Source organism: Dama dama, chromosome 21, assembly GCF_033118175.1.
Source record: "Dama dama isolate Ldn47 chromosome 21, ASM3311817v1, whole genome shotgun sequence".
NCBI classification, from domain to species: domain Eukaryota; kingdom Metazoa; phylum Chordata; class Mammalia; order Artiodactyla; family Cervidae; genus Dama; species Dama dama.
Genome location: NC_083701.1, coordinates 47611632 through 48188347, shown reverse-complemented (window position 1 = coordinate 48188347; position 576716 = coordinate 47611632). Strand labels below are relative to the sequence as shown.

At 37.4% G+C, this 576716-nt stretch overlaps 1 protein-coding gene, 1 long non-coding RNA gene and 1 pseudogene across 9 annotated transcripts; 1 reads left to right on the top strand and 2 right to left on the bottom strand.

Moving 5' to 3' along the window:
* The first annotated feature begins 11866 nt into the window (after positions 1-11866).
* On the top strand, positions 11867-12643 carry LOC133042336 (thioredoxin-dependent peroxide reductase, mitochondrial-like; annotated as a pseudogene).
* Positions 12644-85971: 73328 nt separating this feature from the next.
* LOC133042335 (uncharacterized) lies at positions 85972-138437 on the bottom strand. Its single transcript, XR_009689476.1, has 3 exons — positions 138411-138437; positions 120686-120737; positions 85972-85989 (listed from the first exon to the last, which is right to left on the bottom strand). It is a non-coding gene; the product is annotated as an uncharacterized LOC133042335 (long non-coding RNA).
* Positions 138438-184629: 46192 nt separating this feature from the next.
* On the bottom strand, positions 184630-449490 carry TRPS1 (transcriptional repressor GATA binding 1). Of its 8 annotated transcripts, none has more exons than XM_061123577.1 (7): positions 449032-449490; positions 398959-399117; positions 394710-395638; positions 380109-381235; positions 364673-365276; positions 189980-190102; positions 184630-185793 (listed from the first exon to the last, which is right to left on the bottom strand). In XM_061123577.1, the coding sequence occupies exons 2-7, from the start codon at positions 398993-398995 to the stop codon at positions 184732-184734; spliced, it is 3882 nt and encodes a 1293-aa protein (XP_060979560.1). In that variant the 5' UTR covers positions 398996-399117; positions 449032-449490; the 3' UTR covers positions 184630-184731. The 8 variants fall into 8 exon arrangements, with proteins under 8 accessions (XP_060979560.1, XP_060979565.1, XP_060979562.1 ...); XM_061123582.1 differs by having other exon boundaries at positions 398973-399117; XM_061123579.1 differs by lacking the exon at positions 449032-449490 and adding an exon at positions 448373-448466.
* Between the last annotated feature and the right edge of the window lie 127226 nt (positions 449491-576716).

Below are 576716 nucleotides of genomic sequence, written 5' to 3'. Positions count from 1 at the left end.
CTACCAACCAAATATCATTCACCCTAAAAGAATGTAGACTAAAATAGATGATTAAATCCTGTTAGGAGGAATAAAGTTCTAGAGGAATGGGCCGGGAATAACAGGTACAAATGATACAGGTTAGAAACTTTTAATTAGATTAAGTTACTGGGTATTTATAAGTAACATCTCAAGTAGTTTGAGATTTTCATGGGTTTTAAGCAGCCTGAAACTAAGCACCAATGTCCCCTAAAAGATGAAAGAAAACGACGGACCTAAATGAGAAAAGTTCCAAGTTCCGTTGTGTGTGATTTTTCAGTTAAACTCAGCTAAGGCTGAAAAATGAAGAACTGTCACGGAACAAAAATAGACCATGAGAGTTTAAACTAAAAGTTAATGTAGAAAAGTAACTTTAGGAAGCCACAATGTCTTCAGGTGGTATAGAGAGTTATAAGAGTTTGACAAGTAATCTGTCCTATGGCCAAGAAAATGGTAACTGCAGAAGTAGCAATATACCATTGAACTAATGCTCAATAAAAATAAATAAACACATACACATTTCTCTGGGCTCTAAACACATAGAGACCTTTCATTGCCTAATTTTCCTGATTCCTAGGGCTGCAAAGTGTTACTATCAAAATACATTTGTTCTTTGTAGGACTAAAATTAAGCATAACTCTTCACATGACCTGGCTAACTCAGCTACCAGAAACTCTGAATTTTAGTTTCAAGAGTTAGGCAAACTGATAAGAAGATAAATAGGGATGTGGGCAAAATAGAGTGAAGGGTGTTCCCACCTGGTAAGTAGCCCTGGCCATGGATCCGCAATAGTTTCCTCGAGTCTTAAAGTCACAGGAGGAAGACACCGGTGCCACTAGCCCCTCAGAATGCTCAGGACTCAACCCCTCACAAAGCATCTAGATTTTTGTTTCTAAACTAATCCAGAGACTAGAGACGATAACTCGGGCTCTTTTTCATATATAGCATGTGAGTTCATCAGTGTCAGTCTACACTTTGAATTTTAGTACAGCCTATTTCTCTTATTTCTAACTGAAAAAGTAAAAGCTCCATCCCCCTGGAGCAAAAACAGTCTTTTGAAAACGACTGCTCTCCAAACCTTTTTGATTTCCCACTACATCACTAAAATTAATGTACCAGCATCATTCATACGTTTATTGATTTATGCTTACAGACATGACATATAAGATCATACCATTAAGTTGGCTATATTATAAAGTATTCACAAACATATTTATATCAAAGAAAAATGAAGTAAATATTAAGTGAATAATATCTGTAAAGATTTTCATTTTGCTTCATTTATCAATGTTACAAATTAATAATGCTCCAAATAATGCTAAAAATTAATAGTAAAATTAGTGCCCTAATAAATATAACTTAATAGTTTTTGATATCTAATTTAAGGTCCATTATAGCATAAAAGGAAATCTTATAAGAGTTTGTACATACCATTTGGAGAAGTACTTTGTTGACAGTTTTTCCTTCTCACCTACAGGTAACCAAAGTTTCAGGTTTTATTAGGGCTAGTCAAATTTCATCTTTTCACATAGTAATGAAAAAGTAGTTCATCTAAATCGTTCTAAAAAACATATTAAGGCAAATACATTACATTTTTCTACTTTTAATAAATTGATTATAAATGCATTGAAACAACTTTGGAAGACTTAAAAATTCTATTTACAAAATTTTAAGCATGCTGTATAAAATATAGGTGATTCACTTGAATACTATTTAGCAAAAAAAGTAATCCAATTTCAAGTATCTTTTTACAAAATGTTCCCTCCATAGCATGTGCATTTTTACAAAATCCTTTCTCATCATCACCTTAAAGAGAAATATTGCATACATATTGATTTTTGTGACTATTAGTGGAGCTCCTTTCCTAAAGCTGTTAGTCATCACAGCAAACTTACTGTCATTCTCATCTTGTAAAAGAAAATGCATAACTGATCTTTAAGTCTAAACCCCCCTTTAATTATTATGGGATATCAGCTCGTTGTCACCAATTATATCCTCCTCTCTTCTTTACTAAAAGACAGGTACAAGCAGGTAGAGCTGGGGTTTATATTTCTCAGTTCCCCTTTGCAGCTGGGTATGGCCCTGGAAATAACCTCTGGCCAAGGGAAGGGGAAAGAAAAACATGGGACTTCCTGATTGTCGCCTCCTCTTTCTCAGGTCCTTCTCCTTTTATTGTTCACAATAGACATGAGTTTGAGCAATCTCCAGGAGCTGGTGATAGACAGGGAGGCCTGGCGTGTTGCAGTCCATGGGGTTGGAAAGAGTCAGACATGACTGAGTGACTGAACTGAACTGAACTGAACTGAAGGTGGCCCTGGCACTGAATTGTCTTTATGCAAATGAGAAATGCCTTAGAGGGGTGGAACCAGAAGACAGAATGAATCCAAGTCTTCAATCATCATGAAGCTGCCAATCTAACCCTGGATTGCATGACTTAGATTATTCTACAAGAAAGAGAACAAAACAGAAATGAAAGTTCTAGCATATTCTTTCTGTCCCACAATGGATGCTTTTGAGCAACTTAGAGCTCAACTTTGAGCACTTAGCGAGGGACCAGGTGGCTCTGTGCTAAAGAATTCGCCTGCCAATGCAGGAGACGCAGGAGATGTGGGTTCAGTTCCTCAGTTGAGAAGATCCTTGGAGGAGGAAATGGCAACCCACTCCAGTTTCTTGCTTGGAAAATTCCATGGACAGAGGAGTCTGGCTGGCTCATGGTATCAAAAAGAGTCAGACACAACTGAGAGACTGAATACACATGCATGCAGGCAGGCACTTTACAGAACACTGCTTCAGAGGAGAAGAAAAAAAAAAAAACAGTCCAGAAGGTCTCATTGAAAGGAGTCCTTCCTTATTCTCCTTATGTTCTACTCTTCCTTTTGCTTTTTCTGTTAATTTAACCTTGAAAGTTAATTCCAGACAATTTAACTTGTTCAAACTCGCTTTGCACAGTCATTTAAGAAAACATATACAGCTTCTACCAAAATGCTCCATTGGAAATAATCACATTTAATTATTATTTTAAAAATGATTTACTTAATAGTCTAAAGATTTGTTTAAATATACTCTGGTCATTCACTTTACCTCTCTTTTTCCATTTATCATTCCTTCCTTTGCTCAGTTTTCTCCATTCCTGAGATGGTACCATTTGCTGTCCTTCAATATGTTCACTTTTTCTTCCATTACTGATACTAAGAATGCTGCTGTCAGAATATTGTTCTCCCTAGTGTGTCTTCTTTATAAGCTTTGTGTGATTAGAGTGTCTGACTTTGAGAGAATTTTGAACATCTTATATGAATTTATTATCTACTCTTGAGAAAGCATTATGAAACTGAATGCCGCTCAGTCGTGTCTGACTCTTTGCAACCCCATGGACTATACAGGCCATGGAATTCTCCAGGCCAGAATACTGGAGTGGGTTGCCATTCCCTTCTCCAGGGGATCTTCCCAACCCAGGGATCAAACCCAGGTCTCCTGCATTGCATGCGGATTCTTTACCAGCTAAGCCACCAAGAAAGCCCAAGAAGGCCTTATGCCCACCTTTAAATTTAAACTCATGGTGCTGCTCCCCACCATAATTAGTCCTCATATCCAGCTGACCTCCAAATGTGTGCCCATGTGCATAAGACCTTTAGATACCAAGCAGCAGAGCAGTATAGATTACATTGCCTGGGTCCAAATCCTTGCTCTATCATTTACTAGCTGCATAAACCTGGGCAAATTACTTAATCTTCTCACGCATCCATTTCCTGGGAAATAAAATGAGAATAATAATGCTTGTGCTTAATTATGGGGTTGCTGTGAGAATTAAATCATGTTAAGTGCTTAGAACAGTATCTGGCACATAGCAAGTGCTATCCTTGTTATTATTTCGACCAACCACCTCATTAGATTTATCCCAGCTAGTCAGATATCTTTGACAATCCAGCATTTGCCATTTAGCACAAAGGTCTAAGTTGCGCAGATGTTTTGGAGATTCTATCAAACAAGACATGTCAAAGTGAGAAAGCAAATTTTACCAGTAGACAAAGCCAATTTGTTTTATGCCTAGACTGAGGTTCTCAAATAATGGATTATTGGAACATAACCAATCCCATTCAATTACATATTGTTTATGGCTGTTTTTGCACTATAACAGAATTGTGTCGTCGCATCAGGATTGTATGGCGTGCAAAGTAAAAGAAAAAAGTACTGTCTAGCTCTTTACAGAAGAAGTTTGCCAACTCTGCTCTAAGCCATTGTTCATAGTTCTTTCTACTCAAAGGCAACAAAGATGGCTGGGACCCTGGTGTGCCTGGAGAGAATAGCTGTCTCTCAAGTTCACACACACTCAGAACACTTTCTGTTCTCAGGGCTGAAGTTTTCCACCATGGTCCACCTCTCAAGCTGGCTGCTACTTTCCCATGAGCTCCAAACTCTGTTGCAGTGGGCACACGTGGTCAATGCCTTGGAATTCCTCGACTCCTGCTCACTTGGCCTGGTGGACTGGAAAATGATAAGGAAAGAAGAAGAATCAAGAGGGACAACGTGTAGAGATCAAACATATGGATACCAAGGAACAAGGGGGTGGGATGAATTGGGAGACTGGGATTGACATATATACCCCCACTATGTATAAAATAGATAACTAATGAGAGCCTACTCTATAGCACGGGGAACTCGACTCAATACTCTGACGTGACCTAAATGGGAAGGAAATCTAAAAAAGAGAGGATATATATACACATAGAGCTGATTCGCTTTGCTGTACAGTAGAAATGAAAACAACATTGTAAGACAACTATACTCAAATAAAAATTAGGGGAAAAAAGAAGGGAGGAAAGGCAATGGGTGTTCAGGCACACTGGTGGGCAGTGGGAGGGTCCCCACTCTTTTTTTTTTAATTTTTTTTTCATTTATTTTTATTAGTTGGAAGCTAATTACTTTACAATATTGTAGTGGGTTTTGTCATACATTGACATGAATCAGCCATGGATTTACATGTGAGTTCCACTATTCGAAACCCATCCTCAACTGCCAAGGGGCCTCCTCCCTAACTAAGTCACACCACTCCAAAACAGACACATGAAAGAGAGGCTTAGACTAGTGAATTTTTATTTTATTTTATTTTTTTCTGGGATAGAAATGACTCTAGAAATTCTCTGACACAGTGATTTTCAAAGTATGATCTGAAGTCCGTGAGGTACCTCCTCAGTGGCTCAATGAGGTTGAAGCTATTTTTACAATAATACGAAGATAGTATTTGACTTAAGTTCTTTCTTTCATAACAAAACACTGAACTTATCCAATGCTGCATGACGTATATCACAGCCTACTGAATATAGAAGCTCATGTAATAATACAGTTGTCTTCTATAAAGTCAGACATCAAAAGTATTTGGATAAGCTGCTCAATTTCTTTTTTCTGAAACTGTAACTAACTTTTATGAAAAAGATTTAGAGTAACATATATTGCACCTATTTTTATTTTCAATTTAACAAATATGTTTTAATTTCTCAATTTTAATTTCTTCCCTGATAAGTCAGCAACATGCTAATAAATCAGTTCACTTAATTTAAAAAAACCCAATTTGATAACACTGGCCAATTTCCCTGATGTAAATATTCCCTCCGTGGTTGATTTCAAGCTACTAATGATTTAACCACAAGATTGTAGAAATCTTGACTAGTTAACCATTGGCTTTCACAGCATGGACACTGGATTAACATTCCCCAGGGAAAAGAAACTCTATAAGACCTGAAGCTGTTTGTTGTTGTTTAGTTAGTCATGTCTGACTGTTTGTGGCCCCATGGACTATAGCCCACCAGGCTCCTCTGTCCGTGGGATTTTCCAGTCAAAAATACTGGAGTGGGTTGCCATTTCCTTCTCCAAGGGAATCTTCCCAACGCAGGGGTTGAGCCCACATCTGCTTGGCAGGCAGATTGTTTACCACTGAGCCACTTGGGAAGCCCAGGACGTGAAATGCTTTTGGAATATAAAGGGGTCCTGAATCTATAATGTTTAACAACTGCTTTTCTAATAAAATTCCTTCTTTCCACAAATAAAGCAGTGAGACTCAGATCCCCATATCTGAGGAAAGTGTCTGGCTCCAGTTTACCAAAGTAATCAAGTAAAAAGACTTTGCCAGAATCCAACCTCTTTGCTCCTATTTCTAGAAGTTGAACTAGAAAGAAAAGGACTATTTTCCAGGCACAGTTTAGGACCTAAACCTGATGGATATGAAAGGTAGGGAAGATACAGGGGTGGGTAAAGAAGATGAAAGGAAGAAAATGAAGAAAGATAATTTTTATTATAAGGCTCAAAGTAGATACATGCATATAAAGCATAAGGAATTTTTTTTAATAAAAGGATCCCAGAGGTAAGCAAAATTAACAGAAAAAGTAGCCTGCTAAGACTAACGTCTCTTTATTCCTTAAATCTCCCATCCCCAGTGAAAAGAATGTTTTGACAAAGGACATAATCCCTTCAAAAGAAATAAATCATAAGTCAAATAAACACATGGTGTTATGCAGTTACCCTTTAGCTGAAGGATGAGGGCATGACAGTCCACTTTGAAGGAGAGCAATTACAGCTCGATGCCCTTAAGACACACTCCGTGTACCTCCTCGTAAATCAACGTCGGTCTCCAAAGGAGAGATACTCAATTCTGTCCATAGAAAGAAGGCCTCCTGCTTGTTCATCACTCCCTAAGGAGAGGGACAGGGAAGCTTGGGTTAAATCTGCCTTATCTGAGCCTATCCAGAGTGATCTCCAAATATATTCAGACATGTGCTTATTATGCCACATTCCTGTAGAATTCTGTAAAGTACAGGACCAAGGTGACCTACTGATAGCATATCAGCAAATCAGTATAAAATTTATAGAAATCTGTGGAACACAATCCCAGGCACCATTGGTAAGTTAGAGTGACTCCCTTGAAATTCCATTTGTTCCTGATCTGACAGGTTTTGTGAAAAGGGACAGTATGACAGATTTTCAGAAGCCAGACAAACAGCATCTCAAACCACAGATCAAGACAGCCTTCTGATCACAGCAGCTAGTGTCACTGGGTATTTACAGAAATCACTGTTAACTGCACAAGTGCATGATATCCAACTCAATCGAAACTGAACAATTAAGAAATTCCAGAAAGGTTTCAAAAGATAAAATGTCCCTCAAGAAATCAACTTTAGACCATCTTTTAGAACTTAAGAATACTCCTAAACAAAAATTCAAGTATATCTACTTCCTTCTCTAAAATCTCCTGTCTATTATATTTTTGTTCTGTTTTCATTATACTATTGATTATAGTCTGAAACATATCTTTATATTTTCTTGTTAGTTCACTTTTTGTTTTGTTTTTGTGAGTTTTTGTTTTTTTATTTTGATCTCTTCACTCACTCAGAAAAGATGAATTCTGTGAGACTAGGGGCTGTATTTTCAGAATGTCTGCCACATGTAGGATCTTAATAAATATTTTTTTGGATGCACAAGTGTATGAACCAGGGTCATTCTCTCCTCTATTCAATCTTTCCTTCTCTTCTGTCTTCCAAATCTCACGTGAATGCCTTTCATTGGCAGACACTAAACTGGAACCATATGGAGAAGGGGGGCTTGGGGAATGCGATTCTGTATTTCTTCTCTGCCTAAGAATGTGTTGGTGGTGAACCTGAATTGAAAATACACCATCTGTCATGGGGGTTTGTACCCTGGGTTTCAACCCCGGCTCCTTTTGTGTTACTTAACCAAGATAGTTGTAAAAGATTTTTCTGATATTTCCAAAGCTCCATCAGACATAAATGCAAAAATGTTATTCTCCTACAAGGAAAGACACTGAAAGTTTTCAAGCAACAAAATGGAATAGTGAGAGAGAGCCCCTAGACAAGCATCATAGAGGTAGTGATACTGAATTCCTTATGAACAGAAACGAAGTAAAATACACCAGGACCGAAGAAAGAAGGTTGCTGTTGTTGTTGTTGCATTTTAGTCTTTTTCTATTGCTTGATGAGCACTGCTCCTGATGTCGGAACAGGCAGAAAAGGAGTCTGGTGTGAGCTACATGCAGGTGTGTAAGCAGCTAATGGAAATGACAGCTAAGATGACATATAACCAGGGTGTTGAAAAATGAATTATCCATGTGGTTTAAATGGGCCAAGTGATATATTGGAACACCATGTGGTTTAACACAAAGCGCGGCATTCAAGATGGAAGATCCAACTCCTAACCCTGGCTCTCACACAGGCCACTTTTACGAGACTGAATGAGTCACTTCAACCACAGGGTGCTGTGGTTTCCCCCTCAGTCAAATCAGTGTAGCAAAATGTATTGGCCAGTCACAACATAGGATGTTGCAAGGAAACAAGAGAGGTAACAACAAAAGTAATCTATTCTGAACTCTGCAAGGTGCATGTGTTGTGCAAAATAACGACTCTTGCATGTGATTGTCAAGGCAAGACTCCCAAAATTGTTTTGCTTTGCAAACCAAAAAACTCCACTTTTCTAAACTGGTGCAATACATCAGAAATATTAAACTTCATTGCTTTCATTCTGTATTCCTTCCTTTCATATGAATTTACATTACATACCACAAGCATTTAGAATTAGAGAATTCATTTTCGTTATAGCAACTGTTGCCAATACTTTGCAGTGTTTTACCATAGCTAGCAAGATCCCCTTTGGCCAGAAATATGCATCCTTGTCCCTGGATTCACAATCTTATATTTAGTCCTTGCCAACAGGCCGTTTTGGTTGCTCCAAATCAAATAAACTCTGAAGCCCACACAGTAAGTATTAGATCATTACTGAGCAGGCGGCACATAGGCTGGAGGTGCAAACAAAACTCAGGGCAAAAGGGAATCACCGTGCCTGAAATTAGACACAGAGGTGATTCAATTATGGCCAAGGGGGGAAAACACAAGACAAGGAGTAGAAGAAATAGCTGAAGTTAAATACTATCTCTGTCACTTATGGTATGACCTTGGTCAATCTCGAGCAGGACTCCGGACCTCAGCTGTAAAAGTGGAATAATAGGTTATGCCAGGTGACAAGGCAAGAGGGCATACACTCCTCAATTCAGCACATGCAGTTTCTGTAAAAGGACAAGCTTTACAGTCCACTGCCTAGGGCTTAATTCTAACTCTTATTCTAACCATGTGACCTTGGGCAAGCTGCTTAACCTCTCCATGTCTTCAGTTTTCTTATGTCTAAAACCAGGACAGTAATAGAGGCTACCTCACACTGAGTTAGCTTCAACCCTATCTTTCTCATCTTGTCAAAAGCCACAATTTTCAAAGCAGTTATCTTCAATCGACCTTGCCATTTCTTCACTTCCCTTTTTCACATTAACTCATTCAAAGCAGCCTTCTCTTCTTCCAACAAGAAGAAGCTCTTCTTGTTGAGATATCCAATGATCTCTACCCATATCTCTAAATCCAACAGACTCCTTCTAATTTTTATTTTGCTTGACCTAGCCATGACATTTGACCTGTTAACCACTTCCTCCTTTAACCACACGCACTTGCACACTTTTTAATTCAGTGTCAACACCATACACTTTTCCCACCCACTTTTTTAGCTGTCTTGTCCAGATCTCTTTGTGGTATGTCATCTGCTACCCATTTTTTAAATGTTGAAATTTACCAGCACTATCACTGACTCCATGCTCATCTCTTTCTGCACCTTCCTAAGTGATCCTGCATATGTCTGTGGCTTCAGTAAATCTCACCTCTAGTCCAGACTGACCTTGTCTAATTTTCAAACCCAAATATGTGGCCCATTTATCTACTCAAGATGCCTCTAAGGCATCTCAAAATCAGTTTTCCAAGACTAGTGATAGCATTTCCATTATCAGCTGTCCAAGCCAGTAGTTGGAGAATAATCCTTTATTCCACCCTCATGGCTCAGAGGGTCAAGAGTCTGCCTGCAATGTGGGAGACCCAGGTTCGATCCTTGGGTTGGGAAGATCCCCTGGAGAAGGGAATGGCAATCCACTTCAGTTGGTCCTTTAATGGACCGGAACCTGGTGGTCCGGAGAGTAAGAGAGAGAAAGAGGCTGACATCCCCTGGTTTACGCGGAAAGCCAATCGAGTCCTGTTCTTCGGGCTCGCGCTGCTGCACGTAGGCACCGGGCGCCCTCTCGAGTGGGTGAAGGCACAGTGCGCCTTCTCGAGAGGGGCTTAGAAGCCCGGGCAAGAAAGTGAGCTCAGTGGGCCTCCGCGCTCCAAGGAATTAGCCAGAAATAGAGACAGAGAGAGAGAGAGAGAAGAAAGAGAGAAAGACAGACACGGGAACCAAAGTTCTAATGGAGCAAAGGTGTTTTAATCAACATGGCGTGGGCATATATACTGTCTTACAAGGTGGTTATTCTCAGCAAAGACAAAGATTAAAATTTCAGACTTAACAAAACATAAGATGATCCCTATCAAAGAGAGAGAGTTGCAAACAATCACCTTTTACCATTTGGCTCATAAAAAGGAAGAGGGTACTTATCACTGTAATGAGAAATGCCTGGATTCCTCAGCCCCGAGAAAGGCGTGCCTCTCCTCTTAATTCCTGAATATTCAGGAATCAATAAGGGCCAGAGGGTTCCTGACAGATCCAAAACAGCATACAGGAAGCCTCTTGTTAAATGCTTCCTGACACACTTCAGTATTCTTGCCTGGAGAATTCCATGGACAGAGGAGCCTGGCAGGCTACAGTCCATGAAGAGGCAGAAAAGATTGAGCAAGTAACACTTCCACCCTTTTATTTCACACATCCAACCCATTATTCAATAATCTCAAATTCATCATTTATCAGCTCAAACATCATTTCCTAAGAGTAGACTTTCTCATATCCAAAGATAAAATTAACTTCCTTCCCTTCCCCTACACTATATTGTCCCATACATGCTTTCTCTCTGTTTTCCAACACTATTACATATAAATCTGAATCACCATTTCCTTCTGATCATGTTTTACACTCCTCCTAGAAGGTATACAGTATCTGTCTTCTCCACTGAGCAACTTGGGTTTCACAGAGTTGGTCTCACAAACCTGCTCAGCCCATCTGGATTTCCTTCTGCTGATAATAATGCAGAGTATGAACTACCTATACCCAAAACAGCGGATGAGACACTGAGCGTCAACTAATAGTGCAGTTGCAGTGAACAAATATGTCTTCGCAATCAATGCCTGTGCAATTTTGCTGTCACATTGGTCCACTCTCCATCTGCTGCTTGGCAACCAGGTCACCTCCTCCAAAAAGCCACTTCTCACACCTGGGCCACTCGAGCAATTCATCCACTTCTTCTTTGCTGCTCCCAAAGTTCCAACCATAGCTTCATACTTCCAACCAAAATTCAAATACAGCCTTGGGTCCCATTCTCTGATGCTAGGGCAACTTATTATCTTTAATTTTTCTTTCATCTAGTAGAGAGATAGATATAAAAGCACTGAATTTACTTATGTGCTTACTAATTCAAACTGAAAAACTGGAAATGAGGCAAACCAGTCATTTGTTTAAAAACTAAAAATACAGGTTTTAGCCTTTTTCTCATGAAGTTGGTAGAAACTTTAAGAAAAAAATATTTTTAATCTCAATAAGAGACCATCATTGGACCCAGTACAATGTCATACATCCTCTGAGGGGGAAAAATAGATACATAATTATTTATTAGAAAATAGGGGAAAGTAATCATTAAAGATCCATGCTTGGGGCTTCCCTGGCAGTCCAATGATTAAGAATCAGCACTTCCAGTTCAAGGGATGTGGGTTCCATCCCTGGTTGGGAAACTAAGATTCCCACAAGCCCTGCTCAGCCAATAAATCAATACATTAAATAATAGCTGTATACTTTTAAAAAAAAAAAAAAAGATTCATACTTGACAGTGAAGATGGCCTCCGTGGTGGGAAGGTTACTCTGGGCATCACTTGTCCGACATGTGAAAGCCATTCCTTGAGGCATTTCTGCCTATGCAGCCCTTATGTCTGCTGAAGAACGTGCTTGACAAATGCATTGTGGTCTGGTTCTGGTCCAACAAAATTGGCCTCTAGCATCAGTTCCTCACACCATATCCTTGCCATCACCCAGCAAGTGCCCTATATTAAGGGTATAGCCATTGACAATGGAGAGTTCAAAGACAATGACTGAGCGACTAAACTGATAACTTTAAGGGGAAATATTTGGTGCTCTTCTTCTATCCTTTGGATTTCACTTTTGTGAACAGAAATTTCACAATTGCTTTCAGTGACAAAGCCAATGAATCTCATGATGTGAACTGTGAACTTGCTGCAGTGTCAATGGGGTCCCACTTCAGCCCCCTGGCCTAGAGAAACACACAGAGGAAGAAGGCTGGTTTGGGCCACGTGAACATCAAGCGCTTGTCAGATCTGACTAAACAGCTCCCCCAACACTACAGTGTGCGGTGAGAAGGTTCTGATCCTTCACTGTGTGTTCTTTTCATAATTGACACCAATGCAGCCAACAAGCATTTGAGGATCAATGACCTCCCAGTGGGCTGAAGCATGGAAGAAACCCTCTGCTTGGTGAAGGCATTTCAGTTTGTGTAAACCAATGGAAAAGTCTGCCCAGCCAATAGGACATCAGCTTCTCCTGCAATTAAGCCCCATCCAACTGCTTCCAAGAAAACTTCAAGGAGGTAAATCAGTAGACAATGTGTACCTACAACTTGCCACACCAGAAAAGAACTGCAGTTGGACCTCATTTTTAGCATTTCAAAGATTATTATTTATAGAAGGCAAAAAACTAATTATGTTTGTATTTATAAATATCACTCTTAATATTTTGTTTTTGTAACATTTGCCAAGGCTTTTAAAATGTGGTCCATTACTAATGTAAGAAGTTCTTTATTGGCACTGTATGGTTGGATGGCTAATTTCTATAGAATATTTGGTTTACTTATTTCTTGGATCCTGTGTTCAATGGGAAATGCAAACAACTCTTCTTTCTCAGGCTTTCTTGCACCTTTGTGTACACCTGAGTATTTTGACAGCCACCAAAATCTTCTGATCAAGTGTCCCAAAATTTTCTTCTTGAATTTCTTTGCATTAAACTGAAGTTTCTTTTAAGATCTTAGTTTTAAGATGCTAGCATCAGTGGTGTAAGTTAACACTTGCAATTAATGTGTTTGTGATTGAAGTAAATGTGAATCATGTTTTTTAAAAAAAAAAAAAACAGTGGCAAAGTGACTTAACTGATCATGGATATTCCCCATTCCTGAGATTTATATTTTATATAGTTATTTTAATTATTTTGTTAGCTGACTTAGTGTCTACAGACATTTCTAATATTGACTGGGTATAATTATAAAAGATATTTATTGAACCCAGGGATTAATTATATTATGAATTCAAATCATTGCAATTATTTTCTTCCCTAAGGTACTCAATATAAAAATACATAATTAGAAAATAAACAGATTTTTAAAAAACATTTCATAATTACTAGTGTGAAAAAATAAAACTCTGATACTTATTGTTAATATTTTTTTAAATAAACAATATGCCAATTTCCTTAGGCTTTTTCCAAAAGCAAATAATGAGAAGCATTTGAGGAAACACAAGAAAATTCAGGAAAAATTTTGTCTTGAAATATATAATATTCATGGCCTGATATTAAAAGTTATTTAGCACTGTCTCAACCTAGGAGAAGATCGTGGAGTCTTATAGGAGTTGGGCCTAATGATAAGAAGTCACATAATGAGCATTACCCTCTTCCCCTCTGCCAGTAGTTGGAGAATATTGCTAATTTTGTTGAAGAAACTCATATTATATTGCTTGAACCCCAAACATGCACAATATTCAGGTTATACTATAATATGTGTTAATACTGGAGAGAAAATTTTGACACAATCTCTTTCAAAAGTTTAAAGTAGAGAAATAAACTCAATATACTTGCTACTATTCGTAAAAAATAACAAGTCAGTGGAGAGAGGGTAATGCTTGGTAAGGATAAATGATTCAGGAGCACTTCATAAGAAAAGTGATGACCCTTGAACAAAGTATTGAGACTTGTTTAAATATTTTATTTGTTATCAAAGTAACACATTTTAACTGGTTAAAAAAATTGGAGAGTACAGACTAACACCTGTAATCTAATGCCACCACCTAGAGTTACACACAATAAATTTTTAGACATTTTTTCATTATTTTCTATCCACTTTTGTTTATATCATTGGGTTAACACTATATCTTATGATGTGTTTTCTGACAGCACATGTACCAAGCATTTAACAATGTACTGAACTTTAAATACTTTCAGTTAACTTTAAGTCTTTTTTTAAACATGACTTCTATACAAGCATCATTTTAAATTATTTGTTCTAATACACTAGAACATCCTCTAGTAGTGTGATTTTGTGCGTGTGTGTGATTTTGAGTATCCTTAATACAGTTATTAGAAACACAATTCTAATAAGTAGTTATGTATAAATCTTTCTCCTTTAAAATGAAAATTTGGTATAAAAATGGCAGAGGAATGAATCTGATTTTTTTTTTAATGAACAAAGTTTTCAGTGAATAATCAGCATTCAAAACACTCCTGATGACATGATAGGCATTTTAGGCCTCTGAAAGAGAACGTACAAAAGCATACAATACTGACACATAGTAGGAGTTTAAAATTCACAAGTACATTGTCTTGTTACTCTGAAAAGATAAGTCAGGTGAGGAGCAATGGGAGATGAACCAGATCAGAATATACTTTTATGCCATGATCAATAACTTCCCTTTTATCCTGAAAGCCATGGAAATTCAATAAATGTTTGCTCAATGTAATTGATTTACTCACTGAGGAAGAGTTTGCTTCCTTATGTAAATAAGGCTAGTAATGGGATATCTAGCAAGGGCCCATCAGAAAATTACCCTTTCTTCAGGAAACGTGCCTTATCTTCTTAGCTGAAATTAGAGGAAGCCCTCTTCTTACTCATTCAGGACTTCCAACGAGTTAATTAATCCAAAAATATGATAGCCACAAATACTTTTTACATGCTACACACATACTGAATGTTAATAAATTTTGAAACATAGACAAATGCTTCAGTTGCAAACTTGTGATGGGGACAAGAGTCTTCTTTGATGAGTGATCCTCAGAGTTCTGCCTTCTACTCTTTGCATAAAACACATCCACTATTCATAATATATGACTCCCACTTTTTATTTCTTCAAGATGCAGCAAGATTTTAGGATGTGCAAAGCACTCTAAATGCAGTGAAAACGTTTCCACTGGAAAATTTTTATCAGTCTTGCATTTTATGAACTTTTCCTACTTTCAAAATTTCTACTTCTAATTCAACAGCAAACTTTTCTTAGCTAGTATGTCAATGATTTCTTTAAAAACACATTCCACTTAGAGTTCCTTGTAAAAATAAATTTCATTTAAAATTCATATTCATTCGTTTACTTAATATTGAATGTTTTGAGTCATCATATTAGTGGAACTGGCTGAATCAGATTTGGTTTACTTAACAGCGTAATCAGATTTACAATTGACCCTTAATAGGAATTTAACACAGATGGAGGGACCAGAAGGGGAAGAGTGTTAAGAGCAGAGTTGTTAGCTTGCTATAGATTTCAGTCAGTTTTCCTTACAGTAGAAGTGAAGGGCACTTCGAAAGACCTCTTACTGGAGCTTTGTCAAGGGAGTTAAACCACTATGATCTTTCTTTTTTCCAAACTTCCAAAGTCCTTATCTGAAACTCTCATCACTATATACCCAAATACATAATTACTTAGGTATCTGATTTTTTCCCCTTTGAAAAATACATTTCTGGTTTTTCTTTGTGTTCAGCCTGTGGGAGCTTTCATTAAATTTTTATCTTGTTGGTAAAGCTAAAAAGGTTGAAGTAATTCTACATGAACTTTAAAAAATATAAACATTGTTTAAATTGATAAAGACTTTATATGCATCCTATTACTATTGTGGGGGATTTTCCCACAAGCACTTTAATCATTTAAACTCATCAATGCAATAAATATTTATAAACTACAGATTTCTTATGGTCGGGTGATGTAATATAATTTTTTTAATGTAATGATCATGAAAAAGATAAAAGTAAAAGTGTTCTATGACCTTTGAGACCAGACTGTCCTGTGGTAGCAGTTCTATTTTTGTATATCCCTCCCCTGTGTATTCTCCATACTTCCTGTTCTGATCCCTAAGAACTGCTTCAGCCAATCTGTATGGCTTTGGAGGGGCGTAACCGATAGCAGACACCATCAAATGACCGCAAGATCGAAGGAGACAGTGACCAGAAAATGTCGAGCCGCATTCCCACTGTATCTCAGTAGCAAATTTTAGCAGTGGCTGTGTCCCATGACAACTCCTATGAGGAAGTCCCGCTCCCAGGGGCTCCTGGAATACAATATCCTCTTGAAATACCATGTCCAAAAACCACTACACTATTGTAAAGAAATTAGCCTCCAACTAATAAAAATAAAGGAAAAAAAAAAAAAAAAAAGAAATACCATGTCTTCTTCCTTTCCCATCAGATTGAGGTTACAAACATCTTCTTGATCGAACTCCACATCCTTGATTGGTTCTCTTTACCCCACCTGTGCTCAACCATGTCCAACTCTTTGCCACTCGATGGACTACAGCCCTCCAGGCTCCCCTGGCCATGAAATTTTCCCTGGCAAGAATGCTGGGGTGGTTGCTATTTCCTCTTCCAAGGGATCTTCCTGACCTAGGGATGGAACCTGCGTCTCCTGCATTATACGTGAATTCTTTACTGCTGTGCCACCGGGGAAATCCCTGTAGCCACCCACCCTTCTGTAAATAGTCCCTCAACCCATTTTCCTCAAGACTTTGGCTGAGTATGCATTCTGTTTCTCGCCAGGACTCAGGATGATACAACCTCTAAATATTCCCCTAGAAATCCTTACATTGAGTTTTGCTATTCAAAGAAACTTAGACATTTTTGCTTTTTTTTTTTTTTTCCTACTTGATTTGTGTTGCATAAATGCTAGGTCTAGCCGAGAGCCTAGAAGTAAAAGCACTCTGGGTATTTAATAAAATGTGATAAATAATTTGACAGTACTATCAAAAATTCAGCATGATTCTACCCTTTTACCCAGAAATTCACAACTTAGGCTTTATCATTTAGTAATACAACCTAAATGTTTAATGATACATCTCAGGTATCACAAACTTCAGGGCCCATGAGAATCAAGCAGGTACTATAAATGAGGAAAACCAGCCAAGTGCAAGGCAATGGAAAACACAAGAACAGTAGCAGGAGGAATAGATATGAATTTATAATTACAGCCACCTCTACTTTGTCAAATCTTGTTATTGCAACTGAAGAAATGGACCCAGAAGTTATTGATCTTTAGATTTTTTTTTAAGAGAAGAATCCAAAAATCTGGATTTTTCATCTAAATTCACTTGATTTATAAATGTTGACTCATTCTTTTTTTTAATGTTTAAAGCAATTTGAAGGGACTTCCCTGGTGATTCAGTGGCTAAGACTCCACGCTCCCAATGGAGGGGGCCCAGGTTTGATCCCTGGTCAGGAAACTAGACCCACATACCGCAACTAAGACCCAGTACAGCCAAATAAATAAATATTTAAAATAAATTAATTAAAAATAAAAATAAAACAATTTAAAGCCCAAACCAGATGAATCTTCACTTTTAATGTGGCCTTCAAGGGGGCCAGTTATTGAACTTTGTTAGATGTATAAGAATGCTATTGATGGCATTATTTGAAATAACAAACACTTAGAGACAATTAAATGGCATTCATGAGATAGATTTCATTATACATACCTTTTAAGAACTAGTTTGTGCCAGTACCATACTGTCTTGATGACTGTGGCTTTGTAGTAGAGTCTGAAGTCAGGCAGGTTGATTCCTCCAGCTCCATTCTTCTTTCTCAAGATTACTTTGGCTATTCGAGGTTTTTTGTATTTCCATACAAATTGTGAAATTCTTTGGTCTAGTTCTGTGAAAAATACCGTTGGTAGCTTGATAGGGATTGCATTGAATCTATAGACTGCTTTGGGTAGAATAGCCATTTTGACAATATTAATTCTTCCAATCCATGAACACGGTGTGTTTCTCCATCTATTTGTGTCCTCTTTGATTTCTTTCATCAGTGTTTTATAGTTTTCTATGTATAGGTCTTTTGTTTCTTTAGGTAGATATACTCCTAAGTATTTTATTCTTTTTGTTGCAATGGTGAATGGTATTGTTTCCTTAATTTCTCTGTCTGTTTTTTCATTGTTAGTATATAGGAATGCAAGGGATTTCTGTGTGTTAATTTTATATCCTGCAACTTTACTATATTCATTGATTAGCTCTAGTAATTTTCTGGTAGAGTCTTTAGGGTTTTCTATGTAGAGGATCATGTCATCTGCAAACAGTGAGAGTTTCACTTCTTCTTTTCCTATCTGGATTCCTTTTACTTCTTTTTCTGCTCTGATTGCTGTGGCCAGAACTTCCAACACTATGTTGAATAGTAGTGGTGAGAGTGGGCACCCTTGTCTTGTTCCTGATTTCAGGGGAAATGCCTTCAATTTTTCACCATTGAGGGTGATGCTTGCTGTGGGTTTGTCCTATATAGCTTTTATTATGTTGAGGTATGTTCCTTCTATTCCTGCTTTTTGGAGAGTTTTAATCATAAATGAGTATTGAATTTTGTCAAAGGCTTTCTCTGCATCTATTGAGATAATCATATGGTTTTTATCTTTCAATTTGTTAATGTGGTGTATTACATTGATTGATTTGCGGATATTAAAGAATCCTTGCATTCCTGGGATAAAGCCCACTTGGTCATGGTGTATGATTTTTTTAATATGTTGTTGGATTCTGTTTGCTAGAATTTTGTTAAGGATTTTTGCATCTATGTTCATCAGTGATATTGGCCTGTAGTTTTCTTTTTTTGTGGCATCTTTGTCTGGTTTTGGAATTAGGGTGATGGTGGCCTCATAGAATGAGTTTGGAAGCTTACCTTCTTCTGCAATTTTCTGGAAGAGTTTGAGTAAGATAGGTGTTAGCTCTTCTCTAAATTTTTGGTAGAATTCAGCTGTGAAGCCATCTGGTCCTGGGCTTTTGTTTGCTGGAAGATTTTTGATGACAGTTTCGATTTCCTTGCTTGTGATGGGTCTGTTAAGATCTTCTATTTCTTCCTGGTTCAGTTTTGGAAAGTTATACTTTTCTAAGAATTTGTCCATTTCATCCAAGTTGTCCATTTTATTGGCATAGAGCTGCTGGTAGTAGTCTCTTATGATCCTTTGTATTTCAGTGTTGTCTGTTGTGATCTCTCCATTTTCATTTCTAATTTTGTTAATTTGGTTTTTCTCTCTTTGTTTCTTAATGAGTCTTGCTAATGGTTTGTCAATTTTGTTTATTTTTTCAAAAAACCAGCTTTTAGCTTTGTTGATTTTTGCTATGGTCTCTTTAGTTTCTGTTGCATTTATTTCTGCCCTGATTTTTAAGATTTCTTTCCTTCTGCTAACCCTGGGGTTCTTCATTTCTTCCTTCTGTAATTGCTTTAGGTGTAGAGTTAGGTTATTTAATTGGTTTTTTTCCTGTTTCTTGATCACCCAGCAATCCCACTTCTGGGCATACACACTGAGGAAACCAGATCTGAAAGAGACACGTGCACCCCAATGTTCATGGCAGCACTGTTTATAATAGCCAGGACATGGAAGCAACCTAGATGCCCATCAGCAGATGAATGGATAAGGAAGCTGTGGTACATATACACCATGGAATATTACTCAGCCATGAAAAAGAATTCATTTGAACCAGTCCTAATGAGATGGATGAAGCTGGAGCCCATTATACAGAGTGAAGTAAGCCAGAAAGATAAAGAACATTACAGCATACTGACACATGTATATGGAATTTAGAAAGGTGATAACGATAACCCTATATGCAGAACAGAAAAAGAGACACAGAAATACAGAACAGACTTTTGAACTTTGTGGGAGAATGTGAGGGTGGGATATTTCAAAAGAACAGCATGTATACTATCTATGGTGAAACAGATCACCAGCCCAGGTGGGATGCACGAGACAAGTGCTCCGGCCTGGTGCACTGGGAAGACCCAGAGGGATCGGGTGGAGAGGGAGGTGGGAGGGGGGATCGGGATTGGGAATACATGTAAATCTATGGCTGATTCATATCAATGTATGACAAAACCCACTGGGGAAAAAAAAAAAAAAAAAAGAACTAGTTTGCCACAATTAGAGCAGGGCAGATCTATACATATGAATCCAAAAGGATTATGCCATGTATATTTGAGTTATTTTTCTAAAGCAATCTGGAGAATAATATGGAGGCAATGATCTAATATCTTCAAAGGATCTTTGTTGGGTAATTGTGTGCTCATGAATAACATAAAATGCAGAAAATACACATTGGGCTATTGACAGCTATTGATTTAGCTATGGTCAGTAGGAACTGAGGTGATGGAGGTGTTTTTATCTTTTTATTTTTTATTTATACAAATTTTATAATGATATTGTAATATATTTGTATTAAAATTTAAACAAGATTTAGCTAAAAACTAAATGTTTCTGAAGCTTTATTATTTATCAAATAGCTTCAGAGAGTTTTAGTCCATCATGAACCATAGCAAAAAGAAATAGTTGATAATCAATAAATATTGGCTAAAGTTGTGCCAGGCATGTTTCTAATAGATATACATGTATTAACTCAGTGAAACCTGATAACAATCTTATGAGGTAGGTACTGTTATTTTCCCGTTAACTGCTGGCATGAAAGAGTTTAAGTGACTTATCCAAAGTCACATACATAGCTAACAATTAGTAGAGCTGAAAATCAAACTATTAGCTTATCTCAAGAACCCACACCATTAACCCAAACAAAACAACAATAAATGCTGCCATGTGTGCGTGTGTGTGTGTGTGCTCACTCAGTGGTGTCCAACTCTACACAACCCCAAAGACTGTAGCCTACCAAGCTCCTCTGTCTATGGGATTCTCCAGGCAAGAATACTGTAGTGGGTTGCCATTTCCTCCTCCTGGCAATCTTCCCAATACAGGGATTGAACCTGCGTCTCCTGTGTCTCACGAATTGCAGGCAGGCTCTTTACCACTGAGCTACTGGGAAAGACCCTAAATGCTGTCCTGAAATGCCAGTAATTCAGGAATGGTTCAATATAAAGTAAGCTAAGGTTTTTCAAGTTGTTAGTCACAAATTATATAAATTGAATTACTTTAAATTCCAGTACCTAGATAGCATATTAAAAAGCAGAGACATTACTTTGCCAACAAAGGTCCGTCTGGTCAAGGCTATGGTTTTTCCAGTGGTCATGTATGGATGTGAGAGTTGGACTGTGAAGAAAACTGAGTGCCAAAAAATTGATGCTTTTGAACTGTGGTGTTGGAGAAGACTCTTGAGAGTCCCTTGGACTGCAAGGAGATCCAACCAGTCCATCCTGAAGGAGATCAGTCCTGGGTGTTCATTGGAAGGAATGATGCTGAAGCTGACACTCCAATACTTTGGCCACCTCATGTGAAGAACTGACTCATTGGAAAAGACCCTGATGCTGGGAGGGATTGGGGGCAGGAGGAGAAGGGGATGACAGAGGATGAGATGGCTGGATGGCATCACCGACTCGATGGGCATGAGTTTGAGTAAACTGCGGGAGTTGATGATGGACAGGGAGGCCTGGTGTGCTGCAGTTCATGGGGTTGCAAAGAGTCGGACATGACTGAGTGACTGAACTGAAATGAACTGAATGTTTAATTCAAGATAAAATAGCTCTTTTTTATAGGAAGGCATAAAGAATTTTCCGTACGTTTTTTGAGTACATTTTTACTAAAGCTTAAAAATTTATAGATTTACCTTATCCAAACTAAAGTATCCAGTAACTATCTTAAACATTCAGCCAAGGAAGCAGCACTTCAGTTTCCAAGATGTCTTGTGATAGATGCCAAAGCCATGATTTAAAGAGAATTCAGGGGTCATTCCACTGTGGAGGAGAGAAGAGTTAAGTTGAGCTTATAAACACAGAAAAGAAGGAGAGCAAAACATCTTGAAGATACACTTTGTATTATTAGATGCTTCTCTTCTTAGGGGTAACCACAATAGGCATGTCTAAGAAGAGCCATTGCTTGAACATATAGGCTTGGTATGCAACCAGCAATATGTGAGAACATGCTAATGTGACATCAGAATTTCCCTTCCATGAGTTTCTGCACTCTGTGCCACTGCATCCAGCATTAGGCAAGGCAGGACTGAGTTTTGACCTGAAGATTTTCATTGTGCCACTAATACTTTCCAGGAAATGGCATTTTAAGGCAAAAATCTATCTCATGCTCTTGGTAAGGTTATGTTAGTACTTAAATTTACTAAGGGATGAAATTTGACATCCCTTTCTTCTCTTCTCACCTGTGCTCAGTTGTTTCAGTTGTGTTAAGCCTTTGAAAGCCTATGGACTATAGCCCACCAGGCTCTTCTGTCCCTAGGATTCTCCAGGCAAGAATACTGAAGTGGGTTACATTTCTCTCCTCCAGGAGATCTTCCTGACCCAGGGATCAAACTTGCGTCTTCCTACATCTCCTACATTGCAGGCAGATTCTTTACCCACTAAGTCACTTGGGAAACGCCTTCTCTTCTCCAGTACTGGTAATTCTTACTCTGATTCACTCAATTAAACATGCAGAGCTTATCTGCAAGGTATTTTCAAGGCATTCAAACTAATATTCTCTTTTTTTCTTTACTTTTGCCTTTTTTGCTAACTAGGATAACTAGACAGATTGCATAGTTCTTTCATCTGGAAAATTCGTAAAGTTATAAAAGTTGATTCAAAAAATGTCTTATACATAAGAGCAAAAGAATGAGTAAAAATGTAACACATCACCAGATTATCAGTCTCTATGAGGATATGACAAATAAGGGAAGGAGAATGGTTCTATGCCAAATTCTGCCAAATAACCTAAATTTACTAAAGAGATAAGATGGAGCAACAAAGTTATAACTCAGAGAGAGAGAGATAGCAACCTAGAAGACTAAGCAGCTTATTTATTTATTCTCCACTCTGCCTTCTCCAAGCCAGGCTTCAGCAATATGTGAACCGTGACCTTCCAGATGTTCAAGCTGGTTTTAGAAAAGGCAGAGGAACCAGAGATCAAATTGCCAACATCCGCTGGATCATCGAAAAAGCAACAGCGTTCCAGAAAAGCATCTATTTCTGCTTTATTGACTACGCCAAAGCCTTTGACTGTGTGGATCACAATAAACTGTGGCAAATTCTGAAAAAGATGAGAATACCAGACCACCTGACCTGCCTCTTCAGAAACATGTATGCAGGTCAGGAAGCAACAGTTAGAACTGGACATGGAACAACAGAGTGGTTCCAAATAGGAAAAGGAGTACGTCAAGGCTGTACATTGTCACCCTGTTTGTTTAACTTTTATGCAGAGTACACCATGAGAAATGCTGGGCTGGAGGAAGCACAAGCTGGAATCAAGATTGCCAGGAGAAATATCAATAACCTCAGATATGCAGATGACACCACCCTTATGGCAAAAAGTGAAGAAGAACTAAAGAGCCTTTTGATGAAAGTGAAAGAAGAGAGTGAAAAAGTTGTCTTACAGCTCAACATTCAGAAAACGAAGATCATGGCATCCGGTCCCATCAGTTCATGGGAAATAGATGGGAAAACAGTAGAAACAGTAGCTGACTTTATTTTTCTGGGCTCCAAAATCACTGCAGATGGTGATTGCAGCCATGAAATTAAAAGACACTTACTCCTTGGAAGGAAAGTTATGATCAATCTAGACAGCATATTGAAAAGCAGAGACATTACTTTGCCAAAAAAGGTCTGTCTGGTCAAGGCTATGGTTTTTCCAGTAGTCATGTATGGATGTGAGAGTTGGACTATAAAGAAAGCTGAGCTCTGAAGAATTGATGCTTTTGAACTGTGGTGTTGGAGAAGATTCCTGACAATTCCTTGGACTGCAAGGAGATCCAACCAGTCCATCGTAAAGGAAATCAGTCCTGAATATTCATTGGAAGGACTGATGCTGAAGCTGAAACTCCAATACTTTGGCTACCTCATGCAAAGAGTTGACTCATTGGAAAAGACCCTGATGCTGGGAGGGACTGGGGGCAGGAGGAGAAGGGGACGACAGAGGATGAGATGGTTGGATGGCATCACTGACTCAATGGACATGGGGTTTGGGTGGACTCCAGGAGTTGGTGATGGACAGGGAGGCCTGGTGTGCTGCGGTTCATGGGGTCGAAAAGAGTCGGACATGACTGAGCGACTGAACTAACTGCCTTTTCTTGCTACCATCATCCACATTGGGCCATATACACAAGATCATTTCCCAAAGGTAAGAGTATGGAGCCTAGAAGTTAGATATGTAAAATTATCAGTTCTAAGATCAAAACTTTACTTATAACAAGGACCAGAGTTGACAGATTTCCTGAATATATCTGAAGCGAAGGACCAGCTTAAGAAAGAAACAGACCAAGACCAATGAGATGACTTCCTCTCTAGTTAAACCATCTCACCCTTGCAAACCAAGATGAAAGCTACAGATATGCAAGAATGAAATACCTTAAAATATTCTATTCCAAGATTCTACATGCTACATTTCGTGCTTCAATCTCTTTATCCTAAGTTCCTCTATTATCACTTTGTTTAAAAATTCACTAAAGATTTGAGAGTCCCAGAGGTTTCTTCAAGATGAAGAATTCAAGGGATTATTATAATACTGATTTCTTCTCAACAAACACCAAAGGTTCTTAAAATGTCGATGGAGTGGTGACCTCTTTAGAATATTTCTTCTTTCAGGGAAATACAGACAACAGTATTTAGCTATAATTTCAGGGTAATGGCTGAAGATCATCCATATTGGAAACTGCTGTCCTACGTAGGTGCAAAACAAAAACAAAATCTACATTTATAGTTTTAACTACAATCTAAAGACAGATGAAACCTAAATTTATGACTGTAACACAGATATTATTCTTAAGGTCTAGAAGTATATTACCAGCTGCTTTTTAGACATTCCAACCAGAATACAGTGAAAGCTGAGTCCAAATTGTGTGAACTATTGAAGAATATGGACTTAACTTACCTGGACTTGAATCACAACTCTACCATGACCTGATTCCTGCATGGATCTCATTAGACTGTGATGAGGACTAAATGTGTTTGTAAGTATCAAACACTTGTCTCAACATCTGACACAAAGTCAATAGCAAATAAATGTTGTCATTGCCAACATTATTAGCATGATCAACACAATATACTAATATCCTAATGGTATTGATATCAATATTAATAATGTTAATTTGATGTTTATAACATGTAATTCTTCATCCATAAAACCTGCTTGCCCCCTGCATTTCCTATCTTTTCCATCAAGTGTAACACAACATTCTTAAATTTCTAAGTCAAAAACCTTTGAAACATCTTCTCAATCACTGCTTTCTGCCTGGTTGTTCCCTACCAACACCAACAGCTCTTTCTTTTATCAAGATCCCATTTACTATTTGTGTCCCATGTAACTACATTTTTTTTTTTTTTTTGGCCACATTGCATAGCATATGGGATCTTAGTTCCCCAACCAGGGATTGAACCCATGCCCTCTGCATTGGAATCACAAGTCTTAATCACTGAATCACTAGAAAAGCCCCAAACTACATCTTACCAAAAATATGTCTCTGTTTTTGTAATCCTCTTTCCCACAAACTTTATCGGTTAGTCTTAGTTTCAAAAAAAAATGAAAAAAAAGTTTGTGTTAAATATCACTACCTTTAGAAATATTTCTGTAATACCCCACCAAATCAGGCAGAATTACTTATCCTCCTCTATGTTTGCTCCTGTGAATGCCCAGGACACACTTGACCTACATCCAGTGCAGACATTGTCATAATACATGGTGGCTGTTAGGCTTCTTGTCAACATGAGCAAATCATTAGGGACTGGGTATTGTTTAACTCAGTGGACCCAGGACAAGCACCATGCCTAGTACATGCTAAGTACTTGCAAAGATTTATTAAATACATGTAGATAAAAGCAAGAACACAATTTTCAATAGTAAATAAAGTATAATTTAAAAATCATCCTCTCCACTCATGATAGTAGCTGAGTGGAAAAGTAATTTAAGGAAACTTGCTAGCCATTTCTGGTGATGGAAAAATTATAACTCCATCACCTATGTATTTATTTCAAAAGAAAGCAGTTATGTCCAAAAAAAGGTCAAAGTAGCACTGTCCTTCATCCTCTGAGTTATATAGTTATGTAGTTTTGCTTCCAGTTACCAATTGCCTATAAAGCATGAACCACCAATGCCCAGACACTAGAGATTGTGATTATAATCACCAGATCTCTTCAATTTCTTAACATCCCTGCTCATCTCAAGATGTGTTTTCGCAAAAACAATTCTTACATCTTATTGGATTTTTATAATATAATATAGTATTTCTTTTATGCAAGCATGACTGTTACACTCTACAGAGTCTGAGACAACATACCTGAAAACATATATTTCATTGCCTTTGACTTATAGGCAAAAATGTGAAATGTCAAAAAAGAAATGCTTCATAATAGATCTCTAACTTCCTGACATTTGACAAAATTAAGTTACAGAGTTTAACCAAAGGGGGAAATATTTCTAAATTGAATCTATTTGTGATATACTGGTTAAAAATTCAAAACTGCCAACATATTCTGTTTACTCCCTTGGCATCTGTTGCATCTGCCAACTGGTGGCCAAAAATTAGAACAGACTTAACTAATTAGAAGAGTCCCCATCTGGTAGCTGAACTTCTTGTTTATGCTTTCTTTACATTTTAAGTACAGAGATTCGAACCAGAATTTCTGTGGTTTGTAGCAGAAGAGACCCTGTGGCCAGCCTAGTTGCTATTGTCCTGCTGAACTGAACTTGGCACAGATGGAAACGTTCTCTCTGTCTTATGGTCTCTCCTCCTGTTCTCCCTTGGGATGAATCATCTTTACCACAAGAGTTTCCATTGTCTCCCCAAATACTTTCTCATTCATTTTTATCTCTATATGCCTAGATCTAAACTAGGAGTGCTTTATGGACAAATACAATTTCCACATGGAATCCATGATTTGGTAAAGCCAATACTATATTTCCTAGGGATAAAACTAAAGGAAAGGATTAAAGAAAAAAAATCATAGAGTGTTTATTTCTTTGTGGTTTTTATTTAAGTGTTGTGAATATAGTTCAAAAATAAAGCAAATGCCTGGCAGAATCAGCCAGCAGTTACAATCTCAGGCTTTAAATAAGGACGTCTATTGAAATTTTGGCCCTGCTTGCTATTAGGTTAAACTGATTGAACCTCATTAAACCTCAGTTTTCTCATATGCAAATTTACAGTAATATTTTAAATACTGTTTCATAATATAATGAGAATGTAGCAGTACATGGCATATAGAAAACTGGCAGAAGACTTATTAATATTGAAAATAGAGGCCTAAAATACTTTTTTACATAATAGCTAGTAATCCTTTTTAATATAATACACGGTGCACCATTTGAGTGTTTTGAAGTTCAGTTATTTTGTGATATTTTAAAGTTTCTCTTAAAAGCATTTCCCTGTGTATTTTTCAGCCAATATTAGAGGAATGTTAGAAACATGCTGGGTGGCAGAAGAAAGCAAGCACAAAACTAATGTATATGAAGAGAAATAGAATGACTCTATTCACTTTACTACATTTTGCCTATATTCCAATGTTACTTTTTCCCCAAGTTGACAAGAAGTGACACAAATTTGAAAACAAACTTACTTGCAGAGATTGAGGAGTTATTCAACATCTGTTAAACACATACTATGTGCCAGCATTGTTCTAAGCCCTGGAACTATGAAGATGCTTAAGATGTGTTCTTTGTCTTCAAAGACTTCACAGTGATTTGAGGGAGCCAGGTATATGAGTAAAGTTTCTGTATAAATAAGCCCAAGCTTGTGTTTTAGTGTCTGGGAACACGTTCTAGAAGTGACTTCTGAGATGAATTTAAAAGATTCATAGAAGTTAGTGAAGCTCCCCTAAGTAGTGAAGATTGAAAAACATTTCAGTTAAGAAGGGCATTGTGAGCCTAATTATGGGAGTGGGGTTGATCAACACTATGATTTCTTTGGGTAATAAAAAAACGTTTATAATTATGCAACTTTAATGCACATGACAGGAGGCACAGAGGAAGTGATGGGAGAGATGGCAGGGACTAATTGTAGAGGACCTCATATAGGAATTATTCCTTCAATAGTAATGATAAGCTGTTGAAGGGTTTAATGCAGTGAAGTGGCATAGAGAGATTTTCATTTTCAATGACTGTTTCAACAGCATTAAGGACAGGACTAAAGGACTAGTCAATAAATTTTGTGTAATTTTGTGTGTGTGTGTGTGTGTGTAAAATTTTAATTCAAGCATTAGCTAAGAAAAGATAGCCTCAACTATGGTAGTAATAGTTTGACTAGAGTAACTAGGCTAGATCTCCAAAAATGATGCAAAATACCAAGGCCTCATTGATGAATAAGATCTGAGCATGTGCCAGCATGATAAGGTAGGAATAGTCTGAAGTTGAGACCACGGATTTCACTACACTCAAGAACAGAAGAAGAGAAGCCAGGCTAAGCAGGAAGATGAAGCTGGGTTAAGTTTGGAGAGCCTATTGCACACGGGCCCATGGGGAGGAGCAAGTTCCTAGCAAATTAAAACAATGTGAACATGACATTATTTAGGTGTTTGGAATGAGAAGAGTAGTTCAAGAATGGAAATGAGAGGGAAATAATAAACTTTTAATTCAAAAGAGGAATTAGAGGAAGAAGAGCCCACAAAGACACCGCAGAAGGAATGGTCAGAGACAAGAGCCAAGCTAGAAGAGGATCATGAAAGCCAAAACACAAAGCAATAGAGGGAGGTCAAGAGCAACAACTGCCTAATAGAGACCCCATAACATAATAACTGAAATGCATAGCAAGTTAGCCTGGACTCTGGAGTCAGACTTACTGACAGGGATTTAGGACCCTCTTCCACAATTCACCATTTGTATGACTTTGGACAAGTTTCCAAAACTAGAAAATGATGCACTGTATCTCCCTCTGAGATTTGCTGGACATTGTAACAATAAATAGAACCATGTAAGCAAAAAACCTAGCACAGAGCTGGGAAAAGATTAACATAATAATCCCTGTGTGCTAAATTGTTTCAATCGTGACTGAGCCTTTGCAACCCCATGGACTGTAGCCCACCAGGCTCATCTGTCCATGTGATTCTTCAGGCAAGAATACTGGAATGGGTTGCCATGCCCTCCTCCAGGGAATCTTCTCAACTTAGAGATCGAACCTGCATCTTTTAAGTCTCCTGCATTGGCAGGTGGGTTCTTTAACATTAACACCACCTGGGAACCCCAGTAATCCCTAGATAGGGCCAATTATTTTGATTATTTTTCCCCTAAAATGTAAATACTATAAAATGATCCCATAGTGCAAATTTTTATAGTTGACAAAATGACAATATGGTCTCTACCTGATTGTTGCACTATGAGAACTGTATGTTAATTGTTCCCCCAAACACCTAGTATATACCTGAGCATATGTATTAATAATGAAGCATAACTAAAATGGCAATTCATGGTCAGTTCTTACAATTACAGGTCTAACATTTCATCAACTTAGGTAATATCTTTAAATATAGTGGAAATTGCCAAATTGCAGTCAAGCTTTGATGGAGGATTTATCACTTTATATGCAACAAATTGTAGACATTTAGGAGGGTTTGGCTGTAAAGTAGAAGTAGCTCCCTTGCTTGCCGAATGGTCTATTCCAATACCCATAAATTTACATGCAAACTACCTGAGACAGTTGCTCTCAGAAAGAAATTAAGTAGAAAAATATGAAACACAATAACCAAAAGGAAGCACAGCATACAATAAAGGTACAAGCACGACTGGAGTGTTACCAAATCAAATGCATTATACAAGCTTCTGTAAGCTCCCCAAAACAGACTGCCTTCAAGAAACATGCCCTCTAGTAGCAGAGACAAGACACTTCAAAGGATACAGAAATCACATCAGCAAGAGCCCTCAGAAAAAAGCTTCAAAAGGAAGATTTCATCAGAGATGAAATACTAAATAAAGAATGACCTTGAAATAAGTTGAATCATTCAGAAATATGTATCGTCTGTCTGTGTTGGGTACTCATTTCGAGGTTGAGGACTTAATGGCAAATAAGATCCAATGACTTTATCAGATCCAATGATTTGTTTGTAAAGCATCAGCTGAAAAAATTCTAGAGAGAGGCAGAACTTTCCTAGTGATATAATGGTTAAGAATCCATGCTTCCAGTACACAAGTCACTGGTATGATCATTGGTCAGGGAAGTTCCACACTCCCTGTGGAATGACCAAAATGATAATAATAGAGAGAGGGAGTCACCTATGCAAGGGGTCTAAGGCTTTCCACTGAGTTAATAAACAGTAAAGTGAAAGACAAAACTAAATATTTTACTAGGTGGCACTAGTGGTAAAGAATCTGCCTGACAATATAGGAGACATAAGAGATGCAGGTTCAATCCCTGGGTCAGGAAGATCCCCTGGAGGAGGAAATGTCATTCTACTCCAGTATTCTTGCCCTAGAAATCGCATGGACAGAGAAGCCTGGTGGGCTATAATTCATACGGTTGTGAAGAATCAGACACGACTGAACATCTGAGAACACACACATGATATTTAAAACTATCTTGCAGTAAGAATAACTAAGACTTGACAATTTTGTCTGTAAAATTATTACTCACTTGATAGCATTACAATTGACACAATTCACATCATTATTATTTCATGTGGCACCCTCTATAGAATTTGTCAAAATAAAATGAGTGGTGGTTAGTCCAAGAACCTAACTTTCTGTGTGGCTCTGTTATGTCCCTTACATAGTAGTCCAAACCATTCTTAATTCCTATGGGGAATAAACATTGTATAAGTTAAAAAAATAACAAAGACCTTGACAAAGACAGGTTACTATAGATAGGCACCTCCTATGCTCACTGGAGGTCGTGATATCTTAACAATGTGGAGACAACTCTGTGTTTACACCAATGAACTATGTCTAGAAAGACAGTCAGTGGTGCTGCCTTTTTGACATCTTCATGTGTTCTAGATTTTTGGATAGGAGTTTCTATGAATATTTAAAGAAGCAAACCCACAATTATTTAAATGTAGCACAGACATAATTGACTGATCATCAGTGGAGTTAACAAAATTAAGACATTCTGCAATAAGATTCAAAAAACTCTTGCAAAAATATTTCTAGGTGTAGGTGTGCTTTTCATATTTTTTATAATGTAATGTTTCAAAAATTCTAAATAATTACAAATGCATAATTAAATAGTAGGCTGAACAACACAAAACCGATATTTTTATAGATGAAAAGCAATTTCATCTAGTCCAAACTAATATTTAACCTGGAAAATATAGTAGCTAATAGCAAATATAATATCAAATCCATGTAACCTGCTCCCAAACAAAGAAATAAAACCTTACCAGTTATGGTGGAGCTCCTCACCAAAACTGAATTCCTCTACCAAATAGATGAACACCCTTACCTGCATGCCCCTTACTGATCTCAATCTCACCTCCCCATCTCCATGGTGATTATCTTAAATATGGTGATCATCCTTATACCTGGGCTTCCCTGGTGGCTCAGATGGTAAAGAAACTGACTATAATGCAGGAGACCTGGGTTCAATCCCTGGGTAGGGAAGTTCCCCTGGAAAAGGAAATGGCAATCCACTCCAGTATTCTTGTCTAGAGAATTCCATGGACAGAGGATCCTGGTGGGTAAAGTCCATGGGATCACAGAGAGTCAGACAGGACTGAGCGACTAACACACACATCCTGCCCTGATGGCTCAGACAGTAAAGAATCTGCCTGCAATGCTGGAGACCCAGGTTTGATCCCTTATAAGCATGCTTTACATTTGATTCAAAAAGTCCCCTCGTGGCTGTTCTTACCCAAGTTTCCTGGAGCACATGCCCAAGAGTTCCCTTAAGATAATACCAAGGAGGGAAGGTGTTGGTTCCCTGGAAAAAGACTGATGGTTCTACAGTGTGGCTCTTATAATTTATATCTGACCAGTGAGTTAAAAGTTCACACGGCTCCACATGAGCCAGCACATCATTCAGTTCAGTTCAGTTCAGTCGCTCAGTCATGTCCGACTCTTTGCAACCCCATGAACCGCAGCACGCCAGGCCTCCCTGTCCATCACCAACTCCTGCAGTCCACCCAAACCCATGTCCATTGAGTCAGTGAGGCCATCCAACCATCTCATCCTCTGTCATCCCCTTCTCCTCCTGCCCTCAATCTTTCCCAGCATCAGGGTCTTTTCCAATGAGTCAGCTCTTTGCATCAGGTGGCCAAAGTATTGGAGTTTCAGCTTCAACATCAGTCCTTCCAATGAACACCCAGGACTGATCTCCTTTCAGACTTTTTTTTTTAGTTTATTTATTTTTTAATTGAAGGGTAATTGCTTTACAGAATTGTGTTGGCTTCTGCTAAACATCAACATGAATCAGCCCTAGGTGTACATATCTTCTTAACTGCTTCCAGTGTGAAGGGTATAAAATGGTCTGTCACCATGGATTTAATTTATGTCTTCATGTTCACTAGTGAAATAATTAATTTCTTAGGTACAAATATTGTAGATTCTAAATTTGAGCATAAACTATATATTCATTCCAAGTTTATGAACTATCTTGGCATATCTATGGGGCTAAAGAAGGAGAAGACTTGAAATCTACTTGGATGAGTCCTGGGCATCTCCTGGGAGAGAGGGAATTCCTGTGCACACACTAGCATAAGGTCATGTGGGTACTGTCTATGAGGAGAAAGATATTGTTGGATCTTGTTTAGGATAGTCATTGGTGTTGCTTTTTTGACCTCTTCATGTTTTCTAATTTTGTGACTCCACTGATTATCAGTCAATTATGCCTGTGCTACATTTAGGATAAAAGCCAGTGGTCCTCACCATCCACTTCTTTGGATCAGCCTCACAGATTCATGAATGAGTCCTAGAAAGAGGAAAAAATAGGTATTAAAAACTCTGTTGTTCAAATCTAGAAGGAGATCAAGGTCACAATACTTTGAAGCTTCATAAGAAAGTGCCTCGCAAGTTTCACACACACAGTGTCTGCCATTTTTCTCTGTGTCCCCACTCTGGTCCTGGCCAGGGCTCTGATTGTGACTCCAGTTCTCTATGGACCTGTCTGCAGTTGAACCCACCAACATCCAGGTCCACACTAAGGCTTCAAATAATATTCTTCCCATAGTTCTGTTCCAGATGTGAAACTAGTTCGGTTTCTTCTAGATTCCCCTGTTTTCTGCTTCAACTTCTGCCTTTCCATTGCCTTCCAGCTTTAACAAGAAAATAAACACTCTGCTTACACACATAGCAAAGAATATAAAAACAGAAGGAGAGGGCCCTGGACATCATGTGCCCATGTGCTTTGTTGTCATTTTTTTTTTTCTTGGCTTTGGTTTCTTGTCATCTTGAATGAATGTACCCAAATAGGCAAAACAGTAATTATGCTGCCTTCATGATAGACTTCAAGAGATTAAGAGTATGAAAGAGAAAAGGAAAACAAACAAGAGAAAAAATAGTAAAGCTTAACATTTTGCTTCTGTTTGTGGTTATTCATCATACTTTACATCTTAGACACCCACCACCATATAGACTGCAAGCTCTTCCACTGCTGTTAGCACTTCCTGTGTTCTCTGTGTCTTGAGGTCTTACTCATGGCATCATACATCTCCTAGGAGTATTTGTGAATACTGTTAATAATCAACATCTTGAAGTCCACATAACTAGGTGGATGCCTTGAAGAATTAACTCTTACCCTTTTGGTTTTGCTTAAGATAAACTGATTGCTGTTAAACGAAGGGGTAAATCAACATATTAAATTACTTTGAGGGGGAGGAGAAAGGATGGGAGAAGGGAAAAGAATGTGACTATTTTTCACTTGTAAAAATAATTGTGAAAACTTCAAACGTTTAAAAATGTTTTGGGGACTTCCCTGGTAGTCTAGTGGTTAAATTGCACTCCCAATGCAGGGGGCCTGGGTTCCATCTTTGGTCAGAGAACTAGATCCCGCTTACCACAACTAAGACCTGGTGTAGCCAAATTAAAAAAAAAAAAATAACTTTGAAATGACAATGATAACTGCCAGTCTGGGACATTATTATGAGCCAAGCACTACTATCTCTGTCTATCTCTGTCTTGCGCACAAATACACACACACACACACACACACACAGCCCAGATATTCAGATCTCATCTGCCTGTGAATGCAAAAGCAAAGTCTTTAATTTCCCTTTAGTGATTTTGTCCCTACCTATTAAACCATCCAAGAGTGTAAGCAACTCCCAGGGTTTGCCTCCCAAATATTCTGTTTTTTTCACTTGTGGAGTTAGTTACTTAGAATTTCTCTCAGCTCTACACCCATCCTTTTCCTCTCTACTCTCTGACACTGGGACTAGGGTTTGGGAAACTCCATTTCTCAGGCTACCTTCGAACTGGCTTTTCCTGTTTTCATAGAAGGGCCTGGCAGGTTCATAGGCAAGAAGAATGGAGAAGGCAGAATGCAGCAGTTTCCCAGAAACCAAGCCTTTACCTCAGTGCCCCTGCTCCACAATCAGCCTGGCAGATTGCCCCAGCCTTAGTTCAAGGTCACCTTTCTTGTTTCTTTCACTAGAGTGGTTGTTTCCTGCCATCATTTACCTCTGGATTACCTCACTTCCTCTTTTGACTTCCTCAGTCCTTTCAACACTGTGTAATCAATTCCCTACATTAAATTCCCTCTGTTTGAAACACTTAAAGTATTTTCTATTTTTTTGACTGGACTTTGGCAGATGCACTTGGCTATTGATCAGTCTCAATATCCTGCTGGATTGCCAACAGCGTGGGGACTGAAAAACATCCCTCTGTATAAGAATCTGCAAATTTTTGGCCTATAAGTATGTATAGTACACACACACACACAAACACACAGGCACACACGTACTTTAAGGAGTCTTCTCGGGGAGCGTATCTCAGTATAATTCCTTTTATGTAAAAATGCATTTGTATACACACACAGAGATGTCCATATGCATCATCACACTAATGATAATCTCATGGTAGAGAATATTAAGGATTTTTCCTCTCACCTTTTATATTAAAAACAGGTATCACTTGATAGTTATTTTCATTTTGAAAAAACTTCAAATATTTTAAGAGAACATGAATGTATTATAAAAATTTATATTCATTAATTTGATTATATTAATTGGACAGGATATGTAAGATGATAATTAGAGGTGAAATATCAGATACAATGTAAAATAATGTGACCACAATGTATTTTTCTAATAGATTTAATAAATGTTTATTAAATTAATATTATTTTATTTTTAAATGTAACTTTATTATATCACTTGATGAACTGTCATGTCTTCTATGAAAGCCAAATTCTCTTAACTTTGATCAATTCTACTCTAAGACATCCTTGCATACATTAGTCTGGTACCAATTGGAGTACACAGTAAATGAACAAAAGGCTTTGAATCAAATGAAAAGAAACCAAATGTAAGATTGGTAATTACCTCTCCTGGGCACCTGTTTTTACTATAACTGAACAGCAGGATACTGCATGATTCCAAACAATGTCTAAGAAGAGGAATAAAGCAATTTCCACAGAACAAGTTAAAGATTGAGGGACTCCATTTTGCTGGTTTGTGTTGCAAACTTAATGCTATTTAAATGCAGTTTTTATAGTGTGTTAATAACAGTAATAAAAGAGGAAAAAAATGACAACATACAGCTATGTTACAACAAGCAGATGGTGACTGGAGATGGGCTGTTCTCCAACTGTTACTATTCTTTTCCAATTCATGATCAGTAAAAGGAATAAATGGTAGCATTCCCCTGCTCTGCCATAATATTCCGATGACAAGACTCAGAACCTCAGTGTCTTACCAGATCAAAATTCTGTACAGTAATTATTTCCCATTCTAAATTCTGAATTGTTAAGTAAGTGATGATTTAGGAAGTTCAAAAGCATCATTCTTTAGGAATTACAGACAAAATTTGTCTTCTGCCTTCATTAGAAAAGCCTAACCAGGGGCAATAATTTACAGGAATAATTTATTAGCAAAGATATATTTTTATTCCCCTGAAAATTTATTTGGTGATAATGTATTTTAGTGAACATCATAATGGAGTAGATCAGTCATAAATATTAGTGTACATGTTTGCAATCTGGTTTATGATGTCTTTTTGCCAACATAAATTGGCACTGATCTTTAAAATCCATTTGGGGACATATATATATTGGGGATGTATTCAGAAAAACATACACTGTACATCAAACAGATCCACCCAGTCATGGTGAATTTGTGATCTATGCTTAGCAGTTGGTTTTCTACCATGCAAATCAACATCTGCTCTAATTATCTTTACAGTATATTGATTTATTACATTTTTACATTCTATTATATTAAGCCATTGCAAGAGAAATGGTAGCATGGAAGAAGCTGGCCTTTTCCATCTTTATAGCATCATTTCCAGAAATTTACCAGAATTTTATGCACCAATATTTCTCAACTATAGGCTCCTAATGTCCTCACGCTCCTCTCCATTTTCTACACTGTGCATAGAGTGTGAAAAATTCACACTGAAGTGTAAAGGACTCCTATGTATATACACATTATTGTATATATGGATTATAACTGTGAGGCAATTTGTATTTTTGTTGTTGTTTAATCACAAAGTCATATCCAACTTTTTATGGCTCCGTGGACTGTAGCCCACCAGGCTCCTCTGTCCATGGGATTTCCCAGGCAAGAATACTGAAGTGGGTTGTCATTTCTTTCTCTGGGGGAGCTTCCCAACCCAGCAATCAAGCCTGCGTCTCCTGCATTGGCAGGTGGATTCTTTATCTCTGAACCTGAAACTTTAACTCAGTCCTTCCCTCCAATGACTGCTGCTACCTGAAGACTTCTCATCTGGTCCCTGATAACAGGCTCCAAACCATCTCCCTTTCTCCACAGCCTGGTGCCCCTACGATCCAAGTCAAACTACACCAGTGTAGTCTTTTTAAAAGGAAGCTTTCATCTTGTAACACATCTCTGGCTTAAGATTCTCCACTCAGTATTTAATAAAACTAAATTTTATCTAATTCTGTGACCTTATCTCTTCCTACACCACTCTTGCATCTTATTCAACTGCTACCAATTTTCAGAGTGTCATATAGTTAGCTCACACAAATTTCTAAGAAGCCCGACTGGCTTCTTTCATTTATCAATACACATTCAAAATTTTCCATATCTTGTCATGGCTTAATAGCTCATTTCTTTCCATCACTGAATTCTATTCCATTGTTGTGACTTATCACAGTTGTTTTGTCCATTCACATTTGTTAATAAACATCTTAGTTGCTTCCAAGTTTGGGCAGTTATAAATAAGGTCACCATAAACCATCATGTGAAGGATTTTGTGTGGAATAATTTTTAGCTCAGTTGAATTGTGGATCATATAAGCTTATGTTTAGCTTAGTAAAAACTGCCAGATGTCTTCCAAAGTGGTTGTACATTTTTCATGTCCTAACCATGAGAATTCATGTTGTTTTGATTCTCACCAATATTTGTTTCCTTCAGTTTTTAAGCCAGCTTTAAAGTAATTGCTTCCCTGGTCACTCAGAAAGTAAAGAATCTGCCTGCAATGCAGGTAAGTTTGATCCCTTGATCTGGAAGACCCCTTGGAGAAGGGAATGGCTACCCACTACAGTGTTCTTGCCTGGAGAATTCCATGGACAGAGGAGTCTTGTGGTCTATAGTTCATGCAGTTGCAAAGAGTCTGACACAACTGAACGACTGATGCTTTCACTTTCACAACTCTAACCAACAGAGAAAGCATAAGAACAAAAGTAGGAAAAAATGCATAGGCATAATATAAGGATCCAAGTCCATGGTACACAGATTGGGATTCTAGTTCTTTTATTATCAAATGTGAGATTTTTGACAGGTTAATTAACCCATCTGAACCTCAGGGTTTTTAATGGTATAGAAAACAGAGGAAAAGGTCTTCCCAAGATTGTCATAAACCCTGAACATAACTAACTACTTAACAATCAGTGTACATAAGAAGAGGATTAAGAGTTAGATTAGCACCCTGGAAATTCGAAAAATATAAGTGAAAAGAAATGGAAGTGTATGATTATATCTTCTTTTCTTACAAACTTCAGATCAGTTTATTTTCTTCTTTTTCGTGTTTTGCCTGTACAAAAAAAAAAATTAGAAGAAAGCTAAGATATAAGTCTCAGAAATCTCTCTTTCAAAATGGCAGATCTGAGCTCTAGGACTTTTTACTTTGACTCTGCCTGATTTGCTTGCCTCTGCCTGATTTACCTCCATGCATTTAATGAACTAATTAATGAAATGCAAAATTACAAGTTAGCTTAGTGTTCCTACATATTGATTATATGAACAGTGGTGTCATCACTTTTTAGTGGAGAAAATATGAAAAAAAAAATAAGAAGAATGCTGAAATTTTTACTAAATGGAGTTCCTTTGTTCAGTAGAGAAATTCACAAGGAGACATTTTACTCTTAACTCAGTATTTTCTGGTCATCTCTTCGCATGCCTGTCTAAAAGTTTCCTTTCTCTTCAAAGTCTTGTAGAATGTGACAGCATAAAAACAACCACACCAATACCATATCAGTCAGTTCTACCCAGGAAACTAAAATTCACATTAAGTACAACAGAAGGAATTTAATGCAGGGAATCCTTAGAGGGGAAATAGGAGAGGTGAGACACGAAAAAAGAACAAGTAGGAAAATGAGAGATTAACAACAGGAAGTCACTCCATCACTGCAAAAACAAAATGGCCAGAATCAGCTAACAGAAATGAACAATGGCCACAGATCATCCGAGTGAGACAGCTGGAGCCATGGAGAAAACAGAGCTCCTACAGGGGAGCAATCTGAGGCAGAGAAAGAGGGAGAAATATCTTGAATTTCTCAATCCTCTCTATTGAATTTTCAGCCAATGTATTCTATTGGCAAGTTGAGCAAATCTAACATGTATCCAGCTGACGTGAGAGTCTGAGACATTTACCTGACAGCAGACAAACTTTCCAGAAGACAGAACAGAATAAGGGAGAGACATAAAATAGTTCAGAGGCCCTTTGGGTCTAGAAATGGCACATATACTAGGGTATCAGCCCGAGCAGGGCAGAGAGGAAGCATACAAGAACTGATCAATTGTGGCGTGAAAGAGGGAAATGAGCAGTGAGTGTCTCATACTAGTATCTCAGAATGGACAAAGCAAGAAGAGAAGAAAGGAAGGAAAAGCAGAAACAAGGAAGGAAAGAAGAAACGATGAAAGGAAGGAAGAGAAGACGGAAAGGAGGGAGGACAAAGGAAAGTAGGAAGGTGGGCTAGAAATAAGTCATTTAATCTTGGGTCTTTTTTTTTTTTAAGTGGCATACACATTCTCTGTTTGTGAAGAAGAAATGTTAGCTATTAAGATGTAAATTGACCCCAGAGAGAACATTTATATGAGGATAAGAGTTCAGGGGATGTCACCACTAGAGAAACTGCTCTTTAATTACTGCCCCAGTGGTCATGTGTGATGATAGAATAAAAGAAGTCTAACTCATAAAAGGGAAACTTTAAGATTTACCCTCTAAGTTCCAGGGTACTCCAGGTATGGTGGTGGTGATTCAAGACCTACTAAGGAAACTTTCATTTGACATGTTCAATACAGCATGATAAGCTAAAGCCACAAAAATATCCGAGTGTCAGATCTTTTACAGACCATAATTTATTTCCCGTCCCAAGCCTGGCAAGGATTAAGAAAAGGAAGTATGGGGGGCATGAGTTTTAGAAAAAAAAATAATAAATAAGTGAAGCACAGCTCCCAAACTTCAGAACCCACATCGGAACAAGAGTGTGAGTCTATTCAGTACAAAGTACAAAAGCCCAGAAGAAAATAAACTGAGAATCAATAACCTTGAATTGCGAAGTCACCTGATAACTTTGAACAATGATATTTACCTTTCCTTTTTAAAGTGAGGCACAGTGGGGTCACAAAGCTGCATGGAAACCACAACCTGGGAAATTTTATCTCACCTGACAACCTCACAAATCTTATGTTGCCTCATGCCCCAGACATTACCAGAGCTGTATGCATCTCTTGATGTAAGAAACTTGCCCCCGAAAAGACTGGAACTAAAAGTTGTAGTGCTCTATAATTCTGTCTGTGTTTTTATTTCATTTATGTGTTCCAATAATTTTTTTTTGGAAAATGTGCCCGTTAGAAGGGCAGTTAGAATCAGTACTTTCAACATTCCAAATTTACTGTTTTTCTCTTTTTGCCTTCTAGTAGAGAAAAACCTGAACTCTCAAAAGATTCATGTATTCACATCATCAGAAACAGCTTACTTTAGGCCACCAATCTTTAACTAAAAAGAGAAAAACATTCCATGATTTAGTTCCAAATTTTTGGACTTTATTACTGCTTCCTTTTGTTCAGTTTGTCTCTCAAAATTAGCCAAAGCTCTAAAGGCTTTTTAATGGTTGGGTAGAGAGGGAGGTGGGAGGGGGGATCAGGATGAGGAATCCATGTAAATCCATGGCTGATTCATGTCAATGTATGACAAAAACCACTACAATATTGTAAAGTAATTAGCCTCCAACTAATAAAAATAAATGAAAAAAAAAAAAAAGAAAGCATCTGACTTAGGAAATGGCATACAAATATTATAGCTGCAAATAAGATACTCTTGGACTATCTTTGGATGACTGGGAAAGGTGTCAGGTAGATTCCTGCTTTGAATAGACTCTCAATCTTATCCAGAATTTGTAGAAGAAAAGATCTTTAGGATATTTTAAAAGATGACTATAAACACCTAACTAAAATAGGTGAAACAAGTAAATGTAAGGGAAGCTTTCTCTAAGGATTCTGTTTCTCTGAAATGACTCAGAAGTGAGATTCACTATGGACAAGCTTTTTGCTTCAACAAGACAGCACAGTGTCCTTAGCCTGGAGGTTGTCCAGCTGCTACGTTGACTTACCATTCTATCTAATTTACTCTAGTGTCATCCCCATGGTTCAAATTGTTTGCCAGAGTGTCGCTGGAGGCTTAAACAGTGCCAAGAGAAAAGGCTGACAAGCTTTCTCAGAATCCCTTCCTGCGAGGACTCTCATCATTCCAGCTTGTGTTCATTTTCACCCAAAAAACTGACCACTTTTAAAGAGACAGAAGTGGAGACGATGCAGAATTCATAAAGATCATCCAGTTCAGTCCTTCATATTAGCAAATGTCTGAATCATCCAGAACAAATACTTAGTTTCTTGAAGACCTGAGAGAGGGTAAGGATGGGGGAGAAGAGAAAGATATATTAAGCACCTAACAAATGTCATCTCAACATCTGCAATATCCCTTGATACTGAATTCCATCACCTTCACATTAAAAATTTCTTCCTTCTGCCTAATTCCAATCTTTCTTCCCTTATTTTTACTGCAATTTATTATATTTTTGTTGTCCAGAATTATAGAGAACAACTGTTGAGCAAACCTCCTCAATTTAATGTATGTGTGGATGAAGATCACAAATCAAAACATCCTTTGTGCTCCCCTAAGCCCCCAAACCAACTCCATTAGCCATTCTCCATATGATCATTTTCATTCTTTCAAATATCTTGTAATTTTCCATTTTTGTACATCTCTCTAAGTACAGAAAAATAAAATGAAAAGATTACAGCCATTGGTCTGTCATCTGCTTTTCTCTACACTAAATCAGGTAGGCTTATTTTCATAATGGCATCATATTGCTGACTCATTCAGAGTTTACTCAACTAAGCCCCAGGTCCTTTCGTTTTGATTCTCCTGCATAGATAGTTCTTCCTCAAGTTGTATTTATAATGTTTACACTTTTGTCCCTAAGTAACTGAGCAAACATATTGTGGTTATAGCCAGGAGATGTAAGGAATGAAAGACACAGATTTTAGAAAATCACACTGAGAATTACTAGTTCCTTCCAGCACCAAATATTAAGAACAAGTTTCAATAATTTGAGGAATCAATTAGGATGAATATGTTCCAGTTGTTTTTTTAAAGTCTCACTAATAAAAGATAAAATGTTAAGCTGGTTAACAAATTACCTCAGCTGTTCTTGGTTCCTTAGGCAAGAGATGACATATAAAGGGAATTATGCTTTAAGGTAGCAAGAATTTGCTAAAATAAGTGAACAAAGAAAAAGGGTTGATTTATCAGAATATTATGAATAAAATCTGAAAATATACAGAAACAAGTATGAATTTAGATATCTGGATGCAAAACAAACAAACAAACAAAACAAAACCAAAAGTAAGAGACAGAAAGCTACTTCCTCTCAGCCTCTAGGTAGTTTCCAATGAAATGTTTCTATCAGTTCAGTTCAGTTAAGTTGCTCAGTCATGCCTGACTTTTTGCAACCCCAAGAACCGCAGCATGCCAGGCCTCCCAGTCCATTACCAACTCCTGGAGTTTACTCAAACTCATGTCCATTGTGTCAGAGATGCCATCTAACCATCTTACCCTCTGTCATTCCCTTCTCCTTCCACCTTCAATCTTTCCCAGCATCAGGGTCTTTTCCAATGAGTCAGTTCTTCGCATCAGGTGGCCAAAGTATTGGAGTTTCAGCTTCAGCATCAGTCCTTCCAATGAATATTCAGGACTGATTTCCATTAGGATGGACTGGTTGGATCTCTTTGAAGTCCAAGGGACTCTCAAGATCTTCTCTGACACTATAGTTCAAAAGCAAGAATTTTTTGGCACTCAGCTTTCTTTACAGTTGAACTCTCACATCCATACATGACTACTGGAAAACCATAGCTTTGACTAAACAGACCAACTTTTGTTGGTAAAGTAATGTCTCAGCTTTTTAATATGCTATCTAGGTTGGTCATAGCTTTTCTTCAAAGGAGCAAGTGTTTTTTAATTTCATGGCTGCAGTCACCATCTGCAATGATTTTGGAGCCCAGAAAAATAAAGTCTGACACTGTTTCCACTGTTTCCCCATCTATTTGCCATAAAATGACCAGACCAGATGCCATGATCTCAGTTTTCTGAATGTTGAATTTTAAGCCAACTTTTTCACTCTCCTCTTTCACTTTCATCAAAAGGCTCTTTAGTTCTTCACTTTCTGCCATAAGGGTGGTGTCACCTGCGTATCTGAGGTTATTGCTATTTCTCCCGGCAATCTTGATTCCAGCTTATGCTTCGTCCAGCCTGGCATTTCGCATGATGTACTCTGCATATAAGTTAAATAAGCTGTTTCTGTGTCTAGGAACAAATGATAAAATACACAGCTTTAGAGCAAAGCTATAAGGATATTTCTTTGGAAACAGGGACATGTCTCAATAAAATTCACTCTTAACAGGATGTGCACCAATTTAGAAGTAAACCAGCCTTCAGAAAGCCATAATTATACTAGCTATAAGAAATAGATAAAATAATGGCTAAAACCTCAATTAAGAAGAGTTGGCACACTGGAAGGGGGAGCCCTTAGGCCCTGCAAGGATAATAGGGCCCAACAGGAAGGAGGCTATTCTTGCCTGGTAAGGACTCAGCCAATGAAAAATTGTGGATTCTTCCTTTGCTATAAGCTTTCCAACTTCCTTTTCTCTCTATTAAAGGGGGTCTCTCATTTCTTGGAGAGTGGGGACTTGCAGGTGGCTCACAGTAGTTGCAGAGCCTGAATTGCAATCCTCTGCCAATCACAAATAAACCCATTTTTGCTAGAGAGATCTCTGGCATTCTATATGTTTTACATAACCAAGAGTTGTTCCAACATGCCTACTGAGATATCACTTAATTTATTCTCATAAAACCTAAGTATATACACCTTTTTTCCAAATTGATTTGAATTGGTGGGTAACTTACTTAGCGAATACAGGAACTCAAATGTACTCTTTCTTGACACCACCATTTATGTGTTCTCCCAAGCTCAAAATTTCAAATATTCTTATCCTTCCTTTATTCCATATGGTTAGTTGTCACCACAAGCTGTCAAAGTTGAACGTGAGTTGGTTCTTTTCTCCCATGACCAATACATGTGCACCTTACTAATTTCAATATTCTGTTGATCAATGTAATAGTTCCCAGGTGATCTTTTGACATTTGTTGATCTTTTTGCTGTTAGAGTGGTTTTTTTTAAATAGTATTTTATAGTTTTAATTTTATTTTACCTCTTTTTGACTTCTATATCGCTTAGGACATTGGATCACAAGTTACAGAAAACTCATTTGTGTAAGAAAACTTAGTCACATGATTACATATAGCCACCTGGGGGACTAGGAGATGTAGTCTCCATTTGGGTAGCCATAGACAAACTAAAACCAGGGTTAAAAATCTGTCCATCACTGAAAAGATAGAGAGACAGGTCTTAATATTATTAGTCTTTTTATAGTAACCCAAAAAGACTTTGCAGTTGTTCTTTTTTTTTGTAGGATAATTGCTTTACAATGTTGTGTTGGCTTCTGCCTTACAGCAACTCAAATGAGCCATGATTATACAGCTATCCCCTCCCTCTTGAGTCTCCCTCCCCACTTCCATCCCACTTCCCCCACTCCAGGTCATCACAGAGCAACAAGCTGGGCTCCTGTGTTATATAGCAGTTTCCCACTAGCTATCTATTTTACACATTTTACTGTATATGTTTTGCTTTTAAAGGACTCTTGTAATCATTTTTTTAGGTTGAAGTAGGTATTATGATTAGTCTAGCAATATTTTTTTTTTAAAAACTCTGTTCTGCTAAGGTTTAATATTCTGCCAAGATGCTCCTGGGCTGCCTCTGGAGCAAATAAATAATTGAGCAATAAGAGTTCCGGCCCCTCAATTCTTCAACAAGAATAGCACTATTTTTACCTGAGATATGTATATATATATATATATATATATATATATATATATACAGAGAGTGAGAGGCTCTATGCCACATGGATTAATCATAGACATTTTCTCATCCTGGGATAGATAAGTATTCTTCTTAACAAGCCCATCTCCATTACTTGAAAAATTATCTTTTTCAAAGTCCAATTGTATTGAAAGTAAAAGATTGAAATTCGTCTCAGACTTTACTATATAATAGAGAAGAAAACTGGAAGAAAATAGTCTGGTATGTATGTGAGAAAATTTTTCTACTTGGAATGTGAAAAGAGAATATTCCAATTTGGAATATAGAGAAAATGATTTATAGATAGGTACACTCAAAGGAAAGAATAACTTTGGTCTGAAATGAATGTTAGATTCCAGTATTTTTACCTTCCTGTTGGGTACTTACAACTTCCTATCAAGTCTTACAGTGACTGGTGTGGGTACAAGAAATGGTATTCTTTGAATTCCCCAAGTCTTTTCCACACCCATCCATTTAATTTTTTTTTCTGCTACATGTTTCTTGGTATTTAGAATCTTATAGCATTTTCAATAGTCAAAAAGCTGACCTTCGACGTCTAACACACAATTATAATTTCAATTCCAAGTGAACACCCACTCAATCCCTTTGACAATAATCTGTGCCAAAGCTTTAATACATAGGGTGAAATCTCTAAGGCTAGAACTTTTTCTTGGCAGAGGAACATCAAGGGGATGGAAAATGCTTTGAAAGAAGAAGGACCTAAGTTTTGTTTTGTTGTTTTAATTTTTATACATTAAAACTTAATCTTTGCCAAGTGCACTTCTTGAAGGTTTAGCCTGCAATGTCTTACAGATAGAAAGTATATATTCTTATGAGATTTTGCTACAATGGAATTTGTTAAAGGACTTCATGTGGTTTACATCTTCAGAGATAACTGAAAGGTCTTGGCACTCATATTCCCAACCTGGCTCCAGTGATCTTCATATTCTTTCACTTCCTTTCTCAGAATTTAAATGTGGAATTCACATCACTATAATACTTTTACTAATTTTTTTCCTCTCAATTTTGCTTCCTCATTTCTGATTATGCTGTTTTTCCATTTTCAAAATTCCTATTATTTCTAATTTTATGTCCTTTGCATTTTATCAAAGTACCCATTACATTCTGGATACATGAAGAAAAATTGAAAATAAACCATCCATTTCTTTGACTTGTGTTGATCTACTGTGTTAATTTTGTGTGAGGTATTTCCTCTGGTCAAATCCAGGACTTACTTTTCTATTCTAACCTTCATTTTCTTTGTTCTCTTAATTCTCATTGGGGGCTTTTATGATAATAATCTATTATCCTTCTCCATGTAGTTTCCCAGCACTCATTCCTTAAACTTTTGTTCAAATATCTGTAACTGGGTAGTCTTTTTAATAAAAAATCTGAGTGAATGTATCATACGTGTTGTGACTGATGCAAGACATATACTCAATTTATTTGCCCCGCTCCACAGAGAAATATTTTATTTTAGTAAATTGTCTATATTTGTTAATGTTTCTACTCTCCTCAAGTAATACAGAGACAAAACAATAGCTCTTTAAGACAATAAGTCTCAGGAATCTGAAAAATTTTGTGAAGGGTAAGCACATCTAGGTGATCAGTGTCAGAGACAGAGGAATGTTGGTTTCAAAAATCTTAGTCTTCACTAACCCTACATCTTCCTTTTCTGAAACCTAACCCCTCAACTCCCTCACATGGCTTGAGGACATAAGGATCTAAACTGTTCAAAACCACTTAATTTCTGAAAACTAATTAAATACCCAAATACCATTTCAAAGAGTAAAGATCAAAGATATGGAACTACAATCACTGGAAAATATTTTTCTTTTTAGAATAAGGCATGTATATTATGTAAAGTAAAATTGAAGCATCTGTCACTGTTGTAAATAGAAATTGCCAGGCAAATTAAAAATTTTATTGGCAAGTTTGCCATGTGAAACAATATGGAAAATACTGGACGCTTTGTTTAAGATGGTAACATTAGGGTGATTACATTTATTGTTCAACTTAGGACACTTATAAAAGTGAAGGCAAGCATGATTAATAATTAGGCTGGGACAGTTTCTAAACAAATTGAGACAAATGATCATTCTAAAAACAAGTCACTGATAACCTTTATACACTTAGATATAAAAACAGCCCATAATTTCATAACTTTTTTTTTAATAAAAATGTTGGAAGTTTCCCCAAATACACTAAACAAATTAGAAAGAAAAAAATACAGATAAACTACAAAGGGACAAGTTTCAATAAAAGAAAGATGGTTAAATAGCATCCCCAATTCAATGGACATGAATTTGAGCAAACTCTGGGAGGTGGTGGAGGGACAGAGAAGCCTGGTGGGCTGCAGTCCATGGGGTAGCAAAGAGACAAGACTGAAGAACTGAACAACCAAGTTTCTACAGAAAGCATCAAAAAGCAGCCAGAAGAACTATCACTATGGATAAGCAATGAGGTCCTAATGTATACCACAGGGAGCTGTATTCAATATCCTGTGATAAACTATAATGAACAAGAATGTAAAAACAGAAAATAATGTGTATATATATATCTGAGTCACTGTGCTATACTGCAAAGATTGGCACAACGTTGTGCCATACTATGCCAACTATACTCAATTAAAAAAAACAAGACTACCACTACTATAATGTCCTAGAATAGAAAAGACAGATGGATACATGGGATAAAAGAAGTGTCCTGATTTCTCCCTCAATTCAAAATAAAATTGAGTAATCAAGTGGAGATAACTTTAAAAAAAAAAACTCTAATCCAAGTCAATATGGTAAAATTAAGCAGAAGCATGAGTTGATCATCTAAAAGTGTTGGTTATGTATCTGATAATTTAGTCATTAGTAGTAATCAAAACTTCTATGGCATGATATACTCAGCTGTCTCTTTGTTAACAGTTTGTTCTGGGATATGAGCACAGGGATAATTTATCAATAGGATTAAAGAAATTTTCCTATTAACTAAAAGAGAGCTAAAATTGCATAAAGAAGGGAAAGTGCTTCTTATAAATATGCACTGTTGTTGTTCAGTCGCTAAGTCATGTCTGACTATTTGCATCCCCATAGACTGCAGCACACCAGGCTTCCCTGTCCTTCACTAGCTCCTGGAGTTTGCTCAGATTCATGTCCCTTGAGTCAGTGATGCCATCCAACCATCTCTTCCTCTGTCACCCTTTCTCCTCCTGCCCCCAATCTTTGTCAGTATCAGGGTCTTTTCCAATGAGTTGGCTCTTCGCATCAGGTGTCCAAAGTACTGGAGCTTCAGCATCAGTCCTTCCAATGAATATTCAGGACTGATTTTCTTTAGTATTGACTGGTTTGATCTCCTTGCAGTCCAAGGGACTCTTAAGACTTTGCTCCAGCACCGCAATTCAAAAGCATCAATTCTTTGGCACTCAGTTCTCTTTATGGCCCAACTCTAACATCCATACATGACCACTGGAAAAACCATAGCTTTGACTATGCAGACCTTTGTTGGCAAAGCAATGTCTCTGCTTTGTAATATGCTGTCTAAGTTTGTCATATCTTATCTTCCAAGGAGCAAGCATCTTTTAATTTCATGGTTGCAGTCACTGTCTGCAATAATTTTGGAGTCCAAGAAAGCAAAATCTGTCACTGATTCCACTTTTTCCCCATCTATTTGCCATGAAGTGATGGGACCAGATGCCATGATCTTAATTTTTTGAATGTTGAGTTTTAAACCAGCTTTTTCACCCTTCTCTTTCACTTTCATCGAGCAGCTCTTTAGTTCCTCTTCACTTTCTGCCATAAAGGTGGTGTCATCTGCATATCTGAAGTTATTGATATTTCTCCTGTCAACCTTGATTCCAGCTTGTGCCTCATCCAGCCCAGCATTTCACATTATGTAATTTCATATAAGTTAAATAAGAAGGGTGACAATATACAGCCTTGATGTACTCCTTTCCCAATTTTGAACCATTCTGTTGTTCTATGCCCAATTCTATTGCTTCTTGACCTGCATACAGGTTTCTCAGGAGACAGGAAAGTTGATCTGGTATTCCCATCTCTTGAACAAATTTCCACAGTTTGTTGTGATCCACACAGTCAAAGACTTTAGCATATAATAAATCCATCATTAAGAAAACATTCAACTTAAGCAATATTGAAATGTATTCAGATCATTAATAATAACAAAACATTTTCTAATTTCATATACTACTCATAATATCAACTCTGCAACCCTGTGGACTGTAACCCTCCAGGCTACTCTGTCCATAGAATTCTCAAGGCAGGAACACTGGAGTGAGTAGCCATTCTCTTCTCCAGGGGACCTTTCTGATCCAGGGATCAAATCTACATCTCCTGCACTGCAGGCAGATTCTTTATTGTCTGAAGCAGCAGGGAAACACCAGCTGTAGTCAGAAAACAAAGCTACAATATCCATTTTATTATCACTGGAACAGAAATCAAACTTTTAAAATGCCGCTCTCGCAGGTTATTTCTGTTTGCAAGACTCTGTCCTTGTTTATATATCTCACCTATGTTTAGCAAACTGTAACCCAATATTTCATTCTAAAACAAATAAATTCAAATTTAAGAAAAAGATATTTAAAAACTTGCTCAGATTACCTATATCTTCTAACTCAATTTTTAAAAGGAAGCAAAGCTAAAGTGTCTTTCTCTTTTTATTTTTTACTGCAAATGCTTTTCAGCAAATCTAGTGTCAGAATTTCTCATATAAAGTCACAAATTTTTTTTTCCGTACAGAAGCAAACAGAGCTTTCCATTTTTCATTGATATGAGGAAACAAAATATGTTCTATCTTATCTAGCATATCAATATCACTAAGTTATTACTTCCTTCACCAGAAAAAAAAAAAAAAAAAAAAACTACAACCCAGTTCTCACAGAAAGCAGTGTAGCAATAGTGAGCTGGGAGTTTTTCTTAAAGATCGGTTCACTTACTATAACATCTGAATGCAGATTTTTTTCATCTGAAACTCTATGGTTTTGCGATCAAATAGGTTTAATGTTAGTAAGCCTGCCAAGATATTTTTGTTTTTACACACATAATTAGCTATAGGGTCTTATGAAATGAAAATCTTTTTCTTCTTTTAATAGGATTTGCTTTGTTTCAACTTTCAAATTTACCTTTACTTTGTGTTTCCTTAGTACTGTGACTCCTGGAAATGATAAGCCACCCCCCTCACCCTTGTTTTTGGCCAGTTTGAAGCCTCCCTATGTCGGTACCACCAACAGAACTGTGGGAGAGCAGGCACGGTTTGGCGGGACCATTAATCTGTTTGAGGCTATAATTTTTGTTCCAGTAACTAACACTTCATTAAGTTGAAATAGTTTCATTATGAAAGGAAATATTCACAGAGAATTTAACCAATGAATGGAAAATTACTAAGTTTCCAACCAGTTTGATTCAGACTATATATAAAGCTTATTAATAAAATGGGTTCACGTTTTGAATTTTTTAAAATTTTTAATCATAGGAGAATGAAGGCAGGAGGTATCTGTAAGCTTTCAAGTTTACCACAGTGAAGCAAAAATGGCATGTAAAAATACATAATGACTCTTTAAAAATGTGTCAGCCTATTTCATTGAAATTGAACGCAGGCATATGCTTTGTTTTCTTTAAAAATATATATTATTTCCTCAGATTCATGCTTTTATTTAAGCACAGAAATTTAGTCTTGTTTTATTTAATTCATCCATTCACCACTAACTGAGCACCCACTTTGGTCAAAGCATTGAACTAGAACACCAAGGCAAATAAAGCTGTCATCTGCCCTCCCTTGGGGAACCAACATTACAGGCAGTGATACTGAAATTACACAACCAAAGTCAAGATTATTTCATTACAACCATGTTAAGCAATGTGAAGATGAAGTCCAAGTTACTAAGAATGCTTCTCTGAAGAAAGATCACTTAAATTAATATCTGAATGTGCAGATCAGTTTAGGGGAGGAAGGAAGATAGGAAAGATAATTAATTTAATAAGAATAGACATCCTGAGAGGGGAAAATAGCCTAGTTCATTTGAGGAAAAATAAAATAATAAAATAGGCTACTGAAACTGGAACACAAAGAACCAAGTACAAGAGTGCTGACTCTGGGCTCAGATGCTTTGGATTCTGATCGGAGGTCCACTGTGACTTCCATGTTATTCATCTTAGAGAAACTTCAATTTCCTTATCTATACGATGAAGATAATAATAGTATTGACTATAGTTGTTATAAAGATTAAATAGCTAATTATTTCATCTTAACTGTTTATGATGGTGCTGAAACCATGTAACTCAGATTTGGAATTGAACCCATGGGCTTTTAACTGAGATCACACACCTGGTTTCAGGACTTGATGAAGTTCAGTTTCTTGATGTCCCACTGCAGAAAGAATTCAGTGAGAGACAAAGAGGTGAATTTATTTACAGAGAAATGTACTCTGCAGACAGAGTGTAGTCCATCTCAGAAGGTAAAAGTTAGTCCTGAAATATGGTGTGGTTATTTTTTATGAGCTGGGTAATTTCATAGGCTGATGAGTGGGAGGATTATTCCAACTATTTAGGGAAAGGGGCGGGGATTTCCAGGAACTGAGCTACCACCCACTTTTTGGCCTTTGATGGTTAACCTCAGAACTGTCATGGCACTGGTGGGAGTGTCATTTAGCTTGCTCATGAATTACAATAAGCATATACTGAGGCTCAAGAGAGTCAACTCATCTGCCATCTTGAATATATTTGGTTCTAATCAGTTTATGTCATGTCCTTGTGCTCCGTCATTCTTTTAAGTTTTGTGTCCTTCCCCCGTGTTTCAGCGCCACGCACATAGGAAATGCTGCAGAAATATTAGTTCTTTTCACTTTTTGTCCCAATTAGACCCTAAATATGTATGATATTTCCTATAGTTTCCTTCACTGAACTATATCTTCAGTTATACAGTGGGATGAGAACAAGAATTCTTTGTGTTCCCACAGTAGCAGTTGTACAATGTAAAGCAGATGGACATTATAGATGAAACACCAGCATTCATTTCCAAAATACCATTTGCAAAGATCTCTTAAGCTCCAGTCACAGGAAATTCAGATTTTTCTTGTTGTAGTAGTCATTATTATCATTATTATTTGGTTTAGTTTTGCTTTAACTAAACCAAGTCTTTAACTAATTGAAGTCTTTAACACCTGGGAACGTTGTTTTCTCTATCTATTTCTTAAGTCTAGAATTAAGTTTCATTATTATGGCCAGCTTCTTATAGTAAAAATTAATTTAGGTCTTTTTTAATGTGATTATGGTGCAAAAGTAGGATCCATAATAGAGAATAATGTAATATAAACATAGGTATGTGTCTTTGGACCAAATTATAAGCTTTAAGCTTTAGTGTTGATTTGTAGTTTTGCTCTTTTCCTTCCTTCTTTGCTATTTAATATCATACTATTTTTACATATTTTATATTATGTACTTAACACAAGCTATAATTTTTATTATGAGTCTTGACACCTCATTTAGGTACTACTTATTTTGTTGGTCAATTCTTTTCCCTTTACTGTATTTCTTTGAAGACTGTATATTTAGGGGCTTCCCACTGTAGAAGGAATAGCAAAGCCAGTTATTTTAATGGCATTCGTTACATAACCAGGAGATGATTCCAGCCCTGTTCTCTTATCTAAGGTCATAAAGTTCTCACAAATAGCTTATAAATGCAGAATTTACTATAGAGACCAACCAACCCACTGATACTAATGCTCTTAGTCCAAGTACTTATCTGACATTCCTAGGGCAACAGAAATTCAGACTCTGGATAAATCCCTCTGCTCTCTTGGAAAGGTTCCCAGTTTTACTGATGTTCACTCAGGAAGAGATTCAGGATTTTTCTAAATTTATCTGAAAATGAAACTACTCAGGGGAGTGACTACAATCCATTTATAGTCTGGCTCTGCATGAACATCTATCCTAAAATCTGCCTACAATTGTCAAAGACTAAAAGTATTCACTCCTGAAGACCAAATTAATACTTGCCTTATTTGGTTTCCAAATGCTGTGTTAGGGCTTTCAAATGTTCATTAAAAGATTCCAAGACCCATATGGTTTCCCAGTTATCCTAATTTTAAAACATGCAATGCTTTTTTTCATTATAGGCACTATTATGAACTACCTCATTCTTAATTGTTTTCAGTTCTACATTTTTCCCAATTATAAATTAATAATTAAATCATTAAAAAAAAATTAAGAAAGCAGCATCACCACTCACTTCCCCAAGAAGATTCCTTGTATTATATTTCAGCATATTTTCCTTCTAAATCTCTAATACTATTTAAACAAATGAGTTTTTTCTCATGTATTTAAACTCCAGAAAAAAATAGCATTTTCCTATTCAAATGAAATCCCTAAGGGTCTGTATCCACCTATCCTTCACCTAAAAGAACACATTAAGTTTTCTTGCATCTTTGTAGCATATTAAAATATAAACAGAAGCATATTTTACAACTGTCACCATTTCCAGGGTAATAGTTTTCCAGTTTAAAGAAGTGCAATGAGAAAGCTGTATATGAGAATCAATGACCTTCTTTAGATAGTAGGAGAGAAAGAAGTGCCTTAAGTTGAACAAAGATACAAGCTAATATTCTTTCTAGATGTTTGCATTTTGAGAAGAAAAATAAATAAATAAAATGAAAGGACTAAGCTCCCCTTTACTTCTTTCCTTGCCAAAAAAACTTGTCATCCTAGTTAAAGCATATTTCATGATTCTGGGTTTTTTAAAGTAAAATTACACACCAGTTGTGGTTGGAGGTGGATCCATCCATTCAGGGCTTTATGTAAATGCTATTCTAATATATAATGTAAATATACACATCAAAATACTGAACACACCATATTAAAATAATAAAAGTCCACTCCTGTATATTTAACAATGCAATGTCTGTTAAAAAAAAAAAAAAGGCAGTGAAAGAGAACTGATGAGTAAGCTTAAGAAAGATGATCAATCTTTATATGATCTCAGAAGAACAGAAGTCAGTGCTCAAAGTGGAACAATTTGTTCACTTTTCCAAATTTTGCCCAAGCTTCTATCTAATTACATTCTCCTTAATTCCAGCATATCACAGAAGCATTAATACTCCAGTCTACTCTATTTGTCAGTAAGAGTAACAAAACTTATTTCCTACTTCTCTGAGATATAAATTCTTCTTTTCTCATATTTTACTTTCCTTTTTTGGACTTTGAGAAAAACTACTTCATACAGCTATTTGATTCATTCAACCCATATTTCCATAGAACTTAAATATATTGCTTAATCTATTTTAATCTTATGCAATCTAAGAAAAGTTTCCAATTAGTTTTCCAAATATTTTTTTGATCTGCTGTCAGTAATCTAAATGATTCTTAAAGAAAGGGTGGTAGGTCTTGCTTTTCTTTTGTTGTTCTTCAGACTGACTAATATTATGTTCTGTATATAGTAAGGACTTGATAAAGAAATTTGGTTATGTAATGACAAAACAGTAAACTTCGGTAAGGAATGCCATTAGTATCTAACATAACCAAATAAAGTAAATTATTCTATGGGTCAAATAATGAACATGCAGTATCAGTATCGTTGCTACCAGATTAAACTCTTATAATCAAAATTTTATAGATATAATATATAGCCACTTGCCCTTTTAATAAGAGATTCAATGATATAAGTTTGGCTTTGTGTAATACCACTAAAAATACTGAACATCCAAATGACCAAGATGGTGAGGCATCTTACATTTGAATTACTATTTCACATATCTGTTTTCTAAGACCTGATAATTGACCTCTTTAGCATGCTCAAGAAGAGTATAGCTATGGAAATATTGATATCTGAAAGAAATTTTGCCTAGGGATCTGACAACATTTGAATGCAGTAAAAATCTCGATTATCTCTATAATAAATACAATAAAAGTTTTTACACCATTTCCTATAAAGTCTTTCAACACAGATCAATAGTCTAAGTAAAAATAACTCTACAAACATGAAATGTACCCTAAGTACACAGTTCTCTGATAATCTGGTTTAATTTAAAGACCAATTTTGAGTTCTGGATAAAGAGAAAAATCCATCTGGTTTGCAATTTATTCCAAGTAAATTTGAGGAAAGTATTGGCTGACTGAGAGATGACTGAAGATATAGTACTGTCTGACAGCTACATAAGAGGATAATAATCTTCTATGTCCAGTAGCCAAGTACAAAGTAGGTTTCCTTGGCTCTTGAGAAAGTTGACAAACTTTAAAAGATTCAATGCATATGCAAAAAACTACTTCATTTTGGCCCAGATTTGATCCAAAGGAAGATCCATGGATAAGGCAAAGAATACCAGACAATGACTGTGATCCAACTCCAATACAAATGGACTAGAAGTCTTGAAATTCTACATCTTGAAAAGACATATTTTAACATAAAAGAAAAATTCAAACAACTATTACACAGTTTCAACACTGACCATCAAAAAAATAAAAAAAGAACAAAGTGTCCCATGTTAAAATATTTGCAAAATAAGCTTTTCTTTGAATTGCTTTGCTATTAAAATTATAAGATATAGAACAATTAAAAGATGGAGAATCTCTGTTAAATTGTACAAGATAGTTTGGCCAGAGTTAAACTGTTCTTTCTACCCATTACTTGTTACTAGAACTCTTTCTAAGAGCTCTCCTTGTTTGGGAAAAGAAAGCCACATCACCTGTATATGAACATATCAGCAAATATAAATGATGTAGTAAACAAGTAAATTGTTATTTATAGACTATTAAGTTCTATCAAAATAAACAGGAAAGCACAAGTTTGACTTTACTATTTCACTTTGACTTAATAATAAAAGCTAAGTTAGCCTGTATAGACTGTTTACTAAATACCTGGCATTGTGCTAAATACTTTTCAAAAAAAAACTCTTTTAAACTTTCTCGTTTTAATGAAAAGAACCCATTGAGAGGTGATGATACTGAGTCTCAGAGATTTAATATAAATTACACTAGGTTATAATTAATAAATGGAGAAGGCAGTACCTAAACTCATAATGACAGTCCCTAGTGCTGGGGCTTTTAAGCAAAGCACTGTGAAGTCTCCACTATGGAGTGACTATGAATGTCTTCATAGCTATTAAATAAAGCTAAGAAAGTGAGGTAAAAATCCAAAAGCTAGCTACATAAAACTGCAGTTCAAGGAATGAGAAAGTTATATGCCATAATCTAAACATAAAAGAAATCAAGATAAAAATTTAAGGCAGATTTAGAGGTAGTAATGATGGAATAATGCCACCAGAGGAGCCATGATTATGATGATTTTTTAGTTCTAACATTGTCATCTTGTCAGAGGGATGGACAAAAGAATCCATTTGGGGAACAAAGAAGAAAATCAGTAGAAAGAGGGCCAGAGACTTCTCAGAGGAATTGATCTTTGAAGTCAAGAGAAGGAAGGACATACTAGGGAAAGAAAAAAACAAAGGCAAATTCAGGGCTTGATGGAGAAAATAACCCAGGAGCTTGAGGGAATGGGTACTGGGGAGGGCAAGAGAGGGAGGAATTTCTGGAGAAAAGAGTATCATACTGGAGACTAGTTGAGCTGTTGAAAATAATGTTTCCACATTTGTAAATTAATCTCTAGATATCCATTTGTATACCTAACTCTAGAATTAAAGCAGAAAAACTATAAAATGCATCTAAAATGCCCAGAGAAGTCTCTAAGAATATGCAAAACTTGTTAATTTTGGACTGGTTGTGGGAGAGCTTAAAATTGATTCATTTGATTGAAATGGCGGAGATAAAAGACCAGAAAAGGCAGAATAGAAATTGGATAAGAGAAAAAAATAAGAAATGAGATGAGAAGGCCTAAGGTCACTTTTTGACCTAAAGGAGAACAGCATGATTAAAAGACCAGAGTTAAGAGTTAAGAAACATTTGTTTTCATTTTTTATTTTTACAGGATCTGGATAGAACTAGATTTTTCCATCTGAAGACAGATTTTTTAAAATCATGAATTGTGGTCAGTGTTTCCTAACCTGAAATCTCCAAGTCTTTCCAAATTCATCATTAATTGTTTACTATAATTCATCCAGTAGTTAATTAACTATGGCTTTGAAACTGTCATGACCTAGGGGACCCAACACACAAGAAACTGGAACTTCAATGTTGTGGTCTGATTGGAGAAGAACAAATAACCAGGACTAGAAAAGTGCTTGTCAACCCAGAAGAGTTTTGCTCATTGAAGGATAGCTTCATATGCTGAAATCTGGTTTCATTTGGGCTAACATTAATATTCAAAGCTTTCAATCTATTGCTGGGAGTATAGTAGGAAGACTTCCAGTTTATTCTACTAACCAAGAGCAGCTACATGGACTGAAGCATCTTGATTTGATTGGCAGAAGGGGAGAATTTGTCATCCTGGGAAGACTAGCAACTGTACCTATATTAGTGCTGACATTTCCAAGCATAGGGTTTCCCTGGTTGCTCAGTGGTAAAGAATCCGCCTGCCAATGCAGGAGACACAGGCTTGATCCCTGGTCTGGAAAGATCCCCTGGAAAAGGAAATGGCAACCTACTCCAGTATTCTTGCCTGGAGAACCCCATGGACAGAGGAGTCTGGTGTGCTACATTCCATGGGGTCACAAAGAGTTGAATGTGACTTAGGGACTTAGGACCGAACAACAACAATTCCAATCATATCTACTGATATTCGTCCCCTATCTGAAGAGATAGGTGAGGCTGAGCCTGCATGGGACTAAAGTGCTCTGAACACAGTGAAAGCAGTACCTATGAAGTTACTTCTTATTTTCCCCCTCTTGTTATTTTTTACTTCATTACTATCTATTTGAATGTCTCTTGCTAATTTCTGAAGCTAGATGGTAAATTTTTAAGAAAGAAGACCAGGACTCAAAGTTATCATATTCATGCCATCACAGCAAACCCTTAAATAATACTCAACATAAGTTGATCAACTGGTATAAACATAAAGCCTCTACAAAGATTAACAAGCGATATCACTATATAGCAGAAGAAGAAGTCCAAGACCCTCCTTTTCCACAGTTATTCAACAAAAATATGTAGAGTGATTCTCTTTATGAGAAATCTTAGGAAAGAGCTCAAGGGCCCCTGTACCCCAGATGAGCATAAAACCAACTTCATCAAAGCCAGTAGGAATATGGTTGGAGTCTTGTCATCATGAGCCCTCTCACATAATCAGAATAAAACTCCCAGCTTCTGGCTTCTTCACAGAGAGGCAAACAGAAGACTGAAGAGTGTACATGCAAGTTTCTGATCTTGGGAGGCAAGGGCTGCCCAAGGGGTTGGTTTCCATCTTGCTTATCTCAGAGCACTGACAGGACTCAGCATAATCAACATGCCTAGGGGCCACTGAGAACAACAACAAGCATAAAAGCTGAGCGTCATTCTGCTTCTCCAGAGGACCCACAGTACAGCAGACTCAGACTGCCATAGTTCATCATCTACATCTTCAAGGGGAAAGAGAACAGTGGAGCATGCCTTCAACATTCCAGGTTTCCAGGGGCTGCTTGAGGGTACAGTTCTGTCTGTGTCAACTTGGGGAAGTGATATGACCTTACATAATCTAAATGCCTACAGGATGTTGAGACCAAAAAATAGTTGGTACCACGTCTCTACTTTAAAGGACCTGTGGCATAGAAGACAGACACCAGAGGGGGCAAGAGATTACAAGTTCCTTTTTGAAAAAAGAAAGAATTTTTAAGAAGGAACAGTGTATCCCTTTAATTAGGAATCTACACAAAAAACTTGTTTGTGTAGATTTATGGCTAGAGACACATTCATAGGAAAAGTTTGAAAGGCCCTTAGAATATCTATCAAGCCTGATGGGTAAAGGTCTTTCCCTATATGGATCTAGTCCATAAAGATTGGGAAAGGATACTGCTTTCTTATTAACACAGTACCAACACAAAGTTACAAAGAACATGAAGAAAAAGAAGGAAATGGCGCAACCCAATGAAAAAGATAAATCTCCAGAAAGGAACATGAAAGAAATAATGTATATGAATTACCTGACAAAAATCCAAACTAACTCATAAAGATGGTCAAGCTAAAGAAAATAATACATTAAAAAAATATATAACAAATTCAAACATGAAAATAGAAGAAAACAGCAATTCAGCAAAGAGGAAATATAAACGAGAGCCAATCAAGTTTTGGAGCTAAAGAATTCAATAACTAAACTGAAAATTGTATTCAGTGGAATTAAATATATTCCAAGTGCTGAGTGAAAAAACTGCCAACTAAGAATACTATATCCAGCATACCTGTCCTTCAAAAATAAAAGAGAGATAAAGACTTCCCCAGGTAAACAAAAGCTGATGGATTTGTTCACTAGACCACTAGACCTACCTTACAAGAAATGCTAAAGGGAGTCATTTAAGATAAAATGAAAAGATGCTAAAAGGCAACACAAAAGCATATGGAGCATAAAGCTTGCTGTTAAAGATAAATATAGACAAATGCAAAATATCCTAATTCAGTAATAGTAATTGATAAATCACTTTAATGCTGGTATAAAAGGCAAAGTATAAAAATATGATAGCTATGAAAATATACTAATGGATACACAATATATAAAAGACACAATTATTGAGTTGAATAACAAAGTTAGGGTTAGAGATGGTAAACTGTAGAATTTTTATATGATTGAAGTTAAGTTGTCAACATCAACAACAAAAAAACTGCTGTAACAAAAAGACATTTTTTTGTAAGCCTGATGGTAAACACAAAATATCCATAGAAATGAAACAAAAGAAAAAGAGAAAGAAAGCAAACCATGTCACTAAAGGAAAAAAAAAAGAAGAAGAAGAAAAAGTAAAACAGCAAGAGAGAAAAAAAGTGGACAAAAGAACTACAAGACAGGGGGAAAAAATGGCAATAGTAAGTTGTAAGTCGCTTCAGTCATGTCCAACTCTTTGCAACCCTCTGGGCTGTAGCCCAGCAGGTTCCTCTGTCCATGGGATTCTCCAGGCAAGAATTCTGGAGTGAGTTGTCATTTCCTTCTCTAAGGGAATCTTCTGACCCAGGGATCCAATCTGCATCTCTTACCTCTCCTACAGGAAGGGAGACAGGGGCACTACATTGCAGGTGGATTCTTTACCACTGAGCCCCCATTTATCCTTTAAGTGTAAATTGATTGACTTCCCCAATCAAAAGACATAGAGTGGCTGAGTATATTTCAAAAACAACAAAACAAAAAAGCAATAGAATGCACATTCTTCTCAAGTGCACTTGGAACAGTTTCCAGGATAGAGTATATGTTAGGCCACAAAGTCTTCATAAATTTTACAGGATTGAAATCATATCAAGCATTTTATCCAAGTACAAAGATAGCAAGATTAATTATATGAAGATACTTAGGAACTTTACAAATATGTGGAGTTTAAACAACTGACCAACCAATGGGCCAAAGAAAAAAACAAAAGAGAAGTTTTAAAACATCTTGAGACAAACAAAAATGTAAATATATCAAAATTCATGGAAAGTTTATAGTTATAAGAAACAAATAAGAAAAGTCTTGTTTCTACCCCAAGGAACAAGGAAAGTCTCAAGTAAAAAGCCTAATTTACTTACATCTCAACGAACTAGAAAAAGTACAACAAGAGAAGACCAAAGTTAGTAGAAAAGAGGAAATAAAGATTGCAGAAGAAGTAAATGAAATAAAAAATAAAAAGACAGTAGAGACAATCAATGAAACCAAGAACTGATTCTTTGAAAATATTTTTTTTTTTTAATGACAAGACTTTACCTAGATTCACCAAAATGGAAAAAGCAAAAAAGAGAGAAGGGGGTACTCAAGTAAAATCAGAAATAAAGAGATGTTACAACTGATACCTCAGAAATATAAAGGATCATAAGAAAAATACTATGAAAAATTATACTCCAACAAATTGGACAGCCTAAAAGAAATAGATACATTTCTAGAAACATACAACATACTCAAACTAAATCATGACAAAATAGAAAATCTGAACAGACTGATTACAAGTCAGGAGAATGAATCAGTAATCAAAAACCTCCCAACAAACAAATGTTCAGGAAGGACCAGATGGCCTCACTGGTAAGTTCTATCAAATATTCAAGGAAGAATTAATACCAACCCCTTCTCAAACTCTTCCAAAAAATAAGAGAGAACTCTTCCAAATTCTTCCTTTTATTTAATGAAGCCAGCATTATCCTGATTGTAAAACTAGACAAGGATGCCAAAGAAAAGAAAATTCCAGGCCAATATCTCTGATGAACATAAATACAAAAATCTTCAACAAAATATTGTAAATCAAATTCAAAAATACTTTAAAAGTAATTATACACCACAATCAAGTGGAATTTATTCCAGGGATGCAAGAATGGTGCAACGTCTGTGAATCAGTCACTGTGATATATCTCGTTAATGAAATAAAGGGGGAAAATCATATAATTATCTCAATAGATAGAGCAAAAGCATATGACAGAACTCAACATCCATTTATGATAAAGACACAACAAAGAAGATATAGACAAAGTATACCTCAACAAAATAAAAACATATATGACAAACCTTCAGTTATCATACTCAACAGTGAAAAACTAAAAGCTTCTGCTTTTTTTAACACAATTTAAAAAAAGGATTTAAAAACTCATAATGGAAATTCAGAAGATGAATATAAATTTACTGCCACCATTTTGGAACTGTAAAAAGAAGGGACTCTTCTAAAACTTTGAAACAACAAAATTAAAGTAAACAGTAAACTGTATAAACCATTGAATTATGCTCAGAAAGTGGTTATCTGAAAATGTAGTTCAGATGAAAAATATAAATAATTTCAAGAATTATTTGATAAAATTAGCAGAAAATAACCTCAAATGAAAGTTAGTTGAAATTATAAAATTTTCTCTATTTGAAGTTGAGATCACAGACAGTGATGTGATCTCTTAGAAAAATAAAATAAATTCCCTGATGAACTTGACCTCCACGTAGTTCAGTGATTTTTATCATAAGGTCACTTAGCCAAGCTAAAGAAAAAGGCCGGGCGAATGACACTGACACTAACAGAGATGAAGTAAGGAAGGAAACTTTCCAGCACTTGAAAATTTCATGCTCAAAAATGCTGATGACACAGCAAGAATTAAGCCTTTATCCCTGAAGCTAGGTCTGGTTAATATTTCATGGAGTCACCTCTCTTCAGAAGTAACCATATTAATTCAGTGGCTACACTGAGATCTGAGAGCACACGGCTTCCTCACACACACACTTTACAGAGGCCCCAGCCTTCTGTGAAAGCTACTGGAATTCTCTCAACACTAGGGAGTCACTCAGTGGAAGAGCCTGCAATACCATGCTGGTAGCAAACAGAAGGAGGGAACATACTTTGTAGAACAGCCCCAGCAAAGCAAACGCAACCAACACACTTCAGAAATCTGTCAATCATCAAATTTCCAGTTCATTTATTTACTTATTTCCAGAAGACCCCCCTTTCCAAATGAAGTTCTACTTGGAAATCCAATATATAAAACAGAAGAAAGTAGGTATAATCTGCTTGAAATGGGGTGAAGAATACAGAGGTCTGCTTATCGTCCTTGGTTCTCATGTCCCCATAGTGTCTCCCACATTTTGGGGGAACTCCAGGGCTTTTCAGAACATAGTTTGAAAAAGAACAGATATAAGCCATTTCTATGAAGAGGTCAATTTTCTTTTTTTTTTACTTTAGAATAAAGATTGCTAAATATTTTCATATAAATGAAATTAGCATAATATTCACAAAAAAATTTTAAGACATCATTCCTGGCTGTCAACAGATTTGTTAGGTAGCTAATCCAGGGAAACCCTGGAATATAATACATTAAAAAATTATTTAGCTATTTAAATTTATTCAGGAAATATTTAATGGTATTCTTGATCTACCAGGCATGGACAGGTCCTGGATATGGAGAGAGAGCTTGTAAGTTTGAACTATAGGTTCAACTAAGGTTGAAAGTTTGAACTATAGGTTCAACTAAGGTTGAAAGTTTAAAAGCTTTTGTGTATAAAATTGGGTCACATTGATTTAATATCACTTCACAGATCTCAACATTTTGGAACCCACGATTGGGTGCCAAACACGATTGGCAGGAGCCAGCTCTTTTGGGGGGAACTTCTCCCAAATATTTCTGGAAATTCCTTGAGGTGCTTTGCTCTGTCTACAGAGCATACTTGGTCATTTCTTCCTGCCAGTGGGGTGGGAATGCAAATATACTTCTTCAGGCTCTAAGTCACAAAAGGGCAACCTCAATGATCCTCTGAAAATGCTGCTCCTATTAACTTGCCCCCTTCTCACACGTGCCTGTTTACCTCAAGCACAACCTCCAATGTGGCCAGGGGAAAGAAAAACCTTTGATTGTTGGATTCACCAAAGCATACTGAGCATCTATAGGCTTAATCCTCTACAGTTCATAGGGATGTGCCTTCCCTCACTGGCCTGGTACAATGCAGTCTCATTACAACAGATATAATGGATCCAGAGCATGAAAGGGGAACTACGCCCAGCCTTTGTTTTGCACTCAATCAGAGGGTCCAGCCTGTAGGTTAGGTGAAATGGAGACACTCTCACTGTCTACCTCCTTCCAGGTTTAGGCTCCATCTGCGCCTGTGTTAAGCACATCAGAAGCTGTTTCACGTGAGAGGTTGGTGAAGAAAGAGGAAGCAAGAGGAGATAAATGGAACAGGAACTACAAGGAAAAACTGAGAAAAGGAAAGCATTTAGTATATTTTATAGTAATTAAATTTAGTATATTTTACAGTAATTAAAATGAGAAATGATGAAGATCTAACTCATTCTTGTGGTAGAGGTATGGGGAAGAGGCTAAGAGCTGAGTAAAATCTTGAGATAATGCAGATAATGAATTGACAAGAGTATAGTTCATAGTCAATACTTGTTAGTGTGATTATATATATTATGATAAATGATAATGACAGTTAAAGTGATTTTTTTTTTCAGAGAGAAAAACAAAACTTCTTCCTGCTCACCAGGAAGAAGTCTCTTTCTGGAAAAGGATTATGTTTCTGGAAAAGGATTATTTACAGACCTACAATGGCTATAGGGCTATAAAACCAACTCTTGGTTTCCTTGAAAGTGAGTGTTCATCACTCAGTTATGTCCTACTCTTTGCTACCCTAGTGAATGTAGCCCACCAGGCTCCTCTGCCCAAAGGATACTCCTGGCAAGATTACTGGAGTGGGTTGCCATTTCCTTCTCCAGGGTATATTTCTGACCCAGAGATTGAACCCAGCTGTCCCACTTGCAGGCAGATTCTTTACCATCTGAGCCACCATGGAAGCCCTTGGAGCTTAGCTACTTGAAGCTTGGTTTGTAAACAAGCAGCATTTGTTATGAAACTTGTTATTAAATGCTGAATCCTTAGCCCCACCACACCCCTTCTGGACTGGGTAATTCATTTGCACCTTGTAGTTTGAGAAACACCACCACAGAGGAAGGCATGATTACTGTAAAACACAAGAGGTCCTTACAGAAATATGCAACAAATATCACAAAGAGGAAGCTTAGGTTAGTGTAACCCACAGGGAAACCTAGCTCAGAAAAACAATCACATCTGCAAAATGTAGCACATAAAATCTTCCTAACTGGACAGATTTCCATCATATTCAGCACTAAAATACAATTTAACAAAAGTTTAAATGCAAAATGTGAGCAATTGATGTCCAATGAGATTAATGACAAAGTATATTAGCAAGGGCAGCAGTAAGTTGGGCAAAATGATTTGAAGGAAACATTAGTAGCTATTGTAGCCACAAAACTTACACAAGACAATATTTACTATCAAGGGGGGAAAAAAAATAAACCTCAAAAATATGGATAAAAGAACCAGGGTTAGGATGTTACCTTTGTCACTCATCATTGGGTTATTCATTCCTAATGAAAATAGCTCTTGATTCAAAATTAGCATGGCATCTGTGTAATAAATGATGTAATTAGATATGTGCTCATTGTGCTTAGTCGTGTCCGACTCCTTGCAACCCCATGGACTATATAGCCTACGAGGCTCTTCTGTCCATGGGATTCTCCAGGCAAGAATACCAGAATGGGTTGCCATTTCCTCCTCCAGGGGATCTTCCTGACTCAGTGATTGAACCTGCATCTTCTGAGTCTCCTGCATTGCAGGCAGATTCTTTACCTGTTAAGCCAGATACATGTAAATAAACTGCTAAATAAATCCATATTTCGTTTACCTTCTGGAGTTCCTTTAAGTTAATTTCTTTTCTTTCCAATGGTAAAACCCAATTCATGTGTAGAATTTTGCCAAGTCCCATATTTATTGCTCCTATAGCAGTGTTTCTTAACCCATGGTCCCTGGACAGATCACCTGCAGAATCACATGAGAGCACTTTGTAAAAATCAGTCTCCTAGATTCAACTCCAGACAATGATTCATAATCTTTGGGGATGGAGTCTAATAATAGATATATTTAATAAAATGCCTAGGTTATCTTCCTTTATTCATTTAAATATTGTACAATGTCTGGCATTGTGCAATGAACAAGAAAAATACATAATAATTGAAATGTAGGAAACAAAAAAAAACAGCCGTTCCTACATAGTGATCAGGAACACCACTTTCAGGAGATGACTTGGATGGTTGAGACATTTAGCACAGATTCAGAGGGAACCAAATTTTAGTAGTAGCATCAAGCCAGTCCTAAATGTACAGGTATTGTGTTTGTGTAGTGCAAGAAGCTGGACTGGTGTGTTCAGTGTTACAGGAGTTCAGTTCAGTCTCTCAGTCATGTCCAACTCTTTGCGACCCCATGGACTGCAGCAGGCCAGGCCTCCCTGTACATCCCAACTCCCGGAGTTTACTCAAACTCATGTCCATTGAGTCAGTGATGCTATCCAGCCGACTCATCCTTTGTTGTCCCCTTCTCCTCCCACCTTCAATCTTTCCCTGTATCAGGGTCTTTTCAAATGAGTCATTTCTTTGCATCAGGTGGCCAAAGTATTGGAGTTTCAACTTCAAAATCAGTCCTTACAATGAACATTCAGGACTGATCTCCTTTAGGATGGACTGGTTGGATCTCCTTGCAGTCCAAGGGACTCTCAAGAGTCTTCTCCAACATCACAGTTCAAAAGCATCAATTCTTCAGCACTCAGCTTTCTTTATAGTTCAACTCTCACATCCACACATGACTACTGGAAAAACCATAGCCTTGACTAAACAGGCCGTTGTTGGCAAAGTAATGTCTCTGCTTTTTAATATGCTATCTAGGTTGGTCATAACTTTCCTTCCAAGGAGTAAGCATCTTTTAATTTCATGGCTGCAGTCACCATCTGCAGTGATTTTGGAGCCCAGAAAAATAGTCAGCCACTATTTCCACTGTTTCCCCATCTATTTGTCATGAAGCAATGGGACCAGATGCTGTGATCTTAGTTTTCTGAATGTTGAACTTTAAGAGAACTTTTTCACTCTCCTCTTTCACTTTCATCAAGAGGCTTTTTAGTTCTTCTTCACTTTCTGCCATACGGGTGATGTCATCTGCATATCTGTGGTTATTGATATTTCTCCCAGCAATCTTGATTCCAGCTTGTGCTTCCTCCAGCCCAGCATTTCTCATGATGGACTCTGCATATAAGTTAAATAATCAGGGTGACAATATACAGCCTTGACGTACTCCTTCCTTGATTTGGAACGAGTCTATTGTTCCATGTCCAGTTCTAACCATTGCTTCCTGACCTGCATACAGATTTCTCAAGAGGCAGGTCAAGTAGTCTGGTATTCTCATCTCTTTAAGAATTTTCCACAGTTTATTGTGATCCACACAGTCAAAGTGTGATCCACACAGCCAAAGATTTGTCATGTTCAATAAAGCAGAAATAGATAAGGAGTTAGAGGAGTTAGTTCTGGACATTTTCAATGTTAAAAATCATCATCATAACCATCTGGAACAAGGAAGGATGAAAGAGCAGAAGTTAGAATGCATCCAAAATAGCCCTCCATCAACCCCATTAGGAACCTTAGAACTATTTCAGGGAAATGCACAACTAATGGATCTTTAGCGCAGGTAGGAAAAGAACAAGAGAAATGTGATTGGTGACTTTATTTGTTACTATTCTTCCCATCCATTCACTTTCCAAAATTGCCTCTCTGTCCCCTTTCTTCACCCAGTATATCCTCAGGATTATGAATTTACCTTGATTTAAAAGGACCCTTGAAAATGTCTTCTTAAGGACCTTGTAATTTGAGAGTAGGAGCAAGTTTTCAGAACACCCCATCAAAATACCTGGCATCATGTTTATAGACTATACAGAAGCATATTAGTCATAGAATATTGGCCTTCCCTTGTTAGCATATGGGAAGAAAACCATATGGAAGATTTTTCAGTGAAGTTTTATCTCCAGACTAACTAGAAAAGATACTCATGATGACATGTTGGGAATTTCCAATACTTCTTTCAGGGTAGGCAGATACTGTTTACAGATTCATACACAACCCTAGAACTACCTGAAAAGTGTCAAAATGTCTACCCCAGCCCTCCAAAATCACTTTATACTCAAAAAAGTGAAGGCTTATTCAGTACATACATTTATTTCGGTTTTCTTCCTTTCTATGAAAGAAGTCAATTGGTCAATGTATTCTTGAATGGAGCCATATATTCAGAATTGGAGCATAGGAAAATTATATGAGTCAAGCACCTAGCCCCCAAAGCTAGAGATTTCATGAAAGTGGAGAATATGAATTCTTCTATCCAGAGAGTAAAAGCAGAAGCAAACTTACATAGTCAATTAGTTATATCTCCTTGGCACTATAATTTGAATAAGGGTGAGTCAGGGTGAACGGCAGCTGCAGTTGCAGAGGTAGATCGAATTTGTCAGAAAAAAACCAAGAGGAAAGAAGAAGGAATAAAGAGTTCAGTGATGGCTTAAATGACTATAAAGTAGGATCAAGAGGCTTAGAACAGTGTCCTAAGTGGAAAGGGCCTGAAACAGAGGAAGCATTGCATTATTATTAAATGTGTAAGAAACAAATGATAAGTCTGTGTAGTAGGCTAAAGAACTATTTGAAATGATGTTCAACAGAAAAAGGAGAGGATTTAAGACTGCAGATAGTTTAATTGGATACTAATCTTATATTTGACTGTGAAGAGATTTAGAAAATAATCCCAAAAATGAGTGAGAAAGATTATTCCCACCTTACACTGACATAGAAGCAAAATTATATTGTGATATTCTACTAAATAAAAGGTAATTCTATTTGTCAACTTAGAAAGAAAACTATAAAAGAACTGAAACTTTAATAAAATTTAAAGATATTAAATTTAAGGCTACTTTAAAAGTATGTTGGGCTTCAGAGAAATAATATGGAAAAGACTATAGTGGTAGAGATGTTCGTTTTAATGACCAAAGGGGCCAGGAGTTAAATAAATAAATTTTAACATTATGAAACAAATGGCTGAAAAGTGAATAAAATCAGAGAATTTAACTTTTTTAATTATTTAATTTGAAAATAATTAAATTTCAACTATATAAGATTTAAGTCCTTAATATGACCAAAAATAAATAAATAACATATGAACCTATTTAGCTGTAACTTAGAACCAAAGTCTAGATATTTTTTCTTTTACAGATTTGTAAATACAGAATTTTCTATACATAACTGATGTGTTTTAAAATATTTATCAAGTTGAATTCTTGACTAAATAGCAGTGAAATTTCATGAATTAATAAAATACAATGAGCAAAACATTCAAATACACAGAAGTGAGATTTTATTTCTACAAAGCCTCAGATTTGGTACAAACTAGAACTTTTTCCGAACGCATTTTTTTTTAAGCATTCTAAGATCATTTAGGGTAAAGAAATAATACAGATACCATAATTAAATGAATTCAAAACACTCTTGGGGTACAGTTTATACAGTCATTCTTCAGCATCCATGGAAGATTGGTTCCATATTCTAAATGTGTACCTTTTGTGCAAAAAGAAGTACCATTAGTCAAAAATCTCAGGAGTGAAAGAGCAGGAAGGATTATCAACAATATTATCAGTTTCCCCCATTCTTTAAAATCTTTGAAGTTGCCTTTAATTTCACCACTAAGTTCTTGGATACTACCACTTCACATTGGGTCACTAGGAATATACCAACTCCCACTTTCATCTCCATCAACTGGAGCTAATTTTTCCCTGAGTAAATCTAGTATGCCCCTACCCAGTCCAGTTGAACAGTCTCTGGAGAAGACCCAGCATTTCATTTTTAAGATTTGCCACACATACACACCGAAGAAACTAGATCTGAAAGAGACACGTGCACCCCAATGTTCATCGCAGCACTGTTTATAATTGCCAGGACATGGAAGCAACCTAGATGCCCATCAGCAGACGAATGGATAAAGAAGCTGTGGTACATATACACCATGGAATATTACTCAGCCATTAAAAAGAATTCATTTGAATCAGTTCTAATGAGATGGATGAAACTGGAGCCCATTATACAGAGTGAAGTAAGCCAGAAAGATAAAGACCAATACAGTATACTAACGCATATATATGGAATTTAAAAAGATGGTAACGATAACCCAACATGCAAAACAGAAAAAGAGACACAGATGTACAGAACAGACTTCGGGACTCTGTGGGAGAAGGCGAGGGTAGGATGTTCTGAGAGAATAGCATTGAAACAAGTATACTATCAAGGGTGAAACAGATCACCAGCCCAGGTTGGATGCATGAGACAAGTGCTCAGGGCTGGTGCACTGGGAAGACCCAGAGGGATGGGATGGGGAGGGAGGCGGGAGGGGGGATTGGGATGGGGAACACATGTAAATCCATGGCTGATTCATTTCAATGTATGGCATAAACCACTACAATATTGTAAAGTAATTAGCCTCCAACTAATAAAAATAAATGAAAAAAATAAATAAATAAAATAAAATTTGCCCCAGTGATTACATTGTGCATCCAGGGTTGGAAACTAATGCTTCATTTAATCAGGGCTTCTAAACTTGATTGTGCATGTGAATCACCAGGAATCTTGTTCAACTACAATTGCTGACCAGGTAGTTCTGAGTTAAGGACTTCCCCCTTACTGTGGTCTACAGAGGTTAAGTGACCAGTTTAGCAATCTTTTTTTTTTTTTTTTCTTTCTCTCTTTTTTATCTTATTATCCTCCCAAACCTTCTTCTTTTCTTTTGTGTATTGAGATCCTTTTGTCTGGTGATACTTTTTGTCTTGGAATCTGACTCTTGGAAAAATAGCTTTCACTTGTATGAGGGGAGGAAGTGGTTAATATTCAAACCTTCCTAAATATAAGAGGAAATATTTTATCTGCAGTAAATGTATGGAATGAAATGAAGACAGTTGTTTCCATTTTACAGCAATAGAAAAGCCCCTAGTCAGCCACAGTTTGTTCATTTGCAGGTCTCATCCAACATCCTATGAGATATAATCATAAAAAGAACTTGCTGCTGGAGAAAGAAAGAGAGCAAGTTTATAATAGTGAATAAGGTATTTTTTAAAGAAAAATATACCCTCTTTCGGTAAAACATTCTTCTCCCTTGCTCTCTCCATCTCTCTTGTATCACAATCATTTTTTAAAGTATCTTGATGATAGTGCTTCTCAACTCAGGGTAAAAACACCTAAGAAGCTTTTAAAAGTAGTAAAGCCAAGACCTCATCTGGAACAATTTATTCAGTCTCTTGAGACAGAGTCTGAGCATCTGTGGTTCTTCCAATTCCCCACATAAACACACAGATTGAGTTACGAATCCCTGATAAAGATAGGAAGGATATGCCATGGGCTTTTGGGCCCCCTACACTTCCAGGCCTCCAAAAAGAATGGGCAATGGAAATTAATGAGTTAAAAAACCTCAAGAGATTTTTGAAAGTGCATTTGATAAAATTCAATAGTAATCATGAATTTTAAAAAAAAATAATAAGCAAAAAATGAAACACACAGTATTTTTGTTCTGTTCTGAATATTTAATCTGATTGTTGTTGTTATTTAGTTGCTAAATCGTGCCCGACTCTTTTGTGGCTCTACAGATGGTAGACCAGCAGGCTCCTCTGTCCATGTGCTTTCCCAGGCAAGAATACTGGACTGGGTTGCCATTTCTTTCTTCAGGGGTTCTTCTTGACCCAGGCATTGAACCCAAGTTTCCTGCATTTACAGATAGATTCTTTACCTCTGAGCCACCAGGGGAGCCTTAACCTGATTAAGTGTTCTATCAAAAACATATCAAATTATTAAACTGGTGAAGTGTTATGTTCAAAATAAAGTATAATTTAAGGACAACTTTATTGCTGCTGTTATTTACCTTTGTGCTAAAGGTCTTAACTAAGGAGCAAAGCAAGAAATAAGGTATGATAATTATTAATAGAAAAAATACAAAAAGCTATTATTAGGTGTAGAGGATATAAATATCCTCATGGAGAGTATAGAGAGAGATTTTTAGATCTAATAGACTTTCGAAGGCTTTCTGGATACAAGGAAAACTTTTTTTTAAATTAATAACGTTCCTATTCAACAGCAATAACAGTATTATAAACCTGCAAAAAATTTTTAAATTACTGTTAATAAAAATATGGATAAATTTTAGTACTATATAATGGAATAGAGTTCAGCACTATAAACAATAAATTAATACTTTTGTCATCAAGGATAAATCACAAAAGATATGATTTTGAAAAGTTTCATAATAAAGCATTCCCAATGATACCATTTATTAATATTTATAAGTGAATAAATTAATAATATATGTTAAAAAATTTAAAAAATAATATATGTATATATAATTGGAGTTTCTTCAGTGGCCCTAGCAGTAAAGAACCCACCTGCCAATGCAGAAGACATAAGAGACCTGGGCTAGATCCCTGGGTTGGGAAGATCCCCAGGAGGAGTGTATGGCAACCCATTCCAGTATTCTTGCCAGGAGAATCCCATGGACAGAGGAGTCTGGCGGGCTGCAGTCCATGGGATCGCAAAAAATTGGACATGATTGAAGTAACTTAGCATACCCACATATATTTATATATATATTTATTAACATTCATGTAGTTAAAGTATGTGCAGGTGAATAAGAGCTGTGTTGAACTGAAACAGCAACTTTAAGATAACTATTGCCTCAAGTAAGAGAGAGCAATGAAATAGAATAAGGGTAAGAAAGAGTTTTAACCAGTGTTTGTAATATTTCGTTTCTTAAAAAAAAAAAAAATTCAAAGCAAATAGGAAACCAAAATGTTGCCTTTATCATGAATATTTGTGATATGATTCCCTGTGCTTTTTTATATGCATGAGACATATTACAATAAAGATTGTTTTTAAAACAGCAATGAGAGATGTATGAGGGTAACTATGGTCATAGGGAATCATAGAACGTGAAGAAGGAGGTGTTTTCAGCAAGAAGATATTTTTGAGCTGCTACAACAAAATACCATAGGCTTATAAACCACTGAAATTTCTTTCTCACTGTTTTGGAGGCTGGGAAGTCCAAGGTCAAAGCACTAGCTCATTTGGTGAATAGTGAGGACCATCTAGCTATAACATCACATGGTGGAAGGGGCCAGGAGTCTCTAGGGCCTCTTTTATAAGGGCGTTAATCCCATTCACAAGGTTCCACCCTCATGTCCTAGCCATCTCCCAAAGGCCCCACTTCCTAATGACATCACCCTGGGGATTAGGATTTTAGCATACATATTTGCAGGGTGGGAGGTGGGGTATAGGGGTGGACAATCATAAATATTCAGTCCATAGCAGAAGGGGCACACTTGATTGGGTTGTTAAAAGCTCAATGAATCTTTCATTGACATATCAGTAGAGTGGACAAAACTTTGGAAACATGTATCAGATGGATATGCATTTGAATTTCTATTTGGTCACATACTAGCTGTACGGACATGGTCAGTCTTAACCTCATTAAGCTTCCATCTTTTAATCTGTAAATGTTCATAATCATCATTCCTACTCTAGGGATTATTTTGAAGATCAAACAAGATAATGTATAGAAAGAATTTATTATGCATGTTGGTGACCTAGTCATTTGCATTACCTCCCTCAAGCCTGAGAGAGTTGATTTAGTGAGATAACCTTCCAAGTATAATAAATTCAATCCAATTGGGATCCATCTGTGCTTCCAAAGAATTTACAATATCATTAGGGATGTGGAGTGTGGGAGAAAGATTTGGAGTCAGATAAATGGGGCTTCATGTCCAGGCTCCTCCACCTAAGTGACTTAAATCTCTCTGTTTTCTTTCCAAGACTAAAACAATGGAGATAAAAAAACATTTTTCACAAATTTGTCCCAAGTACTGAATGAGATAAACTATGCAAGAATCCCTACCATAAACCATAAAAGACTTGTTTAATCAATGTTCATTGTCTTTGGAAAGACAAGAATAATAAGAAAAGTGAGGATAGATCACCAGAATGGGCAATCAAATGCCAAAGTGGGTGGTATAGATAAGCGCTCCAGGAAGCATGAGGGTAATAAGCATGAAAATGTAAGATGCACTACAGTTTTATTCTGGTAGGATTATTCCAAAGGTGCACTCCTTCTCAAGTCTAGGCAAAGTTGCGTGTTTAAGGAAGAAACAAAATAAAACTCTTCCTTCATCTCTCAAAGAAGCTATTGAATTTTTGGCTCATTACCTTGAGAATTTTCTTCATCAATCTTCTGAAATAGGATCCCTTGAGGCTTCATTCTCATATCTTATCTAGTTCAACAAACCAGTTGTCTTATCTTTTCCTGTTTTAATCTGGAGGTTTCCAGGCATATTTGCCTAAATTTTCATGCCTCATTTGCAAGGCAGAAAATTGTCACTAAATAAGCCTTGGCAGCAGACTGCATGGGTGCACGATTAGCCTGGAATCCTCTGAAAGAGCCGAGATAACCCCTGCAAGAGAGGCTTATCTGGCTTGTTTTTACAAATCGAAAACAAGTTGCTGAACACGGGTTTATCTCAACCAGGAGAGCTACTTCAACAATTCAGATAACTTCCTCTTTGCCAACCAACTTTCTGTTATCAGGAAATACTACACCAAGAGGCTGACTGTGTAAAATATGTGGAAATTTTCATCACACATTTATATTCTGGCTAGAAGATGATGTTGTTTAAAGAACAGGCAAGTGTTGAAATGCCACTGAACGTGTACGAAGTCCCTGATAGTCAAAAGAGCTGCCCCAGATAGGCTCGTATGTCAACAGCACTGTGACTTTTTGTTTTGCCTTTATCACGACTTGATGTACAATGAGCCATTTACCTGGCAGGGACCAGGGCAATTGTCATCTCACTCTTTCGTTTGTAAAGGTGTATTTCGGAGTCGTATGACTGATTGATGCTCTGTACTCAAGAGCTTTTTATTTCTGGTGTTCTCAGAAATCTCCAAGAAATTCAGAAGATACATTTAGAACTTCTCAAAATCAAAAGCTTCCTGCAAAAATTGAGGGGGGTGGAGAGAGACAGGAATTCCAAAGGCTTCAAAGGAAAGGAAAAAACATGCTAATTTTCAGCCATGGAATTGATTACCAAAAAAAAGATAAGTGGTTTATCCCGCCAACAAGGAAAGGTGAGTGGCAGATGCGGCGTCCACAGTTTGGCAAGCGGAATCTGGGTTGCCAAGGAAATACCACAAAGGGGAGGGGAAAATATTATATGGGAAGACAGTAAGAAGGACAGAGTCTGACAGTGGGAAGAAGCAGATGCACTCCAGTGACTGCTCTGCGGGAACTTTAATAAAGTTGACTCAGCCCTGGCAACTGCTAAATAGCCAGTCTAATCGAGCGTTTAATCAAGCCTTCTAACAGTCTCAGGAACAAGAAATTGGAGGAAATGCTGAAAAGTAAAAATAAACAATAATGATTCTTTTGTATGTGGCAAACTGCAGAGAGACCAACTAACTCTACTTCTTCTGGAGGATTTTCATTGTGTGAAGGGACTCAGTTCCACGTGAAATAAGACACTGTTTAAATCAGCTGCCAGTAATTGGGTAATAAAGAAGACAAGCCTCTCAACTGAAATACATTGATGAAATAAGAGTGACAAAAGGGAAAAACAGGTGTAAAGAATCAAAGTATAAAATAGCTAAATCATTTACCAACAGAAAGCTTGGGAGAAAAAAAAAATATGACATTTTTAAAGAAATCCAAATCTATACTTAGGAATTGTAAAACTCAAAATATCTATGAAAGATTTTTTTTTTTAATCTGTGAAAAATCATTCTAAGCCTCTTACTTGAAATACAAATTCTTAGCTGGAGTTCACTCTAGAATTCATGCGTGGCTCAAAAAACAAGAGTGTGGACTAGAAGGAGAGAAAGTGTAACATTAAACAGCTTACTTCACGATCTGAGATTCAGTTTTGCTCTCCCTCTAAAAGGGAATGATATTGATCTCTTGACCTTAATGTGATAATTTAACAAGAACATTTATAAATACTTCCACACTTTCTTGACATATAGTAGATGCTCAACCATTGAAGTCAGTCATTATCATCATCATCACAGACACTAGGGTCTCAACTTACTATGCCAAAAAGACCTAAGACACAAGGAACTTTGCCTGAGTTCTAAGGGGAGGACCTGTAATTAAACAGAGATTAAAATCAACAAATAACAAATTTTCTAAGGAATTTTTTTCTAAAGAAAAACAGTTTAGGGAGAGCAAGCAGTGTTGAAGGTAGTAATGCTTACATGCTAGTAGGGTTCAGTGTTATAAAGTGGGAACCAAATCAGGGTTAGGAGATCATGACATCATAGAGATTGCAGAAAGTATCCAAAAATGGCATTAGATATCTTTGACTTCCTTGCTGAAAGAGTTTTCTCTTTTTAAGTTCCGTTAGTTCCTAATTAGCTCAAAGGGAAAGTACCAGTAGGTTCTAAACCCTCTGCCTTTTTAACATCTCCCTAACACTTAGCAATCCCCCTTTTAACAAAGAGAAAGGGCTTCCCTGGTGGCTTAGACAATAAAGAATATGCCTGCAATGCAGGAGACCTGGGTTTGATCCTTGGGTAGAGAAGATCCCCTGGAAAAGGGAGCAAACCTCAGATCCAGAGTTCTTACAGGTAAACATGTCTACCTAAAACTTATTAACGTGATTTATTTTCACAGTCTTTATTCTCTGACTGCCTTTTGTTGATAACAATATATTGCTTTTCCAATTAAAGTTAGTGATAAAGAACTTGCCTTCAAAATACACATATCTGCATAAAAATGAGTAGGTACAAAGAAGAATATTAACCAAACCATTGCTCAGCTTGTTATTAGTTAAATGTCCTTGGTAAAATTGTTTCAACTTTCTATGCCCTAGTTTCTTACTTATAATATAGGGTAATAATTATACTTGCCTCATAGGGTTTTAAAAGGATTAATAAAATCATGTATGTGATGTGTTTAACAGAATTCCTAGTGTATAGCAATAGGCTCAAAAAAAACTTGCTATCATTTTAGAAATGAGTTCTTGAGTCCAAAGCATCATTCTGTGTAACCAATCTTCTTATTTAACTGTCTGGTTATCCAAATTATCTCCTACCTAAAAGGGATACCCTGGAGGATCAGTGAGTAAAGAATTTGCCTGCAATGCAGGAGACACAGGAGATGCAGGTTCAATCCCTAGGTTGTGAGCATCTCCTGGAGAAGAACATGGCAACCCACTCCAGTATTCTTGCCTGAAGAATTCCATAGACAGAGTAGCCTAGGTGGGCTATTGCCCATGGAGTCACAAAGAGTCAGACATGACTGAGCGACTAACACTTTCACTTTCAATAGGAATAAGTTAATATTATTATTTTAAAAAAAAAAAGTACAAAACATGTACATCCACATAGCTATAAAAAGGTGCCAATTATTTCACTCCCAGTAGTTTTGCTCAGGAATAGTTTCCAACTTTGCGACCCCATGGACTCTAGCCTGCCAGGTTCCTCTGCCCATGGGATTTTTCAGGCAAGAATACTAGAATGGGTTGCCACTTCCTATTCCAGGGGATCTTCCCCACTCAGGGATCAAACTTGAGTCTCTTGCATGTCCTGTTTGATAGGTGGATACTTTACCACTAGCACCACCCTGAATAGACTTTAAAAAATTAGGCAAGGTCATCCAGTATATCAGAAAAGAGGTTCACATAGCTATATGTGATTGAATGATAACCAAACTTACACCAAGTATCCCAAAAACCGTACCATAAATGCTTCTGATGTTCTCAAAGGTTAAAGAAAGCAAGGAGAAAAATGTAAAAAAATAAAAATAAAGGAAAGTGAGGAATGAAGGGCCCTAGTAAAGAATGCATTTTAGAGTATTTTAACCACAATTCAAATTCCCATCACTGCACAAATCTCTGTTGAATAGAAAGACCAACTCTTCTACTCCCTCAGATGACATGGAGTGGAGACAGAGAGCAAGTCATCCTACATGTTTTCCGTGACAGTAGAGGAAGAAGTATATCTATCTCTAGTGCTTGTAAAGGGGCCTACACATATTAGGCTTAATTTTCTGAAGTTAAAAATAAAGCCAACAAGCTGATAAACAAAAAGTATTCAGTTTTACTAACTTCTTACCAACTCAAAGAACTGACTCAAATTTAGACTTGCTGGATTCTGTGAAGTTCCACCCCAAAACATGAAGGTGCTGATAGATTCAACTTCCCCCAGTTTTCCCCTGTTTCCTATCACCTGTACTCCAACCCTAACTGTGAAAATTCTCACAGACACATGTGTTGTTAAGGACTAAATATTTGCACCCCTCCCTTTAACTTCATATGTTGAAACCCTAAACTCCCAGTGTGGTAATATTAGAAGTAAGTGAGTACTTAAAAGTAAATGAAGTCGTAAGGTAGGGAGGGCCCTGATCCCATAGGATTAGTGTCCTTATAAGAAGAGCTATCTCTCTGCCTCTGTCTCTCTCCACCTCTCCCACATGCATGCATGTACACACACACAGACACACGCATTGAGGAAAGGCCATATGAAGACATAGGGAGAAACTAGCCATTTATAAGCCAGGAAGAGAGTTCTTTTATTTTTGGCCACACTGCACAGCATGTGGGATTTTGGTTCCCTGACCAGAGATCAAACCCATGCCCCCTGCTGTGGAAGCATGGAATCTGGGTTGCTTCACTGGATCAGGGAAGTTTCAAATTGGTCGGAACTTAGATCTTAGACTTCTAGCCTCTAGAACTGTAAGGAAATAAATTTCTTTTGGTTAACCTACCAAATCTATGGTATTTGGCTTTGGCAGCCCAAGCTGACGAAGGCATGTATAAACAGCCTGCACTGCACATCCAAGCTCTGTCCACATTCCCTGCAAATAGCAACCCATTGGTCACCCTGTACCTGAGGATGTGTACAGTGGTTACACAGGATGCTGTCAAGAGGAGAGCCCTGGGCAGAGGCCCATGCATGCCCTGGAAGCCCATTCAGAACTGTTTATCAAGGGAATTTAGAAATTATGAGGACACAGAGTGTGATCTGAAAGAGGGGGCACCAGCTCTGGTGGAGTATGCATGTTTGACTTTAAGGAATTCTCACCCTACAGAGAGGAGTATGAATAAAGGAGGCTCAGATGGTCCTCTCAATGATGTGGGCCTAATGCTCAGGGTGCACATCTAAAGACTCATCTACAAGTCTGAGGTGTCTCAGAGAATTGGACCTTCTCTTTTCAGAATCTCTGATGATTCTGGTGAGCATGGCCCATTGGAAAACACTGTTCTAAAAAGGGAGTATTGTGTAGTGGCTAAATGTGTGGCTAAATGTGGTTAAAGGCATTATTCAAAGTATCCAGTTTTGAATACTTCCCCTATCATACTATCCATGGAACACCGCACAAATTATTTATTTACACCTGATTTCCTCACTGTCAAATGGGATAAATATAGTATCTAATTCATATGGTTGATATGAGAATGAGATGAGTGAACATATATAAAACACTGATTCATGTGTCTGACTCACAGTTTAAAAAAAAAAAGCCAAGAAAATGAGTAAACATTCACTCCTATTTGATATAGCCACAGGATCAATCTGCACGGGGAAAAAAAGTATTTGTCAAGTTGATTAATAAGCCGCAAGCACTATACAGGTAAAGATATTTAAACCAATGTCTAATGTAAGGTTTTCAACAGATGAGAAATTTTAAATCTTCCATGTGTTCTTCCTATATTCATTATCTTTCTCTTTCATTAACTCTCATAATTGAAAGTTGGTTTGAAATATGAGACACAATTGGGCTGCCAAGGGGATAAAATTGTTGTCTCTGCATAGTGTGAAAGTCATTCTGTCTCTGGTACATAAATTCCCATTAGTAAAAGTGCAAAGTCCATGTCCACCTAGAAGTTCCCATTTCCAGGATTACCAAATCGTCTTGTGATAGAATACCTCTCTGCTTGTTTGCAGCATACTGAATTCCTAATGACTTTCCCCCGTGGAAAAGACATGGTTAGACTTACAGACGAAGCAAATGCTTTTTCAGAACACAGATCTAAAAAAGCATGCAGGCTAATGAAATAATATTTCAGATCTCACATTTCCATGTGGCAGAACAGGAATAGAAAGAAATCCTACTAAAGCTGGTACTGACATTCCCAGATGTGCAGCCATTAACACATGCTAAAACTGGCTTTTTAAAGAGTCTATGCATTTTTCTCCAAAGGAATATAAAATATCGTTCTCCAAAGCAGCCCCATAATGCTCTGTCTTCCTTAACTTAGGAGTTATCAAAGCAGCAAGAGATGTTCTGGAACATTGCCACTGTTGTGAATGCCATGAGTAGGGGAAAAGGAAGGTGATATAAATCAGTGTGGTATTTATATTCCTTTTTGGTTATTTGACTTCTTACAGAACCATACAATATTGATTTAGGGTGGGATTAGCCCAAAGTCATCTATGCATCACTGAAAGTTTTAGTTGAGGGCCTGTTTATCCTTTATTGTTTACTGCCGTCCAACATATCTTCTGGTGATAAAGATGGGGTTCTGTCAAAGTGCTCAGTGAGAGTAAGCAGTATAAATCCACTCTCCAGCAGTACTGGTAAACTATTAAACACAGCCTCTGCTTGGACCAGGGGTGCACGCTGTGTTGAAATGACTCCTTTGGGGAATATTGAAGAATTTTATGTCATCCAACCTTTCAAAATGTATTAAAATGCAGCCCAGACATTATCATAATAATTTATATGACCTAGAGTCAGAAGCTATTGATTACTCACCAGAGAATGAAGCCACAAGAATCATCCCATAAAGCCTTAGGACCTTACTATATTTACCACAGTCTCATAAATGCCAAGTCCAAATTGGGTTGGGTTTTGATGCCAACTTTGTTTTATCAAAAATCACTGATGGTATTAAATATAGTTTTTAAAACTTCCTTGACAAGATTTCTGAGCTCAGCATCCTCTCTTCAGGACTGAATTGAGGACACATTTATTTATTTATTTACTTTAAATAGAACACAGCAACAACATATTAAAAAAAAATCATACATCATGACCAAGTGGGCTTTATCCCAGGAATGCAAGGATTCTTTAATATCCACAAATCAATCAATGTAATACACCACATTAACAAATTGAAAGATAAAAACCATATGATTATCTCAATAGATGCAGAAAAAGCCTTTGACAAAATTCAACACTCATTTATGATTAAAACTCTCCAAAAAGCAGGAATACAAGGAACATACCTCAACATAATAAAAGCTATATATGACAAACCCACAGCAAGCATCACCCTCAATGGTGAAAAATTGAAAGCATTTCCCCTAAAATCAGGAAGAAGACAAGGGTGCCCACTCTCACCACTACTATTCAACATAGTGTTGGAAGTTTTGGCCACAGCAATCAGAGCAGAAAAAGAAGTAAAAGGAATCCAGATAGGAAAAGAAGAAGGGAAACTCTCACTGTTTGCAGATGACATGATCCTCTACATAGAAAACCCTAAAGACTCTACCAGAAAATTACTAGAGCTAATCAATGAATATAGTAAAGTTGCAGGATATAAAATTAACACACAGAAATCCCTTGCATTCCTATACACTAACAATGAGAAAACAGAAAGAGAAATTAAGGAAACAATACCATTTACCATTGCAACAAAAAGAATAAAAATACTTAGGAGTATATCTACCTAAAAAAACAAAAGATCTATACATAGAAAACTATAAAACCCTGATGAAAGAAACAAAGAGGACACAAACAGATGGAGAAATATACCCTGTTCATGGATTGGAAGAATCAATATTGTCAAAATGACTATATTACCCAAAGCAATCTATAGATTCAATGCAATCCCTATCAAGCTACCAACGGTATTTTTCACAGAACTAGAACAAATAATTTCACAATTTGTATGGAAATACAAAAAACCTCGAATAGCCAAAGTAATCTTGAGAAAGAAGAATGGAACTGGAGGAATCAACCTGCCTGACTTCAGACTCTACTACAAAGCCACAGTCATCAAGACAGTATGGTACTGGCACAAAGACAGAAATATAGATCAATGGAACAGAATAGAAAGCCCAGAGATAAATCCACCAACCTATGGACACCTTATCTTTGACAAAGGAGGCAAGAATATACAATGGAAAAAGACAACCTCTTTAACAAGTGGTGCTGGGAAAACTGGTCAAACACTTGTAAAAGAATGAAACTAGAACACTTTCTAACACCATACACAAAAATAAACTCAAAATGGATTAAAGATCTAAATGTAAGACCAGAAACTATAAAACTCCTAGAGGAGAACATAGGCAAAACACTCTCCGACATAAATCACAGCAAGATCCTCTATGACCCACCTCCCAGAATATTGGAAATAAAAGCAAAAATAAACAAATGGGACCTAATGAAACGTAAAAGCTTTTGCACTACAAAGGAAACTATAAGCAAGGTGAAAAGACAGCCCTCAGAATGGGAGAAAATAATAGCAAATGAAGAAACAGACAAAGGATTAATCTCAAAAATATACAAGCAACTCCTGCAGCTCAATTCCAGAAAATAAATGACCCAATCAAAAAATGGGCCAAAGAACTAAACAGACATTTCTCCAAAGAAGACATACAAAAGGCTAACAAACACATGAAAAGATGCTCAACATCACTCATTATAAGAGAAATGCAAATCAAAACCACAATGAGGTACCATTATATGCCAGTCAGGATGGCTGCTATCCAAAAGTCTACAAGCAATAAATGCTGGAGAGGGTGTGGAGAAAAGGGAACCCTCTTACACTGTTGGTGGGAATGCAAACTAGTACAGCCGTTACGGAGAACAGTGTGGAGATTTCTTAAAAAACTGGAAATAGAACTGCCATATGACCCAGCAATCCCACTTCTGGGCATACACACTGAGGAAACCAAATCTGAAAGAGACATGTGCACCCCCAATGCTCATCGCAGCACTGTTTATAATAGCCAGGACATGGAAGCAACCTAGATGCCCATCAGCAGATGAATGGATAAGGAAGCTGTGGTACATATACACCATGGAATATTACTCAGCCATTAAAAAGAATTCATTTGAATCAGTTCTAATGAGATGGATGAAACTGGAGCCCATTATACAGAGTGAAGTAAGCCAGAAAGATAAAGACCATTACAGTATACTAACAAATAGATATATTGAATTCAGAAAGATGGTAACGATAACCCTATATGCAAAATAGAAAAAGAGACACAGATGTACAGAACAGACTTTTGGACTCTGTGGGAGAAGGCAAGGGTGGGATGTTTCGAGAGAACAGCATCAAAACATGTATATTATCTAGGGTGAAACAGATCATCAGCCCACGTTGGATGCATGAGACAAGTGCTTGGGCCTGGTGCACTGGGAAGACCCAGAGGGATCGGGTGGAGAGGGAGGTAGGAGGGGGGAACGGGATGGGAACACATGTAAATCCATGGCTGATTCATGTCAATGTATGATAAAAACCCCTACAATATTGTAAAGTAATTAGCCTCCAACTAATAAAAATAAATGGAAAAAAAGAAAGAAAGAAAGAAAGAAAGAATGCAAAATATCTCATAATAGTTTTACATTGATTACTTGGTGAATGATAATATTTAGATATATTGGATTAAATAAAATGTAATATTAAAAAAATAATAAATAGAACACAGGTTTACCTTTTTAATATTTATTTTTATTTATTTATTTGGCTGTGCCAGGTCTTAGTTGCAGCTATGCAGTTCTTAGTTGCAGCAATGCAACTCTTAGTTGCAGCACACAGGACCTAACTTTCCTACCAGGAATCAAACCCAGTCCCCTGAACTGGGAGCATAGAATCTTAGCCATTGGAACACCAGGGAGGTCCTGAGTACACAGTTGTGTGTGAAAATGCTCATGTTGAAATTTGCCAACAAGTTTACACTAAGCATAAGAATATGTCTTAATTGTCACTGTATTCCAATTCCTTAATATCATAGTTAACTCATAATGGGCTCTTAATTAAATATCAAAATAAAAACATAAGAATTTCTATTCAATAGTAAAAAGGCCGTCATCTTTAGTGGTTCTTGCCACTAATTTTATTTTCATCAAAACACTTTTACTACCAGCCCTTTCAACAGATTCTTCAAATGGCAAGTTACAAGGAGGAGGGGTGTGGTAGAACAATTACATTAATGCCCCCATCCCCAACTCACCCCTTTCTGTGTCCCAGACTTTTGTCATATAAACTTATAATCTTCCCAGCTCTGACACAGGTCTTGATTATGTGACAGCGTTAGTCGCTCAGTCTTGTCTGACTCTTTGCGACCCCATGGACAGATTCCTCTTCCCAGGTAAGAATAATGGAGTGGGTTGTCATGGCCTTCTCCAGGGCATCTTCCCAACCCAAGGATTGAACCCAGGTTTCCTGCACTGTAGGCAGATTCTTTACTGTTTGACCTGATTATGTGACACGCTTTAGATAAATAAATGTTTCATTTATTTAGCTAAAGAGTTGTGAGTGTTTGTTATGTAGCCTTAGCTAACTGATTCAGGGAGCTAGCTTAGTGCTTCTGTATTTGATTTTTGTGCTAAGCCTTCTGGAAGAGAACATTCCTCTTTCTGCTCAAAGGTAAGAAAAGTAGAAATTTTGTCATCTCTTCCACCTATGTAATTTTTAGCATACACCTTTTTGATAAAGTTTTACATAATATGCATTATAATTAATCACTTTTCCACTTGCATACTTAGTGCAATATTACTTTTTTTTAAACTTTTCTGTTTGATTTGTTCTGCCAAACACAATGAAAACTTTAGTCTAACTGTATAGAAAATAGAATTTGAAAGCAGGGTATACCATTTTTTCCCCTCAAAATACCTACATTGCTGCTAAAGTAAAATACATATAAGCATGTAGGAAGACAATACGTATGAAGCAAGACATGTAGGCTCTCTTTTCAATTGTGGAACAGAATTTTTCTCTAAGAATAAGATGGAGCCAAGAGAGCCAATGCTTCCTTCTCACAATAAATACCATGCTTAGGGTTCAATTATGTGAAAACTCACAATGCAGCTTTTGTGGTCCCACCAGAGTAGGACATCACAATTCTCTTTAGGAGTTATACTGATCATGAACTTCTATAAGAAAATTTTTCCCTACACCAAGCAAAGACTCTTTGGCATGTAACCAAATAGTACAGAAATGCCTTTTGCTTGGTGCTAATGATTCTAACAGACTCTGAGCTTCTTGAAAGTGTAAGTTGGGTTTTATTTGTCTGCTTATCCCAAGTATTGAGAAGGTATGTGGTAGAAGCTACTTAATATTTGCCAAGTGGATGGCAGATGATTAAACACACATTCATCTCTGAAGGCACTTCTGAAATTGCCTGGTGAACTGTCATGGAAAAGGTAAAATTAAAAAGAGCAGAGAATTGAAACTAGACCCATCTATGAAGATCAGGCATTTTGCCAAAGTATGTTGCTCCAGGCCCTTGAATTTCAACAAGAATCAATACTGTCACAACTTGTCTTGTCAATCTGCATTTAGGCAGGTGAGTATACTACTGTATGTACTGTTCTTTGTTAATTTTTACTACAACTCTAGTCTTTATCAGGAATCACAATTGTTCCCGCCTATATAACCAGACCAGACTGATTCATTTATTCCTCTATTAATACATTGAACCCCATTTGTATGTTCCACATGTTCTCCATGAATGCTCAGTCAATCAGAGTGTGAAATCTTTAAACAAATAATTTTAAAATAAAATAGTAAGTGCAGTTCCAGATGATGGGGGAAAGTATTTTACTATTCTTTAATTTCTCTTCAGTTAGCAACATCAGGAACTTCTTATAGAGGAGGTAACATTTCTGCTGAAACATAAAAAATGAATAGGAGTTAGTTTAATTCTACATTGGATACATACTGTATGCCGAAATATGTGAATATCACAGTGAATAAAAAAGATAAGTTTGCTTCCCTCATGTGACTCATATCTAATGTTGGAGAATCCTTTCTTATTCTGCTTTCTTCCAATGAACTGATATAGTTCCTGGTATATGGTTCAAACAACAAAATCTTATTAAATGGATAAATGGAGGTCACAAAATCTGTGTTACAAGGTCCAAATATTCACTGACCTACATAGGCTATGATCAGCTTGTTGTTGTTTAGTTGCTAAGTTGAGTCCTACTTTTTGTGACCACATGTACTGCAGCACACCAGCTAACAGCTTTAAAATGGCCCCACTCACATGAATTTGAAGCAATACAACTGTTAAGAGAATTTTCCCTAGATATTAAGCATGCATAATGTAACCAGAAAAATAAAAAACTCAATAAAATATACTGTCCTTCTCTCTGAATGTATATGGGGATTAAAAAGAAGAAATGCGAAATGATTACAATAGCTCAGCAGAAAACAGAAGTCATTCCAGGTAGTTAAAGAAGAGAGACATTAATACAGAAGACGGAATATATTGGTAATTGAAGAGCTGAACAGCTAAGCAGGGAATTCTGAGGCCACCCAGATGTTGAACAACCGCAAGAAACTTCTACCCCTTACTTCTAAGAATGGAGGGAACAAAGGAGCAAGAGCCTTCTACTAGAGGGTGGAAATAATTCGGCATCCCTGGTGGGAAACAGGACCTCACTGGGAAGTTCTCAACCCAGAGCTGGAGGCGCAGAGGAGAATAATCTTCACTAGAGACAGTACCTGTACAGAGAGACAGAGAGGGGAAGAAATCCTCTGGTTCAGTGTGCTGATCATCAGGTTTTCCCTCTGCAAAATAAATCCCCAATTTGTAGTGTTTGCCAATTTCCATATTGTAAATAATTCCAATGTCACTGATTTCAAAATGCCAAGAATAAACAACCTACTGGAAAGGTTAATGAGGAGTTCAATGTTCTTGCAGCTAGTATGAGGTGGTTTCAGCACACTGCTGGTGCTTCTTCCTGCCCTTCTACCAAAGTTTCCTTCCCTGAAACCAGGGGAGGAGGCAGCCTGAGAAATGCATAAAACATTCACAGAACCTGGACGCAGCAGTCACAGAGATTACTATGCTATGATCTAAGGAGTGCCATTCACACTTTATTCTTTGTGAATGTTGCCCTTGGAACTCACCTTTCTGCTCTACATTGCTCAACACAAAACACTTCTGTGTTTTCTGGCTGCAGGATCCATTGAAAACATACAACTAAAAGTAACCATTAGAGAAAAGCATTGCATGAGAATTATATCAGTAAGGACTCATCAAGGTTCAAAGAATGTATGAAGCAGTGATTTTTTTTTTTTTTTTTTCTGACCACTGTAACTGCTAAAGTGGAATTCCACTTTTATGCCCTGAGGAAAATACTTAGATTTTATAGCTACAGAGGCTGTTTAATGGTGTTACATATGGACTGTCAGGATGCCCATGATTTATGCACTGTAGGAAAGGCTTTTCAAATTTAACTCAATCTCTAGTTATTTTTTCCACTGAAAGCAAGGATATAAAACCATCCTATGACTGTCACAGCCTAGTGAAAAAAATTACATTGAATTAGTTGAGGCATGATTCATCCCATCTTCATTTTTTTTAACGGTAAAAGCTTGTCTTTGATTGCTATTTATGCTTATACCAAACATTCATTCTGGATTTTTCTTTAGACTCAATGTGTGTGTGTGCATGCTCAGTCATGTCTGACTTTTTGTGACCCCATGAACTGTAGCCCACCTGGCTCCTCTGTCCATGGGATTTTCCAGGCAAGAATATTGGAGTGGGTTGTCATTTCCTCCCCTGGGGGATTTTCCCCACCCCAGGGGTTGAACCAGCATCTCCTGCATTAGCAGGTGGATTCTTTACTACCGTGCCACCTGGGAAGCCCCAAACTTTCAATAGTCAATGCCATGCATATTTAACCTCCCGGGAAGTCTCAAAATATGTGTCAGTGAGATTGTCCCTGATCTTCACTTAGCTCTAAGAAACAAAGAAAATTTGTCTGAAATTAAAGTACTAATGGATTCAGTTTGGAGAAGGTTTTATCTTTAAATAGCTGGGATCTGAAAACAAGTATGACCATTGATTTTGTTTTTAATACCCATCATTTTCCCCAAACTTCCCTCTGGGTAAGGATTTGAAAAGGGTTGAGATTTCCACTTATTTTAGAGCAAGAAGCTCACTTCAGCTATTTTTATGTCTTGGAGCTGTCTGGGGGATTACTTTTATGCTATCCTAAAATATTCACTATTAAAATAATGGGAGAGTTTTTTACACTATCACTGGCATACTATGTTCAATAAATATTTATTAGTATGCCTATCTTAGAGAAATCTCAATGTCTAAAAGAAATAAGTATATAAAAATTTTTCTGAAGTATTACACTGATGGAAGTGTATTGCTCTGGGATCTGAATGTCCCTTGTATGACTAACAATGAAGTACTCACAAGGCCATAGTAGATATTAGAAAATAAGCAAGAAGAACTTTCTGGAAATACAGGAGCTGGAGGTAGATAATATTTTTTTTTTTTAAGTCCAGTTTATTGGTTTTTACTCTTTTTTTTTAATTAATTTATTTATTTTTTAATTTTTTTATTAGTTGGAGGCTAATTACTTCACAACATTTCAGTGGGTTTTGTCATACATTGATATGAATCAGCCATAGATTTACACGTATTCCCCATCCCGATCCCCCCTCCCACCTCCCTCTCCACCCGATTCCTCTGGGTCTTCCCAGTGCACCAGGCCCGAGCACTTGTCTCATGCATCCCACCTGGGCTGGCGATCTGTTTCACCATAGATAGTATACATGCTGTTCTTTTGAAACATCCCACCCTCACCTTCTCCCACAGAGTTCAAAAGTCTGTTCTGTATTTCTGTGTCTCTTTTTCTGTTTTGCATATAGGGTTATCGTTACCATCTTTCTAAATTCCATATATATGTGATAGTATGCTGTAATGTTCTTTATCTTTCTGGCTTACTTCACTCTGTGTAATGGGCTCCAGTTTCATCCATCTCATTAGGACTGATTCAAATGAATTCTTTTTAATGGCTGAGTAATATTCCATGGTGTATATGTACCACAGCTTCCTTATCCATTCATCTGCTGATGGGCATCTAGGTTGCTTCCATGTCCTGGCTATTATAAACAGTGCTGCGATGAACATTGGGGTGCACGTGTCTCTTTCAGATCTGGTTTCCTCAGTGTGTATGCCCAGAAGTGGGATTGCTGGGTCATATGGCAGTTCTATTTCCAGTTTTTTAAGGAATCTCCACACTGTTTTCCATAATGGCTGTACCAGTTTGCATTCCCACCAACAGTGTAAGAGGGTTCCCTTTTCTCCACACCCTCTCCAGCATTTATTGCTTGTAGACTTTTGGATAGCAGCCATCCTGACTGGTGTGTAATGGTACCTCATTGTGGTTTTGATTTGCATTTCTCTAATAATGAGTGATGTTGAGCATCTTTTCATGTGTTTGTTAGCCATCTGTATGTCTTCTTTGGAGAAATGTCTATTTAGTTCTTTGGCCCATTTTTTGATTGGGTCATTTATTTTTCTGGAATTGAGCTGCAGGAGTTGCTTGTATATTTTTGAGATTAATCCTTTGTCTGTTTCTTCATTTGCTATTATTTTCTCCCATTCTGAGGGCTGTCTTTTCACCTTACTTATAGTTTCCTTTGTAGTGCAAAAGCTTTTACGTTTCATTAGGTCCCATTTGTTTATTTTTGCTTTTATTTCCAATATTCTGGGAGGTGGGTCATAGAGGATCTTGCTGTGATTTATGTCGGAGAGTGTTTTGCCTATGTTCTCCTCTAGGAGTTTTATAGTTTCTGGTCTTACATTTAGATCTTTAATCCATTTTGAGTTTATTTTTGTGTATGGTGTTAGAAAGTGTTCTAGTTTCATTCTTTTACAAGTGTTTGACCAGTTTTCCCAGCACCACTTGTTAAAGAGGTTGTCTTTTTCCATTGTATATCCTTGCCTCCTTTGTCAAAGATAAGGTGTCCATAGGTTGGTGGATTTATCTCTGGGCTTTCTATTCTGTTCCATTGATTTATATTTCTGTCTTTGTGCCAGTACCATACTGTCTTGATGACTGTGGCTTTGTAGTAGAGTCTGAAGTCAGGCAGGTTGATTCCTCCAGTTCCATTCTTCTTTCTCAAGATTACTTTGGCTACTCAAGGTTTTTTGTATTTCCATACAAATTGTGAAATTATTTGTTCTAGTTCTGTGAAAAATACCGTTGGTAGCTTGATAGGGATTGCATTGAATCTATAGACTGCTTTGGGTAGAATAGCCATTTTGACAATATTGATTCTTCCAATCCATGAACACGGTATGTTTCTCCATCTGTTTGTGTCCTCTTTGATTTCTTTCATCAGTGTTTTATAGTTTTCTATGTATAGGTCTTTTTTTTTTCTTTAGGTAGATATACTCCTAAGTATTTTATTCTTTTTGTTGCAATGGTGAATGGTATTGTTTCCTTAATTTCTCTTTCTGTTTTTTCATTGTTAGTATATAGGAATGCAAGGGATTTCTGTGTGTTAATTTTATATCCTGCAACTTTACTATATTCATTGATTAGCTCTAGTAATTTTCTGGTAGAGTCTTTAGGGTTTTCTATGTAGAGGATCATGTCATCTGCAAACAGTGAGAGTTTCCCTTCTTCTTTTCCTATCTGGATTCCTTTTACTTCTTTTTCTGCTCTGATTGCTGTGGCCAAAACTTCCAACACTATGTTGAATAGTAGTGGTGAGAGTGGGCACCCTTGTCTTCTTCCTGATTTTAGGGGAAATGCTTTCAATTTTTCACCATTGAGGGTGATGCTTGCTGTGGGTTTGTCATATATAGCTTTTATTATGTTGAGGTATGTTCCTTGTATTCCTGCTTTTTGGAGAGTTTTAATCATAAATGAGTGTTGAATTTTGTCAAAGGCTTTCTCTGCATCTATTGAGATAATCATATGGTTTTTATCTTTCAATTTGTTAATGTGGTGTATTACATTGATTGATTTGCGGATATTAAAGAATCCTTGCATTCCTGGGATAAAGCCCACTTGGTCATGGTGTATGATTTTTTAAATATGTTGTTGGATTCTGTTTGCTAGAATTTTGTTAAGGATTTTTGCATCTATGTTCATCAGTGATATTGGCCTGTAGTTTTCTTTTTTTGTGGCATCTTTGTCTGGTTTTGGAATTAGGGTGATGGTGGCCTCATAGAATGAGTTTGGAAGCTTACCTTCATCTGCAATTTTCTGGAAGAGTTTGAGTAAGATAGGTGTTAGCTCTTCTCTAAATTTTTGGTAGAATTCAGCTGTGAAGCCATCTGGTCCTGGGCTTTTGTTTGCTGGAAGATTTTTGATTACAGTTTCGATTTCCTTGCTTGTGATGGGTCTGTTGAGATCTTCTATTTCTTCCTGGTTCAGTTTTGGAAAGTTATACTTTTCTAAGAATTTGTCCATTTCATCCAAGTTGTCCATTTTATTGGCATAGAGCTGCTGGTAGTAGTCTCTTATGATCCTTTGTATTTCAGTGTTGTCTGTTGTGATCTCTCCATTTTCATTTCTAATTTTGTTAATTTGGTTCTTCTCTCTTTGTTTCTTAATGAGTCTTGCTAATGGTTTGTCAATTTTGTTTATTTTTTCAAAAAACCAGCTTTTAGCTTTGTTGATTTTTGCTATGATCTCTTTAGTTTCTGTTGCATTTATTTCTGCCCTGATTTTTAAGATTTCTTTCCTTCTGCTAACCCTGGGGTTCTTCATTTCTTCCTTCTGTAATTGCTTTAGGTGTAGAGTTAGGTTATTTATTTGGTTTTTTTCTTGTTTCTTGATGTAAGCCTGTAATGCTATGAACCTTCCCCTTAGCACTGCTTTTACAGTGTCCCATAGGTTTTGGGTTGTTGTGTTTTCATTTTCATTCATTTCTATACATATTTTGATTTCTTTTTTGATTTCTTCTATGATTTGTTGGTTATTCAGAAGCATGTTATTTAGCCTCCATATGTTTGAATTTTTAACAATTTTTTTCCTGTAATTGAGATCTATTCTTACTGCACTGTGGTCAGAAAAGATGACTGGAATGATTTCAATTTTTTTGAATTTTCCAAGACCAGATTTATGGCCCAGGATGTGATCTATTCTGGAGAAGGTTCCGTGTGCACTTGAGAAAAAGGTGAAGTTGATTGTTTTGGGGTGAAATATCCTATAGATATCAATTAGGTCTAGCTGGTCCATTGTGTCATTTAAGGTTTGTGTTTCCTTGTTAATTTTCTGTTTAGTTGATCTATCCATAGTTGTGAGTGGGATATTAAAGTCTCCCACTATTATTGTGTTACTATTAATTTCCTCTTTCATACTCGTTAGTGTTTGCCGTACATATTGCGGTGCTCCTATGTTGGGTGCATATATATTTATAATTGTTATATCTTCTTCTTGGATTGATCCTTTGATCATTATGTAGTGTCCTTCTTTGTCTCTTTTCACATCCTTTATTTGAAAGTCTATTTTATCTGATATGAGAATTGCGACTCCTGCTTTCTTTTGGTCTCCATTTGCATGAAATATTTTTTTCCAGCCCTTCACTTTTAGTCTGTATGTGTCTCTTGTTTTGAGGTGGGTCTCTTATAGACAGCATATATAGGGGTCTTGTTTTTGTATCCATTCAGCCAATCTTTGTCTTTTGGTTGGGGCATTCAACCCATTTACATTTAGGGTAATTATTGATAGGTGTGGTCCCATTGCCATTTACTTTGTTGTTTTGGGTTCACGTTTATACAACCTTTCTGCATTTCCTGTCTAGAGAAGATCCTTTAGCATTTGTTGAAGAGCTGGTTTGGTGGTGCTGAATTCTCTCAGCTTTTGCTTATCTGTAAAGCTTTTGAATTCTCCTTCATATCTGAATGAGATCCTTGCTGGATACAGTAATCTAGGTTGTAGGTTATTCTCTTTCATTACTTTCAGTACATCCTGCCATTCCCTTCTGGCCTGGAGGGTTTCTATTGATAGATCAGCTGTTATCCTTATGGGAATCCCTTTGTGTGTTATTTGTTGTTTCTCCCTTGCTGCTTTTAATATTTGTTCTTTGTCTTTGATCTTTGTTAATTTGATTAATATGTGTCTTGGGGTGTTTCGCCTTGGGTTTATCCTGTTTGGGACTCTCTGGGTTTCTTGGACTTGGGTGGCTATTTCCTTCCCCATTTTAGGGACGTTTTTAGCTATTATCTCCTCGAGTATTTTCTCATGGCCTTTCTTTTTGTCTTCTTCTTCTGGAACTCCTATGATTCGAATGTTGGGGCGTTTCCCATTGTCCCAGAGGTCCCTGAGGTTGTCCTCATTTCTTTTGATTCTTTTTTCTTTTTTCCTCTCTGCTTCATTTATTTCCACCATTTTATCTTCTACCTCACTTATCCTATCTTCTGCCTCCGTTATTCTACTCTTGGTTCCCTCCAAAGTGTTTTTGATCTCATTCATTGCATTATTCATTTTTAATTGACTCTTTTTTATTTCTTCTAGGTCTTTATTAAACATTTCTTGTATCTTTTCAATCTTTGCTTCCAGGCTATTTATCTGTAACTCCATTTTGTTTTCAAGATTTTGGATCATTTTTATTATCATTATTCTAAATTCTTTTTCAGGTAGATTCCCTATCTCCTCCTCTTTTGTTTGACTTGGTGGGCATTTTTCATGTTCCTTTACCTGTTGGGTATTTCTTTGCCTTTTCATCTTGTTTAAATTGCTGTGTCTGGAGTGGGCTTTCTGTATTCTGGAGGTCTGTGGTTCCTTTTTATTGTGGAGGATTAACCCAGTGGGTGGGGTTAGACGATTGGCTTGTCAAGGTTTCCTGGTTAGGGAAGCTTGCGTCAGTGTTCTGGTGCATGGAACTTGATTTCTTCTCTCTGGAGAGCAATGGAGTGCCCAGTAATGAGTTTTGAGATGGGTCTATGTGTTAGGTGTGACCTTGGGCAGCCTGTATGTTGATGTTCAGGGCTATGTTCCTGCGTTGCTGGAGAACTTGCGTGGTATGTCTTGCTCTAAAACTTATTGGCTCTTGGGTGGTGGTTGGTTTCAGTGTAGGTATGGAGGCTTTTGGACGGTCACTTATTACTTAAAGTTCCATGTAGTCAGGAGTTTTCTGGTGTTCTTAGGTTTTGGGCTTAAGTTTCCTGCCTCTGGATTTCAGTTTTATTCTTCCTGTAGTCTCAGGACTTCTCCAACTATACAGCACTGATAAGAAAACTTCTAGGTTAATGGTGAAAAGATTCTCCCCTGTGAGGGACACCCAGAGAGGTTCACAGAGTTACATGAAGAAGAGGAGAGGGAGGAGGGAGATAGAGATGAGCAGGAGGAGGAAAGGGGGGACTCAAGAAGAGAGAAACAGATCTACGCAGCTGTCTGTTCCCAGAGTGTTCTCCGTATCCCAGTCACCTACAAAGATTCACAGAATTGGATTGGGAAGAGAAGGGGAAAGGAGGAAATAGAGGTGTTCTGAGGTAGAAAACAGAGAGTCAAGATTGGGAGAGAATAATCTTCGGTTTAAAAATAGGGCTTCTCTTTTTTTTTTTTTGTAAGGTTATAGTGTATTGAAAATGAAAATTAAGGAGTAGTAGAGGAGTACTAGAGGACTTTAAAAGAAATAAGAGAAAAAGAAAAATAGAAAATAGAAGAGAAAAAGGAAAGAAAAAAATATAAGAAAAAAGAAAAAACAAGAAAAAAAAATTTTTTTTCCCCTAATTAAAAAAATTGTAAAAATCTATGGAAATGAAAGTTAAGGAGTAATGGGGGAGTAATAGCAAATTTTAAAGGAAAATAAAAGAGAAAAAAGAAAAAAAAAGAGAAAAAAGTAAAATTATATCTAGGAGTTTCTCTGGAGCTGTTCCGGTCAGTGTGGGTTCGGCTCAGTTTCAGATAGCTCCTCTTTCTGGCTTACAGTTCTCGATATCTACAGGCCCCTTCCGGTGTAGTCGGTGTTTTCTACAGGGATTTTAATCTGTTGCACCAGTCCCTTCTGAAGCAGTTCCCTTTGTTTATTTGGCTTCTGTTTGCCGGTCTCTTCAGAGCCTCATTTCCGCCCTGACACAGGCGGGCGGAGGTGGACTCTTATTCAGGTAGCTAGTTCCGTCGCTCCGCGGGGACGGACTGGGGCTGCCGGGAGGGGCCGACCCTGCCCTCTCCGTCTGCGCCGCTCAGGCTCCCGGCTGCTCTATATGGAGCGCGCCCGGCGCTGCGCGAGGTTCCAGCCCTCGGGTGTTCCACAAAAGCGCGGAACGAAAAGCTGCGCCTGCTTTCTGTGCCTTCCCCGTCAGAGCGGTCCAGGCAGCCAGGGGCTTGGTGGGCGCACTCTCCCCAGGTGTGGCGCGCCCACTCCCTTCCACGGACCCAGTCTCAGTTTCCGCTGGCGCCAGTTGGGTGCGCGCGCCTTCTGCCCTCCGCGTCCCCAGCCCCAGTCCCCGCCCGCGCAGGTCGGGTGCCTGCGCCCTGTGTCTCGCCGCGCCCTTCCCCTCCCCCCTGCCTCCTGCCTCCGGCGGAGCTGGGCCGGTCCGCAGCCTGCGAGCTCTTCTCTGGACCCTCTCGGTCTCTTTGTTCTGCGAACGGCCAGCAGTGTGTTCGGGCTGGTTAATTTACACTCTCTCTTTTGGTCTCCCACAGTTCAAGTTGGCAACTCACAGAAGCTCCCTCCGATTGTCCTCAGGGCACTCAGGCCCGGACCCTACCCCAAGCAATGCCGCCTAAGACTCCCTTCCGGGGACGGATCTCCGTCCTTAGCTCTTTTGTCTCACGTTTTATCTTTTATATTTTGTCCTACCTCCTTTCAAAGACAATGGGCTGCTTTTCTGGGCGCCTGATGACCTCAGCTAGCGATCAGAAGTTGTTTTGCGAAGTTTGCTCTGCGTTCAGTTATTCTTTTGATGAATTTGTAGGAGAGAAAGTGGTCTCCCCGTCCTACTCCTCCACCATCTTGACTTAAACATTTAGATATTCTTGTAGGGGAACAAAATTTACCAACCCAAAATTTATCTCTTTGGCATGAGCATTAATTTAGGTTGTTTATTTTTAAGAAATAATAGACTCAAACAGTCTTTCATTTTACCTACCTTAACTGCCTAAAACATTTTTAAATAAGGGGCCTTTTCCCAGAATAGATCTACCACCAGTGATATCTACAAAAATAATGGGACAGATGTGATAGGGAGAAACTATCACAAGGCCTAGGGATCAGAGACCACTCTAAGTCCTATTGTCTCTGCATGGCTCAGAAAATATTCGTTTATCATTCATTTGCTTGTCCATCTCCATGGTAATTGCCTTCCATCTGTTTGAACTCCCCAACTCCTATCCCAACATCCCCTTTTTTCTTTAGTTGAAGATGGTATTTAAGGTGAGGGCTTTGGTCATTTTGGTGAGTTGCTCAGTTTTCCTGGGTCGCTTAGTCACTCAGTCCTGTCCGACACTTTGAGACCCCAAGGAGTCTGGCCCACCAGGCTCCTCTGTTAATGGCGATTCTTCAAGCAAGAATATTGGAGTGGGTTGCCATGCCCTGCTCTAGGGGATCTTCCCAACCCAGCAATCAAACCAGTGTCTCCTGTATTGCAGGCAGACCCTTTACCATCTGAGCCACCAAAGAAAACCAAGAATACTGGAATGGGTAGCCTTACCCTTCTCCAGGAGATCTTTCCATTCCAGGAAGGGAACCGGGGTCTCCTGCATTGCAGGCAGATTCTTTACCTCCTAAGCTACCGAGAAAGCTCTAATCTGTCTCAGGTCAATGTATTACTATACGAGACAAAAGAACCTAAAAAGATAAAGGAAACTTACTTTTTTCCCTACCATTCTGATATAAGATCTACTCACAATATTTGCACCTCTGTTTTCTGTTTTGAATAAGTTTGTTTGCTTTTTTTTTTTCCCCCTAACTAATGAACCACTATCTGGAGGAGGAAATGACAATTCATTCTAGTACCTTGCCTGGAGAATCCAGTGGACAGAAGAGTCTGGCTGTTATAGTCCATAGGGTCTCAAGGAGTAGGACATGACTGAAGTGATTTAGCACACATGCACAAACCGCTTCAGTTCCTAAATTATACATCAAGTGCCCAGAATAGAACTTTGCTGGGGAGAAGTATGTGTGTGTACACACCCTTGCACATATCCATTTGTTAGGTAATGTGCATGACCATACTCATTTGCTTTTTTCCCTTCTAGGAATTCTTTAGATGTTCTGAGGTAAGCTTGTCAGCAATTTTCTATGAAACCTTGAACAATTAACTGTATATTTACATTTTTGTTAACTTATTTACAAAAGGGAAAAATAGCATTGACATAAATAATAATTTTACTTACAGAAATTTTAAAATTATTTTGCAATGATTTGAGAAAAGCAAATTAGATTAGTGTCCATTCAGAGTTTTTCCAGAGTTTCAGATCATATACTCTCCAGAGTAACTAAGTTTTGACTTAGGAAACTGATAAAGTAACTTTAAAACAATTTATTCCCATAGTTTATGTAGCTTACATACTGAAAGCATTGGACCAATCATCAAATAGATAAATTATTATTGTTAAGAGTATGTTATGGCGAGTATGTATGTTTATTATGAAATACAACGAATACAGCTATTGAAAAAATTCTATACCCATCAATGATATTATGTTTTCAAACAAAACAAATTATGTACATTTCCATTGCTGTCCTTGTATTTTTCCTACTGGTATTGCATTTTCCCCCAGAAAGAATCATATTTTTATGCAGTTGCAATTGTTATAGGAGTTATTCTGAAATTTAATTCTAAATATGTGCAGATAATATTATAACCATCATTTACTGAATTAAAACAGCTTTTCTGATGTATGCACGCGTATCTCATGCTAAGTCACTTCAGTCCTGTCGACCCTTTGCAACCCTATGGACTATAACCTGCCAGGCTACTCTGTCCAAGGGATTCTCCATGCAATACTGGAGTGATTCACCAAGACCTCCTCCTGGGGATCTTCCCAACCCAGGGATCAAACCCAAGTCTCTTATGTCTCCTGCATTGGCAGGTAGGTTCTTTACCACTAGCACCAGTGGTAAACAAAAGGGAAGTCTTTTCTGATCTATAATATCTCACAAATCTCCATTGCAAAAAAATTCCCACTTGTGCAACAAGGTCAAAATTCAAGTAAAATGTTATTTTTCTTTCAGATCAACAGCTCTATGATTACTCTGTTTATATATCTCTCTTTTATGTAGAGATTTTTAATACACCTAATCATACATTTATATTTTTCTTAGGTTTTCCTTTTTTTGATTTTGTATGTATTCTCTTCCAAGGAACTATTCACAAATTCAAACAGTAAACTTCAGATTATTATGTGAACAAATAAGTTTGGGAATTATTTTCCAAATACTGGTGAGGGAGTTTCCCTGCAGTTTTTGATCTATTATTTGCTGTTAATGAATAAATAGTGCAACAAAATCATGAAAAACATAAAATTGACATATATTGACATAAGTTGCATTTTAAAAAGTCAAAATCTCCCTCTGTAAAAGGCTAACTTCTAATTTGTATAGAAATCTGTAAAATCCTAGAGGCTATGTGAAAATCCCCACTGTGCTTTCTGAGACAGAGAGACTTGAGCATGGCAATTATTGCATTGTTTGTGGTTACAGCGCAGTTAACTTCTCTCTGATGTGTCCTTAGGAACAGAAGGAAAATTGACATAACCAAGATTTTAATGTTTTTCTTCCTCTCTTACCTAACATCTTGACATTGATGACTTTATAGTATAGTAATTATAGCTTTATTTTCTTAACAGCAGGGAAAATGGATAATATTAAGCATATTTAACAACCCGTTGATATGAAGTGAAGTGAAAGTCACTCAGTCATGTCCGACTCTTTGCGACTCAATGGACTATACAGTTCATGGAATTCTCCAGGCCAGAATACTGGAGTGGGTAGCTTTTCCCTTCTCCAGGGGATCTTCCCAACCCAGGTCTCCTGCATTGCAGGCAGATTCTTTACCAACTGAGCTATCGGGGAAGCCCATTGAATATGGATAATGCTTAATCATGATAATGCCAAATGATAGTAGCAACCAATGAGAATGGATCCTGTCTGTAAACAACTCATGCAAATCAGCCAAATAGTAGTCTTGACACAAGTTCATTGTGACAAAGAAATTTCCAGAAACACAAAAAAGTTCCTGTTCCCTACTCCTTGTCATGGTCTGTAAGTATATCCTAATCTCTGGTGTTTAAATAGCTAGATAAAATACATATAGATACAAACATAGTCAGCAATATATTTTTTAAAGTAGCAACTCGGTAAAAAATTACTAGGCTCAAATGGAAGGGAAATTAAGGACTAAGAAAAAAGCTGCTTTGAAATCTGCTTCTGTCCCAAGAGGATTTGATGATCCAGGAAAATTATAATATTTGTTTTGTCAGCTTCATAAAGAAGCGGGGACAGAAATCAAAGCATTGCACGTATAAGGTGGGAAGCTGAACAGGAAACCCAGCTGAATAGACTATATACTTAAGGTGAGGATGAATCAGAAATAGTATATCCCACATGGATTTATACTCATATTTTAATCTCCCAGGTTGTTCAGGGATGTTTTAAACCTTAAAAGCATGTTAAAGTAGTACTGGAGGCTGTGTCCATGGTTTCCTAGCAGAAACAAATACCAATTTTCTTTGGATAAAAGTATTTTCATTATAGACTTTATTTTGTTTTTGAAAAGATTTTTATCAAATGAATTGTGCAATACGCAGTTAGTGATGATGATTCACACAAGGAAAGTAAACATTGTAAGCAGGAACTAGCAAAAAAACAAGAGGAACAAATCTGCATAGAAATTGGATTTGGGAAATTTTCAGCCCAGACTATACAGTAATTATATGTCTACATTTTAAAAACTAAGACACTGACTATAAAACTGTAAGCTATAAGATGTGAGATAAAAGATTCAAAACATCTTTTGTCAAAGATAAGGTGCCCATAGGTACGTGGATGGGGAGGGAGGTGGGAGGGGGGTTCAGGATGGGGAACACATGTAAATCCATGGCTGATTCATGTCAATGTATGGCAAAAACCACTACAATATTGTAAATAGCCTCCAACTAATAAGAATAATTGGGAAAAAAAAGATTTGAAAACAAAATATAGTTTCTAGAATAAAAATATTGAAATAAATAACTCATTAGACAAGTTGTAATGGGAAACTAGATATAGGTAAGAAGAGAATTACTGAATTAAAAAATAAGTTAGAAGAAAATATTCTGAGACAAAAATACAGATAGAGGGTAAAAGAGAGACTAGTGTGAGGAAGTCAAACATAGGTTTAATAAAAATCCAGAAGAAGAAGAGAATGAGGATCAAATAATGGCATTATTTAAAGAGAAAATAGTTGAAATTTTTAGAAACTAATTAAAGACATCACTAGATATTCTAAGAGCTCCAAGAAATCCCAAGCAGATTAAGCAAATTAAACAGTAGATTTAAATTCTAGTATATAATGATATATTAAAGATAAATGTACTACATAGTCTAGTTGTCACAGATTGCCAAACTGGATTATGAAAAAGATAGATATAAAACATAAGAAAACAGAAAAATTAAAAGTTAAAGTGTAGAAAATGAGATGCCATGAAAAACCCAAATTTAAAAAAAAAGCTGGAATGGTGTCAGACAAGACAGATTTTTTAAGGAGAAATATTGATATTAAATTAAAAGCCACATCATAATGATGAACAAGTTTCAGTCAACAAGGAAGATACCTCAGTTTTAGCTTCGCACGCAGTAATAGCATGCTGTGCATTGTGTTAGTCACTCAGTCTTGTCCGACTCTTTGTGACCCCACAGACTGTAGCAGACTCCTCTGTCCATGGGGATTCTCCAGGCAAGAATACTAGAGTGGGTTGCCATGCCCTGCACCACGGGATCTTCCCAACCCAGGGATCGAACCCAGGTCTCCCACATTGCGGGAGGACTCTTTACCACCTGAGCCACCATGGAAGCCCAGTAATAGCATAGCTGCACTATGTGTCAATCAAAATTGATAGTAGACAAATCTACCATTATATGGATGACTTTTTACACCTCTTTGATAATTGATAGGAAAATCAAACAAAAAGGCAATGAAATATAGAGAAAATTCAAACAGCATAATTAGCAATGTGTACCTTAAGAATATTGCTAAAAATTGGTCAGGTACCAGATCCTAAAACAATCAGGAACAACGTCAAAGTATTGAAAATTACACTGGATATATTCTAAACTAGGAGACAGCAGAAAATTCTGATAAATTTAGAAATTAAAAAGACACCAATCAAGGCAATTAACACTGGCAAACCCATAACTACCAGGCACTTAACAAATTTTTGTTAAATAGCAGAAAATCCAGCTAAGTTCAGAAAATTTAAAATGCACTTTTAAATAACCCAGTGGATAAAAAAAGAAATTATAATGAAAATTAGAAAACATTTTAAACTAAAATAATAATAATAATAATGAATACAATAGGCTTTGACCCAGTATTTTTTTTATTAGGCACAATGACATTCTTTTTTTTTTTTTTTAAGATGTCTCACTTTCCCTGATGTTTCAATATCTCCTTGTCTCCAAGTAATGGAGGGTACATTTTTGTAAATGACACATTCTTTATTGCTTTCTTCCCACATCTAAAAAAATCTTTAAATTTTGTCTTTCTTTTAAGTGATCTTTACATCTGCCCACTTCTCTTCATCCTCACTGCCATTTCGCTAACTCAGGCCACCATCACCACTTCTTTCTTGGTTTACTGCCACGTCCTCCTACATGATCTCTCTAATCCTCTGTTGTCCATTGCTCATCAGAGTGATGTTTCTAAAATTAAACCCAATCATGTCACTTCCCTGCTTTTCAAAGAAAAGAAGAGAAGAGAAACCAAAAAACAGGTTGGCTTTCCATTTCCCATGGGATATAAAACATTTTTAATCTGTTTTGAAAGATTTAGGAAAGTCCCTCAATCCATTTACCTCTTCACCTTCATCTCTTATAATTATTCTCCTTAAGCTCTAAGCTTTAACCATCAAGATATTTAAATTTATTTTATTATACCATGTCTCTGAGCACTTGTATTTTTTGCACTTACTGATAGCAACTCTTCTCCTGTGCATCCCTTTTCACTTAACTAATAGATAATCATCATTTAAATCTTGGTTTACAATCCACTGCCTTTGAGCACCATCTTTACTTACTGAGCCTGGGTTAGATGATGTCTTTCCTACGTTAACATAATCTAAACTATCCTATCATAGCACTTCATAGACAGTGTGTTGAAAATATCTCCTTACCGGTCTGTATTTGCCCACTTGATTGTAATTATTAAAGGTCAAAATTGGGTCTAGTTAATATTATAATCATAGTACCTAGAAGTATATCAAAAGATTGGATGAAAAGTAACTCCTAGCTATATTATATATGAAAGTAAATTTTCAAATTTTTCAATAAAAGGCAAAAACACTCAGATTGGACTTTCTAACTGTACAGTTTGTATTGACCTGAATCCAATTCACTGACACTTTGTTCTGTTGTCTCAAATCTATCATTTGCCCTCTAGTGAATGACTGAACATGATTTAGCAAATTATCAATAAAACAATGAATTATGACCAAGTTCATTTAATTTCAGTTATGAAAGGGCATTTCCCTCTGTCTCCCTCTCTCCTCCCACTAAAATGTAAGTTCTTTTAGCTCAATGATTTTTGTTTTATAGACTGACACACCTACGATTGTAGAGTAGGTCTGCCACAACTGAGGAATTCAATAAATATTTTTGAGTTAATGGAAGAGTAAGTGAATACTGTGTATAATCGCGAGTCAACAAAAGATAAATTAAGAAAATATACTGGCAATGCAGATGACAATCAAGTAAACTTTTATCTATGTTGTTTGACCCTATATGTGATAAATACATGTTTTTATTGAATATATTTTTTTAGCTATACTTTTTTTTGTTATTGCTGATCTGCATGACTTACATGATTTTAACTCCCAACCAGGGATTGAACCGAGGTCCTTGGCAGTCCTAAATCATTGAGTCCTAACCACTATACTGCCAAGGAATTCCCACATTTAGCTATATCTTTTGAGAGAGAGAGAAAAGGAGGGAAAAAACCAGCATGATGCCATGTGATTATTATTTCTGTTATGTTTATTTCTCTTTTAATATTTGTCTTAAATTATCATAGAATTTTTTTAATCAAGGGAATATAAAGATTAACTCTCACCTCCACTAGCAACGCCTATCTGCTCACTCATTCTGATGAATATTCTCATTTGCTCCAACCCCCAGATATTTCTCCATACCTCCAGATATTTAAACCACAACTGTGGGTTCTTTGGCCTAGACTCGCAGGCTGTTAGCTCTGAGGAAAAGGGTCTGGCCTTGCTTTTTGTGTCCCCAGTATTCTATGCAGGACTTCATTCCCTAAGCAAGCCTCTGTATCTTGATAATGTGCTTTCATTTCTCCAGCAGGTGAGCCCGTGCACTTTTAGAGCTTTCTTTTATTTTCTAAACATTTTGCTGCATGCCATATCCTCAATTTCATCTGACTCTTTGTGACCCCACAGCCTATGTCTCGCCAGACTCCTCTGGCCATGAGATTCTCCAGGCAAGAATTCTGGAGTGGGTTGCCATTTCCTCCTGTGGGGGATCTTCCTGACTGAGGGATCCAACTAACATCTCCTGTGTCTCCTGCATTATAGGCAGATTCTTTACCTACTGAGCCAACCAGGAAAATAAATATATCTATATAGCTGTCTGTATTTATATCTATTTATTTGGATATGGGTGTTCAGTTGCCCAGTCATGTCTGACTCCTTGTGACCCCTTGGACTGTAGCCTGCCAGGCTCCTCTGTCCATGGAATTTTCCAGGCAAGAATATTGGAGTGGGGGGTTGCCATTTCTTACTCCAGGGGTTCTTCCCAACCCAGGAATCCAACTCGTATTTCTTATATCACCTCCATTGGCAGGCGGATTCTTTACCCTGGAGAAGAGAATGGTTACCCACTCCAGGATTCTTGCCTGGAGAATCCCATGGACAGAGAAACCTGGTGGATTACAGTCCATTGGGTTGCAAAGAGTTGGACATGACTGAGCAACTAAACATTTTACTGCATCACGTAACAAATAAGTATTTGTTTTTGTATACCTGAATTCTGGTCCTTGTGTTACTCATGAAATTTCCATTATGGCATCCATTAGCTGATATGGATATTTTTGTCTTGCTCAAATAAATCTCTTATTATAATAATTTGAATTTTATAACAAAAGCAATACATATTCATTGCAAGGAAAAAAGCAAATGTGTTCCTCTTTGAAAAGAAAAATCATAGTTAATATATGTTCCTCCACATTTTTCCTGTCATAGAATTAGATGGATATTGATTCTTAGTCACTTATTGCAAAGTTAGAATCATAAACTTGATTATCCTATCAACAATATTTAATAGTAAATTTTCCCATGGCAATTAATACATTTTTATTTATCATTTTAATGGCTCCATAGTATTCCATATTATGTTAACCATTAATATTTTGTCTGTTTTTACTCTTCTAAACAATGTAGTTTTGTATATACTTGCATATATATGTTATAATTTTTTCCTTAGAATAAATTCCTAGAAATGAAGTTATTGATTACAATGGGCAAAGAGGTATCTTTTTCATAATGAACAGCTTGATCATTAAAAGTATTGCATTCTTTGACCTATGCCCTCATTTTCAGCATTGGTAGAGGTTACTTTTAAACACCTTTGTGAGCTAATTGATGAGACATAAAAATTTTGGATATTTAGATTTTCTTTACAATAAACAATATTAAGTTATCTTTTAAATTATTCAAAATCTAGTCAGAGCAAGTGAGAAAAACATCATAAATAGTTTCAACAACTAAATGTGGTCTGTTGATAAAGAGGTGGCAGGTCTACATGAAGAGCTCTGAAGTAAATCACAATTATATGGAGCTATAAATGTATCCACTCAGTGTAGGAGCACAATTAGGTGCCTAATTATATGGGAAAATGTAATCACATCCAGGGCAGGAGCCTAAGCCACAAAACCTGTTGCTGAAGTTTTCGATGTAGTGTTCTACAACCCTGGGGCTCTGCCGTGGCTTCAGTACTCTCCAAAGATTCAAATTGACCCAATTTTACTTTATATCTCTCTCCTTAAGGCCCAAACTCTCTCATCCTCTCTGTCATATTATCTTCATTAAATTCCCTTTATAAATTTGCTCGGTTTCTTTCAGACAATCTGTCCACCTAAGCTGCCCACAGATTTGCTTAGTCAAACCCTGCCAAAATTCAGTGTTCAAAATTTGACACCCACCCTAAGATACCTTTCTGTTTAAGAAACCAGAAGTGCTTGGCAAAAGAATCCAATTTCCAATCAGTTCCTCCTTCAAAAGACTACACATAAATGAAACTCTTTCCTCTATAACCACAAAGGTGTATCTTTAAACGATTCATGAAAGTACAGAAGACGCAGAAAGTACAGAAAGTACAGAACACAGAACCATACATTTGTCACTTTCTTTTTAGCCAATATGAAAAGCTATAAAAGTTTTAACTCGGGAAAGGAACGTAGATTTATGGTGCCCATGGTCACTGGATCCCAGGAATCAATGGATATTATTTCCATATACTGTTTCCTATTAAAGCCCATGAGGGGTTGTTTTGTGGGGGAGGGAGTGATAGAAAAAGAGGATCAAAAACATTTAGTCACTTAAATCTATCTACTAACTCCATATTCATCTACTTTCATTTTAATTTCATATTACAATATTATATATGAAAGTATTTTATTAATCAACCTTTCATATGTAACAAAACATGCATATAAATCGAAATTCTCTTTTATTTTGACTTCCTGAGATCATGAAGCTCTAAGCTAAAAAAAAATAGAGAAAATGTTATTAACAAGAATCCGGTAAAATCTGGGTTAAACCATGTAAAGGGATACTGTGCAGCTTAAAAATCAGCAGTGACTCTCTCTATGTCTCTATAGGCCAAGATTGAGCATCCCTTAAAGTATGTCAAGTGAAAAACAAGGAACAGAATAATGTGTCAAAAGGAAGAGTAAAATAAGAATTTATATTCAGATTTGATTTCTTAAGCAAAAAGAAAAAAAATTTTAATATTATTAAGAAAATATGGGGACTTTTCTGACTTCCCTGGTGGTCCAGTGCTTAAGACTCCATGCTTCCAATGTAAAGGGCATGGATTTAATCCCTTGTTGGAGAACTGAGATCCCACATGCCCTGTGGTGCAGGCAAGGAAATTTTAAAAATAAAAAAGATACATAAATTAAAAAAAAAAAAAAACAAAGTCATCACCTATGATGAGAGTAGAGTCAGGTACTAGGCAGAGGAGGCAAGGGTGATTGGAGGATGCTCACTGAAAAGCAATTAATTCTAGGTTTTGAACTATTGACCATTTGACATACATACAGTTTTATGTCTGTGTGTGCATGTGAGATTATTACTAATATATCATGTAAAACACTGAAATATTATAAATTTTGATAAACAATTAAAATAACAAGAATCCTTCTATACAAGTAGATGTGAGAAGGGAATTTTGTGTGGCTACTTTACCCTTTACAAAAAAAGCTTCTTTCTAAGTTTTATGCCAAAAATCCTATAGTAAGCTATTATAGATATTAATTTTAATTATCTATCAGATAATAACTGATTTAACTCTTTTCACATCTTCAATAAATGTTCTTTAAAACCTTGAAGCTGTAAATTTAGATTATTTAATTTATTTAAACAGCTTGCCATATAATCTAATTGGAAAGGCTAATTTTATTGTCAAATTCATTAACCCCATATAATATACTTTCTGCCAGAAAATGGCTAACTTGTTATTTCTATTCAGATAAGCAAATATTTTCTCTTGACAATGACCCACTGCTGATAAACTAATTCTAAAATAGATAAGGCAGAGGCCCTCACCAAGCATTTGTCATTTAGATTATTTGGGTCACATAGCACAGAGTATTTCTTACCAAAGTTTTCTTGTGTTGCCTTTACTGTATTCTCAACCAGGAGCAATGCATTTTCTGACAGTAGTCAAGGAATGGAACAGACCGAGCTTTGAATCAATACAAAATCATCACTCTTACTGTCTCACCCTGTGCTATCTTAATCCAGAACATCCTGATATAGACCAAAGGACATGATTTCTCATATCACTCTTCATCCTTGAAATCTAGGACATCCTACTATCAGTTTGGCTGTTTTGTATAAAGGAGGTTTTGTTGACATCCAAAGTGTCCATTTGTTTGGAGACCTCTAGTACAACATATACATATATATGTGTAGTATTATATATATATATATATATATTATATATATTATACTAGAGGTACGTTATATACTATTGCATGCATATATATATATATATATTTGGCTTTGCCAGGTCTTAGTTGAGGCGCTCAGGTTCTTTGGTCTTCGTTGCAGCATGCTGGTTCTTTAGTTAAGGCATGCGGGATCTTTTATTTTTAGTTTGAGCAGGTGAACTCTTAGTTGTGGCATGTGGGATCTAGTTACCTGACTATGCAAACCAGGGATTAAATCCAGGCCCCCTGCATTGGGAGATCAGAGTCTTAGCCACTGGTCCACCAAGGAAGTCCCTGGAGACCCCTATATCTTTTTACATAAGTGCATGAGTGCTCAGTTGTGTCTGACTCTTTGTGACCTCATGGACTGTAGTCCACCGGGCACCTCTGTCCTCAGAATTCTCTGGGGAAGAATACGGGGGTGGATTGTCACTGCCTCCTCCAGGGAATCTTCCCAACCCAGTGATCAAACCCACCTCTCCTGCATCTCCCGCATTGGCAGGCAGATTCTTTACCATTGAGCTACCAGGGAAGCCCCTAGACCTTTTTACATCCAGGAGCAAATCACCAAAGTAAGATTCAGGATGCTTTATTTTTGTAAGTGTGGAAAAAAGCAATCATGAAAGGAGAGGCAGGAAAGCTATTAATACAACATATCAACTGCAGTTGATATGAAAGTTGAGTTGAAAGTCCTTTGATAAGTTTTAGCGAAGAATATATATGAAAGATGGGATATTAGACATTGATTTCTTAAAAAACATTTCATTTCATGTCTGCCTCTTGGAGAGTTTTTATGTGCCCTATGTGGTACTCATCTGGGGACCTACATCCAGTTTGCAGCTCACTGCACCAGAGAACAGCAAGAGGCCAGAGAACTCTACTGGAGATCATGATAGCATACAAGCTTACCTTTATGGAGGGGAGAAAAGAAAGGCAAAAGAGGTGAAAACTGAGTATTTACTCAAAATTATTTAAGTTATTTTGGGAGGGATCAAATTCTAAAATGAATGGCAGGACATCCCTGGTGGTTCAGTGGCTAAGACTCCGTGCTCCCAATGCAGGGGGCCTGGGTTCCAGCCCTGGACAAGGAACTAGATTCTGTATGCTTCAACTAAGACCGGGCACAGTCAATTAATAAATAAAATAAAGTGAATGACACTGTACTTCCTCAAAGTGACTAAATTGGGTTCTGTTGGAAAGAGTAGAAATAGGTTGTGAGCACAGGAGCAAGTTGAGTCAAGTTTTATTTCTACATATTCCAGTCATTCTGAGTAAAATTATTCCCATTACAGTACAGATCAGAAATGGATTTGGAGATGAATTTCACTCAAGCTGAGTGAAATTCAGGGGTGCCAAATGCTATTGTATTACAGTCTACATACTGAGGGGGAGAAAGGATTTAAATAAACTGCTTTAAATAGCAGAGCTTTTATTTCCCTAAGAGAATAGGACATTCAAGCACACATGAGTGCATGCGTCCTCAGGAGTATGCAACTCTTTTGGACCCTATGGACTGTAGCCTGCCTGACTCTCCTGTCCATGGAATTTTCCAGGTAAGAATACTAGGCCGGATTGCCATTTTCTGCTCCAGGGGATCTTCCCAACCTGGGATCAAATCCACATCTTTTGCATCTCCTGCATTGGCAGGCAGATTCTTTACCACTGGCTCCACCTGGGAAGCCCAAAGTCACCCTTCCACAGACACACACATAAAGCTATAGAGAGAAAAGTGCTTTGGTTGAAGCATGAGTTGAGGGTCCAGATCCTCACCCACCTGGCTTTCTCTTTGCCCTCCAGATTTCCCTCGAGCTGCTTTCATAGAAACATTAGGTTCTACAAGACACATTTATGAAACATCGGGCTATGCTTATCTCTTTATAGACTTTGAGATCAAACTTGCAGTAAAATCAAACCTTACAACAGACCTGAGAACCTCAAAAATGAAAAAAAAAACTTTTCTGAAATAATTGGTTCCACACTGACAGAGCCAGGTCAGGCAGCCTGGGTTTGAATTCTAGCTCAGGTATTCATGAGTTATATCAGTAACATGAATAATAAATTTAGCAAGTATTTAAACCTACCCACATCTCAATTAGGCCATCTGTGATCATCTACTTTACAAGATTGTTAGAAAAATTAGTGATGATACATGCAAAGCACTTGATACATGGTTTATGTGTGCATGCGTGCTCAGTCGCTTCAGTTGTTTTGGACTCTTTGTGACCCTATTGATTATAGCCCACCAGGGTCCTCTGTCCTTGGGATTCTCCAGACGAGAATACTGGAGTGGATTGCCATGTCCTCCTCAAGGGGATCTTCCCAATCCAGGGAAAGAACTTGTCTTTGCTGCATTGTGGGAGGATTCTTTACCCATTGAGCCACCTGGGAAGAACTGATACACAGTATGTACCTGATATATGGTAGGAACTCAGCAAATGAAAAATTGACATGACTTAATAAAACACACTTTTTTTTTCATTAAATTGCATTTGACAAAGCTCCCTTTTGCATAGCTCATCAATTCATACTCTCTTAAACAAATCATACCCTCTTCAACAAACTAAACTTCTTAAAACACCAAACTTTTTACTTGATTGTCTTCATCTTTGAGACAAAGGGGGAAAAAACATGTAAGATCAGATTTTTCTGAATGTTCAGATATAGAAAATAATTGATGCCTTTGAACTGTAGTGTTGGAGAAGACTCTTGAGAGTCCCTTGGACTGCTGCAAGGAGATCCAACCAGTCCATCCTAAAGGAAATCAGTCCTGAATATTCATTGGAAGGACTAATGTTGAAGCTGAAATTCCAATACTTAGGCCACCTGATGTGAAGAACTGACTCAATTGAAAAGACCCTGATGCTGGAAAAGATTGAAGGTGGGAGGAGAAGGGGACGACAGAGGATGAGATGATTGGATGGCATCACCGATTCAATGGACATGAGTTTGAGTAAACTCTGGGAGTTGGTGACGGACAGGGAGGCCTGGCGTGCTGCAGTCCATGGGGTCACAAGGAGTCAGACACAACTGAGCGACTGAACTGAAGTAAGGTGGAAACTCTAGCAAGAAAAGGGAAGTGGGTTGAGGCGGTCACAGTGCAGCAAAAGTGCATTCAGATAGGCAAGAAAATAAAAGTTATCATAATATATAGCAGAGGGTCATCATAATGTTTCAAATCACCAACAAATGATTATGTTATCTTCTATATTTTGTATTTATGAAATAAAGTAAATCACCATAGAAATGCCACAATCAAAATTACATTTTATTAAAAAAAAAAAAATCACTTCAGCACTTAAACTTTTTTGTTTCCTTTCTCCAAAAGATCCACATTAGGCCCTACACATTTACTCAAAAGTGATAGAATGTATTGTAATGGGCATGGAAAAGTTCACGACCTGTGAGCATACCACCTGATTTCACACTCAATCAGAATAGCTGAGTTCATATTCTACCTATACTTATCCTTAAGTATGTAACTTTAGGCATATTACTTTTACTCCTGCCTAGGTTTCTTTAACCAATCTGCACAATGGCTTTAATAATGTTAAATATCCACAGGCTTGTTGTGAGAAATGAAGAAGAATTTACTGGAATATCATAAAACTCAGCAAATACAGGATCCTAGTATTCAGTTCAGTTCAATCACTCAGTCATATCTGACTCTTTGCGACCCCATGAATCGCAGCACACCAGGCCTCCCTGTCCATCACCAACTCCCAGAGTTTACTCAAACTCATGCCCATCGAGTCGGTGATGTCATCCAGCCATCTCATCCTCTGTCGTCCCTTTCTCCTCCTGCCCCCAGTCCCTCCCAGCATCAGGGTCTTTTCCAATGAGTCAACCCTTTGCATGAGGTAGTCAAAGTATTGGAGTTTCAGCTTCAACATCAGTCCTTCCAATGAACATCCAGGATGAATCTCCTTTAGGATGGACTGGTTGGATCTTCTTGCAGTCCAAAGGAATCTCAAGAGTCTTCTCCAATACCACAGTTCAAAAGCATCAATTTTTCGGCACTCAGCTTTCTCACAGTCCAACTCTCACATCCATACATGACCACTGGAAAAACCATAGCCTTGTCTAGACGGACCTTTGATGGCAAAGTAATGTCTCTGCTTTTTAATATGCTATCTAGGTTGATCATAACTTCCCTTCCAAGGAGTAAGCGTCTATTAATTTCATGGCTGCAGTCACCATCCGCAGTGATTTTGGAGCCCAGAGAAATAAAGTCAGCCACTGTTTCCACTGTTTCGCCATCTATTTCCCATGAAGTGATGGGACCAGATGCCATGACCTTAGTTTTCTGAATGTTGAGCTTTAAGCCAACTTTTTCACTCTCCTCTTTCACTTTCATCAAGAGGCTTTTTAGTTCCTCTTCACTTTCTGCCATAAGGGTGGTGTCATCTGCATATCTCAGGTTATTGATATTTCTCCCGGCAATCTTGATTCCAGCTTGTGCTTCGTCCAGCCCAGTGTTTCTCACGATGTACTCTGCATATAAGTTAAATAAGCAGGGTGACAATATAAAGCCTTGATGTACTCCTTTTCCTATTTGGAACCAGTCTGTTGGTCCATGTCCAGTTCTAACTTTTGCTTCCTGACCTGCATATAGGTTTCTCAAAAGGCAGGTGAGGTGGTCTGGTATTCCCATATCTTTCAGAAATTTCCACAGTTTATTGTGATCCACACAGTCAAAGGCTTTGGCATAGTCAATAAAGCAGAAATAGATGTTTTCTGGAACTCTCTTGCTTTTTCGATGATCCAGCAGATATTGGCAATTTGATCTCTGGTTCCTCTGCCTTTTCTAAAACCAGCTTGAACATCTGGAAGTTCACGGTTCATGTGTTGCTGAAGCCTGGCTTGGAGAATCTTAGTATTACTACTATTGCTATCGCTACCGTATTATAGTGGTTGTGGCAGAAACAGTATTAGTGCTTGTCCTAGTATCACTAGCATTGCTGGTGTTAGAGTCTATGCTCACCACATGTGGTTGTTGTTCCCTCACTCGAGTCTAACTCTTTGATGCCCCATGGATTGCATCACACCAGGCTTCCCTGTCCTTCACCATCTCCTCGCGCTTGCTCAAACTCATGTCCATTGAGTCGGTGAAGCCATTCAGTCATCTCATCCTCTGTCATCCCCTTCTCCTCCTGCCGTCAATCTTTCCCAGCATCGGGGTCTTTTCTAATGAGTTGGCTCTTCGCATCACGTAGCCAAAGTATTCAATAGGAGCTTCAGCTTCAGCATCAGTCCTTCCTTGAATATTCAGGATTGATCTCCTTTAGGATTAACTGGTTTGATCTTCTGGCAATCCAAGGAACTCTCAAGAGTCTTCTCCAATATCACATTTCAAAAGTATCAATCCTTCTGTGCTCAGCTTCCTTTATGGTCCAACTCTCACATCCATATATGACCACTGGAAAACTATAGCTTTGACTATACAGACCTTTGTTGGCAAAGCAATGTCTCTGCTTTTTAATATGCTGTCTAGTTTTGTCATAGCTTTTCTTCCAAGGAGCAAGGAGCTTGCTCATGACAGGCCAATAAATTGAAAGAGGATTTGGAGTAAGGAATAGTGACTTTACTCAGGAAATCAGCAGACAGAAAGAAGGTGGACTCGCGTCTCAAAGATCATTTACCTGAGCTAGGATTCTGGCTTTTCTTATACTGGAAAGGTAGGAGATGTGACTGATTGTGGCAAACTTCTTGGTGCCAGAATCCTTTGTTTTTGCATCTGTCAACATAGGTCTGGTCACCACATTCTTATAAACCTCCACCAGACAAATCTTATTCTCTGTTCTGCAACTTTTTAGCTTTATGTGAATGGAAAAGTCTTGTACCTTTAAAGATCAGAGCCTTGAGAATGAGCTATCCTGTACATTTCAGACTGTAGGCAACATTCTTTTACAAAAGTGAAGAGTCAGAAGGACTAAGCACAAGCAATAGAGCACAAAGGCTAGAGCCGAAGGAATAGATTCAATATGGAGTTGGGTTTGTATTTCTTTGTTACACTAATAATAGTGGGTCTCCCGCATTGCAGGCAGATTTTTTTACCATCTGAGCCACCAGGGAAGCCCCAGTATTATTGATACATGTAGGTATTTTAATTTCAAACATTTCAGATATTTTACTGTTGGTTCCCCATTTACGTTACTATGTTATTCATAATAAGCTCCATTTATCCCTTTTTAAAAATCTAGCCATCATTCCCAGCACAGTTCTGGACCTGTAGTAGGTACCTAGTAAATATTTCATGATTAGTTGAATGCAAATTCATTTGCATTTCAACTCAACTTAAAATAACCCGGCTTCACATTTGATATCTTCGTTTACTCAACTCTACTTTGCAAACAGCTAATTAGTGATAATATGGCACTGTTTGAGTTTTGGCAGACTGTAATATGTGGATTTTAATACAACCAACTGCCTAACTTATCTACATTGGTCTACATGCCAGGAAAATATATTCAAATTGAAGAGTATTATTTGGTTAAAGAAAATCAGAGGAACGGACTTGCCTAATTACAACTTTTGGAGTCAAAAATTTAGTTTAGCAAAATGATTTCATTGATGCTTTCATTTATACTGAGCTTTGTTTATGTCATAAGTACTAAAAAAAACAGTATTTTGCCCCCAGGGATATTCACAGGTATAGCATTAGCCAAGTAAACATGTCATTAGTTGTGGTAACATGTTCAACATTTTTCAATGTAAAATGGAGTAAAAACATTTCAGTTATAAATAAATTTGAATTCTGAGGTCCATGCAAATACCATTTTTTAATACACAAATTTTCAACTGATATGGATTTTTGTGGAAAAATTCAGAGGAGATAATCAAGGTATGTTTCCTTAACTTTTTTTTTTTTACTTCATTTCTACTCAATACAATTGAAATTAGATAGGTCTCTAATTTTAACAAAATGGGACATCATAAAATAATACATCTCATTTCACAGCTTACAGAAAACCAAGGTGTACAGTTTTGTCTTATTTGGGGACTGATCAGATGTAACTAGTAGAGTTAAACCCATGTGAACCATCTCTCAAAATCTCTTGGAGGGAGCTTCCCTGCTGCTCTCATGGTTGAGACTCTGCACTGCCAATGCAGGGGACACAAGTTGGGTCCTTGGTTAAGGAACTAAGATCCCACATGCTGCATGGCATAATCAAAATTTTTCTAAACATTTAAAAAAATATATCTTGGAGAATTCAACTGCACCAAGCAACATTACACTCTAAAATTATGCAAACTGAATTGATGGCATAGATGATAGATAAATAGATAGATACATAGGCAGATAGAACAATTAACAGATTGATAGAGGCATAGAGACAGACAGACTTCAATCATTATTATAATTATTTGTAATAATCCACTTGCTCAGGTCTTCTCTTCTCTACCCCATGTATCTTTATTTTTTAATCCTTCTTAAGATACTGCAATACAATAAATCGTCAGATATATAAATGCAGTTTTTATTATGTTGATTTTATGACGGAGAAAATAGCCCCAGGAAAACTAAAAAAAAAAAAAAAAATTTAAGTAAAGTACAAAGAGTAGAAAAGAAATTGATAAAGAAATCGCAAAGAAAGTGTGAAAAGAGCTAGAATTTGTTCCTGACAAGCTAGAATGGATGCTTCAGTATAGTGGCAGACATTATTTATTGCCATTCTAATATCTATTCTACTCTACCCTACCCAATTCTGTGTTTGTCAATAATATTCCTTGCCTCCCTCCTGGAAAACAGCTAAATCTCACAACCTTTCTTTTATAGGAAAAGCAAGGTCCTGGTCAGTGAGATGTCAGTGGGAGTGGGGAGCTAAAGCAGGGGAAAACTTCTAGGAAGGAGACATGGCAAAGAAAGAGATTCAATTGATGTGTCCCTTTCACCGTCTAGCCTTATTCTTCCTGCCTAGAATGACTCTGGAGGTACCATATTGGAGACACAATAAGCCCCTCATCACCACAAAGTAGTGAGCACTAAGATGAAAGCTACATGATGAGGCAGGATACTGCTGCTGCTGCTGCTAAGTCGCTTCAGTCGTGTCCGACTCTGTGCGACCCCATAGATGGCAGCCCACCAGGCTCCCCCGTCCCTGGGATTCTCCAGGCAAGAACACTGGAGTGGGTTGCCATTTCCTTCTCCAGTGCATGAAAGTGAAAAGTGAAAGTGAAGTCGCTCAGTCGTGTCTGACTCTTAGCGACCCCATGGACTGCAGCCTACCAGGCTCCTCCCTCCATGGGATTTTCCAGGCAAGAGTGGGTTGCCATTGCCTTCTCCAGGGAATCTTCCCAACCCAGTAATCAAACCCAGGTCTCTTGCATTACAGGCAGATTCTTTGGGTTAACTCATGGTCATTTTTAAATAAGGATGTTTGTGACTTCCTCAAGGAAACATTTCTGACACCTTAATTCAGATCCACCATTACACATTCTAATTTTTGCATGTCATTTTTTTCTATAACATTTATTGCAAATTTTAAATTTAGTTTATCATGTTTTTCTGATTGTCACCCTGTTCTCCAACATTTATATGGAGGGAGAAACCTTGTCCAGTGCATTCCGGTGCCTGAAGGGCTTCCCAAGTGGTGCTAGTGGTAAAGAACCCACCTGCCAATGCAGGAAACATAAGAGACCTAGGTTCAATCCCTGGGTCAGGAAGATCCCCTGAAGAAGCATGTGGCAATCCACTCCAGATCCTTGCCTAGAAAATCCCACGGACAGGGGAGCCTGGCGGGCTATGGCTCATAGGGTGGCAAAGAGTCGGACACAGCTGAAGCAACTTAGCGCAGCAGCACAATATAACATCTGATGTATAATCGGAACACACACATATGCACTGTGAGGACACACTCTTTCTGTCTTTGTTTTGGCTGATATTATGTAATGTTGAGAACAGGTTGCAAGTCAGCCCATTTGAGATCCTTTACCAATAGCTCCCACGAAAAACCCCAAAGTGATATTGAAGCAAAGAGTCCTTCTCTCTCAAAGAGATCCAAGAACAACACTGGAATGATTAGTATGTGGTCCTTGGAGTTTGCCGCACACAAGACTGTTGTTCGAAACACACCAGCAAAATGGCATTGTAAGAGGCTACAGCTATCTGCCTCCACAGTGTTGGCAATGTGGAAGAATAGTTATCTCTTGGCAGGCTAGAATTGTTTTACGTTCTTTGTAACAGGACTTCCTGAAATTACTATGTGACCTTATTAAAAAGGGTCGAGCAAGGTAAGATGCCCAAACAGAGGAGATGAATAATCCATATCATGAGAGATTAGGGTGAAAGAATATTCCCAGTGAGCCTACAGAAGCAATGAAAAGTGTTTCATGAGAGAATAATTCCAGCAGGACTATTCCTATCTCTCACATCACCTTCCTATGCTAGCCCGATCTCTATTCCTGGAGAAACAGAGACAGCCTCGTGGTGAGAGGGTGGAAGAGGAAAGAGGAAAATTTAATAGAGAAGACTTCCCCTTCCCTCTACAATTTACAGCCTGAAGCAGATTCTAGCTGAGGAAACAATAATTTTCTATTAAGTTCAGAAATTCTAATTTCGCATTGGAATGAAAACAATAGTTACAAAACGAGATTTCTTTTTTTTTGGTGACTGAAAATGCCAAGAGGATTTTTATTATATGAAAATGACTAAAAAAGTAGAGATCTGTCTCAAAATTTTACTCAAGTTGTGAGAAAGAATAAGCCCAACAGAGTGAGTTTGATCAGATTGTTGTAATAGGGGTGGAGGAAGAAAAAAAGTTATTTTCTAAGGAGTTTTATGAAGTTACACTCTATAAAGATGTAGTCTTTCAACATAAGGCTTATTTTTTAATGAATGAAAAAGATGTACATAAATAGTCTTATTGTCAAGTTCATTTTAACAATTTATTGATGAATGGAAGTACAACCTAGAATTTTAAGTGGCAATCAGCTTTTCTTTTGTGCTTTAAAATTGTGTATAAAAATTAGCTAAATTGATTCTTTTTCTTATGTTATAAAATATAATAGATTGCTATGTTTACTGATTAATGACATTGAAAATTTGCAAGGCATTAAAATGTATGCTTTTAAGCAGAATTAATAACTTTTTTGTCTAGTTTATTATCCATGGTGTACTACATAGATCAAGAAAACTATTCCTGCCTTCATTACTAAAGTTTTAAATAGTTATGAAATAGCAATACCCACCACATGGTTTAAATATTTTATGCAACATCTTTAATCACCTCTTTATAATTTACAGTATAGATTGTAAAATCATTACACATGTGGATTAATAATTAATATGTAATATTATCTTCTTATAAATATATGTCATAGATACATTTAAATCCTTTGCTTGCACAGTGAATAATACAGTTTTTTTTACAGCTATTACACACATTATAATTTTATTTTATACTTCTGTTTCATGCTTAGATTTTCAGGCCAGATTATTGTCACCTCTTAACCATCCTGATAACTATCCTTTGGATTGTGCAGATAATTTGTTTGTGGTATTTATTACGGCTATTCACAAACATTCAAATTTTCCTTCCAGATATGTGACTGGATTTTATTTTCCCATTCCTTTTGAGAATAAGCATGATTCTCTGACTTGCTTTGGCTGAGGAAGTACAAGTGGAATTGATGTGCCACTTCCAGATGGAAATTTTAAGCGCCCCCGTGTAATCCCCCTGCTCTTAGAAGCATGTATCAAGATGCAACATTTTTTGTGTAGGGATAAGGGATTAGGGAGTTGTTTGTTTTTTGGCTGCACCGCCTGGACTGTGAAATCTTAGATCTTCCCACCAGGGATCAAATCCACGCTTCCTGCATTGAAAGCACAGTCTTAGCCACTGGACTGCCAGGGAAGACCCTCAAGAAGCAATTTTTGTCAGCCTGAGACCCTGTCTTGGCACATATGTCTACCCATGTTAGTCATGTAAAGTGAATGAGAAATAAATGTTCTTTTGCTCAAACCCAACAACTTACTTATTCCTACAGCATAGCCTATATCAAGAAATGACCACCTTTGTCCATGAAGGTCTAGATAATAAATACTCTAGGCTTTGCAGGCCATAATATCTTTGTTACAGCTATTCAATTTCACTATTGTAAAAAATTTTTTAATAATTTTAAAAGCACCCATGGGGAAAAAAGATAAAGGTGTAGTTGTGACTGTGTTCCAATAAAAGTTTATGTACAAAAACATTTGGTATTGGTGAATCAAGGTTGGTCTGTGGGGCCCTAGTTTGCCAGTCCCTGGTCTACCCTATCCTGACTGATAGATAGTTGTCTTTTTTTTTTTTTTTGACAGTTGGTTTTTTGTATCTGTGAATTCTGCATCCATGGATTCAGCCAACTACAGATCGAAAATATATATATATTTAAATCCAGGAAATTCCAAAAAGCAAAACTTGAATCTACCTCACAACCAGCAACTAATTAAATAGCATTTACTTTATATTAGATATTATAAGTCATCTAGGGCTTCCCAGGTGGCGCAGTGGTAAAGAATCTGCCTGCCAATGTAGGAGCCGCAGAAGATGTGGGTCCAATCCCGCATGGGGAAGATCCCCTAGAGAAGGAAATGGCAACCCACTCCAGTATTCTTGCCTGGAAAACTCCATGGACCAAGGAGCCTGGAGGGCTACAGTCCATGGGGTTGCAAAGAGTCAGACACAACACGACTGAGCGAGAGCAACACACTTCACAGAGATGACAAAGCATATGGGAGGATGTGCTAGGTCATATGCAGATAACCAAGCCATTTTGTTATAGGGGACTTGAGTATCTGTCCTTTATAATAAAAGGCCAGATTCTTTACCTTCTGAGCCATATACTTGTATCTGGCTTTCCTGGTGGCTCAGAAAGTAAAGAATCTGCCTGCAATGCAGAAGACCCAGGTTAGATACCTGGGTTGGGAAGATCCCCTGGCGAAGGAAACGGCAACCCACTCCAGTATTCTTGCCTTGAGAATCAGATGGACAGAGGAGCTTAGCGGACTACAGTCCATGGGGTCACAAAGTGTTAGACACAGCCGAGCAACTAACACACAGAAGAGTATCCGTGGATTTTGTTATCCTCTAAGTTCCTGTAACCAATCCCCTGCAGATACTAAGGGGTGATTGTAGTCTCCTAACGGGATAATGAATACTTGGAGGTGAACTTAAAAGTCATGCATTTTGATTGATCAACCCGTCTTTTAAAAAATATCTTGGAATTTAATACTTCCAAAGAAATTTTCAGATTTTTTGTGGTTTTCATTTTCCATGTATTTTCTAAATAGTATTAGGATTATGTTAAGTTAAACAAAAAATAAACATGTTTCTACACCCTTGAATTGAAATATTTAAATATTTTTTCCTTTTTCTTGGGCTACACATAAATATCTTGGCAAGATTTGGGAGACATTGCTTTACATTTCAATTATTCAATTATAGGAAAGTAAATCATTCCAATATGTCAGACTTTATATTGGCTAGAGACACAAGTACAAATTTGCCTGAATGCAATTAGCCAAAAATAAAAAAAAAATTATCAATCCAACAGGCAGTCTTTTTCCTAAAACTTAATGGTATTATATTGGTGGGAATATGACTAAAATGCCAACATATGTATTAAAAAAAATGCATTCCTACTCATATACATTATTCACACACAAACAGATATCTACAGTGAAAATGGTTAGAAAGGAAAATATTTGAGAAAGCATCAATTCGCTCCAAAAGAATTATATACTCTGTTTCAATTAATCAATAAAATCTAGATTCCTTTTATTCCTTGTGACTTACATTTATTTTTATTTTAATAAAATGTAATCATATTCCTCATTTTTTCTCAGACTAACTTCTTCATCAACATTTAAAATAAATGAAGTGAAAATGTTAAAATGTATGTGAAGTATTTGAGTATTAGTGTAATAAGTAACTGCATATTTCAATGAACACACTACTTTTTGACTATTAGATCTGTAAAGAAGTCATTATGCTTCATTCCACACAATTCAATGAATGGATTTTTTGACAAGGCAAATTATAATAATTCCTTTGGATCCATTACTATTTTTTTTATGTAAAATCCTTTCAGCCTTTGGATTATTAGTGTAGTAGATTTTTATGCTTCTAAAAGTGTTGATGAATTGGCTGGCCTACAAGAATATTCACTTAATTAAAATTTTTTCTATTCATAAATTATTTAAAAAATTAGGTCAAATTAGAGATTAAATGTTTCCCAAAGTCTTTAATGTTCATTCTGGTACTTGTGAGCAAAGATTAACAAAAGGAACTAAAGCACTGAACTTTATTTCTTTTTTGTGTATATGCAAAAAATACACACTTTGTGTATATGTGTTTGCATGTGTGTGTGTATAAATAAAAACCATCTAGGCATGTAAAATATGCATTTGCTCTGATTTTCTAGATTTATCCTAAAAGAAATATTTAGAATCCGGTATTAAACCAGTCAACATTGTGGGTTTTAACAGAAATGTTGCCCAGTCTTTCATGTACTACTCTAAATAATTAAATATTTTAAAACTCCTGGTTTGGTTTTAACCATGTAGATACTTTTATTCCACTCATTAGTGGAACATCGTATAACATAACCCAAATTAACAAAATGCAAAGAATGTCATCCCAGCAGGAACCTTGGAACATGAAATGAATCTCTATCGCTGGAATTTTTGTTAGAGCTCATTTGGATACACTCAATATGCTGTAGCAGTTACTTTTAGGCGCCCTGTTCTCTGGCTTAATCTTACAATTTTTTTCTCCATAAAAGGGTACAAAGATCTTACAAATAAGCAACGTGTGTGGACGATTATTGTTTTGTTTTCTTTTGATATTTTTCCCCCTACGGGCTTGATTTATAATTAAAATAAGCTTACTTACATGGAGGTCTTGAAACTTCCCCCCATTCTTCTTTATATTTTAGAAAAATTCCTTTGTTTTTGAATGGTTGAAAAAATTCTTATTACTTGGGTTTAGGTAAATATGTTACACAAAAATTGTGCTCACCTCTTGGTGAGTGTCAAGACCAAAAACATAGCCAAGGCAAAGAGTGGGAGAAGGGAGGATTTCTTACCTTAACAGCAACTAAGGAGAACACCAAGGATCTTTCCCAAAGCAGTGTCTCCCTGAACAGAAAGATTTGGGAAGTTTTAAGCTAGGGGTACATGCATATTCATGAAGAGACTTTGGGCAATAGATAGAGTCCAGGCATTAGTCGATTGAAGTCATGAGCGTCAGAAAAGGTCAACATCATCATCTCTTAGATTCCGGTTGATATGGTGGTTGAGTGCCTGAAGGGGGATTTTAATTCTTAGAATGCATGGTAAGTTGCTTCAATCATGTCCAACTCTGCAACGCTATGGACCATATTCCACCTGGCTCCTCTGTCCATAGGATTCTCCAGACAAGAATACTGAAGTGGTTTGCCATGCCCTCCTCCAGGGGATCTTCCTGACCCAGGAATAAAACCCATGTCTCGTTTGTCTCCGGCACTGGCAGTGGGATTCTTTACCACTAGCGCCACCTGAGACTTTATTGGAAAGACTTTATTGGAAAGGGTGCCTGGGCAGAGAGCTTTGGGGGAAGGAAATGCAGGAGAACTGCCTTGCCTCCTGACTCACAGTCTTCAGTTTTATGGTAAGGATTATTATTTTCTCAGCTGTTTCTGGCCAGTCACCTCTCTTGGCCCATATTTGGTCTGACTCAGGGTCCTCCCTGGTGGTATGTGTATTTCTCAGCCAAAACAAATTCTAACACAAAGGATTCTGGGAGGTTGGGGAGCTTCCCTGGTCTTCCAGTGGTTAGGGACTCTTCATTTTCACTGCAGGACTACAAGGGGCATGGGTTTGATCCCTGGTTGGGAAACTAAGATCCCACAAGCTGAGGCACAGCCAGAAAAAGGATTCTGGGAAGTTGGTAAGACAATATCATGGGCTTGTATCTCCACCCTTCTTTTGGTCCCTCCTGAATTTTCTGTTAGTTTTCAGCAGCACCATGTTTCTCATCAGTCAGGACCTCCTCTTGTGAGACAACTCAAGCAAGTGGTGATAACTGTTCCTGGACGAGGTAGAATGTTTCAATGAATCATCAATAGTTACTGACATCAGCTCAAGGATAAGCACTGTGCCCAGGCTTAGCTCACAAAATGGCTTAGGCCAAAAATGGCTTCTCTTATGTCAAGAAAGCGATGCCTGGTTCTCTTTCTCTGGCCCCCCCCCCCCACCCTATTTGCTTACAAATAAGTCTGCTTTGTAAAAATTACTTTCTTTAAAACATAGCCTTCTAGATTAAAAAAAATGCTATAAAAAGAAAACTATGAGGTACATTATTAATTTTTAAACTACATTTTCCAAAGGGGGGCTAGAATCTGTCACCTCCAAATATGTAGGTCTTTCAGAGAGAGTGTGCTAAGTTGCTTCAGTTGTGTCTGACTCTTTGAAACCCCATGGGCAGTAGCCCACCAGGCTCCTCTGTCAAGGAAATTCTCCAGGCAAGAATACTGGAGTGGGTTGCCACTTCCTTCTCCTAGGAATCTTCCCCACCCAGAGAAATACAAATGAATTGAGAGGGCAGGAAAAGCAAATGGGGGATACCAGTGCTACACAGACACCCTAACTAGAGGAAAACACTCACATCTCTAGGGCTGGAGAAGCAAATGGAAGAAAACAGGGTTACCCAGAGCCCGTCAGCGCGCTGCCACTGAGACCATTGGAGTGACACTGGTGTCACGGCTATGATCAGAGGTTCCACTGCTAAAGCTAATTTGGTCACAGCATTTGCCCAAAACAATATTCTTGCAAACAACTTTATTGCAGGAGGCCCAGTCATCCACAAAATAGCCCTTGCCAAAACAGAAATAATAGAACAGTAAGTGGCTTCTCCTTTCCTCTTGCCTTTTCATCTCTCTTCTGTCAGTACCTCTTTATGGAAGACCCTCACTAGAATCCACCAACAAGGGAAACTGTGAAGTAGAAATTACAGTTTTCCAGTCCTTGAAGTACAGGAAAAAGTATATAGAAAGACAAAGTGTGAGTGAGGTCCAGAAGACAAAACCAGCATATGTTGCTGTTGTTGTTGTTTAGTCACTAAGGCATGTCTGATTTTTTTGTGACCCCATGGACTATAGCCCGCCAAGCTCCTCTGTCGATGAATTTCTCAAGCAAGAAGACTGGGTTGCCATTTCCTTCTTCAGGGGAACTTCCCAACCCAAGGATCGAACTCGAGTCTCTTGTTTGGCAAGCAGATTCTTTATCACTCAGCCACCGGAGAAGCCCTAGCACATTTGGTATCCCATGCATAACTCTGGTGCTTTCCCTTTCCAATTTTTGCTTACATTTCAATGAACACCATGTGAGGTGAAGCAAGAATGTATGAACAGGTGTACACTATAGCTCTGATCCAAGATTTCAGATTTTTCCTTTTGAACATTTTCTCACTCAAACTAGCCTTTCTTTTTCTCTTATGTCTCCCTTCTGGTTCTTTTTTCCTGCCAAAGAGGTTACTGCATCTCAATTAGAAACACTCAAGTTATAAGCACTTTTTGTTGAAATGTGGTGATAATTGCCCCTCTCTCCCTTCTCTACTTTCTTTCTGCTTAAAGACTGTCTTTGTAGGTGGGAGGGGGGATCGGGATGGGGAATACATGTAAATCCATGGCTGATTCATGTCAACGTATGACAAAAACCACTACAATATTGTAAAGTAGTTAGCCTCCAACTAATAAAAATAAATGAAAAAAAAAAAAAAAAAGACTGTCTTTGTGGCAAAGAAAACTAGTGCTCACCAAATAGCCACATCCTCCACCACATCCCCAGTCTCCTTGCAGATACAGTGGAAGACATGCGGCTCTTTACAACGACTACATTGTGAGCAGAAGTAATATGTGTCATTTCCTAAAAGGACCTATTCCAGATGGCAAAGATAAAAGTGAAAAAGAGTTGTCCAACCTGCATCAAACTTTACACAAGCAAAAAATTAAGCCATTGACAGTTGTGGGTTTTCCAATGATAATTACCTTAACTAGTCAGAGACAAGAGAAATAGCATCACTGGTCTTCATCACATCCTTTTCCCCCCCATCTCCATCACTTTTTCCAGTCTCTGAATTCCAACTAGGTTTTACAGGAATAGTTTTCACTTATCTTATGGGTCATCCACATTCCTGGATTTCATTATTTTAATGGATACTTCCTTATGTAGATATTTTTGGCAGACAGTTTTAGAAAAATGAGTTTAACAAAGTTGTTCAGGTGAAATGATGGGAGTAAAACCCAAATCATAGTGAGTGGGAGCGAGAGTGAAAATTGAGAAAAACATGAACACAAGTAAGAATAATTATTGGCTGAAAAGTAGTAGAGAGGTATAATGGGAAAGTAGGTGTGAGGTCCTACGTGGTTGATTTGTTAAAACTGAAGATCCTCTATCGTGTTTACCAGTGAGAAGGATCCTCTTGAGAAAGAGGGTGAACACATACAAAACAGAAAGCAAGAGTGAAATGTGCATTCCTGAAAAGGCAGTAGGTAATTGGATTCAAAACTCCAACCCTGGAGAAGGAATTATCATTAAAAAGAAGTAAAAAGGTCTTAGTTTTCTCAGAGTGGAGGAGGAAATGATCAAAGCAAATGTGGGCAAGTATCTAGTCTGGCAGTGGCGAATGGAAGGATTTTCTGTAGGAGGCTGTATTATCGGCTGAGAACAAGGAGGAGATAGTGCTTAGGATGTTTAAGGAGGATGGAAAATGTAAAAAATGGCCATAGAAAAGAGCAGATTAGATATGTCACCAGAAAAAAATGTAAGGAATGGTCATGCAGTATTCAAACCCCATTTGAACACAATGGTTCCAAATTAATAATGGAAACAATGTGCTCTCTGGTGTGACCTTCTCCGGTAATACTCAGATATTCTCAGTGGTACCTGTGCTGGCAATCAGACGTTTTGAAAAATGGGTTTTGCTAGGAGGTGTGACAAAAGAAAAAAACACATTTTTTTCATAATGGCAGAGAGTTATTGAAATGACAACATATAAAAATCTGAGCTGAAAGATAGGAAAAATAATTTATTTTAAAATTAGAGAGATTGACATACTACCATTTTTGAAGAAGTGGATATGGCTAAAGTTGTAGATTAATTCATCCCTGACTTTCTTAATTAAGCAGAAGGCTTGATTTTCTATAAAGAATAAGTCTGGGTATATATTATAGCTTGAACCATCTTTTTAAGGTACAGGTCATTCCTTTTACTACATGAAATGTTTGTGTGAAAGTCAAATTCACAATTTCACACTAAAATTTGTGTTTGTTTTTGTAAGGAGTAGGCGTTAACAAATTGTTTTTAAAATTCACTGAAATGCATATTCTCAAATGCACATTTCCTAAGTGAAAACAGATAGCTATTTACTGAAGTTTTTTTTCTGGCTCAAGTTGGGTGGCCTTAAGCTTTTCATCTAAAAGTTCCAACCAGCTCTGATTCTGTACATCAAATAACATTCAGCATGGGTATATACAACACATATATGGATAACTAATTAACATTATATATGAAACCACAATAGTATGCATTCCTGTATAATGAAAGGCACAATTCACTGTTTTAAAGAAGAACAAAAATAAACAAACACAATAAAGACATATACCCCCAAGTTTAACTTCTTTGTATACTTTGACTAAGGTCCAAGGTTATTTTTTTGTTCCTAAATGCCCGTGAGCTTCTTGAATAAAGTTAATAGTAGTTTTTCAAAAAGTGATTAAAGTTCTTCAAGGATAATATATGATGCAAAAAATACCAATAGAGGCTGCAAGAAATATTCTCTTTTTATGAACAGATAATGAAAATAAATCAAACTAACAGTTTAATAAACTGAATACTTAAAAAATATCTAAGGTTCAGTCTAAATTGAAGAAGTGAACTTGGCTGAGAAGAATAACTCGGATGGGATAATAAGAAAAATAATAATTTCTATATATGTCATAAGACAAATTTAGTTCTTGTCTTTGTCTATCAGATTCTTCCTACTCAAGTAAACTTCTGCAAGGCCGCTTAGAGAATGCAACCATAAACTGCTTTGTCTTCTATCAATAGAATATCTTTATCCATGAATTCCTGAATTGATTTCTATAACCCTGGAGTTTGCCAAGGTAGCAATACATAAAGTAAATAATCAAAATCTAGGATACACATAAAAATACTTGCTGGACCAGTTAGTTTTTCAATAACCTGTTAATATCTCACAAAGTTCAGCAAATAGATTATGCTTCTGTTCCATGAACTGGTCTCCATTCAGTGATTTGTTTTTTGTCTTTTTTTTTTTTTTAATGGAAGTCTATTGTTCTTCCCAGGAAATGTAATGTATCAAAATAATCTTTGTTGAGTCTAGCAAAGCACTGACCTTCACTGGACATTAGCCAGTTAAGAGTAATGCATGCAACAGGAGAAAATGGATACATCACATACATCCTCAGTCCATTAGAGCTGGAAAGAACCTTAGTGATTCTCGGGTTTAACACCCTCATTTAATGTACAGGAAATTGAAATCTAGGAGAAGTGACCTGCCAAAGTTTGCTCAAGTACTTATAATCTGGACCAAGACCAGAACTCAAATCTCAGACTCCACATCCAATAATCTTTCCTCCAGCTGATGAATATAACCACAAAAATACCATTTTTGCAACATATTAGCTCCATACAATCTCTCTGAGGTTAGGATAGAGATAGTTTTGTAGCCTCTTCAACATATTGGAGAACTAAACTTGGTTATGAAAATTAGCACTATGAAAAGACTTATTTTCACATCCTAAAAATATGATAGATATCATAAATAAAGAATATAAATTTGTAAACTTGTAATTCAAACTTGTAAATATCACTTAGTCCCCAGACACTTCATGGCACCATGTCTACTGAGATTATAAATCAACACAGTAGGAAGCAAAAATGTGATGATTTAAATGGCTTCCAACTACTTCTTTACAAACTTATCATAAATTTTCACTTGTTCTGGCTTGAACAGTAGAGAATATAATATATATTTCATTAATGCCACTATACCCATAAGGTATTCAGATGAAATGAGAATGTTCCATATATTCTATTAATAGAATAAATGTGATATTTTAACATTACAATCTCTTGATATATGTATATAGATGGTGAACTTCACAGGGAACTGTATGAAACCTTAATGACTATAACCTATATGGGGCTTCCCAGATGGCCCTAGTGGTAAAGAACCTGCCAGCCAATGCAGGAGATGTAAGAGGCATGGATTCCACCTCTGGGTTGGGACGATCCCCTGGAGGAGGGCACAGCAATACACTCTACTACTCCTGCCTGGAGAATCCCATGGACAGAAGACCCTGGTGGCCTGTGGTCCACAGAGTCACAAAGAGTCGGACACGGCTGAAGGAACTTAGCTCACAGGGATACATAGACTATATAACCTATTTCTTCAATTTGGATTTAAAGTGAAGTCTCACTTTTACATAATGAGGCAACTAAAAGGGCTAAGATACCATCCTAGATAAATTTTGGTTGTTCCTATTGTTTTCTGTGATTTATTCAACAATTCCCTGGGAGTGCTTACTAAGTCCTGGTCACTGTCAGTATGCAGAGGAAAAAAAAAAAAAATGTAATCTATCCACCAGAGGGATCCATATGTGGTTACAGTCTTTAATGTGACTACACATGGCATAACTGTTGAAATCAGGAGCTACTATAGTCCCAGATATTTTGCTTAGGACTAGCAACATCCAGGTACACTACAATGAAATATATCACTGAGGCAATTTAGTACATTCTTTGTCCTCTACTAAAAATTTTCATGTCAGTTGAGCATAATTTAGAGCCAAAGCCAAAGTCCAATAAAATTTCTTTCAGTATAAAAATAGTAATTGGTGAGTGAGGAACATACCATGCCAGTCTATGACAGTATAGTCCTAGTGTCCAGTTTTCAGGATATTGGCAGCAGAGCGTCTTACTCCAGGGCTGTATATAATTTGATTTCTTCCATCAATTTATAGGCCTGAACTGCTAATAGTGGGCTTCCCCAGTGGCTTCGCAGTAAAGAATCTGCCTGCAATGCAGGAGCTGCAGGAGAATCAGGTTTGATCGCTGGGTCAGGAAGATCCCCAGGAGCAAGGGATAGCAACCCTCTCCATTATTCTTGCCTGGAGAACCCCATGGACAGAGGAGCCTGGCAAGCTACAGTCCATGGGGTCACGAAGAGTCAGACACAACTCAGCATGCTAATAGTAGGACAATTTACCAAGATCTTTCAGTTTACCCAAGTCCTGTCTACAAGGCTGGTATATGCAGCATCTTAATTTTAAGTTCACAATATGCCTTAAGTAGCATTTCCTCACAAATTAGGCTTTGAGGTTAAACACAGACCATCCATCCAGGTGGCTCAATCCTGAATTCCCTAAAGGCAAACCTCTATAATTATTCATGATTTTTCAGTCTCGTGCTTCTTCTATCTCCTCCTCATACCATTTTCTTTTCTTTTCTCTCATACTGAATCACTTCCAATATTTTGCAAATGTAATATTTCAATTAATTTTTTCTCTTGACCCAATTTCCCTCTCCATTCATATATCAAGTTGTTGGTTCTCTTTTATGGTAAAAAGAATTATGGATTCTCAGTGTCTGCAAGAAAAGTCTTCTCTAAGGTGGCTTTCTTTTCTTGGGCTCCAAAATCACTCCGGACAATGACTGCAGTCATGAAATTAAAAGACGCTTGCTCCTTGGAGAAAAGCTATGACAAGAAGAAATGATGCTTTCAAACTGTGGTTCTAGAGAAGACTCTTGAGATTCCCTCGGACAGCAAGGAGATCAAACAAGTCAATAAAGGAAATCAACCCTGAATATTCATTGGAAGGACTGATGCTGAAGCTCTAATGCTTTGGCCACCTATTGAAAAGAGCTGACTCATTGGAAAAGATCCTGATGCTGGGAAAGATGGAAGGCAAGAGGAAAAGTGGATGGCAGAGGATGAGATAGTTGGATGGCATCACTGACTCAATGGACATGAGTCTGAGCAAACTCTGGGATAATAAATAATAAAAAAACAAGAAATTCTAGCTCTAAATAAAAGAACCTATGTATTTGATCTTACAGTGTCCTCGAGAGTACAATAATAAAGAGATAGTCTCAGCCCTGTAAGTCTCAAAGCTTAAACAATTAGATATGCAAATAGCATGTACAACTAGTAAGGCATTTACAAAGTCTTACAGAAGCAGAGAGCTGATATTTGCAGAAGAATAGACATTGACCAGGAGAGGTGGTAGAGAAAGGGATATTCCAAGAGGAATGAACAGCATTTGCAAACACAAGCAAAAGGGCAGAGCTGGACACCAAATATAGGTTGTTTCCCATTTTCAGATTATAAAGCTTGAAGAAGGAATGGCCAGGTAATATTGAACAGAAAACTATAGACTACATCTTGACAGCCTTCTGTAAAATGGAAAGTTTTATTTTATCCTTTATGTCAGTCATTCACAAATGGACAAAGGCTCTGGGGAAAAAATAGGGGAGTCACTTGGGAACCCTTTTCTAAATACACATGGTTACCATATGTGTTTTGAAAAATGTCTCAGATGATTGATACAGCATCCCCTCCTTTCCACCTAATTTGAAAAATCTCTGCTGTGGATTATGGACAGCCATTGATGGATTCTGAGCAAAGAAGTGAATAAAGAGATTTGCCTCCTTTCCGGATGTATGGGTCCTTCATGGCCGTTGGGTATCACTTCTTACCCAATTCCTATATTTAGCACTTGACCAATTTCCAGGATAGATCCAACTCCACACTTTAAACAGAAGTACAAATATTTTGTAGAAAATTTAATAGGGAAGTGCAGAAAATGGCTTGTTTTATACAATAGTAATAGTAAAAATTTCACTTAAGTGTTTCTATTCCCCTCTACTGATATTTTTTCATTCTTCCTCTTTCCTTTCTCCAGTTTTCTAACAAAATCCCCTAAATCATTCTAAGCATTTTCACGTCTACCTTCAACTTGTGTACTCTATTCAAGAAAACAATCGCCCTGCAAGTATTTTTTTTAATCATTATTTTTTTTCAATCACTTCCCCTGTTAGTTTCACCTCTTTATTCCAAGTAGTTTATCAAATTATTCATTCCTTTTTTATTTTATTATTTAATTTTGTATTTAGATTTATCATATTATTCATTCCTTTTTATTTTATTAAAAAAAATTTTTTTTGGCTTTGCCAAGTCTTAGTTGTGACATGCAGATCTTCAATCTTCCTTGCAGCTGGTGGGATCTTTTTTTGTTTAAGTTGCAGTGTGTGGGACCTAGCTTCTGCACCAGGGATCAAACCTGGGCCCCCTGAATTGAGAGTGCAGAGTCCTAGCCACTGGACCACCAGGGAAGTCCCTTAATCCTTTTTAAAAGGAGAGTTTGTAAATAATGAAAATGTTTTCTCTATTTTTACATATATTAGAAAAGTCAGCATGATCATTCATTTATTCATTTTTATCAACATGTCTCAAGTGTCTACTGTATGCCAGCCCATCTCAATTTATAGCTGCTACATAGTTGTATGTCTTATCATCACTACCTTCCCAAGTCATATGAATGTTTTTAGAACAGTGTAAAGGCAATCATAAAATACCTTTTCATGTATTAACTTTATTTTTCAATTATAGAAGCACTGTTGTGAGCTTCTGAAAAAGATTTATCAAAGAATAGTCTAGGATCTTGCATTTCTTTTTAGTGAAAATTTAGAAACTTTCACTAGAGGTAGAGAAATAAAACGAGTATTCTTATTCTGTCATACAAATAACAGATTTCCTTGTTAACTATACCAACTAGCCATCAACTTAAAAATAATATAATTCTTTTCTACATATAGGAAATTTATCCAAAAAACAATAACAGGCTCTATTTTTATAATTCTTGTAATATTTCATATTATAAAACAATAATAAATTAATAAACACAGTGAACAAAGGCATCTATCTAGTTGTAAAGATCTTCTAAACCAAGGATAGGGGGTTGAAATTCTCTTCATGCCCTGTTTTCAAAATGTTGCACTTCCATTTTTGAAACTAATTTGGTGAGACTCCATGTAGGACATAGGGAGAAACTGCATTTACTCTAAACTGTTTCCTGGCAAAATTGTTTAGCCCTGGCAAAATTGTTACAGGGGGACATTGAATTACTCCCTATCCAAATCTAAAGTTTCAGTTGGGAATGTTTTCCTAAGAAATGTATTAATTTGAAGAATTCCATGTTCATATCTTTTATTTATCTAAGTCAAATATTTGAATAATACATCAAAACTATCCTTAATACAAAGCATACTTTTTTAAAAACTTCCTTCAGACACATAATACTTATCTATTTTTTTGCATGTGATCCAATTCTGTTTGAAGAAAGCTGCTTTGAATAACAGTCGATTTCAGGAAAAGAGATTATTTAAAACTAGATTGTTATGTCAGATTTTCATTGTTGTTTTTGTTAAAATGTTATATAATTGAAGTTATTTTAAAGAATATTCACATCCATCAAACAAAGAAAGGCGTTAGCAAAGAGAAGCTACACATTTTTACTAAAAGTCCTTAAAATTCATGGTGGACTTCCCCCCCTCAATTAGTAAGTGCATGTCTGAGGTGGGGGATGGGATATTAAAAGAAGTTATTAAAGTTCATGTTGAATTAAAAAAAAAAAAACTGGGCATGTGAATTGCTTTATTAAATACTACATACTCTTATATCTGTGAAATATGCACAGAGGCTATTTAAGCTTGTCTGATTAAGCAAATAAAGATACAGGATTTCCAGTTAAATTTTAATTTCAGATAAACAAGAGAACTTTTAGTGTAAGTATACACCATGAAACATTTGATACATACTTATTTAAAAAATATTTGTGGCAGCCTGTATTCTTTCTGGGAAATCTAAGTACATGAATAAAGCATTGAGATTTTAAAGAAAAATAATTGGACAAGATGCAAACCTTATGTGGCTTTGATGTTTGCTGAATCACTGGGAAATTGAGGTCCATCCCACTCACATCCTGGCATAAGGTGTTTGTGATTAATTTTTAAAGTTTGGACTTAGAGATCTGTCTGTGTCAAGGGTCACAGAATTTGAGCAACAAGGAGACCATAAGCTTCTGTATCTGTACTGACATCAACACATTGACTAACTAGGAAAATCTGCTAGGTCTAATCTCATGGTCTTAACTCTCTGCTATAATTATTTATTACCACATTCCCTTTGAGTCACACTGGAGACAATTCAGTTTAAATAGCAGTGTTGAATTAATTTATCTAATTTTTGAAATCACCCAGCCACTTCACACATTTTCATCTACACATCTGAATACTCTTTGTTCTCTACTTTAGAATTGCCCTTTCTGTTTCTGGACTCCTGTAATATCTTCCACTTGCCTATATGCCTCAGCAAAATCTGCCCCATCACTTCTTTAAACCATGATTTCACCTCTTCTGAGTTCTTCCAGCACCTTCTCATATTATCAGATATTAATAAAAATCAAGCACTGGTGAAGGTAAAAATCCATGTGCATGCACAGACAGGCAGACACAAATTGACATACAGCACTAAAAATGGTCCAATACTCCTTTTAATTTTTCTCCCACTGGAGTGGTTTGAGGAAAGAGCATCTATAAAGTATCTACGCACTTTGAAAATATCAGGAAGGAAAGGAAAAGAGGGTATTATAACATGTGGTGGATTATATATGAGTCTTCTTTGAGCTTCTCTCAGAAATACATGTAAAAGATTTAAGTTATTTTTGGCTATACTGTTAGGTTTTTCTTTTTAATTGTAGCACTGCTCTAAGATTGTAACAAATAGGGGTTCACATCTATGAGATTACATTCAGTTACCATTCTAATAATCACTAACAGATAAACAGACTTAAATGTATCTTATGCACAAAGTACTGTCCTTAGGCAATCTACATGTTCAATCTCATTTAACAGCCAAGATAGTTGGATAAAGTTGTTTCAATCTCCATTTTAATAATCAGGAAAATGACATTCAGTGAGGTTTCATAATTTCTGCATGCTCACATAGCACTTCAGATTAATGCAGATAAATTACTGTATTAAGGTGAATTTACTATAATTCGGGTACTGGGTTAGATCTGAGGTGTCAGAACCAAAGAAGGGAAAGAGAAGAAAAAGAAAAAGAAGGAGGGAAGAGGAAGGACAACAGATGGGGGAGGAAGAAGAGGAGGAGGAAGAGGAAGAATATTTGGCCTCCTACATCTTATAGTCTATTAGGGACAATATATATGCAAAAGTGAATCTAATAGTATATTATATTGTATAAAGATAATAATCAAGATGACAACAATTGGTTTTATGGCAGATGAGGAGGAAAAGCTCAGTGAAAGTCACTCAGTCGTGTCTGAATCTTTGTGATCCCCATAGACTATACAGTCCATGGAATTCTCCAGGCCAGAATACTGGAGTGGGTAGCCTTTCCCTTCTCCAGAGGATCTTCCCAACTCAGGGATTGAATCCAGGTCTCCAGGATTGCAGGCAGATTCTTTACCAGCTGAATCACAAGGGAAGTCCGGGGGAAGAGCAGGAGCAATGAAATATTCACAGAGGCATTTACAAACAAGACTTTGAATAAGAATCCATTAATTTTCAAGGTGGTAAGCACATGTGCATAAGAAAAGGTTTGTAACTATGAAACCATTGATGTCCTGATGCCTCTATATATAAGATAAAACTGGAAAAATCATGAAAGACCTCATAGGCATATAAAGGACCTTGAGTTTCAGCCCGGACGGGATGGGGAATATAATACCTCATTCAAAAATAAGTCCATATGCCTCCATATAAAATCCACACTCTGAAGTCTGATAGTCAAACCTTTGAAGAAACTAGCCCATACTGGCTTTTAAAACTTCATCCTCACTTACTCCTACAAATATTTCTTTCCAAACATATTAGTCTACTCATTCTTTCCTAAAATATGCCATGTGTACTTCTTTTTGCTTTTGGCTGTCATTTTTTTATATACTTAAAACACATACACACATATACACATGGTTTCTCTATTAAATTCAACTTAAATCCCTTCTTCTCTACTTCTTTATTATTCAATTACTAATAAGTAGCCTCTTAAAAGCGCTAGTGGGAAAGAATCTGCCTCCCAATGCATGAGACTCAAGAAACGCAGGTTCATCCCCTGGAGGAGGAAGTGGCAAATCATTCTAGTATTCTTGCCCAGAAAATTCCAAGGACAAAGGATCCTGCCAGACTACAGTCCATGGGGTTGCAAAAGAGTCTAACATGACTGATCGTGCATACCCCCCAGCCTCTTAATGCATGATTTTGATAACTAACATGAGAATATTTTTAGGAAAGGAATTATTTACTTAAAGAAAACACCTCAATAAGCTGTTTGGCAATGGTAGATTAAACTCTTAGAGCATAGATTGAAGGAGATAGCAAGAGACAAAAATCTTACTTGCTTCTCAGATTCCACTTCCTTTAGAAACTTTTAGTGTTCTCTTCCCCAGTTTTGCCATGTATTCTTCTCATGTGTTCCAGAGTACTCTAGATCAGCTTTCATCATGACAGTCAGCAAGTGTATAGTAGTGACCAGTTGACTATACAACCAAACTTCCCACTGGACATTTGAACAAGAATTCTTGGAGGACAGAAACTACATAATCATTCCTAATGTTCCTGTAGTGCCTGGCACATTGCAGGTGCTTAAAAGCTGCTCTGTGAATGAATGAACAAAACAACCTCACCAGGACAGAGAACAAGTTCATGATTATTTATGCTAGAAAAGGGAAGGATTAATAATTCCTCGATGACAATATAGTAACTTGCAAACAAGAATAGGAAATTAGTTAACAGACTTCCTCAGGACAGTTCATATGTCAGAAGAATATCGCATTACCAACCCAAGCCATGTCACAAAGGAGAGTTAATGACCTCAGTTGACATAAATAGGTCATGAAGGCAAATTAACTTTAAATCACTGTAGTCATTAGTGATTGAACTGGGACTGTCTTAAAATGGTACCTGGGGCAATAAGGTGCTAAAGATGCCATCACGTTGGCCTTTAGGTAGCAGAGGGATAATCAGATGGAAAATGTGTTCTGAACTTTAAGTGACATAGGAGATCCACCGAGATTAGTAATAGTCAGGCAGAAAGTCAAAACTACTGAGATAAATATTCCCTTATCTCTTTAAGATTTTCACCAAAACAACCAGAGTCCCAGTCCTTCTAGATGCATGTGATGATTATTTCTGATGGGCTTTAAATAACAAAAGCACTCAATTTTTTTTAATTTTATATTAAGACTATTAACTCTTACTGGATTTTAGATGTTTATTCCTTTCATTGGGAGCTGGCCATGGCGCTAGTGGTAAAGAGCACTACTGCTAACACAAGAGATGTAAAAGACATGGGTTCAATCCCTGGGTCCAGAAGATTCCCTGGAGAAGGGCATGGCAACCTACTCCAGCAGTCTTGCCTGGAGAATCCCATGGGCAGAGGAGCCTGGCAGGCTACAGTCCATAGGGTCAGCAAAGAGTCGGACACGCCTGAAGTGACTTAGCACCGCACATCCCTTTCATTTATAAAAGCATTCATTCAAGTATTTATTTATCCAGTGTGTATTGAGCAAAGGCTTCCCAAGTGGCGCTAGTGATAAAGAACCCTCCTGCCAATGCAGGAAATGTAAGAGACTCGGGTTTGATCCCTACTCAGGAAGATCCCCTGGAGGAGGGCATGGCAGCTCACTCCAGGATTCTTGCTTGGAGAATCCCGTGGACAGAGGAGCCTGGCAGGCTATAGTACATAGGATCAAAAAGAGTTGGACACGACTGGAGCAACTTAGCACACACACGTGTGCTGAGTAACTACTATGCACCAGGCATTAAGTGCTGGGAATATAATAATGAACAAGCATATACTTGGTTTCTACCAAGCTTATAATCTAGCAGAAAAGACACACTGAGCAAGTAATTGAAAATGTGATGAAAAATTCTGAAGTAGCATAGTTGGCTTGGGGAACGTAGGTAATGTGATCTAACATAACACTTATTAATAGTTTCTGAGGGATAGATAGAATGGGCTGGAATACCACTGGGAACTCAGTTGACACACCTGAGATAAGTTTAGAGGAAGTTACGCTAAATATATGTTATTTTGCTGTTCTAGAGTTTAAAAGGTAAAAGCAAAACAAAGTAAATACAGTTCTCATCCTTATATAGATAATTTGGTCCCAGGATGTTTAGGAGAAAAGGGACCAGTGGATTATTAAAGCCCCAACCCATCTTTTTCAAAAGTTTTAAAAAAATTTTTATTGGACTATAGTTGCTTTACAATGTATATTATTTTCTGCTGTTTGGTAAAGTGAATCAGCTATATATGTCCTCTTTTTTTTTTTTTAATTTCCTTCCCACTTATGTGCTAACTGGTAGATTCTCATTAATTATTTCTTTTATACATAGTAGTGAATATATGTCAATGTCAATGTCAATGTCTCAATTCATCCCACCCCACCTTTCCCTCCTTGATGTCCACTCATTTGTTCTTTACACCCATGTATCTAATTCTGTTTTGTAAATATGTTCATCAGTACCATTTTTCTGGATTCCACATATATGCATGAATATATGATATTTATTTTTCTCTTTTTTATTTACTTCACACTGCATGACCCCTTATTTAATAGCTGAAAAGTATTAAAACCCTATGTGGTCATATGGTGGGCTCCAGGATTACATGGCTCATAAATAGCAGAGCTAAACCAAGTGTTAAGGCCCTTGAAAGAATGCTCCCTGTACAGATGGCTAACAAACACATGAAAAGATGCTCAACATCACTCTAGAGAAATGCAAATTAAAACCATAGTGAGGTACCATCTCACTGCTGGTCAGAATGGCTGCTATCAAAAAGTCTACAAACAATACACCCTGGAGAGGGTGTGGAGAAAAGGGAACCGTCTTACACTGTTGGCGGGAATGGAAACTAGTACGGCCACTATGGAGAACAGTGTGGAGATTCCTTAAAAAATGGGAAATAGAACTGCCATTCGACTCAGCAATACCACTTCTGTGCATACACACCGAGGAAACCAGAATTGAAAGAGACATGTGTACCCCAATGTTCATTGCAGCAGTGTTTAGAATAGCTAGGACATGGAAGCAACCTACATATCTATTGGCAGACAAATGGATAAAAAATTTGTGGTACATATACATGATGGAATATTACTCAGCCATCAAAAAGAACACATTTGAGTCAGTTCTAATGAGGTAGATGAAACTGGAGCCTATTATACAGAGTGAAGTAAGTCAGAAAGAGAAACACCAGTACAGTATATTAACACATATATATGGAATTTGGAAAGATGGTAATGACGACCCTATATATAAGACAGCAAAAGAGACACAGATATAAAGAATAGATTTTTGGACTCTGTGGGAGAAGGCAAAGGTGGGATGATTTGAGAGAATAGCATTGAAACATGTCTATTATCGTATGTGAAATAGACGACCAGTCCAAGTTCAATTCATAAAACAGGGCACTCAAAGCCAGTGCACTGTGACAACCCAGAGGGATGGGATGGGGAGGGAGGTGGGAGGGGGGATCGGGACTGCGAGACACATGTACACCCCTCGCTGATTCATGTTAACGTATGGCAAAAACCACCACACTATTATAAAGTAATTAGCAATCACTATTAAATAAAATATAAATTAATTAATTAAAATAAATAATTTATTTATTAAAATAAAATAATTATAATTAAATGAATTAATTAAAAAAGAATACATAGAAAGTAAAATGTTAAATATAATAGAAGAGTTAAGTCCTATTACATCATTTTAAACACTGCACCATGGCACAACAGTGGCTATGTAGTAAGATGTAATCAGCTTTTTCCTGTAAGAGAAAGGAAATGTAGAATGAAAAAAGAAAAAATGAGTCTTCAAAGTTCTTGTACACATTTAGCACTGTGAATCATTATTTACTGTATTAATGTAGGCAACTAAATGGATAATAAAGGTAATTTCATATTAGCAATAATAATAAAAAGAATGCTCCCTGTATATACACTGCTGAGAGGAAAGGCAAGTTAATCCCCTAATACTCCCTTGGTTTAGCTCTCACCATAATATTTTAGGGCTTCCCATGTGGCGCTAGTGGTAAAACACCCACCTGCTAATGCAGGAGACATAAGAGACACAAGTTCGATCCCTGGGTTGGGAAGATTCCCTGGAGAAGGGCACGGCAACCTACTCCAGTATTCTTGCCAGGAGAATCCCATGCACAGAGGAGCCTGGCGGGCTACAGTCCATAGGGTCATAAAGAGTCGGACATGACTGAAGTGACTAAGCACATATTATTTTAAGAATTATCTTGGTAGGGGAGCCGTCACGGTCATAGACTTTCAGAATTTGAGGAATGGAGGTTATGACAGAGAAGTTCCAAGAAAAGGGACTCTAAAAAGGAAAAAAAAAAAAGAAGCCAAGATATAAAAATGAACTGCTAGAGAGAAATAATGCTACTCCAGGCAGGGACATAAAGACGTGCCTCTTTCCTTTGTCAGTTCTCTGAGCAGAGGTGGCATGGGGGTAGAGGTTGACAGGGAGGGGGATTAGCAGAGTTTAAGCTGTCTCATAATTTCTACTAGCTTTTTCAGTAATCTGTACTAGCAACAAGTGAGTTTTTCAGTCATATCAAGTGTGAGTAAAAATATATGTAGAATGATTTACTCTTTTAAAAAATCTATAACAGAAAATCGAAATAGAAACTTAGTCTTTTTTACTTACAAGCATTTTCCAAGACTCGTCTCTGGCATGCTTGCCTTCCTGTGCTGCACACTTCCAACTCCACTGCTTTTTCAGGACACTGCTATTTGGAAATTCTGGAACACTTCAGCCTGCACCAGCAAAGAGAGCCGGTTCACTGGATGACTGTGTCACCATTTTCTCGTATTTTGCACCCGAGCAGCCTTTCTTGGATTGACCCACACAGTCACTGACAGCTTACCTCTTCACTCTGTGTGCTGTGCTATCTCACTTCAGTCCTGTCCCACTCTTTGTGACCCTACGAGCTATAGCCCACCCGGCTCCTCCGTCCGTAGGATTCTCCAGGCAAGAATACTGAAGTGGGTTGCTGTGCCCTCTTCCAGGGGATCTTCCCAACCTAAGGATTGAACCTGCATTTTTCATGTCTCCTGCATGGCTGGCGGGCTCTTTACCACTAGCACCATCTGGGAAGCCCTCTTCTTCATCCTAAATGACCCCTCTTTATGACCCAGACTGTATTTCCTGGCAACAAAAGGAAACAAATGGTTACCACTTTAAAGAGTTTAGCTTTGACCTACTTAATACGAGAGGTGGAGATCAGGGCACGTGCAGCCGGGACTTTTGGGGTCTTTTGTTCCGTGGTTTAATGTTTGACCTTTCCTTGATATCTCTTCCTTTAACCGGCTTGAACCTTTCCCTTTGATCTCTTCTCTTCCTTTGTGGAGGACAGGAGCCAACTTCTGCCCACCCCCACCACTCACCACCCCTTTCAGCAGCTTTCACTTCGGTTTTCACAGCAGTTCCTAAGGTATTGGCGCCTCTTCCGCCAGGCCCTCCCCCTAGACCGCCACCATCAGACTTGTCACCTTCCTGATTAACACCTCCACCATTCATCCCCATTTCTAAGTACTTGTGAGAGCTTTGTTCCAAGAAGAGAGTTATGCTTTTTGTGAAATTTCTCCCCAAAGCGTACTTTACTGACCATCTTTCACCACATTTCCCTTAACAGCAAGCGTTATTCATCCAATAGAAAATCAGATGAGAAAATCATATGAAACCTCCACTTCGGGCACATTGAGGAACTAGCTAAACTATTTCAGACCATAAAGCATTACCTGGTACACTGAAGTGAAAGTGTTTAAAAGTCGGACCTTCGTTGACCACTACTTGTTTTTTAGCACAAAGTGTTTTCACAGACATTATTTTATAACCCTGTGAGGTAAGCAGGCCAGAAAAAAGAAGGAAACCAAGGCTCGGAACAGTTGAGAGACTTGGCAAGGCTAAGTCAGATATCCCTTCATTCATCGTTCAACAACCAAATTTGTCGTGCCAACTTGTACATAGCGGCTGCCTTGAGACCCTGAGTGTCACCCCACCTACAGCTCCAGCCCCTCCCAGGACCTTCCGTTCTTTCTACAATGCTTGACAGTATGGAGTGGATGTACTGTGTTATGATCAACAGTTAGTTCTGATTGTCAACACCGCATACATAAAAAAACACAAAAAATCCACCCAGTATGTTCCTGCTGTTACATGTGCAATATTGGGCTTCCCAGGTGGCTCAGTGGTAAAGAATCCACCTGCAATGCAGGAGATGCAGATTTGATCCCTGGATCCAGATGATCCCCTGGAGGAGGAAATGGCAATCCACTCCAGTATTCTTGCCTGGGAAATCCCAGAGACAGAGGAGTATGGTGGGCTACAGTCCATGGGGTCACAAACAGTTGGACACAATTGAGCACGCACATGCACGCAAGCAGGTAATATCAACCTAGGACTACATCAAGCTAAATTTTCAGCCTTTTTGGCAGGAAAGAGAGTAGTTCAGGAATTGGGGAACGGTCCCAAAAGCAGTGTAAATTTCAGCTGCAAATCTTTGTGAATGCCACATTGTGGTTAGGAATCTTCAAAGATCTCTTTTTTCCTGCTCCCACCAAGAGTCAACATTGGCAGAGACAAGCATGCCTGGCCTTCTACATAAGAGTTTTTGTCTTTAAAAATATACCATCCTTTGGTGTCTAAATTTTATTCAAGATTTGCCTTGATCTATCACACTCTAACCTGGGCCCTCAGCCTCGTCTGCTGTCCTCTGCTAACATGTGTCTGTTACAACTCGCTCTAGACCAGAGATCAGAGCTACTCACAGGCAAATGCCAAACCTAGCACTTGCTTACACATCTGGACTTAAACATTTCTGGGCACTGATTATTTCCTTTATTTTACTGCTCGTTCAGCCAGGCTTTTAATAAGATTTCATATTTAATCCAGCAATTTTTTTTTAGGTGTTTGATACGGACAGGGCGTTCTCTGACTAGCTGGTCCTCCCTAACGCCAGAAGCAGAAGTCTTTGACCCATAATTTGTTATTTTGTCCTTTATTGGCTGCCAGACATGCCATATACAAATCTTGAGAAAAAATGAACATGCAAAATTGGCATAGAAAAGTGGAGTTACATTTCACGATAGTGCGTGGAAATGGACCCCATGGGGTGCATGGATACATGGGAGGCTGTGAAGTCACTGAAATTGCTATCATCTGGAAAAGATGATGTGATCATCAGCCGGACACATGGGTTTAAGAAAAAGAAAGTTTACACATTTATTAACTAAGGTTTTCTTTAGACAGAGAGAGGACTTACAGAAAAAAAAGAAAAGAAAGAGCAGCAGCTGCCATGGGAATTCTAGTAAAAGTACATTACAGGAAGCGGGGACGGGGGTGGGCCTCAAGCCAAAACAGATTGGGAACCACTAGTATAGGGGAAAAATGCACTCATGTCCATTTGGAAGAATGAGAAACTTTGATTTTCCCCTTTGTGCCAGGGAATACACATTCCCTCAAGGGCCGAAAGAGAGATGTTCTCTCCAGCTCTGGCCACAGTCACCTTTTCAGGCAGATTTATTCTCAGCCAAAGGGAAAGATCCAGCTCCAGATGCAAGGTATTCTCTTTGCCTGCCTGCTAACAGATTTGCTTATTAAAGCAGAATTTCTTGCTCTCTATGACTGGAAAAATCTTCTATGGAATGGAGTAAAGCAACAGTACATAGAAACCATCTCAAGCCATAGGTATATACGAAAGACAAACACCACATATTAGTAGCAGGACAATGACAGCAAAAAAACTCTGGTGTCAAGCAAATACTGCATTTGAATACCTTTGCAAGCTAAGATTCCTCTAAGCACAAAGGAGGGAAAAAAAAGCCTTTAAAGGTCAATTAGAGGAAGAATTCTAGCACATGAGAAGAGATAAACTCATGGAAATTCATTTACCCCACCAAAAAATTTACTGAACTCCTGCTATGTGCCAGGCAATGTTCTAACAAATTCATCAGTGACCAAAACTTGATCACTATAGCAGGTGGTATATTTTAATGCAGGTCTGTGTAGATTTCTGATCATTTTCCTACCCCTAGACTACAGTACCATCCCTTCTTGAATTTCCCAAAGCTTTGCCCTTCTCTGTTCTGTATACATGCCTGCCCTTGTGGATTGTCCAAGAATAATTTCAGCAGATTCTCAATCTACATGTAACTAATGGAAGAGGAAAGCCTCTATCCAGCTCGCATGGATTGGCCTTTGTGCCTGTGAGCTTGCGTTCTCCCAAAAAAGATGATTCAGGATAACGATTCTGGCACATTATCTCATTAGGCCTCCTGATACTAAATGAAGAAGGCAGTTGAAAAATAACACTCCATTTCACAAGAGAGAAATCTGGGGCAGGGAGAGGTTAAATAACTTCTCTAAATCAAACAGCCAGCAATTGGGCCTGGGACAAGGACAGAGATCTTAAAATTCACATCACATTTTCCATCCCTTCCGTTGCACTGACTTTAGATGAAGTTTAAAGAATTCTGGCAATAATCAAAGATATAGGAAGAGGAAAATATAAATTTAAAGCAAGTTGCTAGTTCAGAATATTGCTAAAATTTGGATATTGTCAACACTGATCCAAGATACAGAAAAATTAATCATCCACATGGAAATCCATTTTTTAATGAATTAGTATTTTCCTTAATTAGATAAAGCTGTAAGATTATATTAAGTAAATGTTTATGTTCCAGATGCCTCTTTTTCTCTAATACTGATAACACAGCAACAAACAAACCTCCCAGAAAGTATTTCACAATATTATGCTGCTATCTGAGCTTTTAAAATTCAAACTTGGAAAATAAAATGCATAAAGGAAAAAAGCAGAGGGAAACACATTTGTAAATAACCTGGAAACATGAAGAAAAGAGATCAAGCTGAAACTGAATATCCAGCTGTGTAAACACATTTAGATACTTTTAAAAAATCTCAAATTGATGGTATTCATAAGGCATTCCTAGTGCCAAATCATATACTTCACATTAATTCTTCTGTGATTCCACATCCTTTCCACACTGCATCAGTCTCAACTGTCTGCCTCAGATGGAGCCACTCGAATTCCATGAATGTTTTTGTTTAATCAAGTGAACACTGTAAACTGTTGTTCTTGGTCATACACTCTACTCTTAAATAAAAATAAGATTTTTGAAGATGAAAGATTGAGGTGCAGGTACTAAATATTTGCAAATACATCCCTTACTCTCAGAGGTCTGAATTACAAGTAGAGAAGTGGAGACTTTGTTAGTTTCAGTTCAAAAAAGAGTGCTAGGTTCTATTTAGAGGCAGAATGGTTTTCTATACAAAAAGAAGAGAAAAACTAAAACAAAATGACTAGATTAGAGACTTCCCAGACAACTCCTTTACTGCACTGTAAGTCAGTAACAGACCTAGCTACATGCTGAAATTCCTCTTCCAATTAAATGAAATGGATGGTTAGAAGAACCTACATAGTATGTGGTGTTGCAACATGGGCTAATTTAATCCTTCATTTGTAATCTTCAAAATAATGTTGAAAACACCTACTTGAAGAAATTGATTATAAGGCAAATTCACATCTGAGTTCTAACAGATGTAACTATCTTCAAGAATCCAACACACACACAAAAAAAGAATACATCACACCAGCACCCTACTGTGGTCAGTGGGGTAGTGCCCAATGGATGCCAGCCAATCGAATTTGAGGGGGGAAAAAATCTTATTTGTAAATTGTAAAAAGTTTATTTTTGGATTTAATTAGTTGGCTTAGACTACACTATTGAAGATGAATATAGTTGAAATCACAATATTTATTTACTACAAATGCTATGACTATCAAGCTTTATTTTACCTGTTTAGGGTGGAAGACTACCCATCTAATGATTCATTAAATCCATGCTGGCGTATAATATAATGTTACTCAATAAGAGTAATATTTTTTTTTTAAATCATACAAAGGTTAGATGATAAGATCTAACAAATAAAAGTTCATAGTTAAATTTGAACATACCATCTAGTATTTGGGACATATGTATACTAAAAATATTATTCATTTGTTTTTTGGAAATTCTAATTTAAGCATTAAATGGGCTTCCCTGATGGCTCAAGTGGTAAAGAATTCACCTGCCAATGCAGCAGATGCAGGATTTGATCCTGGGTTGGGAAGATCCCCTGGAGAAGGAAATGGCAACCCATTCCAGCATTCTTGCCAGGAAATCCCATGCACAGAGAAGCCTGGTGGGCAACAGTCCAAGGGGTCACAAAAGAGTTGGACATGACTTAGCCACTAAACAACAACTGTATTTAAATGACAGCCCTGCTCAAAAGCATCACAATAACCAATACTTCTTATGGCTGTAGAGAATGTGAGATTTGGGGCTGAGACTATTCATCCCAGAGTTGTACTTCCTTAAATTGATCAAAATTCAACTCCCTCCCTTGTCACTTTTTGATTTGCGATCAAAGTGGAGTATGTGATTAAGTGAATGAACATCTGAACAAGTTTAGTGAATACCTTCTTAAAATTCAACTTTAAAATTAAAGATGAAACTATATTTCTTCTAAACAGTTAAGCCTTTTAAAATACAACTTTAAAGCTAATTTTAAGACTATTATTTCACAAAAAGAATAGTGTTAATGAAATCTATTCATCTTCTGAAAGACATAAAAACTATTAAAATTTTTGAAGGAAAAGAGGGCAAGAATCATAATGTGGTAGTATTGATCAAATAAAATGTAAAAGTTTATGCCAGCTCTAAGGGACAGAGGGTTATTGAAAATAAGATTAATTAGATTTGTTTATCTACATAAAAGATTTTATCATATAACACACATTTACACATAAAAGTATTAAATTTCCCCACAGATACTAACATTTGGAATATATCATGTTGAGATACTTGGATCCATGTTTTTTAAACTTCTCTTCTTAGGAAATAGCTTTATAAATTAAAAAATGAAATTCTTTACATTAAACACATCCAAGAATAATTATTAAAATAATTAAACAGACCCAAAAAAATCAAAATACAAAGCCCATCAAACATAAAACCTAAGCCCCAAAAAGTGTTCTGTCTTGATAACCAGTTCAAGTGTTTGTTACCAAGTGGGTCACCAGTGCTTAATCTCAAGGTCCCCTAACTAGGACCTTATAAAACACATCTGAGCATTGTCCCCTTAGGGAATGGAAGGGGAAACCCAACATGAGAACTCAACAGTTCTCATGCCTCCATGGCCAAGGGTGGTCATACAGGTGTCAATTCCACTACACCATATAAGTTGCTCAACCATGGACACAAGTTGATTTTAAAGCCAAGTCCCAGGCTTTAAGACACATATTTACCTATACTTCAAATTAAGGTGATTTTTGTCTAGTAATATGAGTTAGAGTCATAAGTAGACGGTTATTTAAAGACCTTCAGTGGGGGAAGAAGAGGGTGGGACAAATTGAGAGAGTAGCATTGAAACATATACATTACCATATGTAAAATAGACAGCTAGTGAAAAGTTGCTATATAATGCAGGGAGATCAGCCTGGTGCTCTGTGATGACCTAGCGGGTGGGATGGGGATGGGGTGGGAGGGAGGCTCAAGAGAGAGGAGATATGTATATACTTATGGCTGATTCACACTGTTGTATGACAGAAACCAACACAACATTGTAAGACAATTATCCTCCAATTACAAATGAATTTTTAAAAACTTTAATAAAATAAATGTATAAATATTGAACTTAATCAGTGCAATAAAGAATATTTTAGTTTGATGTTTTCCCCCATTTACAAAACAATGAGCAAATTGATTTAATAAATTTGAACTCAAGAAGATGTCACCAAGATGGCAGTGTAAGAGGCTTCAAACTCCATGCCCCTAACAAAGATCAACAATTAGACAGCTATCCGTTAACAGAAACAGCTCTGGGAGAACTGAAGAATCCAGTTAAGAAACTTCAACCAGACAGCAGAATAAAACCATAAAAAACAGGAAGAACAGCGTCATCTTGCCTGCATAATCCCTTGAGACAGCTTAGCACCAAGTGGCAACTTCCCAGCTAGAAAGCATTTCCCTCCCTAGGAAAGGGAGAGTGGGTTAACGTCCAGCTTCCGAAGTCTTTCAGGCACTACACAGATGCCCTGCTTTGGTTTCACCCACCCAGAGACCAGTAAAACTGAGATGCATACCAGCTACACAGTGGGAGTGACTGAAGTTCCCAATCACCAGCTCCACCAAGAACCCCAGTAGCTTCACCGCTGAAGAAACGCACAGCCGGTACAGCGGCCAAAGACCCTCTGCAGACTTCACTCATTTTCACCCCACAGATTTTCATGTTCTCAGACGCAGCCTGACTCCCTCCCAGCACCTTCCCTCCGGCCATGCACCTTGGTGAGACCCTGTGAGACGCATGCCCTTGGTGAGACCCTGTGACCACAGGAGCGCCCCCTGACGGCCAGGGCTTCCGTAGCTGCTCGGGCAACCGCAGTCGGCCCTGGATCTCACCACTTCGCGTGCAGCTGCCATTGGCCCCTTCCACTACACAGGCATCTGCAGGTGGCCCCGCAGATGAGTGTGTGCACAACACTGGCTCTAGCCCGTGATCAAATGGGATTTATCTCCAAAAGGCAGTGCTAGTTTAATCTGATATGCAAATCAATAAATATGAAACACCACATTAAGATAATGAAAGATAAAAATCATATGATTATTTTAATAGATGCAGAAAAACCATTTGACCAAATTTAGAATCTTTTATGATAAAAACTCAACAAAATTGGGTATAAAAGGAGCATGCTAAAAAAAAAAAAAAAAGGAGCATGCTGTGCTATGCTTAGTCCTGTCTGACTCTTTTTGCCACCATGGACTGTAGCCTGCCAGGCTCCTCTGTCCATGGGGATTCTCCAGGTAAGAATACAGGAATGGTTAGCCATACCCTCCTCCAGAGGATCCTCCCAACCCAGGGATTAAACCCAGGTCTCCCGCATTGCAGGTGGATTCTTTACCATCTGAGCCACCAGGGGAGACCATGAATACTGGAGTGGGTAACCTGTCCCTTCTCCTGAAGGGATCTTCCTGGCCCAGGAAACCAGCCAGGGTCTCTCGCATTGCTCGAAGATTCTCTACCAGCTGAGCTACCAGGGAAGCCCAAAAGGAGCATGTCTCAACATAATAAAGGCTTTATATATGACAAATCCACAGAGAGATCATACTCAATGGTAAAGGTATTAGAAATGTCTCACTCCAAAGGCTCTAGTAAATTTAGTAACTACAAAACTATTATGCTTCCTTAACAGTAACATATTGATCTCTACTACCTCCTGTATAATAATTCTCTATGAATTCTCATATGAAAAGTACCTTGATTTTTCTAATAAAATAATACAAAATTCTAGTTAGGGCTATATGCCTGCCTGTTCAGTCCCTACGTCATGTCTGACTTTTTGCAACCCCATGGACTGTAGCCTGCCGGCTTCTCTGTTCATAGGATTTTCCAGCAAAGAGTATTGGAGTTGGTTGCCATTTCCTTCTCCAGAGCCATACTCTTCCCCAGTTTCCTGGCTGTTTGTGATCTGTTTGTATCTGTAAGCCTACTCCTGTTTGTATACTAGAGGAAGATCTAGCTCAAGGAACTGAGAACTATACTACTGGATAGCATGATTTGATTTAGTCGCTAAGTCGTGTCCGACTCTTGGGACACCATGGACTGTAGCCCATCATGCTCCTCTGTCCATGGGATTTTCCAGGCAAGAATACTGGAGTGGGTTGCCATTTCCTTCTCCAGGGGATATTCTGGACCCAGGAATAGCATATTTTTACAGTATTACCATTATGATTATACTTTACATCTCATTATTATGATGCTATTATCTATCATTACTATAGACAACATGTGTCAAGCTCTTTTTATATCAGGTACTATGCTAAACAATCTGCAAGCATTTTGTCACTTAATTTTTAAAAGAATCTTAGGGGATCAGTATTTTTTTATTCACTGGATTTCAAAGTCTTTTTTAAAAATGCTTTTATTTATTAATTAATTTATTTAGGCCATGCAGCATGCAGGATCTTTTTACCCAACTAGGGGCCGAAACTGTGTCTCTTGCAGTGGAAGCACAGAGTCAACCACTAGACTGCCAGTGAAGTCTCAATCAATATTAATAGTACTATTTATGAATAAGAAAACAAAAGCCCAGAGTGGTGAAGTAGTTTGCCCATAGTTACCAAGCAGATGCCGTATTCCAATCTAGGCATGTCAATGGCAGACTGCAATTAACCAGTATCATCTACATACGCAATTTTAACCATCTTTAAGATTCTAAAGTTTTAATAAATCATTATATTTTTATTCAGATATAAAATACAAAAGTACTATGTTTTGTTTTGCCTTAATAACATACAAGAGAGATCATACACAGACTGGATAGACTTGAGATGTCATAAAAAGAATGTCTCAGTAAATTGAAAAACAAGCTTACATATAGCTTTTGTGAGAAAATCCAAAAAGCTAAACTTAACCACATGGGTAAAATGTAAAAAGTTAAAAACAGACAGTCATAATTCAGGTTATCAGCTTTCAAAAAATTCATCTTTACTGGGTATTGTAAACTATCCTATGATGACTTGTAAGAACATAAAAAAAGTTTTGATGGCCGGGAAAAAGCGAAGTAAATTGAGTATAGTCAGCAGAATAAGGAAAACTGGGATCACGGGGGAAAAAAAAAAGTGGAGGGGGAGGAGGAGGAGTTTATCTAGAAGCTTTTAAGTTCAGGAAAGCCTGGGGAAAGTGGTCATGGAAACATTGTTAATAGTGACAAATTGACATCATTGATTATGAAATTAATGGAAATAGGAATAGCCTGTCTCTGAGCTTTTATCCAAAGATTTCATATGTTTTAAAAGAGTCCCATGGTCAATTCTTTCCAGAGAGACTGATAAATTGAACATAATAAAAGCACAGATCAAGACCCTGTCAGCCAGCATTCTGGGATCATTACGTCCTCCCCAAAGGATGACCCCTCTCCCATGCTAGGAGCCTGAGGCTGACAGCCACGAAATATTACACTGCTACTAATGATCCTGAAGATAGTGGGACACAGCTTCCAACCTGCCTTCTCAGGGATTTCCCGTGCGAAGAGAAAGCTAGCTTGGCAATAAATAACCTGTGTGCCCATCATCAGGGAGGACTACTTGACAACCAAATGAATAGAGACTCTTTTAAAAATAGAGGAAAAATTACCCTTCACCAGGAAAAGACTGATAAATGAGATGCTTACCCTCGTCTCAGTTAACCATTTAAAAAGTAGGAACAGCCTGGATAGATCAGTTGGTGGTTAGACATAATCTCCAAACCATCTGAAGTGTCAGGCTCTGAAAAATCCACGAGGCGCAGCCAAGCAAACATAGGAAAGGATGTGCGTGGCACAGCAGAGGAGCTGTTAGCCGTTCCTGGACTCAGTTTGGTGCATTGGGGTGGTTTGATTTCTCTTGGGTTTTCATTCCAGCATCAAACGATAACTCAATAACTATAATCCAAAGAGCAAGGTATCTATATTTCAATCCAAGTTAAATCTCAGTTACAGGGGATAAAGAGAGCAGTGCAGAACTTGAACTCAGGTTAATCCACTGTTGCTGCTGCTACTGCCAAGTCGCTTCAGTCGTGTCCGACTCTGTGCAACCCCATAGACGGCAGCCCACCAGGCTCCGCCATCCCTGGGATTCTCCAGGCAAGAACACTGGAGTGGGTTGCTATTTCCTTCCCCAGTGCATGAAAGTGAAAAGTGAAAGTGAAGTTGCTCAGTCATGTCCGACTCTTCGAGACCCCATGGACTGCAGCCCACCAGGCTCATCTGTCCATGGGATTTTCCAGGCAAGAGTACTGGAGTGGGTTGCCATTGCCTTCTCCGATTGCCGAATCCACTGTGGCTCTTGATTAAATCCTGTCTTGAGAGATGGTCCTTAAGCCACGCAGCCAGGAGGAGTAAGTTGGTTTGGGAAGCACTGGTTGTGAGGGACTCTTCTGAGGAAGGAGACAACCCAGTTTAGAAGCCCGGAAGCCTGTGGCTGCTTCCCAGGTGGGTCAGTAGTAAAGAATTCACCTGCCAATGCAGAAGATGCAGATTCAATTTCTGGGTCAGGAAGAGTCTCTGAAGAAGGAAATGGCCACCCACTCCAGTATTCTTACCTGGCAGGCTACAGTCAACGGAGGTAACAAAGAGTTAGACACGACTTAGCAACTAAACAACAAAAATAACAAAGCCTATGGCTAGTAAACTTAGACAAGAGCATTTGGCAATTAAAAGTCAGTTTAGTAAAGTTCCAGTTCATCCCTCTGTTTTGGAACCAGAGAGAATTTTTATCATTCTTTCTGCATGTCAGTAGAGATTTCCAACACCTGAGATTAATCTGTCCCTTACCTATTAGACATTGAAATAGGTTCGGCTTCACTGAAACTCTATGTATGAAGATATGTCTCAAAGACTTGACCTTCTGACATGGAAGAGAAATATATTTTATTCGACAGTATGCCAGCCACACACCCCATGTGAAAACCTCCATAATGCTCTTGAAGAGACATAAAATATTAAAGTAGGTATTGAATTAAGGCCATAATGATGCCCACTATAGCAAAAGGTTTTGTAATGAGGCACTGTGGATAATATAGCAAATCTTAACAAAGATGATGAGAAACATTTGTCTACAAATAATGCAAGGCAAGAAAATGAAGATTGTTTAAACTCTTCCCTCCTTGCCCCATTCAACCATAACACTCACATACATGCCACCCAAATCCATGATGCAAGATAACTGTAAAGAAAAATCTGAGCTGTTGGGCAAAAGGAAAAGAGAGAAAATGTTAAAGGAAGAAAATGATCTAACTCTTACATAATACTGATGAGAATATAAATTGGAATACACTTTGTGGAGGGAAATTTGGCAGTATTTGTGAAAATTTAAAGTGTGCTTACTCCTTGACCCAATAATTCTTCTAGGATTCTAATCTAGAGAAATACATTTGCAGGTGTGCATAAAGGCATGGAAGCTGTTCATTGTGTATTGTTTACTAGGCAGAAAAAATGGAATCAAACTAAATAACTATTAATAGATAAACAGCTAAACTGTGATTAAATTCTCAGAATATGTGCAAAGATTTAAGTGAACAAGGAAGTGTGTGTTTTAAAATATGACTCTCTCCAAGTCATATTATTAATTAGAGCAGGAGTAGAAAAGGAAATGGAGAAGGCAATGACAACCCACTCCAGTACTCTTGCTTGGAAAATCCCACGGACGGAGGAGCCTGGTAGGCTGCAGTCCGTGGGGTCACTAAGAGTCGTACACGCTGGGCGACTTTACTTTCACTTTTCACTTTCATGCATTGGAGAAGGAACTAGTAACCCACTCCAGTGTTTTTGCCTGGAGAATCCCAGGGATGGGGGAGCCTGGTGGGCTGCTGTCTATGGGGTCGCACAGAGTCAGACACTACTAAAGTGACTTAGCAGCAGCAGCAGCAGAAAAGGAAAAGACAGTGATAATAGATAACAGATAGGTATTATAGTGTGATTAAACTCTGTTTTTACATTTACATGTGTGTTAGATATACGCAAATACATTGACAAAAGTCTGTGAAAGAATGTTATCACCTGTGGAGAGAAACATGGGTTTCTGGGGGAGAGTTAAAGAGAAATTTTTATTAAGCTTTTTATTTTATAAATGCCTATATTATTTAAATATTTTAAAAGTACATGAAGATTTAAAAGGGAAATGTTTTTAAAAATTAAATATTACTGAAAAATTCAACAAGATCTGCTGAAGATTTGTTAGTTAGCTCAGTTGTGTCCGACTCTGCAATCCCATGGACTGTAGCCTGCCAGGCTCCTCTGTCCATGGGATTTCCCAGGCAAGAATACTGGAGTGGGTTGCCATTCCCTTCTCGAGGGGATCTTCCCAACCCAGGGGTTGAACCCAGGTCTCCCTCATTGCAGGCAGATTCTCTACCACCTGAGTCACCAGGGAAGTAGCTAGACAGTGATATTATTCAATACCCAAATCCTGGGGCGGGGTTGGGGGAGCGGGATATCTCATATCTTTTACAATCCAGCAGAGATGCTGCTTCACCTGGTCTTTACTCTGAGACCCAGATTGACCACTGGAAGTCACATGGTGGTGCCCACCTTCTCTCTTCCTCTTCCTTTTGCTCTCACTTATTCTCCAGTTAGTGCCAGTAATGTAAAAAAATAATTTAAATACCTTTCTCTACTGAAAGGTTTTTCCAGTAGTCACGCATGGATGTGAGAGCTGAACTATAAGGAAGGCTGAGCACCTAAGAATTGATATTTTCGAATGGTGATGCTGGAGAAGACCCTTGAGAGTCCCTTGGACAGCAAGGAGATCCAACCAGTCAATCCTAGAGGAAATCAACCCTGATATTCATTAGAAGGACTGTTGATAAAGCTGAAGCTCCAATATTTTGGCCACCTGGTGCAAAGAGCCAACTTATTAGAAAAGACCCTGATGCTGGGAAAGATTGAAGGCAAAAGGAGAAGAGGGTAGCAGAGGATGAAATGGTTATATAGCATCACTGACTCAATGGACATGAACTTGAGCAAACTCTGGGAGATAGTGGGGGACAGGGAATCCTGGTGTGCTGCAGATCCATGGGGTCGCAAAGAGTCAGACAACAACAACTCTACTGAAATCCCTTGTTCACCCCAGCTGGAACTATTTAACCTCAGCATTCTCTCACTGATTTCCCACGTTCACTTCAGCCTCAGGGCACTGCCTTCACATCCCCAAACATGGTCATATCGCTGCTTCCCTAAAGCATGCAAGTGTCTCCAACTGCACTGTCCGCATGCATTTCTCTACCTACAAAATGTTCTACTTTACCTCTGGAGTTTACCTTTCTGGAACATTAATCTGATCATCAGTTATCTTAAAATTCTTTGAGTCAGACTTTCACCTGAGGAGACATCATGAAGTTGTTAAGCTGTTTATGATTTGACTCATCCTGCTCGACTTCCTTCTCTCTGGTGGTTCTTGAATAAAGACTTCCCACTGTAGGGCTTCCCTGGTGGCTCAGTGGTATAGAATCTGCCTGCCAATGCAGGAGACACAGGTTCCATCTGATCCCACATGCCATGGAGCAACTAATCCTGTGTGCCACAACTATTGAGCCCGTGCTCTAGAGCCCAGAAACTGTAACTACGGAGCCTGCAAAAGTTACTAAAGCACATGCTTGAGATCCCATGCTCCATAACAAGAGAAGCCACTACAGTGGGAAACCTACACACTGCAACTAGAGAATAGCCCCCACTCGTTGCAACTAGAGAAAAGCCCAGGCAGCAACGAAGACCCAGCACAGCCAAAAATAAATAAATAAAATTATATATTTTTAAAAAGGTTTCATGCTGCAGGAACAGCAAACTCCCTAGCATCATCCAGTGTTCTAAGCTATGTTGGTTTTGCAAATATTTCATCCTCTGCTTTAAGCTCTGGTGCCCTCCTCAGGAACTCCTACTTGTTCTAAAAGAATCAGTTCAAAGCTCTCATTGTTTCAATCCCTAATATGCTCATGCTGTTTATAGAGGTACCCTAAAAACCTAGGGCTTCTCACTGTCTCTGCATTCATTACAAAAATTGAAAATGTTCATTTATTTGTCTGCTCTTCCCATAAAGCACGTCTCAACACTGTATTCTTGTGTCCAACTCAGCACCTATAAGATTTAAGAAATGTGAGTTAAACAAACATCTCAGTACAACTAAGGTGAGAAGGATATAGGTCATTCTTCCATTTGGCCCTGGCAAAGCACACCTTTTTTTTTTTTTTTTTTTTTTTTTTTAAGAATGCAAGGAACACTTTTTAAAACCACACACTCACCCTTGATAAGGAACTGGAGTCTTAAACAGGATCAAACAAAGCTACATCATAAAGTGCTCATCAGACCTCAGTCCCTTTGTGTAGGGCTCTGATCTCTTCACTTTCTCCAACATTAAGTTGCAACCCAAATGTGCCTCCCTGGATGTCTTGCTGATCCTATTCACAGTGCCAGTTGTCTCACTGTGACTCACCCAGCGAGCGCACTCTTCACTGAACCCATGGTAGGCAAGGCACAAGCTAAGAGGCTGCAAGAAAATTCAAGGAGCCATAGGAACTGCAGATATATTCATTCTCTCCTGGCCGGTGCAGCAGCTGTAGCAGCAGACATAACACAACATAAATGCACACAGCCCTGCAGGGCTTTTCCAGGTGAAGCCTATATATACTTACAGAACAGAAGTAGCTGTGGCCAAGCAAGTACCTCGTAATGCTCATGCTCAGTGCCGTAATTGATCTCAGCTGTTACACAACCATGCAGAGTCATTGTTTGCAGAACATGGGGTGACAGGCCATGAGAGCATGGGGCAAGAGAGGCTGGCTGGTGCCATCTTGTTAATTTCCTCACACTGAATCACCTTGCCTTCAAGAATGGCTATCACATAGAAATGCTGGCATTGAACCTCTGTTCCCTTGGAACACCAGTGACAATTAATAAAAACCATCCTCTTGGCATTATAGCAACTTAGTTATTTTAGAGTTTCTATTTTCCCTAGGCTTCTAAGTTTGAGGCTTTTACATGGTATCAAGGCATTTGATAGGGCTTCCCTGATACCTTTACCTCAGTTGGTAAAGAATCCACCTGCAGTGCAGGAGACCCTTGTTCAATTCCTGGGTCAGAAAGATCCACTGGAGAAGGGATAAGCTACCCACCCCAGTATTCTTGGGCTTCCCTTGTGGCTCAGCGGGTAAAGAATCCACCTGCAATGTGGGAGACCTGGGTTCGATCCCTGGGTTGGGAAGATCAGCTGGAGAAGGGAAAGATTACCCACTCCAGTATTCTGGCCTGGAGAATTACATGGACTGTATAGTCCATGGGGCCGCAGAGTCAGACAGGACTGAGTGACTTTCACTTTCACAAGGCATTTGATTGGGATCAGCCTCAAACTCCTAGGACCTATAAATCATCAGTCCTTCAACACATGACTTGATGGCAATGAAATACTCCCACTACCTTCTAACCTTACTAGAACATAAAAATACCCGAGAAGCTATCTGAACAACTCTTTATCTAGACATACTACACCTTTCTGAGGTCTTAGTGCTGCTCTGGACTTTTCTGGGCTCCCAAGTTTAGGGTTCCTTCCTCCAGGTTCTTCTTATGTCCTGCTTCTCATTAAGTCTGCCCCATCTCTTTTCATCCAGGGCACAAAAATTTATCCCTCTGTTTGCTTCAAAGGCATCAAGTAAAACCTCCTTAGTGGATTGACATGTTTGGAAACCAAAAGCCCTGAAGATACCACTTTTTTCTACTTTCTGACATGCTGCTTTCTTTCTCTAAGGTAATGGGCTCACTAGCTACTTGAAAGGATAAAGTGAAAAGGAGAAGTATAAGAGAAAAAGAAAACTTCCACAGGTAAAAAATTTTATCCTACTTTAAGAGTAAACAGTGATGTTTCAAATAAAATCCTTTTCTACATGATTTTGATTGTGAAGTGCTTTGTAGCACTGCTTCTGCATCTAGATATGGTTCACCCACGCTGTAACTCCTAAGAAACATGTTTTAATCATGTACTTATGTTGGTGCAAAGGTAATTGCAGTTTTGCATTTTTGAAATTTGCCATTTGATTTTGGAATACATTCTTAAATAAAGGTGATTAGGTTTTACAAAATTTTAATGTGTATTTATTGTTTTATGTTTTTTGCTCATGAATTATCTCTTGCTGTTTATTTTATATGTATTTTAGACTATGGAAATGCTAGACAAATAGCAAATTCAGGTGATTTTTTTATTTGATTTCAAAATGGGTCATAAAGCAGTGGAGACAACTCACACCATCAACAATGCATTTGGCCCATGAACTGCTAATAAATGTACGGTGCAGTGCTGGTTGAAGGGGTTTTTCAAAGGAGATGAGAGCCTTCAAGATCAGGAGTGTTGTGGCCGGCCATCAAAAGTTAACAACCAACTGAGAACCATTACAAAAGTTGATCCTCTTACAACAACATGAGAAATTGCTGAAGAACTCAACATTTACCATTCTATGGTTATTTATTTAAAAATTAAAAAAAATCATCATTTTGAAATGTCATCTCTTATTCTATGCAACAACGACAAACCATTTCTCATACAGATGTGTGAGGACAAGTGGATTTTATATGACAACCAGCGATGACCAGCTCAGTGGATGGACCTAGAAGAAACTTCAAAGTACTTCCCAAAGTCAAATTTGCACCAAAAATAGGGTCATGGTCACTGTTTGGTGGTCTGCTGCCAGTCTGATCCACTACGGCTTTCTGAATCCTGGTGAAACCATTCATTCTGAGATGTATGCTCAGCCAATCGATGAGATGCACCAAAAACTGCAATGCCTGCAACCAGCATTGATCAACAGAAAGGGCCCAATTCTTCTCTGAGACAATGCCCAACCACACATTGCATAACCACTGCTTCAAAAGTTGAACAAATTGGGCTATGAAGTTTTGCCTCATCTGCCATATCCACCTAACCTCTCGCCAACTGACTACCACTTTTTCAAGCATCTCAACAACTTTTTGCAGGGAAAATGCTTCACAACTAGCAAGATGTAGAAAATGCATTCCAAAAGTTCATTGAATCCTGAAGGATGGATTTTTATGCTACAAGAATAAATAAACTTATTTCTTATTGGCAAAAATGTGTTGGTTGTAATGGTTCCTATTTTCATTAATAAAGATGTGCTTGAGCCTAGTTATAATGATTTGAAATTCAGGGTCCAAACCACAATTACTTTGGCACCAACCTAAATATTTCATTACCTGTATTGACTCCCATTTGAACCTGTTATAAGTATTTTATAAAAGTTTATTGAAATGGAATGTAAAATAAAATGTCATGTACTCTAAACCCAAAAAGCAAAGAAGAGAGGATGTTAGCAAGGCCAAAAAATCCAAGTGTGATAACAGATGGATAAGCTGTGTAAAATTATTCATAATTCTTAATTATTCAGTAAACTATTTATATTATTCAACTGGGAATTAAAATAATCAGGGAAATGGTAAAATTTCCATACTGATAAAAACTCGTGGGCAGAGAAGTAAACATCCACTAAGATTTAGCAAAGATGCGTCAGTTTTCCTAAATGGTTCTGTACAGAGATGGTGGGTGTGTAGAGAAATAGGGATTCTATAGTAAAACACATTTAAGAAGTGCTATGCATCACACCTGGGAAATCTTATGCACATTAACATACAAAAAACCTCTGAGGAGTTGTGTAAAAAAGGAAGCTGTTTCACTGTGCTTAAATTAGTATTTTTTAAACTTATTTGAGCATACTTTCTTTCTCTCTGTCTACGCATACCCCACATGCTAGTATTCCTATTATCATCTAATGAAGCAAAAACATTCTGCTAAAAAAACAACTTTTAGGATTATTCAATTTTAAACTCATATTTTTTACCTGACTTCCATTTCTTTTCTTAACTGTTCTTTGGTAACTTATCTTTTGCCACAGAACGAACCCTCATTCATTCTATTAAGAAACTGGTGAGTGAAAGTTGCTCAGTTGTGTCCAACTCTTTGTGACCCCAAAGACTATCTATTACAGTCCATGGAATTCTCCAGGCCAGAATACTGGAGTGGGTAGTCATTCCCTTCTCCAAAGGATCTTCCCAACCCAGGGTTGAGTATTTGATGAAGGAATGATGTGCAAAAATTGGCTTAAAATGCTCGTCTTTAAACGTTTATGTATATGTTTGTTTATCCAGGCTATTATCTTCTGTCTCCTGATTTCTCCCTATGTACTTAGAATGAATACACTTTTTCTTTTCTTTTTTGTAAAATTGAAACTTACTGGCATAAGAAGTACCTTTACACTAAACTTCGAAGACTTTGCAATATTAAATTTTTTTTAGATATTTGAGAAGAAATGACAAGAAAACAGCTCTGCATTGTTTCATTTTAAAAGTAATATTGTGTTATCAGCTAAAAAAAGATCCTGCATCTTTCAGAACCCTGGTCAAAGTGGCCAGAAAGCAAAGGCAAATTAACACAATAGTGGAGTCTTAAGTCATTCACATTTTACTGATGGACAGGTGCTTGAACGGACCTTATGTTCAGATAAACAGTCAACTTCTTCCCAGTTAGAATAATTATTCTCTTCTCAGCTTCCCACTTTGGCCTCTGGAAAAATGAGCCCCTCTTCACTTCTCTTGCATCAAGTGAAGAGAATTCACCTGAATGGTGAAAGCCTGAAAGACACTGGTCAGATCCTAGGTGTGTGTAACTTTTCCTTAAACACAGTAAGCAGGACTGACTTTCTATCCCAGGGACCACGTGAGTCTTGCATTTCCATTCTCCATATGTAGACCAGTGTCTCTCAAACTTTAATAAACACCAGAATCATTTGGAAGACTTGATGAAAGCAATGGTGGGCCTCACTCCCAGAATTTCTGATTCATTAGTTAGGGGTCAGGGCTTCCCAGGTTGCTCAGTGGTTGAGAATCTGCCTGCCAATGCAGGAGATGGAGGAGACATGGATTCAATCCCTGGAGGAGGAAATTGCAACCCACTCCAGTATTCTTGCCTGGAGAACCCCATGGACTGAGGAGCCTGGAGGGCTACAGTTCTTGGGGTCACAAAGAGTCGGTAGAAGCACACATGCATGCAGTTTGAGGTTAGGGTCCAAGAATTTGCATTTCTAACAGGTTCATGAGTGATGCTGATACTGTGGTCCTAAGACTTCACTTTGAAGACTTCTGTGCTAGACAGAACAGAAATGGCCTTTTTTTCACCAATTACCCAGATTTCCATTATCTCTGTTCCAGCAGCTCCTTCTCTGCCTGGGCAGGTAACTTAGGTAAGTCTTACTTGTACTACTTGTGCAGGAGACTTTTAATTCAAACAGAAGCTAATTGGCTCATTTTCCTTTTAAGTCTAAGCCATTATCCTCCCACACAGGATGAATGGTGAGCTTTGTACTTTGGAGGATAAAACTGAAGGCTAACCAATATTTGGCTTATAGTATCTTTTTTTGCATCTGGTTAAAACTCATATTAGAGGTGGAGGAAGTGATTAGACAGTCTTTTGGATCTTCTCCTGGTCTCACCTATTCCTCTTCCATCCTCACACAACAGAGATTTTCTCCTGCTCAGCTATTCAGAGGTGGGTATGTATGATCTTTCTGCATCTATAATTTGTAAGAATTCACACTTTTCCTAGTAGGAGATCCTTGTATCAAGATAAGATATGTCAATGTCTGTCTTTCTGTAGATAGAGCTTTATGGAGCCTTTTACACATGAGGAAGTCTTTTTATATCCTTATGTCATTTATAGTTCACTGCCACCAAACCATGACACAAGAATGCACATTTAACATCGAATTTAATATAAGAAATTTTTGACCAGTTTCCTAATGTTCAACATAATAATCACTTTTTCTACTGTGCTTAAAAATAATGAGAGAAATTCAACAAATGAAAAGGCAAAGCCTGTGTTTTTCCTTTTTTTAAGTTGAGCTATAATTGACATAAACACTCTATCGGTTTTAGGTGTAAACATAAAAGTTTGATATACGCACATAGTGAACATGATTACTGGAGTAAATTTAGGTTATTAGTTACTCAGTCGTGTCTGACTCTTTGCAACCCCATGGACTGTAGCCTGCCAGGTTCCTCTGTCTGTGGAATTCTCCAGGCAAGAATATAGAGTGGGTTACCATTCCCTTCTCCAGTGGATCTTCCGGACCCAGGGATCGAACCCTTGCCTCCTGCATCTCCTGCATTGCAGGTGGATTCTTTACCACTGAGCCACTGGGGAAGTCTGGAAAAAGGTACAGATGAACCTATTTGCAAAGCAGAAATAGAGACACAGATATAGAGAACAAATGTATGGATACCGCTGAGGGGAAAGAGGGGTGAGAGGAATTAGGAGTTTGAGATTGACATATGTACACTATTATCTATAAAACAGATAACCAACGAGAACCTGCCATATAGCACAGGGAACTCTACTCAATGCTCTGTGGTAACAAAGAGGAGATGTAGGTATATGTGTGGTTGATTATCTTTGCTGTACAGAAGAAACTAATAAAACATTGTAAAGCAATTAAATTTGAATTAAAAAGTCTCCTTAGAGACAGTAAAAACATGAGTGGTTGTCAGGAGTTTGCAGAGAGGAATGTACAGAGTACAGAAGTTTTCACGAGCAGTGAAAGTACTCTGAGCGACATTACAATGATGGATATATGTGGTCATACTTTTGTCCAAACCCACAGAATATGCAACACTTCTCTGCTCATTAAAGTGAACCCTAAGGTCAACTGGGGATGTTTTGATTATGTGTCAATGCAGTCATCCTTGGTCTCAAAAGAAAAAAAGAAGAGGTACCATTCTGTTGATCATGGCTGTTCATGTGAGGGGAGGGAGAATATGGGGAATTTCTGTACATTCCTGTCAAGTTTTATTGTGAACCTAAAACTGCTTTAAAAAAAGAAAAAGATCTCCAAAAAATAACACTCAGGGTAGACATTTTTGGCAAAACTTGTTTCACTTTTATGTATGTATACATATTATATATGTGTGTGTGTTTGTTGGGTTGTGATATAAAATGTATTTTTTTTTAGATCAAAGAAGACTGCAGGCCATTGTGGTTAATTATACTGGCAAATAAAAGCACAAATTAACCTCAAAAAAAATAAAAAAAAGTCTCCTTAGAATATAAGTAATAAAAAAAAGGACATGAATCACTGCTTTAAGATCTTGCCTCCATGATAAACTATAATTCACTCCCAAGACTTTTGTGGCTCTTGTTTGTATAATGTTTACTGAGGACTTCATATAATGAATCTGTGATATCCATATTATTATTCTGCTTATTTGTAGATGAAGTATGGAGGATTTTTTAGAAGAATTTTAAGTCACAAACCTAGTATGTAGCAAAGGCAGTATTTAAGGTCAGGCCTACTGACTCCACACACAGGTTCTAAGCAAGATGTGTGCATGTGTGCTAAGCCACTTCAGTCATGTCCAACTCTGCAACTCTATGGACTGTAGTCCACCAGGTGCCTCTCTCCATGGGATTCTCCAGGCAAGAAAACTATAGTGGGTTGCCATGCCCAGCTCCAGGGAATCTTCCTAAACCAGGGATCAAACCCGCATCTCTTGTCTCTTGCATTGGCAGACCAGTTCTTTACCACTAGCGCCACCTGGGAAGCCCCCTAAACATGATGCTCTTATACAATTCAAAGACTTTTTTTGTTTTGCTTTGTTTAGTCATGTCTGACTCTTTGCAACCCCATGGACCATAGACCACCAGGTTCCTCGGTCTGTGGAATTTTTCCAGGCAAGAATATTGGAGTGGGTTGCCATTTCCTTCTTGACCCAGGGATGGAACCCGTGTCTCTTGCATCTCCTGCATTGGCAGGTAGATTCTTTACCACTAGCGCCACCTAGAAAGCCCAAATCAAAGAATATCAGAACACAAATAACTGTAAATCTAGTCCTTAATCTTGAGTTACAGACCCTTATATCTAATGGGCTACCTGTTGTACTGTTCTAATCTAAATCTGATATACTTGAATATCTCATTGGCAACTCAATTTTTTTCTGTTTATTTAACTGACTTACTGAGCCATAACTGATATGCAATAAACTGCACATAGTAAAGGTGTATAATTTGTTAAGTGTTGTCAAATAATACTCTCATGAATCCATTCCCCATAATAAAGACAATGAACATATCCATCATTCTCCAAATTTCTTCAAATTTCATTGTAATATCTCTTTCCAACTTTTCCCTGGGACCCATCCCAACCATAACAACTAATGATCTGTTGTCTCTTGCGTGCTTACTATTCCCAGTTTTGTTCATGGCTTATGTAAATCCAGCTTTCCATCTGTTATCATCTCCTTCCACCTGGTGGATTTCTTGTAACATTTCTTGTAGAACAGTCTGAAGCAATTCTTTTATCTATTTTATGTCTGAAAAAGTTTTCGTTTCACTTTTGTTTTGAAAGGTATTTTCACCAAGAGTAAAATTCTAGGTGACAATTTTTTCTTTCATTATTGTAAAGATACTGTTCCACTGTCTTCTGCTTTTATTGTTTCCAAGAAATCTGCTGTCATTCTCATCTTTGCAATTATATATAATATTTCTTTTATCCATGGGCATTCTTAAAATTCTTCCAAGTGTTTTTAAGTCATTTTATTTTCTTTGTATAGTTTTCTTCATTTATGTGTGTGCGTTTAAAATTCATTGAGCTTCTTTAATTTGTAGGTTTATAGTCTTCATCAAATTTAAAAATATTTCAGATGTTATTCCTTTAATACTTTGCATCTCTCATTTTCCCCCCAGTTTTACATATATTAGGCTTCTTGAAGATGTTTCACAGCTCATTGATAACTGTTCCTTTTATCTATATTTTCTTTGGTTAATTATGCTTTTGGTCTTCTGTCTAAGAACCATTGCATAATTCAAGATTGTAAAGATTAATACCTAAATTTCCTTCTGAGAATTTTATAGTTTTTGCTTTTATACTTATGTCTTTGATAGATTTTGAGTTAATTTTTGTATATGGTGTGAGGCAATAGCTCAGCTTCCTTATTTTGCATATATATATCCAATTATTCCCAAATCATTTGCTGACAAGACTGTATTTTCCCCCATTTAACTGTATTGGCACCTTTGTTGAAAATCAATTAGTCATAAATGTGAGGGTTTATTTCTTGACTCAATTCTATTGCATTTATCCATGTGGCTATTCTCATGACAGTATCTCACTATCTTGATTTCTGTAGTTGTATACTGAGTTTTAAATTTGGAAAGTTTAAATCTTTGTTCTTCATTTTCATTAGTCTTTTTTTTTTTTGAAGATTTCAAGGTTTTTTTTTTATTTATTTTTATTAGTTGGAGGCTAATTACTTTACAATATTGTAGTGGTTTTTGTCATACATTGACATGAATCAGCCATGGATTTACATGTATTCCCCATCCCAATCCCCCCTCCCACCTCCCTCTCTACCCGATCCCTCTGGGTCTTCCCAGTGCACCAGGCCCAAGCACTTGTCTCATGCATCCAACGTGGGCTGATGATCTGTTTCACCCTAGATAATATACATGTTTCGATGCTATTCTCTCGAAACATCCCACCCTCGCCTTCTCCCACAGAGTCTGTGGGAGAACAAAAGTCTGTTCTGTGCATCTGTGTCTCTTTTTCTGTTTTGCATATAGGGTTATCATTACTATCTTTCTAAATTCCATATATATGTGTTAGTATACTGTAATGGTCTTTATCTTTCTGGCTTACTTCACTCTGCATAATGGGCTCCAGTTTCATCCATCTCATTAGAACTGATTCAAATGAATTCTTTTTAATGTCTGAGTAATATTCCATGGTGTATATGTACCACAGCTTCCTTATCCATTCGTCTGCTGATGGGCATCTAGGTTGCTTCCATGTCCTGGCTATTATAAACAGTGCTGCGATGAGCATTGGGGTGCACGTGTCTCTTTCAGATCTTCATTAGTCTTACTATTCTAGGCCTTTTGAATTTCCATATGAATTTTAGAATCAGCTCATCAATTTTTGTATAGAAGACAACTGGATTTGTATAGGAAACAAATTGAGTCCCTGGAATTTGGGAATACTGCAATCTTAACTATAATAAGACTTTCAATCCAAGATTATGGGCCATCTTTCAATTTATTTAGATCTTTAGTTTCTTCTGGAAATTTGTAGTTTTCTGAACATAAATTTTACTCTTTTTTGGTTTAATTTAGACCTAAGTATTTTATTCTGTTATTACAACATGCATGACCTTGTAAATAAAAGTTTTCTAAATTGTTGGGAGGTAGCTTATTGTTGGAGAAGGCAATGGCACCCCACTCCAGTGCTCTTGCCTGGAGAATCCCATGGACAGAGGAGCCTGGTGGGCTGCAGTCCATGGGGTTGCTGAGAGTCAGACACGACTGAGCGACTTCACTTTCACTTTTCACTTTCACGCATTGGAGAAGGAAATGGCAACCAGCTCCAGTGTTCTTGCCTGGAGAATCCCAGGGACGGGGGTGCCTGGTGGGCTGCCGTCTATGGGGTCGCACAGAGTCGGACACGACTGAAGCGACTTAGCAGCAGCAGCAGCAGCAGCTTACTGTTATATTGTTATTGTATATTGTATAATATTGTTACTATTGTATAATTGATTGTGTATATGTTGTGCTACAATTTTACTGAGCTTATTTATTAGTTTTAATCTTCTGTAGTGGATTCTTTAGGATTCTATATATAACATCATATCATCTGGTAATAGAACAGTTTCACTTCTTTTTTTCCCCAATCTGGAAGTTTCTTATTTTATTTTCCTGCATGATCAATGTGGTTTAAACCTCCAGTACAATGTTGAATAGAGGTAGCAAGAGTGGGCACCCTCCTCTTAGTTCTGGCGGTCAGGATAAGGCATTCAGTCTTCTTTCACCTTTAAGTGGGATGCTGGCTCTCAGTCCCTCAGTCGTGTCCAACTCTTTGCAACCCCATGAACTACAGCCTGCCAGGCACTTCTGTTCATGGGGTTGTCGTGGCAAGAATACTAGAGTGGGTTGCCTTTTCCATCTCCAGAGCATCTTCCCAATCCAGGGATCGAACCCGCATCTCCTGTGATTCCTGCATTGCAAGTGGATTCTTTACCGCTGAGCTGCCAGGGAAGCCCAAGAATGATGCTAGCTGTAGGTTTTTAGGTTTATTTTTTTATTAGATTGATGAATTTCCCTTCCCTTCCAAGTGTGTTGTGTGTTTTTATTATGAAGAGGTATTGAGTACTGTCAGATGATTTTCTACATAGATTGAGATGATTGTATGATTTTTCCCTTTTATTTTATTAATGTAATAAAGTCGCATTAATTTTTTTTTTGTTTATGTTAACTCACCCTTGCATTCTTGAAATAAATCCCACTGAGTCATGGCTGCAAAAAATAAATCCCACTGGTGGGATTAACAGACCAGTTAAGAGGTTTTACAAAAACCTCTTAACTGGTCTGTCTTTCCCTATCTCAACCTCCCATCAAATCATCCTACTAATAGATATGTCTTTGTAAAATAGAAATCTGATTTAGTTATTAACTTTTAATTTCTCTTTACAACCTTTGGTGTAAAACTCAAACTGAACATTGCATTAGACACTCCTTGACCTCGCCTAGTGGGATCTCCAGGCTGACTGCATGCTATTTCCTTTTCATAAGCACCATGAACTGCTTGTAATTCCCCTTATATACAATATTCACCTCTAAGTTCATGCCTCTTCACATGCTTCACCTGGAATGGTTTTCTTTTTTTTTTCATTTATTTTTATTAGTTGGAGGCTAATTACTTTACAATATTGTAGTGGTTTTTGTCATACATTGACATGAATCAGCCATGGATTTACATGGTTTTCATCATCTTTGTCTAGTTAGCTCCTGATGATATATCAAACCTGATTTCAAGTGCATACTCCTCCCTGAGGCTATTCTCAGGTTCACTCTCCCAATAGGATATAGTTCCCTGTTTTAGGTAGTCCCTCAGTTTATCTCAATCATGGTATTTAGTATGTCGTATCAAGATGATTTCTTTATGTGAAAGGTCCTGAGGGAGGACCTTCACATCATTAAGATCATGCTTTAATAATATCTATTTCTGGTGGCTAGTACAGGTCCAAGCCATACGATTTGTTGATGTTCAGTATCTACATATATGTATGACAAAGGAGTTACTATATAGTAGGAAATCAAACTAGTCAATCCTAAAGGAAATCAATGAACATTCATTGGAAGGACCAATGCCGAAGCTGAAGCCCCAATACATTGGCCATCTGATGCGGAGAAGCTAACTCATTGGAAAAGATCCTGATGCTGGTAAAGATTGAAGGCTGGAGAAGGAGACGACAGAGGATGAGATGGTTGGAGAGCATCACCAACTCAATAGACATGAGTTTGAGCAAATTCTGGGAGATAGTGAAGGACAGAGAAGCCTGGTGTGCTGCAGTTCATGGGGGGTCTCAAAGAGTCAGACACAACTTAGTGACTGAACAACAACAACAATACTTTAAAGAACTGCAAAATTCCCAAATACTTATCATTGATTCTATTACCTATATGGAAATTCTCTGGAGCATTTATCATAACCCTGAGTGACTGTTTGCCTGTGATATATTTAATATCAGATCTCCCCTGAAGGCAGACACCATTTCTATTTTGTTCACCTTTGTGTCCCCAGCACTTAACACAGTGCTTGTATATATTTGTAGGATGTAGAAATGAGTGAATAACTGCCCCTTCTTTTGCACGAAGGAGTTATAAATCAGCCTATTCTTTTAAAGTAGATCATACTTGGTGGAAGTAAACTTTCACTTTCTGGATAACTTTTCAACTTTTCCCCTCAGGTTAGTTGGTTTCAGCAGACCTGGAGTCCTAAAATCATTTAGTTTGACATGAAATTGAAATCATCTAATTTCACACTTCATGCATTTACTCTTGTGTTAGTTTATAAAAATAACCAACTTCAGGTCCCTGCTCCAAGCAATTTGTGTGAAATAACTCTTAGGACACAGATAGGTATACTTACTGTGGTAAGCATTAGAGCCTTGTCACTGGATATTTTGGCCTCCTTCTTGTGCATGTGGTAGGATTGCGCTATCGGCCTTGGAGCTGCCTCTGGCCAGTGATTTATGAGGGGAAGTGATGCTGGTCGTGTCTAGGAGACTGTTCTTTCTGCAGACACCCTTCCCGCGCTCTTTCTCCTCTGCAATGTGACTGGCAATATTCCCGAAAGTGATTGCAGTTTCTACTGGGTGTCCTTGAGTAAGCGTGATATGGGACACAGCCCCCAGCTGATCTGAAAGTGTCGTGTTAGCAAGAAGTATCATCTGTTGCTTTATAAAATTCAGATGTGAGGGTTTTTACTGTAGCCCAGTCCAGATCAGCGTGACAGGTCAAACTATCATCCTCATTTGCAGATGAAGGAACTCAGGTAGAGAGTGGGCAACTGAATGATTTTCATCTCTGCCACCACACGACATAGGCCTGTGGGATTCCACTCAAATCTTCTCCCCACAGACCCAGTCCTTTTCACCCTCTGCTTCATTGCTTTGCCTTAACGTTACCCATCTTCTGGTTGTGACACTCTTTCTCATGCACCCAGGAACACACAGCTGTCTATATTCAAAAGGAGAAGTGGATAATAATACAAAAAACCTGTTTGATAGGGCTGAACCTTGGAGAACCATTTTTCTGCTCTGATTGAGTACTTTGTCATTTTAATAGGACAATCATAGTTTCACAAATCATTTAGTTAGGACAATTTCTGAGATAATTACCTTGTCAGTTAAATTTTAAAATATTGAAATTAAGGTTGAAGTTTGAAAATTATTCACAGCTTTTGCTTTCTCCTTGTTGTATAAAGCCACCAATAATGTCCAGAAAGACACGAATACTCTGATACTGTAAACCCGAGATCAAATGAAGTGTAATCAATTTTTCATAGTGGTTTATAAGGTCCATGGAGTAAAGCATAATTCAGCTGACTACAGAGGCAGGGGGATATTATTCTTATATAAAATGACTTTAATATATTTGCTAAAGTAAATTATTCAAAAAATTAGTAAAATGATTTTTTTAAATGACCCTTTTTAATGCTTATAAAGTTAAGACCCATAAAGTGCTAGTAATTAATTCCTGAGGTTTTTACTTAGAAACAAAAGGCAAGAAGGGACATTAAGCTTCTGGTGTTATTTTCACTCTGGTAAAGCAACCCTGAGCTTCCCCGGTGGCTCAGTAGTAAAGAATCTACCTGCAGTGCAGGAGACGTGGATTGATCCCTGGGTCAGGGATATCTCCTGGAGAAGGAAATGGCATCCACTCTGGTGTTCTTGCCTGGGAAATCCCATGGACAGAGGAGCCTGGTGGGTTACAGTCCATGGGCTGCAAAAGAGTTGGACATGACAGAGCAATTAAAAAAACATCAATAAAAGCAGCGCTATTTGAATAGTCTAGGGCTTCACTGCCTTGTACAACAACAACCAGCCACATGTGGTTATTTAATTTCAGTAAAATGAAAAAAAATAATCGGTTGCTCAGTCATACTGGCCACAATTCAAGTGTGGCTCTTGGTGGGGATGACTCTCAGTATGATGTGAGCGAAGGAAGAGGTGTGTGCCAGGAAATCCAGAGGAGGGGAATTTTCGGTACTGTGTTCAGAGAAGTCATGCTTGAGATTGTTCCTGATCTGAGTCTTGACAGTTCAGTAATGAGGAAGACAGGCAAATAAATCCGGGAAGGACGCTCCTGTCAGAGGCAGCATCAGAAGTCATGGTATAGATTCCAGGAGTCGCCACTGTGCTTGTGAAATGAGCACCAGTATCTTTCCACTAAGGAGCAATATGTGATGAGCTGTCAAGATCTATGGGGGCCAGGCATTGAAGGTTTTACAATGCAAATAGACTTGTGTTTTATCCTGTAAAATAAGCAGGAAGTGCAAAGCTTTTCAATACCTGAATAACAAGGTCAGCTATGCGTTTTTATGGAGTTTACTTCACAGCTGCATGGAGTATAAGCAGAGTTGTATCATTTCCTGTTTGGTTGCTAAGTCCTGTCCAACTCTTTGCAACGCCATGGACTACAGCTCCCAGACTCCTCTGTCCATAGGATTTCCCAGGCAAAATACTGGAGTGGGTTGCCATTTCCTTCTCCAGGGGGATCCTTCTGACTCATGGATCAAACCTGCATCTCCTGCACTGGCAGGCAGATTCTTTACCACTGAGCCACCAAGGTACAGCATTTAAAATTCTGAATCACCATATTGTACACCTGGGACATGTAATATTGTACATCAAATACATTTCAGTTAGAAAATAGAAAAGAAAGAAATCGAGAACAAACGGGCTTGGCAATTTCTCATGTGTTTATTTTTGTGATTGAGATTGTTCCCCTCCATTCAAAGTCCTTGCTTAAATACCCTCAATCCTTAACCCTTCATGATTTAATCAATAAGTGTTTTATTCATTGACTATTATGTTTAAAATAGTTTCAGTAGGTACTAAATTGAAAAGAGGAAAGCAATTCTAAAGACTTATAATCCCTAAATAGTCCCCAAATGTTACTCTCTTTTGTTAAAACCTCTTCTGGAAGACATTTTTAGAGCCATTAACCAGTGGTTCCATTTTATCTAAAAAAAATGCTTACTGAATGCTCACTATTACTAGATGCAATTCTAGAAGCTAAGAACTAAGAAGAAATGAGCTCTGACTTATCTGATTAACCAGCAAAGTTGTTCTAGTTTAGTTTTACCTCCTCTTCCCTTCCCTGCCCTCTTCTGGTAGATAGAGAAAAGTTTTCTGAAATAGACCAAAGTCAAGTAGTTGGAGGAGAAATTGCCTGTAATTAGCATCTGTGGCATTAGTCCCTTATTTAAAAAATAATGGCTAGAATAGCAGAAATAGGAATAAATAATAGTGGGTGTGAGAATTATTTTGTTGTAATTTCCTAAGAGAAATATTGTAAATATCCTTTGTCCAAAGGAGAATTTTTTGTACATTTCTTGTGCCTGGGAAAAGAAGGAAGCTATAGTGATTTAGAAAATATACAGTGAGAGAAGGTAAATTTTCTTGAATTTTAGTCTTCTGTGACATTTCCACGAGACATCACTTACTCAAAACATAAAAATTACCTGTTTATGTTTCCCCATAAATATACTTCAAATATGCTAGGTTCTTTATAATATTTTTTTCCATTTGTGATTTTTTAAACAACTGATCACAGAAATCTTGAGTAATCTCAGACTTAAATTATGAAATTTAATTTCAATTATAATTCTGGAAAATTCTCCATGTTGTTTGATATAACTGTAATTCATAACAACTCACAGGAAGAAGAAACTTTTATTTTTAGAAAGTATATATTGTGGAAAGACAAAAATGTTTTCAGTTTTTTTCAGGTTTTTCTCTATTTTGTTAAGAAAAAATAAATTTGGAAATGGGGCAAAAGTAACTGATTGAACTTTCAAGACATGATCTAAATAAAAGGTTTATTACCTACTCTCCAAGATAGTATAACTGTTATTGCTATTTTGAAGTGACTTAGCAGCAGCAGCAACATTACCTTATAGAAAAATGATCAGTCATAAATATGTTTTTGTCCAGAAGAAAGGCCAATGATTTTTACCCAGTAATGAAGAAAACCCAAAAGGTTATAATCATTATTGCCAAATAAAATATGAAATATTTGCATCTAATTTAGCAATCTTATTTCATCATTTGTCTCCCCCCAAGTTTTTCATATCCTTTTTTGAACCAGCTTTGTCATATTGCTGGTTCCTTCTTTAATGAGTTCGTTAAATATTTTGCTTGTATTCACTCTGCTTATGAGAATGTTTTTGTTGTTTGTTACATTTTGAAGTTATGTTTTGACTATCTGAAAATTAAATAATAATCTAGTTATTTTATTCACCACTAAATCCATTATGATGAACACATACCTGAGGATCCCATCTGTAAAGATGGTGCCCATAACCAACAGAATTTCTAGAAATATTTGTAGATAAGGCCAGGTTGATTTAGTTATCTAGGAAATAGAAAATGGTCCTAGAAGCTGCAGAGCTCAATTCTTTGAAAGAATATAGAAGCCCTGAAGAACCTGCCAGCCTTGGCTCTTTAAGTTTATAGTGAGATAGACTGTCTCGGTTGTCTGCTTTTGTAAACTTCACATGTTTGGTGAGTGGTAAATGAGTGATTATATGTAAACTGATTCACCAAACTGCAAAGTATCAGCATGTATTTATTTATATTAATAAACATAGTCAATAAACAAACATGCCCCTAGGGGAAAAATGGAAAAACACAGTTTTAAAAAGGAAAATAAAGAATCTCTTGATGGCTGATTGGATCCTAAACATTCATTATCAGTACCTTGAGTTTTTGATATTATGGGAACTGTTTATAACATTTCCCCAAGAATTCCATGAAAATTGTGCCCAGAAAAGAAATCATCAAGTTAAAACTTTTAAGGTGAAGCTTTTTGTTGTTTTATCTTTCATGTCTTCCTTTCAAATCAAAGAAATTTAAAACATGACTGAATGTATTAATGCTTATAAAATGCTGATTTATATTTCCATAGTCCATCTTAAAGAGATCAGTTATCAAAAACCATCAGGGACAATGGTGTGTGTCTATAGGCAGTACTATTTACTCTGTTGTTTATACCTTTAAGAAATATTAAAAATATATTTCTATGTATCAACAGAGTTGCTCATTGGTGTTTGTCTTGAAAAGAACAATTCTTGTTAATTTAAAAACATTTTAGAGTTTGTTTTTGAGGTTAAAGTGGTTGGGGGCAGGAAGGTTAAAAAGAGGAAGTTTTGGCAGCCTCAGTACTTGAGTGCATGTGAGTATAGTCTGGCAAAAAGACATTCAGGAGTGGGCCTTGTTAAAATGAAGCATTTATTTTAAAACTTAATTGAAATGAAAATATGTCTACTTAGAGTCTGTTAAGTTCAGCTCATTGATTTCAATCAAAGAAAATGCTCCTGAAAAGCTGTGTTTGTACCAAACTTTAGTTTCATGACATAAGGCTTAAAACGGCAAAGAAAACTATGCATTATCCAGAATCCAATGTCTTCAAAAGTAAATGATGTTTCATTTCCTTCTGGATGTTAAGATGCTAGTAAGGTGGTGTTGTAGAAGAGGAGACTAGATGGCTGAGGACACAAAGGCATCAAGTGAGAAACGTTTCCCCATGCTTTTGCTGTAGACAGCTTCAACCAAACATGTCAAGGAAAGCTTAACTGTGGTCTTAAAATATGAGATTGTCTGGGAAATCAGAGCCAGCTGGCATCAATTCAGAAAAAGAGGTTTTTCCACTGCATTCTGAAATTGCCATCATTGGTCAGTCATATAAGGGCATCAGGCAACCTACTCTAATCCTGCTTTCCAATGATGGTAAAGATCTGCCATTGCCTATGGAGATACTTCCTGTAGCTTCATGTTTGCATGCATGCAGGAAGTATGATTGCTGGATTACAGATCAAGGATAGCTGCTGTTGGCAAGGAAAACTCATTGATAAAATTGCATCAGCTGATTGCGGGATTACAAGTTAAAGAGCAATACACTGTAGGAGAAACAAAACCAATTTCATCATGTAATACCCTGTGGGCCCATCTATGTTCACTTGCTCTCTGTTTTCAAGTTTTGGCTTTTACTCTATTAGCTTGTGTGCATGCTAAATCTCTTCAGTCCTGGCCGATTTTCTGTGGCCCTGTGGACTGGAACCTGCCAGACTCTTCTGTCTGTGGGATTCTCCAGGCAAGATTACTGGAGTGGATTGCCATGCCCACCTCCAGGGGATCTTCCTGACCCAGGGATCAAACTCCTGCCTCTTAACCCCTGTCTCTTATGTCTCCTGTATTGGCAGGCAGGTTCTTACCACTAGTGCCACCCAGGAAGCCCTTTACTTTATTAGATGCCTTCAGTAAGGTATCATTCCTGAAGTGCTTTCTTAGAAGCTACCCTGTTAATTAAGAAGTTACTTAAAAGTTGTACTGTTATCAAATACTAAAGGCTTTCCCCAAATATATTATCTTCATTTTTAAAAGTCATAGGGGAATAAAAGATGAGTTTCTCTTAAAATCTCAATAAAATTTTATTAATGGGAAGACTTTTTGTCAAGAGTATTAAAATAAACAATGAAATGAAATGCAGCAACTAAAGTACAGAAAATACACCCAAATGAGAAAAGATTTATAACCAAGCAACATGAAAATGTAATCACTGTACAGGAATATCTCTTTTTATTACCCTTTGCTTTATTGTGCTTGGCAGATACTGTTTTCTACAAATTGAAGGTTTATGGCAACCCTGCCACAAACAACTCTATTGGCACCATTTTTCCAACCACATTTTCTTGCTTTGTGTCTCTGTGGCTCGTTTTGGTAATTCTTGCAATATTTTAAGCTTTTTCATTATGATTTATATTTGTTAAGGTGATCTGTGATGATGTTATATTGCAAAAAGATTATGACTCGCTGAAGACTGATGATGGTTAGCATTTTTTAAGCCATAAAGTATTAATTAAAGCACGTACCTTGTTTTTTAGACACAATGTTATCATACACTTAGGCTACAGTATAATGCACACATAAATTTTATGTGCACTGGGAAACAAAAAATTCATATGACTCACTTTATGCAATATTCACTTTGCTGTGGTGGTGTGGAACCAAAACTACAGTATCTCTGAGGCATGCCTGTGACAGTTGTGTCAAAATCTAGAAATATGCACCGATCTTAAACCCCTTTTATTTCTTTTATCGGTCTTGCACAGTTCTGAGTCCAGAATCAATACTAAACAAACATGAACTCATTCACTCAAAAAATCAATCACAACCACAATGAAAATTTAGTAAAAACCTGCATTTTACTGGGGGTGTCTTAGGAATTTATAAGATGGGATGAAGAAAAACTAAGAATGCTATCCTTCCTGTGGTGTTCATAATTAGCATAACTAAGTGTGTGCTATCTTTTGAAAAGCAGGATTAAAATCAGAAATAATATTTTGAACTAATTAAACAAAATCAATATGTTGGGGGAAATTTTTATGTGGGCAGTTTTTAAAAGTTAGATTCAAATACCGTCTTCAGGTTGGGAAGATCCCCTGGAGAAGGGAATGACCACCCACTCTAATATTCTCGCCTGAAGAATTCCATGGACAGAGGAGCCTGGAGGGCTATAGTCCACAGGGTCACAAAGATCAGATACACTGAGCAACTAACACATTTACTTTCAGTCAAGTGACAGTTTTTTGACTTAATCCAAATATCTGAACACCACTGAGATATAGGAAAAATGTATTGGCTTGTTCAGTGTATAAAGTTGCCTTGTTTCTGAATGGAATGCTTTAGAGTTCTGACTAGAGTAATGAGCAGAACAGCAGCCACACGAAAAACATTGACCTCTGTGTCTACACTGTCTCCTTTGCCAAATGTGATCATGAAGGTGAACAACTCCCTCCTTTTCTAAAGCCATGGCATACGTTTCTGCCTTCTTTCACCTACTCACCTATTAGAGAACTATTTTTTCCTCTCTCTGCTGCAGATGAATAAACCCTCCCACACACTTAGCTAAGAAACATATTCTTATTTCTCCCATCTTAAAACAAAAAACTTTCTACCGATTTCAGTATCTCTTGTCAGTAATCACCATTTTTTTTTTTTTTTGGTCTGTTCCTTTTTACACCAAATCTCCCCAAATTGTTTCTACACTTAGGTCTCCAAATCGCTTCCTATTCCCTTAAATTTCTTCCATCAGGCTGACACACTCACCTCTCCAGATGAAGTACTAAAGTCCATGTCACCAATGACTGGGGCCAGCTTCACGGGGCACATAACCTGTGCAGCTGCCCAAGGCCTGGAGCATCACTGAGTGCTCTGATGTCACCAGCCTGAAATCCTCAGTTTTTAGACAAGGGGGCCCCACATGTTCTGTCTGCTCCGGGCCTCACATATAATATGGCCTAGCCCGCTGGTGCTCTTCACGTTGCTAAAACTAGTGGCCAATCCTCTGTATTTATCCTACTTGACCTATTAATGGTATCACCCAGGTCAATCGCTCCTTCCTTAGTGATACATTTTTATTTTCCTTGGTTTCCAAGATACCTCAATTCTTTTCATCTCACAGGCTCCTTCAGTTTTTGTCACTTGTGTCTCCTTCCCCTGACTACAAATATTGGGCATATTTTCTTCTTTAATGGTTCTCTCTCTACATTATCTCAGCGAGTCCCATGATTTTAAATACTGTCTACATGTTAATGCCTCTCCAACTACCCACTCTAGACTCATAGACCTAACAGTCTGCTCGACCTTTCCATTTGGATCTTAAATGTAGCTTGTCCTAAATTTAACTCTTTTCCTTACACCCTCCAAACCTGATCCATCAAATCTGTTCTAGTGGCTCAGATAAAAAAATCTCAGCATAATTCTTGACTTTCTCTCATACTCTACATCCAGGCAAACTAGTTTTGTTCTGCTTCCCAAAATGGTCTCTGGAATTTTAAGTGCTGTTCTGTTCCTCACATCTCTTGCAGAAATGACTAAACTAGCTTCCAACCTGTCTCCTGGCTTCTCCTCTATTATGATTTATTCCATAAATAACTTCCATGATTTATTCCAATCACAGGAGAGTCCCATTAAAACAATCCTCTTCTAAAAACACAAAACTACATCTGCGCTTTGCATAAAGTCATAGTCCTCGTGGTGGCTTACCATGTCCTAAATGATCTGATTTCTTCCCACCTCAATGTTTTTCTCTCTGAGTGAATTTCTAAGTTCTCTCCCCCTACCTTACTCTTCCCCAGCTACATGCCTTCCTTGCTCTTTCTCAAAATTCCCAAGAAGACTCTCTTACCCTAGGGCCTTTGTATCAGCTGTTCACTCTATCCGTCCTTTCTTTAAGTCTTGGCTCAAGGGAGGGCTGAATTGTTTAGCCTGTTGAATATGACATCCATCCACTCATCTCCCTTTAATCTGTATTTCTTCTTTTTCTGTAGAGCAAGGGTCCCCAACTTCTGGGATCTAATGCCTGATGATCTGAGGTGGAGCTCACATGATAATAATAGAAATAACATGCACAATAAATGTAATGCACTTAAATCATCCAGAAACCATTCCCCCTCCTCTCCGCCTCCGGTCTGTGGAAAAATTTTCTTCAAATAAACCAGTCCCTGCTGCCAAAATGGTTGGAGACCACTGAGCTAGAGCATTTACTACCACCTAACATGTTACTTATAGTTTGTTTATTGTGTCTGTATGTTTTATATCTCTCTCCCTCCCATAGAAACAGGAATTTTGGTTTGTGTTCTTTCATTGAGATAGTCCAAATGTCTGAATAATCCCTGGTATGTAGGAAAGGCTCAATTACTATTTGTTGAATAAATGAATGAAACCTGGGTTTATACTGCATGTCATCACCAACAAACAACAAAACAATGACAATGATAAAACTTCATTAGAGAAAAAAAATAATCAAGGCAATTATAAAAGGTAAAATTATAGAAAACAAACCATCATAAGGATATCAAATTGAGCTTTGTAAACTCACTTGTGTATGTATGCTTTTTAGGATACATCAATTCATTCGTTGGGTAATATATGCTGTGTAGAAAGAAAATATCTAAGGAAATAAAAGTTCTGAAAAAAATACACCAACTCTATGACATCCATTCACTCATCTCCCTTTAATCTGCATTACTTTTCTCTAGAGTAGGGGTCCCCAGTCTCTGGTATCTAATGCCTAATGATCTGAGGTGGAGCTCACATGATAATAATAGAAATAACATGCACAAGAAATGTAATGCATTCAACTTATCCAGAAACCATTCCCTCTCCTCCCTGTCTCTGGTTCAAGCTTAAAGTTTACATCAACTCTAAAAACTGACTGATGAGGACTTCCCTGGAGGTCCAGTGGTTTAGATGCCACACCTCTACTGCAGGGGGCACAGGTTCGACCCCTCATTGGTGAGGGAACTAAGATCCTGCATGCTATGTGGCACCCGCTTCCCCCCAAAAACAGAAAAGCTGACTGATACATAGACAAGATGAGGAAGGGCAGACATTGCTTTCACGTAAGAGACGGTGCATGTTCTGAGAAAATGTCTGTTATTTATTGTTGGTTTTTGAGTTCATGAATACTCCTGGAAAATTGCTTACAGTTGAGTGCTTATGCAATTTTAACTTGGAAATGCACCTTCTATTTATGGAAATTAATATAAAGAATTTCTATTATACTTTCTAAGAACCCTTGCTCTCCTGGTCTCTATTCCTTACCTGAAGAAAAAAGTTAATGATATTTGTTAATTATTGAACAGGATGTTGGTTGAATGGGTTATTACCTCACATAAAATATTTTATGTAAGTACAATTGACCCTCGAACAGCTGGGTTTTAGGGGTGCTGACTCTCCATGCAGTTGAAAATACACACATAATTTATAGTTGGCCCAACATATCTGTGATCCCTTTATATCTGAGGTTCTTCCTATGTATATTCAGCTAACCATGGATCACGTAGTACTTTGGATATTTACTATTAAAAACAAAAAAAACCCCACATATAAGAGGACCTATGCAGCTCGAATGCATGTTGTTCAAGGGTCTGTATTGCAACTGTACTGCACTACAACATTTGTGAAAAATGAATTTCAGAACTGATATCCTGAATATATTGGAGAACAGTATTATAAACCTAACAATAAGATCACATATACAAATCACCTGTTTTTACTTGAAGAAATTCTTTATTCATTAAAACGATCAACTCTATGTATCATGAAAAAGCCCCTCCCTTCCCACATAGTGTTTTCCTTTCCTTTCCTAGCCCTGTTATTTTCACTCTAAAATCTGACCTGGAGAGGGAAATAAGGACATCTTGGGCATTATTGGACGTGAACTTTAGCAACTTCGAATGGTTTTGGAGATTTGTTTCTACCAGTGTATTTTTTAAAAAAAGAAAAATTGTAGTTGGGGTTACAAAGATGGAGAACAGAAGTACAAAGTAATTAGGAGTATGATTAAAAAAAAAATAGGGCTTTTTTCTCCCCTGTGCAAATGTTTTTCATCTAAAGCAAATTTGGCTGCGGAAGAGTCAGGCAGGTGCTGCAGCCACAGTGCTTTCGGGTTTCCTGGCAGGGATGCACTGGGACCCGAGACAACACCCAGAGGAACCACAGCTAACCTCAGCCCTTTGCCCAATTTCTTGCCTGCCAGTTACCAGAGTTCACTATTGTTCATGCTCCAGGGGTCACACACACTCTGCCTGTCTAGGGGTGGAATTTATTCTCACCAAGTGTTTTCTTTGGCTTGCAGTATTAAAAAAAAAAAAAAGTCTGTCACTGACATTCAAAATTAGATTTCATAGAAAATTTCCTTTGTCCAGTTTTTCTTGAAAACTTCAAATCTGGGAAAGCAAGTCAGCTTGGCAATATTTGTAGAGCTGAGAAAAGGCTACCTTAATACAGCCCAGTGGGCTTTTCTGGTGGTTCAGTCATAAAGAATCTGCCAGCCAATGCAAGAGATGTGGATTTGATCCTTGGGTCGGGAAGATCTCTTGGAGAAGGAAATGGCAATCCACTCCAATTTTATTGCCTGGAAAATCCCACAGAGGAGCCTGGCACTACACTCCATGGGGTTGCAAAAGAGTCGGACATGACTTAGTGACTAAACAACAATATATTTAGTTGCTAAGTCATGTCCAACTCCATAGGGTCGTAAAGATTCAGGCATGACCAAAAAGACTTAGCACACACATAACATATAGCCCTATGTTTCCTGAAGTATCCTCCAGCTGGTTTCGCCCTCACAGGCCATTTAACTGCTCCTTTTGTGCCCCATGTTTCTGATGTGACCAGCCCCACCGTCTGAGAGATGGGAGACCAAAAGGGAAGGAAGGGCTGTCCACGCTGACTCACTCTTCTTCCCTCCCCTCAAACAAGGGTAAAGAGCTGATGGGCACATAGTTCTGCTTGAGTGGGATTCTGACCGTCCTGGGTGAGAACAGAGTGTATTTAACTTTATCTGCATAGTTCTCCCCAGAGAAGCATCAAATTCTATATAAGGAAAAGAAATCACATTAAGTGTTTTTACTACACTTATCTACAGAATGTTGCCTCCAGCTGTGAAACAAGTTTATTACCATTATGATCAGAGCCTCAAAGCCTTTATTCTGCTGTTTTCAAAGCAGGGGAGAAGAGAGAGCGCTAGAAAAAAAAAATAAAGGATTTGTTAATTTAGATTCACAAAAAAATGAGACGTGAAGATTTGTGCTAGGAGGGTAGACAGTAATTAACTTGAAATTTTCAAAACAAATCTTCTGAAGCAAGGAGTTCTTTATATATTTCACGTCTTGTCCTCTTTGCTTTTTTCCTTCTGGTCATAAACATTTGGGTGAGTCTTCTTTGCCTACCTGGCTTTCTTCTGCCTCTTGCCTCTTTCAAAATCCACCTTCAGGAAATCTCTCTGATTAATTTCATCTTAAGCCAACACATAAGGTATATAATACATTAATATAAATTTCACGAGATGATTTTATCAGGATCTTTATATCATATTCATGGGTATACTAAATTGTATTCAAAGTTAAGACTTCAAAAGCAGGATTTTTTACATATTATAACATTATCATTATCCAGTACTCAACACTCAATACGTGATACTCAATAAATGTTTTTGAAATAAACATGATTTTTATTGTTAATCTTCCTAAAGAAACTTGTATAATTTTTTTACACAAAATCTATCAATAAGAGATTGATAGGTTAAGAGAAAAAAAAAAAAAAAAGCAAAGCAGAACAAAACAAGTTGAGAGAATCCAGGTTTTTTCAATCTTATTCATATTTTTTTTTAAATGGTGACTTGAATTCACCATCTCAATTCATCAGAGCCTTGTTTATATGTTACAACAGTCTGCATTTCCCATTGCTACATGGATGAAAGTGAATCCATATAAACCATACCAACACCATCATGTATAACTGGTGGTAAAACTTTATTATTCAAGTTTAGATGTAACAGACATCTTTGCTGCCTGAAGATTGTTTGCATAAGAAATACACCAAGAACATGTTTGTGAGTAGAAATGAACATGCACTATGAAAACAAAATTAAATAAAACAAAAAAAATTCCATGTGTTGTAAGAACAGAGCTATTATAGCCAACATTCTAATATTCAAATCAGGACTACAAATTGAATTTTTTCTTAGCAACATGAAATCATTCCGTCTGAAAGACATTTTCTGCTGGTGAATATTGCTATAAGTGAATTTTACATTGGCATTATTGAGATGCTTCCCATCCCCATCCCACCCCCCCCCCCAATTATTCACGTTGTCACCTTAAAGAATTTGGCATTTCTTATTGTGATATTTGCCTTGTTGGTAGCCATTAAGAAACTATGGTTTTATCAGCCTTGTAACAATTTTGCCTCTTCATAGTCAACACAATAGGCTGCCTGATTATGATATTTACAGCTCATCTTTAAAAAAATGACCCCAACCTTTCTTGGCCCTTGGGAACTGAGAGTTTAAATAAGCTCCTTGGCCATATAATAATACTTGGCATTCTCACGGTGCCTTTCAATCAAGGGTCTCAAAGTGCTTTACAAACAAGTACTACATTACCATTATTATTATTATTATTAATATTATTATTATTAATATATTTTTTCCATTTTACAGGTGAGGAACCTGAGGCACAAAAAGAAAAAAAGTGATTTGCTGCAGGTCATATCATGAACAAAAATCCAGGCGTAAAAATCAGGATCCAGTTTTGGGACTCATGGGTCTTGAAGGACCATTTTCTCTGATGAAGGATGGAGTGAAGTTTTTAGCTCTACTTTTCCCTTCAAGAGAACAACACGTTAGGATACATTATCCAGTTTCCATGTGTGGACCAATTTGAATTTCACATTTTCTTTATCCCTGACTTGACACACTTCAACCCTAGCATCTTCCGGAGGTCCTAATTACTGCAGATAACTGTGGATACTTTCTAAACCACTGATGGTTAGCAGGAACACGTGTGTCCAATGGCGGTGAAATGCTAATGGAAAACCCACAGCAAGTGCTCTGCAATGAAGCCATGGCTTCTGCCCTTGGCCAAGTCTTTCTTTGGGAAAATAACACAGCCCTTCAAAGTCCTGGTACATGTCTCTCTATCCTCTTCTCATTTATAGTGGCCTGCTGATAGAATTCCACTTAGTACCTACCTTTGGTTAGCATCTTTAGTCTCATATTTGGATTTGATTTCATTCTTCCGTTTTCTCCTGTGATCTAGGACAGTCAGCAAGCTTTCACTTACTTGATCACAAAAGATGCCTTGCTTTTATTTTTTTGCCATGGTTCTCAACCCAAAGACAGAAAGCTGTGAGCTCAAAGTAAACTTTAAGCAAAAAGCTGGCATACAGCTCAGAAGCTGACCGTCAGCTTCTTTACTACCACGGGATGTTTGATCTTCCCCCTCTAGAATGATGTTCATGTTCACGAACTAAACAGGCAGGCGGTTCAGAGGTCTTAAGACAGGTCACCTTTGATGTTTCGCAGCCACACAGCAGGAGGCTAATCATTACTTTAGTAGCAGTATCGATACTCTTCAATTAATTAAGAAAAATGTATACCCTCAGGCATTTAAAAACATATACATTTAATATTTTGGGAGCTGTATTTGCATTGGATCATCATAGATTATGTGCACATGTGCAATCATAAACATAATGTGCTACCACAGGCTTCAACAAAGAGCTGTTAAAGATAATCACTTTTTCTCCTCTTCTCATTAATATTACCTTAGAAAAAAAAATCCCCATGCTTGTTTTCTAAAACCTACCTTTACTAAAAGAGAACAGTTTAGAAGAAAACATCATTATCTTAAAAGTTGATTTTTTAAAAGAACATCTCAATATGTCATGTAGAAAGAATGGGAACACTCTTTTCCTTTGAACTACAGAGTTAACACATTAACCACGAGAGCTCCATCCTTTTTCATGGACTCAGTGTAGCGTCTCTCAATCCACAATCTTCTGAGGTGGGCTGGCTCTTTAAGATTCTTCTATCCCAAACAACAATATGAATATATGGGTGAGAGATGAAGAGAGAAAGAGTGAGAAAAAGGAGAATGAGAATGCATGAGCTGGTCCTGGCTTAAAGTTTGATCCAAAGCCCAATTCAGAATCTGGACATACACTTTAAAAAGACATGTTTTTAAAATGACATACAATTTTACCTAGCGTATAGTTTTTTATCATAGGGAAAGCCTTTTCCAAGAAGGGAAATTCCTAAGTCATCTTGAGAATCCTTAAAAAAAAGCTTTTAGGTATCTAAATAGCTCATTTAAAATCACAATTTAAGACAAAATAGTTCAGAAATCCTAAACCCAAATAAAAATAAAGATACCAATCAATCAATTTTGTAAAAATGTATTTTGAGAGCTAGGACAAAGGCTTTCAAAAGTCAAAAAAAAAAAGAGGGTCTTTTAGTGTTTTGATAAATTTTCATTGTTTTTCATAGCCCAACCTCTTCTCCATCAAAATATGAAAAAGAAATAAATGAAAATAAAATAATCAATAATAAAAAGAATACAGAATAAGATCTATTGACAATGCTATCTAAGAATATTCTACCTACAGTAGACTGACCATAAATATTCCAAGAATAGTGATATGTATTTCCAATGCTAACCATTACTACTTGTGTGTCTGAGGAAAAAAAAAATGATGAAATAAAGAGACATATATGCCAAGAAAGAACAACATACTTGTGTCTGATACACTGGAGAAACTGCTTAAATAGTAGTTTTGCCCAAAAAGCCATACCTGTACTATTGCCCAAGTAACCAAACTTCGAATATTTCCTAATTTGAGCAGTTCACACATCATGGTGCTTGAGGACCGCCACAGTGCACTTTGTTTCTAGTCCTTTCACTGAGAAAATTAAATACTGTTTTGTTGTTTGGGAAATCTCCTCTTTAGATCTTTAATTGCCACCTCTCCAATCTGCCTGTACATTTTGAGATGCATTCATCAAAATTCCAAAGGAAGATAAATGACATCACATAATTTGAATGTCAAAGCCCCTCATTTCACCTCTTTATCTCAGTTCATATGAATTATATTAGAGCTACTTGACAGGTGAGATCAGAAAACAACCCTTTAAAAATGAAACTGAAGCAAAAGGCTTAGTCCTGATTTCTTTCTCTCTTTCTCTCTTTTTTTTTTTTACATGAAAACAAAAATGCAAGAATGGAAATGACAACACAGCATCAGAAAGACAGTTTGAACTTCATTCACTGCAACAGTCACAAACTGGTTGAACTCTACCTGCCATCCAACTTGAAGAAACGAAGACCTGGCACTGGGAAAAAGAAACAAAACCCAAACAAAACAATACAAAGCAACTGCGAATTAATGTAAAAATGGAGTGCAAATGCGACTACAGAATGCAATAAAAACATCAGTGCTGCAGATTCCAGCAGCACTTATCAAAATAATTTCTGAAATGTTTCATCTGAAACATAGACAAAGCAATAAAAAGAGGATATATGTTTATCATTTTAAGCATAACAATGTGAGTTAAGAGCTTAAAAATTAAAAAAAAAAGTACTTGGAATGAATAGTGCTACCCTTTTTTCCTAAGTAGGCATAAAAATATTTTCATTTCCTTCTGGTTTTCCATACCATTATATCAAGAACTTTCATTTGTTTCATGTTACCGTTTACAATTTTAATGCACACACACACACACACACAAAAGTTATCTACCGCAATAGAAATAGTTGCTTCATTACCTTGTTTGCTACATTTGCAAATGTAAACAGCTAGGCAGAGTCAGAACAGACTCTAATGCATGATGGAATATCTTTGTTGCATACGTACACTGTAGAAAATAATTATTCAATATGTCAGGCACCATTATTTGAAATGTAATACATTAATATTTACTAGAAAAATAAGGTTTTTTTTTTTTCCTATTTGTTCTCCCAACTTCTTTAATGAAATAAGTTAATCTGACAGTGCATCCAGTAGCTTGTAATATCTTCTACATCTCCGTGGCAAAAAATAAACTACTGGTTGGGACAATATAATGCAAATTATTAAAGTCAGTCCTTGTACATACATCCGTGTAGCAAGCATTGGAGGCTCGACTAACAGCACCTTTAACCAATTATTTAATGTTCAGTTATTTAGCCCTATTTCCCTGAGCAGTTATGCTGAGGCTTTCCCTTCATGGATAGTTTTACAAAGCCTTAAGTATTAAAAGTACTATGAAGAACATACTTCTAAGAATCCTATTTAATGCTACTTAACTAAACCTGTATAAATCTAATGGAGGAATTGATTGGTACATATACCAACTGTCAGCCTGTGGTAACGTAACCTTAGACGCTGCCTGACCACAAAGTTTGGAAATTATACTTAAACCAAAAGAAAATAAATAAATACAGCAGGTTACCTTGTGGAGAAATACCATGTGTTCTGAATCAATGAATGCCATGGTCTGAACTTTTGTATCCATCTAGTCTTTTGAACTGAGGGGATCCCTTTAGTTAGAACATGCCAAATGAGATTAGTGACCCAAAGGAAGCTTAGAAAACAAACCCAAACTGGTTCATCACATACAAGAAAGAATGATCTGGCTGAAATAAAGTTACTACGTAGCACTGAGGACATTGTTTTTTAAAAATGCATATGTATTTGGACAAAATGAACCTAAATCGCAAACAAGAGGACTAGTTTTGAAAGGAGTAAGTGAACATCTAAAGGACAAAAATATCAGAGAGGGTGTGCATGTGTATGTACAGGCAGGGCTGGCCAAAATCATCGTGCCACCATCTGTCACTCTTCCCGCTGCTCTCTCCCCAAGCCTAACCACAGCTCGCATTTCTAGGTCTAAATTTGAAACGTGATCTATGAGAGGATTCTCGTCTAAGAGGGCGCCATTTTCCTTTCACTGCCCTGGAGATTAAATTTCTCCTCATCTGCCTAGGATTTCATGATACTTCGAAACTGAGGCAATAATTTATGGGTTTTTGAATAAATGGGCCAATGGCCAGCCCAATACTGCTTTAGGATCATAATATGTAAACCCTTCCAAATTCTAAACAGCTTTGATCTCTTTCTATACAAATATCATAATTATAGTCTGGTGATACTTCTTATGGATAGTTTCCACAGTACACATTCACCAAGACGGTTTTGACTTACTAGGTTCTAAAGCAGGACGATTAACCATCTTCCTTTCTTTTTTTTCTCACTGAACATTTGTCTCACTTTTTAATCTTGGTAACCTACTCATCAAAAGAAAGAATAATAAAAGAAGGGAATTTCATGTTGGATAAGGCAGGCTCTATGAAGTATTTTTTTAATAGGTCTTCATAAGACATTACAAGCTATTGAATTCCCATCAAGAAAACCTATTTCTATTTAATTGTGCTAAGTGCTAAGGTTTTACTCTTTAGGTTTTCCATTTTTTTCCACTTGTGCATTGTTCCTATGCAGGCCCCTCTGGATATGAGTTGTGAAGTCATATTTGTCCGTGCAAAGATGCTGGCATATGCTGCACTGGAAAGGTCCACTGTCACCATGGCAACTCATATGCAAAGCATACATCACTTCATCCAGAAAGACAATGCCACAGTGCACACATTTTGTTGAAAGTTCATCTTGAGTACTTCTATCAACTTTCTCTGTTTTTACTACATTCAAGGGACCTTCATTTTTTACATTTGACGGTGCCTTCGTTTTCTCCTTGGAGGCACCATTCGCAGTTGGCCCAGGTCTGGAATGCTTGATCGCCAAATCTAGAGGAATGTCATTGTCTGATCCAACAGCTGAAAAATGAGGAGGCAGATTGAAGGTGGGATAAGGCACATAGTTTTGGCAAGGATTTGGTAGGCCAGGCACATGACTCAAGTAGTGCGGATTCCCAGGAACGGAGAGCTTATATTTACTCCAGAACCGCAGCCAATCAGCTTCACTCTGGAAGTCATTATGTACAAAGGGAAGTCCGAAAAGGGGATACTGGTACTTTTCAATAGGGCTGCCTGGTGGTGAATAATTTGGGTGCTTCGCGGGTCTCATGTACTTTTCTATGGGACTGCCTCTCTCAGAACTTCCTTTCCCTTCAGATACGGATGAACTGTTTCCTGGGTCTCCAGTACTTTCCTGAGGACTTTTTATCTGAATGTGCAAAGGTTGCATTCTTTTGTGAATATCCAGAGTTTGGCTGACCAGGACTGGCTGCTGAGCAGAATGGCTTTTAGTCAATGAACCCTGGGCTTCGTATTTACTCAGGCTGGGGAGTGGAATTTCTCTCTGGTGACCTTCAGTTAAGTGATCTTCCGACCGCCTCTCTAAGGGGCTGCCGTTGACCTGCTCCTCACTGCCCGCCCTCTGCTGTTTGTTGAGCTGCTCGGCCTGAAGTGCCTCTGGGTTAAGGCGCTTTCTTGTTCTTCTCCTAATAATCTGCTCACCGTTGTTTTGTTTAATGATGTTTAAAGGCCTGGGAGTCTGCAGGGAACACACACACAATACATAAAAGGAAAACATTAAAAAATACATTAAAATGCATTAACAATTCCTCACAAATATAAACCATGTTCAAGTTCAAAGCAAAGATAGGCTTTATGTTATAGATTTACTAAATCTCCTCCTTTTGCCCTGAGCAGGATCAGAGGACAGAACCAAAGCACACTCTTTTACCCTAATTAAATCATGCCCATCTTTACAGAGAGAGCTGAAAAACTTTAATCTACTTGAAAACAGCCTTTCCAAACTCAACAGACTTTGGAACTGCATTATTTTGTGATAAAACGATGTAGAAAGTTAGTCAAAGAAATGTGATTTCTCTGAAAGATTTCTCAACTTTTGAGTCATGCAGCAAGAAGACGTCAACAGTAACATAGGAGATCGGTTTTGATGACAACTGTGGAAAAATAATACAAGGCTGTAGACTGAACTATGTCTTCCTCCCCATCCCCCAGATACTCCCTTCCAATTCATAGACTGAATCTCTAACCATGCAGTGTGACTGTATCTGAAGATAAGGTCTTTAGGAGGTAAATAAGGTTAAGTGAGGGCTTTCCTGGTAGCTCAGATAGTAAAGAATCTGTCTGCAATGTTGGAGACCTGGGTTCAATCCCTGAGTTGGGAAGATCCCCTGGAGAAGGGAATGGCTATCCACTCCAGTATTCTTGGACAATCCCATGGAGAGAGGAACCTGGCAGAATCTACAGTCCATGGGGTCATAAAGAGTCGTACACAACTGAGTGATTAACACACAAGATTAAATGAGGACATAGAGTAAAGGCAGCCTTCTACAAGCCAGGAAGAGAGCTCTCACCAGAACCCAACCACAGTGGCACCCAGATCTCAGACTGCCGGCCTCTAGAACTGTGAAAATAAATGTCTGTACTTTAAGCCATCCAGTTTATGGTAGTTTGTTATGTCAGGCCCAGATGACTAATACACACATTCTCTTAAATAACTGCAAGTGTGGATATACAATATTAAACATCAGAATATAAACAATCAAAGGCAAACTGACAGAACTCTAAGGAAGCATATCAAGTGAAGTGAAAGTAAAATTGTTAGTTGCTCAGCCATGTCCGAATCTTTCTGATCCCATGGACTGTAGTCTGCCAGGCTCCTCTGTCCATGGGATTCTCTAGGCAAGAATACTGCAGTGGGTAGGCCATTTCCTTCTCTGGAGGATCTTCCCAACCCAGGGATTGAACATGGTTCTCCTGCATTGCAGGCAGATTCTTTTCAATCAGGGCCACCAGGGAAGCCCAACAGTTGCTCAGCTGTGTCTGACTCTTTGTGACTCCACAGACTGTAGCCTGCCAGGCTCCTCTGACCGTGGAATTCTTCAGGATCAAAGCCATAGCCAGTGAGAGACTGTCTTTTCTTCTTCTTTTTTTTTTTTTTAATAAATCTCCTACTTTCATTTCTTTTCCACTAATTATATAAGTACTTACTATTAAGCAAGATTTTACCTGTTAACAGGTGAAGCATTTGTTTTCTGTTGAAAATCTAAATTTATTTGTAGGCTTGCTTCAAATATCCTATCTGTCATTCTACTCTGTACTTAAATAGAATGCAGACTTTCACCCAGCTTAAGTGTGATATGACTGGTATTTATGTACATGTTCAACAGGTGTTTATATTACATGACTAAAATCCATAGATAAGACTATAATAAAAACTTTACTTGCAGTAGGAGCTTTAACTTTCATTTATAAATTCAAGAGAATATGTTTAATAAGTGAATGCATATTTACAAATTAAAAATTTAAAGAATCTTTAAATAGGCTAAAATCTGATTTTTTCTAAAAGATTACTGAAATCAGGAAATAATCTCTACATAAAATATGAACATGAACAATATGTAATTTGTGAATTATATCTGGAAATGATGTACCTTAATGCAAGAGAGTATCTTTTAAGTGTTAAACAAAATACAAATCCTTTTGGAGTGTTTTTATTGTCACAAAGATATTTTAAAGAAAAAAGGAGAACGCACTTGTTATTGAACATCAAATTACTGGTTTTAGAATGAAAATGTCAGGTCCCCTGGATAGTCCTTGTTCATTTACTTTGTTCAGAATTTCAGATTTATAAAGATCTCATATTTCAAACATACATATTTAATCTCTACCCTTCTTTTTGAATATAAGCATTTAATGCTGAAAATATTCCTCTAAGCACTGCTTTAGGTAATTTCACAAATTTTGAAATATTTTAAAACTTGTATTTAATTATAATATTTAAATTCAATTCAATATTTTAACACATAGTATATTTTAAAACAGCTACATGATAACTTTCTAAGATAAACATGCTATTTTATATTTTGATTAACATGAGACTATTAAAACTCACTGAACACTATATATTAGATCTGTGCATTGCATTGTACATAAAGGTTATATTTATAAAAAATGTAAATATATGGAGTTGATGGGAAAATGCAAGGGAATGAAGAGTTTTATCCTGTAGAATAAAGAGTGGAAGAAATATAGTGTCTGTTTTAGAATCCTAAAGAAGACCAATATTTAAGTGACAGGTAAAGGAATTACAGCCCATAAAAGAGACATCAGAGAATTATTATGCACAAATGTATAAGAACTAAGAGCATGTAGGGCCATGGAATTCATGGAGTAGAAGTATAGGAAATTTATGATTTTAAAAAAACCTTCAAAATCAAAAACATCTCTGGAGAGATGAATATTAAAATAATTGTTAAAATTTTTTTCATTTATATTGCAGTTGTTAAATTACCATAACCTGGAAGAGCAGTAGTTTAATTAATATTTGGCCTTTGATTGGACAGCATTCAATTAAAATCATTAATGTCAGTACTCATTAAATGGAAGCTTATTGCTTGCTTAAATGGTGAAGGCTTAAAAAAAGTAAGGTGATGGTGGTAGGTGGAGATTCCTTCTACTAGCTACATGCTAATAACTAAGGTTTTTACAGTTTACTACCAATTAGTCTTGTTGGCAGTATGCATTTTTTAAAAGAGTGCTTCCAGTGGTCCATTTAGGAGGACATTTTATCTAAAATTGTATTCCCCGTAGCTGCATTCTATTCACTGACTGGTGCTAAGAGCTGTGGTAAAAGGCCAAACAAAATGCAAAAGGCAGAAGGAAACAGATTTTTGCTTACTAGATGGGGCATTCCTATTTTTAAAGGTAGCTTTGGTCAGCAGATAAACTTTCTTTTTTTTAAAGATTTTTTTTTTTTTTTTGGGATGTGGACCATTTTTAAAGACTTTATTGAATTTGTTACAACATTGTTTCTGTTTTATGTTTTGGTTTTTTGGCTGCTGAAAGGTAGTGGGATCTTAGTTCCCTGACCAGGGAATGAACCTGCACCCCTGGCATTGGAAGGCAAAGTCTTAACCACTGGCCCACCAGGGAAGTCCCTAAACTTTCTAAACCAAAAAGGAAAAAAAAAAAAATCAAAAAAATCTTTCAGGAAGTCAAATGCATATAAAGATAGGAGATTTGTAAGTTTAAATATTATAAGATTCTACATAAAATTTGATTAGAAATAACTGACATAGCTCAGAGAGTCATAGAATCTAGCCAGCCAGAGATCTTAAGACACAGAGCATTTCTGCACCTTCCTCTGTTCTGCTGTGTGCTCCTTAAGCCCTCACTCAGATACCAGGAAGCCCTGGAGAGAGTCACCTGGCATCTTGGTCCCAGTAAGAACCACTCTTCTGAACTTGTCCTACTTCCAGCCTAGATGACACTTGCAAATTCCAAAAGTAGACTGTAAAAGAAGCATTTTTTCCCTTGCCCTATATTTTATACTGAACAATGAAGAGTCTTCTTGCCTTTTTTTTTTAAAATTTATGTACTTTTGAGCTTTAAAAGTTTCTCCTTTCTACCTAAATTAATGTCACTGAATTCTGATACCCACTCATTCACATATCGGTTATGTGAAGTTCCCAGAAATCAATCATTTTCCTCTTTTATATCAAAAGAAACATAATGCATTAGTAATGATCTCACATGAATCTCCCCATAACATCTAAGGCCGGTCCACCATAAATCACAAGTGCGCTCAAAGCAACTGGATTAAACTCTGCAGGGGCAGGCACCGCAAGCCAGGGAATGGTACTTATCACACCACAGACCAGGCTGTTTTATAAAGCTTTTCCTGAAACAGTCTAACAAGTTCTTACCGAGTGAAGCTTCTGGTAGAGACCACACGCATTGCATACATATCCGCCATTTGCATTCTTTCGCCAGAGAGAGGTCTTTGTGGTCAAGCAATTGGCACAAAAAACACCCGAGCCTCTGCGCCTCTGAAATGGGGAAAAAAAAATACAAGGTCAGAGGTGAGTCACATGATCAGTGGAGTTGGACCAAATCAACCCAGGAGTTTTGTCTTTAGACTAGCAACAATGACAGTATAAAACCACACTGCCCATAATGAGGTCAGGTTCAATTGTGTTTAATAGGCACCACTGATTTTCATTATAATTAACCCTACAGTGATGGATGAGGTGTGTGCAACACCAAAGGCTTTTCACAGAAACAGCTTTAACTTTTTGAACTTTGGGTTTTGTGCCCTTAATGATGGCTCCTAAATGCTGAACCCTAAAATATACCTTTTAAAAGTGTCAAAAGTCAAAAGACAGAGCATGGCAATATGTTTAATATATTTTGGAAAAAGAGGAGCCCAGGCTACCTGAGCTTCAAAATATAGTCAAACTTGGAATAAGTGCAGCATGTAAACCAGTTACAATTAAACCTGATGCATGTCTTTCTGGATGTCATTCATGTAACATAAGTATTAAGACACTAATAAGACACTTAGTTCTAATTTTTCATTTGCAACTGTAAAATCTGAAAGAGACACCCTCTATCTCCCAAATCTGAGAGGAACAGAAGAAACTCCTGCCAACTAGAAGTACAGTATTACTAATGAGAATCCTTATGAGGGGCGTGCTTAAGACAGACAACATAGTCCCATCAATGGCTATTTATTTATTTTATTTGACTCAGACTTGGAAATCACAAGCGTTTTCTGAACACAAATGGATTTTAGTGGACTGAATTCTCTAATCACCAGATTGAAAAATAACCCAAGAATATTTAAAAGTAGATCATTAGCATTGCTTGTCCCATTCTTGTTATCAAGTAATGATTCCATTAAACTTCTCATTGAAACAAAAGTCAGGCTGTGTTCATAGGCACAAATACTAACAGGCAGGAAATGGAACTCTGGCTGAAGAAGAAGAAGGAAAAAAAAAAAAAAAGACAGCCTGAATTGCAACTCTGCTCTCTTTTCTCTAGGAAGCAAAGCCTTTAATGATAAAATATGCATGTTAGATAAGGAGTGGAAAAAGTCTTGCTGGAACCCAATTTTGTGATAAATTTAAAATTACAAACACTATAAGTCAAAATTTCAGGGATTCATAAAATTTAGGCAATTTATTTAACTCGAGTCCATACTGTAGACGAGGGGTATCCCTGCCAAGAAAATACAATGGTTATAATTGTACTCTGATACATTTCAAATGGAAAGCTTTCTGCAGACATAATTTTGGCTTCAAGACTGGAACACTTTCTTGGCATTGAAAGGGCATTTGATTCATCGGGTGTTTCACAATGTATCACTAAAAAGACCTGGTGAGCAGCCAGTTCCCTATAGGGTAATTTTTCCATCCAGATGCAAGTGCTATCAGAGGCCCTCGTCAGCTAAACTAATTATGATCTTGCAATTGCTGATGCCTGCTCACTCTAACATTCGACATCCTCCATTAATCATCAATACAAGGAAAATGAATGAAACGTAAAGAAATGAGGACTGGTAAGTTGCATAGCTATAAAAATCTGAAATGAGAGCAATAATTTAACAAGATTGGGGGAATGTTTTTAGTGAGCACAAAGTCAGGCTAACAATTGCCCTTTTCAACCAAGAACACAATTTCATTAGTGTAGCAGGTTGTGCTACTTCAGGTGATGTAATAAAAGCTAGATTTTTCACAAAGATAATCTCTGGCTCCCCTTTTCTCCTTACTCCCCCGACCCCCCAAATCAGGACCAGGAGTGTATAATAAATTTCTCAGTCTCAGAGCAAAACGCTGGATACTGGTCCTCAAAGTCCCAATAGGGACCTACTGCAAAAGGACAAACTGCTATTTCCCTCAAATCAGTGAACTATTAGAGCTTGTGTTTATCAAACACTCTGGGGCCCCCTTTATTCGAGGTAAGCTGGGGAGCCTAGTTAGGTTATAATTGTGAAACTTCCCTGGGGCCATGCTGTCTTTTCCCCGAGATCTAAATAACACGTTTGGCAAATAAACACCAATTTGATCCACATAAAGGCAATGTAAATGTCCATTTGGAAACTAACCCACATATATGGCTGCAGCTCAAACCTGAATGTATAACCATTCACTGCAGCCTGCTTTTCTTTCCTTACGTCCTGGCTGCTTGACGCGGCATGCCAAAGTGGGTGTAATCCTGGTTTCAGAGAACACTTCAACCTTGCACAATTTTGCACTTAATTCTCTTGCAAAGAAAATGCCCTTCATTAGTTCGAGGGAAAATCCTGAAATTACAGTGCTTGTTTACACAGGCACATCTTGCTTTAAGCAGCATTTAGGCTCCGATAGAGGCTGGTATATTTTAGGTAAACCATATCTTATTTTAAATACATCAAGAGTAATTTGGATTCACTTATTTGGAGTCAGTATGGCATGGGGGTTAATAGATTTAGGAGACAGACAGCTTGCATTCAAAACATGCCTCTGTCTTGAGTTGCTGAGTACAACTTTGAGTGAATTACTTAACCTAGCAGTACTTAAATGCCCCCCTCTTTAAAGTGTGAGCTGCTCTGAGTATTAATGTGGACAAATGGATGTATAATTAAAACAATGTGAGGGGTGTAGTAAGCTCTCAAGTTATTGATCCATCATCGATCCATTAAGGATTAAGCTGTATTTCTTTTGTTAAGAGAAAAATACTTGGTTTCGTTCTTATCACCTTAATCTACTTCTTTTACATTTTAGATATGCTTAAAGCATACGGTTGAGTATTAGAACATGCATTTCATTTGTGTCATTCTTATCAAATATGAGAATGGAAAGTTGAGTCAGAGTGAAATATCTAGGTGTTCACACCTAGAATTCAATAGGAGCCGTGCTTGTGTGGGGGCGGAGAGTAGGAGGTAGGCGAGAAATATTTCATACATTTAGTTCCCTCCCATCTAACAAATGTATCACTTTGGTAAGCACTGTAGAACCCTATGTTTGATGCACTTGGAAATTTCGGAAGCAGCAGAGTAAGTGGGAGAAGTGGGTAGTGTCCTTCACTGTGTGACTACAGAACCGTGGACCATGACGCATCTCTCTAAACCACATCACAGATGACAGCCTGACCCCAGCGAAAGCCACACCATGCATAATGTCACCTAGTTGGACCGAGTATGGCATTTTTTTCCACGTCACCAACATCCTTAACCCAATCAAGTGCTGAGAAAAAGTCTGTTGCCAAAGGAAGCAAAATAGAAGTCTCCCTTGCCTCACTTTTTAAAAACAAGCTTGTTAAAGAGAAAGAAAGGCATTAAAGACCTTATTTCATTCACAGTTTATCAGGCACAACAGAGTTTTAAAACAGTTTGCCATTCTCCTTTATACTGTGTTAAAGACAGAAATCATGTCCCCTAACAGTCATCAAATAGTCTAAATAATAAGTACCTAGGACAGTGCTATCTGTCTTGAGTGGCTAAATATTAATAAAGTTGAAAAGCATCTCTCTTGCTATAATTTTTATCACTAGTCATTACTCCTGTTTTTGAAAATAAAGTTTTAAAAAAATATTCCCTAGAAATATCTACCATTTGGATTGACAAATTCATCTTCAGTTGGGCAGAGATGGTTAACGACGATGGAGACAAGAAAATCAAGAGAGTTAATTTTTCCAATTCTACGTTCCAGGCTTTTTTTTTTTTCTCTTTGAGAAACAGCTGAAGCCAGGTACCTGCTAAGTCCTGAAGATAAAAGGCAGGTAGAATGAAGCTCTACCTCTCTCCTGTATACACATCATTAGAGTCATGCATTGCTGATGGTATATGTGTATGTTTTACATAATAAAATGGTTTCTCCTTTTCCTACAAGCTGCTTTTAAGAGTTAATAATAGGGGATTCCCTGGTGATCCAGTGGTGAGGACTCTGTACTTTCACTGCTGAGGGTCGGGGTTCAATCCCTGGCCACGGAACCAAGATCCTGGAAACTGAGGCCCCGCCTCCCTCAAAAAGGAGTTAATAATAATTTGAACCTCCATGACTTTGTGCAGGAGACAGAATTGAGAGATATGGATAAGGACACTTCTGGGAGAGGAAATGATAGGAATAAGCAGTTAGTGGATAACATGAAGGTGTACCCGAAAGGCCCTCCTTTCAGGCTGAAGGAAAGCTGTCCTCTTACTTATCCAAAGCTATGCATGGTCACAGCATGCTCTGCCCCTGGCCTTCTTTAAGTGCACCTTCTATTTATATGTGGTTTCAACGGAGGGCAAGAATGAAGGATGGTCAGCAGAAAACCCAAATCTACATGAAAGTCACCTCAATGGAAAATGTCTAAAGAGGAAATTCTGGAACCAACAAGGAACTGACTGCATTTAACTTCAAGTTTAAACAGTTTGCCCACGAACTTTTAGGTCGAATCTGTATGGCCTGTATGTTATTTCTGCTGGCTGGCAATTTCCTGTGTGAAAAAGGAAGGGTGGTGATAGGAATAGTTCATTGCAAGGAATTCTGAGGCCAGCCCCCATGATCGGCATCTCCAAGGCTTTTCAATTACTGAGAATTCTTTGGATCACTTCTTTCCTTCCCACGTTTCAAATGTATTAAAAACCACCATACTGATTTTCACAACAGCAAGTTAGGTGATGAATCTGGACAATCATCCATGCCAGGATTTGAAACAGAAAATGACATACCATCTTTTAATAAAAGTACATTTTAAATCCAATATAATTTTTTTTTCTTTTCCCTGCTGGAGAGTGCACCAAGCAGAGTAATGAGTAAATAACTAACAGAAGAAACCTCTAGTCTTTAGGCTCATAGCTAACTACTTTAAGGCATCATGATCACTACATTTTTCTCAAAGTTTCTGATTCAAATTTTTGCTTTTAGGGGGCTTAAATTCTCAGTCAATTACAGATCCCTCTGTGTTAAGCGCTGACACATATTTTGGTAAACCCAGATGAATCTTCAGAAAAGAACAAGAATGGGAACAAAAGTTTTAAATTGGTTCAGCTATTTTTATAGCTTATCTTACTATTTGAAGATCAGCCAAAAGCAAACATTTTAAGGCTTTCAAATTTCATTATTAACAGAACTTATTTCATTTGATCAATAAAAAGTAAATTTGATTGAATTATTCATTCAAGTGGTTTAACATTTAGAGACACGGATATTCATCTCCAAGATATTAAAAGTCCCCATTGGAGAAGTTTATCTCTGCAGAAATGATCCTTTATAATAGTTTTCTATGAATAAAAACCATACTGAAACCATGTAATTACATAACAAGCCTTGATAGGCAGAGTATTTACTCACATTTTTTATGGTTTTATATCTTGGCCATTTTAAATTAAATCAACTTGAAATTTGATATACGTGCTGTTAGTCTGGATGCACCTCAAATATTTTTAACTCTTTAAACAATTCTATGTGTATTTGATTATATCAAGAATCCTTTGAGAACTTCATTTAGGGAAATGTACAGATGGCTATGATAGAATCTTCTGGTACAACTTTGTAGTAATAAGACTTCAGTGGTAAGTGTAATTGAATTCAGTTTTGGGACTAATTATTAAATGTCCACCATGTGCCTGGCACTGTGCTAGAAGCCGGAGTTACAGTGAAGTATGTGGCAGGCGTGGTCTGTAATCTCTCTGTTCACAGCAGAATCTTCTAAAAACATAGGATATATACAGCTAACATGATAAAAACTGAGACTGTTGATGAATAGTGACAGTTTAATTCATGCAAATTATATGAAAACATTTCTGAAGAAACCGAAGCGTCTCCCACAAATACATCTCACTTAAAGGCTGAAAGTTATCTAATCATCAGAGGGCTTACTTTCTGTGTTCCTTTATAAAAATGGATAATAGTCTAGTCGTTTCAGAACGACTTGCTTATTGTCTCATCAGTAATAATGTCCTATCAACCACCAAAAGAGCTGATACAAACTAAATAATGAGTTCATGACTGTCATTATAAAATTGAAGTTCAATAAACTATTGAATAGATGATAAATAATATTTTAGCCATTATCTCTCTTATTGACCACCAAGAGACATAGAAGGTCACTCTCTCCCACTTACCCTCATTAAGGAATTAATTGACTATGACTACCCACCAGCAGAGCCTACAGAATATAAAGAATGCTACACCTAACACCACTTAAAACAGACAGTGGCTTGCAATGAACACCTAAATAAATTCACAGCCAGAATTTTATCAGAAGCACAGGCTGGCCAGTATTTTAGCAAGAACAGGGAGAAAGCTTTGCCAACAGAAAGCAATAGATATCAATACCTTGGCTGACTTTTGCTCCACATAAAATTGCAAAGAATCAGTTGAAATGGGCTGTATAGCAAGTCTATGCCTGCTTTAAAACAGCCCTCTATGCCCTCAGATTTCTTGCCAGAAAACTGAAGAGACTCTACAAGGTTCAGCCAAGCACCCATCTTATAATCACTTATCTCAGAGTTTGGAAACATAACCTGTTTACCCTGCTTATTAAATTCACTTCCTCAACACATCAGCAATGCTAATGGAGACCAATGTAAACTAAACTGACATCTTTGGCTAGAAGCAATGGAACAACTTCTGTTCCAGGACATGAGGCAATTCATATTCTAGCAATCATACATTGTACCCAGGTATGAATGTGCCCAAGCCTTTTCCACTGACACGTCACCACGCTGGAGTTGCCCAGTACATCAGGACATGTTAAAACACATTAGCTCCATTTCTTCTGAGATGCAATTGGTGACTCGTGGAGCGGGATTGCAGAAAATAAGAGTTCCCCGGGGAAATCCCACATTTTAAATTATTCGTATAGATTCTTCAAATCTTCTGATTTTAGAAATTTATCATACAGATAATATAATCTACTACATAGAAGTGAAGGACCCCCATCTCCATACTTAACTTACTCCATATTTGGAAAATGAGCAAAGCAAACATGTGATGTCATAAACAAATTATTTAACAGACTAGGACTAGAAAAGCCCAGATCTTTGGAGTTCTAACCCATGCTGTTTCTGTAACAATGTCCTGCCTATACAGCAATATGTATTTGGACAGCTGAAAATATAGTTGAAGATTTATATCTACACTGTCTTTTTTCATTCCACATGAAAGTCACTATTGTCAAAAGAACTGCTCAAGCCTCTTATTGCTTCTATATCTGCCACCACAGATCCATTTTCACCTTTCCTTCAGTGACAACAATGGTCAATAGTATTTCAACAGGGACTTTCTTCTATGCCAGTGCCAAAATCTGACACTGAAAACGGAAAAAAAGGGGGGCTTTTTGGAGGCACAGTTCAACAACTCTAGTACTTCTTAAGTAAATTTCAGCATGACAATATGAGAATCAATTCTGTTTTAATAAAGTTATTGCAAATTTTATTTAAACAATATATTTGGCAAACATTTATTGTGGGAATTCTTCACAGTATAGAAAATAAGCACCTTGGTGATAGGGACTTTTCTAGAAAAAACCTAAAGTTCAAAAGGTTCAGCTTCAAAACACTTAATTTAAGAAACAAACAGAGGTATTTTATGTATTACCTAAGTAGGACTGGTTTTATGATAGATAATGATGATGATGTGGTCATTTTGAAAGAAAAGGAAAATAACAGATAATAATCAGTAATTCTTTTCATATTAGCTAACAGATAATAACTGGTCAATGAAGTGTTACCATCCTCAAGGCATTTACATCTATATCAATGGTTTCTAACATTCTTGGGAGTCATAAACTCTTTTGATAAAATTTATAACACTCTCCCCAGATAATAAAAAAGATATGTAAAATACCTTGCAAATAACTTCAGGCTGTTCAAAAGAATGTCCTTCAGAAAATGCATCCAAAGATTTCACATGGATCTGAGTACCCAACAGATTCTGAGGTTAAGAACTCCTGACATATAATTATATCAGTTTGTATTGAAAATGAATTACTAGGGATTATTATTCTCTCATTTTACTGATGAGGTAAAAGACTGTGAATGATTCTTTGAATTAACTAGTGTCAAAAATACATCTCAGTCTCTTAAGTCCAGGCAAAAACACAAGACTTTTTCTAAAAATCATTTTTGGGACTTGCTTGGTGGTCTGATGGTTACGAATCCGCCTGCCCATGCAGAAGGACACTGGTTCAATCCCTGGTCTAGAAGGATTCCACATGCTGCAGGGCAACTAAGCCCCTCGACCACAACTACCGCAGCAAGAGAAGCCACCACAATAAGAAGCCTGTGCACCACAACTAGAGAAAGGCCACACAGCAACAAAGACTGAGTGCAGTCATAAATAAATACCATTTTTGCATCAGCTATCTGGTAGACTCACTTGACTATTTCTTGACCCTTTCTGAATAATCACCATCACACATCTAATATTTACCAAGTATTTATTTTGTGTAGAATGATACACTACAGACTTAGTTTCTTTACCTGACATCTTCTAAACAAACCTAAGACACAGGAATTATTATTACCATTATTATTATCATTATTGTTATTCTATCCACTTTACAGGTGAGAAAACTAAGCCTTAGAAGCATTTTTCATATACTAAATAGTAAGATCTATTACTTCAGAGCCACAGTTCTTAACCATGTTTCAGGTCCTATTACTAAAGAAGTGATTGGGGAATTTTTACCAAAAATATTTCACCATAGCTTAGCTTTGAAGAATCCTTATCTCTTCAAACCACCCTATAACAGCTGATTAAATTATGCAAGTTTTGAGGTACCAGAAATAAATGACTCATTCTTGATCAGATATGGCAACGATCTGTGTTGAGGTTGAAAGAGACAGTCGAAGCCAGAGGAATGCAGCATTTGGGGGATGGAGGGGTGGTGTGGGGAAGGCAGATGGGTGCAGTGCATGAGTTTTGATACTGTTGTCTCAAAAAATAAAAATAAAAAATATATGTGAACAAAGCCTCTGTTGAAAAGCAAAAATGAGTGCACTGACTTAGGGCCTAGAAATGCCATCATGGAAAGGCAGCTGTGAACCAGGAACTCATTTGTATTCGCCATGGCTAGAGATGGGGCAGGAAACGCGGTACTGGGTTTTGAGAAGTGCTGCGCACACACACGTTTCAGGTAACAGTGTACTAGACTTATTTTATATATTGGCATGTTCCTTGGCAGAGACCTTCTGCAATGTGTGGAATCCTCATTATTCAAGATAAAATACTGCCAATTCTGAAAAATGAGGTCATTTTACCAAATTCCTCAGATTTGAATAATATGAAAGTATTTTTAATTATTTTCCCTTAAACATTTCCCCCATTACTAGATATAAAAGTACATGTTCTTCAGTGACCTGTGCAGTTGACTCTGATACTTTTCATGTGTGATACAGTTTCCATTTCATTATATATATAAGATCAAAGCCTAAAATATTCTTAACTCTATAAGCATGTTTTACTGGGTATTGAATTGAGATCAGACATTAAATAGCATACAGTTTGCTCAGCAGAAAGATGGTAATTGCCACTTATTTTCACTTAACAATAGCAACAAAACGTATAGAAATACAGTTAAATATCCTGAAGTTTGAAACAGTTAAGAACTATGTTAAAAATCTGAAAATGGATCAATAAGAGACCCTGATACCAAATATGCAATTTGAACTAAATAACTAAAAACTTTACTAGACCATATTGTAATACTTCTTACACCATTTCATTCTCTGTGATTTTTAAATACACAGAGGTGGGGGGGGGGTGGACCTAAGGGCAATAAACCTAAACTTCATTTAACTTCTGAATCTATAAATAATTCTTTAAAAATACTATCTCATTTTTTATTCAACTTTGTATTTCTTCATGACCCCAAACCAGGTATTTAAATACACTTTTCCAAGATTTAAAATAAGTGTCTAGTACATTTTGCCATTGTTCAAATGAAAGATTTGTCTTTAAATGAGAATGCTGTGACTGTTACAGGTAAAACCCAACTCCGGCAGATAATTTCATTATAGAGGCTCTGGGCAGACAGAGACGTCTAAGCTGATTTTTAAAGTTTTAATGACATTATTTTAAAAAAGACAACTTGAAATTATGCATTTCCTTAACAGTAATGATGTAATTTTGTAATAAGTGAAATCTTTCATGGGAAAACTGCTTCTTCCATAACTCACACGGTCAATTACACAGGAAAGTAGTGTAATCGGGCTGTCCTTCTGTCGCCCCCCACCCCCCACCCCCATGGCCAAAAAGCTCACGTACACGACTTCCTTTTCCATTACCAACTTGTCTGCAGTACCATCTGTAAAAATGAACACATACCTTGGGCCGCTCGTTTCTGCTTTTGCACGTCCATTAGTGGGACTGGCTGCAGCTGCTCAAGAAGAAAGCAAGGATTGTCTTTGCTTTTATATAGATGTATATATTCCCCCTCCAGTCCTGCCATATCAGCGTGAGGCAATACATCGTCTTGGGTAGGGAACTGTACTTAATAACCTGTGCTCCGACCCGCTTCTCCGTGCAATCTGGAGTTTGTTAATCACACTGTATCACGTACCAAAGCAAGAACTACCTCATCACATCACGAACTCTCTCTCGAGACAACCCCTCAGTCATTCCTTCCAAAAGGAACAGCTAAAATCATTTCAGACTTTGACATTTCATGCAGCAAGCAGAATACCAGGAAACCAGTACTGAGGCCTGGCTGGACATCCTGAGACACAAATCTCCTAATGAGTGAGACTTTATTTCATGAGAAGGACTCTGACAGTGCAATACAGCAACGAACTTTTGTGGTGTTTTTGCTTTATATATTTTAAAAAATTTATTTATTTTTTTTATTGAAGAATAATTGCTTCACAGAATTTTGCTGTTTGCTGTCAAACCTCACCATGAATTAGCCATAGAGATACATATATCCCCTCCCTTTTGAAACTCCCTCCCATCTCCCTCCCCATTCCAGCCCTCTAGGTTGGTACAGAGCCCCTGTTTGACTTTCTTATACCTTCCCTCTGGTTTATACATATATTTTTCTGTTGGCATTATTTTTTCCCTAGATTAAGGTTATTAAACTGTCCACAACCTCTGCAGAAGATGCAAATAAATTAAAGCAAGGAAGGACCCCAAATTAATTTTTTAAAGTCATTTGCCTACAAGAAATAACACTTCTCTTTGTTGTGGAATAATAATAAAAAAGAAAACACCATCAATTACTAAGCTCTTAAAAATGTTTGGAAAAAAAAGATTCACAGAGAAGCTGAAATTTAAAACATATAAAATAAAACAAGAGAGATCCCCCAAGTGGTAATTGTTTTCCACATTTATAAGTTTACCCCAAATAAATCAAAACTACTTTTCTTCGTAAGAAGTAATCCGTCGTCAGTGTGTAAGCTTAGCTTTTGGAACTCAGAATGCCAATTCCATCTTAGATTTTTCACATACTAAATTGTCTTAAATCATCAAACAGCCCTGCTTTCCCAGAGTTTAGGTACAGGAGAAAGAATGCTGGATTCCAGTTATTTATAAATGCATGTCACTCCTAAGGGACTGGGGACATTTTAAGGGCTTTATTTTTTTTCCCTTTAATCTTTCGTATTATCAGTGCATTGCACATAGTTGGTGTTTTATCATTGACAGTTTTACTGAATTGACCTCTATCAGAGAGGATACTGCTAATTTTAATAAACAGTCTGTTAAAATGTGCACATATGTGTACATATACATACATGCTGTGATCAAAACGTTATCACTTTAAATGCAGCCACATTTATGAAATATAAATGGCGGTCATTATCACAGAAAATAGGACTCAAACTGAAAACAGTTTCAGCTTCTGAGACATAAAAGAAAATTAATAAATTCTGTACCATATTTAAACAATGTATTATGTGACAGGAGAGAAGAGGAATGAGCTTTGTTTACATGAGCTTCTGATCAATTTTCAGAACCCAGAGAAGTGGCATATGTTTGTGTGTGTATTTGTGTATACATGTATATATACACACACAGATATATATATACATGTACATATGTGTATATATACACACATACACAACTGAATCCATTAAAACATTTTCAGCACTAACACATGGTAAAATGTCACTAGTTACTTTTATTTTCATTAAAGCAATATAATATTTTATAAGTGAAACTAAAGTACCAATGATGTTATTAGACTAAAGAAAAAAAATTCCATGAGTTTTCTGGAGAGTTGATAATAAATACAATTCACTGCTTGTACATCAGATTGTAGGGGAAAAGGGAGTAAGAGTACCTAAGAGAGTGTTTTCAATGTCAGCCTAATAAATATTGATTTTATTAGGTGGGAAATAAGACATCAAAATTTGTGATTTACTTTTATTACTATGTTAGAGTTCTCTGAATTCACATATTCACTCAATTGACAATATAATTATATGAGAGAATACATGCATCACTCAATGAGCATTAAATTCCTTTCTTTCTTAATTTCAGAATATAATAAGTATAAATAGGTATTAGATTTCAGAAGATATTGAGTAACTGAGTAACCTTTGGACATGTAAAGTTCAACCTTTGTAGCTACATATTTATGAAAATGTGAGGAAAAAATATACAAAGTACCTCATATTTATGTTATTTTTAAGTATGAATAGTGATCCTAAAACTCTCACACAAAGATGACTGTCCTAAAAAAAGTATATAACATTAATTATACATTAAAAAAATAGAAATATCTCTCTTGCCTCTGTCTTCTGACTTCTCTCTCTCCTTTCTTTTTCGACTGTGTTCCAAAACACCTTAAAGGATTCATTACATAAAGCAGTGTGTGATGACTTAGTCACTTACATAAGTTGCACAAGTCTGTCAAAGATATATATTTCTCATCATAAAGCTAAACAGAACTGTGAAGAAGGAATAGGTGGCCTTGGGAATTTTCTAGAACATAAAGAAATGCACTGTTGGTTAAGGTCAAGTTCCCTTAAATATATAACTCATTCTAGCTGCATGTAATTTTCTTCCTTTCATGTGGTGTGATCACTTAGATTATATATATTATCACAAAATATGACAGTGGACATTTAATTCATAGATTACACAAAGTGATTTGCTTAAATTCGTATAGATCACAACAGAAAACTTTGTACAAGAAATTATTTTGGATATTTATGTCCATAAATAATCATTTGGAATTTGACTTCCTCTATTTCAGCAATACATGAACTGTGAACTTCCAGATGTTCAAGCTGGTTTTAGAAAAGGCAGAGGAAACAGAGATCAAATTGCCAACATCCGCTGGATCATCGAAAAAGCAAGAGAGTTCCAGAAAACATCTATTTCTGCTTTATTGACTATGCCAAAGCCTTTGACTGTGTGGATCACAATAAACTGTGGAAATTTCTGAAAGAGATGGGCATACCAGACCATCTGACCTGCCTCTTGAGAAACAGATATGCAGGTCAGGAAGCAACAGTTAGAACTGGACATGGAACAACCGACTGGTTCCAAATAGGAAAAGGAGTACGTCAAGGCTGTATGTTGTCACCCTGTTTATTTAACTTATATGCAGAGTCCATCATGAGAGATGCTGGGCTGGAAGAAGCACAAGCTGGAATCAAGATTGCCGGGAGAAATATCAATAACCTGAGATATGCAGATGACACCACCCTTATGGCAGAGAGTGAAGAGGAACTAAAAACCTCTTGATGAAAGTGAAAGAGGAGAGTGAAAAAGTTGGCTTAAAGCTCAACATTCAGAAAACTAAGATCATGGCATCCAGTCCCATCACTTCACGGGAAATAGATGGTGAAACAGGGGAAACAGTGTCAGACTTTATTTTTTTGGGCTCCAAAATCACTGCAGATGGTGACTGCAGCCATGAAATTAAAAGATGCTTACTCTTTGGAAGGAAAGTTATGACCAACCTAAATAGCATATTAAAAAGTGGAGACATTACTTTGCCAATAAAGGTCTGTCTAATCAAGGCTATGGTTTTTCCAGTGGTCATATATGGATGTGAGAGCTGGACTGTGAAGAAGGCTAAGCACCGAAGAATTAATGCTTTTGAACTGTGGTGTTGGAGAAGACTCTTGAGAGTCCCTTGGACTGCAAGGAGATCCAACCAGTCAATCCTGAAGGAGATCTGTCCTGGGTGTTCATTGGAAGGACTGATGCTGAAGCTGAAACTCCAATACTTTGGCCAACTCATGTGAAGAACTGACTCATTGGAAAAGACCCTGATGCTGGGAGGGATCGGGGGCAGGAGGAGAAGGGGACGACAGAGGATGAGATGGCTGGATGGCATCACCGACTTGATGGACATGAGTTTAAGTAAACTCCGGGAGATGGTGATGGACAGGGAGGCCTGGCGCGCTGCGATTCATGGGGTCGCAAAGAGTCGGACACGACTGAGCGACTGAACTGAACTGAACTGATTTCATATGTGATTAGTCATTTCAGTCGTGTCCAACTCTTCGTGACCCCATGGACTATTTTATATAAAATACATATATAATATATTCATACATGTAAGTATAAACATACATGTAAATAAAATACACAGAAAGAATATATTCACATGCACACAAACATATATTTAAAATACATATCTGTGTGAATACATGAACACATTTCTTTAAAATAAAGTGGTTTCAAGGTCATCCAGTTTAATAACTTAAAAAATTTAGGGACTGGTGATCTTACATTTTTAAATGTCTGCTTTTAAAACTCACAAACTTACACTTCTTTCCCAGGTTAAAAAGTTTATAACAGCCAACAAGTTAAAATATTTTAAATGGAAAAGTGTAATGGCAGAAATAATGAATCAATGAACGTAAGAAACCAACAGGTAGATTTCATGAAGAATTAATCATATATGTATGCTTGAAGGAATTCATGGGATTCTCAGGTGGCGCTAGTGGTAAAGAACCTGCCTGTCAACTCAGGAGCTGTAAGAAATGTGGGTTCAATCCTTGGGTCGGGAAGATCCCCTGGAGGAGGGCATGGCAACCCACTCCAGTATTCTTGCCTGGAGAATCCCATGGACAGAGGAGCCTGGTGGGCTACAGTACATAGGTTCTCAAAGAGTCGGACATGACTGAGATGACTTAGCATGCATGCAAAGGAATTTGTAGATATTATATGCTTCAAAAAGTTATGTACTTGCCAGAGGAAAATTTAGGTGGCTAGATCTGACTTTGGTCATCCCTCTTTTTCTACCTATTTTCTAAGATTTTATTATTTTATTAATTTTATTATATATATTATACATACATGTACACATAGAATTCTACATATATGCATACTTTGTTGCCCATGTGTATATTTCTTTGACAAAATAAGAATGGAAATAATTGTATTCTTTTAAATTCATCCCAAATGAAGGCAATAATTTAAAAATAAACACAATGGACTAACTAGTACCAGACTAAAATTCAAAGCAATTCACATTTACCAAAAAGAAAAAAATAAAGGTAAAGAAAAGTGTGCCTTAAACATAAAAGTCCTAATTTTTAAGGAAGAAAATCACCATTAGCAGAGGTTTAGCTAATTAGTCAATCTAATGCAGGGCTTTTATGTTTGTAAGTTTACAAATTTCAGAAAATGACTAAATTATTCCACTTATATCATTAACTTGACCCCTTCCAGGATTTGACCTTCCTAATAGATTTGTTTTATAAGACTTGACATCTCAAACAGCTGTGCTATTCTTTCTTGAACTTGACTTTTTTTTTTTTTTTTTTTTTTAAGAAAGCATGAAAATAGCCTGATTTACCAAGGCACAAATATTGATGGTAGGGGAAGAAAGGGATCAAAACTGGAAAAATAATATGATTTCCTATCTGAGGGAGTTATTTTGAAACTTAGAGAACATGAAAGTAACATTTGTGGCCTATCAAGGAAGTGATGCAGAAAGCATTTGAAAATATAACAGTGAACTGAGTTCATTAATATAAGCAGGTATGGTTTTTAAAATGGAGAAACAATTCCTTTGAATGTTCTGATTTTCAAAGCTCCCACCAATAAGTGTATCCCATTATACACTCATTGTAAATGGGAATATGTTTAAAGTTGTTACGAGGGTTCTCTGCAGGTTTTTACTTTTTAAAACTAAATATAAATCAGGATTAAGTTAGACAACCAAAGGGAAATTTTTTTCTAAACTTTTTACCAGGCAAATAATTTGCAAACACATTGGGAATTTTAATCTATGCTAAAAATACCTCTAGACAGATAGATTTCATATAGCAAGGACATAGTTTGACTTAACTGATACTGGTCTGACTCAGAATTCTCTTAATGATAAAAAGCAACACTAGATTTGTGGAAGAAATATAAAGGGACAAAACATATGTTTAATGATCATGGTTTCTACCCCTACTCAATTCTGCATCAAGTTTCATCTTGTAGAGATAGTTATGTTGTAGAATTATTTTCTACCTTGGCTCCACATGGCATTGTGACTTAAAATTCAAGAAAGCACCTCAGACAAATAATAAATTGTTGCACAGTACTAGAAGCACATATGAAAGCTATTTTTAATTTCAATTACACCTTTAATATATTAATTATCTGCTTATCTGAGTGCTGCTTCTGATAGGTTTACCACCGCCTGGTTCATTCTGGGCACAGTGTTCTTTTTACAAGAGGCAGAGGCATTTGAGAAAAAAAAAAAAATCAGACAACTCTGTTTCCAGTGTCTCAGGGATAATTGTTACCTTTCTCGTTTTCAATTTTCAAAGAAAGCAGTGTCTATTTTGCTCAGGGCAGCTGTTTAGGCTCCTGCTGTCAGAATCTTTTCAACTTGAGTAGATTTAGGATTATTTAAAAATGATTATTATATCACACCAAGCTTTCTATTGCTGTTAGTAATTGAGCATGCATAATTAATGGCCACATACAGCACAATAAATAACTCAGAATACATATATTCATACTCACTTTTGTGTGTATGTATACACATATACATATATTCTACGTGGGTGATTCTAAAAGGTTTATGCTGAGTTAGGAAAAAAAAAATTTAAACAAATCTGTAAGGGGAATGTAATATTGAAAGTCTAGGATATAATAGGGGATTCCTGGGTGGTGCAGTGGTCAAGAGTCCACTTGCCAAAGCAAGAGAAGCAGGAGACAAGGGTTCAATCCCTTGATTGAGAAGATCCCCTAGAGGAAGAAATGGCAACTCACTCCAGTATTCTTGCCTGGAAAATCCCACAGACAGAGGAGCCTAGCAGGGCTACAGTCCATGGGGTCGCAAATAGTGACTGAGCATGCACACATGCAAGACATAATAAAATTATTTAAAGTTTTATCTTCTATCTGTAGTTTTGAAATTCATATTTCAAAACAAATTCTGAAAACAATATTCACTTCTAACAGAGGGGCTTTTGGAAGCTGATCCATTCTTTTACTTTATTTACTATGCAATATTCTATTGAAATGTGATTCCTGAATATTAGCAGAGAGGTTTTGCTTTAATAGTCAAACAAAGCAGTTTACACCAGATTATTGTAACAGACATTATATTTCATAAAAATTGTCTTTATCACAAAATTATTATTCAAGTACATTTTTCAGCTTAAATAAAGTTTTAGTTTAAATGGCTGGACATGCTTTATTATTAGATAAATATCTAATTTTTAACTTGGTGATACTGGTGTAACTTTCCATTGGAACTCTAAATAAAATTTATTTTGGTTCAAGCCATAAGCATTGGTTTCCTTTACCTTCCTTCTAAGTCGATTTAGATTTTCCTTAACAACCAACACACAGCCTTCTCCACCCTTTTATTTCTTTGAATGTTTATTACCTGTTGAAATCTTCTTGGCGTGGAGAAGTCACAGACAGGAAAGGAAAAAACTCACAACCTAAATGCCTGATAGTTAATCAATAAAAGGATTTTCTCCTTTAGGAATTCACTTCTCTATAAACTCGGCCTCCTTTTTCCTTTTAGGAAAAGAAAGGAAAACTCTTTGCTTCGCATGAAATCAAAACTCTCAAGTCACAACAACACAGTGAGGAGCAAGAGAAACATGTTCTTATTGACTAGTTCATTATAGATTATTCATCTCTTATTTGTGAATACTATTGCTAGTCATTTTCTATTATACAAAGATGACAAGGCCTCTGAATCTAAACTCATAATTCTACTTTCTAAGTTGCTCAGAGATACATATGAGCTTCTCAGCTGGCTCAGTGGTAAAGAATCTCCTTGCCAATGCAGAAGCTGCAGAAGATGTGGGTTCAGTCTCTGGGTTGGGAAGATGTCCTGGAGGAGGAAATGGCAACCCACTCCAATATTCTTGCCTGGGAAATCCCACGGACAGAGGAGCCTACATTCCATGGGGTTGCAAAGAGTCAGACACGACTGAGCAACTGAATGCACGCACACAGAGGTCATAAACATTCATTAAACCAGTTCTCTCTGCAGTAGAAAAATCTACTTTTCTGGACTCAATTTCATTTCTTGAATAAGGCAAAATTTGCTCAGAGGAAAGTTGATGAATAAGATGGCAGAATCACCCAGGTAATACCCAAGGGTGTTTCTAAAACTTACAATGGATTCATATGGCCTGGACACTAATCAGAATCAGAACCCCACTGTCTGTAGTATGCAGGAGCAGAATTTAGGGGACCCTCTATGAGGCCAGGAGCCGCCTCTTCATTACTACTGATAGATGGCGGTGGTTCCCAGGGAGTGCTCAGGGAAAAGCTGGGATTCCCGCGGTATCTCGGCCCCTCAGTTCTGGGGGCCCTGGGCTGACACTAGTCCATCACGATTAACACGTTCTGACTCGGTTGGACGTCGGTCCCAGAAGTGTCACTTTAGTAAAAATCAGACGCAACTAGCAACACACTGGTGTGATCTCATGGCTCAAAAACTGGTGGTGATCCTTATTCTAAAGACTCACAACAATGTTTTCTCCAAAATCAGCAAAACCTGAATAAATTGGCAGCTTCCTCAGGTGGTGGTTTTGAAAGCCTACACTCACTTGGTATAAGTTCTAGTATGTTTATTTATAAACGTCTTATTACTTTAAATTATCACCTCATGTAAGAAAAGTTCAGTGCCTTTGAAATGTTTATAATTTTGAGGGGAGGTAAGGTAAATATACATGAAGCAATTAAGGGGATGGTGCAAGAAAGGAGACACGTCTCAATCTCAAGACTTTTATGATTCCTTTGCTTCAAAGTGCTGCAACCAATGTGAACTGTGAAAAACACTCACACACAAACTCTCTCTCTCTCTCTGAGCTTAGGAGCTCATGCAAGTAGGTGGTGGACTTGAGCAAGCTTTTAATTATTACTCATCACTGTATCTTTTAGTTTTTTTCAGTTGCTTGTGGCAGAAACTTCAACCCAAACCAGATCAATATGAAGATAAATCTGACTCACGCAACTGAAAAAACTGGGAAAAACCCTGACTTTAGGCATAGTTTAACCAGGATTCAAATACTATCATGAGAGCACAATTTGTCTCCCTCTTTGAAATATGTTTCCTCCTTGTTGACTATAGTCTTACTCATATAGACCTTGTCCTAGGATGGTGACATCGCTGTTGCACATTGAAAACCATATGCTCAACTGAACACGTGAAGGGGAAACAAGGATTACACTTTCCTGTTGACTCAACTCAGTGTCCAGAAAAGGCACTGGCGACCCACTCCAGTACTCTTGCCTGGAAAATCCCACGTGCAGAGGAGCCTGGTAGGCTGCAGTCCATGGGGTCGCTAAGAGTTGGACACGACTGATGCGACTTAGCAGCAGCAGCAGCAGCAGCAGCAGCAACTTAGAATCCCCAAACAGGGAGCCTTGTGGGCCAAACTCAGGTCATGTCCCTGTCCCACTATGGCCAGGTACAGTGTATGATGGAATGCCTCGTTGTTTAGTCACTTCAGTCGTGTCCAACACTTTTGCATCCCCATGGACTGTAGATCGCCAATCTCCTCTGTCCATGGAATTCTCCAATCAAGAATACTGGAGTGGGTTGCCAAATCCTTCTCCAGGGGAACTTCCTGACCCAGAGATCGAACTGGGGTCTCCTGCATTGGCAGGGAGATTCTTTTACCATTGAACCACTAGGGAAGTCCACAAATGCCTAGATTAGTTTATTAGGTCTAGGGCAGTTTCTTTAATCTGAGTTACAAATCACTTGTCTTACCAAAATGCAAATTTTTATTTAGTAGATCTGAAACAGGACCTGAGATTTGGCATTTTCAATCAACTTCCTGTCTGAGTAACAACAGATCTAAGCACAAACGTAAATAAGCCCTCAATCTAGGGCAAAAACAGCTTCATCTAAACTAGATGAAATAAAAATGAGGGAAGTGTGGATTCTCAAAAGAAAATCAAATATTGTTCCCAGAAGTGACGCATTAAAAATAAGTTAAAATTTAAAAAAGAAAATGTTTGTTCTATAACACACACACACTCGTCTGTATGCTATCAGTAGAGAAATTTTTTAGTAAGCAGAGCATTTCTACTTAAGCAGAGACAATCTTGATCTCATTTTAGGAGTCCATACGTACCATTTAGTATTTTCTTTGGTGAGAATAATCCTTGAAAGGGTTCATCATTATCTACACTTCTCATGTAGCTTTTTTGATAAAATCAATCCTTGCCATTTTCTATTTTTTCTACAAAAGCCACACTATGAGAAAAGAGTATAATGATCACTACTACACCACCAAAGAGTCTGTTTAGAAGAACTTGGGAAAACGTTGTTGGCATGAAAAGCAAGGATATCCAGATGACAGATGCCACGATTAATGATTTGAGATTCAATCTATGCCATTTCCTTAGTACACAATGAATATACAGGATATGTGTGGACAGTTCACAATAGAAGTCCTTGTGGACAGCTCACCTGAGAACTCTCCTGAAGGTTTATCTGTACTTGAAAGACCGAAAGACCTTTTCAGGTGTCACAATGATGACAAAGGTAGCATCAGATTGTTTTCTGAATGCGTGTATTTACTATTCTGTGTCAAGTATCAAAAAGTATTTAATGGGTCAATAACTGATCCCATTGGCCCATATGTCAAAAAAAAAAACTGACAAAAGTGTTGTCCTTTATCTTTTAGGGAGACTGAATAATTACATGGACAAGAAGAAAGACTTACCTTCTTTCATGTGAGATACCCAAATGAACTGGGAAAAAAAATATACCTCTTCTGATCATCACTCATATTTACACTGTAAATATTAGATTAGCTATGGTGCTAGTGGTAAAGAATTTGCCTGCCATGCAGGAGATATAACAGATGTGGGTTCGATCCCTGGGTCAGGAAGATCCCCTGGAGGAGGGCATGACAACCCACTCCAGTATTCTTCTCGGGAGAATCCCATGGACAGAGGAGCCCAGTGGGCTATAGTGCATGGGGTTGCACAGAGTTGGACACAACTGAAGTGACTTACCATGCATTATCAGTTTCAACTTTTGGTCTCTTCATATCCTGAAGGAGTTGGTATACTCTTCTGTTTGAATTCTGCATCACTAGACATGTCTCTAGTTTGTCTGGGTTGTAATTCAGAGTTAAAGAGACCATGAGACTACTTTCTATATTCTTTCTAAGGTAAAGAATAGCTATGAGTTCCATTTTCCTCTATGAACTGAAAGCATCTTATAATCTAGCAAGTTTATTTTACAAGTGAAACATGAGGGTATTAAGGCTAAAACTTTAAAATGTGGCATATTTTTTTGTCTACATCTAAATGAAAGCAAACTGATGCCACCCAAAAGATACTCAAAGGTCTAGAGAGCATAAAGAATGTAAGGTTCACTTACTGCTAAAAGCATGCAAATCTAGCAGGGAGAAGTCTTCCATGCACAGGACTGCATAAGCACCAAGGCCATAAAACACAAAATGGGAAAATCAGGGGATATTTATCTGTAGTTCATTTTCTCATTCATTAATATTTGATACCATTCATAGAGTATGTACCCTGTGCCTAGCACCTTGCTGATACTATGGACACACAGCTGTAAAAGACATGACCCATCATCTCAAGGTACTCACCATCTATCAGGGAAATCATATAAGCAAAGATCCCATAAGTGCTCTATCTAACAGAACTATGAGAGAGCTTCTCAATAGGTTCTGACTCAGAAAAAAACAGTAAAAGCTCCCCAATTTTAAGGGCTTCCCTAGTGGCTCAGTGGTAAAGAATCCGCCTGCCAACACAGAAGTAGGTTCAATCTCTAGATTGGGAAGATACCCTGGAAAAGAAAATGGCAACCCACTCCAGTATTCCTGCCAGGGAAAGCCCGTGGACAGAGAAGCCTGGAGGGCTGTAGTCCATGGGGTTGCAAAGAATCGGACAGGACTTAGAGCCTAAACAACAAACCTTTCTGAAGGATCATGAATAAAATGCACGTAGAACACCTTGTATTATTCCAGTCGCATAAAAGGTGTTTAATAAATTAGTCCCCTTCTTCTCTCTTTATATATTTATATAAAAGGGAGTGCAGATAGTGTAAATAACAAATGATCTCCAAGGTCCCTTCCAGTTCCAGTAATCCATGAATAGTTCATTCTTTTCCTAGACAATCAGGAGTGACCTCATCAGCTCTGAGACTCACATTTCCTCCCTCCTTTCCCTCTCCCTGTCTTCTTTCCCCTCTCTCTCCCTTCTCCCAACCTCCTCCCTTCTTGTTTCTTTGTTTTATTCATTTGTCATTTTTCAGACTACTCAAGTTCCAGGCATTATACACTGGTGATCCTACATAAAACTTTATTTCCCAATAAAAGAAACACTCCAAGATCATCTTATGGCAGTTCTTAAAAACATGATATGATGACTGGTGTCTGATCTGTCCTAATGTAAGACATATTCATAGTAGGATGAACGCATGTTGATTTCACTCCCTTAACAGATATTTGTTGAGTACTCAGTAAAATGCACTTCCAGGTTTGTCTTTTGTTGAAGGGAGGGATCCCAATGGTCTTAACTGCCTGTGGAGATAGCATTAGATGTGTTTCTTTTGCTAACATTAGACAGTCAACAAAGTGCCTGAGCTGGAGTGTAGGTGACGAGTTCCTTACTGGCTTCAGTCGTCGTTTCTATAAACTAGGAATGGAACTCATCACCCAGGGGGCCTGGGGGAGTAGAAGTGAGCCTTTCAGGATGGTAAGTGTTATGATTTCCATTTTCTGGCACAGCATACTGACAAGCACAGGAACCTAGGAATCTAAAGACCCACATTGTAGCCTGGTTCTACTTGGGATGATTTTTCAACTGGAACAAATTATTATTCTCTTACAAAATTTTCGCTTTTTTAAAAAAATTTAAAAAAGAAGGTATGACACCCCCATTGCCATTTTCAGGGACACTAACAAGATAAGAAAAAATGAGGACACAGGAAATGGACGTGAAAGGAAAAGTCACAGCACAATGTCAGGGCATTTTAAAGGCTATCAAACGGACAGAAACTGAACTTGTTAAAACGGCAAACAGAGCAAGGACATGATGGAGTCATTAGTTTTTCAACTGGCCTGTAAGTTATTTTCCGTGCTATCATCTAGGACACATTTGGTTAACCATGTCATGTCCTTCAGGTCTTCACCAAGTTTGTTTTTAAAGCAAACTGCTGGTAAAACTGAAATTTATTTTCATAATGAAAACGTTAGGTTTAAAGAGCAGAGCTTTTACTCATTAGCTACAGGGGACATTCTGTCCCTGTTTACGTTATTATTAGCACTTTGCAGCTAACAAGCAACTTTTAAACACTCCTCTGCAACAGCTGGAAAACTAAACCTTCCAGCCGTTGGTCTCTTCTGCTGAATGTCCAGAAATGCAGTGTTATGACATGTAAGAACATCCACCCTAACTTCCTTTAAACTAAGAGAGCTCAAGACGGTAGGAAAGGACGGGAACCAACCAGAGTCCTCTCCTGACTATATACAGTGTCTCACCCTCTGATTAGAGCCCAGGGCACCCTGGCCCAGGGAGCAACAGCTGTTTTCTGTCTTTTCATTCCCTTCTCCCATTAATGTTATTTCGATTGTGTTATGGGCTGCACTTCAGATCTAAAAGGAAACATTGAGTTTTATTTGAATGTTTAAATGATTAATGACCCTCTAGTGTAGTTGTCTTCTCATAATTGCCACAGAGTAAGCTGCAATTTACTTTGAAAATCCAGACCTCTGTGTATTATGGAGAGCAAACGAGAGCTCGGGCATTGACCACTATGTGGAAAACCCATTTTATTTTATTTTTTTTTAAAGATCCATCCATTCCCCAGTATTCAGATAAGTTCTTCAGATAAGTATACAGATAAGTTCTTAAATTTTATGTCAAGTAAAAGCCCAAAATGTTTATTCTGGAAAAATCAAGTTATAGCCTCACTGTTCATGGGTGCAAGGCTGTGTGTACACAGGAAGAAGACAGAAGGGGAGACAGAGGCTCAAGTCACGAGGAAGGGCTATGTATATGAGGCAAGACTCTGAGTTCTTCAAAAGGAGGATAAGCTTGGTTTCATCTGAGAGCCGTGCACAGCTGTCTGCCTAAGAGGAAGGAAGTAGTTACGTGCTCCTATCATGTAATCAGAAAAAGGTGCCTGCAAGTTGTTACAGACCACGTGGGTCTTACACTCCTCTATTTTATACAGAGAAAACCCCTACATCCCAGTGAGAGTCAGAACAGCAGTCTACATGACACACACAACTCCTAAAAATATAGAAGTTTACATTTATATAATGGAAAGAGACATCATGTTTGCTTCCCAGGGTTTCAGCCCTAAGTCTTATAATAAGTTTGCACTGGTCTCCCAGCTTTCTTTTCTGTTTGGGAAAATACAAAGTACATTAAAGAATCAATTCTGAGGTTCGGTATGGCATATGAGGATGATGGGCAAATGGTTTCAAAACTGACATGATCAAACCACAGTGCCTGAGTTACCTACACAGTGCTGTCAGCTTTTTGCCTTTTTCTTTTTAAGTCTTCTGGCTAAAATGTTTTCTGACTTTTGTCTTGGCCAATTTTGGGCCACACTGAATGTTAAATAAACTATTATTTAATCAAATACAGGCATATTAGTCTCACTCCTGCTGACAACTTCAATTAGAATATTTTTGCTTTGTTAAAAAAAAAAAAAAACACAAAAACCCCCCCAAAACCCTCATGATCTTTAAACTGTTAAGACCTCGGCACAACATCTGGTAACAATTTTTGATATATCCAACCATCAAACTTCTATCTCCGTGAAGTGGTTTATCCAAGATTTGTTTTAATTAGGCCGCCTTTCTAACTTCACATGGCTTTCAAAAGGCAGAATCACTCAGATGTTTTAAGCTGTAAACTTACTGAAAGGTTCAGAGGCTGTAATTAGAGCTTCGCCAAGGTGGACTCTTTCTGTTTATTAGTTAGATAGCTAGGTTCATTCAGCTGCCTCTTAACAAGGACAGTAAATGATTTCTAATTTTAGCGCATGGGTTTTTAATTTTATCAAAGCTTAGTACTGATCTTCAACACCTTCCCTGACTTGCTGGTGTTCATATCAAAAGCAGTTTGGGTCCAACCTTCTTCCATAGGAACCCACGTTCCCAAAGTATATTTCACCTGGCAGCCCAGTTCAGTTTTGAAGTCTTCCACTTAGACCAAGTCCAAGTTAGAAAGCCATGTCACTATGAAGATATGACTGGGTACTACAGCCTCTACTTGAACAATGCATCTAAAAACAAACCTACTTACAGATGCATTTTAATAAAGCGACTTCCCTCTGTCAACCAGAGCTTCCTGTAAACTCCTGTTTTGAGTAAGAAGTTACACTCACCTTGGATGCTTTTTAACATATTTGCCTCTGTATAAACCTTTGGGAGTATAAAACTCCCCACTCATTTATTTGCATCAGAGGCACAGATTAAAGGCAGAAGTAATGTGGAAACTTAAACTATTTATTTTATGAGGTAACTATTTTAAAATCCACTGGGAAAATAATGAAAAATGGCCTCATTATCCCTCTTCTTTGGTGAACCAGGCTTCATTCTACCAAAATAGGTCTCCCAACCAAGTGTGTGTGTGTGTGTGTGTGTGTGTGTGTGTGTGTGTGTGTGTGTGTGTTTTGAGGTTGATGGTAGCCTGTGGCTTTTCTCCACAAGTTTTTGATGTTATTCCCTTTGAAGCACTAACACAACTTTATAGCTTTTTATTATTATTAAACTTCTTCATAAATGCACAGGTTTCTTACCATGGTTCACAACGCCAAAGAATGGACCCACAGGATCACTAATATTTTAACTTTTCTGGGTAAAATTGTATATAAATAACTGGAGTGAAGTTCATTATTGAGTCTACAAGATGCAAGGCATGTCGATATTTGAAAACTTGGAGGACTGACTTCAAATGTCAGATTTAGATTCACCAGAATGATATAAACAATCAAATTATCTGAGTGGATGACACAGTATGGGCAGCAACAAAACATTTTCACCCATTGATTTTCTCTAGGAAGAACATACATCTGATATTCTGTTTTTGCTTGCAGAAATGTGGGAGACAAGTCAGTAGGAATTTTCCTCTAAAATTACAAACTGTAGTGAGTTCTGTATTTGAAAACTCTTTAACTTTTGTCCATGACAAGAAAGAGGGGGCTTCACGAATATATATATAATGTATGTAAAGATTTCAAAGGGCTTATTGTCAATTAGAGTTCTCTTTATGATGAGCAGACAGCTCAATCAGTGTAGCCTCTGTTGTTTGTTTGTTGATGTGTTTGCAGGAGGACGGTAGATCACACAAAGTCTTAAAATAGGAAAACTTCAACTAGCTATCACTATTTAAAAATTGGGGGATCTCACATAAATCCATTTTTCCCCCTAGGTTTTATTGGAACTGGTAAAGTCCAATGTTGCTAGTTTCATTCTCTCTCGTGGCACGACACAGTGGAGGTGGCTATGACTGCCTCTTTTAGAAACTGTATTTGGCACCTCCCCCAGGACCTCTGAGCCTTGCCATTTAGACAACCTGCTTAGCTTCCATAAGCACTTAATTTTGCCATGATAACTTTCAAGTCCTTTGATATTAGTTATCCCAGGCCTTTTCTGTCTGAGTTGTCTTCATAATCTGGAGTTACTGGAGCCTGCCAGCCTGCATTCACATCCTGTATCTGACCCTAGTTAGCTGTGTGACCTTAGGTGAGTTGCTTAAATTCACTTTGATCCATTACTTCATCTGTAAAAAGGGTATGATAATGGTACCTGTCAGGTTGTTCCACAGAATAAAGGAGTTAATTCGGTGCTTGGATAATGGTAAGTACTCAATGAATGACAGTCATTATAACTATGATTTCAGACTTCAGTCTTTTTCTTTACTCAAAGTTAGAAAGCTCATGTCTCCTGTGACTGATGATCATCTGAAATGCAATCTCTCTGTAAATAAGTATTGTAAATTAGATTATCTCTGACTTCAGTCTATCTCTACAATATCTTCAAAATCTAAAATACAGATCCCCCTCATCTCCCCAAACATTCAAAGTTCTCCATCATTCAGTGAACAATGTGACTGAGTACCCACCTCGTTTCCCCAAATATTTGTTCTAGCTGATCTTTACCATCTAATCTTCTACAAACTCCCTCTATCCTCACTCCTTAGCTCCATCCACTTGGGATCACATGTCATTCACTCAGACTCTGTACTTGCCAGTCTTTATTTTCTCTGATGGAGACTGTGCTTTTTTTTTTTCCACCACCCTGTTTAGTGTCCAACACAGTACCTGCAATAGAGCAGATGCTCTACAAAGTTCTGTTAAATGCATGAATGAATGAAGAATGAAGCCAACTTAAGTTCTTCTTATCCATCTTTCTAGGTCCAGCACAAAACACTTCTCACTTCTATCTCCTCTTTCAAGAAGAAAGATCTGTCTTTCCTACATTCTCTCATTTCATTTTGCTGGTAGTTCTAACATTTTCAAAGTATAAGTTTTCTGTAGTGTTGGTGAATATGGCTACTTCCATGAAGCCATGTGCTAATAAAGGCCAGAGGACACACTCTTGGGGGGTCATTTAAAAATGTTTTGCAAATCATTAGTGCTTATTATTCAATTAAATCATGCTTTTAAAAAACCATCGCAAAACCCAATAACTGTTCAAAGAAAACCTTTGTTTATCAACAACTGGTTCCTCCTCTTCCTCATTGTTTGTGTGGCTCTATTACTCTCCTATCCACCAAGAGTACCATTTCTAGACTAATTATCTGAAGACACAATCTTAACATTTATCACTTCTTTGTTCATAACTTTCATCTTTTCACAAGTCAATCAATAAATGCCAAAATTATTTGTTCCACATTCTTAAGGTTCTTCACAATCTAGATTTTTCAATTAGCTTCCCCCACACTTCCTTGAGAGGCTTCCCCTAAGGCCCAGTGGTAAATAATCCGTCTGCAATGCCCAGAGACATGGATTTGATCCCTGGGTTGGGCAGATCCCCTGGAGGAGGGCATGGCAACCCATTCTAGTATTCTTGCATGTAAATCCCATGGACAGAGGAGCCTGGTGGGCTATAGTCCATGGGGTCACAAAGAGTCGGACACAAGTGAAATGACTGAGCACGCACACATGCAGGCAGCCTTCCTTGAACCCTCCAAGTAAACCAGTTTACTTCAAGCTTCTCACACAGATGTTGTACATTCCCAGCTCAGTGCATTTTCATATACTGTTTTCTCCCCTCCTCTCAACCTTCTAAAACCTGCTGTAACCTTCAAAGCCCAGCCAAACAGTCCAGGTTTCAAGAAGCACTCAGAGCTAAAAAGTGGCTTCCAGCACTTCTTCTAAGCTAGGTAACTTGCTTTATTGCTCCTATGCTCTCATAACCAACCTCACCAGCTAAATGAACATTTTATATTCTCTTTCCACTTATCCTTTTCTCCATCATCTCCCAAATTTCCCTTCAACAGGGAGTCCTGTTGAAACCTTCTCTACCCTCTAATCATGCACCTGAAATCATATTCCTCTGTAAGGTGGTCCAGAGATGTTGGAATTAAGCTGCATCAAAATCCCTTTTTCACTTAAGGGAACAAAAACAGCCAATGAAAAATGGAGTTATTTTTATGTATTAGGTTGTGAATTCTAGGAGGTGGGAAACTGACTTTTAATTAAATGAAGCAAAATTTTGTTCAGTGAAGAACTGAGAAGAATTAAAAGCTCAATTTCTAAACTCAAGAAAAGGAGGTCACTGATTTAACTTACAGATAATTTTTCTTTCAAAACATGGCTGTTTCAAAAGACTAAATTTATGTAAAGAGAGATGGAGTCACCAGAGAGAAATTACTAAAATAATACATTACTGCTACACTGCCACTACAGACTTAAGAGATTTACCTATAAATGTCAATGCATAAAGCTTTTCATATAAAATGCAGCAAGTCATTAACCTCAATTTCACTCATGGATTAACTTATAAAGGATGAATATAGGATGCATATATTTATCATGATGGTTTTCCCATTAAGTAAATACTATTCTTTGTTGCAATAATTTTTCTTTTCAAACACTACTTTAAAATTTTGAATTTGGATGAAAAGTGCCATAAAATGACCATTGGGCTTGCACACATGTGGATGTTGTGATGTTGGGTGTAGGTATGAGTTGCAGTTTATTTCAACTTTGCCAAGTATTCCTTTATAGAGTTCGTTAAAAATTTAGGGATGTGTATAGTGAGAATACTTAAAACACTCAGGTAAGTGTTTCAAGCTACTGCAGAAATACTGTTTACATAAAATGCAGTGTGCTATGTATACATTACTAGTATATGTTTATTACTCATTCCCCCTATAAGAAAAATACTTTGTTTACTATCAAACCAAAATAAGAAAAAAGAAAAAAAAAAAAGATTGCTTCCCCTAATCCCATGTTTTTCACCTGCACCAGCTGCTTCCAATTACCTGCTCCCACCTGCAAGACCCCATGGAGTTGTATTGAGTTTGGTTCCTGTTTCAAAAACAACCAGGAAAGTGACCTGGGCCTGAGGCAGAAGGCTGCTTCAGTTCGGAGAAAGAATCTTGCATCAATTTAGTTTCCTTGCTTTTTCTCCTCTAAAATTCTTGGTTCCCTGCTCGTGGCATGGTTTCTAATCACTTACATTTTTCAGTCCCTGATGTGAACATCCTCCCAATTTCGTTCTTATTCTGCATTCTCTCTATCCATGCCTATTCGAGACTCCCCAAATGCTAGAACTAGTCTACAGATTACAATCATGAACCACTTATGGGGATGACAAAATCTCATTCTGACAAAGTAGAATTATAGATTGGACCTTATGTAATTCCACTTTATTTTTATACTTCAACCCTTTTTAGGGCTTCCTTGGTGGCTCAACAGTAAAGAATCTGCCTGCAATGCATGAGACTCAGGTTTGACTTCTGGGTTGGGAAGATCCCCTGGAGGAGGGCATGGCAACCCACTCCAGCATTCTTATCTGGAGAATTCCATGGATAGTGTAGCCTGGCAGGGCTCCATGGGGTTGCAAAGAGTAGGACACAACTGAAGCGACTGAGTACGCATGCAAATGCTTCAACCTAGTAGAATGTAGTTTATGAGGTTGCAGATTCAGTCCTCCTTTCTGCTTTCCTGCAATGTCTTCCTGTGCTTCAAGTTCAGTTTTCCTCCTGATTTTCACCCCTTAGCCTTGTCCTGCTATTTGGGATGGTAAATCTCTTGAGCTAGATTCTCAAAGTGTGGTCCACCATAGCACCAGCATCAAAATGACCCAGGATTACTTGTTGAAAAAATATGGTGTCTTTTACCCCATCCAAGGCCCACTGAATCAGAATCACTAGTTATAAAGTCTATAATTCTGTCTGGAATCTGTATTTTTAATTAGGTCCCCTAGTGATTGTCATATGTGTTCAAGTTTGAGTCATTTCTAAGTCCTTCAGTTTTGGTTGGACTTTGATGAATTCCAAGTCCAAGTTCTGCTACAAGTTCTTTATCAAACCTACTTAGCTACACCTTTGTCCCATACCTGCTCCCTTGTGATCATTGAAATATGAGATAAAATGGAGTTTTTCTGATTTGCTATTGAATTACTTGAAGGGATTGGAATTTCATATGTAGGAAAGTTGTTTAGCAATTTGGATTATCTGCCTATATGTTGTTCTTGGTTTATTAGATTTTCCATTAATTCTCCAAAACAGAAACAACTCTATCCAAAATTCTTCCTTTATGTCTATAAGAAGCTTACAGGCTGATGAACTTTTGCATGAAAGAGAGAAGTAATGAAAATTATCATAAAATATGTTAAGAGTAATTTAATGTATGCCCAAGACCCAAGATGCAATGTGGACATAAACAATTCCCAATTAAACCCAGTTTGGGGTTTTATTGGATTAAGCCAACCCTTGTTTTTCTCAGAGCCAATCCCCCTCCCCCAATTTTATTGAGAAGTAATTGACGTACATCACTGTGTAAGTTTAAGGCACACAGCATGATGGGGTGGTTTACATATACTGTGAAATGATTACCACAAAAGGTTCCTCTAACTAGCCATCATTTCATATGGATTCAATAAAAACAAAAACAGAAAAAAGAAAAGAAAAATCTCCTGTGATGAAAACTCTCACTGACTCTCTTAACAATTTTCCTACCCATACACCAGGCAGCAGTGTTAACTATAAGCGTCCCGTTGTAATGTAAGCATCCCTAGTTCTTGCTTATCTTATAACTGGCAGTTTGTATCTTTGGACCACCCTCCTACAACTCTCCCTTTCTTGCTTCTGGTAAACCCAAGTCTCATCTCTTTTCTATGAGTTTTTAAACTTTTAAACATTTAGCATAATCTCCAATAACTCTAGGTTTCTTATTTTGAGGCGAGGGGGTTAAAATTAGTTACACTTCAGAACTAATGTGATGCTCTTAGAAGGCCATATTTTATACATCTCAGAAATGTCAATAGCACTATTCAGAAATAATTCGGCAGTTTTTTTTTTTAAGACAAGTGTTTTAACTGCTAACTTCTGTGATTAAATACTTAGAACAAATGAAACGTATGTTCAATGTCATCTGCTATGAAATCACTGTGTAGAGATCTGAGTCCAATAGTTTACTTTCATAATTGTTGTCAAAGTTAAAATGTATTAAACCTTTGAAAACAGAGACTAAAATGTTTCAACTTTCTAAATCACATAGAGAATACATTTTATGCTTGCTTTGCAAGCCTCTGATGTCTTTTCCTTTCAAGTACACTAAATTACTAACTTGCCATGATGATGAACATAAAAGGACCAAGCAAAATACTGTTCACTTACCAAGGAAGATATATAGACTCATAATAATAAAGCGCAATTAATTTTCATTTCTGTAAACTAAAGAACAACACTACTAGAAGAACTATCTTAGCTATGCTCCAAATCTTTATTTTGGAAGAGTCCAAATAGAAAGCAGGTTCACAGAATTTCATTAGTATATTTAATTCTTTTCTACCAACCATACTGATCATATTGCTTTGGACACTTTCATTATTCTTGTGATGTTTGAGAAATGACAAAATTAGAGAAGAGGGATCTGATAAAGATAAAGCATGGCACAAAAGCTAGATGGATAATTGCCTTCACAAATCTAGCTGGGCTCTCGTCTCTCCTAATTAGCCTCATTACCATACTTTAAGACAGACTAGCAGTCACTCAAGACCTTGTTCCTTTTTCGTCAGAACAAGCGCTGACAGCCAAATGGACAACATATGGAAAACTACCCTCTTTCCGGTTATTCTTCCATGCATAAGGCCTCTGGAAGAAAATGTAGGCCAGAGAAAGTTTCTAAAATCCATGCTCAAATGGGTGTCTTTAAATACCTCTCTTCATCACCAACATATCACAAATTTGAGTGTTTAGGTCCTACAGTGTGTTTTCTATAGGACTGTTGATCATTTTCTGAAAGAACATAAAGTATAAAAGCACCCTAGCTCTGCCAGATAGCTTCATTTTTAGGCTCTCTCCACAGTTAAACAATTATAATAAAACCTTTAGACCTCCAATGTTAGTTTGTCCTCGACACACAGCGATAGCTCCTGAAACTCTTTCTTAAAGACCAAATGGAATGTGATCACCCTTTGAAAGTGATTTTTAAATATCGATTTAAAAATATCAAGTAATCCTTGAGTACACATTGTTGCTGCTTTGTTGCTGTTGTTTAATCATTAAGTCATATCCGACTCTTTGCAACTCCACAGCCCGCCAGGCTTCTCTGTCCGTGGGATTTCCCAGGCAAGAATACTGGACTGGGTTGCCATTTCTTTCTCCAGGGGATCTTCCTAACCCAGGGACTGAACCTGCATCTCCTGCATTGGCAGGTGGATTCTTTACTACTGAGCCACCTAGGTAGTCTAATTAGAGTACAAATAATTGCCAATATTGTCTCATTTGCTGGAGGAAAACCTGCCAAAGAATAGAATTTATATATAAAAGAAGAAAACATCTGGTGATAGGTTGAGGTTCACATACATTCAATCATGGTTATTTCTGATTATTTACTTTTTATAAAATAAATTTTGGTAAGCTTTTAAAAGTATGTTCAATATACCATAATATCAAAAAAGGTTACTGATTACATTAGTCATAATACTTATGATATTATTCATTTCCCCATTCTAAAAAACCCAAAATGTTCCAGCTACTTTATTTTGAATTATTTAATTATGAAATACTTCTATAGATCCTTTCGAGGCCCATTTGTTTATATAATCACAGGTATTATGCTTTTTCCTGATCGCTTTTCCAGTGCTCTGAAGATTTTTTGCTAGATTTAATTTTGCTTTTGTACTGCAAAACTTATGATGCAATCTCAGTGGCAAAAAAATCGGGAAAATGGATTTTCTTCACTTTGCAGTTTGGGGAAACTAACAGTCCATTCAGCGTGACTGCAAAATACCCTGAAGGCCAATATTTACTAAGCATGGCACACACACAGGAGCCTTGTTAAAAATCCACAACAAATCTCTCATTGCAAACAAATCCAAAGGCTTCAGAGCTTCTGCAACTGTCTGAGTAATGTTGATTCTGACAGCAGAAAGCTGCGTTCTTAACCAATTCAGCAGCCAGCTCCAGGTCTGCTGGCCCCCTACCAAGATTTCATGATTTCTCATCTGTATTCTTTACTACATATCCCTTTTATAACAGGCTACCAGAGATTAAGAACATCAATATTAAGGTGAGCTTTTCTTATCTGCCTACTTAATATTCAAAGGAGACCAGTAAACACCAGCAAGTTGTTTCACTTGATCATTTCAATAAAGGCATACATAATTAATGCTGCGTTCCCATCAGACTTTTGGAAGAAAAATAACGGTCAAAGCAGCAGTCCCAAATAACAGGAAATACTTTGAACTTCACACATAATACTATAAAATGCATGTTGTCTTCACTTGGAGATGCCAAAGTAATATGTGATTTTTTAAAAAAATACACACACACAATACTTGGAAGAGGAAAAAAGAGAGGAAATTTCTTGTGTGAAAAAAACAAGTCTATGGGAATGTGATGAACTATTATCGACAAGCATATCTGAGCCACTAGCCTGTGTGTAATGGAGAATTCTGAGACGTACGGGTCCAAAGTTTTCTTACCAAAATCTGATTGTACATTGAGTGAGTTATTTCTGAAATTCATTTCTTGCACCCACCTATGCAGCCTGGGAAACATCTGTTCTGATCGTGCTGTGGAGCCAGAAACTGAATTCCAAACCCGATGTGATTAGATGATTGGTATTTAGAATCCTTCTAGGTCTGCAGGAGCTGCTGTGAATGGCACAGGCCTTGCTGACCATCTTAAATGCTTTGAACATGCTTTTCATTCTTCACGCTATTTAACTTTCAAATGCCTTACATTCCATGTCCAAAAATTAGATAATACAATTAAGCGCCAATGATTTTGTGAGGACCGAGTCCACAGAAATCACTAGCTAATGCTCTCTTTCGAAAACAACTTTTAACCTTGAACTTGAAAGTCACAGTACACATGTTGCTTTCTACCTTTCCGTTTTATAAGTTTAGAATCTGGCTGCCTGGAAAATCTGTGTCAGGAACGTTTTTTCTGCTCTGGAGTTATGAACTGTAACTCGCGTGTCACCCATGCATCCTCAACACCCATTACACATGAAAAAAACAGAGGAGGGAAAAGTGGTTCTGCTCACATGTGTCTCCTTCTTGCCTCCCCCTCAAGAAAAACAAATTAACAGCAGAGCCTTGGGACAGTTTTTTAGTATTCACACCTTACAAAAATTTCATGGATCCATAACATATCCTTTGGGGAACACAGTAAGTTATATATGTTCAACACCATTATGGAAACCCATCAAACAACAGAGATTGTAATCAGAACTTGGATGGCACATTGCAGATGAAATTTGTCCTACTACCCTCGAAAGTGTGGTGTGTTTGAACATAGAGGATGTCCAGCATCCAGCAAATTCCTCCTCTAGCCTATTCTTTTTCATATATTTACTTTTAATTTTATTTATTAGGATCACACGATGTAACACAATTATGGAAGGAAGTTAAAAACTGCATATTGATGTTAACTGATACATTTATGGTCAGTGATGCTCTCCAGGTAAATGTCTGGCATGCCATTAACTCACAGAGGGATCCGAACCACTTCTGAAGAGCATCAAAGCTAAATCCAGTTGCATGCACACTTAAATGTATTCCTGCTTCTCTATTCATCTCTCATTCATTCAAAATTCATTCCTTCTTTAAAATCACTGTCTTCTGTGTACCAGACGTTGGACTAAGTGCGTCGTTTTGCATTTTAAGTGATAAAAGGAGATAAAAGGGGATAAAAGAAAAAAACTACCTATCTCATGCACGGATACCACACGTCAAACAAGAATGGGACTGATGAACACATGAAAGGAATAGACAGCAAAAATGCAACCAATTTGGCCAATAAACACTGGGTCGCTTAAGGGAAGCCCCTCCAGAGTTACTGCTTCCTGATTGATGTAATCCTAACCACAGCCTGTGGTCCAAAAATTGCCAATCAATCATGTATACATTGCAGGGAAAATCGGGTTAACATGTCTTCATGCTGTTGCTTCGGTGACATTCTGTTCCACCCTGGCAGAAGACACCCTGTGCAGAAAATCAGCCGGGTGGTTGTACCATTCGTTTGTTTTCACCTCACCATTTTGTTATGATGTATATAGGCAACGAGCCTCATGCGGCCTTCCTAACCTGAAAATGAGCCAAGAGAAAGAACGTGCTCAGAAGTGTTGAAAGAAAGACCCATTCTGTGCCCAGGGAACTGCATCTAATACAGGAAATGAACACAAGTTTGCTGTAAGCTGTCCAGCTTCTGAATCAGCTGTTCCTCGCTCAGCATCCTCCTCCCTTCCCCACCCCCACCTTGAAAACCCAGAGCTAAAAGCCAATATTAAAGTCTTGAAAAATGTGTGTCGTTCCCCCCTCCCCCCCCCGCCCACTTCTCCCGTGTTCTCTCAAAGCTGTGTAAATCTAACTTGAATAGTAAGCGGCTTTATTTTAACAAGTGTGAGTTATCGGAGTTCGCATATCAAATTAAACCCAATGAATTCTGGACTTGTTTTAAATTTCAAGCCAGAGGCCCTAACTCCCTGCATTTCACTTGGCGGCGGGCCAGACTCAGTAATAAAGTGCTAAGCAGAAGACAGGAAATACTAGAGAAGTCGAACAATGTTATGACAATGTTTATAACTTTTACAGTCAGGCCTGGGCGCACATCTGCACAGCATCAGACTCTGGTCAGACCCGCAGAGAGGAAACCATTCCTTAGCTGGCAGCGTTTCTCTCCAGCCAGATGTTATCACTTTACTGGTATCTTTTCACCAAACACACAAAATATATATTATATATTTACATTTCTGAGAAGGAAATAGGGGAGAGGGGTTGTCTCTTGTTTGGAAGAAATGGTACCTCAAATGAATTCAGTCCTATAATTGATTTATTCTGACAGATCTAAGACAGTTCACAGACAATGGCATCTTTCCTTTGATGTGATAACATTCAAACTGCTTTTCTGTATGGGGTGGAGGTGGAGGGGGAAGCTATGTTTGATGCCATAGACTGAAATACAAAGAAACTTCCAAGTCTTGTGGCCTTGGCAAGCTTGGAGAAGGCTCAGATGCTTAGAAAATTAGGCAGTCACCTGACAAGTATTTATATAAATGAGATGATATTAGTGGCATTTCCTTGAGCACAGATGTAATGTAAGAATTTATCATTTTGGTTGAAACAGAGGAAACTAATGTCTCTTTTACCTAAATCATTTCAAGAGCCTGACATATAAAATGTCGTATCACCATTAATAACGCTCTAGATATATCAGTATGGAAACAGAGTTTTAACAAACCTAGGCTAACGGAAAACAAAACAAACAAAACCAAAAAATCTCAGTGGGTGTTTGGAAAAGAGTGTTAGCTATCATAAGAGTTTTACATGTCCTTCATCCCTCATTTCTAAACCTAAAGTTGGATGCAGTCATATCAATTCAGTGTTCACTGGCAAAACATAAAAACAAAATCAAATAAAAACCCCCCCCATGATTTTGGATCCGTTTCTCAATTTTGCTAATAAGAATATCAGTGTGTGTGTGTGTGTGTGTGTGTGTATGTGTGCGTGCGCATGCACCCCCCACCCATGTAGATATCTCCGTGAACCTGTTCCACACCTGCCTTCAGACAATTCATCACGTGTCATCACGCATCTTAGATAAAGTTGAAAGCTAGTTCAAGACGTGAAACCATTTGTGAGCGTGGCACCCTGGGAAAGCCACATCAACTCCATCAACAGAAACGACTAAAGACACAAATGAACTTGGTTTTCAGAACACCTGCGCAGAGTCGTGTAGGAGTCGTGTACCTACTGTGTCAGCTATAAAAGCCTGCCAACCCCTAAAGCACCCAAACGACAAACAGGCAATTGACTTGGATAGATTTGACTACATAATACCTGTGAATTGCTGTTTGCACTGAGATAATTTTTATTGCAGTGTATACATTTGGCCCTTTACCCAAGTTAATTCTTTTTCTGAGCAAGAGAAATCTCTACTTGCAAGGGAATTTACTCACTTGGTCATCCAATCTGAGTTAAGCTGAAATAGGGTGTCTAGTCTGGTCATTCCCAAACTCCTCTATTTATCAGTATCACCTTGGTTACTATTAAAATACGAATAAATCCCTAGGCTTCAGCCTAGGACAGGACTTCTAAGATGGTACTCTGCAATCTTTGGATATTGGGGTCTACTGAATTTCTCTTTTTTAATTAAAAAGATTTATTTTAAAATAAAGTTTAGAAGTAATGTTAGAATATAAAATAGTCAAATACATAAATGTATAAAGTTGAAAGTCTCATGGAATCCACACTGTTCATAAAAGCCATTAACAGACTTTTCTATGCATTACGAAGCCTCTCCACTCTGTACAATTTTGCAGTGTGTGTGCACTTACCCTGGACAAAGATGTACCACACAGTCTGTCTGTATGACTGATTGGGTGTCTGCTATATTGTCTACTCAATATTTGAATATCACCGTGGATACGGTAATTCAAATTGGCTGGCCTAAAAACATTCAAATAGTCTTCTAGTAATGTTTTAAATTATTCTACTCGTACTACTGTACTTCCATGCTATGACTGTTTGTCTTTTAAGTTTTTCAAGGTTTTTGGCTTTTATGCAAAGTAAGCTCCACTGTGTATAAGTTGTTTTGACATATTTAATTCCACAAGAGGATTCTAACCACCAGTTCTTTCATCAGCATTCACACTACTGCAGTGATAGACTGCTCTATTACTTAATATTTTTTCCAGAGCCCAAGACACTGATGCTTGATTAATCTCAATCTGATGTAGTCAACAGTGATATTATTATCACTGTGCTTTGATGGATTGAATTATTTGTAAATCCTGTAGCACTCCTCATTAATTAACTCTATGAGGTGGAAGCTGGCTGAGTTCAATTCTATTGTGTCATTCTCATGAAATTCACAGAATTATCTTCAAATATAGAATGTTTTCAAAGAAAAGAATTCTATACAACAGAATGAAAGAACATTAGAAGGTTCTTCTTTCCAAAAATTGTTATAAGCATGAAATGTAAATCTTTTGTAATATCAACATTATACCTTAAACTCTATATACTTTAAAAATATATTCCCATTTCCTAAACTTTTCATAATAGTCCATTATTAGATTAGTTAGCAGAGAAGTAAGTGAGGTGTCTATAAGCTTTTGACTTCCAGAGAGTATATGGATTTATTTTTAAGAATGGTTATAGTATCTTGGTCAACTTAAACACCATCATTTGTTCTAAGTTCTTTTGTGTTTTTAAAGGTCTTGAGAATTCATTCCTGGCTTTGAATGACGCCAAAGGTCTGTTGGTATTTTTGCGTTACTTTTCTTGTACTTTACAGCACAAAATTGTCTTTATAGTTGTTCTCTCTGCCGAGTTCCACACTGACCTATTTTAATGGCACCAATTTCAACAAAGGCAAAAAAAAAATTAAGCGAGTGTAAAACCTCAGGTTGTAGCAATACCTGCATCAGAGTTTAATTCCACATAAGATATATGCCTCTGTAAGACATTTTGTCCACATGACCCAAGAGGTTACAATTTATTAATAGGAGGTTCATGTATTCAATGTTGAATAGGTTTGGCATGTACAACCAAATCATGGAAGCTATAATTTGAGTGCATGATCATTTATGGCTTATATACATTATTTCTGTGGTATTGAAACATTTTTTATATCAGTGAAAACATTTTTTCAAACCTTGCAAGGATGTTCAATCTGTATAATTATGTAAAAGTGAAGCTGTGAAGACAGAAGGCTGGATAAAATTCTTAGGGCTTCACTGGACTTGCACAATTAAGATAGTTTGGGGAATCCTGACTGAACACCAGAGCAAATTTAGACAGATGAAACTAAACTTATTTTCCAGATTTTGAAACATGGCTGAGAGATCATACAATCATCTAATAAGCTTCAAATCTGAGTTTTTTCTCGCCAAAGCTGAAATTATTATTTTTTTTTCTATACTGTATGGCTTCATCTTGAAAGAGGAAAATACTTTCTCTCACAGTTTATAAAACATGGTATTATATTTCTATAAGTAATTGAACATTTTTCTAGATTAAAAATTAGACAATCTATGATGAACCTCTGCAGACATCCTATTTTATTCTAGCTGACCTTGAATTATATGCTTTAACTTCTCAGGGTGTCCCTCCAGAACTTTGAAATTTTTAGTCCCCTTCTTTATTGATGATTCAGAATTGATATTGTTTTCCTTTCCTAAATTCTTATTCTGGTATGGGACTTAAATTATATCCTGAATATCTAATTAACCTATAAAATATTGTTAACTTTTAAGATGTGTTTTCTACCTTTTATTTTACAATATTCAAATGAATAACAGTTGGGGATTAAGAAAAAATTCAAAATATTTTAGAAATCTTGTCCAAACTACTCACTTTGGCAATGGTCATCTTAAAGTTTATATGTTGGAAGATCATCTGGAATATTTCTCAGTAAATTACTTGGGAAGATTGTCTAGAATATTTCCTAGTATATCTTTAAGCAAATCATAAAGAGATAATAAGAAAAATATGTATCTCCTCTATTATATTCCCCAAGAAAATTCAAAGAAACATGCATGAACACATTTCTTTCTTCTTTCATAGATATAACAAAATTCTCACCATTTAAGATCATGTGTATCTAAATTTATAAAGAAATTTGCTAAGAGAATGACTTAGGAAAATCTTAATAAAGCACATAGAAACACATTTTTTCAAGAGGTGTTCTATTCAAACTAATGCAGTGCAGCATCTAGGAATGAGCATACTTATTTGCTCATCTAAGAAGTGTTCGGGCTTCTCAGGTGGTGCTAGTGGTAAACACATGGGTTCAATCCCTGGGTCGGGAAGATCCCCTGGAGAAGGAAATGGCAACCCAGGCTAGTATTCTTGCCTGGAGAACCCCATGGACAGTAAAGTCTAGTGGGCTACAGTCCATGGGGTTGCAAAGAGTCAAATACCATTGAAGCGACTCAGCACGCATGCAAAAAGTGCTTATTAACAGTCTACAGGTTATCCTGTATGTAATCTGGGGACAGAACACACACACAAAAATTAGACAAAATTTCTTGCTTTCATTCTAGTGGGGAAGAAAATGCACTATTCAAATGCTCTGGAGAGAACAGAAATGCTAAAACACTGTCGTCCTTAAAAAAAAAAAAAAAAAAAAAAAACCATGAAGAGAGAAAGTAGTACAGTATGCACCCGAAACAGTATTGATGCAAAGAAGAGGAAGTGGTTCATTGAGACTGATTAGATAAAGTATAATAGCTTTACCTTAAAAGGTAAACAATTTAGGTTAGTTTAGATTGATTAAAATATTGGTAGGTTCACTTTAAAGGTTAAGAAAAAGCAAAAACAAAAATGCCATCAAGGCTGGCTCAGATTCAACATTTATAACGACGGGAATGGTGAGCAGTGCTACAGACTGCCTAACAGAAGATTAATGACTGTCAAAGCAGGAAGGGCAGTGGGTTAGTACCTATGGGGAGAAGGGAATGGAATCGCTCAGTAAAAGAGTTGGTGGTGACTACTTAAAACAAGGAGGACAATTAGGGGGTTTTGAGATGGATATAATATAATCTGTTTGTGTGTTAGGCATATACATTTGTGGGAAGTATGGGATATGTATTGGAGAAGTAAAAATTGCAATCCGTTTAGGAAGTCCGTGAGGTTCTGATGACTAAGCAGCAGCAACCCGAAGAAGGGTTAAATACAAGACAAATTCCAGCTCTGCCTGAAGTCACATGACTTTTCAGTTCCTTTTCGACCCTGATGTTCAATCACTGGATGTGAGGAAATGGAACGGGGGCAGTCAAAGAGGGGGTTCCCTAGGGATATGATCTAGTAGCTTACAGAATGGCTCACAGGAGGCTGGGCTCTTAGACTGTTTACAGGGCTCCAAAAATAGAAGCACTATTGAGTTGCTCAGAAAACTTTGTTTTGTAAATGGTGTATGGCACATGTGAATCTAGAGGGCTCTTAAATGAGTAGTTAGTCTAATTCAAAAGAGCCACCATAGTGTAGTCTTCTTAACATACATACATCTATCTAATCATAGCACCAATAGCAATTTGAAGTGACCAGCTGAGCCAATGGGCAAAATCAAAGCCCAGTAGGCAGTTGCTGTTAGTTAATCACTACACGTCTGTGGGTCTCATCTGTAAACAGAAAGGGCTGGATACACTATACAGATAGGCCCTTCATTCCCATTGGCTATGATTCTAGGAAATAATGTTGCCAAATTTCAATTCAAATTTTAACAATACATTTGTAGAAAATTAATCAGATGAGACTTAAAATACAAGTAATGTATTTAACGAGGCAGTATTAACCGAGGCAGTACCTGGTACTGGTATATCCTGGTATATCCAGCACCAGGGAAAACATAGAAGAACATAGAATTTAGCATCTAGAGAATTCGTTTTGAAAGAGCAGAGTATCGCTTGATTATGATAGACATCAGTAATTCTATTTTAAATTAAAATCATTTATGGAGAAATGAAAACTATTTGCCATTAAAAAGAAAATAAATCCTTCCAAAACTATGTTTAAATTCTAGTTTTAAAATATAATAAAAGACAAAACTATTAAATTAGTTGTGAAGGCCAACTGTTAATGCAGGTTTGTGCTTTTCCAATGCATATTACTGACTTAAGCTAACTGTTGAGATATAAAGTCAAGTGTTGGTGTTAACCAATGAGTAGATGAAGTTAACTTATAATTTATAGTAAACAGACAAATGGTTAATAGTCTAGGATCCTTAAAAAATCTTAAATAGCCATTTATTGCCTCATTTACATTTTACCTTATTTAACATTTTTTCTTCATGGTAGAAAATAAAACTTCAGAGCAGTGTAAGGTAAAATACCAGCATATGTAATTCTGAAAACAGAGTAGAACTTAAAACACTAAGAGTTAATAGAGTTCATGAAAAACTAAAATGTAAGAGTCACTATGAATGAAAGCAATTAATTAATTGGTTGCTATTGGTTTTCCAAATGGATTTCAAGTCACTGTAATGTCACAGGCCAAAATAAGTGTTTTTTACCCATTAAAGATTCACAGTTTGTTCACAAGTCTTGGAAGTTTTAAAGTTTATCTTTTTTTAACCAATTTATATTTGAGGGCAGCCAGCAGTTCACTATATTTCCCAAAGTTCCAGTTGGTGATATTTCTAACATAGTCCCCAATTTATTTAGTTTTTGAGTCTTACTTCAAACAGCATCAAAATCTCCAGAATCATAACTGGGGTGAAAGAATTGTGTAATTTTCTTACCAGTAATAATGGGTTTGTATAATGACAAAGTTAAATGAGAATGCATGTGAGATGATAAAACTATGACCTCCAAAGGCTTTTAGACTGCTGATTTAGTGATTTTTTAAGTGGAACTGCCTGCCTGAATTTTTGAATCATGAACAGGTGTTTAGGTGTGCAGAGTTCTCATTGATTTTACTGGAGTTACACTATGAAATCCCCATACACTACTTTGATTGTTCCCCTTATGGAGAGCATAATCAAATTCAGACCACTGAAGTTATCCACATGTCTCTGAAGTTAGGATTTTGTCAGTATAGAGTTATAATAAATGGATATCCCTGTCTTTTCTGAACACCAGTTAAGTAAAAATAGTGCCAAAATGTGGCCAATCATGTATAGATATTATAAAAGTTGAAACTATGTAATATGGGTTTCCCTGGCCAATCATGTATAGATATTATAAAAGTTGAAACTATGTAATATGGGTTTCCCTCAGTCAGTAAAGAGACTGCCCACAATGCAGGAGACCTGGGTTCGATCCCTGGGTTAGGAAGATCCCCTGGAAAAGGAAATGGCAACTCCTTCCAGTATTCTTGCCTAGAAAATTCCATGGACAGAGGAGTCTGGTGGGCTACAATCCCTGGGGTCGCAAAGAGTTGGACGTGATTTAGCAACAAAGGCCAAATGTGGAATTATGGGCAACATACGTATATAATATGTACTTTAATAACACACTAGTGAGTTTGTCACATAAGTTAGCTACATGTTAGGAATTCAGTTTTTTAAAATATCAGAAGGTATTGAGCAGAGAGGGACCTTTGTCTCTTTTGTTTATGTGAGTGCCTAAAATAGTGGCCTACACATAGTAAGTGTTCAATAAATAATTGATACGTGAAGGAACTGCAAATCCTTAAATACAATCATCTTCTCAGTCAAATTTATGATCAGACTGCAGATTAAAAAATAATTTTCCTTTTCTAAATATTACCTTCTTATTTTACACAGTAAAGCCCCCCCCCCGCCACACACACACCATAGCAGGTTCAAAATATTGTGCGGCATTGGGGATCTTACTTTCCCACCTGGGAACTAAGTAACTAATCCTTACTCTGTGCAATGGACGTGCAGAATTCTAATCGCTGGGCTGTCAGGGAAGTCCCACGAACATTATTTTAGAGCAGAATTTTGCTAGTAGACTGCAGGGACATCACACAGTGGCAAAATAATAAAAGTATCAGTCATGTGATCTAGAAATGAGTTAAGAGCTAAGCCTTTGTAACCAAGTCAAGCCTTACGATCAACACCATGATATCCTCATTGTGGAAGCTTCAAAATTGCTTTTATCCAAAGAAAGGTCTAAGAAGCAGTTTGGACAACTAATCTCTCTACCATCTCCACCCCCTGCCCTCACTATGCACCTGGCTGAACCCTTGTGAGATGCATTAATTCAACCAACCAACAGCCATTGATTGCCTACTATATTTTAAGCCCTGAGCATACACATGTAAGTAAGAGCCAGTGCCTGATATACATGAGTCTTTCTTGCAGCTGAGGCCAAATTACATAACAAATAATTCAATGATGGCCAAATAAGTATATATACAGGAGTATTTATAAGGCCCTGCAGTAGCCAAGCAGTTCACAATTTTGCCGGAGTGCTTTAAGTAAGGTTTCGTAGTTTCACAAACAGAAGGGGTGAACAAGCAGTCCTGGCAGAATTCTCTCTAAACGCTATAAAACACAGTGAAAAATCTGGGAATCATAGGTAGTAAGATCACACAAATACTATTTATTAAGAGCTCTTTATGTGCCAGGTACTCTGCTAAATGCTTTACATGTATGAAGGATAAACAGATACAGAGACAGATAAATACTTATATACATACACAGGTAGATACATATGAGTCAAGACAGATAAATAGTCACATACATCCATAGGTAGATACACAGGTGATTCATAGAGACAGACCATCAATGCCATCTTTATTTAAGGCAATTAGTAGTTCATATCATAATTATTTGTTTACTCAGTCAGATGCCTTCCCTCTACAGACCATGAATCCCTAGTGGACACTGTCTTATTCATCTATGTGCCTCCAGCAACACTTAAGGTTTTTTTTCCCCATGGCAGGCATTCCATAAAAGTTTCTTGAACTAATGAACACCTGAACCAACTATCTTTGTGGTATCTCTCAAGTCAATTAATATTTCTATGCTTCAGATTTTTTTCAATCTAGTTGGTCTCTAAGGACTTTCTGAGGTTAAAAAAAAAAAAAAATTATGAAGTTTTCCTTCTAAGTAACTTATCTCTATAAGTCTCAGTTAAATGGATAAAAAGAGAATATGATTGTTCCAGGCTACGAATAAAAACTGCCTGCACAAACTTTATTCTTGAACCCATCAGCGCTGAGTTCAAGATGTTTAGCGACTGTCTGTAGGTCCAGATTTATGTTCCTTCATTTTTTTAAATCAGGAATGAATTTGAACCCATATAAAAATAACACAATGAAAGTATACTCTAACAGATTCTCACCTTAAAGCAAACAAACATTATACACAAGTAAACAAAGCAAACCTACCATCAACGGAGTAGACACCTCCTGTTTGCCTGTTTCCAATAGTTTGCTTCCTTTTCTTATGCAAGGGATAACAATGATCCTAATTGGGTGTGTATCCTTTTTGTTCCCAAAGAGCAAAGGTCACAGCCAGAAGGACACAAAGTTCATCACCAGGGTACCTTGAAGAAATATCTCAGTTTCAACAATGCCCTGGGTCATCACAACTGGCCCCCAAGGAACAAGGCTGTTCCCAAGCAACTCCAGTACTCAGCACAAAAAAAAATCTCTGCAAACCATCTAGCAGCTGCCCGAGTAGAAGAATCATTGTGACCAGTCACAGCTCCTTCATATGATGACTTAAATCAATACAGAAATACATAAGATAGCAAGGGGCAGTATACTGCCGTGGTCACAGCTGGAGCTTGGGACCACTGCTCTTGTCTTGTGACTTTGGGCAAGTTACTCAACCTCCACTGTATATCAGTCATCTCCTTTTATAAAACGGAGATGACCATGGTATCTACTTCATAGAGCTGCTCAGCTTAAGTGACTTGCTGCATGTAAAATGCTTACAAAAGTATCTGACACATGTTAACTGTTACTGTGTCTTAGGTTCACAAACAAATTACAAAGGGAAGAGTTACTTCCTTTTCACCATCTCCAGAAATCTCTCAGAGACATGCATGTACCTCCCCAAAAAAGAACACACACGTCTGGAGCCTAGAGGTCTATACCCACAGTGGAAGATGACAGTCAGGTTCCTGCTTCTAGTCTGTGTTTATTCATCCGCTGCCTATATTGAGCACGTATGAAATAGCATTCCATAAAGGAGGCATGAGGGATTCAGCGTGATGAACCAGACGGGACACTGCCCGAAAGTCATACACTATCACACAATTACACCCTCATTTGACTAAATGTAGGATCCTTCATTTGCTAACCCAACATGTCGACCCATTTTGAGCCTCAATTTCTCATCCATAAAATAAGGGCATTATTTATTTTACACCTGCTCTGTCTTCATCTTGCTGTTAGCTGAAATAAAGTCATTTCTATTACCAAACTTTGAGCAAGCTGAAACACCATCCGAATCAGAGTTCATGATATCAACTTTGGCTTGGATTCAGATATGTTCCCTCAGAACTATTCACGGGTCTATCCAGGCAGGGCATGGATCGTGGAAGCCACGTGCCACAAACCTTAGCTAGAAACCTACCCGACAACCACAATTTCCCTCACGTGGACTGAACATAAGATCCTAAAAAACAACAGCTGGATATAAAAATGAAATTTAGTATAACCAACTCAAACACCGAGGAAAAGACATGTTCACTGTTTCCTAAGAAACGTTAATTATTTTATCTTCAGGGGATAGTGAAATGAAAAGTAATGTATTTTGCCACACTCCTCATAAATTCTGTCTCTCTAAATTCCTAGACACAACAATGACAGAATTCACATAAATACTCCTAACCTTAGGGTCAGACTGGGGACCCCATGGAGTGGTGCAAGGGAGCCTGGCCAGCTGCTGACCACACTCCGTGTATGAAACCAAATACCCATCCCTGGCCTGGCCAACCTGGAAACCCTCATTATAGAACTCCCAGCTTTGCTAAAGGAACAGGCTAAAGTATTGCATTGATTTTTAGGCTATCAATTATTCAAAACAATGTAATTTTAAAACAATTTTAAATTTTACAACAACTTCCTAAATTAACATTGTAAAAAGGGAACAGTCCCCAGCATGAATATTAAATTTCAGTTTTCCTTATTTCAAAAGAAGTAGCTTTCCTCCATAGATATGGGCTGTTAATGATAGCTTACAAAGTACATGCTGCAGCTCTGGTTCCAAAGCTAATATTTTACTAAAATATATAATATAACAAAATATAACATTCAAATAAATTATATCCATCTTTCTCTAAATTAGTTCATAGCTTGATTTTTAAGTACCTCTCTCCCCAGTTTGGCATTTTAAATAGGAAATTGTTTGTACATGCTCAGTACTTTGCCCCTTTACTGCTATGTAGTTAGAGCCTGACAGCTGTTTATTATGAAAAAGCACAATAGCCAAATAGATGTCCTGCTGTATTTCTGTACTTCAGAGTCTGCTAAGTTATTAATTTTCAAATAAAAGAAAAAGAGTAAAAAGCCCTAGTAATAGAGCATGTAATTTCCTACTTTTAAGTAAACTTCTTGCTTTTTCTTTTCATTACCTCACCAGATTATATTATCCAAATACTTTGTCCATTCCGGCAATCAGTTTAACTATAGTGATGTTATTTCCTGGTTTTGACCCTGTATAAAAGGCTACAATATTGGGTCAAATGTTCTGTAACCTGCTTATTATCAGTTATTCCTACATGGAATTTAGTAAAAAAATTCAAAAATTATAATGAAGGATTTACATCAGAGCTGCTATATAATTGTACACAAACTATTAGGAACCCACTTGAACTCTGATGGAGTAGTTCATTATTTGTGCTTATCTGACAAAGGTACAATAATATCAGTACTATTTTATATGATATAAAAGGTTAGGTTTGAAAAATTAGCATTACAAATGTCACATTGACTTCCAGCAGGAAATGTGCAACAATATGTGACAATACTGAATAAAATGTTGAAACATGTTTTCCTTTTGTTTTACTTTACTCATTTTTGTAATACAACACTGGTTACTGGAAAATGCCTTACAGCTTTATTCAAAACACATGTTCAAAGATCTGAATGAAAAAACTTTGACTCTCTCTGGAACATCTAACCGATATATCATTTGTGTGCTTTAAATTTTTTCTTACTGTCAGGAACACTTTTATGTCTTTAAGATTTATTTAAACTAGTTTATTATATAATGAAGCTTGTCAGATCATAGGGACAAAGTCAAACAAGATGTGCTATATCAAAGTATAACGTTTAACATATAGATTCCAGTATACATATCAAGTACAATGCAATCAAGCAAAGTTTAATCTGAAAATGCAAATGTTTCAGATTATTAAAGCCACATCTGTCCTTTGAAGCACAATTTAGAGTGTTTATCAAAAAGCTATGTGTAATTATTCTCCCCTACCCTAGACTGTGTAACAACAGCTTTCTTTTCCTAAGAACTTTCCAATTTCACTCGAGAGTAGAGGTTAAAGACTTAACCACCAAAGAATATAAGATCACAAATGGAAAATTAAAAATCTTTACAATGTGTCCTATTATAATTGCTATGTTTTGTTGGTAAATCAGGGTAATATTTCAAAAGGCATTTCTCCAGGGTTTAAGAAAAATTCTAAATGCTTTTGGAAACCAATTCAACACAGTCCCAGACATCAAAAATGTGTGCTTAAACTCATTATTAAGAGTTTTCAATATAAATTTTTATAATACATTTGGCTTTCTCTGCCTCGGCCAACAGAAACCATCAAAGGCAGCAGCTTAGCTAGTTAGAATTCTAGTTAGTCTGAAGGACGAAGGAAGTAGGATAGAGTTTTAAGTTCCTGAAATTCTCAAATATTAAATTGATCCAAAAATTAATCTTTGTGTATTCTCTTATATACATCTATTCAATATATATAAAAATACACTTTACATATTATATATATTTTTAATATTACATATAAAATATCGATGACATAATATATATAATAGAAAAGATACATAAACTATCATTAGTGATATTCTTAAGCTTGAACTTGTGGGAGTAAATTGAGTTGTTGTAACGTTATTCTTGAGCATATCTACTTTCTATGCAAAGATATGATTCTATTATTATGCACATAAGAACTATGACATAGAAGCTTTGGGCTCACATTTATAAAATCTAAAGATGAGGGTTCATTTCACTTTAGATTATAAAAGCTCACATATACTATAGTTGTTATAAAAAAAGCAGTAATTGACAAAATTAATTGGAGTCTCTGACACTTTTAGTGGAATTAAAAAATTAAATATGTATTTTAAATCTGAAAAAAATCATTGAGACATTTACTGCACTCAAGGGTGGAGATACAGAGCTTGAGACTTTAGATCATTAAGGCTACCTCTATAGAAGCAGGTACTTACAATCACATAGCACCAACTCTGCTTATGCATTCAAATTCAATCCAGAACTCACAAGCTGTTACACCCATAAACTTTCCATACATTAATTTGGAGATAAAATGAAAACTCAATATTTTAGTTTTATTATAAATTATAATCTGGCTTCGGTCATTAGAAAGTAGTAGCTACAGGCACTTCTGCTTGACTTTTTAAACTTTTAAAAAATGAAATGACTAATACCTGTGTGACGCCACAGACAAAGCAAACACAAACACCAGATTGTGCTGATTTTTTTTTTTTAAGCAACTGGCGTCAGGAGTTTGATGAAAAGATTAAAGGGAAACATTACTCTGTAATATCATAAAGTCTGTCCTAATATATTTGGCAAAGGAAACTACTGAAAAATATACTATAGGCAAATGCTTTTTTCCCTTGCTCTACAGGTTTGATAGTCTTTTTTTCTGAAACCTTAACGCAAACTCTTCAACAAAGTGATGAAGGGTTTCTAATGAAACACAATCTAGTTTCAACATGAGAAACAATCAGTATGCCGAAGAGCTTACACCCTGGGAAGCATATGAAATCACAAAACTCTTTTGAACAGATGCTGGCTGGGCTCTTGCCTCATGCAGACAGAACGGTCAGGGTAAGGCAGGCTCAGGACGAAAGCAAGGAGGAGGAGCCGAGGGCTGAAGCTACAGCATGTTGGTAGAACTGCTCTTTTCCTTTCCCTCCCATTTCACAAATGCCCAGAGGCACTTCTGCAGTGGAACATCTTTGCAAATTCTAAAAATAAAGTAATAAAATTTGATTTCTCATCTTTCACAATATTTGGACACATTCTTCCAACTTTAATTTCCTTTTCGTAACGGTAGTATGATTTGCATTATGTTACATTGCTTCATTTCACCATAAAAAAATTCATCTCTAGAGAACTACTCTGAAATTATGCACCACTTTAATAGACCTCCCCTCAGAACTGGATAAAAATAATTTTCTCATTGTAATTGTATAGTGTAACGGTTAGTAAGATCTCACCATAGACCTGTATTTGAAGCCAGGTTTGAATTTTCTTAAATGTTGAATCATATTCCCATATTAGGTTCTTATTTCACTCCAAAGTCATCTACATATACACAATGACCAGAATGAACATATTAAAAATTTGCAGAAGTTACAACATAAAAAATCACGTTTGACATTACTCGATTCCCTCATTTAGAGTGGTAGTGTCCTTTTTTCTTTTTTTGCTTTAAAAAGAAAAAGAAAAAGCAGTCTGGTATGTGGAAGGAAAAGTGACAAACAAAACAGGGAGGATAAAATCTGCTGTGTGACCAAACCTGGTCCAGAAACACTGCCTTGCTAGGAAGTCAGTAGTACAGAGGTGTGAATGGAGGAACCTCTTGATAAAAAAGGAATTTGGCCTTTAGTTTAAATATATATATATATATGTATATATATATATATATTTCTAGTTAGCTCTTTAAATATTTTTTGATGTGGACCATTTTTAAGCTCTTTATTGAATTTGTTACAATATTGTTTCTGCTTTATGTTTCAGTTTTTTTGACTGGGAGGCACCTGAGATCTTAGCTCTGAGACCAGGGATTGAACCTGCACCCCCTGCATTGGAAGGGGAAGTCTTTTAACCACTGGACTTCCAGGGAAGTCCTCCTAATTTGCTCTTTAAACACAAATAAACCCTACTTATTCTAAACTCTTTTTCTAAAGGATCCGAATTGATATATGTTATCTCAGACCCTAGACAGAGAGTGCATGCGTGCATACTAAGTTGCTTCAGTTTTGTCTGACTCTTTGCGACTCCACGGACTGTAGCCTGCTAGGCTTCTCTGTCCATGCGATTCTCCAGACAAGAATACTAGAGTGGGTTGCCAGGCCCTCCTCCAGGGGGTCTTCTCAACTTAGGGATCAAACCCACATTTCTTATGTCTCCTGCATTGGTAATGTGGGTTCTTTACTACTAGCAACACCTGGGAAGCCCAGACAGAGAGTAAGAAGACATGAAAAAAATGAGGAGGGATAACACTGAAAATGATGTGGATAGCTATGAAAGAGGATGGAATGGAATGTGATTACTGGCACATTATAAAGTCACTCTGGGAAATGAGAGCGACATTCAACAGGATAAGACACCTGCCTTACACAACAAACTCCTTATTGATACACTTACCTTGCCATGTAAATTAACTCCATACTTGGAACACACTGAAACCCTCTCGGCTACCTAAGCAAGGGATATCATCCTGTTCCTCCAGACCGATCATAAACGAACTTCTTGTGACTGAAGAAAAACCTTTGTAAACTTGGATGTAAAAGAAACGGTATCCAAGCTAGGTCCCACTATACCAGAGATGAGAATAACCCCGCCTTCCCCTTTCATGGCTGACACTCTAGAGTTTTCTCACCTACAGAAATTGCCCATGAAGATTCTACTACTATCTGCTGCAGAACGCTTTACTGATGAGAAGTGACACACGAGACCTCTGTTTTTGTTTTCAAGTTTTACTTCTCAAAATATTCAGGCCACAGTAATTTAGGTAACTGGAACTCATCAAGATCCATCTCTATATATTTTCAGTTCATGTTTTTAAATAGTCAACTTTCCATTATCTTCAAAGGATCAGATGCCCTGCAGTTTATTTCTGACAAATCATCCGTTTTATTGTTTCTGACATTGTTACCCACTCTGCTTAATTAAACGTTTATTTACATACACGGGATATTTGCTTAATTTAATCCAGGATTTTAGGAGAGAGAAATGTTCCAGGAATAAAAATAATTTCCCTTGAACACAGGAACCAGCAAATAGTACATCTGGACGAATGTCGACTCCCAGAATAAAGTGGCAGAAGCGGTAAAATGGATTTTGAAGGACAGGGTGGAAAAAGTAGGCAGTGTTTCCAGGCTTCCATGAGCCACATATGAACTGTGTGGTTACAGTGTTTGAGTTACGGAGAATTTTCAGATTAGAGAGATTCTCCACTGAACAATAAAAAAAAAAATCCCATGTCAAAGCGAAATGAAAATGTCTTTGTAAAAAGCTTCTTACTCCTCAATAGCACACAAAAAAACTGAACTTCAGCAGAACAGAATGGCTACCTTGCTGGCCTATCATTTTGAAAAGCAGAAGTAAAGTGTATGTATACTGATGTTTCCTTCTTCCAAAGGATCCATGCACAAATGGAGCAATTAGAAATTAAAGAACTCATGATACATTTTGAAAAGGGGATCTGCAGAGTCCATTACTTGTTTGCTTAAAAGTCATTAGACTTTATTTAACACACACACACATATGCACAACCAAACAAAACTCCAAATTGGCAAGATGAAATAGTGTGAAGTGGCCCAAGATTCTTATTCACAGTTGCATAACAGGCTCCTTGATCTGCAATGTGCTTGGCAGCAATTGCCAGAATAGATATTGTGCAAGTTACAAATTAACTAGAACGTCAGTAACTGGTGGTAAGAAGACAGTTCCTGGTGTTGTCTTCAGTAAATTGGCTATTTGAGGAAAAAAATTTTTCTAGCTATGTCTTTGCCCATAATGCCCAAATGGATATAGCCACAATTATATTATCATTTCTCTTCCAAAGACTATCTATGGGTTATATATTGTTGTTGTTGTTTAGTCGCTAAGTTGTGTCCAACTCTTTTGCAACACTGTGGACTCCAGGTTGCTCTGTCCCTGGGATTTTCCAGGCAAGAATACTGGAGTGGGTTGCCATTTCCTTCTGTGGGGGATCTTTCTGACCTAGGGATCAAACCTGCACCTCCAGCTTTAGCAGGCAGGTTCTTTATCACTGGGCCACCAAGAAGCCCATGAATTATATATATTCAGGATTAAAAAAAAAAAAATTAACCACTACACCACATCAATGCTACCCACTGGTTACAGCCCTAGTCCAGTTTCCTTTGAAAACTTTTTGCAATATAAACCTGGAGATTTATTTCATAAAAGGTTATTACTGAAACCAGACTGAGTATATCCATGTCCAGCCTTGTACATGCTTTGGTCATTGACAGCTTAACTCTCTCTATGATTGGGTGATAAGGACAGGATTTTAAAGGATGATGTCTCTTTTTACTCTTTGCTTGCCTAGTTGATAACTGTAAGAACTTTTACTTTTTATTCTTTTTTTTTTTAGCAGTATTATTAGGGCGTCTACTCAGACAGTGGAACATTCTATGGATCAGCAATCTTGAATCACACTTCCCTAAACTTAATGTCCTTTCCAATACTGGGCTAAAACACTGAAATGAGAAATAATACCATGCAACAATTAAAATAATTCTATGCAAGATCAAATCACTATCTAAATTGGAAAATGCAGAATTCTGTTTACTTTGTTTTGCACTTATATAAACATTTTAATGCATGCTTTTACATATCAAAAATATAATTATACATGTTGGCAGACAATTCCACAAAAGACTGTTGTCCAACTATAGGCTTATCTATGGATGTTATGTATATAATATGGACAGAATAACAAGTACTTGTGTTATTATAATCAGGCATTAGTTTGGTTGAAAAAAAGTGCCTTTGTTTTGTCTGGTGAATGTTATTTTACCAAAGACCAGATATTTAAGATATTTTAACATTAGCCACGGAAATGAAAGAATCTTTCTGTTAAACATAATGACAGCAGTATATACCATTTAAGAAAGACAAAAAGCAAACAAATGTAACCAAATGGGTAACAGGCAGCTACTAAATTAAAGTTAAAAACTAACATATCTACCCCTCATAATCTCTATGCCAAATATGTGAAAACGTACTAGGTTTTATTAGTCTGCATTCTGGTGAAGTTCCTTTCATTTTGTATTACAGATGATCTCATAGATAGTAAGCATTCCATTAGATGGAGCCGATCTTGAGCCAGTTCCTCACTTTTATTTCTGGGAATAGAATCTTTACTTTAAATGTGGGCAGCAGTAGTCTCCATAACATAATGCAGCACTTCTTCGATTAATGCAAAAATCCCAGAAAGATATGACTGACTTGTGCCAGGGTCAGAAAGCACTAATGTGATTTGTTTGCAGAGAATGATGCAATTTCATGGGGAGTCAGATCAACCAAAAGTTTTAACATATATGTATCCATCCTCAGATGCCTAGGATAAGGACCACACGTCGTTTACTTTTAGTTACAGTGGATCTTTCCTTCCATGTTTCTTTGGATATTTAAAAGGTGGGGGGGGGGGGGGGGGCGAGCAAAGTCTCCTTAATTAAAGCATTCTAGATGATACCTGACCTTCCACTTGTGTTGACCAAATGGTTTATGCCTATTTCAATCACTGCCATCTATCATCCTTAATTAGCATCTACCCAATAAAACAGCTCACTTCTGAAGTGTATTAATTACTGTTTTACGACTTTGGTTCCTATTATCCTGGCTGTTCAGCAACGGCTATAAAAAATGTGGCATTTCCAGCACAAAGGAGCAGTATATGTTATGTGTGATTCATGTTAAGTTACATTAATATTTAGAGAAGTGGTCTGGAATAAGCTATGTTTTCTGACTCTGGGCTCTAAGGAATTGTTTTGATTTTCAGCACTAGAAATATATCTTTCTGAGAGAGACGAGGAAGCAAAACTTTCTGCTACAAAAATTTCAAAATCATTCAAGTTATGAGTGGCAAAATCACCAATAAAGGAAGATGCCAGGTTTTGATGAAATATTTTGTTCTATAAACTGTATAACCATAGTGTGCTGGGGAGAGTCTTTTGTGATACTTGTCCATAATTCAGAGATTTGAGAATTATTACACTGTGAGCTCTTAAATAAATAATTTTGAATTATTTTCATGATTTAGCCATTTGGAGTCCTGTAACAGAATTTTCTGTGATATTTACTGAAAATTGTTCACTATGGATTGCCAAGAGTTTAGCATTACAAGACCTTACTAAACTAATATAACAATTCTGGTAGCCATGGGGAAATAAATATATCCTGCTCCTCCCAAAAAAGAAAGAAAAAATCAGGTGAAAAATTTTAAGTTACTGAAAATTCTTAAAAGCAATTCGCAAAATATACAGCTTATTTTCATCACTGTCACGATAGAAAGAAGCTCAAAATGTCTTTTTAAAAAACTTTATTTAGGATCATAAATAAATCCACGGAGTCATGACAACATATTATAGAATGGAAGGATGGGAGGAAAAGATGAGGGATAAGGGGGAGAATTCACATTTCTTTGCAAAGCTTCCTTTAGCAATTGATACTATTCTAGAACTGGCTTGTGCATTTCTGTTACACTTTCTCCCATTCCATTATTAGTGAGAAGAGAGAACAGTTCTTTACTCTCCTCTTAGAAGAGTGAAAAGTTTTATTTCAAAGTGACTCATTAGTAAGCAGAAACAATATAATGTACAATGGTATTGCCAACTAAGCAGACTGTAAATTTCATTTATCAAACTACAAAGGGAGTTAAAGTATTTCTGTAATTTGTATATGTAAAGTCAAGGCAAATTTTCAGTTTCAAGCAAAGGGAATTTAAAGAAGTGAAAAAAAAAACAACTTTGGGGAAAGGGAGTTTTTAAAAGTTGTGCATGTGGATTTAGTACTCTACTTAAAAGACTAGAGATAAAAATTCTCTTTGCCCACAGGTTATAAAAATAGCACACCATAATGGTGCAGGCCTCTCTGGTCACTAAGAAAAAAAAGTAATGGCTTCCCAGATTCAAAAGAAAATTAAAATCAAGAGGAGAATGAACCTGCTTTCTTCCTGAACTAAAATACGGAAAGCTAAAGATAATAACTTTTTACTGCAGTACTTTTTAAACTCTAAGTGCATAAAGCAGAGGATTAAGTGAAAAATTGGGTTCATAAAAAATGCATAAATGGTATTTAAAAGACTACCATAACAAAAGCATTACTTTATGAACTTTTCTTATCATAAAACACATATTGAGTCATGTACTATTTATAAATTTAGCATGAATTTGAATAGCTTCTGGGGATGATGGCAAGTAATTTTAGATTTTTATTATTTCTGTTCATTTTAAAGAAAACACACAGATACACACACACACACACACACACACACACAGAGTTCCTACTTCCTTCACCTTTTCTTTCTTTATGAAACCTGGATCACTCGATTTTTGCAAATAGTTGGTACCAATTTGAAATTCTTCTTGGAAACCATCATAACTGCATAAGCACCTTTAAGGTACTACACACAGAACAAAAGCCTGATAAGGATTAGGAAATTTGAAAAGAAACCAGTTTAGTCTTAAAAAAATGACATGTTAATGGAATGACCATGTATTTAAAAAAAATTATCCCAAGATTCTGCTATTCCCAGTTTATATTTTGCCTGTCATACACTTTAACAGTGCTACCTCAATAGTTATCATTTAAACCCAGGACTGTGCCTCATGAAGAAACACAATAAACATACTCCAGGAATGCTTTGCTGTCAATTACCATTTAACGTCGTCACCTACCTCACTATATGAAAGGAGTTTCAGGCATACTACCTTCCCCACATTTATTGTGTATGATGTGCTCTAGTTCCATAGCCTGATAAACTTGAAGCAGGGAAGGTTTAAAAAAAGAAAAAACCCCACAAAGCTGTAGATCTTTACTGATAATATACACTTGACCACAAATGGATGTTCAGAAAATCCATTTTTGTTTAGGCACAAGGAAATATGCACAATTCGTTATGCAGCTGATTCAAAAACAGCTCTAAAACAATTGTTGGCAATACTGAACTCAAGTTGGGACTAGTAATTAGCACAATAAACTTTCACAGAAGGAATTAGTTCCCTAGGAAGCATGGCAGGCTCCCACTACTGAAGTTTGGCCAACTAATCAACCTTCTATTGAACATATAGCCTGTGGTTCCTCTTTTGCTTCAGAGCATCTATTTCTGAAGAAAGTCATATTGTAACAAACAAGTAATTCTAATTAAAAATGTGAGGAAGAGCTGGGCGGAAATTTCATTTTTGCCTAACAAGCAAGCAGCAGATCTTGGTTTATATAGATTTTGCAAATCTAGGTTCTCAATATTTGCACAAAATTATAAATTTTCATAAATGTTTCAGCTTCAGAGGACCAACAGGATCAAGCAAAACAGAGAACCATACAATATTGGGAGCTGCAGCTGACATGATGCCCTTGATTTCTATCCAAAGTCTTAACAGTGAATAAAGAATATTACTATTTCTGAAAATACACTCAAAATAAGACTTGAAGACTGCTTACCACACTTCCATGCTTACTTTTCCTCTACCTAACAAATATATTGTAAATAACATAGTTCCTTAACATGTGTGCATTTTTCACAAATTAATAATAAACCATTGATAACTGATAAGTGATACTTTGATGATATAAAAAAATCATATCACAAAATAACCTTATATTTTATAGACACTATTACAGAAACACAGTAATATGCTAAAGCTAGTCAGAATAATTTTCTTACTATCCACATCTTTCCTACATGTTAAGTGCTAAGTCGCTTCAGTGGTGTCCCACTCTTTGTGAATGGTAATTCGCCAGGCTCCTCTGTCCATGGGATTCCCAAGCCAAGAAGACAGGAGTGGGTTTCCATTTCCTCCTCCAGGGGATCTTTCCAACCCAAGGACCAAACCCCACATCTCTTGTGTCTCCTACATGGGCAGGCATGTTCTTTACTACTAGTGCCACCTGGAAAACCCTACACCTTTCCTACTAGGTTAAAAAACTGAAATAATACCCCGAATAGATTGAGAGAAATGTGTCACAGAAATATCAGGACACTATTTATCATTCCTAGATATGGATTTAGAAAATAAATACTGATATGGAAGAAACCATAAAACTTGGAAGATTAATGAATTTATAATAAACTAACATGTTACAGAAAGAAAGTTAACAAGAGCACTAAGGAACATATTTAATGAGCATAAAATAGAGATATGCCAGTGAGTATCAATATCCTACTGCGCTGTTCCAACGGCTTATACATCATTAGCTCTGGATTAGTTGGCTTGCTTCACATCTTACAGAGGTCTTCAAGGGCCTAAAACTGCTTCTGTATCATCATCTTATAAGGGAAGGTTTTTAGGTATCTCTCAACTGCCATTCCAATGACTTCCTCCCAGCTATTAGAAATTCTAACTAAATACTGATCTGGAAGCTCTACCATAGAGATAAATTGATAACCAATGAACTCCAATATGTTTTAGTATTACAGATACACTGATGCTTCTCCAGCTTAGACCCACAATTTTGGAACCAAGTCATATCTTTTGAGCATAAAATATCCACCGTCAGCTCCCCAGGCTCAGTTACATAGTAGGAAGTTCCATTAGAACACAGTGTCTTGTCTCCATTCCTGTATCCCAGTATCACATAGCATATACTCAAAGGGCAATAAGATTTTACTAAAAAGCTTGTTTCTTCAACCTATAGTTTTTTTTTTTCTCATTTAACATCATTCATATCAATAAATACAGAGCAATTGACACTGTCCTTTTACATGTGTACATAAGGATCCATTCCATAGCATCAGCGGTGTATGTAGCAAAGTCCAGGCGATAAATTGCTTCCAATCCTCTTCCCTTCCCCCTTTTCTTTCTCTAACGGAAACAATATGATGAGATTCCACATGTTTAGTATTTCTTTTGACTAAATTACTAGAAGTAGATGAGCAGGATTTCTAGCAAGGTATGTAGATTTAAAATTCTGTTATGTATTGTCAATTAGATCTCCAAAAGGATACACCAATTTACATAATCAAAGTACTCACTAGCTCTTACCTATGCAACATAGGTAGAAAAATAGAATTTCATCCTTATTCAAATGTATATTCCTTTTGTCAATAATGAGAATAAAACTCACTTAATAGCCTTAATTGGTCAACTGTATTGACTTCTTTTTTTTGAATTCTACTGGCTCAGTTTTAGTGCCATATACCCATTTCCACCCCCTCCCCCAAAAAGCTATAAATTGAACGTTTTCAAAAAAAATTTTATTTATTTATTTGACTGCATCGGGTCTTGGTTGTGGCATGCAAACTTTTAGTTGTAGCTTAACATATCTGGTTCCCCAACCAGGGATCAAAATAGGGACCCCTGCGTTGGGATGGTGGAGTCTTAGCCACTGGACCACCAGGGAAGTCCCTGTAAATTGAATCTTTAGAAACATTACTAGCTCTTTCACAATGTTTACTTTCTTTTTTTTTTTTTTGATTCATGGATTTAATGATCGCATTTCTAGTCAAGCAATTTCAGAAATAGTTTAAAAATATTCTCAGTGTGGGAACAGTTGTCTTTTGACTTCTACTTCATTTTATTTAAGATTGGCTATTTACTTCTTTTTTTTTTTTTGGTCTGGAAGGGGGATGGTTTTATTTTTTTATTTTTTATTTTTTTTTTTTATTAGTTGGAGGCCAATCACTTCACAACATTTCAGTGGGTTTTGTCATACATTGATATGAATCAGCCATGGATTTACACGTATTCCCCATCCCGATCCCCCCTCCCACCTCCCTCTCCACCCGATTCCTCTGGGTCTTCCCAGTGCACCAGGCCCGAGCACTTGTCTCATGCATCCCACCTGGGCTGGTGATCTGTTTCACCATAGATAGTATACATGCTGTTCTTTTGAAATATCCCACCCTCACATTCTCCCACAGAGTTCAAAAGTCTGTTCTGTATTTCTGTGTCTCTTTTTCTGTTTTGCATATAGGGTTATCGTTACCATCTTTCTAAATTCCATATATATGTGTTAGTATGCTGTAATGTTCTTTATCTTTCTGGCTTACTTCACTCTGTATAAGGGGCTCCAGCTTCATCCATCTCATTAGGACTGGTTCAAATGAATTCTCTTTAATGGCTGAGTAATATTCCATGGTGTATATGTACCACAGCTTCCTTATCCATTCGTCTGCTGATGGGCAATGTTTACTTTCTATGTGCTTGCAGGTAAAGCAAAAGATTTTCTACATGGGCACAGAAGATGTGTTAGGAAATTCTGCTTTGAAAATGGAATTCAGCTAACTTTCAACTAATAGGTTTTGAACATATACTATGGGCAAGGCCCTAGAGTTATAAAGATAAAATAACACACCAGGCAGAATCTCCTGATTTGAGTTTATCTTTTCAAGTTAGGTAAGAAGACAGTTTTAAAAAATTAAGTATGTTGGCACCAGTGGTAAAGAACCTGAATGCCAACACATAAGAAACACAGGTTTGATCCCTGGGTCATGAAGATCCCTGGAGGAGGGCATGGCAACCCACTCCAGTATTCACGCCTGGAGAATCCTGTGGGCAGAGGAGCCTGGTGGGGCATGGTCCATAGGGTTGCATAGAGTTGGACACGACTGAAGCGGCTTAGCAAGCACGCACACACAGAATTAAGAGACTTATTATTTAAAATAATAAATACCCATTGAGTCAACAAACACTAATTGAGCACTCACCCAAGATTATGGGTGAGTCAAATGTTGATCTTACATAACTTGCAGTCTAGTGTAAGAGGCACAAGCGGACAGATATCATTATTCGGGTGAGAAAGTATTGAGTTAAAGATTCCTTTGACTTGGAAAAGATTTTGGGAGTAAAGAGTACCTGGCCTGGAGCTGCTTGATATAGGAAAAAATACAGAGATCCGTATGAAGAAGAAAGTAAAATCAAGGGAAAATATCTCCTTTCCCTGTGAAATGTTTCTGATCTAGAAATGTTGACGATCAGTATTAAAAAAAGAAAAACACACACACACACACACACACAAAATATGACCTCTGTGAATTTCTTGAAGAATTTGATCTTTTCTAAAATCTTATGCCTAATATCAAGAGTAGGAAATGGCAACCCACTCCAGTATTCTTGCCTGGAAAATTCCATGGACAGAAGAGCCTGGCCGGCTGCAGTCCATGGGGTCACAATGAATTGGACATGACTGAGCAACTGAGTATACATACCTGATATACCCCTTTTTATGTGTATTTCTCTATATTTAATGGCATCATAAACTACTGACAGCTAAGATACCTATTTATCTATCTATATATTATAGGAATAAATGGGTAGCAAAGAAAAAGCTTTTTATTAATAGAAGCAGTAAACTTGTCACAGATCTCGCATTTAATAAATAATTGAAGCCAGAAAAATAAGCAATGAAAACATGACATAAAGTCCAAATGTATTTCTTAGAAGATTCCTCCCCAAAGCATCTGATCATGACATCAGAAAGTCCTTACAATAGTGCTGTGGGGAGAAAGGACTAGACAACTTTCCAGTGCTCAGACCCTGTGATGATTTTCAACTCTGCAAAGAAGCAGAGGCTAGAAACTGTTGAGAGGTGGGAGAGGGATATAGTTTTATTCATATTTATACATTTAAATGCCACAGCATTTACTTCCATTTGCTTTATATAGATGAAGAAGTTTAAACATGTTCAAGGATTTTCTTTTGCTCAAACTGAAGATGAACATGTAAGTCAGACCACCAGTAACACAAATCTTAATTCCATTTAGAAGTATGTGATCTTAGGAAATTCATGTTTCCTTTCTGAGCTGCTCCACCTAATCCATAGCTTTTAAAAGGAAGATTAAATGAAATACTATACAAACCACTTAGCAGAGTGCTCAGCATAAAGGAAGCGTTCAATAAGTGGCAGCTATTATTATTAAGATGTTTATACATAAGAACTCAACATGAAATTGGCTATCCAAGTGTCCAAATTCATTTATAGAGTTTAGAGGGGAAAATGTCAGTTTACAAATTATAGTCTATGTCTGGCTAATTTCAATACGAAGGATCAATATTATAAGGCATGGGAAACTTGATGGATTCTAGGCATGCTGAGTTTTTAATCTGGTAAGAGATTCATTTTATTTCTTCCTTTTAATTCATTTGTTTTTCCTTTATTCTACTTAATGCTTCCAAAGATAAAAAATCTGGAACATTTCATCAAATTGGGAAATTATCTTAATTCATAACCTCTCATTATAAGATGAATGCATGTTAAGGGTGCACATATAACCCTCAGAAACAATTTCTACATATGTATATATCTATTTTTTAAAATTCCTTTCATTAACAAGTTTTAAATAGAAGCCTTCTTTGAAAAGATTCCTTTCTATAAATGATAATATTCGTATGTGATGAACCTTTTCTGAAGAGCCAATTAACTAGTTGACAGAACTTACTATTGTGTAATTTTTTCATGCTAATGATTTGATTCAATAAGTACACTAAATTTATGTGCATTTCAACCATTAAGATAAGTAGACAGATTTATTAACATTGGTTAGGAAAAAGGTTGACTACAAAATATTTTTAAGCATTTTAGACTAAAATAAAATATCAAATGCTATGCTTCCTTTTCACCACCACAAAGAGAAATATTAGGTGTGATTTATTATTTGAAATGTGTTGATATTTGCCTTTTCTTATTTGCTGTTGATATTTTTCTAAGTACCGTTCCTTTCCCCCAAGAATCAAGGGAAAAGACAGATTCAGAGAAAGGTAACTATTTGGTAAATAAGATATAGACAGGTTTGACTTGTTTGCCCATTTTTAGATCAAAAATTTCAGGTTTACAAATAACTCTTCAAAAGGCTGGTTGCTGCTGAGATTTAATGAAACAAATTAAGAAGCAAAGTATGACCCTAGCCAAGTATTAATACTATTCATCCAATAACACGGAGTTTAAATTTCAATTTGCCTTAAAACTTTTCTGGTGCTAGGAAATGGAGCTCATAGAGTTGCTTACCAATCCCTCATTTTATCCCAAACAGTCCTCTGATCTTAAGCAATCTCAACCATTCTCCCACAAAAATTCCAATACTAATTATATTACTTATTTGTCCTTAACAATCACAAGGGTGGGAGAATATGCTGGAAATGAAACAAGATTGCTTCATAACTTAAGCATTAGAGCACCTCATCTAACTGAACTGGATCATCCGAAAACTAGGGCATAAAAACTGTGATGAGAACTCGATTCATGCCAAAGTATGAGCAACTACTTTCACTGTGTGAAGAAGCTCCTGTCGGCTCATCACAAATAAAGAGGATTACTATTTGCAGAACAGAAATTGACTATGTTTAGGATGGCTTTCAGGAACATAGTGGAAACCTGAATATGTACATCTGCTGAGAAAGTGACTTTTTTTTCTTCCTCTGAGTTTTTCTAAAATGCTTCAGTATAGCTCAAATATCAAACTTTTCCCTTAAGGGTCTGATGGAAAAATATTCTCCTGAGTACTGCTTCAGATGAGATGCTATGAACGGCGCTATGACGAATACAAAGATGAAAGACGGTTCTTGGGAAATTTCAGTATGATCAGGAAGAAAGTATAATGATACAAATAAACAGGATATAGGGCAGGATAGGATAGTGCTTTTCATATATTTCAGAAAATGCTAAGGAAGACAGAGGAGATAAAGAATCCTTGGGCTAAAGATTCAGCATAACTAAGGGGCTCAGTCAGGACACCAAACTGCTATATTTCACTGGGACATTCCCCCAATCAGGTCATTAACCTTGCTGTTTGACTATCAGTTTTAAATGAAAACTAACTATTCAATAGGGATTTTAAAAATGCATGATTAAAAATGAGGGTAACCATATATATATTTGGACATTTAGAGTCCTAGCTTGACACATTTTGGTTATGCGTAAGATGAAACTCAAGCCTCCATATGAAAACTGATTCCACTAAACCATAATTTAATGTACAGGTCAATTCTGACTCAAAATCTCATGGTAATAAAGAATTAATTTTGCAGTTTACAAAGCAGTTTTCCTCGCTCCAATTACCAAGAATATCTAAAATCCTTAAGGCAAGAAACAATGCATTAAATCATGAGTAATGGCTACATCTTCTCTTGCAAACAGCACGTTACTAGGAGAGCACACCCCCCTACCAACTTTCAAGTCAAAACGGCATAAACGTGGGCCTTTTAGTGTTTTTCAAACCCCAGCAAAGTTGGAAGACATCAATTTAATAGAAGGAAGTCCCTAAGGCAAGGTAACTCCTTTGAATTCTTTTTGGCTCCTTTCATCAAACATCAAATCTAGAGAATATGAAAACAGCTTCAGTTGACCATCAACACAGTTTCAGCAGCAAAGGAAATAAGAATATAACTTAAATAGCCAGGATCCATATCCTGTGGGCATTTCAGATGAAAGAACCCCACCTTAACTGCAACCAAAATGAATGGAAAGCCATGGCAAAACCCAGAAAGAAGACTAAAGTAATTATTTCCATGTGAACAATGTAACTTGTAATACAATTTACTATCTTCTGTAATAAGCAGTTGCAATTTGACATTTTCATGAGGATTATTTAACTGTCTTGAATTTCTTGCATAGAATCTGGTCTAGTCCTCTTTGGAGGCAGAGGCCAAGTCTTATGTAACCCCATGTAGATCTCAACACAGAATAAACAGTAACTATTTCTTAATAAATAAAGAGTTTGTTATCAAAATAGACGTATGATGATGACTTATAAAAGATAGGAGGTGGTGGGAAATGATAGAGTATTTGTCATTAGAATGTCCTGGACATCATGCTAGGTACCTAAACTTTCATATTTCATTCTAAGTATCCCATGATAAAGAAATAACTATCACCATTTTACAGATGTGATTTACACTCAGAGACAAGAAACTAGCCTTAGTTCACTCAGCTAGTGAGCAGCAAAGTCAATATCCAAATTCTGGTCTGTCTGGTTCCCAAAGCTTTGTAGATACACACTGCAGGTATATGTGGAAAGGGACTACCCAGATTTTTTTTTTTTTTTTAATTGTAAGCTAGTTTTAGGTACGCATATATATCAGGCTGCAAACTTCATACATACAGTGTAACACAGCAAAGAAACCACACTATAATTGGTTCCCGGTAGCCTCTAAAATGAGTGATGGTTTGAAAGGGATGTAAGTAACAAGAACTGGCTTTCCTCCAGACCAAAAAAAAAGCTGAGAACAAGGGAGGCTATTTCCCAGTTTCAAATATTCTCACATGAAGAAGTGTGTTTGACTCATAGTTGCTTTATAAAATATGTCTTCCCCTCTTTAATCATTATAATCCTGTAATTCTGGAGAAAAGATAACAATTTTATTTTTGCTATAGAATGGGATGAGGTCGTCAAAAGTCAAATCTTTTATACACAGAAAGCATCTTTTTTCATTCAAATAAACCAACATCTGTGTATCTCAAAACAAGGGAGACTACTTCCCAGCTAGAAAATCTAAGCATTCTTCATCTTTAATATAATGAGCAATGGCATGTGAGTTTTTTTAGCTTAAGCCTAAAATAAGTTTCTGACAAAGAAAACATAGGTAAACATACTACCACAATATGTGTATATTCATCTTAAATGCCTAATATTCAATATTTAAAGATTCAATAAAAGTGAGAATAGTCAATATTTCATATAGATTTGCAACTTTTAGTCTTGTAACACTAACCTGGGAGAAGCAAGTCAATACAACAGAAGAAATATCTATAGTATCAAGATATTACAAACATTTCAAATATTACCCACAAGAAGAAAACAGAGACTAAAGGTCAGGTTTCCTAAATCCTCGTCCTGTTTCCTTTCAGCTGTTTAGAATGTTGCTTCCATGTTATTTGTTTTGAAACATATCATAAAAGTATTCCTCTTGGGAATACTTCAGTGATTCAGCTTCAATTAAATTAACATCACAAATGTATTACTTCTGTAAAATAACACTTTCTACAATACCATCTTCAAAATTTGGTATTTGAGGGAAGATGTTATATTAGTTAGGGTTTCCCCAGTAATTCAGCAGTAAAGAATCTGCCTGTCAACACAGGAGATGCAAGTTAGAACCCTGCGTCAGGAAGATCACTTGGAGAAGGAAATGGCAACCCACTCCAGTATTCCTGCCTGGGAAATTCCATGGACAGAGAAGCCTGGCAGTCTATAGTCCATGGGGTCACAAAGAGTTGGACATGACCAAGCAACTAAACAACAGTAACAAAAATCATTTAATTATTGCTAGTTAGCAACTGAGCGCACACACACACTCTATATTAGTTTCCCAATTTTATCTCATGGAAAGAGACTTCAAAAACTCCTAGAATAGTGCTTGATGTATTTAAGAGAAATTCCAAAAATACTAGTTGAATGAAAGAAGTCTTGAAGAACCAATTATCCTGAGAACTACACTTCTTTGTGAGACAATGGAATTTGGAACTCTTTGGAATAAGCAGAGCCCTAAAATGGGCCCCCAGGACTCCTGGCTGCCCTGATTGACACACATCTTCTCCGGCCACTCAGTAACACTGATCGTGGTATTGCTGTGAAGGGTTTTTGCAGATGTAAGTAAAGTCCCAAATCAGTTGACCTTATGATGGGGAGATTATCCAGGTAGTCTGAGCTAATCCCATCAGTCCTATAAAAACAAAGAGCTTTCTCTGGCTGGACTCAGAAGAAAAATTCAGAGAGATGTAGCCCACCTTGCCTAGAAGAAAGAAACATTCACGGAGGCCACAGGGCAAGGAACTGCCAGTTAAGAGCTGAGAGTGGTCCCCGGTCAACAGCTAAGAATAGAAGGAAAATGGTACCTCAGTACCACAGTTGCAGAGAGATGAACTGTCGACAGCCAGTGAGCTCACAGGAGGTCTCCGAGTCCAGGTGAAAACCACAGCTGTAGATAACACCTCAGTGTCAGCTCCCTTAGACCCTGAGCAGAGTATCCACTCTCCTGACCTACAGAAACTGTGAGGGCATAGACTTATGTTATCTTAACTGCTAAACTTGTCATTTGTTACACAGCAGTAGGAAAGTAATATGATTCTTTAGTTTTCACTTATAGGAGTAGTAGTTAAATCGCTAAGTCGTGTCCGACTCTTGTGACCTCATGGACTGTAGCCTGCCAGGCTCCTCTGTCCGTGGGATTCTCCAGGCAAGAACACTGGAGTGGGTTGCCATTCCCTTCTCCAGGGGATCTTCCCGACCCAGGTATCGAATCCGGGTCTCCTGCACTGCAGGCAGATTCTTTACCGACTGAGCTATAAGGGAAGCCCTTTTACTTATAATTGTCTCCTTTTTTATAACTGGGGTATAATTGCTTTACAATGTTGTGTTAGTTTCTGCCATAACAAAGTGAATCAGCTATATGTATACAGATATCTGGGCTTCCCAGGCGGTGCGAATGGTAAAGAACCTGCCTGCTAATGCAGAAGACACAAGAAACATGGGTTCAGTCCCTGGGTGAGGAAGATCCCCTGGAGGAGGGCATGGCAATCCACTCCAGTGTTCTTGCCTGGAGCATTCCATGGGGTCCATGGGGTCGCAAAGAGTCGGACACAACTGAAGCAACTTAGCAGGCACCCAGGCATAAATATATCCCCTTCCTCTTGAGCCCTCCCTCCACCGCCAACCCCATCCCACCCCTCTAGGTCATCACAGAGCATCGAGTTGAGCTCCTCCTGTGCTATCCCTGGGCTATACCGCTTCTTTAGCTTTTTATGTATCCCATGCTTCCTGAATAGATACAGAAATACATTGTCGTCAACTGATATAATCAATATGGTGTATGGCCACTCTGAAGGAAAATGGTAAAGAATTTTGCCAATAATACTTGCCAGATTTTAGTGTGGAGTTGAGGGAACAAGGCATGGACATAGGAAATACAGCTCAATGACAATCTACGTCACAGCCTGAGTCATCAGCAGGGTTTGAGCTAGAACATGATATGATTTGGGAAGGTTATCTGGCAGAAATTGCTGGGAGGACAGGAGAGAATATAGAGATCAGGAAGGCCAGGTAATAGACCACAGGCACTGCATAAAAGAGAAGGAAAGGAACTTCCCTGGCAGTCTAGGAGTTAGGACTCCATGCTTCCCACTGCAGGGGGTGCGGGTTCAATCCTTGGCCAGGGAACTAAGATCTCACATGCCATGTGACAAGGCCAAAAGGATGGGCGGAGAGAGAGAAGGAAAGAGGCCTATGGTCAGCAGGGGAACAAAAGAGGAAGAATTCACTGTGACATAATTGAAAGACTAGATTCCACTGTCCTTTTCATCACACTGTGAGACGTTCATTTCTACCTTAGAGGGCAGTGGAATCTTTGCAGTCCATTCATGCAAACAAATCTTCATCGGGTACACCCTATGTGCCAGGCACATCGCTAGTAATAGATACACAGCAAACACCACGCCTTGAAGGAGCTCTACTTCTGAGAGAAAGCAGAAAGCAAAAAAGCAAAAAAAATCATGTAAGACAGTGCTAAGTTTGCTGTCGCAAAGCCTAGCACTGTTGAATAAGCAAGAAAGATGACAGATGCGAGATGAAGGAGAAGAAAAGAGTGAGAGTCCAGCGCAATTTGAATTGTTGTGCAAGAAAGACTTGAAGAAAAGGTAATACCCAAGAAAGACACAAAGTCAGAATACAGACCTGAAACAAACTTCTCCGTAGCTGTTTCCTCACGGATAAAACGAGTCTAGTGGTAAGACTTGCCTCACAGGGTTCTCAGGAAGCAAAAAGCTAATGTATGTACAGTGCTGTATGGAGCACAATAGAGAGTGAACACGATGTGAGAATAAGCCACTATTTTTATTATTCACTCTTTAAAAAAAAAATCAATAGTGACTACTATTGATACCACACTGTTATTGTTAAAGGTACTCTATAGAGGAAACACCATTTCTCTTATACAAACAAAGGTAGCAGATTGGAAGATGTTACTATAAATCTGAAGTCTAGGATAACGGATTATTTTTTAAAATTCTTAATGGATTGCTTGTGTTTTCTGATATTTATTAAACATCAGGAATAGTGGTTCTTGATTGGAACATGGATAGAGAGTCAAGTAAGGGAACAGATGAGGGTTTTCATATTCATCCAAAAGAAAAGGGCATGGACTAAAAATATTGAGAAATATTGCCCTTCCACATATGGAGACATCTTTATAACCCAATTACAGCCATGGCTTTGACATGAACGACGTTAAAAAATGAGTCTGACAATTAATTCTTTCGGATAAATCCAATAAAGAATTAACCTGCTTGCATAAAGTGAAATTTGCAAATTGTACATCTCACTTCCAGTTTTAATAAAAATGTGTGCTACCGTTCCCAGCTTCCACAGCTTCCTAATTACTCATACGCTGAGAAAACCTGGTTCACCATCATAAATTTGCTAATAAAATATGATGTGGTAAAAATGACATACACAATAAAGGAGACTATTCCTAATGCCTCATTTCAGCTCCTAGTAATATCAGTAGCAAAGGGCACAGTTTAGCCCTTTCATGACACAATAAGGTGTGGCCGACTACACTCCCAGAAGCAATCTACCTAAACCTTATAGGCTATGACGTGATGCCCTGCCTCATGTGACGGGGTCAAGTGACTATCAATTAATGACATGCTTTTTTTTTCTCATAAAAAATAATAAAAGTTGTAAAAAAAAAAAAAAAAAAATAATAATAAAAGTTGTAATAGCTGAGATCGTTTAATATTTAAGTGAAGAAGCAAATGAAAGAACTATTTACATATATGAATAGTAATAGCAGAAGTGTCAGCAGGGAATCTAAAGCCATATGTAAAAGTCAAAATGTAGCCTGTTTCCCACTTCCAGGACTAGGAACAAGGCACAGAGCTAAAGTAACTTCCTCAGGGCCATCCAGAAAGAGGATGAGAAAGCATGTTTCTCTTGACTTTTAAAACAATTGCTATTTTTCTTTTCTAATTGTCATTGTGTATGTATTGGGGGAGCGTCACAGTGATCCATCAATTTAGTTTAGTTTTAGTATAAGTGAGACAACCACTGAGCAACTGGCTATATTTTATTTCTTAAAGTTTTTTTTTTTTTTTAATGTGAACCACTTTTTAAAGTCTTTATTGATTTTTGTTACAATATTGCTTCAGTTTTATGTTTTTCATTTTTGGCCGTGAGGCATGTGGGATCTTAGTTCCCCGATCAGGGATCAAACCCACAACCCCTGCAATGGATAGGGAAGTCTTAACCACTGGTCTGCCAGGGAGGTCCCTGGACAGTTTTTAAAAAGTCCCTCTTGAATCTTTCAGAGACCAAATCCTTCCTTTTCACTCAAGACGGCTTTGGAGAATTTATACCCAAAGGCAGAGAACAAGATGTTTGATGATACAGACTGGATAATTCAGAATTAAAATAATCAGCTCATAAGTCATTGAGGCTTACTAAAATTGAGGTAGGGCTACTCCGGTGGCGCAGTGGTAAAGAATCCGCCTGCCAATGGAAGAGACACAAGAGACGTGGGTTTGATCCCTGGGTCAAAAAGGTCCCTTGGAGTTAGAACTGGCAACCCACTCCTGTATTCTTGGCCTGGAAAATTCCATGGATGGAGGAGCCTGGTGACCTACTGTCCATAGGGTTGCAAAGAGTTGGACATGACAGCACACACACACACACAGAGTTGAGGTTAAGGTATGCATGTTTCAATACTTAAAAAATGTTCCCATAAAAATAACTACATACTCTTTTTGGTACGTCACAACTACTTCTACTTTTTTTTTTGTTTTTTTTTTAAATAGTGACAGCATTCCTATTCTCTAAGAGTACAATTCTGATGATTTTTACTCTGCATCATAAGGACACCCTTTGTCTACAGGATAACAATCTATATGACTTAGTTTAGTCTTCATATCCATATCCAGCTCCCACTGTGTTTAAACTTGGATACATACCTAGTCTCAAGTGAATTACGTGGTACATACATTTTCATTTAGAAATGGATGAGATATATGGGATGCTATTAAAATGCTAGCATTTTTCATCACAGCATGTGGGGACATATTTTCTTATTTCATTTTTGTGCAGCCACATTGCCCAGTTATTCCCAACATACAAAACCAAAACTAAAACTCTGGTTGAATCCTGGTCTTAAAAAGCAACAAGTTTTTAAGGAAAAGCAAAGCTTCTCCCCATTCTGCTTTTTAGAAAAGAAGCAGAATTCGTCCTGTAGCATTCAATCTTTTCTAATTAAAAAGTTTACAGCTTACGACAGAATTCAGTTCGGCATTCAAATATTTCTTGGTTTACTAACAGAGTGAGATTTTTTAAACATTAATTAAAGAGCATGCATTTTGTTTTCATTTACTTGGATCAAAAGATCATGAATTATGATGCTCTGAGGACACACTATGTTCTAATTTCAAAGCCAAGTGTGGCTTTAAGCAGGAAGAAAAAAATGTGCCTGTGACATTTTGAATACGACAATAAATGCTATCAGAAATATACTTTTGTTAGAATCCCTAGAAGTATGAATTCAACCTTTTAAGAGTTTCTTTAAAGTTACAGCTTTCTGAATCATTTAAACTATTTTCTAAAAACATTCAAAAGCAAGTGCATGGTATTTTACCATTTTTATATCTCTAGCAGTATGTTTCTTATTTCCTTATATTAATTCCTTATAAGAAAGTAATGTTTCTTGATTCATCTTAAGCTTAATTTTTTTTTAAGTCATTTCCTATGCTATACATAAAGGTGCATTGCATTGTTTTGTGTCCCTCTATCCTCTGCTAGGGAAAAGTCACTGATCATCTAATGTCCCATTTTTACCTAACATATTGTGAAGAGGAAGAAAGAATGTGTCTATGGAATTTGTCTGATGGCTATCTCTACATTTTGCTGTACACTTGTATTTTTACATAGTTGTCAGTGGAAAGCACATATAGAGGTTCTGTCTAACAAACATTTTATCTTACTGAACAAAACAAGGGCATTTTTCTGGGATATCACCAAGTTTTATAGGGAATTCTTAAACGTTTCAATTCTCATAAAGTCCAGAAATTATAATAAGCAAGTAGTAAGTCTATAAAATAATTCTTTGCATTACAATTTTTCCTTAAAAGGTGAGGAAAATTTAAAACATCTTTATTGTGAGGATAACTAAGCATAGCTGACTATGCCATTGCATGTATTCATAATCTTTCAATTATAATTTGCATCCTAAAATCCATAAAAAACATACTCTATACATGCATCTGTATGAAATGTGTGTTTATGTAAAGAAAGATAACTCTTTTCCTAATACAGACAATAAATAAAAGTCCAACAATTTGGAATCCCAGAGTATATATTCATACTTCCACTAAAAGAGGCTGCACATTTAGTACAGTAATCAGCATTTTTTAGTCTTTTATTTTATATCTTTCCTTGAGTCAAAGGACCTTTTTGCTCCTAAAACTTGTGTTTATCTTTTATTGTGGCTGCCAACAGTCGCAGGTTGATCTGCCCATATAATTCCATTCTCCCAGACCACAGAATTAATCTCATGGAATTCGAAACTGTGATTATCTTCTAATGAATCTTTCCTTTAAATTACTATCAAGGACTAAAAAAAAAAAAAATAACACTATTCTTCCAGAATTCTGTAACCAGGAAATCAATCATTCCTCCATCCAGATCAAATCGAGGGTAGACTGACAGCTCTCTGACTACAAACCTGGCAGATCCTTTGTACTCAATAATCCAATTCCATTATTATCTAAACATGGCATAATGAAACAACAAAATACTGGAACAAATATTCTCAATTTTAATTTTTCAGAACAATTTTTCAATGTATCATTTAGAATGTCAGTTTATGGTTAACAAGTCTCTTCTGAAGTGCTAACTGGAAGATAAAGGAAGTAGACATCTGTACTTCCACTGTTTAATAATTAGACTTTGCCGAAGTTGGTTCCAGCTCCTTTTTGTGCAGCTTTGTTCCTCACTGTCCTCTTTCATGAGACCTTTGTGTCTGTCTTTTTCATGTCACAGGTAGCTGCATTTGCCAGATTTTACCCCCAAATAAAGGAGTTAACTGAATGAATCTTAGATTCTAAGATATTCCACTGGAGAGAGAGTATGTACAGTCCAGTAACAGATCCTATTGTTACTCAACTCATTTTGAAGTACTACTGGTTTGCTTTTGTCCTTTTGCTTTGGCTTGGCTGCGGTCTCTCCCCTCACAGTGCCAACAGAGAGCACTCATGGAAAGCTTGGTAATGCTGCCTTCCCTACTGACGAGAACCCGGCAGCAACGAGGCCATTAGACTTAGTTACTGTCTAATGATAGATATCCAGAGGACAAGTTAACCCGACCAATAACAGGTTAGGCAACGAAGAATAAAGCCAAGCACAAAGTGGTTAATTCAAATGTTTAAAATAAATGAAATTTGTGGAAAGCTAATATCCTTGGAATATACTTCCTTTTTGTGATGTTTCTTTCATAAATGAAATATTCCAAGGAGGGCCTGATGATGATGAAGAGCTAAGAGTCTTTTAACTTCAAACAAGTTCTCACTGGGCTTCTAATATATATATTTAAATTTTTGAAAAAAAAAAACTGAGAAATTTAAAAAATTGGGGGAAGGAGGCTGGATTAGTCAGGAAATAACTTCAGAGACTGTGGATCTTAAAGAAACTATTGACCTTAGGTAGGAAAAAAGCAGGGGGGGGCGGTGCGGCAAGGGCACTCCTAAAAAGGGACTTTGCTAAGCACAGATTCAGAGGAGAGAATGCTCATGAAATACATTTGGGAGGTAATTGGGACAATATCTAGCTACATTTTCACAAGTAACTGGAGAGGCAATAAATTAGCAGGAATAGCCCAAGTTTCACTGCTAGAATATCTAAGCATCTTGTGAGAAATAGGAACCACTGAACTTTTAAGGAAATAATTGCATTTACTGAATGCCATGCACCAGGCATCACTAAATTTATCATTTTTATTTAATTTAATCCATGAATCTCTATGGGGGTGGGTGCTCTTGCCATCCTATTTTATAGATGAGGAAACTAAGACTTAGACCATTAATTGACCCAAAGTCACATTGAAGAGTAAGTGAGAGAAACATGATTGGGACCTACATCTTTCTCTAAAGTAAATGAATGAAACAGTATTATAAAGGTGAAAAAAATGGAACAAAAGTGGTTTTGATGGATAGGAGGGGTAAGATATAAAAAAGGGAAGCCTAGTTAAGACCACAAGCTCTCTTTGAAGTGTAGAACATTATGCTTGGCATTTAGCCTGCACTTAAATATCTGTTGACTGGACTATTAGAAGTCTGGGGCTGATAACAATTGTCACTTTCTCTTTGAACTTCACAAGTTTTCCCCCACATCATCATAATAAGCCACTAGTCTTTAACTTTCACAATTTTTTTTCCAGTTTTAAAAATTGAAATCTACTGTATGTCACACCATGGTCTACAGACCACCTTTAAAACATATTGGTGGCTTTGATCTCCATGCTTCTATAAAGACATTTTTAAAAGATATACCTCATGTATAATGCCATCATTATTTATACTGCTAGCATACTGGTATAGATCTTCTAATTATTTGAACATTTGCATTTTAATGTCATTTTTATATGTTTGACCAAAACATAATTTTCAAAGACATGCTCTAAATGGTTATGTATTACAAAGGTAATTAAAGATTTAAAGAGATGCAGGTATTCGTTGCCATGAAGTGCTATAGCGGGGAATTATTTTAGTGGAGAACACTGAATGATAAACGAAACAAAAAATTTTTCTGTAGTCAAAATGTATTTCATGTATCTTTCACAAGATTCTGTCACAGCTCCGAAAAAATATATTCGATCATTTCATTAACAAAGCTTGAACTCACGCTGGGGCGTCTCATTCTCAAGCACTGGATTTAACAATGGGACTGTGAACACCAGTGTCCATGGCAACAGTAGCTAATTCTTCTTTCCAATCATGGTGGCAATTCTCTCCCATGGCTTGAATCAGTTACAAAACAAAATACTCTCAAAGACCTTTCTGAGCCAATGGCCTTGCAGCTAATCTGCTAATAGGAAATAATCTGCAGCTAATACACACATTCCATGGCAGCAGAGTGTTTTCTTAATACTTTGTTTCGTGGGCCTCTTTCCAAAGAAAGCACGGTAAAGAATAGAAAACAGACATTCATTAAAAATAGTGTTATGCTACCTGGCCACTATTAATGCCTAAAACTTGCTGCAACTTGCAGAGTCTGTTAAATAGCAAGTCGAGAGGAGGCAACGCAGCAACAAAGAGAATGAGAGCAAACTGCTCCTGCCAAGAGGCTAAGGGCTGAGTGAAGAGAAAACATACTTAAAACAATGATTTTCAGCAAAGTTTTATATTTAACATGCTTATTCTTCTTCTGTTTTTAGTCGTTACTATTTGTAGAATCTGTCATTGCATGCATTCTGCAGCAACAAATATCTCAATGGCCTTGTAAAGCTTTTTTCTTTTTTTTTTTGGTCCCTACTGTGGAATAATGGAAATGGTTTAGCATTGAAATTAGTTTTTCACCTCAAGGGTCAAAGTTTAACCTCTTGAACAAGTCTAATGACCGAAATCATTCTAATTACAGAGCAAAAATGGTCTTCCCCAAAGCCTGATCAAGTTGATGAATCAGCTCCCGAAGCCCAGTACTGCTTTTCAGTTCAGAAGAAGATTGGGATGTTTTTGCTTGAAAGAAAAGTCATGAATAATCATAAAGAAAGATGAAATACCTTTTCAACCCACTTTGAGTTGAGACTTCCTCTTGCTTGGGGTTGGGATGGCTTGACACAGCAGTTTATCTGATTCCGTGTTCCAGACCCTGCATCCTACCTGGCTCAAAGAAAGTGTGATGACTGAGGCCTTTATGCTGCAACTCTTCATTTGGGAAGAAGTATGGGTGGGTTCCCATTATTCCCTCTAGCCACAGTTCCCCTTCTACATTTTACAAAAAAAAAAAAAAAAAAGAAGCAAAATGAAATCAACAGAAGTAGAGGAGGAATGAAATCTTTAAAGTTAAAGGAATGACAACACCAAAGGGTATCTCTTCATCCTCTTTAAATCCGTTTTATAATTCTGGTTGCTATGACAACATAAGGCAACTCTGTATTACCATGACAATCTGACACAACTTTCAAAAAACAGTAAGTACTGTTTTATTCTGTTGTTCAATTGCTCCCAAGGAAACATGCTGTTATTTACTTCTGTGATGAAACCTGTACTATAGTCTAAGAGATCTTACGTCAGAAAAATAAAAGCTAAATTATGGCGGAAACTGCAGGAAAAAAAAAAATTAGGGTCTGAGTTAATCACCTTTTGAATGGGATCTTATTGAAACTTTTTCCTATTCCTAAAGAACTTGAAATAAAGTGTTTTTCATTTGAAGAACAGAAACAACTTACAAGAGGGCGACTGCTTATACAAAATAATACTGATTTACCTCCTCAGTTATGAAACCTGTTTCGCCATTACCTGTGCAACATGAAATAAAAATCTATGAAAGGGCTACAGGAAAATCAGATGACCAGGTTTAACCTGAGTAATGGCTTATTTTGACTTCACCATACAGTCCAAACAAAATTCTATAGAGTCCAAATTTTCAGGTGACTTAAGCATACATGTGGTGCCTGCTAAGTCGCTTCAGTTGTGTCTGACTCTTCGTGACACATCGTACTGTAGCCTCTCAGGCTCTTCTGTCCATGAGATTCTCCAGCCAAGAAAACTGGAGTGGGTTGTCATGCCATCCTGCAAGGGATCCTTCCAACTCAGGGACCAAACTTGCATCTCCTGTGTTTCCTGCATTGGCAGGAGGATTCTTTACCACTAGCGCTACCTAGGAAGCCCAAATTAAGCATGGTGTTTCTTGAATTTGGAGGTACCTTCAAAAAGGGAGTAGTTGGAGTCTCTTAGTTCCCTTCCTGGATGATTAGCTCCAATCGTCACTTTAAAGTCAATGATTCAACATCTGAGGAGTCCTCTTCCCATTACCACCACCCCATCAACTTCCCCCATTGTTTCTCACAGTTCATATAATAAATTAAGAACTGTATCTGTTGAGCAACTACAACATGTCAAAACCTGCATCTGAAAAAAAAAAGCCCTACAATAATTACTCACAAATAGGTGCTATTTCTACTAGGTGGAAAATAAAATTGCAACTTAGAAAGTCTAATGAACTAAGGAACTCGCAACAAGACTCAGGCACTGACTAGCAGAACACAATCTGAATCCACCTCTTTTCTTCCAAAACTCAAGTTCTTTCCAATCAATGGATTGCCTTGGAAATAAGAGCATTTTCTAGACCTTGTATTATGACAATAAGCAATAAAGTCTTTAAAATATAACAAGCAACTTTTAAATATAAAAAACACAGCCTTCATCTGGACAAGATTTCTTTCTGTTCCAAATGGGTAACTATTTTGCCACATATCAACATTAATGTTAAAAGACAGAATGAATCATTTAGGCAGAAAAGAAGATAAAGACTTTAAATGTGATTAATATCCTATAACAAGTTTGTCTTAAAAAGTATGCAAGTACTTGGTTTTTTAATTCTGAAATATAATGGTTATCATTTACTACTACATAACCAAGGGAGGGAAAAAAATATAGTAAACTTTGCCGTCAGCATTTTTTCTGGTCAAGTCTTACAGAAAAATGAGGTAGAGTGAATTTCTCAACATTGTGAAGAAAGGATAATGCCAGCTTCATAACTAAAAAAAGCAACATCAATAAAGCCACTGAATTATGAATTTTCAAACAGTACATACAGCAAAGTTGCAATAGATATGTGTTATATCATCAAATCCCTACATTTGTGTATCAATTTTAAATCAAACTTTTTAATATATTTTATGTGCTTCTAAAAATGTATTTTTATATTTATACATCCCTCCCACACCAACTTTGCTGCTTACAAAGTTTCAATGCTAAATCATCAAATGTCAATCTCTAAAAATACCTCTTGTCTCAAGAAATGTTCTCTTGGGTCCAAAGCAAGGGAAAAAAACTAATGATACAACTTTAGAAAATTAAGGTAAAAAATGTAGATATCAAATATTATCTTCACTTTGCTCAGGGATTATTTGCTCTAAGTGAACACAGAATTTGGAGAAGGAAATGGTAACCCACTCCAGAATTCTTACATAGAAGAGCCTGGCAGACTACAGTCCATGGGGTCACAAAGAGTCAGAAATGATGAGGCAATTTAGCATGCGTGCACAAACACAGTATTCATCTAATTCAGTGCTTGTTTTATGCCATAGAATACATTCGTTCCCTCCTTCCCTTACTTATGATAGTTGTAGCGTATATCATGTCTAGAGATTGTGGGCTCAAGGGTCCTCAAGTTTTAATTCTTCTGAAAAGCAGAGGAAATTGTACACAAGCAAGCTAGAAAAAGTGATTAAAGGGGAAGGGATAATTCTACCAGTTCTGTCTGGGACATAACCTAAGCAAACAATTCTCCCATTTCATGTTGTTCAGTTTCAAAGAAGACAAGCCATCTCTTTGCTCAATTTTTGACAATATGTACGACACAAAAATATCAGAGGTTAAAAGTACGGTACATGAATAAGCCTCTGTAGAAGGCATCTATTGTAAGCTGAGGTTTTGATGGTGGGTATATACCAATAAGATGCATCCTTGTGATATTAAAATATCACAGGAATACATAAAAAGTCAGTATCTATTGAGTGTTTATAGATGTCATAGACACCAAAAAAAAAAAAAAGAAGAAGAAGAAGACATTCTCAATGCTGTTAAGGAACTAGGAGCTTGGATGAGCTTTATCAATATCTGAGCTTATTCCATATACAAAACCCTATAGGAAATAGGGGAATACTTAAAAGAGATGGACCTTGAATACAAGGAGTTTAGAATATAGGAAGTTGAAGATTTATAAAATTTTGTTTATAATAAATATGAGTTGCCAAGAGAATTTTGAGAGACACAAATATTCCTAGAGTACAGATAAGAGAGGGGAAAAGATTTCACCAAGAATAGCATTTATTATTGTTTTGTCTTTTTCAGTTAACTTCATGATCTTAATTTGAGCAGGAACAAAGACATTAAAAAAAAAAAAAAAAAAAAAGGAGCTTATATTATTGGTAATGTCTTAGCATTTAAAAGAGCTCCATGAAGTTGAGGATTTTTTGTTCACTGTATCCCCAGTGTCTTCCTAGAACAATGTCAGATTAGTAACAAGTGTTAAATATCTTACAGTGGAATTAAGAATTCATGACCCTAGGCATGCCTCCACCCCGAGTCTATACTATACTAAGATACTTGAAGCCAGTGTTTAAGAGCTACAGACAAAGGTTGACAAATTATTATTGAAAATCAGCAAGTGAATGTGCTTCACCTAAGATTTCTTTTCTCTTTTGAACATGAAATCTTACTGTGTAAGACAATCAATTCCAAGATGGAATGTTATGTTGGTTCTTTTGCCCTATTCTCTGTAGGAATAATCTTGAAGTTCAAAACCAAGGATGAAATAAATTCTTGTCTTCAAAATTAAGATAAACATGCAAAAAATAAAATCTTCTCAGTCAAAACAAATGGAAGGAAACATGAAGATCATGCTTTTATTAAAAATAAAATTGACAAGATCAATAAAATTGACTGTATCTATTGATCAATTGATCAGATTCTCTTTTCTCTTTACAGTTTGAAGTCTTAGCAGATTGGAGACATCAAAAGAGAAAGGCATAGGTGTAGGGTAAGGGAGGTCATCTAACATCACTAGCAAGGCAGAAATATTAGTCATATGTCGAATAAAAAGACAAAAGCAAAACACATATAAGGTGCAGTGTGGAAAACAACGGGTGCTGCTTGCTACCTTATGATACTAAAAATCAATAAAGATACAAAAGATATCACAGTTGTTTCATTGACTTCAACTAGGTAGTTTCCCAAACACTTTAGGGATACTTCACCTCAAAACCTTTTTTTTCCAGTTTTAATCTTGGGGAATAATTTCAGAATTTGGAGAATTCACTTAGTAGGACTTGACAAGCCAGAAAAACAGGTAGTAGAAGCCATGAATATATACTTGAATCTTGTAGTGTGGAGTTTAATGTATTTGAAACAAAAGGTTCGTGTTACACAAGGTAAGGAAAATCAAACCAAAAGGAACTTCATGTCATGTAGTTCTTTGAGAAAATGCCAGGAGGGCTGATGGAACTATGATTCATCACAAATATACTTCTTGTCACTAAAAGAAAACACATATAACTCCAGATAGAAATGAGCCAGTCTTGGTTGTTTACTGAAGTTGTAATAAAGTAACCTGTTTCTATCACAAGTATTTACCACCTGGCAAGTGTGGTAGACCTCAGAATATATTCCATAAACTAGAAATGTTTACTCATCCTTTTAGCCTACTTATTACAATATTAAAATTTTTTGAAACATAAGTACCTTTATATCCAAAAATGATAAAGCCCTCAGAAACCATACAATATTTTTTGCACTTAACAATATTCTTATGTCTCAAGCAGAATCTGTGATATAATTATTATTGTTCCCATTTTTACTTAATAGAGGAATAAATTCAGGAATGGATGAAGACCTACTTTGGCATTAAGTATTATGTAGGTTCAGAGATAACACACTTCTTGGTTATTTCCTAAATTCTGAAATTATGTTGATAAATAACAAAGTGCAATTGACTCAAATTTATTACATTTTATCTCCCAATAAAATTGTGCTCACTTTTTTATAATGCATTTGATGATTACTGAACAAAAATTTTCAGTAGGTGGAAGGTGCTCTATGCTAGTGACATGTATGTACTATGATGAATCAGTATGTCCTGCTTCTTTGGAAAACAAAAATTTTTGTTTTTTTTAATAATAATATACAAAAATAAGATTAACCAGGGCCAACAGCTTTCCTGGGTTTTAATACTAGGTATCTTTTTCTTTCCTTCATTTTTCTGTTTGTGTGCTCTTTACCCTCAAGAGAATATTTGCTATTTTTTGTAGGCAAAATTTTCTAGGTTTTAAAAGTCTAAGATTTTCAAATTGAGATCTTTTATAGATCAGGTTTTACAACAAACAACAGAAAAGTTAAAAGCAATAAGAATGCAAGAAGAACCTTTAATCAAAACCATAAGTTAGGGGTGTCTCCCGAAACACAGTTTTCTTTAGTAATGGAGTCGGTCTGTCTGAAATGTTTCCATACCATTTCCTGGGGGCAGAAGAAATGCTGCTTCATTATTCTTGTAGGTTAAACAAAACTTAATGAACACAGATTAAAATAAATTATTGAGTTTGTTTTCTAAGTCTGAGCAACATAACTGATTATGCAGTATAAAGATATTTTCATACAGTTGGGCTGAATATAGGGAGCTGGGATGCTGTGTGGCGGTATTTGTGACACTGGGTTAAACATGAAGAGCTTTGGGAAAATGCTGGATTTATTCCTTAAGTTACTAAACAAGTTCAATGCCATCCCTCTGTCATTACCAAACAGGGCAAACATTACCAAACAGGGTTCTGTCTAATCAGATTTGTCTCAGCTAGCCACCTCCTCTAGTGCGACAGCAACTAACTTACTCAACATACTATTATTAACACCTCCTTACTGAATTCTGCAAGAATCTTCATGCTAAATGTTTGTAACTTCAAATAATTTCTGTAGAAATAAAAACCGTACTTTTAAAAAACATTTCTGCCACATGATTATTTGATGTGGGAGAAACATAGAAAGAGGTCATCGGTATTCAGCTAACTTGAATATAAACACATGATGAACTTGGTTTTAATGCCAATATAGTTCAGTCATGGCATGCGTTCCTGACAGTGACAGAGAATCCCAAACTTCAAGCATGTGAGCCAAACAGCCCCCCAGTGTGCGTAAAGATCTAGCTATGGGGTGATTTCTTCCATTGCTCTTTTCCAGAGTCAGGGGTACACCATGTAAGGAGCCTTGTGACCTGGAACACTGAATTCTTAACCCCTCCCTTGGCTGTAGCTATAGCCACCAGTCTCTCCCAGGTGTCATCAATATCATGGGATTACTCTTCAGAATTCGTTCTATGATTCCTAACCATATTCTTCTCAGAGTCCCTCCTTACTTTATGCTTCCTGGGTTAACTCATATATTCGTTTACTTATTCATTCACTAAATACATAATTGAATACCTGCCCGTGTTCCAGGTACTATATTAGGTGGTTAGAGACATTAAAAGGAAGAAAGATGATTCTGGCCTCAAGGTGTTTACAGCTAGTGGGGAGATTAATATGCAAATAAAAAAGATGATATAGTGTAACTGCTATAACCTAGGTATCCACAAACTCCAGTTGAAGCTTTGAACACAAATGAGAAGTCTCATTTATGCCTGTGATTTCAACTAAATCTTAAATACCCCTAATTTCCAAATCTGTATAGTCAAAACAAGAATCTCTACTAGAGCCACTTTCTCATCCGCTTACACTTCTAAGGAGTGGACCCAAACATGTGAAACTCAAAGACAAACAAACAATATCATTATCACTAAGACGATTCCCACCCACCCACACATCAAAAAAAAAAAAAAAAGTCTTAGTTCTCTATCTTTGTAATAGTATATTTTTTTTCACACTGTCAGCCAGGGGAAAATAGGAGGTCATTTTTTCACAGGATGTACCTAATCTTCACCAACTCTAGGTAACTTAATCTCTTAAGTTTCTCAGAAACACTACCCTTCTCTAAATCTATTCCATTGTCTTAATTCAGGGCTTCCATTGATTTCTAATTGGTATCTTCTTATCTGGACACCATCACTGACAGCAGAATCCTAAAATGCAGATTCAATCTTGTCCCTCCCCTGGTTAAATTTTCAGTGATTCACTATCAAGCTGTGCTTAGTCACCCTAGCTCACCAGGCTCCTCTGTCCATGGGGATTCTCCAGGCAAGAATACTGGAGTGGGTTGCTATGCCCTTCTCCAAGTGATCTTCCCCAACCCAGGGATGCAACCTAGGTCTCCCACATCGCAGGCTGATTCTTAACCATCTGAGCCACCTTTCAAATCTACCTTCCTGGCATTATAGAGCCAACACATACTTAACTATATGGGAAATAAATTCTCCTATGTGGACTACAAATGAGTTAAGAATGGAATCATCTAAAGCAGGGGTCCCCAACCTCTGGGATTTAATACCTGATGATCTGAGGTGGAACTGATGTAATAATAATAATAGAAATAAATTGCATAATCAGTGTAATGCCCTTGAATCATCCCCAAACCATCCCCCACACCACCCATCTGTGGAAAAACTGCCTTCCAGGAAACTGATCCCTGGTGCCAAAAACGTTGAGGACCGCTGATCTAGAATAAAGTCACCCACTTAGGATACGCTACAAATCTGAGCCCATTTTTTTCTTGATAGAGCAAAATACAGTCAGAAGATCAGGGCAGGGTCAGGTACGTCACCACAGTCTCCTCCAAGCTATGATTTTAGTTTCCTAAGCACAATGATCAAAACGAGAAAGTCCACAGAGGACAGACTCCAGCGGCTGAAAGCAGATGAGAATACCTTGGAGGCCTGGGCACTAATCAGCCTTAACTTCAGAAACTAGATTAACGAAAGGCTTACTACCTCCAGTCATTGGCTCCCTCCCGCTTATCTATTTGATGGAGGATTCAGGCAAAACACAAGAGAAAGTTAAACAGAGGCCACAGAACAGAAACGGGGACATTTATAAGGTCTGAGGTGTCCAAGCACCTGAAGGTTCTCTGATATTCCAGTTTATACGGTATCCAGGCGCACAGCAAAGTCCAGAGTGGAAATAAAATATTTAGAAACAATATACTGTGTCTGGCCCACAAAGGATGCTCAAAAAACTGCAGTGCATTTGAGTGTTAAACAACTAGATACAATAATGAAACTGTTAAAAACAATAAGTCAACTAATCATGCTTAGAATTTAAAAGTACACATATATGTACATGTACACACATTTTTTAAAATGGCATCTCATTTATTTAAAATTTTATTTTTTGTTGTTGTTCAGTCATCAAGCCCTGTCCAATTCTTCGTGACCCCATGGACTGCAGCACACGCGTCCCTCACCATCTCCTGGAGTTTGCCCAAGTTTGCAGGATGCAGAGTCATCATTATTCATAGTGGAGATTTTTCTTTTTAGATAATTTATTTTCATAAGTCTTCAATGTAAATACCCAGAAATACTCTGGCTTCCTTGATCCATAATGTAATGCTAAAACCCTACTGGATGGTGTTTCTCTTTGTGTTCAAAATATTTAAAGATTGACACTTAAGATATTGGTGAATTACTATACAATTCAACCAAAGTTCAGTGCTGCCTGTCAAAAAAGCTGCACTCAAATAATTTTTTTTTTAAAAAAGACAATAGTCAAAAGAAATAGTTCAAATCTAATCACAGATTTGGATAAAACCATCTTATTTTCTACATTTTAAGAAAAAGCCTCCTTCAAAATTACTAGAAATAATTTTAATAATATTTAATATTATTTACAAATATTTCATAAGTAAATCATAATGGAATAAATTTAAATATCCTGAAATAGAGAAAATATAGTATAAAAATATATATAGGGTATCTTCAAACTAAAATACCAGACAGAATTCAGTTTTATTTAAAATTAGATGGCTTGGTCAAGCTTCTTCAAATTGCCACAGCTCTAGAAAAATTGTAATTCTGGATGACAAAATGAAAAAGTTAAAAATAACTTTGAAAGAGGCAAAACATACTCATTTATTAGCAAGGATGCAAATATACAAACAACTGCATTTTGTCCCCATCTTGATTGATTCTGGAGTTATTTCTGGGTTAACAGAAAAGAACAAACATTCCTTTCTTAACATGGTAATGTAATTTGTACCACCAACTTACTATTGCAATGAAAACCATGTTTTCCCTTATTTGGTATTATCATGACGGTGCATTAAATTTACGTACCCTTACCATTATAGATGACAACTTACATATTTTTCCAAGAGATTTTTAAAAATTATACAACTTGCTTATTGGTCCCACGCTTCCCATCTCAGGGAGAGTAACTTCCTCGCATCCTTTCTGTATGTGTGTTCAGTCACTCAGTTGTGTCCAACTCTTTGTGATCCCATGGACTGTAGCCTCCCAGGCTTCTCTATCCATGGAATTTTCTAGGCAAGAATACTGGAGCAGATTGCCATTTCCTCCTCCAGGGGATCTTTCTGACCCAAAGATTGAACCCGTGTCCACTGAGCCACTTGGGAAGCCCTACATCCTTTTCATCGTCCCTCAAGCCGTTTTCATAGCTAACCAGTCACCAAAACTTGTGGGTCAACTCCACTACAATGCTTCTACTTTCAGAAAATTAGTAGGTCTCACTTAGACTGTGTATCAAAAATACACATACATAGACACATATATAAACATTTAGTCTGTTTTAGCCTGTCCTAATCCTAGGACAAAAGGAATGGGAACAAGGCACCATTGGTTGAGAAATTCTGGAATGCTTGAGGACCACTATAAAAGCAACCATTTCCATACTTTTTTGTTTCTTTTTTGTTTTAAGCTACTGAATGATAGAGGGGTAGAACAGGACCATGAGCAAATGACTTGTACCACCTAAAACATGAAGTCCAGATGATTTCAGAGCATTCAAGATCCCCTGCATCATGAGAATGTAAACTTTTGTCCCTATCACTCACTGCTCTCATGCACAAAACTCAAAGCTCTCAATTGGAGAATTGGTTCTTTCCCAATCTTTAAATACATTTTTTTAAAAAAACAAAAGCAAGTGGTAGAATAGGCAGCTTCAAAAATCTTGTTAAGGGAAATAATTTTCTTAACATAGGTCAGCCCATGTGGTTATGAGTGATACTGATAGTGCTGAGTCATTTTCCATGAAATTATTATCTGCTAGGCATATTTATTTCTGAAATCCCCCAAAGATTGTTGCTTTTGAAATGCATGAACACCTACCTCAAGAATTTATTCACAGCTAGCTCATATATATTCAAGTAACACTTTAAAATAAAATTGAAATACAGTAAAAAAGGGGAACTTATTCAGGTATAAGAAAATCATTCACTGTAAAAATCACCATTAGATAGTGTTTTCTTCAAAGATACAGCAACTGTGTGGGGGACTTTGGTTGACATTTTTGTAAGGCACAAGATACATGCCATCAGATCCAAGTTGAGAGCCGTATCATCTGTTATTCTAGCAAAAAAAAAAGTATGTCTTACCAAGTTCAGCAAGCCTCTGTAAATAAATGTGAAATAAAAGACAGTCCTTCTCAGGGTATCTGGTAGAACGCTCCAAAGGTTATTGTCATTATCAATTACCATTTATGGATGCTTTCAAGGAAAGAATTATGCCAAATCAACCAATGTACCAAAAAAGACAAGAAAGAAGTGTCTTATGAAATATAAAGCTGTCCACACCGTGTTTGAAATATAACGAAAACCACGTTTAAGCACGGCTGCTGTTAGCATGGTTTCACTTACAGTGTAGACAGGACGGTAAATTATCACACATTCCCCTAACAGGACTTGGCCTCACTTTGAAATCACGGTGGTAATATTTTTAATATGTAAGAACTCTTACCTGAGCCTAGACGTAAGAGTCGGGAAAATGCATGTGTGCCAAAACTGTTTTAATGTGTGACACAACCACACATTCCTCCTTTTTCTAAAATGTCAACTGCATGGGATATCTTGATAGCGTTATCTTCTATAAGTGTTACGTGTGATGTGTTAGTTAATGGCCTGAAATTACAAAACCCTTTGGCATGCCCATTTCTACCTATGTGAAAAGTGAAAGTGAAGTGAAAAGTCGCTCAGTTATGTCCGACTCTTTGCCACCCCATGGACTGTAGCTCACCAGGCTCCTCCATCCATGGAATTTTCTAGGCAAGAGTACTGGAGTGGGTTGCCATTTCTACCTATACATACAAGCATTTCTTAAAACTTTCTCTTAATCCTTTTAACAAATAACAAATAATCTAACTACTTACCAGAGGTATGCATTTGTTCCAAAATCTTTATACATCATTCTTGCAAGGTGATCTTGTAAAGCATTGGCAAAAACTTAAGACACCTTTGTTTGCCAAAGTTAGGTCTTAAGCCTTATGGAGCAATTTGAAAGATTTTGAAAAATGATGACTTACAGGCTGAATGCTTGTTTAGACTTAAAAGGTTCCTGATTTAAATGTGTGTGTGTGTGTGTGTGTGTGTAAGTGTCTGCAAATGCTTTCTTCCCAAAGTTTTATTTATTTGTACCTTTCTAAGCAAGTGGAAAGGAGAGTATTTCAAAACTATAATGAAAATCTGAAGATCTATCAACATTAATCCACAACTTAATTTTACAAAATAAAACATTTGATTAATAAGTGATTATTTTTTGAGTCAAAACAATTTTGGTTTCTCAGTGAGAGCAGTCTACCTTGTTAACCAACTACAAAGATTTATATGTCACACAGCTTTCTAAAATACTGTTAATAAATTATTCAAAAGAAAATGTAAAGGAAAGAATGCCATATATGATTTAATAACCAGGAGATAAAATCAGAAGATCATAACTTTTCTCTAAAGAAACACATTTTAAATTATAATTTACAAATTTGTATGGGAAAAAAAATTTTAAAAGGGATTCAACTTTTCATATACTGGGGGATTAAGGGGCCCGGGAAACGAAGTTCTGAAATAACAAAAGAGAATATACTTTAGAAATAAATTGTCAGAGATAATTAAGAATTGAGAATTATCCCTAGAGTTGATTTCATAAATCAAATTTCTCTAAGCAGAAATCAAATAGTCTTAATGGAGCTCTTATCTTACAGCATTATAAAAAGACATTTATAGAACTGTCATGTTGTTGTTACAATTGCATTGTCTGGTCCATTATATATAAAGCATTTAGAGAGGCTTTGTTCAAATAACTCTTATTTAATTGCAGGAAAACATTAAATATTGGTTTAGCATGTGTGCATGCATAAGTTTTGTCCAACTCTTTGTGACCCTGTGGACTGTAGCCCGCCAGCCTCCTCTGTCTGTGGGACTCCTGGGCAAGAATGCTAAAATGGGTTGGCATATCTTTCTCCACAGGATCTTCCAGACTCAGGGATCAAACTCGTATCTCCTGTGTCTCCTGCATTAGCAGGCAGATTCCTTACCACAGTGCGGCCTGGGAAGCCCCTTGGTTTAGATACTTACCTACATAAGAAGACCTAAATTCAAAGTAAAGAGTCTGTATCTTTAAAACTGTTGGGCAACAACAATTTTTAAAATTATATTTGGACAATTATAGCTATATCTTTTCTTCAAATATCTACTATTAATACAGCACAAGTAGTTCCCTGTATATTCAGAAATTAAGAAGTCCTATTTGTAAAATGTTTACAGCTAATGTCTGTCCTGTTTTAAAACTTATAATTTTTTTTCTTCACAATTGTGTGAAGTACAAACATGAAATGATATCTGGTCTTTCTCTGGGTTCAATCTCTAAAAGGTGAGGAGAAAACGGGAAGGTCGAGTCTAATTTGGTTTTCAAAAATACATTTAAAAACAGAATGGTTCAGGTTAAAAATAAAGACGGCTCAGTTTTATCTCTCTTACAGTAAGTAGCCGAAATGCGAGCTGAAAACCCGTGGAAGCTGTACTCATTTCTGCTCACAAAGAACTGTTCTACTGTCTGTCTGCAAATAAATCTCCTCAGTAAATAGCTCCAAGGTTGAGCTAAAGAATATTGTATGGATCAAAGAATTCATGTCTTCCTGTGTAAAGTGAACAGGCCGCAAGCTCACTTGTTTGTCTAAAACAATTAGAGCGAGTATGAAACGGAGGGGGTTGGTACAAATAAGTTACAGCTGATTTTACTCTGCAAAATATTTAAGGGGGGTTTCAAATTAATAACCACCCAGGCCCCCAAACAGCCTAATCTTTGTCAATTGGTGCCAAATTATGCAAGGTGCTGCCAATTCTGGTTGTCTAACAAATCAAGGCCAGTGTATGTTACTCCTCGGCTGAAGTCTGATTGATTCTGGTCATTATATGGGCTGATCTCATTTTCACACATGGAATCAATATGGGAGCCAGATGTTCATTTACAGAGAAGCATTGAAACGACTCATCTACACGCAACTTTATCCTGGACTACAGAGCCTCACAGACCCATCGCCTCTCCTCACCCATACAAAGCTTCACACAGTACAAAACCTATAAAACATTCTACTAATATTACTGTCAGCTGAATGACTTTTACAGGACTATATAAAGTTGACAGATAATACATGCCAGTCCTAATTTGAGATAGACCTTTTCTTTGGGGACCTCAACCATTGAACAAGCAAACAGATTGAGAAGTAACATTTATTACAACACATAAATCATTTTCTTACAACTACGATAGGTCTGGCCCGAGGGTGAAGCCTCTGTATAGGCTGTGAATCCTAATGACTGCTTAAGTTACTAAATTGTCTTGCCATTCCACGGCTGGTGTACAGGAAAGAGTTGGTCTAGCTTTTCAAAAGGAGGCTCTGATCACAATAATTTTTGTACTCTCTTCCTTGCAAAAAAAGACTAATAACTTGCCTTTCTGAAATAAACAAGTAAAACGTCAGTTTCTCTTGAATAGTAATGACCACCTTACCATAATTATTTAAATTAGATAGGTGCCCTACTTCAATTCATGCAAAAATTACTGCATGGTTCAACACAAGGACTAAATCCAAGTTTACTATAAATATACACAAGGAATTTGTCATTTTAAAAACAAAAAGTGTCATATATCACTAGTATAATGGAATCAATGTTTATGGCATGAACTTTCTTTGGAGAAAAATAATGTCATAATAAAGAAGGAAGGGGATAGAATATGAAGAAAGGATGATAAGCAAGCTTGAAGGATTCCTCCATTCTTTGAGGAGCTGACTGAAAGCAAAATTCTCCAAACCTCCTGAAAATACTGACTTCATACTACACTAAGTTGACAAATCTAATGTGCTCTTCACAACATAGTCAGTTGCTCTAATGCTTTTCCTATAATACTATTTTGAAAACGCATGGGTTACCTAAATACAGTGAGACCATATTTCACATGCAATAGTTTTTCTGTGATTCCTCAACCATCCTGGCCGCAGTGGAGTCTTCTAATTGCATTTAGTCCTGATCAGTACTTCATGAAGATAATCCAAAGGATGTCTGTTTTTCATCAGGTAACGACCATTAAATTTGGCTGTATTTCCTTCTAAATCTTATTGAATGGCATAAGAAAGAGAAGCTAGAAAACCTTTTCTTGTAACTCTGCTATTGTTTCTGAACCTAGACCTTTCTAGAATTTTAGCTCCCTACTGCAGAACTCAGAGGCCAGTGCCATTTGGAAGTGAATCCAAAATACTCTCCATCTCCTGATCGACTTTCCTGGAGGATTTGTGTCTAATGCATCGTTCAGCATATCCTGGAAAGACGGGTCACTTCTTCTTCTTCTTTTTTTTTTTTTTTTTCAGACGGGTCACTTCTAAGACAAGTTTTATATAGTGCAGCATTTGGGGCCTGTCTTTCTTTCTCTTGAACTAAATAAAAAGTGTCCCAGTATATATTCTCCTTTATGATTTAAAATTCCTCTCAGTGACTCCTTATGCTGAATTAAAATTCTAGCAAGCTAAGGACTAAGTAATGAATGTTTCAAGATATGACCAAATAGGCTTCCATGGCGGCTCAGAGGTAAAGAATCCGCCTGCCAAAGCAGCGGATGCGGATTCGATCCCTGGGTCAGGAAGATCCCCTGGAGAAGGAAATGGCAACTCACTCCAGTATTCTTGTCTGGGAAACCCATGGACATGGTTCCCATTCCTTTCTCCAGGGGATCTTTCTGACCCAGGGATTGAACCTACATCTTCCTCATTGGCAAGCAGATTCTTTACTACTGAGCCACCAGGGAATTTCATCAGTGGCTTTACTCTTAACCAAAGTTCGATTCTTTTAGCATGATACTCAAGGTTTCTAATTCTGTGTCTTCAAGTCTAATTCCTTAAAGTAAAGGTCTCCTAGATCCAAAAGAATGCAGGCTCAACCATGTCCGACTTTTTGACCCTATGGCCTATAGCCCCCCAGGCTCCACTCTCCATGGGATATCCCAGGTAAGAATACAGAGCGGGTTGCCAGTTCCTTCTCCAGGGGATCTTCCTGACCCAGGGACAGAACCCGTGTCTCTTGTGTCTCCTGCATTGGCAGGTGGATTCTTTACCACTGAGCCATATAATTTGCAACTTCTGCTAGTATCCACACTATACCCAATCCATCCCACTTATCTTAGTCTCCCCAATCCTTCAAAGCCCAGTTCAATCACATCTTCTCATACACATCTGGAAATACACATCCAAGTGCCATTTCCCCATGGTTCTCCTCTTTAAAGAAACACTGGAAGTATAAAGCCATATAAACACATATACAACACTTGACTTGTAACAGATTTATCCTCTATGATTTTTTTTTTCCAATGGCCAACAAGGAACCTTTAAGGGTTCTTAAAATGCTAGAGTTGCAGACACTGAACTCACTGATCACTCACACCAGAGCTCAGGTCAGCCCTCTATAATTCAGGCTTTCCTCCAAAAACTATTAATCTGTTCTTCCCAAGTCATAAATTTTAAAGTAGCTATTATTACAACTCAGTTCTCTGGGACTTTGTCTCTTAGGCTCTGAAAAGAATGTTAAACTTCTGACAATGACACTGTTCCTCAGCTGTCAATTTCTTATTGAAAGATTTTCATTAAGATTGAAAATCTTTTGCAGGGAGTCCTGTTTTGGCTTTGACCCTGGCTTTTCCCAATGCATTTCACATCTTGAAAATAAGTCCTTCTTTTACCTCTTACACAGCTCAACAAGTCGACTCAGAATTCAGCACAGATGTCACATTGCTTTATTTATCAATATTAGATAATTCCTCCTGCCATATTGAAGCATTTTCAGGAAAGCTATCTATCCTTTATCTCCATTTTGAATGTCAAGGTTATCAGAATTAGTTCCAGATACAGATGTTAGAAAGTCTCATTCAATTGAAGAAATAAATGTAAAGGATTTTTAAGGACGTAGTCAAGCAATATTGGATCACTAATTCATGCACCTGTTTCAAGGACTAAATATTAGTCTTAGAGTAGTTTGTTTTACTTTTTTTTTCCCCTTTAAAGTTGTCCTTCATCAAATTGTTTGGCCTTCTTTTAGGGGCACTTGTGCCAAAGGCTATGCATGTCAAGAGTTTAAAAAGCATAGCTCCTGCCAAATCTGAAATTATTGCCTTTCCGGTGGAGGAAAAAAGCCACAGACATGTATCAGGGAAAAGAAGGACTTTTGTCTCTTTCAATCTGAATTATGTGCTGCAACAAAACTTATCTGTAAACTTTCTACATGACTAACATTATGCTCTATCAGATTATCTTTAAAATAAATATATATATAGCTGCTTAGAAACCATTTTTTGTTGTTTTTTTTCCAAGAGACAACCAAAGGAGTGTGCATGCATTTGACTGGTCTTTGTTTGGCAGTATGTCTTCAATTTTGTTTGGGTCCAGACAAAAATGACCAGCTCTCTCTGTTGGGTATCTGCCTCTCAGAACATGTTCCCTGTACCCAAAGTTTCAATCACTCTTTTCCTTTCTGCTTGCCGATCTAAAATTGATCCCTACTTGCAGTAAAGTACCACATACTATCTATCACTCTGGAAGTGAGACTTTGGGTTCCAATGTCATAAAATTCCCACAACAGATTTGGGATGCAATAAAGACCTAACATATTCTGGGTTTTCCCAAAGGACAACGGACTCTTTGGTTTATATGATAAAAAGGAGAGAACAAGGACTTTTATAGGGGATCTTTTATACTGTCAAAGATATTCAGACATAATCAATTCAACCATGACAAATTCAACTTCCACAGTGAATCTAAACCATATTTAGCAGCTAAAACACAAGCTATATTTAATTAAGAAGTTAAACTATATGTGACATACACAAAATGGACAAGACAAAGGCTTCACCACATAACTACACTTAGTTGAAGACAAATGTGTTCTAAAATTTTTAAATGTTTATCCCATGCAAAATTTAACATATTAAATTTACAGCTAAACAAAATTTTGTCTATAGAAAAAAACTATGATGACAAGCCATTGCCACCATCTTTAAACAATGAAAAGCTACCTTCATTCTCAAAAGGTGGCAAGATTTCTGGCCCTTACTAAGAATGTGTAAGGATTTCCACTTAAAATTTTCTATTTTCAGGGGTTTATAAAAGCTATAAAAATTCTCTCCAAGCTGAAACTTGGCAAACAAGAACTCAGCATGAGGACATTTTTTTTTAAAGCCTAAATTTAAAAACAGTATGTTCAAGTACTTTTTTAAGCACCAGAAGACAAAAAGGAGAGAATTTTTGAGGTTTTAGTTGCCTTTTTTAAAAAAAAATCTGCATTCCTCAGGAACTACTTTGCTTTTAAAAATGGAAATCTGCAGACTATAAATTCAAAGTTTGGCCCCCTTTCTTCATGAATTTGATATAATTTAAAATGGAGCTGATCATGAAGGGAAGAAACTCATTGTTCTCAGAAGACTGTTTCCAGAAATAACTATACAGTCCTCTCCTCCAATACGGATTTGAAAGATAAATGCATCACTTCTTTTTTTCCCCTGAGCTAAAGAAGCTATTTTCATGAGTGAAAAAAGTTCAATGAATCACCATCATATTTTTGGTCAGAGAATACTATATATTCTATCTCTGCCTCCACCAAAACATATATATATATGTGCATATATATGCACATATATATAAAACATATGCTTATATATAATAAATAATTTTATTTATTTGTCATTATCTACCACAGCCCTGGAGAAGAGAATGGCAACCACTTCAGTATTCTTGCCTGGGAAATCCCATGAACAGAGGAGCATGATGGGTTACAGTCCATGGGGTCACAAAGAGTCGGACACAACAACAGATCACCATACACACACCAAAGTCTTAGATTTTAGTCACAATTTAGTTCCCTTGAATTTTGTGTGCGTATGTTAAATTCCATAAATCAGTTCAGTTCAGTCACTCAGTCATGTTTGAATCTTTGTGACCTTATGGACTGCAGCACACCAGGCTCCCCTGTCCATCACCAACTCCCGGAGCTTGCTCAAACTCATGTTCACAGAGTCAGTGATGCCATCCAACCATCTCATCCTCTGTCATCCCTTTCTCCTCCTGCCTTCAGTCTTTTCCAGAATCAGGGTCTTTTCTAATGAGTCAGTTCTTCACATCAGGTGGCCAAAGTATTGGAGCTTCAGTTTAAGCATCAGTCATTCCAATGAATATTCAGGACTGATTTACTTTAGAACTGACTGGTTTGATCTCCGTGCAGTCCAAGGGACTCTCAAGAGACTTCTCCAACACATGGAAAAGTAAGGTCATTGTGTGCGTGCATGTATGTGTACAAAGTCACTTCACTTCAGTCACGTCTGACTCTGTGACGCCATCAACCACAGCCCACCAGGCTCCTCTGTCCATGGGATTCTCTAGGCAAGAATACTGAAGTGAGTTGCCATGCCCTCCTCCAGGGGATCTTTCCAAACCAGGGAGTGAACCCCAAGTCTTATGTCTCCTGCATTGGCAGGTGAGTTCTTTACCTCTAGCGCCACCTGGGAACCCCAGGTGATTGTATAAATGCCTCTAAAAATATAGCTTATATATATGTCCTTACATATATGAATAAGGCTGGTCTAGTATTGCATCAAACACATCTCAACATATATTAGAATTTTAACTATTATTTCACCTCTCAAAATATCTAACTACTCTGTCCCAAATGCTGTTATGAAGAGCGGGAATGCCACACAAAAAGTAATGAATAAGGCCTGGTTCCTGTTTCTAAGATGTCCATAATCCTATTTATGGGACCGGACATAAGAAATGATAATACTTATATCCATACTCTCTTTGTGTAACATACACACACACCATAATCTTAGGTTTTAGTCACAATTTAGTTCCCTTGAATTTTGTGTGCATATATTAAATTCCATAAATCAGTTCAGTTCAGTCGCTCAGTCATGTCCAACTCTTTGCAACCTCATGGACTGCAGATTCCCTATAAAATTTTTTTTCAAAAAAAGGTGGCCTCCATAGGCTTATTATCTTTCTTCCATCCTTGAATTTTTAGAACACTTATAGAGTTAAGTAACCTTTTCATCACAGTCTGGTTTTTATTTTTTCTGACTGTGACATGTAGCATGTGGGATATCGGGCTAGAGATCGAACTCTAGCCCCCTGCATTGGAAGCACAGAGTTTTAACCACTGGACCAACAGGGAAGTTCCCACCATCTGAGTTTAGAACACTTTCTATCATTGCAAATCTTTACCTCAAACCCATAGTGATCCTCTTTCCGAAGCAAATCAATCCTGCTCACACAGAGGCCAACTCTCCCTTGCTCTTCCCAGAATTAACTCTACTTCCCTTTCGGAAGTGTCATTTCTGCCTCTGGGACTTCGTTATCAGAGTTTGGGACTCTAAAACCTAAAATCCATTTTTCTCCTGTGATTTTTCTAATTTCTTCGTTTCCGAGGGCTCTGTTGCATGCCACTCCGCAGTCCGATATTCGCTTCCATAGTCTGACCCACAAAGGGCCAGCCCGCGTCTCCAGCCTGCTGCCCCAGAGGCTGGCTTGGTTTTGCTAAGTCATCCAAGCTCCAGAGTGTCTACAAAACTACAAGGCTGAACCTGACTCAGTACTTTCTCTGTAGAACTTTCTCAATTAATTCACAACTACCACTTACCGCCTACTTACACTAGAAACTGGATGAAAATAAATAGTATCAAGAATTAAACTGAATGGACAGATCAATATCTAAAGAACCTTAAAGCAAGAGAAGGAAGTGAACATGTTAAATCCAAAACAAAAATACTATTTTGATGTAAAAATCAAATACAAAATCAGAGTGAAAATATCTTGACCACTTCAAGGATCTTCACTGAAAATACAGCAATAGGTGTAATGAAAGTTTAAAATTTGTTTTTATTAGATAAAACTTATGTTTAAAAGGAACCTCCCTTTCCCTTCTTTCTTATCCCCTGGTCAACTCTCAAGCTATTATGATTTTTAATAATTTCATATATAAATTATTTTAAAAATATCTTTAAATTATTATGATCATCATTATTTATACAATGATTTAAGTTTGCCATACTGATGTTACTTCTCATTTGTACACATTATAGTTTAATTTTGCAGTGAACTATTACACACCATAATTCTAAAGACATTTCACCTGAGCCTTTCAAATAAACAGCAGAGACACAAAAAACCAGCTGAATGGAAAAAAAATAATTCCCAGGCAAGGATAGGAAATGACTGTGGTACCATTAATATTCTCATGTTCAAATACATGACGTCTACCATCACAAGATCTTTACACTGTAATGTGTCAATTCCAATATAAGAAAATCAGGATATATTTTGGTGTTTTGTTTTTTTTTTAATATGGTTCTTGTATGACAAAGAATAGTAGAGCAAAAGGCCAAAAGGAATCTCCAGAGATGACATACAAGTACATATTTGATATAATTAAGCTGGTACATAAGGGAAATTTGTTGCGGACTTAAGAAAAATGAAGTAACTTTTCCAGGGCCATTAAGTAAGTTGAAGGGAGTCAAGCTGGAATACAAAGACATAGCCTCATTTTCCAAACTCTTTACTTTTTTATGTAGCATAAATGACACAAAGATCTTGGTGGTGTCACCCCTGGGACACCATCTTGCAGAAGTCAAGGAAATCTGACATTCTCAAAGACTAAACTCCTCTTTGACAATTATGATCCAAACAGATCCAGAAACTTAATGAAGTGACAATAACAAGTTTATTTTAAAAGTTAGAATTAGTTCACCATTTTATGCAGAAAGAATTTAATACTCTGCAGAATACTCAAATCTATACATTTTGCCATGAAGTATAAATTAAATTAAATGCCAGACACCCTTTTCCTATGACTTTAAATGTAACTAGTTTGGTATGTAGCATTAGTGTAAACATACAGATCAATCTCTCTTTTTTTTTAATGTAACTGACCTAAAGTTTTAGTGGCTCAGTCATGTGCAATTCTTTGTGACCCCATGTACTATAGCTCACCAGGCTCCTGTGTCCATGAAATTCTCCAGGCAAGAATACTGAAGTGAGTAGCCATTTCCTTCTCCAGGGCATCTTCCCGACCCAGGGATTGAACCTGGCTCTCTTGCACTGCAGGCAGAGTCTTCAGCATCTGAGCCTCCAGGGAAGCCCTCAAGATATTAATGATGACTCTTTTAATAAGCCTTAAGTGTTTCACCTGAATATTCATTGGAGGGGCTGATGCTGAAGCTGAAGCTCCAATACTCTGGCCACTTGATGTGAACTAACTCACTGGAAAAGACCCTGATGCTGGGGAAGCTTGAAGGCAAGAGAAGAAGGGGACCTAAGAAGATGAAATGGTAGGATGGCATCAATGACTCAATGGACATGAGTTTGTGCACACTCCGGGAGCTGGTGATGGACAGGGAGGCCTGGCGTGCTGCAGTCCATGGGATCACAAACAGTCGGACATGACTGAGCGACTGAACTGAACTGACTGAAGTGTTTCACATTCATAGTGTATGGAGAAGGAAATGGCGAACTGCTCCATTCAAATGGGAAAATGAATCTAAAATATTTAATACTGGAACTTAAATATATTTTTTTACTTGTCTCTAAATTTTATATTTCCTGTTGACCTCTAGTCAGTATTCCTAAGATATTTAAGAAACGGATATTTGACATTTTTATGTAAAGTAAGTTAAAATCTTTGAAAAGACTTAAAAAAGATGAGCTGCCACAAAATTAACATTGGTTTGACTACAGATGATTTATATAAAAAAATAAGAAAAGTTATAATATCTAGAGGATAAAAGGGAGCAAAATCTACCACTCCAAAACAAGGTTCTAAAACATGGCTCCAAAACATGGTTCTTTGGTACAGATCACTTTGCACTGGTTATTAAAAAAACAAACAAACAAACAAAAATAGTAAACACATCAGAAGCTGAAAATTGAGAAGATACCCTTTTATAAAAGGTATTTACATTTATAAGAGATATCTCTTGGTGGTTCAGATGGTAAAGAATTTGCCTACAATGCAGGAGGCCTGTGTTCAGTCCCTCAGTGGAGAAGATCTCCTGGAGAAGGGAATGGCAACCCACTCCAGTATTCTTGCCTGGAGAATCCCATGGACAGAGAAACCTGGTGGGTTACAGTCAATACGGCTGCGAAGAGTCAGACACGACCGAGTGACTAATACTTCTCTCCATTTATAGAAGTGTCTCCTGAAGGAAGAGAAGAATGACTCTAAACCTCTGGAAACTCTTTTATCAAAGGAAAAACCAAGGACTTGAATCTGCATGACAACTTTAGCCTGGTTTCCCATGCTTTTTCTGGTTTCTCTCAAAACTGGCTCCAAACCTCCCCCCACGCCACCACCACCAACTCTCTCCCCAAACATCATCTTCTGTCTTTAGCTGGAGGTGGTATTTAAATTGGTGCTTTGGGCCAATTTGCAAAGTTATCCAGTTGCTCTGGGTATCTCCCATGTATACAAGAGGTCTACATGTTATTAAACGTCTGTTTGTTTTTCTCCTATTAGTTAGTCTGTCTTTATTACAGGGAGGTTTCAGCCAAACACCTAGAGGGTAGAGGAAAAAATGTTTTTCTTCTCCCACAACTTCTACTCTGAAATTATTTCACAACTGCCTTTCTGTTTTTATCCAATTGTTAAAAATTAGATCTCCAAAACTGGAAAAAACATGTAAAAGGATTGGTTTAGGAAAAAAAGAGGAGGTAACACTACGGTCAGTAGTGTTGACTCAAGAGAAAACCTCGATGTCATGTTCTGCTTGTTTCAGTTGCAATAACAGATGCTTCCTTTAACTCACCCACTCTTTCTTTTTTGATTGTTCAATAACCAACTGACCTAAGACCTTCCACTTTACCGTAACCCAGTGGCTCTCAGCCTGGGGTGATTTTGCCATAAAAGGACGTTCGGCAAAGACTAGAGCCATTTTTCAGTGTCACACTGGACAGGGAGGATGCTACTGGCCTCTAGTGAGTGGAGGTCGGGGTGCTGCTGCTACAATGCATAGGATAGCACCTGTCAACAAAGAGCCGTCTGGCCTAGAATGTCAGTAACGCTGCTGTTGAGAACTTTAGTCTGACAACAAAGAATATGATCAATGATATACATCATGTAGAACAGGATTTAAAAATTTGTGCATGTGTGCTCAATGGTATCGACTCTTGGCAACCGCTTTGACTGTAGCCTGCCAGGCTTCTCTGTCCATGGAATTTTCCAGGCAAGAATACTGGAGCAGGTTACCATTTCCTTCTTCAGGGGATCTCCCTAACCCAGGGATTAAATGTGTGTCTGAGTCTTCTGCAAGAGGATCATTTTACTACTGAGCCACCAGAGAAGCCCATTTGGAAGTTTAACCATTATGTAATATTGTTAATATCTTTAAATAACAACAACCAATGTAGGGATGACAACAATGATAGCAATTTGATTTTCATTTTCACACACATTTTATCATTGGATCCTCCCAAAGAACTTAGAAGTAAGCAAGGTATATATAATTAGTCCCACTTCCCAGGACAGAGCACTGAGGTCCATCAAGGAGAAACAGCATGAACAAGATCATTTGGGGTCCAGACTAAAAATACTGATATTCTTTTTTAAAAACTGTTACTGGAGTATAGTTGCTTTACAATGTCAATTTCTACTCTACAGCAACATAAGTCATTGGAGAAGATCCTGGTGCTGGGGAAGAGTGAAGGCAAAAGGATAAGGGGGCGGCAGTGGTTGAGATGGTTAGATAGCATCACTGACTCAATGGCCATGAATTTGAGCAAACTCTATGAGATAGCAGGGGACAGAGGAGCCTGGTGTGCTGCAGTCCTTGGGGTTGCAAAGAGTCCCACGAGCTTGAGCAACTGAACAACAGTTAAAAAAGCAAACAGTGAGGAAGAACATTCTATTTCATTTTCTCACTGCAGGAGAAAGGTAGTTGTAAAAAATAATCATTTTCCATAGTCTTTGATATGTACATTCCTAAAGCAAGAAAGTAATCTGAGACTTTTACGCTTTTAAACAAATATACCATACTTCATCTAAATCTAGAACAATCACCTTGTTTGTCAAAAACAGGAAAGATTTCTGTTTTGATATTTCTAACAACTTGTTTTAAAATATGAAGTTTATTTCTTTCTATAAGCTTCAAAGTGTCAGTCTGTACTCAATAAATTCTTATTATCATTTAGATGGATATTCTAATTACTTTCTTACTTAAATCATGCAAAAGCTTCGCTTTTTGAAAGTTGGTGCATAAACACACACCTTCCCTGGAAGATATTTGCTTTTTCTGCTCATAGGAGGAAAGAAGATCAAGGGCCTCAAGTTGAGGACCTTTTTCTCCCATAATTCTGATACAGTCACTATTAATATGAGGCAGAGTAACAAGCTGAAGGACTTCACATGGGTTCTGAAGACCTAATTACCAAGGACAGCATTAACATGATAACAGGAGTATAGGGAGAAGCTTCCAGGATTCTATATATATATGGGAAAAAAGTCAGATAAATGGTTTGAATTAATGTAATGATATATTAAATATTATATCTTTCTGCATGAAAGAAAACAACTTTAAACACGCCTGGTGATCTAACTATACTCAAGTTTAACCCTCCAAATTCTGATTTCCAGGCCACTTTGGAGAGAAGAACTCAAAGCCCTGACAATCCTTCATCAGTTTCAAACTGGGGTTAACTGACTCTAGACTCTGCTCTTCACCATGGCCTCTATGGCTTCCTTAGTTGTTGAATGACTTACCGTTTATTTCTGCAATTGTTTTGGACCCATATTTGTGTTAATTATGATTATTATTTGACTATTTAGTATGACTCCAAGACAGCATAATAAGAATGAATCTAGTAGAAGATAAAGGAAACAAAAGATCTTTCATATAAGACAAATTTTGATTATCCAGGCTAAAGCAAAAAGTTATTCTCTCTCTTGAAAATGTTACAAAATTCTTGTCATGTGATAAGATGTTCAAAGATCAGGACAGACAAGAATGTGAGAGAAAGGGATTAGAGAGATGGTCAGGAAGATAATCAACAAAATATACTATTCTTCTAGATTTTCATGATAGTTATGGGACTTGTCAACTTTTAAAATTCTGTCATGTGCTGTGATTTATTTTCTCATTCTAAATATATACTCATTTTTAGCCTAATTGCATATCCATTATTATGAAATATTCTTCTTAAAGGAAGGCCTCTAAATTTTGTAAGCTCTAATTGAGGCGCCACAAAATCTAGATTCACCCTGTAGATACTAATCAAAATAGAGAAAATTATTAGGGACAGGAATATACTTGTCATTAAGTTAAAGAAACAGTATGACCATCTGAAAAAAATTAAAAATTAGTAGACTGGAAGAGTGATGATGACTATCCATCACTGTTGTAGCACTATCTGCACTTCAAAGTAAATAATCAGATAGAAACATAAACTTCTTCTCTCATAACATCAATAAACACAAACACTGTTCATAGACATATATAATGTGTAAAGATATGTCATAAATACTGTTGGCCTTCTGTGATTATCAAGGTCATGGATGTTATGTGCCACTATGTAGCATCTTCCTAAAAGGCAGGAACCATCTCAAAGTACATACATACTCGTGTCCATTTTAACGATGAAAAAAACATTAATATTTCATCTTAATCTTAATGTATTATTTTTGCAATAATATATTTCAACTTTCTCTGCTTTTTATTCTTGTTGTTGTTATTAACTTAAGAGTAGTATCTTATGGACAGTGAACTTGACAGGAGAAAACCCCGAAACCAAATGTGTCATGGAAACTAAGTCAAATTTCAGTCATTAAGGCACATGCTGTATAAACTACATAGAAACACATTCTTCAGATGAATATAATTTCTTAACAATATTCCTAGGGAGGATTTACTCTCATAAATGCTCATTAGAGTAATCTTTTGAACTTAAATTTTTAATTAACTTTGAAACCCACAATGTAAATTTGAAATATGTTGTCTTTAGAAATCTGTTCCAGTTAGGGGCTTGAAATAAATTATAATCTAATAAAAAAGGTTCTCTTTCAACATAATTTATTTAGTGACTCTAAGTCCATTTCAATAGATGATCATTGGTTTAAATAAAAACCTCAAGAGCTGCAATTTAAAAGTATGTGCATTTTGCTCTTTCCAATGTATTTAAAATATACAATAGATGTGAAGCCAACAAAAAATACTAAATTATTTAGCCATGGAATCCAGTACACATAAAAATATTTTCTATATTACAACTTTAAATTTAAAAAGCTTTGGCTAACATTGTAAAGACAACAATTATGATAATATAAAAAGAATTTAAAAAAAAAAAACCAAAACCAAAGGATGTTACTTGAATTATATATTTATTAAAAACACAGATGAAGGAGTAAGGTTTTGACATTTCAAAAGAAAAGGGTCAATTATAATGGATATAAGGTTTTTCCAAAACTCAAAAATACTAATTATTAAACACAGAAACCTAGAATATGCTTTTCAAGAAATACCTCTTATAAAATTCCTAACTTTATTTTGGCAGCAGTTCATGGCATTTCTAGTTTCCACTTGATTCCATCTAAACTATTCAATTCAGCAAAGCGGGGTGGGAGAGACTCACATCTAGATTCCAGACACTGATTCATATACATACCTCTTCAATGTCAATGTAATCATGATTGTTCTGCTAATTTATCAAAACAGAAAAGGTGGAAATACTTCAAAAAAGCAGCATTAATATATGCCCTGATTGTGATTGGCAGTGTTAATTATAAAAGGTTTTGATCCTGTCAGCAGTTTCAAAACAATTATCCTTAGGTTTAAATTCCAGGAATGTTCTGTATATATGCACAGAAATATACTTTGTGCACCAGGAGACCGAAAGAAACAGACTAAGGAGCAGGAAGAGTTAACACAGAAAGAACCCAGAACTGGGTGTTATCCTGGTTCATCTCAGATCATGCATCTTCCAACTCTACTTCCCATAACTAACTACAGATTCTTGATACTTGGTCAAGCCACTTAACATTTTGTATAAATGAACTAGATGGTGTGTGTGCATGAGTGCTAAGTCGCTTCAGTCATTTCCGACTCTGTGCGACCCTATGGACTACAGCCTGTCAGGCTCCTCTGTCCATGGGATTCTCCAGGTAAGAATACTAAAGTGGGTTGCCATGCCCTCTTCCAGGGGATCTTCCCAACCCAGGGATCGAACTCACACCTCATGTCCTCTGCATTGGCAGGAAGATTCTTTACCACAAGTACCACCTGGGAAGCCCGAAATAGATAGTAAGGACAGTCTATTCAGTAGTTAAATTTACTGTTCATGGACACCTTAAAAAAACTGAAGACCTAATTTTAACAAGCACATTTTTAAGCTGACATTAAAAATTTTTCTCAGCCCTATTATGAAAAATTATCCAAAACTTGGGAATAAGGTCAAATAAGGAGTAAGTAGCATATTCTTTCAATTATACACTGGGGGATTATTTAAAGGCTCAGTAAGAATTACTGAAGTATCTAGGGGGATGTACCTGTTTGACTTTGCTATTTACTGTTAAAGACTCAGATTCTGTGAAGTTACATGTTAATTTTCTTTCCAAAAGAAATGATAACCCCAAAGGCTCAGTTCCCATTCTCCTACTGGACACTAGGTCTGGTCTCTGAGTCAGACTGTTATTCCTGAGGGACTTATGTAACTCATGTTCCTCTAATTTTCCTTCAAACCAGCTTTGTCATCTTCCTGGTTCTCCTATTAATCAGTTTTTAAAAAATCTTTAAAATGTGCTTATATTTGTGCAAGTACACTGTTTTAAACTTTCCTAAAATTATTCTTGGACAATTTTGGAGATTCCACTGAGATACCTGAGTGGACTGATCTTCCAGAAGTAGTTAAGCAAAGGCACTCTGTTTTTGGTTCCAGAAGTGAATCCCAAACAACAATAAAACTTTTGTTTGAACAGTTCTTTGTTTCTCTTCCTGATTTTGTTTTTGGTCCTTGGTTAGCTTATTTGGTTCTGGTTCTGATGTGCACATAAGTAAATAAGTTATCCCCTTTAGAGAAAACCAACTACAGGGAATCCTATTGTTGACCATTGGGTGATCTCCCCCAGGTGGCTCAATGGTAAATACAGTGCCTGGTAAATACACTGGCTCAGTGCCTGCCAATACAGAAGACATGGGTTCGATCCCTGGAGGAGCCTGGAGGGCTACAGTCCATGGGGTTGCAAAGAGTCCGACACGATTGAGTGACTAAGCACATACTTGATGCACATTTTTAGATTACCACGATTGCTGTGACCATTTTGGTTTGAATACTACATATCTTTCCCCTAATTTTATTGATGGTAAGTATAATTCAAGTTTACATTTCATTTTTAATAAAATTTAGTTTTGTGTCCTCATAAAGTGAAAGTTGCTCAGTCATGTCCGACCCTTTGTGACCCCCACAGACTATACAGTCCATGGACTTCTCCAGGCCAGAATACTGGAGTGGGTAGCCTTTCCCTTCTCCAGGGAATCTTCCCAACCCAGGGATCGAACCCAGGTCTCCTGCATTGAAGGTGGATTCTTTACAACAGCTTTACCAGCTGAGCCACCAGGGAAGGTCATCATAAAGAAACCAGTTAACCTGAAATTCCTAAACTATTTTTTATTTTGAAAAATTAAAAATATTGCTTCTATTTTTAATGATTCTAGTTTCATTGCTGTCTTAAATTTAAATGCTAACATTTTTCCAACATAATGTCTAGGACTGAGAAAAATGTAAATAATAATAATATTATGTATCAATAATAATTACATTCTATAGTTTGTCAGGCTAAACATAATTGAGTTAATGAATCTTTAGATAACTAGTAAATATCTAAGTAAGATGAGGTATTTCTAAACTTATCATCAATTTGTCAAAATTTCAGCATCACTATATCTGTGAGTCATTTTAATACAAGTATTCATTTTTCCACTTAACAAAAGTATAAAATCAATGAATGTGAATGCACAAGATCATGTGACAGCATTTGTGAGCTTTGCAAATCTGATAAAATGGTTGTGAGTAATAGTCATATCTCAAATCTACCTCTTAGCACTCTCTGTGAAACAGAAATTACTTAATTTGGTTAAATGTTATAGTTAATATGGTGATTAAGATTTCATATAAACAATAGTGGCAGAAAAGTCTAACTGAAGCAAGTTATAGAATATGTTCTTTGTCTACCAAGGAGAATTTAAAAAAAAAAAGTTTCCAAAGTGAAGTGTCTGGTCACTCTGAAATATGACCAAGTATAATAAAAGATAAAACTTGAGTGTCAGCAATAAGTTTTGTAAGAGTTGAGGGAAGGAAACATTATTTGCATCAGTTTAATAATATCAGAAAGTAACAAGCCTGAAAAAGTAATAAAATGTGTTAATTTTGGCAACTTGATAGACTTACTCATAAAACAATGTAAAATAAAAAGTCTGCGAATCCTTTCTCACCATAAATTAATGCAAAATCAGATCTATTTTTAATCTCTGCTAAATGATAAACTGGTCTTAGAGCATTTAGTCTGTTCTGAGTAAAGGTTAGTAAAAGGTTATTTTTTAACTTTCTGTTCACCAGAGTAAGTCTCTATGCTTACTGGTATGCCCTTGATTCTAAAAGATCTCTGGTTCCTTATGGTTATGTTACTTCTATGTTAATTTAGGGCTTCCCTGTGGCTCAGCTGGTAAAGAATCCACCTGCATTGTGGCGAGACCTGGGTTCAATCCCTGGGTTGGAAAAATCCCCTGGAGAAGGGAAAGGCTACCGCCTCCAGTACTCTGGCTGGAGAATTCCATGAACTATATAGTCCATGGGGTTGCAAAGAGTTGGACATGACTGAGCGACTTTCACTTCACATGTTAATTTAGAAATTTGTACTGTCATTTTGATTAACGGATAGCCATGCTATTGTTTCTCAGGCAGCTTGGTCCTATCTTAGTCACCCAAAGCTTCTCCTTGATACCCTTTCCATTTTACTTTTCAGAAATCAGATCTTAAATTCAGAGAGAAAAGAGTCTCTACTCAGAATATTACAACACAGCCCCAAATATGTAAGCTTTACAGGCCAAAAATATGTAAGAAATGTAAAAGACAGGGCAAGGCAGGAAGCATAAAAGTTTAAGGTGCTTTGTTAAATAGAAGCATCCAAGAAGACTAGCCTTGGACTTACTCCAATGTTTGATGCCCAGGAGATTGTCCTAACCTTCAGAGAGATAACATGCTAAGACTGTGGATATGTGATGGCTATGTCTTTTCTAAAGTGATCATAAAATCATACACACTATCCAGAAGCCAGGTTCCTTGCATCTATCCATGAAAACCACATGGAAAGTTGTCCCATGTGGACATGGAAAGTAGATCACTGTCCCATGTGGACATGGAAAGTAGATCACTGATCTACTTCTAAAATTCCAATCTGACTATCAGGATGTTTTTCTAGAGACTAGGACTTTACTCGGAGAAGGCAATGGCACCCCACTCCAGTACTCTTGCTTGGAAAATCCCATGGAAGGAGGAGCCTGGTGGGCTGCAGTCCAAGGGATCGCTAAGAGTCGCACACGACTGAGCGACTTCACTTTCACTTTTCACTTTCACACACTGGAGAAGGAAATGGCAACCCACTCCAGTGTTCTTGCCTTGAGAATCCCAGGGACGGGGAAGCCTGGTGGGCTGCCGTCTATGGGGTCGCACAGAGTCGGACACGACTGAAGTGACTTAGCAGCAGCAGCAGCAGCAGGACTTTACTACTGATAAGCCAATCTAAACAAAAATCACTGCCTGAAAGAGTATTATAATAATGCTGTCTGTTTATACATGGGTTAAGTCTCCAGTTAAGGTTCAGCTGGTAAATAAGGGGGCTTCATTTCTAACTTATAAATGAACTACTAAAAATGGTATTCAAATCAGGTACGAATTGTAATGAATTGTTGGCACTGGATGGTTAAGAAGGTTATTGCCAAATTCAAAATACACAAAAGAGCTTTAACCAAAAACACACTGGGTCCAGAAAGTTCCTTTTATTCTAACTTCCTAAAAAACTATACGAATTGAACTTATTTTTGAATCATGACTATGATTAGGTTATTAAAATAGTCACAGAAGTGGGTGAGATTTATTTTATCTGCCTATATAGATGTTAAGTATACACATTAAGCAAGGATTTGGCATTAAGTGGGCCATTTTATTTTGTATTCTTCAGCAATAACTGGCACGTGTTGACAGACTACTGAATTGTTTCATACCACAAAGTTCACATAATCCTAACATTTGTTTTGGTTGCATTTTCTTCATATTTCTAAGAATAAGATTCAGAGGACATGCCATTTGTATTAGTATCAACTCGTCCTCTCAAATATAAATCTGTAGTAAATACACAATGAATAGAAAGTTCTCAAATAATACAGAGACGGTATTAAAACGCTGGTGACATTTTTCAAACTGGTGTACAAATGCAATTACATTAACTAGTACTGAATAACTATCTTAATGTCATCAACAAAAATTTACTGGCTCAGACCAATGATCAAAGTCAACTGGCTTTAAATAACTTTAGGATAGTGGTTATAATCCCATTCTAGAATTCAGAATTTCTCTAACTTTTATATAGATCTTAGTATGACTTCTAATGAAGGAGCCTAAGTTCAAACAACTCTGTCCTTTAAAGGTTTTGTTTTTTTTTTTTTTTGGCTAATATATAGAAGCTCATCGATTAAAGATAAAAAAATGTATCAAACTTTTCTGAAAGCATCTGATGCATTTTATCTGAGCATTAAATCTTAACACTGTACCATAAACGAAGTATTAAGGACAAGCTTCTGGTTAGGTATTTTGGTGTACTCTGATTTCAATGAAATCAGACTTACTCTTCTCCCTACATACACAGGGCTCTGTATACAGTTGAAAACATTCCCAAAACAGAAAGCCTGTGTGAGAAAATGCTATTAACTTAGTGCCCTACAAATTAAATTTTACTTCTAAACCCAGATACAATGAGGATTTGCCTGCATTTTTAAGAAACCAGGAAAGCAGACTCTGTATTTCAAAAGGTTCACACAGTGATCCCCATTCTTCTGCAAGGATTATGCTCATAAGCATACTTTTAAACCACAGGGAAGACACTTCTTCAGAAAAATGGTGGAGGTGTGATGGAAAATAGCAACAGAAACACATTTTAGGGGGTTTATGAGTATAATAGTAATAACCAGTCAGCCTGACTATGTGATAAGATTCCTGAAAACCATAGCCTTCATTTTTGTTAACACCTTAGTAACATGAGTAAGTGGGTAGAATCAAAGCTTTCTAAGCAAGAAATATGATGTAACAGCAATAATTATTCCTTTTATTTGTCCTTACAGTTATTTTCAACACTCTGATGCAAAACACAAGTGCTATGTATTTTGACCTATCATGTCAAATTTTGACCAATCATGCATTGCTCAAGATTAAAATGATAGAACTGAATAAACAGAGCAATAATTTTAAAAATCCAATATTATTTTCATAAATATATGAGAAATTTTGAGAGTTGACAATCATAAATTGCAATTTACTTCATTTGTATTTCATAGATTAATACCAACCATAACATCAGTGAAAGTCACTCATTTATTTGACAAATATGAGACACTACTATTTCTCATGTTTTACAATTTTTTCTTTAGACAATTTCAGTTTATTATAATACAACAGTCCATTTTTCTTTAGTTTCTTATCTATGGTTCAAATTTAAGAATAAATTTTTTTCATTTTTATGTATGAAGAATGAAATTCAGAAATGTTAAGTTTGAAGTTGACTTTGAAGCCATGTCTTTATACCACACTAGGTTAGAGAGTATTGGGAGGCAATAACATTTGTTTCTTCATTCACAAAATGAAACTGTGCAGGCTCAGTTGGTAAAGAATCTTCCTGCAAAGCAGGATACCTGCATTCCATCCCTGGGAGGAGATGATGCCCTGGAGAAGGCAATGGAACCCACTCCAGTATTCCTGCCTGGAAAATTCCAGGGACAGAGGAGCCTGGCCCGCAACAATCCATGGGGTCCCACAGTTTAAGACAGGACTGAGTGACTAACACTTTCACTTTCCTGCAATACTCAGGCACTGAACTAAGCCCTGGGGCCATAACACACCCAACAAGGTCCCTGTCCTCAGGGAGTTTATAATCTCCTCTAAATAACAGGGTCTTATTAAGGTATTACTGGAGACATTTTATGCTAATAGGTATGTAAGTTAAGTTAAAGTTAAGTTGCTCAGTTGTGTCCAACTCTTTGCGACCCTGTGGACTGTAGCCCACCAGGCTCCTCCATCCATGGGATTCTCCAGGCAAGAATACTGGAGAGGGTTGCCATTTCCTTCTCCAGGGGATCTTCCCTATCCAGGGATCGAACCCAGGTCTCCTGCATTGCAGGCAGACACTTTAACCTCTGAGCCACCAGGGAAGCCCTAAATAGGTATGTAAGAAGGTAGAAAATAAAGATACAATAAAGGAAGATAATTGATGAAGCAAGGTCTCAGAGAAGGTATGAAAAGAAAGAGTCAATGACATAATGAGAAGAAAGAACCTTCAGTTTTTTAATTACATTTAGCAACACAACATAAATGTCACAGGTGTTACACAGACCATAAGTTCTTTGTTTCTAAAATACAGCCAAAAGATATGAAATGTGTGTTAGGCTGAGACTAATTGAAATTAGGTCTTATAAACCTATCATATTGTTTTAATTTTAAGAACAAAGTATTTGATGAATTTAATAGCATGGACATATACTAGAACAGTGGTAATTATAATAAAGAATGATTTTCTAGAGCTGAAATCTTTAGTATGGTAGCCACTAGCCATATGTGGCTGCTTAAATTTAAAATAATTAAAACTAAACATAGGAAACTTTTTTGGTGGTCCAGTGGTTAAGACCTCACGTTTCAATGCAGGGGATATAGGTTAGATCCCTGATCAGGGAGCTAAGATTTCATGTGCCTTGTGACCAAAAAAATCCCCCTAAAACACAAAATAAAACAATATTGTAACAAATTCAATAAAGACTTTAAAAATAAATAAAATTAAATATAATTAAAAATTCTGTTGGGTGCAATAGAGACATGAGCCTATTTGGACAGTACAGATTACAGAAAATTTCCAACATTACAGAAAATTCTATTGGAGAGTAGAGACAGGAAGAGTCTAAATAGACTGAAATTTAGAGGGGTTTGTAGGAGTGGAAATCAAAATAGGGCTTCCTTTGTTTGGTATGACTAACAAAACTTAAAAAACAACAATGACAACTGCCTATTAGGCAAATCTTTCACTTAAAATAGTTATGGTGAGACTGGCAGTAAACAGTGAGAAATAATGGAGAGTACGAAACTAATTGGAAAGATTTTACAATATCAGATTAAATCAGGCTAAAATGGAACCATGTAAAATACTCAAGAAATTTCTGGGTCATTTATTTATACTAATAACACTGTAATGGATTGCTTTGGGGTCTATTAACAGGGAAAGGGGCACAACTTTTGAAAGAATGACACAGCCCAAGGACACAACATAAACCAATCATAATCAGATGGAACCAAGACGGCAGACAAGATTAGACCTTGATTTTCCATCAGCAAGTGAAATGACACACCCAGAGGTGCCATGACAGTTCCAAGGCTCTGTCAAAAGACCAAGGAGTGGGCAGTGGCCCAAATCCTGGAAATCTCCACCCCTTCTCCCAAAATAGTTGGAATAACCCTCCCACTCATTAGCATATGAAATTACCCAGCCTATAAAAACTAACCATGACATTTCATGGCCACACTCACCCTCTGCCATGGCCCACACTCTGTCTGATAAGTGTGCTTCTCTCTGAATCTAAATAAATCCATTTCTTACTCATCACTTTGTCTCTCACTGAATTCTTTCTGCGATGAGACACCAAGAACCTGAACTTCCCCAGGTCCTGAAACCAAGTATTGTGTGCTTCGGCTAGATTCAAGTCCCAAACAGGCTTTTGGCTGGGTTTGAGTCCCAGCCACGTGGGTTCAAGCCCCAAGCAGGGTTTTGGTTGGGTTCAAGTCCTAGCCATGTGGATTCGAGGCCCAGCACATGAGTTAAAATCCCATCCCCAATCTGAGTTAAATGGTTTCATATTTTTCTATAATCTGAAGATTTTTGAACTAATAGATAACACAGAAATAAAACACTAGTGTTATTATTATTTTTCAGCAGCCTGAATTTCTTTGTTCTGTCTTCCAACAAAACACAACTTCTATAATTTGGACAAAGACAAAAAAGTTAAAAGGAGGTTAACAGAATTAACTTTGAGAGAGTGAAGAGAGAGGAGAGAGAACAGGCTAAGAACTAGAAATTAAAAAAATAATGAAATCACAATTAAAAATCACAAACTCATGCTTCACTTAAGAGAAGGCCATAAACTATGTGCTAAAGACAAAACATTAGTTCTAGTACATTAGAAAAGGAATCCCCAGCTTGCCCTGCCTTAAATTATGTGGCAAAGAACCAGACTATTTGTTTCTACTAGCAATAAATTAGCTAGTCACATAAGGATTAATTGCAAAACTGACCCTTGAAACACTGCCCAGTAGCCCAATTTTGAACAATAATTCAAATTTGGTCTTCTACCAGAAATTTTTAGTAAAGAGAATCTGAATGGTTTAATTCATAGGAGAGAGATGTTGGTGTGAGGTTTCCTCTTACAAATTTTTTTTCCAGCTACCTACTTACTTTCCAAAGTGTGTATATTAATGTATTTCTCCTAAGGGTCCAGCACCCTTTGGGAATGTATAAAGACTGTGCATTTCATATCCATGTATTCCAGGGGATATCAAGTTCAAAATAAATTTGAATTTTCATTACTTGTAGATTCAAGAGTTTAATAAGAAGGTGTTAACTATATAAGTGATGTAAATAGAGATTTCAACCCTCAGCCATTTTTTTCATTGTGTCTTTAGCTTTTTCTTATTTTTAGCAGTCACTTAAATCTTTATCCTCTAATTTCCAGTCTCCTAAAGCAATGTGTGCTTTGCCTAAGAATGATATCATTTAGGTAAGTATATCAGCATATATCATTCTGATATGCAAAATTATATATTTCATGCAGAAGGTGAAATAATTTAACCCAAAATGTGTGAGGCTTTGTTCACTACTGAAATCAGAAGAATGAATGTTTAAGGATCATACTTTTTCTGACAATCTAACCAATAATGCATTCAATCTCCCCACATCTTTCATGCTGAGTTCCTATATAAAAAAAAAAAAAGTTAAGAAAGAAAGAAAAATTCAGTGGTAGGCTTGGAACAAAGAGAACAAAAGAACAGTTATAACTGTACTCCTTTACTTTATTTCTAATACACTAATGGGCAATTAATAATAAAGCTGAAACTATATGAGGTAAAGGCTCCTTTCACTAGCCAATTATACCTTCCCTTGAAAATGGTCCTGAGGAGAAAAGTCAACTTAAAAAAATACAGTTAATAGATGAGGAGATATTTACCTCTACAAACACTCAAAATAATTAAGCATTAATAAAAAGAAGCTATTCTGGTTTTCTATTTCAGCTGACATTACCTCCTTTGAGCTAACAGAGTTGAGATAAACTGTTCTGTCCACGTAAAAATCAAATGGTCACTGTTATCCATTCTCAAAGTGCCAGAATCTAAGACACCCCAAGTTAGAACCTTCCTATTCCTTTATCAAAGAAATAAGGACAATTTTATTACCAGGCATCTTAGATTTCAATGGATAGGCAAAACTGGAAAAAAAATCAAAGCATAAGTAATTACTTGTTGGTAGAGCCCCAAAACAATAGTTTGAAATTTGCCTGCTCCTCTTTTTACTTGTCTTCTCTCTAATTTAGCATTAAGAAGCAATTACTGAAGGAAAAAAAGTAAATAACCTAAATAGATAACATAAAAGATATGCCCTTTAACAAGAATGTAAAACTCAAAACTAACCTTTTACTAAGTGTGGTAACTTGTAAACTGGGAAATTCAAGTGACAAAAGTTGTTAAATTAATCTTTTGTTAAGTAACTCTAAGCCCAATGCACATCTCTTTATAATAGGGCATTGATTACAATAATAACTAACACGCACTGAACACTTAATCTCAGCAGATATTACACTGAATTGAGTTATATATATATATATTCTTTCAACTCTCACAATACTCAGAGAGTAAAGCCTTCCTATAGCCAGGAAGGAAGGGTGTCAGGATTATAACCAAGAGAATCTGATTTCATAATAATACAAAAGCAAAACTGACTTTCAGTTTTAAGTGATGATAAAGATTCAAACACTCCTGATTTCACTTTTATATTTGGATTATACATTCACATGATACTTGCAACCTCACTGACAATTATTACTCCAGCTACTATCCTCAGAATGGTGCTAAAATCCTAAGGGGGATAAACAATAAATAAAAAAAACAAAGTTCAAAACTAACTCAGTAGATAAACAAAGGTCTAGCTAATAGGTATGTCTTCAACCACTAATCACTTTAACCCTCATAAAAGAAAACAAGAGCTTTAGTTCTAATACTATTCAGATTAAAGATGATGCAACATGCAGGATATAAAGGTGATGTAATAAAGTATTTATTTATAATTCTTATACAGGCTATTTCACAATAGAAATTGAATGAAATCAGAATAAAATCACATAACATAGAGCAGTTAAATATTATGAGCACAAATCAACATATCAAATAGTGACAGTTAAAGACACTATGCAAAGAAGTGGAATTAAGAACAATATCACTGGAGACTGTGGCTATAACATTGAGGAAGTGATACTAAGAAAGAGATGATGAAGAACCAAGTTGGTGTGGTAACACTGGGAATAAGAGGAAATGGATAGGAAAACTGGCAGAAAGAAGACATGTTGGCCAACTGGCTTTAAGGAAAGAATGAGTATGAAGAAGAACTAAAGAGCCTCTTGATGAATGTGAAAGAGGAGTTGAAAAAGTTGGCTTAAAACTCAAAATTCATAAAACTAAGATCATGGCATCTGGTTCCATCACTTCATGGCAAGTAGATGGGGAAACAGTGGAAACAGTAACAGACTTTATTTTTTTGGTGTCCAAAATCACTGCAGATGTGACTGCAGCCATGAAATTAAAAGATACTTGCCCCTTGGAAGAAAAGTTATGACCAACCTAGACTGCCTATTAAAAAGCAGAGACATTACTTTGCCAACAAAGGTCCATCTAGTCAAGGCTATGGTTTTTCTAGTAGTCATGTATGGATGTGAGAGTTGGACTATAAAGAAAGCTGAGCAATGAAGAATTGATGCTTTTGAACTGTCATGTTGGAGAAGACTCTTCAGAGTCCCTCGGACAGCAAGGAGATCCAACCAGTCCATTCTGGAGTAAATCAGTCCTGAATACTCATTGGAGGGCCTGATGCTGAAGATGAAACTCCAATACATTCTTAGCACCTGGTGCGAAGAACTGACTTATTTGAAAAGACCATGATGCTGGGAGAGATTGAAGGCAAGAGGAGAAGGGGACAACAGAGGATGAGATGGTTGGATGGAATCACCAACTCAATGGACATGAGTTTGAGTAAACTCTGGGAGTTGGTGATGGACAGGGAAGCCTGGTGTGCTGCAGTCCATGGGGTCACAAAGAGTCAGACACGACTGAGTGACTGAACTGAACTGAACTTTCTAGCAGGGTAGGCACAAAAAAGGTGTACCTAAGAGTGGTAAGGTAAGCAAATATGTGAAATCTAAGATGCAAAGAGCTGTCTCATTGGAAAAGACCCCGATGCTGGGAAAGATTGAGGGCAGGAAGAGAAGGGGATGACAGAGGATGAGATGGTTGGATGGCATCACCGACTCAATGGATATGGGTTTGGGTGGACTCCAGGAGTTGGTGATGGACAGGGAGGCCTGGAGTGCTGCAGTGCATGGGATCGCAAAGAGTCAGACATGACTGAACGACTGAACTGAACTGAACTGGACTGAACTGAAGAGGACACTTTCAAACACCTATGCAAAGTTTTACTGTGGTTTTAAATAATCTGATCTCAGTAAAATTTTTAAAGTAACAACTGTATATATACAACATATAGATTGAAAATTACACATATATATTTTCCTTATTAAAACCATCCCCATATCTTTATAGTCTTTAAAAGACACCATCTGGAAATTGGTGGAAAAAAGCTGTCTTTAGCATTTACAGAACTTATAAAGAAAATAAGTGCCTTTATAGGACACCTTCATGCAGTCAGCATCGATAACTAACTCTCCCAAATAAGAATAGAAGGCTTATCCTGCAGAAAGATTTCACACCAACTTTGCACCCCATTCATGTAGGAGTGGTAACATCCACAAGTTGTTCCCACAGCACTAAATCTGTAGTACCTCACAGGAAGTCTTTGGTCCATTTACTTTTGTGCAAACAATACCCATGATGTTGACAGATCAATGCCAGGTAGTTACTTGATAACACTAGTGTTCAGCATCTGGTAAACCAGCACTTGGAAAGCACAGTTCCTCAAAATGCACAGGATACAAAGCTCACAGAAACAGATAACTAACAACAAGTGGCAGGGATATATAAAGATGCTTTGTGTTTAGAAAATCTCTGCAAAATTAAATCAGCATAGGTACTTAAATCAGAGTATTCAAATCTATAAGGACTGGGGTACAGAAAGAAAAATAAAAGGAAAAGCTGAGACTGCTTACCTGCTTCCTATATTTTCCCCCTAATCTGGAAGTATATTTTCCCCCTAATCTGGAAATATCAATGGTTAAAAAAAAAAATCCCTCATGTTAATAGTTTCTGAAGCCTTCTTTTCTGAACACATTTCATAATCCAAGCATTTTCTGTCATTATTCTCTGAAAACCTGACTTTAATTCCATTATAATATTCCATCACAAAGAATATATCAACATGTATCTTACGTGACTTTTAGATATTTTCTTTAAAAAAAAATTATGTGGCTGCATTGGGTCTTAGTTGCTACATGCAGGCCCTAGAGTGTATGGGTCCAGTAGTTACCACTTGCGGGCTTAGTTGCCCCACAGCACGTGGATCTTAGCTCCCTGACTAGGAATCAAACCCTCATGCCCTATATTGAAAGGCTTATTCTTAATCTTACTAGACCACCAGGGAAGTCCCTAGGTTTTTTTTAAAGATGCTGACATATATCACGACATGTCAACTCCACATCTAGTACTGTGCTGAATATTTTAAAGGCTGCTGCTTAGCCTCTCAGTTGTGTCTTACTCTTTGTGACACCACGGACTGTAGCCCACCAGGCTCTTCTATCTATGGAATTTTCTAGACAAGAATGACAAGAGTGGGGTGCCATTTCCTACTCCAGGGGATCTTCCCAACGCAAGGATCGAACCCGCGTCTCCTGTGTCTTCTGCACTGGCAGGCAGATTCATTACCACTAGTGCCATTTTAGAGGAGATAAGATGAATTAAAGATAAAGTCCAGCCATGGTAGAACATGCCGTCTGCTTGAGGAAAATCAGGCATGAATAACCCAGGGAGCTGGTTTAGAAAGAGCATTTAACCAGTATGAGGAAATGAGCCAGCTGTGTGGTCTTGGGTAAGAAGGAAGAGAAGTGGAGTGATCATACTTATCAAACTTGGAAACATGTGCATATCAATGTGAAAACATGAAGTAATATCAAGATAAAGGTAGTAACTACATTAGAAACATAACCACGTTCCTAAGCATGCCAATTGCCCTAAAAGAATATGTAAATAATTTTCATATCAAAACATATAAGGTGCTTAAAGAACTTCTGGTGGAGTGGTTTTATGAATTAGCAAATGATAGGCACTAAAAAGAAAGGCAGAGAAGAAAACAATCATGTAGACTGAAACAGTTAGAAGTTTCCTGAGGACAGCAGACTGCCTAGTTCCTAACTAACTACCAATACTAAACTAATACCAAAGTATCCTTGTAAGGAATGGGTCTGGTAAGTAGGGCTACCTGACAGAACTATCATCAAGTAACATGTTGATGCCACAGGCATTGCTGAACCTATTAGCTGTGATACTAAACTTTCAGCTCCAGACATCTCTCAAAATTGGGAGGCTGGGAACTGAAGGGAAAAAACAAAAAACCTAAATAATGTCATAGTCAAATGTTAATAAAATAGGGGATAACTTAATATAGTTTTATGCAGATGTGAACGGATTGGCAGAAAGGAAGACTGAAAAGGAAGGACTGATGAAAAATTCAGGAGAACAGATCAGAGGAATAAAAAGACTAGGCTAGAAAGAAGTGGGAGAGCTCCTCTTCCTATTCGGAAGCGCCAGAAGCTCTTGCAATAAAACATAAACAATTATTTACCAAAAAAAAAAGAGAGAGAGTTTAGAATGGTAACCAAGAAGAGCAGAAGCAAGAGAAGACCCTCATTGGTGAAGGAGATCATAGGTGATCAAATAAAGATCTGTGCAAGGATTGTAAACATCTGTGGAGGGACAGCAGGGGAGAAAGAGCATACAAACATCTGATGATGCATAGACTGGGCATCCTTTCAGAAAGATGGAGAAAACTGATAAGGTCAAAAAAGCATGGGAAGATGTGGCCAAAGACTGAGGTTTCTGAGTTCTCTGTTTTAAGCGGATGTCTTTGTATGAAGTGATGAAATCTGAAATACTGCACATCCTCAAAAAACTGAAGAAAAAGGAGTGTAAAGGTTACTGACACTGAAGAGGTTGAGATTTTCTTAGGGAAAAAAAAAATACTGGAGGAGTCACAAATTTACAAAATAATCCTCAGATTAGATAATCAGACACTGGACAGTACATGTCTGAACCACGACTTTCTGGTAAAGTTAGCTACAATTGGCCCAATATTTCTGAAACAAGTCTACATGGTCTAGGAAGGAAGTGGAATTGAAATTGGAGTGTAATTCTTATATATTTCTGGCAACAATACACCAGATATTTTTACTGATTAAAAACTATAAATCAGAGAATAGATGAAGAATGTACAATTCAAAGACAGGCTTTTCAAGCATTTTCCAGTGCAATAAATTCTACAAACACTGACTGAACGACTACTTTAGTCAGGCACGAAGCTTGGCATCAGAATACATGGATAGGACATACCCTCTGTCTTAAAAGCTCAGAGTCTAGAAAGGTAATAGAGCCATAAACAACTAATGACACTATGGTGCAATTTTAGAACTACAGTGAGGTCCACAGACAGAGTTATTATCTAACAGTAGGACCAGTCAGAGAAAGCTTCTACTTGGACATGAGTGGCTGGGCTGAGTTCTGAAGCATGAATATGATCATAACCACCACCCTTCAGAACACAGGCACAGTGTGTTAATTACCTTAGTATCCCTGGCTGCACAAAAAGGGCTTAAAATTTTTGATTAGTAAATGAGTTCATCTCACTGGACAGCGAAATATGAAAGGGGGATATCAGGAGACGAGCTGTATGAGAGTGGCCAGCCCATGAAGAGATCTGTATGCCTCTTGATAAGGCAGTGATGGGCTTTCAGCAAGAGCAAAACAGGATCATGATCAGATTTCATAAAGATGACTCCGCTGGCAGAGTGGACGACGGATTACAGACAGCAAACCCAAAGGCAAGAGAAGTTCACCAGTTGTGAAAGTTTAGAAGAGAAAACAAGGCCCAAACCAAAGAAGTGGATGAGAAGACAAATGAATGATCAATCAGATGTGAGATATGAGTAGAGATAAAGAAAACCAAGGTGAAATGTTCTAATTTCTGCACTCTAATTTTACCAGAGGTCCAAATTTTTATATTGCAGCGACAATGGTGAATGCTGGGAATTTGAGAGTAAATTCTAGCTTGATAAAACTTTCAGCAATTTGTTAAGGGCTCCAAGATGGAAGATTCACAGCCTTAAGTTGTGAGGTTATCTGTTAGGTTGTCCACAATACTCTATACCTCCCCTGTACCTTCCCACTACATTGTAAATGGAAGTCAGTGGAAAATGAGCTCAGTATTTGAAATGTTGCCAATGATTAAAATCCATCTACAGTGTCATACGTGGAGGAGCTATATGAAAGCTTTGACACCAAACAGGGCCAAATTATTAAACTTTTTATTTTGTATTGGAGTATAGCCTGATTAACAAACAATGCTCTTGATAGTTTCAGCTGAACAGCGAAGGGACTCAGCCATACATATATATGTATCTATGAGAACATGCTAAGTCGCTTCAGTAGTGTCCAACTCACTGCAACCCTATGGACTGTGGCCTGCCAGGCTCCCCTGTCCATAGGATTCTCCAGGTAAGAATACTGGAGTGGGTTGCTATGCCCTCCTTCAGAGAATCTTCTCAACCCAGGGATTGAACCCATGTCTCTTATGTCTCCTGCATTGGCAGGCATGTTCTTTACCACTAGCACCACCTGTGAAGCCCTTATATGTATCCATTCTCCCTCAAACTACCCCCCAACCAGGCTGTGAACAGTGCCAAATTTGAAGGACCCCTTTTCCTACATGTAACTTGTCTTTTGGAAAATAGGCTTCCAAAAGACAGTGATTAAGTTAAAATAAAATATTTTAAGTGTCCAATTGTTAAGAGAATATAATGCTTACATAATTAGAATAAAAAACATAAAAGTTTTCTACCAACTACATATATATTTTTTCTCTTCCTGACTAGCAAAAATAGTTACATTATTTTGTTAACTTAAAATTTTCATTTTAAACTCCCTCTGAACATGGTGTCTTAGTCATCTCAAGCTGCCATTAAAAATGCAATAGACTGGATGGCTTAAGCAATAGAAACTTATTTTCTCACCTCTCTGGTGGCTGGAAAGTCCAAAATCACAGATTCAACAGAGTTCAGTTTCTGGTAAAGACTCTCCAGCTTATAGACAGCTGCCTTCTTGCTTCTGTGTTCACATGACCTCTCCTTTGTAGGCACCCATGTAGAGCAATAGCAAGCTCTCTGGGTCTCTTCTTTAAAGAGCACTAATCCCTTTAGACCAGGGTCCCACCCTCATGTGCTTGCAACCAGGAGACTGGGCTCCATCCCTGGGTCAGGAAGGTCCTCTGGAGAAGGGAATGGCAACCCACTCCAGTATTTTTGCCTGGAGAATCCCATGGACAGAGGAGCCTGGTAAGGCTGTAGTCTATGGGGGTTGCAAAGAGTCAGGACTGAAGGACTAAACACTTTCATTTTCACTTTCCACCCTCACGACCACATCTAACCTTAATTACTTCCCAAAAGCTCTATCTCCAAACACCATCACATGATTGGGGTGAGGGGAGGGTTACAGCTTAAACATATGAATTTACATGGGACACAAACATTCAGTCTATAACATACAGCAAAAAACTTCTGAAGATAAAAACATTTTTCCATATATACTTGGTATTATGTAAAAGGAAAAATGATAATGCCTCAAAAGTCAATCGCTTTCTTACCTCTTTTCTACAGACCAAGATATCGCAAGTAAATCAACAGCAAAGATTTCAAAAAATGTTAGACAGGATACTAACTGACGGGAACTGAATCTGAAGGAGTGGAACGTGGAGAAATAAACTGCATGATATATTCTTTTTCAATTACCATTTCTAAAATTTATTTAAGGAAGACAGAAATGCTCTCTATAAAATTAAAAATTCACTAGGAACTTCCCGTTGCCTCCCCAAAAATCAATGTCTTCGGTTTTAGGAGGTGAAAAGAAATTTTTTTTAAATAATATCTAGAGTAAAAACTTATCATGTCAGAGCCAAGACTTTTAATTTGCCTGCTTTGAATATAAGAGAAAGTTAGTACTTCAGCTCATCTTAAATCTTGTTATTTAAGAAACTGTAGCATATGAGTGTGAGTAGTATTTCAAACCCCAAAATTTCACATTTCACTTTGAGGGATTACATTACCCACTATTACACAAATAGATACATACAGTCAAGAAATCTATCATTTCCTGTCATAACAGAATTTCTTAAAATTAAATTCTAAAGAGAGCCTGACGGGCTACAGACCATGAGGTCGCAACAGTTTGGACATGACTGAGTGACAAACACACACAAAAGAGTAAAATCAGATAATTCTTATTCAAAATATGAAATCACTGAGGTAACTAAAGGTAAAGTACTAAGGCATTTGTTACCAAAACCACTGAAATGCATACAGGAACATGACACAGGAAAAGGCAAGTATTTATATAATGCAGTTCATTGAACCTTGAACTTATAAAGCATATTTAAAAAGTTAACCTAAGTTACCATAAAATAACACTTCACAGGATTGTAAAATATCATTTACATAGTTTCAAACTATTCCATATTTTCACCAATGTACTTTTGTGTGTGTTCTTTTATTTCCTTATTTTAATCAATATAAAAGTCAGTGTTAATTTAAGTGATTCTAGTTTTCTAATCAATCTGGTCATGAATATAATCCAAATTGATACTTAATACAATGATGCTGAAGCTGAAGTTCCAATACTTTGGCCACCTGATTCAAAGAGCCGACTCATTAGTAAAGACCCTGATGCAGGGAAAGATTGACGGCAGGAGAAGGGGGTGACAGTGGATGAGATGGTTGGATGGCATCACCGACTCAATGGATATGACTCTGAACAAACTCCAGGAGACTGTGAAAGACAGGGAAGCCTGGCATGATACAGTCCAAGGGGAAGCAAAGAGTCGGACATGACTTAGTGACTGAACAACAATAAAGGCTGCATTTTATTGTAATGTCTGGAAGTTAAGTGAGTGCTTACAAAACACAGTTGAAGTTTCTCTCCTTTTCACTGTTAAGAAATAGATGTATTTTCTTAATATTTCATAATTTTAAAAATATTAACACATATTCAAAGGTCTGCATTTTATATTGTGAAGGTCTTTCCTTTAAAATCTATTCAAATAAAATTATAAATTGCCTTTGGAGAAAAGTCAATTTGATTTGACACGTTAGCAAAAAAGTTTCCACATCACATCATATATCGTGAATAAAATGTTATTACAGAACTACAGAGGGAGCTCACACATATCTGATTTTCTTCTATCTCCTCTCATTAGATAAATGAAAGCTCTTTTAAATTTTCTATTAGATGACTTCTTTTAAAAAATCTATAATTTCAAATCAACTGGGAAGCTAACTTCAAACACCTAAGTTCTTCTACTCATAAGTCTTTTACATGTAGCTTAGTTTTTCTTTTTATAAAAACTTATCCAACAAATGCCTTTGGAAATGTTCATAGTTATGATTCATTTTGTTTACTAGATTGTGTTAAATAAAATGTGTTCTCAGAATTATACATGTAAATGTTTGAGAATGGAAATCAAATCTTGTTAAACACAAGCAGTCAAAAATTTCAAAATCAACTCTGCTTACAGAGCGCTATACAGAAATCCCATTAACAATCACAAAAATTCAATAAAGCTAAGAAACTCAATCATATATAAAAAGCCATCAGGGAATAACAACATTTGCCTTCCAAACTCTGGAATAAGTCTAAGTAGGTAAACTATGGGGCTTTCCTGGTAGCTCAGACAGTTAAGAATCTGCCTGCAATGCAGGAGACCTGGGTTCGATCCCTGGGTCAGGAAGATCCCCTGGAGACGGGAATGGCTGCCCACCCACTCCAGTATTCTTGCCTGGAGAATTCTATGGACAGAGGAGCCTGACAGGCTCTGACAGCCTGTCAGCCCACAGGTCGCAAAGAGCTAGACACAAATGAGTGACTAACACTTTCACTTTTCAGGTCAACTATGCAAAATCTATTTAAAATCCATACTTATTTCTTATAAAAACTATTCTCTGATCTTCATGCTTTGGGACTTCTCTATAAAATAAGCACATCTCATGACTTCAAAAAGGTTTTGTTAATATAGATGAAAATGTGTCTGTAAGATATTAAGCTACAATTTAGAAAATTCAGCTATTTAAATTTTTATTTATTCATTGTTTAAACAAAAGGTCCAGGTTTTGTTGACACCTAAAGTAACAGATAACTGAGCTGGCTGGACTTCAGGTAACTTAAACACTGGACTGCTGATCATCCTTGCTTCTAATTTGCTCCTGGTTTAATCTTAGTCACATTTTACAAAGCTAACACTTATCCTCCAGTGTTCTACTAATTGCTTGGTGCTATGTTGACTACTGGGAATGAACCACAAGATACATCACTGTAAACTGCAGGGAGTGCTTCGATGTTCAGGAGGTTAAATACTCTCCATCAGCAGAAAGGGAGAATTCTTTACTAACTCAGTGGTACAAATTATTTCCAGGTGGTGATAATTATCACTTGTGGTGTTTGATATTCCGGACTTTGCATTTAAATTTATACTTGACAAGTTAAACTTTTCATCGTGTGCATTTTCCTGTAATCTCTCAAAGGCCAAAGACAAGGATATACGGATTAGTGATGGGTGAAACCAATTCCACCCGAAATGGCAACACTTAATTACAAGCCTTGTTGTTTATAATTAACTGTGTAAATCACTAACTTGAAAGTTTCTTTTCAAAGTTATTTAAAACCAACTCTTTTCCCAGGGGGATTTAATACTGTATATTATTATATTGTTAAGTATTATTTTGTTTGTTCTTATGAACAGGATACACAAATGACACATTTTATAGACTGTCTTGACAGCAAATTTGGGAAATGTTCATGAATTGCAACAGTATTGCCATTTTGTACTTCTCAAAATTTCAGGCCTTTCTTTGCCATATACATGTGTGGGTGTGTATGTGTGTGTGTGTGTGTGTGTGTGTGTGTGTGTATGTAATTGTATTATCTTCCTTATGATTTCATAAGGAAGTTGCTTATACACACACACACACATATATGAAATCAAAAGAAAGATAATACAATTACGTAAATGACCATGAGAAAGTAATGTTGAAGAGTGGAATCGTGTCAAATTCTCCACAATTTCAGAAAATAAAAAAGTGAGCTTCCAAATATTCCTTCTGAGATGTATTCATTTTTCTGCAAGCAATATTTAGAATCAGAAAACATTTACAGAGAACATACTATGTGCCAGATACCATATGCCTTGTAATATTCTATTTTAATCATTTCTATTTGTTAAGTATTAAAAAATACTGAAAGGCAGGAATAGTAACTCGTATTTTACAGATGATTGATCCAAAGTAACCTATTTGTGGCCACTGAGCTAGTAAGAGGCAGAAGATCTAGAGTTTAGACTCTGTAAGCTTTTGTTTTTTCAACCAGTCTTGCCAATACAACATCAGAAAAGTAAAGCATTCACTTACCATGAGGATCTACATCAAAGCAAACCACAAGGGAAAGAAAAAACATATGCATATACAGTGAATTATAGATGCCTATAAATATCACATCATGTTAAAACTGAGTCAACCTAAAAGTAAGTATGTTAAAACAGTTCTCTAGATTCTGACTTGTTGCATTCAGGTGAAATTTACTGCTGGCCTATACCGTGTCAGATACTGGAAACAGAAGGAAAGGAAATCAGAGAGTGCTTCCTCAGTCCGCTGCAGACAAAGCATCAGCAGAGAGCTGTCTGTAACACAGCACAAGAGGTTCACTGGCAAAGCACCAACAAGCGTTACCAGGAAAGGTGATGGTATCAGGATCAAGCTCACTCTAGTTTCTAATGGAAAGCTAAAACAAAAACAAAAAAAACCTCTGGAATCCAATTCAATCTTTTTAGCTTCAATTAATCCATTTTCGCCACCATTTCCAAATCCTTAGGTCCAACCCCAGCCTCTTCCAATTTCTCATTTTCCTGGATAATTCATCCCGTCTCAAGTGCCTATCATGAAGCATTTGAAGACCTGCCCCCAGGAATCATGTTTCTTTCACTCCTCAAAGTCTGTGTCGATTATTCTTCTGTTTAAAGAGAATTGGGTACTATTTGGCAAATTCCATACACAATTTCTTTCTCGACTGCAATAGTGTTTGCTGAGTTCCTGAGCCTGCCAATCTCGCTTCATCTCTCAAAATGTAGAATTTATCATCTGGCTGTATGTCTCCTGGATTATGAACTCCATCAGGAAAGAAATATTAACATCTTTTCATACAAAATAGCGAAACTACATAACAGACACACTAATCAATACCAATATTTTAACCAGCATTTATACACAAATGCTATAATCACAGCAGAACACTACCAGGCAAGTACAAAATTTGTGAGAAAATGTAGAAAATATCAAAGGCTATTTAAAAATCAGTAATAATATAAAGCTGTTGCTGCTGCTGCTGCTGCTAAGTCACTTCAGTCATGTCCGACTCTGTGAGACCCCATAGACGGCAGCCCACCAGGCTCCCCCGTCCCTGGGATTCTCCAGGCAAGAACACTGGAGTGGGTTGCCATTTCCTTCTCCAATGCATGAAAGTGAAAAGCGAAAGTGAAGTCGCTCAGTCGTGTCCCACTCTTAGCGACACCGTGACTGCAACTAAGTACACTCAAAACAACCAACTGAAGACTTGATTTTACCTGCATGAATAAGACCAATAAGTAACATTTCTTGATCTTCATCACTGTAGAAGTCACCTCACCAGCTGACTGATCAGTAGAGTTTAAAAAACTCAGTTAACGTGAGGAATCATTATAAGTGCCATATATATAGTATTATTTGTATCTTAATTGGTTTTCACAGTATTCAATTAAATCGTTTGTCATACGCTACTGCTGCTGCTGCGGCTGCTAAGTCACTCAGCCGTGTCCGACTCTGTGCGACCCCATAGATGGTCCACCAGGCTCCTCCGTCCCTGGGATTCTCCAGGCAAGAACACTGGAGTGGGTTGCCATTTCCTTCTCCAATGCATGCATGTATGTTAAGTCGCTCAGTCATGTCCAACTCTGCGTGACCCCATGAACAGCAACCCACCAGACTCCTCTGTCCACAGGATTCTCCATACGCTAGAACACATAAAATATATTTTGCACCAATCTTTGTATTAAATACCAAGTTATCTTTCTTACATAAATCCATGCACATAATAGGTCCACTAAGATTTCCAAATGCTTATGATCTGCTACTTAATCTTCCTTTTAAAATTGTACCACCCATACAATTTGAATCTTCAAGAATATACTTTATTAAATCTTTCTAAAGCATTCACTGTTGCAGTCATGGAAGAACTTTCTTCTCATTCTTAAATGTCATAACTTCATATACTATTTAATTTATCTATGTAAATATGATAATAAATGCCAAAGCCCTAACAGGTTTGAACTATCCCCACTGACTCTTGGTGGACACACAAGTCAGCTAGCAGTACCGGAAGTGTATGTAGATTACATTAGAGAATATAGTCTACTATCTGGAGGTACTCCGCATGTGGTGTGGCCACCAGGTCTAGGGAGCACTGGCTAAAGGTAGATGGATTTAGAGGGTTTCTACTGTATCAGCGTAACATGCATCTTTCTTTATCATCATAATGCAAACTTTTCTACTCCGCTTTCATTCAATATACCTTAATGCTTTCACTATGAACCATTAAAAACAAGTTATGATAATCTTTATTCTAGCACAGCCCATTTTCATGGGTGATGCCAAGGCACTAGAAGCATTTCATATTGCCCAGCAAAAGTGTAACTTCTATATGTAGATATACTTCCAAAGTTACATGCACAAATTATTTGGGTTTTAAGATGACAAGTTCACAATTAGAAAAATTAAATAGGTCCAGAGGTCAAGTAATCCACTTGGAAACACTACACTGTTGAGCTCTGACAGTTACATAGGTGGCCTCATATCCAAAAATTAATCTTTACTAAACAGCATTCAACTTCAGGTTCTTCACTTGTAAAATGAGAGACTGGACTAAGAATCCACTCATCCTTGATACAGTTTATCACTCTGATATGGATTTTTTTAAGGACCATATTCCATTTTAAGATATATTTGACACATTATAGCCAAAATTCTGGACTGTAACACAGTATTTATTAAGTGAGCTGTCAGCCATAAACTGTGCCAGAACCTCTTATATGCATACCCAGCAGGGCCCAACGTGAGTAGCACTGTACTGAATGACACTAATATGAAAAGTTAGAGGTCAGAGGAGCCACCCAGAGCCCTGCAAAAGCCAACAATGCGACTTAATGTCCTTTCCACGTCCAGAACAATCCTCCATGTGGCTTCTGCAAAAGAGATTAATGGTGATAGGAGCAGGGAGTGGAGGAGAAATGCACGATATGGAAGCCCAGCCAATATTCCATTTGTAATTTGTCACATCTCAGCACAATAAGACTACTGCAATTTACAATCTACAATGTTGGCAATTTACAATTCAAATGAGTGCCTTGATTTTTCAAAGAATGGACTGTGTACACATCAGTCAGGATGACACAAAAATGCCTGGTCAGGTTCATTTTAAATGCACGTTTTATTTGATACTGTTAACTAATCACTATCATTACTTTTACTGTTTACAGATGCAATATTTATTAGACAAAATGTAATTTGGAATCCTTTCTTGCACCCAAACCTAATTCATTTCCTGACTTTCCGAAATATTTATATCCTGATTAGACATATTAGGTCTTTAAAGCTGTTATACTAAGATGATTTATTTATTTCTGGGGCAGTGTTAAAAAAACTACTCTCAAAAAGGAAGGTTGAAAAGGAAAACATCACACTGAGTCCTTTCCAGGACTGAAAAAAAAAAAAAAAAAAAAAAGATGAGAAGATGGGGAGGAAGAGGGAGGAGGCTTAATTCAGGGCTAAGGAAGGGGATTTAGGTGTCAGCTACTCCTGCGTTTGCATGCTGGTTTTAAATTCTGACTTTCCAGAATGGCTTATGGCAAGACCCTTAACTTGGTTGCATCAATTTTCACATCCGTCAAATGGGGATGATGATACCCACCCTCACAGGCATGTTGTGAGAATTAATTAGTGCTTAGGAAATGCTTTGAAGATGAAACAGGCTATATAAATACTAACTATTATTATTACGAGAGAACTGTCAAATGCTATAATTAAACAATTTTCAGTCTCACAATATGACCTCCTCCAAAACAATCATAGGTCCACCAGGAAAAGCACCAGCTCAGGTTATTACTCTTTTCAATTTATTGAACAAAATCCTAAAACAAAAACTCTGCTTTCTATTTATTACCTGAATCCATACTCTCTGAAAGTTTGAAGCTTGACACAAACAGTTTCATGAGGTCATTATAGCAGTTTTTGAAGCAGGTTGACATCCTAAGGGATGTGGAGGCCCAAAGAAGAGAGAGGGAAAAAAGAAAATAAAAGATTCGGGATATTTTCAACAGTAGTTGAAGCGTATGGGGAAAATGAGCAAGTTGTACAACTGTTAATATTTCCACCGTCATCTCCTATGGAGGCAGAATTGGTTTTACAGAAAAAGATACAGTTTAAAAGATGTTAAGATACAACACTGGTGATAAGGATTAAATTAAATTTTAGTTTATGTGAGTTCTGTTGCTTTTGTTGTTGGTTATGTATTTTGTTGTTTTAGTTGATAAGTCACGTCCAACTCTTTTGCGAAGTCAGGACTGTAGCTTGTCAGGCTCCTCAGTGCATGAGATTTCTCAGGCAAGAATACTGGAGTGGGTTGCCATTTCCTTTTCCAGGGGATCTTCCAGACCCTAGGATCGAAACCGTATCTGCTTCGTTGGCAGACGGATTCATTACTGCTGAGCCACTGGGGAAGCCTTGGATTACGAACACCCACATTTAATATCAAGTTTTTGTAAATTTTGTTTCATTGAAGATAAGGGATAACTCTGCCAAGTCATTAACTTTTCAAACACTGCTTAAAATTTCATTTTTTAAATTGTTTAGTCATCTATGATTTTTCCTCTAAAAGAACTGAGTATTGATTTTTTTAAATACTATGTCTTTGATTTTAGTTTATGCAAAGAAGTATCAAAAATATTTTATACTGTAAAGATTTTAAAAACTGAGGCTCTTTATCAAATTGAAAAATGGTGAACCTATTTTTTCCTTCATCAAGATGCATTTTAGTAACTTGTCTGAGGCACAAGTCTTTTTCCATGCATCATGAGAAGGTCAAATTAAAATGAAGCAAAAATGAAATGATGCTTCAAGACAATGAGTCTAATTTGTTTTTGGATTCTTGAGTGGCCCGCTCATCAGTGCGTTGATCATTTACTCATCTTATAAAATCCTCAGGTTTTCCTCTGACAACAATTTGGAAGAATGATTTCCCTGAAACTGCTCTAACAACATGTTCTAGATGCTCCTGTCTGTCCAGCATGGGCTCCCTGAAGGCTCAGCGGTAAAGAATCTGCTTGCAATGCAGGAGACATAGATGATGAGATTAGATCCCTGGCTCGGGAAGATCCCCTGGAGGAGAAAATGGCAACCCACTCCAGTATTCTTGCTTGGAAAATTCCATGGACAGAGGTGCCCAGGGGGCTACAGTCCATGCAGTAGCAAAGAGTCATTTTTGACTGAGCAACCATGCATGTCTGTTCAACATGGTACTGACAGCAGCCTTTAACAATAAAACATGAAAATGCAAATATCCTCAACAGGAAGGCCATGATTTTTTTTCCCCCTCAAATCATTACTTACAATTTGTCAAAGCAAAATGAACTAAAAATGTACTTTAAATATGAAATAAAATCCTCTTAAGTTATCAGATGATTGAAAGGAAATTTCAGGCCAATCGAGGAATATCTCTTAATCCCTGAAGCATCAGTTTGGAGGCTGTAACAATGGGAAGGAACCACAAGAAACTGGTGCTTAAGAGGAAAGATCTGGTATCCAATCTCAAATTCAAATTCCAGCCCATAACCAAGTAGTCCCTTGCCTTCTCCAGACCTCATTTCCTTCATCTGTAAGATGGGGTAGTAGTATCTAAGTCATGGGATTGCTGTGAAGATTTGATGAATTAACTTTAATATATAAAATGCTTTCCCATCTGGTCCTCGGGAACTCTGTAATCATGACCTAGATGATGTTGGATTGCACACATGTGGGAATGTTAGGAAGGCACTGAATTCTCGTTCCTGTGTCTCCCCAGCATCAGCTGAGATGCCAGTTAGTGCTGTAGCTAACATGGTAGTGTGGGAAGAATTTCTTCTAATTATACCTGAAAAGAGTAGCTAAAATTTGTACTGTATTATTTTACTCAATAAAATTAACAGGCATCCAGCAACCTCAAAAAATCCACTAAATGGACAATACCTACACTAGCGCAGGAATTTATACCAACATGAACCTAACCATTTTTAAACCATTTTTTAGCCATTTTTGCCTGACAGAGTCACTAAAGTCCACTAATGCTTTAACATCTGTATTAGTTCAAATGACTCATTTTATTACAGTCACTTCATTCTCCAGGAAAGTGTAACTTCTGTGGGATTCTTGGTTTTTGCTTTTTGTGAACCACAAAAAGACTTCAGAACTTACAAGTAAGTGAACCTAACTGGAGGAGCAGGAGAAGGGTAACAGTGTAGAGAAGGAGAAAAGTTCCTACCATTAAATACACTCCTTTTAAAATATAAAGAATACATAATATCCAAATGCTTATGTATTGTCCCTTAAGGTGAGCGAATTTTAACAATTTTTTTTTATGAGAATTCTCCAAACAAAATCCTCTTTATCAATCTCATCACTTGCAGTTCTTATACATAATTTCTGAAGCGGATGCTTATGCATAATTTGAGAAAGTATTTCCTTACAATGCTTTCACTTTGCTTCTCACTCCATCAGAAATTACTTCTTTCACATGCAGTCCAACATAAGGAATAAAATTTTGATGAACAAGGATACTAAAATTAAGAAACCTAAGATACTGCTGTCTGTGGATCCAATGTTAAAGTTCCTTCTACTGATGTCAGTGTGGTAACCTGTGTGATTAAACCACATGAATTACACTTTTCTATCCTCTATTCAGTAGTACTTTGAGTGGATGGTCAAGGAATTCAAAACTATTCAATGGTTAACACTGTGTTTTTTAAATGTGTTTCTAATTCTTAGCTACATAATCCATATCTCTTCTTTACTATATCTAAGGGCCTTCAACATGAGACACTATTGAACAATCTTAAAGAACAGGCAGTTATTAAAATGTCATAAAACATTGAGTGATGTCAGTTATTTCACTCTTGAAACTATTTGAAACTAAAGCCAAAATAAAAACAACTGAACAGATCTATGGAATATTCTATACTTACTAAAAATGATTATATTAAAACTCAGTAGTCATTTCATTATGCATATTGCAGGTGTTTCAGTTAGGATTTATGAAAATAACCCAAATAACCAATGATCTCTCAACAATCAACCTCAAAGTGTATTTTAATTACACGTTATAAATCCATTATTCAAAGTTAGTTTTAGGACAAATGGCTTCACTATTTCATTTCAAGAACAGGTTCTAAGAAGTGAAAGTGAATATGAAGTTGTATAAGTGAAATGCACATATTACAACTCACTTCACCAATTTTGATTATTTTATCTCTAGATATCACAGAATACATACAATAAACCTGAAAACAATACAAGACGTTTCCAAATCTGAAAATATATATATACAACAATTACATGATAATACCTTTATTATTTATTACCATCCCTCCCTCAAGGAAAAACAAAAAAGCCTTTTCAAAGAGTCCAAACTGTAAACTTGACCTGATATTACTGATATGCCAGAACCTATTTAAAAAATGTCCAAAAAAAGAAAACGCCAAGAGTAGGCAAAAGTAACTTTCAAAAGGGAAAAAAGTCTCAAATTTGAAATATATATATATAAGTAATATATAATTAAACCATTTCATGTAATACACACATATCTATGTATAAACGCATACAGATACAAATATTTGAAAGTCATTTGCAATATGTTTTGAACAAGAATCACTGCTACCTACAAAAAGTGCAATGCAAACAAACAAAAAAACATAAAAACCTTATACCAATCTGTGACTTTCCTCTAGCAATCAAGTCAGCATTCAATATCTTTAAGTAACAGCTGGGATGCTATTTAATTTCAGAAATATAACAGCTCTTACATAATAGTATTTGTTCTATAAGTCATTCTGAATTTGACATGTTTTATCCTTAGTTTCTCAAGGAAAGAAAATACTATATGACCATTGGATAAAGTAGGAAAGAAGTATAAATGTAATAATCTTGGCATGTAAAAATATGGCTAACCTGCACAGAACTTTTAATGTTTAGCTAAATTAGTATTTCCATAAATTGACTTTAAATTTTTTCAAAATTACCTACAATTATAATTATTTAATACAGAAAGACATGATAAACTTGGGCAAAGCAGTTAAATGCATAACATGACTGTGAGATGAATAAACAACTTCTACCTTGACTGAAATTGGCTAACTTTTAAACATGAAGAGGTTCATTCTAGATCTAGATCTAGAATGGTGAAAAGAAGACAGATGTCCACAAGTACAGGCAAGAGGCAGTTATTAAATAATTCTGAGCAAAAAAAAATCTGAATCCTGTGTTAATGCTCCCCACAAAGGCCTACTTCAAATGTTTAACTAATAAAACTGTCAGTACAGTTGTCAACTACATTTGAAGTTTATCAGTGACTTTGTAATTTCCAAGAAATTAGGGTTTTAACCTAGCATCCAAATTACAGGAAGTTGACTTAATTTTACTTTTTAATTATATTAAGAAATATATCAAACCATATAATTCATGTCTGATAAAATCATGAAAATGCCATATCAAATAGCAAACAATCAAAAGATGTTTTTATTACCCATAGTTTGTTAAAATGACTATCATTACTTTTTGTTTTAAATCGAGGCAGGAAGTTTCTTTCTTACCCCTTCTCTCTATTTTATTTTTTAAGATTTATTGATTGATTGGTTGTGGTGGGTCTTTGGGCCGCACAGGGGCTTTCTCGAGTTGCAGCGAGCGGGGGCTACTTTTTGTTGTGGTGCGTGGGCTTCTCATGTGGTGGGTTCCTTGTAGAGCATGGGCTCTAGGCACACAGGCTTCGGTAGTTGTGGCCTGTGGGCTCTAGGGCACAGACTCAGCAGTTATGGCACACAGGCTCTGTTACCCCATGGCATGTGGGATCTTCCCAGACCAGGGATCAAATGGGTGTCCCTTGCATTGTAAGGTGGATGCTTAACCAAAGGACCACCACTGAAGCCCCTCCCCTTATTTTGTCATTCTCTGTGCTAAACTGAAATCATCCAGTGAGTCTCTCTAGCTTTCAACTGGGCCAGTGAAGCTTGGGGTTTAAGTTCATGGGCTGTGCTGCAGAGTGACTTTGGTGGGAACTCTTAACATTCGCTCTGGAATCTTAAGCAAGTGACTTGGTCTTCTGGTCATTAAAAGCATCACACATTATTCAGTGGTCAAGATGGGAAGCAATCATCACAATTAGCTTTGGGAAAATCAGAACTTTTTGGCTCCCTCTTCTCTCCCTGCTTTCTCCTATCAGATGCCCTGTAAAGAGATCTGGATCTGCTATCATACGAGAAAAGGCTTCACCCCTGAATAGTGGTAGCCTTTACGATCGCTGTCTCTCTATCATTCTGGGCCTATTGTACTTACCTGGATTTTTCTTTTGGATCTTATTCTCTGCTTTGAACAGCTAAATAATCACCTAAGAATTAAATTGTACTAGGGTAAAAATGATAGAAAGAAATTAACATGTGGCTCCTCAAAGAATCCAGAGAAGGCAGTGGCAACCCACTCCGGTACTCTTGCCTGGAAAATCCCATGGACGGAGGAGCCTGGTGGGCTGCAGTCCATGGGGTCGTGAAGAGTCGGACACGACTGAGTGACTTCACTTTCACTTTTCACTTTCATGCACTGGAGAAGGAAATGGCAACCCACTCCTGTGTTCTTGCCTGGAGAATCCCAGGGACAGGGGAGCCTGTTGGGCTGCCATCTATGGAGTCGCACAGAGTCGGACACGACTGAAGTGACTTAGCAGCAGCAGCAGCCTCAAAGAATCACTTCTATTTTCACAGAAAACACTTACTCATAACAAGCTGAAACCTAGAGAAATCAAAGCTTAAAGTAGGACTATTATAAACCCAATCAGTAAGATTCAGTTGGAGGATTGAGGAAGTTGAGCATATGTTTTATAAACCTACAAACCAAGACATAAGGGGGAAGAAGGCAGGTTGAAATCACATTTGAAAACCCTGAACATCAAATTCTTTTATCTTTCTAACAGGCGTATTACTTTCCAGTGGATCTATAATTAAAGTTTCAAGATATTGGTAAATAAGACTATATTCAAATTCACAAAAGAATTAGTAAGGGATGAAAAATATTGCCAGCAAAATCTCTGATGTTTCTTGTTCAGAATGCCAATCTTAATCACATAGGCTTCTGATTGCTAACAATTAAAATCCTGATCTCCTTTTTTTTTCCCCCAATACATGAAAGCCTTTGTGAAGAAGATGTAAAATTTGCCCTGTCATATTACTGACAAGTGGCACTGAGCTGGTAAAGTAGTGTATTAATACTGATTACACTGATTAACAGTACCGTAAAAATTGGTTCAATGGCGCTTTAACATTTTTTAAAGGAACAGATGAGAGACATACTGGGCAGAATATATAATTGGTTTATCTCATTCTACAGCAAAGAGAAATCTTTGAAATTTATGAGCTGGGTGGAAGCTGAACTGTTTCTAGTTTTAATCAATAAATTCATTTAAAAATGAAAATGTTTAATTAAACATCTTTCCATCCTGCCCACCTATCCTAACTACCCCACTATGAGGAAGCTTTAAGAGAAAATGCTCAAGGCTTAGGACAGAGCCTTTTAAATTCAAGCACTGTCGATCTTCTTCATGAAAATGAGTGTGTACTCACCATTGCACTACTGCCGCAAGAGGCACTATTTATTGATTATGTTTCCAATATGACAGGTTATAGGAAATATCATACTGTATAAAGTGAGAGCATCAATACCATAAACACCTCTAAGGAAGAGCAAGAAGTTTCAATATATGCAATGATAAAAAGTGTTCTCATATACAGGTCACTTTATAATATCAACCCTAGAAGATTCAAAGAAAAAGGATTCGCCCACCCTCCTTTGACAGCTAAAGGATTATACTTCCGCTGTGTGGCTCACCCAAGTTTTTCCAACGAGTTAAGACAGATTTAGGAATCTCGGTCAAGTAGACTTTTCACTACACTACCTTGGTAAACGCAGTCCTTCAGAGTAAGATGTAAGATACACGAAAGAATAAATGTAAAATTGAGCGTAACTGGAGAAGCTCAAGGAAGCCACTTGTTTGGGGTAGTACTTTTCATGTCACAACTATGCAGCAACAATCTGATGGGCGATGCTGACCTCAGAAGCTTGAACGGATAACAAATGTGGCAAAAGCCTCTCGTTGTTTAAATAAAAAAAAGAATGAAGAAAAATTTCTAGTGGTAACAAATAATTTGTGGAGTCTTAACTATCTCTAACAGTGGGCTTTTAGAAAGAAAAGTCATCAAAAATAGCTTTGTAACAATACCAGAGAGAGGCAGTCATGGTGTAGGTTTAACAGCCAAGCATTCCAGCTCTTAAGTCAGACACATGTGGACTCCCCCCCACCACCCCCCTCCCCCGGCAAGCCAGCTCAACCAGGAAGTAGCTGTGGGACTTTGGGGAAGTCACTTGACCTCTCTGAAGTTCAGCATCTTTATCTTTAAAAGGAAGGTGATAATAATCTGTGCCACACTCATGTAAATGAAAATTCATGTACAATACAGTCCTTTTAACTGTCATGTGTTATCATTATCAACTGGAGTTGCCCAATCAAGAAACAGCTGCTTTGCAAAGTAGTAATCTTCCTAACACAAGAAATCTTCTATCAAGCCTGGCAAGGATCTATTAAAGAACGTCATGTAAGGAATTCTTGGCGCTGGGGAGGAGGTTGTTCTACTTGACTTCTAAAGCCCTTGGTATTCTTGGAAATCTGTAACTATTCCTGAAGGTCTCTTTTGCACCTTGACTAAGTTTAACCAACTTGTACTGTGCTTCAACCACTGTTAATGCAAAAAAACATTAACAAGAATCAGTCCCTGCTCCTCAACTGGAGGAGAGAGAAACACAGACAATTCTAAGGTGGTTTTTCAGTGATACAAGCTCCACGAACTTCAGGTTCACAAAGAGCCCCCTCAAGATTGAATCCTAAGGATACATAATACAGGTGACCTCTGTGCTAAGGGGACTCCAGCCTTAATTCTGAAGACTTGTAAAAAAGACAGGTACATCCCTCCAGCTGAAGTATGAAGGATAGATTTCATAGACACAACACTGGAAACAAAAAGGCTAGTTCACCAATCTAAGACATTTTTGTTTTCAAAACCCAATTACAGAAGAAAAAAAAAAATATGGTCAACAAATTATCTATCCTAATTTTCCAAAATATGCAAGGATTCCATGATTCCAAGATGGGGTTGCAAAAACTGAGCTTATCTAAGGCAAGTTTCAAAAGAAGAGGAACAAAAACTTTTCATGGCTTCACAATTCAAGTTCCCATACAATTCCAGTGCTGGAAAATATGGGTTGTTCCAGGAAAACATATAGCTTCACTCAAGTTGTGATTAAGTTTAAAATCTACACCTACAGTATTTATTGTCTTTTCTTCTAGGCTTCCCTGGAGCCAAAGCTCACGTACATGTGCTTTGGTTCACGTTAAATGTACATTAAGTATGTTCATTTCTGCAAAGTAAATGTGACAAATGTATGCTGCTAAAGCCTTTATCGTCAAAGCTGGATAACTCACATGCTTTATATGCAGGGTACTGAGAGTTCAAAGAAGCAAAGCAGATTTTGATTATTATGATGCTTCCAGTAAAATGAATGAAATGATTACTCGCATAAAATTTTTTCAAAGTGCTTTTGAATAGACTTGTATCTATTTTCTAAAATATCGTATATAGCATTAAAAACATAATTGAGCAGAATGTGATTAAAAAGAACAAAATTATGTTCAAAGGCAGAAGTAAATGCATTCTAAAATCAAAGTTGAGGAGAATACATTTGCAACACTTAATTTAGTGCCTCCCTTTTAGAGCTGGGTTGCTAACACAGCAGAAAAGCAAGCCAGTTTGTCTGCACTCACCTCCATGCAACGCCTGCCTTTTGCAGGTGTGCCTCAAGGACTTCTCCCTCTTACTCTTTGAATCATCTTGCAGACACTAATGAGCATCGCTCTTCAGCTTTAATTATTGGCCCCTGACAAGTCAACATAATAGGAATCAGCTTAACCAAGCATACTCCCTAGTGACATGTTCAATTACTCAGGTTGTACTTCTCCGGGAGAGGTCTGAGGGGTTGCTAATTTAACACTGTCAAAAAAATAAACATAGGTATCACTTACAGTTTATCTTTTGACCTTTATGTCACCAAATCTAACAGGATATGCTTCTACCCTTCCTCCCCCCGGAAAGGATCGGCAGATTAAGTGTGCTACAAGGCCTTTCCAAAAAAATTAAAGAATGTCCTGACATCCACACTAGTGTATGAAGTTACATAATGTGCTTTATAATCTGAAAATGCTGGAATTTCTTGGGAGACTTACTTCATTTCTCTTTTAAAAAAGAGACACATAGGATATACTCTGATCTGGTGTTCTGCTACTGTCCTTTTATTGGTCCATATCAGAAGAAAATAGCAATTCTGCTCAGTTATCATTGAGTATAAAATAAATGCATATTAAACTAAGAATTTTAAGGATAATTTTTCAACAGAAATTTCTAAGCATACTACACAATGAGAGACAGTGGTTTACAGTAATACATCCCTTTCTTAGGGTACAGAAATAAATTAGCATTTTAAATTCAAAACTACAGCACAGTAACTTTTAGCCAGTTAACTAAAAATAACTCAAAACTGCACTGTCATTGAGCTATACCATTAACACTTCTTTTAATTTCTGTAAAAATTGTGTTGTTATAAAAAGTGTTCCAATTTAATTCTTGTAAAGCTTACAATCTCCCTTTTACACAAGTGATTGAAGACACACTATCTGTCAGCACTTACTTTTTTCTTCAAAGCACTCTCACCTTCAAACTTTAATCCTGGCAAAATCCAGTAGAGAAGGTCCATCCAAGAAATGACTAATCAAATTTGACCTAGTACAATGGTCACAGGCTACAGCCCCTCCACACTGGTTTCAGAATGCTGAAGTGTAAAAAGGCATCACTATCTAACAGGGAAATGAGGTGTTCCAGAGTGGCTCAGTAGTAAAGAAGTCACCTGCCAATGCAGGAGACACAGATTCGGGAAAATCCCCTGGAGAAAGAAATGGCAACTCACTCCAGTATTCTTGCCTGGAAAATCCCATGGATAGAGGAACCTGGAGGGCTACAGTCCTTTGGATCAAAAAAGAGTCAGATAGAACTTAGCAACTAAATGACAACAAGAGTAGAGAAGCATCTTTACAAAGGTGTTGCAACAGCAAAAGGAACTCAAAGCATGTATCCTAATGATAATGGGACAGTTGTAACTTTACATAAAAATTATTTTAAAAATTTTAATTACTTTTTAATTTTTAATTAATTTTTACATAAAAATTATTTTTCAAATAACATCAAAATTGTATATTTTCTATTACATTATTATAACTAACACTCTTTCAAAAAATAATGCCTTTTACAAAGATTATTGTGATGTGACCTTTATAAGGGTCAGGGTCTTTGTATATTTGTATACATCAATTTGTAATTGTAATGCCCAGATCAGTGTCTGGCTCATTTAGAGTAAATGCTCTAAAACCTATTTATTAAAATAAAAAAGGAATGAGTGAATAAAGCCTTGCTATATTCCTAATGTTTAACTCACTCGAAAGACAGATGTATGTCAATTTTTCAAAAAGTAGTTCATATTTCTTCCTTTCTTAGCATACAAATACATAACATACTAATACTTTCTAGAATAGAAAAGCATTATTGTTGTTATTAATAATAAATGTTATTTTGCAATATTCTACTTTCCTCCTTTATAAGTGGAGGTAACTTTTATAAGTAAATAGCAATAAAAAAACAAGTAAACAGACAAACTAGGAAAGTGTAAACATCATGACATATATTAAGGGGATTAATTTTCAATCCATTTATTTTTCTATGTTAAAATACAATGATGACAGGCATTACTGATATTCAGAAACTTTGAATGTTTTTCCTCTTTTTCACAGCAGCAGAGAAGTAAGTAAATTAATATAAGAATTATTGAATCCTTTAACAAATAAGAGCTGGCGTTTGGAAGAAAATATCTAAATTTCTGATCTGATTATAAACAGGGAATATTTGAAGCTCATGATCTTCCTTGTACAATTATTCCTCTAATAAATGTATTATCAGACTCTGATAACTAAATATTTGCTAAACTCAATTTCTAAATGTATAGACAATTAAGAATTTATTATTTTTTTCCTAAAATCCTCCACATTTCTTTGTCTACTGCTTTTAGGAAAACATTTTTAACTTTACAGAAATAACGCTAATATTGTGGAACATTCAACAGTATGGAATACTAATACAGATTTCCATGTGAGTATTAATATATTATTTCGCATTCACCAAACTAGTGCTTCAAAAGCATTCTTAAGTTTAATGCAAAATAAACAAACAAAGAAAAATCTGTAAAACTGGATCAGCATTCCTAGGCATTAATGAATAAAAGGAGAGGCTTCTTCTTCCTCTCAAGCCCTCAGAGTAGACTTAAGGGTGATGCCCCACCTGCCCACCTGTCTTAAAAGGAAACCTTTTAAAATGACAGGACAGTCAGACCTCCCAGCTCCACCCAGAGCCCCACTCCAAACCCAAGGCAACCATCGAAGGGTATTTCTATGGCCTTGAATTCAATCACCACGCCTTTCTCGGAACCAATCTTACTCCAAAAACATGATAAAACACCATGCTACATAAAATAATTGATCTAAGCTGACAAAGCTGAACTGTACTTCATTTTTAAATCTTAAACTGAGATATCTGAGCAATCATTATGTGCAAAAACAGCCACACATCCCAGCAAATGAGGGTGGTAAGTAACACTGTCTTGAATTAAAGATTCACCTCAGTTCAACAGCACACCCCTCAGTGTCTGGTTAAAGGTGTGAGTTATCAATGTAATAATAGAAGCAGAAATAAATTAACAGAGCGGAGGCCAAACCAAGAGATAAGTCTTCCAAAGAGATGAGAGAAAGAGGCAAGTCAATGGAGCTGAGAGATAAAGGGGCGGGCGCTCCAGGTGGCACAGGTTCAGAGAAGGCCCTCTGAGAGGTGTGATGATGTAACACGGGAGACAAGAGGCCTGGGGTAGGTGAGAAGAGGGACAAAGGAAGGACCAGGGAGACGGAGACCAGCTGGATAATGAGCATGAATGAAACAGGGCCAAGAGGTGAACATAAACAGTTCCACCTCAAACACTGAGCCATTTTTCCACTTGGTGGTTACAGACACCTCCTTATCACTTCCCCAAATATCTTCAGGAATCACATTCCCTAAACACCTGAACCCTAGACGCTATTAACTGCCAACGGCAAACACAGCACAACAGGCACTGAGCTTTCACAGGTCAAGCTCTTCCGAGCGGATGATTCCAAACTAACGATTTATTAACAGTGAAAATGAGTTTTTGTTCCCCCTCCCCTCTCTGTTAACCTTGCTGTTATAACTTTCAGGAAAATACCAAGTAGAATTTCAATTAAGAGTTTTTATTGCCAGGTCACACGTTCCAAACGTAGGAGCATCCAGGGTTAAGAAAACAGACTATTTCGACATCTGTGTCTCTCACTTCGACACCGAGAGTTCTTTTGTAATGATTAAAAATGAGAAAGGAAAATTCACAGTCATTCATAACGTTTCCGATGTGTTATCAAGCACTTGTGAGCTTTTCCATGAATTTTTAAAAATCAGGTTCCTTTGACAAGTAATTACCTACGCCCCATCCCAGTGAATCCATCCTCTTCAGACAACACCATGGAAAGCAGAAGGCTGAGGGGCCAGGATACTGACACATAACATCAGCATATGGGCAGGTGGGCAGACCTTATACCAGTCAATTTCCAATACGCAAGCCAGCAGCCAGCACACGACACCTTCTGCTAATAAGACGAGGCTTATACCCCTTACAGAACTTTAAAGGGTAAGTGTGATTTCAGTATATTCCAACAACTCTGTGTGCTGATCTCAAATAGAGACAGTAAAAGATTAACCATTCAGTATTTTTAAAACCAATGTTTACAACATTAGGGGAAAAAAAAGATTAACCTAGTATACTGGCAACCTGAAGATATCAAGGTTCACGTTGGCTACTGTGGCTTCCCCCCAAAAGTTTTGAATTTGTCTTTGGAAAAATGAGGTCTTTTTAAGAACTATAATGGAGAAACTGATCACGGGGTATACATTTTTTTGAATGGTTACTTTGACAAACCTTGATATTCTAAATCCCCAACTTCTTTTTCTTTACTGACACGAAAGTAACCTACTTATACTGGCTACTACTAGTCCTGGCGCTTTCCTGGTGGCTCAGATGGTAAAGAATCTTCCTGCGATGCAAGAGACCCGAGTTTCATCCCTGGATCAGGAAGATCCCCTGGAGAAGGGAAAGGTAACCCACTTCAGTATTCTGGCCTGGAGAATTCCATGGACAGATGAGCCTGGTGGGTTACAGTCCATGAGGTCGCAAAGAGTTGGACATGATTTGGCAACTAACACTTCACTACTTCTGCAAAGCCTCCATACCTAGTTAGTAGGACTGACTCTGGCTCCAATCCCAGCATTTATTGTACAGGTCTTGAAAATCAATGTCCTTTATTCTCTGTCCTTTCCACATTCATCCGGCACACTGATACCATATCTGTTAAAAGGGAGGGCCACTGTCATTCCTATGCCAATCCACAGGCCTACGTTCTTCCTTCCAAAACAGACTGCATGCTTCTTAAGCCAAGAAGCATATCTTATTGTTATATATTCCTGATACTTTTTGCTCTTTCACACACAAACATACATTTGGTAAATCTGGTGACCTGATTAATTTGGGAAATCATCTACCTAGGATCTCAACCATGTCTAGTGGCATTTTCAAAATTTTATGATACTAAGTACACCGACATGCCATATTTTCAAGATGCTTACAATCATAGCCTTGGCAACTCTGACCCCAGTCATTAATATGTCAACCCATGCAAAGGACGGGTTCAGTGCTGACGTTTACTGTTTACTTAAGACACTATTTCCCATTCTCACCATTTCCAAATTCACAGGAGGATGAATGAAACCACATTGAAACTTTCTCCTCTTCCCCACCAAATGTAAAAAGCCTACACTAGCCTCATGAAGATAAGCAAACATGACCCTTAAACTGAAAATGCTATGACTATGCCCACTCCTAAAATTACAGCACGCTACAATCATCATAACTATTGTCTGTCTTTCATCTCAAGAGTTGGGAAGACTATTTCTAAGAAACGTGTGCTTGTCAGTGACACTGTGTGTTTGTGCATGCTAAGTCACGTCCAACTCTTTGTGACCCCTTGGACTGTAGCCCACCAGGCTCCTCTGTCCATGGAATTTTCCAGGCAATAATATTGGAGCAGGTTGCCATTTCTTCCTCTAGGAGATCTTCCTGACCCAGGGAGCGAACCCGTGTCTCTTGCTTTGCAGGCGGATTCTTTACCCACTGAACCATCGGGAAGCCCCACATGTCAGTGACACGGACATACAAAAGCACTACTTCTAAATCTTAATGTAACGTTAGTAATTATGATAGACATAAGTTGTGTTGACCAAGAAAATCTAACACTGGGACTCAAGGAACCAGATTCCTAACCACAAGGGCAATCCTAAAATGAATCTGTTTTGTGAATTCAGTTTAGGATTGCCCTTCTTATTGACACAAATGAAAGATTAAGCATTATACACTTAAAATCTCTGGGATAGTCTATAAACTATGGCCTATGACCAGGGATAAATGGGCACATGATGGTAAACAATATTTGAGTAAATTAACTTACAGTATTGATAAAGACAGCAATCATTCATTGTTAACATTGAGAAAGGCTGATAAAATAAAATCTGCTATTGGCTTCTCATGAAAGCTCTTGAATTTTTAGATTATTATAAAGGGAAATCAGTAAACATGGAGACCAAACCAGTCAATCCTAAAGGAAATCAGTCCTGAATATTCACTGGAGGGACTGATGCTGAAGCTGAAACTCCAAAACTTTGGCCACCTGATACAAAGAGCTGACTCATTTGAAAAGACCCTGATACTGGGAATGATTGAAGGCGGGAGGAGAAGGGGATGACAGAGGATGAGATCGTTGGATGGCATCACCGACTCAATGGACATGAGTTTGAGTAAGCTCTGGGAGCTGGTGACGGACAGGGAAGCTGCAAGCCTGGTGTGCTGCAGTCCATGGGATCTCGAAAAGTCAGACACAACTGAGCAACTGAAATGAACCAAAAACAAGGAGAGGAAACAATGGCAGCTCAATGTTTAAATCCAGCTATTCCAGCTCTTCCCTGGTGGCTCAGACTGTAAAGAATCTGCCTGCAAACTGGGGGAGATCTGGGTTCAAACCCTGGGTCAGGAAGATTCCCCTGGAGAAGGAACTGGCAACCCACTCCAGTATTCTTGCCTGGAGAATCCCATGGACAGAGGAACCTGGCGGGCTGCAGTCCATGGGATTGCAAAAAGTTAGACACAACTGAGTGACTAACACACACACATACATACAGAAAACCAGACCCTAGAGCAGGGACCAGATCCACTTAGGTACCCAGGCACTAGACTGATGTGGAATCCAAAGTTAAAGTCTGGCACAGAAAGCCTTGATCCTCACTATTTCTCACTGCTGCAAAGCATTTTAGCAATTAAGTATGAGAAAATACTGGTGACAGCAAAGATTCACTCCATGGATTTCAACTCCTCCATTACTGGCCTATACTTAGTCATTGTTGTTTTTATGTATTTATTTTTCTTACCATCTAGTCAGTGGGGTTCTGTGCAAATCTGTAAAAAAATAAATTTCTGTAACATTTTATTTTTATGATGGATTGCATGTGCTTTTAGGGTTATCCAATTTTCTAGAATCAAACCTGCCAGATACATGAAAGCACCTTGCTAATGTAAAAACAAATGCTGGTACTAGAAAACATCAAGAATCTTTGGAATGCTAATTTTTTTTTTTTTTTTTAAGAAAAAGACAGGGAGATGAGATTTTAAAAACAACTATTTTTTTACAGACACTCTACCTAAAGATTTAATTTGAAAGGGTAACATTCCTCCTAGAATACCTGTGGTCTTTAGTTGCCCTTACAGGAGCTTGAGCTTTATTTGAATTATACTCATGTCTTAAAATCTACTAAACACTATAAAAATCTCAAGATTAAGCTTGCTTTTACTCCTTCATGTTAATGCTTCAGCACTGCAAAATGTATTAATATTTATGGATGACAAAATCCATTTTGAAATCCTATGAAGATGTTTGAGCCATTTATTTTACACAAGTTTACTAATATGAATAAAAATATCATATTTATTATCATCCTTGCTTGGTATCTGCATATCAATATGTTATCCAGCAGCACTCAGAGTACTGATATACAAGTGAGAGGATGTCATTCACTGGTCTTTAGCTTGGTTTTAGCAAACCAAGCTTTAGCATTTTAAATCTCGACATTCATCTTCATATTGAATGATTCTTTGGATAACACTCAATTCATACAGTGTCAATTTTAGGGCAATAATAAGACTTAAGTAGGTGTGAGCTTATTCTGACTTATTACTAAGCCTCACGCACCACAAATATTTTACGTTTATTAGCCTTAAATGTTCAGATATACAAAAACAAAGTAACTACCTAAAGAGCAGGGCTATTTCTACCTGGTCTACTCCCAACTAGCCAGTACCCAGCCTAAAGTCTTGCTCTTAGTAAGTACTGATGTGTTTACTGAATGTGTGCAAAAATGCAGCATCAACCTATTTGAGCCATCGGAGGACATCATTTTTAGGGTAATGCCATATTTATAAATGAAATTTGACATCAATTTCCAAACACTCAAAAAATTTCAAATTCTTGTAAAGTTCAAATTCCTTACAGTTGTATTTTAAGTGCAATACCCACCCCCCCACCATGTATATCCTTAATATAAAACTGAATCATCAAACTGTTGTTTTTATATTAACAGCCCATTTTGGATAAGCAGCCTTTTAAGTCTCTTTATACGATTCTTTAAGTAATAGCTTATACACATACAAATCATTTCCCAAAGATAGAAAAAGGATTACTGTGGGCATTCAAAATCTACCAAGGCTACTTCCCACAACTATAAAACAGGTCAGAAAACGATGAGCACTAAAATCAGTGATCAATATCTGGTCTGTCCCAAAAGCAGTCCAGGGAGAAAAATTTTATTTAGAGTCCTTACAACATTAATGAGGCAGAGGAATCTTTGCTGACTAAAGCCAGGAGTTAGCAGAGAAAAGAAACAAAGACTGTTTTCATAAAATCATAACAACCACGTTGCTAAGGTGTAAAGAGGCCGTTTAAATATCTAGGTTACTCTGTGCCTTGAACTATTTTGAACATTCCAGGGAATTGCTGCTGAATCCATTTTAGGGAAGTCCCAAATGCAAAATTACATGCACTGTGAGAAAAGTTAAAAGAAACGTTGACAACTGTGAGTGGGTAAAATAATTTGTAAACTGGTGTAAACTGCCTGTTAAGTTATAAACTTTACTTTCATCAGCTCTGGGCAGAACTTAGGGGTCTTTTAGAAACTAGACTGGACAAATGCCCCAAAGTGATATGCATATTTGTGTTTTCACAATGCTACCTGGCAGACAGCTTGGTGAGGAAACAAGTAATTATTTTCCCTCCCCTTTTGACTGGAGAAATATTAAGAACCATCAGCTTAGCAGACAGAAAAGTCCCTGCTGAGTTGGTAACACCAAAAAAAAAGAAAGCCTCAGCCCAAATGCAGAAAGCTTGCTTTAGGAGGTAAAGAAAAAGGATATAACTGATTTCACTTTGCTGGACACCTGAAATGAACTACATCATAAGTCAATGACACTCCAATAAAATTTTTTTAAAAAAGACAGAATCTAAACTTCCTTACCATTTGACATTGACATTCCCTTTCGTCATCACCTCTAACACATCTACTAAAACTCAGGGTACAAAAGGCACCGTTTTATTTTCATAAAGACGAAAGTAACATTAACATTAATCAATGCTATGATTACTTTGTAGTAACACAACTTTTTCCTATCTGAATGTTTCAAAACATTTTATAAACAGAACTCCAAATGGTATAAAGTGAGATAAGTGTGAATGTTAGATTTATTTTTGAAGTGCTTATTATTCACTTTTGACACTTACTAAATATTAACCTGTATTCTAGTCATTTGCATGATGGCTAATTTTCCCTATTAGACTAAAACCATGAAGGCAGGGGCTTATCTTGGCTATCTGTATATAAAGCCTGTGGTGCCTGGCACACACACGCACACACACACACACAGCACTTGCTACTTGTACAAAGCCATATGGTTCAACTTTAGGAAGCCTGTCTGAATAATAATACAGGACAAGCCACATTCTTTTATATCGGCTGTATCAGAGGAAAGGTGATATTTTGTTCTTAACTTCATGTTGTTTTTTTTTCCCTCAATTACTGCAGAACCCCAGTAGCAAAATGGGGTGCAATTTTGAAGGCATATAAAAAACAAAAATAAGTAATGAAAATAAAATTTTATCCTTGGTGACCATGCAAGTAAAATGGATTAAATGAAACTTCCTACAGGTGACAAGGATAACATGAATAATGTCTCAAGATCCAACCATACCCAATATACATCTTTAAGTTACTGGCTCAAATCACACACAGCTACTGAAGGAAGAAAGCAAGAAATACAAGGAAAAGTTTGTAACCTGTTCTGATCACCCTAAACAATACTCCCAGGCACATCCTGAAGTACTGAAAGTATATATACCATCTAAAAAGGTCTCCAATTGCTAGCAAGAAAAAAAAAAAAAATAGCTGGTGGTTATCAACCTCAACCAAACTTGCTGAGGGAAAGGAAGCCAAATGCCTTAACCACCTGCAGATCTTGAACAACAAATCCTAAAATATTTTTCAAAACGTAATGACCAAAAAGGATTTAAATGCTTTTAGTGCTTGTGTAAGTGTTCCCTGAGTAACAAGCTACGACAATACATCAAGACTCTAGCAATGTGGACCAAAAGGGAAAAAAAAAAAAACAGCTGATAGAATAATAAAGGGATCAAAGAAGGTAATTATGAGAGGTACTTTTTTTGCAGACAGGTAAAATTCATGCTCCTAACAAACATTATGATTTTTTAAGTAACTCAATGATATTAAAAATGAAAATCCTAACTCAGCAGGATGTTTTTAAAGTATTTATGTGAAACAAAGAGATCATTCCCTGTATTTTTGAGCTCTCAATATCCCTTTGACTGTTCTGATGGAGAAAGAACATGGCTATTTATCAATACTCTTGTCATAGTTCTTTGGTGGGATATTTTTTTATATATTTTTTTTAAGTTTCTTAGACTAAAAAATCATTTTTTTTTAGTGTTGGTGCTTAATAGAAATCTGTAATTGGACTTAGCAAAGCATTATTCTCTCTTCTCTTTCTCCAAAAAGAGCTGAGACTCAAATCGGTCGGTCAGTGTGATTGCCAAAAAAAATGCTTCACCAAAGCCGTACTGCAGTTTATAGAAGGGGAAAAGTATTTTTCGGTTGGATTTTAGAACATGATTTATTTAAAACAACTTTCAGGCTAACTGGAAATAGACCCTATTCAGGACGAAACAAAATTTTGAATGTTTTTAAAAGTTTCTAAGTACAAGGCAGCACACTGATAAGAAAATATACTTCTCTTCCTAGAAAACAGAATGTACTTCCTTTAACAAAAATTAAAAGAGAAGAAGAGCAGCTGTTTCAAAGGTGGGGAGGAGATATATAATTTATCTATGCTCTAGGACAACACAGACATAAACAATGAAGGCATGCCCACGGTTCTTGTGTGTGTGCTTATGCATTTTTTTCCCTCTCTTTCCATTAGTTTTATTGGATTGGCTAGGATTTACATTAAAGGTTGCTGATCACCTAAGGCAAATAGCACGATCAAATGGATTAAAGGAAAGCAACCAGCCTCAACAAGCACCGCACAAAAACGTGGGTACTGTGAATGAAACTCGTGTCTGCTGCACTGACACTATACCCACTAGCAATGACTGGATAATTTTTGAAAAAGAAAAAGAAAAAATAACCACCCAACACATACTTATCATGAAACTGGACTAGGAGTCCTCCAAAGGTGGACAATAAACCTTTTGGAAGTGGAAGGTAAGGGTGTGCTTTGGCAGATTTCCTCCCCCCCCCCCCACTTTCCTGTTGCTTCTTAGTCACCCCTCAGGAAAGGCAACTTGACACTGCTCTCTGTAACCGACCTGGTCCAGCAAGATTTTCACACACCCAGCACAAACGGCTAACCCCTTACAAAGTACTTATTTCAGATTTACGTCAAGGTTGAGTGAATTGCAGCCAGCGAACTGAGCTCAAAACATAATATAAAAGTCTCCTCTGATAATCACTAAACCGGTGGTTTAGCTGAAGGGGGGTGGGCAGAATTAAAACTTTGTACTGTTTCATTTCCTCTTATGCAAATGCAAAAGAGAGAGAAGAAAACTCATAGAAACTGAAGGAGAATGATATACTCTTTGTTCATTAATTTCCTTGGAAAATCTAAGACTTCCAAGTGACCATAGGCGTTTACTGTAGCAATTTCAATCTTCTATGGGAGCCAACCACGTGATTTTTAAACTTGTATTCACAGGCCCTTCCAAGTCTTTACTGTACTCACTGTAGTCCCCTAACTGTCAGAACGCTTAAACTCCAGCTGAGGTATTAGGTGTTATGATAACTCATGCAATGATAATGGGTATTTCTGGAGTACATCTCTCCTAGGGGAACCAATGCAATCTTGGGTCTATTTAACATTGCCAGAGGTAAAACATACTCAGGAACCAGACAATCAATCGGTTACCAAGAAATCTGCTTTTACCACCACTGGAAAAAAAAAATAAGTGCACTTTCCTCTTCGGTTACACACCCTCTAATGCCCCCACAGAATTCTCTAGAGAACCAGAAGCATCCTACACATTCTCGCAGAGAGAAGTGCTCGTAGCTCTCTCCTATTTTCCCCAGTTACGATTGAAGCCTGCCAACATTGCTAAAAGGCCCAGGAACTTATGTCAAATCACACCTTACATTGTGAAGAAGAAAACAGGAAAATATCACTGATTAAGGTAGACCCTATGAGACACTTACTTGGATTTACAATGAAAATGTACTATGCTTTTCTTAACTATACACTTGAGAAAAGAACCTATACTGTCATTTTTACAAGGTGTTTTTTAATCCCACATCTATGTCTTTAACACTTTATTTTTAATGGTGTGGCCATCTAGCTACACCTGCTTTTTTTCTCCTTTTTCAAACATGCAAAAATTGTGTAATAAATGACTGCTAGGGGAAACAACAGCAGAAACAAATAAACAATAGACCCTGATGATGGAAAGTCTATTTACACAAAAGTTTGAAGCAGAAATCAATTAGGACCATATCAGTTTATACAGAGAGAAATGACAATTTATTTCATGTGACTGGACAATATGGTGACAGATGGGTTTGGAAAGCTTGAAAATAACTGGTGTATGTTTAAACAGCTGATAATACCCATTACACACATACCGTATGTGCCATCAATTATCTCTTTCCAGTTTTGGGTGCCAAAATGCTGAATTCAACCAACTCCCTCACAATGTTGGGACCCCAAGATTTCTGTCCATTCCTGCAGCAGGCTTGGATAAGAGGAACACGATTTGCTTCAGCAGGAGGTCACATACACGAACTGATGAGATAGGTCTGTCCTTTTGAAGAAGGATATTTCTCTGACTACTGTCTACATCCATCGTAGGTTTTGAACATTAACCCCAATGGATGTAACTTTTACAGATTTCTAAATAATGACACATACCCTTGAATGTTAACAAAAGGGTCATACCAAAGACAGTCAAACATTTCTTCACACTCTATAATACATAAATAGAGATTTTTAATAAACGTCCAGGTTTATAGAATATGGCTGAGTGACAGGAGGATTCTTATGGAAAAATAATGTTTAACACGATATTGCCACATGGGTATATGAGACTTCTGGGTATACACAGAACCGCAAAATTGGCTTGGCAAAAAAAAAAAAAAATCCTCATCTTCATTCACTGTTGAAATTCAAGTTAGAGCCTTTGGGGTTTTATTCTGACTTCTGACCTGACAACCCTCAGGTGTGAAACAAAGACTCTTGCTGACAGAGAGAGAGCAGTTAAATGACACATAACAAGGTGAACTGTTGGCTGGATTGGAGGCAGAGCCGCTGACAGCACAGGTGTTTTCCTTTTCAAGTTCAGAAGGCGCTCACAAGTGGTTCTTCCAACACCATCTTTTGGCAAGCTGGCCTACAACAAGAGGCAAAGTCTATTTTCAAAATCCCAACTGTGTACTCTGCTGGTCAACTCTGACAGCATACACACCTGTCAAAAGAAGTGGATGAAGACGAAGGACGGTTTACGCCGCAGAGACACTAATTAGATAAATGTTAATATCAGCGGCCTCTTGATTTAACTGCAATTGGAAAAAATGATAATGCGTTTTTTTTTCTTGTTTTCTTTATTACAAAACATACTAGAGTTTCCTGTTTTGATTTTATTTTCCATTTCATGAGCCTGTGCTTTCATACATATGTCAGTGAGCTCGCCAAAGTACGACAAAGCAAAGTAGCACAGAGTAAATCAAGACAAAAAGAAAAAATTCCACCCAATTGTCTCGGCTTCTGTAATTCGGTGGAAACTGCAGAAGGTGTCTTTCCAAGGTGAGCTGGCTGAGAAAATGATCCTACGAGCAAAAGCTATTGAGGTAATTTACAGTACCATTTGATACACATATTCAGTACAGTAAAAAAAAAAAAAAAAAAAGCTCCAAAAAATGAAAAGCATCATATGGTCCATAATTTCGATTTCACCAAAGGGCAACAATTTTTTATCACACCAAATTAAAAGAAATGAAAAAAATTAACTTGAAACTTCAAAGGGAAGGAATTTCTAAGTTCATGTATGAGTAACACTACCTCGCAATTTTATTTTCCCTTGAGGTATACCTCCACAATAACACACAGGTAGACAAGTGCATAGTCAAACGCTATCCTAAAGCCAAATGGACACACTGCATTATGCCCATTCATATCTAACCATACAATCATTTACACAAGCTTGTGTGTGCATATTTATGTGCGTATGTGTCTATCTGTTTATGTGTTATGCAGCCCCTTCATTTGAGGTCTTAGGAGATGACCAGAAAAGCTATATGGAAGCAATCTAGACAGGCTGGCTTCGTTAAATAAAGTCTCCAACAAGACTTCTCCAAAGCAGGGAGGTTAGAACTATGGAAAGAAGCTACACTCCTGCTTCTCCAAGCCTGGAGTAAAGAGGAGAACAGTCAATCTATCGCCCAAGGCCGGTTGGCAGAATAGAAAATGGCCAGGGCCAGGTGCGCAGAGTATCAAAACAGCAGAAACTGCTTGCCCAACGAGCTCCCGGCTACTGGGCACTCAGGCAGGGCTGCATCCAGGTTCCCTAAGCCACGGTTTCTGGGTTCTTGTTGTTGTTTTTGCATTTCTTTCTTTCCTCTTCTTTTTGCAAATAGCCAGCTGGCATTCTTAGGGCCAGAGGAAATGTGGAGAATGGCAGTGCTCCAGAAATCAGAAAACAGTGAGAAGAAACAGAATGTCATCACTTTTGCCACTCATTCTTCACCAAGTCACCACAATGGGGTCCTCTGACTATCTGTAAAAATGTAAGACAGCTACAGAAGTGATAATAAAATTGAGGCTAGTTATACATTTTCAATGTACCCAGGTTCAGTTAAAAATCAAAACTTTTCCAAAAGATAAGTAGCTAAAAATGGCTAGTACCTCTAAATCCATCACACTGTTCTATGAAAGAAAAGAAATACGATGAAAAACAGAAGGAAAAATTGAGAAACTAAGACAATGCCATTGCTTTGACATCTGATAAGATAACTGATAATCTTTCCATGACTTAAGTGTATTTGCAGCATTTACGTTTCCACTTTTTACCTTAAATCACTCTGCACATCTTACTCATCTGAAAAAATTTACATTTTTTGTTCTTAAATATTCTTAACAACTGTAGCAGTTTGCACCTTTGAAAGAAAAGGCTGGTTGATACTCTCAAGTCATATGCTATCAGCCAAACCCAAAATATACTCGTTCTAAAGACAGAGAGATCAAGGGATAAAATGATTCACCACATGATGAAAATAAGCGGCTCCGATAAACGGCATCAAGGGACTAAAATATCAGCACAACTGAAAAAGTGAGTACAAGAATTCTTACTTGCACACAATTTTTCCACCCATTGATTCTTCATTCCTATCTTCAATGCCATTCTGATCTAGCAAAATTCTGAACAGACACAACCATCTGCTGATATCAGAAACAAGAAACTAATCCAGCATTACCTGCCCACGTGTTCATGTGCATATCCTCGGACACAAAAATTACACTTCCAGGAATGGAGCCTAGAAGAATCTGTAAACAAGGTATCTTTGAGAATACTCTCTATAACAGTGATGGAAGTTGCTCAGTTAAAAAAAAAAAAATTAAAACTCTCTATCCAAGACAAGGGCTTCCCAGGTGGCACCGGTGGAAAAGAACCTGACTGCCAATACAGGAGACACAAGAGACACGGGTTTGATCTATGGGTCGGGAAGGTACCCTGGAGAAGGGAATGGCAACATGCTCCGGTATTCTTGCCTGGGAAATCCCATGGACAGAGGTGCCTGGTGGGCTATAATCCAGGGGGTCACAAAGAGTCGGACACAACTGAGTATGCACACACACACACACCCCCACAAGACAAAGTCTTCTTATATATTCAGAAACATAGTCAAGGCAAATACAAGAAAGAGAATTTGGAACACTGGCACAGTGACTTAGAGTTCTAACTGCCTTGATAACATCTCTTCCAAATCCCTAAGACAAGTAGCCTGGCTAAGAAAGGTACCACCCACCAGGTCACACCTACATAATATGGGCAGAAGAGGAGATTGCGTGCCAGATACCTCTCACTACCAAGGTGAACTTCTCATGTGAACTGGCTCCATTTCTGTTTCCACTGTAGAATCCACAAAGTGGATATGATTCCCTGTACTTCCTGCAACTCTCTCAGGATGACTGGAGAGCAGAGTAAAATAACTCCTCTTCCAACTGTTCATGATGCAGTAGAGATGAGAAGACTGGGATCAATGATCTCCTAGCTGTAAGAGGCTAGGCTTTATTTCCTCTCTGATGCCGGATTTCAAATCATTCCTTTGCAAAGAGAGTTTCTGGGTAGTTATAGAATTATACTCAAGATAATAGCTAAAAGAAGAGAATGAAAGGAAGGATGGGGATGGGAAAGAAAGAGGGGGAAAAGGAGGAAAGTGTTTACTGAGTGTGGACCATCTGCTATCACCAACATTCAAATACTGACATGGCAATTTGGTTTTTTCTCACTTAAAAAGATAGGAGAATGCTTTTCTCTGATATATAAAAAAGACATTAACTCATCAGTAATTCTGGGTTAGTCTGTAATAAATCAATGACACTATTGTGCTGCTAACCCTAACTGTGGTCTTTCTAAGAGTGAACAGTTACAAAAATAAATGTAACAACTGCTTTTGAGAAACACTTTCTGTGTCTGAGGCCCAGACCTGGCTGTGGAACTTCACAAAGTCAATTGAATGGGGTTCATTCAGTACGAAGCTGCATCCTGTAATTTAAGGAAGGAAAGCTTCTTGGTAGAATCTGAAGTGCTGACCTATATTTTTCCATCCCCCGTAAGATCTGGGTTTTACTGACTGTTTGAGATTTCTCAATTAGATCCTTATGTGTCCTTAGTAAAGAAAATTAATGTACTAAATTTCCATGTAATAGATTTCTTTTGTGTGTGTTAGTCACTCAGTCATGTCTGACTCTTTGCGACCTCATACACTGCAACCTGCCAGTCTCCTCTGTCCATGGAATTCTCCAAGCAAGGAGAATTGCCATTCCCTTCTCCAGGGGATCTTCCTGATCCAGGGATCAAATCCTGGTCTGCTGCACTGCAGACAGATTCTTTACCATCTGAGCTGCCAGTGGGTGCCAGGCAGGGGCAGGGGTGGCAGTTGGTACCAAACAAAGTAAAACAGAAATTTCTGAGGTTCCACATCTTGAAAAATATATATTTTTGCAAAAAAAAAAAAAAAAGTTTAGAAAATATTTAAGTTCAAAAGAGCAATTATTTCAGAGTAGAAAATAGTCTTAAATATCTTAAAAACCATAAACCTACCTGCAAGAAACTGGATGCGAAGTTTCTAAATTTAAAAAAAAAAAAAAAAAACAGTTCTAAGAAATGATGCATTATATATAAGATTTCAGGACCTCACTCATATTTTCCTGTGGAGATAAATTGGTGAGGTGCCCAAAACTTTCTTTAAAAAGACCAGTGTACCCAAAATCTGTCAATTTAATAACTCAAACATACCAACAAAACAGTATCAATAGAAGTAACACTTTACAAAAATGCTAAAGTTTCCAAGCCACTTAAACCATCTCTTTTTTGTTAAATCTGTGAGTCAATTTAATGAATCAAAGCAAAATTATTAAGCATATCTATTGGAGTAAATATATTTTAAATACTGATATTTCAAAGTGTAATTAATATAACATTGTATAATATGATAATTTTAATATTGATCTTTTTCACATCCAGTCTTAGGAATCTGGTGTGCATATTTCATTTCAAATAAGTGGCACTTCAGGTGCTCCATAAAATGTGTGGCAAGTTCCTACTAGACTTTACAGTGCCGCTTTAGATAAACCGCTCAGACTGAAGTTCAGGACTCCCACACCAGGCTCCTGCTGTGATTCCCTGGCCTCTTGTTCCATCTTATTCATCAAACCAAAATTCAGTTCAGGCATCATCTCCAGTGTGTCTTTGTCTTGTCTCAGACCAAAATAACTGCCTGCACACAGTACCACCTTCTCTGTGGCTACACTTTTTCCTTTGCATTAAAAATCATCCCAGTTTGGGACTTCCCTGGCAGTCTAGTGGTTAAGACTCCATATTCCCAAACAATGAAGGTGGCACCGGTTTGATCCCTGGTCAGGGAACTAAAATTCTGCATGATGCAGCCAGAAAAAATAACATCATCCCATTATGCTTCCGTCATCTCAAAGACTTTGTTCAAGGTCAAGGACTTTTATTCATCTTGTCCTGAGCACTGAGTCCAAAGCACAAAGGACAAAACTTCCAAACTTAACTAGCTGTGTTATTTTGGGACAACTTACTCAACTTCTCTGTACCTTTGCGCCTTCTTGTAAATGGAGTTGCAGCTGTTTGGCATTACAGTGTTGTTCAGAGAATTAACTGAGATGATGCCTATGCTTGGCATAATTCCTGGACATAGTGAAGTACCCTTTTACCGTACTTCCTCTCAGGAGGCAGAAACCATGTACCAACTCAACCAAAAGTGATTTTCCAAACACATGTTTTATAAAAGAATAACAGATTAACTTGAGAAACAAAAATGAATATGGTGTAAGAGTTAATCAAGATTATAAACATATGTAATAGATACACACACATATACATTTATGCACGTACTTAAACATGATTCAAACTATACTGTATTTCATAGAATTCTTAATGCCTAGATGACTTCACATTCTCAAAAATTTACCCTGAAACATACGTGCGTGCATGTGCGTGCATGCTAAGTTGCTTTGGTCATGTCTGACTCTTTGCAACCCTATGGACCAGCCTCCTCTGTATGTCTGTGGAGTCCACCAGGCTCCTCTTCTCCAGGCAAAAATACTGGAGTGGGTTGCCATGCCCTCCTTCAGGGGATCCTTCTGCCCAAGGGATCAAACCCGCATCTCTTATACATTTGGCATAATTACAGATTTCTCAGCATTATATATCAGCATTTTATCACTGTAAAACAGGTATTCTGTTTTCTTCTTCTAATATCCCCAAGGTTAAACTGGGTTTATAAAAATGCAGTTTGCAATAAAATATTCAACAAATAAGCATGTATTAAAAGAACAAATTGTTGTTTAATGTCTAATTAATTTATCTGAAAAGCTGATGTGTTAAGTTCTGATTTCTGGTATGACATATACAATGTACAATTGCTCTCAAAAAATAAATCAGAAAGGTTTTCCCACAAATGACTGTTTTAGGGGGAAAATGGCTACAATTAATGGGATCAAAATTTTGCACTGCCCTACATCTCTAAATAAATTTAATGATTATCTAAGTTGGGCCATACCAGCAAATATACTCCTTTTACTAACACACATCAATATAATCCCAATTAAAATACTCTGTAAGATTGCCTACAGTATTTCAGATGGAAATAGCTTCTACTGAAATAGACTTTCCTGCCACTCTGATTTAGCATCTCACTTTCCCTTATCAGCAGATGGTAAGCCAAATACTATTTAAATCCATATGTCTTCCATAGGCATAGTTCAGATACTGAATAAAAAGATGAACAAATGTTTTAGAGCTAATCACATTAGCCTTTGAGTGAAAAAAAGTAACCAAGTACAGTTTCACTTCCTGCAAATGACTTTTACTACATCACATTTAGATGATTGAAGGAGTTATATCTCTGTAAACCACCCAGACAAAAATAACTGACTGTACAGAGCAAGACTGCAGCAAAAGTGTTTCTTGATTTTGACTACTTCTTCATGAATCCTTCCTATTTGCAGGATGCCAACCCTGAAAGGCAGTGAATCTGGTACCAGAGGAATACTATAGTTAGGCAAAATTCAACACCATCAGGGCTAAGAACAGAGTAAATCACCAGCTTTCTCTTGCATTACAGTTATACCCCTCCTCACTCTTCTCCCTAGATTACAAGGGTCAAGAAAATAAACAAGAACTCCATTTGAAGAACAAAGCTCTCTGACTTTATAGATTTCAACACAGACACAACTCATACTTTTATTCATTTCTTCTAAGCAAGGAAATTGAGATGATGAGATTAAGTTTGTAGTACAAACTACACATGTATTCCTGAGTTCACAAAAGCTTTCAAATGCTCCTTTCCGGGTTTTGTCTCTAGCAAATGGGGTGCTGCATGTTCAAGGAATAACATCTATGAATATCCTTCTCTTCCTCACATCACATTTTCTAGTCTTATAAACCTCTGATCCCCTGACTTGATCATAAAATTACTGAAATAAAGGGTCCCATTGCCCATCCCCTCTTATTTTGAACCCAGTATGCAATGCTTCCATTCTTTACAGGGGACAGTAGAGAATAGTGAAACTTTCTTCAGTGTTCAGCCTCATGCTCCATAAAACCATTAGCTGTGCACAAGATTGATGATTTCAACCAAAATGGAACTTAGGGTTATTATTTAAAAAAAGAATTTACACAAAGTAAATACATTTTGGATAAGTGAATTAAAAATAAAGATAAACAGGTTTTACTGGAACTCTTAAGCCTAGAAACACATTGGCAGATTGCTTCTGTAGATTCCTATATCAAAAAAGTCTGTCAACCCTGAGAAATCTCTATTTCAACAGATAAATCAGAAAACTGTTCATATTTTAAATGGTCTGAGAAAGCTCAATTTTTAATGTAAACCACAAACTGGTATATTTTTATGATTTTTTTGACTCAGTAAACAACTCACCAAATACTTAATGGCTATTGTGAAAAAAATATATACGTAATAACTAATCCTTTAGTCCTAAAAAGGATACTTAAATATTAATGTCTGTAATTATAAACTTAATGGTAGGAAATTATACAAGCAGTACTGCAGTTCCACACAGAAATTAAAAAGGTGGTTAAGTATTCTTGCCTGGAAAATCCCATGGATGGAGGCGCCTGGTAGGCTACAGTCCATGTGGTCGCAAAGAATCGGACACGACTGAGCGACTTCACTTTCACTTTCTTTTTTCAAATTTTAAAAAAGTACATATATCCTCATAGAATTCTACTCAATTAAATATGTATTGATTCTAGACCTTGTATGAGATGAGCAATATGTCAGGGCTGATGAGAAACAGAAATATAAAAATGGCATAGCCCTTCTCTCTCAGGAGCTCACAATCTGTTAAGTGAGAAAAATTCACAAAGGGATAAATTATAAGATCTGGTATTTGCTGTTTCTGTCATATCACTGCTCTATTGTGTTCCAAACTTGTCCAAATACCCCTTGGCTTTCAGAGGAAAAACCTCAGAAACACACACACACTCAAGTACTTCAGTGGATCTCAATTTCAGGTCCAGAGAATATCACAAAAATCTCAACACTGCAATGAAATTTATACATTAAAATCATAAGGACTTGAAACTACAGAGATGCAAACTCAATTGCACATGAATCCCAACTCAAAGGCATGTTTCAAACTCATCTGATTCATTAAATACAGAACAGTTAAGACATCTGACTGAACCTGAATATCGCAGTCAGGGTCTAGTCACAAAACGGGAGAACTAGTTTGGTCTGGTCACAAAGATGAATAACTTATGAATCTAAGCTCGTGGGTCCAAGTGTAGAACTCCCTATGACTTTACCTATTTCAGAGCTTTTACCCACCTATGGTTTGGGGTTAGCAATTATGAACCAAGTGAGATTGATTAAGTCATAGTAGAGTTCACAGTCCTGTGAGTATAGAAAGAATCTCTTAGAAACAGTCTAGATATAAAACTTAAAAGGCTTATCTTTAATAAAGGAATATCTGTACATTGAACACAATTTGTTTACTTTTAAAAGATGATCTAGCTACAGAGAATTTTTTTTATAACTGCCATAAATTCTGTGATCATCACACAATGGATGGTGGTTGATTTAAAATGCATTTTAATTTATACTTATTACAACAAAAACTTTAAAACTTATGATTTTTATTACCATTAAATCAGTAAATAGATGAGTAAAAAGACATAAACCTATCTCTCAGATCCAAGTTGTTTACAAAAACTGAAAGCCTTGAAGCTTAGGAGATTTGAATCAAGACTTCCATTAACCCCCTACCAGTATCCCGGGAACTGTAAGAAATTTAAACAAAAGGAAAAGCAATGCTTTTAAAATGACTTAATGTAATACAGTATTAAGATATGTAACAGTTTGAGCCATTAAACAACAGGTGACATATCACAGACAAGAATTTCTTTTTTCTCAATGACTGAATACATTGAATAGGACATGAAAATGAGCCAAGGGATTAAAACTAAGAGAAATGATTAGTGAATTAATCAGAACACCAAAAAATAAAACTAAAATACAATAGTTCTTATATCTAATGAATCAACCAAACTAGTATAGTGCATATGGCATATGCTTTAAACAGGTTTTCAAGATTTTTTTTTTCATTTATATTTCTTTTGAATAGATGGAGGGTATGGCCCTATGAAGAATTATTTTTAATTTATATTTGAATAAAAGTAATTTGCATATGTGCTATATGCACTATACATATATAAAGTATAATGATGCTTCTGCTGCTTATTTACACTAATTAAAGAATTTATTAAATTCTTACTTCAGACTGATTTAAATAACCCAACTCTGCCCTAAAATTTATTCATTCCTCTGAGTTTACTGTGCAAATAATAAGATCACTGAGGTATGAATGTTTCTGCAAATTTCTGAATCCTATCAATTAACAAAAAATTTGGCCATACAGAGGATCTTAAAGTTTAATCTCATAAATGTCAAAATAGTAACTGTCACTTTAGAGCAGGGCTCACCTACTATGCTATATTTTAAGCCAGAGTTATAAAGCTCACCTTTGAGTTGTTTTAACTTTTGCACTTCGATTGCTCCTCAAGTTCTCCAAACACCAAAGCACTTGTTTGTTGGTTTACTGCATACTTGCACACCAGTAATCCCTTGCCCATCTATTGAAACCCCAACCATTCTTGAACCAACCAATAAGAAATCTCTTCCAGGAGACTTTTCTTGCTGGCTCAATTAAGAAAAGAGAATTTTCTTCTCTAAAAAAAATTAAATTTGGGATTAACATATGCATACCACTATATATATACATATGTGAGTGTGTGTGTGTACACTATGTGCTTTGCTTAGTCACTCAGTCGTGTCTGACTCTTTGTGACCCCATGGACTGCAGCCCACCAGGCTCCTCTGTCCATGGGGATTCTCCAGGAAAGAATACTGGAGTGGGTTGCCATGTTCTCCTCCTGGGAATCTTCCCGACCCAGGGATCAAACCCAGGTCTCCCTCAATGCAGGCAGATTCTTTACTATCTGAGTCACCAGGGAAGCCCCATATATACTATATATATAAAATCGATAAAATAGATAATCAATAAGGACCTACTGTATAACACTATACTACAACTATATTCAACACTTAGTAATAAACTATAAGGGAAAATAATCTGAAAAAGGGTGTGTATCTATATATATTCAGTTTTATATATATACATATGAATCACTTTATAGGTGAATCATGTTTTAGGCAAATCACTATACACCTCACTGTTTCCATTGTTTCCCCATCTATTTGCCATGAAGTGACTGGATCGGATGCCAAGATCTTAGTTTTCTGAATGTTGAGTTTTAAGATCTTTTGAGGGGAGGGGGCTCCAAAATCACTGCAGATGTTGACTGCAGCCATGAAATTAAAAGACGCTTGCTCCTTGGAAGGAAAGCTATGATCAACCTACTGCTACTGCTAAGTCACTTCAGTCGTGTCCGACTCTGTGTGACCCCATGGACAACAGCCCACCAAGGCTCCGCCGTCCCTGGGATTCTCCAAGCAAGAACACCAGCGTGAGTGGCCATTTCCTTCTCCAGTGCATGAAAGTGAAAAGTGAAAGTGAAGTCGCTCAGTTATGTCCAAATCTTAGCGACTCTATGGACTGCAGCCTGCCAGGCACCTCCGTCCATGGGATTTTCCAGGCAAGAGTACTGGAATGGGGTGCCATTGCCTTCTCCGATGATCAACCTAGACAGCATATTAAAAAGCAGAGACATTACTTTGCCAACAAAAGTATGTCTAGTCAAGGCTATGGTTTTTCCAGTAGTCATGTACGGATGTGAGAGTTGGACTATAAAGAAAACTGAGCGCAGAAGAATTGATGCTTTTGAACTGTGGTGTTGCAGAAGACTCTTGAGAGTCCCTTGGAGTGCAAGGAGATTCAACCTGTCTATCCTAAAGGAAATCAGTCCTAAATATTCATTGGAAGGACTGAAGCTGAGGCTGAAGCTCCAATACTTTGGTTACCTGATGCGAAGAACTGACTCAGTAGAAAAGACCCTGATGCTGTGAAAGACTGAAGGTGGGAGGAGAAGGGGACAACAGAGGATGAGACAGTTGGATGGCATTACTGACTCAATGGACATGAGTTTGAGTAAGCTCCAGGAGTTGGTGATGGACAGGAAGCCTGGCATGCTGCCGTCCATGGGGTCACAAAGAGTCAGATATGACTGAGGGACTGAACTGAATGGACTATACACCTAAAACTAACACAACATTGTAAATCAACTATACTTCAATAAAAAATGCTAAAAATTAAAGTAAATACTACAATTTGCTCCACTCCATGGCACTTGGCACTCCTTTCCTTTTGTTGTTGTTGTTTAGTCACTAACCCAGGTCTCCTGCATTGGCAGGCAGATCCTTTATCACTGAGCCACCAGAGAAGCCTTTCCTTAAACCCTAATCATATTTCTGAACATTATCTCCCAAACTGGTTTACAAACGATTCAAAGAATCAGTATCCATAGCTTATCCATGATGATATCACTCCTAGAATATTTTGTACAAACTAGGCTTTCAACATGAAAATTCAACTATTAAAGAAATGTTGGTTAATTTAGAAGTCATTCCATCTCCTCCATTCCCCATGAGAGAGGGCATTTCTTGCTAGCCATTAGATATTTTCATCTGAACGCCTTACAAATGCTGTAGGTGTAAGACTAGCTTCATTATTTAACACTCACAAAATAGCTCACACTAGAGTTCTGCTAACAGCACTACCATTCATTGAAAAGCACTTTAGTAAACAATATGGACTTTGAAACCAAGCCTATATGAACACGGGCTAGCATGACTCAGTCACTTACTAGCTGGGTGACTTCAGGAGGCAAGTGACTTAAAATCTCTGAGGCCCTATTCCCTCTATAAAATGGAGTTAAAGATATCTTCTATGCCATGGATTACTATGAAGATTAAATGAGATACTACAAACAGAAGGGAGAATCTGGCCCATAGTTGGTGATTATCAAATGTTAACTATTATTAGTTCCCTCTTCCAATCATCCAAACTCTAAGCCTCATTCATCACAACTTTCCTGCTCTTGGTCACCCATAAGTGTCGACTTTGCCAACTCTTGAATATTCTACATCTAGCATATCTACAAAACTAACCGCATTTTCACTACCCTAAAGTAGACTAGGATCTACTAGCGTCTAGTAGAGCAGACTCTAATCAGTCTACAGTTCTGCCCACCTATCCACCCCATTCCCAGCCATTCTATATAAAATGTGATAGACGTTAATCACGTTAAAGGTCTGTCTAAATATATTTGATCTAAATCCTATAATGATTCCTGATTTCCTTCTAAAATAAAAATTTCAGAGCTTATCATGTACACGTAATTGTGTATTCCCTGAAGGTAAGAACCCTGATTTACTCAGGATCTTTCATTGTTCCTGAAACAACATAGGTGCTAAATCATTATTTATGGGACAAGCAAAGTTTAAAACCAGTATATCAGGGAATTATTCTATAAAGTTATCATTTACTTCGGATTTCTAGTTCTTTCAAGTCTGAGTCTAGGTTAGTTTGGTTTAACACATGTTGCTTATGCTCAGTCGCTCAGTTGTGTCTGCCTCTCTGCAACCTATGGACTGTAGCCTACCAGGTTCCTCTGTCCATGGAATTTTCCAGGCAAGAATCCTGGAGCAGGTTGTCATTTCCTTCCGCAGGGGAGCTTCCTGACCCAGGGATTGAACCCACATCTCTTACATCTGCATTGGCAGGCAGATCCTTTACCACTGTGCCACTTGAGAATCCCAAAACATGTTGGTTCCTTGAAAATATATCCTTAATTTAAATGAGTATTAATGTATTTAAATTCACATACAACCAGTTATTCATTCAAAAACCGCAAACAAGAGTATATTGCTAAAATTTCACGAACTATAAATACAAATAGTCTCTAGTCTTTGAAAGAATTTTGCAGTGAGATGATTGAAAAAGAAAATGAAAATGGGATTTAAAATAAAGTGATTTTCTACACTTCCTTTTAACACCAGAGTTTCATTCTTACCTTACCTTAAACTATGTAAATAACTCTGAGAAAAATAAAATAAATTCAAATAGTTTAAAATAGAGTCTGCGTGTGTGCCAAGTACCTTACTGAGTAGTTGCTGGCATCAACTCTATGTGATCACCAAAACAAATTAACTTTAAGAATCTTTTTGGAGACAGTAAAATCCCTTTAAATATTAAATATATACGTGTATATTTTAAATATATGTATATGTATAATATAATGTATGTATACTATATATATATTTACCTTGTAAGACTCACTACAGTACATTACCCTATTTAAATATTCTTTGAGTGTCAAGATGACTAAGGAATCTTTCAATTGTAAAAGTGAAATAGCTCACTAAATCTTTGTTGATGCTTCAGAAATGTACCTTATTCAAACTCTCATATTAACTTTTCCCCCATAATAATGTTTACAGGAAATGTTGGGGTTTGTTATTTCCTACTTACCACTTTGAGGCAGTTCTCACCAGTAAAACCTTTTCCCATTTCCGAACAGTATATGTATACATAGGGCTTGTAAAGTAACCTATACTCACCATTAACCCCACTACTATGTCACCCCATAGAGGAAGCTGATTTTAAGGAAGCTAGTTTGAACAATTTAAAATTGTAAGCAAGATACAATCATGTAGTCACAATATATTCAACGCAGCACTACCTACCATAGCAAAAATCGGAAGTAACTTAAAAGTCTGGCAACAAGGGATCAATAATCATCTTTTCTGGTACAACCAGTACAGTACATAATGAAGTACTATGAAGTCAGTAAATCTGATGTAGCAGAATATACACTAATATGAGGAAATGTTGATAATTTATTATAAAGTGAAAATGTTTGCATGTATAAGTTTTTGTGTGTGGGGGATACATTAAAGTGTTGAGTAGTCCTTTGCTTCCTTTTGCTTATTTATATTTTCCAAAATGTCTAATGAACATATATATTTTAATGGGAAAGAAAATGCCAACAAACACTAATTTGATATCCTTTTCTCTTTCATAGACCTTTCCTAATTTCTTTGTCATTTTCACCATCAGCCCCACCCTAGAGGCCACCTCCTCTCCTGAAACCCACAGGGACTGAGTACAAATATGGTCTTTTTCCTCGTGACCACTCATACTGCAAATAATTCATACATGAATGTGGTGGTGGTTGAGTTGCTAGGTCGTGTCAGACTTTTGCAACCCCATGGACGTTGCTCCTCTGTCTGGGATTCTCCAGGTAAGAATGCTGGAGATATTAACTCTGAAGGAGCATTAAGAATCTGAGATAGGTTTACAGTTTAAAGATTTCAGTGAGACAAAACTGAATTATTCACATCCATTAAATAGAGTTTGAATGACTCACAGCCAATTTTATTTTTATAATTGTAATGAAACAGCTGGGATTAGAGTCTATTCATGGACTCATAAGAAATTTGCACCCCACCTACTAAAATTAGTTTCTGCATCCAAAATTCTGATTTGAACATCTGACTGTGAAAAAAACAGGCATCATCACTCAATGCCAAGAAACTGAGGAAATAGACTTTAAACATGTTCATATTCTCACCAGAATTATTTTATTTCTCACTGTGTAGACTTCTCTTTATTGGCATTCATAAGTGGCCCCTTAATAACATGATTCTTTGAATCAAAGTTATTGTCAAAGAATGAGCTTTCTTGTATAAGATAAGCCCCCATAATACAACTGTTGAAGATTTTAGAATGCGTTGTTTATAACTTATGGGTTGTCAGCCATCAGAGGGGAATTAGACTTAGAAACTTGTATATCAAATACATGGTGTCTCTTTGGACACCAGAATCACTAAGATATTTGTCTTAAAGTTGACTCAGGTATCACAGATCCAAATGTTTAAGGTTTTATAGAAAATTTGCTTGGTCCCAGAGTTTGCAATCTTAAAGAGATGTGAGCAATTGTATGCTTCTAACTCTATAATTTTCCAAAGAAGGAAACAAGGCATTAAGATTGAGTGACTCACCCAGGGTCACACAGTTAGTTAGTCACAAACTGAGTCTAGAACACAAAGCCTCTTTTTCTTCCAATCCAGTACTCTTTCCACTACGTCACAAGGGAAGAGTAAAAAAGAAAATATAAAGTATAATTTTACTGGAAAATAAAATCCTTTCAAGCCTGAATCACAACCAGAGACACTCCATTAAAGGTGGAACACACCCACTTCCAAACTCAACTGTAACTTGAGAGGGCTAGGCACATTACTAAAGAATAATTTGGATATATTTTAGAGTCTTAAAAATATTTAAACTGTTTGTGAATTTAGGTAAGCTCTAAATTTTCATTTTTTAAAAAATTCTGTGTGAGATACATTACTATAGCATAGTTTTGAGAGGCATAGTAACTGGATATTTAATTTGTAGACTATAGACTGCCCATCTGGACAAGTCACATTTTATAAACCTCCAACTTTCCTTGAATCAGTTATATGATTCAGGCAAAGTAGATATATTTTCTTGAATTATCAAAAAAATTTTAGGTTGTAAATTCCTGACTTTTTAAGAGGAATTAAATTAGCCAAATGTGTATCTCCTAAAATACGGCCAACATTGCTTCAATTGTAGCATGTTTTGCAAAACAGATAAGACTTCTAAAAAGTTGTAAGTAAATAACATTTTCATTTTTTAAGGTTTCAGGGAAGAAATATTGAAAGTCCTATACTGAGGTTTTATTTTTAAAGCAAATGATTATTTTCAAGTAGGGGGAATAGTTCTCTCAAATGTTTCACTTGTAAATTTTTAGATTTCCATATATAAGTCTGACTTAACTCCTGTTTTTTAATGACAACAGACATCTCTTCATAAACGTCATTAATTGGTTAAGAAAGGCCTGAGCTTCTGTATTTTTAGGCTATAACAACCACACTCAATGTTAATCAAGAAAGTGTTTTTATTTTTCCCTTGTCATTTTAATACTTGATTAAGAAGTAGTAAAGAAAGACTATTCTATCTGACATTCTGAAAATCCTACAAAAGAAAAATACTTTCTAATGGAATCAATGTAAATATTTCAGCAACAAATAAGAATAAAGATCATTAAATTTCATATTTTAAAGAGGAAGAATTAAGTTATTCTCTCTTATATTCCCTCAAAGCCCACACTATTATTCACCACATCCAACACACCTCCAGGAACATAAAAACTAGGTAGAGAAACTGTAAAAGGTAGTGAAAACATCATCCATGGAGGCAAAACGAAAACAAGCAAAATAAAGAGATTTTTCCCCTACAAAAGGTAAGTCTATCTGAGTTAACTACTTTCACTAAGACACATGACTCAACTCTGCTTAAGAACATAAATAGTACTTAGAAATAAATTCTCTAAAAAATAAACTGTACTGCACATGTAATATAAGGGAAGCATATCATATCATTGTCTGGCTATTGGATATTTGTCATTTTTCATACACATAAGAAATAGCTATTAATGAGTATCATTTGCTGTTTCCTTAATTATCTGCATTCATCATCAGTTAATTTAGTTTAACAGTTAATTCTTAATTAGATATTTCTAGGATATTATTTTCCAAGCAATATTTATTTGTTGCGTCTCTTAACAATGACCTGTTTAGATGACAGTTAACTTGAACATGGGACAACACTTGCTATCAGTCATGTATTTTCTTATTTAAACATTATAAACTGTATTTTGCCTTTTAGAAGTATAGGTGCATATCCTTAGTTTTGCTAGTTTATCATGATCCTACAAACAGGTAAATTTCCAGGTATGAAACAACTCACCCTTTTCATAATTAATATGCCCAAATTAAATCTTGGAAGGTGAGAAACATTTTTAAAAGGCAGGTTAACATGTAAAATTATGTGTGAGAGCTATCTGATCATCCTAACATGGGAGATGATATCTCCCAACTTACAAATAGCAAATGTCCTGTCCTTACAAAAATAAGACGAAAGTTAAGATTCCCTTGCCTTATTTCTAATCACTGATAACAGGATAAAAATATACCACAAGATGAATATTATGGATTTTTTCCAAATAAGGCCATCATCCAGATTCTATTCTACTTGTAAATTATAGCTAAACATAAACAACTATAAGGGCTTCCCTTGTAGCTCAGCTGGTAAAGAGTCCGCCTGCAATACAGGAGACCTGGGTTTGATTCCTGGGTTGGGAAGATCCCCTGGAGAAGGAAATGGCAACCCACTCCAGTATTCTGGCCTGGAGAATTCCGTGGACTCTACAGTCCATGGGGTTGCAAAGAGTCAGACACGACTGAGCTACTTTCACTTTCACTTTCATAAACATCTATGAATGAGAGCCTGGCAGGCTACAGTCCATGGAATCACAAAGAGTCGGACACCACTGAAGGACTAACCCAACACAACACAAATGTAAATGGTGCTTCACCAAAATAAAGGAAGCAGGTTTCTGGAAGTTCACTGAAACTATCTGAATCTCCTTGAACTAGTAACACAACCACCCCAGGTTCTGTTTGCCAAGTTTCCTTGAGTTTATTCGTAGACCATCCCAGTAATCAACATGCTTGTCTACAAACACTTAATGAAAGTTCACTAACAGAATCAAGGGAAAAGGAGAGTAAAAGAATATAACAATGGAAACAATATTTTCTTTTTTTGGTGGAAGCAAATAAGAAAACACACAGAAATACAAGGTAGAAAATTTTCCCGGATTTTAGGTAATCAACACTTCTATGAAATCCATCCATCCATCAGACTGGACTTTGCCAGAACAACATTAAGATTCACTCCAAGGCTGTGTGTAGCTCATGGCTGACACACTTTTGAATCATTCTGCATCTGTGCTCTTGAAACTTGGGCCACTTTCTGAATACTGTTCACTTCCAACATCTAAGAACATTCAACAATAGGGTCCTTTTTGGGCCCTGTTATCTTCTGACTCATGCCGTCTGTGAAAAAAAAAAAAAAAGGAAGCCAAGCAAAAGATAGTTATACAGGAAATAATTAACAGATAACTGTGCTGAAGGATACCATTTCACAGCGACTACAAACTTACAGCCCAATTCACTAAAAGATACATCTGCTTCCCCTGCCTTAGAAACCTGGGCCAACAGAACTATGCCAGACTTCACAAAAAGCCTAGGTTACAAAAAAGAGAAAAAAAATGCACTTTTAAAAAATACTTGAGCCAGGGGAGCCAACTTAGAAGAAAGAAAGTAGAATAACAGAAAATCCCATTGGTCAAACATATACATATCAAGTTGATTTTAGTAGTGATCTATTGTCAAATACAGTATATTAAATGCATAAGATAAATAGTCAATAAAGGGAAAAAAAGCTACCTAGATTTTCTTTAATAAATACAAAGTGATTTGTTCACTATTAAACAAAAACTAAGTGGATGAATGATTGCTATTTTTAAAATAAACCTATTATATTCTTGAATTTAAATCATACTGTTTTAAATCATAATCTAACAATGTACAAGGATTGTTCATCTCTGGATAGAGTCAATGGTTTTTAATATTTTCTTCTTAGTCAAAACAAAATCAACAGTTACCTCAAAAGAAACTTTACCAACATGGCTTATAAACTACTATTTCATAGGTAACGATCAGGGAAGTACATACTCCCCATTTGTCCTGGTTTAGACCTTCTGTATGGTATTTGACATATCCAAGTACAAAATTCAAATGAAGTCAGGAAAATATTTACGTACCTAAACACTATGTTAAGACAACAGTACTTAAGTGATAGCTGCTTCTGTTTTCATTAAACATGAAGCAAAACAATAAATATCAGACTTCTCACTAAAGATCATCTTTAGTTTAAAAGAAGTTCCTGCGATTTTCTGTCAATGGTTGTAGAGGCATTCAACAATGTCGCTTGTTTAAACGTCTGTTTGGCTGCCAATGGACTGTCCCCAAAAGAACATTTTTGCATCTCAATGGACTGTCCGGTATCAACAATCTTTAAACTATAAATTTAACGCTGCTGAAGAAAGGGGGAAATAACACCTGCTTTGTACTGTCTTGATATCACATTTACAAAATGAACAAATCATCATGCTCCTTTGCACTTATCTAGAACCCAGCATCTGACAATCTCAAATGGCCTGACAAACATTAATTAACTAAGTTGCGCAGTACTCCTGGGAGGATGGCTGGCATCGTGCTCCTCTCTGGGAGACAGATGAACGGGATCCTGGGAGGCCCTTTCTTTGAGCCAATGGTTCAACTTGGATCTCAACACCCAGAACTTGAAACAACTCAACTCCACAGCCCTGGCCAGACATTTCTGTCAAAATCAAGCAGTGCAAAATGTACATGCTAAAATGGACAAACTTCCCTAAATAAATGCACACTGCAAACCAAAATCAATCACAAAGAGATTTATTTTTCGCCTCGGTGCAAGAGCAAAGTGGACTGATAACTAGGGCGTTGCACTGATGGAAGAATTAGAGACTATCAGTTATCTGACTGTGACATTCTGTTCTGACATGACACGAAGAAGTTTACGACAGAAAGTAAAGATCTGCCAACCAAATGTTTATATGTCTGCATTTTATTAAAAAAAAAAAAATTTTTTTTTTAAATGTATTTGACTTTGGCAAAATCTTTGTGAAATTTAATGACAGGTGTTTGGTTCCTTTTAATGTGGTTATCAGCTAAAAGACAAAGCTTTCTGTGTTATACAGGCCAATCTAAAATGTTAATTACAAGAATGAAACCTAGAATTTCTCAACCAGGAAATAATAAAATGCATACAGTTACATCTGCATAAGAAAGCTACCAAATAAATAGCACTCTTGTGAAAATAAAATTTCTACAAGATGCTGATCAGAAAAGAGCACCTGACTACACTGAGTTATGACTATACTAAGTTGTTTAGTTTAAAATAAGAAGGGAACCTCTATTTGAATACAAAACCAATTAATCTTGCTTTCAGCAAGACAGTATTAAATATGTTAACCTCTTCATGGAGCTAAACTTCAATGTTGCATATTCAAAACATTTTTAGGAGCTTATTCATGTTTTATAAGATCTAGAAGTTTTAAAAGAGGAACAGTTAAAGTTTACCTATAAACTTGGACTATTTCTAGCAAAGCATCTACAGGGTTTAGTATTTCTAATCTTAAAGAAAAAATGATTTATAGAAATACTGTTAATCCACAGAAAAACCCTATTTTCATAAAACAATTTACAAGATGAAGCTTATGTTAATGTGTTCCCTGACATATTCAAAGCACAGTGATAAACACAGGTCACACACACCATTTAGACATTTTTATAACAAGATGATTTTCATACTAGTAACAAGGGAAATCTAAAGACATACACCAAATGAAAATATACATATATGAGCTGCCACTGAGTATAAAATTAAAAGTCAAACACTGATCTATGAAAAAAGGAAAGAGAAAAAAGAAGTGAAGAAAACTAATGAATATTTTGAAACTTGAGCTCTTCTCTGTGATTCTTTTATTTCCTTCCTCACTTGGAGTACAGCAAAATTTCATAACTACAACCAGTTAAAAACAAGTATCAGAAAAACCAGTACTCTGCAAGCAACATTATAATTACATGCTTTGTGACCTAAGCCTATCTCCAGTCAGCTTACTCTTAACACATTATTGACGGGAGACATATTAATGCCACAGGCGTTAGTTTCTGCAAAAATCCCCCAGTTAATAATGTGTTAAAAAATGTTTCCATTATTTACCAGCACAGTGTTAAACTATTTTAAATTAATATTTTCCACATTTAATTCTCGATACCACTCTGCACAATAGTCAAAGATGATGGTCAAGTTTTTATTTTAGTATTAGAAACTACATGAATAAATGTATTTATAAATATATTTGTTCTATTAATGATATATCAGATGTACTACTTAATTTAATAAATCACTTTAAAAGCTATTTTCGATTTCTTAAATCTCTACTATTTTGAAACATGCGAAACAGCAAGTTAATTTCAAGTTCCATTCTACTATTTAAATTCAAGTATGAATAATATTCTGTAGATATATATTTACAAAGACCACTGTATTTTCACTTAAAACATTTAAATTGTGCTTGTATATTTCAATTATGTATTTATAAATTTTTATGGACCTCTAAAATTACACAATTAAAGTACTTTGTTTTGGCCTTCATAAATATGATGGCGATATTCTTTTAGGTTTCCTCTGACTAATGGCAGAAAAAGAACTGAGAAGTATGTATTTGCCATGGTAACTCAGTGACACTAATTTTTACCACCAAAGTAAAATTCTAGTCAAATTCACAATCAGAATGGGCTATGCTTCTTAATTCTCACCAAGTATCTCAAAAGGTTAATCATCAATTTATGTGCACATTAAAACTTTTAAATTTAGTTAATACACTAAATATTTCACAATAAATGAAATCAGCTAACACTTCCTGTCCCAAACGTCCAATAAAACAGATGACTTTCAAAACCACGAGTCAAGTCCAAAGAAAATATAAATTTTAAAGATTCAAATTTTACTGAAATTACAGAAGAATGATCCAAGACACTTTAAAATATATATATATATATATATATATATATATATATATAATATGTGTGTATATATATATATGTATATATGCGTGTATATATATTTCTGGGGGTCAGCTCTCAAAATTTAGTAGATGATGGGCTTTAAGTATCACAAACCCTACAGTGAGGAATCTGTTAGTCATTATAAAACATAGATAGCCTCTCGCTGAAGATTTTCTACTTCAGCAGCTAATGCAGAGGAACTGAAAAGACAGTTGAAATGATGCAACAGAAAGTTGAAATCAGGGAATTAAGGAAGTAGAGGAATTGAGAAAAACAATTTTTTTTTTTTAGAAAAGTATTATCACCCTCAGGCTGCTTAAAGAATAGAACTATCCTGCTCAGATTTTAGGCTGCACCACTGCATAAATTACTGCTCACTCCAAATTCTTAAGTGTATATAAAAAGAGGCAGAAAAGGTAACATTCCAGAAACAGTCTAAAAGAGTCACATAATTTGATACCAAATGAAGATGTCATGGATGAAAAAACACTGTTAAGTTGGGGAGCGGGGGGGAAGCATGGGTGCTCTAGTGATACATATGTAAGGCCATCAATTCCACCATACTGTCAAGATGCAACCTAAAATTTAAAAATCCTAGGGCATGTCCTTCCTACGTTATAGCCACTTGAGATCAGAAGAGTCCTGACTCCCTAAGAAAATGACGAGCATGTACTATGATAAAATGCATATTATAAGAAAGAAGCTCCCTAAATCGAGTACCCACTTAAAAAGCACAGGAACTATTTCTCTTCTTTCCAGTTACTTAGGATCAGCTTGCTCCTTCCCAGTAGGCAGGAAGGATTCTTTGTCTCTCAGTGTGCTAGGAGGCATCTCCTCTTCTGCATTCAAGCCCTTCCTTAGCTTCAGGGCATGACTGCAGACATGAAAAGTAACAGCTTTTACAATTAACTGTGCTCCTTTAAGGAGCATTTCTCAGTGCTACTAGAGAAAACTCAGAGAAGCACAGACAGGCTTTAGAGACTCTGTAGGAAATGAGGGCAGAGTAGCCAAGCCATCATGGAAAGAGTAATTTTTCTCCCCAGAATACATCCAAAGAGAACCCAGTGGTCTCAAACTTCCAGGTCAAAGCACTGGGCTGGCTGAACTGTATTTCCTAACCAGCTCTTCTGTAAAGGTTATCTGGTTTCTGATCCTACCTTCCATGCAGGAACAAAGCTTTGAAATCAGCCTGAAAGCTCAGAACTTCCTCAGAGTCAAGGTGAGATGCTGAAGTGGTGGGCTTAGGCAAAAAGCAAGCATCACTCAACTGGGAGCTCACGAATTTTCAAAATCTAAAATATTCCTTGATAAGTCACAGTCTACACAGCATGAAGAGAGTGCTCAAGGATCTTAGAGAGCTTTTTTTTTTTTTTTTCCCCCAGGTGGGACTATGTCTTTCTCCCTACAAGAGCCCAATAATATATAATTCATGGTTCTCTGTGACTACTTTTCACAGCATTCACACTTAGGTCTATCTCATTTTTTCCCCTCCTTTTGGCAATAACATAACTAGCATGTGTATCTAACTGTGCTGTGAGTTTTAAAAATACCACATTTCTGTATTCATATCTCACCAAGGGCTTTGCATTCTTAGTGATTTACATCTCTGCTACATTCCTTATTAACCATCAACTGTGTCACACCGCTTCAAAACTTCAAAGCCGTTTTGTCAATTTAAGGTAACAGATGTGTATCCTGCTGCGATTCCGAGCCTCCCTTTTCCAAAAGCACCCTCGCCGCGTTGCAAAACGACCGGTAATGATTAACAAACATTCAATCAGCGCTGAACGCAGTGACAAACAAGTGACTTCTACCCCCACACGACCAAGTGTGTGTCGCATACACACAAACGCCCGGCAGCTGCTTCCTCCCGCTTCGGCCGGATTACCTATAAACCCCCAGATTGACACGCATCATTTAGCTGCTCTTGGTTAAAGGCATGATACTAACTCTGGAGAATGTGGGCTCCCCCAGCTCCCAGCTTCCCCTTTAAGATAAAAAGGATTATTTAAAAAAATGAAACCTTCCTACCCGTAACAGGGACTGGGATTCATCCTTGGCCTTGCTCTCTCCAGACGCGGGATACTGCTGGGGGAGGGCGCCGGGCTTCTCTCCGCCCGCGGGCGCCCCCTGCAGGAAGCCCTTGGTGTCCACAGCCAGGCCGTAGACGGGGCGCGCCAGGTGCGCCGCCTCGACGCTGGGGCTATCCCTCAGGGTCTTCGCCTGCTCCTGGGGGCCGGCCACGGGGGTCAGGAGCCCCAGGCCGGCTTGGGTGTAAGACGGACTGCCCCGTAGGATGTCCGCCCCTCTCCAAGTCACGCTGCGCAGCTCATCGCTCGAGCTCTCAGTCCAAGCCTTTTCTTTCAGCCCATCCTTGTCTTCGAGCTTCTCCCTCTTCACCACACTCTCAGCAACCGGCTCTCCCATTTTAGAGTCTGGGTTGAGCAGACTGTAGACCTTGAGGTCCATCTTGGGCTCCTCCTTGATGGTGGAGACGGCATGGCCGTCCTCCTCGCCGTTGGCTGTAGTGCTGTCTTGCTCCTGGCAGTGAACAGTGTTGAAGTGCTCCAGTAGTGACTGAGTCTCGGCAGCGGTGAAACTGCACTGACGGCATTTGTAGCAGCTGTGTGCTCTCCTGCAGGAGAAGAAAACCGTCACTCCGAATCTAGCACACACAGAGCTTAAGAGAATCGTCTTCAAGCACCTGCATTTTATCCCCTGCGATGTAACAGGCAGAACGAAATACAGTCGTCTCAGCACCCAGAAACCGGCACATAGTAAACTGGCCTCTTAGTTCGAGGTGAGGCGTGAGATATTCCCGTTTGTTATATCAGCAATAGCAGGGATATGAACACACAGACACACTTCTGTGTACACACACCAGCCAAGCCACAGTTAAAACTGGTTGATGTGCTTTATTATTGAAGGACCTGCTCTGTTCATTTTCCTGTGACTGCATAATCATCAGTTCTATATTATTTAAAAGAAATTCATACATTTTTACACCTGATTTCATCAACAGACTTTTCTGTTTCTCCTTTTTTAAACTACACTGAGATATTTTTCACTCTAAATATACATACATTTCTAGTGCTGAAGTATTCAGTATAGCCTTTATATAAATTAAAATAAATTATACCAAACCGATTAAAATGTTCTTTTCTATCATAAATTCAAATCCACTGAATCAACCAAATGAAGCTGACTACCCTAGAGCTTCCAAGGAGGCTCAGTGGTAAAGAATCCAACTGCCAATGCAGGAGATGCAGGTTCGATCCCTAGGTCAGGAAGATCCTCTGGAGGAGAAAATGGCAACCCACTCCAGTATTCTTGCCTGGAAAAATCCCATGGACAGAGGAGCCTGGTGGGCTACGGTCCAGGATAGAAAAAGTCAGACACAACTGAGCAACTGAGCATGCACCTTATATAATCTAGTAAGTAAGATACACCAGAAGCTCAAAAAAATTTTAAGACAAAGTTTTTTTAACTGTAAGGACTTATGAACATTTGACCAAGTGAGTATCTCTTGGGTGCCAAGCAGCATGATAGGTGCTGTGCAGATATATTCATTTAAGGAGGGTGTGTGAACGTGGGTTTATGTATGTGTTTTCTTTTTAAAAGGCATAAAACAAGGAGACCTTATTGTTGGCGTCTGTAGCATCTCCTGCTGCTAGACAGAACAGTAACTGTTAACTGAAGACAAACAGTTTGTTTAATAAAGAACAGAGACAATGTATCCCAAAGCATACTGGAAAGGTGAGCAAACAACTCAGAATAGAAGGAAGCATACATTCTTTAATTGTAAAAACCCTGTGTGGCTCTCTAATTAAACAACCATGTGAAACACTTGCTACTCCACTGATATAACATGTTAGGAGTTACAACTTGAAATAAAGTAGCAAAATAAGTTTTGAGAGCTATTGCTCAATGCTCAGGCAACATAGGTACTCCTCTATGTAATCTGTAGATAACCATCACAGTATTACTCTGCTAGGCACTGGGTACATGCTGGGGAATACAAGGCACGTAGTCTTTGTCCACCTGGTGTTTAGAGTCTAGTCAGGAATGACAAGCTTCACATTAGACTATAAATAAATATGTGAGGACAAAGAGTGATAAACACTAAGAATGAAATGGATGGGGTGATAGTGGGGTGGAAGGGCTCCTCAAGGATGCCAGGAAAGCCTTTCTGAGGGAAGCATATCAAAGAAATGATAGAAAAGAGCTATCCTTGGAGGAGAAGGAGGGAGGGGGAAGGGCAGTACATTCTAGCAAGTCTGAGATACTAAAAGAGGCCACTGATGTTTGAGAGGAATAAGTAAGGGAAAGCTAATAATCAACAAGCTTGAGGATAATCCAGAGTTTTGTGGACCATGACAAGGAGGTAGGTCTCTTCAGAGAGAAAAGGAAGCAAATGTAAGGCTATAAGCAGAGAGGTAGCTTAGTCAGTCCTGGGTGTTCATTGGAAGGACTGATGCTGAAGCTGAAACTCCAATACTTTGGCCACCTCATGTGAAGAGTTGACTCATTGGAAAAGACCCTGATGCTGGGAGGGATTGGGGGCAGGAGGAGAAGGGGATGACAGAGGAGAGATGGCTGGATGGCATCACTGACTCAAATGGACATGAGTTTGGGTAGACTCTAGGAGTTGGTGATGGACAGGCAGGCCTGGCGTGCTGTGATTCATGGGGTCGTAAAGAGTTGGACACGACTGAGCTACTGAACTGAACTGAACTGAGCTTAGTTAAATATGTGCTCTAATAGCTTTGAGACTTTAATAGTTTCCGTATTGGATGACTTCATTCCAAGACCTGTTTGATGACTGAGAATCCAAAACAACATTCTCATTTTAAGGAAGCAAAACTCAAAGGTATAAGACATGTAACAAAATCTCAGCCAATATTTGTTGAGAGCAATTAACTCAGTACATGATTATCTTCTTATCATTCAGAGCTTACATTTGGTTGAATAAATAAGGATAAAGTTTTGCTTTTTAAGGAGGCTGTTTTCAATCTTTTTTTCTTTCATTTTTCTTCATTAAGTAGCAAAAGTAAAACAGGAAGATATACAATAAATGATAAATAATTTGATCATGAATTGACCATAAAAATATAATAGTAAGATAAATTATTCTCAAGTGAAAAAAGCCAGCTCTTAAGGAGAAAATATACAGATGAATCTTGCCACCAAAATCAAAGCCAGAAAACTTGAAACAGAATTAAGATCACAAATGACAATAGGCAAGACTCAAAATCTAGGACTTAGAACATCTGGGAACCTCATTCAGAGAACCTTCCTAGCACTAACTATATCTGATTATCATCCAGTGGAATATAAACTCCTAAACTCAAACTGTATCCCCAAATTGTTAGCTTAGCTTTACAAAGCTTGATCAGACAGATAAAAATGAATTATCAGAATGGTCAAAGGTCTAAATATACCCAGGAAATACTCTACTGAAGATATACCACATTATCTAGTCAATCCGGAAAATTAAACATAAACAAAACCCACCATCAGGAAGCACATTCACAAGCTCTGACTGACCTACATCCCAAGACAGTTTTAACGAGCTCACTACCTACTCTGGCAAGTATGATGATGGTTTCCCTGACATGGTGGAGTCTCTGCTTAAAGTCTGTGATGAAATCTGTGCCTATAAATTAAGACTATAAATGGCCACTGCTACTTCTACTAAAGGAACAAAAAATTCCAAAGGACAAATGTTCTCAAGAATTACAGTGATGTTATTTCAAGAAACAAAGACAATTCATTTTAGGGCAACAAGGAGAAAGATTCAACAAACAGGAGAGGAAATAAAAGATTCTTGAGCAGGACATGACAAAATTATTTTAAAACAGCAGACTCACAGTTCTTACTAGAGGAGCAATTTAGTCCACTTAAGAGATGCTAGAACCAGAATGCCTAAATTTCGGTCTTGGCTCTGTATTTTACTCTATATGCAACTTTGGATATTTACTGAACCAGCCTCAATTTCCTCACCTGCAAAATGAAAATAATAATGCCTCTGGAATGAGTTAATCAATATAAATCCTAAAATTAAATAAAGGGAGCTTATATGTGAATTTGCATTCCATACTCCGTTCAAAGGAGCTGAAACTTTGGTTTGGTTATTGTACCAAATGGTAATTTGGTATCATTCTTTTCTATTCTCCTATGTACCTTAACTATGATAGACATCACTCTTAAAACCATGTTTATTTCCAGAAGAGTCTTTGTTTTAAGACATTACGGTAGAATGAATTTCATGCCTTCTCAGCTTGAATGCCTTTTCAAGGCCTTCAGCTTCAATTCAATGCCTCAAAGATGAGGCAGTTTAGCAGTTTACTTAATTGTCAAGTCTCACTCTTTTTTCAATAATAGTATGAGTACTATTATCCATAATCTTAAAATTCTGAATAACAAAGATAGAAAGGGCATTACCTGTGTTTTCTTAACAATCTTCAGAGGTGGGGATGCATTGTGAGTGTATTCAGTAAAGTGGTTTAAAACCATACTATATCTAGTAATATATCTCAGTAACTATGTGCCATCAATATCTACTTTACACTGCAATCTAGAAATGTCCTTGAACCAACCTATTCCTTCACCAAATAAAGATGAATACACCCAACCTTTATCCAGTATTTGACTGACATGTCCTCCTAAGTATACAAGGAGTTCTGGGTGTGTCTCGCCTAGGCAATGAATTCATCACAAATATCACACTGAAACAAGATGTCTGGGACTTCTAGGTTTTCTAGTTCCAAGTTCCTGCCCCAACAGACAACTCTCTGACTTCTTATAGGTCTCAGCAAGACCTGTTCTGATATGCCCACAGAGGAGTTCCTATTCTGAATGATCAAGGTAAAACCAAGACAGGGACTGAGGGACTGTCCGAATGCAACTGTTTAATAAAGCAGGAAGAAGACAGAAACTGCAGAGATAAGTGCTCAGTGAGAACCGGGTTTTACGTTGAAAAGAAAAACACATATTAACAGGAAGGATATTAAAGCAAGGCGGCAATAACAAGCTTAACGCACACACCTTTCTTTTGAAGACTTCAAAGCACTCACCCATATGTGATCTCACGTTCCACTGATGTATAAAGCCTATTTTACAGATAAGTAAAATGGAGAAACAGTGTCTTGTCCATTTCATCTACATCAACTCAAGAATACAGGGTGACTACCTTCCAGTACTCTTGCGTGGAAAATCCCACAGATGGAGGAGCCTGGTAGGCTACAGTTCATGGGGTGGCAAAGAGTTGGACACGACTGAGCGACTTCACTGCCACCTTCCAGACACATGTTCTATTTTTCTATCCTCAGTTGCCTAAATTTTTAACTTTATATAAAAATTAATAAAATCACTGGCAATATTGACAATGAAAACATGGGGGATAAAAAATGAAAATATGAGGGGAAGGGAAAGTTCTTCTAATGGACAGAAGTGAGACCAACTACAGCAATGTTTTGCAAAATGGGATGCATGCAGTGCTGCAACTGAAGAAGTTTCTCAGCTATACAGATTCCAGAGCCTCTGTGCTCTATGCTCAGGCATATCTGACTCTCTGCAACCCCACTGACTACAGCCCACCAGGCTCCTCTGTCCATGGCAGTTTCCAGGCAAGAATGCTAGGGTGGGTTGCCGTTTTCCTCCTCCAGGGGATCATACCCACCCAGGGGCTGAATCCACGTCTCCAGCATCTCACAGATGCCTAACTGAAGATCTCTGGGCATAACCTGAAAATCTGAATTTTTAGCAGTCTTCAGGGGACACCCATACAGAGCTAGTCACAAACTACATTAGTAGATATATCCTGGTTCTAAACAACTGAATGAACAGACTCAAGCCATCCTCTGACTCCAATAAAGCACAGGTAATGCCTTTACTCTCTATGTTATTTAGAATCATAAGATTCTGAGTGTGACTACTATTAATGAAAAGAGAGCAAAGCTTGACAATTAAGCAGTAACTGCTAAAGCACTTCATCTTTCAGGCCATTGAACACCACTAGGTGAAGCAGAAAAGGCATTTGCTGCATAATACTCTAGAGAACTGAAGAACTTCTTTCTCTGTATAATATTCATCAAACAAATGATAGGAAATATAGTGAAAAAAAACATTATTTTCAAAAGTTGCTACATGAACTTTTCAATCACCTATGTTAACATCTGAGCAGTTATTCTTAAGCCCAGTATTCTTTAGTGCTTAAACATTCAGAAAAATCACCTGGGAATCTCATTATAATTCAGGTTTTGATTTCAGGAGCCTGGGATGGAACCCAATAGTCTCTGTTTCTTACAAAATCCCAGATGATGCTGACGCTTTTGGTTCCCAGACCACACCTTACATAGAAGGAGTCATGAAACCATGGTCAGAAATAAGTCAAGATGAGTCTTAGTTAGACTAGAATGTATACATACTCAGTATTTGAGTATACTCGCAGTATACATACTCAGTATTTGATAGAAGAACATTCCCAAATGAATTCTTTATGATGAGCCAACATCATTTTCCCTCTTAAAGCACATACTCCCACCTCTGAGAGCCAACCCTAACAGCTTTATAAGCTCAAACTATAAACATGACATTGTCAAGCATAATCCCCAAAGAGTAATTCATCTTCTTTATTTCACTGTTTGGGGATCATCTTTCAGTATTCTTTAGTGCTGGGCCATTTATATATATTATCCGACAACAATCACACCAACTATCTATTTCCATCCCTACTTCATAAAATAAGAATGTGAAGTACAGACAAGCCAATTTATAAAAGAATATGGAGGGCACGATACAGCGTTTTAGCTTATGTCCACAGTTACTCTTGTATGTACGTGGTAGACGGTAGAGGCAATGTTACTAGCTTATTCAGGAACTAGTTCCTGAAAGATCTGGGCATATTCTCTGACTTGTGTCACTCTCTCAACAATAACTGAAAAGACCTTCAACATTCTGCTGTGTCCCCCCCAAAATAAAAAGGGTTTTTTAATCCTTAGTATAAAAAACATTACTGAAGAGTAAACGTTTAGTCATTGACAAACTATACTAGTTTGGAGTCCACTCTAACCTCCTACATGCACTTCATTTTATCAGCGTTAATATAAAAACCTCTAAAGGGTTCAGAGAATTTTCCCTTCAATTCTCAAGATCCACCTTAACTACCTTCTCATCCATAAAAACTTCCCAAATGACTCAACCCAAGAGTAAACCTAACATCTTCTGAGCTACAATGAAACTTTGTCGTCCTCTGAAGATTTTTTTCACATCGCTTTTTATTAAAATGGCCTTTGATTTAAGTGATGGCATAAAAAGATTTATTTCATCACTTAAAAAGCTCCCATTTAAAAAATAACCATGTGGGTCTTACTTTACAGTTATATTGTAATTGCCTGAAAATCAAGATCAAAGCCCACACATCCTTCCACCCTACCCAGAACATCCAGAGAGTCAATAAATATCTTATTTAATAACCAAAGGAATGAACAACCACAGCCCAGGGGACACTAGACTTAATACATAGAGTCATAACACAGCAGAGAAGTACATAGACATTTTGCAGATGGCATATTTTGAGTGGCCCACTAAATAAAGTCTTAAAAAACTTCTAGAACTTCTATCAATAGCTACATTAAGCAAAACTAATTTAAAAGACACTGCAAATATATTTGCATTCATTTAAATTCTATACTCTGCTGCCATCTGGATAGCAAACATTCTCTTCATGCTACCTGAAGAAAAAAGATGTCATTCTGTAGATCGCCCTGCCATGGCTGTCAGATAAAACACAGGATGCCCAGTTAAATGTGAATTTCAGAAAATATGCAAATATTTTAGTGTAAGTATGTCTCATGCAATGTTTTCCATATACTTTCATAAAATCTCAATTTGTCCAATGCAAAGACAATGAGACAATCAACTTTGATAAAAGAGATAATCATCTTTTGCCTCCAGAGAAAACTGGATCAAGCTGCATAAAAAAATCAAATCGTACTTGATTCAAGTGACTTAAATTTCTTTGAGAAAAAAATGATTTTTCCTTATCCTACTTGACAGAGTTTTCATGTGTTATAAAAAGCATTTATTTCAGATCCATTCATATTTCAGTGCCTTTTATTCTAGTAGAAGCGTTTCATTCATTAGTAGAGATTAAAAATTATTTTCATAATTCATAAAGAACTGAGGTTTTCTAAATTCTAGAAAAATCAGCTAAGAGGGCTACTCTTTTGCTCTACTCTGATAATATCTGTATATTTCAATTTTCATAACGAACAGCTCACAGTATTTGTGGAGTCAGCTCTAAGCAGCACATTGTTTTTCTCCTTTCTCCTTTATTTTTGCCATCACTTAAAAAGTTCACCCTTACCCAGTAACCTGTATTTCACTTTCAGTAGTTTTAAGCACAGTTTTTCTGCCTCAATGACTAAGTGAACATCAAAGTAAATGAATAAAGTATAAATACTAATCCATTAAGACTTCAAGGTATTTTTTGGTAATTAGGTAAACAAATACCAACAAATAAGTTGTCACAAAAGCAGAGTAAATGAAGTAATTTAATTGAAATTAGTTCAGTAGATGTGACAACTAATAAAATTAGTCATATTTTGTGTCATAAGTCTACAGGTGTGGCACGTGAGGTAACCAGCACTGCTGAACGTTGGAATGAAAAGCTTGTGAAGAGAGTATTTGAGGGACAAAAAGAAAAGGAATTACAGATGTGTAGGTGGATAACCAGTTCAATCAACTTTTAAATGTTGAAAATTGAATATTCAGCCTTAGTCAAGTGCAAAGGGCAATACACAATATATAATCTATTGGAAACTGAAATTCTGAATGAGGAAGATTCCATTCAACCTGCTCATCCTGTATTTCTTAATTGAAATGATCTGATGAGTATTTGCTCATTTGGAGTAATTGGACCTTTTTTTAGAAGAGTGTGGGGTGATTTCACCTTCACATGGTAGGAGAAAACACAACTAATGTCATATCTGAAAAAAAAAATCTCAATTTATGATTCACTTTCAAAAATAAGATGTCCCTATCAAATGTTCGAAATAGAAAGATAAATCTTTCCATGAAATAGACAGTAAACAAGATGTGAGAAATAAATTATATAATATATAAAACAACACAATATGAAATGGAAATCATGATTAACACTTGTCTTATCCAAAACTCAATAATTGTTCTTGTATAAAGTCTTCAGGACTATCAAATTTGAGATTTCTAATAAATTATGTGTCCAAATAAAGGTAATACAATTGTGGGTTATTTTCTTAATGAACTATGGGTAGCTTTTTGTGCCACAATGGGAATTTTCAACTTGAATTATATTTCAAAGTTTTACAGGCAACTGATTTATTACATACTGTTCAAAAGAACATGACACATAAAAGACACAAATGTAGATGTTACTATTATGGTACTTACCCTTTTGGAAACTGTACTAATGCACTTTGTACTTAGCTTTTTCAGATATGTTGATAATTATGTGCTTATCATAAAATCTGTTCTTCAGAACTAGCAGGGCACACAGTTCATGCTCCTTCTCAGAGCTCTTTTAAGATAGAAATTGTACAGTAGCTATATTAATTTAATCAGTTACTGCATCTAATGCTACTTCCTTCAGCCTGAGATATATATGTGTAAAATATTCACTGTTTAAAAAACTTTGACTCTGAACAGATAGATGCTTGTCATCACATACACTACCAAAAAATATGTACATTCTTCCACGTTCTAGTTAAGTAGATAGGTAATGATAATATCATTGACTTTCAAGTAGTTCCTTAATGATAAGGGAAGTTAAATATTTACTCAATTGTTTGTTGTATATGTGTATGATGAGAATTGATGCCTCATTTTTATTTTAAAATGTTACTGTATAATGTTAGTCACACATGTGTACACACACATTATATACACATTTATAAAGAGATTTGGCAAAAAGTGAAAACTGGAACATAATCATAGAATCATAAAATATGATTTATATATATATATATATATTCTTCACATATAGATTTTAAAAAATTCTATTTGTCCACTTTTCCCCATGTATCCTCTTTTGCCATTAAAAAAAAGATTGAATTTGATGGGTGTTCTCTATTTTGTTGTCCGTTTTCCCCCTCTAGAGCTTTGGAAGTCGTGTTCTCATCTCCTACTCTTTCCTTCGTTGCTTTTATTTAGTTAAGTCCTGTCCAACTATTTTATGACCCCATGAACTGTAGCCCACCAGGCTCCTCTGTCCATGGAATTCTCCAGGCAAGAATATTTGAGCAGGTTGCCACTTCCTTCTCCAAAGGATCTTCCCTACCCAAGGATCAAATCCACATAGCCTGCATTGGGAGGCAGATTCTCTACCTCTGAGCCACCAGGAAAGCCCACTCTTTCCTTAGTTATCCCTAAAACTATTAAAGTATGCATAACAAAATTCTAACTCCAGACAATTCAAGCACCTTAAAACACCCTACTTCTGATCAATCTCCCTGCAAATTAACATAATAGTGTTGCCCAATATCTCAGTCCATCCCTTTATAACTACATAAATTAGGCATATGCTATGGTTGTTAAATACAATTATTCACACTTCCCTGGTCTTTGTTTATGTGAAAATGTCTTTTCTCTTAGTTTTGGAAGATAGTTTTGACAAGTAGACAACACTAGGTAGACTTTTTTTTCCCCCTTCAAAACTGTGAACAGTATTCTTCTCTCTTCTGGTTTCCAGTATTGCTGATAAAAATCTGCTATTAACCAAAAACTGTTTCCTGAATAGTTGAGCTGTTGTTTCTCTTTAACTGCTCTAAGGAATCTCTCTGCCTTGGCATTATAATTTTTACTACAACAGTTTATGACTGAATTTATTTGCATACAGATTGTCCTCCACTTACAATGACTTGACTTACAATCTTTCAACCTTTTAGGATGGTGCAAAAGCCATAAGCATTCAGTACAAACTGTACTTTGCATTTTTAATTTGGATCTTTTCCTGGGGTGATGATACACAGGATATGTGATACAATGGCGCTGGGCTCAGCCGGGTGCCCCAGTTTCCAGTCATCCATGTGACCATGAGAAGAAACAGCCAATAAAGTTACACCCATTCTGTACCCAACCATTCTGTTTTTCACTTTCAATACAATAGTCAATGAATTACATAAAATATTCATCATTTCATTACAAAACAGGCTTTATACTGGGCTTCCCAGGTGGTTCAGTGGTAAAGAATCCACCTGCCAATATAGGAAAAACAGGTTCAAACCCTGGGTTTGGAAGATCCCCAGGAGAAGGAAATGGCAACCCACTCCAGTATTCTTTCATGGGAAATCCCATGCGCACAGGAGCCTGGTGGGCTAGAGTCCATGGGGTTGCAAAGTGTCAGACACAATTTAGTGACTGAACAACAACAAAACCCATCAAAAGTCAAATCTAAGTATCTACTTAGTACATGGTATCCTACTTTGTATCTGTATTTATGTTTTTCATCAGTGTTAAAAACTCTTCTGCCATTATCTCCACAAATATTGATTGCCTATCTTCCATTCGATATTATTTTCCTCTGGGACTCTAATTAGACTCATGTTAGAACATCTTGTATTTTCATATCTTAATAAACACTGTTGATATTTTCCATCCCTTTCCCCTCCCTTAAAGTATTCTAGCTAATACCTCCAGATTTAACTTTTGATTAACTCATTTGCTGTGCTGATCTGTTACTTCTCCTATCCATATGATTTAAACTTCAGTAATTATTGTTCACTCAAAAATGCTTTTGTTTCTTTTTTTAATATCCCTGGCTATTTATAGCTTCATGTAGCTTGATCAATTTATAAGTGTAATTTTCATTTATTTAAACATTCATTAATTATTATTTTCTCAATGAAAAACTGTTGATCAGAAGTTCCTGGGTATCTAAATCTATTATTTGCATTTTCTACAGATTTCACATGTAGCAATTTAAAGCCTTGCCTGTATAGTGAACGGTTATAATGGAGAGCTCATATGAGGTTTATCTTAGGCTATCCAAAACATGGAGGTGAAAACTGGAGTATCTTGCTAGAGACAAATTTGTGTTTACCTCTGACAGGACTCAAAAGAAGGTAGTAATATAGAATCACGTTAGTCACCTTCATGATGCCAGCTTACAGTGAAACCCTTGAATTCAACACCCTCACTCTGCCAGTGATCGCAGGCTTAGTCTCAATATGACTGCAATGTCAATGTCAGTATTTGCCCTCTGTACAAACTTGCATTGCCGGTTTGCTCTCCCCAGACTGGGTTTAGCTCTCTTTTGGTGAAGGAGAGAAAAGAAAAATTTCAGAAACTTCTCCTAATTCATGGAAGTCTAACATGTCACTAAGAAGTATGTTTTATCTGGTACAGTTGTTTTGTAAGGATATATTCCTCCTATAACACCAGAAGCATTAAATTGTAACACTGAAAATTCGGAAGAAGAAAATAAGTCAGTTAGAGAATGGGCAAGCTGGTAAATGAAATAATACATAATAAAAGAAATGTATGAGAAACAAATGAGTATGAGAAATGAGTATGAGAAACAAATTCAAAGAGTGGAACATAACAACTTTGTCATGATGTGAAGTATGGGAGATCATAAGTAAATGTAAAACATAAAGAAAGGAGAATTGGTCAAATTTCACTTACTAACTGGATAATGTTGGCAATTCAACTCAGGTTAAACCCGGTTCTTTGGGAAAAGGCCCGTGGGATGAAATACTCACTGAGGTTTTTCTCTGATAGCTTTATATCAACTCTCTTGCTTCTCAGCTATAGTTATTTCATAGCTACATCATTTCACACATTGTATAGCTTTCCATTTATACTATCTTTTTACTACATTGTAAGTCTTTATATATAAAGTACTCAAAAGTTTAAAATATTCCACAGTAATAACAGAATTATGGTAAGTTTCCCAACATGAATAATATGAATAAATTTAACTAGAAACTGTTGTAATGTGGTAAATTTGTCTCCTCTTACAGTATCTTCAAAATTGGCATTTTGAGAAAGTGCTTTGATAGCAGATAACGTTTTCAACATTCATGTGACTACTTCCTTTTATATCCCTGGAGCCTCCAATGTCCAACTTCCAGTAGAGTTTCTTTATACTTCTTTTTGTTTGTTTCTTTTTCTCTCTTTATACTTCTTACTGAGCTGTGACTCCTGAAACTGTAAGTCTCCACGTTTAGAATATTTCTGTAAGAACTCTGATTAGAGATAAACTACTCAGCACCCTAAAGGACCTAGGACCACACAAACTACACTAGGTTTTAAAAATAAGTACATGAGTATTGTAATGTTTTAGAGACAAGGGGTGCTAATTTTGTTTTAATCTAATAAAATGCTGAGAGGTTGATTTACATTCAAAATAGAGTATCATTTTGTGAGTCCTCAGAAGGGTTCCAAGACCATTCAATAATCAAAGGTTAAACTAAAACTCACTATGGAGATTTTGACTTATTCATAACTACTGTGAAGGCAAAATTTCACTGGGATTTCACCTATTTAAATACTCAGTGAGTACCTATCACTCCTCCAGGCACTACGCGAAATCGTGCAGAGACAACAGTGAACAAAACAGAGACTAGTCTCTGGAGCTCACCTTCATTACTGAATATTAACTAAACTCAGATTATTCAATAATATTTTTATTCATATTTTAGTTCTTAGGAGATTTTTGTCTATTTAACCAAAACATGGAATCACTATTTTTCCAGCCAAGTTTTCAAGCAGTGGCCTCACCTTCCTCAAAAAAGGTCACTCATTCAAGGGATCAGGTATCTACATATATCTGTGTGTGTGTTTGTGTGTATATTAGCTAATATCTTCATGATTTAAAAAAGCCTCCTCCTTAAAAAAAAAAAAAAAGAAAGAATGAGTTATCTAATTTTTGTATCACTTAAGAAATGTACATGCACAGTATGTATACTAACGGCTGGAAAGAAAGCTAACGTCTGCCTGCCCCAGAAATAAATTAGCATGCAGCTAACATCAAAAGAGCCAAAAACACTCACTGCAAGTGTGAACACATATTTGATTGCAGGACTGTGTCTTTCCCAGGGCTGACCTTATAAATTAAACAGTGTAAATCTCAAGGAAGTGTTTTCTGAACATTTAGATTCACTGTGAACATTAGGATGCCCTTCAAATTAACATCTAACATTATTAGCCTATTGTTGGACATAAACTGCTTCATTACTGGTGACTGAGAAAACATATACACACCAGTACGGACACACAACTTATAAAAGAATGGGAGGAACTATTCAAAATCTCAGGATGTGAACATTTAAATAACAATTTTTTAACTAGGATATTGAATCTGCATATGGAAAAGCTCTTGCAAATAGTAAATAAAGCTCTTTACTTTGATGTTTAGAAGCACAACAACAAGAAAATACCCAATACTTGGGAAGTAATATCTGAATGCACTATACTACAAAGATTTTGTGGAACTAATTCCTACTTATAACCCAGTCTCAGTTTAAATGCCCCTTCCTAGAGGAGACATTTCCTCCTTTATCATACTGGGCTATATTGTCACTATATCCAAATGCAGTGGTCTCCACTTCATCTTTTTCTGAAACTCTTCACTCTTACAATGAGCTGCTAAGATCTTCCCTACTAAACCATAAGTTCCATAAGGGCACCATCTATGTTTATCTTCTTTTCCCTTTTATAATCAATGCCTTGGCAATATGTATATTTTTGGAGTAAGCTAGTTAAGGAATGGATACATAAATAAAGACATGAATTCTGAATCATCTCTAAAAAGTATGAAAGATTAATTGGAAAAGTTAATGTCTACAATGAGAACAGGATGAAAGGAGAAGGGAAACATTAATACACCCTACATCTATTTAAGAATCCGAAACACTTAAGCAGCTTTACTCATTCAGAATGTAGAGAAACCCAATTCTCACCTTCAGACTACCGTCTGTATGCAAAACAAGGATGTTGCTTAGTTTTTTTTAAGCTAGAAGAATGTCTGATTTCATTTGAAAAGCAAAACAAGCAATATGTTCTCAAGTGAATTGTTTCCCAGCTGGAATAGAGAATAGAACCTATTACGGTGGCATCTTTCATTTGGAAGCTGCTCCATGAAAAATCATGGGATATGGGGTCACACTCAGCAAGGACAAATAAACAAACTGTGGTAAACCCATCAGCATTATCAGCATCATTGTGAATTTTAAAATATATTCAGTAGCTGGTATAAAACAGGTATGAAACATAAATCTAAACAGTCTGAAATAAGTGACTCAATTAAAATCTAGGGTTATCATGTCTAGCAATATGAAATCTGCAGTTCTATGATCTTATAGAACATAATCTTGTTCCGTAACTTCCCCAGGTCACCACAATCACTCCCTACAATTCTTGAGTCAGCTCTCTGGATAATTTCTATCACTTTCTCCTATGTCGTCCCCCCACACCCATGGCTTACCTGTAGTGTCGGGAAATCTCTTCTTCCACCTGGGTAATGAAATCACATTTGGTACATGAGTGTTCTTTGCTTTCCTTGACAACCGGCTGCCCGTCTGACCCTTGCAGGTGATTGCCTTCTTGCTTGACGTCCGAGGCCGGGGACTCGTGCATGCTCTCATAATGAAAGAGGAGCACGTCCACGTCGGGGGTGGCAAACGGGCACTGATGGCACTGGTGTTTGACTCTCGAGCTTCCGGCCGCCCCAGGAGACAAGTGCAAAAGCAGGAGCGCACAGTGGGAACAATTACTTTTCCTACAAGCGAATGGATAAGTAATTTCCCCAAGGTGCTTTTCTGGGCTGCAAAGGCCTCTGGGACAGAAGGGACAGTGTTTAATGGTACACTTATGAATGTTATGGAGCTGCTGATAATGACGAAGAAGTGGCCCCACCACAATGACGTCGGGGCCATGGCTCTTGGAGTATCGAAAGTCACAGAACTGACAGTTGTAGCTGGTGACCATGTTATCCTCTGCCCCCTTGCTGGAGAAGTCCTTCTTCTTCACCCCACTAGAGCCCTTGTCTGCCTTGGTCATTGGCTCCCCGTCTGCACTTTTGGGTAGATCATTCTGATTAATGACAGAGCCCCTGGAAAGCTTATCATTCAATTCTGGATTAAGGCCGCCTGACTGCGCTCCGCCATGCTGCTTGCCGTAATGTTCTAGCAGTTTCAGTGAGCTCGAGGACTCACAGCTGAAGCTACAAAATTTACACCAGTAGTAACTGGTGGCCTCTGTACCATTTTGTCTCGAGTCAAGGGGCTTGATGGGCACTGAGTAACCAACGGGTGTGTCATCTCCCGCCTTGACTGTGATCTTGTCCTGCCATTTGCCCAGGTCTCCAGCATCACCAGGCCGGACGGCTGGGATGCATTTGTTAGAGTTTTTCTCTGAAGGTTTTGCACCCTCAGAGGAGGGGAGAGAAGCTTTTATTTTGTTCGGGTGAGTCTGAAGAAAATGTTGTTCTAGTTCTGTTGATGAGTTGCCCATGTAAGTGAAATTGCAGAATTTACAGCGGAAATACTTGGTGTTTCCTTGGCAATCTGGTGTCTTCCGGCCAATGCCAATGAATGTTCCACCTGAAGTGACCTGGCAGAGAAGACATGGATGTTACTTTAAAGGTATTATTAATTCAGTGTTCTCTGTAGGCAGGTGGAGGCGACACTGCCGAGTATTCTACATCAAAAAATACAATAGTGCTTCTGCTTATTATGAAATCACTTGAATAATTAGAGCCAAAGAAATTCGCTCTTCATTACTCAATAGCCACTCTCTGAGAGGCTCATTATGCTAAACATTTTTGGCCAAAGTATCAGATGAAGGTAAGTAATAAAAGTACTATAACAAATTCAAAGGATTTAATAATATACACTTTTAAACAAAAGACTAAGAAGATGACTTTCAATTAGAGGTTTTAGGACTGCCTCCTTCAAATCCCGCAGAAGCATCCAAATCACTGGGGATTTCTTGTCACAAAGCTAAGGGTTGCTGTCAAAACCAGAGGCAATTGCTCAGAGATTACTCAATGCAGGCGCCCTCCAAGGAAATCCTCTGTTCAGTTCCTACGGCAATGAGGCTGCAAAGATGAAGTCTATCTTTCGGGTAAAATAAAAGTGCTAAATGACCACACAAAATGGTTCATGGTTAAAGCCCAAGTACGCAAAGTAGACTGAAAGTAAAATGAAATCTCTGGGCTTGAAATCTTGGTGAAGGAGGACTAAGGTAAGGAATTTAATAAAATGTTTCCCAATCTAGAACAAATAAAATGAAGAAAAGCTTCATGAGCCTTATTTGATGAAGGCTCTGTCTCATAGCAAAGACTCAGCTGCTCTGATGAGCTGGTGATGGGGATAGTCAAGGACTAAAATAAAATAATTCCACCATAATAATCACAACAGCTTGGTCTCCCATCCAAAATTTAAAAATTGTATATAGTGTTAGGGCAACCACAGCCTTCAAAGGGCATTTTATATAAAATTCTTCTCCGGGTACACCACACCAGGTGGCTCAACTGAGTGCAAGCACCCAGCAGTCAAAATTCATGGTTTGAAAGAGTTTTGACAGAACTGGTCCAAAGGGGGAGAAATTTCCTTTTTTAACAATCAGGGGAATTTTTAAAAATTTTCCAGCAACCAGATGTAACAGATTAAGCACGTGGCATAATTGTGTTCTTCCTTCTTTCACAGCTGCTCAAAAATGACATGTGTGATCACTGCTCATATCCAATTCACTCCATGAGAAAAAGTCTCAAGCATCTCAAAATCATTTAAAAGATTCTACTTAACATGCAAATAATATTCCTTTAGCGCACTCAGAGACATGGCTGTACACTACTGTACTGGGCCAAGACAGAAGTCCATCTGCCACTTAAAGAGGGGTGTGACCTGGATAGAATGACTTAACCTCTCTGGCAACAGCTTCCTCCCTGGGGGCAACCTTTAAACTTACTTCCAATATTACAGTTTGAGAAAATGTGCATGAACACACCAACAGCTCAACATTTACTGTACATTATGATAATAAATTACAAAGGACTCCCACAGTCCTTAATCGAAGATGACAATGTTTCACTTTAGACAATGTCTAAATTTACCATGGCAAACCCCCAGATCACAGTCTGTTGACAGCAGAGCATCATCTAATCAGAAGGGCAAGACTGGGGGCACCCTCCCTGGCAGCAACCTGACAATTAATCACTGGTGTAAAAGATGTCAAGGCCAGACCACACAAGATAAGTCTAATCACCACTCGAACCTAGCATTTTAGAAACCAAAGCAAATAAAACTTGCAGTGAAATGTAATGTGTAACACTGTAAAATTCCTCCATTTTCTAATTCCCTAGAAATTAGAAGAACCTTGCTTTCAAAATCAAAATGAAAGCTTTCAATGGCATGGCACCTACTCAGGTACTTGGTTCAGGAACTTCAACTTGAATTGAAAGGCAGAAATTCATAACTATTCCCATCTTCTCTAATGTAGGCAAAGAAAGCCAGTGTACAAGCTCTAAAGATGGAAACATGCTTCTCTGGGCTACCATGTTTCTTCAGAGTTGTCGAGTTTCCCTAACAGAAAATGTTTTGAACTATTGCTTGTAGAACAAGGATTCCTGAGAAACCACGACACATCATCACTATTTCTTTGATTTTGCAATTTTCAAGCCTTATGTGTCAAGTCCACACTGCAAGGGCTGAGCAAAGAGCTCATCCAGTGTTAAGAAAGCCCTAAACTTAAGATTTTGAAATGAATTAAAATGACTATGAAGCATCACAATATCTCTTTCAGTATTTGGCATCAACTTTAAAGAGTCAGAAAATCCATGCTAAGAAAGACTACTATCCAGTGAACGGGACATTTCATACCAAAACCTGCCAGTTAAACTTTTTGGTCTGGAATTAATTAAACTACTGTGAAAACTGTATTAAATTTTTTGAGTTGGTAGTGTCCATGTGTCTAAATAGTGTGCAGGTATGCGCGGTTGCTCCAGTCAGGTCAGACTCTTTGCAACCCTATGGACTATAGCCCGCCAGGCTCCTCTGTCCATGGGATTCTCCAGGCAAGAATACTGGAATGGGTTGCCACGCCCTACTCCAGGGGATCGTCCCAGCCCAGGGATCAAACCTGTGTCCCCTGCATGGCAGGGGGATTCTATATGCACTGAGCTACTGAGCGAACTCCATTATTTAGGATGCTTTTAATGGTTATATATTTTATGCTAAAAACTGCCTTCATATTATTCACTGTCCTTCAAACAACCAATAACACAAGGATCTCATTTAATGAAAAGAACAATACTGACATATATAGATTATCTATTTGCCTTCCTGGTAAACAGCAGTTAATCACATTAGTATTACCTAGTATTAAAAGTTAATACACTATTAGAATTACATATCCTATACATTATAAAAGTCAACTTTAGTAAACATAATTACTCAGTGTTCTATTTCCTTTCTCTTTCAAAAAGAAGGTTTTAAGGCTACATTTGTGGCCATCTTTATACATTATAAGAGATGTGGCAAAATATGATTGATGCATATCATTTAACTGTCATTTGGAAATAAAAAATATAATTTCCTATTTTAGGACACCATACTTAAGACTATTGACCACGTCCATTTAATTTCATGACTCACAAATGTTGACTTAAAACAATTCTTTTCTAGATTAAACCTAAATACACAGCAAGAACAGTTAATGCAAAATCAATGTTTTGCAGCAAAAGTTTATTTAATCTTATTGCCAGGAAACAGCACCTACACTTTTAGAGAATTATTTCCAACTTTCCAAACGGTTGAACCCAGCCATTGGGATAGAAAAAAACTTATTCCCTAGCTATGACTATACTAAAAAGAGAATAAAGCAGAATAAAGAGTATAAACTTCAATGCTGCTTCTTTTGCTAACCAGAGTGTTACTAAAAATCCATTAATCCAGCAATGCCGTAGATACAGATATCCACATTTTAAAATTCCTTTTAAACTGCAAATTCTGTTTGGGCCAAAACTGACACCTAATCTCTGTAATAGAGATCAGGTTACAGAAGTAAACAAACTAGACCACACTTCTGTTTTTAAATTACCTATATTGGGGGCTTCCCTGGAGGCACAGTGGAAAAGAATCTGCTGGCTAACGCAGGAGACACAGGTGTGATCCCTGATCTGCGAAGCTCCCACATACCTTGGCACAACCAAGCCTGGGCACCACTGCTGAAGCCTGCACGCCCTAGAGACCCCGCTCAGAAACAAGCAACGTCACTGCCATGAGACGCGTGAGCAGCACAGCTAGAGAGGACCCCTGCTCACTCAACTAGAGAAAAGCCAGTGCAGAAACAAAGGGTCAGCGTAGCCAAAACTAATTAATTCTTTAAAAGCTCTTTTAAAAAAATACTTACATTTTATAATAAAAATTTGAAGGGAAAATATTTTATTCATTTGTGTTTATCTTTACTTGCATTTGTTTGCTCTCAAGGGAAGTCTCAAGTCAAATTCTGTGAAAAGACACATTATTTATTTAACCTTCTGGAATCTCAGTTTCCTCATCTTTATGGATATAAAGATTACTGTACGCCTTGCCACTTTTTAGGATTATTATGAGGATCAAGTGATAGAATGCACTTGAAAGTTATTTGCAAAGTCTAGATCAGTCTAGAATTCTTTGAGCTGATGGGAATGTTCTGTAGTTGTCTATCCTGTTGAACATGGCAGGCACTAGCCACATGTGGTTATTAGACACTTAAAACGAGCTAGTGCAAATGAAGAACTGATTTTTTTAAAATTTATGTTGTTTTAATGACTTTTTCATAAATTTAATTAACTGAAATTTAAATAGCCACATGTAGTTGGTGAATACCATGTCAGACAGCACACTCTATAGTACTATTCACATGAATGAAACTATTATTTAATAAAATGAACTATCTCATGAATTTCTCCGGACACTTGAAGAGACTAAACAGAAGGGGAAGTACTAAAGTCAAACTCAAATACTTGTCACTGCTAGTATTCTTAACTGTAAACAGAAAAGCTCAATTCTGTTGTTACTACCCTAATGCTTTCATTTACATTTCTTTTTGGACTGGACCGAATGAATGGTATCTCATTCATCTTTGGAAGTAAGCAGGAGCACCATACACTTTGGTTGAATGAATGAACTAGTTACTGGAGATATGAAATCTCCCACCTACTTGGGATATGGGGGCTATAGTAATTCACAGCCTTATTGTGATTAACTCAACGTGACAAATGGGCTTCTTCAAACAATGAGACAAATTGCATCTTTCACCCCAAAACAAACGGATTATGGAGTCATTCACTTGTGAATCAGAGTTATACAGAAACAGCCAAGATATGTGTTAAGGCATGAAAAAGAACAGATTTTATTATAAGTTGTTTTTTACTGATGGAGGACTATGACGTCTTTTTATTCTATTTTAATCTCAGTTCTAAAAACTCTTCCTTCCATGTAGTTTGTTCCACATCTTTCATTTATAATTTATCTACATATGGCTTTCCACAAAAATGTTTCACTACAGAAGTCAAAAATATAAAAGGTTGGCTTTTTTCAAGGTCTTAAACCTCAATTTAGCTCTTTCCTTCTAATAATATGGAACAAAAACTAGTAAGAATCGTATCTAAAAGAATATGTCAAAGGGAAGGATCTTTTAAAGCCTCAGAACTCTTAAAATGACACTTTAGTAAATGTACTTATTTTCAATGGAACAAAAAGAGTTGTTTGAACTAAATACAAACTCTTCCTCAGATGTGGTTCATTTTCAAGTACTGTAATTGATGGCAACAGAAACAATTAGGAGGGTACTAATTTAAAAGGACTTGAGGTTACTGGTTGATCATCAAAAAAAGTAAATTCTTGACAATAAAAAGTTAAGTTGTTAAAAATCACTGTTCAAATACTAAAGTCACAAATAATGTGAAGAAATCTGTCAGGGCCCATCGTGGCTGAAAATAACTAAATTCAAGATCAAAGTGCTAATCTATATTGGGGCTGTTTCTGCGTTGTACAGTGCTTCAAAAAAACACTGCAGAATATAGAGTGTGCTTCAGTGATGTATCTTTGATGGAAATTAAATATTTAAAATTTCAGTAACAAACCTAATTAAATGGCAATCAGCTCAGTCTCACGCTATCATATATCACATATATATATATATATGATGCTCATGTGTATATATATATATATATATATATATAGCCAGGATAAATCCCATAAACAACCTTGTCATTTGGATTTACAAACGCCAACTATTTGGGCGGGGCGGGGGGAGGGGCGGGAGTGGATCCATAACTTAAATTGGTAGAAGGGGCAAATATAAGGGTAAAATACTGCCCATTCTTAATTATCTACATTTTTATAATAAACTTTTTGGATTACAGTAATAAACAGTCTATCTTAAACTGGTTTTCTCATTTTACTCAGCATAATATCAATCTAATTTTCTATGGTTATTTGGTATTTGGAGAGATAGAAAACCAGTAAACCTTAAAGTCAGTCTCACTAATTTAGAAGATAATCTCTTGGGAGAAAATATGCAAAAGAAAACTGAAAATGCAGTGTAAGTAGATGATAAGGCTGAGTCCATTATCCATAACACTCCTCTCCTGCATCTGATTTGCCATCACTGCTGGCTCAGAATGGAGATTAATATTAATTGCGTGTTTGTTCTAAAGAGGGTCTTAATGGGAAATGAGAGCTGAATCACTGTGGAACATCCTTCCTTCAGGGAATGGTGATTCGTGACATGCCTACTACATGCCAAGTGCTGAAAAGACTCAAAGAAATGAGAAAAATCCCAAACTCCCAACATGTCTGCATTTCAGTGCAGAAAGTTCCAGCTAAATAAATGACAACAGTGGAATATGTACTTTCTGCTCAGAGATGTACCAAGTTCCGTGATCACACAGAGGAAAAGCACCTAACTAACCCTGACTGGTCTGCAAAGGTTTCTGAAAGGAGGTGACAACTGAGCTGTGGACAGATGAGCTGGCATCGGGGCGAGACTCAAAGGTGGTGATCTCAGAAAGGCTTTTCAGATGCAGGAAACAAAATGAGTAAAACATAAACAAGGATGATACAGTGCAGGCTGCTCTCAGGAAACATGGAGGAATTTTGGGGGTGAGAGAGAATTTGGAAAAGTGATGTCTTGATGGAGAGTTTACATTGAATTATACGAGTATACTTAAAATAATGTTTAATAAAAATTTATAGAAAATTTAATTATGCAAGTGTAATTTAAATAATCTAGTTTTTTAGACTCTACAAAACACAGGAAGACTGACAAGTGGAATTTTTAAAGATTAAAGAAAGGAAGGAAGGGAGGGAGGGGAGAAGGAAGGGTATGAGAAGAGATGGAGGAAAGGAAGGACAGAGAAAGAGGAAGGAAAGAGGAAAAAGAACAGAAAGAAACAGGAAAAGGAGAGGAGAGAAGGAGGTAGGAGTTGAGAAGGGAAAAGAACAGAAGGAAACAGAATGAGAAAGAAAATAAGCAAAGAAACCATTAAGAATATGCTAAGAAAACATTAAGGGTGGAGCCGGGGAAGGAATAAAGAAGAAAGACAGGACAAATCGTTCCATTGTTTGGAGAGATACAAATCAGGAAGACATCCAAGGCAACTGACATTTCCAGCCTGACTGACTTGAAAATAGGAACCTAGAAAAAAAGAGGAACACAAAGTTGTTTCAGGGAAGGAGCTAACAACTTTACTTCTACATGTGTTGACTTTGAGATGCCAGATGGAATACTGAGGTGGAGCTACCTGCCCATCGGCTGGAAAAACAGGTCTTAGAATAAGCTACTGTTTATTGTAAGATTCCCAATATGTTACTGGACCCATGAAAGAATGCATGTGCTCTTTGATATCAACAGGTCATCTAACTATTAAAGGAGCAATGCTGGACAAGTAGAATTCCTAAGTTCCTCATGGTAGCCCCAACTTACTTTGCTTTTAGGATCCAGACACTTCACACAGCTCTGAGCACGTGATGGGAAATGACACAAATCAGACATGCTAAGGGCATTCTGAGCCTCTCTGCCTCCACACCCATTCCTATACTTACTTGTAGGCAAAGAATAAAATCTAATTACACAACTTTAAAAACATATGGAAACTAGGTGCATCTGCTTAACAGTGAATCTTCATAGAAAAACCAACCTAAATTGTGCCTCATAACCAGAAGAGGGGAATACAACTCTGAGATCATCTATTAACTCATAAATTCCTAAAAATAAGTCCTTCAAACAAGGGGAATATGAAGTAAATCAAATACATGGACAAAGTGTCCCTAAATATGGGGATAAAAGACTGCATCCTTAATTGATGAAATCAAAATTTGGCTCTTACGCACTCTATCAGAAGTATCTTCTGTAGCCAAAGTATCAGTGAAAATGAATCACCGTAACTGAAAAAAGACATATCCGCAAAACTCATTATCTTTTCAGTGATTTCAACTATAAGCTAGTAGGTTCAAATAAAGCAGCATCACACTACAGAGACTGGATAAGAGACCATCACAAAGTCCCCAAAGTCAAAGTCCCACAAAATCGCTGAAGTCCCCAAACTCAATGTGACTCAGAGAATATGCATCAAACAGACCTGGTGTACCATCTTATATCTCCTCCCTTGGCCTATTTGCTTTTCTAGTTGGAGTAAACTCAGTCTTACAATTGAGAAGGCCTTATATCATAGTGGTTGTGAAGACCAGTTTTTTGTAGCCTATTTACCCTGGTTTACATCCCACTGACCCACTTCCACAACTCTGTGAACTTGGGCGGGTTACTTTCCTCTATGCTTACTCCCTCCTTTTCTAAAATGGATATAATGGTAGTGTCAACTTCAAGGGTTTTTATGAAGATGAGTTAATTAATACATGTACAGAGCTTAGGTCTATATGCACATATGAGAAACCCTTAATAAATGCTAGCTATTATTAGGACTGAATCCAAAATTGGGGTAAAAAACAAGACATACACGTAATTTTGATTATATAAGCTAAAAAAATAAAAGGAGGATTGGTCAAATTTAAAGTAATACAGAAAAATTTTACATTTGATTTTCAATTAAAATTAAACAAGGTCTTCTTTGATATTCTGAACATGCTTAACATTGACTTTAAGCATTAGAATCCCATCATGAAGAATTCAAGAGGTCTATGGGCTAATGGTTCTCAGAAACAGACTCCATAAAGGAAATCAGAAAATGAAAGAGAACCGCTCTCCTTCTCCCAACTTTCCTGGGGTTAGTACACTCCATATGTATCTGTGTCTCCAACAGCTGTGTGTATGCTGTAATTACAATGACCCAAGAAACAAAAACATTGAATAATCTGCTGACTTGATATGGCTAGCAGAACATGCCATTTGGGGATAAAATTTTTATTAAGAGTTGAATAATGCTAAATTTGATTGAACACACAGATAGCCATGATTCCTTCTTCTAAACATTCTGCCTAGAGAGAAATACAGATATTCAAGAAAGTGATACATGTTCTCCAAACGATAGCAGATAAACTGAAAATCCAAGAAGGATTGACATTTATCAGGCTGACCCTCCTGTAACAAAGCCCAATGGAGATTTAACCATCATGCAGGTAAAAAGATTAGTGAAAATGGTCAAACTATTCTATTCCACCCAGTGCCTACATTATCCAGCTCAGTTATCTTCATGATGAAAATAACCTGGTAAATGCCAGAACTTTGCTTTCCTTTTACAGCCTTAGGCTGAGCATATGTTTTATTTTGCACACTTTATTACTTGTTAAAGAGACACAGTCCTGAAAAATAAGTATGGATTCACAGACCAAACATTCTGTACTTTAGAGAGAGTCTGAAGTGACTCAAGTCTCATTCACCAGTTTTTTTAAAATGCAATTGTCCTCAACTCAGAAAAACAAAGCAAGAGAACCTCCTAAGCGCCACAACTTCCCTCTTGCTCCAAATCAAAGGAAACAGAAGGCAAATAAATAAATATTTGGAGGTTAAAATTCAAGAAAAGTCAAAATCGACCAAAATGAGATGAATGTTCTCTGGATTTTTCTCCTTTTTCCCAGACCAAACTGTAATCCCCTGTTCAAAGGAGAGTATGGGAACATGTTAAGAATCTATAAAGCTCATAGAGTTAAATACGTTGAAAATACAAATACAAAAGATGACTTCCTAGCTTGAAAATCTGTTCTTCTTGCTTCTAACATGACATATTGTGCAACTCTGCTAAATATGTATTTATAAAACAGAAACGTAGTGCTCCTAGCTCAAACACAAGACAGTCACTGAGATACTTCTGTTAACCTTAAAAATTTCATTCAGGGCTAAAATGAATTTAATAGCTGCGCATCCTGTAGCTCCCTTCTTAGAGGCCTGAATAATGCAGAATAACAGGGAAGGTTTCCTAATATGCAAAGGCAACATACACATCATGAGCATTTATAAACTTGAGCTAGCTTAAACACTTTCCCGTGGGAAGCACAACTTGACAAGACTCCGACTTTTATAACCTGATCTGAGGGCTAAGAGCTCCCCCATAAAGATGACGCAAACACCCTAATGCACCGCACATTAAGCCCCAATGAAACAGCAATGTCCGTGTTTAACAACACAGGCCTCCACTCAGCAATGGTTTAAATATAAGCATAATAAAGAAGATTAAAAAGAAAGAGGCTGTAATTACTTTTAGAAGAACTCAATCTCTTCTCCTATTATTGGTGAGCCTCAAAGGCTGAACACAGGTAGCAAAAATTACATGAAGGGTTTACCCACCATGTTGCATCCATTATTTGTAAAAACTTAAGCATAATAATCGATATAACATGCAGGGGAAATTTAAAAATTGAGAAAATAACATCCTGGTCAAGTCCATGAGTCTTAACCTAGCCATTATATCTTTCCTTGTTTCTTCTTGGAAAAGATCAATATTTTTCTTCTGATTTCAGGGCTGGGTATGCTACCTCACGGTGTGGGAGGGGAGGGGGGCAGGAGGGATCTGAATTCAACAGACTCAAAAATGCCTGTCCTGATTTTATGATGAACCTTTGAAACTCCATTATCTGGCTGGAGATTTTTCGATTATGAAGGAGAAAAAGACATTGTTATTTGACATTTTTTTTTTTTTAACAAATCTGTAATTCTTTGACTTCATGATGTATAATAAAATTTACACAGAAGTGGATACGGTCAGTTACAAACAAGTCCAAACTTCAATTATTAAAGCCAAGTAAATGTCAAATAATCTGAACTTGAAACTAAAACCTTCAAATTTGTTTCAATTATATCTTTTTCCCCCAACCCTATATATCATGCTTGCACTCAGGTCAGTTCAAATTATTTAAAACCATCCATGTCAAACCAAAATATAGATCAAAGCCACAGAGTTCTTAAGTCCTCTATTTCTGACTTCTGTTCCTTTTTTCTTGGCCTAAAATATCATAAATCTCTCATTAACCACCAACTGTCCTGAATGTTAAAAAAAAAAGAAAAAGTTAACTGAAAAAGATGAATGAATCGCACATCTATTACTTCAACTGGCTTAAATTACAGATTGACGTTAATAATTCCTGGAATGAAATGACTATTTGTCTGTAATCCTTGTATTTACCAACATCTTTCTATCAGAATACACACAAGCCATTAATTTGCTATCAATTTCTGACAAAACTGCATTAAAGAAATTCTACAGTCAGCATTTTACTTCCTACAGCTTTTAGGCTCCATACAGTTCACGTGTCAAGGAAAGAACCTCTCAAATGGCATTTCAGCGACACAAAAATATGTGGATGAAAAGGGGGGGGTGGGTTTCAGATGTGCTTTTATTCAATTTGTGCATATAGGGAAGCTATCTGATATTTATTAAGCACAAAAATATTAATAAGTTATTTATCTTCAGACATGTTCTGCATCAACATCTGGTGTGTGTATGAAGTATTCAAGATTAGCATTTGGCCTGAAGTACATTCAGTGGCCTTTTCCCAAACTGAAGAAAGTTAACTCTCTTTAGGCTGGTTTCTCTCTCCAACCATTTCTTTCAAAGGATCATCCACTTTTTCCATAGATCGCTGTTTCCTATTTTTAACTGTATTATTTCTCTTTGGGAGAAAAAAAAAATGATTTTAACAAGATTATCTCCTTGCATGTGATCTCCTACCATTTCTGTCTTCTTTACTGGGCGCTGCTGCAAGGATTTAGGAGACAGCAGAGTCTAGGATCAGCTGTTTTATTTCTAGTTCTATTAGTTCAAACTCAGATAGCTCCCACATCTGTTTTATTTCTAAAATCACTGCCCAGGAAAAGTGTCCAGCTCATTCTACCCAAACATAAACTTTACTATAAATAACTAGGAACCTAACAAATAACTGTTTGGGGGAAATGGAAGTGTGTTTAAAAATCTGAATTCTTCCAAACTATAGGCCCTTAGTAATCTTGGTTTCAGAGCCTTCCTGACAACCAGGATCAGCTTTCCTTAGAAGTTGTCCCCAGAGTGAACAAACTGAAACTCTGACCGGAAATCCAGGTATTAACATCATATTCCTTGCTAATTGTAAAACACCATTTCACATACTAACATTATTCACTTCTAACCCTTTTATCTAAGACACGTATTTGCTTTCCAATCACAGTTTGACAGCAGAGTGTATCTGACATAAGACAGTGAAATGATCTTTAATAAGACAGCAGTTCAAAGCATGTAGCTTTCATGCATAATAACTATGTTGGCTTAATTTGCTGCGCCACAGAAATCATTCTATTTGTGGAAATTCACAAAGTAAGATGGAATTTTTAAGAGAGCTTTCCAAAGATGAAACTGGATTTTTTATATCTTCTTTATATCTCCCTTAAAGTGATAAGACTGCCATTCTGACATTTTTAAAGGACGTGGAAATTTCTCTTCTGATCCCCCTTACGAGGATTGCAAAATATGTTCACTACCTGTTATATAACCCCTTTGCCTGCCTTTCTTAATTGGCACTAGGTCAAAAGACAGGTCTAGAACAAATGTGTTTTAACTACTGAGTTGATAAAAATAACTGATATTTTCAGGGATTGAGGAGGTCAAATAAAGTGTGATGTGATTTCATTAGTTCTCCAGTACTTCTTCTAATCATTCCTGAAGAAGGTTAATATTAAACCTAATATGTTTTGAAATCCCTGGCCTAATAATACAATAAAAATCTACAGACTGTAACAGAAACTAATACACTTTCTCAAGCTGATCGTCAGTGTCAACTATACTAAAATTGCTAAAATGAAATGAATACATTACTTAAGAGTCCGTTCTGCATTTCATTCTATTTCAAATGGTGGATTTTTTTTTTCATCTCACATATGCCATAAACTAATACAGAGGGCAGATCAAAAAGGTATGCCATTTTTAATAAAAGTAGAAATCTAAATTACTACTAAATGCTTTCATAAATTGCCATTTTCCTTAAATACAAGAAGGAATGCTTTACTGGTCTACACCAAGGTCATTCTGGTGTCCCTAGTAGTGAGAATCACATTGACTTCTTTCCGAATCAATGTAAAATTTTATTTCCAAGGTTTCATTTGCAATTATGTTGCTTTTCAGTAGTACACCTCTGCACCCACCAGTGTGACCCAATTCTGGTCCAGTTCAGTGTAATATCAAATCCTCATCCAAGACACAGGAAAAACTCTCCCTGAAGGAAAGACTCTTCCTGAAGGAAAGACTATAGCCAATTTTTATAATCTAAAACTAGAACAAAGCATGAATTACTATCATGTCGAACCATAAAGATTAGTGCCATTTTTGGAAGATTCTGAAAACATCAAATTACCATGAAATATGTCCAGAAACATGAAGCCTAGCTAACTCCATGAAAAGACTTTTCCCAGCCTAATAGAAATGTTGGGATTAGTTTCCATGATGAAAGGCTAAAGATAACTCTTGAATACACATTTGGATCAAACAAATGTGTCTGTCTCTTCTGCTTCATCAAGCAGGCTACCCCTTTGGTATTGGGAGCTTGAGTTTAACACCCATGTAGGATTTCACATTTCATTACTGACAACTTTTCCTGTACAAAGAGATCACAATACAAACCTGCACATCATAGGTCCCGTTTAGTAAAACAGGCCTTGAGGAACTGATATCCTGCAACACACCAGAAAGCACAGATCGGTTGACTTTCTGGAAGTCTTTGGAATGGCTGAACTGCACCATGTTATGAAGGGCCAAGATTTTGCTGTCCAGCTCAGCATCCTGCCTGGTGCGGTTATGCAGTCCTAAGTGATACTTTCGGAAGTGCTTAATCAGATCTGTGGGGTCGTTGCCATAGTAACCGTATCCACAGATATTGCATTTAAAGTCCTGAAGCTCTGGAGACAGAGGTGCCGGGTCTGGGTTGTCATTAACCAGTACATCGGTTTTCGATTTATTCAGTCTGACACCCCCATCTGAAGGCACTTGTGGGTTTTTTGAGGCCGCTGAAACTGGGCTTGAGCCTTGGCAATTGGCTTGACCACTCTGCGCTGGCCCTGTTTCCTCCGTAGCCTTCGGTGACATCTTCTGGTCTTCCTTCATCTCCAGTGAGTCCCCTGACGGGGCGCAGGCCATATCTTGAGGGTCATCTGCCTCTGCTCTTTGAGGAGACTTCAAGGGCTCACAGACTCCCCCAGCAGCTGGAGATGAGAAAGCCAACATATTTCTCTCTGTCACCTCATCATGTGAATAGGAGGGAAGGTTTCCTCCCTTACTGGGGCTTTCATAATTAAAGCCAGCCTTCTCACTCAGGACTGAGCTTTTCAAGTCCTTCTTGCTGCTAGAAGATGGATCCTGGACATGCGAGCTATGTTCCTCCTTATTATTGAGTTCTGCAGCATCACTCTGATCCGTATTTTCTGACATCTGATCTGCAGAAAATTCTTTGTTCTTTCCAGGTCCCTTGCTTTCTGTACCAACAGGCTCCAGGGTCTGACCCTCGCCTTCACTAGCAATGTTTCTCAGAGGGGGGTTCTTTTTCCGGACCATATCTGTAAAAACAGAAGAGAAAGGAAGATACAGGGTTATTTGAAATTTGCAGGCATGTAATCTAATCGAGAACAATTTCCTTACTCTATTCAAGGCTTTTTAAGGCACAGAACAAAAAATTGTCTCTAGGAAAAAAAATCAGTTTTAAAAATAGCAAAAAAATGAAACTGAAGCCAACAATTTACATTTAGAATTATTTTTGTCACAAAGGGTGGCTCATTTATTACTTTAAAATGGTTTCATGAGTATCAAGGTATTAACTATTATTACTAGCTCTATCCTTCCTATAAGTTCATCTTGCCTGCCAATTACACTCTTTGCTCAGTTTCTTTCTTCAGTTAGAGTTGACAGATAAATGTGTCTATATTTATCCATGTTATATACTATGTGTAATATGTACACATGTTATGTTTATAGAGTATATATAGTTGTTTATGTTTACAGAATATATGTTTTGTGTTTATTTATATGATATGTATATGTGTATATAAACAACTATAAAGTGAAACTCAATACTGTTACACACTGCGCAACCAAGATATAAATATAGTTTTAACCAAAATATCGTCAGAGTCAAAAGACAGAAAGAGCATGTTATAAACAAAGTGAAAAATGCCTCTTTACTTTTAGGAATGGAGGATAACAAACATTTCATCTCTACCCTACCGATAAATTATGTTAAGCCCCCTTTTGAGGGGGCTTGCCTGAAAGAAGGGGAACCTGGTACACATCAAAGTGACCAGGCTGGGCCTTGCCAGTACTCCATCCTACGTGATGGAGACCCACTTAAGCCTAGGTCTCCAGACACAGTGTAGTGGAAACAATACCAATCCCACCATTAGGAACACAAGGAAATTGACTAAAGGAAATATTCAGTTGAACCATGTGACACTGTCATTCTGGCAAACTGTTAGCAGTTGCCTATGGTACACCTTCACATGCTAGCTCAACTGTGCCTTTAGGGTCCACAGAAGAAAACTGTGGGGAGTCCAATGAATCAGAAATCTAAGGGAGTTACCTCTAAGGAGATAAGAAACAAATTGTATCCTGCCAATAAAAGAATGCAGTAACAGCGGCTTGTGGAGAACTGATGTTCATGGCCTGTGTTCCTTAATTCTCCAAACAACTGAAAGAATTCTGTATGCCATCACCCCCAACTGTCTCTCAGAAAAATCCACCTGTAGACTGACCAATAAACCAAGCCTTCTTTACTAGCTGACATTACCACAAGGGCAGATTTAAGAGAGAGAGTTACATGATTATCCAAAATGTCCTCTACTGGAGAATCCACATCAACGGCACACTTCAGTTGTTCTCATGTGTAATTTCTCACAAGTGCTGAGAAACCACACTGGCTTCGGACATGTGGGTAAATCTTTGCTTGTGAAAAGCTGCTTATGCAAAATTTGTATAAAATGAATCACTGAACCAAGACAACGCACCAGATAGAATAAGGAATTGGTTAGAAGGTAACAATTCACTTTCTTGAATAATGTCACAAATAGTATAACAGTACTTAAGAGAATACACTGCTCTTCTTTTATGCCAGAAACATCAGTCATCTAATATTCATAGACTCTCTCACTTAGAACAATAAACCAAAAAGAAAACAACTACTTACAGGATGAAAGGCTGCAGTTTCAAGGGAAGGTGATAGTCATGAACCATGTAAGCCAGTCTGGCAAGGGGATAGGGGATGGAGTGTGGTCTGTACCTTGGTGTCACTACCATTAGCTCCTAAAGTTAACTAAGCCATGTAACCATCATTTAAAAATAAATGGAACACTGGTTAAATAATTTATAACATTTGCATTTTAATGTCTCATTTGTTGATGTTGACATTTTAGGAGACTTCTATTTTTCTGTCAGAAGAGACAGCACTTGGGAACTTGTACCAATGAATGGAAGACTGGAAGGCAGTTTCACTGGTAGTCAACAAAGGGAAAACTAAGAAGGAAAGAAAAAAAGAGAATAAAAGGGAAGCTTGAGAAATAAGCTATGGCCTAAAATATAAGAGTTTGAGTAAAAAATATACTGTTTTAACTTGACCTACAGAAAAGGAAATCCTAATTTACAGAGTATCAGCCATTCCTACATACAAAAATGTGATGATTGCGTATGCCTTTCCCTCCAGAATTTCCTGTTTGTTTTTCCATTGGATTTAACATTGCTTCCATCATATAAATAAAATCCAACAGTGATGCACCAAAATGACATAAATACTGCTACATAGAAAAGATAAAAATCTATATGAAAGTCAGGATTTATGAAGAAAAGAGGATGAAATAATCCAACTCATTAAGATTATCCTTCTATTAAAATGAAAAGAAAATGGTTTATTTTGTTGCTGTTGTTTAATCACTAAATCATGTCCAGCTCTTTTGCAACCCCATGGACTGTGGTTCATCAGGCTCCTCTGGCCAAGGGATTTCCCAGGCAAGAATGCTGAAGTGGCTTGCCATTTCCTTCTCCAGAGGATCTTCCAGACCCAAGGATCGAACCCATGGTTCCTACATTGCAGGCAGATACTTTACCACTGAGCCACAAAGGAAGCCCCAAAATGGTTTATGCCCACATATCGAGGTCAAGGAGATGAAAAAAACAGCGAGGTCTTACATAGCAATGGAACTAAGATAAAGCATTTATTAGCGATGAACAGATAGTAATGTGTTAATAATTGAAAAAATTAATATATTTTCCAAAAAAATACATGGATCTTGCTGATTTATTATCATCACGAAGAAAAGTAATTGGTTATAGTTAAAAAACTATTCAACAAGCATTTATCTTGATTGAGAGAAAATATGATTTGCTTAAATTATCATCCGTCCAAATTTCAGTGCCTTCTTCCACCCAAAAACAGAGCTTTACAACTCATATGAGTCACTGAAAATAAGGCCCTTAATAATATACATTGCAAAGAATGTTAAACTGCTAAAACTTCAAAGAAGCATCAGAAAGGTCACTTAGTTTGTTTTTTTTTTTTTGCTGTGGAGGGAAGAGGCATGTTCTTTTTAGTTGCTTTTAAAAAAATCATGGTTAATTTACTTGACTACACTTTGAAGTAGTTAGAGAAAAAATAATTTTTTACTGGAATGATATCGCCATAATTTTTCAGAATGACATATTATGTAAATATAAGCACATTTGCAATACTTTTAAGTGGAAGAAACTCCCCTAGCAACTCATAAGTTAGATACCGTAAGACTAGACCCACCCTCAAGTTATTATCTCTAAGACAAATAACAGATTGCATGACGTTGTACTGTGTGCCAAGAATTTTTCCAGTTAACATTTTCACTTGAAAAAATAGATCACATACTTGTAAAATCATACCCAGCATTGACTTCATAAGGCATGTGGCTTTAGAGTGCTTTTTACAATTATTAATTCTATTAGTCAACTAGCAGGAGGGCTAATGCAATTGTCTTAGAAGATGCTCAGAAGACACAGAAGACATTTTGAGAGCTGATCTGTACATCTGCAAAACAAAACAAAAAAATATTTTCCTTCCTAAATGATGTAAACATATTTGAACGGATCACACCTAAAATACATTAATATGCCAGCACCGCAGGCTGCTTGAAAGATACCTGATAAAAGCAGGAGCAAAGCTTGGGCAAGATTTTCTCCCTCCCCTGGGTTTTAATAAAGCAGCAGGAGAAGGAGGAACACGATACAAAAGATTACGGAAGTCATTCTCACAGCTGACTGTGGTGTTGGCAAAATTAGTTAAGCTCGAACTCCCCCTGAAACCTAAGAACCACAATACTTACCTATACTGGAGTGGGGATAAAACATCTTAATTAATAATTATAGAGGGGATCTGCTTCTGGAAAAGATACATAGCCCACCTGCCAATGCTGCACAGTCAGAGCCTAAGACAGGGAGTGGTACCCATGACCAGTTTCCTACAGATTCACAGTACCAGCACACGTATGCCACGAGGCTGCGAAGAGAACTATTTCAGTGTCATAAGGAATGCTGTATCAGACCTAGGGACACCTTACCAAGAGTTACAGAAACGTTACACGTTATGTGTTACCTTTTTATCTATTTTGTAAGTGTTATATTTTCATTTTGATAAATAAGGTTGTAAAGCTATGACTCAACCAGCATTTAACCATCCTTATATCATCATTTTTATTGTCTGAATGAAAGTATTGAGGTAGGGTCATAACATAATTGAACAGATGTAGTGTGTGTGTGTGTGTGAATGCTAAGTCACTTTAGTCTGTATTAGACTCTTTGCAACCCTATGGATTAGAGCCCAACAGGCTCCTCTGGCCATGGAATTCTCTAGGTAAGAATATTGGAGTGGGTTGCCATGCCCTCCTCCAGGGGACCTTCCCGACCTTAGAATCGACTCTGTGTCTCCTGAGTCTTCTGCACTGGCAAGTGATTCTTTACCACTGGTGCCACCTAGGAAGCCATATATATATATATATGTATAATCACATCAGTGTACCTTAGTCATCAGTTTTGGCAACTCTTAAACTTTTTCATTCTATTATACAGCAATATTCCTCACACTGACTCCCACGAAATTTCAAAATGACAATCAAAGTAGGTCCACTATAGACAGTCATTTAGACAACAGGGCAATATATGAATAAAAAGTGAATGGACAAAGAAGCTGAAGAATCTGAATGAGCACTACAAAGCTCAAAAGTGACAATTTCAGTCCTCTATTTAATTATGAGATAAAAACTGACCAGGGAACTGGCTAGGAGTGTGGAGGGTGATAGTGAGCATTCCCACATTTACATCATTTTCCACCTATACTAACACATGAATACTATTATGTGCCACGACAGTTCAATTCAGTTTAGGTCAGTCGCTCAGTCGTGTCCTACTCTTTGTGACCCCATGAATCACAGCACGCCAGGCCTCCCTGTCCATCACCAAGTTCCAGAATCTACCCAAACCCATGTCCATTGAGTCGGTGATGCCATCCAGCCATCTCATCCTCTGTCGCCCCCTTCTCCTCCTGCCCCCAATCTTTCCCAGTATTAGGGTCTTTTCCAATGAGTCAACTCTTCGCATGAGGTGGCCAAAGTATTGGAGTTTCAGCTTCAACATCAGTCCTTCCAATGAACATCCAGGACTGATCTCCTTTAGGATGGACTGGATGGATCTTCTTGCAGTCCAGTTAAGCAGGCTCAAAATAAACTTAGCTCCCTAAAAATGCTCTCTCTGTATTAACTTTTATTACTGAGATATGACATTCCATTTGCAAAAAATCTCAATTTCTATTATTTCCTCCTGCCTTAAAACTTAAATCTAAAAGTTTTCTTTGCATTTGTAGTGAAAGAGTTTACTATAAAAAAGCAATAGGGTACCACACTATTTCTGTGTTGCAGTATTACTTGGACAGGTTTATGCAGTGGAAATAATCAGCATTAGAGCTTAAAATAGAATTCTGGTAACTACTTTATCTCACTGATTAAAATGCTTAAGTAGAAAAGGAAAAAATATTTTTCTATAAACAACTGTGACTTATGTTCTCAAAATGGCACCTTTAGAACCAAAGGAATATGTTTTCTATTATTACCCAGATGTTCTGAACTGACCATTATTTAGTTTTATTCCATCTATATGAATATCTAAACATATACACATATGCATGCATACATGCGTGCATGCTAAGTCACTTCAGTCATGTCCAACTCTTTGGACCCTATGGATTGTAGTCCACCAGGGTCCTCTGTCCATGGGATTCTCCAGGCAAGAATACTGGAGTAGGTTGCCATGCCCCCCAGGGGATCTTCCTGACCCAGGAATTGAACCCATGTCTCTTATGTCTCCTGCATTGGCAGGCAGGTTCTTTAACACTGAGCCACCAGGAAAGCCCATATACACACATATTTATGGAATACACTTGCTCAAAATAACCCTGTCATAGATAATCAAAATAATTATTCTATCACAGGAATAAACTATCACAGTAATTTAAAAAGAGAGCTGAGATCACACAACCATCCAACGCAGATGAGGGTGAAGTTTTATTTCCATTAGAAAAGAAACTCCTTGAAGGTAAGAGATAACTCCTCTATGCTCTTTGTGGCAACTTGATCCTAAACACAGTAAAGAATCAAAACCTCTTTAAGAAGGTGGAAGGGTACAGAGATCACACAGCCAGTTTCTGAACCTGATTCAAATCACCTGCTGATGTAATTAAGGACAAGCCCCTTTCTTTCTCAGAACCTCTCTGCTGCTGCTGCCAAGTCACTTCAGTCGTGTCCGACTCTGTGCCACCCCACAGACAGCAGCCCACCAGGCTCCACCGTCCCTGGGATTCTCCAGGCAAGAATACTGGAGTGGGTTGCCAGTTCCTTCTCCAGTGCATGAAAGTGAAAAGTGAAGTCACTCAGTGGTGTCCGACCCTTAGCGACCCCGTGGACTGCAGCCTACCAGGCTCCTCCGTCCATGGGATTTTCCAGGCAAGAGTACTGGAGTGGGGGGCCATTGCCTTCTCTGCAGAACCTCTCTACTTATGTGTATAATGAGGGAATTATAATAAATTATTTCTAACCTGCTCTCTGCCTCTGAGACTCTATGATGATGCTGGCTAATGGCTTAAGCACTTTAGTTTTCCCTTTACTCAATTTCCTTGAAAGACTACAAAACATTAAGCCATCAACAACGAAGGGTGGCATAAAGGCTGACACCCACCACTCATTGTTCTCCATTTCCTCCACTCTCATTCATTCATTCAACAACTGTCCATCCAGCATCACCTATGTGCTGAACACACAAAGCAAGAGGACTTCACTTTTAATATTTGTCATCAATTTAAGAGAGGAAGGATGTTCTTCAAAAAGTAAACAAAAAATTATATGGAACTTCTCTTGCTCAAAACAAAACCTAAAATGAGTACCTACCTCCCAAGTAAGGCACAAATATGAGAAATCAGCAAATGCATACAGGCAATGAAAGGGAATTAAAAGTAACTTCAGAGTGTCACTCTCCAAGTTCCAAGTATGTATTTTTTTAATTTTTTAAATGCTTTTATTACAATTATTGGGGTGATTTTTGCCATACGTCAACATGAATCAGTCATGGGTGCACATGTGTCCCCCATCCTGAACTCCACTCCCACCTCCCTCCCCATCCCATCTCTCTGGGTTGTCCCAGAGCACCAATTTTGAGTGCCCTGCTTCATGCATCAAGTTCCAAGTATGTATTTTTAAAAGTTCATTTAAGTTAAAAAATAGTGTTGATGAATATACTTCACACTATATAATGAACACACACTAATGATATGAAATTTGGTTTACATATATATGTATATATAGTATATGTGTATAATATATATAAAATCTGAACAAAACTGAAAATTAAAGAAGATGATGTAATCTCACCTCAATCCCTAATCCTGCTGGTATGATTTGCATTGTAAGTAGCAGTTCTTATCATCATAATATATAATACCAGATGACATCTTCTTCTTGTTTTTCCAGATCATAAAATTCTCAAGGATTTAAAATCAAAGCTTAACACAAAAAGAAAAGATATGATAGTCTTCTTCTTAATATATATTTCTTCCAGGCTTGTTTGTATCAACAGCCCAAGAGTATTGAGTTATTAACTACACATTTCTTGTAGCTTTCATTAAAGAAAAAAAAGGAAAGAAGAAAAAAGAAAAACACGCTGTTTCTTTTGATCAAAAGTCCCCCACAAAGAATTTAAAGAATTAAGCAAATGATAGCAAAATAAAAGGAAGGTCGAATCTTGGGCTCATGGCAAACTAGATAGCTTCCATATGAACAACATATAAAGTTCAGTTTTTAGAGAACATATGTGTTTGCTCATTGGTTTAGAGGAAAAAAACTTGAATCCTGTCTACTCCGTATATACAGATCAAAATCAGATCGCTTAAGTGAACTATAAAACGCAAGAGGACATTGTTTATCCAATCGCAAACCCAAGAATTGCTCGAGTTTAAATGTTTTTTGTTTCTACTTCAATGGTAGGTCACTTTTTTTGTAAACTGCTTCAAACTTCATAAACCCAATGTCAAATCCTGTTCTTTGCTAGCCATGTCTATTTAATTTGCTCTCTCTGAATTGATTATTCCTGAATCTTTAAAGGTATTTTTGGACATCTTAAATCCTGTTGAGATTTAAATGTCATCACCTTCAAACAACTCCCATCAAATAAATCTCTTATTAATTCACATCAAATTAATCCATAATGATCGCTTCTATTAACATATGCTTCAGAGCACAAAGCCCACTAATAGTCATCTGGACACTAGAACTAACCAGAGCCTTAGTGAGATAAAATGCACACTATTTAGATATCCTATTTCAAAGAATTCTGATGCTGGCCCAAATACATTTTATTAGGGTTTTATTTCATCATGCTATGTACTCTATATTTTAAATATCTCATTTCAAATGTACTAGTCTAGGTAAAAGGAGATATTCAACTAAATAAGTAATAATGTCATATTTGCCAAAATGAGTATCCATGTATCCATATACATCTTAGAGAAAGAATTTCAGTAAGTACTTACTCCTATTAAACAATTACCAAAAAAAAAAAAAAAATGGGGGGGTGGAATTTGACTTTAAAGACTTTTAGACATTTAAAAGTCTAAGTGAAACTGTAGGATATACCTGAAAAAAATGAAGCATGCGCCTACTTCATTAATGGGAAAACTGAAACAGAGTAAGTGTACACTAAGGAAAATCAAAGAGAAAGGATCATTATTTTCCCCTTCATAACAGGTGAGAGGCAAATGTATTAAAAACTCTGATTTGAATAAGATCACAATTTCACTAAGCAAATTAAGAAACATTACTATTCATTGCCCATACATATGTCATTCTTCCTTTTGTTTTCCTCTCCAAGAAAAAAAAAAAAAAACAATTAAAAAAAATCTACAATGACAACTGTTGATTCAAACAGGCCAATCTGACTTTGCATGTTTGCCTGAGCCAGGCTCAACTTTATCCTTTCTTCTTTGTTAAACTGAGACTGTTCCAACTGGTCCAAGGGCAAAGACCCAAACATAGCACTTCAGTTCAAAAAGAACAGTTCTTGGAAAAGTATGCATGCATCTCTTTATCTAGATGGTTATGAGAGAAATTGACATTTCATTTGTATGTAAATTGGATTTCTACTAGTAACAAAAATAATGAGTGCTCTGCTCTGTAGGAATGTCTTTGACTTCCTTCCTAGCATTTGCCAAAATACATCTTTGTATATTAAAGGTAGTTTACTTTTAATATATCAATGTTGCTTTGTCTGTTTTCCAATCTGTTATTCAATTGAAAAGAAAGTCTCAATTACCTCAATCCAGCTCTGTAACTGGTGAACAGCTGTCTCATCCTCCCAAAAGAAATCTCTGTCAGTCACTGCAAATCCATTTGGTAAATTAACATGCGTGTAAAATACGGTGAGTCTAACGGCTGCATGCCATGACAGTTCAATAAGAACGCTCACCATCTTCACATAACTGCTTAACCAAGTGTATTAGGCAAAGTTTTGGCTCATTTTTTAAAATTCATTTGTTTTTGGCTATGCTGGGTCTTCATTGCTATGCACGGGGTTTTCGTTAGTTGAGGAGAGCCAGGGCTGCTCTTCATTGTGATTTTCTTCATGTTTTTAAGAGTACAAAACTAGACACAAGATTAAAACAATTGCCATGAAGGATATTGAGAGCTAATACTGGTTTTATATATATGAAAGCAAAAGTCGCTCAGTGCTGTCTGACTCTTTGTGACCCCAAGGACTATACAGTTCATGGAATTCTCCAGGCCAGAATACTGGAGTAGGTAGCCTTGCCCTTCTCCAGAGGATCTTCCCAACCCAGGGATCAAACCCAGGTCACCCGCATTGCAGGCGGATTCTTTACCAGCTCAGCCACCAGGGAAGTCCTTTGTGTACACGACACACACACACACACACACACACACACACACATACACACAGAGGTTTCCCAGGTGGCTCAGTGGTAAAGAATTCGCCAAGGCAAGAGAAATGGGTTCAATCCCTGCATAAGGAAGATCCCCTGGAGAAGAAATGGTAACCCACTCCAGCATTCTGGCCTGGTGGGCTACAGTCCATGGGGTCACAAAAAGTCAAACATGACTGAGCAACTGAGCACACATACATACACACACACACACACATACACACACACACACACACACATACACACACATATACACACACACACATATACACACACACACATACACACATATTTTAAAATATTAATTTATATTATATGTAGTTCTGTGTTAACCTTCACTTTCTGTGTTAAATATATTTTTCATAACATGAAATCTAACAAATGTCATATATAACTCATAACAATGTGTGTGTATATGTATATATAAATGTGTGTGCATATATACAAATGTGTGTGTGTGTGTGTGTGTGTGTGTGTGTGTGTATAAAATAGCCAGTGATGGGGAACATAAATTTATGCCATCATATTCAACAGTTCATGCTTACAACATTATTATTAACATAGCAACAGCAAGTTACTGGTAAGTAGCTCACAAACCCCTACTTGCTCATCCCTAAGGCACCAAAGGAAGAAGCTTAACAATTCTCACCCATTAGATACTAACAGTTCAATAAATAATCTGCCAGGTAAGGCACAAATATCATGAGGTATCAGCAAATGCATACAGGCAATAAAAGAGGATTAAAAGTTCAGAGTGTCTGCTGGTCTGTAAGTTCCAAGAGGCCAGGGATCTTTGTTTAGTATGTATTTTTAAAAGCTCATTTAAGTTAATAAACAGTACTGATGGATATCTTTTACACTGTGTAATGAAGAACAGTGTGTGTTAGTTGCTCAGTCATGTCTGACTCTTTGCAACCCCATGGACTGAGGCCCCTCTGTCCATGGAATTCTATAGACAAGAATATTGGAGTGAGTAGCCATTCCAGTCTCCAAGGGGATCTTCCTCAACCAGCGATTGAACATGGTCACCTGCATTGCAGGCAGATTCTTTACAGTCTCAGTTCAGTTCAGTTCAGTCGTTCAGTCGTGCCTGACTCTTTGAGACCCCATGAATCACAGCACGCCAGGCCTCCCTGTTCATCACCAACTCCCAGAGCTCACTCAAACTCATGCCCATCGAGTCGGTGATGCCATCCAGCCAACTCATCCTCCAGTCGTCCCCTCCTCCTCCTGCCCCCAACCCCTCCCAGCATCAGGGTCTTTTCCAATGAGTCAACTCTTCGCATGAGGTGGCCAAAGTATTGGAGTTTCAGCTTCAGCATCAGCCCTTCCAATGAATATTCAGGACTGATCTCCTTTAGGATGAACTGGTTGGATCTCCTTGCAATCCAAGGGACTCTCAAGAGTCTTCTCCAACACCATAGTTCAAAAGCATTAATTTTTCGGCGCTCAGCTTTCTTCACAGTCCAACTCTCACATCCATACATGACCACTGGAAAAACCATAGCCTTGACCAGACAGACCTTTGTTGGCAAAGTAATGTCTCTGCTTTTTAATATGCTATCTAGGTTGGTCATAACTTTCCTTCCACGGAGTAAGTGTCTTTTAATTTCATGGCTGCAGTCACCATCTGCAGTGATTTTGGAGCCCCCCAAAATAAAGTCTGACACTGTTTCCACTGTTTCCCCATCTATTTCCCATGAAGTCATGGGACCAGATGCCATGATCTTAGTTTTCTGAATGTTGAGGTTTAAGCCAAGTTTTTCACTCTCCTCTTTCACTTTCATCAAGAGGCTTTTTAGTTCCTCTTCACTTTCTGCCATAAGGGTGAGTCTGAACCACCAGAAAAGCCCAAAGAACACACTAATGATGTGATATCTGGTTTATAGATCACCCTGTGCACTGTGCTTAATCAGTCATGTCCAACCTTTTGCCACCACATAGGCTATACCCTGCCAGGCTCCTCTGTCCGTGGGGAATTCTCCAGGCAAAAATGCTGGAGTGGGTTGACATGCCCTCCTCCAGGGGATCTTCCCAACCCAGGTATTGAACCCAGGTCTCCCACACTGTAGGCAGATTCTTTACCGTCTGAGCCACCAGGGAAGCCCAAGAATACTGGAGTGGGTAACCTATCCCTTCTCCATGGTATCTCTTCCCAGCCTGTCCTCTTCTTCCTGAACCAGGAATTGAACCGGGATCTCCAGGATTGAAGGCAGATTCTTTACCAGCTGAGTACTACTGGGGAAGCCCATTATACCCTAGTTATTGCTAAATGCTTAATGTATGCAACTCAGCATCATTTTCTTCTGATGAAAAGAAAAAATCTTTACAGACACAGGATGCAATCATTCATCTTTTTTTCTTTTTAGGTACATTGAAATTTTCCAAAGAAAACTGGTCCTGTTTTAAACAGAAAGTATTTTAAAACTGGTAAGCAACTTATTATAGTAAAATAGGTTAAATCACTTTTTTCTGACTCCTAGGATGACAAAAACTCTATGTATGAAGGGAAAGAAAAGTACACACAGAATTCCTTCATAATTTGTAAGACCTTTTTTTGAATAAACCATTATTTCAGGACAGTCTTCCCATGCTCACCCCAAATTTAGCTAGGCTCTACCTGGAATTTTACTGATAACTTCTTAAGCACAGCTGACAAGAAGAAATTCAAAAATTTTCTCTATGTTCTTTCAATGATACTAGTATTGTAAAAAAAAAATGTAAGGAAGTTCTTTGTTCAAAGTAAGTTTAATGGAAACTATATACTTTATACCTGCCTCTTCATAGATGCACAGTGTACATTAGCTACTACAGCTCTGAAAAGTCCTGGGAGTTAATACAGCGGGGGAGTCTGTTCTATCTGGATTGGAATTTCCCAATCGCATTTGGCTTTAAGTCACCTACTGCCATTCACCAACAGCACTCATGTTCTGCTGAGCACAGTGCCGGGTGCTGCTCTGTACAGTAATTGTCTTCCTGTCTTACACATATGTAAAATTTCTAAAATATTACATAAAATAACATGTGATGTTTTAAAACAAAATAAGTATCCTCTCATTAATCAGCACGAAAACTGAGATGTTTTGATATAAAGTAGACCATTTTGAAGGGTTTTGTATTTTTTTCCAGCCTGGTTATAAACATTAAAAGAAGATCAGGATCTATTATCATGAAAGATTTAGATTCAGTATTTTAACAGAATGTGTAATGGTAGAGATCACAGTCATGCTGGAACGCCAAGGGAAAAAAATGCAGGAGATGTACATCAATGCACATTACAATCTCTGATGTCCAAATCATATATGCATAAGCATGTATGGATAAAAGCCCAGTGTTGTCTCTGAGCTTAACAGTTTACACAGATATAACTGCATAAAGAATTTTTTTTAATGGGATTTTTTTTTTCAGTGATTCTTTCAAAGGTTGTCCACCACAGTTCATCAGTTTAAGGCACTATCACCTTGGATACTAAATCTGTCTCATTTTTTTATAATAACTTAAAATTTATCTGATTAAAATTAGGAACAAAAATATGGCAAAGAGTTTAGGGAGCTACAGTGTGTGGATAAAGGCTAGAGAATGACCCAGAATTGTACTGAGGGACTCTACAGTAGCATCAGTGGTTCTCAATTGCTTGAAAATACTGGACAGAATAGATCTAACCCACATGCAAATCCCATTCCCAGCTCAGTCGCTGCTTCCAGATTCATCTCTACTTGTAATAAAAGATAGAACTAATGTCTGGACCATTGTCAGGAAACATGTGTCTTAGGACTGAGTATGTGACTGCATCCTTTCCTATAAAGCTTAATAGAATCTGGTTTGTGTTTCTGGGTGATATAGAAGAGAAACGATCTATATGGAGGGTAGGCTCCCTACATCACCCTTGCAAATCAAAGGCTCTAGCTTCTTGGGCTCTTGGATTGTTACTCTATTGTTACTGCTTCCCCCTTACCCCCAAAGATGAAAACAAAAGATTAAAAATAAATTTAAAAATAGAAATAGCTGGGTAGATGCCAAAGTAAATGTGAAACAGGGAATTAATTTGAAGTTAATTTTAAACTCAAAGCCAGCAGAAGAGTGAGGTCACAGTGAGGGCCAAATGTGAGAGGACCAGCACGTATTCAGGTTACTCTTGGACCCCAGAGTGCCTCCTTCACCATTCACCAATCGAGAAAGAAGGGTGATGTGATGCATATGAGTGGGGCTGCAGAATTAATAAGAGCAGAAACAGGCTCACTCATTAAATACTTTATACAGCTAATCTATTCAATATTCACATTCAAGTTCAATATAAACTTAAGAATCTATCTAAACACACACAGACAGACATACACATACATCTTTGGAAAAGATTTTCACCACCTGCACCCCAATTAGTAATTTCTTTTCTCTGTCAATCTTGTTGTGGACACCTGTCACAACAAGAGTAAAGGAAATATATATATATTTATATAATTCCAGATGCAGGTGTTTTACAAATAATTCCTTCAAAATCTAATAAAATTTTGAAAGAAAACAAAATTCAGAACTACACTTTTTTAGGCTCACAATTGTGAATGTTAATGTATATCATAACCTAAATTTTCAGTTAATACAAAAAATTTCCTATGGTGTTACCATGAGCTGGGCACTATGCCAAGAATGTATTATCTCCTTTGATTTTCATTTTCAACAATTCTTCAAGTAAGATACTATTATTGTTCACATTTTACAGCCAAAGTAACTAAGATTTAGAAAAGTTAAATCAACTTGCTGAGGTCAGAGGCTTAGGACACAGAAGCGTTAAGTCTGAAGGAGTCTAAAACCAAAATTGGTTTACCATTGCACTTCTCACAAACCCCCTAACATTTTTATGAACCATAATTAAGCAAGGAATTCATAGATATAAAACTGATAGAAACTACCTGATGGCGTTTTACAAAGATGACCATCAAATGCACTTAATGTACTTGATCGGTTCTATCCTCGTGGCAAGCAAACATACAACTTTCTCAATATTCTCATGGACTACAGTGTTACCCTAACTTTTGAATTGTCCTCCTAATACCTAGCACATTACTAAAGTTACCAAGTTATTCAAGTCTCTAACTGGATTCACTTCTACAAAGTCTTCACAATTTTCTCGGGCAAAAGTTGAGTCTTTTCCACTATCATCTGTGGCAATGTATGCATGTCTCCATTTAAAGTACTTGCCACAACACAATGTAATTATTTGTTTATGGTTTAGGCTACCTCAGTAAGGGCTTCCCTGGTGGCTCAGATGGTAAAGAATCTGCCTGCAATGCTGAAGACCTGGATTTGATCTCTGGGTTTGGGAAGATCCCCTGGAGGAGGGCATGGCTACCCACTGCAGTATTCTTGCCTGGAGAATCCCCATGGATAGAGGAGCCTGGTGGGGCTACAGTTCTTGGGGTCACAAAGAGTCGGACACGACTGAGCGGCTAAGCACACATACACCTCACGAGGCTATGAAGTCCCCCAGACCAGATACCATTATTAAAATTATTAATGTCAATTAAAGTATTAATAGACCCATTTATGTATTATTGTTGTTCAGTTGCTAAGTCGTGTCTGACCCTTTGAGACCCCATAAACACCAGGCTTCCCTGTCCTTCACTACCTCCCAGAGTTTGCTCAAACTCATGTCCTTCAAGTCAGTGACTATGTTAATAAAAATTGATAAAAATTAATTCATATATTTAAATATTAACATTATCAATGATTGGCAGAGGCTATGACACACTCTTATTATGAACAATGAAATTATTATTATATCAGCACACTCTGGTAATGACTATTAGAGGGAAATAGCATTGCACATTTGGTCAAGAGACATACAAGTTTTTTACAAGTTCAGTGATACTAACATAGCCCTCCCCACTGACACTAGCCTACCAACCAGAATGCTGCTGCTAAGTCATTTCAGTCGTGTCCGACTCTGTGCAACCCCATAGACACTCACAGAAGTTCTTATTGGATAGATGGGAATTAGCACACTTAGAAAGTTCTACCTAGTGTTTATCTCTTTGAGGAAGGCCTGAATCTCTGGACATTAGTCTCACAAGAATAAAAGCTAGGATAATGTTATCAGTTCAGTTCAGTCGCTCAGTCATCTGACTCTTTGCGACCCCATGAATCACAGCACACCAGGCCTCCTTGTCCATCACAAACTCCCGGAGTTTACCCAAACTCATGTCCATCGAGTCAGCTATGCCATCCAGCCATCTCATCCTCTGTCATCCCTTTCTCCTCCTGCCTCCAATCCCTCCCAGCATCAGGATAATGTTATAGTGGTCTTATTAACACATTGTTGTTGTTTAGTCACAAAGTCATGTTGGACTCTTTGAGACCTCATGGACTGTAGCCTGCCAGGCTCCTCTGTCCATGGAATTTCCCAGACAAAAATACTGCTGTGGGTTGCCTTTCCCTTCTCCAAGAGATCTTCCCAATCCAGGCATTAAACCCATGTCTCCTGTATTGGCAGGCGGATTCTTTACCATTGAGTCCACCTGGGATGCCCCATCATTAACACTTCTACTGCTAAGTCACTTCAGTTGTGTCCAACTCTGAGCGACCCCATAGACGGCAGCCCACCAGGCTCCCCCATCCCTGGGATTCTCCAGGCAAGAACACTGGAGTGGGTTGCTATTTCCTTCTCCAATGCATGAAAGTGAAAAGTGAAAGTGAAGTCGCTCAGTCGTGTCCAACTCTGTGCGACCTCATGAACTGCAGCCCACCAGGCTCCTCCGTCCATGGAATTTTCCAAGCAAGAGTACTGGAGTGGGGTGGCATTGCCTTCAACTAGTAACAAACAAAATCAAGACACACAGGGACTCAAAGTACTAATTTTGACATTTAAGCCTTAACAAAGAATCAGATATCATAGTTCTCGATCTATGGTCACAGAGCAATAAACACACAAGTATTAAGAAGCAAGAACTATTTAGTTTTTGAAACTGTGAATCACGCAACTATGCTGGGTTGACTTGAGTTCTATATTTATATATATGTCTATATAAATTTACATACTGAAAATATTTGTGAACTGAATCACTTAATTAGAGGAAGGGTCATTAAAAACTAAGTACATTCTATATAGTAATAATTCTGCAATAATGCCTGTAATCAGTAAAATGAATTTTACAAGTTCATATATCTGCATGATTATTTCTCCTATATGTGAATATCATATGGTACTTAATGTATTTATGATATATTAATATACTAATATTTACCACAACTACATGCATTTATACATGTATATTTTGTTCACAATATTTTACCACATATCCTCTAATATTCCAAAATCTAAAATAGTCTCTATTAATAGCATAGTGTATAAAAATAGATAAATGTTTGTCTTTTAAAGGAATAAGCTGGAACATAAAAGAATACAATAAAGTCTCAAACATCTGGATCAGACTCCTAGCAACTTAAAGCATCTGGAATGACATAAAACCAGAAGTTCAATTTTAAAATATGAGGATGCACACACGTGGGCACACACACACATTCACAGGAATACTCACATCATTATCTGAATTGTCAACACTGGAACCAGCTCAGGTATACATCAACAGAACAGGTTCAAAAATTCCAACATACAGTGGAATGTATGGTCACACAAGTGGATATTATACCGCAATAAAAATAAATAAACTACATACAACAACATGGATGAATTTCACTAATGGGAATGTTGAGGATAAGAAGTCAGACATAAAAGGATGCATATACTTTTAATGCATTATGAATGCTGGGCGTTAATGCATGCAACGTCTCAAAACATGCAAACTCAATCTAAAGTGTGAGCAGTCAGGAGAGTGATGAACTTCTGGGGAAGGGACAAGAACAGAACAGGAGGGGGCCTGGAGGGCATCAGCAGTGTCTCTCTGTTGACATGAGAGACCATTATACAGGTGTATTTTATTTTGCAATAGCTCACTGAAGTATAGAATTTTGATTAATGCGTTTTCCAGATAAAAAGTTATTGCGTATGTGCGTGCATGTGCATGTGTGTGTGTGTGTGTGTGTGATTTTTCAGAGAGTCAGAAGTTGCTCTGCCAGGACCACAGGACACTTAACGTAGTGAGAGGAATCCTTTCAGGTGCTATTCTCTGAGGGCAAACCAAGCCATCCAGCGGAGTAGAATGTTGTCGTTGGCCACTCTGGCAGAGCCGGGATGTGCCAAGTTGGTAGCAAGATGGTATGAATAGAAGAAACAAGAAAAGAGAAATGAAGGGAGAAGAAAATAAGAGTTCTGGACAAAAGAGATTTGAAAGGGCAAAAGGATTAAATAGAGGTCAGAGACAAAAACAGAAGCAAAAAGCAACAGAGGCCCAAAGACAGCAGAACATAACATACAGGAGAGTAATCTCTGTTTTGGACTCTGGTGCGGGGGTGGGGTCAGAAAGGGGCAGAACAAAGACACATCTGCAGTTGCTAAGTGCATCACTAGGACACGGCGATGCGTGAGACCACAGAGACAGGCTGAGTGAAGGAGGAAGAGCACGGATACTTGCTGAGTATCTTATGGACCAGTCGTCTGTTTCTTGGCTCACACAATTTTCTCATTTAGCCCTCACTGAAACTGTGAGGAATCTATTTGCCCTATATTAACAAATAGGGAAACTGGAATTGAAAAGGGGTTAAAGGAACCCGCTTACCTGCGAAGACTGGATGGAAGAGATGAGAAACAGTCACTCAAACAATACTGTGGCTTTTTCAGAGAATCCACACATCGAAATTGAGTATTTTTATAAGGCAGAACAAATGCCCTGTTGAAACGAAGAGTGGCAGAGTCTACCCTGACCTAAGGTAATTGCTCTCCTTAATATGTAATAAGGTATTCCATCTCACACATTGAAGAATGATAGGTGTTTCTCATCTTGCACCAAAAAGATAAGTTAATAGGTAAAATTCTATCAGTTTTAAACTTTCCACATGGTTAATATTCTCTTAAGACTTTGGCTTCTATTATCACGTGGCTTCTAAAAAAAAATGAACAAGCAGCCCACAAATGTTAACAGAAAAACTCAAAAGTAGTGTGTGTTAATGTATTTCATGGGACATTTACTGTTTGTTTTTTAGGTACAAGCAGACATAATCACATTTTATCTGATGGAAATCACTCCAGGTTTGTGTGAAACGATAATTTACCACTATTTCCCCAAGAGAACCACGAAGTCCAAGATTATAGTCACCTAAATGAGCTTAAGAACCTTGAGTTTAAGCAGAATAAGAACTAGGTGGCTGACCCCTCTTCTTATGCTTCCTGGACATCAAAGCACAAATGTTCTAGACATTTACCTGCTGACTCCAGGAAACAACTAGAGGCATATATGGGACAGACCAAGAAAGGAGCAGCACAATACCTAGAGAACAGCAGGCCTGTGTTGTTTTATTTAAAATTAACTGCTTCCATGATTCTTTCAAGGCTGCCCAGATGGCTCAAGGTTAAGAATCTGCCTGTAACGCAGAAGACACAGGAGATGATCCCTGGGTCAGGAAGATCCCCTGGAGCAGGAAATGGCAACTTGCTATAGTATTCTTGCCTGGGAAAGTCCATGGACAGAGGAGCCTAGCAGTCCGCAGTCCACCAGGTTGCAGAGTCAGACACAACTTAGCAACTGAGCAGACAGCACACATTTCTTTTGAACTTGTGGTGACATGACACTTCACAGTGACAGTTTTACCCAGTTTTTTCAAAATCAGATGACGATAGAGTTCACCTAAACAAACAATACTGGGATCTAGTAAGATTATCTTCACACCTGCAAATGACGACTTGGTTATTTAGGTGACAAATCAGGTTTGATTCAGAAAATAAAACGCTATTACCAAAATGACTTCAGGAAAAAGTTAATATATCATGTAACATCCACTCCTATTAATCTTGTTAAAATATTAAGAATGCCCTGTTTTAAGGTTGAAATAGAACAAATTACATTAAAAGTGAGTCATGATAGAATTCTCTAAGAAAATTGTAGCCCACTAAGTAGGCTGCCATATTCTGGAGGGAAAAAAAACAAAACAAAACAGGTTGTAGGTTCCCAAATATCCTGCCCTGGTTTATGAAAATAAAAATGGAATTCTCCTTCACAAAGTATCATCAATATGGTCCAAATGAGCTAAAAGAGTAGGTGAACTATAGAATGTAAGGCCCGTAGTCCACAGTAGGAATACTGAAAAAAATATATTAAATACTCTGATAATACTAACAAGTTAAAAGATACCATTACTCAAGAATACTTATTGATGACCAGGAATATTGCTTGAAAGAGAACCGTTTTAGTCTGATTCAGTTGTCAAAATGTCCTATAACTTATCCCCTTGTGCATCCTTAACTCTCATGAGAAAACTCCAAATGTTTACCCAAACAAGCTATTACCTGAATGTTTTTCCCAGCATCCTTGGTCAAGTATAAGTGCAGGCATCAATGTCCATCTAGCACTGAACCTTATTTTTTTGTGCAAACAAGACAAAAATGACCATATGCTATGATGACTGATGCTTATACTCAAGAATAAATTAACATCACATATATTCACTGAACATGTATTTTTGTGGGCGTTGAGTTAGGTGCTGAGAATTAACTGGGAGGGAGGCAGACAGGAAGCCCGTCCTCAGAGAGCTCCCAGTCTAGCCACAGAAAAGAAATCCAGGAAAGGGAGGTGCCTGACCCAGAACTGGTATAAAAGAAAGAGTTCTAGGGGTAAAACTGTGTGCAAACTAAAAAAGTAGAAGCAGTTCAGGCACAAGCAGAGGGTGAAGGGAGTCAGGCAGGAGAAAGAACAAGTGGAAAAGGCCATCCTGTCTTAAGAGAGAATGTGACTTCTTAATGGAACCGAAGGAGGCTTTGAGGTGTTAGTCATTTCAGTGGTGTTTTGGTTAAAATTTCCAATTCTGTAAAATAAAGGATAATGCATAAATGCTGTGGGAAATTTCTATTTTTCTGGAAGGAGTACACAGCTCATTTATTATCCATGTTCACAAAACTTTAGATAAGCTCTTCCATCCAAAGTGTTTATTATTGGAACATGGATAAAACTTCTATATGTTATGGAAAAAGCATTACTGTGATAAAAATAGCTTAATATCAAAAATACTGTCTCTGATTTCGGTGCAATTTTTTACCAACTGATAAGATAGTGCCAACCATCCTAAAGTTTCTTATCATAAGCAATTAGGTATAACCCTGGAAATAGGGTCATTATGTTCTGAATTAATTTATGTTCATTAATATATTAATCTATTAATGGTTAAGTGCATATAATTTATTGAAAACTGATCTCTTCCCAAAAGCTTGATATTCTGGCTATGAAGCCAAAGTTGACACATTTAATTCTCAATAAAGTTCCTGTTTACTCTGCCATGAATGCAGAATAATAATGGTTTAAAAAACCATTCTGGTTCATCAGATTGGAGCATAAAGTACCACAACAAGCGCTGAATATCATGGATACATTCTGCTTATGGACAAGGACATTTCATACTAAAATTTCTAATCAATTAATTCACTCATATCATCTAAATTTATTGAGAACATAGTATATTTGAAACAATGCTGCTAATGACCAAAAGGGAAAGGAACTTTAAGAGAAAATGATTGCTTTCTAAGAAACAAGCTTCCTGTATCAAAGAAAGTTCACAGTAAGCATCTCAATAACAATACAGGATGACATAGGATTATGCATCAAAATCAGCAGAGCAAACAATAAATTCCTTTGGAGACAGTTAATTCCTAAATGTCCATTAATATTTTTATGAATGTTATTATTATCTCCACTATTAATTTCACTCATAATAAAAGAATGTAATGTGGTCAAGAGCAGTAGAAACATTTAAGGTAGATGAGAGTGAAGATGATCCCTAGGAAGAAATAAGAAGTGCACAATTCTAGGGAAGAGGACACAGCACTGCAGCAGACAGGACATAAGCAAAACAAAGGGTTACTCTCTGATACAAACACGTCAAGGGAAGAGTCTGCATCACTGAAACATGTGGTTACAAAGGTTTGTGAGATAGAATCTCTCATCCCAGTTGATGAGACTCGAGCACTTGTAGAAAACAGGAACCCACTTGAAGTTTCCAAATAGAAGAGATTAAGAAAACCAAACCAGACATTGTATAAAGTGTCCATTGAAGAAAAGTGAAAAATGAAGACTCTCACGTATGTGAAAGAAAGTCAAATGTATTTCAACTCTGATCCTGAATATTTTTTAAAAAACTCAGAAATATCTTATCAGTACAGAAAAAAGGGTGAGGTTATTGACATACATTTGTGAAACATTAATGATACTGGATTACCTAGGCGTTTCTGTGTTACTCTGTATTTCTGCAGCTCAAATTGAGAGTTATTACTATCAATACAATATTTTATGTATCTGCTCCAAAATTTAAATTCCTTCCTAGACAGTGTTTTCCTTGGTCATTCGTATTGATAGTCTAGTGATCAACTGTATGAGCCATAAACGAGTAGGTACTACTTAGTAAATATTTGTGGAGTGGACTTATTGATGTTATTTAATTTAGTGAATACGCTTCTGCAGCTTATTGAAATGATACAAATGTCAATCAGCGCACTAACCTAGCTACTTGACACCTATTTGTTTCTGAACTGCGGGCCCATACTCAGTATTTTATTTTAGCCTTGTTTCTCCTGAATCCATTCTAACTCTTAAGTTCTGGGACCTGCAGCCTTTTAAAAAGTTTTCCAAAGTAACTTAAAAGCAAGCCTTCCAAAATTATCCCAGATCTTCATAGTTCCACTGGGAACTCACTCAGAACCTGGTCAGAAACTCCATAATGATCTAACTAGTATATTCTGACCCACAGAATTCAGTAGTTAAAATAATGGCCAAAAAGATGCAATTATTGAAAAACGCCATTATACACAACACATCTTGAAATAAAGATTTCAAACCAGATCAATATAGCAAGAAGACTCATCGGACCTCAGATTTAAGTACAAAGATCCATCTAAATTTTCGTTTTACAACACTACTTCCTGGTTACCACTCAAGTGTCCCAGCTGTTCTACATCCAGATGGAATTTGTTTTTAAAGTAGGAACACTCCAAAATCAGGTTACATTTAGACAGAGAACAGCCTTCTTTGTGCCCATTCAGAATAATTCCTCCAAGACCAGAGCAGCAAACCTGAAGAGTGAACAAAGAGAGTGACCCAAAGTTACCGGAGAATCTGTGTTAAGGCCAGGAAGGTGCCCTTAGGCACAACACACTGCATTTTTAGCCAGAAAATTTCACACTGTTCTCAGATTTGAAGTAATAGGCCTTGCAAAATGTTGTAGGCAGAGATCTCCTTGTTCTTCCAAAAACAACCCCTGACATACCGTCTCATTTTTCTGATACTGAATAGGGTTAAGAGAGTAACATACACATGTAAGCACACACAGTTACACACACACATAAAGGATTACAGAGCATATAAACCATAAACAAGAATGGTTCTAGCCAGGCTTTTTATCCTCTTTGAGTTTACCTGTATTGTCTTTATTCCTATAAAACATGTATAACATGTCTATCTTACAGGTATTTTTTAAAGGGAATAAAAAGAGAAGTGGATACAAATTAAATGCATAAAACAAGAGACTGTAAAGGGCAATGCGGTGTAACTGTTGGTCTACATCCCACTCTCCCCTTCGAGGCTACAGGCCCCTAGTGGACAGCACACACTGACATCAAGATACCCTTGTCTTTCTGACTTCATTCTGTATGGACTTCCCTGGTGGCTCAGCCGGTGAAGAATCCATCTGCAATGCGGGAGACCTGGCTTTGATCCCTGGGTCGGGAAGATGCCCTGGAGCAGGGAACACAGCCCATTCCAGTATCCTGGCCTAGAGAATTCCATGGACTGTATAGTCCATGGAGTCTGAAAAGAGTCAGACACAGTTGAGCGACTTTCACCTTGACTCACTCTGTATGACAGTCTTGAGTCCATCCTTGTCTCTACAAATGACCCTATTTCATTCCTTTTTATGGCTGAGTAAATATTAACATATATATGTGGAATCTAGAAATACGGTACAGATGAACTTACTTGCAGGACAGGAACAGAGCCACAGATGGAGAGAATGACCATTGGACATGGGGCAGGGGGAAGAAGAGGGTGGGATAAATTGGGAGAGTAGCACTGACATATATATACACACTATCATGTGGAAACTAGCTAGTGTGAAGCGGCTATATAGTGCAGGGAACTCAGCCCAGTGCTCTGTGGTGACCTAGAGGGCTGGGATGGGGGTGGGGGGAAGCCTGAGAGGGAGGATATATGTACATATATGTGTGTGTGTGTTTATATATATCTACACATATATACACATACGTGGCTTCGCAGGTGGTTCAGCTGGTAAAGAATCCACCTGCAATGCAAGAGACCCTGATTCAATTCCTGGGTTGGGAAGACCCACTGGAGAAGGGATAGGCTACCCACCGCAGTATGCTTGGACTTAACTGGTGGCTCAGACAGGAAAGAATCTGCCTGCAGTGTGGGAGACCTAGGTTCAATCCCTGAGTTGGGAAGATTCCCTGGAGAAGGGCATGGCAACCCACTTCGGTATTCTTCCCTAGAGAATCCCCATGGACAGAGGAGCATGTCGGGCTACAGTCTACGGGGTCACAAAGAGTCAAACATGACTGAGTGACTAAGCACATATATATACATATAGCTAAGTCAACTGTACAGCAGAAACTAACATAACATTGTAAAGCAACTATACTCAATAAAATTTATTTTTAAAGTGCCAGTTTCTGAGCTACACTCAATATGCCAGCAAATTTGGAAACCTGAGCAGTAGCCATAGGACTGGAAAAGGTCAGTTTTCATTCCAATCCCAAAGAAATGCAATGCCAAAGAATGTTCAAACTACTGCACAATTGCACTCATCTCACACACTAGCAAAGTGATGCTCAAAATTCTCCAAGCCAGGTTTCAATTGTACATGAACCGTGAACTTCCAGATGCTCAAGCTGGATTTAGAAAAGGCAGAGGAACCAGAGATCAAATTGCCAATATCTGTTGGATCATCGAAAAAGCAAGAGAGTTCCAGAAAAACATCTACTTCTGCTTTATTGACTGTGCCAAAGCCTTCAACTGTGTGGATCATAACAAACTGAGGAAAATTCTTAAAGAGATTGGGAATATCAAATCACCTGACCAGCCTCCTGAGAAATCTGTATGCAGGTTAAGAAGCAATAGTTAGAACTGGACATGGAACAACAGACTGGTTCCAAATTGGGAAAGGAGTACGTCAAGGCTGTATATTGTCATCCTGCTTATTTAGCTTATATGCAGAGTACATCATGAGAAACGCTGGACTAGATGAAGCACAAGCTGGAATCAAGATTGCCAGGAAAAATATCAATAACCTCAGATATGCAGATGACACCACCCTTATGGCAGAAAGTGAAGAACTAAAGAGCCTCTTGATGAAAGTGAAAGAGGAGAGTGAAAGAATTGGCTTGAAACTCAACATTCATAAAACTAAGATCATAGCATCCGGTCCCATCACTTCACGGCAAATAGATGGGGAAACAGTGGCAGACTATTTTTAGGGGGGTCCAAAATCACTGCAGATGGTGACTGCAGCCATGACATTAAAAGACACTTGCTCCCTGAAAGAAAAGTTATGACCAACCTATGCTTTCTAGCATATTAAAAAGCAGAGACATTACTCTGACAACAAAGGTCCTTCTAGTCAAAGCTATGGTTTTTCCAGTAGTCATGCATGGATATGACAGCTGGACAATAAAGAAGGCTGAGCACCAAAGAATTGATGCTTTTGAACTGTGATATTGGAGAAGACTCTTGAGAGTCCCTTGGACTGCAAGGAGATCCAACCAGTCCATCCTGAAGGAGATCAGTCCTGGGTGTTCATTGGAAGGACTGATGCTGAAGCTGAAATTCCAGTACTTTGGCCACCTGATTCGAAGAACTGACTCTGAAAGACCCTGATGCTGGAAAAGATTGAAGGCGAGAGGAGAAGGAGACAACAGAGGATGAGATGGTTGGATGGCATCACCAACTCGATGGACATGAGTCTGAGTAAACTCCGGGAGTCGGTGAAGGACAGGGAGGCCTGGCGTGCTGCAGTCCATGGGGTCGCAAAGAGTCGGACACGACTGAGCGACTGAACTGAACTGCATGAGAGCCAAGAATTCACAGTTATTATATGATTTTTTAAAAAGGAGGCAGATGAATATTTTGGGGTAGAAAAAGAGCAGATTTTTCTATATTTCACTTGTTTTCACTTTTTTCAAGTGTCAGTGCATTTTTTACTTTTAAGTCAGCATCTCTCTCAAACAGTTTGTGTACTAGAAGTATAGGGGGTAGCAGAATGTCTGTTGCCTTTGTCAGTCACTTCATGAGGTAACCACTGCAAATTAAAAACTTTGTCTCCTTTAACAAACTAGGAGGCCTTAATATCTTAAAGAAGTTAATATCCAGCAGTAGTAGACTATGTTTATAGTGTCAGAATGCCTTAATTCCACAGTCTATCACCAGGGAAGGTCTTAAGCAATAGGAAGATTGGGAAATATTATTTAAATATAATTGTATTTGCATTTCATTTAATTATCAAGTTTATAATTGCTTTCAAAGAAATGAAATCCTTTATAAAAGGCATTTTGTAAAAATTCTTCATGATAAGATTGTTAATTTTACACAGCTCCCTCTCCTAACATCCAACAATATATGCTAATTGGAAAAAGAAACAGGCTCATTACTGAGGTGATAAAACAATGCTCTCTTTTGAAAAAGGTACTTTTTCCATGATAGAGAGTGCACTTTTTTCTAAATCACTGAAAGAAATCAGACCCTCTCCCCACTTCCCTACCTTTAAGAATCTTCGCAACCGCAAAATGATGGATGAGTTCTAAGCTCTAGAAGGGACACAGTCAAGCCTACAATTCAAAATTAAACCCACCCATTTGTTAGAGCTCACAGCAAAGAAATCATAGTGCCAATATGAAAATACATACGAGGCCAAGTCTCTGGGAAAGACCTTGCAAATGAACTGTTGATAACAAATCGATCAAATCAAAGACTGCCCACAGAATATATTCCAAAGGGTTGAAAGCAATACAATTTCACTTCATTGTCTCCATTTCTAAGGTGTTCATCAATGTGGAAGGAGACAGTCTATGTTCAAATGGGGCAAAGCTCTCAGGAAGAGATAAACTGATGTACTGAAAACCAACTCTTAAGACACTCAGGGTTCAGAGAGTAAGGCTCTCATTTATATCCAGTCTCCATTAGCTGCAGGCATGCCTCTCAGGATCAAAGTCTGACAATGAAACTTACTTATGTATCCAGGTACTTAAGATCAAGCAGTCCTGAGCAATTAGCTTAACTAAACTCAATGTTACTGCCTAAACTGGGGGTGGGTTGTGGTGGGGAACAATCTGGATTCATTTGTAGCAAGTTTTCTGTAGAACTTAAATATTTCTGAAGAAATATGGTAAAGTGATTATCCTTCTGGAACTAGATCCACTGACACTGTCACATTAACTCACAGCTTGTTAAATACGGTGCAATCTTTCTATAACATTCTTTGTTGGAGACTAGAATTAGCATATGGGAATTGCTCTTTTCCTGTTAAACTGAAGTCATTACTAACTACTCATCTGTGACATGTACTCTTTCTTGTAACCAGGGATTTTAGCTTCACAAAATTTAGAAACTGCCACATTGTTTCTTGGCATCGCTTTCCAATGTGACATCATTTAAATTTTGAAAACTCCGGTTAAGCAAAAACACTACTGGGTGCCAGGTTAAAGATGGCCCAAAAGCGGCAGCAGGGTCTCTCCAGGGACCAACTATGGTTCATTTTTTCAGTCTATACTTTAACGTGCCTTTCATCAGAATCACACGGAATTACAACGAGCTTAACAAAAGCATTTCAAAATGGGTTATCAAATTACTGGAATACAGAAACGGCTTCCAGTTACTAAAGATCTGTACAGTATAGGAAAAAAAACAGATGTGGAGAGGAAGAAGCCCATTTTCAGTTTCCTTAATTTCCAAAATCTAAGGGACAATATTTTTCAATAGGTACATAGTTATTAACAAACACTATATATATACATATATATACACATAATAACCCTAAACACAATACAAAACACAAATATAGACATGAACCTACTGAGTCTTGTATTGCAGAACACAAAATAAATAGGGAACTGTATCAAAATGATAAAGAAGTTTGCAGAGACTCAGTATCATTCAGAGCCTCAGAAAGTCTCATTTGGGAAATTCTTGAATGATTTCTAAAACTTCCTCCATTATCTGAAAACTTGCATAGCAAAAAGAGAAATCCGAGTCATGTCATCAATACAATCTGCAAGTCCCTAGTCAGAACTTGTGAATTTTTCACTCCAAATATAATTTGACAGCGGCACTTGCCAACGAAAATTTAGAATTAGTGCTCTCAGTAGGGCTCTCTTTTCTATCAAATAAAAAACAGTTCCAATGGTTCACTGTAAGTTCCGCTAGAAACTCTAAGTGGCATCTTATGTGTTACTATTAAGACAATTCTTTGGGCTTCTAACCTTAAAAAAAAAAAACAATTTTATTAATTTATTGTATATATAAATTACAATATATGTAATATAATATATGTATATAAATAATATGTAGATAATGTAAATATGTAAATATATGTAAATAATATGTGTATGTAATAAGTTATAATTTATTTAATTATATAATTGTTTTATTAATTTTAATCATTTTGTTATTTTTAAAAGACATTTTATAAATAAGTAAGGTCTTTATCTCTGATGTTAAAATCAGGCTTACTTCTTGAGAAAATAAAAGAGAACACACACACACACACTTAGCTTGAAAACTTAGGACACGTGGTTGTAAATGATGCCTCAGAACCATTATACCATAGAATATAACCTACAGCGGCTATGAAATCATATGACTATCTATTATTCTCCTGTGGAAAAACTGGGTGACCTCAGTAACAACAAATCATTTTTATTCACAAAGTGTACATTGATCATGTAGCACTTATCCCGTATATGGAAAAATTAAAAAGGTAAATTCTGAAATGTCCAGAGAGAATCACAAAATATTATCTGTGAGAAACTACTCCTCAGGAAAGGGTCTGATCATTCTAACCAAGTCACCACAAGCTACTGACAAGAAGACAGTGATTAATTCTGAAGGGGAATTCTGTGAGACTCATTTTGGAGAAGAGGAAGAAATGTCATAAAATTGATACGAAAACTAAGCTATGAGAGGAAATCTCTGGCTTTCAAAAAAGTCATGTATTAAAAAAAGAAAAGTCCTGTATGAAATTTAAGTACCAGTACAAATGCAATTTAAAATAAAAATGAGGGCATAGGTCATGAATGACCCAAAGAATAAAGCACAGATGGGACAATGTGAAAAAATAACCCCAAAACATTTCTTTACAACAACTTTTACAACTCCGAGTGACCTCAAATACGAAAATTTATACAACAGAAAATTCAAACATAAGAACTGATGAATTAAGGCCTATATTTTTCCAAGGGAACAACGCCGGCTAGTCTTTTGGAATAAACTGATTCCCTTCTTCCCTATAATACCTGACAGCTAGAATTCCAGTCTATATATATCCTAAATATAATTCTTTAAGTTAAAAGTTAAAACAAGGCCTTAGGAATACCATTTTCGAACAGTTTAGTGAGTACTCCCATAGTTAATGATATATGAAAATTATAAGGATTAGAAACAGAACAATGATTATACTTACTATTATAATAATAGATAGTCACACAGGCTTTTGGCATTCACCTAAACTGTTCTACATATATTATTTAAGTTGACTCTTTCCCTTGCCCTACAACCTGAGCCCAAGTAATATAACTCACAGCCTATAGATGGGGAGGCTGTAAACTAGAGATCTTAGAGACTCTAATCTGATTTTATTCCATCAAAGCTACTCCATGAATAGGATGGATCTTCTAAACACAGCTGGACATAAACCTAATCTAGATGATCGCATGTCCCTGAGATGGCTGAAACCTCTTCATTTTAATTTGTGTTCTACCTAGCTGGTGAACAAATAAGCTTGAAAAGAGGCCAAAGTCTTCAGATAATTGAAAAAGAAAAAAAAATAAAAAACCAGAACCAAAAAGGCTTAAAAAAATATTGTGATGCACATTTATGACCACTGAAATAATAAATGTTTCCTAAACTCCAGGAGTGGGGGTCCCAACAATAAGTAAAATGCATGGTGGACTCAGGCCTTCCCTGGCGGCTCAGCGGTAAAGAATCTGCTTAGAAAGCAGGAGACGCAGGAGAAGTGTGTTCGATCCCTGGATGGGAAAGATACCCTGGGGGAGGGCATGGCAACCCACTCCAGTATTCTTGCCTGGAAAGTCCCACCATGGACAAAGTAGCCTGGCAGGCTACAGCCCATCTGGTTGCAAAGAGTCCGAGGCAACTAAGCAGGCACGCGTGGCAGACTCAGTATTATCTGTATATGAGAACCAGTGCTCCTGGTGCTGAAACTTCAGTACTTTGTTTTCATAGGGTAATTATTTAGTTTAGAATGTTGAGGACAGAACAGCACCTACTAATAACTGGTTTAGTATGTGTTGACGTTTATCGTAAGACTATCATTTTTTTTTTTTGCAACATTTTATTTTTAAAAGATGTGTTATACTACATCACTTCACATACTTAATGGGTCAGCTTTTTTTCAACCAGTCCTCTTGAGTTCCATACTGTCTTATGAAATCAACTTACGATATCAATTTATATACTCTCCGTATGGAACTCAGTGTCAGCCTTACTCTGTGCTCAGTCGTGTCCAACTCTTTGTAACCCGCTGGACTGTAGCCTGCCGGGCTCCCCTGTCCATGGGATTTCCCAGGCAAGAAGACTGGATTGGGCTGCCATTTCCTCTTCCAGGGGGTCTTCCTGACTCAGGGACTGAACCCCTGTCTCTTGAGTCTCCTGCAAAGGAGACTTTATCACTGAGCCACTAGGGAAATGGAACTCAATACTAGAAATTAATCTGTTACAAGTTAAAAAGGAGGATCTAAGCTTCTTTTTTTTTTTTTTTTTCAAATTTTAAAATCAACCAAGGCTTCAATATATAAATCCTATCATCTAGAAGTTAAAATGTCCCCCTCAGATTTAGTCACATATCAACTATTTTCTTTACATCAGGCATACTGGAGTCATCAAGGCAAAAAGGAAGCAAATGGATATAAATTATATGAATCAATAAAGCTCAATCTTTACTAAATATCTCTTGTAGTAGTAGGGAATTTAAGGTCTACTAAAAGCAGGTCTACTAAAAGTACTGCTGTTTCATGATACGGCCTTAATAACATGGGCTTCCAGAAAAGGAAGTTAACTGAGAGGATATAAAAAGCATGACCCTAAAAAGAATTAATTTAAAAATAAACTTGATAATGTAGAGAGGGATAAAACTTGATAGGGATCCATGTTCAGCAACTGTCTCCAAATTTGTGATTTAAGAAAAAAATGAAGGTCTCAATTCCCAGAACACCAGAACCAAAATTAGAAGCCTCAGGCACTCCAGAAGGCTTCACCTGCTTATGAAGACTACTATATTATGATCGAAATTGTGATCTGGTGCATATGACTTTCTTATGTTTATTTATTTCTTATTTTTATTTTTCAGCTTTCTTTTTTTTTTTTTTCAAGTCTACCCGCTTATTGTTACCAACCCATCTCCCTCCACCCACACGCGTGCTCAGTCATGTAACCCCATGGGCTGCAGCCCGCCAGGCTCCTGTCCATGGACTTTTCCAGGCAAGCAGACTGGAGTGGGTTGCCATTTCCTTCATGTTTTACTCACAGCTTTCTGACTGAGACTACAGGAGATCCTACTCTTCTGTCTATTGAAGAAGGTTTTGTGTTTAAGTACACATACTTCAAAATACCAGAAACAGAGGTTTAAGCAGCTCCCCGAAAACTCAGTATGAGAAAGTGTGTAACACTGAAAGACTCATAAAACTTTTTTTTTTTTTTTTAAATTCATGAAAAAACGAGAACTTCAGGTCTCATCACTGGCGACTCTCTCCGTGTTAATTGCGCTGGCACCCAGATCACAGGTGAATCAGAAGATTTAACCGGGAATGGGGGTTTGAAAATCCATCCTGGAACCGGGCAGGCAGGGGGAAATGAAATGTGAGCGTCAGATCCAAGAAGGGCACGCCGAAGAGGAAGCAGGGGAGAAGCCAAGACGGGAGAAAGAGAGTGAGTGGAGAGAGGAAACCGAGTTGGGGAGTGGGGAGCAGGGCGGAGAGGCGGGCGATGCTGACGGGCGGAGGGACGGGAGGCCGGGCCGGCGGGCGGGACGCGGGTGCCGGGCGGGGAGCGCGGCGCACCCGGCGGCGGGCGGAGGAAGCCCGGCGGCGAGCGCGGCCGCTTCCGCAGGACTTCCCGCGCCAGCACGCCCCCAGCCCGGTGCGGGGCACGCGTGGCTGCCGCGGCCCCGGGGCGCAGGCGACAGCCAGCGCCACCCAGTCACACACAAAGCTCGGCTCGGTCGCTGCAGCTTCAAAGGCAGGGGCCCCCGAGAGCAAGCCGCCTCCTTCCCAGACAACCGACCACTCCGACCGGCGCTCTCTGAGAAGCCCGTAACAAGAAAATGGAATCCCGGTCCTGTGACTGACCTGCTGTTCGGATTTTTTAGTTCTCCTTCGAAATGAAAAAGCAGTTTTACTCTTGAATTTTAGTTCCGGGACCGTCAACTAACCACCAAAACACACTGGGGCTTTAAAGTTCATTCATAAAATAGAAATTCCTTTTTTTTTTTTTTTTAATTAATCCAGCAGAGACAAATCAGCTAATATTTAGATGACAAAAGGTTTTGTTTGTTTATCTGTATGTCTCACCCAATCCAACCTTTGATTTTTCTGTGTTTGTAACAAACAGAAGCCGAGTCAGAAAGCCAGGCTGTCAAGACCCCATTTGGAGCTGGGGCAGTTACCCAGGAGTGCAAATAATTTAAGAAACACAAAGCCCAGAGGATTACCAGGACAGCACTGCAGCCCCACGTCATTCAACAACTTCCCCTTACCAGAGTTTGCTGATCACAGCCTTTTTACTGTAATGTAGCCAAGAAGAGGCAGTCACTTAGACTAATATAGACTTTTTAACAGGAGACTACAGTCCCGCTATAGAAAAAATACAAACTGAACATGAATTATGACGAAAGCTAGACTTAAAATGTCTTATATATACAGGCGATGGTTTTCTCTCTCCAACAATGAATAAAGGTAGATTAGAGCTTAAGAAGAAAGCCGAATGGAACAGTTTTAAGAGGACAGTCACGCAGGGTTTCTCAAATCCCTTCTCCCCCTCGATGAGAAATAAAGTAGAACTGACCAAGCCTGAGTGCTTCAGCCAGACTGCCTGGGTTCAAATCCTGATACTCGACTGCTCCTTGTTTGTGGGTTAAGCAACTGATTAAATTTCCCTGGGAAACGGGGATGACAGCAGTTCCTGTCTCAAGTGGAGACAAGCCACTCCAGCCGAGTGCTCCACAACTGTGAACCATTATCATCATTTGCAGGTGGCCCCTCATGGAACACTAACCTCTTAGGATGCAGCCTTTCCCAGGCAAAAGTTAGCTCATCTCTGGCCGGGAGTGGCTCTCATTTATTTTTTTAGTGACCAGTGCTCACCAGGCATCCACCAAATCAGTTGTGGCTCCAGGTCGCTCATTTCTATGCAAACTGTGGCCAGCCTCTGGGCAAAGTTTGCATGCCCTCTGCACCCTGATTTTCACAAGTGAAAACACTACGACCCATTTAATAATGTGCTCCTTCCCATCACTGAAGGGCAGACACAGCTTTAGCAGACAGGAAACTCGGCCCGTGCACATGCTATCCAGCTGGCAAATAGATGCATCTTCAACAAAGTCTACTCCTCCTACATAGAGTCTGATAAGCTCCATTTTAATGGAGCCAAAACATACATTTCCTTCCTCTATTTCTGTATTTAGCAGACACGAGAGCTGGACAGTCATGTCAGGGATTATGAAACTACAATAAAGAGATTTCTAAGCCATCAAGACTACCAGAACAGCAGGACTAAATTTCGCCTACTCACTTCCAACCAAAAATATGCACCCCTTCAGTTGTGGAAAAGTACAGAAGATTTAAAAGTCCCTACTCATTAACTAGAATGTACTCTTTCTAGTTAGGAAATGCTCTCTCCTGTCACTTAACTACTTGTAAATTTCAGACAGATAAACTCCAACTATCTCCTTCAAAAGATTTTTAAAGTTGCTGATAGGCACAAGGTGACATCAGAAAACTATGTTTGAAAGATGCAATTAGCTAAGGTCTCTAGGGAGCTTCGGCATGTTTTGTTATGAAGGAAGAAATAGACATATACCAGTCCTACAAGTAATGAGCTGTCCTAGAAGTAAAGAAATTCATCACATAGATCCTCTCCTTGATTTCTCCTTCATGGTTCTGGGTCCATACAGATTTGGGAATACACAACAATAGCAAGCCTTAATAATTTCCCAGAGTTGTTTAAAATAATATTTAAGTGCTTAACAGATTCACATATGAAATCAAAGGGACTTCCCAATTCTCAGATAAAAGAAAGATTTTTAGTTAAAAAAAAAAAAAAAAAAAAAAACTACAGAGAGAAGGCCAAGGATATGATCTTAAAAAAAAAAAAAAACTTCAAAAATTGTTCCTTGGCTTTTAAGATGAAGTTAAAGTGATTAGTAAAAATGAAGTATTCAAAGAAGTCTCAGACATTCTTGTTTCAACACAAGAAACGTCTCAGCAGCTATTATTCAGTTACCACTTTATTGGCCATCTCTCAAGGAGGCATGGATATGAAAAAGAGCAAAGAAGGGTCTAATATCCTCTCATTGCCATAAACCTGAGCTGCCCCAGGCAGCATTACTTATGGTTCTGCTCAGCTCCTGACAAACCCTATTCATCAATATCCTTATTAGACCTTCCTAAGGTTTAAATCATTCTTCCTCCCTTAACATCCAAACATCAACCACTTACAGGTAACTTTCACCATGAAGCCAGTACATAAACCACAAACATCAGAACACAATATTTGGGCAGACAAATATTCAACATATGGAAGTTAAAACAATATATTTCTGACTAACGACCTTGAAGCCTGATGTTCTCTCTCACACTGGGTTTTTTCCCCCTTAGATATATTTTTCATTTCTTCTTTTATCATTTTTTAATTAAGTTTTTTGGAGTATAGTTGCTCTACAATGTTGTGTTAGCTTCTACTGCACAGCAAAATGAATCAGCCATCCATAAAATGTATGTCCTCCCTTTTGGATTTCCCTCCATTTAGGACACCCCAGAGCACTAAGGGGAGCTCCCTGTGCTCTACAGGAGTTCCCTTCAATTATCTACTTTATACATAGTATCAACAGTGTATATGTATCAATCCCAATCTCCCAGTTCCTCCCAGGGCAACCCTTTCCCCCTTGGCATCCATACATTTGTTCTCTGTGTCTCTATTTCTGCTTTGCAAATAAGGTCATCTATATCATTTTTCTAGTTAAAACATATATGCATTACGGGCACATCATTTATCACCTTGCCTCTCTGACTACTTCATAGCACTTCAACTGCAATGTCAATAAAACACAAGAAGGTGCTCTAGGTTTTCATTTTTCTATAGTTCGCAAAATGCACGTGGGCCTCCCTTCATCTCAGCTTCACTGACGCCATCACACTTGGCTCAAGGACATTAATCAGCAAAAGGCAGAACTTGAAAGCACATTGCAAGATACAACATAAGTTGTAACCGGTCGTATGACATTTTTAAGAACAATACAAAAAAAAAAAAAAAAGAACAATACATTAGGGCAGACTTCAAAAAATGTTTATTACTTATGCAACATCAGATAATCCTCCTCTCTGAAATCTGACAACCCAATTTCACAATTTTTTCAACATCTAAAAGTCTTATGCTCTTCTGGCCAAAGTATTCTCCTCCCAAGTGCCAATTTAATGCAACACTTTTGAGAAACCAGTGTATCCAAGACACTGTATAAAGAACAGAAATGAGCTGGGTGTGCCTTTACTCTCCTCACACTTGCAATGGCCAAGTGGATTCTGGTATGGGCTCTACTAAAGCCATGATAAGTGAAATCACAGGGCCAGGGTGTTTAAATCTCAGTGAGGAGAAATGGAAAGGCTTCAGGAAACAGAAATACAGATGTCATCATTTGAAGAATAAGTAGAATTCCTACAAGTAAGACTGGATGAAACAAAGGCATTTCAGACAGGGGAGAACATGAAGGAAGGTAGGTTGGAGAAAGTTCTGGAACTCAATACTACTTTAAGGACAGAACCCATGGTACTGTAAAGATAGAACTGGTGAACTGGGAGCAGAGTGTAGGGTCCCACATACCAAGCTAAGGATGACAGACAGATTCATAAGCAAGGACCTATGCACCTGAAGGCCAGCAGTGTGTCTCAGGGAAAGAATCCGTCTGCCAGTGCAGGAGACACAGCTTCAATCCCTGGGTCGGGAAGATCCCCCGGTAAGGAAATGGCAACACGCTCCAGTGTTCTTGCCTGGGAAATTCCACGGACAGAGTAGCCTGGCGGACTGCAGTCCGTGGGGTCACAAAGAGTCAGAAGCGACTGAGCGACTAAACAACAACAATAATTCTGTAATCAGAAACCAACTCAGTTCCAGAGATGAAACCCTGGAGTGATTTCATTCAGATCAAAAGGTGCAAGCATACAATCCTCAAGGAAAACTGCAGCACTTATGAGAAAGTCAAGGACAGACTAGAACAAGCGTGATAGGGATGCAGTGCACCGTAAGCCCAGCCAAGAGGGATACTCAAGAGAATGGCTGGCAGTATCCGATTCATTTACGAGGTGCAGTCAGATGCAAAGACCACTGGGCCTGGCTGCCACAAGGCCAGTGGTGTCCTCAATACAGCAGTGTCCACAAACGGCGGCATCTTGGCAGAGCTCACTTAGTTAAGAAATGGAGATGTACATAAAAAAGCCTCAGATTTAGGCTTTCGATACTTTCCCCACTCGAAAGTTATTTTTACATCTGAGTAGGTTTACCTTTTATCTGAAAAAGGGAGACTGGATTCCATATCTGGCTTAGAAACATTCTAATTAATAAATCTCAAAGAGCAACATTTTGACTTTATGCCATGCCAAGTACAAGATGAAATCCATCTGGAAATAAATGAAAAGTAGCCTTTTGTTTCATTTTACCTTGTTTTTTTCCAAAACTATCAAGGGAACTATACTATTTGCCAACTTTTCCCTAAAATCAATCCACTGCTTAAACCATAACCTATCTCTCAGCTTCAGTAACCATATATTAGCTACACAATTGCAAATGACCTTTTCTGAGATTTTAAGAACACTCTAAACAAGTGCAGTTGGATTATAATCCAAATGAGCACAAAATAAATGCCATGTAACAACCTTCTATAAAACATCCAGGATACTTTTTGTTCGCAGTATGTCCTATGAGAACAAGCATAAAAATGTTTTAACATTATTTGAGAAGGCATTTACCAAAAGGAAGCTGAATATATTCAGGGAGAATAATTTTGATTCTGGGAGAATCAAATAAAATTAATTGTATACTGTTTTATCAGGAAAGCAAATCCCTTAATAAGTGGAAAGAAAAGAATGAAATTAAAAAAACTCATCTCATTTAAATCTTATCTGGATTTGATATGTTTTAAAAGCCAACAAAAAAGTACTTTCTGATAAACAAAGCTCAGAGTAAGAGCCACTTTAAATTTATTTTGATCAGCAATGCCAAAAGCACAGGGATAAAGTTCCAATCTCCTAAAGTCAAAGGAGAAAAATAGATACTTGGAATATAGGGAGAGAATCAAGTAGAAAAATAAATTCCAAAAATAACATCAAGAAAATCATTAAGAAAGGCTAGGGCAAGATAGGTATTGATAGCATTTCCTATGGTTTGATTAGGTATACACTGGATATTTAACAGTCAGGCTAAAAAAAAAAAGAAATTATATAGAGAGCTAAGAGCCAGAGGAAGAGAAGGAGAAAAATCCTAGATATTTATGTAATAATAATGGAAGTTTTCAGCCTTTCTCTGTATTGTATGCTCACTATACCAAGGAAGAGATTTCATGTAGGATGATCAGTGTAATAGTTTAAATGGTTCCTTAATCCATTTTAGAAGAATTGCTTTTTAATGTTAAAAGATCATTCCATTACTCTCTGACTTAATTATTTCTAGCTGATTGATATAATTTTCCATAAGCAAACTATACTCTTTTAAAGGAATAACTGCACAGCCATTTATATAGGATTTTCACCTGAAAGAAACACTAAAGAAACAAAACAACCATATTTTAAGGGGAAAAAAAATAAAAAATAAATCTGCCCTCTGGCTAATAAACAATCGGAGGAAAATCCAGACAAACAAAAGCCAGACCAACAGGTATCTTCACATTGCAGCTCAACACTCAGGTACAAATACAGACCCTGGACCAAACCAGCCAATTTCCAGGGCCAGACACACCTCCTTCTGCCTTCTGAAGCCACTCTGAAAGAGTCTGGGAATGTGTTGGGTCCAATACTTGTCTGCAAGGCATTCACCACAATTCTTTAAAACAGAAATGGAAATGATGGCATGGCGGGAGGTATAAATCACAAATTTCACTCATGAGGGAGTTGCATTAACACTTTAAATTATAAATATAACTATTAGGATTGAAAGATAAAAAGAAACAAGGAATTACATAAAATACTTCAGATGTCTAAAAAAGACAGGTTTTTTTCCTGTTTTTTTCCAATGCAGCAGATTAAATGATTAAAATTAGCTTAACTATAATCAGTAAACAAATGTTAACTGCATCCATATTGAGTGGGGTCATAGATTAAAATGGAATGTTAAAAAATGCCTAAAAATATAAATTAAATTTATATTTTAAAATATTTCACTTTCCCTACATGTAGGCTGAAATTTATCACTCAAAAGACAGGATTAATAAGAAAAGCATTTAAAATAAATGAGATTCCTTCATTATTCTTTTGTTAATTTGTTTTCATAAATGCTGAGAAGTTTATGTAAAATGCCACAAATTGTTTCTCAACCACGTTTTAATAACTAATTGCACATTTCAGGCCTAATCTCACAGATGTTTCTGTAGTTTTCAACCTGCCAAGGGGTTTGTGGGTGTTACAAATAAAGAAATGTCCAGTCTCCCAGTTTCTTAGAAGATAAAAAAAATCCTTAATTCCAATGGGTTGCTTTTTTAAAAAACGGTCTCAAAACAGATAAATGTTGGAGGTATTTTAAGTTAAGGGGAGAATAATAATACAAAGTATGTTCTTGTTAATGATCAATTCATAACCAAACCTTCAGTACCAACTGGGTTTTTTATACATGAACACAAAGAAACATCTCTTGTCAGGAGTTTGAAAGAAACATTAACCCTAGATTTTCTGCAGTAACATTTTAACCTTTCACAGTAACTTCTAGACTAAATATTTGATTCTCATATCTTCATAGATATTAATAGAGAAATAATATAGAATATGTTGCTGTCATTCACTCGCTGTCATGTCGGACTCTTTTGCAACTCCCATGGTCTACAGCCCACCAGGTTCCTCTATCCATGGAATATCCCAGACAAGAATACTAAAAGGGGTTACCACTTCCTTCTCCAGGGGATCTTCCAGACCCATGGATCAAATCTGTGTCTCCTGCACCAGAAGGTGGATTCTTTACCACTGAGCCACTAAGGAAGCGTCAATATGGAATATACTAATTTATTATATGATCATCAATTTCCCGATGCACATTAATGTGATATTCTATTCTCCCACCCATCACAAAAGGAAAAATAAAGATGAATGCATAGCAAATATTAGGCAGGTTTCCTCAACAAATATCAAAATTGTCTAGTGTGCTAGGTATAAATGAGGATGGTAATCAGATGCCAATTCTAGTTTAGTCTTTTATTTAACTAGCCATGTAACCATGGAAAATCCACTTGATTGTCAGTTTTCTCAATTGTAAAATGAGTATGTTAGAATGGATAAATCCCATGTCCCTTCTATCACAAAACAGGACCAAATGGTCACTCTGACCAATACCTGAATTAAAGAAAAAGAAACAAAATTTAAACTTGAGCATTAGATATAAGACAGACCATTCAAGGAAAATCCAGCCATTAAAGAAAGAAATGTTTCATTGGCCAGGGTCCACTTTTCCTCAACCAAAAATTTTAAAAGACTCTCAAGAGTAGATCCACCAGTGCACATGTATGCAACATCATACACTCGTGCACATGATGAAATGTATCCACCAGTCAAGGAGACAGGGGCACCGACCTAAGAAAATTCTCTGACTAAGCACTTCACTCTACATCTAACCTCAGATAGGAGATGAAATTTATTCTCTTAGTTTCCTTGTGTACATGGTTTTATCGATGGAACATAATAAACAAAAATGCACACATACTGTCGGGCTCACAAAGTTTGCTCCAATTTTATACAATCATCTTTTGTCAAAATAAAGTTGACCAGCTATTTCTATAAAAGTGTTTATGCAAAAAAAAAAAAGCCCCATTTTCTCCTACATTAGGAAAAGAAGAAGTATTGTGGGATTTTGTCCTTGATCTATAGCTCAAGGCTTTGAATTAAATCTAAAAACACTGTCCAGGATCTTTCACCATACTCCAAATAGGTAATTTTTTTTAAGTATCTTTTTCAAAATAACACATTAAACATGATCTGAAATCATCATATTAGCCTAATTTCACAACAGGTTTTGATTACACCAGACCAAAAGTTTTGGAAAAACGTTCGCCTGACATCACGGGAACCAAAACAAGAAGGTGGTTAGTTGAACCGTCCACATCTCTACCAGTGGAGACACCAAAATACTGTTAACACACGGGACCGGAATGGAAATAATGTTACTTTCTGAGAGTCAATTCCACATTCAGGGAATAGTCGGGTGATGTGTTCTGGTTACTAGTTTGCAATTTGGTATTTATTTCTTAGGGCTTGATGCACTTGCTCCAAATGAAAGTATTTCAAAATAGTCTTTAAGATGAATGTGCAAAGCCGCTGCTTCTTTAGGGTAGCAGCCTTATTTGGTTTACACAAAACTATAATTTAAGGATGCCAATCATTTTAAGCAAAGCAGTCTGCAAAAATAAATAAATAAACAAAATACAGGCAACACCAGAGACATTTTTCTTTATACTAAAACATTTTTACAGTAAAATACATCAGGTTAAAGTCTTCACTGTATACACAGTTGAATTTTAAATCTGTGCATTTGAAAATATTTCACATTCTCTTATGAATTTTGGAAAATTCTGTAGGACTACCTTAACGCTATTTCAAAGTTGTTTAAATATTTTTTTTTCTTTCTCCTTCAACCAAAATTTTTGATACAAATTGCCTAAAGATACATCTGAGAAACAACTAAATATCATGTTATTTTACACGGTTCATAATTTTGGCAACTAACCTCAAAGAATAAATATATGATTTTCGGATACCACTCCTGTTTGAAGTAAAAATATATGCGTGCAAATGACATAAGAAAGGATTTCTGCATAGCGACTCCTTAGAAATGACCAAAATATCTTATCACAGGAAGGTGTGGCAGGGAAGCTCTATTTCTGATGCCCTCAGAATAAGTTTCTGAAAAGATAACACACACATACAAGAATAAAAAATGAATGCAAATTTAATTTGCACTTTATGGGAGATAAAAAGGGTTCTATAAGTAGAAAACTCTAAAAGATAAAGTATTTCCTCTCCTTTCTGGTTAAAAAAACAAAACTCAATATTTCAAACTTACACGCAATCCAAGAGAATTTGGAAAATATTTCTCTAAAAACCAATCCAGAATGCAGGATGTCAATTTGAAAATAATGGAAGCATATTTCGTTTTAAAATTTGAAAACTTTTTGAAGACAAAAAAAAATCAAGTTAACATCTCAGTGATTAACTCAGGGGCTGCATAGCCAAGAACAACTTTCAGCACTTAAAACATAAAACTGTCAGTTTCCTCTGCTTGGAGACAAAACATACAGAAAGCAAATATTCACTGCTCTATTTTCCTAGACACGAAAGACAGAACTAACTTTATAAAAGGTGATCACTGAATATTTCTACCTATTATTATATTTATGCCATGGTTCCTAAAAATCAGTTACAAATTCCAAATCTCAGAACCATTTTTAGTAGATGGCTACTAACACTTCATTACTCCCCAAACCCTGATGGAAATACAGTCATTTATTGAACTTCACTACAGCTCAAGGCACAAATATGTTAAACAGTCTATGCATGATGTTATTGAATATAAGCTACCATAAACAAGTAAAACTCTTTACTAAAGATCTCAAAGGGCTGAAAGCATGATGCTTGGCATTCTATTTCTTGCAAATCTAAAGCATATTGATGGTGAGCATAATTTAAGTACTCTCTTCCCTGAATCAAGATACATTCATTTCAAGCATCATCCATGATCAAACGATCAAATTCATATTTATAAACTTGGAATACAGAGTTGGGTGGAAGCACTGAGTAACTAAAATTGCCTTATTTTTTTTGCCAGAAATATGTAACTGTTGGTGCTTACAATTGTTGAAAAATTACACCAAAACTTTATTTAATTTCATTGGATGTATTTCCTCATAGAAATGGAATGGCAAAGGCCTGCTCAAGAGCAAACAAGAAAATCAAATTATTAGTTTACAGTATATAAGCTTCTCTTTTTTATGCAGCTCCCTCCCCAAAATATAAATATTATAAAGAATGGAAGCAAAAACCCTAGAATTGGCTCATTTTTTCACTGAAAGGAGAAATCTTTATTCCTCCAAAACCTGAAATATTTGATCCCAAAGAGGAAAAAAACAAACAACAACAACAACAAAAAAAAAATAGTAATAAACCACAGCAGAAAAATTCAGAGGAAGCATGCTTGCTCTCAGCATAATTTTCTTCAGCAACCTGAGATGAACAACATCACGCTGCCCGTGATCTCTGCTTACTCCTCTGAAAACCATCCAGAGGATTTTCAAAAAGGAAAAATTTCTAGTTCTGCTTTCAAATGCCAAATTAACTTACTGGGCCTCCACTCCTGAAGGGAAGCAGCACAGTAGCACAACAGAAGCTAGAGGATGCTTTATGTCAGGAAAGCCCGAACTGATGAGTGGGACCCCAGTGGGCTTGATCTAACTTTCCCAAGTACCACAGGCAACGAGGTCAGAGTTTTCCATGTCAAAAACATATAAATAAGTAAAGCCATACACAGCAACAGTTCCTTATGTTATAATGGTCTTGTGCAGTATCCAAGTCCCCCTTCTGTTCAGATATACATACTTACAAATCGTTCTAAATAGGAACCGAAAATGGGAAAAACAAAAAGAAGGGACATCTGCTTACACCAGTATCTACCACTCTGCTTTCCATTTCTAATCATCGTTGGTCTCACTTCTTAATTTTTACCACTGCCAGTGGAATTATTCAGGGAGTGAGACGAGCATGTACCCACCTAAGTAAACGTTAATGATGATATACTGAACTATGCTACAGGAGTAACAAGTACAGGACAGGTGTGTCGGGGTGTACACAAATATGTGGAACGGTAAAGAGTTAAATGCCTGACAAAGTGAACATGCAAGATCATGCACAAACATTTACACATAAAATGTGTACTTTATGCTTTTTACTACTGACTTGAAATCTTGAGTGACAGCTTTCTTACTTAAAGCTTATCAAAGTACAAAGAAAAAGTAAAATGTAAATAATGAGGGCACTCTTTCAACAACATAAATTGTCTTTAAGAACGGGACATTTCAAAGTAGAATAAACACTGATGGGACAGAGAGTAAAATAAACAGTTTATTGTAATTGAGGTTTAGATGACATCAAGTTTCTTAATTTACTACATCTTGCATCCAATGAATGTAAAGCAAATTCGTTCTAAACGCAAAAGAGAAACATCTCCTTACTATCTGCTTATAAATTACAGAAAATGAGGTTTCATATTAACCCATAATTACTTAAATGTGTAATTGCTTACACTGGCCACTTATACCTAAAGTTAGCTTCTAAAACGTACCTAAGTTTGCAAAACTGAGGAGTCAAATTTGCAATAATCTTTTTTAAAAAATACACTGTACTTCCAATAGTAAGTTAAAAACAGTATGAGACATAATCATTTGTGTTTTTCAATTTATAATTTAATTAACATAAAATGTAGCAGCTAAATATATAAAAATACACAATTTTAAACAGTCTCAAGGGTATATCTATAAACAACTGGTAAATAACTATTAATCGTTCAATAATCAGACTTAAATGTATAGAGAACATTTAATAACATAAGCCCTGATTAGAAGTTATATATATATGTGTGTGTGTATATAAATATCACCAGTCTTAATTTCCATCAGTTGAATGGTATTTTAAAAAATTAAAACGACCTAGATTCTCTTCTCAAAAATATTTCATGGTGTCAAAGTAAAGCAGAAACAAATGCCAAAATCTCTTTTAGGAATGTTTGTATGTTCGGAAATTCTTAGTATTATAATATTGAGAGATAAAACAGGCTGACATGTTTATTTCTACATCTTTAATAGCTAAGGATATGTGAATACTGACATGACAAAGAAGTCACATGTAGAAGTTCGTTTTAATTTGTCTTGCCAATCTTACCCCCAGTTCAAAACCAAAATCTTAATTAAATAAACCCTCAAATAGGTGTTGGGATGCATTAGGTAATTAAAGTGGATATTACAAAGACTAAAGTCATTTCAAAAAATATGTAATATGTTAAAATTCCATTCGGTGCCTGTAATGCAAAAACATTCTATACGAGTGAGAATATAGCTATGTGCATGTGCGTGTGCATGTATGCTCGCACGAAGTGAATGTGAAGTCACAAAATCATACCCTGAACTTGTGCAAAGCTTACAGAAAAAAAAAAGCTGAAGTAGATTAGTAATGCTTGGTCCCTTTGCACATGAAGTGTATCATGTAATAGAGAAATTAGATTCCACAAACTAACTTCTGCCGTCTATATTTACACTATTTATAGATGTATCTGATCTCAGATATAATACATGCTTCTATACAGAGAAACAGAACTAGAGATTCACAAGATTGACTGAAAGCCATACTGTAGAATCTACTCAAGAAACACACATTATAGTAAAAGTGTTTGCTGGTTTGTAATTTTCATAAATTCTGTCCAAATTCAAGTGAAAAAAACTCTGAAATAAAAATTTTTTTTCATTTCTTTTTTTCTACAGCAAAAATATACTCAATGTCTAAATAGCATTTGTGGTGTATCTATGATCCTATACTGATAATACTCAATTTAATAATAAAATATTAATGCTTTTTTTAAAGCTCAGGACACAAACATGTAATACAAATGTTTATTATTCTTTATAATTCTACACTACTCACTATCATGAATACAAATAATTAACAGATAAAGCAATTATAAATGCAAATAGGAGAATCATGCTTCTATCAAATAAAAGGGAAAAAAAATCAGAAAATAAAGTATGGACCCTTGTGTATTTCCCTCTAATACTATTACAGAAGCCTTAAATAGCTGATGGTCTGAGTCATTTATTTATTTGCATTAAATAAAGTGAATATATAAGTCAACTTCTGACTTACTTAAAAGTATTTAGAACATTTTACAGAACTTATTTTGACTGTGTCCCATTACCTAGATACCGAAGTTGTTGTATTGTGTTGCTTGATGAAATAGGACATACAGCAACCCTCAAAACCAGTATTACAAGCCTGGCAAATAGCATCACATTTGGGTGACGCACGGAATCCATCACCCTAGGGAAAAACGCATTGGATCATAGTACGAAGTCTTTACATGTTCCATATTATTTCTACATAACGTTTTAAGATGACAGAATTGTAAACTATAAAGTGCTATTCCATAAAAAGATATATTCAGGAACAGCACTGTCACTTAACTGCTCCTCTCAACAGAAATTTGGGACTTAAAAAAAAAAAAAATTATCTGCAGAACTATTTCTTCAAATACACCGAAAGATGGCATTTTTGTATAAGGGTTTTTTTTTTGTCATTTCTTAAATTCCTAAGTAAATTCAGTGTAGGTATAAGTACTGTGATCATGATGGCTTTATTATGTTTAAACTCCACTCAATTTCAAACTTCGAGACTTTATAAAGTAGGTCATGCCTTAAAAGATTCATGGTTTCAAGTGTAGAGTTAATTGTTTAGCAAAGTGGACTCCACCATCAAGGTGTATCTTAGTATTACCCATGCACATATACTACATACACAAAACATACCTGCAAGAGCATCCGCACGGATCAGCAGTAATTGAAACTTACCCTGATACTCCAAGCATTTTCAAGTATTCATAGTGCTAGATTTCCTCTCACATTACAGACATACTGCTGCTAATAACCAAAGTATTACACAAATTAAAATATGTTACCTTTGTTCAAACAATACTGCAGTTCATTATATAACAGAAAGTGGCATCCTTAATCGCTCAGGAACCAAGATAGTGGTGGATTCTTGGAGAAGTGGTGCGGAATGGTTTGAGGCAAAACCGAAACATATTGTTTAAGTAAAGCTTAAGGGGAGGGGATCATATGCGCAATTGATGTATTTTTTTTTTTTTTTTTGGTATCATCTTCCACAAAGCCTCTCCAACCCCTCCCCACCACTCAACAGTAAACAAAACTACTGATATTAAAGGACTGCAGCACTAAATACCTCCCTTTGCCTTTTTTTCCCTTCTTGCAAAACTTTATTACTGTTACCTCAGTTTTGCAGTAATAAACCAATATTCAATCAACAAAACCGTAATGACAGATATATATTTGAAAACTCTGTAAAAAAATAAAACAAATCAAGATTCATGTTAAGATACTTCTGCTCTGCTGATGTGAACAAGTTATAGTTTAAGTTCCTACGGTTTTTCCTGACACATCCTTATGGTAAGGAGTGGTTAGCAGAGACAGAATGTTTCTGATCTGAACTGAAGTCTATAGTTATAAGAAAAACTGAGAAAAACGTTAAGGTAAATCAAAACCGTCAAATTTTCATGCAGGGAACTCTTTTCACTTCCCTGAATATACGGGATGCTTTTAATGGTAATTACAAATGCCTTAAAAGACATTTTAAGGTATCTGCGAGATAGCTAATTTTCAGTATGCATTATTTCTGAAACACACTCTGTGTAAAAAGGGGAAAATAGAACCTCAGCACAAATTTAGGGTTAAAAGCAAAATCCAAGACAAGTAACTATAAGATTTAAACCAACACAAGTAACGATTACGATTTGAACCTTACGAACAATCCCTATCAGAAATTTTGATACTTCTGGCCCCCCAAATAGGGCAGAGGGCCTCATTTCTGGGTGCAGTGTCTCTCCAAGGAAGGAAAAACTGGTACAAATCTTTTTGCCCTCTGAAAAGATTCTCCTACTTGCTAGCTTCTGAAGTTGCCCTGATGTCAACCAACACCACCAATATATCTCTAAACTGGAGAAAGTTCTATTTGCCTGTACAAACCAAGAAGAGAGAAAATGACTATTTTATAAGAAAAAAAAAAGAAAAGAAACTAAAAACACTGTGTGATAACAGGGTTAAAAATTATCCCCTAAAATTGTGAGAAAAAAAAGAGCCGCCCACACAAACTGACCCTTAAAATTAACGCTTTCAATCTAAAAATATATTTTTGTAAAGTTTCATCTATTTTCCTTCCACTGCACATAAAAATGATTAATGTCAGAATGAAACTTCCACATTTCAAACTCTTGCTAACAGGTGTAGCATTCTTTACATAAACATATTCATTGACCTGTCGCCATTGATAATCTTAATTAATTCATCGCAAATGAAACAAAAACAAATGTTTTACTCCCCCCCCCCCATAAGAAATAACGCAATACAAATACCCACTCTCCCCCAAACCCAAAAACTGTTTAAGTTACGGTAACCTGAAATGCACCATCCATCACAGAGAGCAATTGGAGAAATCCAACAGGGCTCAGCAGGAAAGATTTTTAATAACAGATTGAAAAACAGAATAAAAATAACTGCATCAACAGAGCCTTTCTTCCTCAGGCCACAAGCCCGTTCTTACTTGAACTTTTTTTTTTTTTTAAATGGCATTTTGGCCACTAAAACCAATCCAGAACATTATTAAAAGTTAAAAGCTACCAATTACTTCTGTCTGTTCTTTTAAAGCAAAGTTTGGCATTACGTCAGTTGGTTTAAAGAAAACAAGAAAGAGAGAGAGAAAGAGTAGGAGAGAAAGTTTCCTGCTTGTATAAACTAAACCACCAGGGAAGGTGTCTAGCCACTTGTAAAGTATTTACTGCAGGTTTTTAAAGAGCTAGAAACATTTTAAAAATTAAAAGTTTTTCTTTCTCATTTTTAATGAAATGTACTTAGCAACGGAAAGCGTTATCTTTCATGTCTTTCTTTGGGGTATTTCGATGCTACTTGCATTTCAATCATAGCTTTGAGTCAGAAAATGATTTCCACTGATGCTTCAAATGTGAAGGACATAGATAATTTTATCTTCATTTTTGCTACCTGGATTTGTGCTCTTAGGGAAAAGAAAAAAAAAGTTTAACGATAAAAAGTAGACATTGCTCCAATAACAGCTACTGCAGCTGCAGTGACCATCTAGGCTTATTCATCTAACTAACTCTTAACAATTCAAATCATTTTCATCCACAGATCCTTTTGCAAATTCAGCAAAGGGGTTTCCTTAAATCCAATGCTCTCTTTCTAACCTAAACCAAGTTCTACATTATTATACCCATCAGAGAACCAAATCAAAGGCCAACGAATTCGGTTTTCAGGAACCTGAGAACCATTGAGTGATGGGACAACTCTAAAGGTGACCATAATAGCAAAATTAAAGGCATTATTTATAAAGGTCATATGTAAGTGATAGAATATCCTATACAAATAAACGGCCTAAAACCTACTAACACCGGAGGATAAATTTTTAAAAGGGCTATTCCCTCTGCAAAACTCTTTGCTACTGTACAGTATATAAAACACCACTTGGTATTTTAAAATATTTCCTTTAACCTATTGGTTAAAGTTTTTAGGAGATAAATAATTTTGATAAATATAAAAAAAGTCTCCTCGATTTTTTCAACGTAAAAATTGCAAAGTGCATTAGTATTCTCTATCTGTGATGAGAGAATCAGACTAAATTTCTACTTGATAAAGGCTGTAAGAATTTCTTCTTATTTTATCTAAGGGGGACCTTCCAGTTCCATAAATCATAACTAGACTAGTAACAAAGAATTCACTTCTTTGTCTATGGTGGGATCAAAAGATGAACACAGTTATCATGTAGATAGACAAAGTAAAACCAAGTCTAGACATGCCGTCATTAATTTCCCTAAATTTCAATCAGCAATAAATAAGGAAGCTAAATGAGTAAACAAGACTCAGAATTAGTTATCAAGGCTGTTAGTACTGAAAACCAGCAAAAGAGGGGAAGAGAAAGAAACCTCTGTTACCTGGAAGCTTGACCAAGGATGAACAACAGAAAAGCAAGTCCATAAAACTTGCCTGTTTTTATCAAATTGATTGTAACTTGTGAGCTGCAATATTTGGGACAGGACTGTCTGAGTTTACAGTTTTCTGTGCCTGCCAAAAACAGATGCAAACTACCACACTGACTGTCCTGAGGAAACTAAATTAAGCAAAGGCAAATACCAAGTGGAAAGTTGTCAGCCTGTTGAATGAATAGCTGCATTTTACACACAGAGACTATCTTAATGAGAATATGTTTTAATGTGTACCAGTCATTTTCAGTGCATCACTTATTACAAAAATAATCATTTTCCCTTTAAATCAATTATAAACACCTGCCTCTAAGTTTCTTAAAGTCTGGTACACACAATAGCATAGTACTGTTATATTATTGTTATCAAAGGGATACTGAAGGGGAAAAAGTCTTACACATATGTATTATAAGAAACATTCAAAGGGTGGTTATCTATATCTGTGTTAATTTCAAATTCAAAGTAAAGTTTCAGCTCAAAAACAATCTGCTGCAAGCCCTCTGAAAACTTTCAGTAATGTTTATTTACTTCAAAAAAGAAGGTAAGACAAGAGTTTATTAAAACTTACCACCCTGTGGTATTTAACACAAATGTACAGATCATAAATTGTAAATTATATTTCTTCTGCATTTCTTCTCCCTGGCTCACTCTCTCCACAAGACACACACACACACACACACCAAAAATAATAATAACAATAATAGAAACATCACTGAAATACTAGAATCTTAAAAAGCAGCTTTTCCACAGATGCATTCACTTCCCTGCTTTGAAGGTTTTCCTTATGAATGAAGATTTCCTTGTGTGTAGCGAGACCTACCCTGTGGAAATGAGAGTAAACTCAGGAGTGATACGTGACTTAAAAGAAAAGTAAAAATAATACTGAAAATACGGTAGGGCCATGTGTAACTCACTTATGACTAGCACTCTCATATGGATTCTAACCTATTTTTAAGCAAGTATGAAGAAGATGTTATAAAACCCTTTAAAATCTTACTCTTCAAAACACTGAGCTCTAAAATCAAGCCAGACTTCCCAGCCACGATGACACTCTTCTTCTTTTAATGTTACCTTTAAGAGACAAAGGACCAAATCTAAAAAGCAGCAAAGACCCTCGCAGTGTCTAAAATTCAAAAGAGTGACTAACTTTTTTGTGAGGAACTTGCTATGTTTCACCGTTTATTGGGAGAGTGTCCGACTTCGTTACTACGTGTGGAAAAGCATTCTGCACACACATATCCTAACATATAACAGATAGATCAGGAAGCCATAAACATCAGCTTGCCGATGGTAAGGAATACTTTGCCAAGAGAGTATTAATAAAGACCAGGAATGCCTCACGTTTAGAGAAATCAAGTCTGAGTGTTGGCACTAAAACTCTCTTTCCCCTTCAGGAGTTTTATTTTCACATTACTAATATCCAGAAATCGTCATCAAACTTTAGCACGCTGGTGGCCCGGTATACAACTGGATCTAGAGATGTTTCCATTCAAGGGTATAGCTTTAAAAGGAAGTTATGAAATCTAAGGACAGAGAAGCTCTAAGGCCCATATGTTTGACTTGTTAAGATTAAGCACGTCATTAATAAACTTTCACTTAAAGGTAAAAAAAAAGTCCTCCAAATGTTGGTATCATTTCCAGACTGTCCTGTCAGCATCACAACTTACAGGAAACGCTTCATCTTCCCATACAAACCCTGTATTTATTCACAACCCTGGCATACTAAGGGAAAGAAAAAAAGCCCACACCGTTTTAGAGCTAGTTAGCTTTTATACATTAACCGGTGGAATATCTGAGAAAGCGGTCTAAGCAAATGAGGAGCATGTCAGAAACTTGACAACAGTGAGCTCAGGAACTTTCATTCTCATTTTGTCCACGTCAAGAACTGGCCGCCGGCATGACTTTTTCTTCGCTGCCCCTTGCATTTTTAACTCTGGCAGGCTTTTCTAAATGATCAACTTTTCCTAAAACCAGCAGGAAAAGTAACATGATGCCAGCCAAGATCCATAGGTTTTAACCTAAGAGCTGGAAAACTCGAAAAAGTGGTTGGAAGCTTCCTAGTTTATTTTTCCTTTGGACAATCACATTTTCAGCCAACGACCAGGCCTAGAGTAAGCATTTTGGGGTAATTCTGTCTTGGGCCCTATCTGTATTTTCCTTTTGTACTTTGTCGCTCTCAGCCCCTTTCCCGTTCACCTGGTGAGTTTACGAAAAGTTCAATGAATCTCCAAAAGTTCAATGAATCGGCCTAACTGGTCTGCGATTTGAACGTCTCCGCTAAGCATCTCACTTCACTTACCTCACTTAAAACTCTAGCCGTGATTTTCCAAAATAGGATAAGGATGAATACGCTCCTATAATTTTGATATATCATTAAGCTCCATCGCTCTCACTCAAAAAAATTTCAAAGTCTCAATTCTGAGGCCTAAAAAGATATGAGGAAGTAAAGCGAGACCTAACATCTAATATTACGTCCAGGATTTCCCTCTGAAACCCACCAGTCCCTCTAGCCCTCTAACTTAAATTGCTTTAGAGTCTTAGGGCCATAAAACAGTCACTGACTTCCCTGGGGAAAAGGGGGAAACACCACCAGCTCACACAGGTACTAACAAAAAAAAAAAAAAAAGCTTTCCCAGCCACAAAAACAGCTTTGCACTTCAAAAGGCTCCCACCGCCGCCTCACCCTCAAATTATTCATGGGGTCCCATAATCCTGGAGTTATTTGAAGGGACAGCGGTGTTTGCCTTGGCCTTTCAAAGATGGGTCTCTCTAGAACCCAAACAGGAACTGAACAGAAGGCGAAGCGCCCGGCTGCCTGGATGTCCCACCGCTGTCAGGCATTTCATCACCGGCCAGTGTCCGCTGACCCGCGACCCAGGGCGCATCATCCGCACCGCAGAGGAAGTCTGCCCCTTCCTCGGCCCCTACGGAAGCGCCCGGCGGCGAGGCCTGCCACATGGCCCGGACAGGGCACAGACCCCTCGGCCCGGCTGCCCTGAGCCGCGCAGGGGCGGGGGCGCCGAGGGATGCGACGCCCTCCACCTCCAGCCCAGCTGGGCCTTTAAGGGAAAAAAAAGTTTGAAGCCTGGCTTTGCAAACTCTTCAAAGCCAGCGCCAGTCCTGGGCTGTTTTCCCACTTCGGGGGACCACACGAAGGCCCCTCTCCGAGACCCTCCCGACCCTCCCGAGTTCTCCCAACTTACTACTCTGCATGCCGGTGCCTAACCTGCTCCCCGCTTGTCAGGAGCCCCAGAAAACTTGCGGTGGCGGCGGCCCCTCGGGTCCAACCACCCCCAGCTCCTCCGCTGCGCCCGGTAGGAGAGAATTAAAATCAGCCAGAGACAGCGAGGGGGGAGTGGGGCTGCGAGGGGGAGGGGGCACCGGCCTGAAACTTCTTTTTTTGGCAAATGGGGATTTGTTTTTCCTCCTCCCCGGCGGCTGAACTTGACCCTCCTGACTCCAAGAGCTACTGCAGTTTGAAGTCTGTCGTTTCTAAGACTCAGATGCCTCAGACCCACCAAAAGGGGGGGGGGGGGGGGTGGAGAGCAGAAGGGAAGAAAGAAAGAAAGAAAGAAATCACACGCGCAAAAAAGGAAGAAAGAAAATGCATGTGAAACCCGAGAAGCCTGCTCTTGGCTTTCTGCACACTCTCCCTCTGCTCTTTTTTTTTTTTTTTTTTTTCCAAAGAAAGTCACTTTTAATTCCCAGGGCTCCCCGCTCGCGATCGCCCACGTTTTGCGCACACACGCGCGGGCGCAGCACTCGCGTCGCGGCTCCGCGGGCCCGGCAGAGGGGCTCCAGCGCCCCCCCGAGCCCCCCGCGGCCCCCGGCCCCGCGGCCCGCCCGGGCCTCCCCTCCTTACCTGTTGATTAATCGTCAAGAACACCCTCGGCAGCCCGAAAGATGGTGGCGCGGCGGCCAGAGCCATGAACCGTCTTCGTTGTTTGCAGAGTTGATCTTGGATTATTGGAGGGGGGGGGAGAAAAGGTCTTTCCTGCCTCCCCCCCTTTCCCTTCCCTCCCCCCCCCTTATAAAAAAAAGAGAGAGAGAGAGAAAGAGAAAGGAAATAGAGCAAGGATGTGCCCGGTGCCGGGTGGGAGAGGGGAGGGGGGGGTGTTGTTTTTTGTTTAAAAAAAAAAAAAAAATAGGCGAGAGAGCGATGGAGAGGACGCGAGGTCTGGAGACAGGAGCAGCACCAAAAAAGAGGACGCTTGAGATTGCAGTGAGATCGGGTCTTTATCAGAAATGTTATCGCTTGTCAGGACCTCAGTCTCCGCGCATTACGTCAGTTTCAAGACACCAACACTATTAATATCAAAGGAGCCTTCGCGGAGGAAAGCGCCACCCCAGACCAAGCTCCCTTAAAGAGACAGCGCGCGTCCCCGCGCCGCCGCCGCCGCCGCCGCCGCCGCCCCGCCCGGCTCCGAGCACCCGCCGCCGCCGCCGCCGCCCGCCCGCCCGGACCGGCCCCGGCCGCGACCAGCCGGCTGCGCGAGAACTTCGCCCGAGTCGGAGCGCGGCGAATGAGAGCTGCGCGGTGCAGGGACCCGGCTACCTTCCCGCCCCGCCTCTCCCCCCTCCTCCTCCCCCACCCCCCGGGTGGGAACGTGCGGGCTGGAAAAGGAGGAAAAATCCGCAAGCTTTAGGGATAATGTGATAAAGACAAGGACCTACCTTGGGGAGTGGCGGGGGTGGGGGGGCGGGTGGGGGCCGGTGCAGGGCAGCCCAACCGATGGTCCCCAAACACTCGAAGATGCTCTCCTGAACAATCAAAAGAACTCTAAAAGTGTTTACCTTTTCGGTTGCTACTTTCCCTTCTCGCTCCCAATTAAACAGCGGAGGATCGCGCGTGTGTGTGTGGCCCCTCCCCCGCCCTTTCCCTAGGACGTGCCAGTCTTAGGACACCTAGCCGGTGCTCAGGGTTTCCCTTGCATATGATGGCCAGAGGGCTTGGAGGGGAACAACTTGAACTCTATCCTGAGTTGGAGAAGTGCGGACTGAGGTTGCTATGGTTTTCTGAGCCGGAGAGAAGCTAGCAAGCTCAATGGGTGCTTAAAGGGGGTACGACAAAATAGATAAAATGGGGACATTATTCAAATGCAGCAAGATTAATACCTGCTGCTCTTTGGGGTTTTAGTAGCAGATAAGGGATTCCGAATTAAGCATGACATTCTTTTTACCAATTCACATCTTCAGATACTCTCATTGTTAAATAAAATTCTCTCAACATGAAGTTACTGAATCGAGAGAGGGTTTTTTTTTTTTTTTCTTCTTTTTTTCTTTTCTTGAACTTCTAAAGATCAACAATGCATAAAAGAAGACCAAGACAGGATTTGAAGTATAGTAGGTGCTAAAAACTAAATAAACATTTCTTAGCCGTTTGGACTTCATTTTCTTCAGTGGGGTGACTTTGGCGTGTTTTTCCTCTAGTGAAAGTCAGTTTAAGCTAATTTTGTGCTACAAGAAAAAACATCCTTCCTTCTCCAAACTACAAAATGATTAAAATTAGAGTTTTAGAGAGGTACGGCTCATGAATCTGTGAGTTGAAGATGAAGTAATTTCCTCCAAAATATTTTTCACTAAATGATTCTCCCATCTTCTCAGAGAAAAGATGAGCATATTTTCGAAACATATTATTATCAGAAGTGAAAAAACCAATCATTTTAAAAAATTACGTGCTCTTAAGAACTTCTTTTTCTGTAAGGTCTTCATTTCTGCTTAATACAACTAGTCAGACAGATAACATGAATCCATTTTGTAACACTTCTGTTCCACAATTGTGTCCCATACACTCTTTGTGAGCAGATAAACAACAGCACTTTTGCAGTAGAAACTGGTCAGGTAAAAGAATCAAAACACAGTTCTACAGTGAAGTAAACAGTATATCCCTAGAACAGTGAGAAGACAATGAATCTCGTATGCATGGAGTTATTCATGTGTTATCATCAATTTAAACGGATTTGGAAAAAGAGATTTATATATGGTCTTGCTTTCAGGGAAAATTCATATCAAACTCTTCAGTAAATCTCATAGTCACCTACTAATGACCACCTGCATTATTTCCACACTAGAGTCATTTAATACTGTCCACCACCAATTTCCACTGTAAAAAGTATTCATATATTAAATATAGAATTTTATTTTCTTTTTTAAGCCATAAATTAGCTTACCAACTTTTATGGAAATATGCACTGGCACAGTGAGAAGCATTTTTATTCAGGGAAAAAAAAAAAGGATCTGAGTGAAACATTCTTTAGCCATGACTAACTAAAAATATATCGAATAAATTTTGAAATACGTATCTAAATAGTAAAACCATTTGTATTTGAAGGGTTAATACCACCTAAAACTGCTGAGGCTGGTTTGGAACTGATAAAAACTGAGGCTATAGCATCCTACCAACAAAGTTAAGTAGTACAATCTATCACAAGTAATAGTCCCTAATCTCCTTCTGCTCTCCAAGATTTAAATGGTATTTTAAAAGGGGACGTGATCTTCCTCTCTGTCACCCTCAAATCTAAGGCAATCGTCAAGAGTGTAAATTTACTCACATGAAACAATCATTGATTAAATTGGTTAAAAAAAAATAAAATTACACGCTTTTGCAAGCACAAAACCCTTGAGATGGCTGGTGTTTTTCCACCTGTAATAATAAAATATTTGACCATTAAGTGTACCCCAAATTATATATTATATAAAAAGTTAAAGCCGAAGGTCTGAGGGTGAATTATGTCCTTTAATTGAAAGGATAAAGTTACACTTCAGGTACTAAGCCAACAAATTCATGGTCACTTAAAAATGTAATGAATGAAGTTTCACGGACTCAATTTTGTTGAAGTTTGCCTGAGAAATGAAGAATCTCTCCATGTTCTTTTTAGTATTTCGAGTTGGAATATATAGCAGATCAAAATGCTGTCTGTATCAATCCGTTTATATTAACCACAAAAGATCTGTAGAGAACTTAATAAAAGCACAAATATTTTTTGTAAACTTTTCAAGCAAATTACTTATTTATTTATGAAATAATTTATGAAGAAAATTTTTACCTCATGGTTTAGATATATTACATATGCTCTTGATTGACACAATATGTTTAAGCTCAAAGGCCCTCGAAGCATTAGCATTTTTTAATTCTAGTAGGAATATTTCAAAACAACCAGCTAATACATGAGGTCATAATTGTTTGACAGTTGTTTTTAATATATAAAATAAGTTATGTATATTGTTTTCCTTCAAATGTTTGTTGATTTGTTTTTATAGTCCTGACATTTGCATGGCACAAACTGAATTAGGGGAAATATTAAAGATTTATTTACATTTATTATCTTCTGCTGTCAAACATATGCAAAGCTCTTAAAACCATTCTCTTCTTTTGCTTTTATATGCAATGCATTTCTGAACAATGGAGCCTGGATGTTAAAATGACAACCTTCCTTTTTGAAGGGTGCATCAGAAAATAAAGAAGAAATTAAGAGAAATTTTAAAAAGCAAACAAAAGGAATAACTTCCAACTAAAATAACTTCTTTATGATCTTCCTTAATTCTTTGAATTCTGGAATTTTCTCTCAAGGCTGGACCACTGATGAAACAATTCCCTGAGCTGTATTAATGCTTATTTATTTATAAAAATCACATAATACACTTTTTTATTTTAAACATTCCTTTCCCACCTTTTCTTGTAGTTTATTCATCAGAGATGCAAGAAGGGATTAGTAGGTACGCACAAGCATACTTGTCTTACATTTTCAACCTTTTAGCACATAACTTACTTACAGTCCCCGTGCCTGTAATCACAATGATTTTACCTGATGGAACACGTATTTCAGAAATGTAATCCAACTGTTTACTCTAACACGTCATAAATTGCAATTCCTTTCAGAAACCTCAAAGATTGACAACCCTTGGTCCTAAATGCCAACTGCTTTACCACATACTATCAAGAAAATATTTATGTATTATTTGCTCTCAAGTCCGTACTATATCATAGGAAATGGAAGACCATTTTGCTCCCAGCATATCAAAAGCAATTATGGAAACAGGCGGCCCTCCTTCAGACTGAGACCTGAAGCAACAATGTGTGTATCAAAGGTGAACTTCCTTTTCTTCTTGCAATCACACACCACTCAACCTTTAAAAAAAAAAAAAAAAACACCCTCTTCTGCGCAAATTATGATCATTTTCCAAACTACCTATTTCTGAACACCTCTGGGTGAATTTATTAAAGATAAATTCAGCTTTAAATAGCCTGTATCTGGTTTTCAAATTCACACTTAGACTTGCCAGTCCTCCCCCTGCAATATCAGGCAACTGCCTAGTTAAACAGATGGGCCTTGCAGCCCACCCTAAAAGCCAACAAACATGGGCTTTATTTAATTAAAAGAGGAAACAAATTTCTGAGGTGTGGACACACACACACATACACAGCATGCATACATGCACATGAACACACACACACACACAGACACACACACAATCCCTGCCTGGGTGCCTGAGAATAATAATAACATTTCTTCCTTTTTCATTAGTTTTTATGAATGTCCAACTGTATTACTATCCATTGGATTGAAAGTAGAGTCATATAGGCTAGCTCAGCACTGTCCATCCAAATCCACCCGTGCGGGAAACAGCTGGACTCACTTCCCTTCTCTCACATCAGAGAGAAGTTTACATCTGAATGAACCCAGATTCACTATCTGACCCTGAAAACTAGGTGTTTTCCAATTTTCTCTGTATTTCTAACTTCTGCTCTCAGAAAAAGTGCTGTAACACTTTTTCATCCCATTCACTCATCCAATTTTGTGCAATTAATATTCTAAGTTGTATATACACAAGCCCAACACCAAATTTTGCCTAAATATCAGATGGTAGTATTCCACTGGACATTCAGACTTGTGAATCTGAATGGTAGGATACATGTCAAATATCACAAATTAGGAAGAGGAGGCTATGAACAAGAGACAATATGGAAGGAGGAAGGAAATAGACAAACCCTATCTCTGTTAAAGGCATGAGTCATCCTGACCAGAAACCTCAGACATTTGACATCTTTGGCAATACCCACCCCACAGGCCCCACATCCAATCAGTTAGCCAGTCTTCCCATTGTTCCCTTTCTAAAGGCTTTTGTACCTCTTACTGCCTTTATTTCCATCCACATGGACTCTTCCCTAATTAAAACATCATTATCTCTCCCAAGACATCCCTTGGAGATTTTCCTCCTTCTCTCTCACCCTCTATTCATTATTATGCAGAGCTAGCAGGTCAGATCACCTCCCTTCAGCATTTTTTATTCCTCATGACAAAAATCCCAGGACTCCCAACTGCCAAAGGAATAACACCAGGGGGCTGAGGGCATTCATGTCCTCCTAATCCAGTCCTGAACACCTTTCTGGCCTCATTCTTCCATGCTCTCCTGACCCACTGATCAAGCCCTTCCCCAGATTCATCTGACATTTCAAATGCTTGTTTCATCCTTACTGCCACCTTCTACCCCGAAGGTAGTAGAAGGGATTTTGAGAGACCCTTTCCTGCTAGCTCTCCATGTTGAACACCTTCTCTTCTTCCAAGATCAAACTCAGATCCTACCTTTTGCTTGAAGCCTTCCAAATGACAAGCAGCAATGCAGGAAGTAAGCTTCCATGGGACTTGCTTTTCTCTCTAGGTAGTAATTCATCCCGGTGACTCGTATGATGTTGTTTGTTGACCTAACCACCCCCTAAACTGTAAGATTCTTGAGGGCAGAAGACCATCAGATCGTAGGTATTCAGTAACATCTGTTAAATTGAATTTGGAGGTTGGAACAGGCTCTTGACATTTTACTTAGAAACACACTATGGAGTGCAAGTTTCAAATGCTCCATGTGGCCTTTTCTTCCTTTCTTTCTGTTCTTTTTTCCCTTAATACATATGGTCTGATGTATTATGTGCCAATTGAAGCTTCAGGGTGGTCTTCATCTCGGCAGCATATTTTTGGCACTATATCAGAGAAGACGTTTGTCCTCTTCTGAAATATTGTCCTCATTATCGTTAACTTTGGATTCATAATTCTATGTTGCTCTAAAAATAGTGAATTAAATTGTCTTTAACTAAATCCTAGGCATTAAAATGTGGGGGTATAGAAAATGAAGTTGAAAGCTGAGAATTCTTTAGATGGGAAGAGATTATTTATAGTTTTAGAAATTATAAGTGTACATTAGGAAAACTATAAAAATGAGGTAGAGATAAACTCTTTAAGCATTAACAGTATTTTTTCCCTTTATTGTATAACATAAAAATATTGAATCATTTTAATATACATCAAATCTACCAATAGCTATTAATTTTGCAGATATTAAATTATCAAACACTTATGTGATACTTAATTGGGGTAAAAGATCCAAACATCCAGGTTCTCACAGAGATCATATTTCACAAGGTTACGTGAATCCCATGGAAGTGTGTGTGAGCATGTGTGCATGTGTGTGTACATGAGCATGTGTCTATGAGTGTGTGAAAGTGAGTGAAAGTCGCTCATTTGTGTCTGACTCTTTACGATCCCATGGACTATACAGTCCATGAAATTCTCCAGGCCAGAATATTGGAGTGGATAACCTTCTCTTCTCCAGACGATCTTCCCAACCCAGGGATCGAACCCAGGTCTCCCGCATTGCAGGCAGATTCTTTACCAGCTAAACCACCAGGGAAGCCCCCATATGGTAAATGAAAACTTCCATGTAGTTAACATTCCATCTTGGTGTTCACACAATTGATTCATCCTTGGTGTATATAGACAATTTGAAGGGCCTGGTCTATAAACACCCATGTAGACATGGCCAAATGATTCAGTGAGAAGTATCATTTCGACTCCAAACTTTGTTCATCAGAATGTGTATGCTGCTCGGAAGACAGAAGATGATCCACTTCTGGAAAGCAGCAACCCTTCACTTTTTCTGTGCTCTATACCATGAGAAGCAGACCACTCCATCCCCCTGGGCTTCCTTGCCATCTGGATTCTGGAGGGATTTGACCAATGACATCATCAACTCAAAGAAATGAGAGCAGAGACAATCAGGGTCCTTATTCTTTCGACTCTTTCCTGCCTGGCAGCCCCTGTACCGTGGATACAGTCCCGTAGGCTTCCGGTAAAAAGCCCTCCCACTCTGACTGCTTGTGATTTTAGGCCCAGAGGTTACTACTTCTGGTGGGTTTTAGGCCCTGAATATTGCATCATCTCTTTTTAGGTCCTTAAACTCTGCCCATGACTTTTAAATGATCGCTCATGAAATACTTTTCAAATTTTTCTTTGAATGTCCCTCGTGTTATCTTCCTGGATTCTGATTGATAAAATCTTCTTTGTAACTGAGGGTCTAGCAGAGTCCTTTAACTCAGTAAATTATACTTCAAAAAGTTAAACAAATGTATGTCAAGTAACTGTGATATGCCAGACATTGTGTTAGGTATGAGTGTCCCAGGCGGAAATGAGCTGACATACCCTCAGCCACCTTGTGGATTTTATGGTCTAATTAAGTACTTACTAAATTAGCTTGGGTGCCTTTTTAAAAGTACAAATGTATCTTGATGTTGTTATTGTTTAGTCACTAAGTCATGTTTTCAACCCCACAGACTGTAGCCTGCCAGACTCCTCTGTCTATGAGATTTCTCAAGCAAGAATACTGAATTGGATTGCCATTTCTTTTTCCAGGGGATCTTCCTGACCCAGAGGTCGAACCCACATCTCCTGCATTGGCAGGCAGATTCTTTATCACTGAGTCACCTAGAAAGCCCAGTGGGCCTCACTGATTGAATGGAGGTGGGGCCTGAGAATGCAATTCAAATAAGGACACCATGCAATTCTTGTCTTCACTATAGAATCAGAGAGTGATCTTTTGACTATGACATATATTAAATAATTCACTACAACTGTGAAGATAGACCTTGATAAAGGTTGAACTAATTTGGGGAATAAGGTTGTTCATATATGGTGGGCAAGTTCATTTATTTGCAGAGCTTAGACCCTGAGGCTACTGTGTCTTCATGGGGTGGTCAAAAGTTGGGGGTTATTGCATCTTCATGGGGTGGTCAAAAGTTGGGGATAGATAATATTCTATACAAAACTGTGATAATTGTCTTTGATCATTGTGTTCTATCATAGTAACTCCCACCCTCTCCTTTTCCTCCCTAGCCAGCAACCACAAATCTGCTGCAGCAGCCCCAGCTGCTGCTGGGTTTCCCCAGCAGAGCAGAGCCCTGGGCAATTGTTCCAATTTGCTCTAGTCTAGACTCTGGAGATAGCTCTGTCTGGAAAGAGAAGCATGGACACTCATAGTTCAAAGCTAATTAAGTCAGTAAGATAAACAAGGTAAGACTCCTGGGAATAAGGAGAATTTCTTGAGCCCCAAGAAATCCACAACTTAGAAATTGAGAACACTGGTAATATTTGAAACTTCTAACTATATTATTCATCTCTCCCCAAAATATACGAGGTCTTTGGATAAGTGAAAAAAGCATTCCTTGCTCAGTCGTGTCTGACTCTGCAACACCAAGGACTATAGTCCTCCAGGCCCCACCGTCCATGGGGTTTCCCAGGCAAGAATACTGGAGGGGGTTGTCATTCCCTTCTCCATGGGATCTTCTCGACCCCTGAGTCTTGGGTCTCCTGCATTGCAGGCAGATTCTTTACCATCTGAGCCACCAGGGAAGGGACATGCCAGTGACTACAGATGACACTATCATGATCATTGTGAGTAGCTTTTTATTAAATGATAATATGAATTATCATTTTACTCCTATTATTCTTAAACCAAGTTTTGAGACAGTACTACCTAATATGCTTTCAATATTCTTTAACTTCTGTTTTTTTAAAGTAGTCCTGGGCAAAATCCTTGAACTATTCATATCCAATTGTTAATTATGATATAATGCAGAATATCATGGTGCAATATATATACATATATTCACATGTATAATGAAGTTTTTAAAAAAGGAAACATAATCAAAGCACATCACCTACTCTTTTTCAAATATAAAGATATATGAAGAACGCAACTATTCCTTCAATTATGCTTAGAGTTTCTAACCGCTGTGTAAGTCAGGAGTCCAGCACAGATTTGAGGTGCCAAATTTTTTATTATTTGAAGAGACATGTAACTTCATATCTTGATCTCATATTAGATGAGTAAAGGCAAGTCTATATTTAGACCACAATATTAAAAATGAACATAAAGTAACAATCCAGAAACAACCCATTCTGTGAGGCACATCTGAACAATTTATCTAGATTAATATATGGAATATGTTCTAAAGATGATTCAAGTATTGGCTAATGTTAACTTATGCTCTGGGCAACTATGCTGTCTGCACTGCTCAGAAGGACACCGTACTGTGACTTTTAACGTCATCAGTCAACACTTAAAATCTTGCTGGTTTGTAATATGTAAAATCAGTCATGTCCAACTCTATGCGACACTATGGACTGTAGCCTGCCAGGCTCCTCTGTCCATGGAATTCTCCAGGCAAGAATACTAGAGTGGGTTGCCATGCCCTCCTCCACAGGATCACCCCGACTCAGGGATCGAACCCAGGTCTCCATTCCAGGCAGAGTCCTTACCCCTGAGCCACCAGGGAAGCCCCAATTTCTGCTGAAGTCATGGCAAAATTTAGCCACTTAGTGCTGGACGTTAGGCCTCCTCTTCCTTGGGAAGGACTATTATAATACCCTATTAGAGGGTATGCTTCTGAAAGCACAGATTTAGGGAGCATTGACTTTCCATTTAATGCAGATCTTCCCTCTAATTTTACCAATAAGAAAACAGAGACCTAGGCAGTGAATGCCTGCAATGCTCAAGGACACACAAGTGATAATAATGGCTAACACTCGTGCAGGGTTTGTGATGTGCCAGGCTTTAATATCACCCATCTATTGTTTTTTGTTTGTTTTTTCACTTTTCGGCCACACCATGTGGCATGTGGGATCTTAGTTCCCTGACCAGGGATCAAACTCATGCCCCCTGCATTGGAAGCACAGAGTCTTAACCACTGGACCAGTAAGGAAGTCCCTTTCACATCTATTAATTCATTTAATCTGAGTAAATATTCTAAGAGGTAGAATGTTTTCCCATTATTCCCATTTTATAGGTAAGGAAACTGAGAAATATGCAATGACACAGCCAAAGTCACATGTAGTCAGGTGTAGAACTAGATGGATCAAGGGCTTAATGCCCCACTACACTATGTTTTCATTCTGGTGGCAGAATTGTGACTCAAATGAAAACCTATGATTTTGACTTGATACTTAACCTTGCAAATACAAAGTGTGTATTGTGTACACACACACAGTGTGTGTGTGTGTGTTCCTACTTATGGTAAGTCATCTGCTAGTTTTCAGCTACCAACAACCTTTCTCTCTTCCCTAGCAAAGAACACTAGTCTCCCTCTGAAGGAAGAGAAGCCTCCATTTCTAATCCATAAAGGTGGCTCATTGCAAGAAAGCAAGCATCAAACTCTAGCCTTGCTTATCAGGGCTTCACCTTCAGGAACCTGACAGAGTGAGGGTCATGGAATCCTCAGAGAACAATTGGAGAGGAAATGTTGATCTTTCCATCACACTCGGTCCTGCAAAGATGTGAGGATGGAGCTCTTGCAGCTGTCTTGCCACCACAGAAGCTTTGAGTAAATACAGAGAAAACAGATGTTAGACATGGAGAGGCAGATGTGGGTTCTGCAACATTGCTGAGACCCTTGAATTACACTGCTCCTTAGTCATTTCTCCAGTTTTCTTAAACCAATGTGAATTGACTTCCCAGGTGGTGCTAGAGGTAAAGAACCCTCCTGCTAATGCAGGAGACATAAGAGATGCGGGTTTGATCCCTGGGTTAGGAGGATTCCCTGGAGGAGGGCATGGCAACCCACTTCAGTATTATTACCTGGAGAATCCTGTTGACAGAGAAGCCTGGTGAGCTACAGTCCATAGGGTTGCAAAAGAGTCAGACACAAGTGAAGAGATTTAGTATGCATAATATGTATGCATCACAGAATTATACTATTATGGAACTTAAAAATTATAATTGCATCTCTATCCAATTATAAGATAGTCAAACAAATAAATTTTCATATTTTACCCAAAATGGTATTGCACAGGTTGATGAGCTGTTTTTCTTGCCAGACTTGGCTCTGTGTAATTTTTGACAGTATCAAACATCAAATCCACTCTCACCCTCGAATAGCGAAGACATGAAGATATTAGAAATGTTTTAGAAATGTAATAGACATATCCAAAAACAAATTCCAATAACTGCTGTGAACAATAGCAGAATATTTGAGATATCCTGTACTCTCTCTTAAAAGTGGAAGTGGTAGTTTCGCGGTGGTGTCTGACTGTTTGTGACCCCATGGACTGTGATCCCAGGCTTCTCTGTCCATGGAATTCTCCAGGCAAGAATACTAAAGCGGGTAGCCATTTCCTTCTCCAGGGGATCTTTTTGACCCAGGGATCGAACCAGGGTATCTTGCATTGCAGGCAGTTTCTTTACCGTCTGAGTCTCCAGGAAATCCCCTGTACTGTCTCTAGCTCTGGGATATTTGTGTAAATCATCAGTTGTATTTAACAATTTTAAATTACATGTGTCCTTGACTTCACAAGTTACTATTCTTGAGTCAGTAGAAGACATTTTTTTTGTTTGTTTGTTTGTTTGTACAATACTCCTGAAAATATGCTGAAGGAAATAAAAGACTAACTAGGCAAAATGTCCATCCTAACACATTGATAATCCTTTGGTATTTGAAAGTCTCCATAAGAAGATGACCAAGGAATTCAAATCCACATGTGAGAATAGAGATTTCATAGAGGTCCTTGGTGGTCAAAGAAAGATGAGGGACAAAATTAAAATCTATTCGGTACATAGGGAACAAAATTACAGTTACCAAAGGGGAAAGGGCAGGGGAAGGGATAAATTAGGAGTTTGAGGTTAGCAGATACAAACTGCTGTATAGAAAATAAATAAGCAAGGTCCTACTATAAAGCACAGGGAGCTAAACTCAATGTCTTATAATAAACTATAGTGGAAAAGAAAAAAGAAAATTTGGTGCACAAAGTTTACCTTTGGTGTTAGCCTGAGTGTTTGAATGATGATTATATACATCACATCTATGAGCTGTCAGCTCTAAAAAGTTATTGTCCTAAACATATCTAGGGATAGACTCAAACCATCTTTCTGTCATCATTTTTTGTTGTTGTTTGTTGCTTAGTCGGTAAGTCACGTGCAATTCATTTGCGACCCAATGGACTCTAACCTGCCAGGGTCCCCTGTCCATGGGATTCTCCAAGAAAGAAGACTAAAATGGGTTGCCATGCTCTCCTCCAGGAGATCTTCCCAACCCAGGGATAGAACCCTCGTCTCCTGCATTGCAGATGGATTCTTTACCGCTGAGCCACCAGGGAAGCCCTGTTATCATTTTTAATGGGAATTAAATACTAACCTCTTGTGTTGCATTTCATTATTAGTTACTGAACCTATGAAATATGGCTCTAATGGTGTCTATTTTCTATTTATCTATAAACACAGCACTTATTAAAACAAGGTTATGCTGTGACAATGTGTGAGACACTAAAAGCACAAGAGACCTAGATGTGCTTAGGCCTCGGATGTTATGCCAAATCTAAAAAATCTGTTAAATAAGTAAAACATTTGAATTATTCTGACCTTCAAATATATATTTTCCAATTTATTCATGAAATATTGTTTATAAAAATAAAACTGTGGTGCGAGGCAAGATGTAACATAATCTTACTCTAGTCCATATACAATCATAAAAAGTTAGACGTGAAAGGTTCTTTAAAGATTCATTTATCTATTGTTCCATCTTAAATGCAACAACTTTAAGATAAGAAATGATAATAATCACAATAATGATAATAATTATTAATATAGAACATTTACTCCATGTCAAGCAGTGTTACATCCTTTACTCTCCAAACAACTCTTTTCAGGAGTTATGATTATTATTCACATTTTAGAGATAAGGAAATTGAGGCATAGAGAGAAATTACTTGCCCAAGATTACATGGCTGGTGGGGGACAGGGTTAGGATTTAAATGTAAGCAGTCTGGCCTAAGAAGTTCCCCCAAAAAACAATTAAGATATTTTATATTATATTTTATAGTTAGTGATGATATATATTAGTAATTACTAGGCTAAAAATAATCTTTTCTTTCACTAAAAATTAGTCAGTTATATAAATGCTGTGTTTATCAAGTGACTTTTGCTTTTAATTAATTTTTCTAAAATAAGGAATTATAAGTACTGTAAGTGCTCTTGAATATTATTTCATTTTTCTTAACAGGTTTTTCTTTCTTTCTTTATTTTTTTTTTTGCTTAGACCAAAGTATCAGAAAGTCATATAACTAACATACTCTGAAGTATGTAACTATAATGAACATTGTACATTGTGAACGTTCATTGGAAGGACTAATGCTGAATCTGAAACTCCAATACTTTGGCCACCTGATGTAAAGAGCCGACTCATTGGAAAACACCCTGATGCTGGGAAAGATTGAAGGCAGGAGGAGAAAGGGGCAACAGAGGATGCGATGATTGGACGGCATCACTGACTCAATGGACATGAGTCTGAGCAAACTCCGGGAGATGGTGAAGGATGGGGAAGCTTAGCGTGCAGCAGTCCATGGGGTTGCAAAGAGTCAGACACAACTGAGTGACTGAACAGAAACAAGTTCTGTAATTAAGATAATTTTGAACCTGGTTTTTGTTGGCATCACTCAGCTAATCTTGTAGGCTAATCAGAGTGAGATACTTAAGCCAGATCATATACCACATCTTGATTCAAAGTGTCCTAATAGCTTTCGCGTCATTCTGCGTTAAATACAAAGCCTTCACTGTACCTGTGAAAGAATCCCACCACCACTCCCCACTTTACCTCTCAATTTCCTATTACCCTCTCCTTCATTCCCTCCACTCCAGCACTGGCCTCTTTGATACCATTTTATATGAAAATGCATTACTTCCTCAGGGCCTTTGCACCTGCTGTTCCCTCTGCTTGGAATGCTTTCCCCATGAATATCCCCATGGCTCTCTCCCTCACTTCATCTAAGCATTTACTTAAAAATCATATCTTCAGCAAGGTCTTCCTTGGGCACTCAAAATGTTGAATCCCTCTTCACATGTTACGCCCTCTTTCTTGCTTTATTCTTTATCCTCCGTGTTTATCAGCATAAGATACACTATGAAATTTTAGAGCTTCCCAGGTGGTGCTAGTGGTGAAGAAGTAAAAGTCACTCAGTCATGTCCAACCCTCTGCTACCCCATAGACTATACAGTCCATGGAATTCTCCAGGCCAGAATACTGGAGTGGGTAGCATTTCCCTTCTCCAGGGTATATTCCCAACCCAGAGATCAAACCCAGGTCTCCCGCATTGCGGGTGTATTCTTTACCAGCTGAGCCACAAGGGAAACCCAGTGGTAAAGAACCTGCCTGCCAGTGCAGGAGATGTAAGAGACGCAGTTCAACCCCTGGGTTAGGAAGATCCCCTGGAGAAGGGCATGGCAACCCACTTGGGTATTCTTGCTTAGAAAAATCCCATGGACAGAGGAGCCTGGTGGGTTACTGTCCACAGGGTCACAAAGAGTCAGACACAACACAACTGAAGCAACTCAGCGTGAACATATGAAGTTTACTTATTTACCTGTCTGAGATTTGTCTGTCTCCCTAACTGGGGTGAGTTGTCATTCTCTTCTCCAGGAGATCTTCCCAACCTAGGGATCAAACCTGTCTTCTACATTGGCAGGTGGTTTCTTTACCACTAGTGCCCCCTGGGAAGCCCCTTCCCTAACTAAGCTGTAAGCTTTGTAGGTGCTGGGATTTTGTCTGTTTGGTTTGCTGCTGAATTCCTACATTGGTAACAGTAACTGTCATATAATAGGTGCTCAGTAATTATTTGTCAAATTAATCAATTAATGGTATTTGAAAGTATTATATTATTTTAAGAGCAATTTACATTGCAAATTAGATAAACTGCAACATCATTAACAAGAATATACCTCTCAGTCCCCCTACTTTGAATAGTCCTTTTTTATCCTTCAGGTTCTTTAGTTGTCAGCTGTGATAATGGGGATTTTAATTATATTCGTAAAGCATTCGAATTCAATTCATATCACCATCTGCTTTTTCTCAGCTCTCTAGACCAAGTTAATGCTCAACTTGCTGCCAACTGAACTAATCGATTGGTTGATGAATTGATTTTTTTTTCATTAAACAAATATTTACCAAACACCTACTATGTATAAGGCACTGGGCTAAGAGCAAGAAATTCCAGACAAACAAGAATTCTTCTGTCATAAGGCTGATGATCTTACAGGGAAAAGCCACTAAAGCCAAGGGTTGATGCAAGAGTGGTTATAGGGCTATCAGGGTACTTAGTACTTAGATGAAGGTAGTGTCCAAGGAGGCAGAGAAGATAGCAGACTTGAGTTAACTCACATGTAGAATCATAAGGTGTTTCCAATGTATTGAGTATGAGAAATAAGAGAAAAGGAGGATAAAAGTATGGTCTTTAGTGTATCTACCTGAAGAAATAGGGCAATGTGGTGCCATTTATGAGGATGGAGAAGGCTAGGGAAGAAATAAGTTTTAGTGGGGCAAGTGCAACTTTCAAGTGGAGATGTGACATCTAGAACTCATAATAAAGAGATCCAGAAGGAAAGAATATGTATATGTCTAGATTTAAATCTGGATAGGTAAATATAGACATATATCTCATCATCATCATCAGTATACAAGTGACATTTCAAGCCATTGAAATATATCACATTATTTCTAGAATAATTTTAGGAAAAAATGAGCATTTATTACTTAGACTATAGAGATCAACTAGGGACAAACATTTCTTCTCAACCAGTAAAGGAGATTGGGGGGAAAATCCATGTAAAAGATAAACAATGTGAAAGATAAAAACTATCCTCTGGGCTAGTTTGCAAGGTGCACCTTGCAAACTAGTCCAGAGGAAAGAAAATATTGCAAGAAAGGGAAAGGTGAGAGGTTGAGTTATATAAGTCAGATTATATGGCATTCGGGTGTTGGAGATCTTGTCACAATCTTTTGCCTTGGAATAATGAGAACTGAAACCATAATGGAGAGAGTTGGAGAATGAGTCAGAGGTGAAGAACTGGAAGCAATGTGAATAGATAACCCTTTTACAATGCTTGGCAGTTAAGGAGTCAGAGGCTAGGTTATTTGAAAGTATGGGTGAAGGCAAGACATATTTTTTTCAAGAGGGCAGATCCATCAACATGTCCACATGTTCACAGGGAAAGATTCTGTAAAAAGGGAGAAATTGATAAAGCAGATAAAAAAGGGCATGAAGTGAGAAACCAAGTCCTTAAGATGGTGACAGATGGCATCTGCAGCATACCCTCTTCCTTGAATAGGGGAAGGCACACATGCTTCCTGATATCAGAAGGAAGATAAAGATACACATTGATTGAAGGAGAAGAAGGAGGCAGAGGATGAGATGGTTGGATTGCAACACCGATTCAACAGGCACAAACTTGGGCAAACTCCAAGAGACGGTGAGGGACTGCCCGGCTTGCTACGGTCCATGGGGTTGCAAAGAGTCAGACATGACTTAGCGACTGAACAACAGCAACCGTGTGTGTACATTTGATGATGGGATGCAAAGAAGTGGGAGTGTATTAAGCCAGGTTCCTGGTAGCTCAAAGGGAGCTCAAAGCTCCCAGGGTTCCTGGGAGAGCTTGAAAACCAATCCAGAGCTTAGCTTCCGGAAGTAACATGTGAAACTATCAGAACTAGACTGATAAAGAAATATCTGCTGCCATGACTGGTCCCAAAATGTGACATTTGCACAGCTAGCCCTTTTGCCCCCAGAATCTTGCCCATGCAGCCATCACCACTGTTCCTGCCACCAGGAAAGAAAGAGTATCCTTTCTCACTTCCTCTTCTTGTAGCCCCTTAGTTAAAGTCTGATGCAGGAGTGCCTGATGGTGAAGGATGTGCCTTCTCTCCGAGAATACAATAAAAACAAGTATGTCACATGATTAGCTTCTATAAGGATAGGTTTTTCTTTACTCCTTACAAAGATTCACATGGTAAAGAGTGAGTTCGAATGTTGGACAGGAGAAAGAAGTATGCCACAAGTATTACCAAGGAAAGACAAAACATACTAACAAAAAAATCACAACAAAATACACAAAGATATGTAACATCAGAGATTTCAAGCTAGAAAAAAAGGGAAACCTTTTAGTTACAATAATGTAATACATACTTAAGCACAGTTGCAGACATTGTAATCCCTGATACTGAAGACTTTTCTAAAAGCAAAAAAAGGTATTCTCAGTTTTAATATTTCACAACTTAACTATGATCCAAAAATAATTTTTTTTTCACCACTGGCATAGCTGTTACTCTGGTGTTCTGTATTCCTTTTCAGCTCATTAGAAGCCAACATTATTCTTTATTCCTTTTACTATTTTTGAAATATTGATACATACTGATTCTAAGAAATTGTAGGAAAGTTCCAAAAAAGAATTTAAAAATTCTGAAATCCTACCAATTCATTTATACATACATTAAGACTCTTGCTCCTTGGAAGGAAAGCTATAACAAATCTAAACAGTATATTAAAAAGCGGAAGCATTACTTTGCCAACAAAGGTCTGTATAGTCAAAGCTATGGTTTTTCCAGTAGTTATGTACGGATGTGAGAGTTGGTCCATAAAGAAGGCTGAGCACCAAAGAATTGATGCTTTTGAACTGCAGTGCTGGAGAAGACTCTTGAGAGTCCCTTGGACTGCAAGGCGATCAAACCAGTCAATCCTAAAGGAAATCAACCTTTAATAGTCATTGGAAGGACTGATGCTGAAAAGCGCCAATACTTTGCCCACGTGATGCAAAGAGCTGACTCATTGGAAAAGACACTGATGCTAGCAGAGATTGAGGGTAGGAGGAGAAGGGGATGGGGATGACAGAAGATAGCATCACCGACTCAGTGGACGTGAGTTTGAGCAAACTCAGGGGGATGATGAAGAACGGGGAAGCATGGCACACGGAAATCCATGGGGTCACAAAGAGTCGACACGACTTAGTGAATAAACAGCAACAACAAATATGTGTGTGTATGTGTGTATACATGTGTATATATACAAAATTTTTCATAAATGGTAATATTAGACATGTAGGTCTTTAATTTCCTCTTTATGCCTGGTAAAATATTCACATTTTCCCATTCTATTTACATTGTATCTTTAATGGCTGTTTAGAGTATTCACCTCTTAAATTTTAAATGTCCCCAATTTTTCACATTATAAACCACACTGTCATGAACATTCTTCAGAACAGAATTTTCCACACATGTATGGTTATCTTCTTAGGCGAAATTCTTAGAAGAGGGATTGCTGGGAGACAGGGTGTGCACATTTTACCTCCTGGTACCTCCTGTCCAAATCAAGTCCAGAAATAAGTCACTGATTATAAGTTTAACAGAATGGCTTGAAAGTGCCCATGGGAACCAAGACTATTTTGAAGACACTTGGAGGAACTGGGCAGGGCTATATAATTTCATACCTTCTAAAGCAGCTAACCTTGATCTTCCAGAGTTGCTGGAGCTCTATAATCAAGTTGATATTTACTATTCCTCTCATATTTTTTCCTTCTGTGAATCAGTGAAGGAATGTAGTAACAGAAAAAAAGCAGTCAGCCAGTAGCTCCAAACTTTGTGTTGACAAGATTCAAAATCAAAATTCATGGGTTTCTGTTCAGTCTACTTGTTCACCTACACAGATTCCACATGATAAAACCTCATAAAATGTAGTTCCATGAGAGCATCTAGTCTAATCTCTTCCCTTCACAGCTTCTGATTGTTGTTGTTTAGTCACTAAGTTGTATCTGACTCTCTTGCCACCCCCTGGACTCTAGCCCACCAGGCTTCTCTGTCCATGGGTTTCTCCAAGCAAGAATACTGGAGCGGATTGCCATTTCCTCCTCCAGGTGATCTCCTCAACCCCAAGGATGGAACCCAAGTCTTCTGCATTGGCAAGTGGATTCTTTACTATTGAGCCACCAGGCAAGGTCCCCCTTTACAGCTAAGGACGTGAAAATCCAGAGAAATTTAGTAACATATTCACATAGTCAGTTAGTTTTAAAAATAAATAAATAAATAACAGAACCTAGTTTAGTTCCCAAGCTATGATATTTTCCTCCATCCATTTCTAGGTTATATTATGTCATATGAGTTCAAGCCATTCTTAGATACGTCAAGCATTTGGAGAAGCAGGTGATCTCTTTCAGGATTTGACTTTAAGCTCTATGTCGTGTGGCATGGCTCTATACTCATGATTTGAAAGACATATCTCAAAAGTCAGCAAATTAAAACCAAAACAGGAATTGACACAAATAGCTTTTCCCACAACTCCTCCTAAAATAAATTCTTATGAATAAAACACATTTAAGCATACTATGGGAATGTGTGACTAAGTCTTTGATTAATATTTCTATAGCAAAACAATAGTATATGACTAGTAATTTTGATCTTTTTTATCTTGGATGTTCTCACTTGCCATAGTGCCTCATAATAAATTTTAAAAAAGAAGGATTATCTTCATTGCTCTTCTTGGTGTTTTTAAGCCAATTTCTCATTGACAGTCTTCCCAAATATTATATTTTGGTGCCCAACTTAGCTTATATATTACCCAAAGTGTCACACCCTAGTAAGAAAATTTTCTGTTTTATAAGGCTATATTTTTAGGAGCTGTGTGGTCTGAGGAAGAAAGATGTTATTTTCACATAGTCCATTGAACCATTTCTGGAAAAAAATTATTGAATATTTTCCTTTTCAGTGAAAACATTAATTTGGAGATCTCCAAAGCGCTTCCACTTCTACATTGTTATCAAAAGCAATATGTTATCAAAAGTATATGGTCTCAGCCTTTTAGGAACTGACACATTCAGCCCTTTTAATACATTTTGGTCAAGAAAGTATAATACATTCTCCCTTCACTTATGCAATATAGGCCACTAAAAATCACATATTCTTTTTTTCATTGCCATTCAAATATTATCAACAATGACAATGAATTACCTCTATCTTAGATATGTTTTTCTTTTCTTCAACCAAACACTCCTCATGTTCCTTCCACTCCATTTTGGAGTATTACTCACTCAGAATAGACAATCTGCTTGCTCAGTGACCCAGATTCCACAGACCCAGGTTTCAAAAGGTAGATAGGCACATGTAAAGAAAAAGTACATTTTTAAGTTATGAGACAAAACCTCTCAGTCACTCAAATTCAAAACTATGCATTCATTTTTGCTTCATTCTCAACCATACCCCATATGAACAATCAGTCATCAAATCGTATTGGATTTTTTCCTTCATCATGTAATTTATTTCTATTGTTTTTTCCTTCATTACAGCCATTTTTCCTTATTAAGACCTCTATCTCATGCTTCATCAGTTTTCTCCATTGTCCTCTTTCTCTAATCTATATGTAAATATTTAATTTAAGCCCTTTAGTCCAGTTATTCTTCTTATCAAAACCTTCAGTGACTCTGATATTACTTAACCTACAGATGGGTTAACCCTAGTGTACATGCTACATCCATATGGCCATTTCATTTAAGTCCTCCTTCATAACTCTCTCTCCAACTGAATCTTGAAAATCCTTCCTAGAGCCAATTCATAATCTTTGTTAACACAAATTTCAGATCATCCTCTACAAATCAGTCTTTTCTATAGATCAATGAATAAATCAGATGTGACACCATGATATTTACACCATATGACACCGTAGGCTTTCAGAATGAAATTTATCTCACTCTAGAATCAACATCTGTCTAAATCTGTCTCCAACTATCTTCTCATTTTTTTTTTTTTCCAGAAACTCTCCATTGGCTCTTTATTCCAACCACACCATTTCATGAAAAACACCTTGTCTTTTCCACATCTATGAGTTGTCTCACAGCATTCCTCTAGCGTAAAATGACATTCTTGCTCCTGTCTTCCTAATGCTACTGATTTCTTTGCTACAACCTTTACTAGTTCCAGTTAATATATTGTGATAAATTCTGTGCATAAATCTCTAGTCCTTTGGGTCTATATGATTCATTTGGTAATTGACCATATGATAGCCTTGACATTACTTGTTATGTAATTGTATATAACTATTTGAGTCTTCATTTCTTTGTGTCTTGAATCATTAAGTGGGTTGTATATTTCTGATTCATATTTTCTTCCATACTCTACAGTAGCAAGGGAGCTCATAAATACTAGCCAATATTCTAAGTAATTTTTTTCATTCTCATGGGAGGAAAAATGGTTTTAAAAATCAATAATACAAGGGTGATAAAAGAGTGGAAAGAAATAAATGAAAACAAGAAAATTAAAAATATAACCAAAGTTAAAAAATAATAATAAAACACAAGCTTATGTGTTGCGACCGAAGAGTGAGGTCACCATGCTAAAGATAATCTGACCTTTTGGAAACAGAAATCCTATCTGGCATTTATAAGCAAGAGCATGATATATGCTGCAGCAGAGAGATGAGTTACACTAACTCTTCTTTCCCTTGGAGATATATTATCCAACTAACTGCCTGTGCTCTGTTTAGTTTTATAAAGCCAAATGAGATCATCCATATTCAGGCTTGTTCAACTCCACTCTCTCAAGTAGCAATCAAACAGCTGTCTTCAGTTGCAACTTTGTGACTCATAATGCATTCATTCCAAAATGCCCTTGTGCATCTTGTAGACTGTATCATCATCATCATAATAATAGTAACACTTAAGCATTGTGTACAATCTTTTTCATCTTCAAAGCTTGCTTAAATTCTATAATGCAGTGAAAACATGACAAGTTGAAAAGGTATGGAGGACTTTATTGTTCTAGGAAAAGGATGCTGAACAGCGCAACCCTGATGACAGTGTGCAAGTCCCTGAGATGGTATACAGGTTGGAGTGTGCACCCAAAATGAAGCTTCAGAACTGAAAATGATCAGGTTGAAGTGATCTCTGCCTTTAATGTCAATGGAACAGAAGTCTTAGCTACTAGAGGAATAGCAACTGATTATGCAGTTGACTTCAGAAAGTGTGGTACTAAGCTTCATCTTATGAAGAAATGAATATACCATCTATCATTTTAAAAGCCTATATCCAAGCTTAGATGTTTAGATGCTCATCTTTTGGGAAAAGTTCTCCATATAGTCAAGCTAAATTTTAAGTGTTAGTTACAAGGTCATTCTTACCAGTCACCTGAACTGCCTGCCACACTTGTTTTTTTTTGCAGGCTCCTCTTTCTGCAGCTTAACTGACACATTCTTTTGCTCCTCCAACATATCCTTGGAGTGTCTTCACTACTTTAGCTGTTTTTGGCTCTCATTCAGAAAAATCAAAATTGCTCCAAATTTCCTTATTTGAATCCCAGAAAGAAAAAAAAAAAAACAAAACAAAAACCACAAAACACGTTGCTTCCTTTTTGGACCTCAGTATATTTCTTTGTGAACAAACTCTTTCTGCTCAGTTTCTATCATCTATTACCTTGCTTCTCAATTTTCTCTTAAGGAAGCCATAAATGAGTCATCCTAATGGTTTCATTGGCCAGACTAAAAAAGTTACTAAAAGAATTCCACCTATTTGCTTTTTTTAAATTAATATATAAAAAGGATCATTGCAATAAAACATGAGGGTCATTGGCTTCCCTGAATCCCAGGTAGGCAGTGAGGGTTGTGGATGACAGACAGTGGAGAGAGGAAGGTATTTGTGTGATGTTGATCTGTAAATACTGGTTGCCGGCTCCGATGCTGTGGCCCAGAGAGGGACTTCTCAGCACCCTATTTTTCCTCGCTGCTATTTCCTTTTTCCTTGGGTGGAGGGAAGAGTGGGGAAGGCGCAGAGAGAAAACCAAACTACACCTCCTTCCCCTGTGCCGTTCTGTGTTTATCCAGGAGGTCAGGGAACATATTTTCCCCCTGAGGATCCTTCCTGACCCTTCTGTAGACCCTCAGCAACGTTAATCTGGGTCACGACCCAAGGAAGGGAACCAATGATCTATGACAATTCTTAAGTATCTTTCAGGTTCACCACAGAATAGTACATTTTCAGTGATTTTCCACAGATATTTTGCTTTATATTTGCTTAATTTATATCATTATTTCTGTAACCATCTTCAGTTCTTTAGGAACACTCATCTTTTAACATATTTCTTAGTGTTGACAATTTAATATAATGTTGGCATTCAACTGCAAACTCCATTAATATAGCTGCCCTTCTTGTCTTTAAGAAGTTAAAGGAAAATATATATGTGTAATCTCCTCTAACTACCTTTATGTAACATAATATACTCTGAGCAGCTTTTTTTTTTTCCTTTGTATTTTCGGTCTTTTTCTTTCATATATTTTTTCTTGATGCTTAATTAATTCAGTGAGTGTTATTTAGGAAGGAAAATTAATTCTTTTTTGAAATATAAATATTTCATCTCATTTCACATTCTTCTGAGAAATGCTATGGTTTTCCTAAAACTAATTTGTTCTTATATTTTTATTCTCTTTTTCTAAGGTCCTATACCTTAAGATTTTTGTTTTCTGTTCCTATCTGTTTACTTTAACTATAAAATACAGTAGCTCTTCTCATTTTTGAAATACCATGAAATCATTTAACAATGTTTGGATATAGCATTTAGGAGTCATATCTAAAACAAAGGCTAAAGAGATACATCAAGATTCTTCTTTTTTTCTTTTTTGTACATAGTTCTTATAGGCTTGGGGGTTGGAATGAGTGAATGCATGGGTTAGTTTGCCTTTTGGCATATGTGAGTCCTTGTTACAATGTGATATATTATATATGAGATTTGCTGTATAACATTATTTTTAAAATCCAACTCCATATTGTAACTTTTGCCAATAGTGTAATTCTTCTATAAGCACTCGTTACGATGATTAAATTACTTCTCTTCAACTTGAGCAAGCATTGAAATTTATATAATGAATATGTAAAGTCATGTTAGCTAAATTGCTTATGTTTTGCATATGTTCAAAAATATTCCTTGATGTTATCAGTCCAGAGTTAAGTCTATGAAATATTTATGATGCAGTGAGCAAGATCTCTAAGACAATAAAACTGCTTTCTCTGATTTTGAAGGAGACCCTTCATATATTTCTAACTGGTAAATCAACTTTTCTCTATATCTTAAAACTTCCCATTCTCTCTGAAATGTGTGCTAAGGTACTAGCATTTTTCAAAAAAGTGTTCCAATTCAGAGACTGTTTCTTTTTTTGCATATGGTTCATTGATTTGAATATATATTTCAAAGATTTTATCTTTAACCCACATACAAATTTCCTGAGTTAGGAATCCAAAAATTTTATAGGTATGCCACTTGTGAAGACATATCTTACTATGTAGGTTGAATTTCAGTAGCTCATGGAAACAGAGTAAACATGATAGTATTTTTCACATTAGCAAATTATTTCCAACCTGTCGTGGGCTGTGGCTACAACTGGTCTTCTTTGGTTGGAAGTCTTTACTTTCTCAGTCATAAATTTTTAGCACAAAAAGGTCTGAGAATCATCAACCAACTGCTCATTTCGGAGTTTTTGCAATCTACATTTAATTAAATCAGTAAAGAGAAGATGATGTTGAGTTTGTATAAGTATACAACTTAAACATGTTTCTTTTATAACAACCAGTCAGATAAAATAGCAAAATATATATTCATTGTTAAGATGATATAAATGTTGTGCCTATACCAAAGAAGAAAGCTAAAATAAAGCTTTTTCTGGGATATCTTGTATGATGACATCTGAGTGCATTTCTTCATGGTAATAAAACACTACTATATTCACTCAACTTTTTTCTAAATATTTAGAGAGTTTAAGATATTTTGTGAGCTTCCCGGGAGGCATGGTGGTAAAGAATCCGGCTGCCAATATAGGAGATGCAAGAGACATAGGTTCAATCCCTGGATTGAGAAGCTCCCTTGGAGTAGGAAACGGCAACCCACTCAATATTCTTCCTGGGAAATCCCATGGACAGAGCGGCCTGACGGGCTATAGTCCATGGGGTCGCAAAGAGTCAGACACGGCTGAACACATGCACACACACCATATTTTATCTCTGTCTCTTTCTTTTACTATTTTTTTTTTTTCTTGTACCCAGAGAATACTTAGAATCAAATAATCACAGAATTGAAAGGAATCTAAAAACTTGACCAATTGCCCAAGCAATGTAGAAATCCCTTTGTTCTATTCAGTCTCTCCCTAAACACTCCCAAAGAGAGACAGGAAAATGATTGCCTCATAAGATAGGCGGATTCAGTTTTTGGTATTTCTAATTGAAAGAAACCTCTTCCCTGGTTTCCTGCAACATCCACCAATTGTTCCTGCCTACGGACACTGGATCTGCTCAAAACAATCTATTCACGCCTATGTCCTTCTACTTACATCTTTGAAAAGGACTCTTTCAATCTTTTTAAGTCCCTCAGTGGTTTGCCATTAGGATGGGGGTGCCCTTCATCTACCTTTTCACTCTTGTTTGGACCGGCTTAATTTTGGCAATATCATCCAAATGTTGGTGCCACCAAAACCAGAAACAAAAGTGTCACGATGAGTTCTGACTAGTTGTCAATGCAAAGGTAATACTGTTTTCCTTCAACTAACATTAATAGACTCTGTCACGTTGTCACCATTTTAGCATTGCCGTCTGTCACCCAGTGGCCTAACACAGTATGTTGGCAGTTAAAAACCACAAGTACTTTTCAGACAGCTCTTGATATATACATTGTTATCTCTCCTGAAATAGTAAATAATTTTATCAACTAAAACACTATACTGCTTTGGTTTAAATTATGGTTTTTGATAACCATTTTAGTGATTTGTAATGAAATTCAGAAATGAGGTGTTTGGCAATGTTTTATTTTTAGGTTACCCATTAAGACTTCCAGTAATTACTGCATTTTTTCTTACTTAATTATAAGCCATCTATTTGATAACCTGATCTCAAATTTGACTGGGAGCTGACAAGTTTGCCAACATGGTATTGATGCAATTTGCTTTTGCCCCTATTAGAGCACTGGAATATTTTCATGTCTACAGTCTTTTGGCACCTCTTTTGTTGTCCATGATTTCTTAAATATTACTGACACTGGTTTCATCATCACATCTACAAGTTCTTTCAGCACCACGGGAGGTTATTCACAAGGAGACTGGAACTCATTTGAAGGGTTAAATACTTTCTACTATCTCCTCATCTATCCTGGAGTTCAATTCCCTCTTAACGATGTTTGTTCTAACTTTTCCAGTTTTCAAGATCATGCTCCTTGATAGAAAAGTTGGGAAAAAATGATTTGTGTAGTTCTGCTTATTTTTTCTGTTGTTGCTTATTAACATTACAACATCTTTCTTAAGCAATGTGGATAACACTTCCTTGTTCGTATTCGGAAATAAAACAGTTGCATTAACAAGATCAACAAAAATCTATTTTTATTTTCAGCATTCTGATCACTAATAATTAAAAGTATTAATATTAATCAGTGTACAGAGACTTTCTCAAGTCACGGCAATGGAGACCTCCCTCATACAGAAATAGTATGGGATCGATCCAAGATGAAATCTGAATTCCACAATACTCTTTCTAAGTGATGAGAGGATCATTAAAAACAGTTTCCTCTTATCTTATTTTTTAAGTTAAATAAGTTGTTGTAAAATCAGGAGAAAGGTTTGTTTTCAAATCAAATAATAAAACAATTCAAAATCAAGTTTTTGGGTTTTTATTAGCAAATATGCTCATCTTTGTGATTTTTACTTTGTATGTTTAAAAGTTTCCTTTTTAAAAGATTCTGCAAGACAGGAAAATTTGTTTTTCTAAACCTTGCAGACTTTACAACGGTTAGTAGAAGTTCTGTGAAGACAACATGGATACAAGGTCCTGTAAAAGATTGGGAATCCATCTGACACTCAGGTTTAAGGATCCTGGAAGAATCAATGATTTGAGGTCTTTTGAATACTTTGTAAACAGGTTACAAGGCATTTTGGGTTTCCTTTTTTAGTATTTAGGAGATGATATGTATTAACTGTTTAACATATGGCTAAATAGATTTATTTACACAGGTTTGCCTATACGAAATACATGTCAATATGTACACATTTATGTATTACTCTCAGTCTAAGGAAACATTAATTAGCAGCTATGCATACAAATAGGCACCTTCACTACATCACTTTTTAAACCATACATATAAAAACATTTTGAGTTTTGCTCGAAAAGTGCTAATGCTTCAGAGAAATGTGACTTTATTTTTGTATATAAACATCTGCCAAAACAGTGTATTTTCAGGCAAAATAGTTGAAAAACTTCAACTTATTAAAGATAAATTACAAATGCACACAACATGCTAGTATATCAAAAACAGGAGTAATATTAATCTTAATTTCTCAGGTTAAAGAATTACTGATAGCATTTTTAGGTGAAAATCAAGACAAATGAAATGATAATCATTATTACTGTAAAAATGGAAAACATACAGAAATTAAAAAATGGAATTGCTTTGCAAAATTAAGCAAAAGTTCTAAAAAACACTTTAAAATTCATCACTGTGTAACAAAATTAAATAAATAGTAGCACAACCAGTAAGAATAGCTAGATGGTATTTCTAAACATATGTGAAATAAAACTGTCTACATAATAAAGGGGGGCAGATAAGTTATGGAAAGGCTTATATACATGGTGATGAATATCTTCCTGGGATGTATGGAAGGGGTTATCACTAGACACCAGGAAATACAACTAAACATTCAGCAACAGCCCATGGGATTTAAACCCATGGCTTGCAGAGACATTCTTCTGCATCAGGCCCAGTCCAAGTAGGCTGTCAGCGTGACTTATGTCACCCTTGTTCTTTTACCGCCCTTGTGATTCTACCTCTGTGTGGTTTTATTTATTTCTCTTTTTCCTACTCTACTTGCCTGCATACTTTCTCCCTACTTGGTCAGGTTGCTGATTGCTACAATGGTAGACTATAATCTGTTTTGTTTATCTCAAACAACTGTAGTGGTTAGGAAGAAATTATTCTAGTATCGATTCATCTTTTGCAAACCACGGTCTTTTGGTAACATTTAGTGGAATGGAACTGACTCTACTATAGATCAGTTTAATTCATTCTGTACCATGGCTATTAATATAAACTACAGGTGAACTCCTGGCCAGCCATGTCACAGTTAATGCCATTGGGTGCAAGGAAATAGAAGAGAAGGTGAGCTATGGTCTTGTGAGGGCAAAGCCTGCATCAACTTTGTTTACCAATTCTCAGCACTTAGCACACACTAGGTACACAAAAATATATGCTGAATATTCTCCACATGGACTATTTATGGCAGCCCAGCCCCAAAACTTAATAAAAAATTATATGAACTGTGTGGACAGTTTAATTGCTCACATTCTGATTTATATATACAGTTGCCTATCTCTTGTATTCTATCCATAACTGTAAACTTCAAGTGTCTTAGAGCAGAAAAACACCCTAGATACCACTTTATATACAATAAAATTGAGGTCTACAATAATTTGGATGTACAACAAAAATCTAAAACATTTATATACCTAGGTAAATGCAGATATTTGAGTGTTCTTACTATATCCTAAGTTATAGCAACGAATTAAAACAACCAAATAAATAGTAACATGGAATTTACTTTCCCTCACGGAATTAACATTTTGTTTTTCCTACCAAAGAACTGAGGTACAATGAGTATGCTACATATATGTTAGAAAAATGACTTGCTCACCCAATTAGTTAGGGACCTGAAATTTCCATGCAGGTCTCTAAATCCTTAATATTTGTAATTTTTCTGATATTACAAATACTCCAATCTTACGGATACTATACTGGCCCTGTTAATCATCCAAATTATAATTTTCTAAGTAACTTCAAGGTGAGATAAGTAACTTTTTAATTATACCTACCTTTTGGTAATAGTCACAAAATAAATGTGATTCTGTAGGGGTGGGAAGGAGGGAATGATTGAGGCTGCCAAACTGCAAGAGTTCTCTCTCTCTCCCTTACATAATTCAATGATTTCATAGGCATTATTCATCCCATTTTCTAGATGGGCAAAATGACACTAGGAAAACAAATATACTAGTAACTGTCATACATGGGTTTTGACCATAGAGATGCCCAGCTTCAAATCACACAACTGGGATCACACTACCTACAAGTAATCCTGTGCTGCCAAGCTAATCTGCCAGGAAATTAACCTTCAGAGTGTGACTCACTCCCCAAGGGATTTTAGGGCTACCGGTGCTCCATTGCACCTGGATCTTCAGGTGTCATCTTAGGGAGTCCCACTGAAACCTGATATATTTTCAATGTCAAAAGGAAAATTAAATACTGCATAAAACCACCAACATAGTCTGCATTTTTGACTCTGACTCAGTAATGATTTCTATTTCACTTATAAAAGTAATATGAGCTAGCTAGCAGAAGACTGTGAATGTGAGTCTCCTTAAGAAATTAATATTCCAGCTTTCGAACTAAAACGATTGCCAAATCCCAGAGACATAAATCTTCTTGGAACCCTGCTGCAGTGGAATTTGTTGAACACAGTCTCTTGAAATACTTCTTTCCCTGGGCTCCTGGATGTTCTCAGGCATCTTTGACTTCTCTTTCTGAGCTTCTTTCAATCAGGGTTGTACTCAGGAATTCTGCATCCCAATGCCCTTCTAAGTCAATGTAGTCCCCACCCCACCCCCACTGTGATCACATCCCGATATCATGATTTTAACAACCAGAAATAGACTGATGACTCCCACATCTTTAGCTCTACCCTCATCTTTCCTCAGATCTACAGATATGTAAATAAAAACTCCTAATGGACATTTCCCTTTGAATTTCCCAGTTAGCTCACATCTTTGGACATAGATGGACATTGCACAGTGATGAAATAGTCGATTCATCAGAAAGAAACAATAACCTTAATGGAGATATAGAGCTCAGTCTTGCCCGATCATTTGAGACCCTTTGGACTGGAGCCCGTCAGGCTCCACTGTCCAGAGGATTTTTCAGGCAAGAATCCTGGAGTGGGTTGCCATTTCCTCCTCTAGGGGATCTTCCCGATCCAGGGATTAAACTCACATCTCCCGCATCCTCTGCATTGCAGCAGATTCTTTACTTGCTGAGCCATCAGGGAAGATTTTACTTTGCTAAAATTTAAAAATATCTTCTCCCATATCTTCTTTGTCACCGGTTCTTCACTCTGCATTTGCTTTGTGACGTGTGTTCCTTTCTCCAGCCCTTAAACACAGTCAGATGATGGACTTTCATGTTTACGGTTCATGAATGTGTTAGCCTCCAGCGGAAGGTGTGCAAGATCCCTGCAGTGCCTCTCACTTCTTCAGCTTTAGGCTCCTCCTTCTCAATAGCTCTCAGAGCCAGCACCTCATCCCATCCAGTGTGGATCAGGGCTTCTTAAACTTCAAGGAGCACGTGAATAACCAGGGGAACCAGACCAAGCAGATTATGATTCACTGCGGTCTGGGTGGAACCAGAGGATTTTGCTCCCAGGTTATACCCACACTGCTGTCTGCAGATCACACTTTAGAATCATCTCCTCACTCAACTTTTTAAAATTTTTACTTCGTGTAAGAGCATAGCTGATTTACAATGTTGTGTTAATTTAGGTTTACAGCAGTGTGATTCAGTTGTACATTTACATGTTTCTATTCTTTTTCAAATCCTTTCCCATTTAGGTTATTACAGAGTGTCAAGCAGCAATCCCTGTGCTATACAGTAGGTCCTTGTTGGTTATCTATTTTATATACAGTAGTGTGTACATTGCTTCCGTAATTGTCCTCTTACCTCAGCCTCCCTTTACACTGACTCTAGAATGAATTGGAAAACAATCTATGTCTGCTGCTTAAAGCCCTTCTCAGGCATGAGAGAAAATCCATGCTTCTTCCTCTCAAGACCTAGCTCCTACCTGTCAACCTCTCAAGACCACCCCACCACATCTCACAGATTTCAATAGACCAATAATATTGAACTCATCGTAAGTGTTCTTTCCTTCAGGAAGTCTTTTCGGATTTGCAGCATCTTCCCTTTTCACTATGATATTTCCCATATGCTCCTGGATGCTTCTTTCCATGTGTTTATTTCCTGTTATAGCTCCTTAAGGTGTAGGACCATGTCTTGATCACCTTTGTAATCCACGTGCCTAAGATAACACTATCATATTATAGATGTTCAGTAATTTTTCTGAGTTAAACCAAACATACTTAAATTTTCCACTTTCCCCTTTTGAAAGTGCATCAGCCTCTTGAAGGCAAAATATGAATATGCCATCACATTTTTAGTGGAAAACTGTAGCATAAGCTCTGAAATCTTGGACCCTTTTCAGAAACAGTAGTGGAGAATGATTCAACAAATTAATTAGAAACTCATTGCTTCTAAGTCTTGTCTTTCTTTGTAGCACATTTTGTTCATGACCCTTAGATAAATATCCTAATTTTTTATTATCTGGAAATATGGAAACATATATCACATTACCTGCCAGTCATATTGCTTTGATGAACTAATTTGTAATTATAAATGCCAGATATGAAGAGGAAAAACGTCGAAACACAGAAAAAGTACTAGGTAAAGCCATAAAGTTAACGGGACTGAGATGTTTTTTAAAAGAAGGATGAGAAATGAAACTTATAGCAATGTCCAGAATATATAATTGATTTTGTTAATTTATAAACTTATTAACATTATTAATTTTAAACTATGTCTTCTCATTTTTAACATGCAGGAGTCTTATTTGAAGTGAATAATACATTCAGCCAAAACACTCTGATGTCAGCTACAATCACAGATGAGGTAAAAAAACAAAGTTTGGGTTTCCTTCTGGCTGTGTTTAGATGACTTATTAAAATGTGCAGGTACGGGAAACCTCTCCTATTGGTAGACCCACAGCTGCACATTTCACTCCCTGCTTTGGCAACATACCAGGGAAAATTCATGATTGATGACCTGTGGAAAGATTAGAAGAAGGAAAAAAATATGCTACACTTGCTTCTCTGCAAGCAGACCAAATTTCCCTTGTTTTTAAATAACCATTTTTATCCTCAAAACTGTTTGCATGTAGGCAAATTCAGCTGATTTTAAAAGTTTCTCTCTATGAGAAATCATAAAGTTAAATAACTTTAGTTTATGGAAAAATGAACCTTTTAAAATTATTGTGACATCCAGTGTTCCCTTTAAGTTAATGCATCTCAGGACTAGTTCAATTGATTTAACAAATAGGTGATACTCAGGAAAACTAATACACACATTACAAACATAAACCAGTTTCTACTGAATAGTTTACATTACTTTCTGACTTGCTTATTTTTTTGTGATTGAAGAAATACGTTATATAATTTGCTCCTACAATTTAAGGATTTAGTTCCTCTAATTTTCCAGGTGAAACAGTCTTTAATTCTCCACACCTACATTCTTTTGAATGGGTGAGGACTGCCCCGAAAGATCTCTATCTTAAAGGAACAGCTTTTCTCTTTCCTTTTCTTCTGTAGGTGGCATTTAAAAAAAAGACTCTTATTGCATTGCATAATTTACATAAATGTGACTGGCCCATTTGAAACTTTTACAAAGGAAAAACCCCTTCCTCATGACCAGGTAAAGATTAGATTCTCATACAGGACAGGATATTCTGCTTTGGAAGCATACAACTTTATATTTACTCTGAACTCTTTGAAAGTTGAAAACAAGGCTGTTTTCTAGCCAAAGGACATGAAAATCAAGTTATAAATTGAAAAAGTGAAACTGTTAGCCGCTCAGTCATGTCTGACTCTCTGCGACCCCATAGACTGTAGCCTGCCAGACTCCTCTGTCCTTGGGATTCTCTAGGCAAGAATACTGGAGTGGGTAGCCATTCTCTTCTCCAGGGAATCTTCCTGATCCAGGGATCAAACCTGAGTCTCCTGCATTGCAGGCAGATTCTTTATCATCTGAGCAACCAGGGAATATATTGAAAGGGCCTGGCAAAATTCGACTTCTCAGAAAACGTTCCTGGTGGAGAGCTGAAGTGGGGAATGCATGAGGGGACAGAGTGCATGAACTCATATCATGCACAACTTACTTCTGGAAATGATCTTCTTCCAGGACATGCAAAATAATGAGTGTTCACTCACCTCATTTGGTAGAATGTCATTAAATCATATTTGCATTTACAAGGCACTGTTTATCCAAGAATATTTATGGAGTGTTATTATGAGACAAAATAGTCAATAAAAATGAAACAAGGAAGAAGAAAAAGAAAGGATTCTTAGGAAATTATTTGTACTGAGATTAACATCAGGAAACTTTAGTAACCAAAAAACTAACCTAGGTAATAAAATGTTATCTGTAAATTACCACTTCTTAATTACCTAAGGAATATGAAATCAATGTTTTTAAAATGTTGAGTTTGGGGGATTAAAAGGCTCTATTTTTTGGCAGCAGGGTTAAAATTAAGCTCAACTCAAAATTATTTCATTTGTGAAAGAATATAAAAACATAAATTAATTCCTGGAAGTGTGGAATGGTATCAAATGACATGAAAGATAAAATGAAGTTTGCATGTTTTTCAGATGTTGTCTTTCTCTTAAAGTTAGCCAACAGAATCAAAATTGAAATGCACAGCTTCAAGAAAATATTGCTAACCTTGGAGTATTTCCTTTCTAAAGAAATAACTTTTCATTGGGCGGGAAATATATGGCAGTTCTAACACAGACCTCGGAGTACTCAGTTTTGTGTGTACTTGAATTATTAGAGTAGTACAATTGTTGAATGCTCATTGAAAATAGCATCTACAATAAATTTCATTCCTCTACATGTAACAGGAAAATTATAATGAAAATAAGTGTCTTATTTGAGAATAATTCCATTCCCTCCAATCTAAATAGAGACTACTTGCCTATTTCTCCCAATGCAATTATCTTTATACTCCTTCTTCTCAACCCCTCCCTCACCAATATCTCCTTTTCTGCTGTGCACTGGAAAAAAAACAAGTGTACAAATTTGTTAGGAGTTTTTTTTTTCCATTAATTCAAATAGGGACATTAAATATGTTGACTGATATTGTTAGGTGAAATCTTCCTATCAGGAACCACCTTCACATTAAACATCGCTGACTGACTTTATGAGATTTTCCTGGAAGTGAGAGCTAAATAAAGAAATGAAATGATGCACTTAATGCACTTAGCACAAGGCATCGCACACAAGTGCTTGGAAAATTTTTGTTATGATATGATGATGATGATGATGATGATACAATACAGCCACACATGGAGCAAGTGGTAACTACTATAGTGTAGCCCAGTTGCAAGGCATAGTTACTTATATATATTGTAATGTACAGAAAATTTTAAAAATTTAACTTTAAGATCTAGTGTTCTGGGTTTACAAAAAGATGTAATAGATCTATATTAGTAATGGATATTTTTTTTATCTTTATAAAAATGACACCTTAAATTTACAGAAATTTAGTTTTCACTTTTCAGGTTAAGCATTTAGTTTTGAATTTTAAGGAAAGAAAACCAACATCAATCCACTATTAGTAAATCAAAAGTGATAGTCTGTTGGAATAAAAATTTTAAAATTGCATCAAGCAGCTTAGAGAAATGTAGGATTATACTTGACTAGGGGGATATGAGGCTTTTGTTTACTGGAAAAGCTAGTTTCTGAAATGTGGGTCTGATATGTTAACTAGTTCTGCAAAATACTTTTTATAATCTTTACATATAACCTGGCAGGTTAAAAAACACGTCTAGAATCCTCAAGAAATCACAACAGTGAAGACATTTGTGTGCTGGAGGAATTACTGTTTCTCATGACATTTTCTTTAGAAGTTCTCTTGGAATCAAGTTTCCAAGTCTTCCTAGGAGCCTTGCTCATGAGGAAAAAAAATAATTGTCAAACTCTAAAAATAATGTTTGGGAATTACTTACTCGTGCTCCTAGCAGAGACCAGTTGTCTCAATAATTTTTTAAAACTCGTGATCCATGAAGCTCAGAAGTAAACACTGTCCTAGCTTCCTCTGCTGATTCTTAAATGTGAAATGAGGCATCTCAGATTCTGTGATGTGTCAAATGTTTGTGGTGTTCATTTTATTGATTTAAAATTTAATAAGAAAATAATACTCTGCTAGCTACGTGAAAGAAAAGTAGCCCAGCAGACATCGAGCTGAGAGAAAATTCTGTGTCTCTCTCCTATATTTTAATTATGGTAAAATCGGGTCAAGATTATTCTTCAGTCAAGAATTTTCAGTTTTATCTTCCTCCTGCAATTAATTTTAAAAATTCAAAAGAACAACATGGATGAACAAGGAGAAATGGACCGTTATTTTTTATTCTTTTAGAGAATGAGAGATAATTTGGGAGACCTAAGGAATAGTCAACATTTAAATGTCAGATTAAAAATATGCCAACGCAGTCTTTTTTAAAGAAATACAATCTTTTTAAAAAAGTTTTATTGGAGAAAACTATTTTTACTTAAACATATCTAGTGTTTGTTTTCTTTGCCAATTCTTTACACATGCCCATAAATAAATAATCTTTTTTCATCTTTAATAAATTCCACATACCTGGTCTCAAATTACTAAATCATACTGGTCAGTATGTTTTGGATAAAGTTACTAAACCAATCCAGAGAAAGGCTTCTTGAGAAACAGCAGGGTGACATGGTCTCCTGGTAGAAAATAACTCAATGATCTCTAACAGAACCATTTTCTAGAAAAAAATGGAGTCATAGCATTGATTTTTGATTAAGTTTAGATCCAGTTAGGATATTTGGATATTCAGAAAATATCAATAATTTCCACTCCACCTCCAAAAGTGCCCATCTCTTTAAAACTTTTGTCACTGCAACGTGACTGCCTTTTAAAAGTTGTCAGCTACTTAGAATGAAGGGGCACTCTTTGTTTGTCAGTCCATTAATTTATTTAAGATGTGTGTATGGTCAGCTTCATGAAGGTAATAAATCTCTTTTGTAGAGACAGATAATTACTTTAACATGGCAAGACACAATAACACAGGACTTAATACAAAGCAAGCTTAGCATATGCATGATAGGAAACAATAGAATGTAAGTATTAATAGAAAATAAAAAACTGTTCTCAATTACATAATCATGGAAGAGAGCACGTTTAGAAGTCGAACATTTGATATTTTCTCCCTCTAACAAGCTTGTCTTATTGCTAGATACTTTCCCACATTAAAATTCCACTAATGCCACCGTATTCAGATCTCTAGGGAACCCTGTCTCCTCTTGAAAATATTTTGGGGTTTCACAGAAATCATTTGCCTGTCTCACTGGATTGAACCTCAAAGACTCCTTTGACGCAAGTGTTATTTTGACCACGTGAACATGGTTTCCATTTTTTAACTAGATTAAAACATGCATGAACAAACTGCTTATTGAACTTTAATGTCGCTTTGTTGCTTTGATGGCTTACAGATTTCTGTTCCATAAGATGGTTTTCCCCCATACATTCTAAAAGTGAAATGATACATTGTAATTTGAATGATAATTTTGTTTTGATGATTTAATTGATAGCAGACAGAGGGATACGATCCCTGTTTTTCCATTTATGTTTTTCCCCCTTGCTGAACAGATGAGACAACTAGGACTTTCATAAACATCTGTAAATAATTAAGGGATGTTACACTAAACTGTATTTCCTTTACCTTCACCCGGGCTTTTCTTGGGGAACTATATGGTAATCCTAGTTTAGAAAAAGAGCACCTTCCTCTTGTCACTCAGAAATCCCTGCCCTTTCTTTTTGTCAGTTTAGGTGATGATTAAAGGCAATCTGCCCACGTTAATTTTCATGACGCCAGGGAAAGTCTTCCCACACCCTTTATTGTTATCATTCCGACAGTCTTTGCATCCACGACCTCCATCTGCAGCAGAGCACTCTAATAATGCAGTCTTTTTTTGTTGTTTTTTTAAATTAGGATTTTCAAAACTGTTCCTACGTTTTCACAAACCTATTTTGAAAAAGCATCGTGTAAAAAGCTGGGGGAAAAAATTAGAACATGGTTACTAATCTTCTTCCTTGATTCTCTAGCCATACCATATTTTAGAAGAGCTGTTTATCTTTGCATGGACATGTGAAAAAAAGGAGAATGCCACAGCTGTTCAAACCTGCTCCACCTCTGTTGCATCCAAGAAGCGATTCATTTCCGTTTATCAGCTATTAAAAAGATTAGATTACATCCCAAATGGACTCTGACTTGACTTTCAATGAGGAGCATTCTCAATAGATGAAAAAAAAAAAAGTTAATTCAGCTACCAAAATATCTCTGTTGGCTTCAGTCCTAACAGGACCTTACAGCCCAGGAGAAAGAAAAATTCTATCAGCAAACTGAAAAACAAATCAAAGCACTCTTATTGAGTGCTGTTTGGTTATCCTAACACATACAAGGTCAAAGTTTGAGGAGCTACTATATATTTATTTTGACCTGCTGCCTTGAGTTGTTCAATGTTGTTTTGTATTTATAGAAAGTCATAGCCTCGGGAAGTCTTATGGCATTCCCTAGATAAATTGTTTTTCTCTAAATCCACCTTCTAAATTCCTCCGTCCACTCCTACGCACCCCTACGTGAGCACAGTTTGTATTTCTGGTAGCTGGTTAGACTTTTCCACTGAAAAGTTCAGGAAAATTGAAAGAATTTTTGTTAATCGCTATGAGATTTATTTATTTATTGGAGGTAGAAACAGAGTTGGGGTGAAATCTTAACTGTTTTTAATGTCTTCTGAGAAGTCTAGTTTGGAATTTTTACACTTTGATTGAAACATAGTTTCCGTATAAACTACTGTAGCTAAATAGTCTGCTGGAAGAAGTTTCACAAACTGGACAAACTCATATCTCCATTACTCTGGGCCGACAAACGGTGAATGCCAGCATCCCAGGGGTGAGTACCTCTCAGGCTGGTCCCTTCTCTCTACCAATGGCACCCACTATCCTAAAGTTTTACTTACCTTTTTAGAGAGGTTAGTGAACTATTATAAAGTAACCACTTTCTTAATACCCACCATCCAGACACGGAAGCCTGGCATGCTGCAGTCGATGGGGTCACAAAGAGGCGGACACAAATTACAACAAAGTTAGAAAATCTGCACTGTGTCAGCTACCCCAAAGCCCTTCCACATACTTCATCCTAACTGTAGCTCTTGCCTCCTTTCAAAGGTAACCACCATCCTGATGTTTATAGTAATATTGCCATTGCTTTTATTTCTATGGCTTTGGCACCCAAGCTTGACCCCCTAGACATTATATACTTTGTATTTAATTTTGATAGCTCCGATCGATCGCTCTCAGAGCATTTTCAAACAAGTATATACAATATTGATTTGTCTTTACTTGCTGTCCGCACACTTCAACGTTTATACCACATGCTGAAAATCTTGGTATGATGAAGCTTGCAGGAGAAACAAAGTGTGTTAGTCAGTGTTCTGGGGAAAGAAAGAAATCAGTAACCAGAACTCTAACTCCCCTCTGAAGAGGCCCAGGAATGAAGCAGCCAGGAGGAAAAATTAACTACCTTCACTTAACTGAGTTCTCCCCCCAGGCCAAATATGTGATTACTGACAGACAGAGTTGCATTTTGCCTGTTTGTACCTTACCTAGTGTATGAATGAACAGAGCGCTCCAGTCTCCAGCCCTGACAGTCGCTTTTTCCTTGTAAAGCACATTTATTCATCACCTCATTAAAATGAAGAAAATGAACAAAATATAAACAAGTTAGATGGGAGGACAGTAAGGGTGGTCTACTATTAAATCCTAAACCAGAAGAAGAGATTGCCCCGGGAGCAGACGTGGCGGGGTGTGTGTGTGTGTGGGTCTTCACAGCCTCTGCAAGTCTGTCTTTTCATTGTCATTAGCATTTTGTTAAAAAATGGGCCAAGACACAGGGGCAGGGTGTCTCAGTGGAAATTGAGGAGAAACAACAAAATCACAGACACACATACACAAACAGGTCCGTAGGAAAAACAACTCTCCCCACCAAGACTTCTTGATATGCACAATATTTCTTTTGGCAAAGTTTAGACACATCTTTCTAGTTAACAAATGTATTCTGCTGTCAGCTCCTTTTAAGAATTATACTCCATGCTTCATGCCAAATAACCTCTTTAAATATTAATAAATAACTCAAGGTATCTTAGAGAGTCTGTGCTTGAGGAATTATGCTAATACTTTGAATAGAAATGACAGAGGGAATCCCCTCTCAGATATCTGCTCCCAGAAACAGGCTTCCTCAATTCGACCTCCAAACTGGTGCATTCCCACAAAAGGTGGCGGGGGGGAAGGAAGTCAATTTCTTTGATTCCTTTGAGTTGTATTGTGCACAGACCCACTGAAAGGCTCCTTCTAAACTCTGTGGTTTCCTTGTCAAAATTCTCCAAATTTTGGTCAGTCCAAATCTGGCCATCCTGGTCTTAACCATACAACCGCAATCATGGCATTTTCTGCTTAAACAAGAAAAAAGAATCCTAAGGAAACAGAAGAACTCACTAAATCTCCTTCTGTTGCCTGTGCCCACGTGGTAGGACCTTGAAGGAATCCTTCGATTAATCCTGCTACCATAGGGCATCCCTTGTGTTTCTCATGCAGCCATCATAAACTTTGTGTATGTGTGTTTTCTTGTCTTGATCCCAGTCAGCTGATTTTATTTTTGAGCCAATGTTTTTTCCCTCGGTTATCTTTAAAATATTCCAAGTTATCCTTTCAGCAAATCACCCTTCCCACATGGACTTTGTCCAAGAGATATAAACAGCTTTGTAGTTGAGATATGCATCAACTGAGTTTCATGACATCAGCAAAGGCTGAGGTAATTTATAGAGGAGACAGGATTAAGGAGAATGAGCTTATGATGTGATGGTGTCTCAGCCTTCTTCACAGGGGGAGGTTAAGAGAATATTAACTCCAGCCCTCGATTTCCTCCAAGCACAATATCAAACAAGCCTTGTAGCCATACCCACGCCATGCAACTCAAACAGAATTAAATATCTAAGTTTGTTGCTATTAAATGGCATTATTCTATCACTATGAATTAATAGCCCCTAAATCAAAGCTGATCCTCTTAGTTAAGTATTTCCAATATTGTTTTGTTCTGAATTAGGGGTATAGGGCATATAGAATATTACAACAAATTATTAGAAAGTCAATCTTCTATAATGCAAAAAGATATGCAATTTGTTAATATTTGGGTAATGTGTGTCTGTGTATAAATACACAGGTGTCTATGTGCATCTGTGTATAAATATAGGTATCTACACACATATATATGTATGTATGTGTATATATATAATTGCTGTTTGAGCTAGTCATGTTCCTAGAGTTGCTGTTAATACTGAATTAGCAAATCCTGAGCCATCGTTCCTAGGGGAAATATGAGGTTAAGTTCCTGAGAAGCTCTAGTCACATCTTGATCAGTCAATCAATATGTACCTTTCATTCTGTGTTTCTATTTAAAGACACCCTATTGAATATATGTTGTTGAGTCACTGATATTGAACTCACAGCCAACAGCACTGTAACTCACACCTGAACAAGTCTTATCTAATGTGAATTTTCTCTGTAAGTCACACCATAGCCTTCTTGTGCTAAGGATAAATAGAATTTCCCAGTGTTTCAGTGGTTAAGACTTGCTTCCACTGCAGAGGCCACGAGTTCAGTCCCTGGTCGAGGAAGTAAGATCCTGCAAGCCCTGTGTGGCATGCCTCCCACCCCTCAAAAATAGACTCTCTAGACCACACCTCAGCCCTTGGCCCTATTCTCGGGGACCATTTTAAATAGCAAAATCACCAAGAGGAAAAAAAACCCCACAAAAAGAGTACAAAAGGTAGAATTAAGTGTACTGTGTGAAGAACCCATGTTTACCTGAAAAGATGCTCAACATCACTCATCATCAGAGAAATGCAAATCAAAACCACAGTGAGGTACCATCACACACTGGTCAGGATGGCTGCTATCCAAAAGTCTACAAACAATAAATGCTGGCGAGGGTGTGGAGGAAAGGGAACCCTCTTACACTGTTGGTGGGAATGCAAACTAGTACAGCCACTATGGAGAACAGTGTGGAGATTCTTTAAAAAACTGGAAATAGAACTGCCATATGACCCAAGGATCCCACTGCTGGGCATACACACCGGGGAAACCAGATCTGAAAGAGACACGTGCACCCCAGTGTTCATCATAGCAGTGTTTACAATAGCCAGGACATGGAAACAATCTAGGTGTCCATCAGCAGACGAATGGATAAAAAAGTTGTGGTACATATACACAATGGAATATTACTCAGCTATTAAAATGAATGCATTTGAATCGGTTCTAATGAGGTGGATGAAAATGGAACCTATTATACAGAGTGAAGTAAGTCAGAAAGAAAAGCACCAATATACTGTATTGGTGGAATGCAATTTAGACATGTATGGAATTTAGACATATGGTAATGACGCTATATGCAAGACAGCTAAAGAGACACAGATATAAAAAACAGACTTTTGGACTCTGGGAGAAGGCAAGGGTGGGATCATTTGAGAGAATAGCATTGAAACATGTATATTACCATATGTGAAATAGATCGCCAGTCCAAGTTCGATGAGTGAAACAGGGCACTCAAAGACGGTATGCTGGGACAACCCAGAGGGATGGGATGGGGAGGGAGGTAGGAGCGGGGTTCAGAATGGGGGACATATGTACACCCATGGCTGATTCATGTCAATGATGGGAAAAACCACCACAATATTGTAAAGTAATTAGCTTCCAATTAAAATAAATTAGTTGATTAAAAAAAAAGAACCCAAGTTTACTATATGAGGGTTGAAAGGAGAAGACAGAGTGTTACCTTGGTAACCTCATTTGGGAAGGTATGTCTCTGGTGATTCAACTTTTGTGCTGTTTTCTGCATGTCTGCGTATGACTATAAAGTGCATGAATATTGATTTGAAGGGACACAACTTTTAGTGAGTTGGCCAATTTAAAAATATGAAATCCAAAATAATGAGGTTCAACTCTCTATAATATAGTGATGCCATATCTCACATTCATACTGAAGCACCATCACTGCCTGAATTGTCTTTTTGTTGTTAAGCGTTTAGGTTTTTATAAAATTTTGTATTATCAATAAAACTTCAGTGAATAACTGTGCAGACGTCTGTGTCCATGTGTCAAATTATTTCCTTTAATGGAATTTTCTAGAAGTGTCATATGAATGAAATCAAAGAATATGACAAATCTAGAGCATTTGTAATATGTTGTTTAAAGATACATTTGCACTCCCAAAAGGACCTGAGTTTGAGCAAACTCTGAGAGATGGTGAAGGACAGGGGAGCCTGCTATGCTTCAGTCCATGGAATCACAGAGTCGGACTCGACTTAGCAACAAGAAAGTAATGTATAGATGTCATTTTTCCAAAGGACTGAGCAACTCTTCACAATCCAGCCCCAGAAAAATCTTGATTCTCTCTTTAGAACTCCCCTCTTATATTACCACTAGGATAAACCTTTCAGGCTAGGCAGCTGTTCAGAACTACCCACAGGCCCACCAAGATTCCACTTGTTCTTGGCCTCCATGTCTGTCTCCCTGGCTTTCACTGATAAGGCCAGCACCCCTTATCTTTCTCATTTCATGTTGGAAGCTGCCCCTCCAGCTTTCTTCTCTGACCCTCCCCACATTGAATTAGGGGCCTCTTTTATTTGTTCCTATAGATCCTCTCCTTGACTCCTACCATACCATTTACCTCAATGCACCAAATTATCCTGTTGACCCAAATCTCCCCTTTTTTAGATTCTAAGCTCTTTGAAGGCAAAAATTCTTATTCATTTCATATCTAAACACCTGGCATCCCACTTGGCATAATAAAGATTTTGTTGGAGTGAATAAATGAATAACATGTGAAAGTCTTGCTTTGTTTATCAACTCCTTATTAGGAAGATGAGTCAAGAGGACGGAATAACTCCACAAGGGCAGTGCTGAAGGTTGAGGTTGATGGCTTGGTTCTATCTGCTCACTTATTTCTCTCTGGAATTCAGTGTAGGGCAGGGTTCAAGATCACAGACTTTGAAGTCAACATCAGAGTTGAAATCCTAGTACTGCCATTTATTGACGCTATAGCTTTGAAGAAGTCATTTTCCTTTTCTGTTTTTAAATAATTTTATTTACTTGTTTTTCGCTGTGCTGGGTCTTCATTGATGTGAGGGCTTTTCTCTAGTTGTGGCAGGCAGCGGCTACTCTCTAGCTGTGGGGCACGGGCTTCTCATCGCAGTGGCTTCTCTTGTTGCAGAGCATGCGTACTCTAGAGCACAGGCTCAATAGTTGTGACACACAGCCTTAGTTGCTTCTTGGCATGTGGGATCTTCCTGGACCAGAGATCGAACCCATGTCTCCTGCACTGGCAGTCAGACTCTTTACCACTGAGCCACCAGGGAGGCCCCGTTTTCCTTTTCTGAACCTTACTTTCCTCATCTTTAAAATTGGAATCATGACACTTCCCTCCAAGAACCAGTGTGAGGATTAAAGGAAAGAATATACTTAAAATCTTTTATGTTCACATAAAGTTCTCAGGGTATACCTGGTCATTAAAGATCACGTCATTTCATTCTGAACTTGGCTGTCAGTTTAAACTTTCAAAACCTATTCCTGAATATTTCAACTCTAGGTTCATAAATGCCTTTTCATCTTCAACCGCCCCTTCTGTGTCCTCTTCAGCATGTCCTTATTCCCAGGACACATTCTATGACCATCTCCCCTTGCAGCTCCCACCAAACTGAATGGGCTGCCTCACGTTCACCTCCTCTGGTCTTACTCCCTAATGACAGCCCATGGGTGATTGCTTCACCAGCCTAATCTCAGGCCCTTGCACAACGCATGCCGACAATGCTCTCACAATGAATTTCAAAGACATGAATGAATGAATTCTTCCTTTCTTCCTCCTTATCACAATCCTTTGAGGTCTTTGTCAGATGTCACTAGGACAAACCCATCTGGCAGCCAAACCAAACTACTCACATCAAATCTCACGCTCCTTCTGGCTTCTTGGAAAGCTTCTGGATTTTAAAGCAACCAAATTACTTCTTTCCTCCTTGAAATTCTGTGGCAATTTGTTTTTATTCCCATTACGCACTTGCCTTTTTTATTTATATCATATTTATTTGCACATATTATCTACTTTTCAGGACAGATGTTTTGCTAAGGGTTACATCCTGTGTTTTAGTGGTTTCTCTACCTTCCAAGTATACTATCTTGCCCATAGTCACTAATAAGTTGATATTTATTGGATTGAATCTATTGAAATCTATTGAAATCTATCATACCACAAAGCAGTACCTAAAATCCTTTATTAGATGTTATTAAGTTCATTTTTGGAAAAGGCAATGGCAACCCACTCCAGTACTCTTGCCTGGAGAATCCCATGGATGGAGGAGTCTGGTGGGCTGCAGTCCACCGGGTCCCCAAGAGTGGGACACGACTGAGCGACTTCACTTTCACTTTTCACTTTCATGCATTGGAAAAGGAAATGGCAACCCACTCCAGTGTTCTTGCCTGGAGAATCCCAGGAACAGAGGAGCCTGTTGGGCTGCCAACTATGGGGTCGCACAGAGTCGGACACGACTGAAGTGACGTAGCAGCAGCAGCAGCAGCAAGTTCATTTTACAAATTAAGACAGAGAAAGAAATAAATTATATAACACAGGATTTTTGAAATAAACTAAAGAAAGTTTATCTTTGCTACTTCTACATCTGTTGGGAAATATACATGGATCCAGTAAGAATGAGACTCAATTTTCTCTTACCAACGAACATGCATTCATATTTACATATTTCGTATTTCTCTCCTGCCTTCCTGTTACCTTACTGTCCAGACAATTGTGGCCTTCTATCAATGCTCATAAGACTTTAATTTTCAAAATTCTCAATGCTTTATCTTTTGTAGTCTGAAATAAAGACAACCAAAGGGCAACAGATGGTCTTTGTTAGCTTTCCTGAACCTACTGAAAATGTTTATAATCACATTATATGTGATTGTATACTATATACTTGTAGTATAAAGTAGTATACTTGTATACTACTTTAAAGTGTATGTGTATCTTATAATATGATCCCTACAATCGCACAGTGGGGCATTTAATCACACAGTGGGGCACTTAGGGCAGGTACAATTATCTCTGCTTTGCTGAGATGAGGAAGTTGAGACAATTATATGAAAGGTTAATTGATACTCCAGGTCGTTCTCTGGTAAGTGACTGAGATGTGATTCAAGTCCAAGTAGTCCAACTTGAATTTCTTTCTCATCTATCAAAGTGTTTTCCTAGGAATGCTTGAGAGCAACAGTGAGAAAAGAAAGGTGAAAAGGAATGGGAAAAATGGCAGGAGGAGTATTACGGAGTGATGGGGATTGATGAGGTTAATTTGGGAGTAAGAATATTCTGAGATGTCTCTGTGTGGAAGGGAGAGTTGAGTTTTGAAATGATGTTCTGTGCATACCAGTGAACACTGTAGAAATTTTAAACAAATTTGTGGAGGAAGGTGTGCATCCTCAAATCTGAAATCTGGAAACCAATGTCTGTAAAATCAATGTGCAGAATCTGTTTAGTATCTTATTTAAAGACTCAGAATTGTAATGGAACTCAGGTTTACATTGGCCATTTTTAAATATTAAAACATAAGAACAAAATATTAATGCTACTTCTTGTTCAAAATTGTGCTTAATAATTAAATATTCAAGTTTGAAACATGTGTCCTCTCAATAATAGTCTTTATCATTTCCCTCTGAAATGAAAGCAAGATAGATATTTTTATTGATTAAATTTTAGTAAAAACAATTCAAACACAATAGAAAATATAACGAAGGTTTAAAAAAAATCATCTCACTGCCCTATTCACATATGTGCTTAAACATATCCCTTTAACTCTCTTTTTTTTTTAAACAAAAATTGGATCACCCATGCAAGCTGTTTCATGCTCCCTCCCCCTCACCCGGCTCCCTTCAGCATCCTTCTGTGAATACAGCCTAACTTCTGGCACCTGCATTCCTTCAGCTCTTTATATATTGAGTCAAAACCAGTAGAGCCCAAAGGAAACCACATGTGTTGAGTGTCTGACATGCGAATTAAACCCAAAGTGGGTTGTTATGAATATGGCTATTTTCTGATGACAAAATTGCTGGGAATTAAATTTAAAAGCACTAAGCAAGCTGATAAATATAAACTCTCATGACAGATACTCTGAAATGTCAATAAAAAATTTCCCAGAGAAACAAAATGATACTCTCTTAGAATATATTAGGAAAAAAAATAAATTTTAATTCCTGGCTTGTTCCTGTCAAAAAAGCCTTAAATGTCACCTGAGATGTAACCACTCACCAAAATATACAGAATTCAATAGGTACATCTATAAAGGCTTGTCCAATTTGTTTGAAATTAGTAATTTATATGAAGAATTCACTATGCCACAAGACAAGCAGCATTTTATTTTGTTCCTTTCAAAACTTTAAGTATTTTAAGATTATAATAACAACACTTTAGTGACATACTTAAGAAGGCAAACAGGGAGGCTCTGGACATGAAGAGCATCTTAATACCAGCAGGGTTATTGAAAGATAACCACTTTTTGCCTACTATACTCTATGGTAAGATAAAATCAATGTCCAAGACAAAGTCTCTCAAGGTATTTAAATTAAGTTGATAATTTTAATTATAGTCTGTAAAGTTTCATCAACTTATCATAAATATAAATAGAAATTCCAGCTGATGAATGAATATTCTAAATTAAATCATTTAAATGAAATATCAGTGTTTTTAAGCATAAGGCAGTTTCTACTATGATATTAAAAAGTATTAATAAGAATATTACAACAATGTCTCATTCACACAACAAAAGAATTCCTAAAACAACAATAAAAGCAATTTTGGTAAACAAATTTCGGTAAAACAGAAGTGAAAAATGAATGAAAACAAAAGTTAAATTCATGGGTGAGATCACTTTTTAAAGGAAATTGGTAATACAAAAATTTACTTTTTTAGTAAAGTTCTTTTTGAAGTTTTGAATATGTTTCTCTTGAAAGTTTAAATTTTGAACTGTAAGGTTAAGTGAGAAATATACATGCAAATTGTGCAAGTACTTGGGATCAACTTTTAAAGAATTAATGATAGTTGAAGTAATAATTGAATTGTGGTGTGCTCACATTATCTCCAATTTTGAATTACTAAGTGCCTATGACATTTGTCCTAACTACTGCTGATCATTTTAACAGATGGGCCATTTTGTCACCCTGAAGAGGAAAGAACAATATCTTCCTTTTCCTTAAGGTCCAGTCTTCTTTAAGGCCGAATTCCTGGATCTCTATGAAGTGGCCAGGATGGGGGCAAAACCAACAAAAACAGACCCCAAACTTCCTTGAACAAGCTAATACATAGCTGAATTATTAAGCCAATGTCAAAAACTTTCAGATTCCTGAACATGAAAGTGTTTCTTTCTCCTTTGCCATACGTGGTTGCTTTATACCAGCCAAACAACACATACATGAAGCAGAACAGTGTTTAAAGTGAATACCTTGAAAATGCATTCAAGTATAAATTTTGTCTACAATTCTTCAAACAAATTTTTCAAAATCATTTCCACAATAATATTCATTTTTCCTTATTCTCCTTGGGTCTGCACATAATCTAGCAAGCACAAAGTATTCTACTTTGTCAGAAGTTAATTAGATATCCATTTCCCCTACTGGTTAGTTAGCTCTTTGAGGATGAGTTCCATGTCTTGTCATCTACGCATTTCCCAAAGTCTTCAGCATAACTTCTTCCACACAACACATACCTGAATTGACCTTTGCAGAATTCAACACTGTGATCAATTTTCTCTTCCAAACGCTCTTTCCTGTGGGTTCCTCTGTCGCTTTTCTTTCTATGACTCGGACTACTGCTTCCCAGTTTCTCCTTCTCACTCCTCTTTCTCTTAACTTTAGGTAGTGAGGTTTCTCAGAACTCTGTTCTGTAACTTCTTTCTTGCTCATTCTATACACAATCTCTTTAGGCAATCTCATATACTCACATGGTTTCAATTACCATCCATAAAAGCAAATCTGAAATTTATATCTCCAGCTCAGACCTCTTTTCTGAGCCTCAGATCATGTTTTCAAATGCTTACTTGTCATCGACAATTGAGTGTCTCACAGGCACCTTAAATGCAGCATGCTCAAAATGAGTCCATCTGACTTCCCCAGAATTGGTCTTCCTGGTCCAATTTCCTCAAAAAATCCACCATCTTCCCAGTTGCCCAACCAGAAATCTAGGAGTCTATCACTGTCTACGTAGTTAAACTAATAGCCAGGTCCTACTGAGTTGATATTCTAATTATCTAAATTCTACTCTCATCTCTCAATCTTCACAGGCTTGCCTCTAGATTGCATTACTGCTTAGACAATTACAATAACCTCAGAATAGTCTCTCTGTTTTTTTCTCACGTTTCATCAAATTGTTCTCCACGCTCCATCCTGAGATTGGCTTTTCCTGTTTAGCACCTTTCTCTGGCTTCCCATTGCACCTGGGGTAAAATACAAAGCCCATATATCACAGCCCCTAAGATTCTCTCTCCTGACTAGCTCTTGGCGACCTCATCTTGTAGCATTCTTCCATCTTTTCATCCTATGCTTCTAATGTCCAACATCTCTCAGGATTGACGACCTTCAACCCATTACTGGTTTATTGTCTAAAATGCTCTGTCCTTTCCCTCTTTTTTTTTCTTGCAGCCTAACATTAACTCTTACTCATTCTCCACTTTTTAGTTTACATGTCACTCCCTCATGATCATCTTTCCCCTTTGCTTCTCAAAGCAGAAAGAACTATTAAAAACTCCCACTTCATTTGTCCTTTGTCTTTTATAATCTGCTTTGGGCTCTCTTTATCTTTTACAACATTCATCACATGTGCACACTGATTCGATGTGGCTCACTTCATGTGAGACTGTAGGCTCCATGGAGATGGTAGTTAGCCAAGGTCTTCTTCACTGATGTGTCCTCTGTGTCCAACACAATGACTGATACATAGTAGGGATTCAAAAAATACTTGCAAGACAGAGGGACAAATGCATGAACAATAGCGCCTCCAGAAATGTTTATTGGATGAACAGTTCAGTGTCCCATACTATTAGACAACTCAGTTTTAAGTGCAGAAACAAGGAAATGATCAGTTATATTTTATTCTTGTTTCCACAAAGGATTGAATATGACTACTTCAGTAATATTAATTCCAGATTCAATAACATAATTCATATGCTTAAGAGAGAGTGGAATTTTTCAACAAATGCTAAGATAGCCTAACTTGCTCATTACTGGTGGACAAATACTTGCAAAGAAGAGATTTATTATTGCAAAAATGACTTTATTATCTTCAACTGTTCAGATGAAAGAAATCATCTGTTCAGATTTAAAAAGGCACATTAGAAACATACATTTAGTTCTATTCTAAATATACTGAGAGGAATTGCTTTAAGTAATTCTGGGAAAAAAATCTGGTTTACTTCCTTGTTTTTGCTAAAACATTAGCTATTAAATTTTCAGAAAATAATATGTTTTCTACAGTATTTAGTTAGGTGTGCATATATATAATCTATTATATTTATCAATCAAAAATTTATTGTGACAGAGAAAAATTATGTGAACTGCCTTTTCTATGTATTTTCACCTTTATTTAAAATTAGAATATAGCTATTTTTCTCAGAAAATAAACATACATACAATTCCTGAATAATGGAATTCTTACTCAGAAGGAAGTCCAAATTAGCTTATTTATTTCTCCAGTGTGAAGAGGAAAAAGATAATGTGATCAGCCTATTACTACATGACACTCTGATCTGTTACATGGAAATTTCTCACTTTCTGAAATCATGGAAACTTTTTATTTAGAAATTGTTGAACCTGACTCATTTAAGGTCTCTCTCTCTATATATATGTGTATATATATATATACATATATATATATATATAAGGTAAATAGAACTCAAGCTAAATTTATCTCTTTGGTAGCTAAAGGTCTATATTGGGAAGTGTCCTCTATAATAAGTAAACATCAGACTAGAAAGGTTAGAATTTAGAGAGTCATATTGCAAAAACCCTCCCTCTCTTTTAATTTTTATATTTTCCATGTATATATATATATTTTTACAGAAGTTTGAAGCACTTAGAACTTGTTTGGAGGCATGACTTTTGATTGGGGACAAACTTTTTTAAACTTTACTTTTATTTATTTCTTCATTCATTCATTGTTTGCTGCCATGAGGAGCAGAAAATACATGGAAAGGAACCGGAGTCATTGATAACATCCACACATAAACTTTAAGCAACAAAAAGTAAGTTTACCCCCACACACATTACAAAGCTAATTGTGCTATTGAAAGTTGAACACCAGCACATTTTCAAGACAATTAAACCAAAAGATCAGTTTGAAAGCTTTGGCATGGAAGACTGATCCTTGCTAGTACTACCAAAGGCCAGTAAGTGCGAGGTAGCAGAATTCGAACTAGAAGCTATGCAAATTTCTACAGGGACTTAATATATCACGTCATTAACTTGAGTGAAATATCAATACTATTGTACAGTGAATAATTTTATATGATGTATTCAAATACTATTATATACTGAACTCAATTCTTTTTCCTACTAACTCTAGGTAATAAATCAAGAGAAACATTTCAGTTTACTTATTGGAAACTATTTCAACTCCTACTCACCAACAGATTAGAACAGGTTAAACAGGTATTTTATAGAAGTATTAAAGTGGTAAAGCCAAATATCAATCAGTTTAACTGCCAAAACCATAATGCAGCTTCACATAAGGACTGGGGAAGGTGTGTTAGTCATGTCAGGAGATGGGGCAGCTCTGTGGACATGACTCAGAAGGTATTACAAGTCTACACCCCCATGTACATACAGGTTGTATTTTAGAAGCAAATCTCTCCTTTGATGATCATTTATTTACGTAGCACATTTTCTTTCATAGGCATTCAAGGAGGAGTTTCTCAAAAAGGGATCACATAATATGCCTTTGGTGGAAAAACGCACCAGTTCTGTGTCAGGAGCCACTACAGTCTGCCTTCAGTATCTTGCCGCTGCCCTAGTAACAGATCTTAGCTGAGTTATAAAAGCAAAAACTTTCATAGGTGTAATCTACTCTAGTGTAACCTGATCTAAATCTCTCATTTTGTAGATTAATATGTGAGAACCGGAGAATCTCAGTGAGTGGATTCAGGCCATTGAATGTATTTTGTTTTTGCTTTAATTAAGTGATTGATTGATTGATTTGTTGAATATAGTTGACTTAAAATATTATATTAATAGTAGTTTCAGGTACATGACATAGTGATTCAATTTTGTTATAGATTGTACTCCAAAGTTATTATTGAATATTGGGTATATTTGCTATGTTGTACATTTCATTCTTGTATCTTATTTATTTTATACAGAGTTGTTTGTGCTTCCTAATCCCCTTTCCCTTCCTTGCCACTCGACCCACCTCTCTCTCCACTGAACCACTAATTTGTCCTCTGTATCTGTAAGTCTATGATTTGGAACAACATGGGTGGACCTGGAGGGTATTATAGTTAGGGAAATAAGTCAGAGAGAAGAAGACAAATACTGTATCTTTTCAGTATATGTGGAATTTATAATATAAGACAGGGACTTCCCTGGTGGTTCAGTGGCTAAGACTCCATGCTCCCAAGGCAGAGGGCCCAGGTTCAATCCCTGGTCAGGGAACTAGATCCCACATGCCTCAGGTAAGAGTTCAAATGCCACAGCTATGACCCACTGCAGCCAAATACATAAATAAACATAAAAAACTAAGACAAATGGACAGTTAAAACAAAATAACAAAATTGGAATAGACTCACTGAAGGTGTTTATTAGCAGAAACAGAACTTAAACTTCTGATTCCCAAAATAGGCCTCTATCACCTTTAACGGTCGTCTCTACACTTATTTTCCTAATTTTCATATCTCAAAGAGACATTTTTAAAGTTCAGAATCAATATATATTTGCCAAGATTTATTTTGCCAGAAGAGACATTAAAAACACACCCACCACTAATATTACTAAAGTTTAATAGAAGAGATTGTTTTTTGACACACAAAAGAGGAAAAAGAATCACAATAAAAGGGAGCATTTTAACTTAAATGTATTTGACTTTATGGAAATCTCAGTATATTGTCTTTGTTTTGCTCATTTTGTTGTAGGCCAGCAACCTTTCACCATCAGTCAATTTTAACCTTTACTATCGTGTCCTCATTTGCAAGCACTCTGTCTGCATTTCATACAAGGAGAGAATTCCCTTGTGAGAATAAACTTCAACACTGGCTTAGCACGATTGTAAAATTGAGGTGTTCTTTTTTTCCCTCATCTTCTTCCCCTTTTTTCTTCTTCAATTCTGATTAGCTTATTTCAGTGACATCCCACGCTTATTTTTGAATGGGAACACCTTTCTTGGTTTAAGCAGTTTTGCAAAAGGTTGGAGTCCATCAGGGTAGCCACTAACCACATGTAGTTATTACACAATTCAAATGCAGCTAGTTCAAATTGAGATGTGCTGAAGATGTAAAATAGATACCGGATTTCTTACAAAATAGAACACAAGATTTGTAGAAATAATGTCTCTATTGATTGCTTGTTGAAATGATGATAGTTTGAATATATTAGAGTAAATGAAATCTATTAGTAAAACAAATTGTGCCTGTTTATTTTTACTTTTTTAATGTGGGTACAAGAAAATTTTAAATTACATATGCAGCTCACATCTTGGCTCTGATGACGTTTCTGTTGGACAGCGCTGGTCTGCATTGAACCAATACTGTGGCCGGACTACTCCGCTTCCCGGCTTTCTCTCCTAGTTCCCCCTGTTGCTATCCTCAGAGGTTGCATGGCTTCCTCTCCTTTCTCCCAGAAGGACCGCAGCCTAAGAGCAGAGTGCACATTCCATATCTGGTGAGACAATGGTTCGAGAGGCATCAGCCACTAAATCATGGGTGTCACTCCTAGTTCTATTCCTGCGCCTCAGTGAATTATTTTAGGCACGTGTAGATTCTGCCTCGCCTATAAGATCTAAAAGGGGTAAAGCAGAGAGAAGCATCAAGTTCTCTGAAATGCCAGGAGCATCTAAATAAATTCAGGTGCTTATCCCAGGCTCCTAAAGTAGATTCTGTCTACCCTGTAGAATACCAATGGGAAGCAGTACTTCTCTCCTGGAAGCCTTTATTACACTGCCCACATTAGTAAACAGAGCACACAGCCAGAAAAGTTCTGAAAAAGCAAATAGAAAATGAATGTGAATCCAAAACATTGAAGTGCTTAACAACATCAACATTTTTTCATCCATTTTCCTAAATTAAAGACATTGTTTATGACAGTAAATTGAGGGATTTTCCCTATAATTTGAGAGTGACCACAGAAACTGTTGTTTTCTCTAAATCTTGATAAACTCAACCTTTTTTCAATTAGTGGGACCTATTGACGTGAATATAGAACAGTAGATGACATTTTTCTCAACATATAATTCCATTTGCCGGTTGGGTCATGGGCTGTAGTTTTATAAGTTGAATGGCTGGTCTATGCATCACAGAATTATTCAGCACAGTTTCTGATGATAACCTTACCCTACCTTCCAGGTATATAGCAGCTGAATACAAAGTGAGACTGTCTGAATGCATTGTTTAAAATGTCTCCAGTGACTCACTGGTCTATGGCCTCTGTCCAGTGAAACTGGTAATCTCCAAGCTGGCAAGGCCATGTTTTTGTATTATTTTCTGCAAAGTTTCAGAGACATGACTGTTGCCATGAGTTTTACATAATGGATAAAAAAAGTCAAGGCGGTCATCATTCCACACCTGGATTACTGTAACCGCCTGTTATTGCTTCTCTTCTGTCCCTTCCCAAATTTAATCCATCCTGTATATGGCTGCCAGATGAGTCTTTGGATATTTACCTTTTTCATCATATCAAAACCTACAGCATATCATCCCTTACAAGGGCTAGCACATCTGGTGTGAGCTCTTTATGACATCAGAGTCTTTTACATAAAAACCTTGTGTGTTAGGGCTCAGTTGCTTAGTCATCTCCAAATCTTTGTCACCCTGTGCACTGTAGCCCCCCAGGCTCCTCTGACCATGATATGTCCTAGGCAAGAATACTGGAGTGGGTGACCATTTCCTCCTCCAGGGGATCTTCCTGACCCAGAGAACAAACCCGCCTCTCCCGCATTTCCTGCATTGGCAGGCAGATTCTTTACCATTGAGCCACCTGGGAAGCCCATAAACACTTTACCCATATCCAGCCTCATTTCCTATAACTGAAACCTCTCCCTATTTCAGTCACTCTTTATGATCCTGAACATTGTATACACGTGTGTCTGTTCTTGCACTTCCCACTTCAAATTCACCATCATCCCTGCTCATTGTTGGCTATCTAAGTTCTATGTTCAAGGTCCTTTTTTCATGACTCTTCAGTCTCCCAAAGATCTCTTTAGCTCTATAATTGGATGTACTATTAAATTACAAACACCCTTGATGTCTTCCCTCTTTGTTCTCCCAACTGTTAGTTTTTTCCTCCCCGGTTGGATTGTGAATTCCTCAATATTGCACATTAAACTCAGCACAGTTTTAAACTGGCATATTAAGAGCAAGGATGTGTGTTCCCACAGACCTGTTTCTGAAATTCTAGCTCTAAATCTTACCTAACCTTTGTAAGGCAGAGTTTTGTTGTCTGTAACATAAGTGATAATATAGCTTATTCATGATGGCTGTTCAGTTAAATGAGATGTCCATGACAGATTTCCTATCTTTCTCCAAGAGAAGTTTTTGAAAGAGGAGGAAGAAGCAGAGCACATGGGGATATTTAAAGGAGGATTTAAAGGATTTAAGGTAAGGATTTAAAAGTAAGTAGCACGAAAAGAAATGAGTTTACTATAGAGGGGGAAATGGGTACAGAAACAAAAATGATCAGTGTGATAGTAAATTCATTTTGCATAAACTGGCTTTCATTATACCTATCTCATTATATTTCTTTTTGTGTAAGGTCACTGGCATTTAGCTCTTTTATGTACCTAGACAGAATCTAGTATTTTCTATAGTCATTTAAAAATAAGGTTTTTAAACAAGTTCCTATTGCCTCTAAGATAAAAAGTGAAATCCATTAGCTCTATATGATCTAACCCCAATACACTTCTCTTTTTTCATGTCCAGTTTCTTGTCTACATTGTACTTTGAGCTCCAGCTGAATACATTACTTTTTTCCTGAGATATTATATTTGAGTCTGCATTCTCTTTTTGCATGGAATGCACTTATTCCTCCACCTCTTTCATTCATTTTGTTCTTAACAACATCCAACCAACCCTTCAGGTCCTGACTTGACCACATATTCTCCAAAGATAAAACTTTCCCTTGATGGTCTCAGGAATATTATACATGCCTGAATGTAAAGTGAGTTTCCGCCTCAACATTATCTTTCAAAAAACAGGAGGAGCACCTTAATTTTTTTAAAAGTATTTTCTATTCTGGAGAATTCTTTGCATTTCTGTTTTGAATAACAATTTATTTGGGGGAAGTCAAATTATGCAGAAATAATGTATTTTGGTTCTTAAAGATGTCCCTGAGGAAACTGGGTAATAAAAGTTGGCAAATATATTTACACGGATTTAAAAATTATTTTTCCCATGTGATATCACACCTGAAAAATTATATTATTGAAAATAAGTCTTATAACAGTCATAATGTAATATAGGAAGTAGTTATAATGTGGAGATCATAAAAGTATTTGTAAAGGATAAATATTTTTAAGTGAATCCAATGTTTATTTACATAGGCACTTGAGACTTTAGACAGAATTTTCAATGATGATACCAAGATTAAACAAATGCTATACCTGTAACAATTTAGGCAAAATGAAGATAACAAGCTCCAGAAAAACTGTTTGATGGGTCAGGAGCAGCTCTAGTGATGACAAAGACATTGATGTTAAAGTGCTAGGAAGAGTTTGAAAAAAATTGCTTCATGGAATATGCGAATGGTGTGTAAAAACAGAATTGCTAACTTTATATCTTAAGTAAATGTTATAATCTAGTCAACAAACTAAATAGTAAAAATTGTGCTTAACTAATTCATTATCATCCTAAAATATTAATTCAAGTTGGTCCAAAACATTGTTTAGTTATTTTCCTTCTCTTTTTTCACTTTTATTGTGAAGATGGAGGAAATCACCTTACTTTTCGGTCACTGTATATTGAGACAGGCACAGTATTTACTCCCTTCCCTGTACTCTCCTGACAGTGGTTTGATTCCACTGTGATATAATTACTTATTTTCTTGTCTGTCTTCTGTCTGGACCATGGATATCTTCAGCACAGGATTCAATTCCTTATCATCTTTCTGTCTAAATATCTATGCTGAAGCTTGGCTCAGCATATCTTTTCTAAGAAATGGAAAACAAGTCTATTCTTAAAGAAATGATTAATTCTGTACCATATTAAAATGCTAGCTCTTATTTCCATCTTTTGTTAAAATGTTGTAAATAACTATGTAACCTGAAAGAAACTAAACCTAACTTTTATTTTGACCTTTTGCAATTAGTGCCAAGGAAATGTCTTCTGAATGAATGAATGAATGAATCTGTGAATGATTCCTTTCTAAACAAAATTATATATATAATCTAAAACATATATGTATATCTTTTATTATGAAACATGATATTTTCATATTTTAACATTCAGGAATTATGGTATGTCTTGGTGGCTCAAACAATAAAGAATCTGCCTGCAATGCAGGAGGCATAGGTTTGATCTCTGGATCAAAGAAGATCCCCTGGAGAAGGAAATGGCAATCAGCTCCAGTAGTCTTGCCTAGAAAATCCTGTGAACAGAAGAGCTTGGTGGACTACAGTCCATGGGATCGCAAAGAGATGGACAGGACTGAGAAACCAACACTCTCATTGTCACTTTCCAGTCTGAACTACATAATAGGACAGCTCTTTCTCACAATTTAAGTGGTAACCACTTCTTTTTTTTTTCTCTTATCTTTATGGTACATTAAAAAAGGGTATTTCTTTCAAAAAAGGTAACTGCCAACAAAGAGCAAAAGTTAGGACTTATTAATCACTTTCTATGTGTGAGGCATGACAACCTTGTTCAGTAAATAATCTGATCGTTATTTTATAGATGAGCCCCCCAAGGCATAAGAGGATAAGCAAGGTGACGTAAGATCTCAGCTGGCACCATATGCTCTATCTTTTGGGCAGAAAATTGTTTGACTTTTGAAAGGGGAGTGAAGAAATTATGAGAGGTTTTTACTTCACTTCTACAGATTTATGCTATGATTTAAAATGTATCGTTTATCGTACTTGTTAATCATGGTAACTGAACGTATCATAACAATTCAAGTATAATAGTGATTATACTTGAGAAACTGCTACAAGGAAAACATTCAAGCTATTTGTGTCACTTGGTTAAATAAAACACATATTTCTAAATTTTACTTTATTTAGAAAAGTAAAAAAAGAAAAAGAAAAGATGTATGCCTGTTGGGTACTAGAGAGAAACACTAAGACATTGTTTGCTTCCTTGACTTAACCTAGTTTTCAAAATAACTCCATTGCTATGAATTCAAACACTGAAGTCAGTGCGGCATGCCTCACCCATCCTATTAACTCTAAAAACCTCCATCAGGTGTCCTTTTCTCCTACTGAGCAGAAACAACAGCCACACATATTATTATTTTTCGACATCTTACTTTATTTGAGGGTGATGTGAGAAAATGAAAGTGAAAGCTTCTCTGTCGTGTCTGACTCTTTGCGACCCCATGGATGTATACATACAGTATACATGTATACACACAGTCCATGGAATTCTCCAGGCCAGGATACGGGAGTGGGTAGCCGTTCCCTTCTCCAGGGCATCTTCCCAACCCAGGGATCAAACCCAGGTCTCCCACATCACAGGGGGATGCTTTGCCAGCTGAACCACAATGTGAGACTCCTTTGCCATAAAAGAAATGTTAAAATCTCTTCAGAATGCTTTACGTATGTGTATGTAAGTAGGTATGTGTGAGTGTTTACACTCATATATGCATATTTCTTTCATGCAATAGTCATTGAGCACTAATACTAAAAGGCAGGCGCTAAGTAGGTCTACATGAATTTATCATGGAGTAAAACAGGCAAAGCTCTTGCCTCCAGAAAGCCCTTTGTCTAATGGAGAAAAAAAGACAAATACATTTAAAAAAACAGAATCTAAATGATAGAGAAAAGAAATGAATGTTAAATATAAAATATGAGAACTATTCCCTCTCTTCATATTGTAAGAATTTTAAAATGTTTGTCTTTTGAACTAAACTAGAGGATGTGGTGGTTGGATGCCATCACCAATTCAATGGACATGAACTCGGGCAAACTCCGGGAGATGGTGAGGGACAGGGCAGCCTGGCATGCTGCAGTCTATGGGGTTGCAAAGAGTCAGACGCAACTTGACTGAACAACAACAAATGCAAGTATGATTGTGATTGTGTTCAGTAAAAGCAAACCAAAGTAAACCAAATGGGGGTCTCTTAGGGTGTAAAGAGGTAAGAGACATTTAAAGCTTCTTTCAGGGTGTGTGCATGCTTGCTAAATCACTTCAGTCATGTCCGACCCTGCAGCGCTATGGACTGTCCAACGCTTCCTCTGTCCATGGGGTTCTCCAGGCAAGAATGCCAGAGTGGGTTGCCATTCTCTTCTCCAGGTGATCTTCCCAGCCCAGGGATCATCAGGGTGAGTACGAAGTAATCCCACAGAGGGAGGGCACACTTTTGGTGTAATAAGGAAAAATATAATCAATATTTTGATTATAGATTAGGGGATAGATTAGGAATAGATTAAGGGATAGACGTAGTGATCAGCAAGAGCAAGAAGCACCTCCCAGGTGCTGTCAGAAAAGAAAATTTTCTTAGCTATGGGGACTTCAGGATTAGCATTTCCTCACCAAGGCTAACCCCATAGCTTCAGATGAGAAAATTTAAACTGCTTTAGCTAAAAGGAATTAAAAAAATTTTTTTATTGGGGCATAGTTGATTTACTATACTGGGTTCATTTCAGGCATACAGCAAAGTGAATCAGTTATACATACACATTTATCCCCTCTTTTAAAGATTCTTTTCACATGGAGGCCATTGCAGAATGCTGAGTGGATTTCCCTGTGCTATACAGTACTTCTTATTAGTTACCTATTTTATATAGTGTGGTATGCATATGTCAATTTCATCTCCCAATTTACCCCTCCCCCCCCCCCATAACCCTGGTAGACATTTATTTTCTACATCTGTAACTCTCTGTTTTGTAGATAAGTTAATTTGTACCTTTTTTTTTTTTTTTAAGATTCCACATATAGGTGATATCATATAATATTTGTCTTTCTCTGTCTGTTTTACTTTACCCAGTACAGCCGCTTATGGAGAACAGTATGGAGGTTCCTTAAAAAAACTAAAAATAGAGTTACCGTATGATTCACCGATTCCTGGGCATATAACTGGAGAAAAACATAGTTCAAAAGGACACATGCGCCCCAATGTTTATTGCAGCACTATTTACAATAGCCAGGACTTGAAAGCAACTAAACGTCTATCTACAGAGAAATGGATAAAGAAGAGGTGGTACATATATACAACTGTCAGCCATAAAAAAGAACAAAATAATGCCATTTGTAGCAATATGGATGAACTGAGAGGAGTTTTTAAGTTCATATAACTGTTTATTCCACAGCTATCTGATCCTTGACTGTCATCTGATTCCTCAGCATCCACTTGGTATTAAGAACATGGCAGCTTTCAGTGAGTACCTGTGGACTCACTTATTTATCTCGGCTTCATATTTTCTTCATTATCAAGAACACATTGGAATTCTGCATCCACCTTCATATGTGAGTTGCAAGTGAATGCTTGGTAAGGCTCATCAGAAAAAGTCAGCTTTGAAAAGGTGAACTGAAATAGAAAGGAGTCCAGAAAGCAAAAGGGAAATATAATTTTCTTTTGCGATGTATCGTAGGGAGAAACAAATGAAGATAAAATGAAGTTAACCTGATATGTAAGCATTGTCTAGTATTGAAAAAGGATGAAAACTGAAACTGCTTAAGAAGGACAGACTGTAAGAGCTTTGTCATTCCATCACCCATGAGTGGAATGAAGCTACTTAAAGCGCTGCTTTGAGGAAAGAGATGGGAAATTTCTAATTTAGTAATAGGTAGTAGAGTAAATGAAAATGATGGATGTTGTTTTTATCCTATTATCTTGAGAAGAATACTGAAGGCTCAGTTGATAGGAACCAATAACTCTGATTCTTTAAACTTAAAGTTTTGAATATTAAAAAAGGAGTAATACTACTACTGGGCTTCTCAGTTGGCTAAGTGGTAAAGAATTCATCTGCCAGTGCAAGAGATTTGGGTTTGATCGCTGAGTCTGGAAGATTCCCTGGAGAAGGAAATGGCTACCCACTCCAGTATTTTGCTGGGATAATCCCATGGACAGAGGAGCCTGGCAGGCTACAGTCCATGGAGTTGCGAAGAGTTGGACACGCTGCAGCAACTAAACAACAACAACAACGCTACTCCAGCTACTGTCACTACCACTATGTAGTAGTTGTTGAGGCTTTACCACATGCCCAGCATTATTCTGTGTACTCTCCGTGTAATTATTATTCCTTATAAAAATGTCTATGAAGTAAGTACTGTTTCATACAAATTTAAAGAATAGGCAACTAAGAACAGAAAAGTAACTTGTTCAAAACTACCATATGTGGGGGCTGAAGCCAGAGTTTAACCCATACTCTAATTTCAAAGTTCATGTCCTTAATCAATAGCATTTATAAGTCTGTTAAAATGAAAATTATTTACTATAAATTAGAATAAATTTACCAATGTATTTTAAAACTATAATATGTTTTTTAAGAACTCATCAATAGGATATCAGGTTAAACTCTTTGAAACATACAATTTGTAGGTCAAATGACCAAGTACTGATAATCTCATATAGTTCAATGTGCTTCAAATTCATTGCTATTAACCTAGTAAGTACATTTCAATGATCTCTTTCATATGCTACCTTGATTATTTAATTTTAATTAAAGATTCAAAAAGACATCACATGTCTTTTCATGATCAATTCCATCAAAAAATAAGATCTAAACTTCCTGCACCACAAGTTTCCACAAAATTCACACCAGTCATGCTAAGTTGCTCAGTTGTGTCCGACTCTTTGCAACCCTGTGGACTGTAGCCCACCAGGTTCCTCTGTCCGTGGAATTCTCCAGGCAGGAATACTGGAGTGGGTTGCCATTTCCTCCCCCAGAGGATCTTTCCAACCCAGGGACTGAACCTGCATCTCATACACCTCCTGCATTGGCAGGTGGGTTTTTTACCATTGGTGCTAACTGGGAAGCCCCTGACATCAGTCGTAATGGAAAATTGATAGCATTTATTGTCATCTTAATCTTGGAAACCATTAAAGTTATTAAGTAATTATTTCATCTACCAAGGAATTAACGAGCATCTAATAAAACTTACAATAAACTAGCTTATTCTTAATTTATTCTGCTTTAGCAGACCATCGGGCTTCCCTTGGCTCAGCTGGTAAAGAATCTGCCTACAGTGCAAGAGACCTGGGTTCTATCCCTGGGTTGGGAAGATCCCCTGGAGAAGAGAAAGGCTACCCACTCCAGTATTCTGGCCTGGAGAATTCTATGGACTATAAGTCCACGGGGTTGCAAAGAGTCGGACATGGTTTAGTGACTTTCACTTTAGCAGACCATCCGATTCAGAATACAACCCAGAAGTAGCACCTTTATAAGAGAATTTTTCTTGGAAAGGTATCAGAAACAATTTTTTAGCAGCAAATATAATGTACCTTCAGTAGATATAATCATTCACCATGTTAAACTCAAACTTTGGGATTCTGTCACACAATGAGCACTGCACTGAACTTCTAAATTCAAACTTCAGGGTCCTTTTCAATCTTTTTTTTTTTCCTGTAAATATATTACATTTCTTCTTTAATCTTTCTACCTGGAATGTTCCCTTTATAACTTTTTTTTTTTTTTTTAGTGCTTGCAGCTATCTCTTCACTCTGGTGCCTGGCAAAATTCTATTTTTTGTTAAGTTCTATCTCATATATCTTTACTTTATAAAGCATTTCCTAATACCTACTTTGGAGAAACAAACTCTCTCCTTTGAGTTCCCATAGTCTTTTGTTTGCCCTTGTGTTGTGTTTATCTTCCCTCTTACTTTATTTGTGTTCATGCTCCACCCCCCCCCCCCATATTAGTTCTTTCTTTCTATCTCAGTCTTACTCATGTAATCTCTTAAACATATAATCCATCTTTTCTGTCTTCTGTGGCCTCTCATTTAGATAATAATAACAATATGTTTAAACCGATTTCTCGGTTTATCTTCTATCAGTTAGGATGCTTTCAGCTATGGTAGCAAAACCTCTCACTCAGACTGGTTTAAATAATAAGTACATTTATCATCTCACATAAACAATTTTAGAGGCAGGACCAGCTTCACCAGAGTATTAGGGTATAAACTTCATTGTGGCTCAACGTTATTGGTGCGGATCCACGTTCTTCCCATCTCTTGATTCCGCCAGATTCAGTGTTTCAGCTTTGCTCTTAAGTTCGCTTCCTTCACGTTTGCTCGATGGCTACCCACAGGCCCATGTGTCACATCCAGACATTACAATGCCCAAAGGAATGAAAAAAAACTATTGCTTCCCTTTGTCTCATTCTTAGGAGTAAAAAAAAGAAACCACTGAGAAGATCACTGGCAGACAGTGTGGTCCTTATAGACTTTTCATCTCTTTCTACACACCTTTGATATCACTCTAAATTCAATGGAAGGGGGGCTGTATTAGAGAATTGGCCATAGGGAGCCTGTCATGCATTCATTCCTGAATGTAATAGGAATCTGTAATCTAGGGAAGAGATGATGTGTTGGGACTAGAAGACAGGGGAGTGGAGATGGATTTAAGCAGATGAATTATAAATATATTTTGTGTGTAGAAACAAAAGGAATTGGTGATTGTTTATAGGGGTATAGGAGAGGGAAGCTTCAGGGCAGAGCTCTGTCATGAGTATCTTGGGGAATGGAGGTGTCACTTATGGAGAAGGTCAACATTAGAGGAAGAGCCTTTGGGGGAAAGGAATGTTGAAGATCAAAGAGTGGGTTTTCAAACATGTTACATTTGAAATATTCAAGTTGATACTTCAAGTAGGCTGTCATTTATACCCATCTGAAGTTACAAAGAGAAATGCAGGCTGGAAATACAAATGTGGGAGTTGCTCTTTTAGAGATGCATTCAAAGACATGGGAGTAGATGAAAGGACTTAGGATGTCCATGGAGACGGAGGATAAAGAGGACTGAAAGTTGGGGCCTATTGAACACCAGATAGAGAAGAAGGAATTGACAAGGAAAGTGAGAAGAGTGGCCAGAGAAGTAAAGAACATCAGCAGGGAATCATGTCACAAATGCTAAGAGAAGAGAGTGCTTCAGAAAGGAATTGCTCAACAGTACAAAGAAAGAAGAAAAAGGAAGGGAGAAAGGGAGGAAGAAAAGATGATTAACGCTTATGTAAAATATAATCCATTGATATGATTTGAAGCCAAAAAGCACTCACTCATGGGAACATGCACAGCAAAAAGGACGGAGATCTCCACTACAATGTCTTCCAACTGTCTTCTTTTTTGCCCAATTTGGCGGTACCTGAAGCTGTAAAATATTTAGAAACTGATCATTAAATGGGTTTTGAAAGCTCTTTTGTGACGATCTGTCTGCCTGCCTTTTATCTGATCTCTGCACCCAGTTCTGTGTTGGAACATGCACTAGTGAGAATGTCCATTATTATCACAAATAATGAATTAGATGACTCATGAAGCCTGTGTCTTCAAAGTCAGGCTTCCAGAAGAAAAATAAAAATTTCCATCATCTGAGTGTCTGACAATGCTTCCCAAGGAATGAGCATCTAATGATAGGATTTCAGGCACTAGGGGCCAAGGAAGGGGGAATATCTTAAAGTAAAAGTATAAAATCATCTCACATAAACCACTGCCTGTACTATTTGTGGCTTAAATGTAGAGTGTATAAGTTTATATGTATATAAACTTATTTTTCTCAAAAGTAGATTATCTTTTCAAAATTTCAAAGAATATATCAACTATACCAATGATATTGCAACTGGAGTAGTTTCATGTTGGTCAGTTTGATCACAATGACAAAGGGGAAGGACTTTCACAGCAGCTAAAGTTGGAGTGTACTGAGTAGGGCTTCTCTTTGGAAATTAGGAACAAAATACATCTTAGATGTTAAAACCATGGGCATCCACATCAGAATAAATGGGAGTTCAACTCTCAGCTCCAAAAGGTACTAGCTGAATTGACTTGGATAATACTTAGCCACATAAAGCCTCATTTTTCCTTATCTGTAAAATGGTGATAATAGTATTATCAGTGATTAATTGTAAATTGTTGTGAATATTGTGTGTTGTGTATAAGGGAGGAGGTATTAAATAAATGTTACTATTACCACAATTATTATGCTTGATAACAACTTTGCTATTCCTTAACCTAGGGAAAGTCATGAGGGATTCTAAGCCACTCACCAATGAGATAATCTTGAGCCATTGCTCTTTCTCTCTGATTGTGTTTTTCTGAAGCTGGTAGACTGGTTTGGGCCCAGTGTTCTCCATCTCTCTCCTCTCTCTCTCTGTAGGAGTTATCCGACTACAGGTGCAGCTCTTTCTCATCACCACCCTACTGCTATCAATTTTTTTCCAGGGTGTTGGATTTGGGGAAAGAATCCTGTTTAGTTGGCTCTGGTCCTCATCTGCATTGGCCAATCTAGTAAAAATAAAAAGGAATTCTGATAATTCAACCTAGATTACTGAACTTCTACCTGGGGTTTTGGGGCAATAAACGTCCATCGACAGAGGAAAGGTGTGATACATATATACAGGGCAATATTATTCAGCCACAAAAAAGAATGAGATAATGATTGCCATTTGTAGCAACATGGATGGACCTAGGGAGTGTCATACTAAGTGAAGTATGTCAGATAGAGGAGGAGAAATATTGTATGATATCCCTTATATCTAGAAATAATACAAATGAATTTATAAAACAGAAAGAGACTCGCAGACTTCAAGAGCTATGGTGGCTGGGGGAACGGATGGAGCAAAAGTATAGTTAGGGAGTTTGGGATGGACATGTACACACAGCTATATTTAAAATGCATCATCAACAAGGACCTACTGGATAGCACATGAACTCCGCTCAATGTTAATGTGGCAGCCTGGATGGGAGGGCAGTTTGAGGGAGAATGGATATATGTATCCCTATGACTGAGCCCCTTTGCTGTCCACATGAAATGTCCAACATTGTTTGTTAATCAGCTATACACCAATACACAACAGGAAGTATTTTTTTAAAAAAAGAGCAGCTAGTAATGAAGATTTCACTGGCTCCATATTCCTTGGGTTTCTGAGAGGTATGGTAGCTTTCAAAGAAAGGCATTTGAAATGCTTATGAGTTCTTATCTTCCCTCTCTATATACATAAATATTATCTACCCTTTCCTAGCAAGATTTGCAAGTGTTATCTTCCGTTTATCTACCAGATATATTGCCACATTTATTTGACCATTAGCCTGAAATCAGGTATGGTTTGTATATATTTCAAGTTGGTTAATACTCCTATATAAGCAGGCATGATATAATTGATTAATGGCAAGCTATTAGAATAGAAAATTTGATACATTTAAATATCTCAGCCTAAAATTTTAACTAATTTTGCATATCATATTATTTCAAACTTTTTAAAGCCTGGAATGCTTTCTGCTTTCCTGAGTGATTTCACACACCCTAGATCATTTGAGTCTTAACAACAACTCTGCCAAGCACTAAGTGCCATTTTCATTCCTTGTTTGCTAGTGAAAATTAAGAGTTCAAAAGATTAATAGGGATAGGATTATGCAGCTCCATCACACTTAGAAAAAAAGATTTAAACTCCTTCCTATAACTTGAAAGATCCTAGGTGCTCTGTTCTCCTAGGCTCTCTGTTCTCATCACTATATACAGTCCAAAGCTCGTCGGCTTAGCCATGGTACCCTGGTGTGTTTATTGAATATCCAATGCTCATCCCCACCTATGGGCTTTAGCACTTAACTCCAGTTACCTATTGCTGCATTACAACCACCTCCAAAGTTGGTGGTCCAGAAAACAACTATTTTATTATGCTCATGGGCTCTGCAGATCACAGATTTGTACAGGACACTGCAGGGACAGTTTATGCTCCATGACATCTAATCTTCAGCTGGAAAGACAGAAAGGCTGGGGGTGACTCTGCTATCACCTGAAAGTGTCGCTATGCACATGTCTGGTGATTGATGGTGGCTATTAGCTGGGGACTCACTTGCATCTCTTGGCTAGAACCCCTGCCTTTCCCCTCTATATGGCCTGGACTTCCTCACAGCATGGAAACTGAGTAATAAAAGCAAGCATCCCAAGAGAATGGGAGAAAATTGCATAGCAATTTTATGAGCTAGTCTCAGAGGTACATAGGCTCCCTTCCACCAGATTCCACTGCTGAAGTTGATCACTCAAGTTCAAGGGAGGAGCGTCAATGGCACATTGTAAGTAAAGATATTGGACGGGACATATTATCTTGGCCATCTTGGGAGAATATAGTCTGCCACGCACCTGCTATTCACTTTGTCTATATAAGTTTTCCCCTTTTCTTCTTTGTAGTATTGGCTTCATCAGGCCATTCCAGTTGTTTTATAGGCACAGATATTTTCACCCATGAAAACTGTATTTAAAATAGTATCCTTCTCAGATTTAAAAGAAATCCTTACCTAATATTGAGTTGGCCAAAAATTTGGAAACATCTTACAGAAAAACCCAAATGGATGTTTTGGCCAACTCAATATATCCCATATCCTGCCTGATATTCTGCTTCGTTTTTTCTTCCTCTCCTCTTTCCTTCTTCCCCTCCATCTACCCTCCTTCCTTGCTTCACATCCTTCTTCCCTCCCTCCCTTTCTTCTCTCTCTCTCATCATCAATCAATGTATCTATATCTACTTATGTATTCATCTATCTGGCCAGCATATTCTAAGACAGGGGACAATGTCTAGTATAGAGTTAGAGTATATACATACTCAATAAATATCTGTTGAAGATTGAGGGCAGGAGGAGAAGGCAGGGACAGAAGACGAGATGGCTGAATAGCATCAGCAGCTCAATGAACATGAGTTTGAGCAAACTAGTGGAGGAAGGGAAACCTGGCATGCTGCAGCCCATGGGGTTGCAAAGAGTTGGACAAAAATTAGAGACTACTGAACAACAACAACAATAAATATATGCATGAATGAATCCAATGAAATGAATAAGGCTATCAGATCATTTTGTTTGGAAACCAAAGGCACCTAGGCCAGCAATGAGACCCCCGAGATTCAGGAGAGGGAGATGCTGAAAAGGGAACCTGCAAGGTCTGGTGGAAGTGGGGTCTAAAAACCACATTCTGCTAACTCCATAGTTTTGTCCTACCTCACTCTCTCAAAATTCCCAAATTAAGTTCTTCTGAGGAGGTTTATCACATTTTCCAAAACATGCAGACTACAAGAAATAGGCCATGATACATCATTCCATTGTTTAAACTTGTTGTTAACTCAGTCTTCACGGAACTGAGCCTTCCTTTAACCTGTAAATTTTATTGCTTCAATTACTCATTCTCAGAAATGCTTTTCTCTCCTTTGATTTTTTTCCACTTCGTGACTACAGATGATGAAACCAGAGTTTGGGAATGTCACCTCCAATTTTACCTGACATGGTATCAGGAATTGAGATTACTTACATAATGATCTTCAAACTGCTCTTAATAAATTATTAATGTTTGTGGTCTCTCTTTAGAGCTAAGCTGATGAAAAGAAGACCAGTGACTCTCTCACAGAGACCAAAATTATTTTCTGTGTTTAATAGCTAGCCTCAGATTTCCCTCTAAGTCAATGCCATAGATTTAAATCTAAATGATCACTCCTAAATTATCTATTTCCAACTCAGACTTCTCTTTCAAAGGCAAGATTTATATATTCAATTAGTTACTGGATATTTTCATTTTGATGACTCACCAGAACTTGACATATTTAAAATTTATTTTACTCACTGACCCTGAAAAATCTCATTCTATATTCTCAGTCTTAGTGAATAGAACCTCCAAGAGAAGTAAATTTCCCACAAAACTATGAAATCTAAACCTCTTGATCTCATATTTACATGACTTCCTTTTAATGTTCTAATCTTGTAGTTTTGTATTATTTTCATCAACAGGAAGCACATCCATTTTTTTTATATCAATAAAAGGTGAATATCCTCTTTTAAGTATATGATGCAGTTTTATTACCATGACCTAGGTTGGCCTTAACAGAAAACAGGCCCTGCTGGATAACATTTGCCCCAAAGAGAGGCCATGGGTCACTTCTTTAAAATATAAGCCATCATTTTACTCAACATTTTACAATTCTAACTTTTTTGGTTACCAATACATTCATTGATTGTAAGTCAATCCATATAGTAACCTCGCTATCAAGGGTATACATGAAAGTTACACTATTCAAATCTAGGTGTCCTGTGGGTATCTTACTAATGGATTTTAAGAGACTAGGAGACCAGTGGGACCACCTTTTACATTTTTCAGACTAAAGCAAGCTCTGGTCATGTCATACGATATAGGATTTTGTATTAGAATACATATGTAAGTGTTTGGGGGAGGGGGCTGTATTTGTTCTGTGTGTGTGTATGTGTGTGTTAATTGCCCATTTGTTTCCAACTCTTATGACCCCGTGGACTGTAGCCTGCGAGGCTCCTCTGTTTGTGGAAGTCTCCAGGCAAGAGTATTGAAGTGGGTTCCCTTCTCCTAGGGATCTTTCTGACCCAGGGATTGAACCCGGGTCTCCTGCATTGCAGGCAGATTCTTTACCATCTGAGCCACCAGGGAAGCCTGTATTAGTTTTACCTGATGCTATTTTCTTTACTAATTTCTGGATAGAAAAGGAGTTTCCTTATATCCAACAACCATCCTAGTTAAGCTTCATTATAGTCTCAAATGTTAACAGCTTGATTCACAGTTTGGCTAAGGGCTTTAATCTGAATCAGACAAACCAATGGCTGCCTAGTAGATACTTGTCAGAAAATCTAATTCTAAATTCACTACTGCTCCATGCTTGCCATGGCTTGGCAAGAGAAAACAATATTTCTAGAAGAATTCATGAAGTTTTTTAGAAGAAATTCATGAAGTGTTTCTAAAAGCTCTTCTTAGCTTATGCCAAACTATTAGAGAACTGAGTAGATAACCCATAATTCATTTGTATAAGTTGCTTTTTGGTATACTACTTTTATCCTAAATTTAGAGCATCATTTGAAACACTATATAAAAATGCTTCTTTAGTTCACTCGAAGAATCCTCATGAAAATGCCACTCATTAAGACAGACCGAAAATTGTCTAAATTCCTTCCTTTCCTTCTCAAGGTGGCAAAGTTTGACAGGTTTCAGAATAATCAGAAAGCTTGGTTTTACTATCCTCTTTTCAGGGAATGGTTGTGGTTGAAATGTTAATCTCTCTGGTAGATTCAACGATTGATGGATCCATAGATCTATTCTGTGCTGCTCTATTTTCACCTAGGTTTTTTTTTTTAATCTCACTTTTGGAGAAGGAATACTCTAATTAGCAATTGCTTATTTAATCTCATTCATTCATTCATCCACATATTCAGGAAATATTTATTGATCTCTCCCTCGATTCATATCACTCTTCAAGTCATTGAAGACAGAACAATGAAAAATAAATCCCTATACGCATGGACCTTAAATCTTAACAAAGGATAAGAGTGTTCCTTACTTCCTGTATATGACTCTTTAGTAGATGTTTATTCAAATCATAGCAGCAGGACAATCCTGATCTACATGTTTATCTTAAGGAGATAACAAATAGGAAGCTGAGAGCCAAATTTGTTGTTCTTAATTGTTGATTATAAGTGCATGGTATAGTTTTTTTTTTTTTTTAATTCTATCTCATTTCATGTCCCTGCCTTGATTTTCACTTTGCCTTATTTCTCTTTTCGAAGACTTTTTTGAATTTGCCATAATATTGCTCCTGTTTTAGGGTTTTGTTTTTTTGGAGGGGGTTGGCCAAGAGGTATGTGGGGTCTTAGCTGCCCGACCAGGGATCAAACCCACAACCCCTGCATTGCAAGGCCAAGTCTTAACCACTGGACCACCAGGGAAGTTCCCCTTTGCCTTGTTTCTAACACCACGTGATAATTTATGTCACGGTGCTGAATATCTGCTTAAGAGTCTAAAATCTTTTTTAAGAGTAGCACTGAGTGTAAAACATAAAAGCATACATATAAAAATACTTCTTTATACACTCCTCTCCCGTTTCCCTCTGTCTAACTCACCTTATCAGAGACAACTTTCTACAAGCCTACCTCCATCACATCATAAGCTTTCTAATACCTTGCCTGACCCCCCAGATAGGGCCTCCATAATCCATCCCTGTTAGGCTGCCTTATTTGGGCTGTTTTCCTTCTCCCCAGCGGAAGTCCCCACTTCAGTGAATGAAGTGTAGATTCCCACCAGTGTTTCGCTCTCTCTCACCTCTGAGCCTTTGCATTTGCTGCTTTCTTTGTTGAAAAAGCCCTTCCCTTCCGCACCCTCTCACCTGGCTTGCTCCTTCCCTCCTCGTGTCATCTTCCCTGGGGAAGCTTACCCACTGCCGCAGGCGTGGTTGTGGGCCCCTCCTTCGTGTTGCCATAGTACCCTCTGCTGACGTGTACCCTGTACTTATCTCACTGTATTTATTATAAGTGTTAATTTGTCTGTTCTTGTCTGTCGCTAGACTGTGACCTTCTTCAGGGAGAGAACTCTCTTTCATCTGCATGTCCTGGGGCCGAGAACAGTGGGCGCCCCACAGACCAGGCTCAGTGCAGGAATTTCTTGGGTGACTCACTGAAGCAGCGTCAGATTCCCAAAAGTTGCCTGGAAAACTGGCTCTCTTTACTGAAGTGATGCTTATTTCCTTGAAGATGGAAAGCAGCCTAGGATTTACTTGCACCTTTTCAGTGACTGGATAAATATTGATCTCTCTTATACTCTCACCTCTTGAAAGCTGGTTCAAAATGACAAAGGAGGACCCCAGAGAGAAATTTGGTCATGTTCTTGTAAGTTTGCTATTTGCTTTGCAGATTATGATGTCCTTGACCAGCACTAATACTAGCCTACAACAAACGCTCACTAAATAACTTTGGCCACCTGATGTAAAAAGCTGACTCCCTGGAAAAGACCCTGATGCTGGGAAAGTTTGAAGGCAAGTGGAGAAGGGGGAGGCTGAGGATGAGATGGTTAGATAGCATCACCAACTCAATGGACATGAATTTGAGTAAACTCTGGGAGATAGTCAAGGACAGAGGAGCCTAGAGTACTATAGTCCATGGAGTTGCAAAGAGTTGGACACAACTTAGCGACTGAATAGCAACAACAACAAAATAAATATTGGTTAAATGAATGATTCATGGATTGAATGGATGAATGTAGAGGTTTGACCTTACAATAAGAACAGCTGATTGTATCTGGTGCTGGGAAACGTCTACTCTTCCCTCCTCTGCTCTCCACCATTGTTAATGATTGACATTTTGGGGTTAAGGATTAAGAATAAAGGCTGCAGGAATGGTATAATACTGTGTAGCCTTAGTCAATAAAGTTACCTACTTTGTGAGACAGAGCAAGACCCATTCGTTGCAGTGCCAAGGAGGATTTGAGGGCAGGGTTGAGAGGTCAGAAAAAGATATCTGAAATGAAACAAACATAGGGCCAGTAGAGGCTGACCTTGGAACCAAACTTCACAGCCTTTGCTTAAAACAGGCTCTGCCAACCCTATACATCACGATTTTCCCTTCTCACCCTGTTTGCGTCTTTTCTTCCACAAAATATTTACTTAGGACATATCACGTGCCAACTACCTTGGACATGCAATGGGTAGAATAGACAGCAAAATAAACACAACTATTTTTTCATAGGGCTTGCAGCCTGGAATAAATAACTGATAATCTAATAAGTAATATCACAAATGCAAAGAATGCTATTCAAGAGGACTTTTCAGTGTGGGAATGTATCAGGAGTACACACCTTGGTTTCCTAAACTTCTTTGTTTCCATGAGTGACTGTTCAAAGCTTTGTATCCAGGTAGTAGTGGTTTGCATAAGGAGTTCTTGTAAAAGTTCTTGTGTCTTTGTAGAAGGTTGGAGCTATGTAAACAATTCTTATAATGACCAAAATGTGCTGGCTCCCCCACAGTTTCCTTAAGTTTTGTCTAGACTCAACCATTTTTAATTGACTGAGAGCTTGTCAATCTTCTCATGCCATTGAAGTGCTTGACTGGAACACATCAAAATATTTAATCTTTAGTCCCTAAATATCACACTCCTCTTTTTTAGAGATGAGAATAAGGGCAGATTTATGTGCATACATGGAATCTATTTTTGAATTATCCTATGAAGTTATCTGAAAACATCATGACCAAAATCTATCAAATCAACAAAGAATATTAAAATTGAACAATCACTTTTGAAAACCTCAACATAATTGAAATAATTCTTAGATACTCAGAGCTTGATAAAATGGCTATTGGTTTAAGGATTTTCATGAATCAGCTGTGGGTGTGTAAAAACAGGTTTATCAAGATTCTAAAACTTGTTTTATTTCTTTGTCAAAAGCATTGTCTGGGACAAAGTGATATGCTAGTTGAACAGAGCAAGCATCCATTTTTGCTTTGGTTACCAAATTATTGTCTATTAACAGCTTTTTTATATTTTCTTGTAAACTGAGATTAAATAAATATCAACTAAATGGGGGCACATTGACATTTGATCTTGTTAGTATTCTATGTAATAGCTGAAAGAATTGACCGATTTGGCAATCAAGTCAATTGCAGATATTCAAAAATGAATAGTTAACTAACTAAACAAATAAAGATAAATTTATTTATATAGCACTGTTGGACAAGAAATCTAGCTGCCTAAGATTTGACTTTTCGAAAGTTCGGATGCTGGGCTACAAATGTGATCCAAATATCTGGATTTTGGCACAGTCTGCCATGAAAAGGAGAATCCATTCCTTATCTACTACTTGTTGACTATTTCATATGAAGATTTAATAATGAATAAATATTTATAAAACTAATATTCTACAATGGAAATGGTACTGTTGTAGGACCCTTTTCTTACTGTCCAGCTGGCCAGGGAAGACACATTAAAGTACATGGTAATCCAATCAATAAAATCAGGTGAAAAATGATAAGTTCCAATTGAGCAGATAGTTCATTAGTATTGGTTGAGTCCAGAGGAAGAGAGAAGAGAGGAAATTTTGGTGTGGCTACTTAATTTGAAGAATAAATAGGTGAAGGCTGAGTATTTGAACAGGAAAGCAATGCTAAAAAATGCCAATGTATTTGAGAGACTGAGGGTGATCAATTAATCTGGAGCATGATTTTGATTTTTGGTTTAGACAGTAATGAAAGAATGCTGGAAGGAATTGTAGGTTGAGTTCAGCCTAGAGAGATTAATTTGTCTTCCCAAATATTCCAAGGCAGTGACCTGCTTAGAGGCCAGACACTGGGAAAATATGGATGCAAATCTCAAATCCTTTTTGGAAATATGTAGGTTATAAAAAACTTGTATATACTTATTTATACTATACATGAAAATTTATCTTCAAAAAAATTTCTGTTTTTATAAAAAATTGATATTGACATTTATCAAAAGAGTGCTATTTCCTGGGCTCTGTATTATATGTTTTACATGCTTGATTTCAACTAATCTTTACATCTAAGATGCACTATCTTGCTTAACTCTCAAAATAAGCCAGTGAGATAGGAGTTATCATCACCCTTATTTAAATGGTGAAAACACTATGCAGCAAAAAGGTTCTGCAACTGTACAAAATCATAGGTCGCAGGGGCTTGAGGGTTGGTTAAGCTTGATTCCAAAGCCCAACTTGGAACCACAGTGCTAAAGTCAAATACACATAACTCAAGTTAACTGGCCGTGACATGCATTGCTTGAAATCCTGCTGATGTGAGACACTGTTTCCATACTTCAAAATGATCTCTCTGAATCAGTTATTCTAAAGTGACAGATTTTCATTGTACAAAATCAAGTAATCAAATTTCAGGGAACAAAATAAGTAATGATGCCCAAAGACATCAAATGAGAAATTGAAGTGTTGGTTTCTCAATGTCAATGGGTGGAGTTAGTAGTCTATAATTTGAAAGTTCTCAAAGATTGTTCTAGGAAATATGAAATGATTTCCTTATTATTTCCCACACTCCTTCCAGTGATTAGGAGTATAAACCTGGGAGCCAGATGGATGCAGTTTCCCCCAGCTTTGCTTCTCTCACTAGGTGACCATAGAAGAACTTTATTTACTTCTCTGTATCTCTCAGCCTCAGTTTCCTTTGCTGTAGAATTGGGATAATAAAATCTTCTTCAGAGCACTGGTGTGAGAATGAAATGTAAAGATGTATAGAAACTACTTTATGCAGTGCCTGGCACAGAATTAATGTTCAATAAGTAGTAGTGATTATTAGCCATTTTAGGCAAACCAGCATTGTTCCTAAGACGAAAGAACTGTTCAAAGCAAACAATGAAATCAGAGTGGATTTCCTGTTCTCTGCCTTTTAAGCTTTTCATCAAAGGCAACACAATGAGGCAGAGCGGCTGAGAACAAGCCCAAGACTGAAGCCTCCTTCTCTGATTAATGCAGTGCTTTGAGCATGAGCAAATAATCAGAAGAAGGTTCCATTCATGCATGGCTTAACTTGAACCAAAGTGGTCAAGGATCTTCACAGGCTCCTTGCAGCTGAAGAATTCTAGGGAATTGGTTAACCTTAAAATTTAACCTAAAACAAATTTAGAGACGAAACGTCATCAAGAAATAATTAAGCTTTGGCATTGCAGTGACATCAGTAGCATATAAATTTATCTGACAACTTGACTGATTTATTTAGAAATTATATCTTCATCCATCTAGCAAATCCTCTTTCCACTTCTGGGAAAGCATCAGACTAGCAACAGAATAAGTTGCTTACCTTTCTCATTCATCTGTATACCTTTTTCATAGGTATTTATGAACACGGGAGACCAGGGATAAACGCAGTGCAGGGAGTGGTTCTACTCTGTACAGACAAGTGATGTGTGATATATTCCTGTATCGCTTTACAGATCATCAAGGGCATGCATATACATTATCTCACTTTACTCTCACACAGCGGAGAAGGAAAATGAGGTGCAGAGAATAGATGCTTGTTCAAAGGTACATGCCATGCTAAATGGCAAAGTCCCCATTAGCAGGCTGACCTTGAACTCAAGGTCAGCTAATTTTGCATCATACTGTAGTGCCTGAGCAGTGACATTCACTAACTTTTATGTAGTGCTTTATGGTTTATAAGTCCTTCTAGGTACATAATTCTACTTGCTTCTCATAGCATTTTGGAAGCAGAAAAACCCCTTGCCACCACCAGGAAACAACAACAGATTTCAGGCAATCTAGGATTTATTCATTCATTCAACACCTACTTACTGAGCATCTCTTCTATACTAGGAAATTTGCTGGATCATAGGGAATATGAAAAACTCTCCCTCTGTGGAGTTCAGATTCTAGTGGAGGAGATGAACCTCAAAATAATAAGCCAATAAAAATTAATTTTGGTCAAGTAAAGAGAAATAGCTTCAAGAAGAATAAAGGGGAGTGATGGGAAGAAGGCTCAAAAAGGAGGGGATATATATCTATATATAATCTCTCTATATATTTACATTGGTATAAAATGGCTGATTCACATTGTTGTATGGCAGAAACCAATACATCATTGTAACACAATTATCTTCCAACTTAAAAAAAGAAGAAAATAAAGAAGAGGAGATGGGTAGGGAGGGGGAAGCAGTTATTTTAGTCAGAGAGGAGAAGCAGGAACTTTCAAGCTGAATCATTAGAATAGAGATCTGGATGGAGTGAGCAGCAAGGACAGGATTTTCAGGAAAGGGAATGTCAGGGTCAAAGGCACACCAGCCTAGTGTACTGGAGTAACTACAAGATGACCACGCAAAAACTGGTTTGGGTTGAATGCAAGGAGCTGAGTATGACTGACAGGAAGAGATAAGGCTTTGTCATAGGACATCATGATTTTCTCAAAAGTCTCAATGAATTGGAAGAAAACATTTTTAGCGGACATTTAGATGGACATAAGCCCTTGCAAACTTCCTTTCACTACCAATTCATTTCTCTTCCTGACCTTGGTACAATCTTTCAAGCCATTTCCACTCTTACTGTCTCTTTTCACATTCATGAGCTCCTTTCACAGCTGAGCCATAATCTTAACATCATGGCTACTTCAACAAGGCAATGAGACCATCTCATAAGCAAGAAGTCATGTACTTTCTATGTTGACTTTGGGTCTACTGGTTATGAGCAAGTCATTTTCAAGAGCAGAAATGGGGACTTAGATTTTGGTAACCCTGAAATCCTCCTAAGGGAAGTGCATCATTTGACACAAAGTAGAATCTATGAAAATAAAGTCATTTATTAATGCCCGAAGAAAAGTACTACAGTCACATCATAAATTTATATAGATTTACTGGAAATCTAGGTTTTCATGAAAAATTGCCATTGACATAAACCTGATTATTGTGCCAACTATTGTGCCAGGGGTCTGAGAAATAGAATTGTAAAATAGGATCATCAGTTTGTTTAATACAATTTTAATTAACTTACCAGGTATTGCATTCTCTCCAGCATGTGTATGGTAAACGTTGAAATAACAGAGTTCCTCTCCACTGAGTAGACCAGCTCTGATTGTAATAATCTACTAATAAAGAGTGAATTGTGCAATGTCAAATCAGCCTCTCAGTGTCTCTGCAGTTTCACCTGCACATTTCCAATCTCACCATTTTAAGAAGCCAAATATCATTCCAGCTGTAGAGCTAAGAAGTAGCTCAATAGGCAATGTTCTGTGATAGGAGGTGAAGTAGTTTAAGAAAGAAAGGCAAGACTCCATGCTCCCAGGGCAAGGGGGTCCCATATATTGCAACCAAAGATCCTGCATGGTACAACTAAGACCTGGTTTGCAGCCAAATAAATAGATATTAAAACATTTAAAAAAAAATAAAGAAAGAAGCAGCTGCTAGGATGGAAGAGGAAAATATTTCTCCAAATCAATTAACCTGTGATAAAAGACAAGACAATTTGTTTTTCAACGGCTTATTCCCCACCATTTCAAAGTTTGCTATAAATACAGGAAGTGTGGGTTCATTTAAAGCTTCAGGATGCGCTTACAGCCCTTTACATTCGCAACCAATTTCTTCAGAAGGGCAAGTCCTTAACTCCATAGATACCTCTATCACTTATAATTCACCCTATACAGAACACTTGGCAATAAGTAATGACCTATGAGGCCTTCAGGGTTTGTGTGAGTGTTTCTGAAAGATGACCAATAAGCCAACAGATGCCTTGGCCGGGGCTTCTTCCCCTTTCTTTCAGCCTTTCTGACTGACTGCTTCATGCCTGCACTGCGCCTTCCCAATTCTCTAACCACAGAGGACAGCACTTACTATGGACCACAGGATTTCAGTTCCCTTGGGAGTTTCTCTGCATCAACCTTATGCAAGAATGTTCATATCTGTGATTGCATTTGAAATGCAAGAGGGACACACTGGGTTAGCCCCTCTCTCCCACCTTCCTCAGTCTCATTACATCTTATCTTCAAAAATACCTACTAGATGTGTAATTTGGGTACACTATCCTGGCAGTACTTAAAAACGGTTTTTAAAATAGAATCCTTTTTACTTAAGAAACATGAATTCAAATTTGCATTTAAACAAAATTAGAAACATATTCATCTTAAGGGCCTCTGGGTTTAGTTGTATTTAATTTATAAAAGTCAAAGAGTCACCAAGTTTGGGTTTTCAGCATTTTTTTCGAAGCAAAACCTGATTTGATTTCAAAGGATCCCTGCCAGACACAGGGATGAGGTGTTCTCTTCCATTTCATGAGTGAAACAAGTTCTTACTTCTTGGTTTTAAAGCCTGCTTCCCTCCTGCTCTATTAATTTTAACTATATTTGGCACACATTTATAAAGAAGGAAAGTAAAAGGATAGAAAAAAATTGCCTGATTAGAAAATAATAATAATGGCCAAGGTTTATTGAGCATTTTGTACATACTGTGTAGCTTCAGTAGTCATGTATGGATGTGAGAGTTGGACCATAAAGAAGGCTGAGTGCCGAAGAATTGATGCTTTTGAACTGTGGTGTTGGAGAAGACTCTTTAGAGTCTCTTGGATTGTAAGAAGATCAAAACAGTCAATCCTAAAGGAAATCAGTCCTGAATGTTCATTGGAAGGACTGATGCTGAAGCTGAAATTCCCAATTCTTTGGCCACCTGATGCGAACAACTGACTCACTGGAAAAGACCCTGATGCTGGGAAAGATTGAAGACAGGAGGAGAAGGGGATGACAGAGGATGGGACGGTTGGGTGGCATCACCAAGTCAACAAACATGAGCTTGAGCAGGCTCCAGGAGTTCATGATGGACAGGGAAGCCTGGCATGCTATAGTCCATGGGGTTGCGGAGTCGGATATGACTGAGTGACTGAACTGAACTGAACTGTGCAGCTTCTACATGATTCTCTCTGGACCTCATTTTTGATGTGTCATCACCAAGGTCCTTGGGGTTCCCAGGTATCACCAATGGTAAAGAATCTGTCTGCCTATGGTGGAGATGTAAGAGACACAGGTTTGATCCGTGGGTTGGGAAGATCTCTTGAAGGAGGAAACGACAATCAACTCCAGTATTCTTGCCTGGAGAGTCTCATGAACAGAGGAGCGTGGTGGGTTACAATTCATTGGGTCACACAGAGCTGAACATGACTGAAGTGACTTAGCACACACACACATGCACCAAGGTCCTTAAATAGCATGAGAGGTGGTGATAATCCCTTAACAAATATATCAAATATAAAAAATATTATGTCATTGTAGCACTGAATTTGAATGTATTTAGAGGCTTAAAAATAAAACATAAAAGAACATTGGATCACTCCTAGATTTCTCTAGGATATAGATAGATAGGAGCTTTTTCAACAGATCTACTTGTTACCTTTACTGAGTGATCAATCATCAATGATTAAGATTTAGTATTTATTATTATTAGAATTATATAAACTTCTTCTCACATCAGTTTTGTGGATACAAACTCTACAATTTGATTCAGATGTTTGCTATTTTAATCCCATTTATTGATGGCAAAAAAACATTCATTTCAGCCAGGCAACCACCTCAAGATTGGCTTTTTAGTATTTTCTGGGTTGAATTTCTTCCCAGTTTCTGTCCTCCAAATTAAATTAGATCTGAGCTAGGAAAAAACATGCAAAAATGATGAAAGATGGAGAGAAATAACTACCTGTGCTATGAAAGAGAGGTATGAGGGGAGAAGGACATGGTAGGTAAATGCTAGTAGGTACAGAATGAAAATAAATCTTATCCTTCTCCCTGGGCACAGAGCTGGACCATATTCCGCAGCCTTCTTTGAATTCAGATATAGCTATATGGTTAAGGTCATCCCAATGGGATGATGCCCTGGAAAAGGGATTGCACGTACCTGGGAGCAATGAAGCCCATGTGGCACAACTACTGAGCCCTTGCTCTAGAGCCTGGGGGCCACAACTATTGAGCCCAGGCGCCCTCGAGTTACCGCGCTCCGCAATACGAGGAGCCACCGCAAGGAGAAGCCTGTGCAGCGTAAGGAAGAGTAGCCGCCGCCTGCTGAAGCTCCTGCGCAGCGACAGAGACCCAGCACAGGCGAAAATAAATAATAAATAAGTAATTCTTGAAAGGTACAGAGCAACGAGGGCACATATGCTAGATCTCCTCCTCTGACTAAAGCAGACCTATGCTAATTGGTCACACTAATATCTTGGAAACTTTCGATGATTGCAAAAATGTGATAGTAATATTTGGAAGTGAAACGCAGGACAAACACATTTTGCTGACTCTAGAAATTTGTTAGTCTTCAATGAGCCAAATGTCTTCAATTCCAGTCTATTGAGAAGGGCACTTCTTTGCATTATTTCCTCCGTCTAGAGTAACAGACTGCCTTCTTGTAGGGAATTCTTCTAAATTCTGTGGGTGGCTTTTACATTCCTTTAATTTTTCAATAATTACTTTTTACAATGTCTTATTTAGGACTTGATATTGTAGACTGGTATTCTTTTTTTTTTTTTTATTAGTTGGAGGCTAATTACTTCACAACATTTCAGTGGGTTTTGTCATACATTGACATGAATCAGCCATGGATTTACACGTCTTCCCCATCCCGATCCCCGCTCCCACCTCCCTCTCCACCCGATTCCTCTGGGTCTTCCCAGTGCACCAGGCCCGAGCACTTGTCTCATGCATCCCACCTGGGCTGGTGATCTGTTTCACCATAGATAATATACATGTTGTTCTTTCGAAACATCCCACCCTCGCCTTCTCCCACAGAGTTCAAAAGTCTGTTCTGTACTTCTGTGTCTCTTTTTCTGTTTTGCATATAGGGTTATCATTACCATCTTTCTAAATTCCATATATATGTGTTAGTATAGACTGGTATTCTTAACATATGGATATTTAAGAATCATTTTTGATAATCTTGGAGATAGTCCTCTCACCTTTATATTTAATTTTACATGTATTTATATTTTAATATTATTTATTCTTTGGTTTTACAAACATGAGTTCTCTACTTAATCTGTATGAATAACTTATAAACATAAGACCTATTCTTAAAAAAAAAAAATCACTCTAAAATTAGCCAGATTTCTATGGCATACTTCAGATTGTTTAACTATGGTGTCTTCTATGTGTTTAAAAGCTGATGAAGGTAAGGAAGAAATATAACTTCTTCATGATGGATCAAAACCATTTAAGTGTTAAAACAAAAAGCCAAATGTTGCCTTTCTTCTGGGAATTATTGTAATATCAGTCAGAGAAAACATGTTTGGACATTTCCAAACATAGCATTAAAAACACCCCTAATTCACAAGGGGGAGGAGAAATCCCAGCATAGTGATGCAGGTACAAAAACATGAGAATCAAGTACTTGGTGACTGAAGTCATGGAAGCAGTTGATAGGAAATATACACAATCGACACACAGTTCTGCCATTCAGATGGAGTAAATCTTCTGCCTTCAATAACAGAACAGATTCCCACTGGGTGTCTCCTCCCTTGTTGAAAAAATGATGAAAGCTAATCATTTCTGCCCTCTGTGAACATACACGAGACAAAACATTAGAAAAACACACGTAAGTGGGGAAAAAGAATGAAACTCCATGAAACTCTCAAACATGTGCATAAACTTTAGAAATTGCTACCTCATGCCCCAGTCTTTTCAAGGGGCCAAGTAAGCTGTAGAGAAGAGTGGAAGTGTTGACTTTTCCAGCACAGGATATCTGGTGAAGCTAGGGAATTAAAATCAGATCGTAAAAACCAGTGTGAAGTCAGGAAGTCATAGAGAAGCATTTAAAAATAAAGCCACTAATCCAAATGAAAGTATCCCAACAATACCTAATATAGTAGTAACAGTGACTAATATCAAAGTTTCAACATGATGGTCCTTTAATTCTACCCGTTTCAGTAACTAATACTGATTAAGCACAATCAAATCCAAAAATAGGATATAGGAAGAACTCTATTCACATGTACATTTTAACTCTAGCTGTATGGAAACCTTTGAAGCTTAGGTAATAGAGTTTAAGGAGATATTAGACAGCAGATCTAACCTGTTCATGACTGAGGATAAATAATATGAAGCTCCCCAATATAATAATGAGAGGGGCTTCCTGAGTTGCTCAGTGGTAAAGAATCTGCCTGCAATGCAGGAGACACAGGAGACATGGGTTTGATCCCTGCATTGGGAAGATGGCATGGAGAAGGAAATGGCAACCCACCCCAGTATTCTTGCCTGGAGAATCCCATAGACAGAGGAGCTCGGTGGGCTGCAATCCTTGGGGTTGCAAAGAGTTGGACATGAGTGAGTGACTGAGCATACAATATGAAGCTCAAACAAGGAAACTGACTTGTCCAAGGTCACCAATCCAAGTTGTAGAAGATCAATGGATTGAAAATTCACACCAGTCTAGTGTTCTTTCTTCCAAATCTCATTCACATCTTTTAAGCCCACCTCTTATAGCAAATAAGGATTTTAAGAAGAGTTACATTTTTCTTCTTGCTTTTAATATTGTCATTTTTAGTAAGAATAAGAATAAAAGAGTAATGGCTACTATGTTTTTGAACACCTGCTATTTAATCTGATAGTCATGCAATGACTAACTTGTTATGTAGTATTATCATAACCACTCTGTAGATGGGAAACTATGGCTCAGAGGATTAAATAACTTTTCAGGATGTCACAGGGCAGAGATAGCATTCATATATCAGTTTATCTTAATCTAAATCCATATTCTTTCTACTTCTTAAATTGAGGTAGCTGATTTACAATGTTGTGCCAATCTCTGCTATACAACAAAGTGATTCAGTTATACATACATATATATTCTTTTTTATTTTCTTTTCCATTATGGTTTATCACAGGATAATGAAGATAGTTCCCTGTGCTATATCTTTATGACCTTGTTGTTTATCCATTTTAAATGTACAGTCCATATTCTTTCTATTTTATATTACTACCTATTTTAATGTCTTAGTATGTGGGGCGGGGTGGAGGGGGAACTTGTCAAGAACTCCAGAGCAGAGCCGGTAACTGAAAATGTGGCTCATCATTCCAGAGACTACTGTTTGGCCATTCAAACATTGTCCAAAAGTGATACTTCTGGTCAAGATGATCTCGCTTCTAAAATGGCTGTCTCAACAAGAACCATTGGCAGCTTCCTATACAAGGAAGTGATTAATTTAATTTTATTTTTAAAATGATACAACAGTAGTCACTGAGAGAAAGGCTGGTGAAAATTTTATGATCTGGTAAAAGTCTCCACAGGCTGGCGATTGTACTATCCTAGCTGACATAGATTATGTCAGCCTTGCAGATGGTGTTAAAAAAAATAACCCAATATCCGTATGAGATCAAAACACCAAGATTGAATTTAACCCAGATGCTTGGCACTGTGTGGACATAACCTATGTCATATCTTCCATTTTCTGTTGGAGGCAGTAGAGGAAGGGTGTGACTACACACAGTTGTTAAAGGAATGATATTTCCAGGCAAGTTTGCATTAATGCTTTAGGTGGGCTTTTTTTTTTTGTCTCCCTCCTTACTCCTCTGTTTAAATTCCTAAAATGCATCAGACCTCAGGAGTTTCAGGCAGACATACTCTGTTAGGAGTTGAAGGAAGATTTGCACATTTCTTCTTTGACATGTGGACAAGCAGACGCTCAACTGCAGAGCTTTGACTGCTCACTGGCTTTCTTTGTCTTCATTCACACATAAACCCTTGCCAATTTCCCACTGAAATGCCACTGCAGATCCTGAAAAGTTTTTGGAAAGAGTCTCATGGCTTTCAATCTCCTCGACAGAAAGAGAAAACTTAGACAGTTTTATTAAAGAAAAAAAAAGGTTGATGGCAGGGTTCATCATCAGGACAAGCACCATGAAAGCACTTAGAGATAATGGGTTAAGTGTAACTGAATCTGAAACATACCGCTTTGGCAGTCATCTCATTCACAAAATGTTGGAGTGGTTATAGGTGATGCCAAGTTAAACAGGATGATGGACTCAACACAATACATGTTTGCAACACTAATAGGTCGTCAGCTTCAGGCCACCCACTTCCAGATGGCAGGAAGTGAGGGCAGCTGCCCCATCTCTGGAGAGTCAGAGGGTCTTCCTGCTCACATGGTCAGATATCCGAGGCCATGAAAAAGAGACAGAGGACCTGCTTGTCCTTGGTGTTTCATGATCCATGAGGAAAGGGACTTTACCCCTGCACTGGAGATCTGAGATCTATGGCCTCTGATTCATTTGTGATTCTTGGGTAAGCCAAGAGAACAGATGGGTAAATGTCTTGCTCTTCTACTTAGCGGAGTAACTAGGAGCTGTGGTCTTAAAGGGTCCAATGTTGGAAGGAACATTAAGGAGCCCGCCGGATATTTCAAAGCCATTTGATATGTACGGACCCAGAATCGTTCATTATTTTGGCAGTGCTGGGCCTTCCTTGCTTTGCCCAGGCTTTTCTCTAGTTGTGGTGAGCCACGGCTATTCTTCCTCACGGTGCATGGGTTTCTCCTTGTGGGGGCCTCTCTTGTGATGGAGCACAGGCTCAGGGCTTAGGCTTCAGTAGCTGTGCCTTGCATGCTCTAGGGTGCAGGTTCAGTAGCTGTGATGCAGGGGCTTAGCTATTCCATGGCATGTGGAATCCTCCCGGACCAGGGATTGAACCCATGTCCCCTGCGTTGGCAGGTGGATTCTTTACCACTGAGCCCCAGGGAAGTACCCAGATATTTTCTCTTGCCTCTTGCCAAATTCCCTTCTACCTCCTACTTTGTATAGTGTGCTGCTTTATGCTGAGATCAGATATCATCCAGTGCGATGTGAACATCTTCTGACTCATGGTATCATCAGGCTGCTAGTCCCCATGCTTTAGAATATTAGGGCACACCCAGAAGCACAGGTAGTAAGTAATGACCCCATGGAGAGAGTATTATTTGAATGTCCTCCAGTATTTAAGTTGAAAAAGATCACATTTGTAGAAAAGTGACTTTTAAAAATGTGATTTCCATTTTGAGTTAAAGTGATGATGACTATAATTTCAAAAGAACAGTAAAATAGTAATAGTTAATCCTAATTAGTAAATTCTGTTCATAATTGAATAACTAATATCTTCAATAGTGAATACAATGTTCCAGGCTCGCTTCTAAGCACTTCACTAACTCACTTACTTTTCACAGAATCCCATATGATTTTATTTTTTAATTTTTATTGGAGTATAGTTGATTTATGATGTTGTGTTAGTTCCTGCCCCACAGCAAAGTGAATCTGTTGTACATACACATATATCCATTCTTTTTTAGATTCTACTGCCAAAAAGGTCATTACAGAGCATGGAGTAGAGTTCCTGTGCTATAAAGCAGTTTCTTATTAACTGTAGCACTGTTAACAATAGCCAGGACATGGAAGCAAACTAAATGACCACCAGCAGAGGGACGGATAAAGGTGTGGTTACACATACAATGGAATATTGTTGTTGTTGTCGTTTGGTCCATAAGTCATACCTGACACTTCTGCAGCGCTGTGGACTGTAGTCCTCCAGATTCCTCTGTCCGTGGGATTTCCCAGGCAAGAATACTGGAGTGGGTTACCATTTCCTTCTCCAGGGAGTCTTCCTGAACCACATATGGAAACCCACATCTCTTGCTTGGCAGGTGGATTCTTTACCACTGACCCATCTGGGAAGCCTTACAATGGAATATTACTCAGCCATAAAAAAGAATGAGACAATGCCATTGCAGTGACATGAGTGGACCTGAGATTGTCATACTAATGAAGTAAGTCAGTCAGAGAAAGACAAATATATGATATAGCTTATATGTGAAATCTAAATAAAGGAACAATGGAGCCATGCCATTTCAGAGGCGAAGAAACAGACACACAGAGGTTAGGCTGCCTGTCCAAGATCACTCAGTTGGGAGGCAGCAAAGGCATACCTCAAGCTCAGGCAATTTGGTTCCAAAGTTTTTAGTAGTTTCTATTTACAACCTACTACTTAGCACTGGGCTAGAAACATACACAGAAAATCTAGGATGCACATATGAAGACCGATAAGACTAGGTTTTTTTTTTTAACCAAATGACCAGAAATTTGGTTGAAAGTTAGAACCATCTCCTTCAAATGAGTCACGTTTGGAAGAAACACACTTAAAATAATGAAGTGTCATTCTTTAAAACATGTGTCACTACACCCCTGGCATTGCCATCCCAGCTGGTTTATAAGTAATACACACAAAAAATCAGTGCCCGTGTTTTAGAGTCTTACTTTTTTTCTCACTAGAAACTGTGACGCCTTCTTAATCACTGGACGATTCATAATTCCAAACTCCAAATGACTCCTGGCTGTTTCCAAAACCCAAATCCACCTTCAAAAGTCAAAGATTTGTCATCTGAGGGAATATTCCAAACAATCTGTTTGGTCATAGATTCTTAGGGCAGGTTCCCAGACATTTTTGAGTGGCGGCAATTTCCTTGCAATATGAAAATACCATAGCATGGTGGCTGCCTGGAAGGTGAGAGCTCTCAGTTGGATGACTAAGTTCAGATTTCTTTATGAGACAAGTCATTTCAATAGTTTTATAGTCAAATATTACCTATACGCATCCCTCAGGGACTTTATACTCTCACAGCAGAGGAAACCTTAGACATTAAAAAGTAGGACTCAGGGAACAACATAGGACAGATGAAAGTCAAGGACCAAAAAATATGGCAGAAACAAAAAGTGCTATGGATTTCATGATGGTGAAAAAGAACATGGAAAGCAGCCAATAAGTCAGGAAGGCTTCCTGGAAGAGGTAGCTCTTGACCTGAGCCTTAAGTGAAGAGAAGAATTTGGAAATCTTTTAAATCATGTGCTAAGAGCTATTAACATGGTGGATGGCTGATAAATACTCGATGACTAACTCAATTCCTGACCCTTTCATGTTTGCTGAAACATTAACAGACAGGAATGTTTAACTTTCATCCCTAACTAGTCTGAAAACTATGGTAAGTGTCTTTTCACTGATATAGCAAAAGTTGAATACAAAGTCAATAATCTTAAGAAAGAGGGAAATGAAGTTCTTAGAAACTGATTAGGGAAACTTACATGTACTTGTTATTTAGACTGTGAGACTACAACGGAGAGATGGGACCTACAAGCATTCTTTACAATCCGTGTTGTACATGAAAATAGTTGGTAGAGTTGCTACCCTAAGAAGTCCTGGGGGATACCAAAGACAGCCCTTTCAGCTGTGACTTTTTTTTTTCATTTATTTTTATTAGTTGGAGACTAATTACTTTTCAATATTGTAGTGGTTTTTGTCATACATTGACATGAATCAGCCATGGATTTACATGTATTCCCCATCCCAATCCCCTCTCCCACCTCCCTCCCCACCCCATCCCTCTGGGTCTTCCCAGTGCACCAGGCCCGAGCACTTGTCTCATGCATCCAGCCTGGGCTGGTGATCTGTTTCACCATAGATAATATACACGTTTCAAAGCTGTTCTCTCGAAACATCCCACCCTTGCCTTCTCCCACAGAGTCCAAAATTCTGTTCTGTACATCTGTGAAAGACAGCCCTTTCAATATCCAATATTTTGTTGTTTGGTTGTAAAGTTTTGTCCGTCTCTCTGTGACCCCATGGACTGCAGCAGGCCAGGATTCCCTGTCTTTCACCATCTCCTGGAGTTTGTTCAAATTCATATGAATTGAGTTGATGATGCCATGCATGCATCCAGTACTAAAAACGGTTATAAATACTCAAGGATGAAAGCGACTGCTTCCTTCCAAGGATGGGCCTTATTCAGGTCCTACAAGATACACGTTAATTCATATCAATAGTGGCAAAATCTCATTTACTATTAATTTCCAAGTTGACACCAACACCAAAATTCAGAGAAAGCTTTTGCAATGATCTGGTCATGTCCCAGTAGATTGAATACCAATGACAAAATTGCTTACTCTAACATGTAAACATCTTTGAGGTAAAATTAGTTAAACAGTCTGCAGAACTAATTGACCAAGTTTTGAGGATCTTTTAGTTTCTCTTCATTTCTTCAGGTATACGTTTCTGTATATAACAAGATTTAGTTATAAAACATAATGGAACTATTAGATCACAAAGTGTTTCCCCCTCACTCTTTCTTTCCTTCCTCCCATTTTCTCCTGTTTTACTCCCTCTTCTCACTTTCTTTTTTCTCTTTTATCCTCCCTCCCTTCTTTCCTCCCAACCTCTCTTTTTTCCTTCCTTCCTTCCTATCAAGACACCTCCAAGACATAACTGATAAAAGATCACTAATTAGAATATGGTCTACACTGGCATGCGGTATGGTTATACCACTGGCACACAAACAAGTTTCATGTTAATAGTTTTACTGATTGGACCAAGTTGAAAGAAGATTCGAGATTTGTAAATAACCATTCAATATGATGAGTTGCCATGAGGTGACCACAAAAGGGGTGGATGAAAGATCTGTTTAAAAAACACTCTGTCAGTGTGGCGTCTTTTGCACTGCTGGCACACAAGAGCACATGTAACAGCTCAAAATGAAGCAGTCCAGTGTAAGGCACTCTTGAATAAGAAGAATTTTAAGGAATTAGACCATGGCTATAAATGTAACTGTGACAATTCATTTAGTTCTTACACTGTATAGGATGAGTGATGGTGGGACATGAAGATGGCAGAACCAGGCTTCAAGTTTCTTGCAATACAGTTGAATGAATAATGTACAAAGTCATCCTTGATGTGAGACTAGTTAATATACAACAGTTAAAATGCTCACTACACTGAACACAGGACTAGGGTATGCTTGGGGACCCATGTAGTGGGAGACACAATACATGTATGAAAAAGGTTTTTGGTAGCTTTTTGCCAGGAATATATTACTTTACCCTTCTAATCCCATTGGAGGCACAACAGCTTCCTTCCAACCGTCACAGAAAGAAATCCAATATTGTGTGTGTCTGTGTATGTATGTGTGGGTGTGTATGCATCTTCCGAGGGGTCAGATGGGGCACTCACATCTTTTACAGATCCTGAACTACAGTCACTGTTGTATGGAAAGGTATAGACAATGTCAATGAAAAGCGGTCCTGCCAGAATTGAGAAAACCAGACAAGGGTAACATTAAATGTCATCTTGAGTAGGCATAACAAAGACATAAGGAGGAAGAAACAATTTGTATTGTGTTTATTGAGTACCAATTTTGCTTTTGGAAGCCAGACTAACACTGTTCACCAAAGTTCACCCCATTAGTCTAAAGGGGTGAAAAAGCTCCCTGTGTTTGGGGGACTAAAGGTTTGGTGGTGGTTTAGTTGTTAAGTTGTGTCTAACTCTTATGACCCTATGGACTGTAGCCCGCCAGGCTCCTCTGCCCATGGGATTCTCCAGGTAAGAACATTGCATTGGGTTGCCATGTCCTCCTCCAGGGCATCTTCTGGATTCAGGGATTAAACTCACATCTCTTACATCTCCTGTATTGGCAGGTGGGTTCTTTACCAGTAGGGACACCTGGGAAGCCCATAAACCTATTACAGTACTGTACTATTAATATAAAGGTGATTGTGTTAATTGGGTACCTAGGCTGACTTTGTTGGCCTTATGAACAGATTGTACCTGTTAATATGTAGAGAAGGTACTATAGTAGATATGTTTTTATATCTCATCCTTTCCTGCCTTCCCTCAGTTCAGTCGTTTTAAAAACGACCAAAAGTTGATTGTTTCTACTCTCTAGTTATTCTTGGGCAGCTTTGCTCTCCTCTGACATAGAAATCAAGACTGGAATTAACATCTCCACCTGCTCCACACGGAGGTCCTTAAGAGTGGTTATCTCATGCTTTCCCCAGTGAGGCTTGTCTACAGTCCTTGCAAACCGCTGTCCCTTCCCTACCAACACTTGCTATGCTCTGAACCTGGGCTAAGAAACAGTGCAGTTTTCAAGGGCATTCGTCACATGGACACATGGGTCCTGAATTAGAGGTGAGCTGTGTATACTCCTTAGATAGACGATGCATTTTACTCTTCTTTTTTTTTCATTTATTTTTATTAGTTGGAGGCTAATTACTTTACAATATCGTAGTGGGCTTTGTCATACATTGACATGAATCAGCCATGGATTTACATATATTCTCCATCCCGATCCCCCCTCCCACCTCCCTCTCTACCCAATCCCTCTGAGTCTTCCCAGTGCATTTTACTCTTCTTAAAGAAAGGGCCATGCCAACAGCAGGAACCTGGGTGCCTAGGAGCTGGGTTATTTCAACAGATTAGGCTAGGACGGGGACAGTTACTAAGACCAGGACTGGGAGTATCAGAGAGACCAAAATGTAGAGAGATTCAGATGGAACACATACTGGTTCCCCAATTCTTACTCCTATAGCAACTGCTTAGGAAAATTGTGAGTAGTTAGCACAATGGAAACCCTCCGAGTTTAAAAACTTAGAAAGATGAAGAACATGAAAGTGGCTGTTTTGAAAATTCTAATATTGTCACTGAAACAAAGAAATGTCTGGGAGAACACAGATTCCCTTCAAGGTATACAAGTACATATCTGAGGTGGGCAATAAAAAAAAAAAATAAAATCAGGGTGATGGATGAAGTGAAGAGATAAGTCAAGCCCAGAAACTTCTGGCTAAAGACTTCACCACTATCTAACTTAAATTATAATCACACGGAGTCTGCATACTATTCATAATTAACTAAACATTTTTATATACTTACAGATATAGTAGCTAATAGATAGTAAATGAAAATTATACATTATGTGTAAATTGGGTTGATAGTAACCTTGCACATAGTTTTGTTATGTGGTTTAATTCCTTTTCAGTTTTCTTTTGATCACATTGACCTATGAATAAAAACATCCTTTTTAGAGAAATGGCAACCCACTCCAGTATTCTTGTCTGAAAAGTCCCATGGACAGAAGAACCTGGACGACTACAGTCCATAGGGTTGCAGAGAATTGGACACCCTGAGCAACTGAGCACTTAGAGTAAATTGATCCAATATTTTCTGTTTCTTTCCCAAAGAGAACCCTGAGTGAGTCAATTAGACAAGCTCGCCCTTGACACTTTGTGTTTGGTTATTGTGGATATTCAATAGATAGTGGTTCAAAAAGATCAATAAACCAGAAGGAGGAAGAGGAGTGGAGTACTCAGTTGTGTCCAATTCTTTGTGACCCCATGGACTGTAGCCCACCAGACTCCTCTGTCCATGGGATTTTTCTGGCAAGGATACTGGAGTGGGATGCCATTTCCTCCTCAAGGGGATCTTCCTAATTCACAATCAAACCCGCATCTCACAAGTCTCCTGCATTGGCAGGCAGATTCTTTACCATTAACACCACCTAGGAAACCCAATAAGCCAGAAATCTACATGCTATCAGAGTTGAGAGGAGATGCAGAAGCTATAAATGTTGAGAGATGAGAAATTAACTTTTCACTAGTTGATCAAGAAATTTTCCAGAAGGTGATGATGGCATTTCACCTGAGCCATGCAGGAGAGGTACATTTGGACATGCAAAGATGAAGACAATATTCTGGGTGGTGATCCCGCAGGAGCAAAGGTGTGGAGTTGGAGTTGTAGATAAACAAGGTCCAGGGCATTGATTAGTGAAGGATAGAAATAATGGGGAATGAAGTGGAAAAGGTGAAGTCACAAAGAATGTGAAAGTACCTAGATTTTAACATGTAGGCAATGAGGACTCAATGAAAATTTCTGAGCAGATAAGGGACAAAGTAAATGTCATGATTTAAGAAAATTTATATACCTGTAGTGCTGGAGAAGACTCCTGAGAGTCCCTTGGACAGCGAGGACATCAAACCAGTCAATCCAACAGAAAATCAACCCTGAATATTCATTGGAAGGACTGATGCTGAAGCTGAAGCTCCAGTGTATTAGCCACCTGATGTGAAGAGCTGACTCACTGGAAAAAAACGCTGATGCTGGGGAAGACTGAGGGAAGGAGGAGAAGAGGGTGACGGGATGAGATGGTTGGATGGCATCATTGACTCAATGGAAATGAATGTGAGAAAACTCCGGGAGATAGGGAAAGACAGGGAAGCCTGGAGTGCTGCAGTCCATGGAGTCACAACGAGTCAGACACAACTGAAAGACTGAACCACAAGAGTATATGCTGTGTCTTAGAGAAAATAGATAGTGACTTCTCCTGGTAGCTGGAAATCAAAGTTTGATTTTCATACACGCATAGTATTGATACCCACATTGCTTTTGCCATATGTTCATATGTGTGAGGGCACAAAACGAATATAAATGCTCAATATATATGTGTGTGATTTATGTGCTTAAAATAAATTATCACTCATCTGAATGTTGCTATTGAACATGTACACGAACATGTGCATACACACACGCCTCTACTGGGAAAGATTAAATGTAAGCTAATATTTGTTTAACATTAAGTGTCTACTACATACCAGGTACTATTCTAGAAGCTGAGACAAAGATAAGTAACATCCCTGCCTTTTAAATACACCATCTATGTGGAGAAAGACCAACAAATGTAACAGCATGTGAAGAAAGTTCTGTAGTTGTGTAAACACAATATAACAAAAACACATGGAAGGTGAACAATAAATACTCCTCTAGGAGCAATAAAGCAGGGACCTTTTAGTAATTATTTGTCCGACATCTTAATTGTCAATCTAGGACTGACAGAACACTGTTCTGAAGAATCCAGTGAAAATACCGTATAGGAAATCAGCAAAGCCTAGAAGACATCTTACTTTTCTTCCTTTTGGCTACTATTACACGTGCGTGTGTTTACATTATATTAATTATTTGCTGAAGGTTGATGCGTCACTGTTTTCCTAACATCCACAATGGGGAGCAGGTAAAAAGAGTCAGACTGATGCCCACGCAAGACTGAATGATAATTCCGTGATTAAGCAAAGGTTTTACAGGAGGACTCACCGAAACAAATATGCGTGATCCTAAAAGTATTGATAGAAATAGCATCATATGTAGTAGAAATAATAAAACCTCTTTTCAATATTGTCCTCTCAACTTTAGAAAGGAAAGGGACAAAATAACATCTAATTCTCATTTCCTGCTTTCTTTCAATTTCATCCTTTCATGGAACATACGTCTCAGATTAAGGTTTTTGAAGTTAGAGGAGAGCTAGGATTCATGGGAAGGAAGGGGGAAGAGTGGGGGAATATTTCCTGGAATCTGGGTGCATTGAGATTACAGAAAACCTGCTCTCACAAAGAACGCTCCTCCGGGGGTTTGTCCAGTTAAAAAGAAAAAAAAAAAAGAACTATGCCCGGAGCCACCAGAAGAACAAAGGTGCAATCTGTAGAAGCAAAAACATTGGTGTAATTTAAGGCTATTTTGAAATTAGCTCATTAAGGAACCCAGCAAATCCATTCTGCTTCTAGTTACTGAGTGGATAAAAGATGCTTGGATTCACTGTCAAGCAGGAGAGCCTCAAAAGTAGAAAATACATCCACTTAGATGACATTGACTTGCATAATTTTGAATTGGCAGCAACACCATATTTACTTCTTCAGCTTTCTTTTATATTTGCTGGCTCATGCGGTTTTTTTTCCCTCAGCAAAATAGTTTTGTTATGCTTGCTTTTGCTGCAGAGCTATCCAGGTCATGTCTTCAACAGATGAATAAGATTTGTGAACCAGTTATATTGTAGTGCTATTTATATTGCCAAAGTACAAAATTCTGCAACTCATCGAAGAGAGGCTCTATTGAATTAGTGCCCCAGAATAAAGCACTAAGGTGATGATGCAGGAACATACAGTCAGTGTATATTTAGAGTTCTCTAATATTTTTTAAAAACATATGGGAAATGACCTTATTATAATATTGTCCAAAATGATACTTTTTTTTTCTTGCTGGGATTTTATTTGTAAACTTTGATTTCTTCCCACTGAGAGAGATGGGATATTTTCAAACATCTTCTCTTGGGATGTGGCTGATTTATAGCAATAGGTAATGTGCAAACACTCTGTATTGTTGTAAAAATTCCCTATAAAAAGTTAAATTATTACCCTTTTAATTCCACAGCTTGTATAGCAAATGTAAACACTAGACAAATTCAACCAACGAGCATAAACCTTCTAATTCAGCTTTCTCTTACTATACATCATTTACTTTTCACGACATAATCCATGTTACATTTTAAAGTTAAAGTGCTCAAATACATTATTAACCTGAATACTGCTGTCATCTTGAATAAGCCTTTAGTCTGAGGCTTGATGAGCATGGTACTGAACAGGAATCTTCATGTTAGTGGCATTAGGTATGAGCAACATAGGCTTTTTTCTTTCCTTTCTTTTTGTTTTTTTTAGCATTAACTCTCATTATACCTGGTGATCCTCAAGCAAGAACAAATCCCTCAGGTGAGAAGACATCAGAGAGAAAAACCTAGAAATCCATATCAAGTTTATTTCACTTTATAACTCTCTGTTCAGATGGCACAGTATACAAGCCAGGGTATAAAATAGTAAGAGGGAACTGCTGATGTTTTTAGAGGAGAGATAGGAGGCAGCTATTTATTTTCATTGACGTACTCTTTGGGGAGGTTGTCTTGGATAATAAGAGCCTTTGGAGTGCAATGACGCCATCAGACCAACTCAATGGAAGAGGAAAAGAAGATGAAGCCAAGACAAGAAAGGAGGAAAAGAGAGAAGAGGAGAGGAGGGAAGAAAAGAAAAGAAACTCAGGGGAATAAGAAGGAATCCCAGTTTTGCTCCATGGAGGAAAGCAAAGCATTTCAGTGGTTTTGCTTTACTTTACAACCCCTGTCCCAGCCACTCCCACCCTACAACCCCTGCCACCAGCACTGGGGCAATGAACTGAGAAAACACAGCTTGCTTAGAAACTGTGTTTTTATTTTCCTTAAGAAACTTTAAGTCTCTGTCAGTTGAGTAGATTAAGAATGTTGGAGCTCATGTATACAAAGAAATCCAACGAGGAATTCCACTTGACAAGCTTGGCTCAGTAAATTCTATGAAATAAGAGAACTTCATGTCAGGGGATTATGGGTGATACAGCCAGGATAGATTATATGATAGACTCGATTTTGGGTAGATAATCAACAAACCTTTTTAGAAAGGGCTGTGTGTATCTGGTCAGTATCTCCAGGAATGACATTTAAGAAGTACCTGGTTGCATGTTCACCACCGAGCTTTTCTAATTTATACCTGCCAAGTTGATTTCCTTAAAATCATAAAGCATAAATCCCTCGAGTCAGAACCCTGGTCAATTTACTCTAGTTTAGAATTGTCCTAATCATCTGCTGAAATCCTAGGTGGGCAGGATTAGAGGCTTGGCTCGATCTCCTTCCAGGGCAAAAGTCTTCAAGAAGCGCTTCATGGAACCCAAGTTCTGTGAAAAGTTAATAGGTGTCTCGTAAAGAGAGGTCATGTGTTTAAGTTATCTTGGAAGGACTTGGGTTAATCAATGACAAGCAAGAGTTTTACTGTGGGACTTCTCAGAAACTTTCACAAGTATTCCTATTTTCTCAGCTGGGGATAGACGATGGAGAATTTCTTAAGTGAGTTTTTTTTTTTTCCACGAAGCATCACGTTTTCCACAGGTTAACTGTAGAGCACCATTTCAGGTGGCTCCATGCTGGTGTTGCTCCTTTTGTACTTCACCAAGGAAATTTGCAAGAAATTCACAAATCTTGTCAATATTCTAGACGAGTGCAGTCTGATAGAACTTTCTGCCATGCTGAAAATATTCTGGGTTGTCCAATATGATAGCCATAGTTATGGGATGCTTGAATGTTGTCAGTATGGCTAAGAAATTAACTCTTAATTTTTCTTAGTAAATAAATATATTTAATTTTACTTATTTAAAAATTTTATTGGAGTGCAGTTGATTTACAATATTGTGCTAGTGTTAGGTGTACAGTGAAGTGAATCAGTTATACATATACGTATATCCACTCTTTCTTAGATTATTTCCCAGATAGGTCGTTACAGAGTAACGAGTGGAGTTCCCTGTGCTGGATAGTAGGTCCTTATTAGTTATCCATTCCCTTGTAGCTCAGCTGGTAAAGAATCCGCCTGCAATGTGTAAGACCTGGGTTCGATCCCCGGGTCAGGAAGGAAATGGCAGCCCACTCCCGAACTCTTGCCTGGAGAATTCCATGGACAGAGGAGCCCAGGACAGGCTGCAGTCCATGGAATCGCAAAGAGTTGGACACGACTGTGCGACTTTCAACTTTATATATAGTAGTTTGTATATATCAATCCCCATCTCCCAGTTTATCACTCCCCTTACATGTTGGTAACCATAAATTTGTTTTCTACATCTGTGATTCTACTTCTGTTTTATAAATAAGTTCATTTGTACCCTCTTTTTTTAGATTCTACATATAAAATATATTGACTTTTATTAATTTAAATTCAAAGAGCAGCATGTGTCTGATGGCTACTGGACCGGACAGCAAGTCCCGAGTATGACACATACCAGCCAGAGGGGGCTTAGCAAGACAGGCAGGTTTCCATGGGGCCCCAAACCTTGCAGTGGTCAGTGATCTGCCAGGCTGGGAAGTGGGCTTTTTGCTGACACAGGCGTGGAAATCCAAACTTTTTCAAGCCTAGAGTTATTTTTCCTAATCAACATTGCTCTGAGTTATCTTTTTCTTCTTTTTTTTAAAAACAGCAATTCCCAACAGGGGCATTTGTTCCTGCCTGTTTTCCTTCCCCTTCTTTTCCAGATGTTCTGATGCACAAATTACAGGGAGTAATGGATCTTTCAACCTTCTCTGAAATCTTGAGCCAGGGATGGTCAGCATCTACCTCATCTTTTACGTACTCCATCCAAGATGAATGTGCTTCAGTGGCTGAGCTCCATGTGTTCCCCACATACCTAGCCCATTCATCGGAGAAGCCTGTTTCTACATTTTTGTCTCTTCTGTCCCTGAGGCTTCCTCCCGCTTGGCCACGACTTTTTCCTGTTTGAGCCTGGGACCACAGTGCATCTGCCGATTGGCACCAGATTGAGCTGTTACTTGCAGTCAAATGAAAGGAAAACTTGAACACTTTGGGGAACTTTTCCCAGTAAAGAGGACAACACTTCTGTTCCATTTATAAGGAGAAAGAAGGGAGTTAGGGCGGTGTTCCACTTTGGTTCCAAGCCCCGTAAATGCGGAAGGTATACGGAAGATGATTTTCAGGGAGAATATTTTTCCTTCTCAGCTCAGGCTGCGGTCAAACAGCTTAGAAGCTTCACAACTGTTCTTTCTCTTGTTGGCTGATCAGGTTCCAGAACATTGCAAAAGATTTATTTACAATCACCCAAAGAGCCAGAATCGCTTCACCTTCATCTAGGAAATAATAGCTGTTTTGTGCTATTTCTTTCAACAACAGTGATTCATTATGTAGCGCGAGACCTTCCCTGATACTTGTAACTGTCAGGCAGATTTCCTATGGCTTGTTCACACACAATAGACCTATTTTGTCAAATTGAACCTGGAGATGTATAATTATCTGCATGTGTAGATACGAGTGAACTGGCTTATACATATATAAGAATGCAGATGTTTTTATTAACACGTGTTTCTACAATGATGTCATTCTAAACTGTTTCTCATGCCATTGTCAGAGCACTCACCTGAGGACCCTTCCCCTGGTCATCTGCACATGACAGACAGACAGAGCTCGAAGGGACTGATGGCTTCTAGTTGAAATGTACATGTTTATTCCTCTTCAGGGCATCGAAGTGAGTTACACTGTTCTGTGGCTAAAGGAGAGAGACGATCTACAGTTTCCAAATTTCTGATATGGAGGTTAACTAAAGGAAATGTTTTCACATACAACTGTTACTGTGAAGGTGTTAATAAAGATACCTAGTGGTTTATCAGGGCTTCCCTGGTGGCTCAGTTGGCAAAGAATGCACCTGCAATGCAGGAGACCTGGGCTCGATGCCTGGAAGGAAGACCTCCTGGAGAAGGAAATGGCAACCCACTCCAATATCTTTGCCTGGGAAATCTCATTGACAGAGGAGCCTGTTACATTGTTCAATTGTGAGGGTTTATTCCACACTCTCATTTGTATGTCTCTTTCTTTTCTCTTCTAGATCCACATCTGAATCCCATGAAATGCAGGAAGCGGGAGGGGTCAATCACCCTCCCCATGCATAGGGTTTCATAGATTTCTCTTAACTCATTACATGGGTAAGCCTTGGACTCAGTGTTTTTAGCCAAATTTTATTTTAGAATTTGTTTCACTTAACGTAAAAAACAATAAGACCACCATCTTGATAATTCATCTTCTTTTGAGCAAAAGCAGGAAAACGCATATGATATAAAATAACAATGTAAGGCACCAATTTCCTAATCATCATTTGTAAAGAAATGTTCTTCAAAGTTTAAGAAAAATGATTTTTTGGAAGCAGGCCAACAAATCTGTCTTTAAGCAAAAGCCTATCAGAAATTTCCAAGTCAATTTTAAACCACTTGCTTTATACCAATTTGGTTTAAACTTTATATAGTGCTTGGGGCTTCCCTGGTGACTCAGCTGGTAAAAATCCACCTGCAACGAGGGAGACCTGGGTTCGACCCCTGGGTTGGGAAGATCCACGGGAGAAGGGAATGGCTACCCACTTCAGTGTTCTGGCCTGGAGAATTCCATGGACTGTATGTATAGTCCACGGGGTTGCAAAGAGTCAGACATGACTGAGTGACTTTCGCTTTCACTTATATAGTGCTCAAGGCTAACAACCAAATTTTGAATGGCTTATAGATTCCCAACTGTGCTTAAAACCTATTAAAAACATTCAAGAAATGGGAAAGCTAGCTTGCAAGACATTCTGTGGCCTGGATAACAAGACATTCTGAGTTGAAGGCAGTGATTTGTCTAAAATAATTATCTAAATATTACTCAGCCATTAAAAAGAATTCATTTGAATCAGTTCTAATGAGATGGATGAAACTGGAGCCCATTATACAGAGTGAAGTAAGCCAGAAAGATAAAGACCAATACAGTATACTAACGCATATATATGGAATTTAGAAAGACGGTAACGATAACCCTATATGCAAAACAGAAAAAGAGATACAGATGTACAGAACAGACTTTTGGACTCTGTGGGAGAAGGCAAGGGTGGGATATTTCGAGAGAACAGCATCGAAACATGTATATTATCTAGGGTGAAACAGATCACCAGCCCAGGTTGGGTGCATGAGACAAGTGCTCGGGCCTGGTGCACTGGGAAGACCCAGAGGGATCGGGTGGAGAGGGAGGTGGGAGGGGGGATCGGGATGGGGAATACATGTAAATCCATGGCTGATTCATGTCAATGTATGACAAAAACCACTACAATATTGTAAAGTAATTAGCCTCCAACTAATAAAAATAAATGAAGGAAAAAATTAAAAAATAAAAAAATAATAAAAATAAAACAAAAAAATAAATAAATAAATAAATAAGTGAGGTCAGGTATAAATGAAAAGTCAGAGCCAGTATAGAGGCAACACATAAATATGAACCAGATAATTTCTTTTCATAAATTTGAAACACAAGATTAGTCTAGACCTATGTTTTTAAAAAATCAGCTTTAACTATAAAAATCATCTTTCCCTATTCTCTTCCTGCTTGAATGTCATCTACTACTTAGGCTTTCATCAGTAAGAAAGACATATATTATTTTCAAGATCTTTGCATTTTTGCTTGTATTCATTCACTAATTTGTTCAAGCTGATGGACTAAAGTGAATGTAGTAACCCAGAAGCATGTATAATAAAATACCTCAAGGTTTAGCTTGATTGGAAACTTGGTGAGTCAAGTGTGTAACACACAGTCAAAAGAATTAATGCAATCACAAGTTGCATCAAAGACGGTGTCCGGAAGAAAAGTACGTAAAATTCTCTGCACAGATTAGGTCAGACCTGGAAAATTGAGCTTATTTCTGGGTGACACAGTTTCAAAAGGATGCTGACAGACTGATTATACTCAAACAGAGTAACCAGAATTTTGAGAGACGTGACCATCATGACATACGCAAACTTAGGTATTATCATGCACCAAAGAAATGATTCATGGTTGGGGATTTGTGTTTCTCTGACTGGGCAAGTGTCTTCAAATATTTTAAAGGCTTATGTATATAAAAATGTCATTCTTACAGAGGGTAGAACTAGTACCAAACATGATGACCGCCAGACAGTCAAATTTCCTTGGACCGCAAGAACTTTCTAACTATACTTTTTAACAGCATGTGGAACAAGGTGCAATGAACTGCCATTTTCCTTGAGGAATTATAGGGGAAACTGTCCACAAATCCCCCAAGAATTGAAATTACAAATGAGTCGTTGAATGCGGCAAGCAATTGGTTTAGCTGTCTGGAGAGGTTCTTCCTGTCTTACATTCTTCGAAATAATCGCTGAGTATCTGCTGTACTTTTTTCTGTTAAAGAAATTACTTTAGCAAACTCATTCAAGAAGGGTGAGAAAATACATTTGTCAATGGTTCTTGTGGTTGACATTGTGAACTCAGAATATGCCAAGACCTCTGAAAGTTCAATGACAAAAGTCAGAGAGGTGTGACTACTGCTTAAGCAAACAGAGAGAAATTGTGCAGAAGAAAACACACTTCATTTATTCCCACATTCACGGTGCAGAGGAAGAAATAAATGGGAAGAAGGAGGAGAGACACTGGAAAGTCTTGCATCCGTCACTTTGCCTTTAGATGAGCAGTGGGTCATCACCAATGCTCTGGGGACTTACCGATAGTTGGGGAAATGTGTATCAGTTTGCAAGGATCCTTTAAGCTCTGCTGACTGGATTTCCACCATAGCTTTCACTATAGCCTGGGTCAGAAGCAGTCCAATAAGGGCAGTTGCCTTCTTGCAGCTGACTTTGAGGCCCTGAGTCCTGTTCTGTTGTCCCCTTTTGTCCATGTTCATGCCTGCTGCAGCAGGAATATCATCCATAGCTCCCTGTCTGAGTCAGGGCTTTGCTGAGTTCAAGGCTGCTATGCTTCCAGAGCCCTGAGTCTTGTACCTACCTGCTTTCTCAACTGGGCACCTGCTCATTCACTGCATGGCTCCCTTCGCTTCTTAAAATAGCTTTGTTGGGGTATAATTCATATATAAAAACCAGCAGAGACTTAAGGAATGCAATTTGATGAGGTGCCGACTTTTTCATCCTCCACTGTCTGCCAGCCTTGGGACATGGGTTTTTTCCTAGTTTGGGGAAGTTTAACTTTTATTAATAACTTTGAATTCTTCAACTTCTTTCTCCCCATATTCAGTCTATCCATCTTTGGCTGTACCCTAGCGTCCCTAATCCACTGTTGTGCTCAGCATGGTTGTAGCTCTTCTGGAGACTATGAGATGTCCTAGGTTTTGTTTTGTTTTGTTTTTTAAGTGAACAGCATCTCAACCAAATGCACTGTAATTTCTGAATACCTAGAAGAGTTAAGGCTCATCTCTGATGACAACTTACAGTGAAGGTGCGGTTGAGGGCTTCAGGAAAACGCACACTGGTTTATTCAACAAATGTTTCATGAATGGACAGCATGCTAAGCTCTATGTTGTCTGAACACTAAGTCACTTCAGTCGTGTCCAACTCTTTGCAAGCCTATGGACTGTAGCCCACTGTCCTATGGACTGTGGGCTCCTCTGTCCATGGGTTTCTGCAGCTAAGACAACTAGAGTGGATTGCCGTTTCCTCCCCCAGGGGATCTTCCCAACCTAGAGACTGAACTCCAGTCTCTTACTGCACTAGCAGTCGGGTTCTTCACCACTAGAACCACCTGGGAGGCTCTATGTTAGTTACTAAGAATAGCACGTTGGATGAGGAGAGTTCTCTCTTCTTAAGTAACATCTCACATTGGGCTCACAATAGCATGTAAGTCCTTCATTTCTCTCCACCCAATTTACTAAAATTCTTGTGATATTGTATTGCTTTAGCTCTACTTACACTAAACTACCCTCATTTTTCTTTTTCCTTTTATACAGATCTGAGAACTCTGCCATTTCGTCTCACAATTTTAAGAATGCCTCCATTCTGACCTTCCAAGTCACTCCTAAAAATGTGTTTGGAGGTTAGGAAAAATATCTTAAACTCGGATTTAAATATGGGGGTGGGCGGGTGGTAAATCACGCACAAAAAGCATTTAACAAAGCAATTTATCACTTAATTTTTGAAGACATATATGTTTCAAGTGAATTTAATTTGCATATTTCTGACTCATTTCCATTCCATTATCATAAGCTCTTTTTAAAGAGTTGCTACATTTTTACATTTTCAAAGGATGCATTTGTGTCATCTATGACTTCCTAACCTCTGCTTTCTGGAATTTGACTATCATAAAATTCTTCTTTTGTCAAATCTCTGTGCCCCTTAGCTGAGATGGAACATTCAGCCATCTTCTGGAACTGTAAGGAAGGGGAGAATGTCAAATTCAACTGGGTTTCCCATCTGTATGAAAAGCCACACTATTGCCTTTGACCTTTGGTTCTAGGGTTTTCATTAAAATTCTTGCATCATTTCAGCACCATCTCTGAGTACTTCACATTTACTGAGTTGTGAAAATAAAAACTATCCTCAATGCTTGGTTGGTTAGGATATAATGGGTTGTCTAGTGGCGACACTGAGGTATTCCTTCTACATCATTTTATAACATGTCTATTGATTCATCTCAGCATCATGCTCTTACTAATAAACACGATTGCTGACTTGGGTCTCGGAAGGAGTCTGTCAAAACTCATGTCCCATTGTACTTTACATAAACAATGTCCATGTTGAAATAATGAAGTGTCATAAGCTACGTTTAATTCCAAGACAGCATTTTAAAACAGTTGGACTCAGGTTTTTTGAGCAAGGATACCATGTTGTATGAAATTACCCCAGTGCCTGGCACAAAGAAAGTGAGTCAATAGACAAATGCTACTAAACGTTAACTTCATTGAATGTTTACTGTGTGTTAGGTATTTTCCTAAGCTCTGAACATGTACTATCTCATTTAATGCTTCCCAAACCTCCACAGTACAATTATTATCTTGAGGTTGCCAAGGGAAAAACCCAAGCAGCGGGAATGCTGCTTAAGTAACACACACACACACACACACAATTATGTACATATATGAATGACACACATTTAAACAGGAGTCAACTTTGAGTTCCAGGAAAAATAGTGACCAGATCAAGAACTTGTGAACTGCATTTCTTATCTTTTTAACAACAAATACCCTTAAGTAAATGAACTTACTGCTTCCACGCCTTGGTCTTCAGCAGGAAACTAAGTGTTGAACTAGACAGAAGAATCTTTTGGCCCATAACCTTCCATGACTATTGGTTCCATGAAAGAGTGCACAGCTGAAGGTGTCTGAAGGCACGCAGGCCTCTGGGCTGGGTGCTGAGCCATGACTGAGAACAGATCACAGAGCTGGGGTCTGTTCGTCCTGTTGGTCTTAATGCTGGGTATGGCTTGTCAGCTGCTGCTTATTTTCCTTACTCAATCTTTTCTTATCAGAAGCAGAAGGCATAAAGGATGCCATCTGGGATTGCTTGTTTAGATACAGCATGGTGTTAACAAGTTTTTCTCTCTCCTCACTCTTTCTTGTTTATTGCTGGTTGCAAGGAGCAGGGATACACATGTCCAAATGCAGCCATTGCCCAGGCTCTGTTGTTCATCATGAATTTGGGGGCTGGAGGGATGTGGGAGGTACAGACTGTGAGTAAGTGGGAGGGAAGGCAAGTAGCTTGGGGGTAGGAGTGGACACTAGGTTCTGATGCACCTAGAAGAGCTCTGAGATTAGGTCATCTTAAACCATGAAAGAAAAGGCATGACGTTTTATTGACACTTTTCTGGGAGTCACGATAAGAGATTGCATATTCCCAGGAAGTTGGAAATTGACAAAAAACATGGCACTTCTTAACCCTGTTAAGAAATTCTGTGTTTACAATTTAGCACTGTTTTAAGAACCTGGGTTTTCGAGTCACACAGGATTTGAAGCCAAGCTCCTCCACATGTTCACTAGTAGTGGATGCTGCGATGGCCACATCGAGATTCCATTTGCACCCACAGCACCTGCTATGACTATTGGCTGCCAACTGAGGTCACAACCACCCCACACTTCGGAGAAATGCCTTGGGCAAAAATGTGAAGACCTCCTGAGAGCCAGTGGCTGGCTCTGACATGGAGACCTCTTCTTGTCTCAAGGTGGGATCAGCTCCAGACTGTGCCTTGTGGTTCAGAGCTCCACAGTGGACTCTGAGATTCCAGTCTTCCCCTAAATAAGTGACTACTTCTGGCTCTGCTTCTAGGGGAACTGACTTGTGACATCAGGTGAATTTGGGAAATAACAGCCTCTCTGTTTCTGGTCTCTCTTCTGCTAAAACGAGACTGCTACTCTCTCTGACCTTACCACTTTGTGGTAGATATGAAAAGTTCCTGAAGCACTTAGCATAATACCTGGCACATAGTGTAGCTCTATTAGATGGCTAGACTATTTGTTAGCTTATTTGCCATGTGGATTGGGGATTCTGATAACATGATGCTTTCCCAAACATTTGGAAGCACCAGAAAGAAGAGGTTCACCTCCCCTGCTATGGAATGAGCGTGTGTGTGTGTGTGTGTGTGTGTGTGTGTGTGTGTGTGTGTGTGTGCACGTGCGCGTGCTAAGTTGTTTCAGTTGTGTCTGACTCTTTATGACCTGATTGACTATAGCCCGCCAGGCTCCCCTATTCATGGGCTTCTCCAGGTGAGAATACTGGAGTGGGTTGCCGTTCCCTCCCCCAGGGGATCTTCCCTACTCAGGGATGGAACCCAAGTCTCTTTATGTCTCCAGCATTGGTTGGAGAGTTCTTTACCACTAGCGCCGCCTGGGAAGCCCAGTTCAGATTTAAGCAAACACAGGAGCAGTCTACACCAATCACAGGAAAGACCTCGAGGTCCCAGTGGCCAGTCTCAGTGCTGCAAAGTGACACATCGGTGGGTTGTGACGCGCTGTGTGCCTACTGGCTGTTGGCAATCGTCTGTATTTGTGCAACAGAACACTGCTCTCTTCAGACAGGGGAAAAAAAGTATATGTATATACATATATGTCTCCATACTGCTCGTGTCTAAATTAAGACACGTAAAAGCCAGTTCCTGTAAGCCAGCAGGCAAAACCAACAGCAGTGCCGGCTGTGAAAAGAGCAGACTTCCCAGACACGGCGCCTCTTGGGACACCTCCCCCATGGTGCTCATGGGCCTTTTCCAAGCTGAACATGGGAAACCGCATGCACCTTGGAGCAGATGTTCCTTCAGAACGCAGTGATCTGAGTGCAGGTAAAGACATAAAGTGTTCATAGATATCCTTCTGAGAGATAGTGAAGGGCAGGGGGCGCCTGGCATCTGTCATCCACGGGGTCGCAGAGTCTGACGCGACTTAGAAACTGAACAACAACAAGAGCAGTTGAGGAACCACCACCTAGGAAACAGCACTGCCATTCAAGAGGACTAGGAAGAATGGTTCTGGGGCTGATGGCAAAACCGCCTCCGCACATTGTGGTCTTGACAAATCCTACCTACTCTTTACCATCTGCTGTGGATATCTTACCTGGGGTCCTCACCTTCTGGGCAAGAGAATTTCCGATGTGCTTATATCCTCCAAGTGTGAGTTTCCATCTCCCAGGGGATTTCACTGATCTATAAAAACTTTCTGTGGACAGCTAGACTATCAGTGACCTAAGGACTGGCGAGCTGATGATTGCCTGGCTTCTTACCATAGTGCTCAGCACACGGTATGGACTCAACTGACCCGTGGCTTGAATTGATTTACCAATCTATTTACAGTTTCTGGAGGAATTAGCCCAGACAGATGTTATAATCAGCTCAAATCAATCCATTTTGCTTTTTAACTCTGTCTCATCTTCAGTAGGGAGACAGTGAAGGACAGGGAAGCTTGGCATGCTGCAGTCCATGAAGTCACAAAGAGTCGGACATGACTGAGCAACTGAAGAACAACGTCTTCAGCACAGCCAGTTTTGCCATGCTGGCTTTGGAAAGAGTCTGTCATCCTGTTGTAGGGCTGACATAACAGATGACCACCAACTGGCTGGTTTGAAACAATAGAAACGTGTTCTCTCACTGTTCCGGTGGCCAGAAGTCTGAAGTCAAGGTGTCAGCAGGGCTGGTTTCTTCTGGAGCCCCTGAGAAGTCTGTTCCTGCCTTTTCTTAGTTTCTAGAAGCTACTGGCACTCTTTGGCCTATAGTTGTATAACTCCAGTCTCTGCTTCGGTCTTCACATGGCCTACCCCTCTGTGCATCTTCTTCCTCTTTTTTTCTCTCACAGGGATACCTGTTCTTGGATTTGGGGCCTTTTCTAACACATGATGAGCTCATCTCACTATCCTTCACAATTATATCTGCAAAGATGTGTCTTCATAGATGTTCATCCTCACAAATTGTGCATGACTCTCTTGAAGGGCTGCCATTCAATCCAGTACCGGGTCCTAAAATTTGCAAGGTAATTACTAGGAGTGGCAATTGCTTACTAAACCACATATGAGATATCCAGCATCAGGCGAGGACTCCTATGGGATCAAATGGCACTTGGAATACATGAGTCACAAAAAACTGAATAAATTTTGAAGTTTAGCCAATTGATCCTCCCCTTCTCACCTGGGGCTATAACCAATCCTGCTTGTCAGCCAGATCATTCAGCTTCTCATCCTCACTTTTGTTCCTTCTCAAGGCTTTCTTATTTCAAGTGGCAAGATGGAAGGCATTGGGGAAGATGTCACTGGGTGCTTTCTTTTACTCTTTGATTTAGAGGAATTCCTAATTCTACCAATTCTATGCTCCTCCCTCATACCATTCTCTGATAGTCTTCCTTTCCTGATCATATTCTTCCTTTCACACCATTTTTCTGTGGAAGCTTTTTATAATCTTTTGGGATCAAGCAGAAATGAGGCCTCCCTCCACCTCTAACTTGCTCTCTTGTAATCTTAGTTTTCTTTAAGTGCTCATCAGAAGACCTGCGAAAGAGATACTAAACATGGAAACAGAATTTCAAAAGAGAGCCCCTGAGAAAAAGAAAATATTCTCTTCTTTTCTTAGCATGAATATTCTCTTTTCCTTTTCTAAGCATATCTCCTTTTCTTAGCATATATTCTCCTCTCCTTTTCTCAGTATATCAAGTACATATACTCCACAATAAAAATAAGGTGTCTGAGAAATTCCATCAAGTTTGAGGATCCAGTTTTCAAAAGCTTATATAAGTGAATTGGATCTGAGAGGAAAATTATTCTTCTTAAATCAAACCTACCTGTTTATCCAGTTGACATGGACTGGAAAACAAATAAATGAAAAAAAAAAAACAAACAGTACATCCAAGCCTTAGACCTGGTTCGAATCTCTTTCTTTGCTATCAATTTGACATGTTGCATGAGGGCTGAACAGACCAGAAGAAAAATCGCTGGGGAAATTCTAGAGACTAAGTTTCTTTCCCAGAGGATTGCTGTCACCACTTGCTCAAGGTTTTATCACCTTAGAAACTCTGCCAGGATCAGACACACCCAGGCCTGAGCTGATGTGCTGTATGCTCCTTCTTCCTTGTCATGAGCAAACTTGATCATTCTAGTGTCTTAACCCTAAGCTTCTTTCTCACTCACAATCTCAAGTCTGGTAGATAAAAGACATAGACTTGATTTTCTTCTCTGTGCAACCAGACTGATCTTTGCATCATCTTAGAAACACCTTCTTCATATGGGATGTTAAGGAGACAGGACCTTGGTCTTTGCTTTAAAATGCTGATTGAATCAAATATTGTTCCTCTCTCTCCACGATGTCCCCTCTCTAGCACTTTTCCCAAGACTGCCTTTGTTTTCTCAGCCAATTTGCATTTTGCATCTTATGGTCTATATACATTTAAAAATTCCTACCTTTGAACTGAGCAATGTCCCCTAGCAAATGTTTCACTCGATAAAACTGAGATTGCTGTTGAAAGATCTGCCTTTAGCTGAGCATCAATTTTTGCTTTAAACAACTGTTCGGAGCCAAAGAGAGGGACATCATAGAATATTTCAAAAGTAAATTTCCCTCATATTGTGTTATTTTCTTGACAGTTTAGATTCCGAGTTGTTTCTGAGATGATCAGTTCAGACAGCAACCTCTCATGTTCTAAGGACACCACAGAAAAAAGAAAAAGAAAAAAAAATGTTTACACAGAGTGAGCCTGTTTCTTTACATCAGTGTGTTTGATCACAAATGAAATCTGGAAGAGCGAATTCATACGTGTTTTCCTCAGGGCACCTGAGAATCAGAGGACAGAGAATTTATTTTCTTGGCTTGCCCTAATCTGGCTGCCTCTTGTTTTCCTTAGACACCAGGCCATTAAGCATCATGTAGCCCAGACAGATTTGAGACTCACAGAGATGAGGCTTCCTTTGGCCCATCCAGAAAGTTCTTTCAGAAATGCGTTTTGAGCCCTTTGACAAACTCCGGGCATCATAAACTCCTGCTGCTTTTCCTGTCTTCCCTCCCCCTCGGTAATCTCTCCCCTTTACGCCCTCTCTCTACAGCGAGTTCCCTGTTTTTAGCTGAGTCACAGCAGCTGGCTGGCACCTCCAGGGTCATACTGTACGTAACACAGAATCCTCTCTGTCGGCTACCATGGTGCTTCAAAGAGGGGCTGTGGCAGCTGCTGCAAAGCATGCCGGGTCCTCCAGCCCAGCCCTCCTCTGAAGCCCTGAAGCAGGCGGCTGGCAGGAGCCTGGGGCTGCTCAGGGCTCCAGAGTGCCTGGCGAACATGGCCTCGCAGAATCCCAGGGCTCCTGCTGCTGCCGGGATGCTGCTCAGAAGCAAGCCCTTAAGAAATTCAGAACAAAATCCAGGCGGACAGAGGCAGAGTCATATGGCCTCTCAAAGCCAATGGCTGCCAGGAAATAGTCTTAAACCTGCCAGAGCGTTGGCACCCGGCCTTGAGCCCTGCCAGCGGCTGAATAGTGGGATGGGAGGATTGGTCACATTCTCCTTTTCCAGTCAACTGGATTGTTCCCCGGGCTCAGAAGAGCACATATGGAAGCAGGAAGCCACCATCTATCACTTTCCCTTCCGAAAATAAATGCTGGCCCGTTTAAGTAAAAATATACCCTAACCAGGTGGAACAATACAGATTTTCATGGGAGAGAACGCAGTCTTCTGGCTTTCAGACACTTAAAACTGGATGGCTCCCCATTTCCAAAAAACCGTCTGGAAGCTGAATATTTTACAAACTATAGATCCTACAGCGCTCGGGATGATTTATTTCTTCTTTTTTCCCACTCCCTTCCACATTATTGATTCCTATTTGATTTTTGTTCTAAGAAACAGTTTTCTTTTACAGATACTTTATAAACTGAGCATTATGCTGCTGCTGCTGATAATAATAGCTAAGGCATTGCTCTTTTTGCAGCTTGGTGGGAAAAATTTATAGAAGATTATTAACTTTGCTTAAATAAATATATATATATATATATGTATATGTATGTATATATGGCTTCAAGGTAAACTAAAGGAAGACCTAATTGATCCCAAGTGGCAACTTTTAAATTACTAAGAAGCCCACATCACATTCAAGGCATGATTTGTCATGAAAGTTAAACCGATTTATACAAATGCTAAGCGAAAGAGATAAAAGATAAAAAGATAAAATGAGATGAGGGTAGCAGCTGTTTTTTGTAGCTTTATGGAGACATTAATACAAACTTATAAAGCCAGATTACTTACTGTCATCGTATATACAGGCACAAATTAAAGCAAATATTAAAATACAAGAAATGAAGTACATCATCTCAAAATGTTTACATTTTCTAGTTAAAGAGACTCGATGAAATGCAACAGACAGGCTATTTCACCTCAAAAGCCAACCTTTTAATTAGGATGGTTTTCTTCAACTGTTAATGCCAAAGAATGCCAAAGTTAAGCAAAAGTATTACTTAGAAGATGGAAAATAGCAAAGGAAAAAGTGACATTTGAAGTGAACCCCTGAGGAGTTATTAGTAATTGCTTTTCTGAGACGTTAACACCTACAATATGTGACAGAACAGGTTCATCTCGGATTCAATGTGTTAAAATGTTTTTAATCCTGGTTAAGCCATTTTTAATAAACAAATAAATTATAATTGATTTACTAGAAGCCAGATGATTCATCAGTGCAACAGGTGTAAATATTTTAGAGAATTTGTGACCTGCCTGTACTTCTTTTAAAATTCTAAACTATTTTTATACCTTACAAAAAAATTCTATATTCTTTTTTTTTTTCCAATCAAAGAGAAACTGATAGTTTAGAAGCATGACTGAAATGAGAAAAATATCCCACAATTCTCCTACACAGAACAGCACCTGCTGAGAAAGAAAATGCAAAACTACATTCAAGAAAATACATAAATGTCTGCTAGATCAGCAACTGTAACACCATCTGCAATGAAAAAGATGATGGAGACAAACAAGAGTTGTTGATGGAAGGAGATGAAGAGGAATGAACTATTTGACTATGAGCAAGGAATTGTTTAAACTGAGATTATGGGGTAGGTGAAAAATCAAAATGATTAGTCTAGAAATGTCAGAAAAGTAGACATCATCAAGAACTTACAGAATATTAGGTACCTAGTAGTTACTCAGCTAAAGATTTACTGTTTAAAGACAGACCTGCTTCAGACATCTGCAGAGCCTGGAACAAGAGTATAAATGGTGGCCTATTTGCCATGGATCCAAATGTTTAAAAGTTTTAAGAAATAGTTAAAGTAAAATGTGTTCTATCTACATCCCTTGACAAATGTTCTTCTCAACATCCAGAAGGCCAGGTTTGAATGTAGGATTCTTGTAAACCTTGGTGACATGTCAACCAACATGAAAAGCTGGGCAATGCCCCTGGCTCACCCATTCTCATCCTATCCACACAAATCTTCCTTCTACATCATGACGGTCATAAACACTTGAGTCTGTAGGTCTGACATCTGAACAGCCCACAGCAAGGGAAGCCCAGGGCCAAACCAATGGCCTTAAAGTATTCATACTACAATGAGGTCCACTCTTAGAAAGACAGACCCAGGGAAGAAGCCCAGTCAGGGACCAGTTGGGGTAGGTTATGGTACCCAGAGTGGTCTAGAAATTGGAGCAGGAGCTGCAGGCAGACCTATCCTCTTTGCTTCCCAGTGTGGGAAGAGGTACAATTGCAGATGGCATCCAAGGCGGAAGTAGTTCTGACAGGTGTAAGGGAAGTAGCAAAATCATCTCAGGTAAAAACTTCCAATTACAAAATACTTAAGTCATGGAGATGGAAAAAATAAATAAATAAATAAATAAAATCACCTACTCTCAGACATATAATAAATATACAAAATACAGTGCATGAAAAACGTGGCTTCAGGTGGGATGAATTTTGGTGTTAGAGTCTGTGATTTAATTGCTATTACAGCAACTGTTTCACTGTAAGAACAACGGAAACTGATTTTGGATATCAATCTTGTATCATGCAATGTTGCTAAACTCACTAGTTCTAATAGTCTTTTTTTTTTTTTTTTTTTGCTTTATTCCTTAAGAGTCAGACATGAAAAGGGCTTCCCTAGTGGCTCAGATGGTAAAGTGTCTGCCTGCAATGCGGAAGACCCGGGTTTGATCCCTGGGTTGGGAAGATCCCCTGGAGAAGGAAATGGCAACCCATTCTGCTACTCTTGCCTGGAAAATTCCATGGACGGAGGAGCCTTGTAGGCTACAGTCCATGGGCTCACAAAGAGTCGGACACAACTGAGCAACTTCAGAGACATGAAAGAGTCAGATACGACTGAGCAACTAACATAATTAGGATGTTCTACCATGTCTTCTGAGAATAAAGATAATATTACTTATTTTTTATTTGTCTATTGTCACTGGCTAGGACTTCTGAAGCAATGTGAATAGAGATGGTAAGATTGGATATTCTATGCTTTTCTTGATCTTTGGAGGAAAGCATTTCATCACTCAGTATGATGTTAGCTGTAGGATTTTTGATTATATCTTTTATCAGGTTGATGAAATTCCTTATTATTCTTAGTTTTCTTACAGTGTTTATTATGAATGGACACCAAATTCTACCAAAATTTTTTCTGCATCCGTTGAAATAATTATGCTTTTTTTCTTTATAGTCTGTTAATGTGGAATGATTTGAATTTTTGAATGTTTAACCAGCTTTGCATTTTCTTGGGAATAAACCCCATTGATGTATCATTCTTTCAAATTCAAAGACAGAGTCCTAAGTCTGTTGCTAACTCTTTCCAACTGTTTGTGATCCCATGGACTGCAGCCTGCCAGGCTCCTCTGTCCATGGGATTTCCCAGGGTTGCCATTTCCTTCTCCAGGGGATGTCCCCAACCCAGGGATGGAACCCACATCTCCTGCTTTGGAGGAGAACTTTTTACCACTGAACCACCAGGGAAGCCATTATGTTATTTTTACTAGAGTCAACTTGTTAAAATGTTTTAAGTTTTTTTCATCTATGTTCATGAGGGATATTGGTTTGTAGGTTTCTTTCCTTGTAATATTATTAATTTTAACAGCATAATGCTGACCTCCCAGAATGCGTTGAGAAATATTCTCTAGTTCTTATTTTTTCAATGTTAGCAAGAGTTTACATAAAACTGACATTATTTATTTCTTTAATATTTGGTAGAGTCCATCCAGGAAGCCAGTTGGACCTGAAGGTTTTTTTATTTTTTGTGGGAAGATATTGGACAATATAATCAACTTATTTAGTATATATAGCCTGTGTATTTGAACAATTTGTTCATCTAAAGTTGTAAAATGTATCGACCTAAATTATTCATTATATTCTATTATCCTTCTTATACTGTAGTATTTATAATAATGTCCCCTCCTCTCATTTCTGATATTGATTATTGATGTATTCTTTAATTTTTGACCAATCTGGCCAGAACCTTATTAATCTTACTGATCTTCTCAAAGAATAGCTTTTGGTGTCATTGATTTTTTTTCTCTTGGCTTCATGTTTTTAACTTCTTTGCTTTCTGATCTTTTATTGTTTATCTTTATGTCTCTGTTTCCTTTTTTCTGTTTAATTTCCTCTCATTTTTCTAGTTTCTTGATATAGAGTATTAGTCATTGATTAGAACCATTTTTTCTTCTTTATTATGAGTGTTTGATGCTGTAAATTTCTCCTTAAGTATGACATTCTGTGAATTTTATATGTCATGTTCTCATTTTGATTTCATTAAATCCAAAATACTTTATAATTTCCCTTTTGATATCTTCTTTGACCTATGGGTCAGGCTTCCTTTTACAGATTGTACTTTTAGAGTTGTAACTAAAACGTTTTATAGTTTTGTTTTACGTTAGGTTTTTGAGTTAATTTTTGTATAATATATGAGGAAGATATTGCAGTTACTTTTTCTACAAATGGATGCCTAATGATTTCAGTACTATTTATTGACAAGACTATTATTTCTGTTATAATGGCCTCTGAAATTTTGTAAAATTTCATTTGGAGTATACTTTAGTGGGTTTATTTCTGGACTTTATATTTTGTTTCATTGACTTTTCTATCTATCCTTTTACTAATATCACATTGTCTTATTGTAGATTTATAGTGTCTTGATATCAGAAAGCATGAATTCACCAATTTTTTATTCCTATTCAAGATTTTTGGGGGTTATTTTGATTTCTTTTTTCCATGTAAAATTTAAAATCTTCTTATTGATATCTCAGTAAAACTTTTCTGGAATTTTGATTGGGATGGTGTTGAATAAAAAAGTCAAGTTGGCATCTTAACAATATCAAGTCTTCCAATCCATAAAACAAATAAATCTCTCCACTTGTTTAGGTATTTTATAAATGTCATAGTGATTTTTTTGTAGTGTGCAGCCCAGAGATTCTGAACATATTCCTTTAGATTTTTATATAAGTGTTTCCATTTTTTTGTACCATTTTAAAAGGTATTCCTGACTCTGTAAGATCTTTCATCATGGTTCAGCCTGGTCTTTCATGGTGGTTCTTTCTTAGTGTTAGGGAATTTCTCCAGATTTCTGTAGATTTTTAAATTCTCTCTCTGTGTACCCCTCCCTTTCCCATGTACCTTTTCCCTTTCTGTGTATCTTTCTTTTCTTCTCTACTCCATTGTCCCCAATTTCACAGCTCTGTCCCTTCACCTCAGAACCTTGCAAGCTCCGTGTTGGTTTTCCCTCTCTGGACATGCTCTCTAGGCAGTAGGTGGGGCACATAGCATCCAACTAGTTTGTTTCCTTTCCTGTAGTAATTCTTCAGCAGCACCGTCTACTGAGCAATGTTTGAAAAATCACTGTTTCATACATTTTCATCTCATATCCCTGTTTCAGGTAGGAGGGTATAGCTAGTCCCCATTATCGCTGGAAACAGACTTTTCTACTGCAGCTGGTGACGTGGATTATATTTAACACACTTGTACAAAATAACCTTTCCACTCTGACTCTACTTCTGGCACACGGAACTTCATTCAGTCTTCATATATACTGAGCTACCTCCTAAAGGGCCCTTGTACATAGTCTTTCCTTTGCTCAAAATGCTTTCTCCTCCTGTGGTCTGCTCAATTCCTACTCATCCTTCAGGTTGCAATGCAGTCATCACTTCAGGAGAAGTGTTTCCTGACTTCCCTAAATTGTCAAATCTTCTCTTATATACTCTCATAACATATCTTCATAACATTGGCCTCTTCTAATTTTACATTTATATGTATGTATTTGATGCATGTCTGTTTCTTCCTCAGAACTGTAATAAATATAGGGTGTATGTCTGCCTTTGCCTATCATTTTATCCCATACAGTATCTGGCACATAGTAGGTGCTCATTAAATATTTGTAGGAGTGGTAAACTGAGATTACATCCATATTCATCTTTTGTGCAAAGTTTTATTGTTTCCTATATTTGCTTTCATAGGTAATGCACCAATTAGTTATTATAGCTTTTTTCCCATAAAATTAAAATTTTCTAGATCTCATCAAAGCAAAATTAACAAAAGGCCAACTGTCCTATTGAACTGTAACAACACTCACTATCCAGAGACAACTAATTTAAATCTCATTGTTAACTAAACTGCTGATAGGAGAATTCTGCAACCAATTAGTGCACTTAAATTACCATTTACTCATCACAGATGCAGTAAAGCACAACTTGGCACAATCAGACAAACAGAATCTGACTCATGAGGAATATCAGATTTCCTTACTTCCATTTTGTTTTCATCTTTCTAGTTTGTTTGAAAACTCATAAAAACCATATGATGAGTTTTCAAATAAAACTAGTGGTAATTCCATGCTGACTTTTTGCCCCCATAGTATAAGTTTTTACTTGAGGGCTGTGATCCTCATATCACAAACACACATCTCAGGAAAAGATTCTTGCTTTGCATCTTTCATATTACAAGGTAGATGGGGAATCTGATGGCTTATTGCTTTTCTGGTGGTGCTTCTATCACTTGCATTTTTAAGTCAGTCTAAATGTTGATGTCAAAAAAATGACTTATTTGATAAGTTGGTGTTGTGGTTGCTTATCAGTCGCTAAGCCGTGTCTGACTGTTTGCGACCTATGGACTGTAGCCCACCAGGCTCCTCTGTCCCTGGGATTTCCCGGGCAAGAATACTGGAGCGGGTTGCCAGTTCCTTCTCCAGGGGATCTTCTCAAACCAGGGATCAAACCCATGTCTCCTGCATTGGCAGGTAGATTCTTTACCATTGAACCACCAGGGAAGCTATTTGATAAGAGATGTTAATTCGATTGAAGCAGTTGTCAGAGCACACCTGGATATTTTGTGTAGTTGTAGGAGGAACACACGAATTGATTTACTTCTTCCCAATTGTTGTTATAACTCAGAGTATATCTCTAAGGTTAGCCATTACTATTTTCCCACTTAAAATAAAGACATGTTTTATTATAATCATCATCAAATACAGCAATACTCTCAAAGCTAAAAATAAAATTTGAGATCTATTGAGAGATACATATAAACGATTTTCCTCCCCCTTGCTTTTGTTTCACTATCTGAAAAATCTGAGAAATAATTGCTACTTATCTTCCCAGCAGAAAAATTATGAGGATTGTTAAAATAATGTATGTAAATTACTTCGCTGTCAGAAGCCCTACATACCTGTGTAATATATTATGCTGCTAAAGACTCATATTAGTAGACTTTAAATTTTATCTTAATGCTCAAATAAGTAATCCCCATATACAGCTCAATATATTGGCCCTAATTTTTCTTTTTAAGGGGACAGGTGCTGCTTTAATTAACTTGAATGGACACAGATTTAAAATTTCCCCTGTAAGAAAGCACTGTTGTTGTAATGTTACTATGTTAAACATAGTTGGAAGCTTGTTCTCATTTCCATGGGACTTCTCCCTGATTTGAAGGTAGCACTTTTATTTTAATAATTCCGATTTCCTGATAGAAATGCAACATTCCTAGTGATGTATAATAGTAATGTAAAGTGCCTGGGTTTTGGGAATCAAGCATTTCTGGATTCACAGACATTAACTGTGTGACCCAGAACAAGTTCCTTTTCCCCTCTGTGAGCCTATGTCCTTTTTGTGTCAAATGGGTCATAATCCTGTAGGGTTTCCTGAGGATTAATGACCTTCACATAAAAAATGGAGTACTAATGGGATATTCAATGAGTGGTCACCATCATTACTATTGTGTATTTAGTATCAATAACAAACACTGCATTATGTATGCAATAGTGTGACCTGGCATTAATAATTAAGAAAAAACTTACACAGGTGTACCTCACTTCAGTGTTCTTTGCTTTATTGTGCTTTGTGGATACTGTGTTTTTACAAATTTGAGGTTTGTGGAAACCCTACATGAAGTCTATCAGCACCATTTTCCCAATAGCATTTCTTCGCGTGCCTGTGTCAAATCTTGGTAACCCTCACAATACTTCAAACCATGCACCAGCGATAAAGATTAGTACTCACCGAAGGTTCAGCTGATGGTTCACATTTTTTAGCAATAAAGTACTTTCAAAGTAAGGTATATACCTTACTTTCCAGACTACACTGAATAGACTACAGTAGAGTGAAACATAACTTTTATATATACTGGGAAAGCAAAAAATTAGATTCTATTACCATGGTCTGGAACAGAACCCTCAGTATGTCCAAGGTCTGCCTGTACTTATAGATGGGTAGCTATGTTTGGTCACCATGCAATTTAAAGGCATTGTTTTACTTAAATCTTATTGTCATTTTATTCCCATTTTGCAGATATGGATATGGAAACTGAGGCTAAATGAATTAAGTAATTTTCTCCAGGAGGAACCAGGATTTGAATTTAGATCTGATGGATTTCTAAGTATGAGCAACAAGCCTTAATTCTGAAATTGAAGTGTTTATCTACTGTTTAAGTTTCTTTTTCAATAAATGCTACAGATGGCTATCTGTATTTTGTATTTCTTTTATTCCGTGTCTAGGGTTGTTTGTTTCTTTTTGCATCGTTTTAACAGCTATTGAGGTAGGAAACAATATTGGAGTTTAGTTAAATAGGAAAATGTAGGATAGCTTTCAAATCTGCTTATGTGTATATGTGTTTTTTTCTATAATTTTGAACAGTTATTCATTATGATATGTTATCACCAAAGTTATAGTGAGGGGAAATGGAGTGGTTGCCTATATTCCAAAAATATTTCCCTAGGAAGTACAATGTGATTAATTTACATAGGAAGATTTAGAGAAGTAGTTGGAGAAGTGTTGGAGAAATCAGTGTTTACATGCTTATGACCACATAAATGGTTACCAACCCTTTTTACTTCTCAAAGTCTCCTCTTTAGTACTAGGTCATATACCTGATGGCTCAGTGGGTAAAGAATCCGCCTGCAAAGCAGGAGACACAGGTTCCATCCCTGGGTCTGGAAGATTCCCTGAAGGTGGAAACAGCAACCTGCTCCAGTATTCTTGCCTGGGAAACCCCATGGACAGAAGAGCCTGGAGGCCTACAGTCCATGGGGTCACAAAGAGTCAGACACAACTGAGCACATGCAAGCAAAACTAATATTTATGATCTTTTGCCTGTCACCTCTCCTTACAAAATCATAATTTATAGTTGTCAACCACTTAGCAGATAAGAAGGCCGCTGAAACTCTACAGCCTTTCTCCTAGTTTTATTATAAATGACTTTATTGATAAGTAGCAAGAGATACATAAAAGGATAAATACCACTTGGTATATTCTGTGAAGAGTTCATTAATTGTATTTTACATCTGTGTTCAACATTAATAAGCTTACAGACTCACAAAGGATATGAAAGAAGTCTAAGGAAGACTGCACTGTTTTAATATTACTTTAATTTTAGTGAAAGCAATTCACAAACATATTTTATAAGAAATCAATTTGTGACCGTAGACTTATTACAGAGGTAGTACACCCTGCCTTCTCTCTATTTAGTCTTATTCCGAAACACAAAAACCATTTAACTCTTTAGGTGTTCTTTTCTGGAATATATCTCCATAGGTATCTTTTTCCATAGTTTTAAGTAATACACTTTTCATTTCTTGATTTATAAATTTTGCTCTATTTTCCTTTCTTCTGAAAGATGGAAATTTAGATCACTTATAACAACACTTGTCTTTCTTCTCATTCTTATTATACTTGTAACAATATTTTAATTAGATCAATAATCAGTGCTTACATGCATGTTATTGTTTAGTTGCTCAGTTGTATCTGACTCTTTGTGACCCCATGGACTCTAGCTCACCAGGCTGCTCTGTCCATGGGATTTCCCAGGCAAGAATACTGGAGTGGGTTGCCATTTCCTTCTCCAGCTTACATGCATATGACCACATAAATACCATTTATTTCAGTCATGTAGGTACTATGGTTGCAAGTCTTTTTGCACACATATTTGTTTTGCCAATAGTGTTTAATCACTTTTATTATTTTCTAAATCTATTTTTCATGATTACATATTTAAAATATTTTTGAATGCACAATTATACTAGGATTTTTTTCCCCTTTTTCCTGAATTTCTCCCTACCAGACCCAAGAGGAGAGTATTTGATCATTTCAAATTGTTAATTACTTGCTTGTAAGCTTCAGAATGATAGGAACAGTGTCCACATCAATTACCTTTATGTTCCCAAACTCTAGGATAGTACTTGGCACATGGTATATCGTACACTCAAGACATAGTTGTGGAGCGAACAGATAAACAGTGTGATTGGGCTTCCTTGGTGGCTCAGGTGGTAAAGAATCTGCCTGTAATGAAAAAGACCCATGTTCGATCCCTGGGTTGTAAAGATCCCCTGGAGAAGGGAATGGCCACCCACTCCAGTATTCTTGCCTGGAGAATTCCATGAACAGAGGAGCATGGCAGGCTACAGTCCATGAGATTGCAGAGTTGGACATGGCTGAGCGACTAACGCACTTAAATATACATATTTTTTTAAAAGAGGGAGCTAAATATAACATGCATTATCACAAGCCCTTAAATGGTCTCAGCATCGAACAAGGAAGCAGAAAGTATTTAGAAAGAATCCTTTCACAGTGTTTCTCTCTGCTCTGTTGTAGTCAAGAAGGTTAGCAAGTTCTTTACGGGATGCTTTTGTCCCACAGACTGGATAAATCCAACTGTCTCTTAGTTTTCTATGTATCTGCTCAAAATGTTAAACAAAAGTTGTTAGAAAACAACTAACACACTACCAAATAATGAATGATGTTTGAAGTTTCATGTATTTGAACCAGATGTGGCTCATGCTACTGATGGTCCCTTGTCAAAAGTTGTTCATCATTTGGCAGTGTTTATGGCTCTGTTGTTTCCTTGAAAGAAAAAATTTAAAGTTGCATTCTAATAAAAATTGTTCTGAGCTAAAAATTAAAAAAAAAAACAAAAAACAAACAACTAACACAGTAATTTCTATCTTTAACCTCAAACTCACTCCCCCTGACAGGCAGGCATCTCTCTCATTTCCAGGCTGAAGGGCCGTGGGAAGTACAGAGTAGCAAAGTGTCTGGAGCAGAGGAAACTGTTTCTCTTTGACTCCTCCATCATCCGTCTCCTTCTGCTCCCTGCTCCTTTGTGTTCTTCAAATTCTGCTATTTCCAAAGCAAATATTTTAAGCCATTGGTGGCTATAACTCTCTTATGACAATGTAAACTCAACCAACATATAAAACACAAATATAGATTTGTCTACATCTTATTAATAAAATGCTTGCAGCATTATCCAGAATTAAGGTGCTGAGATGCGATTTATAGTTTGGCCTTGGAGACAGCTTGCCAGGTGGCCGAGTGGTGTGGAATCTGCCTGCCAATGCAGGAGACACAGGAGACATGGGTTCGATCCCTGGATCGGGAAGATACCCTAGAGGAGGAAAGGGCAACCCATTCCAGTATTCTTGCCTGGAAAATCCCATGGACAGCTGTGCATAGGGTTGCAAAGAGCCACACACGATTTAGTAACGAGCATGCACATGGAGTGAGAAGAGAAGAAAAAGTTTGGCTGAATTTAAAATAAATTGACATGAAACACTGACACACGAGTTGACATGCCACCATTGCCAACTAGCTTACTCCCGAAATGGTTTCCAACACACCTGCTACTTTACTTTTCTTTATTTACCTGTGATAGTACAAGGAAGCAGGGGTACATCATTGCATGCTTTGAGGAGGCCACGGGAATTCTGGGGCATTGCTTTACTCTTGAAAAGGAAGGCATTTTCTCTGAATCTAAAGTTTTAAATTCTTCTCCTAAGACACGCTGTAATTAAACAGCTTGTGTGCCGCTTCATAAAACATATGGGAAACCATCGCCTGTTTTATTTAGGATAGGGTGCTGCTGTGGGGAGGATCTGTCGAGTCTTTGTCTAAGGTCTTAGTTATGAACAGAAATTCATTGGCAAATGTCAGGTGGCAGAAGAGAAGCTTGGTCATAAAATCAAATGCAGTGCAAATCTGAGGACGTTTAACATGGTAAATATTGTCCCCTGCACATGAATTTCAAAACAACAAAGAATTAGCATGGAGAAGAGACGTGTCCTTGTTATAAAAGAAAGCTCTGAGAATGTAGCAAGCAAAACTCTCTTTTGCATTGAAAATCTACTGTGAGCTTGGGAAACTAAAGATGCTTCTTTTTGTAACTCATCTTGGCCTCTGACGTTACTCTAGTCAATCTATTTATCTTTGTCATGTTTCCAGAGGTACATGGGCAAGAATATAAATGGAAGCTCAACACAGTTCAGAGCACAGAGGCAAGCTTCCAGCTACTTTCAGAAATAACCCTGAAAAGTCCCCAGCCTCCCGATAATACCCTGTATTTTAGCATCAAGACTTACTAGCAAATGCTTAAAATGACAGTAAGAGGAACAGCATTTTTTAATAGCAAAAACCAAAGAACGGAAAACCCCAGAAGGTATTGAACTCTGAACGGCCATTAATGAGCTTATCAAGATTCTTTCTGCAATTGTTCTCATTAACACTTTCAACGAAAACCTAGTTTTCCCAAGTCAGAATGAGGAACATTGACCTATACTGACCAAGAGCATGCTTTTGGTCATGCCACAGCAGCATGTGGGATCTTTATTCCCCAACCAAAGCTGAACTTGCACCCCTTGCCTTTGAAACAGAGAGTCTCAACCACTGGATCACCAGGGAAGTCCCTGACCATGAACATTTATGCATAGACCCCAGTGCAAACTTTAAGATCTGAAAATGTAGGCAAGTGTTCAATACTTAAATTTGCCTTTTCAGAATGACCCACATCCCAAAGTCTTCATTCTAGGTGAGAGGCAAGGAGTGTTAAAGGGAATTTAGAGTTAATAATTTTAAAGTATTTTAAGTCTGTTTATAAATGCTGCTTTTCCTAATAAAGAAGAATATAGTTTCATTCATCTTCTATGTTAGGAAAAAATGACAGTGTTTCTGAGTTTCAGAGTTTCTTCTTGTTAATGACAGAGTTTCTGAATATGTTTTAGTGCCGCATCCTTCAAGGCTCATCCTATTTCAAATTCAATGATAATCTCTGCTCATCTAAGAAATTCCTTCCAGTCTCTGAACCTGTTCTTTCTTCTGCCCTCAGTACTCTACCAGAACTTTACAAGGCTCACTGCTTCCCTTCAAACTGATAAACTTTTAGGTGTTACCTCTCTTAAGAAACTTCCTATCCACTCTTTGCATCCCACATCACTTTATTTCTCCTTACAGGATTTTAATTTTCTTTATAACATTGACAATGTCTAAAAGTCACGTTATATACTACAGATATATTAATATTATTATTGTAAAATAATATTAATTTTCTACTTGATTTGTTACTGTCTTTACTTATAAAATATAAATGCTTAAACAACACGGATTTTTTATTTATTCACTGCTGTGCCTCTAGTGTTTACCATATCACCACCACATAGTATGTACTCAATACATATTTGTCAAAACATTTTTTGAATAAATACACACATAACTGAACCAACATGATAAATGCTTTGCAAGGTATATAATCTTCAACTCAAGGTTTCATTATAAACTTTTGGTCCCAACTCCCAACTTCTACATGTATGGGCTAAATTTCAGTCTTACTGAGCTACTTTCTTATTAACTATACTATTTTAGAAATCACTACTTTCACACATGAGGCTCACTTCTTATGAAGAGCTACCACTCAATTTCAAATGTCGCTTGCCGTGTGAAAATATTTCCAGTTCTTCTGGATTGAGATCTCTCCCTATATTGCCGTAGCACATTATATAAATTTCTACTATAGTATTTATCAGGTTCCAGAATAATCTTTTGCTGTGCAACTGTCTTATGACATCTTATGCCTATGGCCTTGCAAAATGTGTGGCATATAGAAAGTACTCTGGACAAGTTTACCGAATAGACAAATCCTGTAAACTCAGCAACAATTTTCTAACAACAAATCATTCCATAAAGTTCTTTAAAGAAAAAAATCAGTGTTATACTCTAAGGATGTTTCAGTTTTTTCTGGACTCTGTAAGCAAGTGACAGCAAAAATATGAGCAAACAAAAAAAAAAAAAAAAAAAGGAAAGTTGTCGTGTAACCTGGAGAAGACTCGTAGTTGACATTTAATATTCAAATACTTGCAAGGAACAAAGCTAAACAACTGTATTATGTCCCCTCAGAACAGCCAGTTGAGAAAAGACCAGACTTTTTATGAGTGTGTTCTTTAGGTAAGCCTTTTAATAAAACTTGTTGATTAGAGACTTATGAATTGTATTTCTAAGAAAGGGTGTGGAGTGTCATTCTCTGCCAGTTATGAAGGATATACCAGACAGGTATCTTTTTGAGAAGCTTACATGAACTAAAGGATGTTTTGCCAGACTATAATTCTATGAAATTGAATTTTCTAAGACCAAGAAACAAGATCCACAAGAGAAATTACTATAGTTAAGAATAAAAACATCCACAAGAACTGAAAAAAATCTCATCCTACCTTTTTTGTATATGTAACTATTTTATGATGGGTAAAGGTTTACATTTAATTGACATACTTTACAGTTGGGAATCTTTGAAAGAAAAACTGTTAAAATTATTTTTCTCTAAAGGAGAAAAGTCAAAATAGAAGTAACATTTCTATTTTTAGATTTAGAGGTCAGGTCCTACATGTAGAATTAAGCTGAGCAAGAAACATTAAATATTTTTTACTAATATTCTTTTAAAACCATTTTTCATCTATTATCAGGTGGCAGCAGAGTTACCATGAATGTTAATATGATTTGATCCCTTGTACAGTAGAGAGATCGTCCTCTTAAAAGGGATTTAGTTTCTCTGGTTTCTTGCAGACTCAAGTAGAGAGGACATCTAAAAATAAAGAAGTTTATTATAGGCAATCAACCCTAAATATTCACTGGAAGGACTAATGCAAAAGCTGAAGCTCCAGTACTTTGGCCACCTGATATGAAGAGCCAATTCATTGGAAAAGACCCTGATGCTGTGAAAAATTGAAGACAGAAGGAGAAGAGGGTGACAGAGGATGAGATAGTTTTTTGGCATCACCAATTCAATGGACATGAACTTGGGCAAACTCCAAGAGATGGTGAGGGACAGGAAAGCCTGGCTTTCTGAAGCTCATGGGATCTTGGAGGGTTGGACACGACTTAGTGGCAGAACAACAATATCTAATATCTTTCAATGTTAAAGATTATGGAGTCCAGTTTGCCCCTCTGAGTGTGTGAGACCATAGAGCAAATACTACCGATGGGGAGTTGGAGGACAAAGGTTTTCTCAACTCGCACCTTCTGCTAAGATATCAGCTGGAACTCCCGCAGTACTGGGTACCTCACTCCTTTACATACTCAGAGAAAGCTAGCCTCTCTGGGAGCTGGTGACCATTATAAAGAATGTCAGAGAAGAACAACCAAAGTTTGTTTCTTTGACAGTCATTCCACACACCTTCCCCGGGATGCTATTAGAATTCTTCCGCTTGGGAAAGAGTCCTCTCAAGCTGAGTGGAAATGGAATAAGAGTCCTTAGGGACGTGGCCTGTGGGTCTTTGGAGAACCTGGGGGAGGCTGAGGGATGTACTTCTGTGGTCCATGGCTCAGGAGGACCCACACTTGCCTTCACTTGTGGTTCCAAAGGAAGAAGACAAGACTTGGAGAAAGAAGCTCACTCTAGAATGGAGATTAAAGCTAATGAGAAGGAAATTATAACTACTGAACATTTTCTCATCCGCAAGGTTCAAATCTTTTCCTAATTTAGGCACATGATTGGAGTGTGTTTCCAGTTCAGTAGCAATGATTTGGCTTTCAGAGAAATGTGACACTAAAGTGTCTATTTTCAGGGAGAAGAAGGTGAAGAAGGAAATGACATGCTCATTGGATTCATGTTCACTTTTGAGAATTTAATTCTTTCAACGCTGGGCAAATTCATAGAATATATTTTAGTCCATGGAGTGTTTAAACAGTTACACTCTGCTACCTGAGTTTTTGTATTTCCTTATATTTACTCATCTAGTTTGAAAACTAACCCCTATATTGCTCTTTAGATCTTTAGCATATTTACTTTTTTTTTTTAAACTGTATTTACTTCTTAACAAGCAGTTACGCTTGCAAAGTGGATTGTAATTGGCCAAGAACAGTGCTTTGATATTTTTTAAGGAAAAAAACTAACCAATAGCAGGATAAGAGACAATCTTGGCAGCCTCCTATCCTTCACTTAGAAGCCACATTTGCAACTTTCATGTGCATCCATTTCATGTTTAGCTACATTGTGCATAAAATATCTTGGAGTGTTTGTAGTGGTTTAGGACATGACACTTATCTTCCTTAAACATAGAGGAAGAAAGAAATGGAGAAAGGGAGGGGAAAAGGAGGGAGGGAGGAAGGAGGGAAGGGAAGAAAGAAAGGGAAAGAAATGAACTGACTGAAGAATATTCCTCCCTGAAAAAATATGTGGGCTCTTTTCTCAAATAATCTGCTGATGGAAAAAAAAGTCACCTGAAATTCAGAGTAAACATTTAAACCTTCAAAATTAAATTTCTAGGCATTTATGTGAAAACTTTAGGTTGTCTGGTGACAGGATGAAATGAATGAAAATGAAAGTCTCTCAGTCGTGTCTGACTCTCTGCGACCCGTGGACTATACAGTCCATGGAATTCTCCAGGCCAGAATACTGGAGTGCGTAGCCTTTCACTTCTCCAGGAGATCTTCCCAACACAGGGACTGAACCCAGGCCTCCCACGTTGCAGGCAGATTCTTTACCAGCTGAGGCACAAGGGAAGCCCAAGAATACTGGAGTGGGTAGCCTATCCCTTTTCCAGTGGATCATCCCAACCCAGGAATCAAACTCCGGTCAGTGTACCAACTGAGCTATGAGGGAAGCCTCTGAGTAATTTCCCCAACGTTCTATGAAAATTTTGTTCATAGACTCAGCTCACTAAAGAAATGGAATTTCATTCCATGAAATATTTTTAGTCTTTATATATTTCAGAGTTACAGAAAAATAATTATTGTGACTATGACTATATAACCAAAACATTTTGATAAAAACTGAAAATTTCAGACAGTAAATTGACCATCTTGTTTTCCTGAACCAGAAATCTACAAATAGGAGTTTGATAGAAACTGTCATTAGGTAACTCCTCATTGAAGAGTTAACACCATGAGGTAACACCATCACACAAAAGGAAACACACGTCAGCTACATGGCTGTTTTTTGTGTTACCAATTCCATTGTTTCAAACTATTTACTTTTCTCTTACCATTCAATCCTACTTTGCCTATTTATCTTTCCTTAAGTTTTAACTTCTTTGGCTAGCAAAGAAGCCCTCATCTTATTCTGATAGTACTAAACTACTTTTGAGTGATAAGGATCTGGTAAGATGAAGTCTTTAATGCATATGTGCTTCTTGCAGGGAGTTGGGGCAACTATTTTCATCAACAGAGATTTTGTCAAGTGATTTCAACTCTTTGATTCAATGTTCTTTGGGAGGATATATGGAGTAACAATGATGGTGTGCATGCATGCTAAGTTGCTTCAGTTGTGTCTGATTCTTTGCGATCCTATGGACTGTAGCCCACCAGCCTCCTTGGTTCATGGGATTCTCCAGGCAAGAATCCTGGTGTGGATTGCCATGCCCTCCTCCAGGGCATCTTCCTGACCCAGGGATCGAACCTGCATCTTCCACAGCTCTCACACTGCAGAGTGATTCTTCACCTCTGAGCCATCAGGGAAGCTCAATAACAATGATAAGAAAAATTATATTGATATGTTTTCAGGCAGAGTGCTTATAGAACCACTGTCTTTTATAGCCATGAAATTAGTTCTTTTAGGAAAAGGAAAACTCCAGGCTCTCACTCACTAACATCAAATTCATATGCGGGAGTCCTCTCCTGTCTTCTTGTTATCTTCAGTCATCCCTCCTCACACCAAATTACTGAGGATAATTAACAAACACAGACATGAAAACCGGACCAACAGCTCTTTAATCCATGTTTTGAAATGGTATAAGAGATGGTGGGTTACATAGACATTATTGGAAAAGCTTGGGCATCTCTAGGGAAGGAAGGAGGCAGCAAGTAGAGAAATTTGAATGTTCCATTTCATAAAATGTAATGTACAGTAAATAAAAATCCCCTCTTCCTCTGCAAAGCAAGATAAAGAGTTTCCAATTCTCTTGATGGATCAGGGTAGGGTGTGTCAATTTCATTGTAAAACTGTGCCATTGTCAAGTCTGCATAAAATATGAGGAGGCAAAGATAAGTGGATGTCAACGTATAATTTATAAGCTAGACCTTCATCTGTAAAATTAAATGAAAAACAAACTCATCCAAGGGACATTTGGAAGGTATTGTTAAGGATTATGGGCTTCCCTGGTGGCTCAGACCATAAAGAACCTGCCTGGGATGCAGGAGATGCCGGTTCGATCCCTGGGTCAGGAAGATCACCTAGAGAAAGGCATGGCAACCCACTCCAGTATTCTTGCCTGGAGAATCACATGGACTGAGGAATCCTGACAGGCTACAGTCTACAGGGTTGCAAAGAGTCAGACGTGACTGAAGTGACTAAGCTTGCAGTATTATATGGGTTGGCCCAAAAGCTTGCTCTGGTTTTTCATAGCATCTTATAGAAAAAACCAAACAAACTTTTGGGCCAACCCAACAGACCCCATCCTCACATACATTTAGAAAGAAAAAAGAAAAGAATTTACAAAATAAATGTGGCTTTTCAGATCATCTATCTCTATAAACCACAAAAGTAGAAAAGTAAGTAAAATTGAGATATCCCTCCATCGTCACTTAGGCAAGAGATAATGTGTAATAATCATGCTATTATTTATACAC

Bases quoted from the DNA above. Each gene is read 5' to 3' on its own strand.
- TRPS1 (XM_061123577.1), bottom strand. From the start codon at position 398,995: ATGCCTTATGAAGTCAATGCTGGGTATGATTTTACAA. The intron at 365,277-380,108 runs GTAAGCCATGGG...CTTCTCCTGCAG, and splicing joins GAGATTTCCCGACACTACAG to GAGAGCACACAGCTGCTACA. The intron at 190,103-364,672 runs GTAGGAAGGTTT...TCCCCATTTCAG, and splicing joins AATCCCAGTCCCTGTTACGG to AGGCGCAGAGGCTCGGGTGT.